The 576,716-nt window shown below is 41.9% G+C and overlaps 1 protein-coding gene across 2 annotated transcripts; it reads right to left on the bottom strand.

The window, feature by feature from the left end:
* Nucleotides 1–31,195: 31,195 nt before the first annotated feature.
* Nucleotides 31,196–355,130, bottom strand: LOC126162756 (sodium-independent sulfate anion transporter-like). Of its 2 annotated transcripts, none has more exons than XM_049919441.1 (12): nt 354,998–355,130; nt 154,813–155,050; nt 125,444–125,639; nt 96,815–97,035; nt 94,877–95,042; nt 94,632–94,796; nt 78,214–78,375; nt 67,843–67,983; nt 59,153–59,298; nt 47,549–47,726; nt 33,411–33,554; nt 31,196–32,820 (listed from the first exon to the last, which is right to left on the bottom strand). In XM_049919441.1, the coding sequence occupies exons 2-12, from the start codon at nt 155,008–155,010 to the stop codon at nt 32,720–32,722; spliced, it is 1,818 nt and encodes a 605-aa protein (XP_049775398.1). In that variant the 5' UTR covers nt 155,011–155,050; nt 354,998–355,130; the 3' UTR covers nt 31,196–32,719. The 2 variants fall into 2 exon arrangements, with proteins under 2 accessions (XP_049775398.1, XP_049775397.1); XM_049919440.1 differs by having other exon boundaries at nt 154,813–155,053.
* Between the last annotated feature and the right edge of the window lie 221,586 nt (nt 355,131–576,716).

The following is a 576,716-nucleotide window of genomic DNA, read 5'->3' on the forward strand; positions in this document are numbered from 1 at the left end:
TAACCTATTGGCCGACACGACTTAAACCCTTACCTTTATCTGTGTTTCATAGAGACAAGGGATTGTATACAGCTAATCTTTAAGTAAATCCTTTTCTTTGCTTAATTGCATATTTAGCACGTAGCTTCTGGTGCCCTAAAACTGACATTTTACTCTGTCATTTTGTAGGTTTATTCGTCCACATATCTCGTAGTCAATTACATTTGACTTAATCAGATGGCTTATTCATTCATAGATTTTCTACGTAATGATATCTGTCTTATCATCTTACTACAAAAAGATAAACAACTTTTAAAAATAATTAATTTTATAAATACAGACATATTATTGCAGACAAACGTAGCTCGCGCGAGGTTGGTATCTTGGGCACAAGATTTTCCAGTAATTCCTCTATGTTTTGACTGTGTACTATAGAATGACAGTGGTATTTATTATTAAATTATCACTTTTTTACTAACCCTTATTCCGTGATCTCTGAGTAATCCTTGACACTATCGTATGTATTAATTATAAGTTACAATAATGAGTCAAAACATTATGACACTAACCACCACGAGACTGAATGCTGCCTAATGAGGCGGGTCCTTAATAATCTGAAGGACTATTTCTGCCTTCAGTCACGAGCGTGTCGTAAAAAACCTCGGGTTCACCAGCACTGTCAAAGACCAAAAACAAAAATCCCCTGGAAACATTACTTAACCAACCTAAATCGTGATTGGGGCACAAGAGTACGAATCTGACTGCACAATGAATCTACGGCGAGGCAAGCAGTCGAACATATAATCGGAAGTATGGACTATCTTTGTGCCTACGTGACGGTCTGACGGACGATCTAGTATCTTTGGTTACGTTTAACAACTTTGTTTAAGTTACATGTTGGGTTTTCCCCAGAGTTTTTTGTTCCTTGATTTTTGCAGCTGATACAGTAATAAAGTGTATAGTACTTACACCGCCTTTATTCAATTGTGGATCATAGTACCCACAAATTTTCATCAAGGGTACACAAGTGGGCTTTCGGCTCCTTAAGCCCATATCGATGACGTTTCGTTGAATGGTTCGCACGCTGTCACTTGTTGATGGCTCAGCATTGAAATCTGCAGTAGTTTGCGGAAGGATTGCACTTCTTTCACGTTGAACGATTCTTTTGAGTCGCCGTTTGCCCCGTTCTTGCAGGATTGTTTTACGGTCGCAAAGATGTCGGAGATTTGATGTTTTACCGAATTCCTGACATTCTCGGTACACTCGTGAAATGGTCTACTACGGAGATGCTGTGTTCCATCGCTCGTGCGTCGACTACAACACCACGCTCAAACTCACTTAAATCTTGATAACCTGCCATTGTAGCAGCAGTGACTGATCTAATAACTGCGCCAGACATTTGATGTCTATATAGGCGTTGCCGACCGCAGCGCCGTATTCCGCCTGTTTACATATCTCTGTATTTGAATACGCATTCCTGTGCCTGTTTGTTTGACGCTTCAGTGTATGAGGAAGGGAATTGAGCGTTTGTTAAAGAGTGGGTAGAGGAATTGGCCTTTTGTAGAAATACACGGTAAAGCTAAGTGTCTTTGCTGTAAAATGGCACAGCCACAGGTCAAGGTTAGTAATCGGAAACGCCGTCATGACCTTAACCATAGTGGTTTCAGTACTTTTCTGTTGGCTGCTAGTGGGGCTGCCGTACGTCCGGGCTTCCCTTGATTTGTCTTAGTTCTGAGGGCGCCCGGGGACGTCCTATGTGAGGGTTGAGTGGCGTTAGTTGTGGGGGGCTGGGGGGGGGGGGGGTCGCAACTGTCCGGGATAAACTCGTACCATTTTTTTTTTTTACCTCGAGAAGTTAGATTAATAAGAAATGAGTAGATTTAAACAAATCTTAGACAAAATTCATTAAATGACGACTGTCGCGTAGGAAGTTTCGTTCGTTTTATATTTAAAAAACCAGCGGCTAGCATGCTTGCTTATACAATTATTTTCCATGCTTGTTTGTACGGAACAGCGAAAAGCTGCCGACAATCGACGATCGCATGCGCCAGGCCACCGCCCCGCCCGCCAGACAGTTGTGCGCAGGTTTACGTTTCGGTCGACACGTCCGCGCCGCCAGCATAATATATCGACACTGCACTACACCAACTTACGTAAGTTTGTGTCATTTATATAATCGATAGACTGTATGTGTCTAAACAGTTTGATGCAAATGTCCGTGCGAATTGGTATGGGTGGAGGTTATACTTAACAGCCGAACTATGTTAATAATTGGCTCCTTCTACCGACCCGCAGACTCCGATGATATAGTTGCTGAATAGTTTAGAGAAAATTTGAGTCTCGTAACAAATAAATACCCCACTCATACGGTTATAGTTGGTGAGGACTTCAACCTTCCCTCGATATGTTGGCAAAAATACTTGTTCAAAACCGGTGGTAGGCAGAAAACATCTTCCGAGATTGTCCTAAATGCTTTCTCCGAAAATTATTTCGAGCAGTTAGTCCACGAACCCGCGCCAATTTTAAATGGCTGCGAAAACACACTTGACCTCTTAGCCACAAACAATCCAGAGCTAATAGAGAGCATCATGACTGACACAGGGATTAGTGATCATAGGGTCGTTGTAGCTAGGCTCAATACCGTTTCTTCCAAATCCACCAGAAAGAAACGCAAAATAATTTTGTTTAAAAAAGCGGATAAAGTGTCACTAGAAGCCTTCCTAAGAGACAATCTTCATTCCTTCCGAACTGACTATGCAAATGTAGACGAGATGTGGCTCAAATTCAAATATATAGTAGCAACAGCAATTTAGAGATTCATACCTCATAAATTGGTAAGAGATGGAACTGATCCCCCATGGCACACAAAACAGGTCCGAACGCTGTTGCAGAGGCAACGGAAAAAGCATGCGAAATTCAGAAGAACGCGAAATCCCGAAGATTGGCTAAAATTTACAGACGCGCGAAATTTGGCACGGACTTCAATGCGAGATGCCTTTAATAGGTTCCACAACGAAACATTGTCTAGAAATTTGGTAGAAAATCCGAAGAAATTCTGGTCGTATGTAAAGTACACAAGCGGCAAGACGCAGTCAATACCTTCGCTGCGCAGTGCCGATGGTACGGTTACCGACGACTGTGCCGCTAAAGCGGTTATTGAACGCAGTTTTCCGAAATTCCTTCACCAGGGAAGACGAATGGAATATTCCAGAATTTGAAACACGAACAGCTGCTAGCAAGAGTTTCTTAGAAGTAGACACCTTAGGGGTTGCGAAGCAACTCAAATCGCTTGATACGGGCAAGTCTTCAGGACCAGATTGTATACCGATTAGGTTCCTTTCAGATTACGCTGATACAATAGCTCCATACTTAGCAATCATATACAACCGCTCGCTCACCGATAGATCTGTACCTGCAGATTGGAAAATTGCGCAGGTCGCACCAGTGTTTAGGAAGGGTAGTAGGAGTAATCCATCGAACTACAGACCTATATCATTGACGTCGGTTTGCAGTAGGGTTTTGGAGCATATACTCTATTCAAAGATTATGAATCACCTCGAAGGGAACGATCTATTGATACGTAATCAGCATGGTTTCAGAAAACATCGTTCTTGTGCAACGCAGCTAGCTCTTTATTCGCACGAAGTAATGGCCGCTATCGACAGAGGATCTCAAGTTGATTCCGTATTTCTAGATTTCCGGAAAGCTTTTGACACCGTTCCTCACAAGCGACTTCTAATCAAGCTGCGGGCCTATGGGGTATCGTCTCAGTTGTGCGACTGGATTCGTGATTTCCTGTCAGGAAGGTCGCAGTTCGTAGTAATAGACGGCAAATCATCGAGTAAAACTGAAGTGATATCAGGTGTTCCCCAGGGAAGCGTCCTGGGACCTCTGCTGTTCCTGATCTATATAAATGACCTGGGTGACAATCTGAACAGTTCTCTTAGGTTGTTCGCAGATGATGCTGTAGTTTACCGTCTAGTAAGGTCATCCGAAGACCAGTATCAGTTGCAAAGCGATTTAAAAAAGATTGCTGTATGGTGTGGCAGGTGGCAGTTGACGCTAAATAACGAAATGTGTGAGGTGATCCACATGAGTTCCAAAAGAAATCCGTTGGAATTCGATTACTCGATTAATAGTACAATTCTCAAGGCTGTCAATTCAACTAAGTACCTGGGTGTAAAAATTACGAACAACTTCAGTTGGAAAGACCACATAGATAACATTGTGGGGAAGGCGAGCCAAAGGTTGCGTTTCATTGGCAGGACACTTAGAAGATGCAACAAGTCCACTAAAGAGACAGCTTACACTACACTCGTTCGTCCTGTTAGAATATTGCTGCGCGGTGTGGAATCCTTACCAGGTGGGGTTGACGGAGGACATCGAAAGGGTGCAAAAGAGGGCAGCTCGTTTTGTATTATCACGTAATAGGGGAGAGAGTGTGGCAGATATGGTACGCGAGTTGGGATGGAAGTCATTAAAGCAAAGACGTTTTTCGTCGCGGCGAGATCTATTTACGAAATTTCAGTCACCAACTCTCTCTTCCGAAAGGGAAATTATATTGTTGAGCCCATCCTACGTAGGTAGGAATGATCATCAAAATAAAATAAGAGAAATCAGAGCTCGAACAGAAAGGTTTAGGTGTTCGTTTTTCCCGCAGGCTGTTCGGGAGTGGAATGGTAGGGAGATAGTATGATTATGGTTCGATGAACCTTCTGCCAAGCACTTAAAGGTGAATTGCAGAGTAATCATGTAGATGTAGATTCGCCAATTTAAATGATGGCAGGCCAAGCACTCGGTAAAGAAAAACTAAACTGACATCAACAGCTCCACCCGTGCCAACGTTTAAAGCGTGATTTTCTGTCCCCCCATACTGTCTTTGTATCCCAATTTCTTGACACCAACGCATTAACAGTGTAAAACTTTACGGCAATGCCTGAAAACATTTCCAGATATCTGTCTTATCTCTGAGACGAACTAGGTCTACAGAAAAATCCTGCATATTTTTGGATATTTCTTCGCCTGATAATCTGCGATATGCTGGAAGGTTGCAAGATCCCCTAGAGCGGCATTCTCCTTGAACTTAGAAATCTGTTCATTGCAGTGAGACGATAAACATCTAAAACTGATATCGTTTATCAGAACTGCGCAAGCGGTCGTTGTCAGCCAGAAGGACAAGTGCGATTCTTGTCGACTGAAGTATCTACGTGGCGCTTCTAAAGAGATTCATCGTACAAGAGAATGATTCCTCTGTAAATGTCATCTATTACAGCCTTATGTGGTGTAAATTCTCAAGACAGTCGAGGTTCTGTTGTCTCACTGTAAATTTAGAAGCACCTATTACCAATTAGGAGAAAGTATATTCACTAAAAACAGAACCTTTATAGGATCACCTTGTTGTCTGTCTGTCGGTTAAAAACCCTTTTTCTCAGAAATGGTTAGACGTACCTTATCACGCTGAAATTTATGTCACAAAGCCCCACGGCCTCTTTGCGGTGTAAATAAATTTAAGCTTCTCTAGTCAGTGCAACCAAAGGATACGGCCATTTATGTCACATACTTTGACACTCGCAAACTCACTCATCAAAAGCAAGTACTTCCTGTTGACCTAGAATCATGAAATTTGGCAACAAGCAAGGTTTTCCAGAACACGAAAGGACAAACTAATTGGTGTTGCTAGTTGGCATGGTATGTTAATATAACGACAGAATGAAAAATGACGATATCAAATGCAAAATTACACAGAAAATTTAAACTTAAACATTCTCGTAAGTGTTGGAATTCCCGGGATCGATTCTTGGCAGAGTCGACATCGATAACAGGCAAAATAGTCGAGATTCTCGATTCCTGTGATGGATGAACTGTCTATGTACATATCTAAGTTTGTACGGAACCCTCACAGGGCGATTTCATCTCGCATTTGGTGAATTTTAATAGTAAAAATTATGCACGTGGGGGACAAATCGAACTCTGTGCAAGTCATCTTTCAGCCCACAGATGAGATGTTCGGACAGATTCCGGGAAGCCCGCTTAACACGGTTACAATGCTGAAGTGTGGTTAAGCTCTCTTTGAGATCAAACATTTTCTGTCCGTTCCCGAGGAGACTCTTAGATAGACGCAGCAACGTTTTAATGCAACACTGTTAATTACGAGATACCAAAAGCAGCCGTTTATTGAACTCAGGAACGAAGTAAGCAGAAGGAGCAGAAATTTTCAGTTTTTTCACGTAACGCAAACATCATCAAACTCGGAACCCCGATAACAACAGTGTGGTGCACCCGATCCAGAGATTGGCATTTCGAATTTTCGTGGTGTAAAACAGTTTTTCATCAGGATTGCGCTAGCAAGAGGAACAGGATGCTGAAATATGAGCCTGAAATCATACTAAGTGTTTGAGTCCTGGGCTAGAGCTCAGTTCATATTTTATCGTGGAGCGAGTTCTGTGGCACTCTTGGTGGTGACCTGTCCGTTGGATGAGGAAGTTAAGAAATCGGCGATCTCTCTTTACAGAGCGCCGGCCGTTGTGACCGAGCGGTTCTAGGCACTTCAGTCCTTAACCGCGCTGCTGCTACGATCGCAGGTTCGAATCCTGCCTCAGGAATGGATGTGTGTGATGTCCTTAGGTTAGTTAGGTTTAAGAAGTTCTAAGTCTGGGTGACTGATGACCTCAGATGTTAAGTCCCATGGTGCTTTGAGCCATTTAAACCATTTCTCTTTACAGAATGCCCGCGGACCAAAACTAACAAGACGGACAGTTTTTTGACTCCCAGAAACAACTGAGCATTGAGAAAGACAAGCTGACGAATCTGTCAAAGCATCTGTTGACACTCTCGCCTAAGAAATCCAGAACGCCACACATTTTTACTAGAACCATGGCTATTTTGAAGAAGGAAGTTAATGATGGTCTTGCCCTAGCAGCTGTCTGTAAGCTACACATAATGACGACAAAAGGTTAAACCGTGGCTGACGCTTTGTATGGGCGACGGCACATATCAGTGTAAGAGTCAAAAACATTGTATGAGCTCAGGGACTCACATACCCGAGGGTAATGGGGAGCCGTCCGCAGCCCCCAAGTTCTCAGGGAAAAGAAAAAATATATAGCTTAGTCTGGTGTTTTCCTTGAAGTGTCGGCAGAAGTGCCAACACTGTTTTGTTTGAGGAGACCGAAATGCACGCTGTAAGCTCACGCAGGCTGGCGTGAGGTCTGAAACAGGATACGTAATGAATGCTATAATGAAAAGTACGTAGCTTCTGGAGTACTTAACTTTAATCCACATTTGTAGAACATCGCTCTGGATGATACATTAATAGAATCTCAATATCTATACTGGTAATGGCGCCTTGCTAGGTCGTAGCAACTGTAGCTGAAGGCTATGCTAACTATCGTCTCGGCAAATGAGAGCGTAATTCTCAGTGAACCATGGCTAGCAGCGTCGGCTGTACAACTGGATCGAGTGCTAGTACGTGTCTCTAGACCTGCCGTGTGGTGGCGCTCGGTCTGCAATTACTGACAGTGGCGACACGCGGGTCCGTCGTATACTAGCGGACCGCGGCCGATTTAAAAGCTACCACCTAGCAAGTGTGGTGTCTGGCGGTGACACCACATTTCTTTCAAGAAAATTATTTACAGTTCGGTATTAAGCAGGTTTTAACAGGATCGTAACTGGAACTTTTTATGGCTACTTACAAGTCGCCATTCGCGTTCCAAAATATAAAAATACTCCATACCCCCATGTCTACGCACCCCTACAAACTATCGTATAGTCCTTCGTATAATCTATAACAACCTAGTGCGGAGCTGAACGTAGGCACATCTGGAGAATATGTTTTAAGTAAGCCTTAGCGGCCTGTGTAATGCTACACTGAAATTTGCATTTTGGTCACTCTTTCTCTTTTTCCTTACAATTGGAGAATTTGTTGCTGTCTAATGTAGTTAAGGCCACATGATTCGGTTTGCTTAGCTGCCGTCCACTTGCCAGTTCATAAATAATGCTTATCTTGGCAACACTGAATACTGCATGATGAAACAGTAGTGAACATCACGTAAGTCGTATTTGCAAACTTGAGGAAGAAGAGAAATTTTTGTCTCATGCGTAGATTATCTGCTATAACATATAACACCACTTTGAAAAGAAGGCTACAGGTGACAGTGATATTGTGGCTGTTGACGATAGCAGTTTGTACATTAAAATCGAAATTTAATGTATCAAAAACCTGTCAGAAATGTATAAATCCGTTTTCTTGGTGACAGTGTATCATAAACTGTAGACGAATACTACTCAAGCTTAACTCTGCTTTAATAAAGGTAAGAGATGGCCTGAAGCTTGTCATGGATGCACATGAGGAAACTAATATGTGTTTCTGAGACTTCAGCAAAGCCTTTGATATCGTTGACTACGACATTTTACTTGCCGAACTTAGCAGCCTAAATTTCTCGCCAAGTGCAGTGCATTGATTTTGCTCATACTTGACATCTCGCTAGCAATGCGTCATGTCTGACAACATAAAGTCGCAATGGAGGCAGGTAGCATCAGGCGCCCCCAGGGTTCAGTATTAGGTCCCATACTCTTTTCATTGTATGTAAATGATGTGTAGTCAGTTTTGTCCTACTGCATATACCACATGTATGCTGATGACCTCCAGCTGTATCTAAGTGCAAAATCAATCAACCTGAAGACAGCTATCGAGAATCTCAATAATGACTTTGTGTGCACTGTTGAAATGGGTGCTGAATGTAGGATTAAAGCTCAACCCATCCAAAACCCAAGCGGTACTGGTTGGTCATTCTAGGCTCAGTAGACAGAAATATCGGGAATCCCTACCATCTTTAATCCTAAATGGGACAAGTATCAACTTCTCTCCTTCAGAAAACAGTCTAGGAGTAATAATAGATGAAAATCTCAATTGGACTGCAATGTACAAGAAGGCATCCTCACCCCTCCATGGCATACAAAAATATAAAAAGCTGTTCTCTCTTGATCTGGCACCCAAACCTCCAGATGTTTCTCACATCGGTACCAAACGTTGCATATCGATACAGTAGCAACCAAAACTCTGATCAAGTTCGTGCTGTGTGCTGCCATCCAGTAGAACGGATGTAAACGTTAATTAAAAGTTACTCCAGAAATGCGTGGCGCAGGAAAAGCATAACTGTGAGTAACTGACGCAAATGGCTTCCGTGAGGAAGTTGGTAGCGCATTAGATCGTCGTGCCAAGGGTCCTGGGTTCGTACCCCAGTAATAACATTTTTTCAGTATTATGCATTAAAGTGTAGGACTATTAATACTTCCGCAGGTTTTGATCCAATTGTTTCTTTATTCTACTGTTCTAGTTTATTCCGTGAAACTATAAATACACTAGCTGCTTCCTCAGGAGTGCCGTTTGTTCTGTCGCACATGTCCGACAGAACACCACACCTACAAATGTACTCTTTAGATTCGTAATACTTTCAACTAACGAAGCGAAAGCAGACTGCCAAAAGAACATCGCCAGAAACTCCGAACAGCCCTTTCAGATGTCAGGAAAAATGTTCTCCAATACGACAGTTTCACGCTCTAAGCAGGTAAAATAAATTGTCATCAGTGGGTCTGAACATGGGACCTTTGGCACGACGACCTCACGATCTCACGGCCACCTACGCGAGATCTATAAAATTCTGATTCACAAATACGCCTTTCCTGTGCGCCGTAGTTCTGGTGTTACCTTCAATTACCGTTTACGCATGTTCCACTGGACGACAGCACACAGATCGGTTCCAAACGTTGTTTGTGGATAGAGTATCACCCAAAATAGCGGTTTAGTTCGTGCTGAGTGTTTGACATCTGGAGCTTTGTGTGTGGTAAAGAAACTTGCACAAACACTTGTACTTCCATTATTGATTACAACAATATTACCTTGCTGGGCCTTCCTTCCGCAGGAAAGCTCAAGGCACTTGGAACTGATTATGAATGCCTGTGTTCGTAATATCCGTGATGTTCGACTCTCTGAGTCTTTCATCACATTCCATCATCCCATGCACAGCCAGCCTGGCAGCTTGCAGACGAGCGCAGAGATTTCCATAACCTCTGTCGTATCAGTGAGCACTGTCCCTTATATCTGCCTGCGACCTTAAGCTCTTGTCTGAACATCAAGGTAGAAACACACAGTTCCAAGCAGAGCAAAATCCTTTCTATTCCTCTCCATCGTTCACTCCACCTTCTCCAAGTCCTCTTAGTAACAGGAACCCGACTCTGGAACAACCGCCCGCACTGTATTAGAGAATTAAGTAACGTCTCTGGCTTTAGAAAACAGCTAGTGACGTGTCTACTAAAGCAACAATAAGGATTACCATTGTCCCTATATGCACTCGTTATCTTTGTACATCCCTCTTTCCAACCTGACCTCTCATTTCTAAATATTCTTTGCCGGTGCAGTCTCCTTAAATTTCCTTTTCCCAGAACTCGCTATTTCAGAAAACATCTATTTTGTACGTCTAGAAAATCTTATATCTGCCACTATCATTATTGTTATAACTGTCATAATTATTGTCATTATTATTATTATTATTATTACTATTATGACTATTAGTGTCAGCAACTGCAATAGTACCAATACTGCCGGTATTAACTTTATTAGTTCACGCACAGCGCAATTTACTCACACTGCTGCTTCATACACTCAGATCATTTTAATACTAGTAGTTATATGAAATTGCTATTTCTTGGGTAACTTTGATGTAATAGACTGTGTAAGTGTAACACTCCGATGTAACAGACGACCTCATGACCCTTATCAGATGAGGTTAAACAAATAAACATTAATTAATTAATTAATTAACACGATAGAAATTCCACGAACGTCAGTACTCCGAATTGTTCAAACACATAACAATGAGTTTCTTACAACAGGACTGTAGGAATGGCAGGTCTTTGGGACATCGTAACCTTGCAGTAACGAACATTCGACATTTAACGTGAAGTATTCTTGCATCTTATGGCGGTTGGTCCTGAGTTACAAAGGAGTAATGAACACCTACGCATATCTCTTTGTGGAAGCATTTTAGAAATCCCCTTGATATTAACTATTTGGCCTATTAGTCAAATCTGGTTTTGGCCCAAGCAGTATGTTAGAATATGAATGTTTAAATGCTTTGTTAACTTCAGTTATTTGTTCATCGCAGAAAACTACGAAGGTAAACAGTATAGTAAATAGGAGCATCCCTCCAGTTTTCAACACGAGACAGAACTTAAAGTCAAGATCTGCGCAAACTACACGTGGAAACAGAACCACTTACTTCACTAGCTGTTGGATTAGAGGTAACTGTCTTGTGACGTGCAGTATTCCCTTTCGCTTGTTTGGGGTTGAGACACATCAGTGCGTCCACTCCGCGAGACAACAAAAATGGTGAGGAGACATCCCGATCCAAGAGCGCAGATCGTTTCCCGCAGCTTGTGGAGGCTTGTGGAAGTTTGGTCTAAGGGCCCTACCGCACTATGACGCCATAGCTGTTTTTCCGTCAGCGCTCTGATTTGCCAGTACGTCTGCCAGCGGAGCTGCCACAGGAATGAATGTTTTCCGTCTCATTAGTATCTAAATGGACGCAGTGCTAGTATCTATGTTTTGTGCGCGACGTTGAAATGAAAAAAGAATGCTGAAAAAGAAGAAGTTCTGGATACATCCCTTCAATGCTGATCGTGAATAAACGAATTATTTCACACAGTACGTCCGGCCATCCTGATTTAGGTTTTCCGTGATTTCCCTAAATCACTCCAGGCAAATGCCGGGATGGTTCCTCTGAAAGGGCACGGCCGACTTCCTTCCCCATCCTTCCGTAATCCGATGAGACCGATGACCACGCTGTCTGGTCTCCTTCCCCAAACCAACCAACCACCCATTTCACACAGTAATGATGTAAGAAATTACAGCGAAAAATTTTTCCGTTTTGTGAGAATGTCAAAGAGATGTGCCGAGATGAACTGAATAAAAAGGACAGTATTTTGAGGGAAACCGTCTCGCCGGAGGAAAATATTTTCGTGACTTTAAGCTATTCAGTAGCTAATTATTTATTTTTTTACAGCGAAAATTACAATTTTATTTGTAACTGTAGCATATGCATAGAAGCAATATTTCAGTTTTTATTTGAAAAGTGCTTTATCGGACAAAAATTAGGAAAGCAGCTTCTTTTCTTTACAGTATTCAACTGTGTCTGACGTCTCGGATCCATTAGCATCACTTGCTGTCGCAGGAGATGTATCTGTGTTTTTTCGGTCTGGAATTAGGTTTGGAGGAAGTCTTTCACACCCTGGATAGTAATGCGCTTTGTCTGACATGTGAAGTTCTTGTCTCCGGCATGTGTGCCGCTGTATCTTACCGGAAACCATACAAGCATCTATCGTTCAATGATAACTTACGGGCACCAGAACGTCAGTAGAGCTGCGAAGCGCTACCTACCACTCATACATACGTAGTTTTCTTTGCCCACTTGAGCGCTTTGGGTAGTTTTGACACCGCATCTTTTGTCTGCGGGATTCAGATGAGATCATCAATTTGAGATACTTTGTCTCAGGACTATTCAAACTGCGAACTGAAAAAAAGAAACGTATTGGGGACTATGAGCGTCACAAATGAAGCTGACTTCGAAGAATACGCCCCTCCACATCATAATCACGTTCAAACTACACTGACGGAAAAAAGTCCCAATACCAAACCATAACTAATGTACAGTAATGAAATTTCGGGTATACATTTGTCTAGGTAACATATTTAGCGACTGACATTGCAAGATCAGGTTAATGTAAGCGCGAGATAAGCCATTGTAAATGTGAAATGCTGATACATTGACTACCTGTGTCACCGCGAGAATGTTGAATGCAAGCATGCAAACGTGAATGCGTTGTGTTGTACAGCTGCCGAATGTCGATGCCTGTTAGTCAACCAAGGGACGGCTGATGTTGTTCGTGGATGATACTGGAGTTGTCCCATGGTGCCCCATATGTGCTCGACTGGAGGCAGATCAATGATCAAGCAGGGCAAGGCAACATGTTGACGCACTGTAGAGCATGCTGGGTTACAACAGCAGTATATGGGCTAGCGTTATCCTGTTGGAAAACACCCCCTGGAACGCTGTTCGTGAATGGCAGCGGAACAGATCGGATCTCCAGATTGATTCACAGATTTGCAGTCAGGTAAAGTGGGATAACCACGAGGATGATCCTCTGTCATACAAAATCATACCCCAGACCATAGCCCAGAGTGTCTGCCACACAGTCAGGTTAGTTCCGGACCCTCACTTAGCCTTCTTCTGACCAGGCCCTCAACCAGCCCCCTTCTAACCAACAAATAGGCACCACTCGCACTGATGGAGAACCAGCTTTCGTCAGAACAGAACAACACTCCACCCTGCCCTTCAATTAGCTTTTGCTTGACAGCACTGAAGCCGCAAATGGCGGTGGTGTTGGGTCAGGGAATTGCATGTTACAGGGCGTCTAGCTCTCGGAGCTGCCCTTGACATAACAGTTCGTGGTGTCACTGCTGTGCCAACTGCTGCTGCAGATGCAGTACTACGTGCTAGGACCATACGTCGAACACGATAGTCTACCCTCTCAATAATGCCACGTGACCGTCCGGAGCCTGGTCATCTTACGACTGTGCATTCTCGTGGCCACCGCTGCCAGAAATCATGTACAGTGGCTACATTCTTGCCAAGTCTATCTGCAGTATCGCAGAAGGAACATCCAGCTTCTCGTTCAAACTTCTTGTTCAAACTCAGTGAGGAGCTGATAATGGCGTCCTTGTCACCTTAGGTATTCTTCACTAATATCTCAAAGGTAGCTGACGCTCACGACCGTTGCAGCGTGTTTTTAAAACAAACCTGATCTGCATCCTCGTAGTGGCGCTGCTAGCGCGACTGGTGCGAAATTTGAATAGACATCATCTTTGTGATGTAGAAACACGCCTGTCAACTTTCGTTTATGTCGCACAACTCCTTGATATTGAAATTTTTTTCCGTCAGAGTATTTACGAGGGCCGTTCAGAAAGTAACCTCCGGTTGATTTAAAAAAATACACCAAGTTAAATAAAAATATTTTAATATATACATCTTACAACTACATCTTTGCACTCTTTTTCTACATAGTCTCCATAGCGATTGAGGCACTTTTCGTATCTCTTCACAAGCTTTGAAATTCCTTCTGCATAAAAATCACCCGCTTGTGCCTGGAGCCAGCCTGTGACCGCATCTTTGAGCTCTTCGTCGTCATCAAACCGCTGTGACCCGAGCCATTTCTTCAAATGCATGAAGAGGTGATAATCACTTGGCGCCAGGTCTGGGCTGTAAGGTGGATGGTTGATAACGTCCCACTTGAAGGACTCAAGAAGGGCCGTTGTTCTGCGAGTAGAGTGAGGACGGGCGTTATCGTGCAAAAAAAAAAACGATACCGGAAGTCAGCATACCACGGTGTTTGTTCTGTATAGCCCGTCGTAACTTTTTTATTGTTTCATCGTGCACAGAACTTACGGTAACCCAATCTTGCTGTCACTATCTCGTACAAGAGAGTCTTAGAAATCTGTGGAAAACCAGTAGACAACTCCGACATTGAGAAACGTCGATTTTCACGAACTTTTGCATCAACTGTCTGAACGAGTTCGTCAGTCACCAATGATGGTCTACCACTCCTCTCTTCATCATGAACGTTTCCTCGTCCACTTTTAAATAAACGTACCCATTCACGGACAACTCCTTCACTCATAACTCTTGGTCCGTACACGGCACAAAGCTCACCATGAATAGCTGCTGCAGAATATCCTTTGGCTGTAAAAAACCTTATGACAGCACGCACTTCACATTTGGCGGGGTTTTCTATTGCAGCACACATTTCAAACTGCCACAAAAACTAAACTAGCGCAGGTATGACGTTCACTCGACCACGGCTTGATGCCGACTGAGCTGTTGAGTGCGTGAACGCACAGATGGCGTCGCTACTCCCCCCACAACCCGCACTGTGACCGATCGGAGGTTACTTTCTGAACCGCCCTCGTATAATAATGTGCCCTCGCGGCAGGGGCTGGTTTTAGAATTTGGAAATTGACGTTCCTTAATTTGTTCACAGCCTTTTTCTGATGCTCCACTCCAATCACAAGAGCCTTACATGATAGACAAAGCACATTACTACCCCGAGATTACATCGCTTGAAAAACATCTTCACACAATATCACCACAGCTTGCTTGAGCAGTGACCTGCTGGCAAACAAGGCACATACGTATTCATAGTCCGACATTGGCGGTTTACCTCAACTTAGTGCAGGGAGCTATTGCCATGTTCAAGCGTCCAACGGCGATTATGCTGCATCTTTGATAATCTATGTCTTGTGATGTGTGGTAAACAGGGGGAAGCGTCTTTGGTGATGCCTTTAGTGTCCGAAAGTTGTGTGTGGTACAACTTCTCAGCCGTTGTTGTTGTTCACTACTGTATATGTGAGTGAATTCCCACACGGTGGCCAGTGTATCCACTGTTACAATCTGCTATAGCCAACGGCGACGATTATCAACTCCTTTGTGCCCACAAAAAAATGGTTCAAATGGCTCTGAGCACTATGCGACTTAACTTCTGAGGTCATCAGTCGCCCAGAACTTAGAACTAATTAAACCTTACTAACCTAAGGACATCAAACACATCCATACCCGAGGCAGGATTCGAACCTGCGACCGTAGCCGTCGCTTGGCTCCAGACTGTAGCGCCTAGAACCGCACGGCCACTCCGGCCGGCATTTGTGCCCACACTTCTTGATTCTGGTGACGACAGTTCCTCCGAATTTATGACTTTATTGTACACCTTTGATTCGGTGGCAAGTGGAAAGCGTCGCACGGCTTGGCCATGGTCAGATGTGCCGATGCCGCATGTCTTACCTATCCCGCTGCTGCACACACTCTTACAGCCGTCACAAATATCTGACAACATAGCAAATCAGATGACACTCGGAACTGTTCCACTCGCCGCTGTGACAAGAAAGCTCTTATTCTAACACAGCAGCCATCTCCAATTCAGCCGCTCATGACTGAATACAAAACATGTAGAAAAAACTAAACTGCCATCTCAACAAACTTAGGATTACTCAAGGAAGGAGACTCTGGCTGAACTGTTCACCTAGTACTTTCTCTCAACGCATCACAAAACACAACGCAAAACTGTCGACCCATTAACTACGCAAGAAAGTCAAGAACACATGTAAAATGTATAATACAAGAAGTTCTGACAGCATTTTGCCCATTCAGAGTGTTACTGAATTCTGCAAAGACAAACACATAGGGAAGTTAAATATTGAAAACAGTTGCTGCGAAAGTATAGTCCTGTTTATGTTAGGTAGCATTTGACTGCGAGGGGTCTGGACTGCTTCCACCACCAATACACCACTGGCAGCTGTACCGTCATTGTCAGCTACCGCTGTATTCTCAGTTCACTGTGCAAATGTCTGTGCCTGGTTATTCTCAAGAAAGAAACTTTCCCAGACGCATAAATTTTCCCTATTTTAAGAAAAGAAAACATAGCTCCAAACCTACTTAATATGAAGAAAAAATTTTTGACAGGCTTAGAAACACTATAGAGATGTATATCGTATGTGAATTTTAGCTTTTTACATCATTTTCGTAGAATCTAAAGATAGATATCCGCGAACTGTGGTGGCTACCTGCAGGCATGTCCCAAAAACATCGCAAATTTAGATTATAAATGTCCAACATTAAAATATATTAGAATTCAATAACATGTGACACACTTTTCGCTTAGTCTGATAGCACAATGCGCTCATTTCCTGAGCACGTTGTTATTGAAACAAACATCTTATGAAATACATCTCTTCCTGGAGTGTAGTAAGCTGAGACAGGAAGAAAGATTTCGCAACTCTTTAAGGGGAGGGGGGAGGGGACGACCTTGGGCCGCATATGTACCTGTATTATTATTAATTGGCAATCCCCATAAATTAGAGAGTTATGAGCCCCCAATACACTAGCTATGGCAAGGGCGCAATAAGTTGGCCGTTGGATCCCCAGGTACCGACTGTTAACAGTCCGTTAGTTCTGGAACCTGTACAGAAAATCAACATATTATTGCTCATGAAAACCACACATTGCATGTTGTACCACCATACAGCAAGACCTTCAGAGATGGTGGTCCAGATTGCTGTACACACCGGTACCTCTGATACCCAGTAGCACGTCCTCTTGCTAAGATGCATGCCTGTATTTGTTGCGGCATATTATCCACAAGTTCACCAAGGCACTGTTGGTCCAGATTGTCCTGCTCCTCAACAACGATTCGGCGTGGATCCCTCAGAGTGGTTGGTGGGCCACGTCATCCATAAACAACCCTTTTCAATCTATCCCAGGCATGCTTGATAGGGTTCATGTCTGGAGAACATGCTAGCCACTCTAGTCGAGTGATGTTGTTATCTTGAAGGAAGTCATTCACAAGATATGCATGACGGGGACGCGAATTGTCGTCCATGAGGACGAATGCTTCGCCAATATGTTGCTGACATGTTTGCACTATCAGTCGGAGGATGGCATTCACGTATCGTACAGCCGTTACGGCACCTTCCATGACCACCGGCAGCATACGTCAGTCTCACATAATACCACCCCAAAACAACAGGGAACCTCCACCTTGCTGCACTCTCTGGACAGTGTGTGTAAGTCGTTCAGCCTGACCGGGTTGCCTCAAAACACATCTCCAACAGTTGTCTGGTTGAAGGCATATGCAACACTCATCGGTTAAGAGAATGTGATGCCAATCCTGAGCGATCCATTTGGCATGTTGATGGGCCCATCTGTACCGTTCTGCATGGTGTCATGGTTGCAAAGATGGACCTCGCCATGGACGTCAGGAGTGAAGTTGCGCATCATGCAGCCTATTATGCACAGTTTGAGTCGTAACACGACACCCTGTGACTGCACATAAAGCATTGTTCAACATGGTGGTGTTGCTGTGAGGTTTTCTCTGAACCATAATCCATAGGTAGCGGTCGTCCACTGCAGTAGTAGCCCCTGGGCGGCCTGAACGAGGCATGTCATCTATAGTTCCTGTCTCCCTGTATCTCCTCCATGTCCTCACAACATCACTTTGGTTCACTCTGAGACGCCTGGTCACTTCCCCTGTGTTCTTCCTGGCAGAAAGTAAAAATGCAGACGTGATCGAACCGCGGTATTTTTTAATTTTCAATAGTAATATGAAAACTATACATCTTTTTCAAATTGAGATAAAATTCAGTCTTTATGGTTGGCTTCTTGTCAGCTCTTAATTTAGATTAATTTGGAGGAATACTACATGTAACATAGTCAGAACCACTTGCTCTTGCTGAACAATATTCTCTCTCTAGCTTTCATGTTTCATGGGCCTTATCCCCCACAGGTGAGGGGCGGGAAAGGGAGGGTGGGGTGGGGGGGGGGGGGGGTGGGGGGGGGGAGCTTACAGCAGCTACTCATCCGATATTCAGCTGTATAGTTATTGAGTACAATAAAGTTGAATACAAAAGGATGGTGAAACAATTTGAATTTCAACAATTTATTATCTTAATACGGTGATGGACATCTACCATGGTGATGAAGTTGTTACTGTAATGCTGTTTATGGTGTTGGTGAAGCTGCTGTAGTTCAATTGTAGGTTGTCTTCAGTGGCCCAATTATTAGCTCTTGTTGGATTCGATAAAGTGAATTTTGAAATTCCCTGTGTATTGTGGGGGTTAGGTGTTATACAGTAGAAACTGGCTAGTCTTATTATGAGGAGTACGTACAGGAGGAAACAAATTCTGTGCAGTATGAGATGAGATTGGAATTAGACAAGGTATCTAGAAGGGAGTAAGTAAAATGGGAGTGGTTCTGTGAGTATATGACGTGGCATTATGTAAAATATGGAATGGCAGCTAGTGTAATTTGTTGGATGAAGTGGAGTTGCTTAAAGGGATGGAATTTTCAGAGAACTCTGGCACAAAAACAAATTATGTTTGTAGTGACCCGCAGCCACCAGCCAGTGTGTGTGAGTGGAGAGAGAGAGAGAGAGAGAGAGAGAGAGAGAGAGAGAGAGAGAGAGAGTGCGTGAGTGTCAAATTTTCGCACATGCATCAGTAGTTCCATGCATGTTACCATTGCACTGGATTTATTCACGCGAAGTGAGGATAATTTATTCCTTGTTTTAGCAACTTCTTAGCTCAACAGATTCAAAGATAATCAGCAGACTTAAAGTTATCTGTTCACTTTTTTGTAGTACATTGCACCAGACAAAATGCAGCCAAACGCGGGATGAGTTGGCTGAGGTTCATAAGCAGCTGGAAATTGCCATGAATATTGTCAAATGATTGCAGTTGCTGCAAATTGGGGTGTTGGAAGAGCTCTCAAGAGTTGTGTAACTGTGATACCAGTACCAGAGATACCTCAAGCACTATACTCTCCTGTGGACCCCCCTAAATGGCTCAGGCATTCACTTCACATCAGAGGCTGCTACTCAGATAGCTGACTGTATGTGGGTGCATGTAAGGTTTTTTTTTTTTTTTTTAGATTAGGTGACTCTACAGGATCTGTCATTACTTGTCCACTTGACTGCAAGTGGCGTGTCAGTGGTACATCAAGGCGTCTTGTACAGGGTGGACAGGGACCAGGGAGAATTCAGAGTGTTGTACCGATCCCCCTAAACAACAAGTTTGAAGTGCTGACTTTCACTGAAACTGAAACTGAACCATTACAACTCATGTAATCTGTTTTGGAAACAACTGTCTTGTCTGGTGTCAAGAGGAGGCAGACGCTAAGGGGTACAGGCTGCTAATCGTTGGCAGTTCAAACATATGGCGAATGATGTACTCCTTAGGGAAATGACAGCAATGGACAGGAAAGGACACTGGGTGCACTCAGTGTGTATGCCTGGGAGCTTCATTCATGTTGAAGAGGCTGTTCCAGCAACCATCGAGGGAACAGGGCGCAACCGGCTGCAGATTGTGGTGCATGTTTGAACAAATGATACCTGTCATCTGGGCCCCAAGGTCATACTTGGATCATTCCAGCGACTTGCAGAGAGGGTTCAGAAGACCAGCCTCACGCACTGAGTTTCAACGAAGCTCACTACTTGGAGTACTCCCTCTAGAACTGATCATGGCCCTTCAGTTCTGAGTAGAATGGATGGACTGAACCAGACACTTTGAAGATTCTGAGACAACCTAGGCTGCGACTTCCTGGACTTGTGCCATAGTGTTGAGAGCTGTACGGTCCCCCTAAATGGGTCAGGTGTGCACTAGACATCAGAGGCTGCTACTCAGGTAGCTGACCATATGAGGGTGCACACAAGGGTTTTTTAGATTAAACGACTCTACATCTTGTCAAGATAACAATAGCTATAGGAAACGCAGATATATCAGTGTAAGATTGAAAGAAATGAATCTCTAAGTGATCCTGAAAAACAGTGAAGCTCACCTAATATTAGATGCTGCAAAACATGCAATTGATAGCAGTGAGATTATTGGGAAAATTTAAATGTACATCGAAAGGACAAGCAAATGGGAAATGGAAGTGGTGTATTTTTCACACTAAGCAAGAAACTCAAATACACCAAGATAGAAATTGAAACTGCATGTGAGATTGTTTGGGCAAGACTCAGTATCAAGGATGGGGATAAAATGATAACTAGATCCTTCTATGGACCACAAGTCTCATCTCCTGATATAACCAAAAACTTTAAGAGGAAACCTCAGTTCACTTGTACATAAATTCCCCAGTCGTACTGTAAATATTGAGGGAGATTTTTATCATCCACAATTAATTGGGAAAATTACAGTTTTGTTAGTGGTGGAAGTGATAAGACATCCTGTGAAACATTACTAAATGCCTTATCTGAAAACGTCCTAGAACAGGTAGTTAGGAATCCCACTCGTGATGAAAATATATGTTGGATCTAATGGCAATAAATAGACCTGACCTCTTTGAGGATGTTCACATGGATTCTGGTCTCAGTTATGGCAACAATGATTACCAAAGTACAAAGGACAACTAAAACAAGCAGAAAGACTCCAACTAGCACTTTTCTCACATGACGTTGAAAGATTTGGATCAATGCAGTCAGGTAAATACAGTGTTTCTTGATTTCTGAAAAGCATTTGCCTCAATACAACACCTTTGTTTATTGTCAAAAGTAGTCATATGGGGTATGAAGTGAAACTTGTGACAGGATTCAAGACTTTTTGGTAGGGAGGATCTAGCATGTTATCTTGGTTGGAAAGTCATTGTAATGTGTAGAAGTAACATCATGTGTGCCCCAGGAAAGTGTGTTGGGACCCTTGCTGTTCATGTTTTATGTTAATGACCTTGCAGACAATATTAATAGTAACCTCAGACTTTCTGCAAATGATGCAGATATCTATAATGAAGTACTGTCTGAAAAAAGCGGCATAAATATTCAGTCAGATCTTGATAAGATTTCAAAGTGATACAAAGCTTGACAACTTGCTTTAAATGTTCAGAAATGTAAAACTGTACACTTCACAAAATGAAAAAAAAAAACATAGTATCCTATGACTATAATATCAATGAGTCACTGTTGAAATTGGCCAGCTCATACATACAACTGGATGTAACACTTTGTAGGTGCATGAAATGGAATGATCACATATGCTCAATGGTGGATAAATCAGGTGGTAGACTTAGTTTATTGGTAGTGTACTGAGGAAGTTCAATCACTTTATAAACTATTTCACTCTGCAACGCATTCTGGAATATTGCTCAAAAGTGTGTGACCTGTACCAAATAGGACTAATAGGGGATATTGAACATATACAGAGAACAGCAGCATGAATGGTCACAGATTTGTTTGATCCATGGGAGAGTGTCACAGAGATACTGAATGAACTGAACTGGAAGACTCTTGAAGATAGATGGAAACTATCCCAAGAAAGACTACTAATGAAGTTTCAAGAACTGGTTTTAAATGATGGCTCTGGAAATATACTACAACACCCTACATATTGCTCACATAGGGATCATGAGGATAAGATTAGAAAATTACTGCACACACAGAGGCATTCAGACTATATGTGAACGGAATGGAAAGAAACCCAAATAACTGGTACAATGGGATGCAACCTCTGCCATGCACTTCACAGTGGTTTGCAGAGTGTAGATGTAGATGTAGATATTGATAGGGAAGATGGGAACTTGTAATTCATATTTGATAGGAGGAGGCTTAACTTTACACTTACAGGGGTAGGTTAGCTGTGATGGATTGCAGTTGTTGAATAGGGTGTGGGAATTACAGATTCAGTTATTATTTCAGGAGGTGATTGACTTTGTAGTGAGGACAAGTGGGAGGATTTTTATACTCTTGGGTGAGTTGGTCATTGTATGTTAGGTATTTGTTGCATCATTATGCTTGGACTTTGGATCTGGAATGTTCAATGTTGTGCAGATGAGGGCATAATTAATAATGAGGTGATTAATGGACAATGAGATTTCAAAAATTTGCAGTCAATGAGTGTGAAGCTGGAGTTGTTGCAGATGCAGAGAGCTATTCTAATTGGGTGTCTGGTTTTGAAGTTAGCCTTCATTCAACCTCCTTAAGTTGTCTGGAACATGAAAATGTGATAGAATATCTGATAATTTTTTGTCTATATTTTTCATAGTTTTGGTCCACTTCTTTGGTGTACTACACACACAGCAGATTCCCAATTACATGTTACTATTTCTGGAAGCTGATGATAACATGAATACATTGTTATAATCACTTTCTTTGTTAATACTTAACACACTTGTACAGTATTATGCCACAGTGATGTTATGGCAGCAGCCATCTGTTGCAGAAATGACATAAGTCCCTGACTTCAGTTTTTAACAATACAGCGGAGATGCTGAGTTGTGATAGGCACCATAAAAAGACTCACACAATCATAGCTTTCGGGCATTAAGGCCTTTGTCAGCAGTACACACACACACACACACACACACACACACACACACACACACACACACACACACATGCAAGCGCAACTTGCACACACGTCTGCAGTCACAGAGAGCTGAAACTACACATTCCATCCTGGATTTTCCATTGTTTGACTTCAGTTTTTTGCAGATATCACAATTTTCTGTGGACCTATATCTTCAAGACCAGTTACACTACTGTCATGATTTCTACACACACTGTATGTTGACACTAGAAAAGTCCATTAACATTATAATATGAGTTTGGAAAAGTTGCTGTCATACATACCTTTGCAATCAGTGATTCAGTCTTTGTTCATCGTCGCTGAAGAAGAGAAACCACCATAATCAGCAAAGTTCCATGTGAAGCCAGTATCATAGTATTTTATTATCAAGACTTCATGAAAAGCTGATTAGAAAATAAAACAAAACCAGACCTCCTTCAAACTAGGATCAATCATTCAACCTACAGGAAAATGCTTTCCTGCACTCAGAAATACTGCATTGTTTCATAGGCCACATTCTCAAAATGTTTTGAAAATGCAGGAAATATCCAACAAAATGATCATCAAAGTAGGGAATAAAAATAGAAAATATTCATAAAACAATATTTTATTCATATAATAATAATGGTACATTGACACTGAACATTAAAAATATGAAAAAGAAGAAAACCATAACAAATTAAATTCTCAGTATTAATGAGTAGTCATACACTGAGGTGACATAAGTCATGGGATAGCAATATGGACATATGTACAAGAAGTATAAGCATTGGTGGAACTATCATTTTGCCCAGGTGATTCATGTGGAAAGGTTTCTGACATTCTTATGGCTGCACAATGGGAATTAATAGACTTGAACACTAGATGCACGGTATACTCAGTTTTGGAAATTGTTCGGGAATTCAATATTCTGAGATAAAAAAGTGCCAAGAGTGTGTTGAGAACACCAAATTTCAGGCATTACCTCTCAGCGTAGACAATGCAGTGGCCCACGGGCTTCACTTAACTGCATGAAATAACTGCAAAAATTAGTGTGGAATGTACGATGAATGTATCCATTAGGACAGTGCAGTAGAATTTGTGTTAATGGGTTATGGCAGCAAATGACCGACATGTGTGCCTTTGTTAACAGCATGACATTACCTGTGGCACCTCTGCTGGGCTTATGACCTATTGGTTGGACCCTAGATGACTGGAAAACCATAGCTTCATCAGATGAGTCCTGATTTCAGTTGGTAAGAGCTGATGGTAGGGGTCAAGTGTGGTGCAGACCCCATGAATGCATGGGACCAAATTGTCATCAAGGCACAGTGCAAGCTGTTGGTGGCTTCATAAAGGTGTGGGCTGTGGTGTTTACATGTAGCAGACTATGCCCTCTGGTTCAACTGAACCAACCATTTACTGGAAATGGTTGTGTTTGGCAGTTTGGACACCATTTGCGACCATTCATAGACTCTATGTTCCGAAACAATGGTGGAATTTTTATGGATGATAACGCACCATGTCTCTGGGCTACAATTGTTTGTGATTAGTTTGAAGAATATTCTGGGCAATTTGAGTGAATGATTTTCTTACCCAGATTGGCCAGTATGAATCCCATTGAACACATATGGGATATAATCAAGAGGTTAGTTCATGCACAAAATCCTGCACTGGCAACACTTTCACAATTATGGACAGCTGTAGAGGCAGCAAGGCTCAGTATTCCTGCAGGAGCTTCCAATGACTTGTTGAGTCCATGCTGCATTGATCTGCTGCACTACAGGTGTGACACAATATTAGGAGGTATCTCATGACTTCTATCACCTCAGTATACTCTGCCATTAAACAGTATTTCTTAAAAGTGGAGAAGCAGAAAATAAACATCAAAAAATGATCATGAATTTCATTTTCTTACAGTGTGTATCAAAAATAATTTTGCAACCTTCCAAGGGCATATTCCACACATAAAAACAAGAAAAAGTCCAAATAAACATATGTTTATAATATATCTAAAAACAAAGATGACGAGACTTACCAAACAAAAGCACTGGCAGGTCGATAGACATACAAACAAACACAAACATACACACAAAATTCAAGCTTTCGCAACAAACGGTTGCTTCATCAGGAAAGAGGGAAGGTGAGGGAAAGACGAAAGGATGTGGGTTTTAAGGGAGAGGGTAAGGAGTCATTCCAATCCCGGGAGTGGAAAGACTTACCTTAGGGGGAAAAAAGGACAGGTATGTTTTAGTTACAATGAAAGAACATTTTTCAAAAGTTCTCAAGTCAGAACATATTATTTGGTTCAGTGCATTCCAAAAACAAAGAAAAACAAAAAAAAAATCCTCTGAGAATCATATTATTGTAGGTTCTAACATTGGGCTCAATCACAAATCACAGACTGTCAAGTTACTTATCAACATTTTTCGTAGCTTATGTTACCGTGAAAATAGTGATGTGTAACATATAATTTGTTTGAAAGGACACTTATTTCACAAAAAGATGATGTACATCTACGTTCTAGACAGTCAGAGATTTATTTTATTGCTTACCTTTATTTAAGTGTTCCTTTACTCTCTAGAAGAGCTGCCATGAAGGGACAACTGTAATCTGCTTGTACACAAATTCGTGTTGAGTCTCTCATATTTTATTTCCATTCTTAGACCACACTCATACAGCTTTGTGTCCAATGTTTATGACCCATAATTGGATTCAGTGAATGATAACAAATTTTACTTGTACAGTTTCACACTAGTGTAGTTATCATGGGTGCCCACAGAAATTTTGTCCAAGAGGGGGCAAATTTCTAAAAATGCCAATTTTTATGTAGCCAATTTTGAGCCATAACTGTGTCTCTGCCCCATGCACTAATATTTACATGATTATACCAAGTAATTGCATGGTAGCTCAAATGATTGATAATTACTGACATAGTACAAGGGGTGTTCAGTAAGTAATGTGACACATTTTTGTTTCTGAAAGCAGGTTGGTTCTATTCAGAATTCCAATACTCCAATTATTCTCCACTCTTTTGGCTACAAAACTCTGTTTTTCAGCATAATCTCCCTTCAATGTGATGGGCTTGTGCCACCTTACTGGGAGGACCTAAATGCCTGCACACTACTGCTCTACCAGCTGATGTCGGAGCTGACATCTTGCTGCATTAATAACCTCCCCATCATCCACGTACTGAGTCCCACAGTGTGCATCCTTCATTGGGCCAAACACCAATCATGTTCAATGAGAGTGTGCGCACTTTCCAACATAGTGGGAGACACAGCTGCATGTGGTCAGCCAGCCGGCATGCAGAAGATTGTATAGGTTTGTGCAACCTTGTTGTGTGATGACAGAAGGGTAAACTGGCTGGGGTAATAGCAGGAAATTTAAGGGGGGAAGGCACTGCCATGAATTGTAAAATACCAGTGGTTACAGGTGTTGGAGCAGCACCTTTTTTAGGATAGGTAAGACAGAAAGATGTCAAGTTCTACGAGAGGTCAGGATTGAAACAAATCTTCAGTTTAGGAAAGAAATTAAACAGCACGATTCTAGCACATTGGATCACCAATCACAGCTGTCAATTATAAATTTTCACCAATCACCAGAAATTTTATCTCCACCAAGTTGTATCTCAGTCCTAGGTAATTGCATTGATGAATTAAAGTCACCCAACCCAGTTGACATAATCTGCCTCTCTGAACACCATGTGACCACTGGTATAGGAACTAGGCCTAAGCACAATGAGAAACTCAGACAGGAGAGTACTGCAAATGTTAGAATAAGGAAAGGTTCTCATAAAAGTATAATTAAAAATAATGTAAGTATATTTCATCAAAATATTGGGAGTTTAAAGAATAAAATAGATGAGCTTCTGGTTTGTTTAGAAGATTTAGAAGCTGAGGATGAAATAGATATACTATGCCTGTCTGAGCATAACATTGTTACTGATATGGATAAGGTAAATGTAAGTGGATATAAGCTCTCTGCACATGTAATTAGAGAAAATATGGAGAAAGGAGGAGTTGCCATATATGTCAAAAGTTATCATTGTGCAAAAAGTATAGAAACAAAAAAGTTTTGTGTAGAGAAACATATAGAAGCATGTGCCTGTGAGCTTAAATTAAATAAAGGCACATTTATAATTGTAACTGTATATAGGTCCCCATCAGGAAATTTTCACCTATTTCTGAAAAATTTGGACTCCTTGTTGTGCTATCTGTCAGATAAGGGGAATCAAATTGTTATTTGTGGGGACTTCAATGTAGATTCTCTGAAAGAGGGTAATAGGAAAAATGACCTTGAAGTATTACTCGGTTCTTTCAATTTGACACCCGTTATTGATTTTCCTACTCGGGTGGTAAAGGATAGCAGCTCACTGATACATAACTTCTTTATAGACCAAGATAAGTTTAACCAGATAAATGCTCAACCTGTTGAGAATGGTCTTTCTGATCATGGTGCACAGCTAATTACAATATATGACATAGCTCCATTCAGCAGTACTAAACAGTCCTCCAAAGTAGTATGTTCAGTCAACGATTTAACAATTGCAAATATCAGGGAAAGCCTACAGCAGTTAGACTGGAATGAGGTGTACTGTGAACCTGATGCCAATTTAAAATATAATTTATTTCATGACACTTTTGTAAATGCATTTGAAAACTGCTTCGCCAAGAAAATAGTTAAATATACTCGTAAGAAACCATGTAACAAACCATGGCTTACAAAGGGTATAAAAATATCTTGTAACTGGAAAAGGGAAATGTATCTGACAGCAAGAAAGAGTAGTGACCCAGAAACTATCAAACATTATAAAAACTACTGAGCTATATTAAGAAAAGTTATTAAAAAAATCCAGAAGTATGTGTATCATGTCTGAAATTAGCAACTCTGATAATAAAAGTAAAACAATTTGGAATATTATTATAAGAGAAACAGGTCAACCAAGAGCACAGGAAGACAGTATTACCATCAAATTGAATGAAAACTTTACGAACAAAAAGTCAGAAGTTGAAAATATTTTTAATAATCATTTTCTAAATGTTGTGGATATAGTAGGATCCAGGTGTTCATTAGAAGATGCTAGGCAGTTACTGGAAGAGGCCATACCTATGCAATTTGATACAATTAAAATCTCATCCATTTCTCCCTCTGAAATTAGGAAAATAATAAACTTGCTTAAAAGCAAAAACTCACATGGAATTGATGGCATTTCCAGCAAAATACTAAAAGCTTGTTCTCAACAGATAAGTAAGATTCTCAGCCACCTGTGTAATAGCTCTCTGGAACAGGGCATTTTCCCTGGTGGACTGAAATATGCTATTGTTATACCTCTGCATAAAAAAGGGGATGGATCTGATGTCAACAATTACCGTCCAATCTCCCTTCTAACAGCTTTATCCAAAATTTTTGAGAAAGTAATGTATTCAAGAGTAGCTTCACATATCTGTAAAAATAAAGTACTAACAAAATGTCAGTTTGGTTTCCAGAAAGGTTTTTCAACAGAAAATGCCATGTATGCTTTCACCCATCAAATTTTGAATGATCTGAATAACCGAACACCACCCATTGGGATTTTTTGTGATCTCTCAAAGGCTTTTGATTGTGTAAATCATGAAATTCTGCTAGACAATCTCAAGTATTGTGGCATGAGTGGGACAGTGCACAAATGGTTTAATTCATACCTAACTGGAAGAGTGCAGAAAGTTGAAATAAGCAGTTCTCATAATATGCAAAGATGAGCACATTCCTCAAACTGGGGAACTATCAAGAATGGGGTTCCACAAGGGTTGGTCTTGGGTCCTTTGTTGTTCTTAATATATATTAATGACTTGCCATTCTATATTCATGAAGAGGCAAAGTTAGTTCTCTTTGCTGATGATACAAGTATAGTAATCACACCTGACAAACAAGAATTAACTGATGAAATTGTCAATAATGTCTTTCAGAAAATTACTAAGTGGTTCCTTGTAAACGGAGTCTCGCTGAATTTTGATAAGACACACTACATACAGTTCCGTACAGTAAATGGTATGATGCCATTAATAAATATAGACCTTAATCAGAAGCACATAGCTAAGGTGGAATATTCAAAATTTTTAGGTGTGTCCATTGATGAGAGATTAAATTGGAAGAAACACATTGATGATCTGCCGAAACGTTTGAGTTCAGCTACTTATGCAATAAGGGTCATTGCAAATTTTGGTGATAAACGTCTTAGTAAATTAGCTTACTACGCCTATTTTCACTCATTGCTTGCATATGGCATCATATTTTGGGGTAATTCATCACTGAGGAATAAAGTATTTATTGCACAAAAGTGTGTAATAAGAATAATAGCTGGAGTCCACCCAAGATCATCCTGCAGACATTTATTTAAGGATCTAGGGATATTCACAGTAGCTTCCCAGTATATATAGTCTCTTATGAAATTTGTTATTAACAACCAAACCCAATTCAAAAGTAATAGCAGTGTGCATAACTACAATACTAGGAGAAAGGATGATCTCCACTATTCAAGATTAAATCTAACTTTGGCACAGAAAGGGGTGAATTATACTGGCACTAAAGTCTTTGGTCACTTACCAAATAGTATCAAAAGTCTGACAGATAACCAAGAAGTATTTAAGAAGAAATTAAAAGAATTTCTGAATCACAACTCCTTCTACTCCATAGAGGAATTTTTAGATATAAATTAAGAAAAAAAAAAGAAAAAACCAAACAATATAAAATTTTTTTTTTAAAAAATAAAATAAAATAAAAAAGTTGTTATATTAACTTAATTATGTTGTTAAATTAACTTAATTATGTAATGTATTGGAAAATTTGACTCGTTCCATATCATTACGAAATATTGTATTCATGATCCATGGAACTAGTATTAATCTAATCTAATCTAAGCCCAATGGCTCACTATGCTTTTTTTCAGTGACAGGTCTCCGTATACACTCTGCAAGTGCATGTAAATGTCTGCGATGCTCTGGTTCTCTTCTTAAGGAAATCATTGACAATTCTCTGCTTGGAACCTTTGTTACAGGTGCCTTTTTAAAGGCTACATATAGTGCTGGCACATGTTGGAACTTCATGAAACTATAGGGACTGACGCAGAAATATTCCACGATGTCCTACAACAAATTCCGCATTTTTTCAACCAAAATTGGTCAAGATAAAAAAAAAAGTGTTGCGTTACTTATTGAATGCCCCCATACTTTTGAGGTATGTTACTTTGATACCTAAATGGAATGCAATCTATTGATATTCGACAATGTGAAATGATGTGATAAATTCAAGGCTACCAATGACTTATAAAATATTGGTAGAAAATATTCACATAAAATTTATCAGCAAAATTGCCACATTGTCTAGGAATTCACGTAATTTCCCAAATCCTGTATAGTGATTGCTGAAATCCCAGTACCTCCCTCCCATTGGGCTCAGCAGTGTTAAACCTGAAGTTGCTGATAATCATTAATAGAAATGCATGAGATTTCTGTAATGAATAAAAAGCCTGCAACCAGATTCAAGGAGGGAGTAAGTGTCCCCTCTAGGCCCCCTTGCAGATGTCTATAGTAATGACACTTGATGTTCAAATCTTCACAGAGGGATAAATTTTCACCGCTGAGATTTTCCTTATTAGTACGTAAGATGTGGTGGTATACAATTACTTCATCGGTATTTTCCAATCACTTGTATCTGACAGCTAGATAACCAATACTGATTCAAATAATAATAAACTTGAGTCAGTAGTTCTAACTGGGTAATAGTAATTAATTGTGTCATACTCTATTTTATTATGTGAAAAAATGTATTTGAATTTACTTTGAGAAGTGAAAAAGACCTGTTTTCCAGTAGACACATTTCATGATTTACATGTCTAGTGGCATTGTACACTTCCTGAGTTCTTATTTTGCACAGCTTTAATTATTTTCATAAGCATTACGTACACCTGCTGTGATAGCTATGATGACACCTTAGCAACAATTACGCAATATAAGACCAGCATTAGTGTGTGTGTGTGTGTGTGTGTGTGTGTGTGTGTGTGTGTGTGTGTGTGTGTGTGTGTGTGTATTTTTAGTTAATTGATTATGATCTAATATCTTTTCACTTTGGAAGAAATACTTCAGCTATACACTACCGTTGTTGCTGAAGTCACATCATCTTGCCACTTCAGCTAGCCTTTGAAAGATTTTGTTAATTTTTTAAATTTGTCATTATGAGCTTTGCTTTATTTACTGAAACAAGGAAGTAATTATTTGGATTTGGTGCTTCTGGTTTTGTATAAGAAAAAAAAGAAAGACAACAGCACTATTCAAATTTTCACACAAATTTAATTACAAAATCACAGTCACATGGTTCACATCTGTGAAACTTAAGCATAAATAACTTAGTGCTGAAATATATTTGGATATGTGTCTCGTACTAAAACTTTCAAATAGGAACATTAAGTAAATAGTGATGAAAATAGTTGATGAAAATGAATGTGAAGCTAGTTACAGTATAAAACATAGATGTTGTTGCATGCCAATAATGAACTGATTCTATGCCAAATTACAATAATTTAAACATTTTCACTGCAGTGCATTTTAACTGAATAACCAGTGCCCTCCAGTTAAGATTTTTAATGTTCAGTAGGTTCCAGTAGAGGTTCTCACAGTTAAAGAATTATTTTTTTTAAAATGAGGCATATTTATAAACTAGTCATACACTAAAGGAAGACTACGTGGCTATGACCGACATTTATGGTAATAATTACAGGCTCCATGGTATGTAGACATATGAAATATCATAGTGCTAAGTCTTAAGTGTCAGTGTCACATGAACATACCACATATATTCCACTTTCATCACAATTTTAGTATTCATATTCATTTATGATGAGCTGCCAATTACTTCTGCATCCGTCTTCTGCATGACTAGTGAAAATCCTTTCTCCAGGTGATGACTTCAAGCAAAAAGGACACTAATGTATGTCAACAGCTAGAAATGCACATCATTTGTTAAATAATGATTTATTCATTTGTTTTACAAATATTTTCCATCTCTTCCCACATAAAGAAGAATGACTGAGATTTATGTTTATTATTCTCACTCAATTATGCTGCTTCAAATAGTCTTAACTGCCATCTGATGCCACTCTCACTCATCACTTACATATTGTATGTCACTAATAACTGCTAGTTGACTCCTGCTTAGGCACACCTATGGGCATTCAGAAACAGATTAAAGCACATACTACAGTTGTGAGACTGTATATTATAGCTATCCTTCTCTTCACACTGTTATAAAATGACTGCCTTTGCAACACTGCAACATTGATGAATGATAGACCCATCCTCTCACTTTACACAGTATTAGATATCTATTACACTATCTATTTACACAGTATTAGATAGTTAGTGTTGCATATAGACCACCACATTTTCTTTTTAAACGCTTTCAGTAGTCTTCCTCTTACATGTCTTGTGAGCATACATTTGAGAGTTCTTGGACTTGCGTGATTGAATACTTGTTAGCAGCAGTTGAATGATTACACAAGACTGACTGAAAGTCTGATAGTGACAATGTATAAATAAACGGACACTGATTTCCATATTCAAACTTACTGTGAAAAACACAAATGCAAATCTTCTATTGTACTTTGCTTACTGAGCACAGACAATTCAACCATTTCTTGTTGCCTGCCAATGAATTTCAGCCTCATTTCATTTTTGTGTGTGTAGCTACAAGCAAACAAAACAGATCCATTGCAACTGATCAGCTTACGTATTGCAGTGACACTGCTGTGAATCTTTGGCTGTGAGTTAATAAGCAGGGAAGATAGGATTTTTTTTCTCACAGTTTTGTGGTATTATGATTACTGACCAAAGTTGCTTGGCTGGATGAATTGTCTGGATCCTTTATTTGCAAAACAGTGGCATCAGCATCATAGAGACCTGCAAAAGATAGATATATTACAATTAGCTGTAATATTCTCAAATTCTTAAACATACTGCTCCCTCCTTGCACTCTGTGACAATAATAGGCTGCTGTTAGTGCAGGTGTGGTGGTTATAAAGTACAAGACCAATTGCTGATCCATCTGACACGTGCTTTTGTGATGTGAATTTTTTCCAAAAATGAAAAAAACCTGTAAGAAGAACACTTATCTATGGCACCCCCTGCATACTCTCTTCTGTAGTATGCTAGTTCTACACACTTGTTTATCAGTGCTCTAAATTTCATATTTTGCCACAGTTCATTATGAGGAATTCTGGATTTTATAACTGGTTGGAAGATATTTTCCTTCCTGAGGCACCAACATATGAAGTATCAGGTTTATTATAAAGAGAAAAATAATTTCAGTGAATATCCAAGTGGAAAGGCATGGATGTCAAATTCCTGAACTCACAAAAATTACAATGCTTAGATTTCAGTAGCTATTAAAGAGACCCATATTCTACTTGTGTTCCTATTCTATGGAATTGTGTGATTCTAGTTAACACAAACAGAAACATTTGAATGTGATATTGTTTCAGAGTACCCACCTTGCAAAATAGTGTGAAGTTCTTCCTCTGTGGAAGAGCACTGTGTGTCAGTAACTCCCAGTACATCTGAAACATCTGGTCGCAATCTGTGAAATACACAGTGATGACCACGACGGCTAAGATCAGCTGCTAGAGCTCTGATACCTGCAACATTACAAGTGAATACCAGTGTTCCATCTTCTTCTTTTAGAATGTTGGACTGATTAAGCAAAGAGTATTTGAAATATCTGATAACATGTCATATCCTCCCAGAAAATGTTAATGTGCACTTCAGTGCAGCGACATGCAAAAATGATAACAGTGACTAAAATTTATTTTTTCAAGCAGTTCATTATATCACTTAATTTGTCTTTAAATGTATTCACAAAATTGCATGTAAATGCTCTGCCTTTTACCTCATTTACATTTTGTACTGTGAAATAAAATTGTAGGTTAGTATGAAATAAGAAAGTGTTGCAAGCAATCTGTATTTAGGTTATTAAATTTCATATAAAAAGAATGTTAAAGGTAAGAAACAACTGCCTACACCCAGCATAATATAGCAAGAATAAAATAAAATCAGAAAGGAATCACCATGATAAGTGTTTCAATGGTGATTACAATAAAATATATAGTCAATTCTGAAGTTAGTAAAACTGGGATGGGTTGGATCTGCGCATGCTGTGTGTCGATGCAAGAAGACATGGCCATTGTTCGGAAACAGCTAATTGTGCTTTTGGCTATGGTCAGCCATTTTGAACCTGCTGCTTCAGGATGTACCAGTGGCACAGACTGGCATGTTTCATGAGACACCTCAAGTGTTGATTGTTTCACCTATTGGCTCTGCTGACAAGGCACCTCACAATGTGCCCAATGTAGTGGATCTTCCCTCACAAGAGGATGGGTGGCAGTTGGTAACATGTTCATGTCGCTTGAGGTGGAGGGCCAGAAGGAAGGTTGGCTGTCTGGCCTTGCCCATCTCCCCGTGCGTGGGGTCCTCCAACAGGGCCTGAGCAGGAACACTAAGGAAGGGGTTTACTAGTTATTGGGAGCACCACCATTAGGCACATTATGGAGCCCTTTAGGCATACAGTGTTCAGGGCCAGAAAGAAAGCCAATGTGTTCTCAGTATACCTGCTGGGGGGGCCTCATATGAGATGTGGAGAAGGTCTTGCCTACAGCTATTGAGCATTCAGGATGCAATTGTTGGCAAGTTGTGGTTCACATCACCGCCAGTGATGCCTGTTGTTTGGGTTCAGAGGCTACTCTCAGCTCATATAGGCAGCTGATGGAGGTTGTGAAGACTGCTGGCCTCACTCACGGTGTGCTAGCAGAGCTCACAATTTGCAGCATTGGTCCCAGAATTGATTGGGATCCTTTGCCTTGGAGCTAACTAAAGGCTTCATTGTCTCTGTGATGGTCTTGGCTGTGGGTTTCTGGACCTGCATTATTGGGTAGAGAATTGTAGGACTCCCCTTGATAGGTCAGGGAAAGCAGCTGCTTGGGTAGCTCACAGATAGCAAAATCAGACCACATTCAGAGTGAAAACACTGACTATCAAAATTTTATCAGTAAATTTTCAATCTATTCATAATGAATTTCCTGAAGTTACTGCCCTTCAGGAAACTTCTCACACTCAAATTATTCTCGGGACTGAGAGTGGCTGAAACCAAATGTAGAAAGCTCTGAGATATTTAGCAATTCATGGAATGTATATCGAACAGACAGATTAGGTGCCACATGGAGAGATGTGTTCATTGCAATTGATAAAAATATTGTTCTAGAGAATTTGAGTTTGAATATTATGACAGTGAAGTTATCTGGTCCCTTATAACAGGTCTCATAGAAACAAAGTTAACTGCTGGATGCTTTTACTGGCCATCCAACTCCACTGTGATGGTTTTAGAGTCACTGAAAGAAAGCCTATGGTCAGTAGTGCAGATATATCCAGCTAATGCAATGTTAGGTGGGGGTGACTTTAAACTACAGAGTATTGATTGGGATGACTGTGGATTCATTGCATGTGGTACAGAGAGACAGTCCTGTGAAGTTCTTTGGAACATGTTTTCCAATAACTAGGTTGAGTAGCTAATTCAACAGTCCACATGCTATGGATATATTTTAGACTATATAGCTACAGACAGATCTGACCTAATTAACTCATCAATATAGAAACAGGGATAAGTGACCATGATGTCATCATAGCAATTTTGGTCACTAAAGTTCATAAATCAATCAAGAAGGCTAGTAGAGCATTTCTGACAGAAAGAGTGGATAGACAATTGCTAGCATCCCACTTGGACAATGAACTGACATCATTTAATTCCAGTACAATGAACATAGAGGAACTATGGATAAAGTTTAAACAGACTGTAAATCATACTATGGAGAAATATATGCTGAGAAAGTGGATTAAGGACAGAAAAGATCCACCATGGCTTAACAAAGAAACTCAAAAAATATTGAGGAAGCAAAGGCTGTTGCACTCTTGGTTCAAAAGACAATGCAAAAATGATGACAGGCTGAACGTAATAGAAATTTATACATATGTAAAAATATCAATGTGCAAAGCTCACAACAACTACTACCATCATACCTTAGCATAAGATCTTGCCAAGTACCTGAGAAAATTATGGTCTGTGTAAAACTGGGTCTAAGGTTTCTATTCAGTCGCTCATTGACCAGTCTGAAAAGTCTGTAGAATACAGAAAAAGTAAAGCCAAAGTTTTAAATTTATCTTTTAAGAAATCATTCACACAGGAGAATCTTACAAACATACTGTCATTTGACCATCGTACAGGCTTCCATATGGAGTTCGTAATAATAAGCATTCCTGGTATAGAGAAACAACTAAAAGAGTTGAAAGCAAATACAGTGGAACCTGTCTATAAGAAAATTCAAAGGACCTTGAAAATTATGTTGTTATAAATGAGTGTAATTGCAACAGAGATTTATATTTCCAGTCTATTGTGGTGGCAAATGGAAAAGACCAAGTTCATCTGGCTTTGTTTTGTTTTACATATAGTGTTCACTCTTAAGCTTGCTTGAATACAGATGTACAGCAATATATCAAGTACTCACCAGATTTCTTTACTCAGGAGTGAAGTACTGTCATTTTATTCTACTGTCTATTTGACCCATAGTTAGAGAAGTTATTAATAAAACATAATAGAAAGAACTGGGAACTCATTTCTGTGGAGTTCTCATTTTGGATAATACTGTTCAACTGCCATTACATTTGGTGATGTTCTGCTTTGGTTTGTTCCCCACAACATTTGGCAATGAGAAAAAAGGACATAGTAAACAGTCTGTAATGAACCAAATGTGATCCTCATAGTAAATGATTTATCAGACAATTCAGCTGTGATAGCAATAAATAATTCCCATCAATCAAGTTTAGCTAAGAAGGTGAAGAACAGCTTCATAAAATAATAAGTGTTATACTATCAGAGATAATTTACTGGATGAACAATGATTAGAGGTTTAGTAATGACACTAAGGAGAAGAGAGTTTGATTCTTCTCTCAAAATATTCTTGTGATTCTTGTGACACTATGAATCAAGTTTTCTTTTACATCAGATCAGAGACAATTAGAATGTAAGCTTAGAGAGGGAATGTCTACCATCTGGACTCAAAGTTTATTGTACTGGGAAGGGAGAGTTTGCCTTATTGTGGAAGACTATCACTGATTAACACTTACAAATGTTCTATTAGGCAATACAGCAAAATTCTGCACTTGGTATTCCAGAAAACATGTACTTCACAAAAAAATCAAAATTACAAAAACTAAGTGAAGGGAGTTCAGAATATTATTAGCCATTAAAAAAATAAACTCACTATAGCAGACGTATTCCCCTCTGATGGCAGTAGCAGTGATACAACCATTGATAAATACAAATCATTGGGCACTAAATTTTAATGAATTCTTTCTACCAGTAATTATAATAATAATATACCAGCAGTTGAAAATACAGGGAAAATGGATAATGAAAGCAGTTCCATTAGATTTACTTAAACAGGTTTGACATACTCCATCAACAGACATGTTTTGCCAAATCATCTGTTAGACAGATCACAAAAATCATTGGGCTACTAAAAAGCAGTAACTCTACTTGTTATGACAGTATTTCAACTCAAGTATGAAAAGAATGAAATTTTCACTCTACAGCGGAGTGTGTGCTGATATGAAACTTCCTGGCAGATTAAAACTGTGTGCCGGACCGAGACTCGAACTCAGGACCTTTGCCTTTCGCGGGCAAGTGCTGTACCAACTGAGCTATCCAAGCACGACTCACGCCCCATCCTCACAGCTTTACTTCTGCCAGTACCTCGTCTCCTACCTTCCAAACTTTACAGAAGCTCTCCTGTGAACATTGCAGAACTAGCACTCCTGAAAGAAAGGATTTTGCAGAGACATGGTTTAGCCACAGCCTGGGGGATGTTTTTAGAATGAAATTTTCACTCTACAGTGGAGTGTGTGCTGATATGAAACTTCCTGGCAGATTAAAACTGTGTACCGGACCGAGACTCGAACTTGGGACCTTTGCCTTTCGTGGGCAAGTACTCTACCAACTGAGCTATCCAAGCACGACTCACGCCCCGTCCTCGCAGCTTTACTTCTGCCAGTACCTCGTCTCCTACCTTCCAAACTTTACAGAAGCTCTCCTGCGAACCTTGCAGAACTAGCATTGCTGAAAGAAAGGATATTGCGGAGACATGGCTTAGCCACAGCCTGGGGGATGTTTCTAGAATGAAATTTTCACTCTACAGCGGAGTGTGTGCTGATATGAAACTTCCTGGCAGATTAAAACTGTGTGCCGGACCAAGACTCGAACTCGGGACCTTTGCCTTTCACGGGCACATGCTCTACCAGCTCTGGTAGAGCACTTGCCTGCGAATGGCAAAGGTCCCGAGTTCGAGTCTCAGTCCGGCACACAGCTTTAATCTGCCAGGAAGTTTCAAGTATGAAAATCTTGTAGTCTTGTGCTGTCTTGACAGAAACACCCCCCCCCACCCCACCCCAGCCCCCACCCACTGCCTCCTCCATCCATGGAATTAATTACTTTGTAATCAGTCAATGAATCAAAATATATTTCCTGAAAAACTGAAGTATGCAGTAGTAATACCCATTTATACAAGTGGAGATAAGCAAGTGAGGACTAATTTTAGTTCCATGTCCTTCCTTCCTGTGTCCTCAACATTTTTATAGGAAATGCTGTATCTTATAACATAGAAGCACTTTTCTGCCAATAAATCATCTAAGTTAGATTTCTGTAAAGGCTTGTCTACAGTGTAACAGCCTACAAATTCTGTTCTGGTAGAACTAAATAATAAAAAAATCCTATTGCCACTTTCTGTGAGCTTAAAAGGCTTATAACTGTATAGATCATGTAAATCTCCTAGGGAGGCTAAAATGTTATAAGGGTACAGGAGTTCCCTTTTCATAGCCGGAGTCATATCTTAACAACAAAAAACAGTCACATTAAGAAGTGCTATCACATGAAAAAACTAAATTCAGACTGGGGGAAACATTAAATATAGTGGTAAGCAAGGTTCAGTGCTAGGCCTGCTTCTGTTCTCAACCTTCATAAGTAATTTATATGGGATTTTGGAGGTCTCAAAAACTGTGACGTTTGGTTATTACACAAGAGTACAGAAAAAGAGCTGTCCATAATAGGCACAGACAAGAGAAATGTGGAACAGAGTTACAAGTGGTTCAATGTAAATCTTTATCCTACAAACATTGTGGAAAGAATAGATTGCTACTTGCTGTAAAGATGAGACACTGAGTTTCAGACAGGCACAATGAAAAGACAGTTTCATATTAAGCTTTTGGCCAAAGCCTTCATAAGAGAAGAAAATCACACATGCTTTCACAAAAGCAATCACTCCTCACAAATACATGAGTGCTATCTCTGGCTGCTTAGGCCAGACTGAAACTGAAATGTGTTGAATGGGAGTAATAATCCATAGTGGAGTGGGGAAGTGGGAGGAGTAGAAGTATGTGGGTGGGGGAATAGGGATCAGTGCTGCCTGACATAGCATGCAGGGACTAGAGGTGGGAGACAAGGCTATCTGGTGCAGTGTCAGAGGCTGTGGGGGAGGGAGGAAAGGGAAAAAAGGGAGTTGAAAGGACAGGAACAGAGAAGGGGAAAAGATCGTTGGGCGCATTAAAAGAGAGCAGTGCACAGTGAGGGCGAGGGGATGTGGGTTTGGAGGAGGTGATAGGATAGAGAGGGTGAAAACTTATGGTGGAGGGTGTGGGTATAGGAAGTTGCCATATGTTGAGGTGCGATGATTTTGGGAGTGGAGAATGTTTTGTAAGGATAACTCCCATCTGCACAGTTCAGAAAAGCTGCTGATGGAGGGTTGGATCCACATGGCCTGGGTTGTGAAGCAGTCATTGAAATCAAGCATGTTATGTCCAGCTGCATTTTGTGCAACAGGATGGTCCACTTTGCTCTTTGCTATAGTATGGCAGTGGGCATCCATCCCAGTGGACAGCTGTTTGGTAATTGTACCAATACAAAATGCTGAGCAGTGATTTCAGCAGAGTTGGTACACAACATGGCTGCTTTCACAGGTGGCCCAGCCTCTGATTGGGTAGGATAAGCCCATGACAGGACTGGAAAAGGAAGTGCTGGGTAGGTGATTTGGGCAGGTCTTGCACCTGGGCCTTCCACAGAGATATGATCCCTACGGCAAGGTGTTAGGGTTGAGAGTGGCATAGGGATGGACTAGAATGTTGTGGAGTTTGGGTGGGTGACAGAATATCACTTTAGGAGGGGTGGGAAGGATCCTGGGTGGGATGTCCCTCATATTGGGGCATGATGATAGATAACCAAAGCCCTGATGAATGGTTTGTTTCAGTTGCTACAGACTGGGGTGGTATTGCGTGATGAGCGGGGTGCTCCTTTGTAGCTGATTCTTGGGGGTGGTGGGAGGATTTGGGGTATGTGGTGATATGGGATGGGAAATCTGCTTACAGAATAGGGGACAGTGTTTGTCTGTGAAGGATTTTGTGAGAGCTTCAGCATACTGCCATCACTGCAGATATGCTGCACCTTGGTGATTAGGATGTCTGTGAGGGTGTTTTTGGTGTGGAATGGATGGCTACTGTTGAAATTCAGGTACTGTTGGTGTTTGGAGGGCTGTGGACAGAGGTGTGGATGGAGCCCTCAAAGAGGAGGAGGAAGAGGTCAACAGCCAGGAAAGTGGCAAGCTGGGTTAAGAAGGACCAAGTGAAGTGGATGGGAGAGAAGGGGTTGAGGTTGTGAAGGAATGAGGATAGAGTGCCCTGGCCCTGAGTCCAGGTCATGAAGACATCATTAATGAACCTGAAACAGATCAGTGGTCTGTGGCTTTGGTAGGTAGGAATGTTTTCTCTAGTTGGTATAATAATTAGAAGAATGGAAAAAAATGTAGAAGTCATGGAAGTGATAAACTATGGGGAAAATGCCGGAAAAACAGCAACATTGCTTAACCTTCATTACACCAGAATTATGTGAAAATATTTTTGTAGAATGTATCCATTCATAAAGCTCAACCATTTGTCCCCAATCCTATGTGCTGCTTTAAATACAAAAAATTTGGCCCAATCTACAAATATGGTGAATCTTGTACACTTCCTCTGAAATGTATAAACTGTTTTGGTGATCACATGATCTAGCACAGAAAGGGCAGAGTTCATAGTGAGGAAAGAAACATTCAGGAACTGAAGGTTACCAGAGGAATCTCCTATGGTGAAGCTAAAACGGCTTTTATAGCACTGCAACCTTTATCATTTGTTACTACTTTTGCAATCAGCTCTTCAGAAACCCATAACCAAAAGTAATGCCTCAATACAAACTCAGACATCAGAATCGAGTACAAATACCTGCACTTGAAGTACCTATAGATGAAAACAACACATGGCTCCAAAACCATTCTGTAGTCATCAATGAAAGTTTTAGAAACTGATCCACATAGAAAGGCATATCAGAGACCCAGTGAACCATCACCTTTACTAATACACCCAACATCTCTAATGAGTAAGGAAAAATGCACAAAAAAGCCAATCAAAACAAAAGAAAGTACCAGGTAAACCATCAGCTCAGCAAGCATTTTCCCTTTTGATGATTATTTTAGTCTCAAAGACATTAATATACCATGGAGAAACCAGACAGCACAATTCAACCTTACATTTCACCTGACCTCCTTTGTAAATGACCCCTGCTGAGAGAGGAGGAAAATACCGACTAAACAATGGTACCCACAGGGAATTCCATACTGAAGTGGAACTTAAACAGATTTAGATTGCATCTAAAAGAACTGAAGCTCTTGGATAGGAGAACTAATATTTATCTGCTTACAAAAAACTAATTTCAATGTCACTGGCAAACCCTGTGCTAAGTGCACTGTTTTTGTCAGCAACAGAAACCACTCCCCATCAGTCCCACTTACCATGGACATACATGTAGTTGCAGTGGAAGTTCTAACAACTATTAAGATCACAAAGTGTTCTCTATATCTTCACCACATGATTCTCTCAATGAAGATGCACTCAAAGAGCTTTTCAAGGAACTCATCTATCCTTTCCTTGTGTTGGGAAACTTCAATGCACACAGTGTACTATGAGGCTCAACTATCACATGCCCTAGGGGTTGAGTCTTTGAGAGACTGTACCTTTTAGAGGACATATGTCACTCTTGAATTATGGTCAGATCACATGTTTATCTACATCTGTAGGGTCTTCTTCAGCAACTGACCTTTGCTTCTGCTCTCAAGCTGTTGTTGACTATGTTCAGTGCTTGGTGGTCACAGATTTGGATTCCAGCAAATACTTTCCAGTGTAGATCCACCTGATGAATAATGCAGTGATAAAAGGAGGTCACAAATGTGGATGCTTCAAAGGGCAAACTGCAAACCTGTCACCTGGTTCAGATTCATTGATAACATCTTTTTGATCTGGGCTGAGGCTGAGAACATCCTATTCACATTTCTCCAGAACCTAAACACCTTCTCCCCCATTCCCTTCACCTGGCTCTCTCAGCTCAACAAGCCACCTTCCTGTATGTCAACCTCAGCCTCGAAGATGGCTACATTAGTACCTCTGTCCAATGAAACCTGCCAGCCATGAGCAATACCTCCAATTCAACAGCTCCAGCTGTCATCCATTCCATACCAAGTCATGGACCAGCCTGTCATGGACATCAGATCTGTAGTGATTTGAAGTCCCTCTCCAAATATACCAAGGGTCTCAATGAGGGATTTACAGACTAAAATTACACTTCTAGCTGTCTTCAGAAACAGAAGTCCTGTGCCTTCTCTCTCCAGTCCCTTACCCCCTCCCTTATTCCCACTGTTCAGCCATCAATGAGCATTCCCCTAATAAACCAGTACTTCTCAGGACTGGAGCAGCTGAATCACATTCTCTGCCAGAGTATTGACTACCTCTCATCATGCCCCAAAAAGAGGAACACCCTACTCACTATCCTTCTCACTGCTTCCACAGAGGTATTTTGGCACCCATCGAACCTACACAACATCCTTGACCATCCCTACTCCACCCCTGCTCCCAGCCCCTTGTCATCTGGCTCATATCACTGCAACAGACCTGAATGGAAGACCTGTCCCATACATCCTCACACCACCACCTACTTTGGTCATGTAACATGCGTTACCTATCCCATCAAAGGCAATGCCACCTGTGAAAGCAGTCATGCGATCTACAAACTAAGCTGCAACCACTGGTCTGCTTTCTACATGGACATGACAACCAACAAGCTGTCTGTCCACATGAATGGCCACTGATAAACTCTGGCCAAGATTCTACTGGGCCATCCAGTTGCTGCTTAACACATTGTGCTTAACTTCCATGACTGGAATTCTGGTCTGAGCTAGACTTTTTGTTGAGCCTGTCTGCAAGTCTATGTGTCATCCTTACAGAAAGTAGCAATTTAACCTTTTCCTAATATTGTTGAATAAGTATTATGTTCTGTTCTGTTCTATTCTGTTCAGTGCAGTTGTTGCCTGACATGACTATATTTTTACAGGATGCCATGCCATTGTGGGATAGAATATACTAGTGTAGTATTTGATTGTGCTGTGTTGTCTGTATGCATGTGACAGGTGCACATTTGTACATTTCTCACAAATGTCACTCATGTGGCAAAAAGTTGAACCCAAGATTAGCACAGTGATAGTCCATGACATGTTGTAATTTATGTTAGCACCAGAATATCAAATTAGGAGAGTTATGAAGGATAGAAGGAAGATTAATGATGATGAGAAAGGAACAATTAAGCTGAAATGAATAGGATGCTAGCAAGTTATATGAATGAATAACTGCATCAAACCAATGTTTGGGTTTATAACCAAAATATTATTTATGATAAGTAATGAAAGTCATTTTCACATAAAATAAGGTATTCATTACCCAGATATAATGTATATATTGTCCATGTGGAATATGAGGTCTGTTCAAAAATTTAAGAACATTTGTAATTTCACACCAATGGTGTGTTGAAGCGAAATGTGGTTGGCTTACCTGCACATGGCAGTGTTAAATGTGTAACTGCCAGAAATTTCATTGTTCAGTGCTGTATTGAGCAGAACACTGTGTTGCACAGTTTACAAATTTCACAATGGCAGAGTTAGAGGAGCAGCTCATCTGCATTAAATTTGGTGTAACACTTAAGAAAACTTTTATAGAACACAGAGAAGTACCAAATGATGCAGGAAGCCTGTGGTGATGAGTACTTAAGCTGTACTTGGTCTTACAAATCGTTCACATGATTTAAAAATGGCCAGACAGAAATTAAAGATGACCCTCATTCGGTATGCCCTTTGACATCTACCAGCAATGCTCTTGTCAGGAATATCAATGAAATTATGCATGCCAATTGAAGACTGACTGTCTGAGAGATTGCAGAAGAATGTAACATTTCAGTTGGATCATGTCATAAAATCCTGATGAAACATCTTGGAATGAATTGTGTTATTGCCAAATTCATCCCACGGTGCACGAGTCAAGACCAGAGAGACCTTTGCCTCACTACCTGTGAAGAACTTTTGGATTGGGCAAATGAGAAAGATATGTTCCTTAAGAGAATCATAATTGGTGATGAAACATGGGCCTATGGTTATGGTGTTGAGACCAAGGTTGAATCTTCACAATAGCTTGGGAAAGGTTCTCTAAGAATGAAAACATGCTCATCAGGTCAGGTCAAATGTCAAAGTCACACTGATAGTTTTCTTTGACTTTTAAGGATTAGTTCATCATGAGTTCATGCCACAGGGTCAAACTGTTAATCAGTGGTGCCACTGGGACATGCTGCAATGTCTGCAAGAAAATGTGAGAAGAAAGGACCTGAAATGTGGTGGGACAATTCATGGCTCTTTTGCTTCATGATAGTGCACCCACACATTCATACCTGTTGGTGTGTGACTCTAGCATAAAAAGTGAAATCACTGTACTGCCACATACTCTGTGCTCTCCAGACCTATCCCCTATGGAATTTTTTTATTTCCAAAGTTGAAAACCCCATTGAAAGGATGAAGATTTGCAACGATAGATGAGATAAAAGAAAATGTGCAGATGGCACTTCGTGCAATTCAGCAAGAGATGTACTAAGACTGCTCCCAGAAGTGGACACAGTGTTGGGAATGTGTATTAATTGTGGAGGAGAATATTTCGAAAAAGACCATGCACAATAACTAAGAGGAAAGAATAGAAAAATTTTGTGGGCAAAGTACCGGATTTTTTGAACAGATGTCGTATATATCTAAGTCTAATATACAGGGTGTGACTGCTGTTTTATGTGTGTTCCATGCACTGTTCCACTGTAGGGGAGTGGTTGCCTTTTCCTTATTTTACGTACTGCTCAGTCCAGAAATTACCATTATTGTTATATAGAGTGTAGTTATTTATTCTGATGGAGACTGATTAACAGTATTTCCATAGTTATAAGATAATAAATTATGTATATCTAGAGAATAATAATTAAAAAAAAAATAAGAGAGCATATCTCATTTTCCACTTCTTCCATAAATAAGTTGAATATATATATTCTGGGTTTGAGAAACCATTTTAGTATTCTACAAAATGATATTAATTATAAACAAGCTTTTCTCATAGAGTTTATAACAACCATTAGTATTTAACATAGATGAGCATATCAAGATTACTGTTTGGTTTTTAGTACTAACTGAACAGTGGATGAATTATTGTTTAGTTTTTAGTAGTAGCTGAACAGAGGACAAATACTGTAAATAGACAACAAGCAGCTTTGTTGAATGCAGTGGATATTCTGTTGATTAAATAAAAGGAAAGTATGGTGAGTGTCTTAGTTAAATAATATACATCACATTGTTGAATTATAGTTCATTATTAATGAACAGCACAGAAGGCATTCTATGTGGAGACAACTTTAATATAATGTATAATTTCAATCTCTCTATATCTTTGAGGGTTAAAACTGATAATGTGAGCTGTGGAACATAGTGTTGGAGCAGGCTACACAAATATTACATAGATTTGAAGAAGGCCCTGCGTGATGATCTCAGATAATTATGTCTCAAAATGATTTGCAGAAAGTAGTAACACTGTGTAGCACCAAAACAAAGTAATTGTCATGGTTGCAAGCATCTGCTTTAATTTCAGTTTCCTGTATTTTCCGTGTCTCTCTGCACTGCTATTGAAATATGCTTTGTATACCATAAAGTATTTTTCATTATCATGTGAGTGAAAGAAAATATTTTTAGTTCTATGTATGTAAATCAAAGAGGGTGATGAGATGATTCTCAGTCTAGATGGCACAGAAAAAAATCTCTTTAATTTATTGGTCTTATTAGATTCCTGAATTACATTGAAAAAGAACCATGAAGGATATGAAGGTGGGAAAAGAAAAGAAAAAGAAGCAGTGTTTTCTCCAGATAATAATTTTTCATCATATTAGCCAAACACACTGAATGCCTGTCTTTCATTCTCGTAATTAATTTCTTCAGTTTTTATTTCCATGGCCATAATTTATTCTACACACACACACACACACACACACACACACACACACACACACACACACACTCTAGCATAACATATTTAGACTGAAATTTTCGTAGAAGTGTCATGAGTGAATTTCCATGTATAAAACAGCTCAAATGGCCAATTACTTTATCACTGAGTTAGTGTGTTAAATATTTGCCTTTAAGTGTGTAAGTGAGCAAAATGCTAGGAAAGGTTTGAAATTATGCTCTGTTTGCTGGAAGTTGCTAAAACTGGGTGAATATAAACAGGACATTTTGCACTCCATTTTAACCAAAGTACAGTTTTCAGGCATCTAAATGTTTTTGACATCAAAATATCTCATGAGAAATGTGACGTACAATTATATAATTTTGCAGGCACATTCTGTAATATATGTAGATGTTGCCTGCAAAGTGTATTGCAAATAGAGTTGGTAGTAAAGAAGTAATAAATTAAAGTTTTATTGCATTTTAAGCCAAAAGTAATGTTTCACACATCTAAATGTTTACAATTCATATCTCCTGAAATATGTTTTGTACAGTGATGTAATTTTGCAGGTAAAGAAATTCAGTGGTATATCTGGATAATGTCTGCAATTTGTGTTGTAAATAGAGTCAGTAGTGAAGAAACAACAAATTAAAATCAAATAATGGAAACTCCAGTTTGGAATATCAACAATATAATAAAAAAGGTAGATAGCTACTCACTGTAAAGATGACACATTGAGTTGCAAACAGGCATAATGATGAGACTGTTACACATTTAGCTCTAGGGAAACACACACACACACACACACACACACACACACACACACAGTTTCTAACTGTAATACTTGTCTTATTGTGTTAAATTTTTAAAGTAAGATTATACCTCTTAAGCAGTACATTTTAAAGATTTAAACTCAGTCAATAATTATATGAAATATTGAGAATATAATCTTTGTTGCTCCTAAGTTGCAACTGGTTCTGGGATAGCATTTTAGTAATATAGATAATTGCACAAAATTTGAGAATTGTAAATTCTCTGCATATCACTCTAATGTAATGCACTAAATACTGGTAGTGGCAATTTAAGCAGATCAAAATAGGGGGATGTTTTTGCATCTCTAATATACAAAACCAGGCAATGATGTCATTAGATATTTGAAACATACCTCTTGCTGCTGTGAAGTCTGCATGCTGGACATGCTGACAGTCAATCACAACTGGCAAATTTTCTTCAGCACAATTGGCACTTGCTTTGGCAACAGCATCTCGTAGAAAATCAACAGCTGGGAAAAGCAGTCCAGCTCCAGGTCTCACCAGCAAATATTCAGGACCAGCTGGTGGACACTGAAAATAGGAATTGTATTTTTATAACAGTGAAAAATTGTTGCATACAGATACAAATATTTCAAGCTCTGTATTAACAATTTTACAAGTTGCCAATGATGTGCTCTGTGAACTATGTTGGTGAAAAGGAGACTGGAACTAACTGCTCTTGTTTCATTGGTTTGTTTATCAAGAAGAAGAACCTTTAGGAATGTGGAATTAGTCAAAGTATACCATTAACAAAAGAAACAACTCTCATAAACTTAATATGTACACTACATTAACAAATTTCTGTCACTGTACTGCTTAGTATCTTTTGTGGCTATACAATCTAAATGTAAAATTATAAATTATCAACAAAGTCACTATTAAAAAAAACTTCATCCTCAGTTGTATTAAATAGCTGCTGTTTATCTTCCACTGCAGGGCCTATGTGTTCCTGGTCTGCCTATTAATTCAATGAGTTCTTTCAAGACAAATTATTGAAAGTATTTGCTGTGACAACAGTATCAGTAGAAGAGAGATACTTCCTGATTGAAGTTTGGGGCCAGTCAAAGAGACATACAGGATGGCTCTGATGGTAGGCAGTTCCCATGAAAGGCAGAGATCTGAGCTTGAGACAAGGTCAGATACAAAGTTTCAACTCCCAGGAATGATGAAATTTAATATATCTGTCAGACTATAGGAAAGAAGAAAAAATGAGTCTAACACAAGATGCAAAAGATATAATGAACTGTCTAGAATTTTCAGAGCATAATTCAGAAATTTAGCAAATACCATTCAACTACTGAAGCAAACGTATATATCAAAACTGAAATCTAAGGATTTACTAGCCTGAATAATTTTCTGTCAGTCAGTACTGATTTCTGCACAACAATATGTGATTAATAAAATCACAGACAAATAATTGATGCACAGTACAAACTACCACTTCTGAGTTCCCTGGCTTGCTCACTTCATTGATGATGACTTGTCTTTTAGTGAATAATGGAGTGGATCATCATTTGTATTATTTGGTAATTGGTTAAATGGAGTTCAGTAAGCACAAGAAATTGAGACATAACTATTAGTTTATTGTATCCCTTGTCAAGGGCTCTTCTTAAAAAATTCATTTTTCATTACTGCTTCAGTCTTGTGTGGCATATCTTATTTGTGAATTACTGTTCAATATTCTTCTGACATGTGAACATAAAATTCAGTATACTACTTGGCTAACTTATGATACTTCCTCCAACTGAGTATTCACAACTGGGAACATCTGTAGACTCAAATTTAACAGCTCCCACAAGGTGCGTGCTCATAAACAAGCAACCGTAAAACTCATTGTTGAGCCCAGAGATGCTAAAACATATGTTACCACTACTCACAGTAGTTGTATTTGTTCTTATAGTGATCAGGATACAGCAACAGTGACCTCACACACTTTAAAATGTTTCTAAAGAATTACAAACTGTGTTAGTATTCTTTTTTCTTCCAAACAGCTAGAAATGCTATTACTAGTATGCGAAGAAATGAATTAAGATGTTATTACTGGCGTGTGAATAAATGAATTAAGATTTCTCATCAGACAGAAATGGGCCAAAAATCTTAGGACTACATTTGTTCAACTTCACGTCAGTTTCTCAACATTTACAATAATGGCATAATGGTCTAGTGACATAGCCAAAGAGTAATCAGTTTCAGATTTAGTGTTTTATGATGAAGTGTTTACCAAAGCCACAATGTAGAAAGAAAAGGTAAAATGACCTATGCAATGGCGTTTTGTAGTTGAGCATTCATTAACTGAGATCAGTAATGCACAGAGGCTTGCAACATGCAGTTTCCACCAATGAGACATTCACATGATGAACGTCTTGAGATGTCAGATTTAAATTAATGATTGGAAGTCCCTCTAACTATGATATGTGAAACGTGATTTAATTTCTGCATTATAAAATACCACACCCTATTACAATCATTACATTAAAGGCATGTTATGGCTTATGACACATTTGCAAAGAATTTGCATAGTGTTCATGTTTAAGAATAGATGAACTGGTGGTCATGATGCTGAAAAATTTGGACAATTCTCAATCATTTAGTCATCCACTATCCAGTACAATCACAACAACATTTAGCTTTAAACTCCTTTTAAGAAACCGATGACTGTAATTTGAAGGATCAGAAAAGTAAGTTGGAAGCAAAACTATTATATCCTGGAACCACAGATTATTAATAGTACTGCAAATGTATAATGTAGAGAGTAAAGTAAATCTCCATTAGTTAAATGCAAAAGTACCTTTTACCATCAACAAGTAATAGTATACGCATATAAATATTAAACTGTACCAGTAGTAGATAACCAATTAACCAGGAGCTCAAGACCATGACTAAAAAAGTGGAAATGTTCATCAAATAAGGGATTATCCCATGGATTGCAAAATTTTTGTACAGCCATTTAAGCACAAAGGCAGAGCAGAGTTAAAATATTTCTTCAATAATATGGTATACTAACATTTACAATAATTATTTATTATGTCATGTACAAATACACTGTGAAATAGCTATTTCCTTTTGCTGTTGTATTTCTTCACTTATTCTATATTTAAACATAAATCCCCATGAATAGGTCAATGGAACAAATATGTGAACAGATGATTTCGCTTGAATAGAAAAAGAAAAGAGGATGAGGGTGTGCTTCATTATAAGTCATTGTCTGTTTGCACATTTTGAATGCCACTTCAATTGAAATTCTTATATCTGAGTTGAGTGATCCATTGCCCTTTCTGTTTTTTACTACATTTCATGAGAATTTCTTTTTTTAGATGTACATTTTATGAAATATCTAAAATATTCAGGCTGATCTGATGCAGTCTAATAAACTTGTCAACGACGTGCAGTGCAAGAACACAGTCAATAAAACCGAAAAATTTATTGCACTTTGCAACACAATTGAAATAAAATTCCATACAGTAATAAATACAATGTGCTCTTTTTGGCACACAATCACAGGAGGAAATTAACTAGTGTACTATATGCCAGGGTTGGTGGTCATGTGTGTGTGATGAGGTGTGTTTGCTTATGTGTATGAATGGTGTGTGTTCTCTTTTACTGATGGAGGTTGTGGCTGAAAGCTTTGTGCAATTATTTTTTAACTGTACCTGTCTGCAACTTAAAATGTCTTCTTTAAGGTAAGTAGCTATCTCTCTTATATTTTATTACAAATATGTTATGTTCAGCAAATATGTTATGTTCAGCAAATTATTCAGTGAGTGAGCATCCGGTCTTTTTTTTAGAGATAACTGTGATCTGTTAGTTCCAGAGCCAGAGTGCAAATACTTCATGTAAAACTCAGGTTCCTAATGGCTTAGAGAGAAAACAAAACAAATGCAAATTTCTTTTACTCATGCAAGTCAACATTCACTGTAATAGCTATAAATTATTAGAGGTAGAACACTTTTGTAAGATAAAAAATGATGTGTTGTGTCTCAGCACATTGACTTACAGAAAATGAAGTAGATTTTTTATAGCTAATGAGTACATTCTGGCAGCTATAATGTAGAGAGGTGGGACAAAAATGGGGTTGCAGTATCTATCAGATAATATATAAAACTTTGCAATACAGATATAAGGTCATACTCTTCTGAATAATATGGAGAATTTAGTTGTAAAAGACTGATCAACCAGAATATCATAACTGTTAGTTTGTTTAGATCTCTAAATGGTGATGTTAATTTATTTTTTGAGAAATTTGAACAAATAATGAAAAAAATTTTAAAACTCACAGCAGATGTTGCAATATGTGGTCATTTCAACATAGAATTGACAGGCTCAGATAGGCCTAACTCAAAAACATATTTAAACCTCTTCAGATCATTAAATTTATATTTTACAAATGATAAACCTACATGTCCCCGTGTGGGGTTGCTAGTCCCCCATCGGGCGCCTCCCCGGGTGGCGGATTGGGGAATGCTCTCCAGATATGGGGGGTACCGGGGAAATAAAATACCCGGGGTGGACCAAAACTAGCACGGGTAGGGATGACTCGTTAAGCCATGGTGAAGGCAAATCCCTAGGGGTAGAGTACCCCAAAATCAAGACTCCTGGTCCTCCAGGTTGGGGGTTGTGCAGAGGGCTACCAACCCACTCATGTAAAACAATGGCCGGTCAGGACACTCAAGGTATGCCTCGGAAACAGGACAGAATTTACTGGAACAGAAATTGGCAAAGTTACAAGGATTTCTCTTTTGGTTCGTGGAATGTCAGAAGTCTATACCGCCCAGGAAGTGCACAAATACTAATAAACGAACTAGGAAAATACAAGGTACAACTGGTAGCGCTCCAAGAAATAAGATGGCAGGGAACGGGATCAATGAAAATAGGAGACGGGACAATAATGTATGGAGACTGCGGCCAGCGCCATGAATTTGGAACGGGCTTTTACATTCATAAAACAGCAATTGACACAATAAAGGAATTCAAATCAATTAATAACCGAATATCACACATTACAATTCAGGCTCAGTGGTTTGATATTACATTTATAAATGTTCATGCACCCACAGAAGATAAGGAAGATGACGTGAAAGAAGAATTTTATAGTCAACTGGAACAGACATATAATTCAATAAGTAGACATAATGTAACAATAGTGTTAGGAGACTTTAATGCCAAAGTAGGAAAAGAAGAAATCTACAAACCAACCATTGGGAATTACAGCTTACATGATGAAAGTTCAGAGAATGGTGTGCGACTCATAAACTTTGCAATGGCAAATGGTCTCACATTAAGCAGCACAAAATTCCAACACAAACGCATTCATTTAGGGACATGGATATCACCAGATGGAAAAGTAGTGAACCAGATTGACCATGTCGCCATCCAAAGACGATTTCAAAACACTATTAAAGACGTTAGAACTTTTAGGGGAGAAGATTGTGAGACAGATCATATGTTAATCATAGCTCAAATGAAAATAAAGCTAAAAAAGAAACAAAGTACAAATAGGGTTGAAATTAAAAGGTACAATGTAGAAAATCTGGCAGAAGAAAAAATAAAAGAAAACTTTAGGAAAGAAATGGAAATTAACCTATCGGAATCTAGACTGACACATAGTGACCAGCAAGACGTGGAAAGTAGATGGAGACACCTCAGAAACAGTATTCAAGATGTAGCTTCCAAAACTATAGGTAAAAGAAAACGAACTAACAAAATCTGGTTTAATATAAAGTGCCAAGAAAGAGTACTGGAGAGGCAAAATGCGAGGAAGGCATGGTTACAAGACATGGACAATATTACACTAAAGGAGAGATACTATAAAATCCGCAAGGAAACACAACGAACTCTAAGACAAGAGAAGAGAAAACACTACAACAACATGGTAAGAGAAGCGGAGGATGATTTCAAGCATCACAGAGCAAGGCAGATGTACCAGAATATAAAAAAGTCCTTGGGAAAATTCACTAAAAGGGAACAGTTTATAAAGGACCATAACGGGAAAATACTTACAAACAAGAATGACATACAAGAAACATGGAAGACATACTTTACACAGCTGCTCAACTGCAATGATCCACAATATTACTTTACATTTGAAGAACCAGATACAGTTGATATACAAGTCACCACACCATCAGTAAATGAAATAAGACAAACAATAAAGAAATTAAAGAACAACAAGGCCTGTGGGGAAGACCAGGTATATGCTGAGCTTTTAAAAAATGGAGGACCACAATTGGAAATAGAACTACATTCCTTAATTGAAACAATTTGGGAGACAGAAAACATACCGGCCGATTGGAAAACTGCAATTATATGCCCCATCTTTAAGAAGAATGATCCCCTTGTCTGTGATAACTACAGAGGAATTGCCCAACTCGATGTCACGTATAAAATTTTGTCGATGTGTATACTACACAGACTGATTCCCATAACCGAAGAACTGATTGGGGACTACCAATGTGGTTTCCGCACTAACAGATCCACTTTGGATCACTTATTCACATTGAGACAAATAACTGAGAAGGCATGGGAATTTAATGTAGATATCCATATTCTATTTATAGACTTCAAGAAGGCCTATGATAGCATACACCGACAGACACTCTTAAACACCATGAAAGAATTTGAAATACCATTAAAATTAATCAAATTAGTTAAAATGTGTTTGGAAGAAACCATATGCAAAGTTAAGACACCTGCAGGAGAGACTGAAAATTTTAAGGTGTACACTGGACTGAGACAAGGGGATGCCATCTCACCTATTCTATTTAATATTATCTTAGAGAAGATTGATAGAGAATTCACCAAAACTAATCCACAAGGGATCCAACTGCAGGGACAGAACATTACTAGACTTGCTTATGCAGATGATGTAGCCTTAATAAGCACTTCAAAAGCTGAATTAATCAGAATGATGCAAAATTATTACAAAATAGCTGAGAAAGCTGGACTTCATGTGAATGAAGAAAAGACAGAATATCTAGTCATAAGTAAAAAACTCCAAAAGAATACACCACTGACCGTAAATGGTCTCACTTTCAAGGCAGTTGACCACTTCAAGTACTTAGGGAGTCTTTTTAGCAGAGACAATAGAGCAGAAATAGAAATAAACGCCCGTCTAGCAGCAGCTAATAGAACCTTTTACAGCTGTATCAAAATTTTAAGGATGAGATCACTTAGTACTGAATTCAAAATCCGTTTTTATCAGTCAACAATTGTACCAGTAGCATTATATGGATGTGAAGCTATTACATTCAGGAAAAAAGATGAAGAAAAACTGTTGATATTTGAAAGAAAAATACTAAGAAAAATATTTGGACCAATCTTCGATGAAAATGTCATGGAGTGGAGGATAAGGAAAAATGAAGAACTACGGGAGCTGTACAAACATAGTACCATTGTGGAAATGTTAAAGAAGAGAAGACTGAACTGGGCTGGTCATGTAGCAAGGATGCCGGAGAACAGACTACCCAAAATAGCATCCACTAAGAAATTAGAAGGAAAGAGAAAAAGAGGAAGACCTCGAATTAGGTGGATGGAGAATATCCGGGAAGATGCAGCTAGGATGGGCATCAACTCTGATTGGACAACAATTTCCCTGGATAGAAATAATTGGAAGAGGCTCGTAGAGCAGGTGTATGGTCGATAAGGCCTTAGCCACGTGTAAAGTAAGTAAACCTACATGTCAGAATGCCTGTTCAGACAGTATTATAGTTAATTTCTCAGGATACATACATGCTGTTAACATAGCAGAGGAATGTTCCACAGATCGATCCACTACACCTCATGTACTTTCATGCACAGTAAGATACAGATTATGTGGCTGCAGACAAGAAGTCAAGCATGACATGGGTAGAGGTCAGAAAGAGGAATGTTTTAAGTTTTGCATGAACTGCCTCAGAAATGCAAACTGGGACTTTGTTTATGAATATGATGTAGGTATTTAACCTGTTGAAACTCTTTCTAATAATTTCTTTCAGATATCTATTGACTTATGGTACACTTGCTTACCACTGAAAAGTACTAAAACAGTACTAAACCAAATGGAAAATGTAAAAATGTTAAATGGTACACTGATTACATCATTGGTATCAGTGAAAAGAAGGTTCCACTGGACAAAATGCATAAAAAGAATTACAAATGTGGCACAGTGCAGTATGATACTTTTTATGAAGAATGCCTGAAATATAAACAACATTATAAAACCTTACTTAAACTTACCAAACAAGTTGCGAATGAAAATTACATAGAAGGAATGCTGAATAAATGCAAGGTTACTTTGGATATAATACAACAAGAATTCAATTCTAATAAAATCTTCTCAGTTTTCAAGCTGCATCAGTTCAAATAAAATTATTGAGCTTCCGATGGTTATTTCCACCATTGTTATCAGGAGTAAAAACTACTGACCAACTGGGCTGGCACAGTTTTATGCTTACATAGGCACAATTGCAGCCCCTGGCATCTTTCAGTCAGAGATGGCCAAAATAAAGCATGTGTGGAAAGTGAGTTGGGCAGCTCATAGCAGCTCCAGCCTGCCCCAGGATCGAGTGATATAAAGTGGCACGAGGGGTCGGCGCCACTTTTGAAACTGTCATTCCACCTTCCTAAAAGCGTCAAGCATCTCTCTTTGGTCCCTTTTGATATCTAAACTCTGCCCCACACTTAGTTGAACACATCAGCAACTAATATACTTGCTGATCATCTTCTTAGAGGGCATGAATTCCATTGGGATCAAAACTGCTACACAATAAAAAGGAAAATATTCATTGTTTGCAAACCACTTGCTTTTGTTATGGATAAATGTCTAGAATTTGGAGTTTTCCCCGACCAGCACAAAATTTGAAAAGTTATACCTATACCATATACAAAAAGGGGGAAAAGCATCTTCCTGAGAACTACAGATCATGTCTGTTGTTGCACTCTTATCCAAAATATATGAAGCAATTTTTAACAAAAAGCTTAGTAACTACTTTGAAAAAACATAACCTTCTTTCTAATAGACAACATGAGTTTCAACAAGGAAAAATACCACTTCCGCAGTTCTTGAAATTATTCGTCAGACATTAATTGCATTTGAAAATAAGAATATGGACCCTCTTGAGCTATGCAGTTTGTGTAAGGCATTTGCCTGTATCCATTTGTCATCTTACTAGTCAAACTACAGTATTATGGAATAAATAATACAGCTAGCATAATTGACTCCTATCTAAATAATGGGAGAAATTAGTGTTAATTCAAAATAGGCATTGTTCCATAAAGAAATCATGTCTGCCCTTGTACCATTCTTCTTCACTGTTGCAATTAACAATTTGCAACATTATGTTGAGCTTCAGGCAGTTATCAGTGATGTGGATGATACAGTTTTAATCACCACAGATCAAGATATGCCAGAATTCACAGGACACTCTTTCCTTAATGCCGAGCTTGTTTTCATCTAAAAAGAACTACTGTATCATCCAGAGAAACCTCAGCATCTGCAGCTGAGAGTAGCTAAAGACATAGAATCAAAATCTGTACATGTTGATCCCAACAAAACTGGCAACCCCACATTAAAAATGTCAGATATCATGGGTGTCCTGTCTCATTTGGAAATTAGCTAATCTAGTAAGTAAAAAATATCTTAGGACAGCTTACTTTAGACTTTTTCAGTCTTGCATATGTTATGGGCTGTTGCTGTGGGGTCACTCATGTCATGTCAGTGATGAACTACTAATTGAGAAAGAGGTGCTACGAATAATGTGTAATGTCAGTCGAAGGGAGCACTACTGTCCTTTATTTGCTAAGATCAAAATATTGACAGTGATAAGGCCTGATCTACAGCTACATCTACACTCTGCAAACCAACTTGAAATGCATGTTAGATGGTATGTCCCATTGTAAAAGTCATTATATTTGTCCCCAGTCCATTCATGTACAGAGTGTGGGAAGGATGATTGTTTGAATCCCTCCATTCTTGTCTCCTTGATCCCTATGTGAGTATTATGTATTGGGTTGTAGCATATTCCTAAAGCCATCATTTAAAGCTGGTTCTTGAAATCTGTTTAGTAGCCTTTCTTGGGTTAATTTGTGCCTATCTCAAGAGTCTGCCAGTTCAGTTTTTTCAGAATCTTGGTAACACTCTCTCATGGGTCAAACAAACCTGTGACCATTTGTACTGCTCTTCTCTGTATATGTTCAATATTCCCTGTTAGTCCTATTTGGTACAGGTCCCACACACTTGAGCAGTATTCTAGAATACATCACACAAGTGATTTGTAAGCAATCTCCTTTATAGCCTGATTGCACTTCCCAGCATTCAACCAATAAACTGAAGTCTACCACCTGCTTTATCCACAACTGAGCCTACGTGATCATTATATTTCATATCTCTACAAAGTGTTACACCCAGGTATTGTATGAGTTGACTCACTGATATATAGTCATAGGATACTACATTTTTTTTTCATTTTGTGAAGTGCACAATTTTACATTTATGAACATTTAAAGCAAGTTTCCAATCTTTGCCCCACTTTCAAACCTTATAAAGATCTGACTGAATATGTATGCAATGAATATAATCAATTTTTGACAATATGATGTATCTGGATAGACAAAAAAATCTACTCATCAAGTGGCAACAGGAGAACACACACATACAAAAAAGTTTAACTTAGAGCCACTGGCTCTGAAAGCTTGCATATCTTAAACCTTTTTGTGTGTGTGTTCTTCAGCCACCACTTGGTGAGTAGATTTTTTTATCTATCCAATTACATTATACTGAATATTCCTGCAGATTCATTCAGACAATACTTCATTATAGATAACTGCATCATCAGGAAAATTTCTCAGGTTATTATTAATATTGGCTGCAAGGTCATTAATATACAACAGGAACAGAAACACTTCTTGCGGCACACCTGAAGTTACTTCTACATCTGCAGATTACTCTCCATTCAAGATAATGTGCTGTGTCCTCTGTACCAAAATGTCCTAAATCCTGTCACAGATTTCACTTGATACACATATGATTGAACCTTTGACAGTAAGTGTAGGTGTGGTACTGAGTCAAACTGTTTTCGGAAAGCAAGAAATACTGTATCTTCTTGACTACTTTGATCCAATGGTTTCACATAAGAAAAGTGCGAGTTGGGTTTCACATGACCAATGTATTTGGAATCCATGCCAGTTGCTATGGATGAGGTCATTCTGTTCAAAATACCTCATTATGTTTGAGCTCTGAATATATTCTAAGATTCTACAACAAACCAGTGCCAAGGATATTGGATGGTAGTTTTATGGATCACTTCTATTATCCTTCTCGTAGATGGGTGTGACCTGAGCTTTCTTCAACTACTGGGCACCGTTTTTATAATAGATTATAGTTAGAGGAGGGGCTAACTCAGCTGCATATTCAGTGTAGAATCTGACAGCGTTTCTTTTGGGCTCTAGAGCTTTGTTCAGTTTTAACAGTTTCAGCTGTTTCTCAATACCATTGACATTAATTCTAATTTCACTCAGCTTTTAGAGGCACAGGAATTAAATTGGTGCAATTTTCCTGCATTTTCATTTTAAAAGGAACATTTGAAAACACAGTTAAGCATTTCAGTTTTTGCTTTGCTACCCTCAATTTCAGTTCCTGTCTTATTCATTAGGGACTAGACACTAACTTTGGTTCATGATTTTAAAAGTAACTTGTACAACTGATTAACAGATAGTCCATTCTACAGTTCATGGCCACACCTGGATTGGCTACTTGTAGTTCAGAAATTGAATTTTAAGATTATGATTGCAATTCTGCACATTTGGTTAATGTAGGATAAATAATTTGTTGATGTAATGTGAAAATTAATTAATATAGTCATTGATATTGTATCTATCATGTCATCAGTGTAAAATCTATGCTACTACAAGTGGCCAACAGCAAATAAAAAATCTGAATGTGAATTCGAAAGTGGAAACACAAACTACTAATAATATAGACAAACCTTCAGTTTTTCCACTGTGACACGTGGTCTAGCATTGAAGTACAGGAGAATAGCAATGTCAACTGCAATTCCAATAACAATTCCAATTTCAACTCCAAGCCATAGACATGCAATGAATGTCACAAATAAGGGGATGAGATCTCTCTCTGAAAACCAGAATCATAAAAAATAATTAGCATAGATGAAGAATATAATTGTTCTCAAAATCTTAACTAGACTATCCTTTATATAAATAATTTTGAAACCCTTTTTTTCCATTCCATGTACAGCAAAATCCTATGGAATATTAGCATGAGCCATTATGCTGTTCTGTCTTTTAAATTATTGTGTTATTAAGGATAAAGGGTACTTTTCTGGCTCAATATTATGTAAAAATCAACACATATTTCTTTCAAGCACTGTTTATAATGTATATATTTTACAGATTTTTTGTTGATATGAGGTAATGCAGCACACTTTCTAAGCAAATTAAAGTATTTTGAATATTTTTGAACCTGCTTAGGGTTATTAAAAAATTACAAAGAAATTGATGCAATTTTTCTTTCAACATGCTTCCTCAAATTGAGGTACCATGTAACCCAATATTATACATTCAGGTTTTTATCAGATATGCATGACATGATGGCTGAGGTACTAGACCTATTTAATTCCACCTATTACATATCTTACAAGGATAAAAAATATCACATCTTACATTTTAATTTTTATAATTTTTTCCTAATAAAAATGTTATTTTTTCTATAATTTAGTTGATTCTGCAATAAAGCTTAGGTCTACTATATAAGTATGAACTATTGCCAGCTACAGAAAAACATTAGAGCAAAGCTTTATAAATTTTATATCTTCAAATTTAACACATATTTCGGACAACACAACAACACATATAAGTCACTGAGTAAGTTGACCTGTGTACAAGTCGGCATTCGATTAAACACTGAGTCCCAGTCTAGCGGCCGCTGCTCGGCTGGCCGCTTAGGTGGCGCAGCTGCTGCCTGGCTGGCAGACAGCGCCGCACGTAGAGGATGTACGTAATTGCGCGGCGGCACTTTGAATAATCGGCGAGTCACAACACTTTTCCCCCCTTTGAAATTGTTGCACTGGTCTTGATGGAGGTGTTCTGGAGATGGCTAACGTCCATAGGCGTTGTTTGACTCGCCGTAAAGTCTCGAGGAGGAGGCTTCCCGTATGGACGGAAGTGTCCCCGATGATAACGGGTCGAGATGACAGGAGACGTAGGGGTTGAATCTGCTGGGGCCCCCTGCACCAATCTGCCCGTTGCGGCAAGTCCAGTTGATATGACAGGAGACATGGGCGATGTGTCGGCGTCTGGTGGAGGAGGAGGCGAGTAGATGTACTCTGACAGAGGACGGTCCTCCGGTTCCTGCATGGGCACGTCTCCTGGTGGTGTCTATTCTGGTGCTGGCATCACGATGACGGTGAGAGGGCTGCATTGTGAGTATTGAGAGATGCCAAGATCCCGAGCATCAGGTAGAGCCAAAGGTGGTGTGGCGGCATTCGGAACAGGCATTGCTGGCACCCGAGGCCGAAGCTGGTCCGAATGACGCACTGCAACACCCGTGTCCGTCTGGATTTCATACAGGCGTCTGCCACGGTGTCGTAAGATGCGGCCCGGGCTCCATTTTGGCCGCCTGCCATATCCCCGTACCCAGACGAGGTTGTCGGCGGTGAACCGGCCAAGTGAAGGCACCCGCGGCCGTGAGGTGGGAGGCCGCAGAAGATGAAGTAGCGTGTAGGGCTGTCGGCCATGTAAGAGCTCAGCCGGGCTGTGATCGCCCATGGGGGTGAAACGGTAAGACGCCAGGAACTGGAGAAGCGCGTCATCAGCAGCAGAAGAAGTCAGAAGTTTCCGCATCTGAGCCTTAAATGTGCGGACCAGTTGTTCAGCCTCACCGTTGGATTGTGGATGGAACGGCGGGGCCGTGACATGCGTAACGCCGTGACGAGCACAAAAATCCGCAAAGTCGGAAGAGGCAAATTGCGGACCATTATCAGTAACAAGAGTAGAGGGGAGGCCTTCCAAAGAAAAAATGCGGGCGAGAGCACTGGTGGTTGCCGCGGTGGTAGGTGACGTGCAATGGACAATGAAAGGAAAGTTAGAATAGGCGTCAATTATGAGGAGCCAATAAGTACCTATAAAGGGTCCCACAAAGTCAGCATGAATGCGCTCCCAGGGCTTCTCAGGCGAAGGCCACGGCGACAAAGATGACTTCGGGGCAGCGGCCTGTGACGCACAAGGGCCACAGGCAGCGACCATGTGTGCGATGTCAGAGTCGATGCCAGGCCAGTACACATGACGGTGTGCCAGAGATTTTGTGCGAGACACATCCCAGTGCCCCTGGTGAAGGAGGCGCAAGACCGAAGCACGCAAAGACGCAGGTACCACAACACGCGGCGAAGCATTGTCAGTAGAGAGGAGGATAACACCATCCCTAGCCGTGAGGCGGTAGCGCAAAGTGTAGTAGTTCCGCAACGGATCAGAAGTCTTAGCGGACGGGCGATCTGGCCAACCCTTCTGAATACAGCGTAAAACCCGGGAGAGGGTAGGGTCAGAACCCGTAGCAGCCGCCAGCCTGTCCCCAGTGATGGGGAACCCGTCCACAACCCGCTGCTCGGCAACATCCAGGTGGAAACACAAAAGTTTGTCCCTATCGAATGCCTGATCAGGACCCATGGGAAGGCGAGACAAAGCATCAGCATTCGCATGTTGAGCCGTTGGCCGGAAATGAATCTCATAATTGAAACGGGACAAGTAAAGAGCCCAACGCTGGAGGCGGTGTGCAGCCTTGTCGGGAAGTGATGTTGATGGATGAAACAAGGAAACAAGCGGTTTGTGATCCGTAACAAGATGAAATTTTGAGCCATAGAGAAAAACACCAAACTTATGAAGATCATAAATGATGGCCAAAGCTTCTTTCTCAATTTGAGAATACTTTTGCTGGGCATCCGTGAGCGTTTTGGAGGCATAAGCGATGGGTTGTTCCGAACCGTCAGAAAAACAGTGCGCAAGGACTGCACCAACCCCGTATTGAGAGGCGTCTGTGGCAAGAACAAGATGTTGGCCAGGTCGATAAGTAGCCAGGGACAGGGCCTGTTTCAGCATAGTCTTTAATTTCCGGAAAGCCGCGTCACGTGACGCGGACCAGTGAAAAGGCACGTTTTTATGCAACAGGTGATGCAACGGCTGAGCCACCGATGCCGCAGACGGTAAAAACTTGTGATAGTATGCTATTTTCCCCAAGAAAGCCTGCAGTTCCTTAACAGATGTAGGGTGAGGAAGGGCATCGATCGCAGCAACAGTGTGTTGAAGCAGACGAATACCATCCCGAAAGAGTTGAAACCCCAAGTACGTGATAGATGCCTGAAAGAATTGTGATTTCTGAAGATTACACTTAAGACCGGCAGTCTGTAAGACATTAAAAAGTGTGCAGAGATTTTGAAGATGTTCTTCAGTGGTGGAGCCAGTGACAACAATGTCGTCCATGTAATTGATACACCCCAGGACAGGGAGCAATAATTGTTCCAAGAATCGCTGAAAAAGAGCCGGGGCGCTAGCAAACCCGAATGGCAAGCGTTGGTATTGATAGAGGCCGAAAGGCGTGTTAAGGACCAGAAACTGCCGGGAAGCAGCGTCGAGAGGAAGTTGATGATAAGCTTCCAACAGGTCAATTTTAGAAAAATACTGTCCTCCAGCGAGTTTAGTGAACAGTTCTTCAGGACAGGGCATAGGGTAAGTGTCGATGAGGCATTGAGCATTTACAGTGGCTTTGAAATCACCACAGAGATGAATATCACCATTGGGCTTAGCAACGACAACGACAGGAGAAGACCACTCACTGGAAGTGACAGGAAGCAAGACCCCTGAAGCAGTGAGACGTTCCAACTCCTGTTTGACCCGATCACGAAGGGCCACAGGAATGGGCCGAGCCCGAAAAAACTTAGGCCGCGCAGTGGGTTTGAGCATGATATGAGCTTCAAAGTCGTTTGCACGGCCTAACCCAGGAGAAAAAAGGGACGAAAATGTCGTCGACAAGGAATCCAGTTGAGCATAAGGAATAGCGTCAGAGACAATATTGACAGAGTCATCTACGGAGAACCCAAAAACGCGAAAGGCATCGAAACCAAAAAGATTTTCTGCGGTGCTCTGGTCGACCACAAATATGGGAAGAGTGCGAACGACGGATTTGTAAGATACTTCAGCATTAAACTGTCCCAAGAGAGAAATCTTCTGTTTATTGTACGTCTGTAATTGCCGAGTGACAGGTGACAGGAGTGGAGAACCCAACTGAAGATACGTCTGAGAATTAATTATAGTGGCAGCAGAACCGGTATCCACTTGCATGCGAACATCTCGACCAAGGATTTGGACAGTGAGGAATAACTTCCCTGAAAGGGAAGAAGTGCAATTGACAGACAACACAGAATCAGAATCAGCGTCATGTTCATGAACATCATGTATGCGGTCGGATTTGCAAACGGAAGACACATGACCTTTCTTTTTGCAATTGTGACATACAGCCCAACGTTGTGGACAATCTTCTCGTGAATGTTTCGTAAAACACTGTGGACATGAAGGAAGTTGCCGGGGATTTTGCTGCAGTTTCTTAGTGGGTTGTTTACGGTTAGGCCGAGGCTGCGCGTGGGAGCACACTGTGGCCACGTCGGCTGGCGGGGACGCGCCGCACGCGTCGTCAACAGCGCACAGAGGTTGTATTTCCCCGACGTCACCCCATGCTTCTATTTGCACCCCAGCGGCGCGAGAAATTTCAAAAGACTGCACAATGGAGAGAACTTCATCTAGAGTCGGATTCGCCAACTGAAGGGCACGTTGCCGAACTTCTTTGTCGGGCGCCGACCGGATAATAGCATCCCGTACCTTGGAATCGGCATAGGATTCTTTGTGAACGTCAGTAACAAATTGACACTTTCAACTGAGGCCGTGAAGTTCAGCAGCCCAAACGCGATAGGACTGATTTGGTTGTTTTTGACAACGATAAAAGGCAACACGAGAGGCTACCACATGCGTTTGCTTTTGAAAATATACAGACAGAAGTGAGCACATTTCAGCAAAGGACAGAGATGCAGGATCCTTCAAAGGAGCCAATTGCGACAACAACCGATACATTTGAGGTGAAATCCAGGAAAGGAACAGAGACTTACATGGTTGTTCGTCCGTGACATGAAATGCCAAGAAGTGCTGTCGAAGACGTTTTTCATAATCAGACCAGTCTTCCGCCGTCTCGTCGTAAGGTGGGAAAGGAGGTACAGCCAACGACGAGAAACGCCCCGCATTGGACGCCGCGACGAAATCGCGAATCGCCGCTGTTAGAAGCGTTTGCTGTTCAAGGAGATTTTGCAAGAGCTGCTCGACAGTAGCCATGGAACCCTGTGAGTCAACGGTGAAAAGGAAAAATCCACTACCTCGTCGCCAATTTTTATATCTTCAAATTTAACACATATTTCGGACAACACAACAACACATATAAGTCACTGAGTAAGTTGACCTGTGTACAAGTCGGCATTCGATTAAACACTGAGTCCCAGTCTAGCGGCCGCTGCTCGGCTGGCCGCTTAGGTGGCGCAGCTGCTGCCTGGCTGGCAGACAGCGCCACACGTAGAGGATGTACGTAATAGCACGGCGGCACTTTGAATAATCGGCGAGTCACAACAATAAACTTTAGGAAACATTTGTACCTGAATTCTGCAAAATAAAACTTGTGGGAAATTGTGAATGAAGATATGAGTACAATTAAACTGTGCCTCGGAACATTCCTGAAGCATAGTCTTCATCCTGCAGCATTTCTTCATCTTCAAGATTCCTCTTGGCATTTCTTTTAGCACTTCTTGCTTCTTTAGTAAGTTGAAGAGCGAATCTTTTAGCTTCATGCACCCGTTGTCTGTCACATGCAAGCAATTGATCTTCCATATTAGAGCCACATTTTATGCCTAAATTTCTCAGGACTTCCAACCTTCCTATCAATCCACCATTGAAACATATCATTACATCTAGTACTCCAACTTTTAATGTATTTAGTCCTATAAAAATATTCTTGGGTTATCTTTCCAATATGCAATGGTTAAAACTTTTATTTGTATTATGAGTGCCCTCATGAAGACATTTACTAAGCAAAACAGGGTCACTCAGGTCTCTAAAAATTGGTTTTATTTGATTCATAACAGACTCAGGAAGAGAATGCTTATGATGGTATATTTGACCACTTTCTTTTGATTTTTGGTAACCACACCAAGAATCTGCTCCTTTAGGGCAAAGTCCATGAACAGGGTGGTCATCTGCAGATAACTTTTGAAAGTAGGTGGCCCATACAGCTTTTCTCATTGCTGTAACATCATTCAGAGGTGCAGTTCATCTAATGGCCAGTCCATAATAACTCTGAAGAAGGTCTATTTCAGTTTCTGTCAATCTGCCTCGGCCAGATGGAGTTTTCCATCAGATAGCAACTTTCCTTTCATTTCTCTCCATAGCTTCCCCAATCTAGCACACATCCCCTTTTGCACATGTCCACAATACTCCAGTTTTGTTACCAAGGTATCACCATAAACATTGAACTCATTAATTTTATTGAAAGCTTTAGAGTCCCCGTCGCCTAGGTACTTTGTATATCTAACGTTATAAACAGGCACCGACCTCTGAAATATTTTTGTAGCTCCATCACACTCCATACCTCCACAGTAACCATCATAATTCTTAGAACACTGATGTTCAATATGTCCTTCAGTGTTACCATGGCAGATGTGACAGTACTTAGATAAGCACTCAACATCAACAACTTTTCCATTCTCCAGAGAAGTAGCACTTACAACACCATTCAAGGAACAATGTCCTCTACATTGCCATGTCCCATCAAATGCAACAGGAATGTCCTTGGTTCCACTAATATTTACATTTTCTTCTACTGCACATTTCATACATGCTTTAGACACAACTGTCAGGATGCCTAAAAGTATTTTCATGTACTTGCTGGACCTACTGGGAGGAGGAGGATGGCCCATCAAATCACAGAACGTTTGAGCAGCCTTTTTTCCTTTTCCTATTGCACACATTGCATACACTAGCTTCAAATTCACATAATATGAATTATGCACAATGTTCGAAGTCATTTTCGAGGTACATTTACTACAGGATCTACACAGAACAACTAATTTTGATACTAAACCCTTCCTGCTACTTTGTTGTTCAGTTATTTCCAGACAGCCTACACTATCACATTGTTTACATTTCGCCACTTCCTTTGGGTTGGGTTGTTTGGGGGAGAAGACCAAACAGTGAGGTCATCAGTCTCATCAGGTTAGGGAAGGAAGTCGGCCTTGCCCTTTCAAAGGAACCATCCTGGCATTTGCCTGAAGCGATTTAGGGAAATCACGGAAAACCTAAATCAGGATGGTCGGACGCAGGATTGAACTTTCATCCTTCTGAATGCAAGTCCAGTGTGCTAACCACTGTGCCACCTTGCTCAGTCCACTTCCTTTATTAAAGAAGATAAGGTGCCCACATCAACAACAACAAATTTGCTACAAACAGCTTTACTGTTAATACAAAAAATTGAATCACCAGGAGGCGTGCCATGTGGGAGTTTCTTCCCTGAAGAACTGATACATAGGTTACTTTCAACAGTGTGGCTTGCTTTGTCTGTGAACTGGTTACCACAGAATTTCCTTTTATTGAATTTCTTGATGTGTGGCATAGTTCATATTTATTGCACACTAAAGGATATGTACTTCCACATATATGTGTAGCACTTGGGCAACAGACAATTCAGAAACACGTGAACAAACTGCTTCAGCAAAACAAAAGTAAATAGTAGCAAAGATAAGCATTTACAGACACTAGAAACCTTCACTGTTACCAACATATACAATGTGCCATACATATAATCACTGGAAACAGAAAGTTCACAGTTTTTTCAAAATAATACTGGTTTCTGTAACAGAAATAAAGGGGGTGGTATACATGATTGTAGCTTTAAAATTTGGTATATATAGATCATTGTTCATTAAAAAAGTCGTAAAAAATTTCAATTTTTCCACCATTTGTAAGTACCCTGTATCCTTAATGAACACTGAATAAATTTTCAACTGCCAAGACTGCTAAAGTCATTTATCCATATAGATTACTGGGTTTGGCAATTCTCCATTGCTATCTTTGGATCTATGTTAACATCATTATTCAATCTTCTCCTTCAGTACAATGAGTAGTGCTCTACAATGTATGTCTGTGTTGGTATCATATGCTGGACTAGAAGTCATCCTGTCAATTTCAAAATAATAGCTATGTACACACTAGTTATTATGCCGAGTTGAAAAGTGGTGGTGAATGAGAGCACTTATAACTGGTCCAATACTATGTGTGTACATAATTGTTATTTTAAAATTGACATGCTTACTTCTAGTGTAGCTCACAATACCAACATGGACTTACTGTGTAGAGCACCACTTACTGTACTGAAGGAGAAGAGTTTGTAATTATGTAAACATAGATCTGAAGATGGCAACAGAGAAGTGCTGAACTTAAAATTATATCTCATATCTAGAAAGCACATCAGACCATAAACATTCATTTTCCATATGAAATAAGTCAGAACTAATTCATTGTAGCAGTAATGTGTATTGTTAAACACTGTAAAACTATAAGTTGTTAATAAGGTAAAACTTACTGTTTGATCGCCATAATGAAGGAAGAATATCTACTTCAATCATAAATATAACTGCACAGATAATAACTGATGACAAAGTAGCCTTTGGGATGTAGTAAAAATGTGGAGTCAGAAGACTGAGAGCCATAATTACAAGTATTCCTGGAATGAATAAAAATGCTGAGTTATTAGGTTTCTAGAAACGCCCATATGATTGACAGAAACAATAAAAAATACTACCATTTAAATATATTGTGTAATAGCATTACTTTTCGATTGGAGTACAGTAACCATGTAAAATATTGGATGTTGATATTTTAGGTCAAATGCTGTAATTAAATAATTAAGGCAGGAATGAAAGAGCCAAGGAATAGTCTATAGAACTATGGCAGTGGCAGCACAAGTAAATATAGGTTAGAAAACCAATAACATATCGAACAGAAAGTGAAAATGGAATGGGAGATGTAACTTGACGGGTCTAGTTCATAACTATGACTGTTTGTAAATTTGCTGCTGTATGGGAAGTATGATTGTTTTAAATTTTTATTTTTATTTAATTTCATTTTAGAGAGTGTGTTTATAAAAGAAAAAAATAGATTCTATATATGTGTGTTGTCCTGCCACTGCTTGATAAGCAGATTTTTTTATCTATCTGATTACATTAGATTAATTAATCAAATATATGTCTGCAAACCAGCAAAATGCAGCCTTAAAAGTATTATTTTAACGAAATATGTGGCACTGTTACACAAATGACATGCCACTCATCATAATATTCATTGTGAACACAAGATATGGAAAATGTAACTTACACACTTAACCATATTTTGACAACAAGAAAAAGGTACTTTGATATGGAGGAGCTTCTATTGTTTTACTTTATCTTAACTGTATCTTTGTGCACAATGGGGCATGAATTGTCATCCATGAAGACAAATGCCTTGCCAATATGCTGCCGATGTGGTTGCACTATCGGTCGGAGGATGACATTCACATATCGTACAAGTGTTACGGCGCAATCCATGACCACCAGCTGCGTATGTCAGCCCCACACTATGCTACCCCAAAACAGCAGGGAACCTCCACCTTCCTGCATTCTCTGGACAGTGTGTGTAAGTCGTTCAGCCTGACAGGGTTGCCTCCAAACACATCTCCGATGATTCTCTGGTTGAAGATATATGCGACACTCATCGGTGAAGAGAATGTGATGCCAATCCTGAGCAGTCCATTCGGCAGGTTGTTGGGCCCATCTGTACCATGCTGCATGGTGTTATGGTTGAAAATATGGATCTTGCCATGGATGTTGGGTGTGAAGTTGTGCATCATGCAGCCTATTACACACAGCTTGAGTCATAACACGACGTCCTGTGGCAGCACGAAAAGTATTATTCAACATGGTGGTGTTGCTGTCAGGGTTCCTCTGAGCCATAATCCATAGGTAGCGGTCATCCACCTTGGGTGGCCTGAGTGAGGCATGTCATTGATAGTTCCTGTCTCTCTGTATCTCCTCCATGTCCAAACAACATCGTTTTGGTTCACTCTGAGACGCCTGGACACTTCCCTTGTTGAGAGCCTTTCCTGGCACAAAGTAACAATGCAGACACGATAAAACCGCAGTATTGACCGTCCAGGCATGGTTGAACTACAGACAACACAAGCCAATGGAGAAATCAGAACATTTCCGATATATTGTTCTGTTTGAGTTCAGTAGAGGGGTGACAGCAGCAGAGGCAGCCAGAAAAAATTATCCTATGTATGGGGATAATGCCCCTTGTCAAGGCACAGCAAGAAACTGGTTTTCTTGTTTTAAGGAGTATTGTTTTGACATTAGTGATTCTCCATGTTTAGGAAGAACTTCGGGGTTTCATGAAGACTGTGTAAATGCATTAATCCACAATGTCCATGTCAGTGTACACAAGAACTGGCATGTGTGATGAACTGTGATCATTCCACCATCCTGCCCCATTTGCATACAATGGGGAAGGTTTGAAAGTTGGTTGTATGGGTACCTCATGCTCTAAGCCAAAATCACAAAAATCAGTGGGTTTCACCAGAAAGACTATGTGAAATGATGTTACTCTGTGAAAACACCTGCCTGCATTCTGCTAGACTGTCAAAAAATGCTGTACAGAAGGTGGGTTGGGAAGTCATTCCACACCCATGTCATTCACTTGACATCACACTATTAGATTTACACCTTTTCTGCTTCTGTTTAACAGCCTTCAATGAGCCTCCTTTCCAGATGAAAAGGCACTCCAGACCTGGTTGGATGAGTTCTTTGCCTCAAAACCACAAAATTTCTACTGTTGCAGCATCGAAAGTTATCCAGCATTGTCAGACTATTATAAACAGTGAAGGAGACTATATTATTGGTGATTAAAGTCAGGTGTATCAGTTGTGATTATTGAATTTATGAAAAATGCTATTAACTTATCCAAAAACCTAGTATTATATGACAGAAGTAGCTCCTTTTCTCACAACAGTTTACCATAGGTTACTGCAGCAATCAAGGGTTGGAAAAATGCACCATCATTCCTATTTTGAAGAGGTGTTCAACAGGTCACTCATTATAGAATTATGGAATCCATTTTATGCTTGTATATTGTAACAGTCTTGATGAGCAAATGTCTTCCCTGTCAAAGTCAACAAGAATTCTACTAATACTGCTTTTATGAAACTCAGCTCATTTCATTTGTCCATGAGATCCAAAGCAGTAAGTAATGGTACCCTGGTTGATTCAGTTTTGCAGTGTAATACTACAAACCAAATATAAACTCATCAAGAACAGCCTTCTAACAGAACATAATACTTTTGAGTGAGAACTATCAAATTGTTTATGTTGATCCTGTCACTGTAGAGGAATTCAAATGGTTATCTGGTCTCTAAAAAGTAAGAATTCCAAAGGGGTGGATAATGCATCTAATAATTTAATGAAGTATTTAGATCTATGGATAAATGATATTTTTAATCGTTCAATTCAACAAGGCATTGTTAGTGAAAGACTCAAGTATGCCATTGTCAAGCCCCTATACAAAAAGGGTGATAAGACTGAGTTCACTAACTACCATCCTGTTTATTATTAACAGTTTCTCCAAAATACTAGAAAAAATAAATGCATGCTAGAGTTAATGAACACCTAGTTAGGAACAGTGTTATTAGCACGTGCCAATGTGGCTTTCAAAAGGGTAGATGCAGTGTTTGCGCCTTCAAAGAGGATGATGAAGTGTTTCCACTTCCAAATGAAGTCCTCGAGTCTCTAAAAAAAAAAAAAAAAAAAAAAAAAAAAAAAAAAACTTATCAAAAGCACTTACAAACTGCAAAATATTGAAGCAAGAAATCTAGAAATATAAGCAGTTTTATTATGAGAAAAAGATAATTACATCAGGCAGAAAATAAAAACAATATGGCATATAGTGATTATTTGTATAATCGATCTCTTGTCAGCAGAAGGTTTCCAGACTGGCTAAAATATGCTGAAGTTAGCCTCTTTACAAGAAGGGCGATAAAGAAATACTGTTAAACTATTGACCAATTTCACTTTTCCCAGACTTTGCAAAAATATTTATAAAGGTGTTCAAGCATCTTTCTAAGCATCTGACTGCAAAAAATATATTGTCCAAATCACAGTTTGGGTTCCTTAAGGGTTCTGATATAGAGAAGGCTTTTTACATGTACAGCGAGAATGTACTTAATTCATTAGATAACAATTAGAGGCTACTGGAATTTCTATGGCTGTCAAAAAGCCTTTGACTGTGTGAATCACTGCATTATCTTAAATAAATTAGAATATTATGATGTCAGCAGCAATGCTGCAAAATAATTCAAGCCTTGCCAGACTAACAGGAAATGAAGGGTATCATTGTGAAATACCTACATATAGTAAGCAATCAGTCTTCATCTGATTGGGAATTAATTAAATATGGTGCTCCTAAAGGCTCCATCTTGAGTCTGTCACTTTTTCTTGTGTACATTAAATGACGTCTTGTCTGTTACAGTGCCAGATGCTGTTTTTGTTTTGTTTGCAGATGATACAAACATTGCAATAAATAGAAAGTCAAGTGCAGATTTAGAAATGGCTGCTAATCAAATTTTCACTGATACTGATAAATGGTTTAAATCTAATTCAAAGTCATTAAACTTTGAAAAGAGCCAGTATGTGCAGTTAAGAACCTGTAAGAGATTACTTTCCAGCATGTGTATAACATATGTAAACATCCAGACAGAAGAGATTGACAATGTTAAATTTCTGGAATTCCAACTTGATAATGAATTTGTTTGTGAACAGTATATCACAGAACTGGTGAAGCACCTAAACAGGTTTGTATTTGCAATGGGAATGGTGCCAGATATATGAGATATAGATACAAAATACTTACATTCTTTGCTCACTTTCATTCTATTATGCATATGGGATCATATTCCCAGGTAAGTTTTTAGAGTACAAAAGCATGTAATAAGACTCATTTGTGGAGTAAATTCAAGAACATCGTGTAGAAACCTGTTCACATAACTGGGTATTCTAACCACTGCTTCACAGCATATTTATTCCTTAATAAAGTTTGTGGCAAATAGTATGTCTCTATTTCCAACCAATAGCTCAATACATAGTATCAATACTAGGAAGAAGAACACTCTCATAAAGACAGAAAATCACAAATTGTGGTCCAAAATGGTGTCCAGTATTAAGGAACACACATTTTCAATAAATTGCCAACAACCATTAAAAACTTGGTTTCAGATAAAGCACAGTTTAAACACAGTCTGGAAGACTTCTTGGTAGACCAATCCTTCTACTCTATAGATGGATATCTTAATAGGAACTTTTAGCCTAATTTATGTAAAAATGTCTGTTATATTTCAGTTTTGACAGCACTTGATCACAACAGTCAATCAATTAAGAGTGCATAACTATTTTTCATTCTGACAGTGTATTAATTCTGTAAATATTAGCAGTTCCAGTTTACTGTAATGTATTTACAGATATTGACTGTCTCCTGACAAACGATCAGGGAGGTGTGTATTATATTCAAATGTTCTGTGTTTTTTATGTTATATTTCCTGACATTTTCCACACCCATGAGAATCATCTCATTTTTGGATCCATGGAACAAAAACTGAATCTAATCTAATCTCTTAAACTGCAATATGTAACTGTATGTCCAACAAGATGTATTACATAACAGTATATGATGTTGAGACATGCTAAGTTATTAAATATAAGAACTATAAAAATGTAAGAAAACATGTACTTTAATAGGAAGTATTATATCAACCACTAAAAACATCTATACAGTGTATATTGCAATGTGGATGAATAAATAAATCAGTGACTCAGTCAATTAATGTATACATTGGTGGTTTCTCCTAACCTCAAGATAAGACCTTCAGTAACGATCCTTTATGAAAAATCAAAGTCCAGTGAAACATATAGACTTCATTAGTTTTAATAAAAAAATCAGACTTCATAAAACAGTTATAAATCACATACAATAATATATCTCATAATCTGCAATCAAACAACAAACGCAATAGGCTGTCAAGAATGATGTTACTGGAGAGCTGGGTAAAAGTAACAGTCACTTGTGATACTGCTGACATTACAAAGACAATATGACTCACTTCTTGATTAATTTATTGAAATGTAGGTTATTCACCAGAAAGAGAAGTCTACCACTGAGAAACGTATAGAAGATTCTAGGTTGTTCAGACAACTGGATGAAAATGACACATCATTGTTCATGTGAGCAGAAAGATATCTGTATGGTGCAAAAAGTGGCAATTGATCCTGAATAAAGAAAAGTGTGAAGTTATTCACATGAGTACTAAAAGAAATCTACTAAATTTCAATTATGTGATAAGTTACAGAAATCTGAAGGCTGTAAACTCAACTAAATACTTAGGGGTTACAATTACAAATATCCTACATTGGAATGATCACATAGATAATGTTGTGGGTGGAGCAAATCAAAGACTGCAATTCATTGGCAGAACACGTAGAAGGTGCAACAAGTCTACTAAAGAGACTGCTTACACCATGCTTTTCCGCTCTGTTCTGGAGTATTGCTGTGCAGTGTGGGATCCGCATCAGGTGGGACTGACGGATGACCTCAAAAAAGTATAAAGAAGGGCAGCTCATTTTGTATTATTGCAAAATAGGGGAGATAGTACCACAGACATGATATGTGAATTGGAGTGGCAATCATTAAAATAAAGGTGTTTTTCATTGCGACGGGATCTTCTCATGAAATTTCAATCACCAGTTTTCTTCTCCAATTGTGAAAACATTCTGTTGGCACCCACCTACATAGCAAGAAATGATCATCATGATAAAATAAATCAGGGCTCACACAGAAAAATTTAAGTGCTCGTTTTTCCTGCATGCCATTTGAGAGTGGAACACTACAGAGACAGCTTGAAGTGTTTCATTGAACCCTTTGGCAGGAACTTTATTGTGAATAGCAGAGTGATAAGTAGATGTAAATGTAGATGTAAAAAGTGTTGTCACTGACATTACGGTAACCTTAGGAAAGCTGAGCAACTAAAAAACATATAATATCTGCTGACTGTCAAATTTTGTTACCAAAAAGGTAATAAGCACTATATTACAACCACTTTGTTTTCTGATAAACTGGAATTTTATGACCTTATCCTTTCCAGCTAGCTTAACTATCACAATAATTACTCTCAACACCAGAAATGTGAAAAGTCAGTTCTTCTATACAAGAAAAGCGTCAAGTTATATGTTAATAAACGCCATCCAATTTCCCTTGCACTAGTTTTCTTAAAAATAATAGGCACCAAAAAAGCTATAAACACTTCAGTTGTGATGGGAGTCTGACTAGCCTGTTTCTGAAGCTGAGTGGTGAGCATGGCTTACTGCCATGTGGAGGACTTGGGTTCAGTTCCTGGTACTGCCAGGGAATGTTCCTTGATGGGAGGACTGGAATGGGATGCACACAGCCTCACAGACTGATTGTGGAGCTACTAGACAGAGTAATAGCAGTTCCAGCTCATGAAAACTGACAATGGCCAAGAGAGCAATGTGTTGACCCTATGCCCCTCCATTCCACATACAATGACACCACTAGCAGAGGAGACACAGTGGACATTTGGTGCTGATCGGTCTGCCACACTTGTGCACAAAATTTATGGAACTCTGACAAACTGTCAATAACTTACTGTTTTGTAGTGCAAACACACTGATGGTGAAAGATGTTGTTCAGTAATTTTAAGTGTCTTTGAAGAAAAACCATCTGTAGAAGCCCTGTTGATAGATCTGAACAAGGTATTTGATTATGCTGATCATCAAGTTCTGCTAGGTAAACTGTGACAGTATGTCATTCAACATTTAGAATTTTCTCTTATACAATCATATTTTAGTAATAGGAATCAAAAGGTAACCTTTTACAATAAAACTCTGTATTTCTAAATGTTTTAAGAGGTGTTCCACAAGATTACAAGCCTGGACTTTCCTTTTATGTGAATGGTCTGTATCATATTGTGCTTACTTGGTCTTTGTGCTGGTGATACAAGTTTCATTAAAACTGGGTATGACTTAGAGCAACTAATGTAGCAGAGCAAAAACAACCTTAGACTTACTGAAGAATTTATGAACTGAATAAATGAAGAACATACATTTTGTCTATATATTTGTATGTTTTTATTGTCATCCATATTAATATGTTTTACAGTTATCTAGCATAAACTGACTATTGATGTTTTTGCCATTGTGAGTAGAGTTATCTAGCTTACATTATTTCCATTAGTACTGTGCATTATTTACTTGTGCTATCTATCATGATACTGGTAACATGTGTAATGAATGAAGATGGATGAATAAATTGAAGCTGTGTCTCACCATTTAATAGGTGTGAGGGTACCATAGATGTAAGATGTGTGGATGAAAGTCCTAGGTCAATATCACAATTTTTCTTTACTCATTACTGGTTTTGGCTCATTACTGACCCATCTTCAGATCAATCTAAAATGTTGTTCAGTGTGTGACACTCATTACACATCATCATATTTTTCAGAGCTAAGTTGTCCTAGTTAAATAAAAAACCCTAAAGTGAAAATATTAGTTGGAAATGTTAATTGGCAATGTTAATCACTAATCAAATGTTGCTACAGTGCCCATTGTGTGTAAAAATGATCAACAGCAATGGTAGTTGGATTGCTCATCAGTCAAGGTAAACAACGTATCATTTCTAACAGTCATATCAACATGGAAGTGTCCGTTTGGCAGCTGTCAGCTAACTAATTAACTGAATTGGTGTCTTTAAAATAGGAGAGAAGGCTGGTCACTACTGTCCTGGTCTTGAGAATATTAATCAGCTCCTTTGACAAGGCTATGACTACCTAAAATTATGTCCAGAAATGAGATCCATTCAGTCTGAGATTTTGACGCAACTAGAAGAGCTTTTCATCACCTTCCCAAATCTCTGCAATATCCTTGCTATACCCTATGCTCTTTCTGCACCCATATCCCTAACCTGTGGCTCCTACCTTTGTGGTTGGCCCCACTGGAAGACATGCCCTATGCACCCTCCTGTCACCACCTACACCAATCCTACAACTGGCAAAACATATAATATCAAAGGGAGGACCACATGTGAAACGACATGTCATATACCAGATGTTATTTAAACATTGTTTGGCCTTTTACATTGGCTTGACTACCACCAAGTTATCAGTTTGGATGAATGGGCATAAGCATAGGGTGTATACTGGCAACACACAGTATCCTGATGCAGATCATACTCTACAACATGACAGTCAAAAGCTAGGTGCCCGTTTCACCACAGGTGTCATCCAGATTCTTCCCCCAGACACAGTTTCTCAGAACTCCATATGTGAAAACCAGCACTACAATGTGTCCTTGGTTCTCACCACACATCTGGCCTTAATCTACACTCATTTCTGCAGTCTCAGCTTTTCTTTTCTGTAACTATTTCTTTCTTCATCCCTTTTAGTTTTCTACATCTTTCATTTTCTGACCTGTCTATTTTTCTCCGTACCCCTCCCACCTCTATCACATATAATGCACTTAACGTTTTGCTCTTATTAACTCGTGCATGATATTTTAACAGTAATCTCTGTACTGCATATACTCTATCTTCCATCTCTAAGCTCTCAGGTTTTCAAATATCATCTGGAGCAGTCACCAACAATCTGTTTTTCCTTCTCATACCGTCCGGTAGGTCTCCTCCAATCCTGGATTTTGGGCATCTTTTCCAAACCCTACCCCTTTTCCTAAACCTCACCAGTAATTTTCCTTCACCCCTCTTCCTACCCCTTCAACCATTCTACCAGCAGAAGGAGCCACTGGCTCCAAAAGCTAGCAAACTATAATACCCTTTCTATGTGTTTTCTCCTGCCCCTGCTTGGTGAGTAGATTTTTTTATCTATCCAGTTATTTATATTCTGAGAAAGGGCAGATTGTTACAGCCTAGCACATGGGAACAAGCATCTTGGAAATGGAAAATCTTGTTGGCTTTTAGCATGATACTTTATGAACATTTAGGGAAAGTGGCTGAATGACAGTAAATATGTAGATCAGGGGCTTGTCTGCTCTGTAAAGCAGGATAGTTGGAAAGCTGTTGTAGATCTGACAATAGGGTACAATGCTGATACAAGATGTTTTTGGCACATTATTGAACATGGGGCTCTACAGTGGACAACTCTTGTGTGTTCCCATATTGGACCCAACAGTATTGCCAGTTATGATTACTGTGAGCACAGGATCCATGAGGTTTGACTGTGGATTGATAGAAAAGTGTTGCTGTCTGGATACACCATCATCAAGGTGAATGACTACTCAAACAATACACCATACCATGGACACAGGCCAGAGGGCAGTATTATGCTATGGGGGACATTCACCTGGGTTTTTGTGGGACCTATGTTAGTAATCAAATCCGCTATGACAGCTGTGGATTATGTGAACATACTGTGAGCCACCTGCATCCCTTCATGCTTAGTGCCTTCCTTGACAGCAATGGTACCTTCCAGCAGGATAACTGTATATGTCACAAGTTTACAGTCATCCTATAGTGGTTTAGGGGGGAATGTCAGGAAACTCACATTGATGTCTTGGTCACCAAATTTGCCTGATCAAAGCCTGATGAAACACCTCTATGAGGTATATGCTATCAGGTGCCAGCTTTGGTCCTTCTAATCACTGATTCATAATTTACACTAATTGTGTGATCTGTGCATAGACATTTGGTTGCACATAGTGCCAAAAGCCTGCCAAAGACTTTTCAGATCTGTGCCATGAAGAATTGTGGTATTGGTCCTAAAGTGGACCAACATGCTATTAAGCAAGTGATCATGTTGTTTTGACTCATCAATGTAAAAGTAACTCTCACACATTTTTAATGCTGGACTTACCTGTATACAGTCCACCCATCTGAGTTCTGACACCACTTGAGTTGTTGACAGCACTGCGGGAAAAAGAGCCATTGACTGGCATTGAGCGAAAGAAGGACCCAACAATGTTGCAAAGTCCCAGAGTTATCATCTCTTGAGTTGCATCCAGCATCTCACCATTTGCTGTTGACAGAGTTATCCATTAATAAATGTGACTAATATCAAATAATCTGACTTGATATCTACTAAAACATTTATACTATGCAGCTCCCAATAATTTTCATCTTTTAAAAACTTTAAATGAAATATGTCCTTCAGTAAAACAAGTAAATAAAGCTATTAATTACAAAGCTGAGAATTTCCCTCCACAAATCAGTGAACTGAGAGAGAACATGAAAGACTGTTGCATACTGGAAAAAACCCAACATTTTATATGCAGTCTAACCAACATTGAAGACCAAGAAAACATGGAGACTGTTACACTGCTGGGCTTCAAGATTGACAGCAGACTCTCCATGAATGATCACACTGCGTATGTATGCACCAAACTTTGTCATGTGATATACCTTCTGAGGAAGCTGAAGAGGGTAATAACTGGCCAATTTCTCACAATAGTCTACCATGCACTCTTCCACAGCCACATTAGCTATGGACTGTTGTTGTGGGGACACTCCTCAGGCAGCAAAGATGTGTTGCTATTACAAAAAAAAAAAAAAGCCATCAGGATCACATCCTCTAGCAAAAGACTGGACCACTGTAAGCCTATTTTCACCAGGCTAGGCATAAGGACTGTTTTTAGCCAGTATGTGTTTTTCTGCATTATTTATATAAAAGAAAATCAAAGGAATTTTAGCATAAGACACGAAATGCATAATCATGACACTCAATGTAAGAGGAACTTTGAAGTGCCAAGGTGTTGCCTATCAAGTACACAAGACAGCTTTCCAACAATCGCCCTAAAAATGTACAATCAATTGCCTCCAGAAGTGAAATCCCTGCCACCTGAATTATTTCAGAAAAAAATTGCTCAGGACTTGAAACAACATCCACTATATTCATTGGAAGAGTTTTTCAACAGTAGTTCTAGTGAATGGACAAAATAATGAATATGGTTATGTTTTATATATAATTTTCCCTAAATTTAATCTTCTTTTTATGTTCTCAGTTAACTGTATATTTAATTTTGTGTTTTACTTTAAGCACATATTTTTCCAACATGAAACTTTATGTGTGTGATCTACATGGTCTTGTAAACATTTTGCTTTATGGTATTTTCATTTGCTACTATGAAGTTTTACTTTCCTGTTTAGTTATATTTCATTTTCTTTATGTTCTATGTGTTTTTGTGCACTTCATAAATATTTTCTTTTATTTGTAATATAAATTTTGTATATGGTGTTGTATAAATGTTAGTTGATAAACATTGTATATGTGATGCAGTCTGTCCAGCCATGACTGGTAAACGACGAAGATATAGTAGTAAAGTAATAATACCCTTCAGAGATACTTAATTACAATACTATTTAACAAAATACAAACTGCTTGGAAAAAAAAATACAGAGATTCCTTGAATAACCTCAAAGCCTATCAAATAAGTGACTCAATCTGTGTTAGTAAAACAGCCTGGAAAATAATGTATAAGGAATGTGGGAAACAGCAGTCTAATGAACACATCAGCATAACATTAAAAGAAAACAACATAACAAATGACCAAAAAGAAGTGTGTGAGAAATTCATACAGATGTTTAATACGATTGGCACAACTGAAGCACATGATTGGACAGCCAATTTAAATGTTACAAAACCTAGCCATCTTTTTTCAGCCATGGCATTACTGAGAAGGACCACCTAGCAATCATTTAAAAACTTCAATCTAAAATGTCTTGTGGGTGGGATGGCATTTCACCTAAGCTGCTAAAGGAATACAGAGGAGACTTATTGAAGCCTCTGACACATCTAATAAATATCTCCCTTTGCCAAAGAGAATTCCCTGATCTTTTGAAAATCACTGAAATCCTACTGGTGTATAAGAAGGGAAAAAAGATCTGACATGAAAAACTATAGACCAATATCATTAACTTCAGAGCTTGTGAAATTATTTGAGAAAGTAATATTAAATCAATTTGAGTCATATTTCATCAAACATAGTCTATTTAACAATCTACAACATGGTTTTAGAACAGGAAGATCTACTGTTAACTGCAGTAACAATTTTTATACGTGAAATATTAAAGAAGCTAGATGAAGGAGACAAGGTAACAGGCACCTTCCTGTATACAAGTAAAGCTTTTGATAATGTGAATCACACAGTTCTATTGCACAAATTAGAAGCATATGGGATTAGAGGGGTACCCTTGCAACTACTTACATCCTATCTGAAAAACAGAAAACAGTGTGTCAAGCTAACTTATAAAAGGAATGAACAGTTGGTAACAGCCAAATCAACTCACAAGAAACCTCAATGTGGTGTGCCCCAAGGAAGTATATCAGGGCATTTTCTGTTTCTTGTGTGCATAAATGATTTAACTGAACCCCAAAACTGCAAGATTATAAGCTATGGCAATGACACACATTATGACAGCTGGGGTTATGATATGCAAACTGCTACAAACAGTAGATAAATCAATTATAATTTTCTGTCAAGTTATCTCACTGCAAATAAGCTAATCATAAAGAGAAAGAATACAGTGACAATGAAATTTATGCTTAGCTATAGTCACAATACAAATAGAACTCTATCTACACCTCCATTGGCCCTTAGCTACACAAAGAAACACAAATTTTTGGGAGTTAATTGTTGAACACATGTCATGGAAAGAACATATAGACCATATCTGTAAGAAAATCAGTATAAATGTGTATCTACTGAACAGGGACTCAGCTTTCCTGAATCGATAGCTTTGGAGTGATACGTCCACAACTACAGTATGGTATTGAGATATGGGGTGGGGTGCCAGCTGTCTATACAGACAAACTCTTCAGGCTACAAAAAAAGGCAGTAAGAGTGGTAGCCAAGGTAAACCAGAGAGAATTCATGGGACTCCATACATAGAATGTATGTGTCTTTTAATGGATATTCAGCTGAGATGAAATGAACATGCCAAATGAATAGTCAAGAAATGAGTTTCATCATGTTTTACAATAAGAACCATTTTTTTGCTGACAGAAAGATAAAAGAGCTTCTCTCCACAGGAGTGTATTTCGGCTCTTTCACATCTTATAGTATAGTGAGAGTGTGAGAATTGATACAGATCTTATAATGTAGATTTAAGATGGGGCTATGCTTTGTGGATGTACTAATTCACACAAACATTCCAAGGTTGACAGAGTACAAAAAAGAGCCATCAAGCTAGGTTATGTTCGGACACAGAAATGTATGTCAATTTTTCTAAAACTGACACATACATCTGTAAAGAACTCACAGGATATATATGTTATCTGTTAATTGTGATATCTTCAGATACACCATATAGACAATATTTGCTGCTAATTAAGCACTGTAATACAGTCTACTATAAATGATGTATTTGTTTTCAAAGTTCCATATTTTCCAAAGTATTACATGTATAGATATGATTGATTTGTGAATAGAATCACTTACTCATTGAGTTTGCATTGTGGCTACCAGTTGGTTTTACAAGTGCAATGCCTTGACAAAATGGTTATGGTAAAAACCAAGAAAATAGTATGGCATGCAGTCAGAAGGAATTACAGAAAAGAACAACCATGTAAACAGAGATGTGTGCGTTGTACCAAGAATTTAGGGACAATGGTTATTTCTGTAAACAGAAAAGTACAGTTCAACCAAGTGAGACAGATGCAGCTGTGGAGAGGTTGGGGGAAGCTTTGAAAAATTCAGAAGTCTGCGCAAACCACAAACTAGGAATACTGTGGCAAACTATGTGGAAGATTTTTTGATGGTGGTTACATTTCAAACTGTAAGACCTGCAGTTTGTGCAACAATTAAAATGGAAGATTATGGCTGTCACTTTCAGTTTTGCATCACAATGCAGGAAGCAGCTGAGGATGAATATCATGATTCCAAGCCGATGTTCAGTGACAAAGCAACATTCCATTAACTGGAAGGGTTAATCACCAAGCTGTAAGAGTGTGGGGCAATGAAAATCCTCAAGAAATTGTGGTGGAAGTAGGAGATTCTCTAAAGTCTAATGTTTTCTGTACAGTGTAACAGCCAAAGCTGTATGGGCCTTTTTTCTTCTGTGAGAAGTCTGTGACAGGTGCCTCTTACATTGCTATGTTGCAGCTGTGGTTGGTTCCACAATCCACTCATGATTCTAAGAATTTCATCTTCCAACAAGATGGGACAGCCCCTCATTGGAGCAACGATGTATGTCGCTCTGTAAATGATGAACTTCTGCACCACTGGATTGGGCATCATGGAGAAGATGAAGTTGCTCTGCTGCCTTGGGTCCCCACATTTTCTTGCTTAACACCTTGTGACTTTTTCCTCTAGGGAATGTTGCTACAAATGATTACAACAAACCAGAATTAAGGGAACTTTCTATCAATAGTAGATTTCAATACTAAGCCTGTTTGATGAAATTTGTGATTGCCTTCTTTTTTCAGCTATTTTTAACTAAAGTTGCAAGTCTGATGTACAAAAGGGGAGCCTATGGGATTGGTGTAGTGCATGGAAATAAAGTTAACATTTTTCCACATTTGTCTGTAATATTTTAGAAATATGTTGTGATTTTTTATTTTAAAAGAAGTTAATTATCCTATAAATTCCATTTGTTCATTTTGACCAGAAATGGCATATATTTCACACTTCAGAATATTTTGGTTACAAAATTTGTCATAGAATTTTTTATCCATAAAATCAAAAACTGTTATAATTGTTTGAAAACAAACTCAATTTTTCATAAAAAATCAGTCATATGAAAGAAAATATAAAATGTTTATTGTTTTGGCCACGTGACATACATCTTTATTTTTATGAAAACTTTATTTCAAAATTATTTACAATAGTGTGTAATTGTTTTTATATTTACAAATATTGCCAATACAAAGACACTTGTCTTACTGTAACTGTTCACTCTTGTATGCAGAAGGCTACTAAAAATTTTAATTTGAGCAGTTATGGCTCTGGAACATTCTAGAACTTCATTCTGTAATATATCATTTGTCATACATGCCAAAAGTTAGTTAGTCTTTGTTTCAAGCTCAAATGGGAGAGTCTTTGTTTGGATCCAGAGTTGTGTGTCAGTCTTTGTGCTGTGGACAAAATATGCACCATTTATAACTTTAAGGTTGGAAACTGTGATTTGTATTGAAAATGCATTTGACATTTTATGAACTTGTTAACTGAAGACAGTGATTAGTACAAAATCAGTGTATGCTTGCAGGAAGACCTTTCTTTAATGATGCACAGAAGGCCGATGTATAAATTTCAATGTTTGCCATGTCTTGATGGGAAATAAACCAAGATGTGATGAAAATGTGAATAATTATCTTCATTAATGTTCAGCAAACCTGGACTTTTACATCATACCCTAGAGATAACAATGTTTGGAGCCACAAACATATCCCCAGAATTAATATTATTATATTTTGCTCATTGCAACAACCATCTTAGAATTGTTTTCTTTAAAAATTTTCTGTTTCATATATGGTACAACTATGCATTTGTGTAGCTATATGACTAGGTGAAGAAACGCAATTCATTATCATCAAACTATATAACAATGACTTTTAATTGGACATATGGAGCAGTAGTGTTAGAACAAATGGAACAAACTTGACAACCACTTGGACATGTGTCATGTGACCAGAGGGGCATTCATAAACCATCTGTAGAGTGCAAAATGCAAACTTGTGAGTTTACAACCATTATCATGCACCAATCACATTAGCACACGTAATACTTTGGAAAATACAGAACTTGGAAGACGAATGAATCATTTATAGCAGTCTTTTATTTCAGACGAGATATGTTGCACATTACACTGAGGTGACAGAAGTCATGGGTTACCTCCCAGTATCATGTCATGCATCTTTTTGCATGGCAAAGTGCAGAAAGACGATGTGACATAGACTGCCTCTACAGTTATCCATAATTGCAAAAGTGTTGCGAGTGCAAGATTTTGTGCATGAACTGACCTATCGATATTGTCTTTCAAATGTTCAATGGGATTCATGTTGGGCAATCTGAGTGACCAGATCATTTGCCTGAATTGTCCAGGATGTTCTTTAAACCATCAATCATGAATAATTGTGGACTGGTGACATAGCGGATTGTCATCCATAAAAAATTCCATTGTTGGTCAGGAATATGAAGTCCAAGTAGCCAAAAACAACCATCTCCAGTCAATGATCACTCAATTTCATGTAAACACAACCCACTCCATTAATGAGCCAACACAAGCTTGCACAGTGCCCTGCCAAGAACTTGGGTCCATGGCTTCATGAGGTCTGTGCTGCACTCAAACCCTACGATCAGCTCTTACCAACTGAAATTGGGACTCAGGCCATGGTTTTCCAGTTGTCTAGGGTCCAACTGATAGGGTCACAAGCCCATGAGAGACACTGCAGGTGTGGTTGTGCTGTTAGCAAAGGCACCCACATCAGTCGTTAATTGAAGGTTGTTGGCCACTATGCTGTCTGTGGTAAAAGTTATGAGTAAAATTTAGTTTTCTTGACACACTCTTGATGCTGTGGATCTCAGAATATTGAATTTTCTAAAGATTGTAGATGCAGATTTTTGAAATGGAATGTCCCATGCATAGCTCCACTTACCATTCTGCATTCAAACTCTGTTAATTACCATCATAAGGCCATAATCACTTTGGAAACCTTTTTGCATCAATCACCTGACTACAAATGACACCTCTGCTGATGCACTGCCCTTTTATACCTTGTGTACATGATACTACTACCATCTGTATATGTGCATATCACTACCCCATCCCCATGAACTTCATCACCTCAGTGTATACCAACAAAAATATTCTGCGTAAGTGTACCACACTCTTTCTGACTTACACTTACAGTATGGAATTTCTGTTTGAGGAATCTGTAGCAACTACAATAAAAAAGAATTTTTATATTCCAAAAAAATCCATTTGGGCCATCCTGAATAAAGTACAAACTTACTCAAGAAGAACTGTCTTCCATAATTCACAAATTTTGACATTTCCATCCAGGTACATATCATCATCATCAGTTTTCTGCTGTATTAGCAGGTCCTTTGCCTCTCCATTTTGTGTGATCCATTGCTTCCTTCTTAAGGCTGCTGTATGTTGTACTGTCCATCAAGTAATCCAGTATCTGAAATCTCTTCCTTCCTTACCTCCTTTTCCCTTCTACATAACCTTCTAAAGCTGTTTTTATCTGTCCATCATTATTTCTTAATATATGCCCAATCCAATTTCTTTTTCTTCTTTTTATTACATCTAGTAACTGTATTTTCCCTCCCATATGACAAGTAAATATACAGAACAATAATTTTGTTAATCAAAGGCAATAAATTACTAGGGAAAAATGGAGATGTTCATTCCCATGACAAGATTAAGGCCTGCTGAGAAGAATACCATACAGACTGAGAGCTACTGAAAAAGGCCCTTGATACTCAGGTGTGTAACTGGTTAAGTACCTTCCTATGAGTCTAAAGGACAGTGTGAGTGAAACAACATACCAGAAACTTCTTGAGGATAATTTAACAGAAAAAGGATACAGGAGTTTAGGTATAAGTAATGAAGAATATGTTTATTATCCATATGTTTGTATTTTTATCACTGAATGTATCAACGAAAATAACTAATTTTAGAAAATGTAATTGGTTAGAAAAAAAATCTACTCACTAAGCTGCAGCAGGAGAAAACACACGTAAAGGTTAAAGAAATGTGCTAGCTTTCAGGGCCAATGGCTCCTTCTGGAGGAAGGGCTGAAAGGGAAGGAAGAGGGATGAATGAAAAGGGCTGGTGATAATTTGGAGTAGTCCACCAAATGTGGGTCAGGGGAGACACACCGGACAGAATGAGAAGGAAATACTGATTGTTGGGGGCTCCATGGGATGAGATTTGAAAACCTGAGACTTAAAGATGAAAGATGGGATAGTAAGCAAGACAGAGATTACTGACAAAACATCATGCAAGAATTAAAAAGAGAGGAAAGCTATGCGCAGTATATGTGGTGAAGGTGCTGGGCGGGGAAAAGTAGACAGGTTGGAAAATAAAACACACAGAAAACTGAAAGGTAGTGGCGAAAGAAGTAGTTATTGAGAAGAAATGCTGATACTGAGGAAATTAAAGAAAATAATTAATGTAAATTAAGACCAGGTGGGTGCTGAAAAGCAAGGACATGTTGCAATATCAGCTCCCACCTGCGGAGTTCTGAGAAACTAATGTCTGATGCAAAAATCCAGATGGCACCTGTAGTGAAATAGACACCAAGGTCTTGACTGTCATGTTGTAGAATATGACCTTCAACAGAGTACTGTGTGTTGCCAGTATACACCCTCTGCCTATGCCCATTCATCCTAACTGATAACTTGTTGGTAGTCATGCCAATGTAAAAGGCCTAACAGTGTTTACATAACAGCTGGTATATGACAAGTCGTTTCACATGTTGTTCTCCCTTTGATAGTATATGTATTGCCATTTACAGGATTGGTGTGGGTGGTAGTAGGTGGGTGCATAGGGCATGTCTTTCAGTGGGGAAAGTCACAGAGGTAGGAGCTATAGGATAGGGAAATGGGTGCAGAAGGAGCGTAGGGTCTGGCAAGGATATTGTGAAGATTTGGAGGGTGATAAAAAGCTATTTCTGGGAGCGCAAAATATCAGACAGAATGAACCTCATTTCAGGGCATTATTTTAGGAAGTCATAGCTTTGTCAAAGTAGCTGGATTAATGCATTAAAGACCAGTATAACACTGACAAGATGTGTACTCCTAAGTTGTTTTTAGAGGGGATCAATAGTACCAGAATTGGATGTGATGCCTTACGCACCCTCCTACCGTCACCTATACAAGGACTGTAATAAGTAAAACATGTACCATTAAAGGAAGAGCCACTTGTGAAACAACACATATCATGCACCAGCTGTTATATGAAGACTGTTCAGCCTCTTACATTGGTGTGACTACCACCAAGGTATCAGTTAAGATGAATGGGCATTGACAGAGGGGTATACTAACAATAAACAGTATCGTGTTGCAGAGCATGTTCTACAACATGACAGTCATGACTTCCATGTCTGTTTTGCCACATGTGCTATCTCTAGGCTTCCGCCAGCTACCATTTTCTCATAACTCTGCAGATGGGAACTGGTGTTACAACTTGTCCTTGGTTCTCGTCACCCGTCAAAACTTAATTTACATTAATTATTTCATTACTTATATTCAATAATATCTTTGATATCAGTGTTTCTTCTCAGTAACTATTTCTTTCTCTATTTCCTTTCAGTTTACTGTATCTTATATTTTTCGACCTGTCTATTTCCCCCCCTCAGCACCTCTGCCACATACAATGCATTTAGCTTGTTGCTCTTGTTAGCTCTTTCAAGATGTTTTGCCAGTCTTGCTTATTACCCTAACTTCCAACTTTAAGCTCTTGGATTTTCAAATCTCATCCTGTGCAGTCACCAACAATCAGTTTTCTTTTCTCACCCTGTCTGGTAAGTCCCCCTGACCAAGGTTCTGACCAACTTTTCCAAATTCTCCCCATTTCCTAAACCTCACCAGCTCTTTTCCTTCACCCCTCTTCCTTCCCCTTCAGCTCTTCTGCCAGAAGAAGAAGCCGCTGACTCTGGAAACTTGTACATTTTTTTAACCTTAACCACCCGTGGTCTAAGGGTAGCGTCTTTGATTCATAATCAAAACGTCTTCGGTCCCGGGTTCGATCCCTGCGACTGCCTATTTTTGATAAATAATCAGCATTGGTGGCCAAAGACTTGCGGCATATGAAGTCAGCCTCATTCTGCCAACGGCCTTGTCAAAGAGGGTGGAGGAGCAGATAGAGGTTCAGGGCACTCTCTTGTCCTAGGGGTGGGAAATTGCCCCTAAAGGCGGAAGAATCAGCAATGATCAATGACATGAGGATGCAGAAGGCAATGGAAACCACTGCATTAAAGACACGTAACATGTATCCACAGGACATGTGGCCTGTAATTGAAGAAGTGTCATGATGATCTCTCCATTGGCAAAAGATTCCGGAATAGTCCCCCATTCGGATCTCCGGGAGGGGACTGCCAAGGGGGAGGTTACCATGAGAAAAAGATTAAATAATCAACGAAAGGATAACGTTCTATGAGTTGGGGCAGGGAATGTCGGAAGCTTGAACGTGGTAGGGAAGCCAGAAAATCTGAAAAGGGAAATGCAAAGACTCAATCTAGATATAGTAGGGGTCAGTGAAGTGAAGTGGAAGGAAGACAAGGATTTCTGGTCAGATGAGTATCGGGTAATATCAACAGCAGCAGAAAATGGTATAACAGGTGTAGGATTCGTTATGAATAGGAAGGTAGGGCAGAGGGTGTGTTACTGTGAACAGTTCAGAGACCGGGTTGTTCTAATCAGAATCGACAGCAGACCAACACCGACAACGATAGTTCAGGTATACATGCCGATGTCGCAAGCTGAAGATGAACAGATAGAGAAAGTGTATGAGGATATTGAAAGGGTAATGCAGTATGTAAAGGGGGATGAAAATCTAATAGTCATGGGCGACTGGAATGCAGTTGTAGGGGAAGGAGTAGAAGAAAAGGTTACAGGAGAATATGGGCTTGGGACAAGGAATGAAAGAGGAGAAAGACTAATTGAGTTCTGTAATAAGTTTCAGCTAGTAATAGCGAATACCCTGTTCAAGAATCACAAGAGCAGGAGGTATACTTGGAAAAGGCCGGGAGATATGGGAAGATTTCAATTAGATTACATCATGGTCAGACAGAGATTCCGAAATCAGATACTGGATTGTAAGGCGTACCCAGGAGCAGATATAGACTCAGATAACAATATAGTAGTGATGAAGAGTAGGCTGAAGTTCAAGACATTAGTCAGGAAGAATCAATACGCAAAGAAGTGGGATACGGAAGTACTAAGGAATGACGAGATACGTTTGAAGTTCTCGAACGCTATAGATACAGCAGTAAGGTACAGTGCAGTAGGCAGTACAGTTGAAGAGGAATGGACATCTCTAAAAAGGGCCATCACAGAAGTTGGGAAGGAAAATGTAGGTACAAAGAAGGTAGCTGCGAAGAAACCATGGGTAACAGAAGAAATACTTCAGTTGATTGATGAAAGGAGGAAGTACAAACATGTTCCAGGAAAATCAGGAATACAGAAATACAAGTCGCTGAGGAATGAAATAAATAGGAAGTGTGGGGAAGCTAAGATGAAATGGCTGCAGGAAAAATGTGAAGACATCGAAAAAGATATGATTGTCGGAAGGACAGACTCAGGATACAGGAAAGTCAAAACAACCTTTGGTGACGTTAAAAGCAATGGTGGTAACATTAAGAGTGCAATGGGAATTCCACTGTTAAATGCAGAGGAGAGAGCAGATAGGTGGAAAGAATACATTAAAAGCCTCTATGAGGGTGAAGATTTGTCTGATGTGATAGAAGAAGAAACAGGAGTCGATTTAGAAGAGATAGGGGATCCAGTATTAGAATCGGAATTTAAAAGAGCTTTGGAGGACTTACAGTCAAATAAGGCAGAAGGGATAGATAACATTCCATCAGAATTTCTAAAATCATTGGGGGAAGTGGCAACAAAACGACTATTCACGTTGGTGTGTAGAATATATGAGTCTGGCGATGTACCATCTGACTTTCGGAAAAGCATCATCCACACAATTCCGAAGACTGCAAGAGCTGACAAGTGCGAGAATTATCGCACAATCAGCTTAACAGCTCATGCATTGAAGCTGCTTACAAGAATGATATACAGAAGAATGGAAAAGAAAATTGAGAATACGCTAGGTGATGATCAGTTTGGCTTTAGGAAAAGTAAAGGGATGAGAGAGACAATTCTGATGTTACGGCTAATAATGGAAGCAAGGGTAAAGAAAAATCAAGACACTTTCATAGGATTTGTCTACCTGGAAAAAGCATTTGACAATATAAAATGGTGCAAGCTGTTCGAGATTCTGAAAAAAGTAGGAGTAAGCTATAGGGAGAGATGGGTCATATACAATAGGTACAACAACCAATAATAATAAGAGTGGACGATCAAGAACGAAGTGCTCATATTAAGAAGGATGTAAGACAAGTCTGTAGCCTTTCGCCCCTACTCTTCAATCTGTACATCGAGGAAGCGATGATGGAAATAAAAGAAAGGTTCAGGAGCGGAATTAAAATACAAGGTGAAAGGATATCAATGATATGATTCGCTGATGACATTGCTATCCTGAGTGAAAGTGAAGAAGAATTAAATGATCTACTGAACGGAATGAACAGTCTAATGAGTACACAGTATGGTTTGAGAGTAAATCGAAGGAAGACGAAGGTAATGAGAAGTAGTAGAAATGAGAACAGAGAGAAACTTAACATCAGGATTGATGGTCATGAAGTCAATGAAGTTAAGGAATTCTGCTACCTAGGCAGTAAAATAACCAATGATGGACGGAGCAAGGAGGACATCAAAAGCAGACTCACTATGGCAAAAAAGGCATTTCTGGCCAAGAGAAGTCTACTAATATCAAATACCGGCCTTAATTTGAGGAAGAAATTTCTGAGGATGTACGTCTGGAGTACAGCATTGTATGGTAGTGAAACATGGACTGTGGGAAAACCGGAACAGAAGAGAATCGAAGCATTTGAGATGTGGTGCTATAGACGAATGTTGAAAATTAGGTGGACTGATAAGGTAAGGAATGAGGAGGTTCTGCACAGAATCAGAGAGGAAAGGAATATGTGGAAAACACTGATAAGGAGAAGGGACAGGATGATAGGACATCTGCTAAGACATGAGTGAATGACTTCCATGGTACTAGAGGGAGCTGTAGAGGGCAAAAACTGTAGAGGAAGGCAGAGATTGGAATACGTCAAGCAAATAATTGAGGATGTAGGTTGCAAGTGCTACCCTGAGATGAAGAGGTTAGCACAGAAAAGGAATTCGGGGGAAAAAAAATGTATTTACTCCTGACACATCTTAGTGAATAATTTTTTTTTTTTTATGTATTCAATTACATTGAACGTATTGTATGCATCATATGTTTTTATAGGTCTGTTCTGTAGTCACCTGAGTTGAAGTGTATATAAATAACTTTTGGAACTAAATATAAACTGAGAGAAAGATACATGTAACATCAATATCATATGTTGATATTTTGTATTGTAATATGAGGCTAAATATTTTAGGAGACTGAATTAAGTTAACTTAAAACACACACACACACACACACACACACACACACATAAATACACTCCTGGAAATGGAAAAAAGAACACATTGACACCGGTGTGTCAGACCCACCATACTTGCTCTGGACACTGCGAGAGGGCTGTACAGGCAATGATCACACGCATGGCACAGCGGACACACCAGGAACCACGGTGTTGGCCGTCGAATGGCGCTAGCTGCACAGCATTTGTGCACCGCCGCCGTCAGTGTCAGCCAGTTTGCCGTGGCATACGGAGCTCCATCGCAGTCTTTAACACTGGTAGCATGCCGCGACAGCGTGGACGTGAACTGTATGTGCAGTTGACGGATTTTGAGCGAGGGCGTATAGTGGGCATGCGGGAGGCCGGGTGGACGTACCGCCGAATTGCTCAACATGTGGGGCGTGAGGTCTCCACAGTACATCGATGTTGTCACCAGTGGTCGGCGGAAGGTGCACGTGCCCGTCGACCTGGGACCGGACCGCAGCGACGCACGGATGCACGCCAAGACCGTAGGATCCTACGCAGTGCCATAGGGGACCGCACCGCCACTTCCCAGCAAATTAGGGACACTGTTGCTCCTGGGGTATCGGCGAGGACCATTCGCAACCGTCTCCATGAAGCTGGGCTACGGTCCCGCACACCGTTAGGCCGTCTTCCGCTCACGCCCCAACATCGTGCAGCCCGCCTCCAGTGGTGTCACGACAGGCGTGAATGGAGGGACGAATAGAGATGTGTCGTCTTCAGCGATGAGAGTCGCTTCTGCCTTGGTGCCAATGATGGTCGTATGCGTGTTTGGCGCCGTGCAGGTGAGCGCCACAATCAGGACTGCATACGACCGAGGCACACAGGGCCAACACTCGGCATCATGGTGTGGGGAGCGATCTCCTACACTGGCCGTACACCACTGGTGATCGTCGAGGGGACACTGAATAGTGCACGGTACATCCAAACCGTCATCAAACCCATCGTTCTACCATTCCTAGACCGGCAAGGGAACTTGCTGTTCCAACAGGACAATGCACGTCCGCATGTATCCCGTGCCACCCAACGTGCTCTAGAAGGTGTAAGTCAACTACTCTGGCCAGCAAAATCTCTGGATCTGTCCCCCATTGAGCATGTTTGGGACTGGATGAAGCGTCATCTCACGCGGTCTGCACGTCCAGCACGAACGCTGGTCCAACTGAGGTGCCAGGTGGAAATGGCATGGCAAGCCATTCCACAGGACTACATCCAGCATCTCTACGATCGTCTCCATGGGAGAATAGCAGCCTGCATTGCTGCAAAAGGTGGATATACACTGTACTAGTGCCAACATTGTGCATGCTCTGTTGCCTGTGTCTATGTGCCTGTGGTTCTGTCAGTGTGATCATGTGATGTATCTGACCCCAGGAATGTGTCAATAAAGTTTCCCCTTCCTGGGACAATGAATTCACAGTGTTCTTATTTCAATTTCCAGGAGTGTACAATAAAATAATGAACCTTGAATAACTCTCATGTATTCAGCCAGGTGGTATTGGTCTAAAAGCCACCTTTTAGTTGACACCACCTGTCTAAATATTCATGAATTATTCAAGATTGTCCTAATCAGACTTAAAAGAATTTGGAGAGAATCACGTCAATGTGGGATCAGATTTCAGATAATAAGTTATGGTCTTACCCCCAAACCTGCAGCATATAACAGCTGTCATAGTGATATCTGAAAGTACATTTAAGCAAAATAGATTCCATATGCTCTCCACTTATACTCAGAATCTATTTTAGAGCACTTGTCTAGTTCACTGATAAGTGAAAAGCTATCAATATGACCAGCAGAAATTATTGTTCTGATGACTAATTGTGGTAAGATACAACTGGAAGACTGCAAGAAGAATAGCAACAGAAAAAGAAGCAACTATATTGATATTTATTTACTCTCCACTTATGAAAGAAAATAATACTTTAAAAAATCATATCAGAAGCTCACATGGAATGATCCTATTTGCAGGATATGTCGAATACAGGCATGACATTTCGGATCATTATATTAAAAGATTTTACAAGGGAAATTGGAGCAAATCATTATTCAGTATGAAAATTCCTCTCAGTTCTATAGAACCAAAAACAATTAAATCCATGTGCGCATGTGTTTCTCTCATACCTTACCCTGGCTTTTATCAGATGAAGCTACATTTATTTTTCAACACTGAAAATGAAGGAAGAAAGGTTAATGTTAAGTCTTTTTAGCAGCAATGTCAATGGAATCCACACAGTAACTCTGGTGGAGAAGAATGCAAGGTTGAATCAGCTTGACATTTTCCCATCATAACTTAATGTAACAAGGCATCATCTAAATCAAAACAGCCAAAATGAGATCTAAGCCCTGTGCTTTCAAAATCTGAGTTCTGTGCTTTCACATTCGCATCAACATGTCCAGTAGAAAAGAAAATGTATGTGTTAACTTTTTTTCATGTCTTTACTTGTTGATAGTTTTTATGATATGAACATTTTCACATAATGGATATAACATCATTCATAGAAAATCTTTATATTTTTGGGCCAGATGAGCAGATGTGATCAACTAATTTTTTTATAGATAAATGGAACAGCTTTTACAAATGGAATGTGCTACAGTTCTTACCACATTGACCCACATATCGTTGTTCAGACAGATCATGTTGTTTGTCCTATTCTCTCCATATCCATGAAAGTTATCTTTTGTGATGGAATCCGTTTTTGTTTCCTTATGTGTGTGTGTTTCTTAATCATATATTTTAAAGCACATTATGTAAAAGATATTAGCAGCATGATGCTAAAGTAACAGTTATCTGAAAGGAATTTCACAACAAATAAAATGTTTGCTTGTTGTATGAATTTCAGTAGGCATTTTAAATGATTTTATTCACAAAATGTGTGACTGAATTTGGTAGATGTGTAACACAATAAAAAGAATAAAATGTATACTTTTTAGAATCAGATTAAAATATGTTACAGTACTGGAATTTCTGTCTCATGAAACTGAATTTGTTTATTGTCTCTTTTCCTGTACCAGTTTCATAGTGGGATAGTTTATCTGCTATTATCATACTTTAATCTATGTAATCTGCATATTAATAAATACTTACAAAATGCTTTTGCAATTGCCACATTTCCCAGTATGGCAACAATGGGAACAACTGCAAGGCCACTTCCAAGATAAGAGCACATATCACCAAATGAAAGTGTTTTATTGTCAAATGAAGTGCTGAATGGTGGGGGAGTTACAGTTGGCAGGCCAGGTTCTATTCTTCCTGCATTAGTAAACAAATAATTAGTGTTGGATATGTAAAACTCCAGTATTTGAATCAGATCATACAGTTTCATAACATACCTGTGAGAATGAATGGTATTTTTTCATCTTCACTAACATAATAAGCAACAGCTGTGCTTATAATGACAATGACTGCATTCCGCCATGTAGAAATGCACCATATAAATTTTGAAATGATTCTCACTGTCAGGGAGCTGGTATCCTTAAATTTTAGGTCCTTAAGTTTCTGTAAGCAGAAAATAGTGGAGTGGTGTAATTGGGCAGATAAAAAATCTACTCACCAAGTGGTGGCAGGAGAACACACACACAAAAAGGTTTAATGTATGCAAGCTTTTGGAGCCAATGGCTCCTTCTTCTGACAGAAGAGTTGGAGGGAAGGGGGAGGGGTGAAGGGAAAGGAGTGGAGAGGTTTAGAAAAAGAGGTACAGTTCAGAATAGTCACCCAGAACCCCGTGTCAGGGGAGGGTTACCAGACGGGATGAGAAGGAAAGAGTGACAGAATTACGTAATACATGTATACCTTTGTACTTAGCTAGATTTATTGTAATTTGGTGTTTCATCATCTGTGTTGGAATGTTGAGTACATAGTTAAAACTCAAAAATTAATTCACAGAAATACTGTAACTGTGTCATTGTTCCATACTGAGGAAGACATTTCTAATGTCATTTTCCTTAAGGCTCCACAGAATCTTTCTATTTTCACTTTCTATCACAGCTTAAGAACACATTTTTCGACTGTCTCTGAGTTGATCAATTTTGATTAAACTTATCGCATCCTAGGGACACAGATCAAGGTTGTGATTATAGTCGTGCACTAATATGCTATGACAGAGTATTCTTTAGAAACTTGAATGTATTTTTTAAAATTGTTTTTCAGACATTGCAAGACACTATTAAAATATGATTCTAGTCTCACTGTTTGATTACATTTACTCCTTATTAATGAAACAGCTTTGTGGAGGCTATCCCTTCATGAATGGAAACAATGTTATGTTCAAACTGAAAAAGATCAGTTTCTGTGCCGCACATAGATGGAGTGCTGACAGGCAGCATTATCTGTGTTTCAAGAAACAGAAACTAGCTAACCAAGACAAAACTATCAAAAGTCAGACACTCACCACAGGACTATCTCCATTTAAAAGTGAGGATATAACACATTTCAGTAAGTGGGCTGGTGGCTTACTAAGCCCATACAATCTATCATCCAACAACAGTATTTTATGTTTCTAGTCATCTGGTGTGATTTTCACTGCACTTTTTTTCTGTCATGAGTATTCCCACCCTGTGTCAACCTATTCATTTCAAAGGGGCACCTGCAGCATATTAATCTCCAATAATTACTCAGTTTGGTGATATTTGGATTATCAGCACCAGGTCATTCATAGGCTTCAAGAGAAACATTTCTCTCTGAATCTTATGTGATATGGCATCTATTCAGTTCCTACTGATCTGTTGATGTGTGGCTCTCTTGGTCAAGATTGAGTCTTGATAACTACTTGGTGCTTCCACTACTCTTAATAATTTACCATTGAGCACTGTAGTAAAAAAATTTCTGACACCAATTTTTAGGGAGGTATGAAGGAAATCTGTTCACTTCTTGCCTAATGTGAATTAGACATATATCCTTCAGCAAAACCATTCGGCAAATATTTATAATGATTGTGTGGGAACTTGCTAGGCAGTTTATTTTATGTATTGTTCCAGAGGGGTATTTATTTTTGTCAAGTGACCGTATCTCTCGGTTTGGATTTATGCACTCCTTTTTGTTATGTACTGAGTACCACAGAATGAGTCTGGCTGATATGCAATCCATCTCACCATCTAAATTTGTTCTCTCTTAACAAGAGTTTTCATCTAATGGTTTATTTCAAATTTTGAAGTTTTGGGGAAGCATAAAAATCTTTCTTATTAGGAGTGACCCAACTTTTATAAATCTATGTTAGCTATCATTAGCTTAAGCTAGTGCCTTGTAAATAAAACAGCTAAAAATCATCTTACCCGGAGTGTTAATAATGCTGTAATGCAGAAGAGTGACAGTATAGCATCCCAGAGACGAGTTGATCCAATGTTTTCAAAGATTGCAACCACTGTCTCAGCAAAATTGTGACCCTTGATGCTTAGGCCCAACAGGCCCTTGACCTGTGAGCATGCTATAATGAGAGCAGCAGCAGATGTGAAGCCTGTCACAACTGGGACAGAAACAAACTCCACTAGGAAACCTATAAGAAAAAAATCATGTATCAGACACCATTATTACAGCTACCTATTTTTATTGAACTACATAAAATTATTATTTCAAATCTTGCTTATTGTTGTAAAACCTTAATTTATTCATTATTGTGGAGAGCACCATAAAAAGTTAACAAAGTGACCACCTAGAAACTTCCAGTGTTACTATTTTAAGAAAAATGGAAGAACTATTATTGTTATGTCAGTTATTGTAACGGATAGTACACATATTTGTGTGTGCATGCATGCAAACACACACACACACACACACACACACACACACACACACACACACACACACACACCACAGTGGCATGTGTGTGTGTGTGTGTGTGTGAGTTTTCCACAGTTACTGTACCAGTGTCCTCATGATAGGCCAGTGTTTACAATGAAATGCTGGCTCACATTAAAAATAAAGCTACAGTTAATGATGTGTGTGTGTGTGTGTGTGTGTGTGTGTTCCACAGATACTGTAGCAGTGTCCTCATGATAGGCCAGTGTCTACAGTGAAATGATGGCTCACATTAAAAATAAAGCTAAAGTTAATGAATGTTTTAATTTTATCATTGATGTGTGGTATGATACGAGTGCTAAAGAAATTCAACAAAATTTGCAAGAATATTTCTTGATCCAGATTTAGCATAAAGTACAGGATTGTAGAAGTAATATTGGACATGTCAGACTAACATAACATAACAGGACATAGAGTAAAAACAAAAAAAATGTATATACATATGAACATTTTACACTACATTTAGCTGATTGAAATACATCTCAAGTAAAGTTATGGTTTTTTTCTACTTAGAAATTCTTGCGCAGAGTAATAGCAGTGCTTTGTTAGCAGTGCCTTTAGGGTCATTCCACATCAAAGGGACCAATGTTAGAAAGTGTCCCACTTGACCATCTCCAAAGCTAATGAAATTTGGTGTGAAGGTTCTAAACGGTCTTTGATGGTTATATACCAAATTTCAGACCACTATCTTGTGTGGTTGAATTCTTAGAGGATTTTAAAGAGCTAGGCCTTTTTAAAACTTCTAGCAAACATTTGCTCATTAAGTTCCATAATTAATTATTTTTATTCGAGTGTATAAGTCAGTTTCAAACATTATTTTAATACATGACATAAAAACAAGTATAGTACAAAACACAGCAAATTTGCAGAATGAAAATACTGAAAGGTCAGTTCCATTTTTGGTTAAGCACTTCTACAATTTTGTCAATGACAGATTCAGGATAACTGTATTGTCTTCCTGGTTATTATTATGATGATGATGATGATGATGATGATAATGATGATAATGGGGCTTCTAAAGTCAGGAATCCAGCAGGTATCTCTAGCAGACAGCCAATGGAAGGAATGGGCATGACTGTTTGGGTGCATAAAAATGATGAGGACGTCATGTTGTTCATGTGAAACTTCACACATTTCCGATTCACCAAAAATTTCCATAGATACAAGTAACATACTATCATGGTTGTAAACTTGGAATTGAGACTGCTGGAATTTCTTCATCTGCTTCAAAGGTGTCAACTATGAATGCTGTAGCATCATTGGAAAAACTGCTTATTCTGAGCTGATTACAATTAATTGATTTTCTCTTGAACTGAAATTTGGTGTGTAACCATCAAAGACTGTATAGAGCCTCCACACCAAATTTCATTAGATTTGAAGATGGTTGAGTGGGGACCCCTAGTCCCCTTTACTTGGAATGACCCTTTAGTCTGTTATTAAATATTGTCTTAGGGACGATGTGTATTTCTTTTGACATGTTACTGTATATATAATAACATAATGATTTACACTTTTCTGATACAATGATGTTCTGGAATACATTTGGGGGCTATCTAATTGTGCTCGTGTCATATGTGTACATCCTCATCCAGCAATAGTTTATCATTTTTCATAAGATATAAACATGAAACATAACTCCAAGCTCAGTAAAAGGAGGTGTACAAGATTCTATTTTTAAGGCCAGAAATTATCCTCAGGCCTCATTTTTGCATTCAAAATACAGTTACACTCTGAGTTGTATTTCTTCAGAAACCGTATTTCCTCAGAAAATGATTCCACAACAAAGCTGTGAACTGAATTGTGCATAGTGTGCCTGCCTCACCATCTACTTTTTGTAGTTTTTAATATCTTCAAACTGTAGCACACCGTTGAGAGTTGCTTTGACAAGTTACTTACATCTGTATCCCATTTCAAGTCTTACTGAACCCACAGACCCATGATTTTTGTTGGTATAGGAGCTAGGTTGTCACAGTTGTTTTTTGTAAATTAATTCAGTAAGCCACAGCATGAATTTTAATGTATATCAATAATTTAAAACAAATATTTGGTCTTTTTATGGAGATTAATAAAATTTATATACAATAATGTAACCTCAAAATTTCCATGATATTCTGATGAGGATTAGTAGTAGCCTTATGTGGAAATGGAACAGGTAAGATTAGCAATATAAACAACAGAAAGATAGAAACTCTTGAAATATTGTGTTACAGAAAAATGCACTTGGTGAGACAGGTATTCCAATTTTGATGATGATGATGATGATGCTGATGATGATATTGAATGTGGGGAATGATAATCGAGATTCTTACGAGATGTCAGCATGCTAATCTTGTGGGTAGGGGATGATGGCTGTCCCACAGGCAGAGTTGCTTATAAGGCATTAAAATCCACCTGCACATTGTAAAAACTGTGATCATGGTAAACTGAAGAATCACACATAAAATCAATTACTATGAATACTAAACTCCCTGAGCAAGCTATCCATTCATAGCATGTTGACCTCCCCTCCCCAACACTTTAAGGACAAGGCCCAACATTCCACAGAATTTCAAAACATGTATTACACTGGTGAGAATGGTGGGCAGATCTCCAACCAAAGTCGTGATTGCCATTATGCCAGTGTTTACCATAAAACATTGATAGCTAAATCATTCTGCACTGCAAGCGGCACACTACAAACTTCACCTCCCCACGGGAGTAGGAAAACATGTTTTAATTGGCAGTGTTCTATTCACAGTCTGTTGAACAGTACTTTCTTCCACTAGTATGGTTAGCATGAAGTCCACCATGCTTTCATGTTCGTTTTGATTGACCACGGTTTGTTGCTTGCCTCTTACAACATTCAGTTTCCCTCTGACACATGATTAGTTTGTGAAAAAATGAATGACTGTGTGCAGGGTGACAGCACATCAAAGCACAAAACCATCCCAATGTGCTTAATTGGCTGCTTTGTTGGCTGTGTCATCTGTATTCTGATGTGTCTTGGTGCCCAGCAAAAGACTATCTACTTGCCTTAGTGTCAGATTTGCTGTAAGGTGCCATGTATGATCTGAATCAACTTGTCCACTGGATACATTAAGTTTACCACTTGCATTGCACTGAGTGAGTCACTACAGATGAGAAACTTTCAACTGTTATGCCTTTGTGTCTGCTCCAGTGCCTTCAGAACTCCATATAAGTCTACATCATAACAAGAAAGACATATTAGGGAAAACAGCTGAAAACCAGATGGCATTTCCTTGCTGGGCTCTATCTATATATACAATTATAAAACCATGATATGTACTTAAAGTTAAAGAAAATTAATTTGTAATAACAATCTGGTGTACAAGTTTTCTTGCACTCTGTCAGGCTTAAAATCACCCTGGGCCTCACCAAGGTGGCAGGTTGTTCTATTCCTGGCTGCATATTTAGAGATCTGATACATCCAGATCTGTGAGACAGTATTCTGGATGGTTTGGCTACATGTTGCCAATTTCTGAACAGCTCCTCAAGTTGGAATGAACTGCCACACTAATTGCCATGGCTGTACTAATTGCCAATGGCTGTACCACAATGGTAACACTGATTCTTGTCAGATCACCAAAGTTAAATGATGTCAGGCTTGGCTAGCATATGGATGGGTGACCATCCGGCTCTGTTGAGCACTGTTGGCAAGCAGGGTACACTCAACTCTTATGAGGCCAATTGTGGAGCTACTGTAACCTACTGGGCCAGTCCAATAGGGTTCAGTCAATATGCTCAATAAAACTGCAGGGGACAGGATCTGTTAGTGCCCCAAATATTCAATGATTTGATGCTTTTTTTCCATAGGTCTTTCAGGCGTGGTAGCCAGATGAATTTTGTGTCATGGGTAGATTGAGTAACTAGGTTATTTTCTCTTGACTAACAGAAGGGATAGGTTAATAGGAGACATCCTGAGGCATCAAGGAATAGTTAATTTGATAATGGAGGGAAGTGTCTTTTGAGAGGTGGGGGGGGGGGGGGGGGTTGGGGGGTTGTAAAGAGAGACCAAGACTTGACTACAGTAAGCAGCTTCAAGTACATGTAATTTGCAGCAGGCATGCAGAAATGAAGAGACTTTCAGGGGATAAACTAGCATGTAGAGAAAGGTTACAATAGTATGCACAATTGAAACCTGTTGTGGAGAGCACACAGTGTATGGTATCCTTTTCTACACTTTTTATTTCTTTTTGGATTTCATGAAGGAAGAACAGTTGTCTTTACACATCCATATAAGCCTGAATTTCTGTAATTGTATCAGTATGGTCCTTACACATTTTATATCTGGGAGGAAGTAAAATACTTCTTAGCTCATACGACGTGCAGATTCTCTGAAGTTCAAAGACAAGGCTCTCTGTGACTCAAAATATCCCTTCCATAGTGTCTCCCATTGAAGTTTGCTTGTTAAACATTTCTGTGATGTTGTTGTAAAAACTAAACAACCCAATTCTAATCACACAGCTCTTCTTTGAATACTCTCTGTATAATTTATTAACCCAATTGAGTAAAGATCCCATACTCATAAACAGTGCCTAAGAAGTGATCAAACAGGGATATTCCAAGCTACTGCATCTGTGGTTGAATAATACCTCTTTAGGGTTTTCTAATAACTCATTGTCTGGTATCTATTTTCTCCATGTCTATAGTTATGTGACCATTCCAAATTGAAATGTAACAGGGAGTACTGGGTACTTTGAAGGACGTGACTGAGCCTCATGAAAAATTATTGACTGTGCAGTTAAACATTGTCAGGTAATGTAATCTATTTACACACATTAAATCACATGTATATTTTTTGAGAAGTTGCTGCCAGCCTTAATACCAGCCACTGGCCATCTCCAAGTCTTCCTAGATATAGTCTAGGTCAGTAACAATTTTCTAACATCACACCCTTGAATATGGTGTGGAAAGAAACAACCTGATAATAAGATGAGAGTAGTATAGGGGATGTAAAGTACAGCAAAACTTTCAAAATAATTGTAAACTGGAAACGCATCTTTATGGAGACATGGACATAAAATGACAGCCAGTCAGCAACGGGCATGTGTGTGCATTTAAACTAACTGGCATCAAGTAATGCATGTTATCCTAAAGAGTGCAGTTACTACTCAAACTGTAAGAATCCAGAGCGTCATAGTGGCAATACTGAATAATATTCTCAGGCTTCCAGCTGCATCATGTAGTTGAAAAGCCACAAGCTTTCAGTCAAATATACACTATGTGATCAAAAGTATTTGGACATCTGGCTGACAATGGCTTACAAGTTCACAGCATCCTCTATTGGTAATGTTGGAATTCAATATGGTGTTGGCCAACCCTTAGCCTTGATGACAGCTTCCACTCTCACAGGCATATGTTCAATCAGGTGCTGGAAGGTTTCTTGTGGAATGGCAGCCCATTCTTCATGGAGTGTTGCACTGAGGAAAGGTACTGATGTTGGTCGATGAGGTCTGGCATGAAGTTGGTATTCCAAAACATCCCAGAGGTGTTCTGTAGGAATCAGGTCAGGACTCAGTGCAGGCCAATCCATTACAGGGATGTTATTGTCATGTAACCACTTTGCCACAGGCCGTGCATTATGAAAAGGTGCTCGATCACGTTGAAAGATGCAATTGCCATTCCCGATTTGCTCCTCAACAATGGGAAGCAAGAAGGTGCTTAAAACATCAATGATATGACTGTGCTGTGATAGTGCCAAGCAAAACAACAAGGGGTGCAAGCCCCCTCCATGAGAAACACAATCACATCATAACACCACCACCTCCGAATTTTACTGTTGGCATTACACACGCTGACAGATGACGTTCACTGGTTATTTGCTATACTCATACCCTGCCATTTGATCACAACACTATGTACTGTGATTCATCAGTCCACACAACATTTTTCCACTGTTCAATCATCCAATGTTAATGCTCCTTACACCAAGCCAGGCATCATTTGTCATTGCTGTGTGGCTTATGAGCAGCTGCTCGGCCATGAAATCCAAGTTTTCTCACCTCCCACCTAACTGTCATAGTACTTGCAGTGGATCCTGATGCAGTTTGGAATTCCTGTGTGATGGTCTAAATACATGTCTGCCTATTACACATTACGACCCTCTTCAACTGTCGGTAGTCTCTGTCTGCCAACAGACAAGATCAGCCTATAGACTTTTGTGCTGTACGTGTCCCCTCATGTTTCCAATTCGCTATCACATCAGAAACAGTCGACCTAGGGATGTTTAGGAGTGTGAAAATCTTGCATACAGGCGCATGACGCAAGTGACACCCAATCACCTGACCATGTTCGAAGTCCATGAGTTCGTGGAGTGCCCCATTCTCCTCTCTCAGGATATCTGATGACTACTGAGGTCGCTGATATGGAGTACCTGGCAGTAGGTGGCAGCACAATGCAGCTATTATGAAAAATGAATTTGTTTGGGTGTCCGGATACTTTTGATCACATAGTGTACTTTAGACGTTGTGAAGTCACAATGGTCAAGTAGTAGATCAAAAAATTGTGGTATTTTAACCACCTGACATGGCTGGCAGCCGAACATTTTATTCTCTAATTAAATTAGCTGAAGATAATGGTTTCCATCAGTTGAAGCCAAAGCTAGCCAAAATCCTATTCTTGCCTGGTTTGGTACAAATTTTCTATGTTTTCTTGGTAAAGGCTGACTATTAAATTATGTTTGCTAAACGTATGGCACCAAAGGAGGATGGGTGGGACAGAGAAGTGTAGTGGGGGCAGCTGCTTTTCATGAGAATTCATTTAGTTTACAAATACGAAAATGGACCTGTAACAGCAGCATCCATGTTTTTATGTCCTAAAATACCGGGAAAATATTCACTAAAATGAGCTGAACATATCAATAACATGACGCATAAATGATAGAAAACATACAAGTGACTAAGAACCATAAGGACCTAGAGCACACAGTCACCAATTTTGAGATTGTAGCATGTATGCATGCCCCTGAGATCTGCTGATCTTGGTGAACCAGCATTGTCTATTATCTGTAGCACCATACTGCATGTATGAACATTAATGGAGTTGCCTCGAATTCACAATGTAGGAAAAGACAGACTGATACTTACCATAAAGAACAGGCGCAACTGAAAGACACTTACATATTGCTTTCGGCCACAGCCTTCATCAGTGAAAGAGAGACACTCACCATTCACACACACAAACAAGCACATCTCACACAAGCACAACCACCAACATGTTGGAGTTGGCGGTCGTGTGTGAGTGAGGTTTGCTTGTTTGTGTGTGTGAATGGTGTGTGTGTCTCTCTTTTACTGTTGAAGGCTGTGGCCGAAAGATATATGTAAGTGTCTTTGAATTGTGCCTGTCTAGAACTAGTGCCTTCTTTACGGTAAGTAGCAATCTGAATAGAGAAACCCTCCTTGGGATCAGAGACGAACTGCCTGGCAAAACCGAAGTTACATCGGCCACAAGGTTCTCAGAGATCGAAATTTTAGAAAGCATTCATTCTGCAATTCGAACAAAGCAGCGATCGGTATAAAATGCAAAAAATCAAATAAAAACAGTTTCGGTCGCGTTTTCAGATTTTTATTCATTAGCAACCGCCTTCTGCCCTTACCTTATACCATATTCACGCTTTACCCCGCCGTTATGGCTGCTGGTGGTGGCAGACGGAGCGAGGTCCATAGAAGCCTGGAGATGGTCTGAGGGAAGGGCCGAAACCAGTTGCTAACGAATAAAAATGTGAAAACGCGATCGAGACTGTTTTTATTTGATTTTTAGAATTTCTTCTCAGAGATTGGATATGGGAAAGGTTAATATGATATTAGTCAACTACAGGAGCATCCAAGAAAGGTCCCAGAATCGCATATTCGAGGTTGTAATGCTCAAAGAGTATTAGGAAAAGAAAGCTGGTTGAAACCGGAAGTGAATAGCAATGAAATCCTAGGCTCAGATTGGAATATTTATCTTAAGAATAGGTTAGTCACCAATGGTGGCGGTGTATTTATTGCAGTAAAGAACTCAACAATATCTAGCGAGGTTATCGCGAATCCCGAATGTGAATTAATCTGGGGAAGTCAAGCATCAAAGATCGGTAAAAAACGGTAATCGGATGCTTTTACAGACCACTTGGGTCAGGATCTGTAGTGTTGTCGGGTATCGATTAGAAGAGTCATGCTATCAAACCTGGTGTACGGCAGGGATTCGTCTGACATAATTCTGAATGTCTTGTCCGAAAATTACTTCGAGCAGATAGTTAGAAAACTAACTCGTAAAGGTAACATCTCATACCTCCTAGCAACAAACAAACCTAAACTTTTCGAATCAGTTATCACAGATGAAGGTATCAGTGATCATAAGGCAACTACGAGTACAGGTTTTGCAAGAAATACTATATCAAGAAAGGCAGGAAGATATTTTTGCTTAGCAAGTGTGTCAGCATTCAAATTGAAGAGTATTTGAGTAGTCAGTATCAAATATTCAGAGATGAGGACGAAGATGGGTAGCATAAACAGAAAAAATTCAAAAGCATCGTTCAAAATGTCTTAGACAAGTATGTCCCAAGCAGGGTCTTACGTGACAGGCAACAACCACCGTGGTTTAATAGCCATGTTAGAAAATTGTTGCGTAAAGAAGAAGAGCTTCAGTTCATTTTCAAAAGAAGTCAAAATCAAGCTGACAAGCAAAAGCTGAACGAAGCGAAAATGATCGTAAGGAGAGTAATGAGGATAAAGGTTCAATGACTTTGAAAGTAAAATTTTATCAGACGATCTGAGTAAAAACCCTAAGAAGTTTAGATCTTACGTAAAATAAGTAAGCGGCTCAGTCAGAGACCAAAAATATTTAGGAGTAAATATCAAGAGCGACCTTAAGTGGAGTGACCAAATAAAACAAACAGCAGGAAAAGCAGATACCAGACTGAGACTTGCCAAGTAGGACTAATAGAAGAGATAGAGAAGATCCACCGAAGAATGGCGCGTTTCGTCACGGGATCGTTTGGTCGGTGCGAGAGCCTTACATAGATGCTCAACAAACTCCATTGGCAGTCGTTACAAGCCTCCGCCACACACCATTAGGTGGCTTGCGGAGTATGATATGGCAACGGCCTTGCCGCAGTGGATACACCGGTTTCCGTGAGATCACCGAAGTTAAGCACTGTCGGGCGTGGCCGGCACTTGGATGGGTGACCATGCAGCCGCCATGTGCTGCATGGCGGCTGCACTCAGCCTCGTGATGCCAATTGAGGAGCTACTCGACCGAATAGTAGCGACTCCGGTCAAAGAAAACCGTCATAACGACCGGGAGAGCGGTGTGCTGACCACACGTCCCTCCTATCCGCATCCGCATCTGAGGATGACACGGCGGTCGGATGGTCCCGATGGGCCTTTGTGGCCTGACGACGGAGTGTGGAGTATGATGTAGATGTAGATATTACACTTCGTACAATGTCGATACAAAAATCGCCTTTAGGTGGCTCACTTAAATCTTGATAACCTGCCATTGTAGCAGTAGTAACCGATCTAACAACAGCGCCAGGCACTTGTCTTAACATAGGCACTTCCGACTGCAACGCTGTATTCTGCCTGTTTACGTGTCTCTGTATGTGAGTACGCATGGCTAAATCAGCTTCTTTGGCGCTTCAGTGTATTAATCCTAAAGAAAAAAATGAATAGTACCTTTTTTGTAAGAAATATAAAGTAGTTCGTTTTGAACTGGAAAACATTTTCGCTAGGAGCCGCGGTTTTATATTTGTTCAAGAAAAACTAAAAAGAAATGCTCTTTAAGAGCCCCACAAACCCATTGCTCACACCCTACCGGTCAGTACTTTCAGCATGTTGTTCGGGAGACTCCCTTCTAGCATTGTGCAAATATTGCGACTACAGAATATTTTCGCCTGATTTTCCTTCATTGACTGGAGTATAAGCAAGATTTCCATAGTACGGTTTCCGACTCGGAAATGTTACTCTACTAGGAAACGAAAAAGTCGCTCTCCCATTTTCCAAGTCACAAGGTGCGCACATCTTTACAAACCTCAAATGGCTCTTGGTGTAACGAAACAGATGCACGACGAAACACACTCAACAAAAGCTTGCTTAGAAATTATAGAGTGCAGCAATCAGTCGTCCGTTTTTAGATTTTAATACACAAATCCAGATTTCAGCTAGTAGCTAATCATTCTCAACGCAGTATATTTTATTCTCAATGCATGTAAGTCCCTGTTGTCCGGGCGTCAAAGAACAGTGACTGACGCCCGAACAACAAGGACTTAAAAATATAGTGCATTGAGAATGGCTAGCTACTAGCCGAAATCTAGATTTTTCGTAACAAAATCTAAAAAAGGACGACTGATTGCTGCATTCTGTAATTTATGTCACATAACAGCACCCACTTTCCGAATGGAAGGTAGCCTGATGAAAAGCTTGCTTCTTCAAAATTCAAATAGCGGTTATCCAACTGTCAGGTATCTGTTTTAAGTAGCATATCGCCTTACGTTTCTTTTCATTTGCTGCAGGAGGTTTCATTTGTACCGTATCCCCAATCGGTACTCGTCGGTAGAAGTTCGAAGTCGTCTTGGGAACTAATGCCAACCTGTGCGATCTAAAGTGCGTGGCGCTCAGTGATTAATTGTTGTACAACAGCCTTCATTTAATTAATTTTATAATGTCTAGTGCAAACAATTAACACATTTGAGCGTGAACGACTCTGTAACGTGCTTTCATGAAACCCAGTTAATCGATAAGGCACGAGAGTTTTTTTGGCAGTGAGTGAAGTTGTCTCATTTTTCTATAGTCTACAACGACTTGTAAGTGAGCAATGGGGCGTGGATATGGTTTACTCAAAACTTTTAGCATTGTGAAGTGTAAAAGCATAGTCAACAGAGTGACTGATATTCGTAAGATTTCTTGTACTCCTTAAATGAATAAAAAGTGAAACGGAGGGAATCGAAAAATATACTATCTGTGATAAAATATCACAAGAAAAGGGTGGCTCAAAATAAAATATCTCTATTAATAATCCCAGAAATTGTAGTGATGGAGGAGACATAGACCTAGTCAGTACCTCTGCTGGCTTCAACCGCTTTGATGAGTAAGGATAGTAGTCATTTGGTAAGTATTTCCGTTGTCGGGAATTACGTTGGAAAAAAAAGGAGAGTGACGATTCCCTAAGCATAACGCTTTACTGATTCCATGGCAACTATACAACAATTATACACTGAGGTGACAAAAATCGTGGGATAGCGATATGCACATACAAAGATGATGGTGGTATCGCGTACACAAGGTACAGGGCAGTGCATTAGCGGGGCTGTCATTTGCACTCAGGTGATTCGTGTGAAAAGATTTTTCACGTGGTTATGGCAGAATGACGGGAATCAACAGACTTTGAACGTGAAACGGTAGTTGGAGCTAGACGCTCGGAACATTCGATTTCCGAAACCGTTAGAGAATTCAATATTCCGAGATTCACAGGGTCAAGACTGTGGCAAGAATACCAGATTTCAGGTATTACCCCCCCCCCCCCCCCCAATCATGGACAATGCCTTCACATAACGACAAAGAGCAGCGGCGTTCGCGTAGGGTTGTCAGTGCTAACAGACAAGAGACAAGCAACACTGCGTGAAATAACCCCAGAAATCAATGTCGGACGTACGACGACCACATCAGTTTGGACAGTACGGCGAAACACGACGTTAATGGGCTATGGGAGTAGACGACCGACGCGAGTGCCTTTGCCAACAGCATGACATCGCCTACCTGGGCTCGTGACCATATCGGCTGGACACTAGATGGCTGGAAAATTGTGGTTTGATCAGATGAATCCCGATTTCACTTGGTAAGAGCTGGTGGTAGGTCTTGAGTGTGGCGCAGACCCTGCGAAGCCTGGACCCAAGTTCTCAACAGGGCACTGTGCAAAGTGGTGGAGGCTCCATATTGGTGTGGGCTGTCCCCTGGTGTAACTGATCCGATCATTGACCGGAAATGATTATGTTCGGCTACTTGGAGACCATTTGCGCCATTCATGGACTTCGTGTTCTCAGACTACGATAGAATTTTTATGGATGACAATGCGCCATGTCACCTGGTCAAAACTGCTCGCGATTGGTTTGAAGAACATTCTGGATAATTCGAGCGAATGATTTGGCCATCCAGATCGCCAGACATGAATGACATCGAACATTTATGGGACATAATCGAGAGGTCAGGTCGTGCACAGAATCCTGCTCTGACAACACTTTCGCAATTATGGATGGCTACAGAGGCACCATGGTTCAGTCTTTCTGCAGGAGACTCTCAGTGACTTGTTGAGTCCATGTCAAGTCGAGCTGCTGCACCGTGCTGGGCTGAAAGAGATGCGACACGATATTATTAGGTATTCCATTACTATGTCACCTCAGTGTAATTTCAGGAAGAATGTTGCATAAGAGATCTTTCCGATTGGATATGCTATCAGTATATCCAAGGTTGGTTTATTGTAAAGCAGTTAACCCTTGAGTAGTCGCGCAGGTGACGTATGTCACCCAGCAACTTTCCTTTAATTATATTGTCGCCTACATGGTTCGTCCACAGACATGAATTGATGCGTAGTCGAGTCGGCGTAAGTTGATTTCTGATAATTGGCTGTTGCCGGGCTTTCAACTACGAAGTGCAAACGGTTGCTTTCGAAAACAATAGCAATCTATAGAGCTCCGCAACACCGAGTCCTTTAGAGATGTTTAGAAAATCGCGTAACTTGATTGGCTGCAGCCGACACGCCTAGCTGCTACGCCGCGCGACGCTACGGTCGCAGGTTCGAATCCTGCCTCGGGCATTGATGTGTGTGATGTCCTTAGGTTAGTTAGGTTTAAGTAGTTCAAAGTTCTAGGGGACTGATGACCTCAGAAGTCAAGTCCCATAGTGCTCAGAGCCATTTGAACCATTTTTAGCTGCTACGACCAACCCACTGCAACTTTCAGCGACTCGACTGCAGGCAGCTTCGAGTTACATTTTAAAAGTCAGTATTTCACCATTGTTGTTTGAACGTGGCTACTGTTAGAGTATAAAAATAAGTTTATCCACACTGTGTGCAGGTTAAAGGTGTCCTTTGAAAGTTGCGTGTGCTTTACCAGCCACGTATAAAGCATTGTAGTCATAATGGTAATTTTGTTTATGTTGTAACAAACAAAAGTAAGGTTGCAGAAGAATTCCCCCCAATGAAAATCCTGTGAAAGTAATATAAACTAATTGTACTAAGCTGAAATAAATGTTTCTTGAATATTGTTTTGTGGATTACATGATTTGATTTTAAGAGAAAAACAAATTTAAATGCTATGTTTGACGATTTATTGCAGTTTAGAGTACAATTAGGTGATGGAACATTGCAGAAACATTTTAGAAATGCCATATATATTTCTCACAGAAGTCAAAATGATTTACATAATAAATTGTGCAGTTTTATGTTATACATTATCTTACAGGCTGTGCCTGAGCACCAACACGGTGTAATTTCCACATCAATCGATATCGAAATCAGTGTTGAAGCTTGTGGTAGTGGTTTGACAGTGCAGTCTGTGGGAAGTATTATCTGAACGAAATTTTTAAAAAGAAGAAAAACAATTAATTGATATAATAGGGCTTACGATGGGGCCAACAGAAACTAACGTAAATAACAGGATAACGAGAAATCTGTAAACGTAAAACCAATTTTTACTATAGTGACACTGTTAGCTTGTTCATGTTTATAGCCGGTAATAAAAGCGCACTGTAGAAACCAACAGGAGAAAATAATGAGCAGATAACGAGGTCCTCAAAATTTCTAAATCAAGAATATGGGAAAAATGATTTTCTCCTGTTAATATGAAAACATGCGGTTGCCCTGGGCTAAAAGTACTGTTATGCTATTGTTTTCTTAAGTTAATAAGTTGTACTGCAGAAACAGCACAACAGTACAGTAATATGTAGTGCAACGTTATTAATAATCTTGCAGTGTTATTAATCTTAAGTCCACATGCTTTACAATGACTCTGTGTTTGAAGCACCTGCTGCTGTGGTTTTACCATTTTTAGCAACAACTCCACAAACAGCTCACAGTACCATGGAAGGGGGTGGGGTATGTTTTATGTTCATGTTTTGAAAATATTTTAGTCTGTTTCTTTATATTTTAAAATACTGAAAACATGTTTATAGTATTTAACGAATTCCTCTACCACATTCCATATCTGTCTTCAGTTTTTCAGTTAAACTTAACTTAAAACTCTAAGTTTCATTAGCAGATGTCATTTTCCCAAATGTATGTAGTATTCAACATTTCTGGGCTCAAGGCCTTACTTACACATAAGTGTCTCATTAAACAGTCTGTTTGGAGTCAAATTGAATTAAGATGAACGAAATTTACATTTTTAAAATTTTCTCTGGTGGTCGTAAACTCAATAGTACATGCTATTTAAAGTGTGTTGACGTTGGCCAGAATGTGCTAAAAGGAATTTCGAGGTTCTGGACTCTAATGGCACATGATGAACTCTTTAAAACGGTATTGCTAGTATAATTAAACAACAGTTAAAGAATTTTGTATTTTTAATTTTTTTTCAGGTGGGCTTAAAATACTCTCCCTCCCTCTCCCTTGGAAACGTGCTTTATATAAAATGCCTTGGTATTGCTAGGGTTAAGCCACTACCGTTTTGTGGGTAGTAGATGTTATGTGTGACCAGTGGCTGCTGTGGCTCACTTGCGCGACTCTATGTTGTGCTCACTTGATGGCGGGTGTGTGTTACATGGCACAGGGGGTTTTCTGTTGCCCAACTTTGTATTTACTGACCGTCTGCCCTAGCGACATTACGGTTTTAACTATGAAGGTTAGGACTTCTGTAATCTCTGCCATTTTGTTTAGCATGTTTTAATGTTTATATACATCTGATGATGTGGCTATAAGCCATGAAACCAGTAGTGACTTAATAATATTGATTGAAAATACAGCTGTTTCCGGAGTTCTTGCTAAAAAAGATCCACACATTTTAATTTTTGGTAATGCACGGAAAACATAAATAAACTTTTGCTCTAACATGTTCAGTAAGTCACTAAATTACTGTACTTGCTGTAATAAACTAAGACAATGGTGAAATAGAAAATTAAATTTTAAACACTCTTTTTCACTCAAATCACATTTTTGCACTAAATGCCTTAAATCATGCCTCCCATAAGTGTATCGGAGTGCAACAACCACAGTATAAACGGAGCTGTGCTAAGGGAATGGCGAGGTAGGCAGCTACCAGGAGCGCAGACACAGACGGGGCTTTAAAATTGACAAAAGAGAAAAACAAGAAAGAAAGACACTGTAAGAAATAACTGAGAAACGTAGGTATGTTTTCCTACTCCTCGCGTTCCCATCTCTTGCTGACGGGAAGGAGCCTTTGACTCGACTCGCGACTGTAAATGCACATTGTTGTCCCCGTGTCATTTCATCCAAGTGACATCCATCAAGAAACGCCTGCTACTATGACTGGAATATAGGATAATAATATGTAGAAATATACGTTTAACTAATATTTATCCAGCTGATATATTGGTAATACCGATATTTTGTGGCGATATAATCGGAAAATATTATTTCGCCATTTAGCTCACAACAGAGAAAACTTAGCTCTAGTTTATTTTCAATATTGGTTCAAAAGGCTTTGCACACTATGGGATTTAACTGCTAAGTTCGTCAGTCACGTAGAACTTAGAACTACTTAAACCTAACTAACCTAAGGACATCACACACATCCATGCCCGAGGCAGGATTCGAACCTGCGACCGTAGCGGTCGTACGGCTCCAGACTGTAGCACCTAGAACCGCTCGGCCACTCCGGCCGGTATTCAATATTGAAATAATTAAACATAAGAATGGTACCTGCACTTTTTTTCGTTTGAGTTTTTAGAGAAATTTGGACTGTCGGCAGTAGTGTATTCTTCCTACTCGAAAGTAAGGTTGGTAGAAAAGTTTTAAATGTAATTCTCGAGCCGGCCGTGGTGGCCGAGCGGTTCTAGGCGCTACAGTCTGCAACCGCGCGACCGCTACGGTCGCAGGTTTGAATCCTGCCTCGGGCATGGATGTGTGTGATGTCGTTAGGTTAATTAGGTTTAAGTAGTTCTAAGTTCTAGGGGACTGATGACCTCAGCAGTTAAGTCCCATACTGCTCAGAGCCATTTGAACCATCTTTTTGTAATTCTCGAATTGTGAAAGGGCAAAAAAAGGAGAGAATAATTCTTGAAAATGAAGACACTTTTCCAGAATTATTACATTTATGGATGCCACCTCCTGGACAGTTAGCAGATAACCCATCCACAATGTGTATCAGATAGCTAGGAAGTATTTAACAATCGAAGGGACTTCAGTTGCGACAGGAAGCCTATTTTCAATAGCTGGTGAAGCGATTTTTGCTCAGAGAAAAGATTAAAAGCAGAAAATTCCAGTAAATTATTTTTTTTTATTTTCCTTAGAAAATAAGTTTCTTCTGTATTGTCTGTATTCTGAGTGTTTTTCCTGCCTGGTATTTCATACAATGTAGTATAACTTTTTCTATTTTTTAATATTAAATTTGGTTTTCCTTACTTTTTTTATTGATCCAGTTTCAAATAGCAAGCGAAATCGTACGTTACGATCTGAACTCTAAACCTAAATTATTGGTGCAGATATGTCGGTAAATATTATTCGACCGATCGTCGATATCGATACCTAGTGCTACTATATACGATTATAAGGAATATCGATATTTATCGTTCGATGTCACATCCATAATTGCCATCGAACAGGCGTCTGTTGCCAACACGGTGTATGTGGAAAGACTACACTTCGTTCACACAGCCGCGGCCTACACAGTTCGCTCATTTCCAATAAAGGAGTTCTTGCTGCTTCTGCGCTAGGTTGTTGTAGGATCTCTGAGGTCGGCGAGCGGGTGCTGAGGCAAATGCGTCATTGGACTGAAGGCTTCCGATTTTTGCCGACTGAGTACTGAAGCGAGACGCGATGGTGGAGGAAGCAAGCAAAAAAGTGGAGGGGATATATCGTTTACTTGTTGCTCCATCCAGTACTTTTGCTGCTCCCTAGTTTCGGTCTGTATTACCTTCTGTGCTAATAAAAAAAGAATTCGCAGATAATTGCTTGTCGTTGGGCCTACAGCCGGTTGAACACGTAAAGGCATGCTTTGCGAGTGCTGACGGTTGCACTGCTCAAGCACTGGTGTCACAACACCAGTGTAAGCAGTCCGCACTTTATGTAATAGACACTTTTTTTATTATTCACCTGCTAAATTTGACTTTAATGACATAAAAAGTGAGTTTTATTTGATCAGAGAAACGCAATGAAAACAAAATGATAATAAAAACAGAAATCTTTGAAAAAGATATTTTCTCAGCCCTTATTAATAGACTCTTTCTTTTGCTTCTAGTTAATAATTTATGCTGTATTAATAATTTATGAGAGAAAATAAAGTTTTCTATTATATGTCATACCAAAACTATGTACAATAGCTGTCATAAACAGTAAAATATAGATTTTTTTCACAGTGAATACCACAGCAATGAATTTATTAAAAGACGGTGCCATTTTCCAATTTTTGTGTATTTTCTTTGTTCTCAACTAGTTTCAGCCCTGTAGGCCAATCTCTAGTGATTTTGTTGTTCTGTACAAAATACAATATTTTACATTCCCGCCAGGAAGAGAAATGTAATAATGTCTACGTAAATATACTTTAAATGCATTACCTGCAATAGATAATGTGCCTTAATATAATATAATATCATATATATTTCAGTATATGAAATGTTTTCTACTTCAGGTAAATGTATTTAAAATCCATTTACATTCACATCATTAGATTTCTATGATAGAGGTAATAATAATACATCCTATTACGTACAGAACCTCAAAATCACTTGAAATTGCCCTAGAAGATTGAAGCTATTCCTCTCCTCTGGCCCCCTCTCTCTGTCCATCTCTTCCAGCTCCTCCTTCCCTATCAGTCTTTTCTGTCCCCCTCCATTCATTTCTTCCTGCCCCCTGTTCTTTTCCATCTCCTCCTACAACCCTCTCCCTATCTATCCTCTCCTATGCCCCTCTCTCCATCCCTCCTCTCCTTCGTCTCTCTCTCTCTCTCTCCACACCAATGCTCTCATGCTCTTCCTCTCTCTATCCATCCCCTCCTTCCCTCCTCCCTCTGCCCATCCCCTGTCGGCCGCTGTGGCCTAGCGATTCTAGGCGCTTCAGTCTGGAACTGCAAGCCTGCTTAAGTCGCATGTTCGAATCCTGCCTTGGGAATGGATGTATGTGATGTCGTTAGGTTAGTTAGTTTAAGTAGTTTCTAAGTCTAGGGGACTGATGACCTCAGATGTTACATCCCATAGTGCTTAGAGACATTTGATTTCTGCCCATCCCCTCGTCTATCCATCTCAACCTTCCACCAGCAGTGGGGCCCCTGCAAAGCAGGTCAATAAAAAAGGCTGATACTGCTCCAACACACCTGTCACACAGGGAAGCCCATATGACAGGGGCTGTAAAACACGTTTTTGTCATTTTCTCTGCTTCTGTTGGTGCTAGGTGGTTACAAACCCAACAGAGCTAATACTAGTCAAGTTTGCTGATTGTGTCCAAAATTTGGTTGAAGTCGATCCACCAGTTTGGAAAGAGATTCCAGACACACATACATACAACCATACTCATGAGGGGTATTGATGAAGTAACGCAACACATTATTTTCCTCGATCCATTTTGGCTGAAAAAATGGGGAGTTTGATGGTGGACATCATGAAGTGTTCTTTTGTCAGAAAACTAGAGCTTGGCAGACGTTCATAGGCGATTGCAGAATGTCTACAGAGACCTGGAACTGAACAAAGTATGATGAATCAACGGGCGAGGCGTCTATCATTATCGCAGCAAGGTTGCCCAAACCTGTCCGACCTCCTGTGTGCCGGCCAGCAGTGATTTCTGCAATGTTGGAACATGTTGGCATTCTCATTCGAGGTTTTCAACAAATCTCAAATGCATCGCTACACAATTGGACATCTGAGTTGGTAGTGCTGACACATTCGGTTAGTAGTTGGGGTACTCAAAGGTGCTTGCCCACTAGGTTCCTCACCTCCTAACAAGACCATAAAGAGCAATGAAGGACCAACTGTGCGTAATTGCTTGTGCGTTATTACGAGGCTGATCATGACAATGTTTTATCGAATGTCATCAAAGGCGATGAAATATGGGTTCATCACTTCGAACACAACGAAAACCCATGGAGTGGCGGGACACCACCTCTCCTCTGAAGAAAAAGTTCACAGCTGCAATCTCAGCTGGTAAAGTCATGGCGACATCCTCCTAGGACCCTGCAGGGTTTATTCTGTTTGATGTCCTCCCTCATGGTACAACAATCACCTCTGAAGGGTATTGTGTTACACTCAAGAAATTGTTATAAGCAACAGTTGTAAAGCGCATGCTGGATGCTGGTAAAGTGACACTGTCAAAGTGTAAACTAATATAGTTTATGTGAAAGTGTTCTGGACATCAAAATGGAGGCAGACAGATACGAAAAAAGCCGCCTATACTGTCGAAAACCAGCACCCAGCATTATGCTACTACCAGTAATGATGTAACTTCCTGGATCCTCCCAAAACCATCTGAAGATGAACTTGAAAAGGTTCGAAAACCGGTTCATATAATAAAGCATTATTATTGAAAAAAGTGACTGGTTGCAGTTGTGTATAACTTATTTACATTCCATATACAGTCACGGTTCTAAAATATCCGTAATGGATAAGGATAATTAAAGAAACGACTTCAGTGTGTTTGTCATCAAAAAAATGCATACGAACTTCTCCTTTTTCATGACAACGCAAGACCTCATACAAGTCTGCGCATCTGCGAGGGGCTCACAAAACTTCAATGAACTCTTCTTCTTCACCCTCCCTTCAGTGCGTATCTCGCACCTTTCGACTTCCACCTGTTTGTTTGATGCAGCAAGATGTTGGTTTCGTATCGACCACTAGAGTGATACTGTGGAGACATACAGCGTGGTGGCGTAAGCTCGTCGCATTTCACGAAGGTTATGTTGGAAAACCTTTTTTTTTTTCTTCAGACAAAAGAGTGGGGAATAATATGATGTATTGGAATCCTGAATAAAACGAACCTGGTTCAAGAAAGAAATGTATTACTTGTTGAATGGTCCTAGTACACACAACCTCGTACTTGCATACAGTCTGTGGGGTATGGAAAGAATGGTTGCACAATTATTCCATGTTTATCCAATGATAGCTTAACTCATGTGTTAAAACTGTGGCTTTTGGAGCCTTATTCAAGTAAACTGATGTACAGTTTTAATTAATTTTAATCGTTACATCCAAGTTCTTGTTTCATTAATTTATCAAATTAAGACTGAATTGTTCTATTATATTAATTATCAGTCAGCTGGTCATTATTAAGATTAAATGCATTCTACTTAAATTGTTATGTACAAGAGTATGTGATGTTGGAATACAAATCTTTAGCACTTAACCATGAAATTCCATGCATGATTCACAGTTAATAAGTCAGTGTTATTATCTACAGTTGTTATCATTGGTGTTCCATTTCTAACGGATAAGATTTTTGTGAAATAAAATATACTTAAGAAAACTGCTTACTCACAGCTCAACTCAGTAGTACAACTTTCCCCTGCCATTCATTACATTCTGATCCATGTACCTCTGGGTTGGGCCCAACATGCTCTGCTACCAAATCTCGTGTCTTACGCAACACCCAGCACTGATGAGAAACGTCGGTTTCTTTCCCGTTACAAAAAGGAAAAAAAAATATTAAAGCAGATTTTCATGTATCAATTCGATATAGCGCTCGAAAACAGTCTAGTGAACTATTCGGTTTAACGATACATTTTAATAGGGATAGCGAAGCACGAAAAATATCCAGTACTCCAAGGAAGAAAGTAGGAGATTAGATTTTAACATCCCGTTGACAGCGTGGTCATTATGCGCTGAGCAAAAGCTCGGACTAAGGGATAATGGCGAAGGAAGTCGTCCGTGCCTTTTTTCAAGGGAACCATCCAGACATTTGCTTGGAGCAATTTAAGGATATCGCGAAAGGCATGAATCTGGATGATTGGAGGCGGATCTGAATCGTTGTCCTCCAGGATATGAGTCCAGTGAACTAAGCACTGCAGCACTTTGCTTGGTCCAAAAACTGCAGTAGTGGTGGAATAGTGCTGCTGCATGGAAGAAGCGAACAGTTGGAGCTGCGTGGACCGGCATATGAGACGAGGCAAGTCGAGTAAGGAATATGTGACCGACAAATATTCATCAATATTTCCGTGTACATTGTTATTATCGACTGAGCAAGCCATGTAGGCAGACTACTAACAGAGGCCGCTATATGTTTCACTTTAAAACTGATCTGCGAAAACGTCTTGGACGTGCCCGACTTTCCCGACTCGTGTGTCGGTGCGGGCAGTGCTGTGAGTCTGCTACCGTCAGCCAGTGCTCTTACGAAGTCGCTTCTGGAGTGTCAGATACTGCTCTTCTTTTATCGTCTCTGTTAACACACCTCGTTAAAAAGATCATTGTACTCGACTGTCTGGGGTCGTTCTATCAAATGTCGACGTAAAATTTCACTGAAAAAAACATTTTGTCTGTAACGGCAAATCAGATGACATTTTCCGTCCACAAAAGGGTGTCGTATGAAACGTGTGAACAGTAGTATTTTTTTGGGCTACATTCAGCTGCAGACTCCAAAAACGAAATTCCAGGTATCTGCCGAACATCGAAGTGACGACTCTGGAATATCATGTATGTTGTGGACGGCAGTGGTCCTATTACAGTCCCTTGAGATAAGCCTTCGGGAAGACTACGTTTCGAACCCACGTCCAGCCTCCTGATTTAGGTTTTCCATGATGTCCTTAAATCACTTAAGGCAAATGCGCGGATGATTCCTTCGAAAGCGCACGGTCGCCTTACTTTTCCGTCCTTCCCTAATGTGAGCTTCTGCTCCGTCTCTAATGACGTCGTTGTCGACGGGACGTTAAACACTAATCTTCTTCTCGAGATAAGCCACTCGGTGTATTCACTTGTGGCTATGTCTCCCTATTAACAGCGACACAGTAAATTTTGATTTCGAGTAAGTCTTCAGTTCAGTCACATCAAACTCATGTTGGCTCTGGCCTTTTTCCAGCAATAGTCACTTACCATACCTGTTAAGGCGTACAGGCACAGTCGTGCAGCCGATATCCACATTCACCTTTCGCTCAGATATATACGACCTTAGCACTGTACGACATTTGCTCTTACGTACGAAGGAATCCTCCGGTTCAAGATCGTCTGAAGGCACAATGACGTCACGAACGTGAGCCGGCGTAAGATGCACTAGACGTGCAACAACGTCTCCTTGGGTACGCTGTCGTCGTCTTAGCCGAATGCAGCAGCTTGAGACTCATAGCCAACACAATTTCTTAATGTTTTTGCGAACCACGACAAACTCGCCGCATTCGCGCACAGGCATAGCCGCTAGATATATCTTATTATAAGATACAACTTAGTGAGCACGCCGGCCGCGGTAGTCTAGCGGTTCTGGCGCTGCAGTCCGGAACCGGGGGACTGCTACGGTCGCAGGTTCGAATCCTGCCTTGGGCATGGGTGTGTGTGATGTCCTTAGGTTAGTTAGGTTTAAGTCGTTCTAAGTTCTAGGGGACTTATGACCTAAGATGTTGAGTCCCATAGTGCTCAGAGCCATTTAGTGACCACATTAATTGAAAGATCTTAAGCTGTTTTATTAATGCATTTAATAAGTTGCACACTGTTAGCAGACATTATTATGGGGCGTGCCAAGCCTTCGGCTTTATGACGACTTCAACTCTGCTGGAGACACTTTCAGTGATGTGTCTAAACGTGTGTGGAGCTACGGCAGCCTACTCTTCCCCAGGAGCCGAAACAAGAGAAGGTACGTAGGACGTTGGGGTCTGGCTCGATGTCAACGTTCTAACTCATTGCAAAGGTGTCTCATCGGGTTCAGGTCGGGATTCTGGGTGGGCCAATCCATTTCAGGAATCCACAAACAATTGCACCACATGCGATGCTGCATGACAGGCTGCATTATCACGCTGATACAGAGAATCATCGTCCTCAGACTGTTCCTGTACTTAGGCAGAACACAGTGAGCTGTGGCTGGCTCATGCTACGCGTTGGATTAAACCTTGGTTGCTATTCTGTGTTTAGTTTCCCGCAGTTATCACGTGATGCTGTTATCCTCTCTTTCCGCGGGTGGCAGCAGCGGTGTGTATCGATGTTTGCACCTTGGAATATCTTTGGCCTGGCGCTTATAGTTTGCGGCTGGGCTGTGTGCGGGCAGTTGGTCGGGTGGCATGGAGCAGCGAGGGAATCTCCGCAGTGCGTGATCTGGCAGGGCCCGCTGGCAGCCTCTATGCAGCGTCGGAGTGTGTGGTGCTGTTCCCATTGCTACCAGGTTCGTGGCTCACCGATCCTGGAGATGAAAGTTGAGTTTTGACTTAATCTACCAGCAAGTGACGACTGGTCACATTGTGTCGTTTGGAGTTGGTTGTCACCTGTCGGGATATTCCCGTGAGCAGCAACGTGTGCTTTCAAGTTGGCAAATGTTAGCCACCCTCCAGTGGAGTTCAACTGTACTTGGTTATTTGAATTGAAGTGCACCAACGGAATCTTCTGCCTTGTGGCAGTTAACTTTCTGGTCACCTGCCTTGACCGTAGACATAAATTCAGGCAGTGTATTTTCCTCATCGTGTTGTTGCTGTCCAGCACAGTGTGTAGTTTGACAGCTCAATGTATAATTGGTTGTGGGCGCCAATACCTTCTACTTTGTTCCATTGAACTCCCTGTCGTGTGCTGGTCAGGTGAAGCGGAGGTTAGCTTGTCGTTGGGTCCGTTGACTGTCTGTCAGTTGGGTTGTCGTCGGATCGACAATGGCTGAGCCGATTGCCTGTCTCACCTAAGCGAGCGTTAGTGTTTGAATTCCAGGCCGACCCTCGGAACTTCTGAGCGCCCTTGGGTGTACTGCCTTTTCTTGTTTGTTCTTGTTGTTTGTACTTGTATAGCGTCTAGCCGATTTTTAGACTAAGGTTGTTTTGCCCTTGAGGCGTCAGATGGTTTGGGCCTTCAGCCTAATTTAAGAAATGTTTTACATAAAGCCTTTGGCATTTTTAAAATTAATGTTATTGAGTCTTTAAGTGTTGGGCCTTCAACCGATTTTGAATTTAAGTTGTTTTGCTGTTAAAGTGTCAGATTCTTTGGGCCTTCAGCATAATTAAGGAACTGTTTTAAGATAAGGCTTTTCCCTTTAAATTTCTGATGTTGGTCGAGCTTTAAGGGGAGTAGGACGTCAAACGGACCGACTTGGAATAGGAGAGGCACCACAGGACATTTTAATTTCCACTGTCAATGCTTTTACAAATAAATTCATAAAAGTTTGTCAGCATGACGAGTAAAGATTCAGAATTCACACTCATAGGAGTGGAAGTTCGGAAACATAACGAAATGATTTTTTTTTACATGTGAAATTTCATTATTTTTTTCACTTACTAACGGCAGTATTTGTGGCTATAGGTACACTTTTCTTCATAAGTATGAGAGATTCTTCGATGAATTTTGCGCAGCATACAAACCATACTTAAAAGTGTATGAAACTCTAGAATTTTCCAAATCTATTAAAAACTGTGGTAAAAATTGAGGTAATTAACTATAAAATTTGTGTTTTTTCTAAACATGAAGTTTAAAATATAACAGTTCACTCGTTTTTTCATAAATAAATTCTAGAGTTCCATACACCTGTGAGTATGGTATGTATGCCGTGCAAAATTCATGGAAGAATCTCTCTAACTTATGAAGGAAAGTGTACCTATAGCAACAAATGCAGCCATTAGTAAGTGAAAAAATAATGAAATTTCTCACGTAAAAAAAAATTATTTTGTTATGTTTTCGAACTTCCACTGTAATGAGTGTGAATCCTGAATCCTTCCTGGTGTTGCTGACAAAGTTTTATGATTTTATTTGTATAATTATAGACATTGGAAAGTAATATGCCCTGTGATGCCTCTCCTGCTCCAAATCGGCCCGTTTGACGTCCTACCGCCATTAAGTTATTGGCTTTCAGCCGTTTTTAAATTAAAGTGGTCTTGCCCTTAAGGCATGAAAGTGTACGGCGCATTCAGTCGCTAATTAAGTTCCAAAACTAAAGCTGTGTTTTTTTAAAATTTTCTTGGCTCCTGTAATGTTTGATCAAATAAAAGGTTGTATGTTCGAGCCGCTTATTTTGTCCCCTTTCCACAACTTAAACTACCTGTCCTGTCCTGCGGGTTTAGCAAGGCGTCTCACAGAGTTCTGTAAAATGTGTTCATATCCTTGCATATTTAGCATTTCCTTAAGTTCGGTTAGAGGACCACACTGCAGCTACGAAAAATAATCCCAAACCGTAACACCACTTCCTCCGTACTTAACTGTTGGCACTACACATGATGGTGGATAACGTTCTCTAGGCATTCGCCAAACCCAAACGCATCCATCGGTTTGCCACAGCGTATAGTGTGCGATTCAGAACCGCGAATCACTCGTTTCCAGTCATCCACTGTCTAGGGGAGTCGCTTACACCACCTCAAGCCTCGCTTAGCATTGACTACAGAAATATGTGGCTTATGAGGAGCTGCTCGACCAATGTACCCCATTATTTTTAACTCCATAAGCACAGTAATTGTTCTATTTGGACTGCTGGTAGCACTTTGGAACTCACGAGTGATTGCACTAAAAATCATGCGAATTTTTTCAGTAACCCTCCACGATGCTTGACAGTACATGTCCTGTCCGTGAGAACATGAAGTCTACCCGGTCTTGGTTCAGCCGTGGTTATTATTTCACGTTTCCGCGTCACAATCACACCACCAACAGTCAGCCTGAGACAGATTTAGAGGGTTGAAATGCCGACAATGGATTTGTTACTCAGCGAAATCATTGAGATCTCCTGACCGAGCGATTATGCTCTTACCGTCTCTCTACTGACAACACGACACTCCCCATCTGCTTGTACATTGGCGGATACGGCTTGCGTGACATCCAGTGATCAGTTTCTCATTACGTAGGAATGGCCGGATACTTCTGATCAGAGAGTGTACCTGATGGTGAGAAGGTATTGTCTGGCATGTAGACGTGCACAGAAGTGAATCGTGGATTATAAACTCTTCAGACAAGGAAAGAGTAGAAGCTTTTCAGATGCATTGTTCAAAGAGAATGCCGAAGTTTACATTGGCAGATCGGTTAACTAATGAAGACACACTGGACTTAATTGGAGAGGAAAGAAATTAAGACACAACCAGAATAAAAGATTGGGTCGGTTGGTGGGACACATCTTGAGGCATCAAAGAATTGCCATTTTGGGAACAAAGGGAAATGTGGGATGGTAAAAACTGTTGAGTTAGACTAACGCCTGACTACGGTAAGCAGTTCAAACGGATGTAGGTTGCAGTATCTATGCAGAGATGAAGAGGCTTTCACAGGATGGACAGTCATGGAAAACTGCGTCACACCTGTCTTTGAACTGAAGATCACAACAACAACAAGCTGTTTAACATGATTTCAGACATTCGATCTGGGACTTGCTGTAGATGGACACCAAAATGTGTTAAAGTTAGTTGAATTTTTGTTCACTACCAGGATCTGAACAAACGTTTAAATAATTTGAGCTGTGGAAAAAGGGAAGCAGTTCATGCCACAGTCGTTGCAGCTGACATTCGATGTAAGAAGTAGCTGAATTGGTTGTGCTCATTAAACACAAAGGCAGAAATACGACTATTTAAAGAAAAATGTGCAATGAAAACAGAATAATAATTGTTAACAAAGTAGGAGCACCTGCTATATGAAGTAATCTAAATGCTGCATACTAAATAAGTACCATGTCTACTAAGTGCATGAAGTAGGGGGTGAAATGTCCCGAATTTAGCCGTGAAGCTAGATACGTTATACGTAATTAAACGTCACAGAAATAACCTTTTCCTCTTCTTCAAAGAACTTCCTGGACCATCACTTACACTGGACTGTAAAACATAACTGCACTGTGAAGGAAGATGTCAGAGGCACTTTATTGACTACAGAAATCTAAAAAAGTATCTCCTTTCGAGCTCAAAAGGAAGTCACTAATATTTTCCGTACTTCACTATGGTGATGCTGTTCTTCAAGGAGTTTCATACAAACGTTCGTGCAGGTTACAATAGGCGATGAATGTTGGTGCGCGTTACATTGTGACGTACGCTATTTCGATCATATCACTTCTGCCTACGAACATTTGTCATGGTTGCGTGCTGGCAAACGTAGGAATTATCATACTCTGTGACTACTCTATCATTTTCTCAATCATTGCAATCCCTTTTACTTATTTCAATCCATACACTACTGTCTGAACAACACAGCAGAAACATTTGTTCTGAACAAAGTAAAATCCCCTCTGTATCATCACACGACACTGCCATGTTCTCTAAATCATTTTCTGTAGCAGGAACAATCTTCTTAAAAAAATCAGAGAAACTGAATTCCCTCCAAACTTCAAACGACAATTAATGGCTCACCTTCTATCACAACAGCCATTTCTCCCATATACTAGTCTGTAGCTCACTCTCGTCAATCCTTCCTCCCCCACAACTTTTCCCTCCCACATGTTGGCCGGGTTCTTTGTTTGAATTCTGTTCTTTCCTAACAGGCACTGTCATTGTCATTTCAGTCTTCTCCCCTTTCTTTATCCCTTCCGTTTTTATAATACTAAACATGTATTCATTTGTGCTAATCTACATCATTCTTAATGTCCTTTACTGCTATTCACTATTTATTATCTTATTATTATTATTATTATTATTATTATTATTATTATTATTATTTTATTACTATTGTTATTATTATTACTTTTATTTTTATTATTATTCTTCCTGTGAACGTTTTTGTAATATCTTTAGTAAGTGTTATGGTCAGATGTAAGAGAGCACCTTAAGGCTCTAATCTGGTAAGGCTAAATAAGCAATAAATAAATAATTTTGTCATCCATAATATCGTTTTCTTTGTGAAAAACATTTTATCCTTAGATCGTTTCATTTCTTTTCTTATATATACTAGCATCTAAGCAGTTAGACTAGTTCTTACCTAGTTGCAAAAGTCCGCAAAGCAGTTCCACACAGCCAGCCAAGAAACAGAGCAAAACAGCCAGATCAGGACTTGTATCGTGCGTGTAGGTTGATGTGAGTAGGGAGAGCAGAGCTGTCGGTCCAATGTTCACCTCCTTGCACGTGCCGAAGAAGATGTACACGAAGCTGCCAGCAAAGGCGGAGTACAAGCCATACTGTGAACGAATTGAGCAACGTGTTAGTAAAGCTCAAATGGCACACTGAGCATATTATTTCTGTTGGCAATGCAGCTACGCTTTTATTTATTCTTATACTATCAGGATATCTCATATACTTTAAAGAATCGAACTCCCATATGCGAAACAGCTTCAAACGTCTGGGTACTTACAAACAAGTTGTTGTGTATATATTCAACGTTAAGCGTGTAAGCGAGAAAAAGTTTAGACAAGGTTTGAAGATATGCTTAAAGTTTGTTGGAGGTCACTATGTGCTCTCATTGTCAAACATTAGATGAACATAGTATGGGTAATTAGCGCTCCATTTTAAGCAAAAGCAAGTTTTTCAAGTTTCTCAGTGTTTATGACGTCATATCTTCTGAGCTATATTTCGTACAGTGATATAATTTTCCAGGTACTTTCAGTGATATAGGTAGATAACGTCTGCATAGTGTGTTGCGAATAGAGTTAGTAGTAAGGTAATGATAAATTGAAAACGTCGTGCCTGACATTGAAGCTTTACTGTATTAATAGTGAAAATGTGCTAATCGATAAACTTTTTTTCTTTCATCTTTTGTGTGGGGGATGTCAGTGAGAAGAAGTTTCGTAAAAGTTTGAAATTATGTTTAAAGTTTGTTGGAAGTCGCTAAGTGTCCTCAGTCTCAGAACAGGATGAATATAGGGCATATTTTTGCACCCGTCCATTATGCTGCCTGAAGACAAACACACATCTTCAAACAATAGTACTTGTCTTATAGTGTTGAACTTTTAACATAAGATTCATCATTTTCTTTGGGCCTTTGTCCCGCTTCAACGCAGGGTCGGCTTCGTTACTATGGATTTGGCGGTGTTAGCTGCAGAGGGTGGCCGGATGCTTTTCCTATCGCCACCCTGAACCACCCGGGATGGAATTAGTGTACCCCAGCTGCCTGTGTCTAGTGTAACCCATGAAATAGTACGAACGTTTTCAAATGCCTGCGAGGTGGTAACTAAGGCGGAACGTGGGGACGAGCCCGGTATTCGCTTAGCGGGATGTGGAAAAACGCCTCAAAACCACATCCAGGCTGGCTGGCATACCGGTCCTCGGCGTTAATCCGCTGGGCGGATTCGATCTGGGGCCGGCGCGCCTACCCAAGTCCAGGAAGCAGTGCATTAGCGCTCTCGGCTACCCTGGCGGATTAAACTTTTAACATAAGATTATACCTCCTAATCAGTAGGGAATGAAAGCATTTTAAGTCTTTGAAATTCGGTCTATTACTACTTAGTTCTGACCTCTATACCCCTGAGAAGATAGGCAACTGGGCGTCCATCAACTACGAACAACCACTGCAAGTTATCTACTCTTCGGCCAGAAATTTGTTTGATTAATTTATTTATACATCCGTAGAAAATATGCGTTGTATGACAGTCGCCAAAATGTATAGATACTTTAAATATAAACACAGTTTAAATTAAAAAAAAACACCAAAATACAATATTTATTATCATGTGTTACATGTTTGTATAGAATCCGTCTCTTTTGTATGGCAAATCGTCTAAAGTGTGTCTTCAACGTAACAGTAAATCGTCGGAACCAACATTTGTCTGAATTTGTCTACTTGATTTGCCTCCCATTTTATACAATCCCTGATAGTCTAGCTCTTTTTTAATAAATTGTATTTTATAGATTTCTTGAAAGCGTGTATATCACTTTTGTCTTTGACCTCTTGTTGAAGCCAAGTGTATAATTTTGGATTTTAACTATGTTTTCTTCATAAAATATGTGATTTTTCCAACTGATATCTTTTCTCACGCTCATGTATAGATCTGTTTGTTGGGACTGCTCAAATAGAAAACGTATTCACTTGGAACTGTAAGGATTACCACAGTTTCATACAAGTCTTGTTCTTTTTGTAATAATTCACGTAACCTTTTTGTGTACCTTAACGACTGTTACTGTATTTTGCACATTTGTTCCGCAGACGTTTACTCCAGAAGAGAGTATAGAATTGACATATCCAAAGAATGTTGTTATAGCGCATGATCTGCTACACACCGAGGCTACTTTCCGAAGTTTGTTAATAACATATTGTAGTGATTCGCTTTTCAAGGTGAGTAAGGTGAGTATTTCAGCTGTGAGTCAACGTGCATACCGGGTGATGTAGTGCAGTGGAAGGACGACGTTTCAAATCCCCATCCAACCATCTAGAATTAGATTTTCCGTGCTTTCTCTAAATCACTCCAGGCAAATGTCGGGTTGTTTCCTTTGAAAAGGAATGTACAATTTCATTCTCCTTTCTTCGACGTGACGTGAAACCCTAATCTTTCTTCCTGGCTTCAAAATGAATCCTTAGGAGTTTTGTGTTTGATATACATTTTGTGAACTCATCTTTAATTTTTAGGTCGGTTTTATCGAACTTTCTGTTTACTTGGAAACGAATACCATTTTTAAACATTTATGGTTAATTTGATGTCTTCCGTCCACTTGCATACAGGTGGGGTGTCTTTCTTCAGCGCTGCACATTTTGTCTGGCGAGTCGTCACTAATCAGAATGTTAATGTACTCAGTATATATTGTTTCTACATGTTTGACTCTCTGGGGAAAGTCGTTGATATGCAAGGTGATTCCGTGACGATGTTGCAAATTTTCAGGGATGATGGAGAAGGGCAAAGGTATCAATCTGAGGTAAGGTACCTCAGAAGCTACCAATCAAAAATCGTTCTGATACCTCTGACAGTGGAATACATGTACCGGTATTGTTGTTGCTAAGATTGTGGGGTAGGCAATTTCTAAAGGTGGTAGTATGGATAAAAAAAAGGTTTAGTAAATTTGAGATCTAAAATGCATACCTTAAGAGCTACGAGCAAGTGTGCATCTTTGATACTGTGAAACAAATCTCTTCTATTGCAATCTCTTTGCTTTCCATATTTTTGGAGGAGGAGGCTCTTGAGCTCTTAAGGTATGCATTTTAGAGTCCGTATTAACTGGACTTTTTTTCTGGTTTTGGTCCACGCCGTAACCTCCAAAAATATTTTAACCAAAGAGCTTGCAGTAGAAGAGATGTATTTCACAGTATCAGAGGTGAATAAGTGCTCATAGCTCTTATATTATGCAGTTTAGAGCTCATGTTTAGTGAACATTTTTTCCTTGATTTGATCCATACTACCATATCTGAAAGTTTGCCTGCCGTATAATCTTAACAATAACAGTACCTGCACAAGTATTCCACCATCAGAAGTGTTAGAACGATTTTCGCTCATAACTTCCGACTCGGCCGTCTCCGGAACCAGGGTCACTTATCTCAAATTGACTCATTTTCCCTTCTTCATCATTCTTGAAAGTTTATAATCACCATGTATGTTAAGAGAAGTATCATACCCAGCATGTGTTGCTAAGAGACTCCTATGTTACTGTAATAGGGGTTGGAAAGGTGTTTTATAGTTGTTTGGATTTTGTTTGAGAGATTACCTATGATACTCCGTTCTTCAGTTGTGGTTGAAACCACTTGTTTGCTACATATACATCTGCAGCTACATGATTAATCTGCAATTCATAATCAAGTGCCTGTAGACCTTTTATCGAAACACCTTCAAGCTATTTCTCTACCGTTCCACTTTAGAACAGCGCGGAGAAAAACGAACATTTAAATCTTTCCGTGCGAGCTTTGATTTCTCTTATTTTATTATGTTGATCATTTCTCTTTGTGTAGGCGGGGGCAACAAAATATTTTCGAAATTCGGAGGAGAAAGGTGGCGGCCGAAATTTGATGACAAGATACTGCTGCAACGAAAAACGTGTTTATAAATTTGGACTACACGGTCCAGAGGAGGAACAGCAATCTGATGGTACAGCTGGGTTAAAACAATGATCTAGATGGCAATGATATTTGATTAATGACCGGTGTCGACTTCATGCAGAAGTCATCTTCAAAAAATCGTGAAGAGCAGTTTGCGATCGTGTTGCCGCGTGAGCATCCGACGAGCCACCAGTAGCAGCCAACGGTGATCATTTTCTGTAGATGACTTTTACATGAAGTCGAAACTGGTCATTAACAAAATATTATTGCTATACAGACTGCTGTCTTAACGCAGAAGAACGCCTTTTTTTAACGACTGCCTCTCCAATTAGCAGATCATATCCGTGGCATTCTCTCCCCTGTTGCGCGATCATACAAAACACGTTGTCCTTCCTTGAACTTTTTTGTTGTCCTCCGTCAGTCCTGTCACGTGAGAATCAAATACTGCACTGCAATATTCTAGCAGAGGACGGCAGTCTATTTCGTAGACATATTGCATTTTCTAAGTGTTCCGTCAATAAATCGGAGTCTCTGGTTCGCTTTCCCCACAACGTTGTCTATGTGATCGTTCTAATTTAAGTTATTCGTAATTTTAATTCCTAAGTATTTAGCTGAATTCACAGCCTTTCTATTTGTGTGATTTATCGTGCAACCGGAATGTACCAAATTCCTTTAAGTGATCACGTGATGACTTCACACTTTTCATTATTCAGTGTCAATTGCCACTTTTCGCACGATACAGACATCGTCTCTAAATTATTTTGTAATTGGTTTTGATCATCTGATGACTTTACAGGACGGTAAATGACAGCATCATTTGCAAATAATCAAAGAGGGCTGCTTAGTTGTGTCCTAAATCATTTATGTAGATCAGGAACTGCAGAGAGCCTATAATATTTACTTGGAGAACGCCAGAAAGTACTTCTATTTTACTCGATGACTGTCCGTCAGTTACTGCGAACTGTGACCTTTCTGACAGGAAATTACGAATGCAGTTGCACAGCTAAAACGGTACTCCATAGGAACGCAATTTAATTAGCACTTGTGGGGAACGGTGTCAAAAGGCTTCTGAAAGTTTAAATTATGGAATCAGCTTAAAATACCCTGTCAATAGCACTCATTACTTCGTGAGCATAAAGAGCTAGTTGTGTTTCACAAGGACGATGTTTTCTGAATCCGTGTAGTGTATTTGTCAGTAAATCGTTCTCCTGATGGTAATTCATGATGTTTGAACACAGTATATGTTGCAAAAGCCTACTGCATACCGATGCTAGTGGCCCGGGTCCGTAATTCAGCGGATTACTGTTACTTCCTTTCTTGAGTATTGGTGTGACCCGTGCAGCTTTCCAGCTTTCGGTATGAATCTTTCGTCGAGCGAGGGCTTGGACGTGACAACTAAATATGGAGCTATTGGATCAGCATACTCTGAAAGGAACCTAGCTGGTATACGATCTGGATCGGAGGACTTGCCTTTATTAAGCGATTTAAGATGCTTCACTAAACAGAGGATATCTACTTCTAAGTTAATCATGTTGACAGTTGTTCTTGATTCGAATGCTGGAATATTTACTTCGTCTTGTTTAATGAGGGAATTTCGGAAAACTGTGTTCAGTAACTCTGCGTTAGTGGCACTTGTCATAGTAACATTACCACTGAGTGCGTCTTCCTGCTGGTGTGCTTTACATGCGATCAGAATCTCTTTTGAATTTCTGACAGATTTGTAGACAGGTTTAGTTGTGGAGACAATTAAAAGCATCTCACATTGAAGAACGAGCTAAATGTCGAGCTGCTGTAAAACTTCGTCAATCTTGCGGATTTTGCTTCCCGTAAAATTTCGATTGCTTTTTCCATTGCTTCAGCAACGATGTTCTGACCTGTTTTGTGTACCTTGGGGTTCAGTAATCATCTCTTATTGATTTATTTGGTCTCTACGTTTCAAATGCCGTCCGTATTATTTCATTACTTAAACCACATCTGGTCTACCCTTACAGAGTCAGATTCCTAGTGCATCTATTCTGTTTGGCAGTATTTTGTTGTTTTCTGTATCGAAGGCTTCTTCAGGTCAAGGAAAATGCCGCTTGTACAATAACTTTTGTTCAGTGCTTCAAAGCATAATTTGTGAATCAAGCTACTTCGATTCCATGGTTTTTCAGGGCTTTACTCAAGTATGCTCTTAACACAAAAGATTGTGCTTCCTTAGATACCGAAAAACCAATGTGGGAAAACCAGAAAAGAGGAGAACCCAAGCGTTAGTTACAAGATACTACAGAAGGATGTTGAAAAATGGATGGACTGATAAGAAATGAGGAGGTTCTCCACAGAATCAAAAGAAGAGGAACATGAGGAACATTGACAAAGTAGGGACAAGATGGCAGGGCATGTGTTGGCTTTTTCAATCCCGCTACGTTTTCCCGTATCAGCTCCACGTACAGTGCTAGTAACTGAAATTTGCTAGTCAGGGTAAGAGTCGAATCCCCTTTGTACAGAGGTAGATCAGGCTTTGGAGGACTTACGGTTAAATAAGGCAGAAGGGATAGATAAAATTCCATCAGAATTTATAAAATCATTGGGGGAAGTGGCAACAAAACGACTATTCACGTTGGTGTGTAGAATATATGAGTCTGGCGATATACCATCTGACTTTCGGAAAAGCATCATCCACACAATTCCGAAGACGGCAAGAGCTGACAAGTGCGAGAATTATCGCACAATCAGCTTAACAGCTCATGCATCGAAGCTGCTTACAAGAATAATATACAGAAGACTGGAAAAAAATTGAGAATGCGCTAGGTGACGATCAGTTTGGCTTTAGGAAAAGTAAAGGGACGAGAGAGGCAATTCTGACGTTACGGCTAATAATGGAAGCAAGGCTAAAGAAAAATCAAGACACTTTGATAGGATTTGTCGACCTGGAAAAAGCGTTCGACAATATAAAATGATGCAAGCTGTTCGAGATTCTGAAAAAAGTAGGGGTAAGCTATAGGGAGAGACGGGTCATATACAATATGTACAACAACCAAGAGGGAATAATAAGAGTGGACGATCAAGAACGAAGTGCTCGTATTAAGAAGGGTGTAAGACAAGGCTTAGCCTTTCGCCCCTACTCTTCAATCTGTACATCGAGGAAGCAATGATGGAAATAAAAGAAAGGCTCAGGAGTGGAATTAAAATGCAAGGTGACAGGATATCAATGATACGATTCGCTGATGACATTGCTATCCTGAGTGAAAGTGAAGAAGAATTAAATGATCTGCTGAACGGAATGAACAGTCTAATGAGTACACAGTATGGTTTGAGAATAAATCGGAGAAAGACGAAGGTAATGAGAAGTAGTAGAAATTAGAACAGCGAGAAACTTAACATCAGGATTGATGGTCACGAAGTCAATGAAGTTAAGGAATTCTGCTATCTAGGCAGTAAAATAACCAATGACGGACGGAGCAAGGACATCAAAAGCAGACTCGCTACGGCAAAAAAGGTATTTCTGGCCAAGAGAAGTCTAGTAATATCAAATACCGGCCTTAATTTGAGGAAGAAATTTCTGAGGATGTACGTCTGGAGTACAGCATTGTATGGTAGTGAAACATGGACTGTGGGAAAACCGGAACAGAAGAGAATCGAAGCATTTGAGATGTGGCGCTATAGACGAATGTTGAAAATTAGGTGGACTGATAAGGTAAGGAATGAGGAAGTTCTACGCAGAAGCGGAGAGGAAAGGAATATGTGGAAAACACTGATAAGGAGAAGGGACAGGATGATAGGACATCTGCTAAGACATGAGGGAATGACTTCCATGGTACTAGAGGGAGCTGTAGAGGGCAAAAGCTGTAGAGGAAGACAGATATTGGAATACGTCAAGCAAATAATTGAGGACGTAGGTTGCAAGTGCTACTCTGAGATGAAGAGCACAGGAAAGGAATTCGTGGCGGGTCGCATCAAACCAGTCAGTAGAGTCAGTAGACTGAAGACCAAAAAAAAAAAAAAAAAAAAAAATATCTGGCGTTGCTGAAAGATAACATCAGGGAGACCTTGAAGGTATGTTACAGCCACCGGTCTTAACACACCAGAAATGTGAAACTTGCTTCCAAATTATCGGTTATGAGACCCAGAAGTGGTCGTGATGTGAACTCAGTGCCACTTCATACCATCACGGCAAGTGCTGCCTCCCCCTCCCCCGTTACCCATGATATTGGTGTACGCAGTCTGGTAACATTAATACTAGATCCTTTTCAGTTGCTTGCTAGGCAGCCTACCCACGTGGAAGCGTTTGCTACCTGACCGGCTACAGGGAACGTTTCAGCCATGGAAAGGCGCTCATTCACAGGCTTACCATATCTGCTGTCAGCAACAAATCCGACAAGGTTCGAGAGTGTAACTGCCAAACCACAAGGAGGTGCATAATATAAGACCGAACCTAAAAGATACTTCACAAAGAGATAAATAATAACAATGAGTGAATTCCCGAACATAGGGGGAAACGGCTGAAAGATACAGCATATCTCTCATTTTCTCGCTCGCATATCCATATTCTGCAAACCTACATTTACGATAGTACTGCTAAGTCGATTTTACGAGGGACGTTCCGAAAGTAAGTTTGGTCACTGTTTTTTAAGGAGGAGATAGTACACCAGGTGACACAAACAAACGTCATATGAATCCACAACCGCTGCTAGTTCAACGAGCGAAGGGGCGACAGCAGAAGAGGAATGACGCATACGCAGAGCGCCGAAGAAGAGAGAGTAGCAGCAGACCGGCGTGCCCAAGGTTACTCCAGTACACATCACGATGGCAGACGGACGCGTACTAACAACGTGGTCGCCAAGGGCAGTGCATGCCGTTATCAGGTATGAATGGACACGTGAGTCTAGTGTATCCATGAGTGCATACAGACCGTGTATGGTTGGTCGCTGGTGTTGGATGTTCAGAGAATAGATTAGATTAATACTAGTTCCATGAATCATGAATACGATATTTCGTAATGATGTGGAACGAGTCAGTTTCCAATACATGACATAATTAAGTTAATTTATAACAACTTTCATCTGTTCCTGCATTGAGAGCCACAGTCTTGGGATGTTACTTCCAAACCAGTGCTAAGGTGGGGCAGGCTGCGTGACAATTTCTTGCATTGCAGGGCATCGAGTTTTACCAGAGTGGTTTCTTCAAACTGATTGCACGCTGCGACACACGTCAAATGGCTTCAAATGGCTCGGACCACTATGGGACTTAATTTCTAAGGTCATCAGTCTCCCAGAACTTAGAACTACTTAAACCTAACTAACCTAAGGACATCACACACATCCATGCTAGAGGCAGGATTCGAACCTGCTACCGTAGCGGTCGCGCGGTTCCGGACTGAAGCGCCTAGAACCGCTCGGTCACACAGGCCGGCCGCGACACACGTCGCAGTGTCGATAGCGATTATGTCGAAAAGTAGGGCGGTGTATAGTTCTTGATATCACGGTCTTTTCTCTTTTTGGCAATAAAGTTTAGATGTGAAAAACAATGACGGAACTTACTTTCGGAACATCTCTCGCATGTTGTCTAAATTATGATGTCGTCGGAATTGTGACAGTCTGTTACTGTTATAGCTATTAAATGAAATGCATGCGACATGTACTTCGCAGTTGTTTTCGGAAGAATCTTTTCAAATGCAGCATTACGCTGAATTTCAATTTCTTGGAAGCTATGTACTATGGAATAGCACGTGGGAAAAATGAATGTTCTCATTCATTGACATGAAAGTGCTGTTGGAACGTTTTCAGACTTCGCCGCGAGTGTTGCCTCTTGCAATATTTGCTGTCGTTTTGTTTGAAGAGAAGCACTTACTTTCTGGAAGGTTTCTAGCAGCCAACATTTGCATAACACTCAAAGCGCATGTCAAACATACCATATGGTTTCTTTGAACTCACGATCTCGGCAGTTCTCCCGCTGCATTCTGTTAAGCAGTTGAGTGAGATGTACATAACGTAAAGTAGGCAAATAAGACGACAGGCGCTTTACATCGCGTATAGTGATTAGTGTAATAAGTGAAGATGGAAAATTATAGGCGTTTAAGGAGACACAAATGTTTTTGACTCTATTTCAGCAGAATGCTTCCTTTTTAGACCGAATGAACTAGTCCCCGTGTCTCTCAGGCAACAACGTCATTGGCGCTCACAGTATCACCGATTTGATTCCCTGCACTGATGTAGTACGCACCACAAACAATGTACGTAAGGCAAGTCTCGTTGGCTCCTGTCTCATCTTTTCCATCTTAAGTCACAACTCTGAAGTCTGAATTTTATTTGGACACACTTGCACATCTCCATTATAAATTCTTTCCTCTTCTAACATCTACATACTCTTCAGACTACTTAACTGTAAAGTGCACGGCAGAGGGTACTTATCATTGTATCAGACACCAGGGCTTCTTCCCGTTCCAGTCCCGTATAAATTCGGGAGGAATGATTGTTTAAATGCCCCTGTTAATACACTCCTGGAAATTGAAATAAGAACACCGTGAATTCATTGTCCCAGGAAGGGGAAACTTTATTGACACATTCCTGGGGTCAGATACATCACATGATCACACTGACAGAACCACAGGCACATAGACACAGGCAACAGAGCATGCACAATGTCGGCACTAGTACAGTGTATATCCACCTTTCGCAGCAATGCAGGCTGCTATTCTCACATGGAGACGATCGTAGAGATGCTGGATGTAGTCCTGTGGAACGGCTTGCCATGCCATTTCCACCTGGCGCCTCAGTTGGACCAGCGTTCGTGCTGGACGTGCAGACCGCGTGAGACGACGCTTCATCCAGTCCCAAACATGCTCAATGGGGGACAGATCCGGAGATCTTGCTGGCCAGGGTAGTTGACTTACACCTTCTAGAGCACGTTGGGTGGCACGGGATACATGCGGACGTGCATTGTCCTGTTGGAACAGCAAGTTCCCTTGCCGGTCTAGGAATGGTAGAACGATGGGTTCGATGACGGTTTGGATGTACCGTGCACTATTCAGTGTCCCCTCGACGATCACCAGTGGTGTACGGCCAGTGTAGGAGATCGCTCCCCACACCACGATGCCGGGTGTTGGCCCTGTGTGCCTCGGTCGTATGCAGTCCTGATTGTGGCGCTCACCTGCACGGCGCCAAACACGCATACGACCATCATTGGCACCAAGGCAGAAGCGACTCTCATCGCTGAAGACGACACGTCTCCATTCGTCCCTCCATTCACGCCTGTCGCGACACCACTGGAGGCGGGCTGCACGATGTTGGGGCGTGAGCGGAAGACGGCCTAACGGTGTGCGGGACCGTAGCCCAGCTTCATGGAGACGGTTGCGAATGGTCCTCGCCGATACCCCAGGAGCAACAGTGTCCCTAATTTGCTGGGAAGTGGCGGTGCGGTCCCCTACGGCACTGCGTAGGATCCTACGGTCTTGGCGTGCATCGGTGCGTCGCTGCGGTCCGGTCCCAGGTCGACGGGCACGTGCACCTTCCGCCGACCACTGGCGACAACATCGATGTACTGTGGAGACCTCACGCCCCACGTGTTGAGAAATTCGGCGGTACGTCCACCCGGCCTCCCGCATGCCCACTATACGCCCTCGCTCAAAGTCCGTCAACTGCACATACGGTTCACGTCCACGCTGTCGCGGCATGCTACCAGTGTTAAAGACTGCGATGGAGCTCCGTATGCCACGGCAGACTGGCTGACACTGACGGCGGCGGTGCACAAATGCTGCGCAGCTAGCGCCATTCGACGGCCAACACCGCGGTTCCTGGTGTGTCCGCTGTGCCGTGCGTGTGATCATTGCTTGTACAGCCCTCTCGCAGTGTCCGGAGCAAGTATGGTGGGTCTGACACACCGGTGTCAATGTGTTCTTTTTTCCATTTCCAGGAGTGTATAATGTCGTCTTCGCGGTCACTAAGACAGCGATATATAGGGAATTGTAGTATATTATTACATTCACCAATTAATACCCGTTTTTAAAACTTTGTTAGCAGATTTTCGGTGGATGTTTCGCGTCTCTCTTCGAACGTCTGCCGAATCATGTTTTTCACCATTTCCCTGACGGTTCCCCACGAGTCAAATAAACCAGTGATCATTCGTGTTGTCACTCCTTGTACTCCTATCACTCAACTGAGCAACATTGGAAGATCGGACGCACAAATGTGCTATAAGAAGTTTCATTTCTAGACTGATTGCCTTATTCCAGGAACAATGTTCCACGCCAAATTTTTACACCCATGTTTTTATGAGTCGACTGATTACAGTTGTCACTCACTTATGTTTCAGTCATAAGATTCTACTGTTCTGTGTTTTGTGAAGTGCGCTATTTTACATTTCTGTACATTTAAAGCAATTTGCCAGACTTCGCACAACGCTGAAATCTTATGAAGATTAGACTGGATATTTGTCCAGTTTTTTTCAAAGAGTACTTCATTACAGGTAACTGTATTACCTGTTTTGACTAATATGATCCGTATCGTTATATCGTTGGGCCAATCCCATTGCCACTGATCAACTATCAGTTTCAAAGGCTTGCTTGGGAGTACCCGCAATTTCTAACACTCTATCTAGCCTGTATGTTAGTAGCTAATAGGACTAAAAAACCTCCGTGCAGCATAACATATTCACAACCGTCCCAACTTTTCACTGATTTAATTTTGACTCATACGTCCTGAATCACTTTTGTCATCAGATACGAGTATCTGGTATTTCGTAATACACACAACAAAGAACTCCTGAAGATAAACGTTGACTGTGGATATTGTATCACAGACACAGTCCCTTTGACTCTTCAGAGATGTCACTTAACCCGCCCAAAGACGTAAACAACCATGCATGAGCAGCGCCTATTAGACGGAAGGGGTCCGACAGTTGATCAGTTCCAGTCACTCCACCAGGAAGGAGGTACACGGCTCGTGTTGTCTGTAGTTCATCCATGCCTAGACGGTCAATACCGTGGTTCGATCGCGTTCGCATTGTTACTTTGTGCCAGGAAGGGCTCTCAACAAGAGAAATGTCCAGGGGTCTCGGAGTGAACCAAAGCAATGTTGTTCGGACATGGAGGAGATACAGAGAGAGAGACAGGAACTGTCGATGACATGCCCAAGGGCTACCACTGCAGTGGATGACCACTACCTACGGATTATGGCTCGGAGGAACCCTGACAGCAACGCCACCGTGTTGAATAATGCTTTTAGTGCAGCCACAGGACTTCGTGTTACGACTAAAACTGTGCGCAATAGGCTGCATGATGCGCAACTTCACTCCCTACGTCCATGCCGAAGTCCATTATTGCAACCACGACACCATGCAGCGCGGTACAGATGGGCCCAACAACCTGCCGAATGGAATGCTCAGGATTGGCATCACGTTCTCTTCACCGATGAGTGTCGCATATGCCTTCAACCAGACAATCTTAGGAGACATGTCTGGAGGCAACCCGGTCAGGTTGAACGCCTTAGATACGCCGTCCAACGAGTGCAGCAAGGTGGAGGCTCCCTGATGTTTTGGGGTGGCATTATGTGGGGCCGACGTCGCCGCTGGTGGTCATGGAAGGCGCCGTAACGGCTGTACGATACGTAATGCCATCCTCCGACCGACAGTGCAACGATATCGGCAGCAAATGGTGTGGCATTCGTCTTCATGGACGACAATTCGCGCCCCCATCGTACACATCTTGTGAATGACTTCCTTCGGGGTAACGACATCGCTCGACTAGAGTGGCCAGCATGTTCTCCAGACATGAACCCTATCGAACATGTCTGGGATAGATTGAAAAGGGCTGCTTATCGACGCCGTGACCCACCAACCACTCTGAGGGATCTACGCCGAACAGCCGTTGAGGAGTGGGACAATCTGGACCAACAACGCCTTGATGAACTTGTCGATAGTATGCCACGACGAATACAGGCATGCAGTAATTCAAGAGGACGTGCTACTGGGTATTGGAGGTACCGGTGTGTACCGCAATCTGGACCACAACCTCTGAAGGTCTCGTTGCATGGTGGTACAACATGCAATGTGTGGTTTTCATGAGCAATAAAAAGGGCAGAAATGATGTTTATGCTGATCTCTATTCCAATTTTATGTACAGGTTCCGGAACTGTCGGAACCGAGGTGATGCAAAACTTTTTTTGATGTGTGTGTAATCCCGAAAGAAATAAGGTCTACGTGGAATGTTTGATACATTTTAGAAACGGCAGAAAGCAATAGTTTGTTCACAAAAAAAATCTTGTGCTGCCGTACTCTTCATGTAAAAAATTGTCACACGCTATAGTTCGCATGATACGTAATTCAGCGTTGACGATGGGAGTAACAGCTGTAGCGGTAGCCTATGCAGAGGTCGCTGGATCGGAATGTAAATTATATACCTGAGTATGGGCCAAAACAACAACAAAAGTCCAGTAAACAAGAGTTATAAAGTGCATACCTTAAGAGCTATGAGCATTATGAGTTATTTTTCGTTAGACGAGATGTGTTTTGCACCAGTGAAGATGAAAAACTGCTCATAGCTCTAAAGGTATGCACTAAGAGAGCCCATGTTTATCTGACATTTTTTCTTTTTTTGGTTCATATTACCAGTTCAGAAAGTTTGTCGGAGGAGTTCTGGTTTACCCTATTGTCCTATGGGACAAGACTCTTGAATAACACTCTATACCAATAGTTGAATTACAAAGGGCTTCTGCAGTGTTCCCTTGTACAAAAGGGCGTGGCAAAATTATTCTATGCAGAATTTTCGCGCTTTTTGTCACAGATTGCAGGAATATCTTTTGATTGCGAGTACTAGCTCCTTCCGTTTCAGTTTGTGACTAGCATTTCTTATTCAAATGTATAAGATAAAAACTGTTGTTGGAAAAAGAAAAATGAACACCATGAAACAATGAATCGTTAATAACGTCGCAGCCACAAATTTTATGTGGTGTACTATGATTATAATAGAACTTGGAAAAAAGGAGAGGGGAAATAGCGGCATGTGGAGTACCCTTCGCAGGGCATTATGATGTTGCTCCTGGAGCATATATGTAAATGTAGATGTGATCTCAGGCACGTCTGGTCACATTGTCTGGAACTACAGGTGCAGTAGTTTGAATAGTCTACACTGAGTACAATGAAGACCTGCAGTCGTGTACAGAGAAGATGCTAGACGTATCATATGCCCGCCGAAGTGGCCGAGCGGTTCTGGGCGCTTCAGTCTGGAACCGCGCGACCGCTACGGTCGCAGGTTCGAATCCTGCCTCGGGCATGGATGTGTGTGATGTCCTTAGGTTAGTTAGGCTTAAGTAGTTCTAAGTTCTAGGGGACTGATGACCTCAGCAGTTGAGTCCCATAGTGCTCAGAGCCATTTGAACCATTTGACGTATCATATCTTCTTTTTGGGAGGGAGGATTCAAGTTACTTCCACCTATTGACGCCGTGTAGTTTACTGAGGGATGTTGTCGGTAATATAAATCAGGTAGTCAAGCATAATTCCATCACGTCCCACACATTCTAATAGAGGACATATCAGCTGATCGTGCTAGCTAAATCAACTACTGAATACTGCACTAAGTATGTGAATTGGCTTTTCCGTCCAGGGTGAGCACATTTCGCTGACAAAACTGTGTGGCGGTCAAGTACTCGACCCTGGACCTTAAGCTTTCGAGGAGAATGCCCTTGCCGACTCAAAGGTAGCCCATACAGGGCTGACGCACTAGCACAAATGAAGCGGCGAATGTGAGTATTGAGTAGTAAATGGGTAGCAAAGTTGGTGAGAGCGTATACCTCGAACGACAAGGGTCCGGGCTAGAGTCGCATTGCGGCATGCATTTATAATCGGTCAAAATGTCAACAATAGTTTTCATTCCATTGTAGGATAAAGATTCATTACTGAAGTACACTGCCAGACAGGAAAAGGTGAAACACCCAGGAGACGTGTTCGGATGCCGATGTAACTTCTTACGCGCACGCACTATCGTTGGGTATGTAAATGGTTAGAGTTGGAATTCCCCGTGAAAATAGAACGGCCACCAGAGTGCATTAGTGTTGTCTCTGTTACAACGCCTGGTAGGGCATATAAGACGGCGTGGACTGTTGAGTAATCACTGTGGAGGACACGGAGATGCCGCGTAGTTGCGTCAGACAGCGTTATCAGCACGTGGCAGTGTTTGAAGAGGGACCTCACTGTGAGTCACCATTTGGCCAGCTTGTCGAATCGTGTAGATTTGTGGGGCACTCGGATGTCACAGCAGCTTATGCTGGACTGGTTGGAAACGTGAGGACAGGCATTGTATTGTATGCATTGTACTGTATGTTAACCTGGGACCTAGAAACGATGGAGAGGCTCCGTCCCCGCCGCAGCCGCAGTGGTCCACAACCGCACGACGACTACCGCAGTCCACTTCACCCCTCCGCGGCCCCACACCAAACCCAGGGCTATTCTGTTTGCGCGGTAGAGTAATGGTGGTGTATGCGTACGTGGAGAACTTGTTTGCGCAGCAATCGCCGACATAGTGTAGCTGAGGCGGAATAAGGGGAACCAGCTCGCATTCGCCGAGGCAGATGGAAAACCGCCTAAAAACCATCCACAGACTGGCCGGCTCACCGGACCTCGTCACAAGTCCGCCGGGCGGATTCGTGCCGGGGACCAGGCGATTATTCCCACTCCGGAAAGCCGTGTGTTAGACGGCTCGACTAACCAGGCGGGCTGAGGACAGGCATACTATTAGTCAATGTTACGATCGACAATTTCTGACCACCACAAGGGAGGATCGCCACATTGTGCATCAGTCGCACTAAAAATCCTTCACATTTGCGCCGGCCATCCGAGAATAAGTATTGGACTCCCTGCACCACTGGTCGGAGTCTAACAGCAGTCGGACTCGGGTTTTACTGACCCATGAATAAGCTACCGTTAACACCAGAACACGAACGACTACATCTGGAGTAGCACCGTGACCGGAAAGCCTGGGCTGCTGACGCATTAGTTCAGCGACGAACTGCGGTAATGCGTTATCCCATATGACCATCGTCGTCGAGTATAGTGGCTTTGTGTGGAGGTCCATTCTTCCGACGACCTGGGGAGGGAGGGTTGGATTTTGGGAGAAGAGACCAAACAGCGATGTCATGGGTCTCATCGGCTTAGGGGGAGCCATCCCGGCATTTGCATGGAGCGATTTAGGGAAATCACGGAAAACCTAAATCAGGGTGGCCGGACGCGGGAATGAATCGTCGTCCTCCCGAATGCGAGTCCAGTGTGCTAGCCACTGCGCCACCTCGCTCTGTGATTTGGGGAGACACAGCGGTGTTACGGCTGGCGTCATTGCGTGCAAAACCATTGGATATGATTTCAGGTTACTGCTAGTTGCGACTGAATGAACTCTGACGGCACGAGGGTACGTTACGGACATGCTGTGTCCACGTGTGTTACCTCCCATGCTACAATATCGTGATGCCGCTTCTCAACAGTTCAATGCTCGCCAACGCGTGGAATATGTCTCTATGAAGTGTCTTGTTGATGTTGAGGTACTCCCGTGACCAGCAAGATCCTCAAATATGTCCCCGGTACAAAAGGATTCAGCTCGGACGTCAGCTCTGTCACAGCGCCAGTATCCAGGATATCAAGTACCAGCTACAGCAATTTTGGCCCAAGTTACCTCAGGAGAGGTCACAACAGTTTCACCACATCCTCCCAAAGTGTATCAGTGCATATATACAGTTCAGAAGGCGTGCAACATCATAGTGATAAGTGGGTTCATATTGCCGAGTGCTTTATAAACTTGACTCGATTTTGTAATCACTGTAATATATATACCCTCTCAACCAGTGAAGTTTCATTTCTTTTACTCCTCGCCTTATGGGTTTTCCACTGCTTTTGTCAGGCTGTGTACCTGCCGCCTTTGTAGGAATAGCCTGAGAATGGGCTGGATGACACTGCGGAAATTACTGCTCTACGGATGTGCACCCACTCGCAGAAGTCCTTCTCCGACGCCAATCCCGAAACTGGTTTCTTGACTATGCATAACTTTGCGCTCATCATCCTTCCAATTGCGTCTTTCGCTACATTATCCTAGGTGTTAGAAAAAGCCCGACGGACGGCAACCTTCCCCACAGTGCAATTTTCAGGTAACAGATTTTTGGAGGTATTAGCGGAAACGCTGTTAAGGCCATGCGATGGGCAAAGGCTGTACTTCTGATGATACGTCTCATGAGTGAATCTGACTGCTGTTCAGGATCAAAACTACGAGCACATGCACCTCCCTTGTATCACCTATACAATCTTTACTATGTGGCGATCAGTTCTTCGGGAGAAGTAAAGAGTCCGCCATAGGCCTTCAGAATGACGTCGCTGAAATGAAATTGATTGCTCGAACTGTGCTCGTCGACCCTACCCTGCCATGTCTACAATGTTTACTAACTTACTATGACGCTTCAAAGTACAGAAACTACACTTAACAAGTGAAACAGAGTTGTTATAGGCTCCGCTTTTTCGTGGTTTCTATCTCCTTAGTAGCACAGCACAGTGAAGCATTGTCTTCACTGCTTCTATCAGTGTCCCATGCACACATGGAGTTTCGCGTTTTGAATGTATGTTTTTTTTCGCCAGTGTATAAGACTGAAAACTACTCAGCAGGCAAAAGACATATATAGGTTCGGAACTATTAGCAGAAGAGGAAAACAAAGAAATGAATCGGGGGAAAATTGAATGGATCAAGGAAGTACTGCACTGGATTAAAAGAGATAAGGAAATCAAGAGGCGACAACTTGTTAATTCTTCAGCATTTGTAGTCTTGTCGTCCTCAGTTGGGTATAATCATATGATATGCTGATAATTTATACTTTTTTAACGACTAATTACAGCTGAATGAAACACAATTTAAGTGCCATACGCCTTCCACCTTTTTCTTTGAAAGGCTTCTTAGTAGCCTGGAGTATTTCCATATCTTTGTTTGTTCTATTTAGTTTACATTTTGGACGATGTTTATATATGTTATAAACAGTTCTGTCAGTTTGGTTTTCTATGACATAGTAATAATTTTAAGTTCTAATTACAGGTTTCGTGGTTGTTATTCTACATGTCGTGTGTTTTGTCACATTTTTAGCGTTGTTACTTTTCTGCAATCTGGAACTTTGTTTTTCAGACTTCACAGCACTCGAAACTTGTTTCGATGTGTTTTGTGTGAGCGATATCTGTGAGCCATTTGTGTGTGTGTGTGTGTGTGTGTGTGTGTGTGTGTGTGTGTGTGTGTGTGTGTGTTTGTGAAATTGTATTTGTTTTGGTATGATTAGATAGAATGGATAGATTTCAGGAATTTTTTCATGGACTGAAGGGAAGCACTTAAAATTCCCATGGGAAAGAACATGGAGTACAGCAAGATGTAAGAAAGATGTAACGCTGTTGTAAGTCAAGTTTGTCAAGGACGGTGGGAGGCATCGAGATTATATTTGACTGGGTAGATATTTCAGGCATTTGAGGAGGGAAAGGTCTCGAGTTCGATTCCCGACCGGGTTAGGGATTTTCTCTGCCCGGGGACTTTGTGTTGTCCTTATCATTTCATCATCATCCTCATCGTTCGTGGCAGTGGCTGGATTGGACTGTGAAAATAAATGGACTGTGAAAAAAGAGGGACTTTGTACGGGTGCTGATGACCGCGCAGTTACGCACCACTCAAACCAAACATCATCATTATTTGAGGGTAAGTGGGAACTTTTTCAGCTTGTGCTCGATGTGAGTTGGTGGGAAAGGGGGGGGGGGGGAGCCCGGCGGGGGGTTGGGGGGAAGAGGCCTGGCAATGCATGACGTTTACGGATTTGGAGGGTGTGGTAAAATTTGGGATGAGCGGAAATCCACGCAACACTTCCATAGGTGAGGAAACGTCTTGTAAATATATTGCTGATCATTGAAGTTGCAGCACCAGGAAGGATAGCAAATAACGAAATTTTACTTCTAGTGGCTGTACAGTGTAATAGAAAAATTCTGGTTGATCATAAAATCCAAATGAGCTTCGATGGTATGTCATTCAATGTTGCTTCATCTGTGTTGCAGGGTTCATTAACCGTAGTGGACAGCGAGTTACGGCGTCCCAATCTTTCGGCAACCCATGACCAAACCTTTTCAGTGGTTGAAAATTCTGGAGAAGGTGCTTGCCGGAGCTACAATCGGCCATCTTCTGTAGCGAGTTAGGTCACTAAAGCCACAGGCAACATGCGGTCTCCTGTTATCTTGTCGAAAGATAGCACCGCATAATGTCGAAGGTAGACTACAACTACGGGCCTTAACACGCCAGATATGTAACAGTTGCTGTCCAAATTGCGAACTATGCGATCCAGAGGTGACCGCGTTGTGTACATTATGACATTCCGCACCATCACGCCAGGTGCTGGTCCCATACGACGATGACGGACGCAATCTACCAAAGCTGGTTATTTTCGGAGCCTCCACACGCGGGTATGTCCATCATGATACTGTAGACAGAACCGGGACTCGTCTGAAGGTACGTGGGTGGTTTGAAAAGTTCTAGGAATCACGTAATATTCATTGGTCAGTTGCCTGTAAACACGTGCCACGTTAGTGCTCTTGGAAGAGATCTGTGGCGGTGACGTGGCTCTGTTGTCGTTCCCGCGTAGTGACTTGCGAAGATGGAAAAAATCGGGATTCGAACAGCAATTAAGTATTTCGTAAAGAAAATTATGAATGCAAAGGACATTCATGCCGACTTCCAGAATACGCTGGGGGAGTCTGCTCCTTCATATTCAACTGTTGCCAAGTGGACAAATTAATTTAAGTTTGATCGGGAGAGCTTAGATAATGATCCGCGCACTGGTCGGCCAAGATGTCACTACTTCAAAAATCATTGCAAAAGTGCACAAAATGGTCATTGAGGATCGCCGATTGAAAGTGCGTGAAATTGCTTACGCTTTCCAGACGTCATCTGAAGGGGTATATCACATTTTAAGTGAAGAATTAGAAATGAAAAAAAAAATTATCTTCAAGATGGATGAGGCGACACTTGACGCTGGATCAAACGTGTGCCGCCGCCATGGCAAATTACACGAAGTAAGGTATGAATTGTTGCCAACCCGCCTTATTCACCCCATATGGCTTCGTCAGACTTCCATCTCTTCCCAAAACTGAAAATTGTTTTTGGTGGACGAAGATTCACTTCAAACAAAGAACTGATAGTCGGAGTTGACAACTACTTTGCAGGCCTCGTACGACCAGGTGTCGCTCCAGCATCTGGTGTCGTCGCTGACCTCGCCACTGCCGGCCCACAACACTCTGCTTCCTCGTCGAGAGAATTTGCAACAGCGATCGTCGGGCTGACAATTCGTGGTGTTCAAGGCGTCGCCACACTTTCCTTGTGGGTCGACGTAAGAGTTTTCTGGGTGTGGTACCGCGTCATAATGTATAAAAGTACTGCTGCTGGAGAAAAACCAACGTTTCGGCCACGGTTGCATCGGCATTCTTCTGGGTCTACTGGTGCGTTCTAGCTATGCAGTGTCCCTTATGTTTTGCTACTGTTCACTGCACATGCCATTACGTCATAATTTTAAAAAATAGTTCGGTTCATTGGTCACTTTCCGTGTGGATACTTTCTTGCTGCAAACAAGCAGGTCTCCTGACTCAAAGAAACGTGACGTGGCTGCACGAGCCAGCACAGCCGCACGATAAATAAAGCTGTCTTCACGGGCGCTAGTCGCGTGGGACAGTTGAAACCGTTCATGGCACTGACAACAGAAGTCTGTCGGCTCGAACAGGAATTTGGTGTCCCAACTGTATTTAGAAAGAACGAGTCGCGTAAGAGTTCGGGCAAAGCGTGTGCATTCGCACAGAAGAAGGTCAATGGCCGGGTAGCCTTTTTAACTATATGAAGATGGTATCCGTTCCCGAAAGAACAGATACCATTGACAGTGCAGCTTCACTAGAATGAAATAATTAAATCGAAACCCTTAGCTGCCGACAGGACGCGTCAGCTTAGTCTGGCGCGAGTAATGAGTGAATGGGCAAATATCTATTAGGAACACTACGAATGTAGGTTGTGGACAGTTGGGAATATGGGTCTCACGGGAAGCGTGCAAGGGATAAGTCCCTGCAGTTGCACTATTCTGGCCGACCGCTGGTGGCCGAGCGGTTCTAGGCGCTTCAGTCTGGAACCGCACGACCGCTACGGTCGCAGGTTCGAATCCTGCCTCGGGCATGGGTGTGTGTGATGTCCTTAGGTTAGTTAGGTTTAATTAGTTCTAAGTTCTAGGCGACTGATGACCTCAGAAGTTAAGTCGCATAGTGCTCAGAGCCATTTGGACCATGTATATCAACAACACCTGTCAGCAGCTAAGGGTTTAGATTTAATTATCATTTCATTCTAATGAAACTGCACTGTCATCAATGGTATCTGCTCTTTCAGGAACAGATACCATCTTCATATATGTATTTAGAAACTTCACGTAATACTGCGATTAGGATGGTTGAAGTATTAGACTGTGTTACTCCTAATTTGCCCACTATCGGACTTTGAAAAATATACATGTGGTTCCTCAACAAATGCTTGAAAAAAAAAAAAAAGAAGTAGAATCAGAATAGGCATGTTTCGCCAAAGCAATATCTGGACATATCTCAGAATCACATTCTTGAGCAGCAAAACCAAATGACACTTGGATCACATTCTCAAATTCAGCAACGTGTGCGGGCACACACCGTAAGGTGGGTCGCGGAGTATAGATGTAGATGAAAGTAGAGTATTGTACCCCGGCACTTGCCAGGAATACTGAAGCATAGGTTCGTGCACTGGAGCAGATAGCTGGTTATCAGTAACAGAGTGCATTGTCAGTATGAAAATTCTGTTTCCTAATTTAGTGCCGTAGTCACTGCAAAAAGCCCTTCCAGAATCTTTTATCCTTCATGCTTATATTTTATTTGCACGGAAGAAATATGCTTCGAAAGGCTGTACGTATTTTGTTGTTTTTGGCGGAATGCTCATTACCTGCCTAACGAAGCATTTACTGTTGTTGTGTTCTTGTGAGCACACAAAGAAGTACACACTTCTGATTATCTGCGACATTTCTATCAACAATGTTCTTGAAAAAACATTTTAAACGGTCTTCTGACATTTTCCCACTTGTGCTAGCCTACAAATGTATGTTTTGTGGAAAATTGTATTCAACAGCCTTTTCCACTTTCGGGCCGAAAGCTTTTTCCTCAAGGTAAACATACAGTTTTTTTTGTTAGGTGTCCACTCACTGAAACTCCAACATCTATTGTATAATTATGAGTTGAATTCTGTGCATACTGGAAAAAGGCGACTGTTGATTTTCCTCTTTTTTAGATAGGTTCGACCAGAAGCTAGTTCAAAAGTAAATCCACTTTCTTCTCTGTTCTAAATACAGCGTGGTTTTATCGCGAAACTTGCAGTTTTCTGGTTTATTTCTTTGGCAAAAAGGGCCCTAGTCTGGAGAATATATTGGTCTTCCTCTACATCTTAGGATGACATGAAAGCAATGATGTGTCTACAGCACATTCTGTATTCTTGCATTTTGCATTGCTCAAAATTTCAAGTGCCAATAATGGACACATTTTTTTCATTCCTTGCTATTCCTTGTTCTCTGATGAGTCCACGTTCACAAATTATGGTGCAATGAATCGCCATAACGTGCACTACTGGGCCGCAGGCATCCTCGGTGGGTATGACCTGTCGACCGCTAACGTAGGTGGTCTATTAATGTATGATGTGGAATCCTTGGGGATGAAATCATCGGTCCACACTACTTCCCAGGTACACTGACAGGTTAGTTATATCACGCGTTTATAGTCGACAGTTTGGATGGTCTCCTTGAACATGTGTGTCTACACACGAGAGTCCATATGTGGATGCAGCACGATGGTCACCCAGCCCATTCTGCGTGCTGTTGTGGAACAACTAAACAACAGGTTTGCAGGAAGGTGGTTGTGGCGCCGTGGTCCTTACTCATGTCCCACAAGGTCGCCCGATTTAACACCATTAGATTTCTTTTTGTGGGGATATGTAAAGGGACGTGTTTATGTCACTGAGCCCACATCTCCAGATGTGCATCGAGGACGCTTGTTCTTCCATGACACCGGCGACGTTACATCTCGTCCGCAGATCCTTTAGAAGGTGCATTACGTTGTGTATTCAGAAACATGGACACACATTTGAACATCTAATTTAAATCAACTTCACACCGCTAGAACATGCCGGCTGCGGTGGTCTAGCGGTTCTGGCGCTGCAGTCCGGAACCGCGGGACTGCTACGGTCGCAGGTTCGAATCCTGCCTCGGGCATGGGTGTGTGTGATGTCCTTAGGTTAGTTAGGTTTAAGTAGTTCTAAGTTCTAGGGGACTTATGACCTAAGATGTTGAGTCCCATAGTGCTCAGAGCCATTTGAACCATTTTTTGAACCGCTAGAACATCCATCACCCACCACACAGTCATGTATTATGTACAGCGTGTGGTATCTGCCCCTGAAACTTTGAAGGGTTGTAGCTCCCAAACTAAAAGCGATAGGAATGTAATTTAAATTGATGTATACACAGCTGGTGTTACTGATTCCAGGGCATGATAGAAACAACTATTGTTCCATTAAAAAATTACATCTTTTTGCTGTAGCTCTTTGGATAATAACACAATGAACTGTGTTCATAGCTCCGCAGTGTAACGTTTCTTATGGTGACCTACCGCAATTACTTCGCAACTTACAGAGGCGAATACATTTAGTTAGAAGATAAGAGTGATTTCTGGAAAGAGTTAGATGCTATAGTCCATACTTCAATCCAAAAACGTTCGAAGTCCATCCAGTGCAAACAAAACGGCTATACATTATTATTTATTCCATCTCCGCCATAACATACACTGAAGAGCCAAAGGAACTGGTACACATGCCTAATGTCGTGCAGGCTCCCCGCGAGCAAGCAGTAGTGTCGCAACACGATGTCGCAGGGACTCGACTAATGTCGTGGAGGGCACTGACACGCAGGGCCGTCCATAAATCCGTAAGAGTACGAGGGTACGAGGCTCAATGTGGTGCAAACGTGTGAAGCAAGCAAGCAACCATGCCGTGGAAACATACTCGTGCTTCCTACAGCCAAGTGAGTGAGTTTGAAAGGCTTCAAATTGTGTCCTTCCAAGAGACGGGATAGGAGGGATGATATTTTAGGAGAATTTCCACACGAGTTGCATATGCTGCGTCAGTTGTGCAACTATGATGGTATCAGTGGTCATGTGAACATTATCACACCCGTAGATGAGGTTCTAGAGGTCCAAGTAGCACGGATGCCTGCCAGTATCGTCGTATTGTAAAGGTAACAGTGGCAGATCGTACGGCTACAACAGTACAGATAAGAGTGCTTTTCAGCCCAGACTGTTGTGAACTGGTCATTAGCAGTGGGACTACGGGCACCCACAGCTGTAGCCTGTCTTCCATTCCTGCCACAACGTCCACATGCACGCCTCGACTGGTACTGTCAGAGGATCACTTGGAAGATGGAATGGCATGCCATGGTTTTCATCGATGAAAGCAGGTTCTTCCTGCAAGCATCTGATGGTCGTTTGGGCATGTGACGTTGACCTGGTAAGCACTGTCGCGTAGAGTGCATTCGCTAAGACACACTGGCCCTACCTCGGGCCTTATGGTGCTCAGTACGTGCGGAATGTTGTTAGACTTGTTCTTCTGACATCCTTGCAATGGGAAGGTCATGTGTCGGTTCAATAGGATACTGCGCGTGAAACTCAATGTGCTCTGCAAGACGTGCAGCAACTTCCATGGCCAGTGCGATAACTGGACATGTCTCCAGTTGAGCACATATGGGATATGATGGGATGAGAAGTGACTCATGTGACTCATCTACCAACAACTCTTACAGAACTATGTGAACAGGTCGAGCAGGCATGTAGTATCCTAGTACAGTATCCTAGTACAGTATTCACCATCTGTACAATCGACTGGATGCCAGAACCAGCACCTGCATTGCTGCCCCTGGAGTCTACACCATGTACTAATATGGGTGTTTCAGCATTGGTCGACAGCTGATACCTCACAACCGCTTGTGCTATTAATCTGTAAATGTGATCATTCCCTGTACCCCACATGCACTGTTGCAACAATGAATCTTAAGTGAATCGGAAACCTCGAAACGGGTGCACTAATTATTTTTCCAGCAATGTATTTATTCGTGCTGGATATATCTGGAGCGTCCTGTCTTAGCTGCCGCACCCTGTATACGTATACATACACACATAAATGGATATACATTCATATACGAACAGTACCACTGCTAAGCGATCAATCATTGTATTGATGTCCAGGGTGTAATGTGTGCAAGTGCAGATATTTCTATTGGTGACTGAGGATTGTGTACTGTACAACATTATGTCAGTGTTTACATCCTCTGCAGACTAATAATTATAGCTATTACAAGTCATACACAATTCAGATTGGGTAATACCTCCAAGTTCATGTGGCAAGGGCAAGCCATTAATGCTCATTTTCCCCTGAGCAGCAGGTTAGTTGTTGAAGTATGTATGCATGGACACTAAAAAGTTAATTTACACTGACAGGCTTAGTCCACTTAGTTGTACACTTACGACTGAGCAGAAAACGGCAGGTGGTAAAGTTTGTGACGTGTTTGTGGGAAGACTGTTCGACACTGACAAAAAAAAGTAACACAGTGGTGTGTATACACATTAAGACTCCATTATAAAAATATCTGCGCTTATACCCATTACACTTTGCATAATAGTCGTCATGCCCAATGGTTGCACATACAGCACAATGCCGCGAGTCCTCGGTTATATGTGTGAACTTGTGTACTCTGGTTTCTACGCTGGTATACAACGAGGTGACAAAAGTCATGGGATACATTGTAACAACGTGTTGGATCTCCTTTTGCCTGGCGTATTGCAGCAATTCGATGTGGCATGGAGTCAACAAGTCGTTTGAAGTGCCCTACAGAAATACTGACCCATGCTGCCTCTAAAGATTTTGTTCACGACCTGGCCTTCCTATTATGTTCCATAAATGTTCGATGGGATTCCAGTCGGATGGTGTGGATGTCCAAATCATTTGCTCGAACTATCCAGAAAGTTCTTTAAACCAACTGTGAACAAATGTTTCCTGACATAATGTCGCATTGTAATCCATAAAAATTCCACTGTTGTTTGGGTACATGACGGCCATGAATGGCTGTAAATGGTCTCCAAGTAGCCGAACAAAGCCCATTCCAGTCTATGATCTGTTCAGCTGGACCTGCGGACCCAGTCTATTCCATGCAAACACAGCCCACACGCCTATGGAGCGACCACCAGCTAGCACAGTGCCTTGTCGGTAACTTGGGTCCATGGCTTCATGGAATCTGCGCCACTCTCAAACCCCACCATCAACTCTTACCAGCTGAAACTGGGACTCATCCGATCAGGCCTCGGTGCTCCAGTAGTCTAGGGTCCAACCGATATGGCGACGAGCCCAGTAGAGGCGCTACAGGCTAGGTCGTGCTGTTAGCAAAGGCTCTCCTGTCGATCGTCGGCTGCCAAAGCCCAGTAACGCCAAATTTCGCCGCTCTCTCATAACGGATATGTTCATTGTACGTCCAACATTGATTTCTGCATTCATTTCACGATTTTTTCTTTTAGCGGTGACAACTATACGCAAACGTTGCTGCTGTCGGTTGTTATGTCAACGCCGCCGGTCACAGCGTTGTGCGTAGTGAAATTTAGTATTTTCAGTACACTCTTGACTATGTGGATCTGGGAATATTGAATTCCCTAGCGATTTCCGGAATGGAATGTCCCATGTACGTATCTAGCTCCAACTACTGTTCACATCTACATCTACATTTATACTCCGCAAGCCACCCAACGGTGTGTGGTGGAGGGCACTTTACGTGCCACTGTCATTACCTCCCTTTCCTGTTCCAGTCGCGTATGGTTCGCGGGAAGAACGACTGCCGGAAAGCCTTCGTGCGCGTTCGAATCTCCCTGATTTTACATTCGTGATCTCCTCGGGAGGTATAAGTAGGGGGAAGCAATATATTCGATACCTCATCCAGAAACGCACCCTCTCGAAACCTGGACAGCAAGCTACACCGCGATGCAGAGCGCCTCTCTTGCAGAGTCTGCCACTTGAGTTTGCTAAACATCTCCGTAACGCTATCACGCTTACCAAATAACCCTGTGACGAAACGCGCCACTCTTCTTTGGATCTTCTCTATCTCCTCTGTCAACCCGACCTGGTAGGGATCCCACACTGATGAGCAATACTCAAGTATAGGTCGAACGAGTGTTTTGTAAGCCGCCTTCTTTGTTGATGGACTACATTTTCTAAGGACTCTTCCAATGAATCTCAACCTGGCACCAGCCTTACCAACAATTAATTTTATATGATCATTCCACTTCAAATCGTTCCACACGCATACTCCCAGATAATCTACAGAAGTAACTGCTACCAGCGTTTTTTCCGCTATCATATAATCATACAATAAAGGATCCTTCTTTCTATGTATTCGCAATACATTACATTTATCTATGTTAAGGGTCAGTTGTCACTCCCTACACCAAGTGCCTATCCGCTGCAGATCTTCCTGCATTTCGCTGCAATTTTCTAATGCTGCAACTTCTCTGTATACTACAGCATCATCCGCGAAAAGCCGCATGGAACTTCCGACACTATCTACTAGGTCATTTATATATATTGTGAAAAGCAATGATCCCATAACACTCCCCTGTGGCACGCCAGAGGTTACTTTAACGTCTGTAGACGTCTCTCCATTGAGAACAACATGCTGTGTTCTGTTTGCTAAAACTCTTCAATCCAGCCACACAGCTGGTCTGATATTCCGTAGGCTCTTACTTTGTTTATCAGGCGACAGTGCGGAACTGTATCAAAAAAATGGTTCAAATGGCTCTGAGCACTATGGGACTTAACATCGAAGGTCATCAGTCCCCTAGAACTTAGAACTACTTAAATCTAGCTAACCTAAGGACATCACACACATCCACACAACCTGCGACCGTAGCAGTCGCGGGGTTCCGGACTGAAGCGCCTAGAACCGCTCGGCCACCGCGGCCGGCGGAACTGTATCGGACGCCTTCCGTAAGTCAAATCTGTTAATTCCAGCCGTGCGCCCATGATCACTTCGGAAACCTTTTCACATGAATCATCTGAGTACAAATGGCAGCTCCGCCAGTACTGGCCCTTTTATACCTTATGAACGCGATGCTACAGCCATCTGTATTTCGTGCATATCGCTACCCGATGACTTTTGTCACCCCTTTGTAGTCAATTTGTACCCGAAAAGAAACGAGTGCCGAGTTTTCAGTTAAGTAAGCAGCGGAGAAGTCCCCGAGCGTACGGAGACGGCCAGCTCGGTCCCGCTGGCGAGTTTGAAGCTCATTTCCGGTCCCTAGTGCGCACCTGCGGGCTGAGGCCGGCGAGCGCGGCGTAGGCGATGGCCTGCGGGATGAGCGTGAGCCCCACGGTGAAGCCGGCCATGGCGTCGCAGAGGGCGTCACCCGCCGAGTAGCCGCGCAGCCAGCCCAGGATGGGCAGCCGGCGCCGCAGCTGCAGCCGCAGCCACGCGCAGCTCGGCTGAATCCGGCGCTTCGTCAGCATCTCCAGGGCCGTCCGCGTCGCTGCCGGACGTCTGTTTCTGCTGCTGCAAAAGAACACGCGTAACAGTAACTAAGTATACACGTTCTCGCAACGGGACTCACGACTCAAAAATTCTCAGTACATTATACACGGTTATTCTAAATGATGGACCCATTTTCAAAGCCGGCCGGAGTGGCCGAGCGGTTCTAGGGGATACAGTCTGGAACCGCACGACCGCTACGGTCGCAGGTTCGAATCCTGCCTCGGGCATGGATATATGTGATGTCCTTAGGTTAGTTAGGCTTAAGTATTTCGAAGTTCTAGGGGACTGATGACCTCAGCAGTGAAGTCCCATAATGCTCAGAGCCATTTGAACCATTTGAACCATTTTCAAAACTTCGTATTTATTCAAGTACAAATCCAAAATGAACAAGCTTTATACCAATGAAAAGAGGAAGTTTCAAAGTTTTTTTCGTAATGTTTCATATCAACTTAATAAATTTAATAATTTGTAATTAATTATTTTTTAATACTTAATTAATAATCAGCGCGGCATTTGATACACTACTGGCCGTTAAAATTGCTTCACCACGAAGATGAAGTGCTACAGACGCGAAATTTAAACGACAGTAAGTAGATGCTGTGATATGCAAATGGTTAGCTTTTCAGAGCATTCACACAAGGTTGGCGCCGGTGGTGACACCTACAACGTGCTGACATGAGGGTAGTTTTCAACCGATTTCTCATACACAAACAGCAGCTGACCGGCGTTGTCTGGTGAAACGTTGTTGTGATGCCTTGTGTAAGGAGGAGAAATGCGTACCATCATGTTTCCGCCTTTGATAAAGGTTGGATTGTAGCATATCGCGATTGCGGTTTATCGTATCGCGACATTGCTGCTCGCGTTGGTCGAGGTGCAATGACTGTTAGCAGAATATGGAATCGGTGGGTTCAGGAGGGTAATACGGAACGCGGTGCTGGATTCCAACGCCCTCGTATCACTAGCAGTCGAGATGACATGCATCTTATTCGCATGGCTGTAACAGTGTAACGGATCGTGCAGCCACGTCTCGATCCCTGAGTGAACAGATGGGGCCGTTTGAAAGACAACAACCATCTGCACCAACAGTTCGACGACGTTTGTAGCAGCATGGACTATCAGCTCGGACACCATGGCTGCGGTTACCCTTGACGCTGCATCACAGACAGGAGCGCCTGCGATGGTGTACTCAACGACGAACCTTGGTGCACGAATGGCAAAACGTCATTTTTTCGGATGAATCCAGGTTCTGTTTACAGCATCATGATGGTCGCATGCGTGTTTGGCGACATCGCGGTGAACGCACATTGGAAGCGTGTATTCGTCACATCGCCATACTGGCGTATCACCCGGCGTGATGGTATGGGGTGCCATTGGTTACACGTCTCGGTCACCTCATGTTCGCTTGTTCGCATTGACGGCGTTTTGAACAGTGGACGTTACATTTCAGATGTGTTACGACCCGTGGCTGTATCCTTCATTCGATCCCTGCGAAACCCTACATTTCAGCAGGATAATGCACGACCGCATGTTGCAGGTCCTGTACGGGCCTTTCTGGATACAGAAAATGTTCGAATGCTGTCCTGGCCAGCACATTCTCCAGATCTCTCACCAACTGAAAACGTCTGTTCAATGGTGGCCGAGCAACTGGCTTGTCACAATACGCCAGTCACTATTCTTGATGAACTGTGGTATCGTGTTGAAGCTGCGTGGGCAGCTGTACCTGTACACGCCATCCAAGCTCTGTTTGACTCAATGCCCAAGCGTATCAAGGCCGTTATTACGGCCAGAGGTGGTTGTTCTGGGTACTGATTTCTCAGGATCCATGCACCCAAACTGGGTGAAAATGTAATCACATGTCAGTTCTAGTATAATATATTTGTCCATTGAATAACCGTTTATCATCTGTATTTCTTCTTGGTGTAACAATTTTAATGGCCAGTAGTGTAAATGTTATAAATGTTCAATGTGGCCCCCGTTGGCTGAACGGCAAACATCGACGCGGTAGCCAAACTCGTCCCACACACGCGAAAGCGTATCTGCTGTTACTGAGTGCACGGCAGTATTGATTCGGTTCCTCAGATCGTTCCGTGGTTGGTAGAGGTGGGACGTAAACAACTTCCTTCTGAAACCATCACCGCCCTTCAGCCACCGCCCGCCAAAAACTTTGAAACTTCCTCTTTTCACTGGTATAAAGCTTTTTCATGTGGATTTGTACTTGAATACACACGAATTTTTAAAAATGGGACCAACATTTCGAATAACCCTGTACTACCCTATCACCTAATTAGGTAATTAACATGCATCAGCATGTAGCTGCCCATTGAAGACTGCAAACTATCATGTGTTACTCAAGGATTTTTTATTAACACTAAATTATGGCCCTAAACATTTCAAATGCGTGGTGGAATAGTGACACTGTAATTTTTCGACCAGGTGAGATACGAATGTAATGAAAGTGAAAGTTACGATATGTTCTATTGTTTATTATAAATCCTCAGACAAAACCAGCTCAGTAGTTGTACTGAAGTATGACACGAATATGTTTAATAACATCCTATACAATGATAAATTATCACAAGAACATGAAACAGTTACAAGTAACTAACGCTGACGAAGATTCAAGACAAGCAATCGACAGGCACGTTAGTACACGATTAGCACACTGATCCGTTTCCGCACTCCGACGACAGTGATTTCCAGACTTTGAGTTCGTAAAATTATGCATACCAGAAAGGCGTCTTCCTCCTACTCATTGGAACTCTAACGTTTACTGAGTGCATCGCGACCTATACACGCCGAAGGCGACTGCAGGTCTTATCGTATTTTTAACAGCGTCGTTGGGTTGCCCGCCAGTGCTACTGTCGACGACCACTGCATCACACCATGATTGTGAATCCAGAAAAGCTAAGAGTACCTAACGCAAAGATTACATCATGCCCCAGTTGGAGCTGAAAAGGGAAATGACTACTTTTTCATACCCAATTCTGTGAGCGGAATTCGAACTGATCCTCTCACTAGTAGCGGACCAAGTTTGTTGCCACTGACAATTCACAAATTTTTCCAAACACCACTTTTATTTATGTAAGTTTACAATGTTGAGGACTGAACAACAAAAGAAAGGTAACAGTGACGATGCCAGTAAGAGTCTCCTAATTGAGGCAAACAAAAGTTCACTTCTAATTTTCCACGAAGGTTCGTGGTAACACACACACACACACTAGTAAATGTCCAATTCAGAGACGAAGACGTAATCTTCAGCGGTCGAAGTCCATGAGGTCGGCATCCTGAGTGAACTGAACTTCAGGTCTAGTTCTAGCCCCTAAATAGCTGTCTGCAGCCAATCAGTGATACTTCCTGCAGGCTGTGGCTCGAGCTCCCGCTGCAGGAAGTAGTGCTCGGAATGTCTGTTTCCATTATCTTGTATGTAAATAGCCTGTGTTTACCATGTTGCTTTTGGTACGCCTTGGACATAGGCAACCCCGTCCTCTGTGGTGTAATATGGGTTGCCGGCCCTAAGGGGCTACCTTGGCTCTGGCATAACAAAGTCCACCTAGTTCCCCCTGCCTTCCCCCGTAACATTCGCCCCTTCTTTGGGAACCAATCGTATCCTCTCATGAGCAATCATCCAGTCACAAGACTCAATTCTCGTGGAGCATCGTCCCACTTCTCAATAATTTTCCAAAACTACTACGTCAAACCAGGCTGACCAATGAAATTCCCACATTTTCGCGACCAGAGGCCTACAGCTACGGAAAAGATTGTGTTTCGGCTCCCTTCCTGTCGGAGTCTCAAAGGAGTGCGTTAACGTTTTGTTTCCTATGAACCTCTAAAGATGCCTATGTGCTTTATTTATATGAGAGCATAGCTACAGGTATTTTTGATATGAGAAATTTGCAGTCTCATGCTTGTAGAATCCTGGCACATTGCCTACCGTGTTCTGCCGAGAGCATAGAGCCATAAATACCTTTGGCATTCGCAGAACCTGAGGGGTGTCCACCGGTATGTTGCTCTCCTATCGGCAGACTAAAGACTTTAGAAACGCGGGAGTGGCGGTCATCTCGTGCAGAATTCCAACGACGGCGTTACCTGCTGTCAGTATTGTGTCGCCTCGCGGCGGTCGTCCGTTCATCCTGTCCTACCTGGCCTCGGCGTCACCTTTACAACCTGCATAAAGTTAATGCTGCCCATCCGCCGGCTTTGATCTGCTGTCTGTCCGTGAAACTGCCAGACCAGCCACACGTAATTCTCAACAAATAAAACGCCTACAACTACTCCATGTATTGGCAACCACTATCGGATAAGCTTTAATAAAGATAAAGGAATAACCTGTTTTCAGAACAAATTAATTTGATCTACATATCACTCTACATAATTTGCATCTCAGATATCGATAATGTGACAGCCGACAGAACCGTCAGTTTCACCGTCTTTCAACATGCGAGGTAGTCATAAAGCTTAAACGTTCAAGCGGTCCGTTATGAAGGTGACAACCTTCCACCAGTAGCTCGGGATGAACGGTTTGAAGAAGCAACACATAGTTTCCACTTAATACACGAGCAGGCAGTGTAACTGGTCCTAATAGAAAATCACCGACGGTTCTTACCCAAAAAGTTCAACGTGGGCTGATTCTGGTAATGAACCTTGAAGACGGTGCGTGGATTTGCGGCACTCTAGATATGATGATTGTGGTGACTGAAAATGGCGTTTCTGATAAATGTTGCTTCGGTCACTCATAGTAATATGCTAAAGAATTGTGGGCCTGTGGCATGTTTGTACAGAAGCCAGTCGTAGAATGTTCAGTAGAGTTGAAAACCAAGATCTTGATTCGTCTCATTCACAGACTGTGCCTGGTAGAGGTATATTAAGTCTTCCTATCCTCCACATTACGACTGTACCAACTGGTGGCATGCAGTTGATCTTAGAGCACTTAGTTCCGGTCAGCACAGCAGGGAGTGCACCGCCCCCCTCCCCCCTCCAAGGTAACGGTCCTGCGACTGCGACGTTCCACCATCACTGACCATCAGAAGTGCACGACGATCGTTTTCCCCTGAAATGATAGGTTGTTGACATAAATGTTGTTGGCATGGAATGTCGTCAACCAGGAAAACGTGTAGTTTGCTCATGGGCAGCAGCAACATCACTTTCGTACTCCGTCGCGCTGACTGAGGTTCTACAGTCCTTGCCTCAGGAGTGTCGAATAATACGTGCGCACAGCTACCAAGAACGACGCCATATCCTAGGAAATGGTCCCTAAATTATACAGCAACGAGAGTTTTAGTTCCTTTTTCTCGCGCAGAATCCATTGCATCATTTTATTATCACCATTTGCGAATAATCAAATGGTTCTGAGCACTATGGGACTTAACTGCAAATGATTCAGTTTACAAATCACGACATTTCATTGTGTAACTTTATTGTCCTCCATCAGGAGATTTTACTGCTGACGATGGCCACGTATCTTTAACTGCCGACTTATTTTACTGGAATAACATCGTTTGTATATGGAGAAAATATTACATAATAGATAAAAACCTGCGGTGTGTGAACATATCTAGAAAGAAAAAGAATTTTAGTGTCCTGTTGATGTCGAGCTGATAATAGACGAGGATTGCCGACTAACCTTACGTTTGGGATCTGATAACTTATGGAAATGATTCCTACACCCATGCTCATAAATTAAGGATAATTTCAGAATGTGGAACCACACAACGTGACACTACACAAAACTGGCGCTAATAGCATAGGCACATAGGGAACACATACGATACAGGTCTGTAAGTCCACGGTATTGGTGATAAGTTGAGAAAACTGTCCCGGAACACATGTGCTACAAAACGCCACTGTTTCCTGCGCATGTAACCCGACATCAATATTTGATATGATCACCACGACACGTACACAGGCCGCACAACGGGTTGGCATACTCTGGATCAGGTGGTCGAGCAGCTGCTGGGGTATTGCCTCCCATACTTGCACCAGTGCCTGTCGGAGCTCCTGAAGTGTCCTAGAGGTTTGAAGACGTGCAGTGATACATCGACCGAGAGCATCCCAGACGTGCTCGATGGGGTTTAGGTGTGGAGAACAGGCAGGCCACTTCATTTGCCTGATATCTTCTGTTTCAAGGCACTCCTCCACGATGGCAGCGCGGTGGGACCGTGCGCTATCGTCCATAAGGAGGAAAGTGGGACCCACTGCACCCCTGAAAAGGCGGACATACTGGTGCAAAATGACGTCCTGATACATCTGACCTGTTACAGTTCTTCTGTCAGACATGCAGGGGTGTACGTGTACCAATCATAATCCCAACCCACACCATCAAACCACGACCTCCATACAGGTCCCTTTCAAGGACATTAAGTGGTTGGTTTCTGGTTCCCGGTTCACGCCAGATGAAACCCCGACGAGAATCACTGTTCAGACTATACCTGGATTCGTCCCAGAACATAACCTGGGACCACTGTTCCACTGACCATGCACTGTGTTCTTGACACCAGGCTTTACGGGCTCTCCTGTGACCAGGGGTCAGTGGAATGCACCTTGCAGGTCTCCGGGCTAATAAACCATGTCTGTTCAGTCGTCTGTAGACTATGTGTCTGGGGACAAATGTTCCAGTGGCTGTGGTAATGTCCCGAGCAAGGCTACATGCAGTAGTCCGCGGCCGTCTGTGGGCACTGATGGTGAGATATTGGTCTTCTTGTGGTGTTGTACACTGTGAACGTTCCGTACTGTAGCGCCTGGACACGTTTTCTGTCTGCTGGAATCGTTTCCATAATCTTGAGATCACACTATGTGGCACACGGAGGGCCCGTGCTACGACCTGCTGTATTTGACCAGCCTCCAGTCGCCCTAGTATTCTACCCCTCATAATGTCATCAATATGTGTTCTTTGAGCCATTTTCAACACAGTCACCATTAGGACGTCTGATAACGTCTGCACACTTACTCGCTGCGCCATACTCTGACACGCACCAACACACCTCTGCATATGTAGACTGCTGTCAGCGCCACCGTGCGACGACCGCAGGTCAGATGCACCGCATGGTCGTACCCCGAGGTGATTTACACCCGCAAACCGTCCACGAGAGCGTTGGTTCACCATGTATCAGAATTATCCTTAATTTGTGAGCATGAGTGTAGATATCCGCATTATTTAAGTACTTATAGTTAATATTCACGAAGAAACATTTTTGTTTCATTAATGTACAAACATTTACGTTTTATTTTAAAATTTATATCATTGAAGAACATTTGAGCTGTTCTAGGCGCTTAAGTATGGAACCGCGCGACCGCTACGGTCGCAGGCTCTAATCCTGCCTCGGGCATGGATGTGGGTGATGTCCTTAGGTTAGTTAGGTTTAAGTAGTTCTAAGTTCTAGGGGACTGATGACCTCCGATGTTAAGTCCCATAGTGCTCAGAGCCATGTGTGTGTGAAGAACATTTCATTACACAGCAAGAACGGAGAAATAACTTTTCCGTTGCCGTTATTAGGGTGCTCGTTTTTGCTGTAAACTGTTTGAAACCTGGCTGATAACTGACGCATGATGTTCGCACAACTTCTCCTATATATTCATCAGTTAATATACTATTTTTTGGCAATATATTCAGCTAAATGTATTACCGAATAACAATACATTAAGGAAACACAGATGAACGCTCCTAAAGTTCCATCTACAGAGATGAATCACATACAAATAATGTTCGTTAGCTCTGCTCTCTAAGACAGTGAAAACGATGCACCGCAAACGAACTATTCGATTGAGACGGAAATCGGTAGATGTGATGGATATGTACAGACAAACAATTTACAATTTCAATAAAATTGTATCATTTGTTAAAGAGAAAGAGCTTCACAAATTCAGGAAATAAATAACGCGTTCTTTCCTCTCTCACCCTAGTGCAACGTTTATTCGTCTTCCCATTTAATGATAGTTGTTGTATATTCCCCTGACGGATTTCGTTCCAAGTTCTGTCCAGATGGTGTGTTAGATCGTTAAAATCCCATAATGCTCCACACGTTCTCAACTGCGTACAGATCAGGCGCCCTTGCTGACCAACGTGAGGTTCGCCAAGCACAGACAAACAGTAGAAATTCTTGGCGTGTGCAGGTGGGCTGAAATGTAAGGTCAGGGTGGCTTGCCATGTAGGGCAACAAAACGGGGCGTAGCATATCGTCGGCGTACCGCTGTGCCGCAGATGACAACCAATGGGTCCTGCTATTAAATGAAACGGCACCCAGACTATCACTCGTGATTGTCAGGCAGTATGGCGGGTGGCAGTCAGTACACGAGGGTTTTTTTAAAAGTAAGGTCTGTTTTGTTGTAGACACTAGTAGTTTGCGCGCATACCGCAACGAGCGCGCGCGTCGTGTACCGGCATGCCTCGAGAACAACTGTGCTCAGTTTCAGCTCTGTAGCTAACCTGTACGGTTCTGTTCTGCGCTTTCAAAATGTTTAAGACTATCGACTCGCCCGCCGTGTGTGAGGTTTTTGTCAGGAAGTAACCTGTCTGCCGCAGAAATTCATCGACAAATTTGCGAAGTGTACGGTGATACTGTTATGAGTGAAAGCAAAGTGCGTAAGTGGGTACGAGAATTCAAAGATGGCCATGACAATGTCCATGATGAGGACCACTCCGGTCGCCCTTCGTTGATTACAGACGATTTGGTGGCTTCAGTTGAAGCGAGGATTCGTGAGAACAGGCGCTTCACAATAACAGGTCTCTCAAACGAGTTTCCTGATGTGTCGAGATCAGTGCCTTACAACATTGTTTCTGAACACCTAAAGTTTAGGAAACTGTGCTCCCATTGGGTCCCGATACCCCTAACAGAGGGCCACAAAAACCAAAAATTTGAGTGCGCGATGAAGTTCTTGACTTGTTATCACGAAAAAGGTGACGGCTTCTTGAGCCAGATCGTAATTGGAGACGAAACATGGGTTTTGCATATCATGCCCGATTCGAAGCAACAGAGCACGGAGTGGAGACACACACACAATCGCCTGTAAAGGTGAAGGCCAAACGGACTCTGTCCCAGCGCAAAATCATGGCGTCGGTGTTTTGGGATAGACACGGTGTTTTGTTGGTCGACTTCATGCAACGAGGAACCACTGTCAATGCAGAAGCATACTGCCAAACCCTGAGAAAGCTACACAGAGCGATTCAAAACAAAAGATGCGGCATGCTGACAAAGGGAATTGTCCTTCTCCATGACAATTCAAGACCTCACACTACAGGTCAGACCCGCGATTTATTGGACAGTTTTGGCTGGGAAGTTTTAGACCACCCACACTACAGTCCTGATCTTGCGCCGAGCGATTACCATCTGTTGCTCCACCTCAAACAACACCTCAGTGGAAACCGTTACAATGATGCCGACGACGTGAAAACGGCAGTGAACTCTTGGTTAACGGAGCAGGTGGCAAGTTTTTATGAAGAGGGTATTTTAAAATTGGTTGGAGGTGTGATACCTGTTTGAACAAACCTGACAACTATGTCGAAAAATAGAGTGATGTATGTACTTTCTGAAAATAAATTTCTTTTTTTGAAATTACCTTTCGTTGTGTTCATATGTTCAAACGGACCTTACTTGTAAAACACGCCTTGTGGTATCCCACCTCTGTCTGGGCCGTCTACAGACACTTCAGGTTATTGAATATCATTGACTGAAGTAAAATTGTCTTCAGTGATGACTCTCGCTTCGAAATGAGCCCCGATGATCAGCGAAGACTTGTCTGGAGACGCCACGGACAGTATATCACTGTCATCCGGCATATGACCTAGCAGACAGCAGTGGTGCTCTCAGGTGCCATTTCTTTCACAGCAGGACCCTGTTGATTGTCACCCGCGCCACCCTTGCACCAAAGCGGTACGTCGGCGATATACTACGACCCATTTTGTTGCCCTTCATGGAAGGCATACTGGGCTTACATTTTTTCAACATAACGTCACCGTGCACACGGTATGAGCTTCTGCTGATTGTCTACGTGCTTGCCAAACACTACCTTGGCCAACGAGGTCGTCAGATCTCTCCGTAATTGAGAAATATTGGAGAATAGTGGGCAGGGCTCTCCAGACAGCTCCGTATTTTGACGACGTAATGTGCCAATTGGACTGAATTTGGGACACTGTCGCTAAGAAGGACATGCAACAACTCTGTCAATAATTTCCAATCCGAATAACTTCGTGAATAAGGACCAGAGATGAAATAACGAGTTTTGCTCAGTTTGTGTCTTTTTTTTCTCGCACAAATCATCCAGATTATCTGAAATTGTAATTGTATGTTTGTCTGTACACGTACACGACAGTTACCTATATCTGTCCCATTCGGATAATTCCTTTGTGGTGCATCTCTCTCTCTCTCTCTCTCATTTTTTGGCTTACAGTGTATTTAATGCTCTTGAGTGTCGAGTACAGTGATTCATATAGTCAGTCTCTTGGCATACTTTTCTCTTAGTTTGACGCTCGCAGCACTCAGAGCCTGAATATCCTGTCGTGGGTCCTGCCTTGAAGAATAATTAGTCTATACATGAAGATGGTATCTGTTTCTTTTGGACGTTCATATATATACACTCCTGGAAATTGAAATAAGAACACCGTGAATTCATTGTCCCAGGAAGGGGAAACTTTATTGACACATTCCTGGGGTCAGATACATCACATGATCACACTGACAGAACCACAGGCACATAGACACAGGCAACAGAGCATGCACAATGTCGGCACTAGTACAGTGTATATCCACCTTTCGCAGCAATGCAGACTGCTATTCTCCCATGGAGACGATCGTAGAGATGCTGGATGTAGTCCTGTGGAACGGCTTGCCATGCCATTTCCACCTGGCGCCTCAGTTGGACCAGCGTTCGTGCTGGACGTGCAGACCGCGTGAGACGACGCTTCATCCAGTCCCAAACATGCTCAATGGGGGACAGATCCGGAGATCTTGCTGGCCAGGGTAGTTGACTTACACCTTCTAGAGCACGTTGGGTGGCACGGGATACATGCGGACGTGCATTGTCCTGTTGGAACAGCAAGTTCCCTTGCCGGTCTAGGAATGGTAGAACGATGGGTTCGATGACGGTTTGGATGTACCGTGCACTATTCAGTGTCCCCTCGACGATCACCAGTGGTGTACGGCCAGTGTAGGAGATCGCTCCCCACACCATGATGCCGGGTGTTGGCCCTGTGTGCCTCGGTCGTATGCAGTCCTGATTGTGGCGCTCACCTGCACGGCGCCAAACACGCATACGACCATCATTTGCACCAAGGCAGAAGCGACTCTCATCGCTGAAGACGACACGTCTCCATTCGTCCCTCCATTCACGCCTGTCGCGACACCACTGGAGGCGGGCTGCACGATGTTGGGGCGTGAGCGGAAGACGGCCTAACGATGTGCGGGACCGTAGCCCAGCTTCATGGAGACGGTTGCGAATGGTCCTCGCCGATACCCCAGGAGCAACAGTGTCCCTAATTTGCTGGGAAGTGGCGGTGCGGTCCCCTACGGCACTGCGTAGGATCCTACGGTCTTGGCGTGCATCCGTGCGTCGCTGCGGTCCGGTCCCAGGTCGACGGGCACGTGCACCTTCCGCCGACCACTGGCGACAACATCGATGTACTGTGGAGACCTCACGCCCCACGTGTTGAGCAATTCGGCGGTACGTCCACCCGGCCTCCCGCATGCCCACTATACGCCCACGCTCAAAGTCCGTCAACTGCACATACGGTTCACGTCCACGCTGTCGCAGCATGCTACCAGTGTTAAAGACTGCGATGGAGCTCCGTATGCCACGGCAAACTGGCTGACACTGACGGCGGCGGTGCACAAATGCTGCGCAGCTAGCGCCATTCGACGGCCAACACCGCGGTTCCTGGTGTGTCCGCTGTGCCGTGCGTGTGTCATTGCTTGTACAGCCCTCTCGCAGTGTTCGGAGCAAGTATGGTGGGTCTGACACACCGGTGTCAATGTGTTCTTTTTTCCATTTCCAGGAGTGTATATACAGGGTGTCACCTAACGTTACCGCTGGATATATTTCGTAAACCACATCAAATACTAACGAACCGATTCCACAGACCGAACGTGAGGAGAGGGGCTAGTGTAATTGTTTAATACAAACCATACAAAAATGCACGGAAGTATGTTTTTTAACACAAACCTACGTTTTTTTAAATGGTACCACGTTAGTTTTGTTAGCACATCTGAACATATAAACAAATACGTAACCAGTGCCGTTTGTTACATTGTAAAATGTTAATTACATCCGGAGATATTGTAACGTAAAGTTGACGCTTGAAACCTCCGACGTTCAGTTGCATGTTGTAACAAACACGGGCCACGGTCGGCGAGCAGCATCTGCAGAGACATGTTTACGATGACGACCGTGTTTACGAGTGTAGCTGTAGTGCACTGTTGTGGTTTGGTCTAGCTGTCGCAGTGTCCGCATGTAGCGCTTGCTGCTATTGTTAGTCTGCATTCGTCTCCGCACGCAGACCAACTGTAGTACACCGTGTTACTAGACGTCTGTGATAGTGTAGTGTTGTAGGAACTGTGACCATGGTGTATTCGAACTCTGAAAAGGCGGAGATGATACACATCTATGGCGAGTGTCGACGAAATGCAGATGAAGCCTGCAGGGTGTATGCTGAACGGTACCCGGACAGAGAGCGTCCAACGTGCCGCACATTGCAAAACATCTACCGCCAACTGTATGCAGCAGGTATGGTCGTAGCACGCAAACGGGTCCGTAACAGACCCGTCACAGGAGAAGCGGGTGCAGTTGGTGTGTTAGCTGCTGTTGCCATGAACCCACACATGAGTACACGGGACATTGCAAGAGCTGGTGGACTGAGTCAAAGTAGTGTCATGCGCATACTGCATCGTCACCGCTTTAACCCGTTTCATGTGTTGCTACATCAGCAATTACATGGTGATGACTTTAATCATCGAGTGCAATTCTATCAATGGGCATTAACAGAGAATGCGTTGCAGTTCTACCTGTTTACCGATGAAGCGGGTTTCACAAACCACGGGGCAGTGAATCTACGGAACATGCATTACTGGTCCGCGGACAATCCTCGCTGGCTCAGGCAGGTAGAGCGACGGCGACCGTGGACTGTAAATGTATGGTGCGGAATCATTGGCGACCACCTCACTGGTCCTCACTTCATTGCAGGGGCCCAAACAGCTGCAACGTACATCGCGTTTCTACAGAATGATCTGCCAACGTTGCTCGAAAACGACGTCGACGTCGACGTATGTGGTTTCAGCATGATGGTGCACCTGCACATTCCGCAATTAACACTAGGCTGACCCTTGACCGGGTGATCGACGGGCGTTTCATAGGACGTGGAGGACGCATAAATTGGCCAGCCCGTTCTCCTGATCTTACATCTCTGGACTTCTTTCTGTGGGGTAGGTTAAAGGAAAATGTGTACCGTGATGTTCCTACAACCCCATAGGATATGAAACGTATTGTGGCAGCCTGCGGCGACATTACACCAGATGTACTGCGGCGTGTACGACATTCATTACGCCAGAGATTGCAATTGTGTGCAGCAAATGATAGCCGCCACATTGAACATATATTGGCCTGATATGTCGGGACACACACTATTCCACTCCGTAATTGAAAACGGAAACCACGTGTGTACGTGTACCTCACCCCTCATGGTAATGTACATGTGCGTCAGTGAAAAAGACCAATAAAAAGGTGTTAGCATTTTGACGTAATGTGCTGTTCCAGTCTCATCTGTACCTAAGGTCCATCACCGTTCCCTTTGGATCCCTACGTAAATCGGTGCTCTCCGATACACACGATCGAACAGCGGAGGAGTGGTACTCAAGCGTCAACTTTAGGTTACAATATCTCCGGATGTAAGTAACATTTTACAATGGAACAAACGGCACTGATTACGTATTTGTTTATATGTTCAAATGTGCTAACAAAACTAACGGGGTTCCATTTAAAAAAACGTAGGTTTGTGTCAAAAAACATACTTCCGTGCAATTTTTTATGGTTTGTATTAACCAATTACACTAGCCCCTCTCCTCACGTTCGGTCTGTGGAATCGATTCGTCAGTAGTTGATGTGGTTTACGAAATATATCAAGCGGTAATGTTAGGTGACTCACCCTGTATACATATATATATATGGCTTACCGGCCATTTGACCATCTTCTTCTGTGCAAATGCACAAACAGTGCCCGAACTCTTACGGGAATCGGCAGAAAGCCGCGAGTAATGAGTATAATGGGCAGGGGCACTATGAATATAGTGCGGGAGACTAAGTTGGGAATGTGGGTCTAACGGGAGGCGTGTCAGAGATAAGTCACTGCAGACGCACTATTCTCTGTGTCCCCGGTGGCTCAGATGGATAGAGCGTCTGCCACGTAAGTAGGAGTTCCCGGGTTCGAGTCCCAGTCGGGGCACACATTTTCAACTGTCCTAAGCTGGCACGGTAGCCCAGCGTGTTCGGTCAGAGAGCTGGTTGGCCTCTGTAATAAAAAACTGAGTGGAAGGATCAACAAATGAACTTGACCGGATGTCATGTGAAGTCCGCAACGACCAAACACAACGATCAACAACGAAAAAAAATTAAATGGATAGAGCGTCTGCCATGTAAGCAGGAGATCCCGGGTTCGAGTTCCGGTGGGGACACACATTCAACTGTCCCCGTTGACCTATATCAATGCCTGTATGCAGCTAGGGGTATTGATTTCATTGTAAAATAATCAGTCTACCGTGTAGAACGTAATTACGGTTTTACAAGTGCACTCCGAGCGCTTTCCACCGATTACTGATAGTTTGCATAAAAAAATTAGCATGCCAAAAATAACCCGAAGATATTGTGACGACACAGTGCTCAAACTTCGGCGACATGTAGTGTCGAAGTAATGCGCTTCCGGGTAGAAGTTGCCACTTGAATACTGACCCATTTGCCGAAACACACTATGTAATAAGCATCGTAGTTCTCCTGACTCATACTGTCTACTTATAGTGATAGTTTAGTTAGAAGTGTCAAGAGAAACCTACTCAATGGGTCAAAATAAATAAATAACTTTAACAGCTTCCCTGAGAAGATTTATTGACCTGCTTTTGTTCACAAATAGTTTCGTGACAGTAAACTGGCATGCTCATTTGCCAAACAACTTATCTAAAGAAGACGCGAAGCAACAAAAAAAAAAAACTGTAATTCTTTTATAATTCGGTTGTGTTCTTAGTATTCATGTTTTTTCTAGGTAATATCTCGCATGTAGTCGAATATTTTGATGATCGCTTTTTTACGCTATGATAAGAATGAAGATAGGGGACATCTCTATGTTTAACTGAGAGACGCATTCCGTGTCTAAATAGATCAGTTGTTTTTGTTTTGTTGTTTGTAAGGCAACTAAAAACGTCATATACACTCCTGGAAATTGAAATAAGAACACCGTGAATTCATTGTCCCAGGAAGGGGAAACTTTATTGACACATTCCTGGGGTCAGATACATCACATGATCACACTGACAGAACCACAGGCACATAGACACAGGCAACAGAGCATGCACAATGTCGGCACTAGTACAGTGTATATCCACCTTTCGCAGCAATGCAGACTGCTATTCTCCCATGGAGACGATCGTAGAGATGCTGGATGTAGTCCTGTGGAACGGCTTGCCATGCCATTTCCACCTGGCGCCTCAGTTGGACCAGCGTTCGTGCTGGACGTGCAGACCGCGTGAGACGACGCTTCATCCAGTCCCAAACATGCTCAATGGGGGACAGATCCGGAGATCTTGCTGGCCAGGGTAGTTGACTTACACCTTCTAGAGCACGTTGGGTGGCACGGGATACATGCGGACGTGCATTGTCCTGTTGGAACAGCAAGTTCCCTTGCCGGTCTAGGAATGGTAGAACGATGGGTTCGATGACGGTTTGGATGTACCGTGCACTATTCAGTGTCCCCTCGACGATTACCAGTGGTGTACGGCCAGTGTAGGAGATCGCTCCCCACACCATGATGCCGGGTGTTGGCCCTGTGTGCCTCGGTCGTATGCAGTCCTGATTGTGGCGCTCACCTGCACGGCGCCAAACACGCATACGACCATCATTGGCACCAAGGCAGAAGCGACTCTCATCGCTGAAGACGACACGTCTCCATTCGTCCCTCCATTCACGCCTGTCGCGACACCACTGGAGGCGGGCTGCACGATGTTGGGGCGTGAGCGGAAGACGGCCTAACGGTGTGCGGGACCGTAGCCCAGCTTCATGGAGACGGTTGCGAATGGTCCTCGCCGATGCCCCAGGAGCAACAGTGTCCCTAATTTGCTGGGAAGTGGCGGTGCGGTCCCCTATGGCACTGCGTAGGATCCTACGGTCTTGGCGTGCATCCGTGCGTCGCTGCGGTCCGGTCCCAGGTCGACGGGCACGTGCACCTTCCGCCGACCACTGGCGACAACATCGATGTACTGTGGAGACCTCACGCCCCACGTGTTGAGCAATTCGGCAAACTGGCTGACACTGACGGCAGCGGTGCACAAATGCTGCGCAGCTAGCGCCATTCGACGGAAAACACCGCGGTTCCTGGTGTGTCCGCTGTGCCGTGCGTGTGATCATTGCTTGTACAGCCCTCTCGCAGTGTCCGGAGCAAGTATGGTGGGTCTGACACACCGGTGTCAATGTGTTATTTTTTGCATTTCCAGGAGTGTAGTTTACGCTATGTATCTTAACAAAAGGTTTTTTCACATTTTCCTTAGGTAAATTGTTTGGCACCTGTTGATGTGACTTTATAGTCACTTACGGATTGTAACCAATAGGAGATCAATAAATCTTCTCACGGGAGCTGTTGCGGTTATGTACTTATTCAAATGGATTTTTGAAGCTGTCGCTGCCCTATTCTCTAAGTGATTTGTTACTGAATGAGTAACTGTGTGCTTCAAAAAAATTCATCAGATTTCTCAGGTCTGTATCTTTCACTTAAATAAAAATAGAATCTTGACTTACGCATTAAAATTAAAATATTACTTTGGTGCCAGTTGTAAGTTTCCAATTCCTATGATTGTCTGTAGGGGTCGTTCGTTGGTTACCCGAAGTACGTCGAGTCGAGATGACAGTAACACAGCAACAAACAGCTACAACTGTGCGGCATGATTTTCATCTACAGTAAGGCACTGTATCTACTACAACCGCAAGGGGCGTATGAATCTGACATTGTACAATTGACCTCCAAGGTCATATGTCTGACGTTACGCTATCTTTTTTTTTGTAGGTGTTTGTCAAAGTCTCTGTATAATGCATCCCCTTACAATAACTGTGGGTGAATGGCGACACCGCATAACAACACCATTGAACGCAGACATACTCGCAACAATATGGAACGAGACTGACTATGGCATGAGCCATCGGAGGAGGGCTCATTGAATATTTGTGTAAGATAAATGAAAACGTTGGCACTGAACGTATTGTAAAGAGTACCCAAGTTTGTATAACCTTGTAAAATCAAATGCTTCCTTTCAAAATAAAAACTCTGTAGTCCTGTACGTAATTGAAAATTCTCCCAAGATTATATCTTCATTCATACGGAAGATATAATCTTATGGGATCGGATGAGTCTTTGTGAAACATCGGCGTTATAAAAAATTAAAGAATATGTTTCAATACGAAGCGACATATTTAAATTACTCTTCCGGCTTTTCCGGCAAGCTGTTGAATCTTAAAGTGTCGGCTGTTCTGCCGGATGTCAGTGGTCCGTGCGCAATATTTCGACAATGTGGCTCGTTGTCTTCATCGGATGCTACCTGGGACTGCTAGTTAGTGTAAAGAGTCCAATATCCTAGGAGGAACGGACCCCAGACGGGATTCCTAAAACAGAGCCTGGAGGGGGAAGGTGGTAGATATATACAGGGTGTTACAAAAAGGTACGGCCAAACTTTCAGGAAACATTCCTCACACACAAAGAAAGAAAATATGTTATGTGGACGTGTGTCCGGAAACGCTTACTTTCCATGTTAGAGCTCATTTTATTACTTCTCTTCAAATCAAATTAATCATGGAATGGAAACACACAGCAACAGAACTTACCAGCGTGACTTCAAACACTTTGTTACAGGAAATGTTCAAAATGTCCTCCGTTAGCGAGGATACATGCATCCACCCTCCGTCGCATGGAATCCCTGATGCGCTGATGCAGCCCTGGAGAATGGCGTATTGTATCACAGCCGTCCACAATACGAGCACGAAGAGTCTCTACATTTGGTACCGGGATTGCGTAGACAAGAGCTTTCAAATGCCCCCATAAATGAAAGTCAAGAGGGTTGAGGTCAGGAGAGCGTGGAGGCCATGGAATTGGTCCGCCTCTACCAATCCATCGGTCACCGAATCTGTTGTTGAGAAGCGTGCGAACACTTTGACTGAAATGTGCAGGAGCTCCATCGTGCATGAACCACATGTTGTGTCGTACTTGTAAAGGCACATGTTCTAGCAGCACAGGTAGAGTATCCCGTATGAAATCATGGTAACGTGCCCCATTGAGCGTAGGTGGAAGAACATGGGGCCCAATCAAGACATCACCAACAATGCCTGCCCAAACGTTCCCAGAAAATCTGTGTTGATGACGTGATTGCACAATTGCGTGCGGATTCTCGTCAGCCCACACATGTTGATTGTGAAAATTTACAATTTGATCACGTTGGAATGAAGCCTCATCCGTAAAGAGAACATTTGCACTGAAATGAGGATTGACACATTGTTGGATGAACCATTCGCAGAAGTGTACCCGTGGAGGCCAATCAGCTGCTGATAGTGCCTGCACACGCTGTACATGGTACGGAAACAACTGGTTCTCCCGTAGCACTCTCCATACAGTGACGTGGTCAACGTTACCTTGTACAGCAGCAACTTCTCTGACGCTGACATTATCGTCAACTGCACGAAGAATTGCCGCGTCCATTGCAGGTGTCCTCGTCGTTCTAGATCTTCCCCAGTCGCGAGTCATAGGCTGGAATGTTCCGTGCTCCCTAAGACGCCGATCAATTGCTTCGAACGTCTTCCTGTCGGGACACCTTCGTTCTGGAAATCTGTCTCGATACAAACGTACCGCGCCACGGCTATTGCCCCGTGCTAATCCATACATCAAATGGACATCTGCCAACTCCGCATTTGCAAACATTGCACTGACTGCAGAACCACGTTCGTGATGAACATTAACCTGTTGATGTGCTTGATGCTAGCACTGTTGAGCAATGAGTCGCATGTCAACACAAGCACCGAAGTCAACATTACCTTCCTTCAATTGGGCCACCTGGCGGTGAATCGAGGAAGTACAGTACATACTGACGAAAATGAGCTCTAACATGGAAATTAAGCGTTTCCGGACACATGCCCACATAACATCTTTTCTTTATTTGTGTGTGAGGAATGTTTCCTGAAAGTTTGGCCGTACCTTTTTGTAACACCCTGTATACTGGCCCCTTTCCATTCGACCAGCATGTTCAGGAAGCACCTGATGAAGACAACGAGATCCGTTGTCAAAATCTTGTGCGTGGACGGTACTGTCATCCGGCAGGGTACCCGTCGGCTCAAGGCGTCATATTTAAAATAAACTGTAGTTTCCGAAACACAAAGGTTAGCTGACACATTTGTGTTTTTGAACCACTTTTACATGTGATGAGAACAATATGTGAAGCCTCTTCTGGCTGTTGTGGAAGAGTCGTTTTTCAAGATCTCTCACGTAAAAGAATTTCAGCCTTATGTGAAGACTGTTAGCGGTACAAGTTCGTCTGTGGACGTGCAGTTCACATCCAGTTTTATGAGCGCTGGCACCGCAACCTCATGATTACTCGGCAGATTGTATCTGGACTTTCCGAGACGCTTCCTCTCGAACACGATACGTACTTTTGGAATTAACTCCGCATACCAACCATCTGGCTTCGACTGCCCTTGCAGGCAAACAGTTAAGGCATCATTATCGACATCTGAAAACTACGACAGCATGCTGCTAACATTGCCCAATATTTCCTACCGAATGGCAAAACCCTGATGCTTCCGTTGGTGACATGGCTGCACCAAAGCTCCATTCTAGATTGGCAGTCATTTAGGTTTCTTCCACTCAATTATTCAGCAGTTCCTGGTTGCCCATTCAACGAACTCCTAAATGTTTCCACCGAGCGAGATGGTGAAGTGGCTGAACACTGGGCTTATATTCGGTGGAATGGCAGTTAAAATCCGCGTCCGGCTACATAGATTTAAGTTTTCCCTAATTTCCCTAAATCACTTAAAGCGAATGCTAGGATGGGTTCTTCATAAGAGCACGGCCGACTTCGTTACCCATCCCCTTCCAATCCGAGTTTATGTCATGCCCCTAAGGACCCCCTTGTCGACCGGACGTTAATCTTTTTTCCTAAAAATTAGAAGAACTGATGTTCCTATGATCGTTTCTAGCCACAATTCTCTTGTGAAGTAGTGTTTACAGTACGCAATGAGCTGTCTGTTTACTGCACAATGCTTCTGATGGTCGCTTGTAGACCACCCATCATCTCCATGCCATAGATGTTAATGATGGTTCCTCTTCTGTTGGCAGATCTGGATAGGTCAATTCCAAAGCCGACATCCTACGATGTTCACTTCCGTTCTCAGTTTTTACGATGCTGTATAGTAGGATCAGCCTGCAGAATATCGATATCACTGTGTATTTTTGCAGCTATCCTTCCCCATATCCACATATGTCTGTTGCAGTTCTTTACTTGGAAGGATTTCTTTTGCTATTCAGGCAGAATCATTTCACTATTGACAAAACTGCAATGAAGAGATGGCAGCACTGTGTATATACTACACAAATTCAGTCATTAGCACTATGCAAAATTAAGCAAGTTGCGATGTATTAGTAGTCAAGGAAGTTCAGAGACAGGGAAGGAAGTATTATACTAGATACGGACACAGTGAGTGCACATGACAGCCATTATTGTACGTTATGGAAATGACTTCAGTGGTCGTTACGTCATTATTGAAATCTGTGAACAAACACAAGCTCATTACAAGGCCTAATTTGGGCTTTGTGATTTGATTGTACTCCAGCACTTCGTATGTAGTTGATCCAAGGAATAATTTTCAATTTGATCACTAATCTAATATTGACGATAATAGATAACTTCATTCTGCTCGGCGACGGTATTGCGGAATAGTCGTTGCTGCCCCTGTTCTCTGCCTGTTATCGCCTTAGCCACAGAGAAAGAGGCAGTTGTTTTGAGGCACAGGATTACTCATAAGTACCTCCAGGATTTCAGAAGAATTTGCGCGAAAACTACAATACATACAGAAAAATGACGCATATCAGTGGACAATGCATCTCAACACGTCTCTGTACGTAATAAGCACTGTGGTACAGATGCAGAGTGCAGAACTAGGGGGTAGGCGTGTCGGAACACGTTGACAAATAATTAGTTCCGTGCAGTCTTCGTCTCTGCAATTCTTTGTATCCAAGCAATGCCGGACAGGACTATTACGGGACGTAACATCCCCGTGTATAGGCTATTATTATTTTGGAGTCGCCGCTCCGGAAAGCGTTTCATAGGCACTGCCATTTCGCTCCAACCCTCCTGCCAGCGAGGAATCAATGTCAGATGTAACACAGCTTTTTCAAAGTAGCTTACGCATCATGTAACGGAGGTGAGTCCTGTGAACCAACGCGGTATTAACGTAGAAGGATGTCGAAAGCCTAAAATTCATATACATGCTTAGGCACGTTGGCCCCTGCCCCCCGAGGCGGTTTGGATCCGGGCCGGCCCACGCCTCCAGTATCCCGAAAGCGGTCACTTTAAAGCGCTCGGCATTCCGTGTAGATCAGCTGTTCTGTATTGTTGCATATAGTTTGCACCTACAAACAGGAAACCCAGTGGACAGATTTCCAAAGCAGGCTGCTGCAGTGACTTCAGTGAACTGCACGCATGTGTTCTTCCTCCCGTATCGACATTTTTCTCGTCACAAATAGCGCCCATATTGATGCCGTGCAATATGAGAACAGGTCCTCTATCCACTGATGTGGTTACATTTTCTATATGTCTTGTAGCTCTTACACAGTCGTCTTCCGAAACTCCGTAGGTACTTACGAAGAGCTCTGTATTTCTTGTATGTCGCTAGATGGGAGAGTGCATGAGAATCACGTGGTATCGGTAATTGTTGTCGAGCGGATGCAGTATACTTGTATCAGGTTATTGTGTGAAACTATCTCAATGAAAAATGTGAAAAGCAACTGAGTTAAATATTGCGTGTAATGTACATATCTAAGTGCTCGTTAATGATTGTTTATTATTTTTTTTTCTGGAAATATAAATTCCAAGACTAAATATTATTTAGCCCAGACATGGCCTCCAACGATTATGCGTGTTTGGATGCGTTAAAGAGCACCTAGTTCTGAAGAAGACAGGGATGGTTGAAGTATTACACGCCGATGTCCTGTGGTAGTTACATCAAACTCCTTATTGACCAAGAAATAACATATCTCTCATAACGGTGACAGCGATGCGTGAGTTGTGAGGCGAGAAACTTCTGACACAGAAGTGCCGTGCAGGCTTGAGCGAGTCTTGCTTCAAGCGTGTTGTGTTGCGCGCAGTGCTTCCGTATGGCTGTGTTTGCCGAGCTTGGCGGGGCCAACCTGGAAGGTAGTGGGGCAGGGCAGAGGTGCCTGGCGGTTTGCGGCGGCCGCAGGGGCAACAGGTGCCGCACCGGCCGTGACCTCGGCTCTGGTTTCGCGGGCGCGTGCGCCTGCTTCCTGCCCAAGGGTCGGCGGCCTCTGCAATGGACGCACTCGCTGTCTGCAGCCGCTGCACGCCACCAGACGTACATCAGTATACAAGTAGGAGGGGACATGGCCTGATCATAAGGGCAGACAATATATTTCAAATAACTACAGGTTCGAAATCCTCCGTTGTGGAGCTACGGTTATACACTGAAGTCTCAAAAGTCATGGGATACCGATATCACATATCCAGATGGAGGTAGTATCGCTTATACAAGGCATAACAGGGTAGTGCATGGGGCGAGCAGTCATTTGTTGTCAAGTGATTCGTGTGAAAAGTTTTCCGACGTGGTGCTGGCCACAAGACGGGAATTAAGACTTTGAACGCGAAATGGTAATTGGAGCTAGACGCATGGGACATTCCATTTCGGAAATTGTTAGGAATTCAATATTCCGAAGTCCACGGTGTAAACAGTGTCACGAGAATACCAAATTTCAGACATTACCTCTGATTACGACGGCCTTCACTCAACGACCGAGAGCAGTAGCGTTTGTGTAGAGTTGTCTGTGCTAACAGACACTGCATGAAATAATCACTGAAACGTATTCGTCAGGACAGTGCGGCGAAATGTGGCGTTAATGGGCTAGGGCAGCAGACGATCGACACAAGTACCCTTGCTAACAGTACGATATTGCCTCTAGCGCCTCTCCAGGGCTTGTGACCATATCGGTTGGATCCTAGACGAGACGAGAACCGAGGTCTGGTAGGATGGGTCCCAGTTTCAGCTGGTAAAAGCTGATGGTAGGATTCAAGAGTAGTGCACACCCCACGAAGCCATGGATCAAAGTTGTCACTAAGGCACTGTGCAAGCTGGTGAAGGCTCCATAATGGTGTGGGCTGTGTGTTCATGAAATGGACTGAGTCCTGTGGCCCAACTGAAACGGTTATTGACTGGAAATGGTTGTGTTCGGCTGCTTGGGGACTTCCTGTTCCCAAACAAAGATGGATTTTTTTATGTATGACAATGCGTCATTTCATCGGACTGAAGAACATTCCGGACTTTCGAGCGAAGGATTTGGCAGCCCAGATCGCCCGAGATGAATCCCACAGAACATTTATGGGACATAATCAAGATTTCAGTTGGTGCACTAAATCCTGCACTGGCAACCCTTTCGCAGTTATGGACGGCCATAGAGGTAACGTGGCTCAATATTTCTGCAGGGAACTTACAATGACTTGTTGCGTCCATGCCACTTCGAGTTGATGCACGGGCAAAATGAGATCCTACACGCTATTAGGAAGTATCCCGTGACTTTTATCATCTCAGCGTAAAACAACAGCCAATCAGCAACGAGATTGAGAAAGTTGCCCGATAAGGGACCGTCTTTGATCAGTCTAGCCGTGCGGTTTTGTCTGACTAAACTGTTACTGTGTTATGATGTTTTTACCGTGCTGAAATGTGTATCGCTGTTCCTATTCTTAGGGCGCTTACTATAACTGGGTAGCAGATATTTGATCGACGAATTGGCCCAAGTAAATCTAGGAGCAATGGATACGAGTTATCGATATAACGGGATTCCACACAATAAAGGTGCCTGCACAGATCCCCTAAACAGTTGCCACCTAATATTAGCAAATCAAGCCCTGAATTAATTAAAATCTAACTGCCTACTGAGGGTCGAAAGACGATAGTGCCCGTAACTGTTATTGTCGAAAGTCATCAGAACCACCGATAAGGCTTCCACAGAAAAAACACCTGGTCGATTAAAAAAAGTTCTGCGTTCAGGCAGGTAGGAAATCGTCTAACAATTCATCTACATACTTCTCTAAATTCAAAAAAACGAATCACAGTCAAATTTAGTTTAAATATACATCACTGCATTTTCTCATATATATGTATATACAACAGTGTATCGTTACTATTTCCTAATTTGAACTATTTCACAAGTTACAATCGCGCATGTACTTTTACAAGATCTACCACGACAGAGGAATATTTTATTTTACAATGTTTATTTAAAATATTGTAAAATAAAATACCCCTCGTCATAGCTGACCTCGCCGGCCGTATATGGAGTTTCAAATTAACTCCGTATACGGCCGGCGAAGTCATGTTCTCTTTGGTGAGTGCCTCATTCTCTCCGCGCCGTCGGCTGCCAGCTGCTAGTGACCTGTTCCACAGGTCGGGGTGCACACAGCGGTGCCGCGTTAACTACATAGTCCAATCTGCAACGTTCTTTTTACTGCCGTGGTTGTCTTTCAGCTGCATCTACATCAAACAAAATTCCCAGAAAATAGACCGATGGACTGGCCAGTAAAATAAATTAATTCGGCCACTACAAGGATGTTACAACTGCCGTCCGATTTAACAGTCAACACACGTGACTATCGGGTCGCAAGAATTTTTGATACCGCGATAATCATTCACAACATGTCAGAAATTTTCGAGAGGGTTCACGAATTATTCTTCGATGATGTCAAATTCGGTCTTTTTTGCATTTTTCCTTCGATTAATATTATGTGATCATTTGGCTTAACGTTTCCTCACTTCACTTTTCATATTTTTTGAATAACGTAAGTGCTTTCTGAAGCGCAGTATCGCTGTTGACTTAAAAAATTCACGCGGATCAGCTTTCATTTATCGACAAGTACTGTCACATAGATTAACTTGTGCAAGCGAAAACGTCCCTTCCTTATCGTTAAAGAACTACAGTATGTGCATGCCATTCACAAGCAAATTTTCCTACAAAATAGCAAATACTTTCAGGCCACGCAACATTAACATCGCTTTCATAACATATAAAAATAACAAAACTGCAATACATACTGAGACACAACATAAATAGACAGATAGATCAATAGAATCAAGGATTTACAAGATACTGGTTATTGGATGCAAAGCCCTTTATGTAGGGCAAACTGGGAGAGACTTCCGAAAAACGAACACAGAAATGCCTACCTTACAAACAATTACGTTAAATCAGCAGTGGCCACCCACATTAACAACAATTGTCAGCCTTTGGAGGAAAGCGGGAATGGTCTCCATATATTATGTAAAATAAACAAGGGACGCCAAATGGACTACAAATTTTCATTCAGGGCACAGTACACGGTAACAGGTTGCAAAATGATAACTACAAAGCGATAACGTAAATGTCTTCAAAAATTTCTCCAATGTGGGATGCCTCTTTTTATTAATATAAAGAGTTTATGTTAACTGAAGAAAGCTTTAACTACCCTGAATAACAAATAAATACTAAATAATCATACAATGCAGTGTGTTCCAGGACGGATGGTCAAGGTTCAGGGATATGACAGGGACGATCGTTCGAAGCAAACAAACCTAGTAAACATGGGCTCTAAAATGCATGGCCTACGAGCTATGAACAGTTATTCATCTTCGATAGAGTGAAACAAATATCTTCTACTACAAGCTCTTTGTTTTTCATATTTTTCGAGGACATAGTATAGGTCAAAACAAAAAAAAATTGTACAATAAACATGGGCTCTGAAATGCATACCTTAGAAAGTATGAGCACTTGTTCAATAGGAGCTTTATGTTTCACAGTAGCGAAAATGAACAAGTGCACATATTTCTTAAGATATGCACTTAAGATGTTTATTGGGCATTTTTGTCTTGCGTTGGTCCATACTACTACATCTCAAAATGCAAAGAGCCTGCAGAGGAAGAGATTTGTTTCACAGTATCGAAGATGAAGAAGTGCTCATAGCTCTGAAGGTATGCATTTTAGAAACCATGTTTACTACACTTTTTTAACGTAGAACGATTGTTCTCATATCACTGAGTACTGACCATTCCTTCTGGGACATCCTGTATGATATGTGCCATGACATAACCATGTTTATATAGAAAATTATATTATTATTGTTTGTACTTTATTAGCAGCTGAAATAAATTTTATCTTAACATTTAAGAATGTTTGGAATGTAAACAACTAAATATGAAAGTGTTAACTGTGTGCTCTATGTACAAGATAAATACATATTCAGCAAGAAAAGTACGTAATGAGATCAGTTAGTTGACACATACATCCAAGGTATATATTGAAATAAATTAACCTTTTTGTGCAGCGATAAATTTGGGTAAATTCCCATAGGCAAATCTAGTTAATAAACCTCACCAAACTCGAAAAGAACCTTGTTTTCTAGCGGTATTAGCTTACTACAACAAAGACAGTCGTCACTGAAAACTCTGAGCTCACTATTGTCAGACTGGATGTAGTGATTTATCGTGAATTTAAAAGTTGCTGTTACATTTCCTTATGGTTTTGACGAGGGTATCGGCGCTTCTGGAGGACTATCGTGGGCGATTGTACCAGGTTGAGTTCATCGTCTTAAAAACCTATGGTATCAAAGTACCACCTTGAAATTGGCCCTATTTCTTTGTTTTGTTTCTTGTAGTTAATATCAGGTAAACACCACAAATTTTAACTACCTATACACATTGCAAGTCCCCCAGAAACTTTTTCTGAATATCGTTTATTGGCGTGGCGTGCATAAGGAAGTGTCCGATACTTGTATACTTGTACACACCGTTAGCTAGCTGTTCTTTCAGCAAATAAGCCTATTTTACGATCATCGCATGTTCACTGAAATAGAATAGCTCTTCAAGGAAGTAATAAAAAAAGAAGTAAGTAATAGAACTTTGTTTTAGTTCCTGGTAGTTGTCTGAAATACACTCATTTGTCCAAAGTTAGCTTCAAAAATCTTCTGCATATTATTTAACATCAGAGGCAATGGAGAACCCTGTAAATGAGTTTTACTTGCTATGGAGATCAAAACTGGAAGGTACTAAAAAAATACACTCGTGTGTACTATCTGGTGTGCGAAATCGTGGTCATTTTAAACCATATTCGTATAAGTCGGACACGTGGGCGCAGCGATTGGACACTTCAATACGGTGGCACGTTGTTTGAACGAAGATGATTGTAAACGTGACTGTACAGTTGTAGAGACATTTATTTTTGACCAATCTGAACTTGAATCGTACACCTGGACACAGAAGCTGAAAAACTATGTGAAAGTCGATCAGGAATAAAGTTGATGATTTTTAGCTTTTTTTTCGAATGCTAGACAGAGAAAATTTAGTGTTAGCGATGTTACCTAGCGGGATTAGATATCAGATTCAAAAGCTTCGGTGCATTTTTTTAAAGTCGAAATCTGTGTGATACTTATTTGCCTGTCAAACGTTGCATAGGGAATATACGTATATACGTCTGGAACACTCGCAAGAGTTACAAGGAATAATGTATTGACACGTTGAAAATCTTTTATTTAATGTGTCTGTGCCTAATTAATTTTGAGATACGTTTGCACTGCAAACCAGTGGAAACAATGACAAGATATAGTGAGTTTCATAACGCCAGAATTCAGTGCTGGACCGAATGACGGTTCTTGTGCAGAAATCGTGAGAAAAACAATATATTTTTTCAGTGTCTTTCAGTTTACATAGTAGTGTACAACACTGAATGTGATATTATTGTAAAGTTGACAGCCAGCGAAAAAAAATCGACCTAGGTCTCGACAAGGCGAAACTTGCTTGCGACTGAATAGTGCAATGTTTGACACGCAAACGACTATTACACAGATTTCGACTTTCTTTTAAGCTGTACCGAGGCTTTTGAGTCTGATATCTGATCATGCTAGATAACATCGCTAACACTAAATTATATCTGTGACTGAACTTTTATTATGCACAAAAACTAAAGGACCTGGTCGAACATAATTTGAAACTACGGATATTAGCATTATCTCAACTACTACTTTACAAATCGCAGGATTACCACGAGCGGCATATTTTTTTTAATTTGGAGTGTTCTCAAGATATAAAAGTTCACTTTAAATAAAATTGTTTGTATTTGGCTCAGAGTGTGCCGTTAGGATATTGTATTTGTGTTGGAGGAGGAAGATTCTCTGCTTGCAGGCGCAAGTCGTTACGGTTCCTTCAAAGTTTTTTGTCTTACTTTTTTTCAACGGAACTAGTGCTCCATCTATAATGACCATGATGTTAACGAGGCCTCAGTCTGTAATTTCTATGTCTTTATTATGTTCCTGGGAGCTCATCTAGTAACGGTTGTAGTATAGGTATATAACTCTGGAAGTCGTTTCTGATACTGTTGTTACGTATCGGAATTATTTGTACTCTATCCCACTCGCTGGACTCTTTCGTCTATTTAAATAATAAAAGCTGTAGAAAATGTCGACATTGGCATGGACTAATTTCGCCGATTGATAGATTTTAAAAAAAGTCTGTTCATAACATCTGTTGTTATGTACTCCTCCTACAGGACAGACTAGATGGAAGGTATCCTATCTAATAAAATATAAGAAAGAAACCAGATGACTCAGTTTTATAACTAAAGACATACTGTTGAGTTCTCTTTCTTGGTAATAAGTGTTGTTAAAGCTGCACATAGCGTGTGGTTTCTTTTGTTAAAGCTGCCAAGAAAGTTGAAAGAACGTCATATTCTGCTTATGGCTGCACAAGTTTTATTACGCTACTGCAGTTATGGCGCTACACCATTGCCAAGCGTAAATGAGTGGTGCATGTCACCGTACAGTTACAGCTTACAAGTATTTCCTCAGCCATAAGCGGAAAAAGACGTCCTTTTAACAGTTCGTACAGGCTGCGGACACGTATTACTAGAAGTTAACAACGTGTTGTAAAGACGATACCGTTGCCAACTACGGACGAACTGCGAGGTCGTTTGGATTGCAGTTCAGAGGCGGATGACTTAAAAGCACGTCACAGACCGCAAGTTAACAAATAAGAGTGTCCAAAACGTGTGGGAGGGCCCCACAGAAAGGTGACGTACACTACACACTTGCTGATTCACTGCTGGAGAGTCAAGTACTCCTCGCTGTCTGTCACAGCGGGCATTCCCACCAGTGGACGGGCATACTTTTTATTACCCCTGTCCTTCAAAATGGCGAAGGCAAGGTGTCTGACGTCAGCCAGGCTTACCTATTATACTTGGCTGCTGTAAAGCTGTTATTAACTCGCTCGTTTCCGTGCTGGAGTTTCGCTCTTTGCACGTGGGGCGAAAACAAATTACATTGTAATGTAGCAGAACTGTTGTTAGTCTGAAGGTCTCTCACCAACGCGGATATCTGAAGCTTCCGTCCACAGAAGAGTGATCGCGAGCAAACCTTTCTACCTGACTCGGATCAAAACTAAATACTTTCTTTATAAAGCGATGCCGGCCGAAGTGGCCGTGCGGTTAAAGGCGCTGCAGTCTGGAACCGCAAGACCGCTACGGTCGCAGGTTCGAATCCTGCCTCGGGCATGGATGTTTGTGATGTCCTTAGGTTAGTTAGGTTTAACTAGTTCTAAGTTCTAGGGGACTAATGACCTCAGCAGTTGAGTCCCATAGTGCTCAGAGCCATTTGAACCATATAAAGCGATACAGGACCAGTTAGCGCCTTCTTCTTCTTTTCCTGGCTTTTATCACGTGTCTGCACGGGATCGGCATACTAATTTTGGATTTGGCAATGCTAGTGGCAAAGGCTGACCGGATACCATCGCCCACCCCACGGGAGGGAATTGTGTACCCCAGCTATTTATGTCTAGTGTACCCCACGTGAAAGTGTGCAAACGCTTTATAAATGTTTAAGGATCGTGTAATATAGGCGTGACGTGGGTACCAGCCCCGCATTCACCCCGTCGGATGTGGGGAAGTACCTAAAAACCACATCCAGGGTGTCCGGCACTCCGGCCGATGCCATTAATTCCAGGATATAACCGAACGTCCACGAGTCACGTAATCACAATCCTTATGCTCGCACAATTCGTGATTCTCACACAGGGTGACAAATACGGGTTCAACGGTTCAAATGGCTCTAAGCACTATGGGACTTAACATCTGATGTCATCAGTCCCCTAGAACTACTTAAACCTAACTAACCTAAGGACATCACACACATCCATACCCGAGGCAGGATTCGAACCTGCGACAGCAGCAGCAGTGCGGTTCCGGACTGAAGCGCCTAGAACCGCTTGGCCACAGCCGGCAGGCGACAAATACTGGATACGGGAGTGCCACCACGTCGTATTTTTACACGGGTCTGGTTGTGAATACATCACGGTGGACGTATCCATGTCTGGAAGCTTCGGGAAGAGCGAAGGTTGACAGACTGTGTACGTCAGCGTCGTCTGTGTCCAGCACTTGGCTTAATGTTTAGTGATTCCATTGGATGTACAACACACTATCACCCCAGGTTCAAATAGCCAGTAATATGAACAGCAGCCGATATATATTTCTTACGTGGTAAGATCGATAGCTGTACCTTATCTTCGAGGTCCCTGAAACGTTACCTTTCGACACGATAACGCAGGACTCCAAGTTCCCCATGCTGTCCAGATCTCCCTCGATACTGAGGGTTTTCGACTGTTGCCCTACTCGACATAATATCCAGATATCTCTTCCACTGAAAATATCATGTCATGGGTTGCTGAAAGACCAGCACGTGTCGACTAGTCAGCCACTAGGAATGGTGAATTGTGGCACAGCGCTAAAGCAACTTGGGATGTCGTTTCCGTTTCATTCATCCAATTTCACATCGACTCGTTCCCCAGCCGGGCTAATGTTGCTGCCGGAGGTAGTTGCTATATGATGAATTCTTCTCGGGCTATTAGCCGAGTGGTGGTGTCGTCTTGTCGCAACCCTGATAACCCAAGAAGAATTCATCAGTGGAATACGCCGAGAAAGACTGAAATCGCAGTTGCTATATGATCTATATTTCGCATCGTGTCTACCCCAAATAACCAACAGCTTTAATCACGCACTCTTGCTGCTATAGTGTATATATACAAAAAGTAAAATTTTTTATGTGCCATGCTTTCTGGTGCTGCAATTTTAATAGCAATCAATATATCAATCTTTTCTGTTCTACTTGCTGCTCCATTCAGTTACAGTCCAATTAAACGGTTTTGTAAGCCAGGTAAATTTTCATGAAATTATGGATCACTTTTGTTGAGGCTTCATGGTTGATAAGCTTTAATATGCCAAAGATCGTATAAAAAATTTCAACATTGTATAGCATATAGTTCATTGTTGACAGCCGTCCGAATTGGTCAGTGTGCTGACTGCGAATGAAAATGCAGAAAACCGAGTTTCGTGCTGTTATTAAACATTTTCATTTGAAGGGTTGGATTGCCTCACAAATCAAAACAGAATAGGGTGGAGTTGATACGGCCTCTGCAGCATTACTGAAGACCGTTGACTTTTCGATTATTGGATTCATGAGTTTAAATGTTGTCTGACAAGCACCGATGTCGAAGCGCGCTCCGGCCGTCCAATTGAGGTCACCACAAAGGAATCCACTGACAAACACCATGATGTGTTAATGCAGTAATGCTGAATAAAAATTCGTGAGACTTCTGAGACAGAAGGCATCTCAACTGAGCGAGTACATGATATCCCGCACGGAGAATTGGCTATCAAGAATCTGTCTGCGAGATGGGTACCGTGATTGCTCAGAGTCGACATTAAGTGATAGCTCACAGTCGACATTTAAGCGCATCTGACACAACATTTCAACACAACGGCTGGCCACGTTTAAACGCAATCCGCAAGGCTTTTTGCGCCGATTTGTGACTTTGATGAGACCTGGATCCATCATTACATGCCTCGGTCAAAACAATGGCCAAAGGCTGGTGAAAATGCACCGAAGAAGGCAAAGACCATTTTGTTAGTTGGTGAGGTGATGTCTACTTTGTTTTGGGATCCCTAGGGAATAATTCTGATATAGGATTACTTGGAAAAAGACAGAACCACAACTGGACCTATTATGCTTCACTCTTGGAGCGTTTGAAACTTGCGTTGGCTGAAAAAAGATAAAGATTGGAACCCAAAAAAGTGCTTTTTCACCAGGATAATGCACCATATCACACGTCAGCGATAACAATGGCGGAAGGGCATGAACTGGTCTTTTAATTGTTTCCACGTCCATCCCATTCACCAGACGTAGCCCCAAGTGACTTCTTCCTGCTCCCTAACTTGAAAGCTTGGCTTCCTGAGAAGAAGTTTTCATCAAATGAAGAAGTGATAGTTGTGGTCAACGAGCATTTTGCTGAGTTTGACAGAACCAATTTTTTCTATGGGATAAAAAGCTAAGGAGCGTTGGTCCAAGCGTATATCCATCAAAGGAGACTGTATCGAGAAGTAAGGTGAGTTGTCTAACGAAAGATACATTTTTCTTTCTTTTTTACCAGACTTTTCAAACCATTCTATTGCATGTGCGCAAAGGTAAAATTGGTTATGTGCCATGCTTCCTGAGGTTGCAAATGTAATACCCAGCCGTATATCAATTCTTTCTCTTGTACTCGCTGGCTCCATTCAGCTGTGTTTCAAGTAAACGGTTATGTTGTCCTTTTTAAAAGTGAATAAGATATTGGTGTCAATTGCGGAACAGTGCGTCGTAGTTTCATGCAGTTACAACACTATACTGTCCCTGCTGTTGAGATGAAATATCACCTCTATATGACTTGAAACGTGAAAAAAACCACACAACTGCATGTTGAGCCGTTAATAGTTCCGACAAGGCGAACATCCCGGCAGTCATTCAAACGCAAAAATGCCTTTAACGTGATTATGAGTAGATCACCGTCCTTCGACATATGGGCACTTAGTGCGACACCAGTTTAGGTAAAATATAAGCCATGAGGAATTATTCCCGGCGGGGTCAGGGATTTTCTCTGCCTCGTGATGGCTGGGTGTTGTGTGCTGTCCTTAGGGTAGTTAGGTTTAAGTAGTTCTAAGTTCTAGGGGACTGATGACCATAGATGGCCGGCCGGAGTGGCCGAGCGGTTAAAGGCGCTACAGTCTGGAACCGCACGACCGCTACGGTCGCAGGTTCGAATCCTGCCTCGGGCATGGATGTGTGTGATGTCCTTAGGTTAGTTAGGTTTAAGTAGTTCTAAGTTCTAGGGGACTTATGACCACAGCAGTTGAGTCCCATAGTGCTCAGAGCCATTTTTTTGACCATAGATGTTAAGTCCCATAGTGCTCAGAGCCATATGAACCATTTGAACCATGAGGTATTGAATTAGAGACGAAAGCTGCATCGGAGAGATAGAGCCCAACTTTCGTCACCAAAACTGGATTTGTTTCATATGACCTTATACCTTGCACTAGCCTCAATAAAATCATACATGGCGTACAGTCGCATCGCCTAATAAAATACTTAAATTTCTAAAACATCAATTTTGTTCGTTTTGCAGGAGTATTCTACGCGTTACAAATAGAAACTAATTTACATCCCTCAGATACCTTAGGATAGGCGGGGAAATGGTGCACACGGGGCAAAGATCCGAGTCCAGATTTTTTCCTACTTATGAGTGTAGTGTGGCAACCCCGCTTCCTCAGTTGAGAGCTTTTGTAGTGATGCAGTCAACTGCGTTGTGTTAATGATTTGCACTTGAGGCTTTTGTGATATGAGGTGAGTTAGTTTTTTGGAACTTTGGATCTAAGTATTTATCTTTTAATTTATGACTATCTGTCTGCTACCGGCCGGGGTGGCCGAGCGGTTCTAGGTGCTATAGTCTGGAACCGTGCGACTGCTATGGTCGCAGGTTCGAATCCTGCCTCGGGCATGGATGTGTGTGATGTCCTTAGTTTAGTTAGGTTTAAGTAGTTCTAAGTTCTAGGGGACTGATGACCACAGCAGTTAAGTCCCATAGTGCTCAGAGCCATTTGAACCATTTTGAATCTGTCTGCTGTAATGAAGTCCTAAACAATTGCCTCGTATGTAAGTACATAATCTAACTCAAGTTTTAAGTTTAGTTTTTAGTTTAAAAAGTTGCCACATATGACAGATGATACCAAATGTCCAGAAATCAGCGCCACGGGACAAAGATCCTACGAATCATCCGAGGCAAATGTCCGTATGCGTACAAGAGAGAATTTTCTGAGACAGAGGAAACTGATTTGGCGGGGCTCTATATCAATCTGTACTCTATATTCAATGGCCTTATGTTTAAACAGTTCCGACATTTAGCATATAATTTTTCCGAAAATACGACGTAAACCACCCTCTAATAAAGAAACCCAAATGGCAGGGAAAGACTGGGCTCGCTCATTCATTGCTCGTCATAATTTGAGGCAACCGGAGAAAATCAGCATCAGGAGGACGACGGGGTTTAATGAAACATAAATGGGACTGTTCTTCATCAACTTGAAAACTTTGCAATCTAAATATAATTTTCCACTCCATCGAGTGTCTAATGAAGACGAAAAATATATAAAGATTGTACCGAAAAACTGCAGAAAAGTATGATAAGGAAAGGCCAGATAATAATAATACAGTGTGTTTCCTTGTCTTAAAATGTTGTGTATTTAAATTAGAGACATGTTAGTATCACGTTTTGATGTTTAATACGATCACGATGATAAAGATAATAATGAGGATGATTTTGATGTAGGAAATCGTAATTCAAGTTAATAATGGCAGTGCCTGACAGATAGTGTAATTCTCCTTTAATCTGTTATAATTATAATAATTTCTTTTTGTGTGGATTTTGTCCCATAACAACAAGACGTTTACCCAAGAATTTTGTTCAATATAACTTTAATACATACAAGCAATCTTGAACATATGGTACCGTGTAGCGTATGATCCTAGGTGTATTGTGTACAATTTTCATAGTCAGAAAAGCAGAAAGAAGAAATAGAAATGTGTTAAGAGCGCACTTTTGCCTCCGCCTACTCTATAGTTCATTAACTAATCATGGTCACAATGTATGTCGAATCAGTGGTCTCACCCAGGAAGAAAGAACTACATTAGACATCATAAGGAGTGCTTGTGCGACCTGAATACCGTAATTCGTCACCTATTTCTGTGCCACCATAGCATCAGCTACAGACGACGCAGTGACACGTGAATGAGGAACAATGCCTCGTGCCTGCATATTGTACTTGGGACGTAAAATGGCCAGTAATCACGCAGCCATTCGACTTGACGTGTGGCTATGAACTGGCTTAACACTCCACGAATAGCACGCCGTTACGGCGTCTGGTTATTCGTTCAATGGTTCTTGCGTCGTCAAAACGTGCTTAACGGTGTAACGAGTTACAGGTGTATTCATGGAACAGCTTTTGCGGTTATATGGTGCTGCAGACAATTTACTCGAACTAGTTAGTCGTTCCAGAAGAGGCTCCTTCGTACCAGAACCGACGAGACGTCGCTTCAAATGACCGGAAGTGACGCCAACAGCATCTGGCCCACAACTTGCGCAGTGAGCGGAGCAGAAGTCAGGTATAGCCAAGGTCGACTGCGTTAACATTACTCATCTTCTATATAGCTGAATGCGTACCGAACAGGGGTATGAGTTAAGATAAGATGAGATGGGCTGTAGGAAATACGGAGTCAGTCTAGTGGACTGAATTACTGAACCAGTAACTTAGTTGTTATTGTGACCTTCAGTATGAAGACTGCTTGATGCAACTATCCAAACTAGTGGAAGTGCCTTCCTCTCTGTACAACTACACTGACCTGCATCCATTTGAACCTACTTTCTGTTGTCGAGCCTTTGTCCTCCTATATAATCCTCCCCTCTCTTTCTACCTCCACCCCCCCCCCCTCACACTCACACACACACATTTCCCACCATTCTCAAATTAATTGCCCGCTGATTCCACGGAATGTCCTCTGACAGGCTACGTCTTGTTTTAGTCATGTTCTGCCATAAAGATCTTTTGTTCTTGACTCGATTCAGTACCTCTTTATTGCTTATCCGGACCAACCAGCTAATTTTCAGCATCATCCTGTAATCCCACATTTCGAGAGCTTCTATTTTCTTCTTGCCTTTATTATATATTCACTATTAACATATTTTTCTTTTTCAGAAAAAATCATTCCTTCATATTTCCATCTGCATTTCACGTTCTCTCTATTTCGTCCATCATCAATTATTTTGTTCCTCAAATAGCCACTACTTTAGTGTCTCACTTCCTGATTCCTTCATCATTGTCTGTTTTAATCCGAATAAATTACATAATTCCACTAAGTCCAACACGTTGGATCTAAATGAAGTCCATTTACTGTCTAAGCGAGACAGCAGAGGGAGCGCAAGAATGGAATAGTGTAAGTGTAAGAAATTCGGCGATACGTGAAGTAAAAGAGAGGATGAATAATAGGTGTCTTCCAGCGCTGAGGAAGTTTTATCTGCTGAGACGCAATATATTATTTCGTCATAGCAATCCAAACGGATCACCGTAGGTGGTATGTCTGCCACAGGAGCTGATAGCTGATCTGGTATATGCTACACCCACTTGAGCTACACACATTCTGATCCTAGGAACTGCGCTAGCAAACTGAAAGAAACGGTGTATTTTAACAGCGTGGACAGGTGGGTGAGAAAAATGCTGGCACTTTGCGTGAATTTCCAGACGCCGAAACCTTCTTCTGCAAAGCAAGCCGTTCCCTTTTCCCCTGTTATCCTTAGAAAGTTATTTGCCTTCGCGTCTGTCAACCTGTTGAGTGCAATTGTGAGGGCAAAAGGTGGTCACCGCTACATCCTCCCAGCCGTCGAGTTAGTGTCGAAATACGTCAACTGACATTACTGAACACGGTTGCGGCAGCTCTGTCGCAAAGGCGTTCGCGAGAAACTCCCTGGGTGTGATCGCGAATGTGAAACACGTCCTTTCGGACAATGCTGACAGTTAGTGATGAATCAGTTCCCTCACGACAGGACAGGATTAGACAAGTCGTTGCGTATTCGCCGTAGTACCTAGCCATCCATAGACAGGTTACTGCGGAGGCGACCTTAGGTAATCAGGGAAGCGTTATTGCAACGACAGGGGAGAAATGCGAAGTACGTAAGCAACGTTTCTTCTACTCAGAACGGGAGGTGCTTGTGAGAAACCACCGCATCTCCTCAACGTGAAGAAAAATCACAGAAACTGTTCTCTCAGAACACTGGGCCGTTACGGATCAAATCCCTGGTCTTCGGAAATGCATCTATCCTTGACACGCTAAAGGCGGTGAAGATAACTGGGATACACACCTCTCAAATCTGAAGGCATTCGTACATTAGGGTTATTTTACTTATGTTGTACAACTTGTAATCGTTATGTATTGCTTTGTTCAGTTGTATGCTCCATAACCCACCAGTTCTTGTTCATGTTAGCAGTAAGTCTTTGCGTAATCCTTAATGACACTTGTGGTTGCTACAGTTTGTGTTTATGTTTGTACCCTTTTTCTGGGAAAATCATGAGTAGAAAGACGCGTAGGGTGTTGGTTCTATACACACTTCGCAAATATTATATTTTATAATATTTTTATTGTTTAACATGGGCATCAGATGTCCAAATTTTCTGGTCTCAAAATCGCATGGCGCAATGATACCCTGTTGCGTAAATACGATGCCTTTTTCTCAATATATAAATGTCGATTTACCATCCTTCAGTCTAACCTATAAGGTAAGTCGAAGGGCCAGTAATGGCTCGCGAGCTCTTACGTTTTTGAAATTGAAAGCTCGAACAGACCCAGACGAGGCCTATCGGTTAATAACGACATTTCATTTTTACTCTAAATTCAACTGATCCCTCCCCTCCTCCCCAAACCAATTGTTCCATTCTCTTATAATCAATGGCTGTTAGTATTTTGCTTGTTAAGGCGATTGTTATACAATACACCTGTCAGCGCCTGTTTTATTCGGTATAGAAATTAGTGTACGCTTCTTGTATTCTGAATGTGTTTCCCCTGTCTCATATTCTGCACGTTGGGTGGACAGTTTTGCCGTGATTGGTATTGCTATTTCATCTTCATCCACTTCCCCTTCCCTTTCGATAACATTAAGTTTATTTTCTAAAAGACCCACTATGTACTCCTTTCTTTCAGCATTCGCTTCTTTTCTTAGTACTGGCGTCATTTTAATTCTTGATGTTCATAAAGATGCTTCTCTTTTCTCGAAACGTTTTTTGAAGTTTCATACCATGGCGTCTACTTTTCCCACAGTCATTCATGGTTTTACGAATTTTTCTTTCTTCCCTACCTACTCCTGCTTCTTTTACTCGCTAGGTGTCGGATGAAATCTTCAAGTGCGGGCCTAATGTCAACTAACACAGAACCGTGCTCTAGATTTGGCATAACATACTTCTCAAGCGCAATGGAAAAATTATCTTTAAGACTGGTAAGAAAAAACAAGCACAGTACAAATATCTACATCAGTAAACTACCTGTCAGATAAAAACAGGGTATCGGACTGGAAGACTAAACCGGGGAAATGCTCTACCGAGTGATCAATTCAGATAAGACTCACAGCTTCACTTACACCAGTACCTCTGGATGTGTATCAGTGTCACAGTCACCTGATTTTTACGTCAACTCACTCCATTATTCGTATACGCCGACTTAGATAGATGTGTGTGTCCCGGTCGGTACACAAAGTTACGCAGAGACCGAAGTAGTCTACATAGGAGATCAAAGTAGATCAACTTTCTACCCGCGACTTCATCACGGCACTCTAGGAATTGTCGTGAGTAGCATCTTATTTTTTGTGTTACTCTACATTACTCGCAATACCCAACAGTCGCGAACAGAATGTGTCAGAATTTTCCAGGTCGATGTGATACACAAGTTCGAGTAGCTTTTGTAAAAAACTTTATACGTCCATTCTCTAAACTCCTGTTTGCACAAACTACTATGAAGAAATAACATAGCAACAATAATCAACAAAACCTACATATTATCACGCTTCGCTAACATCCAGTTCAATTTCGCATTCACTCCGGAATTTATAAATGCTTAATTGTTTCACAAAAGTCCAATCAACTTAAAAAGTTCATGGCCGCCGTAATAATTGTACCTCACTGCTTTATGTCCAGGCGACAACTGCTGCTAATGAAAACAGAACTGGAATGAATTGATTATTCTCCTATAATTACGCGCCACTGACGCCATATTCCAGGTAATTAATCTCACTTCTACTCTACTCGCTGTCATGGAGTTTGTCTACGATACAATTCAGCAAATTAGTTCAGACACTACGCATCTGGCGCTTCTTTCTTGTAAAGCTTCCTACCGAGGCCTGCCTTCTGTTATAGTGCGCACTATTATTCGCGGCACTGTGACATTCTTGCTTTGTTATTATCATTGTTCATTGGCATTCTGAGTGCATACGTAGCAGCCAGATCCTAATTACATACATGGTATGTTTGTTTAAAAAATTGTGTGAGGATATCATAATACATTATGACAACTCGCAACAAATAGTCTTTTATAACAAGAGTTAAGAGTTATTCGCCGGACGCTTTTCGCTTTATTAATAAAACATCATCGGTAGCGATTAGTTAAACGTTTTTCAATATATGATTTATTTTTATTACTGTAGAGTGAGCATATTCTGAACTGATGCCAATAATACGAAACAAAGTATATAGCAGACAGGTGTTTCTAGCGGTACGCCTACATATGGTGAAAATTAGTTGCCAGCCCGGAGCATTCTAAAATATATAGTGTGAGCAGCCTAATCTTTACTAAATTCAGGGTTGTCAATTTCTTCCACCGACCTCTTTCATTAAAAACTGTAAAGCGAAACACACCTAATAAAAAATGTTCGTAGTATGCAGTACTGCGTGTAAGACAGGAAAAACCAAACGACCCCTGTCTTGTAGCAGCTGTCATGGAAGATGGCCACTGAAACAATCAGTCCTTATAGACTGTCCAGGAAAGAATAAGCAGAGAACAACACAAATACACGAATTTATTCTGAAGTCATTTTGCAACAGCATCTTCTGAATGTGCGACGGATTCCGTGGGATGATTCAGGTGCTCTACATAGGAACTCACTCAATTATGTATGTAGGTTAGAACTGTTTAGAAAAGTCTATAATCTTTCTGTAAGTCAATGTAATTTCTGATGAGAGGATAGTGATTATACTAGTGGGAAAGCACCGTTTCTACTTTTTCAGTTTCTTGTACAAAGTAATTTGCTGATCGCGGTACCAGTTATACGAAAGGAACAGGTTATTTAAATTACCCTCTGATGTTGAGTCCCATGGATAAACTGACGAGTCTTTGACGCTGTCCTGTGGAGATGGCCGGGGAGGTTTCCGTGATGGAAGCACATTCTTATGGTGATTTGATGTAGGATTATTTTTGATTATACTTCACTGAATACCAACTGAAAACATAAATTACTGTAACCAGTTACATTTATCATACTTTCACTACACGTTTCGGAGGATTACGCCGCCTCCATCATCAGGTAGGTTTATTTAAACTAACGTACACTGTATGCACGACTTTCGCCTAACTTGTGGCACTATATTTCAGTGGTCACCTGCTGCTTTACGAGTCCTGTTTACATGACAGACACTTTCTACAAACTGAATTATAACCTGATCTTTTCTTAGTTCAAATTATGGAAAGCGTATGTTATATGAATACGACTGGAAAACAGCCCGTGACCATTGACAGTGCTACAGGATATCCAAAAACTGTGCATCGTGCATCTGTGCCTCATTAATCGACATAAATCCAAATGATGATGGAAGTATAATTCTCCGAATTTCATTGAGGAAAAATTGATAAATGTGGCTGGTTACAGTAATTTGTTTTTCCAATAGCTTAGATGGCCGTTAGCTGCGGATTGTGGTGGCTGAAACGGCGCCTGCTGCACCGGAAATCCAGAAAATGAACTACGCGTAAGGGTAGGATTCGACTACCGTCGTGTGACTATCGTTATTAGTGATCTGAGTAAAAATCTGAAGAGGTTTTGGTCTTACGTAAAATCAGTAACCCGTTCTAAAGCCTCTGTTCATTTAGTCTGTGACCATACTGTCACAGAAACGGAAGGTAACAGAGAGAAGGTTCAAAATGGCTCTGAGCACTATGGGACTTAACATCTGAGGTCATCAGTCCCCTAGAACTTAGAACTACTTAAACCTAACCAACCTAAGAACATCACACACATCCATGCCCGAGGCAGGATTCGAAGCTGCGACCGTAGCGGTCCGCGGTTCCAGACTGAAGCGCCTAGAACAGAGAGAAGGCCGAAATACTGAATTCGGTCTTCCGGAATTGTTTCACAGTGTACGATCGTAGCACAGACCCTCCTTTCCATCATTGTACAAACGTCAAAATGACAGATATTGAAATAACCGATCGCGGAATAGAAAAGAAACTACAATCGCTTAGTTGTGGAAAGAGATCAGCACCAGATCAGATATCTACAAGATTCTACAAAGATTATATGAAATAATTTGTTCCACTTCTAGCAGTAGTTTATTGTAGATCGCTGAAGCAACGAATGGTGCGTAGCGACTGCCAAAAATCGCAGATCATTCCCTTTTTCATGAATGTCTATAAACTAAACTATTACCCGACAGATGCACATAATTATAGACCTATATTGTTGACTTCAATCTGCTGTAGAATTATGGAAAATTTTTATGCTCAAGAACCATAACTTTTTGGAGAACGAAGAACTCCACTGTAAAAAAATCAAGAAGGATTCCGCAGACAGATATCTTACAAAACTCAGCTCGCTCAGTTCCTCCACAATATCCACAGCACTGTAAAATACATTTTTGAATAGGTCTTTAGGAGAGGAAATGAATTACGCAATAACAAACACAGGGTGCCATTTAAAAAAAGTCATAGCGCTGTTCATATCTTTGTAAAAAACAAAGCTACAACGAAGGCAATCATGATAATTGATATGCCCCTGACGGCTAAAGAACATTTGCTTGAAACAATTTGAAATTTGCATCTGGACAAACAGTTATTTAGGGTGGTCAAGATAACTGGGACACCCTGTATATAAATGATCTAGTACTAGTAGGAAGCGTTAGACGTTCTTTAATGCTGTTGGTCGATGACGTGGTAGTTTACAAGAAGATAGCGACGCCAGATGACAGTATCGATTTACCGAATGACCTGCAGAGGATTGAAGAATGATGCAGGCTCTGGCAGCTGACCATGAACGTAAATAAATGAAACATATTGCACACACAGTGGAAAAAGAAATCTATTACTCTACAATTATACTGTTGATGACAAACTGCTGGAAGCAGTATCAACCGTAAAATATCGAGGAGTAAATATCCAGAGCTGCCTTAAGTGGAATGACGACAAAAGCAGATGCCAGACTGAGATTGATAGGAAGAATCTCAAGGAAATGACGACTCATCCACCAAGGAAGTGGCTTACAAGGCACTTGTTCGACCGTTTCTTGAGTATTGTTCAGCAATTTGGGATCCTTACCATGGTGGGACTAATAGAAGAGATAGAGAAGATCAAACGGAGAGCTGCACATTTCGTCACAATATCCTTTAGTCGGAGTCGGAGCGTTACTGAGGTGCCCAACAAACTCATGTGGCAGTCGTTACAGGAGAGGCGTTATGCATCACTGAGAGGTTTACTATTGCAATTTCGACTGAGCATTTTCCGGGAAGAGTCGGACGTCATATTACTACCTCCCACATATATCTCTCGAAATGATGAGTACCAGAAAATACGAGAAGTCTGAGCTAACACAGGGGCTTACCACCAATCATTCTTTCCACATACCAGTTGCGAGTAGAAGAGGGAAGAGGGGATGAGTTAATGGTACTAGAAGTACCCTCTGCCACTCACTGGTGTTTTGCGGAGTGTACTGTAGATGTAGAAATGGTTCCACAGGATTTCCTGATCCATGACTCAAATGGTTCAAATGGCTCTAAACACTATGGGACGTAACATCTGATGTCATCAGTCCCCTAGACTTAGAACTGCTGAAACCTAACCAACCTAAGGAAATCACACACATCCATGCCCGAGGCAGGATTCGAACCTGCGACCGTAGCAGCAGCGCGGTTCCGGACTGAAGCGCCTAGAGCCGCTCGGCCACAGCGGCCTGCATGCATGACTCAGACCTAGACTAAAAGTTACAAGCCATAAATTATTCTACCTCGTCCACACTGTCATAGCGCCACGCGCACAGAATATAAAACTCCTGTGCAGAGAACCGCGGACAGGCAGGTACTGCGCCCATCTCCGTGACACGCTCCAAGGATGGCTCGCCCTTCATCCCGGACGAGCACAATGCTACCACCTCGTGCGAGGCATTGGCCTAAATAGAGGTACGCTGACTGAATGGGCAGGAGGCGGCGGGCGGCCGCTGTGTCTGGTGCGTTCCGCATGACTACACGTGCCCTCGCCGGCGCTCAGCGCGCCCGCATCCACCGCGCCGCGCTGCCGCTTTCCTTAGCTTTATCGGCGACCTTGTGCAAAACCCGGCAGCCGACAATGTCACTAGCATTCTCATTTATCGCGATACGCTACACGTTAAAGTTAGTTCTTTTCTCCTATCCAGTAACGACCTAATGGCTTCGACAGTTACATATACGTTCCGCATCGCACTATATTTGTGGCAGAGGGTACTTCTGGAACCGTTACAATTCCGTTCTCCCTTATTCCATTCACGAATGATGTATGGGGAGAACGACTCTCGATAAACTACCACGTTCGCTCAAAGTTATCTGCTTTTTTCTTAGCGGACAATTCGCGAGACGTAAGTGGAAGGGAATAATGCACTGGTGTGTAAAACTGAAAGACGGAAGTACGCATGATGTGTCACTGGCAAGTACACTGCTCGTGGAACCTGGGCCATACATACACTAGTGGCCATTAAAATTGCTACACCAAGAAGAAATACAGATGATAAACGGTTTTCATTGGACAAATATGTTATACTAGAACTGACATGTGATTACATTTTCACGCAGTTTGGGTGCATAGATCCTGAGAAATCAGTACACAGAACAACCACCTTTGGCCGTAATAACGGCCTTAATACGCCTGGGCATTGAGTCAAACAGAGCTTGGATGGCGTGTACAGCAACAGCTGCCCATGCAGCTTCAACACGATACCACAGTTAATCAAGAGTAGTGACTGGCGTATTGTGACGAGCCACTTGCTCGGCCACCATTGACTAGACGTTTTCAGTTGGTGAGAGATCTGGAGAATGTGCTGGCCAGGGCAGCAGTCGAACATTTTCTGTATCCAGAAAAGCCCATACAGGACCTGCAACATGCGGTCGTGCATTATCCTGCTGAAATGTAGTGTTTCGCAGGGATTGAATGAAGGGTAGAGCCACGGGTCGTAACCCATCTGAAATGTAACGTCCACTGTTCAAAGAGCCGTCAATGCGAACAAGAGGTGACCGAGACGTGTAACCAATGGCACCCCATACCATCACACCGGGTGATACGCCAGTATGGCAATGACGAATACACGCTTCCAATGTGCGTTCACCGCGATATCGCCAAACATGGATGCGACCATGATGATGCTGTAAACAGAACCTGGATTCATTCGAAAAAATGACGTTTTACCATTCGTGCACCCAGGTTCGTCGTTGGGTACACCATCGCAGGAGCTCCTGTCTGTGATGCAGCGTCAAGGGTAACCGCAGCCATGGTGTCCCAGCTGATAGTCCATGCTGCTGAAAACGTCGTCGAACTGATGGTTGTTATCTTGCAAACGTCCCCATCTGTTGACTCAGGGATCGAGACGTGGCTGCACGATCCGTTGCAGCCATGCGGATAAGATGCCTGTCATCACGAGTGCTAGTGATACGAGGCCGTTGGGATCCAGCACGGCGTTCCGTATTACCCTCCTGACCCACCGATTCTGCTAACGGTCATTGGATCTCGACCAACGCGAGCAGCAATGTCGCGATACGATAAACCGCAATCGTGATAGACTACAATCCGACCTTTACCAAAGTCGGAAACGTGATGGTACGCATTTCTCCTCCTTACACGAGGCATCACAACAACGTTTCACCAGGCAACGCCGGACAACTGCTGTTTGTGTATGAGAAATCGGTTGGAAACTTTCTTCACGTCAGCACGTTGTAGGTGTCGCCACCGGCGCCAACCTTGTGTGAATGCTCTGAAAAGCCAATAATTTTCATATCACAGAATCTTCTTCCTGTCGGTTAAATTTCGCGTCTGTAGCACGTCATGTTCATGATGTAGCAATTTTAATGGCCAGTAGTGTAGAAAGAACTACTACATTGAAATACAGTACAGTACAGAAGGTAGTAAGAAATACGCAATGAGACGAACAGAAGTGGCATTTTTATTCACAGACAATAAGTACATTGAATTCGCTGTGGTACTTGGATATTGATAGGGTTTGGGATCCCCCCCGACATCAACGTATGCTCTGTAACATACTCCCATACCGACGAAAATGTCGGCAAGGAGTTCTTGTGGTAGGGCGTTCCATTCATCCACCAGTGCGGTTAGCACCTGCTGCGTGGTTGCTGGTGCACGTGGACGAGCTGCAGTGCGTCTAGGCACTACAGTCTGGAGCCGCGCGACCGCTACGGTCGCAGGTTCGAATCCTGCCTCGGGCATGGATGTGTGTGATGTCCTTAGTTTAGTTAGGTTTAAGTAGTTCTAAGTTCTAGGGGAGTGATGACCTCAGCAGTTAAGTCCCATAGTGCTCAGAGCCATTTTTTTGCAGTGCGTCTCTTCACAGGATCTCACACATGATCAGTGGCGTTTGAGTTGGGGGAATGGCCAGACCAGTCCATTCGCCGCACATCCTGCCATTCCATGAGCTCCTCTACCGGCGCTATTCGATGCGTTCTTGCGTTGTCATCCATACAAACGAAGTCAGGGCTGAATGCAGCCCTGAAAGGACGCACACGGGGAAAGAGTATAGTGTCGCAATGACACTCACCGCCGAGTCCACCGTACTCAAATATTTGGCGGTCAATATGTCCACGCAACATTATGCCTCCCCACACCGTAACACCTTGATCACGAAAACTGTCATGTTTGTCAAAGTTCCTGTGTGCATCTGTACCTCCAGATAGCAATAGGTGCGAAAAAGTAATGCTTCATTGGGGCACTCCATAAAATAACAAATTTGTTGATTTCATTCCGTTAGGAACAACTTATTGCGTTATGTATACTGGGAGAATAATCTGTTGAGTTATATCTATTAGGAAGTCGTGAAACCAGTCACAAATTTTGCCCGGTACTTGGTTAGTCAATACTTTGTGTCCTAAGTATGAAAATGAGGCAGAACCATACCGAAATCATTAAGATATCAGATTAGTCATATCAGTCTGCGTGTGTTTTCTGGATGATTTTGTGTTCTTTGTACCTCGTTTCAGCCACACTAATCCTTCCATAGGAAGGTGCTGAAATAGCTACTGTCTCCACATCGAACAATCACTACATTTTAAAATCAGCTAGCAAAATTCCAATTACTCATTATTGTTTTGGACACCTTCCTGGTGAGGTTCGGTCCTGATGACGGTGACGACTCATCGTGCACGGTTTTCAAAAGAGACCGACGGAGTTGAGGCGCCATTCTGATACACCGCCGCTCAGCAATCAGTCATCACAACGAATGCAAGTACGTTTACGTGCGTGGAGAGTTCTTCAGAGTATTCTGACGCAATTCGCTTGCATTTGAATGGTGCGCTGTTATGATAAAGTACACCATCTCACTTGATGGTGAGAAACTCTTTAATTTCCTCTGCCGGTTATGTTCACTTAACATCTTCAGATGCGACGTGTCTAGGACCTCGTATGTATTGTATTGTATGTTATCCGGAAACCTAGAAACGACGCAGAGGCTCCGTCCCCGCTGCAGCCGCAGTGGTCCACAACCCCACGACGACTATCGCAGTCCACTTCACCCCTCCGCCGCCGCACACCGAACCCGGGGTTATTGTGCGGTTTGGCCCCCGGTGGACCCGCTAGGGAACGTCTCACACAAGTCGAGAGTAACCCCTATGTTTGCGTGGTAGAGTAATGGTGGTGTACGCGTACGTGGAGAACTTGTTTGCGCAGCAATCGCCGACATAGTGTAACTGAGACGGAATAAGGGGAACCTGCCCGCATTCGCCGAGGCAGATGGAAAACCGCCTAAAAACCATCCACAGACTGACCGGTTCACCGGACCTCGACACAGATCCGCCGGGCGGATTCGTACCGGGGACCAGGCGCTCCTTCCCACTCCGGAAAGCCGTGCATTAGACAGTACGGCCAACTGGGCGGGCGTCTAAGACCTTACTAAGAGCTCTACTATGCTAAAACAGTTTCAGTAGCACGTCATTTCACGTCAAGCCTCGAGATAGAGTAATCACCTTCAGGATGTTACAGGTGGATAAATGAATACACGTGTCTGGAGGGTAGGTCTCTGCATCTCTTGCTGGTTAGAGAAAGATAGACACATCGGGGGGGAGGGGGAGGGGCGCAAATAACGACATGTAAAGATACCCTCTGTGATAATGTACACTCCCAGTATAGCACAATGTGGACATGGGGGCACTAAGGGTAGCGCCAGACATCAGTCCAGGTGATATCTTACCACCGACCATGCAATGCCAGTCTGTTGTGCCCTATGATGAGGTACATGTGCCACGTTAGCTTCTTTACTCCACCGAAAGAATATGATTCTGGACGGTATGGTGCCTTACTCCTGACAGTTGTCCAGAACGAAACTGGTTAGTGATCTGATGCAATGTGCCTCATTTATCCGCTGTTACAATCTGTGTTAGTTCACCGCAATCTCTGTCTTCAATACGTTGCTGCCTACGTCACTTGAGTGTGACGGCAGATGTTTTCCTAAAACCGAGTTACTCAAGGCACACCTTTAACCGATTGCAAGTTTAAGTACAGTTGCATGCCCTGTCTCATAGATTCTACGTGATCTGGTCACGATCTCATGCGCTAATGTAGCTCGTTTATCCATTTTGCGCTCGACTGTCAAACCATCAGCTGGTGTAGGACCTGACGACAATCCAGTTCAGTAAAACACTGGACTATTCCATTCGCTGTAGCATCGTCTCCAAAACAGCTGCTTCCTCTAGCTCAGTTGGTCATCAGTATACTGTTAGTTTAATAGCTGACAATACACCTCACGTTAATAAATTTTCAACGTGGCGTCTCTGAAGGTGGTTGGTACCCCAGTTCGCGGCTCTACGTCACAACTGTTCAGCGATTTTAAAAGAATGCTTTAGACCGTTTGGTCGATAATTTCTGGTATGAGACGCCGGCGATTCATACTAGTCATTCCCTGGAATATGTTGGGGGCTCCACTATTTAGATACCTTGCGTAAATTTGTTTATTAGTGCTTTTGTGGTTCACTATTAGTAGGTTGCGTTCCTAGGGAGAAGATTAGCAACCAGCTTGAAGAATTTAGGGTAAGGTGGGGTAAATCCGACCTAGTAATTTCTTGTGGCTATAAAACGCTTATCCGAGGTCGGATCTTAACGTTATATATGTGAAATTATAGGTAATATAAAGGAGCAACTGTTTGCAAAATATTTTTGTTATACCATCTAAAGTTTTTGAGGTATCCGTATTTTAAGAAACATCCATTTTTGCCGTTTGTAAAAATGGTGGGGTAAATCCAACCCCCTATTTGTTTGGCTGATTTTGCACAGAAATAGTTCTAAATAAACGGTTTTTTGGGAAGTAATTATAAGCAATTATGTTTTTTACTTAAATCAACAAAATTTATTCAAAAAAATAACAATGTTTAGAGTACTGAATGTACTGAAACTTAAATGAATGTAAAGTTTAATTGAAAAAAGATGATTTCATTGCACGGCGGTACGACAGCAATGTCGATCTCGGAATGTTAAAACTACGAGCGACAGCTCATAAAGACATTCCCATTTGCATTGCAGCAACTGCTCGGCGAATATAGTTTTGATTGCGTTTTGTCGTTTTTCTTTTGTAATTTCGTACAATTTTCCCAAAAATAAACAAAAATTCACTTTGTTTACATAAATTAATAATTCCATACGCATAAACGATTAAAAATATGCGGTCGGATTTACCTCACCATTTAGCGGTCGGATTTACCCCACCATGCCATTTTTCATTTAACACACGTGGAAACAATTTACACGCCATTTCCAACAAAAACGGTACATACAGTGAATAGGTCACTAAATGCACTACAAAAATCACTTACCGTTTGTTTTGCGATCGTTTTATTTCATAAGGTAAATCTAGTGATGCAATTTGTACAAAAATTAATTTGAAACAATCGAAAAAACACTTGTTGTCTTTCGGGTGTCTAAATGTCAAATGCGGCAAAGCTGTCAAGGTGACATTTTCGTTATTTCGAATGCTCTATATGGTAACACTGATGCGAAATCGCTCCGCTTTGCCGTTTCTCACAAATAGAGGGCGGTCAGATTTACCCACCTGGTAGGAGTTACCCCACCTTACCCTACAGAAACCACCTAAAAATTACACCCAGAGTGATCGTTACATCGGTCCAATAGTGATCAATCAGACGCGATTATTTCATCCGCATCTATCTTCCGACAAGTGCCGTTATAACAGAATTAAATTATGCAATACATGTATCTTGCAAGTGGTGCGGTCTTTATTAAGAAATCAGGTCACGTTCACGGAAACGAAAAGCCGAGAGTGACCTTCGCTGAGAGAATATGAACTACCTCCTCTGTGAAGGTATAAACGCATTTTACTGTCGAGTTGCACTTAGTTTTACCTCTGGAACGAGCTGACTTGAATCGTAACGCAGTCTAACGGCACAGAGATAACGCGAAGTCCCAGTGAAGGCTTGTTTTCTTAACATGGTGCTACTGTGTAAGCCTTTCTTGTTGACCGTAGAAGTCTAATACAACACAAGCACTCACCTGTAATTCAAGAAAGATGAAATCTATTAAAATTTTGTAGCTTTGTGAAAAAATACCAAGGTCGTTGTCTCGCACGTAGTTGTCTATATGTAGGTAACTGACTCATGGATTCGAGAATTTACATGTTTTGTCTAATTTACAGTAAATTTTGCAATGTGCACAACTTTTTTGTTGGTATTTTGTTACAGAACTGGAAACGGTCATCTCACAATGAGTTCCATATGTCTGTCGTGCGTATAAAATTTTTAAAATTATTTTTAAAGAAAGGTGACACCTTTCATGCCATATACTTTTCGGTAAGCATTGGTATGTCTCAAAGAACGTTAGTCACGCAGCCAGAATATTACGGTTTCGCCTCTATTGTAGGAATGATAAAGATTCGGGGCTCAGCATCAAAATAACTGGCAGGAAACTGGGGCACAGACATTTGCGGAGAATGAACGAAGTGGTTACTTAAGCAAGACTGGCAGTTGATCATCATCTTTCGGTGGCAGGAACCGAATGGTGAGGAAACGGCGATGTTCGTAGAACAGATGTACGTCTCTATAGGCCTCTATTGTTAACGTCAGTTTGCCTAGTGTGACAGCCACGTAATAAAATGGGATGAACACTTGATTCACCGACTTCTATCTTATGAACTCACATCGCTCTTCTCGTCCCTGAGATCCAGAACGCTGAAGGTAGTGGCGCCCAAGTTGGTACTCCGATTCTTGAGTTCCAAAAGTCTTTCCATATTCGTCCCCAATGACGCTTAGTAAACAAAAACGAGCTTACAGACTATCGGAACAGCTATGTGATAGGATTTATGACTTCCAGCAGATCAGTCTTTCGTGGAGGAACGGTTAGATGTAAAAAGCACAAGATTAGTAATTCACGCCCCCTTGACGATGAGATTACTGGAGGTGGAGTACAAGCTCGGGTTAGGGAGCGATGGAGAAGGAAACATCCCGGCATTTGCTGTACGCGACTTACGGAAATCATGGAAAATATAAATCTGGGTGGCCAGATGAGTATTTGAACCACTTACCCTCCAAACGAGAGACCACTGTGCCGAACACTGCGTCGCCTCAGACGTGAAAGTAACAAAGTTTCAACGGTCCCCCACAGTGGTTTCTAAGGGTCGTTACCGCCCACTTGATATGAAAATAACCCAAGAGATGCCTGAAACTCCTTGAAGTTGTTGAATATAGAAAAATTGCAACGCCACAAAAATGTAGGAAAATGTGGGTAGGCGTGCGCATGACAGACGCTTGGTTTAGGCGCTATCAGTTTACCCTCAACATTAACGAATGTAATGTATTGCTATAGTTTCTATTCTCAAAATTAGTGTAATGCAACTCCCAACATTCGTCTCTCCATAACTACAGCTACCTATATGGTGTAGGTAGATGCTGGCTGGATCCATTTGAATGCGTTGAATGTGTTTACTGTATTAAACCCGTGGTCTCCCTCTACAATCTGTGAATTGGCTTCCACCTCCGCAAACTAAATATACGCCAAAGGTGAACAATGTAATTGTTCCAGATTGGTGGTGGAAGCAGTGCTGGTAAATACATGGACCGATGGAATTTCGAAAGGTAACTTGCATATCACGATCTGATAACCACTCTATGCTGTGTAATCAGTTATAATTCTCTGACTACTCCGGATATACTGATGCCGAATATTTGAAACAAAGTAACGCCAATGGCGGATCGGTGCCACGCTGAAATGTTTCGTCTCTACTACCCAAGGCTGAAAAATGAAACTGTTTGTACATTAATGATTACCGTAAATGTGGGCTGGTATGACAAGAATGTACTCGAACACATTTTACTTGAGAATTAACTTAATAGTGTTGTTATTTATACAGAGCTACAGACCACGATGTTTACATGATGACAGCAGGACGGCAAAAGACGAAAGCGAACAGCAGGCATGGGCCGCGCCTTCGTTTATTAGCACAGATTATATAAATGTTAACATATGGACTCTTTGGTCTGGAATCATTACACAAGATTTTGCTCTAAAATATTTTTTTAAAAAACGCCACAAACCATTACAGTCCTCTGCTGACATGCAGGGTCCATGGATTCATGAGGTTGTCTCCATACCCGTACACGTCCATCCGCTCGATGCAATTTGAAACGAGACTCGTCCGATCAGAAAACGTATTTTTCAAGTCATCAACAGCACAATGTTGGTGTTGACGGGACCAGGAGAGGCGTAAAGCTTAGTGTCGGGCAGTCATCAAGGGTACACGAGTGGGCTTTGGGCTCCGAAAGTCCATATCGATGATGGTTCGCACGCTGACACTATTGATGGCCCAGCATTGAAACCTGCAGCGATTTGCGGAAGGGTTGCACTTTTGTCACGGTGAACGATTCTCTACAGTCGTTGCTCGTCCCATTCTTGCAGGATCTTTATCCGGACGCAGCGATGTCGGAGATTTGATGTTTTACCGGATATCTGATATTCATGGTACACTCGTGAAATAGTCGTACGGGAAAATCCCCGATTCATCGCTTCCTCGAAGATTGTGTGACCCATCGCTCGGGCGCCGACTATGACACCACGTTCAAACTCACTCACATCATGACAACCTACCATTGCAGCAGCAGTAACCGATCTAACAACTGTGCCAGACACTTGTTGTGTTATATAGGCGTTTCCGATTGTACCGCAGTATTCTGACTATTTACATATCTCTGTATTCGAATACGCATGCCTATACCATTATCTTTGACGCGTCAGTGTCTATGTAGTTTTATAAGATTTCATTGTGCAACAACCCTGATATCTGTTTTCTCTTACCAAACGTGAAGTTGCACTTTTATTGACGTGTTCCTCGTGTTTTGCAGGAAATCCAGAACGTGGGCTTTTTCCCTCCCCAGTATCACAGAAATAATATTCTGTCTTTCAGTCTACTCTCACAACCGCGTGATCACGTTCTCTTGACAGGTGTCATCTTTTACAGAAGTCTTTCCACCCATGTATTCCTTCAACATTGAAAACAAATGAAAATCACTTGGTGCGAGAGACTTGGGCTCTACAGTGGAAAAAACAAACGTTTTAGTACCTCTAGCAGTGTGTCAACGGATGTCTCTTGCAGCAAACAAATTCCGGGTGGCCATTTTTCTCGACGTTTGTTTAGAATAGACTTCCGCTCTGTTGGTGAAGTCCCACAAAATTTCGATGATATCGCAGCGTTTTCTGTCTCAAAAGGGTTGCCTTTAATGTAGTGTAAAGTTTGTCAAAAATATTTTCGCTTGTTATTAGTGTGTGCGGTGACATCTACTCTTTGTCTTACAGCACAAACTCAGCAGTTGTTAGTCTTAGTTTTCAAGTGAATTGTGCCAGCTATACAGACAATAGAGAAAACACAGTGCCGCCAACATAAGAAAGAAAAAGCCTCCCATCTGTTTTTCTCTGAAGTTCTTTTGTCATAAATAGTTCTAAAACGATCTGTATGTCTACTGCTCGAAACTTTTCAATCCCTCCGAAGGACAACGTTGACTTACGGTGAAATGTCTTGCCTTGTTCTAATAACGTTACTGTGTTTTTAGGTGCTACGAGCCTTTCACATGTAGATCTGATAACCGACTGCACAACACACGTACAGTGCGAAACTCTCGAAACTAGTTCTACATGCATATGTATTTCAGGAGTCAATCGTAATCGGTGTTTGTATAGAAATGAGTCTAGTTTAACTCCCCAAAGTGCTGGTCTTTGGAAATCATCAGGTAAAAAGAGAATAAATTTGGATGTAAGAACGTATTCCTAATATTACGAACAGTTTTTTTCAATATTAATAGTAAACTGCAAGTTATTAAAGTCAACATATTTTAACAGCTTTGGCCTCCTACCGCAAATACCACGTATACGCTGACGACCTCCAGTTGCATGAAAGTGCAATACCAAAAAACCAGAAGACAGTTATCGAGAATCTCAACACCAGCTGTGTGCGTTATCAAAATAGATGCAGGATATAGGGTTAAAGCTCAACCCATCCAAAACCCAAGCCGTAGTGGTTAGTTCAAAAAATGGTTCAAATGGCTCTGAGCACTATGGGACTTAACATCTGAGGTCATCTGTACCCTAGAACTTAGAACTACTTAAACCTAACTAACCTAAGGACATCACATACATCCATGCCCGAGGCAGGATTCGAACCTGCGACTGTAGCAGTCGCGCGGTTCCGGACTGAAGCGCCTAGAACCGCTCGGCCACCGCGGCCGGCTGCTGGTTAGTCATTCTAGGCTCATTAGCACGAAATACCGGGGATTCCTACCATCTTTAACCCTAAATGAGGCGAATATCTACTTCTCTCCCTTAGAAAAGTGTCTAGGAATAATAATAGATGAAAATCTGTGTTGATCTGAGTACGCAACTGCAAAGTGCAAGAAAGCATCAGCACCTCTCTTGCCCTAAAAAAAAAAATATAAAAAGCTCTTACCTTTGTATATGAAAAAGAAACTTTTACAAACACTCATACTTCCAGTTATTGATTACAGCAATGTTATCCTGCATGGTGGTCCTCTGGAAAACTTACAGCGCCTAGAACTATTATGTATGCCTGTGTTCTTTATATAATTGTGATGTCAGAATCTTTGATCATATTTCATCGTCGTACTTGTTGCGTGCAGACAAGCGCAGAGATTTCTATATCCTCTGTCTTCTCTACTAAACGTGGAAGATACATCCATTCTAATCAGAGAAAAATCCTTTCTGTCTCGCTCCATCCTCCAGCCTCTTTTCGTAGTCCTTATAAGCAGGAACCTGTCTCATGGATAACCTCCTGCACAGTATCAGAGAACTGAATAACATATCCAGCTTCAGAAGACAGCAACTGACATGCCTACTAAAGCTACAAAAGTGACTACCATTGTTTCTGTATGCTCTCGTTATCCTTGTAGATTCTTCTTTCCATCCAAATCTTCCTGATTTCCCAGCATTCTTAGTCGCTGCAGTCTCCTTAAATTTCTCCAGAACACTACATATCAGAAAACATCTATATTTGTATACCTATAAATTCATTTTATATCTGCCACTAACATTATTGTTATTATTATTGATACTACTGTTATTATTTATAGCTGCAGAAGTAGCAGTAGAAGTACTGCCAGTACTAACTTTATTAGTTTATTGCCAATATTACTTACATTGTCGCTATAGACATTCGAATGGTTTCAATACACTTTGTCATGTTAAAATTCTTAGGTAACTATGATGTAAAAATGATACTGTATGTGTAAAATCCTGGTCCGATGTAAGAGAAGCCCTAATCAAATCGGGTTAAACAAATAAAATTCCTAGAACCTGTTAGTCCATCGAGCATTATCGCTTTGTAGCATAAGAGCCAAGCATAGTCACGTCTGGTGAAGATAATTTTGTTCGTAATTAGATCTAGTTGTTGCTGGTTTTCTGTTGTTGGGATGGTAACTTCTTTTATGAGATTTAAGTATAAGGCCGTTTGAGTACAGGGCCTATATGTTCTTCATCCACGGAAATTTCTGTGCATCAAAAAGTTGAAAAAGCAGTAAAGACCGGCATACAATCACAAAAAAATCGTGAAAAATGCTTCCGGCGAAAACATTGTCAGTAGATGATAGAGAATAATGAAGTGGGCCGTAGATAAAGGTTCCAGTGTTTCGAATGTGGTTGGATTTTTATCACAAATGTCTCTAGATCAGGAAGTAGGTGTTAGTAAGATGCTGACAAATCGGGTGAAAATGGTGAATATTCCAATAACTGCTACTTCAGATCCTTCGGTCTTCCCGTTACCAAAGTAACTTCGTGGTAGGGTGCTAGGTGCCTGTGGTTTTTGTCTGCAGTTTGGACTCTCACGTCCACTTGGTCCAGATGAGTAGTGAAACGTTCGTCACTAATCACGTGCACTGGGTAACTATTACAATCAATTTTCATCCCAGAAATCAGTTGCCATAACCCTTTCGGTAGACGACACAGACTTCTTTCCTGGTGCCGCACTATCACCTTATATCCACTGCTTTGACTGCTATTTCGTTCCTAGCAGGAGGTTGTCGAACCTTGTCTGAACCACAGCAACATCACGTTGAATTCTTTTAAAACGGTCCGAATATTGCTTAGAATGTCGTTTTGGACTTGTGTTTGGATATCATTTAGTAAATGAGGTACCATCCTTGTACCAAGGAAATATATCAAAATTAATTCTTTATGCAAATTGTACCATACTGCTGTATCATCTGCTTTCAACAGCTTTGATGAGATTACCAGCAAAACCTTAGTAATATCCTTATAACAGCTCACTGATCGCTTTGGAGCACTGTCGATGGCGTAGAAGTGGTACTAGGCCGTCATGTGATACTCCATTACAGACGTTAAGTCACGACGGTGAAATGGTGTGTATGATGTCATTTGGTTGTATTGAACCTGCACAGTAAGGTACACTGAGGTGGCAAACGTCATGGGATACCTCCTAATATCATGTCGGACGTTTTGCTCGGCGTAGTGCAGTAACTCGATGTGGTTCGGACTCAAAAAGTCATTGGGATTCCCCTTTAGAACTATTGAACCATGCTGCCTCTACAGCCGTCCATAACTTCGAAAGTTTTGCCGGTATAGGACACTGTGCACGAACTGACCTGTCGATTATGTCCCATAAACGTTCGATGGGATTCCTTCTGGGTGATCTGAGTGGCCAAAAAGTTCGCTGGAATTGTTCAGAATGTTCTTCAAACCAGTCACGAACAATTTTGGACCGGTGACATGGCGCACTCTAATCCATAAAAATTCCATCGTTTTTGGTCTACAAAACGGTTTCGCAGTAGCCGAAAGAAACCATTTCCAGTCAATGATCGGTTCATCTGGACCAGAGGGCCCAGTTCAATCCACATAAGCACTACCCACACCATTATGGAGTTACCACCAGCCTGCACAGTGCCTTGTTGACAACTTCGCTCGATGGCTTTCTGGGGTTCGCGCCACACTTGAAGCCTACCATCAGCTCTAATCAATTGAAATCGGGTCTCATCCGGCCAGGCCACGGTTTTTCAGTCGTCTATGGTCCAGCTGATATGGTCACGACCCCAGGAGAGGCGCTGAGGCGTTTTCGTACGGTTAGCAAAGGCACTGTGGTCGGTCGTCTGCTGCCGTAGCCCATCAACGTCAGATTTCGCCTCACTGACCTAACTGGTACGTTTTTCATACGTCCCACATTGATTTTCTGCGGTTATTTCACGCAGTGTTGCTTGTGTGTTAGCACTGACAACTCTACACAAACATCGCTGTTCTCTGTCGTTAAGTGAAGGCCATCCGTCACTGCGTTGTCCGTTGTAATGCCTGCAATTTGGTATTCTCACCACACTCTTGACACTGAGGATCTCGGAATATTGAGTGCCATAACGATTTCCGAAATGGAACGTCCCAAGCGTCTACCTGCAATTACTACTCCGCGTTCGATATCTGTTAATTCCACAATCACGCCGGAAACCTTTTCACATGACTCACCTGAGTACAAATGACAGTTCCGCCAATGTGCTGCCCTTTTATACCTCGTGTATGCGATACTACTAGTGTCTGTACACGTGGATATCGCTATCCCATGACTTCTGTCACCTCAGCGTCAGTCGACGGGAGACGTGAAATGGTAGCAAGGAGTGACTGAAGTCGTCCGATTTCTTGATGAATCAGTGTGGACTGTTGGAGAAGTGTACAAGGGACGTTGTACCACTAGGAACCATGTATCAACGCATAAGAACAGAAGCGGCAAAGAGATCTTAACCGACACTGATCGGAGACGAGTACCATACTTTGTCAATGACAAATACAGGTCTACATAAACTAGCTTACCAGCGAGCCCTTGGAGTCGGATTCCCCGGAGAAGACTCTGCTCACGGTGACAGTTGAAACTGCTCTCCCTGAATAGGCCAAAGTACGAAGGAACTAGACAACAGCTGACTGGAGGCGTGCGTTATGGTCCGACAAATAGCCATTTTGCCTCTTTTGAAAGGAATCAAGGCGACGAAATGAGGCATTTAACCCTCAGGTGTATGGCAGTGTTTCTCGTAACGTGACTTGGGGCCGCTCATTCAGATAACGGGGAACATGAACTGGGGAGTTTATTTCCACATTCTTCTGTATATTCACCAGTATGCTGTGGACACTTCGGTCTTTCAAGGTCAGTACAGCCGTGTTCATACGGTATATGTTTACATTGCTATTTTGACGAACACCGGCTTAATCACGCGTCCTTAATCGCAAAGAAAGTATCTAGGACTATTTGGAACAGCTGGTTAAACGTAGCAATCAAATGCTTACATTTGGTAACTCCACGGCATCAAATCATGAATGGGTGGCTTTAGCTGGATGTGGCATGCCTGAAGGATCTCTGGACTCTTTCTCGCCGTCTCGAATCTGTTAATAAGGATAGAGGTTTCATTACATGTGATGTCCCCAGGGGGCGACTGGTTTTTTGTCCACTTGTGCTTAGATGATTTTTCAGCAGCATTTTGTACAATTTCTCGTTAATTTCATCTGTGTATGCAGTTTTGGGAAGTCTTTCGGTTGTGTCGCACTTGATACACGAGTTCCCGTCAGATCGTCGAAGTTAAGCACCGTCGGACACGGCCAGTTCTTCTTCGATGGGTGACCTTCCTGTGCACCGCGCGCTTTTGACAGTTTTCCTTTACCTGTACGGCAGAAAGATCGGGAGGGTTGGCTCCTTTAAGTCTCTAATCGCCAGTCTTTCCGCCAGTGTCGTCCTCAACTAAATTCCAAACTTATCTCCAGTGTCTCGTGAAGTGAAGACACGTTTGGTCGTGATTCGTCCGTCCGCTAGGGACATCGAGCTTGGCAGCCCCATCGCTGCTATTCTTGAGTAGCATGCCATGTGCCGGCATCAGGTTTCACCCTCTCCCTTCTGTCATCATCATCCAACACATACATGACTCTCACTATACACACACACACACACACACACACACACACACACACACCACACCACACACGCACATTAAAATCATCGATACTTAATAGTTACACTTGAAACGACACACAATGCTCACACTTCGCAAAGGAAAGGTGTCTGCCGGTGTCAAGGATAGAAAAACACCTTTCCAATTCAGGTGGCTGAACCTGCCCTTCGGCGTCTCCCAGCCGATCATGCCATTCGACTTTATTTTACCTTCAAGAGAAGTACGATTCACAGAGACCACTAGATAAGGTCTTTCCTTGTCGGCTTGTCGTATTTCATTGTGGTGATGAATGACTGTCGAGAAGTTCTGATATAAATCTAGTCGATATATTTCTTTGGGGATACCTAGGAGACATAACGTTCGCTAGAAAACAATGTGATTTGGACGCAACAGAGGTTATGTTTATGGAAGAATGAGCCAGCCTACTAGTTATCACGCTGCAGAGAGGGCGTTCAAGGATTAATATGATATTCTGGTGTCTAATTATAAATCTGATATGCAATGAAATGGAATGGTACATTCTGTGAGAGAGAGCAGTTTTGTTTGTTTAAGAAATGAGATGATTATACACTACTGGCCATTGAAATTGCTACACCACGAAGACAACGTGCTACAGACGCAAAATTTAACCGACACGAAGAAGATGTTGTGATATGCAAATGATTAGCTTTTCAGAGCATTCACACAAGGCTGGCGCCGGTGGCGACACCTACAACGTGCTGACATGAGGAAAGTTTCCAACCGATGTCTCATACACAAACAGCAGTTGACCGGCGTTGCCTGGTGAAACGTTGTTCTGATACCTCGTGTAAGGAGGAGAAATGCGTACCATCACGTTTCCGAATTTGATAAAGGTCAGATTGTGGCTTATCGCGATTGCCGTTCATCGTATCGCGACATTGCTGTTCGCATTGATCGAGATCCAATGACTGTTAGCAGAATATGGAATCGGTGGGTTCAGGAGGGTAATACGGAACGCCGTGCTGGATCCCAACGGCCTCGTATCACTAGCAGTCGAGATGACAGGCATCTTATTCGCATGGCTGTAACAGTGTAACGGATCGTGCAGCCACGTCTCGATCCCTGAGTGAATAGATGGGGACGTTTGAAAGACAACAACTATCTGCACCAACAGTTCGACAACATTTGTAGCAGCATGGACTATCAGCTCGGACACCATGGCTGCGGTTACCCTTGACGCTGCATCACAAACAGGAGCGCCTGCGATGGTGTACTCAACGACGAACCTTGGTGCACGAATGGCAGAACGTCATTTTTTCGGATGAATCCAGGTTCTGTTTACAGCATCATGATGGTCGCATCCGTGTTTGGCGACATCGCGGTGAACGCACATTGGAAGCGTGTATTCGTCACATCGCCATACTGGCGTATCACCCGGCGTGATGGTATGGGATGCCATTGGTTACACGTCTCGGTCACCTCATGTTCGCTTGTTCGCATTGACGGCATTTTGAACAGTGGACGTTACATTTCAGATGTGTTACGACCCGTGGCTGTACACTTCATTCGATCCCTGCGAAACCCTACATTTCAGCAGGATAATGCACGACCGTATGTTGCAGGTCCTGTACGGGCCTTTCTGGATAAAGAAAATGTTCGAATGCTGTCCTGGCCAGCACATTCTCCAGATCTCTCACCAATTGAAAACGTCTGGTCAATGGTGGCCGAACAACTGGCTCGTCACAATACGCCAGTCACTACTCTTGATGAACTGTGGTATCGTGTTGAAGCTGCGTGTGTACCTGTACACGCCATCCAAGCTCTGTTTGACTCAATGCCCAAGCGTATCAAGGCCGTTATTACGGCCAGAGGTGGTTGTTCTGGGTACTGATTTCTCAGGATCTATGCACCCAAACTGGGTGAAAATGTAATCACATGTCAGTTCTAGTATAATATATTTGTCCAATGAATACCCATTTATCATCTGCATTTCTTCTTGGTGTATCAATTTTAAAGGTCAGTAGTGTATAAATATCCCTTTGGTTGACGCTGTACATCGACTGACAGTACTAGGCAGGAATGGTCTCCCCTCCTCGCGCTCAAACTTCGCCACCTTCGCGGCCGCAGGAATACTCAGCGCTGTAGGTTTTGACCAGTCATGCCACGCGCGAAGGCCAGCGAAGACTGGGCTTTCCCGAGCATAAACTCGCTAACTACGCCAACCTGCCGCAAGACGTAACAAGAACGGAACAAGAAGAAAAAGAGCAGTAATGGCGCGGCGGGGCGAACGTACTTCACTGTTCTGTCCTTGGGCACGGCGTTCTCAGAACGGAGTTGCGCTGCGTTTATACAGCCGAATAGTTTGCCAGACGTTTCGCGGAAGTTTACGCGTCGTCTCATCGTGGACTCGTTAATAACGCTCCCGTATTCTCTACGAGGGGGAAAAACTGAATGTTGACGTGAGAGAAGAAATTGGAATCAATCAGAAAGGCGTAAGAGATCCAGAATTACATTCAGAGCTTAACAGAGATATGGAAGACTTGTTCTCAAATTGAAGGAAAGACATGGATAAAATTCCTTCGCAACAAGTAATAACCAAAAGTCAACTCAAGCTGACATTTAGAATCTGAGACTGTGGACACACCACCATACCCTCGCCACACGGTCCCAAAGACAGCGCCGCGTGGGGTAGCCGTGGGGTCTAGGGCGCCTTGCAACGGTTCGCGCGGCTCCCTTCGTCGGAGGTTCGAGTCCTCCCTGGGGCATCGGTGTGAGTGTTGTCGTTAGTGTAAGTTTGTTTAAGTTAGATTAAGGAGTGTGTAAGCCTAGGGATCGATGACCTTAGCAGTTTGATCCCATAGGAACTTACCACAAATCAGTCAAATCAAGCAAAGACAGCAAGGGCAGATAAATGAGAGAACTGTCGCACTATCAGCTTAACAGCTGTGCATACAAGATGTTGACAAGAATAATGTACAGAGAGTGGAAAAGAAGTTTGAACATATGTTCGACAACTGTTTGATTTTAGGGAAGGTAACGGCAGTAGAGTCGATTCTGATATTACGCTTGTTGATGGAAGTAAGACTTAATCAAGACACTTTCATAGGATTCGTCGACCTAGAAACAGCGTTGGACAACGTAAATTGGTGCAAGATGTTAGAAAAATAGGTGTAAGCTACAAGGTAATACACAATATATGCCACAGCCAAGAGGGTATAATAAGAATGGAATAACGAAGTACTCTGATTAAAATGGGTGTCAGAAATCAAAGCAGTCTTCCGCCTCTACTGTTAAATCTATAGATTGAAGAAACAGTGATGGAAATAAAAGAATGGTTCAGGAGAGGGATTAAAGTTCGGGGTGAAAGGATGCCAATGATAAAATTCGCTGCTGATATTGCTATTTTCAGTGAAAGAGAGAAAGGATTGCAGGACCTCTTTAATGGAATGAACAGTCTAATGGGTACAAAATATGGACTGAGAGTAAACCAAAGACAGAAAAAAACTAATGAGGAATAGCAGGAGACCGGTGAAGCAAAAAAAAAAAAAAATCTTTTGAGACTTGTCCATTGTTTTCGAGGATTAGTCTTATTCTGATCTGCAGCACGGAAGATCATGGTAGAAACTGACTTGTACTTTGTTGTAACTGGAAGCATCTCAGTAGGTGCCGATATATACGGATCTGGAGAACAACAAAAAAATGGATCAAATGGCTCTGTGCACTATGGGACTAAACTTCTGAGGTCATCAGTCCCCTAGAACTTAGAACTAATTAAACCTAACTAACCTAAGGACATCACACACATCCATGCCCGAGGCAGGATTCGAACCTGCGACCGTAGCAGTCCCGCGGTTTCGGACTGCAGCGCCTAGAACCACTCGAGCCCGCATCTCGTGGTCGTGCGGTAGCGTTCTCGCTTCCCACGCCCGGGTTCCCGGGTTCGATTCCCGGCGGGGTCAGGGATTTTCTCTGCCTCGTGATGGCTGGGTGTTGTGTGCTGTCCTTGGGTTAGTTCGGTTTAAGTAGTTCTGAGTTCTAGGGGACTTATGACCACACTGAACCACTCGGCCACAACGGCTGGCTCTAAGCGGGCTCCTTTTATATTTCGTGTTGGCATGAACTATTGCTTTCACGAAGCAATTAGAATTATACTTGGTTGTTGGTAGAATCTTGCAAGTGAAACGATTTTTAGATGTTAATGACCTTCATTTTGTGAAATATAAGATTTAATTTTGGCTCTCAACGATATTATGTGTTGAGTAAATGTTTCGTTATCAACGAGGGCTATTACTGTAGAGCTCCGGTTACTAACGTAGAGAGAATCTTAAAATGGAAATTTGATATAAAAAAAATTGGAAATAGACTGATGTCAAAACAAACCGTTAAAATCTGATTATAACTGTTCAGTAAACATGGCATTCAAATCAAATTTCTGGCAAAGCTAAATTAAAAAGAAGAGCGTATTTTCTCGTTTTGTTGTTTGTAATAGTTTTCTGTTTAGCAGGTTATTACTTTGCTACGTAATTCAGTAACCAAGCAATAGGAATTAACCGGCGCATAAACTTACGACTAGTTTCAAAGATCCAAGTTTTTTATCCATAATATTACATCAAATTACTTTTTTCAGGTATTTTACCCTTCAATTTACGTCTGTTCTGTTTTCGAAATCACACGAGTATATCCTAAAGACCGAGAGCCATTATTGTGAATATACTGTATGTGCTAACAGTCAATGTGGTAGAATGCTACTGAAAGCTCATTATTATCTGTAGCTTTCCATTATCCTTAAACGCCGTAGTTTGCTGAAATATTACAGCGGAAAACCAGTGTGATGTTTTTTGTCTTGTTTTGTGGTCTTTTTGCACGTGCAATTATCTCTGAACAAAAATTGTAGGCTGTCCTTACCGTTAGCTCTGGCTTTCACTACAAGATGCACAAGACCAGCAGTTTGAAGTTGCCGCGAACTTTCTACGCGCACAGCGTTTACCGCCTTGAAAGAGAGCCAAATGAGGTAATTATTCGTACGTTCTCTATCTTCCGTGGTCAGGGAAGCAGGAAACGCTCCGTGGAAGACTATTATGTGGTCACTTGCGTTGTACTAGCTGTGTATCATACTATGATCTTAGTCTCACGAGGGTAACTTCCACTCACTGGCGACGAACTATCAGTAAACCTGGTGAATCGTCACCACGCCGGTGTGATGACAATTGAGGTTTTTATTTCTTTTAATGAGCGACAAATACATGTTTTTTACAGCAGTAGCTGTTATAGTGATAACACGATTTGAGTAGATGGATTGGAAACCTTACAACCTACCTCAGAAGAAAAATACAGTGTTTCATCTTAACGAAACATAGTTCTTTCTTCGAATGTAGTGCGTTAACTCGCTAAGGATATTCAGTTGTTCGCCGAGATAAATGTCACATTAACAATCTTGAGAATTTAGTTTACAACAAAATTTCGCCATGCGACGAAAATGTTCACAAATAACAGTTGCTTAAATTATGAAAAAGAAAGGAACAGCACCATGCTGAATAAAAGATCAGTTTATTCTCTGTGTCAGGCAAATCCAGTGCTGATCCTGATGACATGCGTGCTGGTAGTTTCTCCTGATGAATAAAGATTTTCTTTAGGCCAAATGAGAACGGTATTTGTGCATTTCCTCATCCAGGTTTTTAGTGATTTTCAGTAATATTCCCCTAACATATATTAATTTACACTGAAGCGCCAAAGAAATTGGTATAAGCATGCGTATTCAAATACAGAGATATGTAAACTGACAGTATGCGGTCTATATAAGACAACAAGTGTCTCGCGTAGTTGCTACATCGGTTACTACTGCTACAATGGCAGGTTATCAAGATTTAAGTGAGTTTGAGCGTGGTATTGTATTCGGCGCACGAGCGGTGGGACAAGCATCTCCGAGGTAGCGATGAATTGGGGATTTTCCAGACGACCGTTTCACGAGTGTACCTTGAATATCAGGAATCCGGTAAAACATCAAATCTCCGACATTGCTGAGGCCGGAAAAAGATCTTGCAAGAACGGGGCCAACGACGACTGAAAAAAATCAGTCAAAGTGACAGAAGTGCAACCCTTCCGCAAATGGCTGCAGATTTCAATGATGGACGATCAACAAGTGTCACCGTGCGAACCATTCAACGGAACATCATCGTTTTGGTCTTTCGGAGCCGAAGGCCCACTCGTGTACCCTTGATAACACAGCTTTACGCCTCGCCTGGGCCTGTCAATACCAACACTGGACTGTTGATGCCTGGAAATATGTTGCCTGGTCGGACGAGTCTCGTGTCAAATTATATCGAACGGATGGACGTGTACAGGTATGGGGACGTCCTCATGAATCCATGTACCCTGCATGTCAGCAGGGGTCCGTACAAGCTGGTGGAAGCTCTGTAATGGTTTGGGCGTGTGCGGTTGGCGTGATATGGGACCTCTGATACGTCTAGACACGACTCTGACAGGAGACACGTACGTATGCATCCTGTGTGATCACCTGCATCCATTCACATTCATTGTACATTCCGACGGGCTTCGGCAATTCCAACAGGACAATGCGACACCCCACACATCCATAATTGCTACACAGTGAGTCCAGGAACACTCTTCTGAGTTCAAACATTCCCGCTGACCACCAAGATCCAGAGATTTGAAGATTATTGAGCATATCTGGGATGCCTTGCAATGGGCTGTTCAGAAGAGATCTCTGTCCCGTCGTACTCTGACGGATTTATGGATTCATGATGTCAGTTCCATCCCGCTCTACTTCAGAGATTAGTGGAGTCCAGCCGGCCGCGGTGGTCTAGCGGTTCTAGGCGCGCAGTCCGGAACCGCGCGACTGCTACGGTCGCAGGTTTGAATCCTGCCTCGGGTATGGATGTGTGTGATGTCCTTAGGTTAATTAGGTTTAATTAGTTCTAAGTTCTAGGCGACTGATGACCTCAGCAGGTAAGTCGCATAGTGCTCAGAGCCATTTTTTAGTGGAGTCCATGTCACGTCGTGTTGCTGCACTTCTGCATGCTTGCAGGGGCCGTACACTATATTAGGCAGGTCTACCAAGTTCTTTGGCTCTTCAGTGTATTACACCCAGTGGGGAAGAATTATCTTCACCAAAGTCCGCTAAAATGGTCTGCACCGCTATTCTGGGAGCCAGTCAGTAATTTTCCCACGTCTCCACTGTTGTCTTGATGTAGACGTCCTGTTTTGCTGTTGGTTTTCTATAGTCCTATAGTTCTATATATACTACGTATCTTGGGAATGAACATAGCAGTGCAGCTCTTTACAGTTGTAGAGGAAGCGACATTACTTTAGTTTTTCTTCGGAGTAAAGAAATGTTATCACGCCAATATACTACAGGTTACTGCTACATGACAGTTTGTCCCTAAACTATGAAGCATCGTATTTGATAACGTAATATGCACATTCGCACAGTCAATATAGTCGATGCTTTAACGTTGCATCATAACTGCAGATATATTCAATACTGCCAGTGATTGCTCAGCTAGTTCCTTCTTCTCTTTCTTCCTTTTTATTACGATGTAGGGGAATCTGTCATTTTCTGCAGCCTTGAAAGCTTTCTAGCTGGATCATGCAACATAGGCCCAGTACGGTTCATGAACGTGTTCAGAGCTGAAGGCTGTTCTCCAGAGTAGGTAGCAGACAGAGAATTCACTTCGTTCCATCTCAGTGCAGCATGCAACTTGGGACAGCCTGTGTGCCGTAAAAGTCCATTGTGCAAGACGCTAGGGGGAATCCTTTTGGAAAAACAACATGTGAAGCCAGATGTAGCCACCACAACTTTTAATTGTGATACCATCCGTTTCTTTGAGTGATGCCGCAAAAGAATGTTCATTTAAAATCCTAGTAAGGGGCACTCTGATTGGCTCACAATAATTATTTCTGTTAAAGGTGCGTTTTTCCATGTATGTCTACGTGTAAGCCCTTCGACTGGCCAACATTAGAAATCTGTCATTGAGTTGAGAGATTTTCTGCCTTCCTCCCCACACCATACCATCACTGGTTAACAATTATCAGAGATAGTAGGAGTCTGTCTAACTTACTTGCAAAATTATTATTGGTTGGAACTCGGGCCGCGCAGGATTAGCCGAGCGGTCTAGGGCGCTACAGTCGTGGACTGTGCGGCTGGTCCCGGCGGAGGTTCGAGTCCTCCCTCGGGCATGGGTGTGTGTGTTTGTCCTTAGGATAATTTAGGTTAAGTAGCGTGTAAGCTTAGGGACTGATGACCTTAGCAGTTAAGTCCCATAAGATTTGACACACATTTGAACATTTTTTGGTTGGAATTCGCAAGATCTGCTCCAACTGGCTGGGAGAATTCCTCCAATGACAGAGAAACACCCTAGTTTCGAAGAAGTGAGTCAAATGACACTTGCTGACAGGCACTGGGAGAGGGTTGCTTTACTGTCGAGACACATTTGCTGCTGAGGCTTCGCACAAGCAGGATGTCTCCATATTAGAACTGAGTACAGAGATCGAGCTGGACACATAATTTCCAGCCGTTACTGTCGCTGTTTTTCACATTTTCATGATATAGGAGTGATAAGTCTGAGCCAGCGATGCAAGCATTGGATCGCGGTGGACACGAGGGTAGTTTTAACTTACGTTAGGGTTTGATTGTGCAATTTGAGTGTTTGCGACTAGCTAGTTGTTTCCAATACACACTTTGTCTTGTCTGCTGGTATCCATACTTATTTTTTCAGTTTTCTTTCGCTAAGCCAACTACCTTTCTTGTATCCAACCGCCTGTGCCAAGACTGTATTCCATAACTGCATCCTTTGGCCACTCATTAAAAGCTTACATACTTAATTCAGTGGGTAATTCTTTTGTTTGATTCTTTACGGTAATAAACCGAATTATTATAGTGACCACTAATTTCTTTCATAGTTTAGATGACCCACTCCATTATCCATTATCCATGAGTGGTATGGTACCAACGCTTCATTAATATGTCTGTGAGTGGTATGGTAGAAGCACTTTCATGCTCAACTGGGCTATAACCTAATAGTTTCCATTCAATAAGACGTTTCCGTTGCTTTTTTCTTAAACTGTTTTCCCTAAATTTGCATGAACTAATGGGGAACTCCATCGCATGCAGGTCACCAGGGATCGAACTTTTAGCGACTTAGAGGTATTGCTAAACAGCTCACCCGACACCTCAAATTATCCATAACTGCTAAGCTGTAGATATCATGGTTATCAGAAATAAGTACTATTTGTCAAACAGGAATGTATTTGAGAATCTATGTGAGTGCTGTTCTTGGGCAAAGTGAAATGTTTTCGACCCAATCTTACCTTGTTACAGTTTTCATGCATTCGTGAGTAAACTTTTTGTAAGAACCTGTATGTATAATCGAGTGCTTATGCTATATTTTCTTGGAATAATTTCAGCAGCAGTATATAGTTACCAAAACTTTCCGAGAATCTCATATTTGTTCAAAATTACTAAAATTTTGTTTCGGAACACCCACAATTTCTAGGGATGTATTATCGACCGAAATGTGATGTAATCAGGTTGTTATGAATATGGAAGAATATTTCTGGTTAAATTTGAGACCTATTAGAGCGATGTTTTGCCTTAACGATGAGTTTTCTCAAATAATAAATCATAATGTAGAATACTTTCGTCCCATTTATTATAAATAGTTTCAGTGCTGGTGTACTTCTATAAATAGCAAATGAGGTGAACAACATAAAGGTATCAAACAGGTCATCACTTATTTAAAGCATTTGTTATAGTAATTCATATTCTCTACAGCAGATGTGTACTGAACTTACCGTAGCAAACACCATAGTCAGTTATTTCGTAAAGGACTGCTAAATATGTCAGGTGATTCCGTCCCTTATCATTGTTCGCCACCATTACTGAGCCTCTCTGATTACTGAGTCGCTCAAGAGAGAGCGGCGGATTTGTCACTCATCGAGGCGCTGGAGCTCTTCAGATACAGTTCACTGAATGTTTATTTGAATGAACGTTCCAGATGCCAGCTAGGTTGTACTTTATTCGCACGACCGGTTTTGTCTCAATTAAGTTTAATGTTAAAGTGCATTATGTGTTTATGCTGAGGCCGGCAGGGTCGTATTTTAAAATGTGTAGGTTCGGACAACATGCATTGGTGTCAGGTGGAGTATTGCTCTAATTAAAAGCTAAGCTGCAAGTTTAATCTAGTCTGATGTTGAACTGATTAATCCGTTTTGCGATGCTTTTTCTTCCGTGGTCAGCATGGGATCGTTTCGCGATGTAACGCAAGTTAGTACATGATTTGCTAACAGTCATAGGTATTCAGTCAAGAGAACCAAATACTTCACCTTTCTCGAAGTTCGTCAGATCGCAACTCAAACGTACATCCGTGGGACCACCTGGTACGTTGTACAGCTTGGGGGGCGCAGTGAGTAAGACACTGGACTTGAATGTGGGAATAACGGAGTTAAAAAGACATTATGCGATGCACATTTACAACCACGGTTTCCCTAAATTGCTAAATGCAAATGCCGAGGCGATTCCTCGAAAAGGCAAGGACTTAGTTCATTCTCCTTTCTTCGCCAATTACAAAGAAGCCACATTCAGGTATTACGCTTTCCCAGCGAGTCGTCGTCATCTCGTCGAGATCGGGTGATCCGTGTCTTTCCAACACAATATTTCGACGCCGTAACTCGACGTCTTCCTCTCGTGTTCCCTGAGACTGAACTCGTTCAGCTGATGTTTTTGGTCTTTATACCACGGGATGGTCATAATACAGGATATATCAAAAAGAATCATCCGATTTGACACGTCCTTATTTATGAAACTAATAAACGTATACAATAAATTTTGTTTTTTGATGAACGGGAAACTCATAAAGTTTTTTTTTCATACCTTTTCGTAGGTGTTGAATATGCCCCCCTTGAGATGCACGGCATATGTCGCTGGTTCAAAAATGGTTCAAATGGCTCTGAGCACTATGGGACTTAACATCCGTGGTCATCAGTCCCCTAGAACTTAGAACTACTTAAACCTAACTAACCTAAGGACATCACACACATCCATGCCCGAGGCAGGATTCGAACCTGCGACCGTAGCGGTCACCCGGTTCCACACTGAAGCGCCTAGAACCGCACGGCTACAAAGGCCGGCCTATGTAGCTGGTGTATTCATATTGTTCCCACACAGCAGCTTCATGTCTTGAGTTACAGCTGCTGTTATGCGATGTCTCAGTTCATTGACTATTGTTGGAAACGGAGGCACATAAACAGGGTCTTTTATAAACGCGCACAAGTAATAATCACACACAGTCGGTTCCGGTGACCTTGGAGGCCAGTAATGTAAGGCTGAATCATTTGGTCCAGCGCGACCGATGCATCGTTCAGTAATCCTGTGATTTAAAATTTCCCGCACTTGCAGATGCCAATGTGGCTGTGCCCCATCCTGTTGGTAAATGAAGTCGTTCGAATCAGTCTCCAACTGTGGGAAAAGAAAGTTCTCAAGCATATCGAGATATGTGCTTCCCGTAACAATGTTCTCGGCAAAGACAAATGGACCATAGACCTTTTCCCGCGAAACTGCACAAAGCACATTTAATTTTGGAATGTCCATCTGCTGTTGTACAACTTCGTGTGGTTGTTCCGTACCCCATATTCTCATATTATGACGCTTCACCTTTCCATTTAAGTGAAATGTTGCCTCGTCGCTAAACACTAAGCGTGGAAAAAAGCTGTCATCCTCCATCTTGCCAAGAACGGAATTACAAAACTCCAGACGTTGTTGTTTGTCACCTTGACGAAGAGTTTGCAGTAGCTGAATTTTTTATGATTTCATGTGTAAACGTCGCCGCAACACACGCCAAACGGACATTGGGGACATGTTGAGCTGTCGAGCTGCACGGCGAATGGATTTTTGCGGACTCCTTATGGAACTATGGCGGATGCTTCCGACTGTGTCAGGCAGTCGGGGACGGCCCGGCGATTTGCCATTACACAGAAACCTGTTTCTCGGAATTGTTCATACCATCGTGTAATGCTCTGTGCTGTAGGAGGATCCGCACTGTACCTAGTACGAAAGTCACGCTGAACAGTTATTACTGACTCGAACTGCGTAAAACGTATAACACAAAACGCTTTCTGTTGTTCCGACACCATTTTTACTAGAATTGAAGTGGGTCTACATTGCTGCTACCTTGCGGGAACCATGTAAAACTCCAGAGCTTGCTCTTCCCAACAGTTCATTGTTCACTTACATATCTCAAATAACGTAATAGTTATGATTTTTTTTTGTAAATCAGATGGTTCTTTTTGATACACTATGTACAGGGTTATTACAAATGTTTGAAGCGATTTCACAGCTCTACAATAACTTTATTATTTGAGATATTTTCAAAATGCTTTGCACACACATACAAAAACTCAAAAAGTTTTTTTAGGCATTCACAAATGTTCGATATGTGCCCCATTAGTGATTCAGCAGACATCAAGCCGATAATCAAGTTTCTCCCACAATCGGCGCAGCGTGTCCCCATCAATGAGTTCGAAAGCATCGTTGATGCGAGCTCGCAGTTCTGGCACGTTTCTTGGTAGAGGAGGTTTAAACATTGAATCTTCCACATAACCCCACAGAAAGAAATCGCATGGGGTTAAGTCGGGAGAGCGTGGAGGCCATGACATGAATTGATGATCATGATCTCCACCAAGACCGATCCATCGGTTTTCCAATATCCTGTTTAAGAAATGCCGAACATCATGATGGAAGTGCGGTGGAGCACCATCCTGTTGAAAGATGAAGTCGGCGCTGTCGGTCTCCAGTTGCGACATGAGCCAATTTTCCGCGGGCTACGTGTGAAACTTGCCCGCACGCGTTCAACCGTTTCTTCGCTCACTGCAGGCCGACCCGTTGATTTCCCCTTACAGAGGCATCCAGAAGCTTTAAACTGCGCATACCATCGCCGAATGGAGTTAGCAGTTGGTGGATCTTTGTTGAACTTCGTCCTGAAGTGTCGTTGCACTGTTATGACTGACTGATGTGAGTGCATTTCAAGCACGACATACGCTTTCTCGGCTCCTGTCGCCATTTTGTCTCACTGCGCTCTCGAGCGCTCTGACGGCAGAAACCTGAAGAGCGGCTTCAGCCGAACAAAACTTTATGAGTTTTTCTACGTATCTGTAGTGTGTCGTGACCATATGTCAATGAATGGAGCTACAGTGAATTTATGAAATCGCTTCAATCATTTGTAATAGCCCTGTACTGCATGTAGACGATGTACAGGGTGGTTACAATGAAACTTCCATTCTTTGAGTCAATGTAGACGGAAAACTATTTCTTATATGGGCACCCAACTTTACAGGAAAGGTATTAAGACTGTGGGCTGCAGGATTTGCGTCGTTAGTTAGTCAGACTAGCCCTTAGGCGCTAGTATTGGTACGGCGACCTAGCGTTGAAATACAAGCATGAGTGTGCATTATTGTTGCAGAGAGTTAACATGAGTCTGGACAAGGGATGATGGTTTTACTCGCAAAGCTATTTTATCAAAACAACAGCAATAGGGCTGCTGCTCTTCGCGAATATCGACGCGTTAAAAGAATGCGGAGAAATTTTCTTTCTGTGTCGTGATTGAAGAACATAATTCGGAAATTCGAATTAACTGTGGAGAGACCGACAGCGAATTGCTCTACAAATTATTATTGAAGAAATTACTATTGCCATAGGTGAGAATGTTGGACGCAATGTACGATCTTCAAGCAGGACACGAGTTGTGTCACAACAGCTGAACATTCCATCGTCCACCGTTCGGAAACTGCTGCGAACAATTGTGAAATTGTATCTCTTGTGCGGTTTCAGGCTGCAGTGGACGCAGATGGTCTTCACATTGAGCAACGTTTGTAAGCTGGAAAGCAAACATGTTACGCAGTTAAGAAATGTTACCCCTTCATGTGGAAATTAAAATGCGTTTTTTCCGTGGTTTATTCGTTATTTTTCTTCCGCATGTTCTTAAAAATGTTCCCACAGAGTTTAACTTTCCTGCAGTCATTCGTTTTTCATGTGGCCTCTCTCAAGTAGCGAAAGTTTTATTGTAACCACCCTTTATATCGCTCACAGAAGCTTCAACTTGTATGACTTTGAATCTTATACTTCCTATTTATTTTCGCGTTCACAAGGTTCAGTTTCATTGGTGAGGGGCAGGCAGGGGTTGGGGAGTGGGAAAGCGAAGGGATATTTCGTGATTTGCGGTTTTTAATTTTTTTTTTAACTTTGTGGCCGCATGTCTTTCATGACATCACAGTCGACACTTCATTTAATGGAAGAAAGTCACGTGCAGTATCTGTCTGTGAACAGCGGGAGCTTTGTTCTGTATGTTTATATGGGTAGCGTGTTTTCTGGGAATTAACCGCAGCATTCGCAGAAACTGGCGTGAGAAGCCACCTGAATATCCCACCTAGACTGAACAGCAGCTGTGGATTAGATCCTGATGTGGCTCACCCACAAGTCTCGTAACCTAGGATATTGCGCTTTTAGCTATACGAGCGTGTAGAATTTGTAAAGCTTCGAATAGACTGTTACTTAGTGGTATGACGCTAAAAACATTTACGTTTTCCAGAACGAAATTTCAGCTCTGGAACGGAGTCTGACATTTCCTGGTAGATTAAATCTGTGTGCCGGACCGAAATTCCAGCTCGGAACCTTGCCCTTTGCAGACAGTGCCCTTACTATGGGTTCTAGTCCCGCTAGGTATACAGGAGAGTTTTTTTTTAGTTTGTAAAATAAGAGACATCCTTGAGTTGGCGTCTTGAGTCGTACCTGCCAAAGGCAAGGATCGATACTCGAGTCCCGGCCGGCACACACTGTTTATATTCTCCTTAGCCTATCTTCCGAATCGGTCACCAAGGACATAATCCCAGATTATACGTTTGAACATGGCACTCTCTGCTTTAGGCATGGGGTTATCATTTTTATGTGAGAGAACAGATCGACAGGAACTTGTTGGATCGTTTCCCTCAATACTTAGTCAGTGTGTTAACTATTCTACTGTTCATATATTCTTTGGGAGCAGCTGTACTGGAATCTGTAATTTCCCTACTTCAAAAAAATGAAATTTAAATAGAACTTTTTTTTAAGATTGAATTAAGTAAAAAATCCCCCAACTTTTTGATGAAATTAATACCAAAGATTACCCAGATCTTTACTCCACAAATTATGGTTACATACTTCACGTACTAATATCTTTATTTACCTCGAAATGTCGAGATTACTAACATCAGGTGTGGTAGAATGAAATTTTCACTCTGCAGTGGATTGTACACTGATATGAAACTTTCTGGCAGATTAAAACTCTGTGCCGGACCGAGACTCGAACTCGGGACCTTTGCCTTTCGCGGGCAAGTGCTCTGCCAGGAAGTTTCATATCAGCGTGCAGAGTGAAAATTTCATTCTGGAGTTCATTCGCAAATAATTGCAAACAAATTGCGTGTTTTTCTTTTAACCTGCCATTTTATAACAAGCTGCAAACTGCGGATTCCTGTAGCACTGACTGAAGCTTATGTATAGGTTTTTTAAAACTTTGGTAATGAAGTGGACCCTTGGTGTAGGGCTAAAGTTTTGGAGTAATAATCAAAACGTCCTGTGTCCCTGGTTCGAACCTAGCCACTACTTAAATTTTGAATGAAAATCATCAGCAATGGCGGCCGAAGATTTGTGACATAAGACGTCACCCTCGTTCATCCAACGGCCTTGTCAAAGAGGACAGAGGAATGGACAGTTCAGAGATCTCTGTTGCACCTGGGGTGGGAAACTGCCGGACAAAGGCGGATGAATTAGCAATGATCCACGGCATGACGATGAAGAAGACAATGAAAACCACTGTACTGAAGACACATAGGGTGTATCCACAGAACATGTCGTCTGTAATAGAAAAAGTGTCATGTTGATCTCTCCATTGGCAAAGGATTCCGTATTAGCTTCCCATTCGCAGCTCTGAGAGGGAACCGACAAGGGAATGGTGGCCATGAGAAAAAGATGGAATAATCATCGACCGGATAACATTCTACGAGTCGGAGCATGGAATGTCAGAAGTTTGAATGTAATAGGAAAGATGGACAATCTGAAAAGGGATATGCTAATGCTCACTCTAGATATAGTGCAGGAAATGAAATGGAAAGAATGTAGAATAAGGCCTAATATCAACAGCAGCAAAAAATGGCATAGCGGGAGTAGGATTCGTTATGAATAGGAAGGTAAGACAGAGAATGAGTAACTGTGAACAGTTCAGTGATACGGTTGTTCTCATCAAAATCACCAACAAACGAACACCGAAAACGATAGTTCTGGTATAAATGCTGACGTCGCAATCAGCAGGTGAAGAGATAGAGACAGTATATGAGTATACTGATAGGGTAATTCGGTATGTAAAGGGAGAATAAGGCTTGGTTGTAGGAACGAGATATGAGAAACACCACTTGAGCTCTGCATTAGATTACAGCTAGCACTACCGAATACAATAGCGAATAATCTGTTCAGGAATAACAATGAATGTTATGCATGGAAAAGGCCCGGAGACACAGGAAGATTCCAGCTGGATTACACGATGGTCAGACAGAGATTCAGAAATTAGATATCGAACTGTAAGGCGTACCAAGGAGCAGATATACTCAGATTAGAATTTACTAATAATGAAGAGTAGACTGAGGTTTATGAGAATCGTACGGAAGAATCAGCGTGGAAGAAAGTGGGTATCAAGCACTGAGAAAGGATGATACGCGTTTTTAGTTCACTAAGGAATTAGATACTGCAATAAGGGATACCGCAGTAGGCAGTTCAGTTGAAGAGGAGTGGACATCTCTCAAAAGAGCAATCATATACGTTGGACAGACAAACATGGGTACCAGGAAAGTAATTCCGAAGAAACCTTGTGTAATAGAAGAAATACTTCAATTGATCGACGGAAGAAGGCAGTGCAAAAACGTTCAGGGCGAGACAGGACTACAACAATATAAATCACTTACGAATAAAATAAATAGGAAGAGCAGGGAAGCCAATGCGAAATACCTGCAGGAAAACATTGATGGCCTCTATGAGAAGGAGGAGTTTTTCGATGACGTGGTAAAAGAAATTAGAGTCTATACGGAAGATTTAGGGGATCCAGTATGAATTTAAGAGTTTTGGAAGACTTCAGATCAAATAAGGTGCAAGAGATAGATAAAATTTCATCGGAATTTATAAAACCATTGGGGGAAGTATCAACAAAACAACTATTCAAGTTCGTGTGTAGAATCGATGAGACAGGCGACATACCATCACATTTTCGGAAGAACATCATCCACACAGTTACAAAAATGGTAAGAGCTGAAATGTGCGAGAACTATCTGATAAGTGCGAGAACTGTCGCGCAATCAGCTTAACATATCATGCATCCAAATTTCTGACAAGAATAGTTTACAGAGGAATGGAAAAGGGAACTGAGGATCAGTCTGCTGACGATTCGTTTCACTTTTTGAAAGATAAAGGCGCCAGAAAGGCAGTCCTGACGTTGCTCTTGATAACAGAAGTAACACTGAAGAAAAGGCAAGACACGTTCATAGGACACGTTCATAATGTAAAATGGTGCAAGATGTTCAAAAAATTCGGAGAAAAATAGGAGTAAGCTGTAGGGAAAGACGGGTAGTATAGTATATGTACAAGAACGAAGAGGGACCAATACGATTAGAAGACCAAGAACGAAGTACTCGGTTTAAAAAGGGTGTAAGACAGGGTTGTAGACTTTACCCCTTCTGTTCCAACTATACATCGAAGAAGCAATGACCGAAATAAAAAGAAAGGTTTAGAAATGGGATTGCAATTCAGGAAGAAAGGACATATATGATAAGCTTAGCTGATAACATTACTATCCTCAGTGAAAGTAAATAAGAATTATACTATCTGCTGAATGGGGTGAACAGCGTAATGAGTACGGAATATGAATCGAGAGTAAACCGAAGAAAGATGGAAGTAATGAGGAGTAACAGAAATGAGAATGGTAATCACGAAGTAGACGAGGTTAAAAAATTCTTCTACCTTGAGAGCAAAATAACCCGTGACGGATAAAACAAAGATAACACAAAAAGCAGACTAGCACAGGTAAAGAGGGCACTCCTGGGCAAGAGAATTCTATTAGTATCAAACATAGATCTTCATTTGAGGAAGAAATTTCTGAAAATGTCGTTTTGCGCACAGAATTGTACGGCAGTGAGACATGGACTGTGGAAAAACCGGAATAGAAGAAAAGTGGAGAGTTTGAGTGTGGTGCTATAGAGGACTGTTGAAAATTAGGCGGATTGATAAGGTAAGGAATGCGAAGATCCTCAGCAGAATCAGCATGGAATGGAATGTATCGAACACACTGACAAGTAGACGGGAATGGACGATATGACACGTGTTAAGACATAAGGGAATAACTTCCATGAGACTAGAGGGAGCTGTCCCCCGTCGGAGGTTCGAGTCCTCCCTCGGGCACGGATGTGTGTGGTGTATCTAGGGTAAGTTAGTTTGAATTAGATTAAGTAGTGCGTAAGCTTAGGGACCGATGACCTCAGTAGTTTCGTCCATAGGACTTACCACAGATTTTTAGAGGGAGCTGTAGAGGGTAAAAATTGTAGAGGAAAACAGAGACTGAAACAGACACAACAAATAAATGAGCCTGTTTTCTACGATGAGACGAAGAAGTTGGCACAGGAGGGGAATTCATGGTGGACCGGTTCAAAGCAGCCAGAAGAGCGATGACTAAAAAAATAATGATGTGTATAATATTTTTTGTATCCGGCAATGAAAGTGAAACTTTAGTATTGGCACCATCAGGCTATTAAGAAAATGAATTACGTGTGTCATTTGATAAAATGGGAGAGAATATAAGAATATACCGCTCCAGGAGTGGTGAAAGAGACCACGAAATCGACGGGATCTCATACCGACAGTCTACTTCTCAATAATTGAAGCACGTAACGTGGTTACGTAAGGATAATAAGAACGACCTTAGTTTGAAAACCTGAAACTCTGTGATGTAAGCTACTTCGCAAATGAGCTAGGCTGCAGCGTTTCGTATGTAGCACAGATTAAGTTATTGCAAACTGCGCTGAAACACACTGTTGAAGGTAAACATCGAATTGTGGACAGAACGCTGTTGATCGTGGAGGCGGGGGAATGTTGCTCATGTGACGACATTACGAAGGTCAGTGAATTATTTGTGCAACATTTTCCATGGTTCTTGGATGATAAAGTGCTTTTAAATCAGGATAACAATTAGATTCAGTTTTCTTCAAATTTATCTGAATTTCCCGTTGGAGGACAGCTTTATGCAGTGAGGTGACAAAGTCGTTGGATAGTGATATGCACATACACAGATGTCGGTAGTATCGCACACACGAGGTATAAAAGAGCAGTGCCTACGCAGAGCAGTCATCTGTACTTAGGTGATTGATGTGAAAAGGTTTCCTACGTGATTATGGCTGCACAACGGGAATTAACAGGCTCTGAATGCAGAATGGTAGTTCGAGCTAGAAGTATGGGACTTTTGATTTCAGAAATCGTTAGAGAATTCAATATTCCGAGATCCATAGTGCCAAGGGTGTGCCGAGAGTACCACATTTTCGGCCTTACCTCCTACCACGGATAACGCCGACGGCCTTCACGTAGCGACCGAGAACAACGGTGGTTGCGTATAGTTGTCAGTGCTAAAAGACAAGCAACACTGCGTGAAACAGCCTCAGAAAGCACCCGTCAGGACAGTGCGGAGAAATTTGGCGCTAAGGACTATGGAAGTAGAGGACCGACGTAAGTGCCTTTGGTAACAGCACGACATCGCCTGTAGCTCCGCTGCTGGGCTCGTGACCATATCGGTTGGACTCTGGACGACTGGAAAACAGTGGCCTGGTCACATGAGTCCCGACTTCAGTTGTAGAGAGGCGATTGTAGGGTCCGACTGTGGCGCAGGCCCCACGAAGCCGTGGGCCAAAGTTGTCTACAAGGAACTGTGCAACCTGGTGGTGGGTCTATAATGGTGTGAGGTGTGTTTACATGGAATGGACTGGGTCCTCTGGTCCAGTTGAACAGATTATTGACTGGAAATTGTTATGTTCTGATTCTTGGAGGCCATTTCCAGCGATTCATGGACTTCGTGTTCCCAAACAACGATGGAATTTTTGTGGATGACAATCTGCCATGTCACAAGGCCAAAATTGTTCGCGATTGAATTGAAAAACATTCTGGACAATCCCAGTGAATGATCTGGCCATCCAGATCTTCCGACATGAATCCCATCGAACGTTTATGAGATATAATGGAGAGGTCAGTTTGTGCACAAACGCCTGCACCGGCAACACTTTGGCTATACAAGCGGTATGAATCAGTTGTTCCGCAGGGGAGCTTCTAACGAGTTGTTGAGCCCATGACACGTCGAGTTTCTGCACTATGCTGGACAAAAGGAGATCCGACAACGTATTAGGAGGTATCCCATGACTTTTATCACCTCATTGAGCATTACAGCCATAGATATTTTTGGAAGTTTATATGTCTACATAAACGACGTAGTCGCATTACGATTACCATCTAACGGCAGCTAGAGGTATGCCGTAAAACTGATTCATCTCTAGTAATATATATGTGTGATGGGGCGATGAATCACGTCCGCCCCCCTCCCCCCCCTCTCCGTTCCACCCGTCTAAAAAAGAAGGTGTGTCGACCAATAATTATTTTTCCTGCCAGAAGCTATTGTACGCTGTCTCATGTATGTCAAGGAACATTCAAAATTATATTGATTAGATAATAATAATTCCATGCCCCACAATGGCCTGATACAAGTCTTCAAATTGGACGCCACTTGAGCTGTTTGACTGTCGCTAATCTACCCCAGTTATCATTCCAGGGAAAGGGGACCTCAAGTTTAACCTGGCATCCGAACCACGTGTAGTTCGTAGCGAATCTTAAACATCTATTACTGGGAGGTCGAGGCTAGGGTAAATGCAGACTGAAGTACTCCTTAATCGGGAACTCGATTCTGCAGTCTTCCGATTTCCAGGTACGCTCTTTACCGCTAGGCCACCACGTCTGATACTGGCTTGATTAAATAAAATGATTAGTCCGATTTAATTCTACGTTTTAGGTATTTGTTGAAAATTATCTTCATGAATTTTTTGCCGAGGGCGGCTCTAACGGAACGGTACTTGGAACCAGTGCATCTGTGGTAAGAACTTACGACTTCACTTACTTTGTCGATATCTTTTGCTACAATGGGAAGATGAGAAAACAACACTCAATATAATTGTAGTGCATCTTCGTGCGAGGTCAGAGTACTTCATTGGACGGCAAAATGTAACCTATCTCAAGGTATCACTTTAGAGAAATAGAGCAACCACACGCAATGTGAAATGCAGTAGTAGTTTTATTCATCCGTAGATCTCTTTTGCAAGGGTATTGAACATGCTTTGGTATTACAGTTTAAAAACAATAAAAATAAAGTGATTCGCATGTATATGCATTTGCAGACGTGTAGACTTACAGACTATGACAAGCATGGGACAGGTAGTCGGCCTTATAGTAGGAACCACCCCGGCATTTTCCTTAAATAATTTAGGGAAACCGTGGAGAACCTAAATCAGTATGGCTGGATAAAGATTGGAACCTCGAGTCCTCAGAATACAAGGCCACACTGTTTAAAACAGTGCTACATCATTTTGTTTAGCGCTAGTGTGGAATACTGTTTTACAAACAAGTATTTAATAATGAAAAAGTCTAATGCTACACTGTTCATTCACTTCTCACTCTGTCACTGCATACAATATACACATATTTTTTTGATAACACTACACACACTGTCAACTGATGTCAGGACCATTTTGTGCACCGCTACTTCCCATTTGCTAGCCTGAAAATCTGAGTCATTATCCCTCTATAACGACTGGGATATAGAACTCACAAGAGGATAAGCTGTTGGTATTATACGTTGTTTATCTTTAGGAGTAAGTTATCCCAGAAAAGTAAAAAAGAAGGAAAAAATATAGTGTGAAAGTCCTATGAGAATGTTAGATGTTGTATTATCTTTATTATTATTGGTGTTACATTTCTTACCAATACCTACTCCGTGTTATCTAAGTAATCCTTTATGTATAGAATTATCGAGTTAACAGGTGCATTGTAACTGCCTTTTTAAATAAGTTTGCTTTAGAAATTTCTTTAATCTCCATTATTAATTAGTCTAGCCTTCCATCAAATATCCACTCTAGTCGAAAAAGTATTGACACGGGACGGATATTCGCATGGCATGTCATGATATTTCCACAGACGCAGCGAGAAACACAAAATGCATATGTCTTCCACTGCTCTAGATAATCTCAGAAACGAAACTAAAACGAAGATTTCAGATGTATAAGATCTGCTCTTCGGTAGTGAGTTGCGAGGGCTTGAGAAAATAACATTCAGTTATCTGGAGTTCGTGTGTCTACATTCCAGAGAAGTACCTTAGAGCAGACAAACGAGGGAAAATAAGAATAAAAGCTGAATGCGAATAAATTTGAGGAGCCCTGATGTTGTAACCGGTCTAATCCTTTAAAAGTAAAAACTTTCGAATTTGCAAGACATCGATGGTAAAGATACAGAAGGAAACCCTTCGGAATGTTTGACTGGAAACGTGTGCATATTGCAGAACCAATATCACAAAAACGCATGAATCTCGTCACCAAAACAGAACAAAAATAAATTACAAAATACAATGGAACCATTGCATAATATTTTAACAAACTATCAAGAAATAGTTCCTGTATTCTGCTGATGCTTCGCCTTTGCTGTGGTTGATATTCTTGTCGCTCGGACCTGAGGCTTGAACCACCTAAAGCGGGTCCAAACAAGTCCTTGTCTCTGTCGTTTCGGCAGATATGTGGCTATTTCCACTTTATGAGTGTGAAGGCTTTAAAACAGAGCAGGTTATCGTATTTGCCTTTGTTAAAGAAAGCCCTCCAGCAGCGACTTATTTTGAACGCAAAAGTGTGAATATTCACGAGGGATACTTTCCTCCGGCGAGATCGTTAATGCAAAGTCCTCTGCGACACCTGAAGAATTTTAAGGCTGCAGTGAAATGGTAATGACGAGACATGTGACGCACTCTCGTTTTAGCACTGAAATATGACCCTGGCTAATGGCCACCACTGGGCCTAAAAAAGAAAAAACGGCAACCAGCAGTTCCCTCCTGCATGTTTGCGTTATCGCCTTTAGTGTCTTTACAGACAGGATTAGAGAAAGATAGCGTTGCGGTAAAACACTAGGTGTTGTCGAGAAGATGCTTTCATTTCCCGATCGAATGTTGGCGATGCCGCCATAAGTGACGTTACGGCTGATTCCTTTTCCAATAGAAACCAAAAGCAGACTGTCGTACAAGCGGAAAACTTTCTTCACTTAAAAGAGCTCATTCGATATCACATACTGACATCAAATTGAGAAAGGTGTTTCTAAAACATTTTCACTAAAGCGTATTCCCCGCAAAATCAGAGATAAAATCATAGATTATTTGAAATGCCGTTATATCGAACAATGTTTATAATTAAGTCATGTGATAATCAAGAAATTCTACAAAATCTACGCGTAAAAACTCCGTTCGAACAGGTCTCGGAAGGCCCAATGGCGCCGACCGACCGCCGTGACATCCGCAGCTGATTCGCGTCACTGGATGTGGATATGTAGCTGCATGTGGTCAGCACACCCCTCTCCCAGGCCGTTGTCAGTATTCGTGACCGCAACAAAATATGCATATAGATGCTAAAAATTGAGTTTTGCCGCTGCTCAGCAAGTTCTACTGTGCAGTGGTAGGCGACTCGCTGTTTTTTAAACATGATCACTTTAACCTCAAAAATTTAATTTTTCAATTCAATAAACTTTACCAACAGCCGTACACTTTAGGTTATTTTATTTTATTTCTAACGCTACCAGTTTCGGCAATTCACTGCAGTTCGTTGCTCAACGATTCGGATTCACGGTATCCAGTTTTATGGCGCTCTACGATAAGACTGTTGATTCGGAAATAGCGTATGGTGCCTGAAGGTGGCAAAATGAATTGCCGAAACTTGTAGCGTTCGAAATAAAATAAAATAACCTAAAGTATACGGCTGTTGGTAAAGTTTATTGAAATGAGAAGTACGTACCAGCCGATGTCCCCCTGGCCATAACGCACCGACAGAGACTCAAAATTTTAATGTGATCGGAATACGTAAGGTAATTTCTATAGCAAGGTGTATCATAGTAGCGAAAACTGACACAGGTTGACAGTTATTTATTTATTTATGTGTAATTTTCTTTTAGTCTGTTATCTGTCATGACCTTTCTTTTACGTTTCGTAGGACCTGGAAAGTTCTCCTTCCTGTTTCCGCCCTGTCCCAGATTTCTTACCATTCTCTGTCAATTCAAGACTTTATTTCCTTATTCGATGTGGCTTTTGTGCCCAGTATCTTCTCTCCCTTCTCATGTCGACTTTTCAGAACCAGTGGCCGGCCGCGGTGGTCTAGCGGTTCTGGCGCTGCAGTCTGGAACCGCGGGACTGCTGCGGTCGCAGGTTCGAATCCTGCCTCGGGCATGGGTGTGTGTGATGTCCTTAGGTTAGTTAGGTTTAAGTAGTTCTAAGTTCCAGGGGACTTATGACCTAAGATGTTGAGTCCCATAGTACTCAGAGCCATTTGAACCAGAACCAGTGTTGTGCACCTCTTTTTCTTACTGCTAGGTCTTACCCTTCTGGCTCTATGAGTCCAAACGCTCGACCCGTAGCCCACCATAGCTATTAAGATTGCGTTGTGATACTTTCTTATTGTACTTAGTGTCAGCTGCAAACTTTTTCAGACAACTATTGATATTTTGCTCAGGATTTTAATGCCTCTCTAGCAGATGGTTTCTACATGTGCGTGAAAGTATATGTAACAGAAAAAACGTTCCAGTAAACATGGATCCACAAAATGAGGTGTTTCCTAGATGGTTGCGAATTTGTGGTTATTAGCCGTCACTGACTTCAGTACGAAATATTGTCCTGGTTAGTACATATTGTATAGAAACGTACACTTTTCAATTAAATACCCCATTTAATTGGTCTCGAATTTCACCTGTCGCCTATCACAACATGAAACACGATATTACTTCAGCACGTTCATGTTAAAATTTACTGTACTCTCGCAGCTGTCAGGAGTTTCCCGACGTGCCATCCTCGCAATGCGGCAATCGTCTCTGCAGTGTCTTACGAATTCTTTCAAACAACCCCGGATCATCCCGTAAATCTTAACAAAACTGTACTATTCACTGCTCCACAACCACAAGTACAACCATATCAACGGGAGTGATATACACTTCCCTTCAGAAATACTCGAGGCACAAACATCTAGAGGATTGAGGTCAAATGATCTAGTAGACCAATGTACAGGCGCTGCTCGATTTAACCATTTTGGGCTCTATTGGCGCCTTAGATGTTGTCTTACATCAATATCAAAATATGCCGTAGTGCAAGTATCACCAGGGGCCGCTGGTTAAATTCGAGCCCAATTAAATGGGGAATTCATCGAAACATTTGTTTTACAACAACGTTTGCACTAACAGGGACAATATTTCATCCTGACGTCAGTGGCGATTTGTAACCACACGCTCGCAGTTATCTCGCAAACGACTTGCGGACACATGTTTATTAGAAAGTTTCTGCACTTATTATGTTACTCCTTCCCCCGTACCAGTTTTTGCCGTTAACTATGATATACTCTGTTACATACATTATCAGGTGATTTTGAAAGTAATACAGAAAACTGTAGTTCCCACATGTTTTACTTTTGTCCTTGACCCTGTTCATTGTTCTGGGAAGGTAACCCACGGGATGTGCTGTTGCATAATCCACTTATCCGAGACGCTGAACTCAGATCACAAAACTCTCGCTATTACCAAATTCTACCATAAAAGTACAATACCGCTGTACTTGCTCCCGCGATGAGCTACGACAATATTACTAGAGCTCACATTTTTACTGAAGTGTCACTTTAAACTTACGTCCTAAAATTATGGTCATGCCAATATTATGAAACTGATTTTTCAGTACTAGATGCCGTGACTAAAAATGAAGCATCTGTAAAGTATAAAATTTACTGTGGTAGGCGAAACTTAAGGAGCTGAAATGACAACGAACGTAGCATAGTGAAAGTAATTTCCTGTAACAAAACGTTGTAGAGGTGAAGATTAAGCGCCCAACATTTGGCACCTCCACAGCTTTGTGGAGGTCCGGAAGAGATCTTGTTGGCCTCTGGCCGGTTCCAGTTCGCGCCCTCCCCCCCCCCCCTCCCACCACCCATACATTCTAGACAGACTGTACTGGTTACAAAACTCGACACCTCCGTGAGCCGTCCACCTGCTGGGTAGCTGTACCTGCGAGGAATACAGTCATTAGCGCAACTTAATGTGGTCTGTCATTATTATCGATCAACAACAGTTATGGAAAGAGAACAACTTCAAAAATTCGCACATGTTGCAGGACTTCGTCTCTATACGTCTGGATGTTGTAAACTAACAAATTATTTTATTTCCGGGTTTCTAGCAAGACTGAGTATTCGGTTTCACGCAAAAATGATATCTTCATTACGGCAGTGCACACGAAATGTGCTGTATCTTCTAACAGTCACGGCGACCAACCAGAGAAATCGTGCGAACATTATTTTCTTCTTTTTTTTCTTCTTGTAAGCACAACGTCAAGCCTAGCTTGCCTGTTATATTCGCATGCACCGTATATCTTCGAATCCAAGACGTCTCAGCATACAAGACGACCCCCTCCCCCCAGTTGTTGAACAAGGGATTATGAGAAAAGATGTATACAGATATTAAGTTTGTTTTGAAAACTTAGAGATTGTTACCTTATTACAGGTAACTGAAGGAAACAATAAAGGTATCAGTACACAGAAAATAAAATCAGATAAAGACCTTGCTTAGTCGGGTACTGGTGCCACTTAGACGTCCTTGCTGGAATGGTCCACAGAACCTGCAGTGTCACTGCCACTGTCATGGTTATCTTGCAATTGTTCCCATAGTAGATTGTCTTCACTCCCAGTCAATATATTTGTTACAGATCACTTCTTAAAGCCGCTCACAATCGATGCACTTGGTATGCGTGTCGAAACAGTGTGGATCCATTCCGCAGTTAGAGTTACTGAAGCTTTCATCAACTTCCCAGTATGGGTCCGGGACGACCATCTTGCACTAACAAACTGCTGTGCAGCTGCTTTGGTCTTAAATGAGTTTTTCGCAACCACATCTAACATTGTAGCGCCAAGACATGCTTCCTGGAATGACCACAAGATCTGTGTTTAATTTCAAGATTTCTGCCTTCACTGGTGGTGTCAGAGGCCCCTAGAAAGCATCAAGAATCAATAGCCTACGATTCTTTAGAGCAGTACGTAACCCTCTAGTCCATACTGTACAGAGCCAATCTATAACCAACTCATTGATCATCCGTCACTTTCCGTTTCAACGAAATATGACACCAGGCGGCAGCTTTTCCTGTGACATAGTTTTACGACTAATGGAATGTTGTCTACTCCCGAGGCCTTGTTTCGCCTTAGGTCTTTCAGTGCTCTGTCAAGTTCTTCACCCAATATCATATCTCCCATTTCATCTTCACCTATGTCCTCTTCTATATCCACAATATTGCCCTCAAGTACATAGCCCTTGTATAGACCCTCTATATACTCCTTCCACCTTTCTCCTTTCCCTTCTTTGCTTAGAACTTATTATACATCTGAGCTCTTGACATTCATACAAGTGGTTCTACTTTCTTCAAAGGTCTCTTTAATTGTCCTGTAGGCAGTATCTATCTTACCCCTAGTGATACGAGACGCACATGCCTCTACATCCTTACATTTGTCCTCCAGCCATCCCTTCTTAGCAATTTTGCACTTCCTGTCGATGTCTTTTTTGAGACGTTTGTTTTTCTTCTTGCCTGCTTAATTTATTGCATTTTTATATTTTCTCCTTTCATCGGTTAAATTCAATATCTATTCTGTTACCCAAGGATTTCTACTAGCCCTCCTCTTTTTACCTATTTGATCCTCTGCTGCCTTCACTATTTCATCTCTCAACGCTACCCAGTCTTCTTCTACTGTATTTCTTTCCCCTGTTCCTGTCAATCGTTCCCCAATGCTCTCTCTGAAACTCTGTTCAACCTCTGTTTCTTTCAGTTTATCAAGGTCCCATCTCCTTAAATTCCCATTTTTTGCAGTTTTTTCAGTTTAAATCTACAGTTTATAACCAACAGATCGTGGTCAGTTTGCACATCTGCCCCTGGAAATGTCTTACTATTTAAAGCCTGGTTCCTAAATCTCTGTATTACCATTATATAATATATCTGAAACCTTCCAGTGTCTGCAGGCCTCTTCCACGTATACAACCTTTTTACGGGTGTATGAGACAGGCGAAATACCCTCAGACTTCAAGAAGAGTATAGAAATTCCAATTCCAAAGATAGCAGGTGTTGACAGGTGTGAAAGTTACCGAACTATCAGCTTAATATTCACGGCTGAAAATTACTGACGCGAAAAACTGGTAGAAGCCAACCTCGGGGAAGATCAGTTTGGATTCCGTGGAAATGTTGGAACACATGAATCAATACTGACCCTACGACTTATCTTAGAAGATAGATTAAGGAAAGCCTAACCTACGATTCTAGCAGTTGTAGACTTAGAGAACGCTTTTGAAAATGTTGACTGGAATACTCTCTTTCAAATTCTGAAGGTGGCGGGTGTCAACTACAGGGAGCGAAAGGCTATTTACAATTTGTACAGAAACCAGATGGCAGTTATAAGAGTCGAGTGGCACGAAAGGGAAGTAGTGATTGGGAAGGGATTGAGACAGGGCTATAGCCTGTCCCCGATGTTATTCACTCTGTATATTGAGCAAGCAGTAAAGGAAACAATAGAAAATTTAGAGTAGGAATTAAATTCCATGGAGAAGAAATAAGAATATTGCGGTTTGCCAATGACATTGTAATTCTGTCAGAGACAGCAAAAGACCTAGGAGAGCAGTTGATCGTAATGGACAGTGTCTTGAAAGGAGGGTATAAGATGAACATCAACAAAAGCAAAACAAGGATAATTGAACGAAGTCTAATTAAATCAGGTGGTGCTGTGGGAATTAGATTAGGAAATGAGACACTTAAAGCAGTATATGAGTTTTGCTATTTGAGGAGCAAAATAACTGATGATGGTCAAACTAGAGAGGATATAAAGTGTAGACTGGCAAAGTTAAGAAAAGCGTTTCGGAAGAAGAGAAATTTGTTAACATCGAGTATGGATTTAAGTGTCAGGAAGTCTTTTGTAAAAGTATTTGTATGGAGTGTAGCCATGTATGGATGTGAAACATGGACGAAAAATAGTTGGGACAAGAGGAGAATAGAAGCTTTCGAAATGTGGTGCTACAGAAGAATGCTGAAGATTAGATGGGCAGATCTCGTAACTAATGAGGAGGTACATAATAGAATAGGAGAGAAGAGGAATTTGTGGCACAACTTGACCATAAGAAGGGATCGATTGGTAAGACATGTTCTGAGACACCAAGGGATCATCAATTTAGTGTTGGAGGGCAGCATGGAGGGTAAAAATCGTAGAGGGAGATCAAGAGATGAATACACTAAGCAGACTGAGAAGGATGTAGGCTGCAGAATTTACTTGGAGATGAAGAAGCTTGCACAGGATAGAATAGCATGGAGGACTGCATCAGACCAGTCTCTGGACTGAAGATCACAGCAACAACAACAGTTTTACGACTGAGGATACCGTAGGGTCGCATCTTTGTTCCATCGAGAAACACATAATATCACGGTGATTCGCGATTTATCATTGCCCGCAGTGCGAAACACTATATTTCTGGTGCCTTTCAGTTCACCTGTTGTATTGCATGGCATGTCGAAGTAAACAGGAGTCTCGTCACCGTCTCCGATTTACGCTAAGAGCTAGGCGTGTTCCTTTGTCATTCTTATAACGTGTAGTTGATACTCGACCAACTTCTCTACAAACGATGCTGACCAATGGACGTTCGATGTCGCAGTTCAAGTTCACTGCGTCACTGCGTCACATCTTTGTACCCCACCCAGAGCTGGCTTTAAATTTTATATGAGTCACCTGAGTACAAATGACAGCTCCACCAATGCACTGCCCTTTTATATCTCGTGCACGCTATACTACCGCCATTTGCATATGTGCATATTGCTATCCCGTACCTCCCGTCACCTTAAAGTACATTTATATAAAAAATATGTACCCTGTGTTTGTCTGAACGTTTATTAGAGTATTGTATAAATATTTGAGGATAATCAGTCGAAAACTTCCAGAGATTTTTGACAACAACTTTTCCTTTTTGTGTAGCCTATGTATATTTCTATACGACATACATTTAAAATATGTAGAATATGTCCATCCGAAATGTAAATCTGTCAAAAATGTTAGTTACTTTTGGTAGCAACCTTTCCTATTTGTATAGTATAGATATATCTATAAACCATATATACACTGGTGTCCAAAATTGAAGCAACAAACCGCTATTTCCCCGTTTTATGTCTAGTTCACGATATAATCGTACAACAGATGTCCGTACGATGGTGTTCTGCACGGAAGGTGGTATTCCGGTCAAAGGACAACAACGCCAACAATGACGTCAGGGCACCTATCACACGCGGTAGTGTTTGCCGGGTAGTCCCTCATCCACAATTGCTGTGTACACACCCACAGACGGTGCAGTATGGTACAGAGAAGACGCCTACCAGACTCTGTGTGGTGGAAGACCATAGGAAGAATGGAAGCAAGACAGTTGCAAACTGATGTGGCCCGATGGCTCAATGAGAATCTTTATGTTGCTACTCAGATGCGGCGACAGGCTGTAGAGATCGAAACTGTATCCCGAAGACCATGGCGGGACGGACGATTTGCGGCATCAGAAAGTGAGGAGCGTTATTTGGGTGTAAGGGCTTGACGATATCGCCTTAGTACTGCTCGGCAATTGGCATTTGACCCCGTGGCGTCCACAGGACGTGTTGTATCGAGGCAAACGGTGTGCGCATGGCTTCGGCAGAAGGGTCTTTATTGCTGGAGACCTGCTGTTTGTGTACATCTGACATGCCTTCACAGAAGGGAACGTCTAGAATGGAGTCGTCAGCATGCCACGTGGACGGTCGAACAACGAGCCAATGTTATTTTCACAGATGAGTCCCAGTTTGATCTGGAGAGTGATTCTCGACGGATTCGCATCTGGAGAGAACGTGGAAAACATTTCCAGAACCCAAACATTGTGGAAAGAAACCGAGATCAACGAGGATCCTTAATGGTGTGGGCAGGGATTATGTTAACCACAGGAACACCTGTCCACGAAACTGTACTAGTGAATCAGCAAAGTTTAAGTGCTGTCACGTATCGTGACAAGATCTTCGGACCTCATATGCGGTTGTTACGACATGCTTGGGCCCAGAATTCGTATTGACGGACGATAATGCTCGACCTCACAGAGCACGGGTGGTTGATGTTCTCTTCGAAACGGAAGATATTACACCCCATGGTGTGGCCTGCTCGCTTTCCCGGTTTGAATCCCATAGAGCATGTCTCGGATGCACGGGGAGGCGGGTTGCATTATATCAGCTTCCACCAACTACCCTCCAAGACTTTCGAGCAGCTCTGCAGGAAGAATGTGCGTTACTGCCTTAACATGAGACTGGTGACAGCACTCCCAGCATTCCCTGTCGTTGTCAAGCCTGTATTGCTGCCAGAGATGGTAAGACCGTATGTTGGGTGTTGTGTCTAGGAATCCTGCATGCTCGGTTTTTCTAGACAAGCAATCAAACAATTCGTATTAATGAGTTTTTTTACAATAAGAAAATTATAATAGTTAACTTTGAAAGATGTGTCGCAAACAAGGGGAGACATACCCATAGAATCAGTCTTCTTCAGAATAAACAAATACAAGTCTGTACTAATGAAGTCGCTAACTTTGCAGCTGCTATCCAAATGGGCCGTTACCAAGCGGACGCGGCGCTTATGTCATCTTCACGTAGGGACCGCTACTGTCGCGTTGTCGTCCTGGAAGGGAGGTCCGGTCAGTGTGCGATTGGCTGACTTCTTCTAACAGCCTTCTCTTCCCTGTCGTTCCTGACGGGCATGCCGGGGCTGACTGTACGCCGCAACACTAAGCACAGTAATTTGTTGTCGAAAGAAATCCGTTAAGTTGGAAAAAACGAAAAACATTTTTGTCTACCGTTATGCATTTGTTTACGTTCTGTATTCTTTGCATTATTTCTACTTCACTATCACCTGTAATACTGTTTCGTCGCAAAGTAAAAGCCACGTTACAAAATTTGTTTATAAAATACGTTTGTTGCTTTAAGTTTGGACACCAGTGTGTTTGCAAATTTTTAGTATATGTTCGTCTGTGCACGTGAACCTATGAGCGCCGTAACGTTTATTAGAGTATCGTGTGGAAACATACATTAAATCGCTCAAGAATTTTTCGAGATTTTTGGCAACAGCGTTCAACTACAACCTGTCTTTATACAGGGTGGTCCATTGATCTTGACCGGGCCAGGTATCTCACCAAATAAACGTGAAACGAAAAAACTACAAAGAACGAAACTTGTCTCGCTTGAAGGGGGAAACCAGATGGCGCTATGGTTGGCCCGCTAGATGGCGCTGCCATAGGTCAAACGGATATCAACTCCGTATTTTTTTAATAAGAACCCCCATTTTTATTACATATTCGTGTAGTACGTAAAGAAATATGAATGTTTTAGTTGGACCACTTTCTTCGCTTTGTGATAGATGGCGCTATAATAGTCACAAACATATGGGTCAAAATTTTAGACGAACAGTTCGTAAGAGGTAGGTTTTTTAAGTTAAAATACAGAACGTAGCTACGTTTCAACATTTTATTTCGGTTGTTCCACTGTGATACTTGTACCTTTGTGAACTTTCTGAGAACGCATGCTCTTACAGCGTGATTACCTGTAAATACCACATTAATGGGATAAATGCTGAAAATGATGTCCGTCAACCTCAATGCATTTGGCACTACTTGTAATGACATTCCTCTCAACAGCGTGTAGTTCGCCTTCCGTAATGTTCTCACATGCATTGACAATGCGCTGACGTATGTTGTCAGGCGTTGTGGGTGGATCACAATAGCAAATATCCTTCAACTTTCCCCACAGAAAGAAATCCCGGTACGTCAGATCCCGTGAACGTGCGGGCTATGGTATGGTGCATCGACGACCAATCCACGTGTCATGAAATATGCTATTCAATACCGCTTCAACCGCTCGCGAGTTATGTGCCGGACATCGAACATGTTGGAAGTACATCGCCTTTCTGACATGCAGTGAAACGTGGTAACATCGGTACAACATTATGTAGGAAATCAGCATACATTGCACCATTTAGATTGCCATCGACAAAATGGTCGCCAATTATCCTTCCTCCCATAATGCCGCACCGTACATTAACCCGCCAAGGTCGCTGATGTTCCACTTGTCGCAGCCATGGTGGATTTTTCGTTGCCCAATAGTGCATATTATGACGGTTTACGTTACCGCTGGTGAATACCGCTTCGTCGCTAAATAGAACGCGTGCAAAAAATCTGTCATCGTCCCGTAATTTCTCTTGTGCCCAGTGCCAAAAGTGTACACGACGTTCATAGTCGTCGCCATGCAATACCTGGTGCATAGAAATATGGTACGAGTGAAATCGATGTTGATGTAGCATTCTAAACACCGACGTTTTTGAGATTCCCGATTCTCGCGCAGTTTGTACGCTACTGATGTGAGGATTAGCCGCGACAGCAGCTAAAAGACCTACTTGGGCATTATCATTTGTTGCAGGTCGTGGTTGACGTTTCATGTGTAGCTGAACACTTCCTATTTCCTTAAATAACGCAACTATCCGGCGAACGGTCCTGACACTTGGATGATGTCGTCCAGGATACCGAGTAGCATACAAAGCACACGCCCGTTGGGCATTTTGATCACAATAGCCATAGATGTATCAACCTTTTCCGCAATTGGTAAACGGTCCATTTTAACACGGGTAATGTATCACGAAGCAAATACCGTCCGCACTGGCGGAATGTTACGTGATACCACGTACTTATACGTTTGTGATTATTACGAGGTACATTCAAGTTCTAAGGCCTCCGATTTTTCTTCTCCGGACTGGAAAGAGATAGAAACATGCGCATTGTTTTAAAATGAGGCCGCGTTCATTGTCAATACGTTCGAGAGATGGCAGCACCGTACGGCAGATGGAATTTTACCGCCAACGGCGAGAATGAGAACTGTTTTAAATACTTAAAATGGCGACGTTTTTCTTACTTGAACAGCGTGCAATCATTCGTTTTCTGAATTTGCGTGGTGTGAAACCAATTGAAATTCATCGACAGTTGAAGGAGACATGTGGTGATGGAGTTATGGATGTGTCGAAAGTGCGTTCGTGGGTGCAACAGTTTAATGAAGGCAGAACATCGTGTGACAACAAACCGAAACAACCTCGGGTCGCACAAGCCGGTCTGACGACATGATCGAGAAAGTGGAGAGAATTGTTTTGGGGGATCGCCGAATGACTGTTGAACAGATCGCCTCCAGAGTTGGCATTTCTGTGGGTTCTGTGCACGCAATCCTGCATGACGACCTGAAAATGCGAAAAGTGTCTTCCAGGTGGGTGCCACGAATGCTGACGGACGACCACACGCCTGCCCGTGTGGCATGTTGCCAAGCAATGTTGATGTGCAACGACAGCATGAATGGGACTTTCTTTTCGTCGGTTGTGACAATGGATGAGACGTGGATGCCATTTTTCAATCCAGAAACAAAGCGCCAGTCAGCTCAATGGAAGCGCACAGATTCACCGCCACCAAAAAAATTTCGGGTAACCGCCAGTGCTGAAAAAATGATGGTGTCCATGTTCTGGGGCAGCGAGGGCGTAATCCTTACCCATTGGGTTCCAAAGGGCACTACGGTAACAGGTGCATCCTACGAAAATGTTTTGAAGAACAAATTCCTTCCTGCACTTCAACAAAAACGTCCGGGAAGGGCTGCACGTGTGCTGTTTCACCAAGACAACGCACCCGCACATCGAGCTAACGTTACGCAACAGTTTCTTCGTGATAACAACTTTGGAGTGATTCCTCATGCTCCCTACTCACCTGGCCTGGCTCCTAGTGACTTTTGGCTTTTTCCAACAATGAAAGACACTTTCCGTGGCCGCACAGTCACCAGCCGTGCTGCTATTGCCTCAGCGATTTTCCAGTGGTCGAAACAGACTCCTAAAGAAGCCTTCGCTGCTGCCATGGAATCATAGCGTCAGCGTTGTGAAAAATGTGTACGTCTGCAGGGCGATTACGTCGAGAAGTAACGCCAGTTTCATCGATTTCGGGTGAGTAGTTAATTAGAAAAAAAATCGGAGGCCTTAGAACTTGAATGCACCTCGTACAGCGCCATCTATCACAAAGCGAAAAAAGTGGTCCAACTACAATATTCATATTTCTGCACGTACTAAACGAATATGTAACAAAAAATGGGAGTTCTTATTCTGAAAAACGCAGTTGCTATCCGTTTGACCTATGGGAGAGCCATCTAGCGGGCCAAACATAGCGCCATCTGGTTTCCCCCTCCAAGATAGAGAAGTTTCGTTTTTTGTAGTTTTTTCGTTTGACGCTTAGTTTGTGAGATATTTGGCCCGGTCGCTATCAATGGACTACGCTGTATAGTGGTATCGATTTGGGGGCAGACAGCGGGGTAGTGACAACAGTGCAGTAATGGGCACATGCTGGGTTTGCGATGTCGAAACGTGGAGATGTGCAGACTGCGGAAGAGACACTGTGCCGGCCGCTCGCGCTGCAGAGAGCCGGCGCCCGCAGGCTGGCCGTCTGTTTCGCGCTCGTGGCTGGCCGGCACGCGGAGTGTGGCCGCACTGGGTCAGTGTGTCAGCCGGCGCAGCCTCTGCAGCGGGCAGCGGGCGGCGCGGCCGGCCTTGGACACTGCCACTGGCGCGCGTCTCCACTGTCTGTCGTGCGAGGCAGCGGGGCGCGGCTGGAACCGGTACTGCACTCGCCGAGGAACGGCTTGTGGACACACAACTTCTTTACTATTTACGAATATTAGCGCTTTGCAGTCCAGTCCTGACAAAACTCTACCACCGAGCGGGGTGGCGCAGTGGTTACACCCCGAACTCGCATTCGGGAGGACGACGGTTCAATCCCGCGTCCGGCCATCCTGATTTATGTTTTCCGTGATTTCCCTAAATCACTCCAGGCAAATGCTGGGATGGTTCCTCTGAAAGGGCACGGCCGACTTCCTTCCCAATCCTTCCCTAATCCGATGAGACCGATGGCCACGCTGTCTGGTCTCCTTCCCCCAACCAACCAACCAAAACTCTACCATCTGGTGAGCAAGATGTATGAGACAGCCGAAATACCATCAGACTTCCAGAAGAATATAATAATTCCAATCCCAAAGAAAGCAGGTGTCGATAGGTGTGAAAATTACCGAACTATCAGTTTAATAAGTCACAGCTAAAAAATACTAACGCAAATTCTCTACAGACGAATGGAAAAACTGGTAGAAGCCGACCTCGGGGAAGGTCGGTTTGGATTCCGTAGAAATTTTGGAACACGTGAGGCAATACTGACCTTACGACTTATCTTAGAAGCTAGATTAAGGAAAGGCAAACCTACGTTTCTAGCATTTGTAGACTTAGAGAAAGCTTTTGACAATGTTCACTGCAATACTCTCTTTCAAATTCTGAAGGTCGTAGCGGTAAAATACAGGGAGCGAAAGGCTATTTACAATTTGTACAGAAACCAGACGGCAGTTATAAGAGTCGAGGGACATGAAAGGGAAGCACTGGTTGGGAAGGGACTGAGACAGGGTTGTACCCCATCCCCGATGTTATTCAATCTGTACATTGAGCAAGCAGTAAAGGAAACAAAAGAAAAATTTGGAGTAGGCATTAAAACCCATGGAGAAGAAATAAAAGCTTTGAGGTTCTCGATGACATTGTAATTCTGTCAGAGACAGCAAAGGACTTGCAAGAGCGGTTGACCGGAATGGACAGTGTCTTGAAAGGAGAATATAAGATGAACATCGACAAAAGCAAAACGAGGATAATGGAATGTAGTCGAATTAAGTCGTGTGATGCTGAGGGAATTAGATTAGGAAATGAGACACTTAAAATAGTAAAGCAGTTTTGCTAGTTGGGGAGCAAAGTAACTGATGATGGTCGAAGTACAGAGGATATAAAATGTAGACTGGCAATGGCAAGGAAAGCGTTTCTGAAGAAGAGAAATTTGTTAACATCGAGTATAGTTTTAAGTGTCAGGAAGTGATTTCTGAAAGTGTTTGTATGGAGTGTAGCCATGTATGGAAGTGAAACATGGACGATAAATAGTTTGGACAAGAAGAGAATACAAGCTTCCGAAATGTGGTGCTACAGAAGAATGCTGATGATTAGATAGGTAGATCACATAACTAATGAGGAGGTATTGAATAGCATTGGGGAGAAGAGGAGTTTGTGGCTCAACTTGACTAGAAGAAGGGATCAGTTGGTATGACATGTTCTAAGTCATCAACGGATCACCAATTTAGTACTGGAGGGCAGCGTGGAGGGTAAAAATCGTGGAGGGAGACCAAGAGATGAATACACTAAGCAGATTCAGAAGGATGTAGGCTGTGGTAGGTACTGCGAAATGAAGAAGCTTGCACAGGATACAGTGGCATGGAGAGCTGCATCAAACCAGTCTCAGGACTGAAGATCACAACAACAACAACAACAACAACACTTTGCCGTCCGCACGTCTGGTACAAATTTATTCGCTTGGCGCCGGCAGCACTAAGTCGGATTTCTTGGCTCGTCGCCGGCCGCTTGTCACCTTTCCGTTGACGACAAGCTTCAGACACATTGACCTTCGCGCCCTTAAATTTTCCGGAAATCCTCTATTTTGCCGTATCGTTCCACAGACTCGAATTTTCTTTTCAAGTAACTTCTCTGCAAGTTCTACACTGTTATAATAATTATCCATGCAGAGGTGATGGCACTTTCCATCAGAAGGTGTCAATAGTTCCATCACTGCTTTTGCTAAAGACCGTCCATCGCCGGAATATGTCTTGAATGAGGAAATGTATCCCGTACTCTAATCACATAGCATCCCAATGAGTATGCCGTATTTCGTAATTTTCGACGGATTGTCAGCTTTAAAATTTAACCGTCCACGCCACGGGATCATTCCGTCATCAACTGAGATATTTTGAATTAGATTAAACGTTTCCTTACGCTTTTTGGAAAAATAATCAATTACGAATTAGGCCGGCCAGGGTGGCCGAGCGGTTCTAGGCGCTACAGTCCGGAACCGCGCTGCTGCTACGGTCGCAGGTTCGAATGCTCCCTCGGGCATGGATGTGTGTGATGTCCTTGGGTTAGTTAGGCTTAAGTAGTTGTAAGTCTAGGGGACTGATGACCTCAGATGTTAAGTCCCATAGTGCTTACAGCCATTTTTGAGTTACGAATGCCGACCGGCATTATGCGGTTTATTGTTGCTGTCGGGAAAATGTAAAAATGATAATAATTATCTGAATCGGTTGCGGGACATCGTTTTGCGAAATATCAGTGTGTCTGTCAACGGATTCGTTGGCCAATAATAATCGATCCTTGCTTTTTTTACAATTCCCATAAACATAGCAAGTACAAACCATTTTCAAAGTTCGGGTCCCGTAACGCCGACAAATTAGGCATTTTTAAAATCCAGTTTCCATGTGTTGCAATTTTGACTGTAGTACTTGTTGGTTTCGTTGCTTATATATTCAAATAGATCGTTCCCAGTATGTAATTGTACGATATCCTTGACACTCTGTGTGTCTTTGGGAAATATGTTTGGACCCGGGGATTCTTCAAATTTATTATTGGTCCTCGATAAATCAAAGTGTGACCACTCGGTACTGTTTTCTTCGTCTGTCAGCCGAATCAATTGGCAACCGTAACGTTCACCGAATTCTTCTTGGACGTATTTCACCACCTTCCTACGATTCTGCTTCACTTTTTTTTTATATCCAATGTCTTCTTCCCAATCAGCCAAGTCATCCGGAACGTCAGACAAGACGTCCGCGCATTCATCGTAAATAATCGTATTGTCTCTCTCGTCCGCCATGATGAAAGGGCACAAGGATTTATAAAAACAAAACACTTGTTGACGTGTGTAACTTACTGTTACCTAAACAAAACACCAACAGAATGCAAACGATACTAACGTGCTGTCGCCGGCCACTGCGCGATACTACCACTGTGGTGTCGCCGGCCGTTGACCGCTATTTCGCGCACGACACCACTGTGGTGTCGCCGGACGACATAGTGTTAACTCATCCACAGGACTAGAGGCAAAAGGATTCCCGTTCAGCAGCAGAAGGGCCGCTACTCATTCTCGAATGTGTCGAGTTCGACAACTGTCTTTTCTTCATGATGACGAAGGAGACGCGTCGTGACATGAAGACATGAAGACTTCCGACTTCGAAACTGATGAGGAACACACCACATGAATGACCGCTCAGCGACCGCGCACAGTTCGCGGAGACAGAGCGTCCATATCTCCCGATGCAGTCGGAAATGAGGTCAATAGCGTAGAGGTCAGGTTACCTGGAGAGAGAGGTGGGGGCTGAAGGAAGGGCTTGGGCCGGCATCCAAGTGTCCTCTTGCTTCTACACGATGCTCTTTTTAATCTGAAACAACTAAGTGTCTCGAAAACGACGCATCGTACGAAAAGAATGTTCTAGGTGAAAAACTGATAGTAGTAAAGGGGCATATGTTTGTGTTACAACAAGCCATCTCCCAACCACCCCTCCTGTGTGGGCGAGATCAAGTTTTTATTTTCTAACGGGAACCTCCCACTTAAACCGCATATTCGAAATTTACGCCAAAAATAACGTGCGTTTTACTCAAATCATTGTTTACCATTCGTGGTGCCGGCGAGGTGGCCGAGCGGTTCTAGGTGCTTCAGTCTGGAACCGCGCGACCTCTACGGTCGCAGGTTCGAATCCTGCCTCGGGCATCGATGTGTACGATGCCCTTGGGTTAGTTAGGTTTAAGTAGTTCTAACTTCTAGGGGACTGATGACCTCAGATGTTAAGTCCCATTGTGCTCAGAGCCATTTGAACCATTTGAACCATTCGTGCTAGATAGTGCTGTGATCAACAAATATCCAATGTGCTTGTTTTTGCATTTAAGAACCGACGCATTTGATTCTACATTTCATTTACCATGTAAATGTAAATGTTTGTATTTGAGCATTTGTCCAGAGTTACAGTGATGGTAAGACACAAGGTCACTCACCGACATCAAGCACCGCAATGTGGAAGGTAAGGGGAATCACGAAATCAAAACCCCAATGGCGAAAGGTACGGGGACCGTTACATCCACGTCGTTGTTCCTACATCACGATAAACTTACTTTCTAACCAGACGTTAAAATGGCTAACCATATTGTACTGTGCAGTCAAAGTTGCAAAACTGAAGTAAATTTCGAACATAAATATCAATCGTTAGAAGTTTACCTTTACATCGTAAATGAAATGTAGAATCAAATTCGTCGGTTCTTATTTGAAAAATCAGCCAAACGTGATATTTGTCGATTACAGCGTCATCTACCATGAATGGAAAACATTGGTTTGAGTAAACCGCACGTATTTTTTGGTGTGGAATCCAAATATGCAGTAAAAATGGGGGACTCCCATTTCAAAATACAAACTTGAGCCCGTCCACGCAGGAGGAGTGGTTAGGAGGGGGCAAGGTGTAGTACGGGCCAACGGCCTTGCCGCAGTGATAACACGCGTTCCCGTCGGATCATCGAAGCGTTGTCGGACGTGGGTGGATCACTGTCCCGGTGTGCCGAGGGCTGTTAGCAAGCAGGGTGCCCTAAGTCCTTGCGAGGCCAATTGAGGAGCTACTTTATCGAGAAGTAGCGGCTCCAGTCTCGGAAACTGACAATGGCCGAAAGAGCGAGTTGCTGACCACACGCCCCTCCGTATCCGCGTCCGGTGACGCCCCGATGAGGCGGCGGTCGGCAGGTGGAATTCGGCCTCCAAGGTCTGTTCGGACGGTGTTTGTTCGTTTGTTTTCAGCTCTAGAACGGACACATGGCCCCCTCCACTATTACTAACTTTCATACTAAAACATTTTTTTCGTACACTGCATATTTTTAGAGGTATTTAGTTGTCTCAGGTTAGAACTAACATCTTGAATAGTTTCCCTCCAGATTTTCTGACACCATTAGAGGAGAAGTTGAGGCGTGATGTTTCATGATGGTACAGGTCGCCTGGTCGTTGCTATAGAAGCACTAACAGAGGCAAATGTTCAAGCAGTGCACTGCTAATAAGCCCCGATTCTTTAAAGAATCGAACTTCCATATACAAAGCAGCTGCAAACTTCTGATGGATTTACAAATGACTTAATGGGTTAAATATCTGACTCTATGCATGCAAGCGAGGAAAAGTATAGAGAGATTTGAAATTCTGTTTAAAGTTGCTGGAAGTCCCTAAGAGCTCTCATTGTCAATTAATGGATGAATACACCCTGGGAAATTGGTGTCCTGAGTTACGCTGCCTAAAGACATATACGTAGTTACTAACTGTAATATTTGTTTTATTATTAAACTGTAACATAAGATTATATCTGTTAATGAGTAGATAATGGCAGCATTTTAAATTTTTGAATTCAGTCAACAATCATGTGTATTATTATTATACGAGGGTTGACAGAAAAGTAATGCCTCAACCTTCGTAAGTCTTCAACAGTTGGCAGCATTGGTAAGCGGCAGGTACTGGCTTGTTCCGTAGCCTATTCTCTACAGCTCCAGTTTGAGGGAAGCCTTAGCATTGAACGGTTGTGTTGTCACAGTGTAAAGTATGGAACACTGCGCAGGCGGTCAGTCAGTGCGATTTAAGCAACGTGCAGTCATTGAATTCCTGACAGCAGAGGATGACACCCCAAAGTAGATACATCAGAGAATGAAAGCAGTTTATGGTGGTTGTGTTGCTGTGAGTACTGTGCGTTGATGGGCGAGTAAGTTTAAAGATGTTGAAGCGGGAACACCTGACCTGCGTGACAAAAAAAGTGTTGGACGTACTGTGACAGCAACCACCGAGATTCACAAGCAAAATGTTGACAGATTGATTCAGGACGATCGTCGTATCACTCAGAGAGAAATTGCAAGCACAATCAACATTTTACAAGAACGTGTGGGTTACATTATAGCGTTGCTTGGCCATCGGAAGAAAATGGTTCAAATGGCTCTGAGCACTATGGGACTGCACATCTGTGATCATCAGTCCCCTAGAACTTAGAACTACTTAAACCTAACTAACCTAAGGACATCACACACATCCATGCCCGAGGCAGGATTCGAACCTGCGACCGTAGCGGTCACGCGGTTCCAGACGCGCCTAGAACCGCACGGCCACACTGGCCGGCCCATCGGAAGATCTGTGCATGATGGGTACCCCGGATGCTGACTCATGAAATGAAAGCGAAGAGACTTGGAATTTGCCACGGACTCCTCTGTTTCTGTACTGCATGCAGTGCACAATGCTGTAACATATGTTCATATCCTTTCGCTTTTAACATTTTCTTAAGCGCAAAAAAGGGATCATACCCCCATACCATAGCAGACATCTTCCGTACTTCACTGTTAGCGTTATACATACATCATACACTCTCCAGGCTTTCGCCGAACCCAAACCCTTCCAACGGATTGCCACGTGGATACAGCATGATCCATGATTCCCAAATCACTCGCTTCCAGTCATCCAGTGTCCAGTAACATCGCTTTTTACACCATCGCTACCGTCGCCTGGCACTGAGTACAGAAATGTGTGGATCACGAGGAGCCGCTCGATGTATGTACCTCATTCTTTTCAACTCCCTACGCACATTGTTCTAGACGGACTGCTGGAGCTTGGAACTCACAAGTGCTTCTCCCACTGATTTCATGCGATTTCTTATAACCACCTTTCTTCGCGTTTCCACTTCACAATCGCATCCCCATTACTCGGCTGACACCCAATTACTAGTCCAAGTTAGAGGTCACTGACCTCTCCTCACAAAACCAATCTGCTGTTACTGCCGCGAGGGCTAGCCGCGCAGCCTAGGGCTCCTTGCCACGGTTCGCGCAGCTCACCCCATCGGAGGTTCGAATCCTCCCTCGGGCATGTGTGTGTGTTGTCCTTAGCGTAAGTTAGTCTAAGTTAGATTAAGTAGTGTGTAAGCCTAGGGACCGATGACCTCAGCAGTTTGGTCCCATAAGAACTTACCACAAATTTCCAGAATTTCTGCTATTACTGCTTCTCTGCTCACAACACAATACTCCCCGCCTTCTTTTATAGTGGCAGGTCTGCCTCCCGTGACATCTAATGTTCAATTCCGCATTACATAGGAGCGTCCGAATACTTTTATGAAACAGTGAATGTTCCTCTGCCGTTCGCCGCTGAGAGTCAGTGGATTTAGCTTGTAGTATCACTGCTAGCCGCTCCTAGCTTATGCGGTCTCACGGGCGTCTTACACCTATATCTGCGTGCATACCCTGAAAACCTCTGTGAAGTGCATGGCAGGAGGTGCTTCCTCTTGTTCCATGTATTGCCGTTTTTCCATTCCATTTATCTTGCCAGGTTAAATAAACAAATAAATAAATAAAATAAATAAAAAGTATAGAGCGAGGAGGAAAATGAGTGCTTAAATGCTTCCATGTGCGTTGTACGTAGCCTAGTATTCTCTTGTTGAACCTTTCAGGAGCGATATATAAGGGGCTGTAGAATATTCATCAACACTAGCAACTTTGTAAGTAGGTTTTCGCAGATAGGTACCTGTTTTCAGGCTTCTGCCAATACAGGTTTTTCAATATTTCTGTGACGCTCTCTCCTGGATCTAATAAATCTATAACGATTCGTGCTGTCCTGCTTTGTATGCGTTCAATATCCACTGATACTCCTATTTAGTATGGAACCCACACATCTGAGCAATCTTCTAGAATGTTTTGTTAGCAATATCATTCTAAGACCAATTTCATTTTCCTAGTATCTTACCAGTGAAACTGGCATACGCAAGCAGTAGTGTTTACGTTCAAAGTAGGAGACAATTTTGAGAATCGGAACTACAAGTGACTTGTTTCCGCAGTTTTTGAATGCAGAGCTACTTTTTGAATGCAGAGATATCTGGGACCAGAGGGGTATTGATCATCACCACTGATTCATAAAAGGTAACATTAGGTGTAATAATTTTTGAAATTTAGATATGCTGTTTCACTTAACTAATCCTACTTTGTTCGGTAAAGCAGCAACACTACAATCCACATGCGTCGGCGCATACAGTTCCCGAAGTCGATGGCGATAAAAGCTGATGAAACATTACCTGAGAGTGAGTAAATCTTCCACAAAAATTTCATTAATAATGTTCGATCGGATCTTCATATATTGATTTATTTATGGTTCAATCCATGTATCATATGTATGTTTGTATGTTCCACAATTCCTCCGAAACCACTGGACCGATCTCAACTACACTTGGTACACACACGACTTACTGTCTGTATAGAATCTCTATGGCGTAAGAACCACCAAGCTATCTGAGGGTAGGGGTGGGATTGAAAAAGAAATGTAATCCACAACGCACGAATTCCAATAGTTTACTCGTCCAATATTTGAGAATGAGAGCGCGTAAAATTTGCCGCATCATGTATGACGTTTAAATTTATTACTTTTTTGTCATTAATTCTGTCCACAAGGCATTTTGCAGATATTACCCACGAATGTCACTGAACGTCCCTACAAAATTATGTGACTCTACGACACGTAATCAGGAGATACGACACCATAAACGCTGGGCTGCGTGAAAACAAAATTACAGGGCTAAATTCTTTAGAGATACAGGTGCAATGTGTGTGGGAATATGTGTGAATAATCTTAAATATATGTGACATGTGCCTATGCGGGTCAACTCTCCATTAATTCTTGGATCGATTTCAGCCAAGCTTGTTACACATATTACATCTACATCTACATCTACATCTACGTTCATACTCCGCAAGCCATCTGACGGTGTGTGGCGGAGGGTACCTTGAGTACCTCTATCGGCTCTCCCTTCTATTCCAGTCTCGTATTGTTCGTGGAAAGAAGGATTGTCGGTATGCCTCTGTGTGGCTCTAATCTCTCTGATTTTATCCTCATGGTCTCTTCGCGAGATATGCGTAGGAGGGAGCAATATACTGCTTGACTCTTCGGTGAAGGTATCTTCTCGAAACTTTGACAAAAGCCCGTACCGAGCTACTGAGCGTCTCTCCTGCAGAGTCTTCCACTGGAGTTTATCTATCATCTCCGTAACGCTTTCGCGATTACTAAATAATCCTGTAACGAAGTGCGCTGCTCTCCGTTGGATCTTCTCTATATCTTCTATCAACCCTACCTGGTACGGATCCCACACTGCTGAGCAGTATTCAAGCAGTGGGCGAACAAGCGTACTGTAACCTACTTCCTTTGTTTTCGGATTGCATTTCCTTAGGATTCTTCCAATGAATCTCAGTCTGGCATCTGCTTTACCGACGATCAACATTATATGATCATTCCATTTTAAATCACTCCTAATGCGTACTCCCAGATAATTTATGGTATTAACTGCTTCCAGTTGCTGACCTGCTATTTTGTAGCTAAATGATAAAGGATCTATCTTTCTGTTAATTCGCAGCACATTATACTTGTCTACATTGAGATTCAATTGCCATTCCCTGCACCATGCGTCAATTCGCTGCAGATCCTCCTCCATTTCAGTACAATTTTCCATTGTTTCAACCTCTCGATACACCACAGCATCATCTGCAAAAAGCCTCAGTGAACTTCCGATGTCATCCACCAGGTCATTTATGTATATTGTGAATAGCAACGGTCCTATGACACTCCCCTGCGGCACACCTGAAATCACTCTTACTTCGGAAGACTTCTCTCCATTGAGAATGACATGCTGCGTCCTGTTATCTAGGAACTCCTCAATCCAATCACACAATTGGTCTGATAGTCCATATGCTCTTACTTTGTTCATTAAACGACTGTGGGGAACTGTATCGAACGCCTTGCGGAAGTCAAGAAACACGGCATCTACCTGTGAACCCGTGTCTATGGCCCTCTGAGTCTCGTGGACGAATAGCGCGAGCTGGGTTTCACATGACCGTCTTTTTCGAAGCCCATGCTGATTCCTACAGAGTAGATTTCTAGTCTCCAGAAAAGTCATTATACTCGAACACAATACGTGTTCCAAAATTCTACAACTGATCGACGTTAGAGATATAGGTCTATAGTTCCGCACATCTGTTTGACATCCCTTCTTGAAAACGGGGATGACCTGTGCCCTTTTCCAATCCTTTGGAACGCTACGCTCTTCTAGAGACCTACGGTACACCGCTGCAAGAAGGGGGGGGGGGGGGGGGCAAGTTCCTTCGCGTACTCTGTGCAAAATCGGACTGGTTTCGCATCAGGTCCAGAGGCTTTTCCTCTTTTGAGCGATTTTAATTGTTTCTCTATCCCTCTGTCGTCTATTTCGATATCTACCATTTTGTCATCTGTGCGACAATCTAGAGAAGGAACTACAGTGCAGTCTTCCTCTGTGAAACAACTTTGGAAAAAGGCATTTAGTATTTCGGCCTTTAGTCTGTCATCCTCTGTTTCAGTACCATTTTGGTCACAGAGTGTCAGGACATTTTATTTTGATCCACCTACCGCTTTGACATAAGACCAAAATTTCTTAGGATTTTCTGGCAAGTCATTACATAGAACTTTACTTTCGAATTCATTGAACGCCTCTCGCATAGCCCTCCTCACACTACATTTCGCTTCGCGTAATTTTTGTTTGTCTGCAAGGCTTTGGCTATGTTTATGTTTGCTGTGAAGTTCCCTTTGCTTCCGCAGCAGTTTTCCAACTCGGTTGTTGAACCACGGTGGCTCTTTTCCATCTCTTACGATCTTGCTTGGCACATACTCATCTAACGCATAATGTACGATGGTTTTGAACTTTGTCCACTGATCCTCAACACTATCTGTATTTGAGACAAAACTTTTGTGTTGAGCCAACAGGTACGCTGAAATCTGCTTTTTGTCACTTTTTCTAAACAGAAAAATCTTCCTACCCTTTTTAATATTTCTATTTACGGCTGAAATCATCGATGCCGTAACCGCTTTATGATCGCTGATTCCCTGTTCTGCGTTAACTTTTTCAAATAGTTCGGGTCTGTTTGTCACCAGAAGGTCTAACATGTTATCGCCACGAGTCGGTTCTCTGTTTAACTGCTCAAGGTAGTTTTCAGATAAAGCACTTAAAAAAATTTCACTGGATCCTTTGTCCCTGCCACCCGTTATGAACGTTTGAGTCTCCCAGTCTATATCCGGCAAATTAAAATCTCCACCCAGAACTATAACTTGGTGGGGAAATCTACTCGAAATATTTTCCAAATTATCCTTCAGGTGCTCAGCCACAACAGCTGCTGAGCCAGGGGGCCTATAGAGACATCCAATTACCATATCTGAGCCTGCTTTAACCGTGACCTTCACCCAAATCATTTCACATTTTGGATCTCCGTCAATTTCATTCGATACTATTGCACTTCTTATCGCTATAAACACGCCTCCCCCTTCACTGTCCAGCCTGTCTCTGCGGTATACATTCCAATCTGGAAAGAAATACTACGGAAGTAAGCTGGCCGCTGTGGCCGAACGTTCTAGGAGCTTCAGTCCGGAACCGCGCTGCTGATATGCTCGCAGGTTCGAATCCTGCCTCGGGCATGGATGTGTGTGATGTCCTTAGGTTAGATAGGTTTAAGTAGTTCTAAGTCTAGGGGACTGATGACCTCAGATGTTAAGTCTCATAGTGCTCAGAGCCATTTTAAACATTTTCAACTGTGGAGGTAAGAACCAGCAACCTCCTATTGTGGCGAGGGTGATAGTTGAGTGAACTATTCCATCAGGAACCCGTTCTGCCATATTACTAAATCAAAGTAAATATAATTTTTACGGAATTTAGAACTGTGGTATGACGTGTAAAATTTTTCGTGTTAAATGAATTTTTATGCTAATCGCAAAATTAGTTTTAGATTTTGTGAGTCTGTAGTATTTCCGAAGCTATGAAGAATTTAATATTGTGATTAGTATCTTCTTAATATTAATACACCTGATGTGTTTGGGTTACGTTTTTTGTGTAAAACATTATCTTTTGGTCTCTGGTATCAGGCAATTTTGGAATCACCCAAGTGACTATTTCCTCCGTGATATCTGTTATGATCTTTAGGTGGTATAGATCCTGAATTCACGGTACAAAATATGTTGTGATGAATTAAAATAGTTGCAACACCCAAAATATGGATTTCTTGCAGAAATCCTAAAATACAGTTTCAGAAAGATTGTATGGTACCCACTGAATTACCAATGTTGTGCTGTTATAAAAATTTCTAATGATAAAAAGTATAGAATCTATGTGATTCAAATGTAGGTTAGTCACTCTGCTGCTAGGAGTCTCGATGGGCCTTGCTGCATTAATCGATAATAATCGATTATGGATTTGTGTCCTCCAGTATTTCAAGAAAAAGACGATACTGAAAAGTAATCAAGAGCAGTGGGCATAGTTTTTGTCGAGTTTTTCATCGTGTACCCACGGAATTAATCAGCTGGTATACTGTACTGATCAGGAGAGATTCGTACATGGAACTATACAAAGGGATTACCAAAAACGTTGATCTCTGCCGTTTGTACGGACGCATAATACATAAAAGCGCAAAATGCTTGGGCATTTTCATGGAGCTAAACTTAAATTTCAGCTGGCTATCTCCTGCCAGTAACTCAGTGTACTCATTAACAACGAAAGTGGCTGGATATCTAGAGTATACAACGGCGATGAGATGATCTGATGATACATGCTGAATAACGACCTACCTGCAATCTTGTTCTGTTTCTAAAGGATATTTCATTCAGATGTGTTAAGATTAGACATACTGACGTAAAAGTAGCCAACAAACGCAGGAGAAAACGTAACTCGCAAGTCACTGCACGTCTGCAGTGTTAAGACCCAGGTAGATGAAATTTTGTGCTCGGAAAAATTGATCACACTTATTAGAATATTCCGGGCTATTATGCCGTGGTTGGACGAATTTCTTGCTGAATCCCAACGTTTCGTCGCAGTCGGCGGAGGAGATCTTTTCAAGGCAGATTTTAGCTTTTCAAAGGACAGTGTGTGCATAGGTCCTTCGAAAAAGCTGCAACCGCCCTCGAAGATGTCCTCCGCAAACGGGGACGAATCGTTGGGTTTTAGTAAGAAATTTATCGACCACAACGTAATAGCCCTGAAGAGTTTAATAAGTATGATATAGCCGGCTGTAAAATTTTTCATTTTACAACAAGAAACACTGGTGTTTACCACCTAAATGTAATTGTTTCCTATTGTTCTAGGCAAGCCATCATGTACAGTCAGTGTGACATCCTATGACCTTCCTTTTAACACAATGTGTAGAGACAGAGCTGCTTCACAGATATGGTGATAGTTCGGCAAACCTATCCACAATAAGTTGTTACCAGAATACAGGAACACGATAAGGAATGAAAATAGTCGGTTCCGACGTCCCCCGAGGTTTCGGCAAGGTGATCGATGTGTCCAAGATAATACAACTTCAGATGGAACAATTGATGGAAACACATCGCCCACGGATGGAAGTGGAACAACTGTTACCAATGAAGGATGCTCGTTGTTGGACACACTGCATCCTCCCACCAGAGGTTCGAGTCCTTCCTCAGGTATCGATGTGTGTGTTGTTCTTAGCATAAGTTAGTTTAAGTAGTGTGTAAGTCTAGGGACCGGTGACCTCAGCAGTTTGGTTCCCTAGGAATTCACACACACACACACACACACACACACACACACACACACACACACACATTGCATCTAACGAACAAAGAGACCAGAGTTTCAGGCAAGGGATGCCGTGTTTCATTATGGTAAAGCGTGACTTTATGTTGCGGGCTTGACAGTTAAAAAAGGACTGTCTAACTGGGATGGATAGTGGTGGTATGATCCTTATACAACCCCATACCTGAATGGGAATAACAAAACGGATGACAGCTAAATATTTACAGTACAGCTATCATAGCAACAACAAATCAAATAACGATCTTCTCACTCCAATTGTTTCGTTCATCATTATCACATCACTCTGCTACGTCAGATGCCAGTAGCCACAGTCAGTTACGGACGACTCGTGGCCGGTAACGTAGCAGTTGCGATTCGTTTTCCTTGTTTGCGTTGTTTCTCTGTGCGAAACTTTTATTTTACGTGACAGAATATCCTTAACTACTCGCGTCTGTGCGCAGAGCAGTGAGAATACTGTTATCACACTGCCAATCAAACCGAATACTGCTAGTCAACGAGCACCTCGTGAACATGCCCGGTACAGAAACTCCCAGCGGTGTTTGCTGCAGCCGTATTGTATCGTCGGACAAACGTTAACCGATAATATCGCCTCCTCCGATGCACGACCGTCAATCACTTTGTCATTTTGATCGAGGTGTATAATCTAGCACCGTCAGATATCTATCTGTATGGGTGACTGAAGGCTCACATGAATGGAAAACAATTCAGAGATTACAACGAGGAAGGTACGGCTGCAGTGACATACCTTGAGTGTGTTACAAACGCGATTTCGTGTCATGGAAACAAAGTGGTCGCAATACAGTGAATCACTTTCATCATATATTGGAATGTCTTTTCTGAAGAGTCATAGAATCAATGCTTCTGCCTTTAAAATTTATTACCAACGTACAGTTGACTCTTCAGTGCTCTCAACCTCGTGTCAAGGTCAGAGCTTATGTGAATTACGAGGTAAGCTCTCTTAGCTTCGCTTTCATTTCGCTCATTACCGTCTAAAACCGAACGTGAGAAAAATTGTGGCTCATTTCTTTCATTCTAAATTTGACGAATCTGGGAGATTAGGAGTTCATTTCATGCATGCTTCTACTGATCTTGTCTTAGAAAAGAGCTCCAACGTAATTCTTTCTTCCTTTTCTTATGTCAATTCATTCAGTATCTTAGAGATCGTGGAGTCTGCAGTGCTAGAATTCAGACGTAGAGATTAAAAGAATACATGTAAAAGCGGGGGGATTAATAAAATTAAGATGTATACCCCGAAGCCACTTACAGAGTGTAGCGGAGGTACTAGCTACTTCCTGAGCTGCCGCGTATGAAGCTACAATAAAACGTCTGTATTTATATGAGTGCCAATTTCTCTTATTTCAGTGTATCATACGTGAGGTATGTGACAGAGTCAGATGAATACTCGCACAGTTTACTATAGATAATAAATATCTAAATATATCTTACCGGGCTTATGAGTCTACTTCATACAAAACCCCGCGGTGCAAGATTTCCCTTAACCCTCCTCTTTAAGAACTAACCTCTAAATTTTTTACCTAAAGTTAAATGGATAACGCAAAAATTACGGCTCTAGACATAGCTCTTAAATTGGGGAATTTGCACAAAAATTCAATCTGGCTAACACTATCTGTCTGAACTAATGTGTTGGCTATGATCTTGAGCTGATTGCTAATATCTTCGAGGACAAAGATTAGAAGCCTACAACTTTAAGTTAGTGAAGGTGTCGAACCAGAGACAATGATTAAATTCAATACTCACGTTGGTTTATAAACACATTTACTGGATCAACATATAAAACGAATAATCAAAAACCTGTGACAGTTACATCTATCCAAATTTGAGTGAAGATTAAATGGAAGGCAAAGTCACTTCCGTAACTGTCAAATTACTTCTTGCCCTCTCAAGAATTTACTCTCTCCCGAAGTTCAGCGATAACTGACAGCTATTTAATCCTCTAATTCTCGATCGGAGCAGTGACTGGAAGTTGGCGACTAAAGTCCTGACGTCCCTGCATTCATTACCAGCGCAAAAGGAGAGGGGAATACGATCGTTCTGGTTTCCACAAGTGTGAAATCAAATTGAACTACTTTGCCTGTGCTGCGAATTAATTTACCATACGTACTGTATGATTGGGCTGCGTCAAGTTGTGCGGTACGTGTGTGCTGGCCCCTTCGCGAAGACGGAGTTGTCAGCACTTTTGCGGAACTCCAAGATGTGGCAGCTTCTACTGTGCTGCAAAGCCAACTCGATCAGGACACCACGGCGTCCTAACCTGAATTCGATGTGTTACCGAGCGAGGTGGCGCAGTGGTTAGCACACTGGACTCGCATTCGGGAGGACGACGGTTCAATCCCGTCTCCGGCCATTCTGATTTAGGTTTTCCGTGATTTCCCTAAATCGTTTCAGGCAAATGCCGGGATGGCTCCTTCGAAAGGGCACGGCCGATTTCCTTCCCAATCCTTCCCTAACCCGAGCTTGCGCTCCGTCTCTAATGACCTCGTTGTCGACGGGACGTTAAACACTAACCACCACCACAAATTCGATGCGGACGCTTTCGCGTCCTACCCCAATCTGCTTCCCTCTTGGCGCTCACTTATATCCTGCCTATTCCTTGCCGCCAAAAGGTGCCAGTCACCAATTGGTTAATTGAGAACCACTGCGCTCCGTTCACGAAGGTTCCTTCGAACCGACATGCATGCTAATACATTAAGGATAATGCTGATACATGGTGAAACAACGCACTCGTGGGTGGTTTGCGGGTTTAAATCACCTCAGGTATGACGATGCGGTGCATTTGACCTGCGGTCGTCGCTCGGTGGTACTGGCACCAGTTCACATACGCAGAGGTGTGTTGGTGCATATCGCAGTACGGTGCAGCGAGTAAGTGTGCAGACATTTCCAGACGTGCTAATGGTGACTGTGTGATGAAAATGGCTCAAAGAACACATATTGATGACGTTATGAGGGGTAGAGTACCAGGGCGACTGGAGGCTGGTCAAACACAGCAGGTCGTAGCACAGGCCCGCCGTGTGCCACAAAGTGTGATCTCAAGATCATGGCAACGATTCCAGCAGACAGGAAACGTGTCCATGTGCTACAGTACTGGACGACCACAGTGTACAACACCACAAGAAACCGATATCTCACCATCAGAGCCCGCATGCTGCCACGGAGTACTGCAGGTAGCCTTTCTCGGGACATTACCGCAGCCACTGGAACAGTTTTCTCCAGACACACAGTCTACAGACGGCAGAACAGACATGGTTTATTTGCCCGGAGACCTACAAGGTGCATTTCACTGACCACTGGTCACAGGAGATCCCGTAAAGCCTGGAGTCAAGAACACTGTACATGGTCATTTGCACAATTGTACCAGGTTATGTTGACGGACAAGTGCAGGTATAGTCTGAACAGTGATTCTCGCTCGGTTTTCATCTGGCGTAAATCTGGAACCAGATACCAACCCCATAATGTCCTTGAAAGGGACCTGTATGGACGTCTTGGTTTGATGGTGTGTGGTGGTATTATGATTGGTGCACGTACTCCCCTTGCATGTCTTTCACAGAGGAACTGTAACAGGTCAGGTGTATCAGGACGTTATTTTGCACCAGTATGGTTCAAATGGCTCCAAGCACTATGGGACTTGACTTCTGAGGTCATCAGTCCCCTAGAACTTAGAACTACTTAAACCGAACTAACCTAAGGACATCACACACATCCGTGCCCAAGGCAGGATTCGAACTTGCGACCGTAGCGGTCGCGCGGTACCAGACTGTAGCGCCTAGAACCGCTCGGCTACCCGGCCTTCCCTGTGCGGGTGGTCCCGGCGGAGGTTCGAGTCCTCCCACGGGCATGGGTGTGTGTGTTTGTCCTTAGGATAATTTAGGTTAAGTATGTGTAAGCTTAGGGACTGATGACCTTAGCAGTTAAGTCTCGTAAGATTTCACCCACACACAATTTTCTCTATCTCCTCTTTTAATCTCACCCAGTAAGTGCAAGAACCTTTGTAATAAGATACTGCTGTTCCTGAATAATCCTGCAAAGGTACCAGTGAACAATGAAACTTATTCAGGAAATGTCTAGTTATTTGGCCAGAGAAGTAAATCCTGAGTCCTGTATCTCAATTTTTTTAAAACATGGTTAAGTATAATAAATGTCTTAATTTAATAGGGCTTGTAAATATATTATATCCATATTTATTCGATTTCCGTTTCTCACATCTTCATTAACACATTCGGATAAAATTATTTATCTGGAAAAGTTATAGAAAACTCCTATCTAGACTGTTTCATGATACGTACATAGCAGCTGTAGAAACTAGAAGAAGACAAACCCTAATTTCACAGAAACTGGATGCACAGAAATGAAAGCTATACGAATGAAAGATATTTTTCAGCGAGACGAATTGCGCTGGTTCAAAAATGGTTGGTTCAAATGGCTCTGAGCACTATGGGACTCAACATCTTAGGTGATAAGTCCCCTAGAACTTAGAACTACTTAAACCTAACGAAACTAAGGACATCACACACACTCATGCCCGAGGCAGGATTCGAACCTGCGACCGTAGCAGTCCCGCGGCTCCGGACTGCAGCGCCAGAACCGCTAGACCACCGCGGCCGGCCCAAAAATGGTTCAAATGGCCCTGGGCACTATGGGACTTAACATCTTAGGTCATCAGTCCCCTAGAACTTAGAACTACTTAAACCTAACTAACCTAAGGACATCACACACATCCATGCCCGAGGCAGGATTCGAACCTGCGACCGTAGCAGTCCCGCGGTTCCAGACTGCATCGCCTAGAACCGCACGGCCACCGCGGTCGGCAATTGCGCTGGTCATAACATGTATCAACTGCTTCAAAATTCATCATGAGGAACTGGTGCAGGAGATAATTAATGTGCTTGATACATCTGTTGCATCATCATTATTGGGACGGTATTGCATTACGTGATCCAACTATTATAATTTGTTTTTTTACTCTCATTCCTCGTGATAAATCAATACAGTACTTATACAAGTACCATATCAATATAGTATGTGTAAAAGTAGTATATCAATATAACATTTGCAAAAGATGAAGTCCGCCAATCCCAATGCATACTTTGCAATGGCGCATAAAATTTTGCCACCCTCTCTCAGATATCCCTGGACGGGCATCAATCAGTCCCTTGTTAATTTCTACTGAGGTTTCATACACCAGTGACTTGACGCAACGGCATAGGGAAAATCCGTGGTATTGAGATCCAGTGACTACGATAGCCATGCAACAGTATCTCCTAATATTCCATGGGGGTATCTGTTTTTCAGTGGTTATATAGGTAGGATGCACGCATTCGTACCCGAGATTAGCCGCCACAGTAGCTCAGCGTGTCTGGTCAGAGGGATGACTGCCCACTGTAATAAAAAACGGAGTGAAGTATTCAACGATGAAGTTGAAGAAGCGTCATGTGACGTCCGTCCAGACCAAATGTCGAGAAAGAGAAAGGTCGCTAACGCACGCCTATGCGGTGGTGCTCGACTAGGGGATAAGCCGGTTCTTATACCGGTGCTGCACGATATTTTCACTCCTAGTATTTGGCCGGCGGGGGAGGAGCGGTGGCATGGAGCTACTGATTACCAGTCTTTGTGACAATGCCCTGGATTAAATGACAAACCTTTCCGCAGTGCCTCATAAAGTGAAGACCATGTGAGGTTGTTGAGGTGATTTGTCCGCCGGATGCGGACGTTACGCTCGGTGACCTCCCTGGTGCTTTTCGAGAGGCGTAGGCTATGTGCTGGCACGTAGCCTCTCTGTTCTTTCATCATCCAACACCAACATGACACGACACTACACACACATCATGTCCGCCGCTCGTGGTCTCGTGGTAGCGTTCTCGCTTCCCGAGCACGGGGTCCCGGGTTCGATTCCCGGCGGGGTCAGGGATTTTCACCTGCCTCGAGATGACTGGGTGTTTGTGTTGTCCTCATCATTTCATCATCATCCAGGAAAGTGGCGACATTGGACTGAGCAAAGGTTGGGAAATTGTACGGGCGCTGATAACCACGCAGTTGAGCGCCCCACAAACCAAACATCATCATCACACACATCATTACAGTCAACAAAACTTACCAAATACATTTACTTACACAGCTTTCATACTTTGCGAAGAAAAGGTGTCTGCAGCCGTGTGAGCCGTGAACGATAGGGAAAACCTTTCCAATTAGGCGGCTGAACCAGCTCTTCGGGTTCTCCCAGCCATTCGTGCCATGCACTTTACTTATAGGTAGGATGGTCGATAGTCGTGTTGAAATCACATCATCTGACAAACAGCAAGAGAGACAGTCTCCACTAACTGTGGCAACAAATCCCGAATGTGCTACGTATAGTATTCGATCGGGACGGTACCGAATGTCACATTAGTTAACCTTGTACAACTTGAATGCAACAGGAAGTTGTTTGTCATGCAACATATTCGGTTTACAAACTCACTGCTCTATTAAGACAGTGTACCGCCTGGAATATTAATTTCTAATCATATATCCCGAACCCCAATAGCGCTAGGTTAGGACCCTTTACTTTCTGTGCAGTTTCGACCCTAGAGCTTTGATACACGCAATATAATTGACCCGTTTTCAAAATTCCGTTCTGTATGGGCGCTATAAGATCGTAATCAATACGTGTTTTTTCTTGTCTTAGTGAAAGCGGAAAAAAAAACATTAGTAGCAGCCTAATGCCTTCAGTCTTTAGTGAACAGACCTGATCACGTAAGAAAAAGAGGTAGCGGTTATCCGATTGTGAACTGTCGTTATTCCTGCAGGAATGACTGCGAGTAGAAGTGTGCTTGGTCACCTGCTTGTAGCTCCTGAGAAAGGAACTGCAATGAGACACTGGTTACGTAATATGTGCAGTCACCGCGAAGGCCTCGAGTACTTAATAAGGCCGGTTCTGCGAATTATAATTAGCGGTAACTCTCCCACGACAATGTCAAGACGCATGCCAGCTGGGAGAAAATAGCTAGCTAGAAGACAGAGCACGTGGTTCAATGTCACGGATTTTCCGGCACATTGATGTTATTGATCGCCAGTTACAAATATTGATTTCGGCTTTGCTATCTGCTTGCATTCGAAGTTATTGTCGGCGTGTTATTAAAACTTAATTTGATCAATACGAAAAACATTTTATATTAGAACAAGCTCAGTAAGAAAATTAACAGGCTCATAAACCAAACTGCATAAAGCAAAACAACTCAAATACTACTGTACGTGTTCTAATTTGACTATATTCTGCCTGCCAACCTGCGTAATCTCGATGCAGTTACGCTATCTCATCCAGCAGATCTAGCAATTTCGAGTCCCAATCCAGACGTGACGGTCGGTATAAAATATTTCGTTACTGGGTGTGCCCTCTAAACATAGTAGAATATAATTCGTAGAATTAAGTTACTGAATGCTGCCTGAATGTGATGCTGTCGTCTTCGGTGAGAAAAATGGTTTGATGCAACTCTCCATACCAACCTATCCTGTACAAAACTCGTACATGTACCACACTACAATCTACGTACACATGAAACTGCTTATTGTAGTGAAATTTTGGTATTCCTCTACTATTTTACACCCTACTTCCTCATCCAACGCACTGTTGCTACCATAACCAAAGTGGCTAATTCTTGACGCCTCTCAATGTGTTCTGTCAGCTGTATATTTAGTCAGATTTAGACATAATTTTTTTCATTATTTATCCTGCCTAGCCACCCTAATCTTCAGCATTCTTCGGAACTACCAAATTTCAAGAAGCATCTATTTCCTTCTTGTCTGTTTGCCGTCCACGTTCCATTTCCATATAAGGCCACACTGCAGTCAAATATTTTCACAAATATTACCTAGTACTAAAATTTACATTAAGTATTAAAATATATTTTTTCCAGAAAACTTTTCTACTGCTATAAGTCTCCATTTCATTTTTCCGTAAAATGCCAGCACCAGTTGCATTTCCCCTTTCATTTTGAAAACGACGATCGGTTTCAGCCCACAGTGCTATTATTCAGTGTATATATATAGGTCTTCTGAGAGAACAGAGAAAGATTGCGTGTTATCACATATCGATACCACCGTATTGGCGTATCACAGTTGACAACAGAACTGCGAGTTTCCGTCCAACGCCGATAGCGGTTGTGCGTGATCCGACAGACCCAGTGGAGAATACGGCGCTGCGGTCGGCAACGCCTATGTAAGACAAGTGTCCGGCGCAGTTGTTAGATCGGTTATTGCTGCTACAATGGCAGGTTATCAACACTTAAGCGAGTTTGAACGTGGTGTTATAGTCGATGTACGAGCGTTGGGACACAGCATCTCTGAGGTAGCGATGAAGAGGGGATTTTCCCGAACGACCATTTCACGAGTGTACCGTGAATATCAGGAATCCGGTAAAATATCAAATCTTCGACATCATTGAGTCCGGAAAAAGATCCTGCAGGAACGGGATCAACGATGACTAAAGACGATCGTTCAACGTGATAGAGGTGCAATCCTTCTGCAAATTGCTGCAGATTCCAATGCTGGTCCATCAACAGGCGTCAGCGTGAGAAACATTCAACGAAACATCATCGATATAGGATTTTGAAGCCCTTGATGACTGCACGACACAAAGCTTTACACCTCACCTGGACCCGTCAACACCGAAATTGGACTGTTGATGACTGAAAACATGTTGCCTGGCCGGACGAGTCTCGTTTCAAATTGTGTCGAGCGAATGGACGTGTGTGGAGGCAACCTCATGATTCCGTGGACTCTACATGTCAGCAGGGGACGGTTCAAGGTGGTGGAGGCTCTGTAATGGTGTGGGGCGTGTGCAGTTGGATTGATATGGTACCCCTGATACGTCTAGATACGACTCTGACGGGTGACACGTACATAAGCACCCTATCTGATCACCTGCATCCGTTCATGTCAATTGTGCATTCCGACGGACGTGGGCAATTCCAGCAGGACAATTCTACACCCCACACGTTCAGAATTGCTACAGTGTGGCTCCAGGAATACTCTTCTGAGTTTAAACACTTCCGCTGACTACCAAACTTTCTAGACATGAGCCTGATTCAGCACATCTGGGATGCCTTGCAATTGCTGTTCAGTAGAGATCTCCACCCCCTCGTACTCTTACGGATTTGTGAACAGCCCTGTAGGATGTGTGACGTTAGTTCCCTCCACAACTACTTCAGATATTAGTGAGTCCCTGCCACGACATGTAGCGGCACTTCCGTGTGCTCGCGGGGGCCCTACACGATATTAGCAGGTGTACCAGTTTCTTTGGCTCTTCAGTGTAGGACGGTCGGTGGTAGATGTCCCACTCGCGCTTCGAGCCACTATGCTGCAGCACCTTCGTTCGTGCTTCACCCTTGTTGACATTGTGATAGCTGGGCTCTATTTTTCGTTGCATCATTTGTAAAGAGTCTTTTCAAAAATGGTTCAAATGGCTCTGAGCACTATGCGACTTAACTTCTGAGGTCATCAGTCGCCTAGAACTTAGAACTACTTAAACCTAACTAACCCAAGGACATCACACACATCCATGCCCGAGGCAGGATTCGAACCTGCGACCGTAGCGGTCGCTCGGTTCCAGACTGTAGCGCCCAGAACCGCCCAGCCACTCTGGCCGGCGAGTCTTTCCACGTTTGGAGAAATACAAGTGAAGGAAATCTTCCGTTTGCTGTGTTACTTGTTCACTAACCATTTCTGCTCCTGTCCAACTTGGCTACGATGACAGTTCCCACACCACTCTTAGCCCACCTCTCCTTACCGTTTTGCTGGAAGTCGTGCACAACAAATTGCTCTTCGTTTTGTATCCTCTCCACCTGATTTCGTGTATTGCATCGCTCCTCAGATATGAAAATCCGGTTTCTACTTCCGGTACCTTATTTTCCAATCGAACTCCTTCAGCACCATCCTATTTATTTAATTTAAGTACATTCCATTACCCTTGTTTGACCTGTTGGTTTTAATTTTATAGCCTGTTTTCAAGGCGCTACCCATTTCATTTAACTGCTGTTAAAATCCTTTATTGTCATCGTAGCATGTCTTCGGCAAACATAAGCTATGATAAAGGTCTACAATGAATGCTCTTATTTACGTCTTGCGACCGCTATCAAACCACGAGGAAGGGGAAATATGTTTTGTGCAGGAAGTCCTTTAACTCTGTCTTCAGAGTTTTCTAAATTACTTTGCTCAATGCTTTACGGTCTCCAAACAGTAATCTGAAACGAACTCCATCAGACTGAGGATACCTCAACCGTTTGCTACTCCATCGTTTGGCTAATACACAGTGACAGTAAGGACGGACACATGCTGAACGCACAATTATGTGGCTCATTAATGACAGTGTGTACTTTGGAACAATCAGAACGTGTTGTGTGCGTCCGTGAGACTGAGCAACCTCCGGTGTAGTCTACACACCGAGGAAAAATCCTTGGGTCATCGAATCCGTATTCTTCGCGTAACAGACACACTGACCGTTCGTCTAATGACGCAGTGCCAACAGACTCACTTGGCGGAACAACACGACTATCTATCTAAGACTGCGACGATGGAGTCCTAACACGGAAAGCGAAAGCAATACATCCTGGATTCTACAACCCTTGGAACCAGACTATAGATAAATGACACTAGATGAGTGATTTCTGTACATTTTTTGAGGTCTGAGTTGGCACACAGGTTTTTATTATTAGATAGGACTGATGTCAACGAATTTGTGGTTCAGACACTGTTCTTTGAGCTCTTCAGATCCTTATAACACGCTTCTGATGGTGTCACAGGAACATGTTTTCTACTGGAACATGAAATATGCGAAAGCATCAAACACTAAAGGATGCTAGTGGTCGTAGATAATACTGGCACAGTCTTAGGCTTTCTTAACGCACACTAAGCATGCAGAGGTACCTCACAAGATGGTAACGCTACAGCCAACCTGGATACGGCCACGGGTGTGATTGTGCATTTTCTCCTGGACGTCTACTGACGTGATGTAACAGAATCATTACTCGCATGATTCATTTTGTGTTGTTGTACGGCCACTTACGATCTTCCCATGCCGACTGCAGTCACAACAAAATTTATTAATCAATGAAACCATACGTGAAGTTCTCTGCGAAGCGGCATCTCCATTACTGTGTCCCGTAACACTCACATGCTCTTTTCTCAGGAGTTTATCTCCACTGTTAAAAAAATGACTCTGAGCACTATGGGACTCAACATCTAAGGTCATCAGTCCCCTAGAACTTAGAACTACTTAAACCTAACTAACCTAAGGACATCACACAACACCCAGCCATCACGAGGCAGAGAAAATCCCCGACCCCGCCGGGAATCGAACCCGGGAACCCGGGGGGGGGGGGGGGGGGGGAGCGAGAACGCTACCGCACGACCACGAGATGCGGGCTCTTCACTGTTAGTCTCCCCATAAGCGCCTTACATTCTGCTTTACAAAATGAATATGCATTTCATTTCCAAGTTATTTGTTGATAGATAAAGACTTTCCGATACCAGATTCGATGTGATAGTTTGTATCGATAGAATTACCTAATATTGCACCGATACATACAAACACTATGTGATCAAATGTATCCGGACACTTGGCTGAAAATGACTTACAAGTTAGTGGCGCCCTCCATCGGTAGTACCGTGGATTCAATATGGTGTTGGCCCAACCTTAGCCTTTATGACAACTTCCACTCTCGCAGACATACGTTCAGTCGGGTGCTGGAAGGTTTCTGGGGGAATGGCAGCCCATTCTTCACGGAGTGCTGCACTGAGGAGAGGTATCGATGTCGGTCGGTGAGGCCTGCCACGATGTTGGCGTTCCAAAACATCCCAAAGGTGTTCTATAGGATTCAAGTCAGGACTCTGTGCAGGCCAGGGATGTTATTGTCGTGTAACCATTCCGCCACAGGCCGTGCATTATGAACAGTTGCTCGATCGCGTTGAAACATGCAATCGCCATCCCCGAATTGCTCTTTGTTGAAGAGCAAAAAGGTGCTTGAAACATCAGTGTAGGCCTGTGCTGTGATAATGCCACGCAAAACAACAAGGGGTGCAAGCCCCTTCCATGAAAAACACGACCACACAGTAGCACCACCGCCTCCGAATTTTACTGTTGGCTCTACACGCGTTGGCAGATGACGTTCAGCGGACGTTCGCCATACTAACACCCTGCCATCGGATCGCCACATTGTGTTCCGTGATTCATCATTCCACACAACGTTTTTCCACTGTTCAATCGTTCCATGTTTACGCTCCTTACACCAAGCGAGGCGTCGTTTGGCATTTACCGGCGTGATGTGTGGCTTATGAGCAGCCGCTCGACCATGAATTCCAAGTTTTCTCACCTCTCGCCTAAATGTCACAGCACTTGTAGTGTATCCTGATTCATTTTGGAATTCCTGTGTAACGGCCTGGATAGATGTCTGCCTATTACACTTTACGACCCTCTTCAACTGTCGGCGGTCTCTGTCAACAGACGAGATCGGCCTGTACACTTTTGTGCTGTACGTGTCCCTTCACGTTTCCACCTTACAATTACATCGGAAACAGTGGACCTAAGGATGATTAGGAGTGTGGAAATCTCACATATAGACGTATAACGCAAGTGATACCCAATCACCTGATCACGTTCGAAGACCGTGAGTTCCGCGGTGCGCCCCATTCTGCTCTCTCACGACATCTGATGAGTACGGAGGTTGCTGATATGATGTACCTGGCAGTAGGTGGCAGAAAAATGCACCTAATATGAATATCGTATGTTTTTGTGGGTGTCGGGATACTTTTGATCACATAGTGTAATACTGGAACACACGCATCGACACCGGCATATTTACGCACTTTTAAGCTTTTCTTCGACAAAAAAAGACTTTCAATAGCGACTCTTCACCCGAAGTAATCGTATCCGAGGTATGCATTAAAATTTGTTGTCGAAAAAGTACTGTTTTAAATGTAAAACGAGTCTGTTTTCCGACAAATCCTCGGAAGGAACGACGTAGTTTCGGGAATGTTGCATTCAGTGGATGTACTTGATGTCGGGAGTTTATTTGCTTCTAATGTTTTTTACCGGTAGTTGGTGCTGCGCCGCGATATCGATTTTGTCCTTGAATCCGCGGGCCGACATTGTCAAATGCTGATTGTTTCTGTAGAACATACTAATATACATGTTCTGTGAATATGAACGTCCTGTCTCTAGTTGTTTAAGGTGTCCTGTTTTTGTGAACACGAGTGCACCTTGGAACAGGTGAGTGGAAAGGGAGTTGCAATGAGACAATTAGCTGTGTTTGCGTAAACTGCCAATGACTGCTGAATTAGTTAATAGATTAAAGTAAAGGTCTATAAAAGCACACATGAGCACTAGTTCCAGTGTCTAAGCGTATTTTAAATTAAACTAGTTGACTGTGCAAATTAATTCAGAAAAGCAAAACTCTAACTCGACGCAGATGACTTCGTGGCCTCCTCGTCACGACGTATGCAAATGTGGCTCATGCTTACCATCGTTCTAAAACTCAGGTGCAGAGGATGGCTACAGTGATAGCTGAGCTGTAAGTTCTGCCCTGGCACCTATGATCAGGTCTAGGACAAAGACTTCCCTCTGTGCAGATCTGAGGCGAAGACATCGCTCCATCTGATGATCCAAGACGCAGTGTCTACTTCCTCTCCTACTCAAAATGGTGATGCCTTAGGAGGCAGTCACTGTAGACGTCCAGAGTTCTGACCAGTAAATAATTTATAGAAATAACCACAGTCTGCCATGTCCTAAGGAATCTTCTGTGATTAACCAGTGCTACACTTTTCTCTGTTGGAGTGGAGCAGAAACCAGAAATTGTCTCTCACTACGAAGGTGATCTCAGGTTTCGGCCAATGGTAGCACCTGCACACGCATGCACTCACGAGTCTTCATCTCTGCCACAAAAATAATTTTGGTGAACAAATCCAGGGCTGCTTTGTAAAGCTTAAATATAAATTATTGCTGGCCTCCTTTGACCTCAACAGATTCTTCTCGCCCTGTGTGCCTCATGTTTTCTCATCTCCTTGCAGATGTCTATTCTTTTAGAAAGAATTCTCTACGCTGCTTCTCGCAATGCAAGTTTACAGCCTGCCTAATGCTGCCTGCTTCCCTCTACGAAGATCTTGTCGGAACATGGGACACCGTCTCTGACAGCGCTCTTCTCTACAGTGTGTGCCTGGCCGGGACTCGGACATTCAGCGAGGAATAACTTTACCTCTCACTTGCAGTTGTAACCCTGCAGTCCTTACGCTCCCACAGTCAGCCTGCTGACCCAGCTTACAGAAAAAAAATTACACAATTCCCTCACTGTTTAGAAATGAAGCGAAGAAGTAATTTTTTAGATTCACAATCATTTTTTTTTGTTTCAGTTTCAGGTGTACTTTCCTGTGTCGTTAGTAACTGGAATTGATTTGTGAGACTTAGCAAAGTATTTGGCGTCTTTGCTCAAACCAATGGTAGGAAAGTGTCCACATCACGTAAAGAATTCTAGTGATTTTATCAGCAAGCTTAAGTCATTGCAGCTGCAAAGTTATGGCTTGTTGGTCAGTTTTGACGTAGTTTCACTTTTTACAAATGTACCTCTTGTGGACTCACTACACCTCATTGGCAATAGGTTTGGAGCTGACATTACAGCACTGTATGAACACACCCTCTCCTCTACATATTTTTATTTAACAACGAATTTTATGAGCAATCAGACGGTGTCGCCATGGGGAGTCCTTTGGCTCCCCTGATGGCCAATCTTTTTATGGAAGATTTTGAGGAGCGAGCACTCGCCTCAGCCAATTTTAAACCAACAGTATTTTGGTGATATGTTGATGATACTTTTATAGTTTGGCCTCATGGTTTGGATCGTATGCGAGAGTTTCTACAAAATCTGAACTCAATACACGAAAACATAAAATTTACTATGGAGTTGGAGAAGGAGGGTTGCGTGCCGTTCTTAGACGTATTCGTGCGACGTAAGAGCGATGGCACACTTGGTCATTCGGTATCTAGAAAGCCCACTCACACAAACCTTTACTTGCAAGGCGCTGGTTACCACCATCCGGCACAAACGATGGGTGTTTTGAAGACATTGATTCACCGATCCCACGTCATCTCTGACACCAATTGTTTGCAAACGGAACTGGAGCACCTGCAGACTGTATTTCTGAAGAACAGGTATTCGTCCCAGCAAGTGGAGAGAGCGCTGGAGACCTGTAAACGACGGAGCAAAGAAGAGGAAGAGGCCTTTAAAACGACTGCTTATTTACCATATATTGGTAATATTTTAGCGCAAATAGGCAGAATATTAAGAAAATATAAAGTGAAAGCAATCTTTCGCGGTCCTGCATAATTTCGTCGATGGTGGGATCGGTCGAACACGACCTAGAGCTGCGCAAGGCAGGATTTTTGCAGGATTCCGTGTGAATGCAGCAAATCTTATATAGGGCAAACGACGCGAACTGTGCAGGAGCGCATTGTAGAACATCAGCGGCATACTCGCCTTCTTCACCCTTGTAAGTCTGCCATCGCCGAACACTGTATTTCCACTGCTCATGCCATGAATTACAATGAGACAAAATTGTGGGCCATACGTCTAACTTTTGGAGTTCTATTACTAACGAATCCGTGGAAATACGGCTGTCTGACAATGAGTCTTTTATTAATCGTGACGGCTGTTACCAATTGAATTCGGCATGGAACCCAATCGTCGAAAAACTTCGTGTCCTCCGTAGCCGGTGTAGTTCTGTGATGGAACCGCGGGAAGAGAATCGAATTGATATCGATGAGGGGAGTTTTCACCACGGACGGCGCGCAGCGCAGCAGAATCGAACGCGCTCAAGTAGCGCTCGCGCAACGCCAAGTGAATCCACCACGCATTTGCCGGAGGGCCATTAAATACCAGAGATCAGGGAGTTTCCGCCAGTATCACCTGAAGACGGCCAGAAGACTCTACGCCGAAATATTGTGGCAGGAAGTTGCAAACATCCGCCAGTTCGCCCGAAATTTTGTGGAATTGATTTGGTAATCTAATTTGAATAGTGGTTCGTTGTTTTGGGGAGGGAGACCAGACAGCGAGGTCATCGGTCTTATCGGATTAGGGAAGGTCGGGGAAGGAAGTCGGCCGTGCCCTTTGATAGGAACCATCCCGGCATTTGCCTGGAGCGATTTAGGGAAATCACGGAAAACCTAAATCAGGATGGCCGGACGCAGGATTGAACCGTCGTCCTCCCGAATGCGAGTCCAGTGTCTAACCACTGCGCCACCTCGCTCGGTAATTTGAATAGTGGATTATTAACTAGATTCCATAGAAGTTTTGGGGAAGACTGTCCTGTAACAACTGGTAGAATCTTCAGGAAATGTAATTCGTACGCGAGAGAAGTAATTTTCAAAATACTTGCAAGACTCATTCTTCAGTACTGGGTATGAATGTAGGACCCTTACCAGGTTAGGTTGACAGAAGAGATAGAGCGAATCCAAGGAAGAGCAGTGCGTTTCACCACGCGATTGATTAGTGAGCGGGACAGTGTTACGGAGGTCCTTAAACTCCAGAGACGGACATTACAAAAGATCATCAAGGAGAAGTTTGCTTCTGAAACTCTGAGAGCGTATTTTACAGTAAAACTGGGCAACATGTTATTTCCTCAAACATTCTTCTCTTGGAACGATCACGATGAGAAGACCAGAGAAATTGGAGCTCATACAGAGTTTTAGCGACAATCAGTCTTCCCAGGGTCATTTGTGAATGTAGTGGGAAGGGGGAGGGGAGGGTGGGAGTACCGGACACATCTCCGTCACATAGTATAATGTGGCTAAAGGAGTATAGATGTAGATTTGTTCGTATTTTATGATATAAGCCCGTTGTTTTTTCATGCTACCGCAAGGGTGAACAAATACATAACGATTCTATAACAATTTTCTCTCACACACAGATTTCAGCAGTCATTCCGTCTTATTTGCGGAAGTGGAATATCATGCGAAACGATTCGACAGATACTTGTTGGCCACTGTGCCTACTACCTAGGCCGTGAAGTTCATCAGGAGAAAGGTCAACAGGGCGTAACATTCCGAGAGCTCGTAAAGGCGATTTTACGCGGCCAGCCCCGGGCTCTCTCTAGCACTGTGCTCTGGCGGGCAGCAGGTCGCGAAAGTGTCGGCCGGTGGCCGATTCCCCGCTGCTCTTCAGTGCGGGAGACACATCCTTCCCAAGCACAGCCAGGAGGTGTTTACTCTGTTCTCGCACTGTGTTCCTGCAGCTCCTCTTTCGCAATTTTTGTGTCCCTCCTGAAGTGTACGTATAAATGGCAGTCAAATGAAAATGAGACAGATAGAAAAAAGTAAGTAAACTCTTTATTATTTCACAAGTAATCGCCATAACTGTTAATACAGGGCTATTACAAATGATTGAAGCGATTTCATAAATTCACTGTAGCTCCATTCATTGACATATGGTCACGACACACCACAGATACGTAGAAAAACTCATAAAGTTTTGTTCGGCTGAAGCCGCACTTCAGGTTTCTGCCGCCAGAGCGCTCGAGAGCGCAGTGAGACAAAACGGCGACAGGAGCCGAGAAAGTGTACGTCGTGCTTGCAATGCACTCACATCAGTCAGTCATAACAGTGCAACGACACTTCAGGACGAAGTTCAACAAAGATCCACCAACTGCTAACTCCATTCGGCGATGGTATGAGCAGTTTAAAGCTTCTGGATGCCTCTGTAAGGGGAAATCAACGGGTCGGCCTGCAGTGAGCGAAGAAACGGTAGAACGCGTGCGGGCAAGTTTCACGCGTAGCCCGCGGAAGTCGACGAATAAAGCAAGCAGGGAGCTAAACGTACCACAGCCGACGGTTTGGAAAATCTTACGGAAAAGGCTAAAGCAGAAGCCTTACCGTTTACAATTACTACAAGCCCTGACACCCGATGACAAAGTCAAACGCTTTGAATTTTCAGCGCGGTTGCAACAGCTCATGGAAGAGGATGCGTTCAGCGCGAAACTTGTTTTCAGTGATGAAGCAACATTTTTTCTTAATGGTGAAGTGAACAGAAACAATGTGCGAATCTGGGCGGTAGAGAATCCTCACTCATTTGTGCAGCAAATTTGCAATTTACCAAAAGTTAACGTGTTTTGTGCAATCTCACGGTTTAAAGTTTACGGCCCCTTTTTCTTCTGCGAAAAAAACCTTACAGGACACGTGTATCTGTACATGCTGAAAAATTGGCTCATGCTAGAACTGGAGACCGACAGCGCCGACTTTCATCTTTCCACCGCACTTCCATCATGATGTTCGGCATTTCTTAAACAGGAGATTGGAAAACCGATGGATCGGTCGTGGTGGAGATCATGATTAGCAATTCATGTCATGGCCTCCACGCTCTCCCGACTTAACCCCATGCGATTTCTTTCTGTGGGGCTATGTGAAAGATTCAGTGTTTAAACCTCCTCTACCAAGAAACGTGCCAGAACTGCGAGCTCGCATCAACGATGCTTTCGAACTCATTGATGGGAACATGCTGCGCCGAGTGTGGCAGGAACTTGATTATCGGCTCGATGTCTGCCGAATCACTAAAGGGGCACATATCGAACATTTGTGAATGCCTAAAAAAACGTTTTGAGTTTTTGTATGTGTGTGCAAAGCATTGTGAAAATATCTCAAAGAATAAAGTTATTGTAGAGCTGTGAAATCGCTTCAATCATTTGTAATAACCCTGTACATTTATCCCTCTGTGGGACAAGACAGCCCATGCCGTCATGAAAAAATGTTAGCGGTTGCCTACGGAACCGTGTCTATAGGCAGGCGTGTACCTCTTCATGTGAAGCAAATCTACATACACGACTGTCTTTCTTCAGGGCTCCAAAAATGTCTGGGCCAGCATTTTGTTCGCAGAAAGTTTTAACTACGTTGAAGAAATTTCTCTAGAAAACCTTTACACATTCTCCAAACAGTTCCGATTTCTCTCCGTGTGATTTCCATATTTTTGGAGCCCCGAAGAAAGAAATTCGCCGCCGTCGATTTGTTTCGGACGAAGCGGTGCACCCCTGGCTACAATCATGGTTCAATAATCAATTGCAAACATTATTTCATGGAGGCATTGACCATCTTGTCTCACAGTGGGATAAACGTATCAGCAACTACTTTCGAAATAATAAATACTTTATTTCCTTTTTTCTCTCTGTCTCGTTTCCATTTGACGGTCCCTCATACAACACTACCAAGTTTCGAAATGTGGTAACTCGTCTTTCGTCACCTGACGATTTATTTCGCCAGTGTTAGAACTTCATATTTGGCATAGCAGATACGATTTCTCTCTCATATACAACTGCATAATCTCATGACGATATGTAGTAACTGTTTTCTTAGGCTTTCAACTTAGTCAACTGATTAACTTCCAAGAGGTTTCAGTCAGCCTCGGCCAAAAGTCAAACGACTACCGTGAAATCATAGCAGTCGGTCGCCACCTTACACTTGTCTTTCACGTGTCATGAAAGGCGCAAAACGTAGGCTGTAATTAATACTGCTCGGCAGGTCATTAATGCCTAAAATGAATGCAAGTGCTTCTCATACACCGCCCTGGCTCTGAAAAAGGGTCATAATTTGTAGTAGGAATTCATTGTTTCATGAACATGTAAACACCTACTACTTCTCACTGCAGCTTATTCTTAATTTACAGTTAACTTTCGACCTAACTCTAAATTTGGCTTTACGGTTTTTTGTTTCGTCCGTATCGTCCCTCTTAGCACTTTAGCACTTTTAATTCTAAAGGAACAAAGTGCGTTCCTAGTGACAGCATTTCATGAGTTAGTTTTCATGATTCAGAAAGTTTATGGTTTGTCGCTGACGGACTGCTAAAGACACAAAGCAACAAGAACAGTGTATATTTCGGGTTAGCACAGACATGAATTTAGGTCGACTGCTCCATAGGAATTAACAATTTTAAAGCTTGTATTGCATAAGGAAATTGTCACTAACTTCCTGGAAGAATTGTTTTCAACAAACAGATACTAATTTACGGTTCAAATGGCTCTGAGCACTATGGGACTTAACATCTGAGGTCATCAGTCTCCTAGGTCTTAGAACCACTCAAACCTAACTAACTTAAGGACATCACACACATCCATGCCCGAGGCAGGATTCGAACCTACGACCGTAGCGGTCGCACGGTTCCAGACTGAAGCGCCTAGAACCGCTCGGCCACCAGCGGCCGGTGATACTAATTTAAATTTTTTTTTTCCATTTGTTCGGAATGAGTTTGGGGATTAGTTTTGACTAGTGGACACTTTTGGCAGCGATTTTATATGAGTTCCTAAATGTATCATGGACCCGTAATTATTACTCAAACGGAACGAAAAAATATTTCTACATAGCGGTACATATTAACAAAGATTAAGTCATACTGATCCATTATGAAGTGGTCGTTGAAAACATATGAATATTTCTTATGTTGGTGCATGATATTGAGTAACGTGGATGGTTAAGAATTAATTGAAAAGCGTCAAATGAATGATTCATGTTCAAGCTATCAATTTAAAAAAGTGATTCATACAGTCAAGAAAACAGTAACTCACAGTTCACTTGAAATTATCGTGGTTGCAAGTATCGGACACACTATGACAACAATTTTTATAATTTTAAAGACTTGAATATTATTGAGATGCAGTGAAGAAATCGGAGCATTGGAACATGATCTAGCACATATACACCGATCTCGGAAAAAGTGAAAAACGACACTATACTTAAAGTTATGGGTGTCACAAAGATTGGCCACACATTGATCCAAATTATTTAGTTTGTTAGCCATTAATATTAGGGAGATGTCGTAAAGAAACACTGCCGCACGAAACATTTTCGGCGGTTGTGGTAAGTGAAGAGTATAATTCAGATTACCTTTTATCTCAATGCGCAGTGATCAAGCAGACATAAATTTTGAGTGCTAACGCTTTAATATAATTCACAAATTAAAATAGAGAGAAAAATGTCTAATTTGTGATATGTACATTCTCGCGATATTTCGTCCACGTTTGTGAAATAATAACGGCGCAGAAGGAACCACATGCTATGAACAAAGTAAAATTAGTTTATAAATGCGACTATTTGTTGTTAAAAATGTATGTTATCCAAAAAAGCTACTGTCACTGTCGTTCAATGATATGTACCTAGTATGGTGTATGAATGGATGTCGTGTTGCAATCATTCCTCCTACTGAAACAGTTTTCTCTTGCCTTTATATTGTCAGCGCTTTGCTAAACATTACTCTTTCGGCGTTCTGCAATATATAGCTCTAAAATTGTAAACAACATAAAAACCAGAATTTTTGATTTATGTTTTGTTTGACACAGGAGGTACGCTTACACAAAATTTGGAGCACAATAGGAAGTGCAAAATATTTACGCTCGCGTGCTATTGCGTCAGAACACTTAGAGAAGCATCGTATCCATGTTAGTTGTAACGTGCAGTGATTGAGATTACTGTACCTCCCGAAGCGCTCATAGTTGGCATTCGAGTAGCCTTCCTTCTGCGCAGTCGTCATGGGAACGACCATCTTTATATGCCCGTGTAGCCACGTAAGGCAGCCAGCGCCGAAACGACTAGTGCGAGCAGAAGGCTGGCTTCTTATGTACAGCGCAGCCGGCAGGTGGTAAGTGATCGTGAACGGGGGGCCATCCCGCCAGGAGCTCTCCATCGGCGCTCGATAATTGAAGAGCGAGGCCCCGTGGAGGGGAACGTGTCACGTATACACTTCCGTCCGCACTGCCGACATGTTTCCGCCGGCTCCTGTATCTGTCACACACACGTGTGTGTGTGTGGTGTGTGTGTGTGTGTGTGTGTGTGTGTGTGTGCGCGCGTTTTGCGCGCTCGATACCCGGCAGCAAGGCTCAATTATCTAATTTGCAGTAGACTCCGCCGACTGTGCGTTGTTCCGAGCTAAATGTGTGGCGATGTTTCCCCTAATGTGGGGTCATTTATTACCCTTGTCGTGGCAGGGTGACCTTTCACGTTGACACCCGACTACGTGAATTCGCAGGAACGCTGAGCTCGTAAACATTGGCGTGACCTACTCCAATGTCTAGTATCTTGCCCGTATCTCTTCTTTTCTCTTGTTTTCTGCTTAGCAGATATACGTCATTTTAAAACGTTGTTTGACTGCGCCTTTCGTTGGTAACAAATATCTGGGTGTGCCACAGCATCTATAGCTATGACGCACAAACAGTTTAAAGACGTAAAAGATACTTACAGTGCGAAAGGAGCAGTATGTTTGCTGCATTCTGTAGCCGAAAACGCAAGTACTTCGCACCGAACATCAATCCCAATGGTATGGTTGTTTCACACATACAAAGGGCGTTCAAAAAGTTTTTCACTGTCGTCTCTAGGTTTTTTTATTTTTTTGCAGGAGGAGGATGAAATTTTTTGTGAACATTTACCTATACGTTGGTATAAAAAATATTTTCTTTTATTTAGAGGTGGGCCATAATGGACAGTGAACTAGATGTCAGGTTACGACAACAGTCGGTGATGGAGTTCCTCTTCAAGACCGGTTATGACTCTGCCACTTCGGTTCACAGGGAGTTGCTCCCTGTTTATGAGGAGGACTCAGTGGATCGCAGCAGTACCCAGTGGTGGCTGCAGAGGTTTAAAGAAGGTGATTTCTCCCTACTGGAGAATCCACGACGCGGTAGACCATTGACGGCAGTGAGTGATGTGAAGAAGGAGACCATTGGTCAAATCATCCAAAATAGGGGACTGATGACCTCAGAAGTCCCATAGTGCTCAGAGCCATTTGAACCATTTTGAACCCTAAGGTAACACACTACTTAACCTAAATTATCCTAAGGACAAACACACACACCCATGCCCGAGGGAGGACTCGAACCTCTGCCGGGACCAGCCGCACAGTCCATGACTGCAGCGCCTTAGACCACTCGGCTAATCCCGCGCGGCGCCTAGATTATTGACAAGAGAAATGAAAACGATGAGGAAGAATGTGTGCAACGGTCCCATGAAGACCTTTATTGAAGAGTGGGAACAGTGTTTTGATGGCGTCATTACCCGGGATGAAACATGATTGTTTTTGTCCGAACCTGAAAGCAAAACCCAGTCCATGGAGTGGCGTCATTCGGGTTCCCCTCGAAAGAAGAAACCAGGACTTTCACGAACTGCAGGCCGAAAGGTGATGGTCTCCTTCTTCTGGGATCAGTGTGGTGACATTTTCATTGACATTTTGGAACGTGGCTCGACAATTAACCGGGACAGTTACTGTTTGTCATTGGAAAAGCTGCGACGTGCCATCAAGACCCACAGACCAAAGCTTCAGGGTCATCTCATCAGACTACACCATGACGATGCCAATCCCATACAGCCGTTATGACGCAGGAGAAAATCGGGAAAATAGGTTGGAAAATTGTTCCTCATCTTCCCTACAGTTCTGACTTGACTCCGTCTGATTTTTACCTCTTTGGTGTCCGCCCCCGGTATCTGAGTGGTCAGCGCGACGGAATGTCAATCCTAAGGGTCCGGGTTCGATTCCCGGCTGGGTCTGAGATTTTCTCCGCTCAGGGTCTGGGTGTTGTGTTGTCCTAATCATCATCCTTTCATCCTCATCGACGCACAAGTCGCCGAAGTGGCGTCAAATCGAAATGACTTGCATCTGGCGAACGGTCTACCCGACGGGAGGACCTAGTCACACGACCTCTTTGGTCGTCTGAATGCCCACCTGCGAAGTAAAACATTTGATAGTGAGAAAGACCTCATTTCCTGTGTCAAGCGATGATTTAAAAATCAATCCACAGAATTCTACCAAAGTGCATTTACATCATGCGAAGAACGTTGGGCCAGATGCGTCACAGCTGATGGAAGCTATATTGAGTAGGCTCAATGTATATCAAGTAAGTGTTAATCTCTAGATAATGCACACTTTAAATAAAGGCAACAAAATGAATCTCTACTAAGAATCTGTGATCCGCATAAAGAAAGTAGCACAAAATTTACTCAATGATTATTTTGAAACTAAATCAAGCAATTTCATTAAAAGTGTAAACAGCGTATTTTTTAAAAATTCGACCTAATTCCTCGTGCTTATCGGATATATAACTATTTTTCATGTATATCTTAATTCATAATACCTTACAGTCATAAATACGTACACCTGTCACGAATTTCACAATTTATTAGCTATCTTTCAGTCTCAGCGCGCATTTACATAAGGTGTTGTAACATGGGGAAATTGTGCAATATTCAGAAGCAGATTAATCGTAAAGTATATGCTCAATTCCTCTGCGTCACTGCGTCACAAAAGCACAGAAAATGAATATTCATGTTCCACTGCCGTCAATGTGTTATGTAAATTCCTCAGCCTTAAAATCTCTGGTGGAAAGTGGAACCTTTTTGCGACCCATCCACAACAATGTGTGACTGATGTTCAATGAGATACAGTTTACAGCTTCAGAATGCAGCACACTTATTATTTCTTTTGCTCTTGAAGTACTTTTTGTTGCTTTAAACTATTTGAGCGCCACACCCACAGACTCTGTGGATAATTCAGGTAATTTTTACCAGTGCTAGTAACAGCCTTTCCTCGTGGCCACCCCTCATGCTGCTACAAAAATCTTTTCATCTCTGCTCACCTTCGAAATCCACCATCTTTACTAAAGATTCCTGTAACCCTACAAGTTTACCAACCAAGCAGGTGGCGCAAAAGTTAAGACAGGAGCTTTCCATTCGGCAGGAGTGAGATTAAGTCAAGCATTCGGCCAACCCGATTTAAGCTTACAGCGGTTCCCTAAGTCAGTGATTGCGAAGCTTTTTTGCTCAAAAGCCAATACTGGCATTGTGAACCGGCGTCTAGGCCCGCTTATGCATCGATCTTGTTGTTAATTGATAACCTATATAAATTAGAGTTTATGAGCCCCCGATAGACTAGCTGTGGTAAGGGGGCGATAAGCTGCCCTCCGGCCCGCGAGTACTGATCGTTAAAGGTCAGCACCAGTCGGAACGCTTCGTGTCGGCTGTTCTCTGTTTCAGGTTGGCGCCACCTTAACCGACACCAGAGTTGTGACACTGCAATTGCCTGACTAAGTGGTGTTGTGTTGGCTGTGTCATGATTAATTACAGCAAATGTACTCGTTCTTATACGTAAATTCATTATGCAATATGAGACATGATCACAAATGTTTAACTACTGTTTTTAATGTCATTTTTTTTCCTACTCAGTGCGATGTATTACAACAGCGCCAATTTAATTTCATATTCTTTGCTACAAATATGTACGCTGCCACATTTGAAGACGACCGACTCTATAATGCGCATTCACGAATCGGTGTTACTTTAGTTTGAAATTTATACCACAGCAGCTGATCGGTACAAGTCGCGCATAACTGTATTATCAGTACTGGAGGATAATTCTCCCTCCTACATCCTCTAACCTCACCATGAGGTAAGCGGCAAACTGTATTCAGTTTAAGGCCGGATTAAGCAGATATTATACACTACTGGCCATTAAAATTGCTACACCAAGAAGAAATGCAGATGATAAACGGGTATTCATTGGACAAATATATTATACTAGAACTGACATGTGATTACATTTTCACGCAATTTGGGTGCATAGATCCTGAGAAATCAGTACCGAGAACAACCACCTCTGGCCGTAATAACGGCCTTGGACGCCTGGGCATTGAGTCAAACAGAGCTTGGATGGCGTGTACAGGTACAGCTGCCCATGCAGCTTCAACGCGATATCACAGTTCATCACGAGTAGTGACTGGCGTATTGTAACGAGCCAATTGCTCGGCCACCATTGACCAGACTTTTCAATTGGTGAGATATCTGGAGAATGTGCTGGCCAGGGCAGCAGTCGAACTTTTTCTGTATCCGGAAAGGCCCGTACAGGACTTGCAACATGCGGTCGTGCATTATCCTGCTGAAATGTAGGGTTTCGCAGGGATCGAATGAAGGATAGAGCCACGGGTCGTAACACATCTGAAATGTAACGTCCACTGTTCAAAGTACCATCAATGTCAACAAGAGGTGACCGAGACGTGTAACCAACGGCACCCCATACCATCACTCCGAGTGATACGCCAGTATGGCGATGACGAATACACGCTTTGTAGTGGGACGCGAAATTGAAGCGTCACCCATCCACCAGTGTCATCCCAGTTTGCAGGTGAATATAAGTTTAATTTAGTTTTTGTTTATGTATTTCTGTAATATTTTTGTAATAGCTGTGAATTATCTAAAGTTTTTTGTATTTTTTGTATGTTTCATGTACGGAGAGGGCGGCGCAACGAACGGAGACAGCATCTTCGCTGCCGCGACCAGAGAGGAAATTGCTGGCCACTATACGTCGCGGGTCGACAGTCAAAGAGCAACGGAAGATCCTGGAACCGAGTTGTTGCGTCGTGCTTCTAAAAATAGAAAATTAATTTTTTGTACTCTTTTTGTATAACAATGACGTCATAGAGAGCTTAATCTTATTGAAAATGTCAGTCCTAGTTTGTCAACGGTCAAGTTCACATCTGTATGTAGGAAGCTAATAAAATAGTGGATACTACTAAAGTTGAAACACGTGTTCTGAGGATTTATTCATGAAGAATTATGTGAATTGATTAATAATATATTTGACAGGATTATTGAATTTTGACAGCGGTCATCGCAACTTTGAATCTGAAAAGTTTATTCAATGTGTGCTTCTAATATCGATTAAACCAAGATAACGTGTGTCAATATAATTTCTGAGGAGAAACAAACGACATTTAAATTGCAAAAGTTTACGAAAACCAATTGGCCCAAGTGATGTAATTCTTTGCATACGACTCAACTGATGTTTTACAGTTTCGTTCAAGAACCATTCTGTGACAATTTAAAAAGAATATAAATCATTTTGAAGTGGGTTGTAACTGACGTAGGTGACGAAGTCTGCACATGGTCATATGTCGAAAGAAAATCATTTATAAACAAATCTATACGTCGTTACACTACACCGTGGCGACCTTATAAACAGGACTTGTGTGCAACTAAGGCACACAGGTACGACCCAAAACATCAAGAGTCCTTCGGTAGTCAACGCGAGTTTTCGTGGAGTCTTCACCAGCCAGCGGCGACTTCGCGGGTGTGGGCATCTGACGGAGCGCAGCCAAGCAGTACGGTCACGCAGTTATTCCACGAGAAGGCGCATCTGTTGGGCAGCAGCTGAACGCTGCAAACCCCGACAACCTTTTTTCTCCCTAAACTAACAGGCCCAGTACGTCAGCTGGGGGGCGTTCCACCGGCTGGTATTAGAGGTGTTGCTGAGGGCTTCGCCTGTCTACGGCGGTGCCGGGCGTGGTTGCAGCCAGTGACGTCTCCGGTGTTCGGCTCAGCGTCCTGCCGGTTGCGTAAGCGGGGTCGCAGCATTTCAGCGGCTGCGTCGACGGCTGTTACATCTGCAGCCCATAGCAGAACACTGATCATCGAGAACTACAAATTACAATATTAGTGTCCGGTGAGTCTGTTTCAAGTTGGAAGTGGAGTGTTGTACATAGGGAGTGTGATTTTACAGGATTGTTGATTACAAGTCTGCGTGTGTAACTAGTTAATATTTTACAATAATGTCGGGAGGTGAAATGTCAGACGAAGAGCAATCTATGTCCGATAGGAGCATGAGATCCCTTTTTAAGGCGACTGCTAAATTAAAACAATCTAACGAAGAATCCATTGCTAGATTAAAAGAGGAACTAAAACAGGAATTAAAACAGTCTAACGAAGAATCTACTGCTAGATTAAAAGAGGAATTAAAACAGTCTAACGAAGAATCTATTATTATATTAAAACAGTCTAACGACGAATCTACGGCTAGATTAAAAGAGGAACTTAAAGGGGAGCTAACAAAATCGACAGACAGGTTACAGGAACATCTTAATGAAACCAGTCGAGAATTAAGCGATAAAATAGAGGCTTCTAAAGTTGAAATGCAGGAAAAACTATTAGGACTTAGTAATAAGATTGCTGATAATTGTAAAAGGTTAGAAGAACATATCCAGGAATCGCGTGAGGAAAAAGCTCGCATGCGAAATGATATTACTGACTTAACCAAGAGACTAGATAATGTCAATGTCGTAGATGTAAATGAAATAGAGAAAAATAACGATAAGTTACGAGATGAATTTTCTATGCAAACAGAAACTGTTCGTAGAGAATTATTAGAATCTATTAAAGAGGTTTCTACCAAACCTGTAGAGATTTCTTCAATAGATAATGTAGAATTAGAGATATTAACTCATCGAGTAGAAAAAGATCATACTGAAATAGAAAACATGAAATTTTTAATTACCGAAATATGCAGTAACCTTGAGACTTCCAAAGACAACAACACTGACGAAGGTACAGAGCGTTCACATCGTGAACACAGTGAAGAATCGATATTAGCTAACCGCGTATCCAATACAGAAATGCGAATACAGGAAATTACTAAACGGTTATCGGAATTAGATAATAATGAAAACATTTCAAGTAGTAGATGTAATAACGTAATCAGAGACAACAGTCGCCTCGTGTTTGCTAGCTCGGACGACAACAACACAAATAAAGAAATCACGGCAAGCAAATCCGACGCAACTCCGTCTCTGCAATCTAAACAAAATTCAACTATGTCTCTCGCAGAATGTTGGGATGATATAACGACAAATTGAAATGTAGCAGGTGATTTCCTGTATTCAAACCAGGAGGAAAACTTCACCCTATAATCTTTATAAAAGCTTTTGAAACATCATTATTTCCTAAATGGAGTAATGAAAAACGGATTCAATTTGTAATAGGACATTTAGAAGCAGAAGCTGCGGAGTGGGCAGTACTGCATAGAACTGAATTTAGGGACTGGGAGGATTCTGTTAAGCAGTTTAAACAAAATTATTCGTCAAGAGGAAAACAACAACACTTAACTTTAGAGTTGTTAGACCCTCCTCCATATTCTAAACGTTGGAGAGGTTATAGGAATTATTTCGAATGGCATTTAAACCGTGCTAAATTAATTAGAGAACCAATGATTGAAAGTCATCTAATACGAGTCCTAATTAGTGGATTACCGTATTATGTAAAGGAAAGAAAAATGTTATTCTACGAATTATCCATTCGAACGAGAAAAGGTGATCGTGTATTAGTACGATCTCATGCTAAAAGTTCGAAGATCAATAAGTAATATAGAAAATTCTTCTTTATCTTTGAAGGTCCATATGCTGTACATAAGATTGTACATCCCAAAGCGTTACTTCTTATGGAACCTTCATCAGGTGTAATTAAAGGATTATATAGTGTCGATCAAATGAAACCCTTCATTCCTAAATAAGTTAATATTTAGTATATGTTACATACGGAAGAGCGTTCATAGTTTATTTATGTGAAGTTTTTTGTGATAGTTGCGTGTTATTTTAAAGTAATGACAGGAAGCTTAAACAAGTGTTCTACAATAATCTACCGGTACTTCAAAAAGAGAAAGATAACTAAAAGGGGATTTATATGGAAGAAATTTTGTTATTAGGTCAGAAGGAATTTTGTATATTTTCATGTTTACTCGGATAGTAGGAACCAAAGGAGATGGTCAATAATTTTAGGGACCATGGGCGTCCAGAGCTATATGGCTCACGAGAACATAGCAGAGTGCCTTTAATAGAGGTTTGTAAAAGTGTTAATATAGAACACACCAAACGGGGCTCTCTCGCTTGTTTCTCCTAAGTAAATTGCCATTACCCAACAAGGTGTCCGAAGGTAAAGAAAGCCGTGCCGAGATGCTAAAGAAAGTTTTGCTTGATTTCTTCTTGACCTCAGGCATAAATAAGGTATTAGGGAAAGGAATGAAGTAAAGTAAGTAGTACTATTAGTTATTGTGAAAAACTTATTAGCAATGTACATTTTTGGAAAGAGTAACTCTAGTAAATGAATAAAACTGAAACTAATTTATCACAATTTGAACGCTCTGTCCTAATGTAACCACGTGAAAGAACGTACTAAATTATTATTTACTAGCAACTATTAAATGAAGAGGAGTAATCTCCATATATTCGGTTATGAATTACCATAATAGCACAATTAAGAGTAAATGACAAATAGTCACAACAATATCGTATTAAAAGGATTAAATCTATCTGAGAACAAGGACTCAGCAGATTACGTAAAATGTGAGGAAAATGTATTAACAGTTAAATATGGTATACAGAAAAGGTCTTATTTTCGGTTAAAACCTGACAAACTGAGCTTGTGGGTGGGGTATGTAGTGGGACGCGAAATTGAAGCGTCACCCATCCACCAGTGTCATCCCAGTTTGCAGGTGAATATAAGTTTAATTTAGTTTTTGTTTATGTATTTCTGTAATATTTTTGTAATAGCTGTGAATTATCTAAAGTTTTTTGTATTTTTTGTATGTTTCATGTACGGAGAGGGCGGCGCAACGAACGGAGACAGCATCTTCGCTGCCGGGACCAGAGAGAGAATTGCTGGCCACTATACGTCGCGGGTCGACAGCCAAAGAGCAACAGAAGATCCTGGAACCGAGTTGTTGCGTCGTGCTTCTAAAAATAGAAAATGAATTTTTTGTACTCTTTTTGTATAACAATGACGTCATAGAGAGCTTAATCTTATTGAAAATGTCAGTCCTAGTTTGTCAACGGTCAAGTTCACATCTGTATGTAGGAAGCTAATAAAATAGTGGATACTACTAAAGTTGAAACACGTGTTCTGAGGATTTATTCATGAAGAATTATGTGAATTGATTAATAATATATTTGACAGGATTATTGAATTTTGACAGCGGTCATCGCAACTTTGAATCTGAAAAGTTTATTCAATGTGTGCTTCTAATATTGATTAAACCAAGATAACGTGTGTCAATATAATTTCTGAGGAGAAACAAACGACATCTAAAATTGCAAAAGTTTACGAAAACCAATTGGCCCAAGTGATGTAATTCTTTGCATACGACTCAACTGATGTTTTACAGTTTCGTTCAAGAACCATTCTGTGACAATTTAAAAAGAATATAAATCATTTTGAAGTGGGTTGTAACTGACGTATGTGACGAAGTCTGCGCATGGTCATATGTCGAAAGAAAATCATTTATAAACAAATCTATACGTCGTTACACTACAGCTTCCAATGTGCGTTCACCGCTATGTCGCCAAACACGGATGCGACCATCATGATGTTGTAAACAGAACCTGGATTCATCCGAAAAAATGACGTTTAGGCATTCGTGCACCCAGGTTCGTCTTTGGGTACACCATCGCAGGCGCTCCTGTCTGTGATGCAGCGTCAAGGGTAACCGCAGCCACGGTCTCTGAGCTGAAAGTCCCTCCTGCTGCAAACGTCGTCGAACTGTTCGTGCAGACGGTGGTTGTCTTGGAAACGTCCCCATCTGTTGACTCAGGGATTGAGACGTGGCTGCACGATCCGTTACAGGCATGCGCATAAGATGCCTGTTATCTCGACTGCTAGTGATACGAGACCGTTGGGATCCAGCACGGCGTTCCTTATTACACTCCTGAACCCACCGATTCCATATTCTGCTAACAGTCATTGGATCTCGACCAACGCGAGCAGCAATGTCGCGATACGATAAACCGCAATCGCGAGAGGCTACAATACGACCTTTATCAAAGACGGAAACGTGATGGTACGCATTTCTCCTCCTTACACGAGGCATCACAACAACGTTTCACCAGGCAACGCCGGTCAACTGCTGTTTGTGTATGAGAAATCGGTTGGAAACGTTTCTCATGTCAGAACGTTGTAGGTGTCGCCACCGGCGCCAATCTTGTGTGAATGCTCTGAAAAGCTAATCATTTGCATATCACAGCATCTTCTTCCTGTCGGCTAAATTTTGAGTCTGTAGCATGTCATCTTGGTGGTTTAGCAATTTTAATGTCCAGTAGTGTATTACTCTCGCTGTATGTACTTTTTTGTTACTGAGGAGGAAAACCACATTTTTAAGAAGCTCTTAGCGTTATTTATGTATTTCGTGTTACGGGGTAAAGTCAAGCGCCGGCACTCCTGTCGGGAGCGACAGAACAGGGAGGGCTGTGAGAAGATGTCAGCCAATTTCACACTGACCGACCCGTCTCCAGGACGACAACGCGACAGCAGCGGCCCCTACGTGAAGAGGACCTCAGCGCCGCGCCCGACTGGCCGCGGCCCACAAGATTGCCCTCAATGCCGCCAAAACTACTGCAGTCTGCTTCACTAAATGGCGCACCACGCTCCGCCCCAACGTCACTAATGCAGGCGTCCAGCACTGATGGTCCCCTGATACCAAATACCTAGGTGTCCGGATGGATAAAAAATTGCTCTTCGATCACCATGCAGAATACGTAACTCAAAAAGAATTCACGCTGATAAAGGCATTGAACGCAATGTTCACCAGGAGAAAATTGAACCTCGACACCAAGCTCCGGCTGTACCGGATGGTTGTCCACCATTCCCTCACCTATGGCTCCACTGCGTGGGCTACGATTAGTGCCTCCCGGATGCAGACCCTCCAGCGTCTGCAGCATAAGGTCCTTCGGTGGAGCCTGCATGCGCCTCCCCTCACCAGGGTAATTACCCTCCACGAAACAGACATGGCCGTTCTCAAGACGTCCATGTGAGAAAAGGTGAGGCGTCTCTACGTCTGAAACGTGCCTGGTAGGTAGTCAGAGAGCGCACAGGATAAGGTTAAGGTTGTTGATTGGGCCATAAACTGTGAGTTGCACAATCAAACACACAACTTTATTTTCTAATAACCACTTATTTACTCATTGGCTTAAAAGATGGCAAACAATACGGCTGAAGGCCTAGTTAAAGAAAAATTGAGATGCTTTCTGGGCTGAAGGCCCAAAGCCACGCGGCAAACACAAGAACGGCTGAAGGCCTGTCTTAGAAATCAAAAGCAATTAAAAGTAGAAGGTAAAAATAAAAAAAAACATACAAAAAACAATTAGTGGCTGAAGGCCTACACTACACGTCTGAAAGATAAATATAATTAAGGCACATTAATAAACAATTTTTTCTAAGCTTGGAAATTGCTTTATAAACATACAACAGAACGGCCAAAGCCTGATTAACTTATTGCATGGCTGAAGGCCACAGACAAATTTGAAACAACAGCTGAAGAAGTCAGATAAATAATTTAGAATAAACACCTTGCTTCTTATTAAAATTTTCCTTTAGAGAATACACACGGCTAAAGGCCTTATTAATGGGTTCACGTAAATCCTCGGCTGAAGGCCACACATAACACATGGAACAACTAACGGCTTAGGGTTTGGATTGCAAACAATTTCAGATAGAACTATTTCTAAGGGTAAAAATTTCTTTTTTAAAACAATCAATGCTCAGAATTTTAATTTAACACAGTTGAAGGCCTTTATGCAAAATTTTAAAAGAACTAAATTAATACACGGCCAAAGGCCTTACGCAATACTTCAACTAAAATGTAAATCACAATTTAAAACCAACAGAATAAGTGATGCTCATAAACGTTCCAAGGGTCGGCCTGGGAAGGTAGCTCAAACGTAATGTGCGGTGAGACAGACAGCCAAGAGTTGAAGTTAGGTAATCGGATGGCAACCCAAACTAGGCACAGCCCAAGACCGACCAACAACTTAACCAATTGCCTTCCGTTCAACCAACGGCACAACGGTGCAGAATATCGGTCGAGGACGAGAATACGAACAGCACTACGCCTCCAGAAATTGGCGTTTAAAACCAGCCAGGGGAACAATAACCACTGTAAGCAAATATGAATCAAACAACTTAAAAGGCTGTCGAACTACACACCGTGCTGGACAGCAGCAACACGACGAGGAAAAGGCACACTGCCTACAAACTATACTAACGACCAGGGCAGGTAACTGGAGCGTTAACGGCCATAGGGCAGAAAATACCGCTGGTGGACTTCACTGGTAAGTAACAGTCAATTTAATAACTAATCACAACATAGGAAGCCAGCTGCAAGATTTCGCCAACTCCAACACATCATACGATGCTGCTAGCCCGAACGGCCAAGGGGGCAACAACCTGCAAATGAACGAAGAGGTGTCACAATAGTTGAGGTTTCATGACAGATTAACTGATCACTCAACTTCAACGTCCAGGTTCGGTGGGCAACGACCTTGTCACTCTCGCAGCTAGCGCCTCACCATTCGACAGCGCGTGCACACTGCCAGCAAGACCGGCCCGGACTCGCACTGCGGAGACTTGCTTGCTGCTCGGTCCCAACCGACTCACTCAATCTAGCACGCAGACAGCATTAAAATAACTACTCAGTCAAAACCGCACAAGCTATACGCGACTCCGCGAAACACTTCCACAAACAGCTGGAATAATACTAAAACCAGTCACTGTGGAACAACTAGGAGGAATCACAAATTGACACACACAGAGAACCCGGAAGCGGTTGGCGACCAAATACACGTCATCCGATGAGACGACCGACAGAACGACCAACCTAGGTCGTCCCCACTGAAGTCATGTGTGCCGGCAACGGTCGGGCGAGTCATGGCTGTCTGGACCTCACTGCCGCTCCGTCCACACTCCCTTTGGAAGGACGACGTCCCGGAGACACTGGCTTGGACCAAACCATGCAGAGGGCACACCAGGCCATTGGCCACCTGACATCTCCGCACAAGGAAGAAACTGACCAAAGTCCCACAAGATGATCAGTTGAAGGGGTCCAGAAGCGATCGGAAGACCAAATACACGTCGCCCGATAAGACGACCGACCGAAAGACCAACCATCGGTGGTCTCCGCTCAAGTATCCTTCTGTCGGACAGTGCATGTGTGTCCCCAGCGGTCAGGCGAGTACTGGCTGTGCAGACCTTACTGGAGCTCCATCCCGACTGAACTCACCGCACACCACGACCCGGAAATACTAGCGGTCGCTTCAAAGGTAGTACGACAGTGCTCTTATCGATAGCGCTGCTGCTGCCACTCACGGGCAGGCAGGCCAGAAACTTAGTGACGCCAGTAAATCGAATAAGAAACGGGGCGGCGGTACCGCAAAGACAAGATGTCAAGTAATAAACTGCACGAACACGAGCCGCGCACGGCTCAGTGCCAAAGTAGAATTCCTACGCGACACGGTCGTTGGCTTACAAAACATTGGTAAAACACCTCCACAGCACTGGCACCGACACCCTGTTCCTCTCACCATCCTTGAGGACTCCGATTCCGACCACAATTAACGATAGCCTTCTTACGGCCACTCGATGGGTGTCGACCATCGTAAACCACCAATGTTGCTATCTAATATTGTTCGTAGTTGTGTTACCTCTTTCCTGCAACTTGAACTTCCACCGTCGGAGGGTGGTATGCGACTTCACGTCCCAATGCCACACCTTCAAAGTGCACTCCAGTAATGTCTTTGGAATGACATCGTTGTCGAATGGAACAGTCTTACCATCCACCAAAACGGAAAGATCTTGAGCCATCGGAGAAACTGTATTTAAACCTCCCACAAAAAAAGGCCGAGGCCCAGTTATACAGAAGCTTCAAGACTAGCGGACAGAATAGAAGAGTCAAAGCTTATTACTTCACTTGTATAGCAGCGACTTAGAATTGTTATATTGAAGGAGCTTGTTTACTTCGTATGTCGCCCTTTGCTTGCGACACATCTATGTAATTCTCAAACTTGAGTATTGTCATTTACTTTTCGTAATAGAACTCATTAATACGATTTGTTTGAATTGCTTGTCTATCGATGCGAGGAAGCAAGTTTGCTAGACACCCCACAATTGACGACTAGGCAGGATTTAACATTAGGATTCAGCTGTTATTTGATTGATGCTTATTATTATAAAATACGGCTGACAACCGCGGGCCGCAAGAATGCTACATTAGGGCCTGATTCGGCTCGCGGGCCGCAGTTTGACGACTGATGCTCTAACTCCATTAAGGCGAATGATGGGATAGTTCCTGTTGATATCCTTTGCTATCCTTCTTTTATCCAAGCTTCTGTTCCGTCTGTAACTTCCTCATCGTCAACTATACATTAAAACTTACTCTTGCTTCTTTTTAATGCTACAACTTTTCCCTCTGTTATTCCTTCAACTACCAAGTTAACAACCACCGCATGTTTCTGGACGCCTTCCGCTTCTAAATAGCGCAGAATACTTTTGTTGAAGCAAGGCATCCTAACTTGACCACATTTGTTTCGGACGTCTACCACATTTTGTCCTACAAAGCAGCAGTCGTTTGGTTTCCTCAATTTTGATCGAGAGCGAGCTCATACTGCCGTTTCTACTATTTTTCATCAGTGCCATCTTAAGAGTGTATATGATGGGAAGAGAGAACTTGGACTGCGGCAGTGAACGATGTAGCAATATCTGCAAGTGACGCTTTGTCCTGAGACTTTTCAGCTCCCAGGGACCACATCCTGTCAGAATTTCGCATTTATATGCGCAGTTTCATGTAAATGTATTTGACAAGTGCCTGTAGTTATAGTATCTTTTCAAATATTGTTAGTCAAAATGTATTACCTCTAATCCCCAGAACCAGTCAGGTATACACTTCCCAGTGGAAAAAAAAATCGCCGACCGCGGTGGCCGAGTGGTTCTAGGCGCTTCAGCCCGGAACCGCTCTGCTGCTACGGTCGCGGGTTCGAATCCTGCCTCGGGCATGAATGTGTGTGATGTCCTTAGGTTGGTTAGGCTTAAGTAGTTCTAAGTCTAGGGGACTGGTGACCTCAGATGTTAAGTCCCGTAGTGCTTAGAGCCAATTGCAAAAAAGTATTATAACAGCAATTCAGAAATTGTGAGAAATTTCTAGTGATGATTCATGGCACAACAAGGTGGTTATATTGCTGTTTAATGAGCTCATCAGAAAGGGAACACAAGCTTGGACTACATTTCGTTAACGGCGTCCTTGCAGAGGGCTCTCTCGTTCTGGAACTGTTGAAAACGGTCGTCTTCGGACAACAAGTGTTTTGTGTCCAGCCGCGATCTACACATACAATACGTGTGTATACAACAGCCACTACGGAGCCATTATCTTGCTGTGCCGTGCCAAAGCAATAAGCACACGTGCACAGTAAGGAAAACAGTGTTGCTTCCCCCCACCCCCACCCCCCTCCGCAGTTATGCTCTCCCCGCGGCTTTCGATGTGTTGGCCTTCGGCTTCCTTCGCTTCTTGCACCCTCCTGATAAGTTTGTCACGGTGTCGTAAACAAATATAGATAAGAATGGCGATGGCACTCAGTTATTTTCTACTCGAAGTACCGCTCCGGTATTCGTCCAAACTGATTTAGCTTGGAGTTGAACGCCTTCTGAGTCTAGTGAGGCAGATACTGCAGTAGTTTACTCGATGAATGCATGGAATTTTCAGCGATAAGCATGGGCTACATGACAGGCATACCTAGGGAGTGTGGGAGCTGGTCAATACGCCTATCGAGAAAGAGTAACGCATAAAGCACGATCCTGCATCGCCATCCAGTATCCACTTGATCATTAGGTCTCTTTTCGCCATCCCCTACGATTTAATTGAAATTCTTTTTACAGTTTTCCCCTTCTTGTATGTTGATTTTTTCTGGCAGATAATATCTGCAACGAATTGATGATGACCACAGCATTGTTATCACAGATAAACCACCAGTACTCCTGGTACGGTGAGCAATGAAAACATTTGTCAACAGACAATGAACACAAAGCCAACAAACGGCTGAAAAAGTGAAAATATTGCCGTCACATTAATCGAATGTATAGTTCTATAAATTATCTACCAAAAAATAATCAGGTATGAATATTGATTCTTAGCTCAGTACGAATTAGCACAAAGATATTGGCAAATAGAATGTCGTCAGCATATTATTCCTTTAGAGTCCTTTAAGCAGCATGTAACAGCAAGTGCTTTCTAATTCCTGTGTATACGCAGTGTTTCGTTATAAAATCCTTTTCTGAGAATGAAATAGCCGAAATATGGACCCAGTATTCAAACTACAGAAAAGGGAAGTAAAAATAAAACTATAAGCAAACGGCTGTACGGCTATCAGAGGACGGAAGTTTTACTTCATCAAACGGAAGGGAGTAGTTATCTCTGTCCATATCAGATCAGGAAACCTAGGTCCACTACCAACAGAAACGATGGAATGAGTAAGTAATGACGCCATTCCTAGTCATTTTAACTAAAATTAACAAACGCAGCCATCATGGTGACACTGCTGTCACTAGTGCGCCACAAGGGGTGAATTCATCTGTGTATATTGGTATCTGCGAGACTGCTGTTGCAACATGACTATGCAACACGGCAGTCGCGATAATCACAGTCGTAAAGCTGCTCTATCCGCCATACTCTGCAGAACTTTCCACGAGCGATTTAAAAAAGTATCGACCATACAAAGTAGCTCTGAACTGGAAAAAGCTCCGTTATGATGAAGAAACGCGTCGCGCGGTGAAGGAATTGTTTCGCAAACTCAAAATCGAATCCCGTCCAAAACGAATTCTGGCACTTTTTAAGGGCTGGCGAAATTTCATAGAGCGTTGGGAAGATTATGTCTGAAAGCGATACATGTTTGTGCAACGTGTGCAAAATAAATAGTATTTAAACACTTTTCATTTGGCTCTCATACGGACATTACATTTCATTGGTAACATCAATAAGGCAAGCAGTCTTGTTCGGTGAACAACTGTAGTGTCACAGCTGTTTACACTGACACTAAAACTATACTCTTATCGCTCTCGTGATAACAGGTAATGTCAAAGTCTGTTACATTTTTTAAGTCAGCATATTATTTGTTAAATTTTATATTTTAATACTCTACATTTTAATACATTTAATTTTTTTTCGAAAGTAATTATTCTGTGATGTTTTTTTTTTATTGTATCTTGCGGTGCGAGTGAGAGCTGCGGCCGATTGCAGTTCGTTCGCTGCGGCCCGTAAACTGGGCGTTATTTCGCCCACCACGCCGTATGAAGACTCAAATATCGTAAGAAGGCGCATTTCCAGACGTCGCGCAGCTGTTACTGTTTGTTAACAATAACTCGGATATTTTTGTTTTATTTTATTGGAAACTATTTGGAAAAAAGCAAATGCTCACAAGTCAATTAGCTGTGTTGAGCAGAATGTAATACTGATGAAAGATAATACTTCAATTGTTAGAAGAAATGCGATTTTTCCAAGTTAGTTGCCTTTTTAATGAAAAAAAAAGCATTCACTGAATCTACAGTCTGAAGAAAAGGTGTTGAGAGAGAAACACTACACTACAATCCAGGTTACAGGAATAGCTTTTGGATATGCAAGGTCATTCAAACGTTCAAATGGCTCTGAGCACTATGGGACTCAACATCTGAGGTCATCAGTCCCCTAGAACTTAGACCTACTTAAACCTAACTAACCTAAGGACACCACACACATCCATGCCGGAGGCAGAATTTGAACCTGCGACCGTAGCGGTCGCGCGGTTCCAGACTGTAGCAGCTAGAACCGCTCGGCCACACCGGCCGGCTATGCAACGTCATGTTATGCTTTTTCTGATATTGTATTTATCTTCCTTTTTTTTAGTTTTGTGTATAAAAAGTAATTAGTTCTGAAGGTAATTTAGTTGTTTATTATAATGGACAACTTATTCGTTATTTGGATAGATAAACCGAGACGTGTCAGTATCACATTTTCCGTGTATGGCAGCCGACGGTACTTACCAATTATCCTCAGTGTACCGTTTCACAAGAAGCAACGTAACAGAGGCATGAGTCAACACCTTCAGTGGGCATTGTCCCCTATTCAGTAGTTCTTGGCGCACGGAAGTCAGCATGGATGAGACCATACGTGAAGACAGTGCGTCATCACATATCTAGAATTCTCTTTGATCATCTTTAATGTTTTTCATTCGCACTCAGCGTTACCCAATATTTCTCTTGCTTCGTTGCTCAAAATGTCTCTAAGCACTATGAGACTTAACATCTGAGGACATCAGTCCCCTAGGCTTAGAACTACTTAAACCTAACTAACCTAAGGACATCACACACATCCATGCCCGAGGCAGGATTCGAACCTGCGACCGTAGCAGCCGCGTGGTTCCGGACTGAAGCGCCTAGAACCACTCGGCCACAGCGGCCGGCCATCTTCGTTGCTCGCAGTGCTGCTGATCTCACGTTTGCCGCCCAAATTAAGAACTCTGCTTTCTTTATTTTGTTTCCATTTTTCGAGTGACGCATTATATACTTCATGTTCCTGAGCTATAACACTATAACAATGATTGCTACATCAGTGCAGAAACGACTAACAATAATTCCAGTCAAAATGTGTTACCACATGTAGTTCATATTGCGGGAGTGTTTAAAACCAATCTGATATTAAATATTAAGAAAAGTCAATGTTACATGAAACGTGTAGCTAGTGAGATACAGAGAAAATGAAACGGAGAATAAGGAGACAAAATCAGACAGTGACGTTGCAATTAAGCCACCGAGTGGGCGTGGAATGGTTACGGTGGCAAAAAGCAAACTGCAAAAATAGCTGCAAGGTTTATTCCTCCCATGTTTCGTTTTCCAGTGTTTGTAAGTCACAATTATCTTATCACTATACTTTTTCCCGCAGATAAAATAGAGCTGTTGTATTATCCCAATTTACATTACTCAAACTACTTTAGTGTCTTTGTCGATTGTTTTTAACGTTTCTTCAAACATTATACTGTTTTGCATGACAACACTACGTTGTATTTCATTTATTGCAGCTATTCAGAGGGTGCAATCATGGCACACGGTAAATGACTACTTAGGATTCGAAAGCATTTACATTTGGTTCTTGGTTCAAATGGCTCCGAGCACTATGAGACTTAACATCTGAGGTCATTAGTCCCCTAGAACTTAGAACTACTTAAAGCTAACTAACCTAAGGACATCACACACATCCATTCCCGAGGCAGGATTCGAACCTGCGACCGTAGCAGTCGCGCGGTTCCGGACTGAAGCGCCTAGAATCGCTCGGCCACCGCGGCCGACATTTGCTTCTTGTCGGTGTTAAATTATTCATCATTGCATCCTCCGTAATTAACATGATTTTTTGCATTACTCATTCCTCTATTACTCATAACGCTAGTTTATGGTGTGCGTTCAGTGCTAATAAAATATATTCTATTGAGCAATTCAGTATGATTCATAAAGCTGCAACAATACACATTAAATACTTATTTCATTTGCATCTTACGACATTCCTCTGAATGAGTATAGCTTTCAATACAGTTTTTCCATCACAGGCATCCATCAAAGTAATAATTTACTTCTGCGCTTCAGTGTCCCAAAAGCTTCAAATGTGTACTCGTCCACTGACTGTACAGTCGAATTTACCCTACTATGCATACCAGCTTGCGCTAATTTGACTTATCATTTAGTGATGCCTCTGCCCAGGATATTTCCTGACGCGTTAAACTCATGAATTCCAAGGCTCGGTGGCTGCCTTATCAGAGTATGACACAGAACGCTACAACTGTAGTGAGTAGCTGGTAGCAAACTGTGTAAACAGGTGTATCTCGGGCAAACAGCCACGGATAACTCGAAGCACGCATCATACTGTGTATAAAGACAGAGACTATCTCAAGCATGTCTGTTCATCAAAACAATAACCAGCAGTATCTGAAAGCATGGGGAATTTCTAAAGCAGTAAAGTATTTTTACGTTTTCGGGAATTGCTCTCAACATCACATTAACTGCAATTTCAGTAATGTAATGATTCTGTTTGTAGTGCAATGACATAATTACTGAATACCACACAGCATTTAACAGGAATATATCCGCGGAGTGGAAGTTCCATTAAGACCACCTGAGGAATCATTTCTCATTTCCTTATCAATTTTTAAAATTTGTAGCTCGTCTGTAGCTCAGTAACAACAAAAGTTTGCGATTAGTGTGGAAAGATTGACGCACAGGGACCACTTTTCCTTTTCATCACAGGTAATTAGTTTTGAAACTTATAATTAATTCTCTTAGAAATGGTAACGTCCACTCACAGTAACAGTAACCACAGAAATGTTTATCTTGTCTCAAATGTTTGACATTCTTAAGAATTTCCAGAATGAGATTTTCACTCTGCAGCGGAATGTGCGCTGATATGAAACTTCCTGGCAGATTAAAACTGTGTGCCGGACCGAGAGTCGAGCTCGGGACCTTTGCCTTTCGCGGGCAAGTGCTCTACCAAGTGAGCTACCCAAGCTCGCGTCTCGGTTCGGCACACAGTTTTAATCTGCCAGGAAGTTTCATTCTTAAGAATTGATTGTCTGAAGTGAGATGGCGGCACGGGTAACAGTCAAGGAACGTAATCGATCTCGAGTTGAAAAACCAGCACGGCAAAAGAACTGTAGGAAGTTAATATCGGAAACCTATATGGAATGTGCTGCGTCGAAGCTGGGGAAGTGATATACCGATTAACGTCATTTACACCTTCTTTAATTATGTGAAGATCTGTGACACTTCGTCTCTTCGTCTCTCACGCAACGAAAGTCTTTAAATGCAAATTGTGGGATGCGTTTATGGGTTGAAAAACAGAACTATTAACGAATAGGGACAATCTAATCAATTATTAGAGTGTTAACAGGAGACTGACGTTGCTCATTTTGAGACAGCTACTAAATCATTTACTAGCACAGACTTAGAGAACATCTCCGGTGTGAAGTTATTAACTATTCGTTCCTGGCGACAAACGCCGATATACGCAAACCTGAACTAGTTTTTTTAATGGAATTTCCGCCATTTGACTGCATGTTTTAAGATCATGTTCAAATTTACAGCCATTATCAAGTGCTGAGGTGAACAATCAGAAAATGTCCGACATGTCTCAATGACGTCATCGTCGAAACATTAAAATATACATCTGGCCATGCACTGTGTTGTGTTTCTCCTGTGCACAACGTCGGCCGCGTTATCTACTTTTAATTCATACTTATATGCTGTAATGTGGCGACTGGTGTAGGAAGGTGCAGAGTTTTAATCCTTAACAGGTGCGGTAGTTTAATGGTACTAGCTGCGTAACAGCTGCGTATTAAGTGGCACAATGTAACTATAAAGAAGACGAAAGGAAGTTTTGCATACACTTTTCAGAAGAGTTCTATTGTTTGTTTTGCGATGGAAAGCTGTCAAACAAGTTTTCTCACTCACCATAATTATCGTTTATCGAAGTAACGAACACAAAATGATAATTCCTGCGGTCCTAATAATATTTACGTCCACTCCATTCCCTTTCAATAAGATCCTGCAAACTATGTTAACTGATATTAATATTTACATTGCGAATTAAAAATATCCTACAATGTTTATTATTTAACGTATTAGTTCTCGACTGTTAGGTCACTATCAGGAGCAAAGATAAATATGTGTGAATTTTTTGAGATCAGATATCTTAAATTAGGTGCATCCAAAGAATTTCTCAACTCGCTGTCGAAGATGACCATTATTAACCTTTGGTAGAAGATGGAAGTAAAAAGAATCATTTCGATAAAAATATGTAGCCTAAAGAAAATACTATGTCTGATCACTCAGTAAAAACTTGTGGTAAATAACTCTACGGTTGTTAATTTTCATTATTTCCAGGTGGTTCACCTGCCTCCCTTTATTGATGTTATGTAGTAGCTCATGTTTCAGCGTGCGAGGTGGTGTGCAAAGATTCTGTAGATTCTCCTTTATTTTATTATGTCTTCTTCTATGTTGTTCCTTTAAGAGGGAGGCTATCGCCCTGACAGATTGTCCTACATAGAATTTGCTACAAATAAAAGTGATATTGTCTGTTCCCCTCTTTTCCAAAAGCTATCCTTAGCACCGAACAAAATATGTCCAATAGTGTTCTGCACATAAAATGTTTTAAATTTTCTATATTTAATCTTAATGGCCATATTCTGAGAGGATCCTAAATATGGGACTGTGCATCACTGGGATCTTGAGGTAGTGTGTCATCGGTGGGTAAATATGAGTGAAGACCTAATGCTTTTGGTTTGTTTTTACACCATATGGAGTCCAGAAAGATAGGCTTGCAACCGCTCCTTGATATTATTTATTTCGATGTGTTTAATTCTGCCTGGAAGTTGTCCTTACGGGTATGGTCATTAGGTGATGTATCAGTGAATTGAAGGCAGCATGTTTGTGTGTCATTGGTTGTTGAGAATAAGCTGGTATAACAGTCATTGGTGATGTTAATATCACAGATTTCCATGGTCAGATCTATATAATTTATAGAGTTACTTTCACATTCCAGTGCAAATTTGATATTTTTTATGATTTGAATGTAGCTCTTCAAGGAATGTTTGAAGCTGCCTTGTAGTACCGGTTCGTAAGCACAACAAATAGTTAACATCGCTCAACTAGTAACCACAGCTGGAAGAGAATAGACTGTTGTTGTTGTTGTGGTCTTCATCCTGAGACTGGTTGGATGCAGCTCTCCATGCTGCTCTATCCTGTGCAAGCTTCTTCATCTCCCAGTACCTACAGCAACTTACATCCTTCTGAATCTGCTTGGTTTATTCATCTCTTGGTCTCCCTCTACGATTTTTACCCTCCACGCTGCCCTCCGATGCTAAATTTGGGATCCCTTGATGCCTCAGAACATGTCCTACCAACAGGTCCCTTCTTCTTGTCAAGTTGTGCCACAAACTCCTCTTCTCCCCAATTCTATTCAATACCTCCTCATTAGTTATGTGATCTACCCATCTAATCTTCAGCAGTCTTCTGTAGCACCACATTTCGAAAGCTTCTATTCTCTTCTTGTCCAAACTATTTATCGTCCATGATTCACTTCCATACATGGCTACACTCCATACAAATACTTTCAGAAACGACTTCCTTACACTTAAATCTATAGTCGATGTTAACAAATTTCTCTTCTTCAGAAACGCTTTGCTTGCCATTGCCAGTCTACATTTTATTCCTCTCTACTTCGACCATCATCAGTTATTTTGCTCCGCACATAGTAAAACTCCTTTACTACTTTAAGTGTGTCATTTCCTAATCTAATTCCCTCAGCATCACCCGACTCAATACGATTACATTCCATTATCCTCGTTTTGCTTTTGTTGATGTTCATCTTATATTCTCCTTTCAAGACACCGTCCATTCCGTTCAACTGCTCTCCTGGGTCTTTTGCTGTCTCTGACAGAATTACAATGTCATCGGCAAACCGCAAAGTTTTTATTTCTTCTCCATGGATTTTGATATCTATTTTCCAAAAATTTTCAAAATTGTTCATCAAAATTTCATCTAGAATTGTACTGATGGGTGAATCCCATGGGTAGACCATCTAATTATTTATATATCTTACCACTGAAATGGAAATAATGATGTATTCATTAAGTGTGTGTTGCTAATCTTATGTCATCAGTTGTAACTGGGTAACTCCAGATTTGTGAAGTAAGTTGTGAGATTATTTAGGAATTCCTGAAAGGGCATGTTAGTGAATAAGCTTAATTTCATTCACCATAATCGATGTTTTTGGGGAGCCTGTAACTGTATCATTCAATACTCAATAATGAAACACTACACCATTTACGTATTTTTTCGTGTTTAGCACGACGCGTTTCGAGAATTTATTCTGGTTATCAAATGCAAATATTTGCATAGATATTTTGTGATTTTTGCATGTGTGTGCTATGGCTGCCACTCTAGCCCAGCTGTCGCCTTTTGTGGTTTTAATTCATTCGGAAAATCGGACAAAATAAATGTTTTGGTATTCTTACGTGCCAGTGATAGAAAATTGTATTTTTTTTCTGTTTGCTTACAGGTGCTGTGCCTCCTACATTATGCAGAAATCCACACACACGCAAATGATCACTCAAACTATCTGTTTGTGTAATTAGAATATGGTGCAAAGATATTACGACAGTATGGCTTTACAAAAAGCTTTGGTACAGTCAGAGGTGTTACGTATTATTTACATCATGTTGTCACTTGCAACTTCTGTCTTACGATTCCTGGCTATTACTGACATTTAAACTACTGCTCACGATGTATATTCTGTTTTATACTATTTTGTTGCAAATTTTGAGTCCAGTGTATGGAGAAATGATCATATTTATGGATTTGCTATAGTTATTACCGTATTTATAGAGGAGAAGCATTTGAAGACATTACTCGATTCACTATCTAACCTGTCATTAAGAAAGTTTTGCCCCTTGGTTTTTATGGTGTACAAACTGAATCAATTGCACATTATTTATGAAAGTGATCTTAAGATATCCTTTTATGCTTGTGAGTCGGCGTGCTTGTGAGTATTGCTATGGCTGATTTGGTGAACTGGTTATGTGTGTAATAGTCGATGTGTTCAGTTTATCTAGTGTGAAAGTTCACGCCAGTCTTTCCTATGTAGTAGCTTGAGCAAATTTTACGAGTGATTTCGTATATTCATGAGTCCGAGAATTAATGTTTTTTATTGTTTAAGTCACGCACTAATTACTGTTGTACTCCGTTGGTTGTGGAGATAGATACTTTAACTTCATGTGAACTAAGAATGGCAAGAGAGGCAGAAGAACACACCTGCAAACATTACATAAAACACCTATGCAAATATTTGCACGTGAAAAAATGAACTCTCGAAATATGTCGTGCTAAACATGAAAAAATACCTACTTAGTGTAGTGCGTCATTATTTAAATCATAGTGAGAAAGTGGATGACATCAAAGAATTTAGATGTCTTTTAACTTGTTCACTAAGTCTATGGAATCCAGAATACTGCGAATATGACGCGCGGAGTGGCCGCGTGGTTTGAAGCACTATGTCACGGACTGCGTTGCCCCTCCCGCCGGAGGTTCGAGTCCTCCCTCGGGCATGGGTGTATGTCTTGTTCTTAGCATAAGTTACTTTAAGTAGTGTGTGAGATTAGGGACCGCTGACCTCAGCAGTTTGGTTCCTTAGGAATTCACACAAATTTGAACACTACGAATAGAATTAAACTTGATTTTCATTTTGACGAGGTCATTTAATTCTTCGGCTAATTAGGGAATGAATACAGCACAGAACGGATTGAAATGTTGTATTTATGGAGTTTAGGCAGCAGACACAATCTAAGAGATATAGGATTCATGTTGGTGAGAAAGTAGGTATCAGAGTCACGTAGTATCTTTTTTCACAGTGTAATAACTTTTTAAGTTCAGCGTTAAAAGAGTGTGTGGCGTTTTTCTGCATCTGTTGGAAGTTGGAGGAGTGCAGGAAATATTCCACTTTGTGAAGTCATCTTACGTTTCTCCTAAAATTGTTTTAAGCCTATCTTACTTTACGTGATGGGGCGCTGGAAATGGATTAAGATTGTTTTAGCTCATGGAATACGAGACCTTTAGCGGAGATATCGTCATCTATTGCACTAGCTAGATCTGAGATCTGTTTTAATAGCTTGCAGTAGTTTTTCCGAAAATAATAGCTTGCAGCAGTTTTTCCGAAAGTATTTGTGGTTGGACATGTTTGAAGCCTTTTTCCAGTGCACTGAGTTCTCCATTAGATGTTTCTAAGTCCCAAAGAATAGTCATACGATTCCATTCACAGAAATCCTGAAAATACACTGACGGAAAAAATGGCAGCACCAAGAAGGAGCAGTGCGACACCAACGAAAGTTGGTAAGCGTGTTTCTAAATCTGAAAGATGATGTCTCTTCAAATTTCGCGCCAGTCGCATAAGAGTAGCGCTACGAGGATGCTGCAACGATAGTGAGCGTTAGTTACCTTTGAGATCAGACGTGGTGTGTTCATGTTAGTCAAGAATGCCTTTAAAGCGACAACGTCGCCATTATCACCATCTCAAGGAAAAACTGATAGAAGCCGACCTCGGGGAAGATCAGTTTGGATTCCGTAGAAATGTTGAAAAACGTGAGGGAATACTGACCCTACGACTTATCTTAGAAGAAAGATTAAGGAAAGGCAAACCTACGATTCTAGCATTTATAGAAAGCTTTTGACAATGTTGATTGGAATACTCTCTTTCAAATGCTGAAGGTGGCAAGAGTAAAATACAGGGAGCGAAAGGCTATTTACAGTTTGTACAGAAAGCAGATGGCAGTTATAAGAGTCGAGGGGTATGAAAGGGAAGCAGTGGTTGGGAAGGGAGTGAGACAGGGTTGTAGCCTATCCCCGATGTTATTCAATATGTATATTGAGCAAGCAGTAAAGGAAGCAAAAGAAAAGTTCGGAGTAGGTATTAAAATCCATGGAGAAGAAATAAAAACTTTGAGGTTCGACGATGACATTTTAATTCTGGCAGAGACAGCAAAGTACTTGGAAGAGCAGTTGAACGGAATGGACAGTGTCTTGGAAGGAGGGTATAAGATGAACATCAACAAAAGCAAACCGGGGATAATGGAATGTAGTCGAATTAAGTCTGGTGATGCTGAGGGAATTAGATTAGGAAATGAGACACTTAAAGTAGTAAAGGAGCAAAATAACTGACGATGGTCGAAGTAGAGAGGATATAAAATGTAGACTGGCAATGGCAAGGAAAGCGTTTCTGAAGAAGAAAAATTTGTTAACATCGAATATAGATGTAAATGTCAGGAAGTCGTTTCTGAAAGTATTTGTATGGAGTGTAGCCATGTATGGAAGTGAAACGTGGACGATAAATAGTTTGGACAAGAAGAGAATAGAAGCTTTCGAAATTTGGTGCTATAGAAGAATGCTGAAGATTAGATGAGTAGATCACATAACTAATGAGGAAGTATCGAATAGAATAGGGGAGAAGAGGAGTTTGTGGCACAACTTGACTAGAAGAAGGGATCGGTAGGTAGGACATATTCTGAGGCATCAAGGGATCCCAAATTTAGCATTGGAGGGCAGCGTGGAGGGTAAAAATCGTAGAGGGAGACCAAGAGATGAATACACTAAGCAGATTCAGAAGGATGTAGGTTGCAGTAAGTACTGGGAGATGAAGAAGCTTGCACAAGATAGAGTAGCATGGAGAGCTGCATCAAACCAGTCTCAGGACTGAAGACCACAACAACAACAACAACAACAACGACAACAGCATTGAGTTTGAACGAGGCCGTGTAGTAGGGCTACGGGAAGCTAGCGGATCCTTCTGCGATACTGCAGAAAGACTTGGCAGGAATGTAGCTATTGTACGTGACTGCTGGCAGCGGTGGTCACGAGAATGTACGGTCGCAAGAAGACCGGTTTCAGGACGGCCACGGGGCACTGCCGCGAGTGAGAGAAGACCATCGCGTGCGGTGTATGGCTCTGGCGCATCATGCTGGATCTGCAGCGTCAGTTTGAGCTGCAGTTGGCACCACAGTGATGCAACGAACTGTTACGAACCAGACGCCTTGTAGCGTGCAAACCTCCGCCATTTGCGACTTCGGTGGCTCAAACGAGAGTTGATTGCAGGGTAGAGAGGGTTTTGCTGTGTTTTCTGATGCAAGACGATTCTGGATAGATGCCAGTGAGGGCCATGTATTGGTTAGAAGGAAGCCAGATGGGGGCCTGTCTGCGTGCTAGATACACTGGACCTACACCTGAAATTATGGTCTGGGATGCGATTTCGTATAACAACAGGAGTAGAGTGACTGCAAAACTGTACGTCAATCTGATGATTCAACCTGTTGTACTGCCACTCATTAACAACATTCCAGAGAGTGTTTTCCAGTAAGATAACGCCCACCCACATACCGCCATTGTAACTCACCATTCTCTGCAGAGTGTCGACATGCTGCTAGACTTGCTCGGCCACCAGATCTGTCTACAATCGAGCACATATTGGACCTCACCGGACGGCAACTCCAGCGTCATCCACAAACAGTATTAACCGTCCTCATATTGACCGACCAAGTGCAACAGGCATGGAACTCCATTCCACAAACTGTCCTGTACAACACAATGCATGCCCATTTCCAAGCTTTCATTCAATATTCAGGTGGTTACACAGGTTATTAATGTACCAGCATTTCAAATTGGCAATGGTTCTCTCGCGCTTACATTAACCTGTGATCTTGCAATGTTAATCACATAAATATGTTACCCATGGAATGAAATTTTCACTCTACATCGGAGCGGACCGAGATTCGAACTCGGGACCTTTGCGTTTCGCGGACAAGTGCTCTACCAACGGAGTTAAAGCTGTGAGGACAGGGCGTGAGTCGTGATTGGGTAGATCAGTTGATAGAGGACTTGCCCGCGAAAGGCAGAGATCCCGAGTTCGAGCCTCGGTCCGGCACACAGTTTTGAACTGCCAGGAAGTTTCATATCAGCGCACACTCCGCTGTAGAGTGAAAATTTCATTCTAGAAACATCCCCCAGGCTGTGGCTAAACCATGTCTCCGCAATATCCTTTCTTCCAGGAGTGCTAGTTCTGCAAGGTTCGCAGGAGAGCTTCTGTGAAGTTTGGAAAGTAGGAGACGAGGTGCTGGCGGAATTAAAGCTGTGAGGACGGGGCGTGAGTCGTACTTGGGTAGCTCAGTTGGTAGAGCACTTGCCCGCGAAAGGCAAAGGTCCCGAGTTCGAGTCTCGGTCCGGCACACAGCTTTAATCTGCCAGGAAGTTTCATGTTACACATACTCTACATTAATTATTTTTTGGTGTTTCGATTTCTTCCTGTCCGTGTGTTATCTGCACTCACTTCCCTAAGTGGACTCTGCTATACATTAGTTCTGACGAAAAAGAACCAAGATACCTTTCAGTGGTCATCAAGGACATTTTATTGTATATGTCACGTCCGCTGGCATTAAACTGAGCGACTTTGATGAAATTTGTGACTCAGAAAGGATACAGTTTAAGATCGAAAAACAATCGTGCTATAATACGCCAGAATAATAGTTCCTTAATGATTTGATCAACCTCATTTTTTTCTGACTTAATGCGATCTACTAAAAAGGAACGGATGGCATGAAAGTATTTTTTATCTCTGCTGTACAGGAGTCGCACAGTAATTATCAATAAGTTAAGTTTTTACCATTAGTAGTCATGAGTCGTGTACCAGTTTCCGAAACAAAACTTTCTCGTCTTAGAAAAAAGTACATAAATGCTTTTGAGACAAACCGATTTAGATAGCGCAATGGGAAAACTCTGGATTAGCAGGCTGCTAAAATCGTCATCCAGCCATACAGATTTGAGTTTTCCGTGTTTTCCTTAAATCGTTTTACGGAAATGTCGAAGTGGTTTCTTTGAAAAGGACGGGGCCAATTTTCATCATCAGTGTTTCTGCTACTCCTCTAATTAACTCATCGACAAAGAACAATTTTTTATTCCTTTGCGATGAGATAAAATTCAAAACAAAGGTTTGACTTGCTTACAACAATATAACGTGAAAGAAGAGTAAAGCATACGTATGGTACACTGTCTGATTTCAGATGTATGTTACGTGAGTTCCAAAGCTGATTCACTGGTGTCAATACCACACAGCTGCAACAAAATGAAATACCTACGTTTGTACCGTGTGAAGCTCTGTGCTTTGTACAGTAAAGAGTACGTAAAAAAGGAAGTCTTTATAAGAAGAGTCTCAATATTTTTAATAGGCGGATAAGAATAGTTACGAAGGTAATATGCATTTGTCTTCCAAGGACATTTGTTGTTTTTTTTTCAATTTTTCCTGCTCTGCTCAAAAGTTTGTTTACTCGTCTGAGTATGGAACCGATGGAAGCTACGTCGTAATATCACATTACGTTGTCACGCACCCATATTATGCCTCTATATGACAGACGAATCACCTCACATTGCTTCGGCAGACTTTGAGAGAACATCCGGAACACATCAGCGCGCAATGACGCATTTTCTGGTGGTAAAAGAACAGTGTGAAGATAAAATTTCACCTTCGCGTGCTGAAGCAGACTTTTTCAAAACACCCATTATCTAATCATCACAGCTAACAGAGCAATTTAAATTTTTTGAAATGAAATGAAATAGGTCGAGGGCAGTCTATTCCTGGGAACGAACTGTTGAACAATTTGCGGCGTATTACCTGATGTGGCGTAGGTGGAGTGGACAGGTTGTGATTGCTTTCGCTGACGATGTTGCAGTAAACTGCTTGCATATTAACGAGGGACCAATTACTGAGTGAGTGAATATTCACAGACTGATGGCCCAGTGGTCCATTAACGCCAAATATGATGCCGTTGCAAAATTTTGAGACTGATTTTTTAGGAAGAGGAAAATCGATCGTGAACTGGAACGGCGGATCGAAGAACAGTAAGTGGAATACAAACGACGCTATTTCACCAGGTGTGTGATATCCTCTTCATTGAGACAGTGTCCTTATTTGCTACGACTGAGTCACTGATTTCTACTGCCAGCTATTCAGAAGCCACGAGATACAACGCGAACCAGGTTGAAACACCGGTCACAAAACGTAAATTAATGGATGCGTTTCAATAGAAAGATATTGCAGCGCCAACGTGTTTTCACGGTCTACGCTCAAAATTTGTGAATACTCACAATAATTGATCAAAGCGTAGATATGAGTAGAAAGCATAGCTTCGGAGTTGTTTCTCACAACCTTCAACTACGTTAGAGCTCATGTATATTTAATTCAAATAATATTCACCTTTAATACAATGAGTTAAAATTCTGGCGACTTCATCGTTATGTTTATATTTGTTCAAGCCCTCATTGTACACGATTCAAGGCAAAACTGTCATAAAAATTTGCATTGTAAACTACATAACGTCTTTAACTTTGTCAAATACAGTATTTGCGTCTCTATGCAACTTCTACAGTAAATACCTTCGAGTGAAACAACGATGACTGTGAGAGAGACATCGAGTGACCTGCAATATGTAAGCTGCATAACCAAGAAAAATTTTTCCAATTTTAGGGATATTTTATAAACTTAGGTCTCCTCCTATTTCAATCAAAAGTGCACGACGACCTAGGCCACAGAAATCGATATCCAATTGTCCTCACCCTTTTTTGTTATCAACCTGTGGAGACTTCTTCATAGGGATGGGCGATCATTTGCAATTAATTGCCGGCCACGGTGGTCCAGCGGTTCTGGCGCTGCAGTCCGGAACCGCAGGACTGCTACGGTCGCAGGTTCGAATCCTGCCTCGGGCATGGGTGTGTGTGATGTCCTTAGGTTAGTTAGGTTTAAGTAGTTCTAAATTCTAGGGGACTTATGACCTAAGATGTTGAGTCCCATAGTGCTAAAAAAAAAATTGCAATTAATCGATTCATAGCCATTATTATGGTAATCGATTAAAGATATATAGATATTTCTTCACGTCAGTTTTACATACTGTATTATCTTTAAAATTACTTATTTAAATTTTTCCTTATCATTTCAAAGCTTCTTAAATGTTATTGTCAAAGAGAACCTGCAAGAACAATATAAAAGACGTTAAAAGCACTTTGAGAAGACCAAATTGTTTGCATTGTGCACCATTCTAGATCCTCGCTTCAAGTGGCTCCGTTTTCAAGATCCATGGCAGTAACCCATGCCACTAGCACATTAAAAGACATTGTTCAGAAGAAACAGATACAGACGAAGTCGAAGAATCACAAGTATATACTTCGGCCGTTACAGAAGATGATTTGTGGAGGATTCTTGGGAAATTAATTTCAATACAGCACGAGCAGAGCCTTACCACAGTAAAAGCAAATAGACAGGAGTTAGCCCCTGAATTGGAACTTTATTTACGCAATCCTGTAATAAATCGCAGATCATCTCTTCTGCAGTTATGGAAAGAGAATCACCAATAGATTATGCAGACTTTGTGGTAGGGCCCTGATATGCACAGATGCTTCGAAGCTCCCTCACTGTGGTCTCCACATGTCCTAGTCCACCAGAGCCATGTAATGCTTTTGAAAACTACAGTTACAAAAGATGTCATGCATATCCAATACTTAATTGCCGTATTTTATGACCTGAAAAAACCGCATGACATCGTCCGGAGCCAATCGCATTCTCTCCACAGTCCATTAAAGGTGACACCAAGATTACCTGCCGATGATCACTAGAAACCTCCTGTCACTTTTGTTGTACAAGAGGCACACACAGCTTTCTTTATGTTCAATAGAATGGATTACCACGGCGGTTATTCCTGAGGCTGAACCACTTCACAACTCTCGTCAGTAGAATCGTACCTGGAAACGATCCCTCAGTTTCATTATTATTGTATGTGGTCCACCTCCGTCCACGCTACAATGCTCCGCTAGTGGCCGCCGCTGCACGTCATCATTAGACACTCATTTGCAAAGGATAAAATTGGGGTTTGAAGTATGCATTCCGATTCGGCTTCACTGAAGCCGAGTAATGCACTTGAAACTTCACACCATCACAGCGATGTTCTGTTGGACAGTTGATCAAGACTGGTGCCTTGTTCACATTCTAAAACAACCTGATATGGCTCATATTTGTATATCACCGAAAAGAAACGTTTATGACGAAACTAAATGCCATTTCCTCATTACTACCAGCAAGGCAAATGACTGTCCCTTGTGCCTAAGTCAGTAGCCCTACCGCGCTATGCATGTGTCGCGTATTGGTCTGCAGCATTGTCGAAAATTACCGTCGGACCCCGTGCATCGCAGCGATCTAAGGATAGCTACGGAGGCATTCCACTTAAGCTCCGTTAATAGTCTGCTAATAGAGTAGGCATCCCAGCGCTAAGGGTCCGACGCTAGCAACTACTTGTCAGCAACGCTGTAACGATCCGCCAAACGCTTAATCACCCACGTTATCCTAATTCCGTTTAACACGTAGTGACAGACATTACTTATGAATCGGAGGAGATACAGAAGGCCAGCAGAAGCGAAGCTATAAATTTCTGATAATGACCTTCAATTCATCATACTAAAGTGCATTGACACGTCCCGTTCTCGGACACCTTTGGACGTTCCTCAGCGCACCAAACGATGGCAGTATGGTCAGTTGCCAAAATATTGTGCCCGTTTGTCACCAAGGTCTGGACGTACACTCATGAATAATTTTGCTATCAATTAAGCCGGAAGAAACTGTAGAGTGAACTTTCACTTATATTACCGTATTATCATTTGGTTTCTATGGAAATTTATTGGTATTTTATCCTCATCTTTTCCAGGTATTCGAAGACCTTATTTCACCTCAGTGCTGTCGAAGTCCTTCTCAAAGTGAAAAAATTTCATAAAGGCATTCTGATCTTTCTTTATTCTGCCTTTCATTGCTAAGCGCAGTGATAGAATTAGCCCAATTACCTTTATTTGTGTTGAAGAACAATGGAATTTGACACAGTAAGTAAAATATTTAATACGCTTTTGTATGTTATTGCATTCATCAGTTTATAATTGTGAGATGTAAAAGTGATTTTCCGAAAGCTCTCGTATGTGTTCACATATGCTTTCTAAGGTAAGGTGACGATAATTTTTCTATGGAAATCTGAGAGTAAATCTTCCGTTACAATCATTTAGTACAAAAGATCAAATAACCTTTTATTTTCTTTGCCTTCCAGCAATTTTGGTAAATCCGAAAGTATCTCATCAGTTCCTGCTCAGCTGGCTCTGAGCACTATGGGACTTAACATCTGAGGTCATCAGTCCCCTAGAACTTAGAACTACTTAAACCTAAGTAGCCTGAGGACATCACACACATCCATGCCCGAAGCAGGATTCGAACCTGCGACCGTAGCGGTGGCGCGGTTCCAGACTGAAGCTCCTAGAACCGCTCGGTCACAATGGCCGGCGTCCTGCTGAACTGTTTAACCTAGTATAATTCAGATTTTTTTTGTCAAACACTAATTACGTTATTCGATTTCCTATACCTTCCACGTTCTCTTCTTCCGACTCATCCGCCACACTACAAGACAACATTTATTCATAGTGCAAAAGTTTTCTATCGCCTTTTTATTTTTTAACTTAGAGATTTTGCAGGGGCTCCGTGTAGAATTTTCCCTAGTTACTTATGTTCGCCTTGTACGCAAAAGTAAAGTTTTCGTATTATCACACATTCATTTTCTTCACGTGTCTCTCTCGGCTGTTCAGATCTGCATAATTGTCCTTGTTGATTTCCCACCTAAGTGATCAAGTAACTTGCTAGTTTTCATGACGTTTTTGTCTCTGCCATTTCTCCGTGTGCAGAGTATTTATTTATTTCTTTATTATATTTTAAATGTACTGAAATACCTTTAATACTGTTATATATCCGAGTGCTGGTTGTATGAATAGTTTCCATATACTATCATTCAGCCATAACTCCAAACCTCGCTTTTTATTTTTATTTTTTCATTGGTCTGGCGTGTTGAGAACCACATGAAGTTATTTATTTCTGATCTCTTCCCTTCCAGTAGTTTTTTATTCTTTCCTTGTGTTTTTCCCCTCTTTCTTCTGTCCATATTGCACCTGTCTTTTTCTTTGCTTTTTCCTGGAAGCCCTTTAAACATTTTACTTTTGTTCGCAATTTTTCTTTCTAGCATTCCTTACCCCGATATTTCCGTTTGTCTCAGGTCTACTTTAACTTCTTTGATCCACATCAGTGACGTTCTTGATTTTTGTTAAAAAGTTAGAAATTATATTTGTTGTTCATTTGTCATATAGCTGTTTTACCATTTTAGGTGCCCATTGTCCATAGAATACAGATCCTCTCTTCCTTATTGTGTGTTATATTGGTTCTATTCTTTCATAAACTCCTGTATTGTTTCTTAATTTTAGTACATCTAATTTTTTTGGAAGAAGGGTGGGTTGCACCTTAATTTTCACCATTAATTAATTGTGACACGAATACGTATCTGCTTCTTTCCTTGTAGCCTCAGTATCAGGCCCCAAACTTTGTATTTATCTCACCTCGTTTCTTCCAACCAGCCGATATTTACTGCTCTCCTTTCTCTTCTGCTTTTCTTTTTTTTTAATTTGCTCAATACTATATCAATGTCACTACTTTTTTCAGTCTCCTGACTGAAAAATCCACTTTCTTGTGCAAAATAATGTAACACAAGGATAGAATGGAAAACGTAAGAGAGGGCCAAGTATACTGTTACCAGGCATAACAAACTATTCCACGACATTTCCATAGTGAAATTGCGTTTTTCATCTTTTTATCTTTTCTGCGTGGAGAAATTTTTTTCTGGACGTGATGCTCCAATAACCTGAAGTACGATAGAGCAGTGTAGCTAATTAATCTTGTTCTCCCGAGATGAAAGACAGCAAATATGTCAGTTCTCATCTGGCTCACGCAGCTATAGTGTATATGTTTTTCGATATAGTCTCAGAGTAGTGCAATGCACTATCTTACGACATGAAGTGCATTTCACACAATTCAAGTGCAGTAACTTCTGGATACGTCAAGAAGCTTCCTTAGGCCCTGATAAAAACTTTGGGAGCCTCTACGAGAGATGGCCACACAAATACCAGTATTGAGTTTAGTATGCTGATCTTTGCTGATACTCTTATAAGCACAATGGACAAGAAATTACTCACCTCAAGGAGCCATCACGCCAATACTGTGTTAACAGTATTCGTCGAGGTGAGAGAGTTCACGCTTTTCTTCGGGTACGCCATATCCACCTGATTACACTCGATGTGGCTGATTACACTGCCCAGTCACATTAAAGTGATCAGCTGTCAAAAGCCTGAATAACCCATCTTCTGCAGCGCAGACTGCTGCCACACGTGCTGGAAGAGAGTCAGTGAGGTTCTGAAAGGTTCTGAGAGGGATGTGGAGCCATACCGTCTTCACTGTGGTGGCCAACTGCTCTAGGTTTCGCAGTAGCGGACCCATAGCGCGAACAACCTGCTCAGGGTGGCCCTTCAGGTTCTCGATTCGGTTAAAATCCGAGGAATTAGGCGGCGACGGGAGTACAGAAAATTCATCCTGGTACTCTTCGAACCACTCCCGCACACGACACGTGTGACACGTTGCATTGTCCTGCTAGTAGATGCCATCGGACCGAGGAAAAAAATTGCATGTAGGGGCGGACATGGCCCGCAAGGATAGATGCATACTTGTGTTGATCCATTGAGCATTCGAGAATAACGTGATCACGCAGGGAATGCTTCCCTAGAGCATAAAGCTCCATCTTACAACCTGGACCCTTAAGACGGTTGTTGCAGGGCCATATGCGCCAACAAAATGGTTCAAATGGCTCTGAGCACTATGCGACTTAACTGCTGAGGTCATCAGTCGCCTAGAACTTAGAACTAATTAAACCTAACTAACCTAAGGACATCACACACATCCATGCCCGAGGCAGGATTCGAACCTGCGACCGTAGCGATCGTTCGGCTCCAGACTGTAGCGCCTAGAACCGTTTGGCCACTCCGGCCGGCTATGCACCAACAGCCAGCTGTCTGATGGAGGGTAAAACATGATTCATCTTAAAAGGCCACCTATCGTCGTCCAATGGACATCTAGTTGCGGTAATGACGTGCAAATTCCAGCCACCGTAGCCAGTGAAAAGCAGTCAGCATGGACCATGCGCCTGCTGCAGAGACCCATAAGCAGCAACATTCTCTGAAAGGTCGTCGAGGAGACGCCGTTGCTAGCCCCTTGGTTCATCTCGGTAGTCAGGTGCTCGACAGGTGCACATCTGTTGGCCCGTACACGTCACCACAGCTGGCGTTGGCCACTGACATTTACGGTCCGTAAGCACCACAGTTGCTCAGCGCCAGTTTTGGATAGCACCGTTCGACCATGCACGGTTCGACGCGCAAGTCGCCGAAGTGGCGTCAAATGGAAAGACTTGCACCCGGCGAACGGTTTACCCGACGGGAGGCCCTAGTCACACGACATTTTCATTTACCATGCACGGTATACTTCAACCATGGCGATGCGCGAACAGTTTGTATACTAAACCGTTTCGGAAAAGCTTCCACCCTTGGCCCAAGAGGCAATGATTATGTCCTTTTGAAAGTCAGATAAATAGTTCCGTTTCCGAATTACGACAACGACTGCACTGTTTTGTGCCCCCCCCCCCCCCCCCGGGACCCTTTATGTTCCCTCCACTGTTGGTGCTGCCACCTGCCGTCTGTCAGTGGTTACTGCACGTTGACGTCGGACATTAATGTAACTGGACCGTGTAGGCCTCGTAGAGGTACCAAACTCCGGGAATGTTGATTACTACATTTCACCCGCTATCACAAATAGTTCCATTCGTTTCTTTTTTTTGGTGGGGGGGGGGGGGGAGGATCTAGATGGAGTTGTTGACCACACGATAGGGTGCCTGAATGTTCGTCAAACAAGAACATTTGCGTGCACCCCTTTAAAAAATGACTTCGTCATTTTGGAAGACGAAAGTGTTCTCAGCACAGTCATCATGAAAATATAGAAGTAAGAGCCACATTTTGTTGCCGAGCATGTCGAAATAAGCATATTGTTCATGTACATGGTATTTCTGAGTGAGTGGGCTCACATCATGGTATGGAAAACAAACCTACCTTGAACTACATTCTCCACAAACTGCGGGTTAAATACCTCAATGGGCCGTCGATGCAGTCGGCACTTTGTATCACATGGAAAGAGGCAAAATGGCGATTAGTCGGGCTATACTTCACGGCTCCTCCCCATACCTCCGCAGCTACTGTCTAGTTTCTTCGCTATTTGGCCCATTTAAGCTTTAGCTGCCGCTGTGGGCAACGGCTTTTTGAGACTCTAGTCCCCAAATGCCCATTGCATGTGGTTTCCTTCGCAACACTCACTCGGAGACTGGTTGATATGGATCTGCATTCAGTGATAGCAGTAGTTACTATCGCGTTTGAAACCGATTGTCATTGACATGATAAGATTCCTGTCTCCAATCCCTCTCAGTCAGGATCCTTTTACCACCATTGTTTTCATGACGTGTGCTATACATAAGACAGTTCACGCTGATATACCAAAAAATCGGACAACTATATTCTCGGTAGACTAGCGCAAAGTCTGTATTTGAGAGTTTTTGTATAGTTCGATGCAATGTATTAAATCATGAAAGCCGGCCGTTGTGGCCGAGCGGTTTGAGGAGCTTCACTCCGGAACCGCGCGACTGCTACGGTCGCAGATTCGAATCCTGCCTCGGGCATGGATGTGTGTGATGTCCTTAGGTTAGTTAGGTTTAAGTAGTTCTAAGTTCTAGGGGACTGATGACCTCAGATGTTAAGTCCCATAGTGCTCAGAGCCATTTGAACAGGCGAAATTGCAAAGGCGACAGCTTGCGACAAGTGGGAAATCCAGGTTCGAGTCCGGCACAAGTTTTCATATATTCCCAGCAAATTGTACAGTCATATATTCACGGTGTCGTCATGGATTCATCCAAGCACAACATCTCCTTTCTGCCGACCTGTCATGTCTTCAAGTAGACCCCCTTCGTAGACCCACCTTACTTCGCTAATTACATAAAACCGTCTGGTACTTACGCACCATATCACTCACGTCAGCAGTAGACGTTCATATGAATGCTTAGTATCAGTTACACACACACCATCTACTATTCTGCAAAGCGACCAGTGTGCTGTTTCAAGGCGGTGGGCTCAGTTGGATAAAGGCAATGAATTTCCGTGTTTCCTTAAACCATTCTATACGCTCATAAGCTTCGAACATTGCCTTTATTTCTACCGCAGAGCGTTCTTCAGCGCAATGTACACAATACTGAAGCATTATCAGTGGCGAGAGTCAAGTCAGAAACCTAACGACCGAAAGTAAACAGTGATAGAAACGCCGTTGAAAGCTGATGTCTACAGATAGGGGCATATTTACCAGTAGACGTTACTAACAACACAGCAGTGAGTGAAGTGTTCTGAAGCGGTCGTCGAGTAATCGTGTGCTCTGCGATCAGAAAGCAAAAGTCCTGTGGAGCGGAAGTGCTGCTTGCGACGTTACGGGCCCCGGAGCGCCTACCGTTACGCTGCCCGCCGAGCATTCCAAGGTGCCAACACGTGCTTTGCGTGCCAAGCTACCTCCGCGTCGTGCGAGTCAACAGCTAGCTATGCAACTCTGTGGAGTTTGATACAAGTTCTTGTTTGCTTCTGTATTTCATTCCTGTCTCATTTCACAGGGGTGTCATCTTCTTAGACGGCGGCCAGCTGGCACTTGCTCATCCGCTACTTTGCGTACTACCGCCAGAGTTGTAGCTTCAATCGTTTAATGCACTGCGTGATTGCTGTGTTGACATAAACAAATATAGGGTGTTTTACGAACCAGACACTTCTAAAGTGGAAAAACTCTGGATTTTTCGAAACTGACAGCTCTAAAGCTGGAATTAACCAAAGCATATTTCGTAGATTATATGATTATGAAGACGCCGTTCATATTGACAAGTAAACGGAGTATCAGCCCGCCCGGTTGGCCGTGCGATCTAACGCACGGCTTTCCGGGCGGGAAGGAGCGCCTGGTCCCCGGCACGAATCCACCCGGCGGATTTGTGTCGAGGTCCGGTGAACCGGCCAGTCTGTGGACGGTTTTTAGGCGGTTTTCCATCTGCCTCGGCGAATGCGGGCTGGTTCCCCTTATTCCGCCTGAGTTACACTATGTCGGCGATTGCTGCGCAAACAAGTTCTCCACGTACGCTTACACCACCATTACACTACCGCGTAAACATAGGGCTTACAAACGTCTGGTTTGAGACGTTCCCTGGGGCGTCCACCGGGGGCCAAACGCACAATGGCTATGGGTTCGGTGTGGGGCGGCGGAGGGGTGAAGTGGACTGCGGTAGTCGTCGTGGGGTTGTGGACCACTGCGGCTGCGGCGGGGACGGAGCCTCTCCGTCGTTTCTAGGTCCCCGGTTAACATAAAATACAAACCGAGTAACTCAGGGAGGACTGTTATTAGATCACGTAGTATGCTATCGTAAGGTTGAGAAGGAGAAGAACCAGAGGCCTAAGCACGGTTTATCTATCTGAGGCACCAATAACGTCTTTCATGCATCTTATTTTCCATAGAAGCTCTCGAACGAGGAGGGGCCTTGTCTGTATAACTGTTGATATTATGGTCTCAAGTTAAAATATATACCGTATCCTAGAATTTATGGTTTATTATTTTGGGTGCATAAAGCGCTAGAAAGGATAACGCAACATAAACAAAGTTGATGCAAAGCATTGGATTTTATCTTACTGTTATTTCTTCTGGCTCTTCAATTTAAGTAGTAGAACCTTCCCTTCTTCCCCATCGAGAAAACGGCGAAATTGCAAGCACATAAATCAGTAGTTCCCTGTTACATCAGCGGCCGGCCGGAGTGGCCGTGCGGTTCTAGGCGCTGCTATCTGGAGCCGAGCGACCGCTCCGGTGGCAGGTTCGAATCCTGGCTTGGGCATGGATGTGTGTGATGTCCTTTGATTAGTTAGGTTTAAGTAGTTCTAAGTTCTAGGCGACTGATGACCTCAGAAGTTAAGTCCCATAGTGCTCGGAGCCATTTGAACCATTTTTTTGTTACATCAGCTTATAACGCGACTATTCTCGAACGGTTTCTTCGAGCGGCCAAGACTTCCTAATGAGAATAAATACAGTGTTAGCATGCGGACGTAATGTGCTGTTCCAGTCTCTTCTGTACCTAAGGTCCATCACCGTTCCCTTTGGATCCCTACGTAATTCGGTGCTCTCCGATACACACGATCGAACAGCGGAGGAGTGGTTCTCAAGCGTCAACTTTAGGTTACAATATCTCCGGATGTAATTAACATTTTACAATGCAACAAACGGCACTGATTACGTATTTGTTTATATGTTCAGATGTGCTAACAAAACTAACGGGGTTCCATTTAAAAAAAACGTAGGTTTGTGTTAAAAAACATACTTCCGTGTATTTTTTTATGGTTCTCCTCACGTTCGGTCTGTGGAATCGATTCGTCAGTATTTGATGTGGTTTACGAAATATATCCAGCGGTAATGTTAAGTGACTCACTCTGTTTATCGAGCACCGCATCATCCTTTGCGAATGGCGGTTACTGCCGCAGAACGGAAGGGCACCTGGTCACCGCGCAGTCTTCTGCTGGCTGCTGACGTCAGCTGTCGCAAACCGCAGCCGCTACTTAACCATCATGTAGCCACTCAGTTGCCCTCACGAGGTTGTTTGCCTATTGCAGCCCACTCCTGCTTCTACGGTAAAACATTGGCAGCAATCGAAACACGATCCTGGCAGTTAGACACATTTGCTGTTCTGTTACGGTGGCAGACATTTAATTTGTGTAGTAATTCACTGAACAGTACTATTCACATGGAATATTTACATTGATGAGCGGTGTAGATCTTTTACGGTCATCAGCAAGTCTTGGAGAACAGATGAAACAAGCCAAATAGAATGATAACAAACGATGCGTAGCGGGACTTGCAACGATTGGGCTAACACAGAAAACATTAGGAGGCACCTTAAATGCGACCACAGGAATCGCCCAGATATCTTCTTCTTTTTCTTGTGCTTTTGTCTCGAATCGGCGCAGAGTCGGCGTCGTTATTAACGGATTCGGCATGGTTGGTTTTAAAGAGTGGCCGGATACCGTTTAACACCACGTTAACCCACCCCCCGCCCCTTCCCCACCCCTTGGGACAAAATATGTATCCCCGAACTGATTGCGTGTAGTGGCAGTGACGTGAAAGTGAGCGGAAGTTTCGTAAATTCTGAGAATCGTGTAACTGAGGCGGGACGTGGGTATCCGCTCGGTGTTCACACAGTGAGATGTGAGAAACCGCCTAAAAACCAAACTCAGGCTGGCCGGTGCACAGACCTTCGACGTTAATTCGCCGGCCGGATTCGATCCGGGGACGGCGCACCTCCCTGTCGCGGAAGCAGCACTTCAACACGCATGGCTATCCGGGGGGTAGGAGTCACCCAAACATTAGATCATTAAAATTTTCGAACGAACGTTATTAGTAATAATTCTTTCGTCGATATTGTTACACAAGTGTCTCATACGCAGGAAAAGTAGAACGACAAATGAAGTATCGGACATGTCCGAAGGAACAGACACTATTTTGATCATTTTGATCCAGTAGCCACTATGAATTAAGACACAAAAGAATTAGACATTTACTGCGAGTGGGGATTGGTTTAAACCAATGGGGAAGGTTGAATATTTGTGCCGGGCCGGGATTCGAAACCGCGAAGACCATTGCGATATCCGGACCACTGTGTCTGCACGGAGGAGTGGTCAGTCCATCTCTTAGCGGTATTTATTCACAATGTCTCTACAGACCCTCGAATTTTTTATTACTATTTTTCAAATAAAATTACTGTTGTTTCTTAGGTAACTAAGATGCAAAAAACGTACTGCACATGTGAAACGCTGCCCCGGCGTAAGACCGGGCTTGAAAGTTAAAAAAATATAGATTAAATAAATAAACAACTATCGAGCCAGTCCATATCACCCACGAAGTCCTCATCCTCGTGAATCACTCTGCGAAATCATTGACAGCGCAGCGTTTTCAGTCCAGTATAGTTTTCATTTAATGCATCCAACGGTTATTGAGATACTTTAAATCCTCCTGATAACCCTGTTAAATGACCACGTTGCGTGTCAGGCTGTAAGAGTGATTGCGTTAGATCTACCGTAACAACCGAAGAAACGACGTTTGCTGGTATGAAAAATTTCCCAGATATATGATTGTGTATATTGTATTGTATGTTAACCGGGGGCCGAGAAACGACGGACAAGCTCCGTCTCCGCTGCAGCCGCAGTGGTCCGCAACCCCACGACTACTACCGCAGTCCACTTTACCCCTCCGCCGCCCCACACCGAAGCACTCTTTCAGGATTATTGTGCGGTTCGGCCCCTGGTGTAGAACGTCTCACACCAGACGAGTGTAACCCCTATCTTCGCGTGGTAGAGTAATGTTTGTGTACTCGTACGTGGAGAACTTGTTTGCAAGCCATCGCCGACATAGTGTAACTGAGGCACAATAAGGGGAACCAGCCCGCAGTGCCGAGGCAGATGAAAAATCGCCTAAAAACCGTCCACAGACTGGCGGCTCACTGGACCTCGACACAAGTCCGCCGGGTAGATTCGTGTCGGGGACCAGGCGCTCCTTCCCAGTACGGAAAGCCATGCGTTAGACCGCACGGCTAACCGAGCGTGGTGTTGTGTGTATTAACCACATCACACCTACTTGAATCTTATGGCGGAAGTCCGAAGGTGTTCATTGTGTTAGCGTTTATGTACATGTTCATATATGCTATATCGTTGAAATTCGTAAACATAGGTTTTCTGTGTTAAATTCGCATAAAACTGCCTTTCGCTGTCGGAACAGCAGTCGCAGCTCAGTTTATTCATTCACGGCACAGCACACCGCATTTAAGTGGCATTTATTAGTAGTACATAGTACCACCATAGAACAGAAATATCTATGACGTGTGAGCGTAACTTACTGCGCATCATACCGACATAGCGGCGCGATGTTGTTATACGCTGTTGTTTACATTTTGCACTCTGACCGAAACTTTTAATTTTGCACTTATTTGCTCTGTTTTCACACGTTCATTTATTAGTACCAGCGAAGGTACTGACATGTTGTTGCCACAGGTGTATATCAAGGTCTAGGAGGCAAAATTACTTTTCATAGGTAAGTATCACAAAGCTCTGATTACAGCTACCATACTACAGTAGTAAGAAGCGTTTTATGGGTTGACTAATACCGAGATACTGTAATGAAAACACAAATCGTAGGGCTAATTTCTGTGACTGAATGGCCTTATACATCTGAGAAAGTGTGACATAAATTCAGTAATGCTGGAGTGTGCTGCCATTCAATAGTTCTAGTGCATGCAAATTTCGAGCAATTTTCATCTGTACGTAAGATTTACGTTGATGACCCAAAAAATTACGACCACATACTTACTCATTGAATTCAGTGGCCAATAAATCAACGTGAGTTGACTGTCATACTACTTAGTCCACTGTAGCACGATTTTCGCTTTGTGACACGGACCAGTATCTTCCTGGAACGCGTCGTCGCCATCTGAGAAAACACCAAGCATGAAGGAACGCAGACAGTCCCCAATAATGTTAACGTAGTCGACAGCTGTCATGGTGATTTCGATTACTAACACAAGTCCCATGGAAGCCCAGGTGAATGCCTCCCATAGCACATAAATGCCCACACCTCCCTGCGTCTATGGCGCGGTGCATGTTTCGGAGCAGATGTTCGGCTGGATGACGGCGTACTCGGACACGAACATCGACCTGGTGTAACAATAGACATATTTCGTCCGACCAGGCGACACGTTTATATTTATACGCGGTCCAGACTCAATGATCCCGAGCTCACTGCAACCGTAACTGACGGCGTAGTAGGGTTATAATGCGAATAATTAGGGGTTGCCTACTCGGGAGCCCGATGTTCGACAATGTGGGTTGAACGATGTGCTGCGAAACGCTAGTCCTATATTCTCTCGTCAGATCTGTAACGTATCTTCGCCTATCCTGCTTTACAGAAGAGGTAAGCATCCGACCTCGACCTTCTGTGATGAGGCATGTGTATGTTCAACACCTTGTCGCCTATTTGTGGCTTATAGTCCTTCAACCACTTTCCTTAGATTCTCACAACAGTAGCACGCGAACAACCTTCGTCGTGTCCGAGATGCTTGTCCCCAAGCGCTTTGCCATAACAATCTGCTCTTTGTCAAAGTCGTTTACGCCTGTGGATTTCCCTATTTGCGGCCGTCTCGCAGCTAGCTCATAACTCATTCGTCTCTGCTCTGCTTAGATACTTTCTTTATTGCGTCACGTACCCACAACCGTAGCAGCCGACATTCAGTCTAGCGGTGGACAGGATTTTGGCTCATTAGTACACACAGGGTAATTCTTATTATAGTTCAAAAACCTCCGAATCGACATAGATGACGATGAGACAAGTAATTTAATATAATATATATAGGGCCCCAAATACCGCAAAAGTAGACGACAGATGTTTAACACGTGACGTCATCAGATGAAGTACCTCGCCGCACAGGCAGCGGTTGAGCCTAACGGTCTGTCGCACCTGATCATCCCAACCCTAGTCCAGTATTCACGTGTGGCTCCGGACCTACGTGCGCGACTTTAGCACGGGAGGTTCAGGGTTCGAGTTTAGCAGACAGTATTTTTTTCAATGCTGAGACAGTTATGTGTTTACATTCAGCTATTAATTTACTAATTTATTCACTGATCTCGCAGAATCCGCTGGGTTATTGCAAAGTACCATACAACAAAACCAAGCGTACTGCGTCACAGCCGGCCGGAGTGGCCTGCGGTTGTAGGCGCTACAGTCTGGAGCCGAGCGACCGCTACGGTCGCAGGTTCGAATCCTGCCTCGGGCATGGATGTATGTGATGTCCTTAGGTTAGTTAGGTTTAATTAGTTCTAAGTTCTAGGCGACTGATGACCTCAGAAGTTAAGTCGCATAGTGGTCAGAGCCATTTTTGAACTGCGTCCACAAGTAAATGAGTATAAGCTTTTGAATTGCGTCATTACCAGTAAATAATTTACCTTTTATTTACTATTATTACTAAAATAAATAAAAAAGACCGGTGAGAACGAAAGAATCAAAATAAGAACAGCTTTTGCTTGGTTACAGCAAGGACAACACTTTTGTAATTTCTACATTTCCAACAGATCTCATTTACAAAGGGTTTCGAAATTTGCACCGTTTGCTTGAATGCAAGTATTGCATTGCTCAATCATACCTTCATGCACACGCTCGAAAATACCTTTCGTCTTTTGGATGTGACGTCACAGGTTCAACAATTTTCATCCATTTCTGGGGTATTACCTGAATTTGAGTCCCCATGTATCCTTTATTAAATTACTTATTTCAGCATCATCTATGTAGCTACTGAGGTCTTTAAACGTATATAAGAATCACCCCATGTGTGACAAAGTTACTATTCCGGATTATACACATCTCCGACTCATTGTGCTTGTTGTAACGTTCTCACAGTAGGAAACTGTAGAGCTAGAAAATGAGAATGTGCGATAAATAAAATAAAATGTCGCGTGACAAGGGCCTCCCGTCGGGTAGATCGTTCGCCTGGTGCAAGTCTTTCGATTAGACGGCACTTCGGCGACTTGCACGTCGATGGGGATGAAATGATGATGATGATGTGGACAACACAACACCCAGGCCCTGAGCGGAGAAAATCTCCGACCCAGCCGGGAATCGAACCAGGGCCCTTAGGATTTACATTCTGTCGCGCTGACCACTTTTTTCTTTTCTTTTTTTTAAATCTCATTTTGTTCGTTTTCGTTCGTTGCATCTGCTCGTGGCGGATGTCGCAAGGCATCCGTTTCAGTTCGTCGTTGATCCATTAACTCAAGTTTTTTTATTACAGAGGGCAGCTCCCACCCTCACCGAACACGCTGAGCTACCTTGGCGGCGTTACCACTCAGCTACCGGGGACGGATTAATGTGCGATTATTATTTTAGTTCCATTGAGAATGAACGAAGACTAAACACGTCTACCGAAAAGTAAAAACGGAAGAATTTCGTCCCTAAAAATACATCAGTGGGTGAAAAATCGGTAAATTTATGCATGTCACCGCCACAAATGTGGCCTGTTTTGGGAACTGGTATCCAGGCACGGCGATTTTGAAAGCTCTCCGGAGAGCATGGAACAGGGCAACGGCCGGTCGATGACACTGCTACGTCTGCGAGAGGTAGCCTCGCCTCTGCACAGCGTCAACGAGATCTACAGGCCCTGCAACGAGCTTGTGACGTCACACAAGTCGGCTTGCCGCCACACTTCGCGAACACTCGGCTCCGTGCAGGGCCTACGGGAAGTTAATATCTAATTGAAAAGGTACTAACTAAAGGTCTTAATTTTGTCGTATGCTATCGAGAACTTGTGTGCATTTAAACACGTAATCAATAATTATTAAACTCGTCTTAAACAGTTACACGCTCCCCGTCGGAGACGGCTGCTGACACTCGTAAGACATGCAGCGTCGCGCACCGCAGCCACTGTGCCTTCAACCCGATTTCGTTGCACTCTTGTTTCGATGTCACTACGCATCGTTGTTTTGTCCTTATATTTCACTCTGTCTTAGGTTCTCGGGTACTCGTTCAGACTTGTTATTCGGGGATTCTGTCTGCGTTGTCCGTCTTCCTCTTGTTGTCCTCCTGCCCATACTTGGCGACTCACTATTGACGGCCATTGGCTGGTTGGTCAGTTTCTGGGGTCAGTTGAGTCATTCCCAACTTTGTCAGATTCTGGGCACTATACAGAACACGTTACTTTGGTGTAGCAATGCCACCGTAGCATAATTTATCAATACAGAGCCTTGTAAATATTAAATGCAACGCAAAGCCTAAAAATAGACGTAGCATTCCCTTCTTTTCCTATAACAAAAGAAATATAACAAAAGAAATAGCGACATCTAAGGTTTGATACTTGTCGCGATATAGCGAAATATACTTTCATTTAGCTCTTCAAAGGTTTAAGCCAAGTTCATTCCAGATATCGAATGCAAATTATTAAGATGCCTATGAAACGCATGTACAATATTCATCGTACTTTCGAATGGAATCTGTCTGTATTAGCAATGGAATGACATTCAGAATCGGCAAAGCGGTTACGAAAAGACTTTACACCACACCATAGGCACATGACTTTTGGAGCCAAGTTCGTTGGCGACAAAAACTCTGTTATCCGCACCTGAATGCTTGCTCCATTAATATTCGTACGCTACAAGTACTACTAACGATGTTGTATTTTAAAGCAACCTACGAAATATAGCAGAGAAACCATTTTTGAGTGCTAGAATTAATGCGAGAAGAAGGCCAAACCGTTAATTTCCTTTGAATGAAATTACAAGAGGCGGGAAGAAAGCGGGGTACACAAACGTTCATGTATGAAGATGGTACCTGTTCTTTCGGACATCTCCGAAAGAACAGATAACATCTTCATATACACTCCTGGAAATTGAAATAAGAACACCGTGAATTCAATGTCCCAGGAAGGGGAAACTTTATTGACACATTCCTGGGGTCAGATACATCACATGATCACACTGACAGAACCACAGGCACATAGACACAGGCAACAGAGCATGCACAATGTCGGCACTAGTACAGTGTATATCCACCTTTCGCAGCAATGCAGGCTGCTATTCTCCCATCGAGACGATCGTAGAGATGTTGGATGTAGTCCTGTGGAACGGCTTGCCATGCCATTTCCACCTGGCGCCTCAGTTGGACCAGCGTTCGTGCTGGACGTGCAGACCGCGTGAGACGACGCTTCATCCAGTCCCAAACATGCTCAATGGGGGACAGATCCGGAGATCTTGCTGGCCAGGGTAGTTGACTTACACCTTCTAGAGCACGTTGGGTGGCACGGGATACATGCGGACGTGCATTGTCCTGTTGGAACAGCAAGTTCCCTTGCCGGTCTAGGAATGGTAGAACGATGGGTTCGATGACGGTTTGGATGTACCGTGCACTATTCAGTGTCCCCTCGACGATCACCAGTGGTGTACGGCCAGTGTAGGAGATCGCTCCCCACACCATGATGCCGGGTGTTGGCCCTGTGTGCCTCGGTCGTATGCAGTCCTGATTGTGGCACTCACCTGCACGGCACCAAACACGCATACGACCATCATTGGCACCAAGGCAGAAGCGACTCTCATCGCTGAAGACGACACGTCTCCATTCGTCCCTCCATTCACGCCTGTCGCGACACCACTGGAGGCGGGCTGCACGATGTTGGGGCGTGAGCGGAAGACGGCCTAACGGTGTGCGGGACCGTAGCCCAGCTTCATGGAGACGGTTGCGAATGGTCCTCGCCGATACCCCAGGAGCAACAGTGTCCCTAATTTGCTGGGAAGTGGCGGTGCGGTCCCCTACGGCACTGCGTAGGATCCTACGGTCTTGGCGTGCATCCGTGCGTCGCTGCGGTCCGGTCCCAGGTCGACGGGCACGTGCACCTTCCGCCGACCACTGGCGACAACATCGATGTACTGTGGAGACCTCACGCCCCACGTGTTGAGCAATTCGGCGGTACGTCCACCTGGCCTCCCGCATGCCCACTATACGCCCTCGCTCAAAGTCCGTCAACTGCACATACGGTTCACGTCCACGCTGTCGCGGCATGCTACCAGTGTTAAAGACTGCGATGGAGCTCCGTATGCCACGGCAAACTGGCTGACACTGACGGCGGCGGTGCACAAATGCTGCGCAGCTAGCGCCATTCGACGGCCAACACCGCGGTTCCTGGTGTGTCCGCTGTGCCGTGCGTGTGATCATTGCTTGTACAGCCCTCTCGCAGTGTCCGGAGCAAGTATGGTGGGTCTGACACACCGGTGTCAATGTGTTCTTTTTCCATTTCCAGTAGTGTAGTTAAGGCTAACCGGCCATTGACCTTCTTCTTCTGTGTGGATGCACACGCATTGCCCGAACTCTTACGGGACTCGGTAAGATTGTCTGCCGCGAGTAATGAGTGTAATGGGTAGGGGCACTACGAATGTAGTGTGTGGACACTAAGTTGGGGATGTGGGCCTCACGGGGAGCGTGCAAGGGATAAATCCCTGCAGTCGCGCTATCCTTTGTGCTCTCGGTGGCTCAGATAGAAAGAGCGTTTGCCATGTAAGCAGGAGATCCCGAGTTCGGGTCACGATCAGGGCACACATTTTCAACTGTCCCCGTTAATGTGTATCAATGCCTGTCGACAGCTAAGGGTTTTGATTTAAATATCATTTTAAACGTTCATGGGCCCGTTTGACCGCTATTCATGTACAGAATTGGGATAGAATATTTAGTTAGGCTATGGGCCCTGTAGTACAAGAATATGGCGTCCTGTATGAACATTCGCTTTGTTCATTAAGATCTGTTGAATAAACGGGAACGTTATCATAAAGCTTTTAATCAAAGAGCAGAGGTGAAGATTCAATATTTATGTATATGAATCCATGCGCATGCATATAAACATAATTTTTTAAAGTCCTATATTCACTGAACACAAGGAAACATCATTTCTACAATAACTCAAACTAATCACCCGTGCATGTGTATGAGTGTGACGTAATGACGTGGCTGATGAAAGGATCGTTAATGCCCCATCATCTAACATGTCAGTGAGGAAATGACTGATCTTATCGTGCTTCATGGGTGACGGAAACGTGCAGGAGACACAAGGGTGCACTACATACACCAGTTTGGCTAGCAGTCTTCGTACACGCCCCACGTGACTGAACTCATAAAGGAGCGCCAGTAAAATAACGTCTTTTCTGCTCGAGAACGACCGTGAATTCTCTTGTAGCACTAATTAATTAGGGTTTAAAATTAAAAGGAGCACAGTGGAGCCCTATCCAACGGCCACTCGACATTCTCAGGTCTATCTCGTACCGTGTGCGTTGTTTGACAAAGAGAACTTTGTAAATCTTAAGAAATTACACAAAAGACCGGAATAATAATAGATATGGTTAGACACTCGACTCGCATTCGGGAGGACGACGGTTCAATCCCGCGTCCGGCCATCCTGATTTAGGTTTTCCGTGATTTCCCTAAATCGCTTCAGGCAAATACCGGGATGGTTCCTTTCAAAGGGCACGGCCGACTTCCTTCCCCGTCCTTCCCTAATCCGATGAGACCGATGACCTCGCTGTCTGGTCTCCTTCCCCATAACAACCAACTAAAGTTAGATAAGAGTGTAAACAATTTATTTTGAGAAAATACGACTGTTGGTGACCCACGTATCTATTTAACATCCCGAGCAACATGAAACCCCGTCTAGCACCACATGGAATCATACACAAAGAAAGCTTGCTTGATTATGTAAGAATGACATACCTGAATCATAAGAACTATTAGAAAACACTATCGAAACAATTTATATCGAAGAAGGGACCACATGTAGTTGTAATTACAAACACACATCGACTAATTTAAAGAAATAAAAATCACGAAACATCGAAAAATAACATTAATCACTGTTTGAGCGAACTGGATGCAGAAGAGACTAGAAAACCGGCAATTACGCCCAACTAGCCTAACATCCTAACACCTCTGAACCCCAGCACAGTAGAACAACTTAGCCAGAAGGTCTTGCCCTAACCAGTGCCAACGAGTGTGAGCCCATTTTTCTCGGGTGGGCACATCCCGCCAAATCTCAAGGCTGACGCAAAGCAAGTAAGTCGATACCAAATCCTGCAAGTAAAGCCGCTTTCCTTCTCCGGCATTGATTTGCCTGTCTACACACAGAGCATTACATCTCGCCTCTTACATCATTCGCAAGCCGATGGGCCTATGAAAGCTGCTAGCTGATTTCTATAACTACTGTTATCTATTAATGACAGAAAGGAGTGGGACAAACGTGCCATTTAGCCACACATGTCAGTCATTTCCCCTATTCTTCCATATTTTTGTCAATCCCAGGAAATGGAAGTATAATAATTTTCTTGTTATGAAACGAATCGGTCCAAAATTCGGCCGACGAATTTCAGAATTACACTGTGGGAAAACTGGTAACAAAGCTGTGGATCGACTAGCTGAAGAAACTGCTGCGCAGTGCAATGCAATCTCAAGTACCCATTACTGATACGAACTAAATAGAGGCAAGGAAGAAATCAACAGGAAGGGGAACAAAATCGAGATACAAAAAGCAAGAAGAACGTAATAATCCCCTATTCCAGGAAAATCCCATACGCATCCAATGGCAAGTCGCCTCGCCTCTCCAATAGCCAAACTCAGATTTAGCCACGAATCTTTCCGCAAACATTTTCACAGGCTGCTCGTCGTAGAGGTACCTTTCTAGTCTTGTGGAAAAGTAGATCGCCTTTTCTTTTGGTGCCCCAAAATATATGGAAATGGAAATAAGCGTTTGGCCTCATTGGCCGGGAGGCCCCTTACGGGGCAGGTCAGGCCGCCTACGTGCAGGTCTTATTACATTCGACGCCGCATTGGGCGACCTGCGCGCCCGATGGAGACGAAATGATGATTAAGACAACACCCAGTCCCGGAGCGGAGAAAATCCCCGACCCAGCCGAGAGTCGAGCCCCGACCCGTTCGATGGCAATCCGTCACGCTGACCAGTTATCGGGGCGGACCCTAAAATATATGGAAGTACTAAAGTCCTTTACAAAATCTTTCTGAGCTTCTTCTGCCCTTGCCAACCTTCGTGTCCGCTTTGTGAGCATAGCAGGATCACAGGCTCTGACAGTGGACCGTACAGAAGTGACCAGCTCGTGGGCTCTCTGTTGCCCCCTGTCGCCTCCCGGGACAGGCAGTGCGGCGCCAGGATGGTCTCACTTTCACCTGACAGACGCCGTGTGGTCGCTGCGCCGCTGCTGCCTAAAGCCAGCTACAGTATTCGCAACCCAATTTCGTGAGCGCGTTGGGCCGTAAGGCGCCACGCCTGTTGCGCTTGTTTCGCTAATGATTCGCTGGCGCCGCGGGCAGAATGGGCCGTAAAGTAACCGGCGGCAGGATGAACTACATCGTCACGCAGCACCAGCTTCCGGCGGCTATCATGCCGTGGTAACGAATCCAGTTAATCGGCGGACTACCTGGAAAGGAGCTTGAAGATGAACAGGTGTAGTTATAATTTTCCCGCATTATTTAATTGCAAATTATAACTGGTGGTCAAAAATTTTCCGTTTGTGGGCGTTGTTCCACCGTACATGCAACGTACCGCGACTCCGATGCGGGTATAAGCACCGACATGTAGGCGAGAGGTTAGTGTGGCTTTCGTCTCTACTCGACGTGCGTACGGTAAATGCGGAAACTTGAACTAAGGCGACTTTATTATTAAATGCTTGTAAACAGGATCAACATGCTGTTATTCTTTACTTGGCTGACGAAGGCAAACACCGGTAGATGCCCATCAGAGAATGAAAAATGTGTATGGGGCAGCATGTTTGTCGAAAACCACCGATGTGCAACGGTGCGCCAAATTCGTACTCGTCGCGATTGGGCACAAGACGCCGGTCGGTCTGGGAAGCCACGGAGAGAGGAGGGAAGAGGAGATGGGCAGAGAAAGGGAGGAGCACGTGAGGAGAAGATGGTTAGGAGGAGATTGACTTAGAGGGGTAGGTGGAGACAGATAGAGGGAAAATGAGGAGATGGACAGAGAGGGATGGATTAAAGGAGATTAGAATAAATACACATCCGGGCAACACTCGGTTAGTTTACAAATAAAAGGAACAAAACAAAAATTAGGGTGATAAATAATGATATGAATAACGTGATGGTGATGATGTACACTTTTCTGCTCGCTGGTTTTTGTATGGTCGGGTATCCTACTGTAACTGTAGATAAAGAATGCACATTGAAGAGCCAAAGAAACAGGTAGACCTGCCTAATATCGTGTAGGACCCCCGCGAGCACGCAGAAGTGTTGCAACATGACGCGATATGGACTCGCCTTACGTCTGAAGTAGTGTTGGTGGGAACTGACACTTCGAATCCTGTAGGTCTGTCCATAAAACCATAAGAGTACGAGGGGGTGGAGATCTCTTCTGAACAGCACGTTTCAAGGCATCCCAGATATGCTCACTAATGTTCACGTCTGGGGAATTTGTTGGTCAGCGGAAGTGTTAAAACTGAGAAGAGTGTTCCTGGAGCCACTCTGTAGCAATTAATTGCCCGAGTCCGTGGGAATGCACAATGGCAATGAATGGATGCAGGTGATCAGAAAGAGTGCTTACGTAAGTGTCACCTGTCAGAATCGTATCTAGATATCAGGGGTTCCATATCACTCCAACTCCACACGCCCCACACGATTACAGAGCCTCCACCAGCTTGACAAGTCCCCTGGTGACATGCGGGCTCCATGGATCCATGAGGTTGTCTCCGTACCCGTACACGTCCATCCGCTCGATACAATTTGAGATGAGACTCGTCCGATCAGGCAACATGTTTCCAGTCATCAACAGTCCAATGTCGGTGTCGACGGGCCCCGGCGAGTAGTAAAGCTTTGTGTCGTGAAGTGATCAAGCGTACACAATTGAGCCTTCGGCTCCAAAAGCCCATATCGATGATGTTTCATTGAATGGTTCACATGTTGACACTTGCTGATGGCCCAGAATTGAAATCTGCAGGAATTTGCAGAAGGGTTGCACTTCTGTCACGTTGAACGATTCCCTTCAGTCGTCGTTGGTCCCGCTATTGCAGAATCTTTTTCCGGCCACAGCGACGTCGGAGATATTGTGTTTTACCGGATTCCTGATATACATGGTACACTCGTGAAATGTTCGTGCGAGAAAGTCCCCACTTCATTGCAATGTCAGAGATGCTGTATCCCATCGCTCGTGCGCCGACTATAACACCGCGTTTAAACTCACATAAATCTTAATAACCTGCCGTTGTAGCTATAATAACCGATCTAACAATTGCGCCAGACACTTGTTGTCTTTCGTAGGCGTTGCCGACCGCAGCGCCGTATTCTACCTGTTTACATATCTCTGTATTTGAATATGCATGGCTATACCAGTTTCTTTGGCGCTCCAGTAAATATATAGAGGGTCCTGGAGAGAAGAAAATGATCCGAGTTATGTAACGAGGAAGAAAGATACGTAGTATGTAGGAGATGGGTGTGTCTGCAGTTAGACGGGAAAGAGCAGAGTCGGAACCTTCAGTTGGTATAGGTTATCGACCCGTGTATGGCTTTGTTACCGTATCGAAAGAGCGATGTAATCTCTTTGCCTGTGTAACGAAGCTACTTCCTCCTTCGCGTCCCGCCAGAGGTCATGCAGCGCTCTAGCGAGCCACTTAACGGCGGAGCGTGTGTGCTCGCTCCCAGGCGTTTACCGTCGACAGCTGGAGGACGGCCATTCAAGGACAAGTGTTGCCAGTATTGTGCGACAGAGACAATATGAGCATTTGCCAAAATTGAATATCATTTGGAGCGGCTACATGATTGTCTATTATACTAACATATCCGAAAAGCATGTCGCTCGGATTTGGTGGAAGATGGCTTGGAACTTGATCTGCTATTTGTTACGATGGGATTCAGGGGGAAAGAGGGATTCCTGAGCTGTGGTCATCGACTCTGGTTGGACTTGTTTGGTGAGCAAATAGCGTGTAGACCAGGAGTGTCCAAGCCACTGCAGGCCCAAAGCAAATTTCGATGCGGCACTTGAAATAAGCATCTCCCGTACGGCATTACTGTTGAGATTTACTTATACCTGCTTTTATAAAATTAGCTTGACTTATAGGTATGAGCAGTGTCCGACAAGATAGACACCACTCATATCTATAATTCTGTAGGCGCGACGGCTGTTTGATGAAAAAGTTTCATTGCCCATTCACGACCAACGTCCGAACTCTTATAGGAATCCGTACTCTGCGAGGAGGGGGTCAATAGGCAAAGGTCGTGGAGCGGCGAGTGCGAGGTTAGGAATTTGAGCCTGACGGAAAGCATGTCCGGATGGCCCATGCCGTTAAAGCAACAGTGGTAAAGAAGCGGCGCATCCAGGTTCGAGTTCCGGTACGACACAAATTTTCAACTCTCATCGTTGCATTGCCGCAATGCCCTGGTCGGCTGTAGCTCAATATTTTCTTCCTATTTTTTCCTATCCCGTTTGCTCTCTATTCCTTTCGCTCCAGTTATTCATGTAGCTTGAGTTGTTTGTATCCAAGCTAGGGTTCGAGTAGTATTTCGTTGAAGCTTATATTTCCCATTATTTTATATTTGCCCATTGGTTGTTTTGATTTGCTGGGCTTAGAGGTGTCAAGTGATGACTGATGAATTTTTCTTTGAAGCATAGGTAACCGACATCTTTTATCTGTTCTAGTAATGCCAAAATTTCATACTATGATTATTTTTCGCTCTGTCAATCTGAACGAAGGCTGAAGTAGTATGCGCACCTAACAAGAATTGGACAGGGTCGTTGGTGAAGGACAGAAAATGGATTGGGAAAGCTAGACAGGACTGCGCAGAACAAGTGATGTTAGTAATGAAAGGAGGAGGGTGGAGATCTTGGACTAGACACGTGTAGGGAAAATTAAAACAGAGTTTTCGCGTACTGATGGTAGCAATGTTGATTACCCAGGCGAATTTTATTAAATTATTGATATTGCTAATTCATTATTTTTTAAAATACGTAAGAAACTAATTTTCGGAAGGCCGCTGTTCATTATGTAACTGTGAATAAGCAGTTTTAAATAAAAACATTTCTACTAATATTTAACGAGATGTATTGACTGGAACCCCTACATGTACTTAGGCGGAACATGAGTAGGTGTATGCATGTACACCACAAAACTAAAACGAGATCACTATTTCCCAAAAGACGTCTCCAAATCTGTTTCTTCTAGTAATGAGTTAATGCCCGGTAGAAAGTGGCGTCATTAGAAGGCTAGGTCGTCCAGTTTTAGGTCGGAGAGAGAATCGAACCTGACGCTGCTGAAGAAACGATTCTAGAAGTTGCTTTGTGATACTCAGGAGCACACCGACAGGAATGCTACAACCAGTATTAGAATCCATTTCTTCTCGAATATGACTTCAGTGTGGTACCACTGGACTTCCTCCTTCGATAATGATATGTAAATATCGGCGAAAGCAGCGCCGGGCGCTGGGAATATATCGAGTAATTGCATACTCCTGGTCCGTCGAGGTGATGTAACATGCAAAAACATTTAACATACTACGAAATTCTCCGCATTCGATGGTGTCTTATCACAAAAATGGTCGTATGTTCCCACACCGGTAACCAAAGATAGTTGTTCATCGTTTAAACCGCGTAAACGGATGTTTTTTTTTAAATATGAAATTAGTACCTCTGTATGCAAAGTACTTTTACAGCCTCTTTACTATCCGAACGTACGGGCTACTACCGTGCTGAAATATACATTTGTTTATCGCCATGTTACATGCCTAAGACCTTGTTACAAACAAGCCTTTTTCATTGACAGATTGGTAGTCACAACACTCTCTGTTAGTGAGAGTTGCAAGGTTGCGTTGCACTGTACATTGCGCTGTGAATAGAATGGATATGGCGCAACTTGTGGTCGTCTAGGGTCGTGTAGGTAAAAGTGGTAAAGACTTTATATCGTCGGTCGATGCGGAGTAGACGGTCGGAGTGGCCGTGCGGTTCTAGGCGCTACAGACTGTAGCCGAGCGGCCGCTCCGGTCGCAGGTTCGAATCCTGACTCGGGCATAGATGTGTGTGATGTCCTTAGGTTAGTTAGGTTTAATTAGTTCTAAGTTCTAGGCGACTGATGACCTCAGAAGTTAAGTCGCATAGTGCTCAGAGCCATTTTTTTGATGCGGAGTATGATACGTCAATATAGTTACAAAAGTGGTCACTGCAGTGAGAATAGCCAAAGTACTAGTAGTAGATAATCAAAACTCTCATAATCTCATAGCTTGCCATCCTTTTGCATCGTTATTATAACATGCTGGTGATGCTTGGTTTGCAGGATTCTATCATGAGGAGGAGCGTGCTACTGTTTTACACCAAACTGAGGCCGGTTTCATTTTATGAAAGTTGTAACGAAGAAAGCAGGATCGCAGCGTTGTGAGAAGGGGCCTAATGGTAAGATACAAAAGTAGTACGAAAAATAACAACCTTTCTTCACAGCTCCCGTGTAGCTGTAGCTTAATCTGCTTACTCCGTATGTTGGTAGCGTGATGATCTCATAATGAATTTTTAGTGAAAAACAGGTGGACAAAAAGCATTGCGAAAAACGTGGATCTCGGTGACCGATTTAATGAAAGGGCGTTTTGTGATAGACATTGATTGCTGGTTGCAGAATGAATACAGTGATCAGCGCGTGCCTGGAAGTAGAGTGAAGAGGGGATAACACAATGGAAATACTCCTTTCCGTGATGAATCTTTCACTCTACAACGAGACTTAGTACGCTATTTCACGACTTCCTGGTACGGACTGGCGCTAGAACTCGGTACCTTGTCTTTCGAGGTTAACGCTCTTATCGACTCAGCTATCCAGCAAGACACGTGATTCTTTTTCATAGTTTCAGATGTAACAGTACAGGAAATTCAATGGATCTGAGATCCCGTCAGCGGTTGCTGGCGGGCACTAAAGATACACAGAGGTGCACAAACAACAGTTCTCTAAAGCTAAGCCAAGAGACGAGATGAGAGTCGGGCTTGTCACGGCCATGCGGACGACGCGTCTGTCATTCTGTGGTGACGTCAAACTCCGCAACACGTAGTCGGGTTTACGGCGCATTCAGTCCTCTACGACCTTCATCTTCCATATACACATGACTTCGTTGTACTGCGTCGGAACAAAGTTTACTTTAACGTAACGTTTACTGCCAATAAATTAGCTACACGTAACCTTCGACGTACAGTTTTTTCTGAATTTTAATTTCATCTCTAGGCGTGTATTCCCGTAGGCAGGCTGTCAGCGTCTTATAGCACTGGGAGTAGATAGAAATAACTGGACAATACGGATATCCCAGTTTTTATTTGATATGGAGTGGAATCAAATGTTTCTGTAATGTAATATCAGAGTTACTTCATTGAAATCCTTTAAAAGTATCGTACAGTATATAAATTAGACGATGAAGACTATTACAAATTCAGAATAACATCACTTCAACTCAACGCTTGGAATTAACAAGGGAACATTTTTGTTTATAGCAGCAAGAATGGTTTTGCACAACAATAAGGGGTGAGAAAATGCTTCCAAGACTTTCCAGAAGGTTCTAAATTGTTCTTTTTGGCTAAAATTGGTATTAAAAGTGGTCAAGATAGTTAGCAATTAGACCACCGACGCCGAAAACTGTGGATTCAGCACTAATATTTATCGTTTTTGTTTAATTTTACTTGTCGTTCACCTTTCCACCCCTAGAGCCATCCCTACATCTAGGAGTGAAATGTCGACAATGGTGCCATCAGTCAGCCATTCGAGCACGAAAACTATTAATTCGAAAATTCGGCACTAACATCACTCGTTCTCTATTACTTTCATATGTGATCACCCCGCTCTCCGAACTTCACCATTACGACACCTAGGAGTGTCTCACATCAACGGTCAGTCATTCAGGTTAGTGCATCAAATTTCGATGATATTGCTCCACGCGATCCTCATTTCTCGCCACCGCTCCATCAGTAGGAAAGCTAGGGAGTCTTACCCCAAGAACAGCTTTTTACAGATAGCAAATCATGAGGAAGGGGGATACTGTGGCACTGAGCACTGATGATGTGCATTCAAAGTGCTGAAACTGTAGATACTGCGATACTGAACGACGCAATAGATAATTATCATGAGAAGGGATTGGCACGTCTAGAAGCAAGTCACCTGAATTGGACAAACAAATATAGAGACAAAGAAGATAAAGCGAAGGAATTTTGGGTAACCGAAGAAATATTTTAACTAATCGATGACAGAAGGAAATACACAAATTTTTAGTAATACAACAGTATGTCATCCAGAAGTTAAATCAACAGGAACTGCGATGAAGCTAAAGCGAAATAGCTGTAGAAAAGGTCTGAAGAAATTAAAAGGGAAAAGGTCCTCTGTAGGATTCGGTATACAGACAGGTCAAAATAACTTTTGGAGAGTTAGCAAAAATATCAGTCTTAAGGGTAAAGAAGCTGTTCCTCTGTTAGAAGCAGAGAATGGCTGGAAGCAACGAATGGCTGGAAACAGTATAGCCAGGGACTCCATAGGGGCGGGGGACTGGCTGCTGGCATGGTAGCAAAAGAAATAACTTTCGATCTGAAAGACAAAGACGATCCATCATTAGCGTGAATTTCGAGAAGGCTTTCAAAGACTTGCGGTCATAGAAGGCGGAAGGAGATAACATTTCTACGGAATTTATAAAAACATTGGGGAAAACAATTATTCAAGCTAGTACGTAGAATCTATGAGACCAGACACAAGCCATCGAACTTTCAGAATGCAATCCACATTATCTGATGATATCAAGGGCACATAAATGTGAGATTTATAGCACAGTCGAGTTGACAGTTCATGCTTCCAGGTTGCTGACCAGAACAATGTACAATAAGATGAAAAAGAGGACTAACATAAGACTTTCGAAATAAATAGGAAAATAAATATACCTCGTCAGTCCAAAATGTTTCGAGACTGGCATAGTAAAAAATATAAGGTAACAGTTTTAGTGCTTCAGGTTTCTACATAACGTTGATACAGCCAAATGAACTTACTTACTTACTTGCTTACTTATACTGGCCACACAAACTGCAGCCGGTCCTAGGCCTCACTCACTCCAGTCTTCCACACTTTCCTGTCATCTGCATCTTCATCTCCCAGACCCAGTATCGGCATGTCTCCCATGGTATTATCCTTCCATATCATTCTCTGTCGTCCTGATACATTTGCTGTCTTTCATCTCGGGAGAACAAGATGGTTCAAACGGCTCTAAGCACTATGGGACTTAACACCTGAGGCCATCAGTACCCTAGATTTATAACTACTTAAACCTAAGTAACGTAAGGACATCACACACTCCCATGGCCGAGGCAGGATTCGAACCTGCGACCGTAGCAACAGCGCGGTTTCGGACTGAAGCGCCTAGAACCGCTCGGCCGCAGCGGCCGACCTGTAGTACTGCACTGGCACGAGGGACTAACACTGTTTTCCACAGTACAGTCAAATAATGTGACTACCAACTACGTTCGACGTCATCGTTCAATGAATATACGCAGACGGCAAGTAGCAGCACTAGCATTGGGAGCTTGAGACGTACACTCCTGGAAATGGAAAAAAGAACACATTGACACCGGTGTGTCAGACCCACCATACTTGCTCCGGACACTGCGAGAGGGCTGTACAAGCAATGATCACACGCACGGCACAGCGGACACACCAGGAACCGCGGTGTTGGCCGTCGAATGGCGCTAGCTGCGCAGCATTTGTGCACCGCCGCCGTCAGTGTCAGCCAGTTTGCCGTGGCATACGGAGCTCCATCGCAGTCTTTAACACTGGTAGCATGCCGCGACAGCGTGGACGTGAACCGTATGTGCAGTTGACGGACTTTGAGCGAGGGCGTATAGTGGGCATGCGGGAGGCCGGGTGGACGTACCGCCGAATTGCTCAACACGTGGGGCGTGAGGTCTCCACAGTACATCGATGTTGTCGCCAGTGGTCGGCGGAAGGTGCACGTGCCCGTCGACCTGGGACCGGACCGCAGCGACGCACGGATGCACGCCAAGACCGTAGGATCCTACGCAGTGCCGTAGGGGACCGCACCGCCACTTCCCAGCAAATTAGGGACACTGTTGCTCCTGGGGTATCGGCGAGGACCATTCGCAACCGTCTCCATGAAGCTGGGCTACGGTCCCGCACACCGTTAGGCCGTCTTCCGCTCACGCCCCAACATCGTGCAGCCCGCCTCCAGTGGTGTCGCGACAGGCGTGAATGGAGGGACGAATGGAGACGTGTCGTCTTCAGCGATGAGAGTCGCTTCTGCCTTGGTGCCAATGATGGTCGTATGCGTGTTTGGCGCCGTGCAGGTGAGCGCCACAATCAGGACTGCATACGAACGAGACACACAGGACCAACACCCGGCATCATGGTGTGGGGAGCGATCTCCTACACTGGCCGTACACCACTGGTGATCGTCGAGGGGACACTGAATAGTGCACAGTACATCCAAACCGTGATCGAACCCATCGTTCTACCATTCCTAGACCGGCAAGGGAACTTGCTGTTCCAACAGGACAATGCACGTCCGCATGTAACCCGTGCCACCCAACGTGCTCTAGAAGGTGTAAGTCAACTACCCTGGCCAGCAAGATCTCCGGATCTGTCCCCCATTGAGCATGTTTGGGACTGGATGAAGCGTCGTCTCACGCGGTCTGCACGTCCAGCACGAACGTTGGTCCAACTGAGGCGCCAGGTGGAAATGGCATGGCAAGCCGTTCCACAGGACTACATCCAGCATCTCTACGATCGTCTCCATGGGAGAATAGCAGCCTGCATTGCTACGAAAGGTGGATATACACTGTACTAGTGCCGACATTGTGCATGCTCTGTTGCCTGTGTCTATGTGCCTGTGGTTCTGTCAGTGTGATCATGTGATGTATCTGACCCCAGGAATGTGTCAATAAAGTTTCCCCTTCCTGGGACAATGAATTCACGGTGTTCTTATTTCAATTTCCAGGAGTGTATATAAAGCGTGACGGGGAGGGGGCACGGGTGGACGTGGAAAAGGACTTCAATCGTTATCGTAATGTGGAAACGGAGAGATTTATCTGACGTCCAGAAGGACATGATTGTTGGCTTTCGGGCTAAAACTGGGAGCATTTCCGAAACGGCTAAGTTGCAAACCGTTCGGGTGCTGCCGTTCTTCAAGTATACCGTGCTAAACAAGATGGTGCTATGAAACTTCCTGGCATATTAAAACTGTGTGCCGGACCGAGACTCGAACTCGGGACCTTTGCCTTTCGCGGGAACGTGCTCTACCGACTGAGCTACCCACGCACGAATCACGCCCCGTCCTCACAGCTTTAATTCCGCCAGTACCTCGTCTCCTACCTTCCAAACTTCACATAAGCACTCCTGCGAACCATGCAGAACTAGCACTCCTGGAGGAACGGATATTGCAGAGACATGGCTTAGCCACAGCCTGGTGGATGTTTCTAGAATTAATTCTAAAATGGTGCTATTCAAAACCTGCGCCGAGGCAACTGTGGTGCACCATGGGCCATAGGTGACAACTGTAAACGATGGCTGTGTAGATGCGTACGGGCAAATAGAAGTGCAACTGTTGAGCAGCTGACCACCCAGATGAGACAAGAGGCTACGAATAGCGTCTCCTCAACGACCTTTCAGCGAATGTTGCTGTTTATGGGCTCCACAGCAGGCGCCTGTTTCGTGCACCCATGCTGACTGCTGTTCATCGGTAACGAAGGCTGGAATTTCGATGCAAATACCGCAACTGCATGTCCACTGTGTGGCGACAGGTGGCCTTTTCAAATGGATCATGTTTTATGCTCCATCGGACAGATGGCCGTTGGCCCTGCAACAATCGTAGTAAGGGACCAGGCAGGAGGAGGGAGCGTTCTGGTCTGGGTAATTTTTCGTGGGGTTCCCTTGGTGATCTCGTCACTCCAGAAGGCACAGGGGGTCAACTCAAGTACGTATCTATCCTTGGAGATCATGTCCATCCCTACATGCATTTTGTTTCTTCCTCTGCACGATGATATCTACCAGCAGGACAATGCAGCGTGTCACACAGCTCGTAGAGTACGTCCGTGGTTCAGAGATCACCAGGTTGAGTTTACCCTACTCTCCTGGCCACCAAACTCGTCGGATTTAGACGCAATCAGCGCGACCACCTCCATCGGGCTATTCGCGCCATTGATCCTCAGCCGAGAAACCTACCACAGCCTGGCTACGGCAATGGATTCGGCGTAGTTCCACTTCCCTGTTGGTATCTTGCAGAACCTCACTGACTGTCAAAAAAATGGTTCAAATGGCTCTGAGCACTATGGGACTTAACTTCTAAGGTCATCAGTCCCCTAGAACTTAGAACTACTTAAACCTAACTAACCTAAGGACATCACACACATCCATGCCCGAGGCAGGATTCGAACCTCCGACCGTAGCGGTCGCTCGGTTCCAGACTGAAGCGCCTAGAAACGCTCGGCCACTCTGGCCGGCCATTGACTGTCTTCCTGCATGTCCGCCCTGCAAGAGGTGGTTATTCAAGCTTTTGACAAGTGGGCACATCAGTATTTCTGGTCCGTGTATATGTTTGTTTTTGCAGGTTTCTTATGATGTGTTTGTACTATTTGAAATGACGCCTACTTGATATCCAGCAGAAACCCAATACGCATCCAGCGGAGGTTTACGATTTGGAAACTCCAAGCATATAGCACTAATAAGTCGCTTAACAGATCTTTTTCTACATTTATATCCAATGCAAAGCACTGTGAAGTGCGTCACATGCTACTGTTGCATACCACCCCAGTCGCACATCGAGCGCGGGAGAAAGACTGCCTAAATGGCTCTGTTCACGGTGTGATTTAATCGTGCGTTTGCGGTCCTTGCGGTAAAGAAAACCTGAAACGTCCCCTTAAAGAAATTTATGAATTCCTGTGCTGATAAACCCATTACGTTATTTGATTTTCAAACAGCTGAGCAGAACTGAACGTACTCAGACATTTCGCTCTTTACCTATTCTGATCAACACTAAACTGACACACAATATTTTTAGCGCAACGCAATCTGACTTTCAAAAATCCCTGCAACAGAATGGCCCTGACTAACAATAACCTATACCTTTCATGAATCACTTATCTCACAAAAATCTTCGTTGCTCGAACTACTGCAATACAGCGAGCGCCACTACTGCCAGCTAAATAAAAGATTCTAACTACTGAAGGCACTAACTACTGATAGGCATAGTCAGCAAATGAAAGATTTTGATAGAGATCAAACAATGTATTTACCTTAATAATGTTCCAAAGTCATCATATATATATATCAGTTCATGATATCCAATATTACAAAATTACTCTTTCTGACGTACACACGTCCAGATCGTCCGCTCTCAAAATTCTACCGTTTCTCTCCCCACATCCACCACTGCTGGCGGCTCACCTCCAACTGCGCAACGCTACGTGCTGTTCACATCCAACTGCCCAACACTAGAATATTCCAACAATGCAAACCAGCCACAGACTGCACACAGCGCTGTCATTGATTTTCATACAGAGCGCTACGTGACGTTACCAACATAAAAACCTAAACAGCCTACTTACAAAGTGTGTGTGCGAAGGTGAGAGGGGGGGGGGGGAGCAGTATCTACCTAAATTGATTCTTGAAAAATTGTAGATAGACTTTCGCAGGACAGTTGGCGTGTACTTTCAAGCGTCTGCCAGTTCAAATTCTTTTCAGGATTACCGTCACACTCGTGGGTCAAACTAACCTGTGAGTATTCCTGCTGGTAATCTTAATACACGTCCAGTATCAGCTGTTGGTCCTGTTTGGTGTAGCTCCCACACTGCCTAACAAAAAAAAGTGAAGCACCCAAGAGGATTGGAGGAAGCCAAATGAAACTTTGCGGGTTGAGAGGGTGTCTGATGTTCCTTCGATGATTACGAAATCGTGTCAATTTTACAAAGCCCTTAGCAATAAGATCCCACTGTTCAGTACGACGTTGCAGCCCCTCTTGTGTGGGTGCATGCAGTGATTCGGTTGGAAGATTGTCAAGAAGCACGTTGTATCCTCTTCTGACCCACAACTGTTACAACTGGTTCTTGATAAACTGGATACTGACGCTGGGACGAACTTGATGTCTGAGTTGGTCCCGCCCAAGCCCTATAGGGAACAGATCTGGGAATCTCGTTCGCCGCAGGAGTGCCTCAAGATCACGCAGACAGTTCACACAGACAAGTGCCAAGCGCGGACCAGCATTGTCCTACTAAAAAATGGCATCACGCTACAGTATCAACAGAGATAATACATGAGGGCACAGGAGATGCGTGACTCACCGTTGGACCGTCAGATTTCCTCAATCACTAGCAGCCATATCCGATGGCTCTGCATAACAGGACGCCAGGAGTAACACCACTGTGCCTCCAAAACATCGCAAGATTGGGAACTTGGGGTTGTGTACAGCCACGAGTCATCGTTGTACATAATGCATAGCCATTCGTCAGCAGTCCATCGTTCCTGATGGCGGCGCCACTACAAAAGCAGCCGTCTGTGTTGATTTGTTAACGGCAGCCTGTGCGTGGGACGCTGATTTCTTAACCCGACTGCTGCTAGTCTCCGATCAATGGTGCGGTTTGACATAGAATGCTGCACGGACTCCATTTCTTGATTTCTTGTTCTCTCATTGCAAGAGCAGATGTGAATGGGTTATTATGTGCTTGGTGCACAATACGGCGATCATCCGTTGCAGTCGGCCGGAACTTTGACGAGTATTCCTACCCTCACGTTCCCATTCAGTACAAAATCGGGCCACTGACACATCCGAATGCCCTACAAATCTAGACAATGCACGATCCGACCATCCAGCCAAATAGAGAGCCACAATTAGGCTCTACTCAAGCTCTGTTAGCTGCTCATAATGCTGTCTCACAAGAGTACGCGGGATCTCCGTGCCCTGAAGTGGTCACTCAACATCTGAGACAATGCACATCTCTTATATGTCCTACCAGGCCACGTACAAAACTAAACACGAACAACTCTTATGCACTCTGGTCGCGGTTCTACCTGTCACAGGGAACTGCAGCTCTAATCATTTATCTACACGCTAATGGTGTGTACGTATACGAAGCTACAATGACATCTGATCATGTCTTCTGGGTGCTTTACTTCTTTCATCAGGCAGTGTATATACCTTGTAAGCAATCTCGACTGGAGACTGGCTGCATATTCCCAAGCCCAGGAGCACGACACCTTCCATAATACTATTCACACATATTTAACAGCAGAAATTCTTTTTTATACTAGTGATGCGGTACTTTAATGATGTGCCAGTTTTGAGAAACTGCACCATCTGCGACACGTGCAAATGAACCGGACCGGCTCGGAAGTTTAACATTACTACCGGTTGACCTTGAACATGAAGTCATGTTCCAAGGCGAAGGCTACAGAAGATTTCCGCGCACTTTGTTGTTGTTAAGCTATTTGAACACAGAACGAGGCTTTTTCGCTAAGAATTTGTGCCTGGCTTGCTGCGTATCATAGGTGGTTTGAAATGTACAGATAATAATCTTAATATATTCCATCTAGTAAGAGAATCAAGTCATGATATGCGTTTCAGTATTGACGAAAGGGATCATCTGCATTATTCTGCGTACCAAACTGGTCGTCCTATTTGCACATCACTTTTTAATGTTACATTTATGCCAGAAACTCGTTTGCATTATTGGGTACACTGCTGTGGAATCACTCATTGTCCTCAACTGAGCTGGGAATGAGATCTGCATGTGTTCCCCGTTTTGACTGATCGCTGCTTTCTCCATTTTAACAACCTAACGCTTACTAAATTCGGAGCGAAGCAGTTGGAGTAAAAATATCGATCATTATTGATGTTTTCATGTTTCTTAGATGACATATTGTCGCTGAGAAATAATTTACCTATGTGATTCAAAGACCGTGGAAGGAAATAAAAACTGAGAACAGTTAACTGCTAGAATAAGATCACAGACGAATTTTGTTGATATCTACCTCCGTAACTGGAAAACACGAAGAGCTATAAAATTTGCTGCTAAATATAAAATAACGTCATTATTTACCGCCAACAGCTGCTGGTAAAATTTCTTTATTGTGCAATCAGTTTCGATCCAAGGATTATCATCAGGTTTGACATCCCCTACTAATGCGAAAATCGGACAAATAAAAGAAAAAAAGATATTCTGTCGTAGTCTAGGACTGTATGTGAAACAATAATTACGTATTGACGACATAATACGCCGAAACCGACAGGGATTACATTTTATTTTGAAGAATAAAATTATTTCCACGATGATATTACATGAAAGTTTTGAAACAAATGACAGAAAAGGAGAAAGGAGATTTTTTTACGAAGAGTCAAAAGGTGGAAAACGTAAGCCAGATTAAAAACTTCTGATTTTATATAAAAACCCATGTATACTGTAAAATTAATTTCGGGACGACAGTACATTTCAAGACAGACTGACTACACGCTATCTCTGAAAATTAATTACCACAAACCAAGAGTGTTGAGAAGATTAGCCACACAGGCAGAACGGCTGATACGGTATGGCTACTGTGTGTTTCGTGACAGTGTCCTCGGGTGAAAAGTGCTCTGTTGGCTTGCCGCCTAAGATTCATTTAAGATTACAAGCTCTCACCAATAGCCTCTATGATTGTTTTCAGGGGTTACGTCTCACTTAGCCTCTGACAATGACAACAGAGGTTGTTGTTGAAAGTTTGGTGTTTTATACGAACTGGACGTGGCAAATCAACCGAGAACTATTTATCGCAATGTAGCGGTAATAGCTTTACTCCAACAAAATGAAGCCGAAAATAACTGCTTCGTTTAATTGTTTAAATAATTTGTTTTTATCTCTTTGCTTCGCCTTCACATTTGTGAAACTGAAGGCGCACAAAATAATTGGTACTCACTTTGAGACTGACAGTTTAAAGTTAATCTGTATAGTGGTGAACACAATGAAGCAATTACTCGAGAAAGTCACTTATATCACTACGTGTTTCGGTGGTTTACATCATCATCTTCAGGTGTAGTTACATTCTTGCTGTTAGTGTGGGGCACAGACGTCTTTCAAAAGCAGCAGATCACGCGAAAAAACTGGTTGTGTTTCGTATTATGAGGTAAGGTGGCACCAAACGTAAGCTTCATAATGCTACTTTTTGTCGGTACTGTTTAGCAAAGAAAGACTGCAACACGTCAAGTGCAGTGAAGAGCACACACGACTAGTAGCCGTATGCAGCCTCTACTTGGTTTACCTTAAGAGACGAAAGCTAACCCGGTTTTCACTTGATTCTCTGCTTTGGAAAGAAATCTGTGGTGCGCTCTAATACCAAGAATGTGGACACTTAAACTTGCACCTGAAGATGAGCGTGTGAACCATCGAAACGCCTAAGATATGATAAATAAATGATTGACGCAAAGAGCCACTTTATTTGTATGCCGCAGTCCTCATGAAGCGGTTCTTTAAGTAAAGTTGTCATTAACTCTAAGATTGGTTTGAACGCCACAACTCTTTACTGGGCATGGTCCTATTAGAGGTTGTATACCTCTGAACTGACTCACCTAACCAATTATAGATGGGCCTACAGTCTAACGTAGATTGCTAACCACGGTGCTACTCGGCATTTTTCACATTAACAAACGTTGCCAGAGGTGAAAGAATTAATTATATGTGAAACAGCGAAACTGTAAAGCCGGTTTCAAAGCCAACGTAAAAAGTTTTCATCACATGAGTTTTATAGTTCAAGTATGACTCCCAAGTTGTTCTCACAGACCCTTCAATTAAAATGGAACTCACCGTGCAGGGCGCAGCTGAAAGAGTAACAGCAATACGGGAAAAGCAACGAAGTCTGCAGGAAACCGCCGGAATTACGAAGATGACTCTAGTAGTCGTGGGAGAGTGCTTTTCTGCCTTTCGCGTGTAGCGGCAACGCCGTGCGACAGTAGCTGGTGCACCCACCTGTTGGCTGGCTCGCGCCCCGGGTGCGGATAGCCTCGTGTTCGACGACGGCGAGGCTGCTGAGCCACTGGAAGCTGCCGGTCCGTTCGACGGCTGGCGGGGCACTGGCGGTGCGCAGCTCTGCACGTCGCCCCGCAGGGCTGCCAACTCCGCTGCCGCCTGCCAGCGCTCCGCCGGCACTGCCTGGGAATCCCCCTCCCAGCGAATTTTTCTTCCGAAATGCGAACTTCCTGGAAGCGACAACGCACGAAGAATGCGTTAATTAGCATGCAAATATTTAAAAAAAGCAACTGGTACGAATCACAGGCTCCTCCAAACAAAAACTATTCTCAAAAAGCATCCTCATGGTTCTTAGAAGAGCAACTTATAGGAAGCACTTCTTCGTAGACATTGCCAGTATCTCCCAGATAATGGACAGATGCGAAGAGGTAGATCCTGTCTTGCTAGATTTTCAAAAGATGTTCGACTTCGTACCGCACAGTAAAATTCTTATACATTACACCTGTGTGTCACACAAGGAATGAATCTTCCACAAAGTGAATTCTGGAAACAACACTTGTGCTGCAGCTAACACATTCTCCACTCTACAATCACTGTTAAAAAATCTACTACAGTAGACATTCATGAGAGATTCTGCGGAGTATTGGAAAAACGAGAATGGTGTACTGACTGCCTCAAAGCTTGATACTTATTCAGGTGGGCCAGCTAATAAGAGCGTTCGTCACGTCCAAGTTACGGCGGGGGTGTGGCACGAATTTTTATTTCAACTTTCACTCCGCTACAGAATACAGCGTTTTTACTGCATCACATTGTCGGCTTAGGCTTGTATCGATCGTTGCGAGGAAACGCTATGGTTCCCAGTATACAGCGCATTTCAAATTCTTCATTAAAAGTTTTTATTTACTGGAAATTAATATCGCTGAGTAGCACCAAGGGAATCCAGAATGAACTACGTAAAAATTACACTTGGCGTAAGACACAGTAGCTGAAATTAAGCGATAACAAGTACCATAGACAAAGAGGTCCTAATAGTATTCAGATACTGCTGGGAGCAAGGTGGTGCAATGTTTAAGAAAATGAATTGTGTTGCGGAGGGTCAGGGTTTAATTAAACATCTGTTGGACTGTGCCCATCTACGTTTGTTTCGTCTTGATGCCGGTATGATACCTTTGGAAAGGCGGTACTCTTTTTCTGCCGCTTTTTTATCCAGTTCCAGCTTCTGCTTTTTGTCAGATGATATACTTGTAAATCGAATGCTAAATTATAGCTTACAAATTACAATGTTCTCATTACAGGTTTCGGCACTTGCCTGCTATCTTCAGATGTAACTCATCAGCTAAGAACTTCGTCAAGATACATAATTCCAGTTAAACTTTCCGAACATCAGGAAGTCTTATAAATACGTCTTTTATTTATTTAATCTGATTTATTTATTTATTTAATCTAATTTGATTAGTGCCCTCTCACAATGGACTAGGGTCTCAAATATAAAGTATCTTTTTTACATCATAGTTACCTAAGAAATAACAACTGTAATGTGACAAATGGTGTAAAATGATAGTGACAATATGAGTATATAATACTGACTATCAACTAATGAAGTTAATACTGGCACTACTTCTACTACTACTACTGCTGCTGCTGCTGCTGCTGCTGCTTCTTCTTCTTCTTCTACTACTACTACTACTACTACTACTGCCACTAATAATAATAATACTACTAATAACAATAATTATATATATATATATATATATATACACTCCTGGAAATTGAAATAAGAACACCGTGAATTCATTGTCCCAGGAAGGGGAAACTTTATTGACACATTCCTGGGGTCAGATACATCACATGATCACACTGACAGAACCACAGGCACATAGACACAGGCAACAGAGCATGCACAATGTCGGCACTAGTACAGTGTATATCCACCTTTCGCAGCAATGCAGGCTGCTATTCTCCCATGGAGACGATCGTAGAGATGCTGGATGTAGTCCTGTGGAACGGCTTGCCATGCCATTTCCACCTGGCGCCTCAGTTGGACCAGCGTTCGTGCTGGACGTGCAGACCGCGTGAGACGACGCTTCATCCAGTCCCAAACATGCTCAATGGGGGACAGATCCGGAGATCTCGCTGGCCAGGGTAGTTGACTTACACCTTCTAGAGCACGTTGGGTGGCACGGGATACATGCGGACGTGCATTGTCCTGTTGGAACAGCAAGTTCCCTTGCCGGTCTAGGAATGGTAGAACAATGGGTTCGATGACGGTTTGGATGTACCGTGCACTATTCAGTGTCCCCTCGACGATCACCAGTGGTGTACGGCCAGTGTAGGAGATCGCTCCCCACACCATGATGCCGGGTGTTGGCCCTGTGTGCCTCGGTCGTATGCAGTCCTGATTGTGGCGCTCACCTGCACGGCGCCAAACACGCATACGACCATCATTGGCACCAAGGCAGAAGCGACTCTCATAGCTGAAGACGACACGTCTCCATTCGTCCCTCCATTCACGCCTGTCGCGACACCACTGGAGGCGGGCTGCACGATGTTGGGGCGTGAGCGGAAGACGGCCTAACGGTGTGCGGGACCGTAGCCCAGCTTCATGGAGACGGTTGCGAATGGTCCTCGCCGATACCTCAGGAGCAACAGTGTCCCTAATTTGCTGGGAAGTGGCGGTGCGGTCCCCTACGGCACTGCGTAGGATCCTACGGTCTTGGCGTGCATCCGTGCGTCGCTGCGGTCCGGTCCCAGGTCGACGGGCACGTGCACCTTCCGCCGACCACTGGCGACAACATCGATGTACTGTGGAGACCTCACGCCCCACGTGTTGAGCAATTCGGCGGTACGTCCACCCGGCCTCCCGCATGCCCACTATACGCCCTCGCTCAAAGTCCGTCAACTGCACATACGGTTCACGTCCACGCTGTCGCGGCATGCTACCAGTGTTAAAGACTGCGATGGAGCTCCGTATGCCACGGCAAACTGGCTGACACTGACGGCGGCGGTGCACAAATGCTAGCGCCATTCGACGGCCAACACCGCGGTTCCTGGTGTGTCCGCTGTGCCGTGCGTGTGATCATTGCTTGTACAGCCCTCTCGCAGTGTCCGGAGTAAGTATGGTGGGTCTGACACACCGGTGTCAATGTGTCCTTTTTTCCATTTCCAGGAGTGTATATATACATACTTCATTGCAGGCCTGGTCTTCAGTCTTTAGACTGGACTGATGGAGCTCTTCAAGCTACTCTATCCTGTGCAAGCCTCTTCATCTCCGAATAACTACTGCAACCTACATCCTTCTGAATCTGCTTAGTGTATTCATCTCTTAGTCTCCCTCTACGATTTTTACCCTTCACGCTTCCATCCAGTACTAAACTGGTGATTCCTTGATGCCTCAGAGCGTGTCCTTTCCAACGATCCCTTCTTCTAGTCAAGTTGTGCCACAAATTTCTCTTCTCTTTTATTCAGTACATCCTCATTAGTTATGTGATCTACCCATCTAATCTTCCACATTCTTGTGTAGCTCCACATTTTGAAAGCTTCAGTTCGCTTCTTGTCCAAACTGTTTATCGTCCATGTTTCACTTCCAGACATGGCTAAACTCAGTAAAAATACTTTCAGAAAAGACTTCCTGGCACTTAAATCTACACTCGATGTTAACAAATTTCTCTTCCTCAGAAACGCTATCCTTGCAATCGCAAGTCTGCGTGTTATATCCTCTCTACTTTGACCATCATCAGTTATTTTGCTGCTCAAATAGCAAAACTCATCTACTACTTTAAATGTCTCATTTTCTAATCTAATTCGCACAGCACCACCTGACTTAATTCGATTATATTCCATTATCTTTGTTTTGCTTTTGTTGATATTCATCTTATACCCTCCTTCCAAGACACTGTCCATTCCGTTCAACTGCTCTTCCAAGTCCTTTGCTGTTCTGACAGAACTACAATGTCATCAGCAAACCACAAGGTTTTTATTTCTTCTCCCTGGACTTTAATTCCTACTCCAAATTTTTCTTTTGTTTCCTCTACTGCTTGCTCAGTGTACAGATTAAATAACATAGGGGATAGGCTACAACCCTGTCTCACTCCCTTCTCAACCACTGCTTCCCTTTAGTGCCCATCGACACAACTGCCATCTGATTTCTGTACAAATTGTAAATAGTCTTTCGCTTCTTGTATTTTATCCCTGCTATCTTCACGATTTGAAAGTCGGTATCCCTGTCAACATTCTGATGAAAATTATTGAAGAATCCAGAAGGGAAGGAGCATGCGAAATGAAACTTAACGGATTGAGAAAGTATGTGGTGCTATTGCGATGCTTACAAAATCGAGTCAAATTACCAAGAATTGGGCAGGATGGGTCCATTTAGCAGTACAGAATTGCACTCGCTCTGGCTTGGATGCATGCACTGATTCGCTTTTGAATGGTGTCATAGATGTCACACAGCAGTTGCATCCGGTCTTGAGGCAAGCTAGTCGACCACATTTGTTGTAACTGGTCCTTGATAAACTGGGTACTGGCACTGGGACAGAATTGACACCTCAGCTCGTCCCACACATGTTCTATTGGGTATAGATCTGGGGATCTTACTCGCTACTGGCGTATCTCAACATCACGCAGACAGTTCATGGAGGCATGTGCCATGCATGGACGAGCATTGTCCTGTAGAAAAATGGCACCACGATACTGTTGTATGAGAGGTAACACATGAGGACCAAGGATGTCCGCTACTTACTATTGAGCCACCAGTGTTCCCTCAATCACTAATAACTGTGATACCTCACGGCTTCTTGCACCCTGACATCAGGAGTAACACAGCTGTTCCTCTACAAAACATTGGAAGGATGGGATCTCACTCTAGGCCGCCGATACGCTCCCCAGCTATGTTCACCCAGGGTAGTGTAGAACAGTGACTCATTAACGAACGCAATATGATGCCGTTTATCAGCAGTCCATGTTTCCCGATTGCGGCACTACTCTAAGTGCAGCCACTTGTGTTGCGGTGTTAACAGCAGCCTCTGCTTGGGATGGTAATCCCTGGTCTGGCTGCTGTTGATCTCTAGCCGAGGGTTGGGAGGACACAGAAAGTTGCACAGAGTCCATTACTCGTTCTCGGATGACAGGTTTACGATGTCCTTGGTGCACAATAAGGCGAACCCCCCTTTCGGCAGCCATGCACTGTCAACGGAATCTTTACGATGCGTGTACCTGTCCTCATGTTCCCATGCAGCCCAACACAGGCCACTGTCACATCCAAGTGTACCACAAATCTGGACTCTGCACGATTCTACCTGCTGGCCTGATGGAGACCCACAGTGAGGCTCCATTCAAACTCTGTCAGGTGCTGATAATGCTGTTTCAGGCGAGTAAGTGTCATCTTCGCATCCTTCACAGCGATGACTCAACATCTGATGCTGTTCACGCCCCTTATATACCCTATCAGGCCTAGTACCAACGCTAAGCGCAAACAACACTATTTACAAACGACACTAATGCACTCTGGTGGTTGTCCTACCTGTCACAGAGAATTACGTCTCTCATTATTTACATACTCGCTGACAGTGTATACTTACACAAAGTTACATTGACATCAGACCATGACTTCTGGGTGCTTCAGTTTTTTTTTTTTTTTTGTTGGTCAGGCAGCGTTTTTCATTTCTGAGTAAATTATTTTGCTATATCCCTAACTACCTTTAACATTTTTGTATTCCCTTCTTTCGTCGATCAGTTAAAGTATTTTTCCTGTTACCCAAAGTCTTTTCACCTTTGACTGCCTTGTACCTATTTTTGCCTGTCCAACTTCTGTAATTGTAATTACCCGTTCAGTATCCTCAGAGATTTTTCTGAAAAATGGTTCAAATGGCTCTAAGCACTATGGGACTTAACATCTGAGGTCATCAGTCTCCCAGACTTAGAACTACTTAAACCTAAGTAACCTAAGGACATCACACACATCCATGCCCGAAGCAGGATTCGAGCCTGCGACCGTAGCAGCAGCGCGGTTCCGGACAAGCGCCCAGAACCGCTCGGCCACAGCGCCCGGAGAGACTTTTCTATCTCTTCGTCTTCTACTTCTGAATCGGCAAGTATACTTGAATTACCACTATTGGCGTTGATTTGCTTTCGATTCTGTTAAGAACAACTCATCACCGAACTGTTCACATTAACTAACTGTTTTCCTATTTACAACGTATCCTAGCCCCGCTACACCAATTTCCGCTGTTGTTGATATTATCCTATATTCATCTGACCAGAAATTACGGTATTATCTTCTTTCCATATTCACTTCACCGACGCCTACTATACGCAGATGGAGCCTTTGCATTTCTCTTTTCAAAGTTTGTAGCTTCCCTACCATATTCAAACTTCTGACATTCCACGCTCCTACTCGTAGAATGTTACCATTTCGTTGATTATTCAATTTTATTACCACACTCACCTCGCTAAATGCACTCCCCTCGAGTAGATCCGAATGCCGAATTAATCTCGAACCTTTTACCAGTGGGGAGATCATCACGACACTCCTTCAGATATGGTTAACATGTCCTGTGGATACACATTGCGTAGCTTTAATGCAGTGGTTTCCAGTGCCTTCTGCATCCTCATACCTACGATCATTCCTGATTCTTCAGCCTTTTATGGGCAGTTCTCCAGCCTAAGGGCAAGGGGTTACTCCAAGCTCTGTCCACTCCTCCGCCCTCTTTGACAAGGCCGTTGGCAGAACGAGGGTGACTCACTGAACCAGTGCTCATGGTTTTTATTCACACTTTAAACAGTGACCGAGTTCCAACGTGGAACCCTTGATGCTTTGATTACTAATCAAATATGCTATGTTAGACCTTTGGCTCTATTGTCTGTACCAGTTGTTGATGGAACTGAGTTTATCAGACTTTAAGGGTAGTATGTGTATAATGTGGTGATTAGTTTGTGGGGTGTGATCATGAGAAAAGGGACAGTCTGAAACCTGGTACTGGCATAAAAACTACTCCTTCCTAATAGCACCAAGGGGGCCACCGGGCTTAACGTTCCAGCACTAGGATGGATCTCCATCAACAGTCACACTCCTTCAGTCCATGAAGTTCTCCAGAGAGAACATTTGCGCGAAGTCTGGTATTTATTCCTCCCCCAGGATCCGAACTGACTACCTCTGAGGCAAGAGACACGGCAAACATGTGCGTTAATGAGTTCGGTTACGGAGGCAGGTGAACTTTAAAAAAGAAAATACACTTTGTGGTATGTCACATGGACCATTTGTCACGAGGAAACCTCTGGCTACACTTTTCAGAATGTCACAAGGACCATTTTTCGCGAGAAAACCTCTGGTTAAGTAGTCACTCACTATGCTTTAAGAAGGAGAGCGACGTAAAATGAAAGAAAAATTGACATTAAAAAGCCTGACATAGTGAAATTAGTCTCATTTTGTAACATATGACATCCGTGTTTAATATTAACGATGCTTTTGAACCGATAGCAGAAAGAACAAGTTACAATTGGACTAGCAGCACTACTCCTAGCACTGAAGATGTTTCCATGTGGCAGAATGATCTCATTCACATGATTCATCGTTCAGAGACATGTGTAAACCAACCTGAACGCAGATTCAAAATTAATGAAAATACTTTCAGTATTTTTCATAGTAATTGAAACGTCCCCTTTTGAAAAAATTATACAAGACTGTGCTTATCCTGACACACAATATTTTTAGCGCAACGCAATCTGACTTTCAAAAATCCCTACACAAGAATGGCCCTGACTAACATTAACCTATACGTTTCACAAATCACTTACCTCACCAAAAATCTTCGTTATTCGAACTACTGCAATACAGCGAGCGCCACTACTGCCAGCTAACTAAAAGATTCAAACTACTGAAGGCACTAACTACTGATAGGCATAGTTAGCAAATGAAAGATTTTAATAGAGAACAAACAATGTATTTACCTTAATAATCATAATATATATATATATATATATATATATATATATATATATATATATATATAGCAGTTCATGACATCCAGTCTTACAAATTTCAAAACTCCGCCATCTCTCTCCCCACATCCACCACTGCTGGCGGCTCACCTCCAACTGCGCAACGCTACGCGCTGTTCGCATCCAGCTGCCCAACACTACAATGGCAGACAACAATGCAAACTACCCACAGACTGCACACAGCACAGCCAATGATTTTCATACAGAGCGCTACGTAACGTTGCCAATAAGAAAACATAAACAGCCTACTTACATAGCCCCCATGCTCCCCACAAAAAAATTTACAAATTGTTTTGGGCAATGGCCAGTAATGATTTGATAAAATTTTTCATAATTACAATAACAAAGATATCAAATGCACACACTTATTGATACAATGTTGGTCAAAAGCTAAAATTTTCTCACAGTCCATAAAGACAGCCCTGATCATTCATCACAGTAAAATTGCAGTGTTTTTCTCAAAGTCTGAGCAGTAAAAGAAAATGCACACGGAAGTAGAGGATTTCCATGCAGTCTTGAAGAAGTAGTGTTGTCCTTCCAACGGAAAGACAGTGCTGACTCTCGACATGCAGACAGGTAATGGGCCACAACGGAGCAAACCCACTGCAGACTCAGTCAAAGTTTTGAAGAATATTGGTAGGTAGGTCATCACAGAGTTGACCCACTGTAGTCCTGGTAGAGATTACGGTATTGGTGGGCCATCAAAGATGCAGACCCACTATAGTCCTTGTAGAGATAATGGTATTTATGGATCATCAAAGGTGTAGACCCACTGTAGTCCTTGTAGAGATGGCCAGCAGCCATCTGCTGCGACTGTGCAGGTGCACAATCACCATCGAAGAGTCTTGCGGACAATATAGCAAGTCCATAACCACCACTTGTGCACTCACGAAGTTTTGGAGTTGTCCTTAGAACCAGCAATGCTGTTATCCAGTCCCTTGGTTAATTATTAACACATGTGCAAACACTAACAGTCCCTACTTCTCACATATTGTCCATATACTATGACCAACAGAAACGTGTGCAGTGAAATGGAACTTACAAGTTAATAATATGATGAACTGGTGTCAATTACAATTTAGTAACATGAGAATACAATTGCAAAGGTACAAAATACATCATTAAAGAACATAACAATACAGATAACATTTGTAGTACAGGCTTTACAAAAGAATCGAAATAACATATACATCAGTGTTACAGGAATTATGACATGAGTACATACATAAAAGATCAGAATAACTTTCGAAACATCAACTTCACACATGAGCATTAAAACAGAACAGAATAAATAACGTCTAAACATCTTTACAAAGAAAATAACATATTATCAGAAAAATTCTACAACATAACTCTTATTAGCTAAACACATTAAGACAGGAAAAACACAAATTCACATAGTGTAATAACACAAAAATACAGGACAGGGTTTGTTTTCACTGTGACATTTGGTACTGCAGTCCACCCCAAAACTTCATTCCATAGATCTTTCCTCTTATTTCAACATTTGTTTCCACCAAAAAAAAAAAAATCCTATCCAAGCATGCCTTCTGTATTTATATGTTCACATATTTCTTACCTCATTATTTATTTTCCATTGTCTTACCTCATCATTTATTTCCAAGAAAACCCTACCTATACCTGCTTTCTATACATTTTTCGTATAAATTCTCAATGCATTTCTTCCAATTCATCGCAACTCATTCTCTTATATAGTCTACCCCCTCTTAAGCTAACTTAAATCTACTGCGCTCAGATGCTAAACTAAGGGACGAGGCAATGCAGCAGCACAAAACAATTAATACAAACAGCAATGAAAAAATGGAAATTGGCAAAGCCAGCAGCAATATTACAACTAATATAAGGCAATGAGCAACAAACAAGAAAAATAAATCAGTAGAAGAACTGGCATAACAGAGTAATGTAAAGTGAAATTTAGTAGCACTAAACAGCAGCAGCAAATGAAATAACTTATACCTAAACATGACAAAGCCAAGCAGAAAAATAGTACACTAAAGACAACAATGCAGATAAAGGAAATGTCTATTCACATCTTAATATCTATGTCATTAAAGTGGTGCACCACAAGGAGTTATTCTACCAAAAAAATTACCAAGTAGTTGAAAAGAAAATTATGTATGCAGTTACTGTTATTAATCCCTTCTTATTGTTCTTTCCATTCCAAGTGCTCCTTTTTCGAAGAATATGGATCATAAAATTATTATGAAAGACAGAAAGTGTTCACATTAGCAAATGCATTGTATTTTATTTTATAAAACCAATGCTGCAACACAGCTGGAAACCAGATATCAAATGAAGTAAGCAACTATGAAAAGCAAAGCACAAAAATATCATTCAATAGTCATGTGATATTTCATAAGTTAGCAGAAATGCTCTCAACTCTCATAGAAAGACGCTTGTCATAATCAGGTGTGCAGATGTAAGTGTCTTTCCAATTAATGAGCGTGTCGCATTTGCTATGCTTTCTACAAAGGAATGTCAATAGCGAGGATAATGGCCTCTTTTTTTCTCCACCTAATGGCTTTCTTTTGTCAGACGACTATCTCTCAGCTGGGCGCGCAAAACGCATTACGTCAAGGTCACTTACCTTTCTTAGTGAAATATTTACATCAGTTTCCGCTACAGTGACAGTTTGATACAAATGAGATTTCACAGGCCGTAATATTTGCGTTACAAATCTGTAGAAACAAAATCTTATAAATATAACAGTGTCCAAAAAATTTTCGGTGGCATTGTGATATATTCACGCATTTACACACATTTCATAACTCTTAAAGTAGGATTCTTGGTTTCCAACATCCTTTTTCACAAGTCAGAGTCCCTAACCATTACTCATTATTCTTTACTTTATTACCCATATACATATTCATTGACACTTCTTCGATATTTCATCATAATAAATACGTATCATAATAAACATACCTCAACAGCATAATACACACTGTCGTCGTAATAATAACATCATAACAGATGAATCACACCTCAAAATCGTCGCAGCTTCTTTTAATAATTTCAAAACCTAAAAAAAATTTCTCTGCTCATTTCAATAGTGTCATCTACCTCAAACGTACTTTAACAATAATGATGTCATACCAATTACATCATTCAAAGCTCTCATAGTATCACAATGGTTCCGAAAAAGTATGAACAGTTCACAAAGTACAGACAAAATACAATTTCGTAAGTGTGAAGTTATCCAACTGTGTAATTACGTAAACATCTGTCACTGATGTAGTAAAATAAATATTTGTCTCTCTCAGTTAAATGATCAGATAGCTGTGTAATTCTGTGTTAGAGAAATATGGTACCGATGTGTAAAGTTGTATAAGCAAATACCATATTAGCTAGGGCTCCTTGTGCTTGCCACATACATGGTACACAAAGTAGGCGTGTACCCCCTGAGGATTAATGTAATTATACCCTCAGGTGTTACAGATTACAGCAATGGAATGAAATGTATCACGGAAAACCTTTGTATCATTGTACTTCAATCATCTTTAAAAATAAATGTTTTAAGTACAAAATTAATCACTCAAATACGTATACTGTAGCGCTAAACTGTGCATTTTGTTGTAAGATAATCTCTGTGGAAGTGTCGTAGTTATCGTTCTCCGAAAGCTAAGTTCTGCAGGAGTCAATGTACTTACCTCATGATAAACAAAAGTGAAATGCTTTGCATATAGATATCTTAGTTATTACGCTTATTGCCGTGATGAAGAAAGTACTGTGCTATAACATATTGTTGTGCTACAGAAAAGGCTGTCTCCTTGTAGCTATACCACAAAAGTTATTACTAAAACATGTTTTACTTTCCAGAAGAATTCAGAAAAACTGTGCAGATATAAAACAGAAACATCGCAAAAGCAACATTGTAAATTGTCACTCATTAGTAGTGTCGTGATAAAATCGTGTAGCTGTCACATAAACTAACCACTGTGTCATCTGGTATCTCACAGAAAGTACTTTAAATCCAGAATGTATTTTCAAGTAAAACAAAATGTTGCATTAAAATCTCATTAGCAGTGCTGGTAAATGTTCTAAGTATGTGAGCCTTATAGTCGTTACGTAATCGTGCAACTAACAAGCAAGAATGTACACACATAATAACACTGTGTCCTCTGTTCACTACAACAATGCATTTGTAGTTACTGTCTAAATATGTTCCCTAGGTTCTAGACTGGATATTTAACTTCAAACATTGTTGCATAGTAACAGTTTAAGTCTGACAAAGCATACTAGAAATGTGAAGTGGAAAATTTTATGGCAAAGACAAAGTTAAAAAGCAGATTATCTTTCAATAAACGGTTTTACATGTGAAATGTGGTGCAAGCCTTTACTCTTACCACTATGCAGAGCTCCAGCTTCAACGGAATCATCATGTGATATATGTCAGTAAAGAATACTGGAATTTTTCTCAAGGTTAGCATCTATGTTATTTTTCTCTGAGCCAGCTGGCGCACGCGGCTGCCTACTGTGCGAGTCATTGTCTGTCTCCTTGTTGGCGTGCGTCGTTATTAGGATTAGGAGACCTAACTTCTACAAATTCACCTTGTCGAGAGTGTCCTGCTCTGTTTGAATCCCGCCAGTTCTGATGCAATTCAGGTCTGTCGTTACGATCATATCGTCTGTCGTCATGTCAGTAGATTCCATAGTTTCTTTCTTGTCGGTCACGTGGTGGAGAATTTCTCCCTGAATCGTAACTGCGTGCTGAACTGTTGCGTCTGAATTTACTCTGTCTCCCTTGATAATAATAGTTCTGGTTACCAAATTGTCTGTTTCTATTATTGTCTCTGTCATATTCATTACTACGTAAATGCCAACTTTCTCTGTAACTATTACTCTGCCAGTGGTTGTCATACGGGTGGTGTCTGTTTTGGTCATGATTTGTGTTGTGAGAGTAGCCTTGTCGTGTCCAGTTATTATTTCTTTCATCGCTGAATTGCGACGGATGTGACCTGTAATTGTTGTGTTCCTGTTTTCGCGTTCCACGATTGTCAGTGTCAATTTCTAATTCTTGTAAGAGTCCCTGAAAAGCTTCAATGTCGTCTTTGCAACGTCCTGCCAAAATAATATGTCGCAAATGTTCAGGTAATTTGATTAAGCAAATGCGGATGAGTTCTGAGGGGCTGTATGGGTTTGACAGGTACTGATTCTTGTGCAACATGTCTTCAAAATATTTCACAAGACTGGAAAATTCAGATTGTTCGAAATGTTTCATCATTATGATGCTATGTTTTAGTCGGTCTTGTGTAGCTTGAGACCAATATGCTGAGAGGAAGGCATGATAAAATTCTCCTTCACTGTGGCAATCGTGAATGAGCGGTCGCATTCTTACAGCTGGTTCATTCTCCAAGTAGCCACACATAAATTCTAACCTGTGCTCTAATGACCAGTTGGGGGGAAAACAATGAGAGAATTGATGAAGCCACGCTTGTGGATGAATATCGTTCCCTGAATTCTTAAATGTTTTGAATTTACGTGTAGTAATAAACAGCTTATAGTCAAAATCATTATGTCGACGAGTCGCATATCGGTCATTGTTACTTCGTGTCGGCGGTTCCATCTCAAAATTCGGTGCACCTTGCCAATTTCTTTCATAATTTCCGAAATGCCCTGTGTTATTATTTTGTAGCTGTTCCGTATTTCTATGTCCCTCTTCCCGTGTTGGAGCACGAGTGTCCTCTGAAATATGTAATTCTTGTATTACTTGTGCCAACTGATCTTGTACTTCCCGGATTTCTCTTTTGTACTGTGTATTGATTTGATTTTGATTTTGTTTGAATTTTCTAATTTGTTCATACTCCTCAGTGTCCGTGAAGGCTACAGGTCTTGTGTCGTTCAGATCATCATCTACCTTTGTAGATAAGTTACTGAACTGAACTGAAAGTTCGGCTACTTTATCCGATAGTGAAATTATTTCCTCTGTGTGTTTTTCTGAACCAAGTTTTAGAGTGTCCATTTGTGTTGAAATCGTATCTACTGTGTCCTTTAAGTTTTCCTGAGTTTTTGCAAGTAGCGTAACCGAATCGGTAGCTGCAACTGAGTCAATTTTAGCTTGCAAGGTGTCGTGATTTTCATGAAGAATAGTTTGCAGTTCTTTTATGGCTGCTTCGTGATTCTGTAATGCATTTTCATGACGCGAAAAAATAGGTTGGAAATGCTCAGAAATTTGTGATTTTACGTCATTACAGACTTTTTGACATTTCGATTCGATGTTATGTAACTCAGTAGTTAAATCTTCACGTGTTTGTTCAAGTGTGGTGTCTAACTTCCGAAGTTTTTGTTCCATTGTGTCTAACTGTTGCTGTGTTTGTCTCTGGTGTTGTTCCATTGTGTCTAACTTTTGAAGATTTTGTTCCATTGTGTCTAACTTTTGAAGATTTTGTTCCATTGTGTCTAGCTTTTGAAGATTTTGTTCCATTGTGTCTAACTTTTAAAGATTTTGTCCCATTTGTTTCTGATTTTGTTCAAGCGTTGTGTCTAACTATTGTAGCCTTTGTCCCATTTGTTGCATTAACTGTAATAACAGTGCACTGATGTCTGAAACATGTTCCTCAGTGCTATTCGGCAGTGAATTTGAACCAGCAATATTCGCATTTTGAAAAGCAGAAAATGTGTCTTGATTTATTTGAGAAAACGGTGAGGACGCAAAACCTGAATCTACAGTATTTGCAAGATTATGTCCTGTCATTTCGGAATCCTGAGGCGATCGATCGATAATGCTTCCCTGTTCACTAATTGTTTCACTGCCTACACCATTATTTGCAGCACGCTCCATTTCCCTATGCACAATTACCAAATTACTACTTTGAACATTAGTTAATTCATTAGATGGTGGCGCTAACACACTGCTTTCGTCTTCACTGTCATTTCTCAGTTTACTTTGGAGCCTAGTATTACGTTTTTCACACGCCATTATTGTCACAATATTTCACACGACAACACAGAAAAACACAATTTGAAGAGCAAAAATAAGAGAACACATTAACATAGCACTGAAAATAATATCTAATTAATTGCAAGCGCAGCTGCGAAATACTTGGTGCAAATCTACATGCATGTCACACCTATTTTACTGTACAACAATGAAATACTGCAACTACAAAGGAGATTCTCTCTACAATTCGCGCAAGCAATAAACAAAAGCTACACTAATTACACAAACTACAAGAAAAAATCAGAAGATTCCAGTGAGGTATCCTCGGCTAAGGGTCGGCATATGAAACGTCCCCTTTTGAAAAAATAATGCAAGACTGTGCTTATCCTGACACACAATATTTTTAGCGCAACGCAATCTGACTTTCAAAAATCCCTACATAAGAATGGCCCTGACTAACATTAACCTATACGTTTCACAAATCACTTACCTCACCAAAGATCTTCGTTATTCGAACTACTGCAATACAGCGAGCGCCACTACTGCCAGCTAACTAAAAGATTCAAACTACTGAAGGCACTAACTACTGATAGGCATAGTTAGCAAATGAAAGATTTTAATAGAGAACAAACAATGTATTTACCTTAATAATCATAATATATATATATATATATATATATATATATATATATATATATATATATATATATATATATATATGTATAGCAGTTCATGACATCCAGTCTTACAAATTTCAAAACTCCGCCATCTCTCTCCCCACATCCACCACTGCTGGCGGCTCACCTCCAACTGCGCAACGCTACGCGCTGTTCGCATCCAGCTGCCCAACACTACAATGGCAGACAACAATGCAAACTAGCCACAGACTGCACACAGCACAGCCAGTGATTTTCATACAGAGCGCTACGTAACGTTGCCAATAAGAAAACATAAACAGCCTACTTACATAATGAACTATACTGTTGTGGTTATAATAGGATTCAACTTTATGTTGTGCTACATCTTTTAAGTGATAAGATGTTAAGTTAGGTGGATGGAAGGCAAACGTTTAGTGTCAAAATCAAATCGTAAGCAGAACAAAAAAATTTGCAGTGTGAAACAGGAAAGATGTACATCCATTGAAATTAGGAATTTTTTGTAGAGGTGGTGTTGTATATTTTAATTTAATGTTGTATATTTTAATTTTTATTTAATTTTTTTTATTCTTTTTTAAGAACTGAATTATGCAGCACACAGCTGTAACAGTACATTTTGCTAGAGGAGATCGATTTCGGTCTAGGGTGAGACCATCATCAGGTCCACTGCATAGAGAAGAGAAGAACTGAAACACAAGTAACAAAGTGTGTAACATTACAGTAATACAGTTGTTACGTGAAACAACACTAAATACATCACTTATTACATACTTTAACAAAGTACTTGCACAACCATCTCAGCTATGCATTTGCGTAATTAGCATAACAGTTATAGATGTATATTGGCTGTAACTATGTAACATTTTTACTATTTAACCTCAAACATATTTGCGTGGTACACTCATAGTCTGAACAAAGCACGTCAAAGATTATTCATTGAAGCATTTAAAGCAATGCAAAGATGTGACAACTATCTATACATCGATTAACAGTACCTCACTGAGATTAACATTGCATATAAATATTAAACTGAAAATATATATGTTACAACATTAGTAGCTCAGATACAAACCATCTGCATTTTGTGATTACTGTGTAACATTAGTGGAAACACAGGTAGACACACATCAGTCTAACACTGAAAGTAATATAGCTACTAGTCATACAGATAATACCGGCATGACATGCAGTGACAACTAAAATCTATTCTTTCACCAGTGGTTATATCATTACATGGTTTAATAATCATTATTAGTGATTAACAGCAAACGGTCTTGCTGCAGTGATAACGCCGGTTCCCATCAGGTAACCAAAGTTTAGCACTTGGATGGGTGACCATCCGGTCTGCCGAGAGCTCTTGGCAAGCGGGATGCACTCAGCCCTTGTGAGGCAAACTGAGAAGCTACTTGAACGAATAGCAACTCCGGTCTCAGAAACTGACATACGGCCGGGAGAGCGGCGTACTGACCAAATGCCCCTCCATATCCGCATCCGATGACACCTGTGGGCTCAGGATGACACGGCGGCTGGTCGATACCGTTGGGCCTTCATATCCTGTTCGAGCGGAGTTTAGTTTTTTTAATGATTAACATCGTTAGATCTGACAATTCTTCAAGTACATCGTCTTTCTAACGTAGCACTGGCTGTCTATGTGCTACCACACCCAATGTATTCAGAACGTTTACAACTAACCATATTTTACACTAAACCTCCAGAGTACCACTGTTATCAACAGTTTATGTGACAGCAATATTTTCTTAATAATTCACAGCTGGGATTATGGTCTATGTACTGTCATAATTTAACTAGTTCTGTTGTCTGGCAGTGCTTGATATTTCCTGTACATTTCACCAGTTTAATAGAAGGGCTTATGCAACACATAACACTAACCATGCATTTAAGGTCATGTAAATGCTTACTATTACATCATCTTGGTTTCTAGATAATGGCATGTTAATGTAGATAAAGCTGCTGTGAGTGTAAAATTGTCAATGCACCTATTAGGCATATGACCCTACAACTATTTTTTGATGAACATAACTCCCAATATTGGGTACCTCTACAAGGCTCAAATTCTGGTACACTGACTAAATTATTTACTGATCATGCACAGTTACATAACTTTTCATCACGAAGAATTAATAAACAATAAACAGGTCACTATTCCTATATCTTTTCCATATTCTTGAAACGACCAAAAAGTCAATAAACTCAAGTAGTTCTTGTCACACTACATCATTCATTAACAGCTCCCGTCTTATGAAGAGTTTTCTCTGCATTATAATTGTGTGTATATAGTATCATAGCTCTGTGGCATACTGTGCTATTCATTTGTGTAAAATGCACCGCCTGAAACTACTCCTTCTTATTTTACATGGACCTCTACCTGCAACAGCGTTATGTAACCAGTAGAAGTTCACTTCCTCTATTACCTCTTGGCTAAGGGTCACTTCATCACAGAACAATTCACTAAAACCAGCTAATCAAAATCATATGGGCATAGTCCTATGTATTGGACCAAATGTTTCATTTGTATTTCGCCTCTTTACTAAACCAGTGACTCACTAACTTCATCGACTAATCTCTGACCTACTTTGTATACCACATAAATATATTTGACGTTAAATGGACATAATGTTACGTATTTACAGCCAGTATCAATACATAACCTATAACTGCTATTCAATTACGCAATATATAGCTGAGATGGTTTTGTAAGTTCGTTGTTAGAGTCATGTAAAATGTAATGTATTTAATGTTGTTTCGTATAACAGTTGCATTACTTAAATGTTGCACACTTCGATGTATGTGTTTTTTCTTCTTTGGTACAGTGAACCCTATGATGGTCTGATCCTAGACCAAAATAGATCATCTCTAATAAAATATGCCGTTCCAGCTATGTATTGGATAATGCAGTTCTTAACGTATTGAAACTGACAGTGTTCGAAATCAGAAGATTTGGTAGTCAAAAGTATAACGCTCAGCTGCGAAATTAAGTTGCAAATAAAGTTTGTGAGTCGTCTGATGAGCTTAAAGCACACTCCTATCATATCCTCTTACCACATTGTGTACTTTATTATAAGGTTTGTCACAAATCAAGGGTCGTGCGAAATTTTGAGAAAGACTATACTTATTTTAAAATCCTATGTCTCATCGCATGGCGACAACTTGGACGTGGACATCAGGACATTTTTTATGTTCTCACCACTGCTTTGAAATCTCTATGTTCTTTTAAAATGCTAAAGACCTGTAATTCCGATGCCTCCAAAATCTTCATGGTGAAGGGGAGGGGGATTCCGCAAAACGTATCGTGATTGTTTCCTTCAACGAAGTGTCAGCATATTAAAATCTGTAACATATAAATCTGAAAGATTTTTTCCCTCGTCCCCGTATTATCTCGCTGACGAGTGACGTCTGTGTATGGCAAAACACTGTCCATTACCATGGAAAAAGATACATGCTGCATTTATGTTTATCAAGGAATAATAAACATTAAACTCAAAACACCATTTTCTACCAGATAATAAAACTGTAGAATAAATTTTCCAAGGAGGTTAAAGACACAGTATGACTAAATCGAACTTATTTTTAAAAAGCAGTTAAAAAGCATCTGTTAAGTAGTACTTTCTATACAGTGAAGGATTAGTTACTTAAGGCAGGGTACGGGTTTGGTAAGAAGTGCAACACAATTAAATAATAATAATAATAAACATCACAATAATTTCGCTTTCTTTTTAGAGCGTTACGCCCAAAGTCCAGCAACGTATTTTTTCAAGATATAAAAGGGAAGTTGTGGTAAACAAAACGGAAGCCAAACATCTCTGTCCTCCTGCTGTCAGCTGGTAGTATGCGAAGGATTATTCTATGATATAATGCGTGTACAGTATGTCGTGTGTGTATGTGTGTGTGTGTGTGTGTGTGTGTGTGTGTGTGCGTGTGTGTGTGTGTGTGTGGACGCGCGATGCCCGTAGGGAGAATTGAATAAACTGTATAGCACTAACTTGTACATTATTAAAAAACTTCTTTACGAAGCAGTATTACAATACTGGGAGGTTCCACTGTTTCAAACAGACTGAGAGGATGGAGGCTCAAGTCTTCCTCCATCCATCCTGATTTACGTTTTCCGTGGTCCCCAAATTACTGAGGAAAATTATGGCTGGTTCCTTCTACAACGCCCTGGATGACTGCCTGCACGTCCTTGTAAAATTACGCGTATGTATATGTAAAATCCTTTATGAATTAGTTTTTTCGTTTCTTGTTCTTGAAGTGGAACGCCTTGATATGCCCAATAGCCTCGTAGAGTGATCGTTCCTTCATGGGAGACCACAATCATGTACAATTTTTTGAAAGAAACATCCTCCATTTGTCAGTTAATATTTTTAATTTATTTTCCACAGCCATGATTTCGGCTTTACTGCCATTCCAGTTGTATGTTGAACTGAAGATTAATAAAGCGTACATATCGTTTAGTGCAGGGCATAGGAACAAGCAGCTGTTAAGTGTATGAAAATATTACTTACATGTTAAAATATGTCTGACCTGTCTGTGACATGTCATTGTCGGAAAAACATATTTCTGGTCTTATAGACGAATTGTGGTATTCCAGGTTATGAGTTCATATCTAAATACTTAATAAGGCTGAAAATGTGCACAACGAAAAACCATTAACACATATTATGGCTTATTTACCAGCCAGTATATTCCTGCGATCTGCGTTCGTAATTTCTGGTCATCAACTGACGTTAAAAAATGTCTGAACCATGGCAGAGATTACCTTTCATTCTTCCCCTACTAAATAGTAGTATTCTATTGTGGGATTGTCGTATTTTATGAATATTTAGAGAATGTCACTGAGCAGTTCTGGCTCAGGATCTTTCAGTTTATGAGTTTTGTGACAGGTTCGGCATTTCACATACATTGTGCAGTTTGTTGCACAGGTGACATCTTTTAAGTAAGTCTCCATGATTTTTTTTTTCTTTATTGTCATTTCATCCTCCCCTCCTGTCGCATATGGGCGGATGATGAGCTGTCAGCCGATACAATTTGCCGCTCTTCAGCCAAAAGAACGTAAAATTTTAAAAACATAACACAGAAGTTGGACAAGGCTCTTGACAAAATTACACGTTTTGGGAAATAAAAAGCCACATCGTCAGTTGAATAAGCTAAAATATAATAGATTGATTTGGTGATTAATTAAAATATAGACACAGATGAATGGAAACTGAGTGTCGCAAACGAATATGTAGAAACACACACATAGTTGCATAAGATAAAGTGGAAAGACAGATATATTGACTAATTAAAATAGATACGTAGCTGAGTGACGAGATTTGTGGATGTAGATTGCCAGAGATAAGAGTATCATGAGAAAATAGCATTTAAAGATAGTGCGTAGGAGGGGGTTTGTGTGGGTAGATGTTTGGAAAACGGATGAGGGAAGAGTGGAAAGGGATTTGGCTTCGAACCAAGACAGGAAGTGAGTAGAGAGGACTGGAGGGGAAAAGAACACTGAAAAGGTGGGGGTGGTAGGAATCTCCTAGATCTGATAGGATGGCTATGTATCAGGGAAGGTGACTGAAGTTTCGTTGGGAGAATATGTGGAGGGTGCAGCGGTGTAGTGTTGGAGGATTGTGGTGGTAGAGGCACGGCATAGTACCAGAATCAGTGAGCAGGGGGAGGAACTAGGAGGTAGGTAGTGTCGAGTTTACGAGTAACATAGGATATTGAGAGGTGTTCAAGATGGAAGAGTGGGCTGGGGAATTTTAACAGCTGGTAGAGGATGCAGGTGAGGGAGCGTAAGCGGATCCAGAAGGCTAGGTGGAACGCATGGGATTGAATGATCTGTAGGGCGTGATAAAAGGAGGGAAGAAGAGAGGTCCTAGGCACATTGGTATAACAGAGGATCGGTCAAACCAGAGCTTTGTGGGTGTGGAGGACTGTGGAAGGGTGCAATCCCCATGTCCTGTCAGTCAGTAGTTTTAGTAATTTTAGTCTATTTCGGGCTTTCTGTTGAATGGTAGTAGATGGGGCTTCCACATTTGTTGGCGAGAAAGTGAGAGGTTTTTTTTTAGTGTTTTGGTTAGCTGGATAGGACAGTCATAAATGGTAAGGTAAAGATCGTGGGGGCGGAATGCGCGGGTGGTTTGGTCTATAATTATTTTCTGGGTTTTGACAGAGTTCATTTTGAGGAGCCACTGGTTGCACGAGGAGGTGAACTGATTGAGATGGAGCTGGGGGGATCGTTAGGATTTCTGGAGGGTAGGATAGAGGGCAAGGAAGGCGATGTCGTTGGTATACTGGAGGAGATGAACAAGAGCAGGGGGCTTTGGCATATCAGCAGTGTAGAGGACATACAGGAGAGATGAGAGGACAGAACCTTAAGGCACACCTGCAATGGGATGGAAGGAATTGGCGTTGTCAGTGGTGACATAAGAAGGGTGGTTAGAGAGAAATGTTCGATGAGACTGGCATAATTTATGGGAAGTACATGAGCCTGGAGCTTAACGAGGAGTCCAGAATGCCAGATAAAGTCATAAACCTTCTCAAGATCTAGAGGGACAAAAATGCCGGAATTGCGGTTTTAATTTGATGGGATAGGAGATGAGTAAGGTCATCAGAGGAAAATTTGGGACAGAAGTGACATCGTTGCACAGGAATGGGTAGTTGTTGTTGTAGGATACGTTGGGATAAGATAGACTGAAAAACCTTACTCAACATGAAGCTGAAGCTGATGGGATGGTAGGAGGAGGTATCAGAGGTTTATTAGATCTGAGGAAGAGGAGGAGTTCAGAGGTTTTCCACGGCTCAGGATATAAACCCAGGTGTAAGATAATATTGTAAGGGATGGATAGAATTTCCAGGAACGAGATGAAGCATTCTTTCAGATGTCTGTAGGTTATGCAGTCGTGACCGGGAGCCGTGTGACGGAGTGTTTGTTCAATGTCTTGCTTGTGTTGTTATTGGAGGTTTGAGTTCTGTCTGTGGGATGGTGCCAAGGTACTGGAAGCAAGGAGTGAGGTTTGGGATGAAGGTACTCGTACGCTCATGGACTTCCAGGAATAAGGAGTAATCGAAGTGAGGGTCATCAGCAGTGATGAAGTGGGGTAGGAGGGAGCAGCGTTGTAGCCAGTAAGGCAGTGAAACGCCTTCCAGTACATGGAAGAGTTTATGGGCTGTGTGGCGTTGAGCTTAGTGCATGTTTGGCGCCAAACGTGGAGTTTCTTCGCATTCAGCATGTCGGATGTGTCGTTGTAGTTGCTGGTGGCATGTAAGTGAGCCTCTGTTATGGATCTGTAGGAAAGGTCAGTAACGGTGACAGGAGTAACGGAGGAATAGGAGAGCATGAGGAGGGAATGTCGGGCTTGGGGTGTAGGTAGTTGGGTTTCGTTGCAATGTGGTGAGTCATGGCGTTTGGCAAAGTCTATTGTAGGAAGGTAGTATCATGGAGGTTGTCATTGGTGTTTTGGAAGGATAAGAGATGGATTCCGAGTTGGGCAGCAATGAATTCCCTGTAGGAAACCCGGGTAGTATGGGAGAAGTCATGGAAGCGTTTGGGAGAGCAGGAGGAGCGTGTAAGGTGTAGAGTGTGTGGTGTGTGGTGTAGGGGATGGTGAGTATGAAAAAGATATGGTCGCTTCTGATGTGGTCGAGGACTGCATATCATGTTTTTTTATTGTTATTTAACCCCCTCTCGCCCTATGCTGGGTGGAGAGGGGCTGGCAACAGTACAAATAACCTGCTCTTCAGCCAGTAGAACTTAACGCTAACTTAGATGCTAGAACAAAAAAAGCAAAGAGACATATGTACTATGTATTTAAAATTATTTTAAAAGGTTACGTGAATGGGACAAACATAATGCTGTCTTCATGAGTTGTTTAAAAACAGTGACAAAATATGGAAACACACTACTGTTAAAAACACTCATAAAACACTAAACACTAAACACTGAACACGACAGTAGAAAAGCTGACTATTACACTACTGGCCATTAAAATTCCTACACCAAGAAGAAATGCAGATGATAAACGGCTATTCATTGGACAAATATATTATACTAGAACTGACATGTGATTACATTTTCACGCAGTTTGGGTGCATAGATCCTGAGAAATCAGTACCCAGAACAACCACCTCTGGCCGTAATAACGACCTTGATACGCCTGGGCATTGAGTCAAACAGAGCTTGCATGGCGTGTACAGGTACAGCTGTCCATGCAGCTTCAACACCATACCACAGTTCATCAAGAGCAGTGACTGGCGTATTGTGACGAGCCACTTGCTCGGCCACCATTGACCGGACGTTTTCATTTGGTGAGAGATCTAGAGAATGTGCTGGCCAGGGCAACAGTCGAACATTTTCTGTATCCAGAAAGGCCCGTACAAGACCTGGAACATGGGGTCGTGCATTATCCTACTGAAATGTAGGGTTTCGCAGGGATCGAATGAAAGGTACAGCCACGGGTCTTAACACATCTGAAATGTAACGTCCACTGTTCAAAGTGCCGTCTATACGAACAAGAGGTGACCGAGACGTGTAACCAATGGCACCCCATACCATCACGCCAGGTGATACGCCAGTATGAGGATGACGAATACACGCTTCCAATGTGTGTTCACCACGATGTCGCCAAACACGGATGCGACCATCATGATGCTGTAAGCTCAACCTGGATTCATCCGAAAAAACGACATTTTGCCATTCGTGCAATCAGGTTCGTCGTTGGGTACACCTTCGCAGGAGCTGCTGTCTGTGAGGCAGCGTCAAGGGTAACGGCAGCCATGGTCTCCAAGCTGATAGTCCATGCTGCTGCAAACGTCGTCGAACTGTTCGTGCATATGGTTGTTGTCTTGCAAACGTCCCCATCTGTTGACTCAGGGATCGAGACGCGGCTGCACGATCTTTTACAGCCATGCGGATAAGATGACTGTCATGTCGACTGCTAGTGATACGAGGCCGTTGGGATCCAGCACGGCGTTCCGTATTACTCTCCTGAACCGACCGATTCTATATTCTGCTAACAGTAATTTGATCTCGGCCAACGCGAGCAGCAATGTCGCGATACGATAAACCACAATCGCGATAGGCTACAATCCGACCTTTATCAAAGTGATGGTACGCATTTCTCCTCCTTACACGAGGCATCACAACAACGTTGCACCAGGCAACGCCAGTCAACTGATGTTTGTGTATGAGAAATTGGTTGGAAACTTTCCTCATGTCAGCACGTTGTAGGTGTCGCCTCCGGCGCCAACCTTGTGTGAATGCTCTGAAAAGCTAATCATTTGCATATCAGAGCATCTTCTTCCTGTCGGTTAAATTTCGCGTCTGTAGCACGTCATCTTCGTGGTGTAGCAGTTTTAATGGCCAGTAGTGTAAGAATGGGGCAACGTGCACTTTCACTAACACTGGAAAAGGACCTGCCCTGGGATGGTAGATTATAAACGAAATTGTGATTATGGGGGGAGGTAAGAAAGTGGTGGCGATGAGGATTAAGGCTGACGAGTGATAAGAGGTGCTGACGAGACAAGGGTTGGGGACAAGGAGAGAGATATATCTGTAATTGTTATTTATAGCAAAAGGAAGTGGGGAAAAGGAGGTGGGGAGCGACAGGTAAGGGGGGGAGGAGGAGGAGGAGGAGGAGGAGGAGGCGGAGGAGGAGGGGAGTAGGGGTTGCATATCCATGACTCGGTGAATTACGATTTTATAATATTGCAGCCAAACGATAGTTTTGAGATCAAAATTGTATTGTGCATCTAAAATGTTTATATTTACAACCTGAGCGTGGAATAGTATCCCTTAACGAGGCTGTTATGAATGTGTATTACATCAAAATATTTAGCATTTAGCTGAATAAATATCCACTTTGCCTTTTCTGGTAATACCTCTGGTAGTATAACGATCACGGGGCTCAAACAGTGGTGCCCTTTGTTACTATTTCTGCCTGTCTTTTGACATATGTTAACGTCAGTTGATGAACAGAAGTGACGAATGCAAGTCACAGGAATATATTTGCTGTTAAGTGCGTCATAATATGTGTTAATGGTTTTTACTGTGCACGATGACAGTCTTATAATGTATTGTAACCTCCCCACAAAAATTATTAAATTGAAATTAAATATAATTATTATGGATAGCGATTCTCATTTTTGTGTGACCTCAGAACAAAACTCGTTCCCATTTAATGTACCCACAAAATTCTTTACTCATTTAATGTAAGCACGAAACAGAAAAATTCCTAAGCCTCATAATAAAAAAAAAAAAAAATCAGTAACATGGTAAAATTTGGACGACAGCAGTGCTGCGTCGTGGCCCTGTAAGATCATTCTGAATAAAAAGGAAAAATTCTTTCCTCAATAAAAACGGCGAATATATCTGCTCTTACTTAACATTTTTTTCCGGCACAGCTCCGTGCAATGCTGGGCTATACATTTGTGATTTGTGAAAGGAAGCAACTGATTTTTTTTAAATGAATGCTTTTTTTAAAAAAAAAATACTTTATATTACCAAAATTATTATTAGGACATTTTTAAAACATTTGGATGACAGTTCAGATACATTACTAGATATGCGCGACGCTGCTTCTTTACCTCATACAATAATACTCCATCTCCAGATTTTCGACCAGAGCGCAGACAATCTCAGACTAGCGACTAGCAACAACTAACTGCTACAGTTACACAGTTCGTACTGCAGTCAACACTGCTCTCTGGTCAGCGATTCTCATATCGCAGACAGCGCATATCTCTTACATAACCCTCCACTGAGGGGGGCAAAAATTTGGCAGCCATGGTGAGTCAATTGGACTTGCCATGAGCAACAAATTTTTCTTAATTAACTAAGTTTACAGTCACAGAATATATACATATATATAAGTGCAGAACATGAAATAAAATATAGTGCACATGCACTGAGTACAGAACATGTCAAGCAATGACAAAATGTATATGCAATGAGTACAAAACATATTAACAAATGACAAAAGTGCACACACACTGTAGTACAGAACATATCAGGAAATCACAAAATGTATACGCAATGAGTACAAATCATATTAACAAATGACATAAAGTGCACACACACTGTAGTACAGAACATATAAGGAAATCACAAAATGTATACGCAATGAGTACAAATCATATTAACAAATGACATAAAGTGCACACGCACTGTAGCATTTTTTTTTTACCATTTTACAAGAACTAGGATACGAAAGGGAAGGATTGCATCATGGTTGTAGCATAGTAGGTTGCACGTAGCTGCAATGAAAGTCCATATCTTTCTACAGAAGCACAAGAAGCACCAAGTGAGACAATCTGAAGTTCTCTTCCCTGAAGAATTAATCAGTGTAGCCAAGACACTGAAATGTCGTATTAGTATTCAATGTTATCATTTTGGTAGTACATTAGGTACACCAAACAGTGGGACCATAATAACATCTCCATCGCTCAAGTGAGACAATCTGAAGTTCTCTTCCCTGAAGAATTAATCATTGTAGCCAAGACACTGAAATGTCGTATCAATATTCAATGTTATCATTTTGGTAGTACATTATGTACACCAAACAGTGGGACCATAATAACATCTCCATCGCTCAAGGTGGTGGACAGCATGTCGTGTCAACACCACGTTCTTGTAAGGTTCACCAACGTAGAATTAGTGCAAAAACCAAATATAGTGCTCCATGATCATGAGGATAGACAGGACAAACAGATACTGCAGTAATTCTTGGTAATTAGGTCAGAAGGTGAAGGACATACATTCTTATGCCAATCATCATTGAGAATTACACTAGTCTATCAACTGATTTGAGTAATTGGTGGCACTCATCGCCTAGTTGCTGAACATTTCTGTACTATGTATGAAGTATTACAGAATAATGTTCATAAGTCATCTGATTATAGTGAACATTGGCACTCATTGCCCAGTTACAAACCATTTTATGCATTATTCAAAAGTGATCATTCAACAAGAGTTAATTAATGGCATACTATTTACATAATTCAACTAGTTATAGTAATCATTGGCACTCATTGGCCAGTTACAAACCATCAGAAGTCATCCTTCAAAACAGGAGCTAATGAGTGTAGCATCAAGCTACTAGTATTCATATATATAGCATGTAAGTGACATAATACAAATATAAGAAACAGTGGCATTCATTGGCCAGTTACTAAACATATAGCAAGTATTGAATATTAAAAAACATTTTTCATCGTTCAAGTGACATACGACATATTTAAAAAAATTATTGGCACTCATTGGCCAGTTACAAAACATCAGAAGTCATCCTTCAAAACAGTAGCTAATGAGTGCAGCATCAAGCTACTAGTATTCATATATATAACATGTAAGTGACATAATACAAATATAAGAAACAGTGGCATTCATTGGCCAGTTACTAAACATATAGCAAATGTTGAATATTACAAAACATTTTTCATGATTCAAGTGACATACGACATATTTAAAATAATTATTGGCACTCATTGGCCACTTACAAAACATCAGAAGTCATCCTTGAAAACAGGAGTTAAAGAGTGTAGAGCATGTATGCATTATTACAAAATATCATTCACTATTACTCAGAACTCATCACTCAAGTGATACATGACATATTTAAAATGTAACACACTGTGCTATTACTCAAGATCTGTGATTAGAAAAACATCATTCAGTATTACTCAGAACTCTCTTAAACTGGTAGCATTATTTGGGACTGTTAATACGTTTTTTTTTATACTAGCAATGCATTGCCTTGGGATCGATAATTAATTGCTGGGGCATAACAATATTTACTCTTGACTTATTGCTGCAAATGAGGATCGGTAACGTCATTCGTCATGAGTCAGCTGTAGCAAGGTTATGAAACAAATAAAGTATATGTGATCACATTCATGAATGACACACACAAATGGGTAAAAAAATGCAAGTACTAGAACAGGTTTAATGACCAACTGCTTATATCACATTAATTTCATGAATAGCTTCTCCTGGAAAAAAAATACAAAATGGACTATTAAGCTGAAAGAAGAAACGCATATTATGCTGAAAAGTAGTCGACTTCGAATTAACAGGTAATGAAATGTGTATTAAATATATATGTTCTCTAGCTGTCCTTTCCAAAACCTTCAGTCATCATACTATGCGACATAAGACATACTGTCAAAACGAACTGCAACAAATACTTAAATAACTACATAGCATAAATACATAAACTTCATCATTATCCTCATCTGCAAGGAAAAACTTAAAAGTGGTGCGTTTAGTGGCCTTATAAAGTTTATCACTATCAACACCTGTAAACAAAAACTTCATTATTCATATCAGCATAACTCCATTATTACCATCACCTGTAAAGAAAAACTTCATTATTCATATTACTATATTCTTCATCACTCTTCATCACCATTCATTATCATCTGCAAAAAGACACTTCATCATACTACTACTCATAGTATAGAGTTCCTTATTTCTAGCATATTTCATCACTAAAACTAAGATGTATAGTTCTGTCTGACAGCCTGCATCAATCGCCACGTATTCTGAAAGAAAAAATTAGTTAAGACCGCTATCATACGATGTGTATAGTATATTATTGTTTATGCTTGTTAATTCTGATCCATTTACTCTTCGTGACGAGGTATTGCATCTTCTTTCGTTCATTCCGAAGGTGAAATTCCCATTTCATAGTAATCCACTGTGGTTTGTTTAATTTATTTCTTTTACACGTTATTGCTTTCTGAAAATGATGAACAATGATTAATGTCTTGCATTTAAATCATATACCCATCAAATAAAAACTGGTTTCTAGTGATATAATTGAGCATACAGCATAGCATGACCGAAAACGAAATATGTCAAAAACATAGACAGTGTGCAGGTGCAAAAATGTACTCAGAGTATCACAATGTAGCAGCAAAAAAATATAAAATAGTCACGATGTTGAGATATCATAAGGCAAAATGTCAAAGTCAACTGGTGTTTGTTATATCTTAAATATTTCATAGTGCATACAAACAAAACAGGAAAACAATCATACATACATGAAGAATGGAAAATGTGCACGGTCTGATGTGTAACGACAAGAAATGCCTTTCTTTGTTCAGCTTGTATGTTGTGTAGTTGATAGAGGCGAGAGTTGAAGACTTTAATGGAGAAAGAATTTGATAAAATTAATATGTCACTAGATAGAATTGCATAAATGGTCATAAAATATATAAGTTTATCTGGAAAAATGTGCACGGTCTGATGTGTAACGACAAGAAAAGCGACCTGCTAACCTCACCTTGCCGGGCACTTGCCAATAAAAAATACGATAATCATCAGTAAGTGTTCATATAAATATAATTGCATAAGTAGTCATAAAATATGTAAGTTTATCTGGAAAAATGTGCACGGTCTGATGTGTAACGACAAGAAAAGCGACCTGCTAACCTTACCTTGCTGGGCACTTGCCAAGAAAAAATACGATAATCATCAGTAAGTGTTCATATAAATATAATTGCATAAGTAGTCATAAAATATGTAAGTTTATCTGGAAAAATGTGCACGGTCTGATGTGTAATGACAAGAAAAGCGACCTGCTAACCTTACCTTGCCGGGCATTTGCCAAGAAAAAATACGATAATCATCAATAAGTAGTCACATAAATACAGGGCTATTACAAATGATTAAAGCGATTTCATAAATTCACTGTAGCTCCATTCATTGACATATGGTCACGACATACTACAGATACGTAGAAAAACTCGTAAAGTTTTGTTCGGCTGAAGCCGCACTTCAGGTTTCTGCCGCCAGAGCGCTCGAGAGCGCAATGAGACAAAATGGCGACAGGAGCCGAGAAAGCGTATGTCGTGCTTGAAATGCACTCACATCAGTCAGTCATAACAGTGCAACGACACTTCAGGACGAAGTTCAACAAAGATCCACCAACTGCTAACTCCATTCGGCGATGGTATGCGCAGTTTAAAGCTTCTGGATGCCTCTGTAAGGAGAAATCAACGGGTCGCCCTGCAGTGAGCGAAGAAACGGTTGAACGCGAAAAAAACGTTACAGGACACGTGTATCTGGACATGCTGGAAAATTGGCTCATGCCACAACTGGAGACCAACAGCGCCGACTTCATCTTTCAACAGGATGGTGCTCCACCGCACTTCCATCATGATGTTCGGCATTTCTTAAACAGGAGATTGGAAAACCGATGGATCGTTCGTGGTGGAGATCATGATCAGCAATTCATGTCATGGCCTCCATGCTCTCCCGACTTCACCCCATGCGATTTCTTTCTGTGGGGTTATGTGAAAGATTCAGTGTTTAAACCTCCTCTACCAAGAAACGTGCCAGAACTGCGAGCTCGCATCAACGATGCTTTCAAACTCATTGATGGGGACATGCTGCGCCGAGTGTGGGAAGAACTTGATTATCGGCTTGATGTCTGCCGAATCACTAAAGGGGCACATATCTAACATTTGTGAATGCCTAAAAAAACTTTTTGAGTTTTTGTATGTGTGTGCAAAGCATTGTGAAAATATCTCAAAAAATAAAGTTATTGTAGAGCTGTGAAATCGCTTCAGTCATTTGTAATAACCCTGTATAATTGCATCATTGGTCATATAAAAATCAGGAAACGGCATTACAGTGTGATAAATCATAAAGTATATTCATTTAATAAAGGGTTTAATATTGGAGACTTTTTCTGGTTCTCAAAGTTTCGACGTGCACTACATTGGGCTGAGTAATGCTGCGAATTCGATATGGGCCTGCGTATAGAAGCTCAAATTTACTACACCTATTCTTTCCTCTGTTGAATAAATAATGTGTGCGTACTAATATCTTCTGTCCAATGTGAAAGTCACGGCGTGTACAAACCTGTCTTTGCTGTCTTCTCCGGCGCTCTGCGGCACGTTTGATGTTGTTCAGCGCAATGTCAATTATTTCATGTGTCGTAGTCGACGAGATGTAGGAAAGTTTACTAATTCTTTAATTTTGTTAGGTGGTTCAACATTTTTCAGTATAACAGTCGGAGATAGCATAGTAGATTCATTTGGTATGGAGTTAATTACATCCTGGAATTAGAGTATGTGTGTGTCCCAATCAATATGTTTTTTATGGCAGTATATTCTACATAGTTTACCAATTTCTTTCATTAGTCGTTCACAAGGGTTCGAAGAAGCATGGTACCTGGATATATAGATCGGAGAAATGTTTCTAGCTCGTAACATACGTGTCCATATAGCTGGACGAAACTGTGACCCATTGTCGGAAATTACTTTCAATACATGCCCTACATGGAATAGAAAATGTTTTACAAATGCTTTCGAAACAGTTTTAGCAGTAGCTTTGCGTAACGGAGTGAAAGTAACAAATTTTGAAGTGAGTTCAACAGCGACAAAGATGTAGCAAAAACCTCTATTAGTTCTGGGAATCGGACCAAAAATATCTACAGTAGCCATGTGTCTCAATTTAACAGATACAATGGGATGTAACGGAGGAATGTGAAGTCGTATCTGACTTAGCTTTCTGGCAGATTTTACATGACGCTAAAACTCGTCGAATACGTTTCTCCATGTTGATAAAATAACAGTTCTGTCTCAGTATAAGAAAACATTTTCTGGCTCCGTAATGTGCGTAACTTAAATAAGTATACCAAATTAATTTGTTAACAAGCTCGTCAGGAATACATAATAACCAATTGTTGCTGTCAGGGTGAGAGCGGCGGAACAGAATATTATTCCGTACAATGTACTGGTTTCTAATGGTAACATTATTCCTGTCTTGCCAAAGGTGTTTAATTTCTTTCCATACGTTGTCTTTACTCTGCTCTAGTGCTATGTCTTGTAATGACGACGAAATGAAATTTTCAAATGCAACTTGTTGAATGTACATGACACTGAAATTTGCTTTGCAGAAGTTGTTTGCGTTGTCTTGCTGATTGTTGCTGAGAGAACGGGATAGTGCGTCTGCTAGAATATTTTGTTTGCCGGGAATGTGAACAATTGTAAAATTAAATTCCTGTAAATAAAGTTTCCATCTGCTTAATCTGTCGTGTGTAAATTTAGCGGAAAGTAAAAACTGTATAGCTCTATGATCTGTGTAAACGGTAGTGTGTCTTCCATAAAGAAAATGCCGAAATCTCGTAAATGCCCAAACAACACATAGTGTTTCAAGTTCTGTAACAGAATAATTGCGTTCAGCAGGTGACAGAATGCGACTTGCAAAGGCGAAGTTTTTAATTACTGTAGTGCCATCTTCTTCAATTTCCTGAAAAATGTGTACGCCTAAAGCGGTGTTAGAACTGTCGGTGGCAATGGAAAAATTTCTAGTAAGATCTGGATGTGACAAAAGTGGTGCATTCAACAAAGCTTGTTTCAGGATCACAAATTCAGAATCTGCTTGCCTATCCCAGGACCAAATAGTGTTTTTACCCGTCAATTGACATAATCTAGGGGTGTCTAAAGCAGAATAACGAATAAATTTACGAAAAAAGTTAATTAAACCCAAAAAGCTGCGTAGTTGTTTCTTCGTCGTAGGAACATTAATGTCACGTAAAGCTTGAAGTTTTTCCGGGTCAGGCGCAATGCCTTCTGCTGAAATTACATGTCCAAGAAATTTTATAAAAGTTTTGCCAAAGTGCGATTAGCTAAGATTAACTGTGAGTCCTTGTGCACGTAAAGTTCGTAACAGTTGTTCAAGAATCAGATTGTGTTCAGACCAGTTAGCTTCTGCAATAAGAATGTCGTCTACATACGTTGTGATTCTCTTTCATGCAAAAGTGTGTCTCGGATGTCGTCAAAAGTAATAACATTTTCGTGAACATGATTCTGCGTGTCAAAAGTATTGCTTGCGTTGCTGGAAGATGCAACCTGTACTGTATCTAGTCAAATTCTTTTTGACGTGCTATCATTTGCGGGAGGATGCTGTGGCATTTCGACTATTTGAACTGTTTTGTTATTTCGTCCTGACGTATTATGTTCGGGATGATATCTACTGTCTGGTTCATTCATGATAATTTGTTGTTGCGGATGATTTTGTTGTTGGTAAGACCGACTGTTATCAAACGTACGCTGAAAATTGTGACCATTATTTTTGCGTCTGTCATGATAGTGATTTATATACGGTGCATTGCGATAGTAATTGAAATAGTGTGTTTTCTGTACGTAGTTATTTCTTTGTTGCTGTGCGTTACTATTTGGCGGAGCGGATGCTATACGTGCAGGCGGCGAAACATTAAAGCTTGGTTGACCTTGTACATTACATTATTGGTTAGGTATGCTAACCGGCTGGCTTTGATGCTGTTGCGGTGAAAAACGTCTACTGTTACAAAAATGTGGTTCCTGTTGCTGATAATTTTGTACATACTGATGATTAAAATTTTGTTTGTTATTAAAATTACGCTGGTAGTTCTTGCCATTTCGGGAGTGTCTAATGAAAATTGTCACTTTCGGTAAAACTTGTCATATCGGGTTTTCTTTACACGTTTCTTAATTCTAGATAGATCGATAGTTGAACAGTTGTTTTGATAGATATAAAGGATAGTAGAAGAGAAGGCAGCAGTGCAGAAAACTAAAGATGAAAAAGCACTACTACGGCTCGGGGCCCTGTGCACGCTACGGCACATATTCATCGAAGTGTAATGAATCCCCTGAGGTCTATTACGCGCTACAAATAAATTTTAGTTTCTGCATTACAGGCAATGGCGGTGAAAATTCAAAAGCAAATTGTTGTATCCAATCCAATTCTAGTTGCTGCGTTACAGGCCAAGCTGTTAAAAATACAAAAGCAAATTATTGTATCCAGTCCAAAGAGTGTATCTGTGTTCTGTCATTATTAAGCACTTTAAATTTCCTAACAGATATAAAGTATTTGTAATCAAAATTATCGTCTCTGTATGTCTGAACAGCTTCAGGATTGTATGAGAATCTATTTGTCTGTGACTGTTCGGAATCTAACTCACATACTCTCTGTAAATTACCTAAATTATACTGGCTGTGTGAGTCTGGTAAATATTCGGAAAGTGGCGTATGCTGTGCCGTGTTAGAGGCTGAAACATTTTTCATCTCTGTCACTTCGTGCTGTAAGGATGACAATTTTCTACGTAATGCATTAATGGACGAATCTATCTCACTGATTGTCTGCTGTAAATTTTGAAATTCGGGTGTTTGATTAAACGAAACTGGTGAAGTACACTATCGTCTGATTTGGTGTCATTATTACTTTCGATAACATCAATACGACTGGCCAATTCATCATATTTTTCAGTCAGTATTTTTACCTGATCATCGTTTTTAGTCTCGCAAGCATTAATTTGTTCTTGTATTTTACGTGTGGGTTTGTTCAACTTTTTAACGTCTGCTTTGATGGCATCGGGATCCTGAAATAGTTCTAATTGTTCAAGTCTGTCGGTCACTGTCTGAAAGTCTATTGTGTGTGTGTCTGTTTTTGCTTTAAGATCGGAGATTTCATCATGCAATTCGGTGTTCAACTGTTTGATAGTATTAATTTCGTCTGATACTGTAGCAATATTGTTGTCTACGTATGTTTTTGCTTTCGTAAACAATTTACGTTTATCTTCCTGTCTCTGTGCAGTAATTGTTTCCATGACTTGTCACTTTACTTTATTCTGTTCCTGTATAAATTTACGGTAACGCGTTTCACTGTTTTGTACGTGGTGATTAAAGCGTTCGTCAATTTGGCTGTTCTGTTGGTCAAATTTCGCGTCTACCTTTGCATCCAGTGTGCGCGAAAGTTCTGCTGACATTAATTTAAACTCGTCGCGTAACTGTGTTGCGTTTTCAGAGCATTGTTTAGCGACTGCACTAATTTCGTCTCTAAGTACTTTAGTTGTGGCTGCATGTCTATTACTTAACTCTTGAGCCACAGATCTAATTTCTTCACTATTGTTCCTAGCACAACCCTTAATTTCATCACGTAATTGTTCTTTAGTATCATGACACTGTGCGGCAACGGCTGCAATCTGTTCACTAAGTTGTTTGTTTTGTTCATTTAGGTGGTCGTGTTTTTCATTCAACTGTTTGAAATTTTCATTAAGGTTGTCTTGTTTTTCATTCAACTGTTTGAAATTGTTATCTTGTTTTTCATTATGTTCATTAATTTGTTGTTTGAGATTTTCATTAAGCTGTAGCATTAATGCTATAACTCGATCCATGCCAAAATTAGCTACTGTATTCTCTGTGCTGTGTGATGGTGTATCTCCTTTTGTCGCATTTTGTGTAACCATTTGGTCATTCTGTAATTCTTGAAAAGGTTTGCCAATCGGGTGTGCACTAGAGATGGGGCATCCGCTCTTGAACTAATTCATAGAGTTCAATCTTTCAAAGGAGTGAACAATCAGTGATTCAGAAAAAAAGAACGGTAGCTCCAAACGTTTCCCACGGCAGAGAGAGAGAGAGAGAGAGACGGAGCATATCAGCAGCGCCTCTGCTGGTCACAGCACAGTGCACGCCACACAACACAGCCAGCGCCGGCCTCTGCCCTGCTTCTACCTTGGCTGCCTGCATTGTGCAGTGCCCCATTGGATTTTGTGTTTCATGCCGTGCCGTCTCTGTGCGTCGTCTGCCGCCTGCAGTGCCTGGCGCAGCGTAACTTCGCATCGCTCTCTGTCGGCGATCGTTTCAGTCGCACGTCCTGCCCTCTGGGCAGTTGATGCGAGCAACACGACAGAGAGCCACCTAGCGGATAACATAGAAACTACTTGCAAAAACCCGCTCGCAAGGGAACGAACTATTTGTCTCGGAGCGGGTGAGTTCACCGCTACCCCCACCCGCGGAACTCGCCCGCTTAACGCTCGCCCCACCGTCTCGACTCTAGCCAGAGCGTTGAGCAAAGCTACTCAGGTGTCACGGCTGGTCTCTGCGGTCTCAGCTCACGCAGTAATACAGCTCGCGGCTCGACCCACTCGACTCAGCGCCTCTGCATCGGAGTCCGTCTCTACTGGATATTGTTCTTCGTAGTAATACCGCTATGTATATTACATTATTATGTTATGTATACATCAATTGTTTTTATTTTATTTTTATTTGTTTAAACTGATTAGATTAGGTTCCTGATGACTCCTCTTACTATAGGATTTTTATTATGGACACTCAAATTTACGCTTTAATTACGAGCGAACCGATAAACGTATCGCAAAATGTGATACACCAATATTTTCCTTGTTTTATTCTGCGTAAGGCTATATGCAGCACTTTCGTTTTACAGTCAAATTTATATTTTTTTTTATTCTGGTACGGATTTTGCGATTTTAGGCGTCTTCGGAAGGAAATGTTCACTTTAAAAATATATGGCTTGCGATGTATTTGTATGAGGTTAATGAAATTTTAATACATTATAGCCAAATATATTGTTAATGTAAATCTCAAGTTACAACATTTTCCGATCACCCAAAAAACCACGATAGTGCAAAATAAATCAATAATCAAAAACTTTGTCATATCGTGGAAATTTCAATAAACAATACAAAATTCTTACTCATTATCTGTGTTACTTCAAAATAGGATCAAATAAGATCAAAATACAGGTATAGTACTGGAATAAACCAAGTTTAAAGGGCAATGTGCCTTCCATTTATTTTCTATTGTAAATGAGTGGTGAGTCATGAAAAAGAGCTAATTCATTTCAGGGAGTGAACAGTTCTGATCCAATCTCTGAAAAGAACAGTTTTGCCCATCTCTAGTGTGCACTGTGGGTCACTACCTTGGAATCAAATAGATCTCACGTGTTCTGTGTATATTGTTCACTTTCGTTAGAAACAATTATCTGATCGCTATGTAAATTTTGCAAATTAGGCGTGTCAAACTGGACAGCGTTCATTGTAACGGAACGTGCCACGTCATCAATTGTCGTTAAATTAACAGAGGACACAATTGAATTTCTTTGCTCATCATTAGTATTAAAATCATTGTTAGTGATCGGTACGCACTGATTGTCTGTAAATGGAGGATTATCATTATTACACTGAGTGTCGCAAGTATTATCGGTGAAATTATTTGAGTCAGCCATCTCACTCATTGCACATCGCGATGTACTGTTAACAGTTTTTCGCGGCATTTTCACTAATCAAAATTAAGCACAAAATGGAACAAAGACAAAGCAAAATGGTACAAACACAATTAAAACAAAGAGCAATAAATTGCCGATGATCTGTGAAAGAAAAAGTGACAAATTAGTAAATGCGTTGCGCCAGATGCAAACTACATTTAAGTAAATAAGAGCAGATATATGACTACTTCTCAGAGATTCACAAAGAAATACGATCCTGGCAGGGTCGCCAAGTGTAACCTCCCCACAAAAATTATTAAATTGAAATTAAATATAATTATTATGGATAGCGATTCTCATTTTTGTGTGACCTCAGAACAAAACTCGTTCCCATTTAATGTACCCACAAAATTCTTTTCTTATTTAATGTAAGCACGAAACAGAAAAATTCCTAAGCCTCATAATAAAAAAAATAAATTCAGTAATCTGGTAAAATTTGGACGACAGCAGTGCTGCGTTGTAGCCCTGTAAGATCATTCTGAATAAAAAGGAAAAATTTTTACCTCAATAAAAACGGCGAATATATCTGCTCTTACTTAACATTTTTTCCGGCACAGCTCCGTGCAATGCTGGGCTATACATTTGTGATTTGTGAAAGAAAGCAACTGATTTTTTTAAAAATGAATGCTTTTTTTTAAAAAAATTTCTTTATATTACCAAAATTATTATTAGGACATTTTTAAAACATTTGGATGACAGTTCAGATACATTACTAGATATGTGCGATGCTGCTTCTTTACCTTATACAATAATACTCGATCTCCAGATTCCCGACCAGAGCAGACTGCAGACAAGCGCTGACAATCTCAGACTAGCGACTAGCAACAACTAACTGCTACAGTTACACAGTTCATACTGCAGTCAACACTGCTCTCTGGTCAGCGATTCTCATATCGCAGACAGCGCATACCTCTTACAGTATCTTTGATGCGTATTCATATCTTGTAATATGACAACCCGTCTATAAGATCAGAAATATGGTTTTTCGACGAAGACATGTCACAGACAGGTCAGATATATTTTAATACGTAAATTCTGTTTTCAAATATGTAACAATTTCTTATTCCTATGCCCTGAACTGTATGATACGCACGTTTTATTAATTTTCAGTTCTACATGCACTTGAGAATGGCTATGAAGTGGGTCTCATGATTGTATAAAATAAATTAACAATTAAGGCAAATGGCGGAAAGTTCTTCAAAAGAAAATCCTTGTAAAAGTTTTCCACTGAAGAACGAAACTACTACTACTACTTCTACGCTGCGAGATGTGGTGGTTTCGTACTACCATAGTGGTCTCTATGTACAATGTAAGATGGCTGGAGAAAAATATTCTTTGACGCATATTGGGAAGTGGTGTTGAGGAATTTTGGAGTAATGTTCTAAGCGATGGGCCGGACCTTTCCAACTGAAATTTCTTTAATTGTAATGACGCTCCCGCGCTGACTAAAAAATAAATGGTGAAGAATGCGACTCTTCTTTAAATCATCCCCTACTTCTTTTATTAATCAAAAATGGCTACGGGACCAGACGGAAGATCAGTACTAAAGAATAGATCGAACAAGGGTTCTGTGAACGAACCTCTTTGTAAATTTGCACTTTACTAGGATTTTTCCGATAAATCACACTTGGCATCCTCCTACCCCATTGACAGATTTCTGTGGTCAGCCACCTCAAATCGCTTGGAGAGATATATGGAGCAGTCATAAAGTTTTAGAATAAACTCGAAAATAATCAGATTGCAAACATAAAACTGGTGGTTTGAGTCCTCTAAATGTTCACTCTCCAACACAACATATTTTTCCAATGATCAAGGCCTTATAGAAGTCTTGGGTGTCTGTCAGTGTCATGTAAGTTCTCCACAACATTTCAGCAAACAGATTCGTATTCGTCGCTATTTTCACGTGGTTCCTGATTATTGCTGCTCTACCTGTGTCAGCGTCCTATATACGTTGGCATTGCCCCCTCCATCACTCCTCTTCTGTCTCTCTCTGTGAGCAGGATAGCATTGTGGGCTCTGGTGCAGGTAAACATCGGGCAACGCATCACTTCTGGTGAGCACCCATTCCAAAACACCTTGCCAGGAACTGAGAAAAGTTGCAGGATTTCAGTAGCCCACCGTTGTTTGCCAGTAAGGGCTTGATATGATACACCACAGCTGATAAGCAGTCAGTTATCAAGGAGAGTTCCTGCCAATCTTGGCCTTTATCCAGTTACTCTGTTTGGGACATCCAGTGTCAGCTTACACAGTTGAGCTCCTTGGTGCACCCGACGCCCTCTTCCCCCGGGAACCACCAGGTATTGATCAGTGGCATCCAGGGGAACCCCCAGACATCTTAGGCAATTGTGAAAGTTATGTTCAACGTCATGATATACCGTAATTTGATACCGGTCACGCAGCCTTACCACCACACCTTATGCATTAGACTTGATGCTGGTCGTATGATATAAATTTGGAGGGAAACCATTCCCCTCCCCCTGGACCAATGAGAATCAAGCATCCCTTCTCCCCTTCCCCCTCCGCTTCCCATCTTCATCTTTTATATCTTGAACATTTGGATGGGTGGGGCCTACAACCTCTTCCTTTTGTTCAGCACCACCGTTTAGGATAGGGAAAGTTAGTTTTGTGCAGTATTCGGAGCAAGAGTTGCAGGTGCGGGCTGGATTAAAATAAGTTACACATACCAGCAGTTGCAAAGGCAAATAGAGACCACAGGGGTGTAGAACTGCCGGAGAGGGCGCACACAGCAGTTTCCATGGCGCAAGTTACAGGCAGAAGAGGGCCACTGGCCGACCTAAGTGTTATGCATACGTGACCCGAAGTGGCGCGCTTGGCAAAACAGAGTCACACAGCCGAGCATAAACAGGTGCCATTTTCTAACGAGATTCATTCAAGTGTGGCAGCTCTCCTGGACGGCGGGGCATATCACACCACCGGGCTACATGCAGCAACAGATGGGGCGCCAGCATCCCAGTCCACGGCGGGTCAATGGTTCGACCCTCTGAGGTCGACACGGGGTCCACAGCCAGCCAGCGGCGGGCCACTCTTTAGCTCGCTACCGCAGGCAGTCATCTCGGCTCCCGACACATGCCGGAGACTTCCAAGGCAAGGGCCGCAGATTCGGACGCCGGATCGTGGGCGGCCATTGCCGCTGCATTCTCAGCTACACCAGCGAGGAAGAAGCAGCAGTGGGGCCAGCCTATGGCTCCCGGTGGAGCAGTGCGGCGTCAGCTGGGACGGTGGCCACTGAGTTGGCTGTTGGTGCAGCCATCCTGACATCATCGGAACTCAGCGGGCCAGCCAAGGCAGTGTTGAATTGCACAGGCCGCTGGGGTGCGTCCTCAGCATTGCAGGGCCCTGTGACGCAGACAGAGGTGAATGGAGCACTGTAGTTGAAACAAATAAATCATTTGGAAAGTTCTCACCAAGTTTTAATATGCCAACTCCTGGCACCCATCCACTACACTATGATACTCACTCAGATGTCCAAGTTATGAGAGATGAAAATGGGGAGCAGGTTTTCTAATAGCAGTTATAAATAATTCAGACACATGCTGCAGTGTGACTGGCTGAGCACATAATGACATCGATGCGATGTCGGGAACACTGGGTTAGATCATGTGTAGTTGAATGAAACACAAGAAACGTGGAAAAATATGTATAATTGTGGAGAACCCAATAAAGATACGAAAAAGTATCAAATCATGTAAAATTGAGGAATATACGAAAAATATGGAAAATATTGGTGAATACGTGAAACTGTGGAAGAATTAGAGACTTAGATTTCTGACAGGGTGTGGTTTCTGCAAGTTCCTCAAATGATGTAATATTAAATTGTCATTAACAATCAGAACTCAAGTGACATGATTTAATGTAATTTGATACTAACAAAGAGACACACACTGTTTCTCGCTCTGTGCTGTTCTGCTCCTGAGTGAACTCTATCTGTCCAAGTGTTCCAGTTATAAAAGATGAAGATGGGGAGAGAGAAAGGGAAGGGGAGGAGTAGTGGTTGATTTTCATTGGTTCAGGGGGAGGGGAGGGGTTTCCCACTAATTTTGTGTCACTTGACTGTGTTGAGTCCACTGCATAAGGTGTGGTGGTAAGAGCACGTGTCCAGTATCGAATTACAGTACATCATGACCTTGTATATAAGTCACACCATTGCCTAAGGTGTGTGGGGGGTCCCTTGGGTGACCTTGATAAATTCCTGGTGGTTCCCCCGGGAAGAGGTAGTGGAGGCTCAAAGGCACTCAAGTGTGTAGGCTGACACTGCTGGATAACCTTACCAGTATAGCCTAATACTCAAGTTCAAGGTCGGCAGGCACTCTTCGTGATAAACTACTGCTTATCAGTTGCAGTGTCACCGTAGTAAGCCAGTACTGATAACAGGAGTGCAGTAATGTGCTTTGGAAAGGATGCTCACTGAAAGTGATGCTTCGCCCGATGTTTACCTGTTGGTAAGGCGGGTACCAGGTTGAGATTCATTGGGAGAGTCCTTAGAAAATGTAGTCCATCAACAAAAGAGGTGGCTTACAAAACACTCGTTCGACATATACTTGAGTATTGCTCATCAGTGTGGGACTCGTACCAGATCGGGTTGATGGAGGAGATAGAGAAGATCCAAAGAAGAGTGGCGCGTTTCGTCACAGGGTTATTTGGTAACCGTGATAGCGTTACGGAGATGTTTAGCAAACTCAAGTGGCAGACTCTGCAAGAGAGAGGCTCTGCATCGCGGTGTAGCTTGCTGTCCAGGTTTCGAGAGGGTGCGTTTCTGGATGAGGTATCGAATATATTACTCCCCCCTACTTATACCTCCCGAGGAGATCACGAATGTAAAATTAGAGAGATTCGAGCGCGCACGGAGGCTTTCCGACAGTCGTTCTTCCCGCGAACCATACGCGACTGGAACAGAAAAGGGAGGTAATGACAGTGGCACGTAAAATGCCCTCCGCCACACACCGTTGGGTGACTTGCGGGGTATAAATGTAGATGTAGATGTAGATGTAGATGTACCTGCGCCAGAACTCCACTGCTGTCCTGCTGTGGACTTCAGGGCTTCTTATTTAGTCGTCAGTTCTGCATTTATAATAGTTGATTATTCAAGCTGTTTATAGTGGTCCATTCCTTCGCTCCCGAGTCTGTGTAGGCCTTCGCACAACCTGTATCAGTTGAGTACTTTACAGTATCGTTTGTAAAGAAACCGGTTTCAAGATATGAAATTATCGAATTTTTGAACTTGAATTTATGTAACTATTTAGCATGGAAAAACGCAGTGAAGTAAAATTTGATTATATCAGACTCAAAATAACCCATTTCAAATCGATACTACTGAAATGAATTGTGTGAAAATTTCGTAAACAAAACCCAATTGTATATGTGTTACAGGCTCCTGTACTCGCCTCGTAGAAAATGAAGATGGGGAGGGAAGGACGAAGGGAAGAAGGGGTGCTCGATTCTCATTCGTCCAGGGGGGGGGAGTGGTCTGAAACCAATTTTATATCACATGACCAGTATCGGGTCCACTGAATAAGGTGTAGTGGTTAAGTCCACGTGACCGGCGTCGAATTACAGTACATCAAGACCTCGAATATAGCTCGCACAATTGCCTAAGATGTTTGGGGGTTTCCCTGGGTGGCACTGATAAAAACTTGGTTCACCGAGGAAGAGGCCGTGGGGGTCACCAATGAGCTCAATTGTGTAAGCTGACACCGGATGTCCTAATCGTAAACAATAGTGGAATACACTGTAATATAGCTCAAATAAAACAATAAAAACAAATAAAGGCACACTTGATGCTGTATATGGTTGTAATATGACCATCTATAGTAAGTAAAGAATAGTACCTGTAGTTGACTGGTTGACAAATTTAAAGTTCACATCGATTCGGTCCTTCTGCCGATGATAAGAGAGTAGCTTTATCTCTATCAGTCGGAGCCCAGAAGCTAATGGTGGATGTCACAGCCGGCCGGAGTGGCCGAGCGGTTCTATGCGCTACAGTCTGGAACCGCGCGACCGCTACGGTCGCAGGTTCGAATCCTGCCTCGGGCATGGATGTGTGTGATGTCCTTAGCTTAGTTAGGTTTAAGTAGTTCTAAGTTCGGGGACTGATGACCTCAGCAGTTGAGTCCCATAGTGCTCAGAGCCATTTGAACCATTTTTTGTGGATGTCACAGACCACGCAGTCTACTACATACAACAGTGGAATGCGTTAATTTGTACAATAGAAATACTACACACATATGTTGCATGCGATTGTTCGGAATGACGCGCGTCCCTCTCAATCCACAGCACGCTGGCCGCCACTGGTTCAGACTGTCCTTTGTTATATTCATTAGCTCTATTACACCTCAAGGATATATATATATATTAAATTCTTCGGATGTTCCATAAGGGCGTTCGTGGATGATGCTGACGTATATAGAGAAATCGTAGAAACAGGAAACAGTAGCGAAATGCAGGAAGGCCTACAGAGGATCAGTGGTTGTACAAGAATTGTCAGTTGACCCTCAACAAAAGGAAATGTAACTTACTGCGTGTAAGTAGGCAGAAAGATCCCTTTTAGTATGATTACATGATTGTTCAACGCCCACACCCATTAGACCAAAATATCTGTGAGTACGCGTATGGAGCGGTCTGAAGTATAGCGACCACTTGAAACTAACCGTATGAAAGGCAGATGCCAGACTGCGATTCATTGGAAGAATCTTGATCATATTGAACACCAGAGCAGACACTAATGTTAATTATTAATAAAAACCGCCTCAACTGAATTACATCAACAAAGATGGGCGCAAACTGCAACGATAGCAGTAGGGATCAATCTTTCCAAAAAAGTGAACAAAAAAATAGTGCTATGAGCGCGAGCTTGAAGTACAGAGTTTATCAAAAAGAATCGTAACTATTAAATTATTTGAGATATGTGCGTGAACAACGTACTGCAGGAAAGAGCAAACTTTCGAGTTTTACATGGCTCCCGCTAAGTAGCAGCAGTGCGCGACTACTTCAGTTCTAGTAAAAATGGTGTCGGGACAACAGCGTTTTGTGTTCTACGTTTTGCGCACTGCGGGTCAGTAATAACTGTTCAGAATGACTTTCACACCAGGCGTGGTGTGGATCCTCCTACAGCACAGAGCATTAGACGATGGCATTAACAATTCCGATAAATAGGTTCTATGTGCAAAGGCAAATCGCAGGGCCGTGCCCTAGTGACTGACACAGACGTCGAACGCATCCACCACAGTTTCGCAAGGAGTCCGCAGAAATCCGTTCGCCGTCCAGCTCGACTGCTCAACATGCCCCCGATGATTCGATTGACTTCATTTACCAACACGATGGGGCGCCGCCGCACTGGAATCTGGAAGTGCGGGAATTTTTAAATCGAAGGATTACGGAATGATGGATCGGTCGCACTGGACCAAATGATTCAGCCTTACATTACTGGTCTCCAAGATCATCCCCGGACCTGACTGTATGCGATTATTTTTTGTGGGGGTTTATAAAAAACTCTGTTTAAGTGCCTCCGTTACCAAAGACAATGAATGAACTGAGATATCGCAGAACAACAGCTGTGGAAGCTGTAACTCAAGACATATTCGCTGCATTGTGGGAACAATTTCAATACTGCACTGATTGAATACCTATGCAAAGGTATGGAAAAAAAAACTTTTTGAGTTTCCCGTTCATCAAAACACAAAACTTATTGTATATGTTTCAGACATATAGACGAGCCAAATCGGATGACTCTTTTTGATATACCCTGCATAAAAATCTACACACAAATATACAGTTTCTTAAAAATTTTCTGCAGGCAAGGCAGTAATATATGGAATTAAGTTGAAACGACGTTCTTACCCTTACTAACAAGTTTGTGGACGATGTCTATTCTCCTTTTCTTCCCTAAAGCAAAATGATCAGTTACAAGTTCATTAAAATTATACACATTCAAAAGTGTTTTCTCTGTAGAGCACATAGCTAACGCACTTAGTCTCTCTTCTTTCATTGTGTCTCTTGTAGAAGTCGTTATTCATTTCAGTGTGGAGAAACACCTTCCGCTTTCCGCTGTTGTAATTGGTATTGTTCTGTCATACCCTGCTTTCACTCTTTCCTGCACCCCATGGTGTCTATTGCTCATAACTAAAGCTCCACCATGATTCTGAGCTGTAGGTTTTTTTGGAGAGCCGTTAATCTTTACTTTGTTAAGTTGTTGAACACTTACCTACTTATTCGTGCAGCTGTATAATCTTCGGGTGTTAAGACATTTATGAACCTTTCATATACTTCTCCTGTTGTTCACACCGAACAACAAATACGAGTTGAGACAATTTTGCACAATCGGCCATTTCATGAACTTCAACTGCGACGTTATCTGTTTGCAACATTTCTTTGGAAATCAACTGTGACAAACAGTATATATAGAGTCCAACAGCACGCTCGAATTGTTTTGGAATGCCCCAAAAATTCACGATTTTTTTTCAGTATGTTCCTTCAACGTGGAATCCAATATTGGCACCTGAGTAACCAAAACCAGATAAACATTAGAATTGGAGTATCCCTTCAGTCATTTCCCCTTATTGCATCTTCACGCCTTCCATAGAACTGGATATAGTCAGTCAACTTGCTAAGGATGTATCGATTCTCTGAAACACCTCCATGAAACTTCTTAATCCACATTCTGTAAGCTGTATCCAGCTGACGTCTTATATAGATTTTGCCAAGCATAGCAAACTCGATGTTACTGTTTATGTGTAGTTCAGTGTTTGCTTTTTAATTTTGTCAGGTAAGTGTTTAACGTCTGTTACCCCACTTGTGGCCCAGGGATGTTTCGGAACAATCATTACTATATACGTGTAACATAAGGAAGCATTTCTTATTCCACAATCACATAGTCAGTACGCATGTTTATAGAAAGTGAGATTAAATTTTGTGGTAAAATTATTTTTGTTTTTGCACCCATTTTGATCCTGTACAAAGTTTAAATCAGGTCTTGGCGGTCTTAACCTTTTCAGTTCCAATTTTTTCTCAACAGTAATGTTCTTATTTCAATAGTTCAAATATTGCTTAGGCTATTCACATTATTCATTTTAAACAGCAAACTAGCATATCATTTAGTCATTAGGCAGCTGTAGTAATCGACGGAAAGTGATCGAGTAAAACATAAGTGATTTCTGGCGTTCCCCAAGGTAGTGTTATAGGCTCTTTGCTGTTCCTTACGTATATAAACGATTTGGGAGACAATCTGAGCAGCCGTCTTAGGTTGTTTGCAGATTACGCTCTTGTTTATCGACTAATAAAGTCATCAGAAGAACTAAACAAATCGCAAAACGATTTATAAAAGATATCTGAATGGAGCGAAAATTGGCAGTTGACCCTAAATAACGACAAGTGTGATCAGTCTAATCTAAAAGCTGTAAATTCAACTAAATACCTAGGTATTACAATTACGAACAAATTAAATTGGAAGGAAGACGTAGAAAATGTTGTGGGGAAGGCTAACCAAAGACTGCGTTTTATTGGCAAGACACTTAGAAAATGTAGCAGATCGACTAAGGAGACTGCCTACACTACACTTGTCCGTCCTCTTTTAGAATACTGCTGCGCAGTGTGGGATCCTTACCAAATAGGAGTGACGGAGTAAATCGAAAAAGTTCAAAGAAGGGCAGTACGTTTTGTATTATCGCGTAATATGGGAGAGAGTGTCACAGAAATGATACAGTATTTGGGATGGACATCATTAAAAGAAAGGCGTTTTTCGTTGCGACGGATTCTTCTCACGAAATTACAATCACCAACTTTGTCCTCCGAATGCGAAAATATTTTGTTGACACCGACCTACATAGGGGGAAATGATCACCACGATAAAATAAGGGAAATCAGAGCTCGTACGTAAAGATATAGATGTTCGTTCTTTCCGCGCGCTATACGAGATTGGAATAATAGAACATTGTGAAGCTGGTTCGATGAACCGTCTGCTAGGCACTTAAATATGATTTGCAGAGTATCCATGTAGAGGCAGAAATAACCTGATTTTCAGCGAAACAACAATACTAGTACCACACGCATGGTGCTATTCCTTTGACCGCTTCCAGTGACCTTCGCCCTAAGCAGCCGTAACGCAAGGCACTGCCCCCACCTAACTCTGCTGGGTAGATTCGCCGGGAGTCCGACAGTCGATCCATTCTAAAAACATTGATCAATCGCTTACGGAGGCTGGTTTTCGATCCATTCTTATAAATTTATCATTCGCGTACATGCGCTGGAGGCATACGAAAATTAAATGAGTCGATATATGATTCACGATTAATACGTACTGCAGCCTTTCCCGTGATTGATATCATTGGGAGGGTGCCGCCCTGGAGTACTCAAAGAATAACCGCCACTGGTCTAAACCATCAAAGGTACGAGGATTACCCGGAAACTAAGGTTACTAGGCACGTAGCTTTAGCATGGACTGTCCGTGGGGGAAGTTGGTATGCAGCGGAAGCCAGCGGTTAGGAACGAGCATTACCAACATTCATTAGTTCGTCGATTAGTGTTGTGGTTACTGTTAGAAGAGAGCGTCGTCTTTCCGGCTCATTCCAATTGCAGAGTGCCCGCTGTAATTCGCTACCTAAATGTAAGGGCACGAACGCCGCTGCGATTCATTGCGAAACTGTTTCAGTTCATGGAGAGGACGTAATGTCAAGTCAGCATGTGACGAAATGGGTACGGAATTTAAATTTTGGAAGGGCGGAAATTCACGATGAAGACGGAAGCAGTGGGCGGTGTTTTGTGACAGATGATGTAGTGCAGAAAATTGAAGAACATCTTCTCTCTGATCGCCTTTCGATAACTGACAACCTGCATGCAGTTTGTTTAGATATTTCACGAACTGTTGTTCATGAAATCGTAACTGGTCGACTAAATTATCGCAAGCTGTGCGTGGGATGGGTGCCCAAGATGGTCACCGCAGCACACAAAATGAACAGAGTCAGTGCCGCTTGCGAATTTCTTGACCGTTCTGAGACTCAGCTCTGTAGTGACAGAAGACGACGAAACTTAGGCTTATCGCCATACTCCAGAGAAAAAACGACCATCAATGCAGTGGCGCCATGCTCATTCTCGCTCAGCCAAAAAATTCAAAACCTAGCAAACAGCAAGGAAAATCATGGTGTCAGTGTTTTGGGACAGAAAAGGGTGAAACAATAAATGCTGCAAAATATAGTAAGACCATGAAGAAACTTCGCAGACACATACGAAACGAACGTCGCAGGATGCTGACAACGGGCGTCTCCCTCCTTCACGACAACGCACGTCCTCACACCGCTCATACAACACAAGAGTTGTTGCCATCGTTTGGTTGGGATGTTTTAAGTCACGCCTCTCACAGCCCCGGTCTCGCACCTAGCGACTATCATCTGTTGACTAAACTGAAGGACCACTTTTGTGGAAAACACTTTTCCGACGACGTCAAGGTGAGAACTGAAGAACTGTCTGAAAAAGGCGGCGGGAGATGTCTGTCACACAGGACTCGTCCCACATATGACAAAATTATCGGGGTAAATGGTGATTATCTGGAAAATAATGCAAGACCTATACTACAATGCATGTAAATTTTATAAAAAAAATTAATTTTTTTGTACTTCAAAAGATTATTGTAACCTTGTATATAGAGTGAAAAGAAGTGAAAGAAAAAAATTATCACTCCCAATTTGTCATGTCTTCACACTGTGCGTAGCGTCTTTGCGTATGCCGATTCTCTGAAGTATGTCTGTGTGTTCTGTCACGTAAACTTCGTCGGCCGCTTTGTACAAGTGGCTCATAGCTGCAGTTCCCTTTACCACATTTTCCGTGTGTTATCCAGATGTCACTCACTTCATCAGAATCCATGACAAATTAGGCCCCATCTTTGCACTAGAAATGTTGCGACAAGCTGTAGTCTCTGATAATGAACCTCAATTCATATCTCTCACCACCATGTCATCTTGTTGACTGAACAACAATTTCTGTCAAACCTCAGACCGTTCTATGCAGTATCGAATGGGACAACGAAACTAGTCCCTACCTCAGCTGGCACCTATGCCACTACGGCCGAACACACCGCTCGTCTACGCTGTGGCCACTAGGCCCGTTGTATAACTGCCGTCAAACTTCAGTTCGCAGTGATGGTGGGACATAGCGTAAGCTATTAAGTCACAGCGCCGTTTCTCTCACTACTTGTTTTTGAACGGCTTTAGCTCATGTTCCTCTGTGGACGGGCTTCGTCATGATCAAGAAGCGGGATGCCTACATGCCGCTACCCTGTACAGAGAAGCCATTACCATCAGTCGCCGTTAAACATCCAACCCCCGAAGCAACAGCACTGTCCCGTATACTCCAAAGACGTCATAAGCTTTAATATTATGAAACTAAGTATAGAGAGGCCTAGCTCTGACGAACAAGCATCATGAGTTGGCACTTCCTGATACACATTGACACTGAGCTAAGAAAATATACAGTTTTGTCAGAAACAACATCCTCCTTCAATGAATATCTAATGACTGTGGAACCAAACACGGAAAGACCAACTCTTTGTTGTTGCATACAGTCAACTGGTAATCGTCTGCAATATTTAATTCACCTCGAACATGATGTACACTGGAATGGTAATTAGGCTCCCCGTCTACATTCCTATCTGCCAGAAGCCACTACTCCACTGCTTATGTGCATAGCTTTCTGTACTGGATAATAATTTTCCTGACATCATCTTTCTATAGACGGCTTCGTAGCCGACTCGAGGACTGTGTTCCTTATATGGAAATTAACAGATACTAAAGAGCGCAAATATGTATGCAAAAGCCTGGTCTAAATTTGCAATGTGTCAGGCAAAAGATCGACTGTATCAATAGAACGCCCCCAGCCGCTGTAAAAGCTGCAGGTTTCCTAAATCCCGACGAAATACCATTCCCAGTCGCAAAAAGTAATGCAACTAACTGGAATAAAGGTCACACGACTTATTTCGTTATTGACAAAGACTAAGAATTACAAAGAAAAGTACGCAATTTTCCTAAAAGTACGCCAGATAAAAAGTTCAACGGTTGTATGGAAGGAGCTGTGAGGAAGTATAGAAGCTCGACTACAAGGAAGCAGTTACTGTTTCACTGTTTGTTTCTCTATTTTTTAAATATCTAAAACTACTGCATGTCAGAGGAGAGTAGATGTTCCGGGATTCCTCCAGACAAAAAATGCTTCAAAGTTGAAGAATGTGGAACAGTAAGTTTCTTGTAGAAAAAAACGCTTAAATTCCTCACAGATTAAAAGTGAAATTCTGGCGTTACAGGGACCAAATGGAATGCAGCGTCCAAATGTAGTGAAATAATGCCAACAATTTGACCAGGGCCTCACATAGCGGGAAGTCCAGACTTTTGATCATGTCATTTCCATATTTCGGAAAACTGAAAGAACATCTGGGGAAAAGAGATTTTCCAATGATGAGGATGTTTACGCAGCGCTTCCCAAGTGGCACCCTGACCAGAAAGCGGCCTCTATCATCGAGCAACTGAATGAACAGTAGAGCGTTCCGACCGCTGTTTAAAGTAACTTGATATGCTGAAAAAATAGCTTTTTGTATGTAAGTCACTTTGACGTGTACTGTAGCATTCAGTGAAAGTTACTTGGACTGTCATCATATTGCGTAACTTACTTTTTTTAAGTCTCCTCGTATTATTTCAACAGCAGATTTGGTGGCCATAATATCGTCTTACAATTTTTTTGTTTTTCAGAGATACTATTAATAGCAGGAATCGTGTGACTCGTCCTTGGGTCTTGAGAGTAAGAATGAACTGACCTCAGTCCGCAATTAAACGACCTACATCTTTATTTTAACTTGATCGATTTCTAAGCATCTAGCTTCATTTTGAGATGTACCAGTTCACAATAAAGAATCACATTAAGCCAGTTCACACATAATACAGCCGCATTACTTATTGATTATGCGTTGACTTCCGTGACCTCTTCCGGCTTTTACATTAATTAATGTCCTACGTTCAAGTGAAAAATGTACATAAAATTACAGTTCCATATAATCACAAGCACGAAATATCTATACACAGATATTTTCCATTTTATGTACGCTTAGTATCATCTTATGGTCTTCGCAATTAGTTTATACGTTAAATTTACAACCATTTTGCGCTGCGGGCTCTCAAAGTTCCACTAATGCGCTTTACTTAAACGTGGAAAGAGGAGTGAAAACACAAGGGGGTTAGAAGTAACCATGAATACTTGAGCGCCTCACATCTGCAGCATTCGTCGATATGACTATGTAAGTGCTTCATAGTTCAATTAGGGTGGAGACAACTGCGACTACACCCGGCTGCTCAGTGCGCAAGCACCCTTGCACCTCACATCAGAGACTGAACACCTTTCATGCCAACACAATCAAACCACAAGGTCTCATTTACATAACACCCTATCTGTGCCCATATGTTAAGAAAAAACATTCACATACTCCTTCACTGTCCGCCTCTAGAACAAGGTGACCCGCAACCTGCGCACCACTCATTGCTCACTGCTTTTAAGATGCATTTTCGGAACGCTTCCTTCTGGCACAGGCACCTCCTTCTGTCACCCTCTCAACGTTTTCCCCCAAAATTAACATATCAGGCCACCTTCCTCCGTGTAAATAGCAAAGCCATTGCTATTAACTGCTCCCAGTTATGTTCGTTTCTCCTTTCCTTTGTCTGTGAGTCACGTCACCTCGTTTCGCCTTATATTCCATCATATTCTTTAATTGTGTATTATCACACCCCTCTTTCCCTCCTTCTTCCACTCCTTCCTCTCATCCTCATTGCTACTAGCTCTCATAGTTGAAAAAAAAACTTGCTTACCGTAACTTCTAAATATTATTGAACTTACCACGTACAAATTTAATTGTCTATGTGTATGTTTTATCAGTATTGCTGTACTGTAGTTTTTAATTTCTAAATGTAGTATAACATGTATGCCATAGTGTATGTGATGCAAAATATCAAGAGTATCTGGTTAAAAAATTCAACAGCCAAGATCGCATAAATATTTCTTTATTTAAAACAACCGGTTCCGACAGACTTTGCTGTCATCTTCAGGTATTAAAAGATATTTTTGTTATGCAACGTGTTCATTCTATGTTGGACCACACGCCAAGTTATCATGTGAAGAAAAATCAGCACATTATAAAAGATTTGTCATAACTAAAATGTTTAAAAACATAAAGCACCTTTCGCAAATGCCCATGAACATATATATATATATCACTCACAGTGTGTTTTTGTGGCGCAACAAGCATCTGAGAGCAATATATATTCGTACATGTGGATATGGCTATTTGCATAAGGCGCCTAGTGTTTTTAAATATTTCAGTTATGACAAAGATTTTACAATGTGCTGATTTTTCAAAAAATGGTTAAAATGGCTCTGAGCACTATGAGACTTAAAATCTGAGGTCATCAGTCCCCTAGAACGTAGAGCTACTTAAACCTAACTAACCTAAGGACATCATACACATCCATGCCCGAGGCAGGATTCGAACCTGCGACCGTAGCAGTCGTGCGGTTCCGGACTGAAGCGCCTAGAATCGCTCGGCCACAATGGCCGGCTGCTGATTTTTATCCACATAACAACTTGGAGTGTGGTCCAACATAGAATGAACACGTTTCATAACGAAAAGATTTTATAAGCCCTGAAGATGACAACAAAATCTTTCGAAACCGGTTGTTTTAATTAAAGAAATATTTAGGCGCTCTTGGCTGTTGAATGTTTTTAGCAAGTAAATGAGAACATACAGTGATTGTTAGATGTAAGAGAGACGGCCCGATGGACCTAAGCCGGCCGGAGTGGCCGAGCGGTTCTAGGTGCTATAGTCTGGAACCGCGCGACCGCTACGGTCGCAGGTTGGAATCCTGCCTCGGGCATGGATGTGTGTGATGTTCTTAGGTTAGTTAGATTTAAGTATTTCTAAGTTATAGGGGACTGATGACCTCAGAAGTTAAGTCCCATAGTGCTCAGATCCATTTGTACCGTTTTTTTGACGGACTTAAACTTGCGAGTTTAAATACATCAGTAAATGAATAAAGATAAAAATTTACAACATGGTATTACGTCACGTCGGGAAACGGTGTTTTCGGGTTTTTAGATTTGTAACAGACGAAAACTTATACTTCTACATGCCAAAGTTAAAACTGTGTTTTTCCTGCAGTGAGAACATAATACGGTAAATAAGAGTTACTAAAACCAACAAGTAACTATTCTGTTCAATACACAATATATTACGCTGTTTTGGCATGTCTTTAGACATAATATGTGAGAATTATTATGCTCTTACACTGACGGAAGAAGTCGTAACACCAAAAGGTAATTAATGTAGAGTAATCAGATTTTGGGAATACATTTGCCTATGTAACATATTTAAGTGATCAACATCGATAGGCAACATATTAACGTAAGAGCGAGATACGCCATTGCAAATGTGAAACGCTGATACGTTGATTACCCGTGTCACCGCCAGAAAACTGAATGCAGGTATGCAAACGTGCATGCATTCTGCTGTATTGGCGCTGGATGTCAGTTTCTGGGATGCGTGTTGCACTTTATCGGTCAATACATGGACCGCTAATGCTGATCGTCGATGACCTGGAGTTGTCGTCCGATGATCCACTCTGCCCTCCAATGAGCTCTCGCTTGACACAACTGAGGTCACAAATGGCGGTGGTTTGAGGTAAGTGGAATGCACGCTACAGGACGTGTGGCTCAGAGCTGGCCTTGGAGTAGCCGATTTGTAACAGTTCGTTGTGTCACTATGGTGTGAACTGCTTCAGATGCAGTACGATGTGGCAGAGCCATATAACGGAACATGACGGTCGTTCCTCGCAGTAGTGTCACGTGACCGTTCGGAGCCCGGTCTTCTTGGGACCGTACGTTATCGTGGCCACCGTTGCCAGCAGTCATGTACAGCGGCTACATTCCCGCCAAGTGTTTCTGCAGTATCGCAGAAAGACATAACAGCTTCTCGTATCCCATTACACGGCCTCGTTCATAGTGAGGTGTTGATAATGGGGTCTCTCTCGCCTTAAAGGTGTTTTTGACTAACATCAATTACACCACGTCCAATCCCAAAGGATACCAACGATCACAACCGTTACAGCGTGTATTTAAAGCAAATCTGATCTTCAGAATGAGATTTTCACTCTGCATCGGAGTGTACTCTGATATGAAACTTCATGGCAGATTAAAACTGTGTGCCGGACCGAAGCAAAGGTCCCGAGTTCGAGTCTCGGTCCGGCACAGAGTTTCAATCTGCCAGGAAGTTTCAAATCTGATGTGCTTCGTCATGGTGGTGCTACTAGCGCCACTCTTATGCGACTGACACGAAACTTTCAGAAGTAGAAACACGCATACCAACTTTCGTTTATGTCGCAGAACTCTTTCTTGATGTTGCGATTTTCCTTTCCGTCAGCGTGTAAGACACAAACACAAGTGGGAATGGCGCTGTCACGTATAATAATGAAGTACTTTCGAAGAGGTATTACAGTTTGCTCTAGGTCTACCACACTATTATCGCACCAACAGATGGATCACACTTGGTAACCACTGTGTACAAATATATACTATATTTTACGAGTTAAGCTGTGCTAAAGAAAGGCAAGAGACGATGTTATAGTAAAATAAGGTTACAAGATTATTATCTTCCTCAAATAACTTTAGGATCTCATGGGACATCCCTGAAGAGTGCGTCTTACATAATCATCTCAAAATTCTTTTATAACTCTAGAATGATGGAATCTGTCAGCGTCACGCGGTGACCGTGACTGAAAAGATTGGGGACATTTCTTCTTGGCACTTCGACGAGAAGGCCTCGTAGCGCTGCACAATATTCCTTGGTTATTGTTCTGCGGTAAGCATTATCCGTGCGCATCCTGAGAGACTATTGTCTTCACACTTGCTGCTGGGGATAATGATGGGTCTTTTTTTGCTATACTTTTCTTTGCTGTAGGTAAGGGCAGAAGTAAGATAAAATAAACGAATTAATAAAAATTATAAAAATGGATCTACGTATGCTTGTATGTATGTGTTATGTATGTATGTATGTTCCACATCTCCTTCTAAACCACTGGACCGATTTCAATTAAACTGGGTACATATAACACTTACTGTCTGGAATGAATCGCTGTGGGGTAAGAACCACCCACCTATCAAAGGGCTGGGGGTGAAAAAGCGGTGCAGCCCACGATGTGTGAGCACCCATAGTTTAGTCATCTAGTATTTCAGAATGAGACGACTTAGAGACTTTCGACAAACTCTATATATAATTTCAAACCTTCTCGAAACTTTTTCTTCTTGACAACCGCCACAAAATGATGAAAGAAAAAAGTTTATCGCTTACTACGTTGTCGCTGTCCGCTCAGTAAAAGTGCTTCATAAAGCATGACGTTTTAAATTATTATTTCTTTACTACTAATTGTATTAGTGACTTGACAGACTGTATTCACATATACCACTGAGAGTACCAGCAAAATTGCATCATTGTACGACACTCAGTTCAGGAGATATGATGTCATAAACGCTGAGATGCACGAAAAACTACTGCATTCGGCAAGGCATTTAAAGTTATTACTTCGTTGTTACTAACTGCATTCGCAACACTTTTCGTAGGCAGTATCCACATCTGACGCCGAATGTTCCTACAGAATGTATCATTGTACAACACGTACTTCAGGTAATATGAGGTCATAAACACTGAGATGCGCGAAAAATTTCCGCATCATGCATAACGTTATCATCTATTACTTTTTCACTACCAACTGTATATGCACGACACATTCCGCAGAACAGCCACATATAACGCTGGATGTACCAGCAAATTATATCATTGCACAACACATTGTTTAGGAGAGACGACGTCATAAAAATTGAGCTGCGTGAAAATTAAATTGCAGCGTGAAATTTGGCAGACATGCAGATAGAATATGTCTACAAATACGAGTGAAAAACGTTAACCATATAGGAACTATGTTTGACATGTGTGCATGTAGGTGAAGCCATGGGTAAAAAGCTCATCATAAACCCCTAGATCGATTTCTATTAAATCTGGTACACATATTAGCTACGAAGTGGAAACAAATGCTATAGGCGTAAGAACCAGCAGCCTGCTATTGGGGTGATCGCGAGAACGTGGAGAGATAAAGAGGGAGATCGACAGACAGCGAGAGAGAAGGGGGTAGGCACAGATGGGAGGAGGAGGAGGAGGAAATGAAAAGAGAGAGGGCGAAGGGGAAAATGAATGGAGAGAAGGAGGGCTAGGAGATGGACAGAGATAGGAAAGAGTAGGGAAGGGATAGAGAGATGGGGAGGAAGGGATAGGTAGAGAGACGATGGAGGAGGAGTAAACAGAGAGATGTGGGAGGAGGAGATCGACAAATAGAGTGGGAGGCGGAATTAGAGGAGGGAGAAGGAGGAGCTGGACAGAGGGGGAAGGAGCAGATGGACAGAGGGGGGAGAAGCAGATGGACAGAGATAGGGGGGAGGAGGTGGAGAGAGAGAAGGAGAAGAAGGAGATGGTCTAACAGAAGAATGGAATAAATGCATATCTGGTTAACACCGGATACTCAGCTAGTGGATAAATAAATGTGCATACCACAACTTGTGATTAATTGAAATAACTGTGTGCATCATAACTGAACTGGCAGACAACTATATATCGATATAACTAAGGTGACGACTACCTTCATTTGAAAAATGGAAGAAAGGTAGGTGCATAACTTAGCATAAACGTCGCGGTCACTAGTGACGGAACACTGTAGTGATCTGCATAACCTGTGACTTTCCTCACACTGAGAAGTGACGACTGGTACTCTCCTATATCGTCTTACTGCCAGATTTCGGAATTCACAGAACAGTTAATGAACTGAGTAGTTTGTGTGTGATAGTCGCTCTGTAAATTATTCCAGGGCATTTTGTTGCTTTTGAATACTAAAACATGGCAAATACACTGGTGAGCACGATGTAAAGACGAAAGTAAGTTTCACATGATCTGTCAATGCTAAGTATCATAGCTCGATGAAACTTGGGCCATGTATATAAATAACTGTTACAGTATAATGCAGTAAGTACAGAAAGAAATACGCAATGAGACGAGCAGAAATGACTCATTTATTCAAAGACAATAATTACACTGAAGCCACCGCGATTTACGATGGTCCCCTGGACATAACAAAAGGCGGGTCATGATTATTAACAGGGCGTGTGCTCACCACGGACGGCAGTGCACGCTCTCAAACGTGCTCCCATAATGGCCACAAGGTTGGTAAGCAGTTTCTGTGGTATGTCGTTCCAATCCTTCACCAGCGCGGTTGACAAGAGCTGGATGATACTTTGTGTATATGGACGTGTTGCAATGTGTCTCCCCAACGCATCTCACACGTGCTTTATGGCATTTAAGTCGGAGGACGGGCAGCCCAGTCCATTCTCAGAATATCATTTCGGTCCAAAATGAAGTTTGGGCCGAATGCACCATCGAAAATACGCACGTGGAGATGGAGTACAGTGACACATAACGCTGAACGATGAGTGTACGGTGTTCAAAGATTTGGAGGTCAGTACACCCATACAACTTTATGCCTCTCCACACCATAACATTTGGATCACCAAAAAGATCACATTCGACAATATTCCTGGGTGCATTACCTGTTCCCACCTATCGCCGTATCAGGGTACGTTCAGAATCGCTACACAGATTGATTTTTTCGTATTGGACTGGGGTGTTTGACTATTAGAGATATAAACTAAAGAGGCGAATAGAGGGTAATCAAATAATGAAGTAGTCATAAAAAAATTGGTCCATAGCCCAATGGTTTCCCCGATAAAGTGTATTTACAAGTGCAGTCATGCCTATTTTAAAGTCGTGTGTACTTTATGTCCTGCAACACAAGCTAATCGACGGTTTGGATGATGTCCCTTACGGTGAAAACATATGTGGTACATGCAAGACGATGCACAACACACTTTCATGTCGCTGTTCGGTATTACGTAGCACAAATCTTCGAGAACAAACGTATCGGTCGTGGTTCACCAATATCATGGCTTCCCAGGTCCCCCGACTTGAACTACTCGGATTTTTTTTGAGTGGGGGATATTTAAAAGCTTTCGTGTGTTACAGCTTGTGAATAGTGCTGACGAACTCCAGGGACGCATTGTGCGTGATTGTCAATGCATTTGGAACACGCTTGTGATTTCTGAACGAGCGTGGCAATGGCGACGAGAGATGCTGAAGCCTGCATTCACAGTAATAGTTGCCACTTGGAACACGTGTCGTAATGTGTTTCTGCCCAAGTGAATCTCTGCAGTTCGAATCCTTGCGGGCTCTTCATGCACTCATTCGTAATACGTCATATCGGTGAAGCCGTTGGTTTCCGGACCTTTGTTTATTAGGATTGTTTGTTTCAACATCCTCTACTAGCACCTATAATAGTCGAACACCCAGCAGATGCAGTATGGAATATGTATTTAACGTCCACTAGGGCAAAGCTCAAATAAATACAAGTTGCAAATCCGCGCCAGCTTCTGTGACTTTCTATAATCAATTTTTTTGTTATTAAGATGCGTTCGCCACTGTAGGATTACTAAAAATGTTCTAGACACTTTCACGTGATCGTAAAAAATATTTGTATCGAGGTATTATATGATTACTGTATACGCAACTTGGCTGCCAGACCAGTAGATAAGGCATTTAGCGTAATGAACATGGCACAGAATGTTTCCTGTGTTGCCTTTTCAATACATATAATTATGCAGTACTTAACCTTAATACAGATATCTTTTACAATCACTTGAATGTGTCTACATCATTTTGAATAATCCTGAATTTTTTCTCCTGTAAGAATCTCTTCATTTCTGGATATTTTATCTCTGTCTTCTCTCTACAGCTCCCTGATTTGTTAAAACATATCCTATCGTCATGTCCCTTTTCCAGTCACTGTTTTGCACAAATTCCTTTCCTCACTGATTTTGCGGGGAATTTATCTTAATTATCCTCCAATAATATCACATCCTAAACCCTTCCATTTTATTCTATTACGGTTTCACTGCAGACCTTGATTCACTTCTTTACAATGTTGTGATCCACATATAATCTAAGAAATTTCTTTCACAAATTGAGGATACGTTTAATGTTTTGTGAGTCGACTTTTTTATGAGGAATACCATCTGTGTGCGTGCTAGTCCGATTTTTATAGCCTCCTTGCCTTGTTCCTCATGATTTATTTTGCTGCCATAGCATTACAATTCCTTCACATTGTCTGCTTCGTTGTCTCTAGAATTGATATGTTTATCGCAAAACCCACTACTGTTACTCATCATTACCTTCGTATTCTTTTCTTTTAGTCTCAATCCACGTTCTGTGCCTATTAGAACATTCATTCCATTCAACAGATCCTGTAATTCGTCCACACTTCCACTGAGGATAGCAATGTCATCAGTGAATCTTGTCATCGTCATCTGTTCCAGCTAATAATTAATGCTATTGCAGGAAAGTTCTTTTATTTCTGTCATTACTTTCTGATGTACGAGTTGAACAGTAGTAGAGAAAGACTGCGTTCGCTCTTGATCTCCCATTCTTATTGTTTTCTCTCGGCTCTAGTACATACATACACATTACCACTGAATCTCTGTACCTTCCACCGTCGTGTCATTTCGATAAAGCCTCACTGCGGCTCAGCTGAGAGTGAACGAATCACGAACTCGGTAAGGAACTACTTGCAAGGCCCTATCACTGAATTATGAACACCCACTTATAGAAATCAACCGGAATAAGGGACAGAGCTACCTCACTGGTAAGAAGAACGGAACCTTACATCTTGCTTCAAGGGAAGGCACTACACAGATACACAACTTAAAATCACATGACAGTCATGGTTTGCTAACTTTGTCTTGGGGAGGTGATATCCATTATTATTACAGTGAGAATGACCCATGGCAATTTCTCAACATACGAGTATCTACACAGAATTCCTTTCTTGGATTCCCCTAATGGTGACTTGAATAGCAATTCTCTGGATGACCATATCTTGCAGGTACGGCAGTGCACTTAAAGAAATGTTTTATATTAAATGATGAAGAGGAGTGATGTCCTCAGCCGCCTTCCATCAAGTCTCTCCTGTGTAGTAACATTTCACAAACAAACGATTTTCTTTCTGGAAATATTTTTACTGCGAACATTACATTTTGGTTATTACATGTGTTCACAGCATTTGTGGGATAATACAATGCCTTAGACTATGTAAGAGGGAGTAAGAGGTTCACAGTTCTTAGAAGTCTGGGTATAAAGTACAAGGTCAGAGAACATATACACAGCACAAGAAGAAATAATAAAAATGGAACACAAAATACGGGTTTGTTTTAAAAAGGGTATAAAATAATATCACCACTATTATTCAACCATTATATCAAAGAATCAGTTAAATAAGTGAGAGAAACTTTTGGAAGAGGAGTAAAGCTAAAAGGGGAACAGATAGCAACGCTTAGCTTCGTGGGCGACGTACGCGTTCTGCCTGGGTCTGAAGAAAGACACATTGAAACAATTGGACAGCATACTTAGCAAACAGTGTGGCTTAAGGGTAAACATAGGAGACAAAACGGAAGTGAAGTGTAGAAGAAAGGACAATAATGCCTTGCCTAACATCAAAATTGGGAACGGTGCAGAAGGGGAACAAGTGGAAGAATCGTCCTATGTCGAAAGTAACATTAAATCAGAAACGTGGCAGAACTGACACGGCAAAAGTGATGAAATCTTTCTTCAATGAAAGTTCTCTTCTGTCACAGATGCTGAAGTCAGGAAGAAACTGATGAAAGTGTATGCCTGGAGCTTAGTATTGTACTAAAGTGAAGCATGGAACACTGGCAATTCTGGAAAAGAAGAATATGGAAGCATTTACAATGTAATGTAATAATATAGAAGAGTTTTTTAAAATGATGTTTACGGATAAAGTACAAGCCGAAGAAGTAACTGAGATTATTGTATCTACTTGATAGTGACCTAGCAACACATGATGTTTCCTGATCGTCGTTTCAATCAATTTTAAAATCACATGAAGTAATGCACATTAAAGACCATTATTAGCGGTTTCCAGCAAATTTTACTGCTTTTGGTGTTGTGAGATATAAGGCTCTGGTCTGTCTGGCATTTAAAAATATATTTTCTACACATTTAAGTGCTATATAATATAGCGTTAATCTTTGTTTACAGAATTTTATCGCAAGTGAAATTTTATACATTTTTCAAATTAATTATGTAACGTATGGACGGTTAAGCCTTATTTCGTCAATAGTTCGCAGTCTTGTATCTTGAAACGGAGGTAGGATGTCTTTTACTGGGGAACATGTTATATTTGCATACGAGTTGAGTTTATATATTCTCTTAACAGTTTTACCTATCTTAAAAACGAAAAATTGTGATAGCTTCCAACAGCGTCTACATGAAAATATATTTAACTTGTAAATTGTTTTTGATAACACTTCAGATTAATAATACATAATAATAATACATAATTAAACACCAACAATCAGTAAGTGACCGAGATAGTCCATTAAACAGAGTATTGACAAAATGTTCTCAGCTGCAATGCTTTTAAATTTTGATCAAGTATTTGTTCCAAGGTACATGACCTGTATTCAGATTTGGAGAAATATTACTTTTCCCGAGTAATTTTTGTAATTTTAGAAAAAAACTACTGTATCCAAAAAGTAAATGACAACATTTTAAAATGGAATAAGAAAATATATTAAACTTCTATTACTTGGCTGCCAGGAGGGTGTTCCTAGGTACAGTTACGTCTTCTAATAAAAAGAATAGATGAGGTATGAAATCTGTGGAAAAGCCTTACCAGAATAAGGGGCAGTTTAGTTGGACATCTACGGCATCCAGTCATAGTTTACCTGGCGCTGGAACGAGCTAAAGAGAAACCAAGCGGTAGGGGTATACAAAGACTGGAATGTGCAAATGACGGTGGTGGGTGTTCCTGATAGAATGATGCTTCATTTCCCTTTGTTTGACTATAAATATTAGTTACAAGGGCTGTACTGATTGAGAGTTCGGCACACAGCACAAACATCTGGCTGTTTGCGGTTATGTGAAGATCGAAAACTGTAAAATTCTGCGAGTCCTTGAATAAAGCCAAGTGTTTCGTCCTATTGAGACATCTAGCCAGAGTTGAACACCAAGTTCGTAAGTAGCAAGTGGGCCCGTTGAGTGCACTCGCAGGTAATTTAACATGTTTTTATTTTCTTATAAACAGCTAGGCTGAGAACACTAGCCATGTAATTACTAACATTTTTTTATAAATGGATGCAAGCTAACACACCCTCAAAAATAAAAATTTTCAAAAATTTTAAATCAAAATTCTATGCTGCAAATCATACGTCAAATTCTTTTTACCATACATTACTACATACATAAGTGTATCTTTTGGAATTTTTTCATTAAAATTTGAATACAATTTCATTGTTGTTTTCTGAGTAGCTAACACATTCATTCTTCTAGACGTATTTGTTAAATAGATACGATAACTTTAAATAAAATTAAATGGACTTACATTAACATCACCATTCATATGTGTAATTTCTTAAAATCTAGGAAAGCATTATAAGCTTTTAGATAATTATTCAGCGGATCTAGATTCCACATTTCTTGAGGAAAAACTTCATTTCTCCAATTTTCAAGTATATATTCTGTAATTTCATACTATCGAATAAGGAAGAGTCAACTAACTAATTATTTTTCTTTTTTTGTCTGGAAAACTAAGAAGATGAAATAAGGCACATCAAATTCTGCAGAGTTACAGAAATTTGTAATATCTATGTCAAAATTTCTTTTTTCATCCAATCCAACAATCTGTACAGTTTGTGACTCAATGAAACATATGGCAATTTTTGGATTTTTAAGTCTATCTTGTTCTAACTCAAGCGAATATTCTGGTTCAAATTTAACAACAGGAACACGAATTTCCATTGATTCTACAACAATTTTACCTTCTTTTGGAAGTGTAGTCACATCTTAAACACCAGCATTATTTTTATCAGTCCAACGGAAAATAGAATCTCCAGCACTAGATAACCACGTAAAATTTACTGTTAAATCTCCTTCCCACATCGTTTCTTTATAATCCGTAAAAAATCCACCAAATAATTCTAATGGATAAAGTACTTCATTTTTCTTACTTTTTATCTTTCCATTATTAAGAATGTGGCCTTCCATGGTTACCTCATTGTGTAAGTAGGCTGTTTATGTTTTCTTTATGTAAGTTTGCTGTTTATGTTTTTTATTGGCAACGTTACGTAGCGCTCTCTATATGAAAATCACTGGCTGTGCTGTGTGCAGTATGTGGCTAGTTTGAATTGTTGTCTGCCATTGTTGATGCGAACAGCGTGTAGCATTGGGCAGTTGGAGGTGAGCCGCCAGCAGTGGTGGTGGATGTGGGGAGAGAGATGGCGGAGTTTTGATAATTTGTAATACTGGATGTCAATTATGAATATTAAGGTAAATACAGTGTTTGTTCTCTATTAATATCTTTCATTTGCTAATTATCCCTATCAGTAGTTAGTGCCTTCAGTAGTTTGAATCTTTTATTTAGCTGGCAGTAGTGGCGCTCGCTGTTTTGCAGTAGCTTGAGTAGCGAAGATTTTTGTGAGGTAAGTGATTTGTAAAAGGTATAGGTTAAAGTTAGTCAGGGCCATTGTTTTGTAGGGGTTATTGAAAGTCAGATTGCGTTGCGCTAAATAATATTGTGTGTCAGGTTAAGCACAGGCTTGTACAATTATTCTAAGTGGACATTTCATATGTCAAAATGTTCTAAGGGGGCGTTTCATATGTCGACCCTTAGCCTAGGATACCTCACTGGAATCTTCTGATTTTTTCTTGTAGTTTGTGTATTTAGTGTAGCTTTTGTTTATTGCTAGCGCGTAATTGTAGAAAGAATCTCCTTTGTAGTTGCAGTCTTTCATTGTTGTACTGTAAAACAGTTGTGGCATGCATGTAGATTTGCACCAAGTATTTCGCAGCTGCAATTAACTAGATATTATTTTCAGTGCTATGTTAATGTGTTCTCTTATTTTTGCTATTCAAATTGTGCTTTTCTGTGTTATCGTGTGAAATATTGTGACAATAATGGCGTGTGAAAAACGTAACACTCGGCTCCAAAGTAAACTAAGAAATGACAGTGAAGACGAAAGCAGTGTGTTGGCCCCACCATGTAATGAGTTAACCAATGTTCAAAGTAGTAATTTGGAAACTGTGCATAGGGAAATGGAGCGGGCGTCAAACAATGGCGTAGACAGTCAAACAGGTAGTGAACAGGGAAGCATTATCGCTCGATCGGTCGGCAACAGCTCACCTCAGGAATCCGAAATGATAGGACACAATTTTGCAAATACTGTAGATTCAGGTTTTGCGTCCTCACCGTTTTCTCAAATGAGTCAAGACACATTTTCTGCTTGTCAAAATGTGAATGCTGCCGGTGAAAACGCACTGCCAAAAAGCATAGAGAAACAGATTCCAGACACTAATACATTATTATTGCAATTAATGCAACAAATGGAACAAAATCAGAGACAAACACAGCAAAAGCTTCAAAAGTTAGACACAATGGAACAAAAGCTTCAAAAGTTAGACACCACACTTGAACAAACACGTGAAGATTTAACTACTGAATTACATAACATTGAATCGAAATGTCAGAAAGTCTGTAATGATGTAAAAACACAAATTTGTGAGCATTTCCAACCTATTTTTTCGCGTCATGAGAATGTATTACAGAATCACGAAGCAGCCATAAAAGCGCTGCAAACCATTGTTCATGAAAATCATGAGACCTTGTGGGCTAAAATTGACTCAGTTGCATCTACCGATTCGGTTACGCAACTGGCAAAAACTCAGGAAAACTTAAAGAACACAGTAGATTCGATTTCAACACAATTGGACACTCTGAAACTTGGTTCAGAAAAACACACTGAGGAAATGTGTTCACTATCGAAAAAAGTAGCTGAACTTTCGGATCAGGTCACTAACTTATCTACAAAGGTAGATGATGATCTGAATGACACAAGACCCGTAGCCTTCACTGACACAGAAGAGTATGAACAAATAAGAAAATTCAAACAAAATCAGAATCAAATTAATACGCAATACAAAAGAGAAATGCGGGAAGTACAAGATCAGCTGACACAGGTAATACAAGAATTACGTATTTCAGAGGACACTCGCGCCCCAATAAGGGAAGAGGGACATAGAAATACGGAACAGCCACAAAATAATAACACAGGGCTTTTCGGTAATTATGAAAGAAATTGGCAAGGTACACCGAATTTTGAGATGGAATCGCCGACACGACGTAACAATGACCGATATGCTACTCGCCGACACGATGATTTTGATTATAAGCTGTTCATTACTACACGTAAATTCAAAACATTTAAGAATTCTGCCAACGACATTCATCCACAAGCGTGGCTCCATCAATTCTCTCATTGTTTTCCTCCCAACTGGTCATTGGAGCACAGATTAGAATTTATGTGTGGCTATTTGGAGAATGAACCAGCTGTAAGAATGCGATCGGTCATTCACGATTGTCACAGTGAAGGAGATTTTTATCATGCCTTCCTCTCAGCATATTGGTCTCAAGCTACACAGGACCGTGTAAAACATAACATCATAATGATGAAACATTTCGAACAATCTGAATTTTCCAGTCTTGTGAAATATTTTGAAGACATGTTGCACAAGAATCAGTACCTGTCAAACCCATACAGCCCCTCAGAACTCATCCGCATTTGTTTAATCAAACTGCCTGAACATTTACGACATATTATTTTAGCAGGACGTTGCAAAGACGACATTGAAGCTTTTCAGGGACTGTTACAAGAACTGGAAATTGACACTGACAATCGCGGAACGCGAAAACAGGAGTACAACAATTACAGGTCACATCTGTCACAATTCCGTGACGACAGAAACGATAACTGGACGCGACAAGGCTATTCTCACCACACAAATCGTGACCAAAATCGACACCACCCGTATGACAACCGTTGGCAGAGGAGTAATAATTACAGGGAAAGATCACCTCTCCGCAGTAATGACTATCACAGAGACAATCAGAGAAACAGACAATATGGGAACCAAAATAATTATTATCAAGGGAGACAGAATAACTTTAGACGCAACGGTCCAGCACGCAGTTACGATTCAAGGAGAAATTCTCCACCATGTGACCGACAAGAAAGAAACTATGGAAACTACCGACATGACGACAGACGATATGATCGTAACGACAGACCTGAATTGCATCAGAACTGGCGAGATTTAAATAGAGCAGAGCACTCTCGTCACGATGAATTTGTAGAAGTTAGGTCTCCAAATCCCAATAACGACGCGCGCCAACAAAGAGACAATAGGCGATGACTCACACCACTGGCAGCCACAAGACGTACTTATGAAACTGATGACGCAGCTGCCGTAGCTAGTAATTACGTAAAAATGGAAGACATTAGGGACATCTTACTCCAGGAACACGACGTAACACGTAACACCATTGCATATCCTGTGATTCACATTACTGTAAATGACGTAAAATTTACGGCAGTACTTGACTCTGGCAGTCCCATTTCAGTAATTAGTGAAACAGCTTTTAGCAAATGCAACAAATCGAACAATTGCCCCACACTTCCGTTACGTAAGATTAAATTACAAGGTGCAATCTTTGGAAAAAGTGTAGATGTACGCCAACAAACCAATTTAGAATTCTTTTGTCAAAGCCACAGCTTCTCTATGAACTTCCTTATTGTTCCATTATTGTCGACGGAAATTATACTGGGAGTAGACTTTTTGAATGAATATAAAGCAATCTTAAGTTTTCACGATGCTGAAATAAGTTTAGAGAAAGAAGGTAAGTCAATAGCTTTGAAATTTGAAGACTGGCTCTCAAACCATGATGAGGAAATTAATCGGCTTTATGTTCTGTTAGACAACAGTTCGGAATTTTCTACGGAAGTAGACACCAACAATCACTCTGCAAGTACTGAAAGGGATGATATCGACGGCATATTTGAAATTAATGAGTTAATTCAGAATAAAATTCAAACAATTGAGAATTGTAATGACACTGATGGGCAGGACCTTTTTGAGATTTTACAAGCACATTCCACAGTTTTTACTCACAAAACAGGAACAATCAAGGGATTTCAATACCAATTTCGTGTTCGTGAGCATACTAAATTTTGTGTTAGACCATACGTAATTCCGGCACATTATAGGGACCGTGTTAGAACAGAAATACAATCTGTGCTTGACGAGGGCATTATTGAGCCTGCAGTAAGCTCATACAACAATCCATTACATGTTGTTGAGAAGAAAAATGGATCGATCAGGCTTGTTTTAGATTCGAGACAAATCAATACTATCATTATTCCTGAAACAGACAGGCCGCAGACGATGGAAGAACTTCTTCAAAATTTTAGTGGTGTAAAAGTGTTGTCTTCCATTGATCTCAGATCCAGCTTTTATCAGATCGAACTTCATCCAGAATGCAGAAAATACACAGCTTTCCTTTGTTTCGGCGTTTGTTATCAGTTTCGGAAACTTCCTTTTGGTTTGAACATTTCTTCGGCAGCATTCATTCGTGGGTTAAATTCCATATTACCTGAGTTCTTAAAACGTCACATCACTTTATATGTGGACGATATTCTAATAGCAGAAGCTTCATGGGAACAACATAACCGCATCCTCAACAGTTTGTTACGTATTTTTGCAGAATCTGGAATTACAGTTAACTTGGAAAAGTCAGAATTCGGTAGGTCAAAGGTGAAGTTTTTGGGACATATTATTTCTTCTGAAGGCATTCAGCCGGATCCAGAAAAGTTAGAAGCAATCAGAGCCATTCCAGTTCCATCCACAAAAAGACAAGTCCGCAGTTTTCTAGGTCTCGTAAATTTTTACCGTCGTTTTCTGAATATGCAAATTCTAGTTACACCAAAACTTTGTTCTCTCACTGGAAAAAATACTAGTTGGAACTGGGACGAACAAGCACAGTTGGAATTCAATTCTTTGAAAGAAGCGTTACTTCACGCGCCAATACTAGCTCATCCAGATCTGTCACAAGATTTCTGCCTTAGCACGGATTCTTCTAAAGTCGGTCTTGGTGCCCACTTATTTCAAGAAGCCATAGAAAATGACACTACTGTTCAGAAAACCATTGCTTTTGCTAGCCGAGTGCTAACAAAATCTGAAAAAAATTATTCCGTTACTGAATTAGAAGCTTTAGCTATCGTTTGGGCATTTAACAAATTCCGTTTCTTTCTTTCTGGTAAGCACGTAAAAGTATACAGTGATCATCGTGCATTACAATTTCTTATGTCTTCAAAATTAAATCATGATAGGTTAAAACGTTGGGCATTGTTTCTGCAAGAATTCCGCTTCACAATAGTCTACATTCCCGGCAAGGAGAACATTGTTGCGGACGCGCTGTCACGCGCACCGGCTGAGCTTGAGAAAAGTAACACAGAAGGCAACCTCGAGAAAAATTTCAGTATTCTTTACATTCAGAAAGTCGCCTTTGAAAACTTCATCACCACATCTTTAAAGGACATTGCTCATGAACAAGATAAAGATCCGATTTGGAAAGATATCAAAAGTAAATGGCATGAAAAGACACACACTCAGATTCGGCATTATTACCTGGTTAGAAACAACATACTCTTCAAACGCTGCACTGTTGATGACAAGCTATGGGTACTTTGCATTCCAGACGATTTTGTTAATAAGCTCATTTGGTACATTCATTTCAGCTACGCACATTTTGGCCCACGAAAATGTTATCATATTCTTCGAACGACTTGTTATTTTAACAATATGGAAAAGCGAATTCGAAGAGTCTTGTCTATTTGTAAACTTTGTCAAAAGGCGAAACCATCTACTGTCTCCCATCGTGCTCCGCTGTTTCCTATCATTCCTTCTAAATTAAAAGAATTTGCTGCTGTTGATCTCTTGGGACCCCTTGTCAGAACATCGAATGGATTTTCGTACGTTCTAGTCGCTGTTGAACTTACTTCAAAATTTGTTTCTTTCACTCCGTTACGTAAAGCCACTGGACGGTCTGTATCCAACGCCTTTGTTAAAAATTTCTTACGTGAAGTTGGACACGTTAGTAAAGTCATTTCAGATAACGGACCGCAATTCAGATCTGCTGTTTGGTCACGCATGCTTCGGAATCATAAAATCAAACCTGTTTTTATTTCATTGTATTCACCACATTGTAACCCGTCTGAACGGATTATGAAAGAAATCAATAAGCTTTGCAGACTTTATTGTCACAGAAAGCATCAGCATTGGGACAGATATTTACACTTATTTCAAAATGTGCTGAATGAAATGCCTCATGATTCCACTGCTTTACCACCTACTCTTGTACTGAAGAATGTAGAACCTCCGAACAGAATCAGAGAGCTTGTACCTTTCCCGAATACACGTAAACTTCGCCACAAAGACATAATTGATTTGGCTCTTAAAAATATAAAATCTGCAGCAGACAAAAGGAGAAAACTACACGGTAAAGCAAATGCAAAGAAATTATGTATTGGTCAGAAAGTTCTCATTAAAGCTCATTCATTGTCACATAAGAAGAAACACTTGAGTCACAAATTCTTTCTAGTTTACAATGGACCTTACAGAATCCGACGTATACCACATGATAATTGCGTTGAAGTTGAAACTCTGCGTACTAGGAAGAGTAAAGGTTTACACCACATTTCTCATGTAAAACCATTTATTGACAGATAATCTGCTTTTTAACTTAGTCTTTGCAATTTTCACTTCACGCTACTTGTACAATTTGTCACACTGAGAAACTGTTAACATGCAACTATGTTTTAAAGCTAACTAACCATCCAGTCAAGAACCAAGAGAAATTATTTAAACAGAAATTACGAATGCATTGTTATTGCGAACAGACGACACAGTGTAATTGTGTGTGTACATTCTTGCTTGTTAGTTGCACGATTAGAACATTTACCAGCACTGCTAATGAAATTTTCATGCAACATTTTGGTTTGCTTGAGAGTGGATTCAGGATTTGAAGTACTTTCTGTGAGATTCAAGAGGACTTAGTATTTGGTTTCTTTGACAGCTACACGATTATATCATGATGTTACTAATGAGTGACAATTTACAATGTTGCTTTTGCGGTGTATCTGTTTGATATCTGCACAGTTTTTCTGAATTCTTCTATAAAGTGAGACATGTTTTAGTGGTGACTTTTGTGGTATAGCTACAAGGAAACAGCCTTTTCCGTAGGACAACAATACGTTACAGCACAGTACTTTCTTCATCACGGCAATAAGCGTAATAACTAAGTTATCTATACGCAAAGCATTTCACTTTTGTGTATCATGAGGTAAGTACATTGACTTCTGCAGAACTTAGCTTTCGGAGGACAATAACTACGACACTTCCCAGAGATTATCTTACAGCAAGACGCATATTTAGCGCTAAAGGACACGTATTTGAGTGATTAATTTTGTACTTAAAACATTTATTTTTAAAGGTTTTTGAATTACAAAGAAGGTTTTTCGTGATACATTTCATTCCATAGCTGTAATCTGTAACACCTGAGGGTGTAATTACAATAAACCTCAGGGGGGTACACGCTTACTTTGTGTACCATGTGTTTGGCAAGCACAAGGAGCCCTAGCTAATATGGTATTTGCTTATACAATTTAACACATCGGTACCATATTTCTCTAACACATAAATTACACAGCTATCTGATCATTTAACAGAGAAACAAACATTTTTTTTCTACGTCAGTGACACATGTTTACGCAATTACAGAGTTGGATTACTTCACACTTAAGAAATTGTACTTTGTCTATACTTTGTGAACTGTTCATATTTTTTCGGAACCATTGTGATACTATGAGAGCTTTGAATGATGTATTTGGTATGAGATCATGATTTTTAAAGTACGTTTGAGGTAGATGACACTACTGAAATGAGCAGAGAATTTTCTTTAGGTTTTGAAACAATTGCAGACAGCTACGACGTTTTTGAGATTTGACTGAGGTGTTATGATGTTATTATTACGACGACGATGTGTATTATGCTGTTGAAGTATGTTTATGTCAATAAGATGATGCTACCATATATGAGGAAGGTGATTACCTGTTTATATGTATATGAATAATGAATAGAAGATAGGGACTCTTGACTTGTGAAAAAGGTTGTTGGAAACCAAGAATCGTACTTTAAGAGTTATGAAATGTGTGTGTAAATGCGTGAATGAGACTGTCACTGCAGCGGAAACTGCTGTCGTAAATATTTCCGTAAGAAAGTGACCACCTGCACGTGCGTCGTCGGCACACAGCTGTGTCAGACACCTGGAGAACAAGCCATTAGAGTGAGGGCCTTTCCGGAAGCACAGGTAGAAAAACAAAAAAGGGGTTAACCAATGCTATTGACAATCCTTTGTAGAGGGCATCGCTAATGCGACACGCTCGTTACTTGAAAACATATGATTTTTGTAATGCGTTGGGGGCACACAGCTGTGTCAAACACCTGGAGAATAAGCCATTAGGATGTGCCTTTCATCGCTAATGCGACACCCTCGTTACTTAAAAATTTATGATATTTACTGAAATGCCTAACAAAATGACAAGAAATATTTTTACATCTGCACACCTAATTATGACAAGAGTCTTTGTACGAGAGTTGAGAGCCATTAACTTATGAAATGAAATGTCACATGACTACTGAATGATATTTTTATGCTTTGGTTTGTGTAATTGCTTATTTCATTTGATATCTGGTTTCCAGCTGTGTTGCAGCATTGCTTTTATAAAATGAGATGCATTTGCTAATGTGAACTCTTTCTGTCAACAGATCTATTAAATGATAATTTTGTAATCCACATTCTTTAAAGAAGGAGCACTTGGAAAGGAAAGAACAATACGAAGCAACTCGTAACAGTAACACTTAATTTTCTTTTCAGGTACATGGTAATATTTTTTTACAATAAGTTGTTATGGTGCACCACTTTAATTACATAGACATTAAGATGTGAATATGCATTTCCCTTGTCTGCATTGTTGTTTTTACTGTAATATTTTTTCTGCTTGAGCTATATCATGTTTAGGTATAGGTTGCTGCTGTTTGTCAGGCATAGTGTTACTGAATTTGACTTTGTGTTACTCTTCTAAGCTAGTTTTTCTTGTTTCCTGCATTGCCTTATATTAGTTGTAATATTGCACTTGCTTTGCTAATTTATGCTGCTTGCTTTGCCATTTCTATTTTTTGTCATTGATGTTTGTGTTAATTATTTTTTTTGCTGCATTGCCTCGTCCCTTGGTATATATATCTGAGCTCAGTAGATTTAAGTTAGCTTAAGAGGGGGTAGACTATATAAGAAACTGACTATGGAGAATAGGTAAAGAATGCATTGCGAAGAAAGATTTGGGCCCCAATGAGTATTGTACAATCAGAAATAATTATTTTGAAAGAAATATGAATAGAATACAGTAACGAGGTATAGGTAGGATTTTCTTGTAAATAAATGATGGGGTAAGCAATATGTGAACATATAAATACAGAAAGCATGCTTGGATAGGATTTTTTTGGTGGAAGCAAAGGTTGAAATAAGACGAACGATCTATGGAATGAAGGGAGATCTCCAAGCAAAATACTGCAGTAAACCAAACCCTGTCCTTTCCTCTTTGCTGCTTTTTCCAAATATGTAATTGTGTGTTGTCCTTTCCTTTTGGTGTTATCCCACTATGTGTTTGTGTACCCTTGTGTATTTGTGTTTTTTTTCTGTCTTTATGTGTTTAGCTGATGAGAGCTATGTTGTAGAATTTTTCTAATATTCTGTTATTTTCTTTGTAAAGATGCTTAGACTTTATTTATTCTGCTTTGTTTTAATGCTCATGTGTGAAGTTGACGTTTCAAAAGTTATTCTGATCTTTTATGTATGTACTCATGTCATCATTCCTGTAACACTGATGTATATGTTTATTTCTATTCTTTTGTAAAGCCCCTATTACTACAAATATTATCTGTATTGTTATGTTTTTAATGATGTATTTTGTATCTTTGTAATTGTATTCTTATGTTATATAATTGTAATTGACACCAGTTCATCATATTATTAACTTGTAAGCATTCATTTCACTGCACACATTCTGTTGGTCATAGTATATGGACAATATGTGAGAAGTAGGGACTGTTAGTGTTTGCACGTGTGTTACTAATTCAGCAAGGGACTGGATAACGGCATTGCTGGTTCTAAGGACAATTCCCAAAAACTTTGTGCGTGCACAAGTGGTGGTTTATGGACTTGCTATCTTCTCTGCAAGACTCTTCGATGGTGATTGTGCACCTGCACAGTCGCAGCAGATGGCTGCTGGCCATCTCTACCAGGACTACAGTGGGTCTACACCTTTGCTGACTCACCAGTACCACAGTTTCTACAAGGACTACAGTGGGTCTACACCTTTGCTGACTCACCAGTACCACAGTTTCTACAAGGACTGCAGTGGGTCTGCACCTCTGGTGGCCCACCAATACCATACTCTCTACCAGGACTGCAGTTGGTCTGCTCTGTGATGACCTATCTACCAATATTCGTCAGAACTTCGAATGACTCTGCTGTGGGTTTGCTCCATTGTGGCCCATTACCTGTCAGCATTTCAAGAGTCAGCACTGTCTTTCCGTTGGAAGGACAACACTACTTCTTCAATACTACATGGAAATCCACTACTTCTGTGTGCAATTTCTTTTACTAATGAGAAACTGTAATTACTATTATGATGAACAATCTGGACTGTCTTTATGGACTGTGAGAAAATTTTAGCTGTTGACCAACATTGTATTAATAAGTGTGTGCATTTGATATCTTTGTTATTGTAATTATGAAAAATTTTATCAAATCTTTATTGGCCACTGCCCAAAAATATTTTGTAAAATTTTTTGTGGGGAGCATGGGGGCTATGTAAGTAGGCTGTTTATGTTTTCTTTATGTAAGTTTGCTGTTTATGTTTTTTATTGGCAACGTTACGTAGCGCTCTCTATATGAAAATCACTGGCTGTGCTGTGTGCAGTATGTGGCTAGTTTGAATTGTTGTCTGCCATTGTTGATGCGAACAGCGTGTAGCATTGGGCAGTTGGAGGTGAGCCGCCAGCAGTGGTGGTGGATGTGGGGAGAGAGATGGCGGAGTTTTGATAATTTGTAATACTGGATGTCAATTATGAATATTAAGGTAAATACAGTGTTTGTTCTCTATTAATATCTTTCATTTGCTAATTATCCCTATCAGTAGTTAGTGCCTTCAGTAGTTTGAATCTTTTATTTAGCTGGCAGTAGTGGCGCTCGCTGTTTTGCAGTAGCTTGAGTAGCGAAGATTTTTGTGAGGTAAGTGATTTGTAAAAGGTATAGGTTAAAGTTAGTCAGGGCCATTGTTTTGTAGGGGTTATTGAAAGTCAGATTGCGTTGCGCTAAATAATATTGTGTGTCAGGTTAAGCACAGGCTTGTACAATTATTCTAAGTGGACATTTCATATGTCAAAATGTTCTAAGGGGGCGTTTCAATTGGCTATAGTCGAAGTCAATCAAATAAGAGCTGATGAAGAAATAAACAGAAATTCCATTCTAGATAAAATATTGTTACCTTTCTTTATGGTGATAACATCAAACAGTTTTGCTACATAATTATTGCTTAATTTTTATTGGATTTTCCATCATAAGTTAAATAATCTGTACCATCAATTCCAATAATACTGGAATTCATGTACAATTGAGCATGATTTGGATGAACCAAACCATCTCTAATATTTATATTAATCTCATTTCTTGTTGGGGAGATTCAAATTATTTTTAGTTTTCTCATTCACAGGGAACATGTAAAACTGTTAACATTAGAATTTGTTCATGATTTATTTAAGATTAAAATATATTAAGAAATTTCTAAAATAACAAATAGAGTATCACCATTAAAATCAATCAGATTATCATTTTTGTCAGTTATAGTAATTTCTAAGTCCTGAATTGGAAAAAATTGGAATATTTACAGGATAATTGGGTTCATGAATTATTGGTCCACCAAATTCTGCATTAGGTTTGAATGAGGCAATAATATTAGTTTCTCTGTGAAAATGATCAGTTTGCTTTACAAACATTCCATCAGCAAGATTATAATTTATATTGATTAATTCAAATGGAATAATTTTAGTAACATCTTTAGCTACAGCTTTTTCTTTAACTTCAATAACTTGATCACTAAAACCAAACACACTTCCAATGCAGTCTTTTATGTCCATATACAATTTCACATCTCTTTCTATAACTTTTCTGTTTAAAATTTCATCTGCTTTAATGTGGATATTTACCTTCTTCGAATGAATAAATTTTTGTACATTTTTGAAACTGCACTGACCTACAGGAATTTCTATCATTTCTCCATCACAGTAAAGTTTATTATTTCTCTATGTAATATTCGGATTTAGGAAAGTTGAATAATAACCAACTAATGAAACACTACTAAAACTGTCCTGTATAGGTACAGTTAACCTTTTTTTGAGAACAAATGACTTACCACTTAATTGAAATTGGTGACAGCCAAAGCTGTCTTTAGATTGCCTCAGTTTACTCATTTACTTTAAAATTTTTTTATTAATAAACGAGCAAAACTGATTGGGAACCAAAAATAAGACTTCCAGAAAAGAAGTCGAAAATCAAACATGGTAAACTTTTACCAAATTCTATTAGATGTGCAGTAATGGGACCAAGTGGATGTGAAAAAACAACATTAATGATTGATAGTTATATTTTAGCTCCAGGATGGCTGAATTGGAATAAAATTAATCATTTGTACATTTACTCAAAAAGTTTAGATCAACCAAAATACTTTGAACTTATTAAACAATGTAAAAATATTGAACATGAAATTAATGAAAAAATTGTTAGTTTTATTGAAAATAACTAAGACATCAGACATCAGTTAGAAGAAGAATTTTAAAAATGGAAAAAACAACCAAGAACAGAGTATGAAAAATTTAAAAAAGACGATCAACCAGTGATCAATGCCATTGAACAACTACAACAAGGAATTGAAGGATTAGGTGACAATATTTTAAAAGCAGTTGAAGAAAACAGAGAAGTTGAAAAACAAATGATTCCATATCATTATCATTTAGATGATTTTAGAGTTTTATCACCAATTAAACCATTAAAAGACTGGTCTGATGATATTCCAGGAAAATAGCGATGTTAAGAAAATAAATATAAGTGAAAGAATGATAAAATATGTAAACCATAGTGAAGATACTACTTTTGGATTAAGACCTCTTGGTACCTTCAAATATATAGGAAGATTACCAGTAACATTTTGGAGTAGATTTATCAAATTATGCAGATATATTATTCAATTCAGGAGCATTGTGTTCTAACTATAATCCAAATAAAATAAAATCAAGTAAAGGTTATAAACATAAATATCTGATAAAAGCAATTGTTGAAGACTATTTTCCAAACTTAAGAAGACTAACTATAAATTCTAGTTCACCTGAGTGCAGTTCTAAGACTGCTTCATCTGTGACCGAGAAAGAAGGCGAAGGGTTAGTTAAAAAATATAGAGAATAACCAATTGTTGAGAAATAAATTTAGTGATTTCGTCGATAACAATTCAAAATACATTCCATATTTAGTTAGAATTTTGAATAATCTTCCTCATACATTTTGGAAGAGCGCAAAACATGGTAAAGGATTAGTCAATTGGGTTTTAAATGATGTACCAATGCCTGAAATACATTTACCAGGATTTAATTACTGTGGGCCATTTACTAAGATTGAAGAAAGACTATCACGTGGTGATCCAGGAATAAATCCATTAGATGAAGCTTGTAAACAGTATGATATTGCTTATCATGTCCGCCCCAGTAGCTGAGTGGTCAGCGTGATGGATTGCCGTCCTCCGGGCCCGGGTTCGATTCCCGGCTGGGTCGGAGATTTTCTCCGCTCAGGGACTGGGTGTTGTGTTGTGTTCATCATCATTTCATCCCCATCTGGCGTGCAGGTCGCCCAATGTGGCGCCGAATGTAATAAGACCTGCGCCAAGGCGGCCGGACCTGCCCCGCGAGGGGCCTCCCGGCCAATGACGCCAAACGCTCATCATCATCATCATTGCTTATCATGATCTCAAAGATTTAGAAAAAAGACATGAAGCAGATAAACAACTTCAATTTGCTACAAAAGAAAGAATCCATGCAAGTGATGCTTCATTAGGAGAAAACGTTGCAGCAACAGTAGTTAGAGGAATGATGTATGGAAAACGAAAATTAGGAATGGGATGCAGTCCTCAGCCTGCTTCAGCTGGCACTGGCTTAGGCGTCGATGACAATGGATGAGGAATATAAAAATTTCATTTTATTACATTTTTAATCTATATAAATGATCAGTTTTACTATTGATTACACTTTGCTACCTAGTGGCAAAACAAAACCAAAATCACTTAAATTAAAGTTGAACAATTAAATGCAATTAAACCATTTTTAACAGATGTACAAAAGAGAAAAATAGAAAATAAAGTTAGTGGAAATTTACTAGTTACACTAGGTACTCCGGTTGTGAAAAAAATTCTTGAATATCTAACAAAAAAGAAGGAAGATAAAGGACTAACACAACACGAAGGTAGATTTCTTCCATTATTATTAGCTACATTACCATATTCAGCAACAATTGGTTCACTAGCTGGAAATGCAGTCATAAACAAGAAAGGAGCTGATAATGAATTAGAAGAACAGAAAAGACATAGTCAGGCAATGGAGGAGCAATCTGGCACTGGTGCTGGACTGAAGAAAGTAAAAAAAATTTCCCAAAAGTAATTGATAAATATCCTAATGCATTAATTAATTTCTATATAGAAAAGCAATTGAAAATCAAACACTTTCGTAGTGTATACATAACTGATGAATTACCAAATCATCGAAAAGAATATGAATGTCGAATAGTTAATTTATATACATCTGATCATATTGGTACTCATTGGACTTGTTATTATAAAACTAAAAATTTTAAATTTGTTTTCGACTCATTTGGTGGTAATATACCAAAACAGCTAGTAAACTATTTTGGAAAAAATGAACTATACTACAAAACAGAAAGAATACAAAATTTTGATGAAGTAATTTGTGTCACTTGCGTCTATTTGTTTTAAAATTGTTATGTGAGATTTATAAGTTTAATGAAATTTTGGATTTGATAAGTGGACATTTTTGGAAATAAAATAGGTCACACTGAAGGGCTTAGTGCACCTTCGTTTAGTCTAGAAAAAATTGAAGACCTAAAGATAGCGAATGCAATGAAACAATTTCAGAAAGAATTTAATGCTGTTTTTAAAGTAACCAGAGGTTATATTGGCTTTAAATGTAGAAGATTTGCAAATGTAAATGATCCAATTGATGCAAAGGATGCAGCGAACAAACATTATTTCGATAATGAGTGAGCTGACTTTAGACAGCCTGTATCAAATGTTGTTACCAAACCTGAATATGCAAGCATTTTAACACAGTTCAATTATTATTGTACCAAAAAAAGTAGAAAAAGCATTTTCGGATTATTTCTCAAAAGCAGATTTAACTCCATACTTAGAAGAGTTAAGTAATGTTAAAGATAAGGTATATGATAAACAAATAATTGAATCAGTTGTATGACAGGAGGCGAGCAAAAAATGCGCGATTTCATGCTTAAAACGATTATTGTTGTTTGTAAAAATATAAATAGAAATTTCAATTTTGATGATTTTGATATTACAGTAAGTATGACTGATAAGCTATACCAAATAAATAATAATAATCAATCAAATTTTCTAACTGTAAGATTGAAAGATTCTGTTAAAACAGTAACAGCTGATGTAAATATAATTGTATTTGGTGAAATAATTTAAAAGTTCAATAAATTTTATCTATATATATATATGGACAGCCACACTTCACAATTAGTCCTTAAGGATTATCACATTTATTGCTTGAAGTGCAAAAAACTTACTGAGACACATAATCCACACAGAGTAGCAACTAAAAATGGTAGACAAAGAATTGAAGGTCTTTGCACAGTTTGTAAAAAGAAGAAAAGTAAATTCATCAAAACAATTTTTGTAGGAGGTGGCAGTTTACCACCCCATTTTATTCGTGAAGAAATCGTTAATGAGCTGCACAAGCCAATGAGAAAAACTTTTAGACAAAGAAATGTAATTTCTCTCAGCATAGATTATTTATGGCAAGCCAACAGACAAAATGGATTCAGGCATGTTAAAAGGAATTTCAAAAACAAACGAAGGATATAAATATCTATTGACTGTTATTGATGTCTTTTCGAAATTTGCTTGTGTTGTTACAGTTAAAGATAAAACAGGTAAGAATGTGGCTTATGCTTTCGAAAAAATTTTCATAGTTAGAAAGCCAAAAAATTTACAAACATGTGATTGTAGGACTTCCCAGCAAAAACTATTGATGAAGATTTCTCGGGTCTCCAGCCGGGTGGTAGCATTGATATCTCATGACGTTTTGCGAAGTGTCATACTACCCATCTTCGCCAGAAGACCCAAGAAGACCGGCTGGAGACGCAAGAAACCTTCATCAATTTACAAACAGATAATGGTAAAGAATTCTATAACAAAGATTTTTAAGAATTGATGAAGAAATACAGCATTAATCATTATTCTATTTTTTCAGAATTAAAAGCATCTATTGTTGAAAGATTCAATATAACACTTAAAGAAAAGATGTAGAAGAAATATGCTCTTCAAGGAAATTACAAATCGTTCGATCTAGTTTCGAAACTAGATGGGGAATACAATACCACAGTTCATCGAACTATAAAAACGAAGCCAACAGAGGTTAATGAAAATAACTATAAAATAGGTGTGATTGTGCCTACTGATAAGGCTAGTCAAAGACTGAAGTCTGCTTCAGCTAACGCTAAATTTAAAAAAGGAGATTAATTTAGAATCAATTAATTTAAAGGACTTTTTGAAAAGGGATATACTTACAATTGGTCAACAGAAATTTCTCAAATTCAAGATGTGATTCATTCTAATCCAATCACGTATAAACTGAAAGATACTGAAGGTAATTTTTATGAGCAAGAGCTACAGAAAACGAAATATTCAGATGTGTATCTCGTTGAAAAGTTCTGAGAAAGAAAGGAGATAAAGTTTATGTTAAGTGGTTGGGCTTTAATAATTCACACAACAATTGGGTAAATACAGAAAAAATAATTTTACGAAATTTTCACAAGAATAATTAGATTCCTCTGGATTTTTGTGAGGGGACTGCCAGGCCTCCTTCAAATTTTTATAGTTATTACATAAAATTTCTCTATATAAATGTACCAAACAGTGTGAATGAGGATAGGATACTGGCACTTTCATTCTTTCTATCTGTATCTTATTGTGATGATGATATAATATCTACATTCATAAATTAATTGACTGATGAAAGTCTGAATTATTTATATGATCTCAATGGCGATGAAATTTGTATTGTTTATGAATATTACAAGTGACAGTACTAGCTGAAGCAGTCAATAAGTAATTGTAATTTCAATTTCTTTTATGTGTAATCGGTTCTTTACTGCTTTTTCATTGTTTTACTTCTTTAAAGCAATTCCAAATCTTTGTGTTGTTAATGTGACATTCAACGTTTACTTGATTCAACAATTCAGATCTAGTTAAATTTAAATTATTTTCATTTACACAATCGTCAAGAGCTTGATTTATTTTCTCCTTCAATTCTTCTTCATCAAATAATTCTACTTCTTCTGATGTTATCGAATCTAAAGGATACACTTCCTCTAAGTGATTTTTAGTTATCATAATGTAGTTGAAAGGCTCATTTATGTTTTTATCGTTAATTTAACAATCTCGAGCAGTGATGTGTAAGGTAAAACGTAGATTTCCTTATTCTGTTTATCTCTGAAGTCACCCTATAACTCGTGAATCATCTTTTCTGTTTTAGTAACATCATACACTTCATTGTAGAAGCAGATATACAATTTATCTTGTTCATTGTGTGAAGAATTAAAATTGGAGTTTCGAATAGACAAATTTTCTTTCTTTCCCACTTTAAAGTTGTTGATTAGAGAATATATTTTTGAAGTAGCTATATAAATGTAACTATTTTTGGTTTTCTGTTTGACTTTGTCTATGAAGACCTTCATGTTCATGTTGAATTGTTTGAGTCTTTTGTTTTCCTCTTTTAATTCTTCTTTCTCTTTTGATTCGATTGTGAGTCTGTTTTGAAGGTCTATGGCGAGTTGCTCATTCTCTTTTATTGTTTGTTGCAGTTCATATTCTCCATATTTATGAATAGATGGTAAAACCTGATCACAAACCCAATCTTGAAATTCTTCAGCTAATTTCATTTTTGATTTCATAATTAAAGAATAAAGCCCAGGTTCACTAACAAAAATAGCTAATTTATCACTACCTCTTAAAGTGAACAAATCATTCACCTTTAAATTTTCATAACTATTACGACAATTCTCATGAATTGCTTTCTGTGGATTAGTAAACTCTAATATTTCAGCAATATCTTTAGCTTGAAACCAAGGATAATTATTATCATCAACAATCATAAAATCTTGTTTATTGTTGAATGTAAGCTTGTTACTCATGAAGTGGCTGCTTAAGCAACTTTCAGGCTGCACCAGGTCTAGAAGTGTCGCCATTTAAATAGAATGAAAACAATGTTGGTAAATTAAAATTAGATCAATTCAGTCTGAAGAAGATTCATCATATCATTCACCAGTTCTTCTTGTGTATAGTTATCCAAAGTGTTAAAGTAAATTCTATAGCAAACAATTCTCAAATTTTCTTTCATTCGATGCTAAAAATTTATTGAATTTGGCACATAATCAATTTTTAAAATTTGTTCACTGTTTTGGTGCATATTTCTGATTAAATTCATTTGCCTTTGTACATTTTTTTATTGTGCTCAGATTAAATTAAAATTATATAGTCTTAAAACAACAAAAGCTGGTCTTATATTTTCATTGTTTGTTTGAGGAATAACATGGGATAATAGCATATCTGTTTCTCTGTTTCTTTTCGTTATTACATCAAAAGCCATGGTAACTGCTTCTCTCAAATTTTCGATTTATTTTTTATCAAATTGTATGTAATGATTCTATTTGATATTTATAAGCATCAATCATCTCTTTTCTAATCTTTTATTCACCATGTTCACGTATTGCTGGGAAAACCTCATGTGTAACCCATTTTCTGAATGCTTTTGCTTCTTCTTTTTCTGTTTTTAATATTAGGCAATGTAATCCATATTCATTAATAAATATAGTTTTTATATCAATATTTTGGACGGCTTGTTTTATGGCGTCCATAAAATATTTAAATCTTTGCTTATCTTCATCATCCACATGTGACAGCGTTATTACTAAATGCATGGAAACGGGACCAACACCCTGTTATTGGTTTTCTCGGTTGCCGAAAGACAAACATTGGTAGACATCCATCAGAGAGTGAAGAATGTGTATGGGGCAACATGTCTGTCGAAAACCACCGTTGTGGAATGGTGCGCCAAGTTCCACTATGAAGAGTAGGCTGTGTTTTAATGAGTGATAGTGTGGAGTGATCCGACGGCAAACTAGTGATCTTAATCCGCATACCTGGCTAAAAATAGCCAAAAATGGGACTTCAGTATATTTAATGATTTACTCGTATTGCTTTTTTTAACACTTCCATTGATGACGGTTCGTACCTCATAAGTGCAGTGACCACACTATGGTTAATCCAAGTAGGAGGAATCAAGTAAAACAGTTTTCGTATTCTGACGCAACGGAAACAAGCTGTACAATTTGGCCTTACGGAGGAGAACCAAATTTATGGCAGTATCTTATGTAATTTTCATAATCTATTGCCTGAAGCATCTGAAAATAATCTGTGAGGCTTGAAGAAATGGAGAATTTAAGATTTTGGGTTTATTACAGTTACTTGTATATGAGGGAAGTTTAGCTGCGTAAGAAACAATATTCTTAAATGCTGCAGATTTGACGAAGTGATCATCATAGGGGGTGCCTCTATGAAAGCAGGAGAGAGAATCTTACAAGTATGTGTGTAATTCAACAACCTACACCAGAGATAAGCATTTCTAAGGGCAAAGAACGAGAGAGAAAATTGTTGTAACTCATTGACAGAAATTCGCGATGCTGATAAACTTAAAGTGTCGTTAACGGATTTGCACGGGACAAGAACAGAGAGAGAGAAAAATTAAGGTGAAATACAATCATTGAAACAAGAGAACCAACACACTGTTCAAATTAAAACACGGTGGTGTAAAGAATGTAGCTAACGACAGACGTGGCAAAGACTTCAGCAATTCAGAAGGAGTTTGGTACAAATATTTGGGGCTGCTAACCACTTCTGATCACGAACTAACTAGCCTTACGTCATAGTACAGCTGCTCAGTGTGTCCCTACCGGCCAACAGCATTTCCAACACGTTCATCCAGTAGCACGTTCCGTCTTCAGTTGCTCCCCTTCGTTCCTCTACGGCCACGAGAGGACTCACTTTTTGGCACACTTTCCCGCCTATCGTAGTTCCTGCTGCTGGGCAGAGCACGACGGTCCAATCGGCTCGCGTCCAAAGCGCCCCCTATGGATACCATGTTCACCCCTTTTAACTGACATTCTCTCGAAATATCTCGAAACTTCTATAGAAAATTTCTAGCAACCAACGTAAACAAACGTCCACGAATTCGGCTCGAAAGATAGTTCCACCTAGACAAACAGGGCTCATGTTCTCAGCCACCATCTCTCTCCTTGTTCTTCGATTCCTCCTCCTGTTGTAGTCCTCTGCATTCCAACTGTTCGGCACTCCGTTTGTAAGCTTGGAGAGAGCGGAAAATTCTCCTTTGCCAACAGCCAAACTAAGAGAATGGATTTCATGCAAGAGTGGGAGTGTTCATGAAATAGAAGCTGTTGATCATGAAGGAAAGTCACGATTAAATAAAGCACATACTCGTAGATCACTTCCTATAGGCATTGGTCCGAGTAGAAAATATTAAATATGACATATGAAAATGATGAAATGCCGTATCTAGCTGATAGGCTATTCTCTAATGAAAGATGCACTCAAATAAACGAACGTATTTCCCCGTGCTACTCGCGATTCCATTCAAGATGCCATTCGATTTGGGGATACGAGGATACGCAGCAGCCAGTCAGTTACGGACCGTTTACCAAACGGGTGATCTTCAACGTGGTGCGTCGGTGGGAATCATTGCCTCAATGCACACAGCGGTTTTATCAGACTGGCACACCGACTGTGGACAGTACGGCCTTCGAACGGAAACTTTTTAATCATCCCTTATATGATAGCAATAATATTAAATGATAATCATGCAACAGATTCAGATGCAGTTTAACTTTGGCAAGCAGGTGAATGTTCTTATATTCACTTCAAGCCTACCGAAACATCTGCGTATGCATTAAATGAATAGGCCTCTATTCCACATTCACAAACAGTATTTTCTTTATATCCTCACTTCTTCTCGATGTGGAAGCAGAAATCATTCAATCTTCGTAGATGAATCACAAATCAGATGTGCATTATGAGGTAGACCGTAATAATTCCCTTCTTCCCAACGGTGCTGTAGGGGGGTCTCTTCCACGCTCCAGTTCCTTGTGGCGCCTACGATCTCTCTACATGACGTAAACGTACGACTGTCGTTGAAGGAAACGTTAAAGGGAGTATTCTTGCCAAGTCCCCTTTTTGACAAGGATCAAGATCTCTGCTTTAATGCACGGAGACAATGTTACAAAATCACACAACTCTGACACAACTCATCATTGGGCTGCAACGTGGTGGGGCTGTTGTTAAAACAATGGACTCGCTTTCGGAACGATCAGTGTTCAAATTTTGGACCAGCTATATGTTTCCTGAATCTCTTAAGGGACATTTCGAGACGATTTCTTCTAAAAGGAATCGACCGACTCTCTTCCACATCCTTCCCCTATTGGACGTTACGATAAATCCTAATCTCCCTTTATGTCCGCTTTATTGTGCAATACGAACTTGCAATAACTATCACTATGATTTGTAGTGTTTTAGCTCACTTGACGTAAGGGTTCTCAATGTTTCAAACAAAATTAAATTCTGGCATTCTGACTCCTTGTTTCGCAATAATTCGGCTTCGGATCTGCTTTATTTCAGTCGAGACTTGCGCAAGCACCTAAGCACACCGACCAAAATAATTTGTTATCCCCAGGAGACATCACAACAATAACCTCTACGGATAATCGTCTCAGTTCATCTAGGATGAGTGTTGTTAATGCGTCAGGATTGGCCAGGAGGGGAAAGCAGTAGGCACCCGTTGAGGTGAAGAATAAAACATAGTTTAACCTGTGTGAAGTTTTAATGCCGTAAAAAAAGGCAGGCCTGGAGAAGCCGTCGAGAATGAATGGGCAGTCGCCCAAGAGAGCAGGTGAGGAGGGCGTCTGATCGGTTTGGAAGCTGCCAGCAGAAGAGAGCGAACGGCGTGTCCGCTCCCGGCAGCCGGCCGCGGTTCCACCCCCACTTGACCACCTCCAAGCCTCCCTATTGACGCGTAGTTCGGTAGCGTTACCTCGTCAGCAACACGTGAGTTTAGCTGCTGATAGTTCAACACGTGAGTTTCAGGATGGTTCTATCCGGTTCTGGGCAACGTGACTGAGACGCTGCAGCTTACCGCCAGGCAGAAGGCACTGATGAACATAAAAATAAAAAATAAAAATCAAATTTTTATATTAATAAATCCATTCAGTATCGGCCCTCACTGTACAGTATCCACAAGTTTCTCAGCTGCAACCACACGCTGATGATTAGATTCCACGGAGCTATGAAACTGCGAGAATGTTATTCGCTACGTTTCCCCCTCTGTCCCAAATAGTCCCAAACGTTTTCTATAGGAGATAGAACGTGTGACGTAGCGGGCCAAATGAAGCGTGGTAGGCAACCAGAAACGTACGCTCGCAACCCTGTGAACACGGCTGTTGTCATCTTGGAACAAGGGAAAAGTGACTACGATGATGTAGAAGAAGGGGGAATTCTTTATCACCGAAAATGATGAAATTAACATGATGGTTACTGATCTTGGTAACCAGAATGAGCGGATCCGAGTCATGGTACGAAAAACACCACAAAAAGTCACAGAAATGGCTCATGCATGATCTACAACCTGCAGACACTGCGGATTAAGTGCTTCATTGCGCCATCGGAAGTTTCAACCCCTAGAAGCAAAATCACACCTCCGGTGAGATACTTTCCAGTTCCTGCGTTGTTTCGCGCACTGAAGAAGTGCAGTCTTTTATGTCGGTGTAAGCAGAGACCTTTTATGAAGCTCCCTTCACGGTGGTCACACAGAAACTGCTTGAGATGGATCTAAATTCACTGATGCCAATAATTCATGTCAGATTTGAAGTCGATTGTCGTTCAGAACACTTCACACACGTCTCTGGACTTCCTGTATTGATAATAAATCTGACAAATTCATTCAAGATGTGCTCATGGGCACGTCCAAACACGATAGTACCTGTCTGCCATTCTGACACTGATGCACATTACGGCGCTGATTCCAAACAACCGGTTGACACATACGCACCACTTCACTGCCATGAAATACGAGGGCGTGCTGAAAAGTGATACTTCCGAATTTTTTATTCAGTTCTCGATAGCGATTGAGGTGTTTCACATTATGCGTATTACTCGGTCGACTTTCCTGCTTCGCTGATGCAAGCTGCAACACTTTGCCGCAAGAGGACCTCAGATTGCACCATGTAGAATGGCGGTGAGTGACGTAACGACGTCGGTGCATGAGAACTGCATGCTGAATCGGGTTTCGAGTTCGTCCACACATGGATACGCTCTCCTTTAGTATGATAATGATGGACCACACACGACAGCTGCAGCAGCAGCAACAGTCCAACCGCTTGGGTTCACTGTCATCGATCATTCTCCATACCAGTGATGAGCAAATGCGCTAACGCCGGAGCAAGCGCCCGTTTGCGTGAGTGAAAAACAACGTGCTGTAATCGGGTTTTGAAATCGAAGGGTTCATCCACACATCGAACACTCCCTCCTTTAGTGTGGTAGTGCCAGACCACACACGAGCGCTGCGGTGGTAAAGTATTCCCCATTCTTCTACAGCATCGTGGTCACTTTTCCCATGTTCCAAGATGACAACAGCCGTGTTTACAGGGCTGCGAGCGTACGCCTCTGGTAGGCTACCACACTTCGATTGGACCGCTACGTCACACGTTCTTACTCCTATAGAAAACGTTTGGGGCTCTTTGGGACAGCGGGCGAAACGAAGCGATCATCATTCTCGCAGTTTCATAGTTCCACGGAATCAAATCATCAGCGTGTGGTTGGTTCAAATGGTTCAAATGGCTCTGAACACTCTGCGACTTAACGTCTGAGGTCATCGGTCGCCTAGAACTTAGAACTAATTAAACCTAACTAACCTAAGGACATCACACACATCCATGCCCGAGGCAGGATTCGAACCAGCGACCGTAGAGGTCGCTCGGCTCCAGACTGTAGCGCCTAGAACCGCACGGCCAATCCGGCCGGCAGCGTGTGGTTGCAGCTGGATATGCGACATCTCCAACAATCCGACGCCTTCCGTTCATTGTCATCGACCATCTTCTATACCAGGGGTTGGCAAATGCGCTAACGGCGACGTGGGCGCCCATGATCGCCCGCACTGCTTGCCGTCGGTCGCTGTCAGCCAGCGGTTCCCCCTACACCTGTCCGCTAACATCGCCTGTTTGTTACCGGTACACGTGCGACAAGGCGAGCCTGATTCGTTGTTAATACTTCTCACTAAGATTACGTCCATTAATTTAACAGATGTTTAATAAGAAAAAAAGCATGTGTTCTTACCTCATTGGTTTATGTCAGTGCTGTATTTGTGATCATGGAATTTTCGCCGAGAGTGATACTTTATTATCATTTTCTTTATCCCTGAATCCCTCCAACCGCCCCCCCCCTTCCCCCTCCCCAGCGACCCGCGCTTCCATACTGAACAGAAGGACAGAATTTGGAAATCTGCAGTGCATCGTACTGTTTGTAGTTACTGTCAGACTATGCGGTGTATTACTTAGCGGCGCTGCTGTACTCGTTAGGGCAATACCAAGTGAAAAGATTATTCTTTATTTCTTTCTTGCTGTGTTTTGTCTCAGTCGTTAGTGTTTTCGAACGAAGTGAAAACGATTCATTCGAGCTCAGAGGAATGTGAAACATGATATCAGAAATAAAATTACCCTCACTGGCAAACGTAGGGAAATGACACGACTATTTTAAAATCAAATACCTGGCAAGCAAAGTCTTATGAGATAAGCTTGTAACGCCGGAAATGCATATCCTCCTATTTCCATCTATTGTACTATAAATTTGTTTTCCTTATTTTTGTTACCTGAATATATGACATTTCTGTATCTTTACATATTGTAATTGTTTTACTATTTGTATATATATATTTATGCATTTATGTCGATGTATAATTGGTTTGTTTCGTAAATATTATTTGTATTTTTACGCTGGGTCTTGCCTAGGGAAAACTGCTTTCGAACGATTACATCGATAGGTCGTGTGAAGAATCAACGTGTGTAGGATCTTTGGTAGAGTTAACTCTGCCGCGTGGAGCGCGGGCAGAGAGTGTCTGGCTGGAGTAGCGAATGGAGCAGGTGTGTTGTGTGAAGCTCCCGCGAGTTGCCGCGCTTTCGGGGTTTGGCAGCGTGTAATTGCGCTCGACTTGCGATGATAGTTTCTGACATGGTGTCGCGGACGGGAAGCATTAGCTGGCGCACATCAAGAGCCCGTTTCGTCTGGTGACCGTGTCGAGAAGAAGGCGCGCCAACATCCAGCTTCAGCAACAGCGACGGCCGACAATGAGTGACTGTCGCCACCTCCTCGATCGACGGCTTCAAACCTTCAATCAACCAACAAGGAAGACTGGAAGCACGTAAAGTTTTAGAACTGTGTGACAGACCTCAGCTTTTCAAACTTTTAATATTGTTGCATCACAAAATTACAGCTACTTAGCATGAACCTTTGTTGCTCATTGTCCCAATTGCATTACCAGGCAGGGTCCCTTCCTTTTCCGGAATGAACCCGAGTGTCGTTCAAATTCAGACGCCAGCATTAAAGTACAGTCATTCCATTTCAATACTTTAATTTCAAAGTTCAGTTAAAGTATTCGTAGCTGGCTACAATACTTAGATTACACAAGCACAAATTAAGAGTGCGAGTTTTGTTACCATATTTTAGCTTACCTGTGACTGCAGCTCAGCTTGGTACGTACTAAATTTTACTATTGTTAATTGTTCAGAATCATTTAATTCAAGTTCAAAGTAAAATCTCTTATTTCTAAATTGCGTAGATTCAAGTAGCTTTTGAAATGATTGTTGAGGTAGTCCAAGACTAACCGTATTTTACTGAATTTCGATGTGCTTCAGAAAGAAAGCTCACTATTAACTTCAGTCACTAAATTAACTTTCGGTTTTCCGGTTTTATTAATTCTTTGCTAAATTAAGTCAGAGTATACCGAAATTTATTACTTCTGACAAACTTTCAGTTTTCACATTACACTTGTCAACCTTCAGTTGCCACGCTTCTAGTGCTAATTATATGTGTAACAATCTTTCTTTTTCAGTTACTATAGTAATTGTCCTTAGGACTGGCGACCGTAATTTCCCCCAAATCTCAAATATCTAATTACCGCTAGTTGATTGTTAACGTAACGGCCGCACATTTACTTTCTTTATTAACTTTACCCCTTTTCAAAATTAATTTCCACCAGTTTCATTAGCATTTTTCCTATCATTTAGATGTAACCGTTTCCTCCCTCTTTACCGACAGTCTAACTTCGGTGACGATTGCTTTTCCCAAATTTCCATTAGGTACACGCGGTTTAATTTTTCACTGTCATTAAGGTCGATAAGTGAGGGGGAAGTTACAAGCTGGCGTATAAAAGTATGCACACTAGCATAAATTCATCTGCTTTTCTAAACAAATGTTGATAATTTCTCATTCGTTACAAATTTTTGTAATACAAGAGAGGCTACACTTCCAAAAATAATATGTACGTGTTACATTTGCAGTGTCCTACAATGATAATTACGACTATGAAAAGAATACTTCTGACAATCTTACGTAACTATAAATTCGAGCGTCAGCTGTGTATCGTATACTGTTGGCAGTCTTCGGTCCTTTTCGCGCATCTTTCCCGCACCGGCCCAGTTCTGCTCTTACAGTCTCGACTTGGCCCCGTTTTTCATCCCTTTCCAAAAATTCAAAGAACACCTGCGAGGACCTCGCTTTGATAGTGATGAAGCGGGGCAAGCGGTGGTGAGCTACTGGCTAACTGTGTGGAGAATCAAATATGTAGACATCAACACTAAAAATGTTAATAAAGTTTGTTTATTTAAAAACCTTTAAGAGTCTTCACATAAAACAGTCGCAGACATTACTTTCGTACATTAGCGTCAGAGACTCGTATGACCTACTGGTACCAGCTGTACACCGTCTACAGCAAGCAGTATGTTTTTTCAGTGGACTGTCTATTATTTTCCCTGCTAACGTTTGATCAGAGCCGGCGTTAATTTCTTCTATTTCTCACTGCTTCGCAGCGTATTATGTAGCATTTTTCTCAGTGGAAATATATTAAAAGCAAAAACCTGAGAATTCTGTTCCGCAACGTGCATCTTATGGCCACCAAATTTGCTGTGAAATCTTGCATAAGCTACTTTTTTGCTTTAGTTATGTAACAGAGCCTTCTGACGTAGAAATTATTAGCTCCGGGCACTACTGATTCAAACGGGTTCTAATAATGTCACGTTTCTTCCTCAAAGTCCTACATCGTCCCCTCGGTAGCCCGCCTAGTAAATGATACGGTATTGTGCGGTTCTCGTCAAGATAGATCGTCGCGAATATGATTCAGCTATCTGTCACAAATCCGAAAGCTATTCGGGGTATGAATCAATATGTGGCTAAAAATTGGAGGAGAAGTGGTGTTGTAAAGTACTCGATCATATTACACACGTTCGTTCTGGTATGACATAACACTCGAACATCATGATAAATTGCCTGATGGGAAGGACAGAAATAACAAGGGAAAAACATGATTTAAGCTCCGAAGGAAAGTCCTTGCGACATCTAAATATTCTTTTGTTAAGACAGAATTCATGTCTCCCTTTGCAGATGCTTCAGTTTGAGAATTATGAAGATCAGGTTACAATATTTTCTTGTCAGTTCAAGCGTTTATACAATGAAAAGCTATCGACGTTGCTACCCCATTATTAATTTTAGTTTAAAATGCCCGTAAATGGCATGAGTGGACTACATCAGGCCGCATATTTGTTCATTTAATAATAATTTACAGTTTTCACCATCACTACCTATCGCTGGTGCTTCTTAAGTTGCAGGCAATATTCCACCGATTCAAGGAGATAACAACCCTATCCACCATCTTTACACAGTCGTACTAAAGGGGTGAACACGAAGTTCCCGTTTGATGGCGTTGGTACAGCATTATGTAAGTACCGATATGTAGGCAAGGGATTAGTGTGGCGTGCGTGTCTTTCCGTCGAGCGTACAGCAAATGCGTCAGTTGTGGTCACTTGTAATCAAATGAGTCCAGGCAGGACCAACGTGATGTCATTCTTTTCTTGGCTGCTGATGGACAAACACCGGTACATATCCATCGGAGAATGAAAAGTGTGTATGGCGCACCATGTGTGGAATGGGTGGTGCAACTTCATGAAAACGCACTTTTCCATATCGCAAATTTAGTAACACAGACCGGCCGGAGTGGCCGAGCGGTTCTAGGCGCTACACTCTGGAACCGCGCGACCTGCCTCGGGCGTGGATGTGTGTGATGTCCTTAGGTTAGTTAGGTTTAAGTGGTTCTAAGTTCTAGGGGACTGATGACCTCAGAAGTTCAGTCGCATAGTGCTCAGAGCCATTTGAACCATTAGTAACACAGAGGTGAGGTCATCTTACGTGAGACACACTCGAGCACCCGGCCTATAATCCTCATCTGTGCCCCTGTGATTACCCCGCCTTCAGTTCCTTAAAAAGATCTTGATGGGTCGACGTTTCCTATGGGACGAAGGTGTGCGGTAGGCACTTATGGACCTCTTAACGCAGCAGGACACGGTGTTTTCCCGAACGGGTATCTCCAGTGTGGTGCGTCAGTGGGGTGGTTGCCTCAATGCTCACGGCGATTGTGCCTCACTGGTATACCGATTGTGGACTGTACGGTCTTCGAACAAAAGCTTTGTGATCGCCTCTTACAGTAATGAAGGAAAGGCCACATTTTTGACGCAGGAGATAGCACTGATTTTTTTAATAATCACTCGTACAAAGTAGTCTCGATCTGGTTTTCTTTATTTTACTTTGATAACTAAATTACTGGGGATGGATTGCTGCTACCGACATCAAATGTCATAACGAGGCGCAAAAGCTGACAGTGGGAGCGACCGTCCGCCTGTCATTCTGTACTGATGATAGTGTAGTTTGGCAGAGAATTTAAAAAAAAGTCATTCAGGATATTTGACATTTGCCGAATAGTGGAACTCTTGACTCCTTCTTGTTCACGCCTTAGTCTGGTTGTTTGCTCTTGCATCGTTTGTTATTTTCCTTTTCAGTTTGGTTAATTTCTTTGTGTTTGTGCTTCCGACATAAAAATAAATATAGAAGCAGCTCCATCATCTTCCGTGAGCTTTCGCTGGGGGTGCAGAAATCTCGTATCTTAAAGTCGTTCTGTTGGTAGCCAAGTTCTTAATGACTATCCGGTTTTGGCCTTCCACGTGTAACTTATCTCGAACGGTGCCTTCTCAGCTGTTCGTTAGTTTAATTTCGCTCATCATGATGAATGTTTTCAGAAAGTCTGCACTCTCATGAATTACTGAAATAAAGAAACACTGCACTAGTTACGTTTCTCATGCAAATCACACATTTCTGGAATGTTTTCCAATTTTTAAGTGCAAATACTTCTTTTGGTATTTATATAATGTCTGCGTGTGTATTGTCCTTCCTCTCTTTTTCTACAATCGACTTTTTATGGTCATACACCAATCAAAAAATATAAATATTGCGATTTTTTTACAAATAAAAAGTAGTATTTTTTGTGCATCTAATAAAATGTATTGTGCCTGTTTTCTTGTGCAGAAATCCACCCACACCCAAACCATCACTCAACTTGTCGCTCCCGTGAAATCTAAATGTGGTACAAATATGCAGCGACGGTATGGATTCACAAAAAGAGTTTGGATACAGTTAGAGGTGCTCCATTTTTTGTGATTTACTCTGTCACGTGTAAATTACGTCATCACTTATACTTCACTGCCTATTTCATACTAATTTCTGCAAATATTGAGTGGAGTATATGGAGGAATAAACGTATTTGCGGACTTACTATATTTATTTTATACAGGAGAAACATTTAAAGAAATTCATAGATTCACTATCTAGCTAGGCATTGAGAATTCCTCTTTTCTGAAGAAGAAAATATTCTCAGTGCCAAGTTAGACAGTGAATCGATTAGTGGTGTCAAAGACAGAAGTTATGAGTGACAACTTGGTGCAAGTAGTGTAATCTACGAAAAATTGAACATCTGTGATTGTATCCAAACTCCTTGGGAAGTCATAACATAATATCTTTGTACCTATTTAGATTCCACATAAATATAGAATGTGAGTGACGGGGTTGCATGCGTGTAAATTTCTATACAATGAAAGAAGCCGAATATATGTAAGTAGATAATAAAAAAGTACTAATTTCCGACTATAGCATGTAAAAATCACAAGATTTATATTTTACGATTGCAGTAAAACCATAAAAAACAATTGCAGGGCAAAAGAGGCAGAACAAAACACCCACCGACGTCACATAAAATACCAAAGTAAGTAGTTGCAATTGAGAATCGGAGAAAAAACCTCTAAAAGCGTCGTGTTACGTATGGAAAAACGGTAACTGGGGCAGTGCTCTATTATTTAGATCATGCTCATTAGTTTCCCCAAACTTTTTCCCTCTCTTATACAATCCACTCAAAAAACTATCCAATGATACTTCGTTTTCCTATTATATTCCATAAAAGCACACAATAATGATGCACTAAACGCTAAAACTGTAAATTCAATTAATTATTCAACTAAATTGGTACGATCATGTGTCGACCACTGGTAATGCACGATACTGTAACTTGTTCCAGTAATATTTGACGTTTGGCTCCCTAATTAATTTCAGTATATTCCAATATATTTCCTGATCATTTGAGTTGTAAAATGATTACTGAAATCTAGGTGACTAAAACATGGAACTCAAAAAATTAGTGTTGGTAAAAGGGAACACGTCTCACCTTACAAAATTACGACAGTGGAAGAATAGAAGCTCGACTAAAAGCAATAGAAGCATTGGGTATCCATACTTCAAAAAGCAGTTTATCTCACCACATTTTAGCAGTTTTTTCTTCTAATTATATTCTAAAGCTACAATAAATGTATTGTCGTTTTCCATATGAATCCTTACATATTCAGTAGTCTCCACATCCAGGAACGATAATTTTTACTGTCTCGAACGAGACTCACGACTTAGACTCACTATGTCGTATGGAGACGACCATTATCGTTCACAAATACGATATAATCTATAGATAGTGTGCCTCGAAGACAAACATAAGTGCGTATATTAAAAGTGACCACATATTAGGTTGGTGCACAAGTGCTTAGCGACCATTTTATAGCGTCCACAGCACATTCACTACCACCAAATGACAAAATGACAATATGTAAACTTACATAGCAACAGTGAACTGCAAATAAAAACTGGCAATCGCTAAATAAATCAATAGCAACTGGAATACCAACATGCACAACAAAAAAATGCTACGAATTTATGCCCCGACTTAATGAATATAAATTCTCATTTAAATTGTATTATTTTCTTGTGGTATTCAGGAATACGCAGAATGTTGAGCACTTGATAGTGCTTTGTTCTGCAAGCCGTTTCCCTGTTAGCCTCTGTTATCCACTCCCCAGCACGAACTCGTCAATAAGAAAATGCTGCTTCACCGTTTTGATATGTATAGTTTTCGCGCGAGTGATAGCTCAAAGCCGCAGATGTAGTAAAAATATGACATTATTCTTAGAAAAATGGGGAATTATAAAGGGAAAGAACAACTGGATTTGACGTCCCGGCAAAGAAGCGGTCATTAGGTACAGAGCGCAAGGTTTGATTGGCGAAGGATTAGAAAGAATACCGACTACATCTTTTTCAGTGAAATCAATGTGACATTTGTCTTATGCTATTTAAGGAACGTACGAACAAACAAAACAGGATGACTAGTAGATTTCAGCACCGATCTTCCTGGATGCTGAGTGTCTCAACCTCTATGACATCTCTCGCGGTACGAAGAGCTGTAGAAGAGCGACTCAATTTTCCCGTTAGCAAGTGGTGCCGTCTAGATGACGAAGATGGAAAAAACTTGGTGTTCATTAACAGCCTTTCAATTTTAAAAAAATCTGCTACTTTTTCTATGTCATTCTCTCTTACTTCTTAAGCTCTAGTACCAACGCCATCGGGTATTAAAGCAACTGTCACTCTATGTCAACCTCTTTCATGCGTTCCACTATCAGCTGCATTTGGTGGTGCGCAAAAGGTAACCAAGAGGAAGAAAAGAAACCAACACTCCGAAGAATGGAACCTTTCATTGACTCGAGCAGTAACTAGACATGCTACCTCTCGGGATAGCTGTTGGTAAAGAGATACAGTTTTCTCGCTAGGCTCTGATTCGTGTTTCACTCGTCGTCTGTTCTCTGTGTCATCGCCTCTCATTACCATGATAACTGCCTACACAGATCCCCTTCTCTCCATTTGTCACTCCCTGTACTGTCTTTCATTGCCTACACAGATCCCCGTAACCTCTTTTCGCTGACGCTTTGACCTTCTGTCGTGACATGCCCTGTTTTCCAGCTTTCGCCTTCTCAACACCAGTCGCTTAAAAAATAAGTCATTGATCTTTCCGCTATTACAACATTCACAGTCGTTCGGGTCAACCTCTATTCTGCACATACTACACAAATACTTTGGAAGCTGGTCGTTCATATCTTGTTTTGAAAAAGTGGCTATTGATTCTGCTCTTGCGTGCATACCCAGCCTCTGAGACTGAGCTGTTGTTATCGCGAGTGACTGCGACCGAACAGTTGTTGAGGGTCGGACGCAGCCTGGCGTGGAAAGAAGTCGCGCGCCAGGAGAGCTCGCAGCCTGTCCTGACAGTTCTACTGGCGCTATAGGCGATTTTTGTGTTAATAGAGTATTTCTGGTAATTTGCCCTTTTCCTGCGCGTAGTTGTTATTTGCTTGCTCACTGGAGGGAATTTGTCAAATTTCTGTATGCGCACATTGAAAGTAATATTCGTATCTTTTTTGTGACTAGATACGTGATTATTGGTTAAAGAGATTGTGGAATAATTAAAGTTTATGTTAATCTAACTGTCCACGGAAAAGAAACGTCTGAGTAAAGTTTGCAGTGCGCGAATTGTCAATTTTCAGAATATAGTAATTTAAAAGTTTTTATTGGTTCCTTTCATTTTTTTACAATGCTTACGGCTTGTTGACTAACCCCCCCCCCCCTGGTATTTAATTCCTATAGAAAAGAAGGGGAGTAGTGGCGTCAGTATTTGAGACAATGCATTGCACTGCGCATGAATTGCAGTACTTCTTTTGAATTATTTTAGCATGTTGCTGGACGCAGAATATTCATGAAAATTGCAGCTGCAAGACGAGGAAAGTTGTTTGTTGCGTGCAGAAGCATTAGAGTATGATTGTTAGAAGATGTTACATAATATTGTAAAAATCGCAGCCAGGCACGAAAAAAACTGATTTTTCACGATTTATGGAAGAGCAATTTATTTTTGTTTATTTGTTCTCTATCAGAATACTGGCATGTCTGATACTAGGAAATTCCAGACAATTTTTGAATTCTGACACGTCGGAATAAGGGTTTTTATAATACAAGTTTTACAGGTATATATAAGATTTTATGATAACAATAATAAAGTTTCACAAGATAGCCTAGCAACTTTTAGAGAAAAAGTATAGATAAAGTATAGATAAAGATAATATTGTCTGGGATAGAGCTTTACACATTTCCGTACGTCTGTTGTCATTAGAATAAAGCTTTCACCAGGCTAATAGTAATAATAATAATTTCTTATATTAAAACTTTCGACTTTTTACCTTAGCCCACAGCCATTCTTCCCAAATTTCCCACTTACTCGGCCAGGAAAACAACTTCCCCAGTTGCTACGCCACCCTACACGCATCCATCACCTTATCAACAAGAACTACATTCATCTGCTTCTTCCATTGCGACTGTCATAAGACCAGGATGAGATGAAATTCTTCATTACCGCCAACAAAACTCAAGCAGCACAATCTAACAGCAGCTCCAGTTCATGCTCACCAGCCATCAAGGAGCCAGCCTCACTAGCGTCAAGTTCCTCAAGACCAGTGTCATCATCACGATCAATCCAACCCCGCTTCAGATAAGGTATCCATTTGTAACAAACTCCAACCCATTGAGCAAACGACTTCTTCAAAAACCGCACTAAAAAAATCCTCTACAGAAAAGAACCGATGACGAGTAACTATGATTTAAAAAAGTTACTGTATCTGTTCCCGCCCCCCCCCCCCATGAACCATTGACCTTGCCGTTGGTGGGGAGGCTTGCGTGCCTCAGCGATACAGATAGCCGTACCATAGGTACAACCACAACGGAGGGGTATCTGTTGAGAGGCCAGACAAACGTGTTGTTCCTGAAGAGGGGCAGCAGCCTTTTCAGTAGTTGCAAGGGCAACAGTCTGGATGATTGACTGATCTGGCCTTGTAACAATAACCAAAACGGCCTTGCTGTGCTGGTACTGCGAACGGCTGAAAGCAAGGGGAAACTACGGCCGTAATTTTTCCCGAGGGCATGCAGCTTTACTGTATGATTAAATGATGATGGCGTCATCTTGGGTAAAATATTCCGGAGGTAAAATAGTCCCCCATTCGGATCTCCGGGCGGGGACTACTCAAGAGGATGTCGTTATCTGGAGAAAGAAAACTGGCGTTCTACGGATCGGAGCGTGGAATGTCAGATCCCTTAATCGGGCAGGTAGGTTAGAAAATTTAAAAAGGGAAATGGATAGGTTAAAGTTAGATGTAGTGGGAATTAGTGAAGTTCGCTGGCAGGAGGAACAAGACTTCTGGTCAGGTGACTACAGGGTTATAAACACAAAGTCAAATAGGGGTAACGCAGGACTAGGTTTAATAATGAATAGGAAAATAGGAATGCGGGTAAGCTACTACAAACAGCATAGTCAACGCATTATTGTAGCCAAGATAGATACGAAGCCCACACCTACTACAGTAGTACAAGTTTATATGCCAACTAGCTCTGCAGATGACGAAGAAATTGAAGAAATGTATGATGAAATAAAAGAAATTATTCAGATTGTGAAGGGAGACAAAAATTTAATAGTCATGGTTGACTGGAATTCGAGTGTAGGAAAAGGGAGAGAAGGAAACGTAGTAGGTGAATATGGATTGGGGCTAAGAAATAAAAGAGGAAGCCGCCTGGTAGAATTTTGCACAGAGCACAACTTAATCATAGCTAACACTTGGTTTAAGAACCATGATAGAAGGTTGTATACATGGAAGAACCCTGGAGATACTAAAAGGTATCAGATAGATTATATAATGGTAAGACAGAGATTTAGGAACCGGTTTTAAATTGTAAGACATTTCCAGGGGCAGATGTGGACTCTGACCACAATCTATTGGTTATGTCCTGTAGATTAAAACCGAAGAAACTGCAAAAAGGTGGGAATTTAAGGAGATGGGACCTGGATAAACTGAAAGAACCAGAGGCTGTACAGGGTTTCAGGGAGAGCATAAGGGAACGATTGACAGGAATGGGGGTAGGAAATACAGTAGAAGAAGAATGGGTAGCTTTGAGGGATGAAGTAGTGAAGGCAGCAGAGGACCAAGTAGGTAAAAAGACGAGGGCTAGTAGAAATCCTTGGGTAACAGAAGAAATATTGAATTTAATTGATGAAAGGAGAAAATATAAAAATGCAGTAAATGAAGCAGGCAAAAAGGAATACAAACGTCTCAAAAAAGAGATCGACAGGAAGTGCAAAATGGCTAAGCAGGGATGGCTAGAGGATAAATGTAAGGATGTAGAGGCTTATCTCACTAGGGGTAAGATAGATACTGCCTACAGGAAAATTAAAGAGACCTTTGCAGAAAAGAGAACCACTTGTATGAACATCAAGAGCTCAGATGGAAACCCAGTTCTTAGCAAAGAAGGTAAAGCAGAAAGGTGGAAGGAGTATATAGAGGGTCTATACAAGGGCGATGCACTTGAGAACAATATTATGGAAATGGAAGAGGATGTAGATGAAGATGAAATGGGAGATACGATACTGCGTGAAGAGTTTGACAGAGCATTGAAAGACCTGAGTCGAAACAAGGCCCCCGGAGTAGATAACATTCCATTGGAACTACTGAAGGCCCTGGGAGGGCCAGTCCTGACAAAACTCTACCATCTGGTGAGCAAGATGTATGAAACAGGCGAAATACACTCAGACTTCAAGAAGAATATAATAATTCCAATCCCAAAGAAATCAGGTGCTTACAGATGTGAAAATTACCGAACTCAGTTTAATAAGCCACAGCTGCAAAATACTAACACGAATTCCTTACAGACGAATGGAAAAACTAGTAGAAGCCGACCTCGGGGAAGATCAGTTTGGATTCCGCAAAAATACTGGAACACGTGAGGCAATACTGACCTTACGACTTATCTTAGACGAAAGATTAAGGAAAGGCAAACCTACGTTTCTAGCATTTGTAGAGAAAGCTTTTGACAATGTTGACTGGAATACTCTCTTTCAAATTCTAAAGGTGGCAGGGGTAAAATACAGGGAGCGAAAGGCTATTTACAATTTGTACAGAAACCAGATGGCAGTTATAAGAGTCGAGGGGCATGAAAGGGAAGCAGTGGTTGGGAAGGAAGTAAGACGGGGTTGTAGCCTCTCCCCGATGTTATTCAATCTGTGTATTGAGCAAGCAGTAAAGGAAACAAAAGAAAAATTTGGAGTAGGCATTAAAACCCATGGAGACGAAATAAAAACTTTGAGGTTCTCGATGACATTGTAATTCTGTCAGAGACAGCAAAGGACTTGGAAGAGCAGTTGAACGGAATGGATGGTGTCTTGAAGGGAGGATATAAGATGAACATCAACAAAAGCAAAACGAGGATAATGGAATGTAGTCGAATTAAGTCGGGTGATGTTGAGGGTATTAGATTAGGAAATGAGACACTTAAAGTAGTAAAGGAGTTTTGCTATTTGGGGAGCAAAATAACTGATGATGGTCAAAGTAGAGAGGATATAAAATGTAGACTGGCAATGGCAAGGAAAGCGTTTCTGGAGAAGAGAAATTTGTTAACATCGAGTATAGATTTAAGTGTCAGGAAGTCATTTCTGAAAGTATTTGTGTGGAGTGTAGCCATGTATGGAAGTGAAACATGGACAATAAATAGTTTGGACAAGAAGAGAATAGAAGCTTTCGAAATGTGGTGCTACGGAAGAATGCTGAAGATTAGATGGGTAGATCACGTAACTAATGAGGAAGTATTGAATAGGATTGGGGAGAAGAGAAGTTTGTGGCACAACTTGACCAGAAGAAGGGATCGGTTGGTAGGACATGTTCTGAGGCATCAAGGGATCACTAATTTAGTATTGGAGGGCAGCGTGGAGGGTAAAAATCGTAGGGGGAGACCAAGAGATGAATACACTAAGCAGATTCAGAAGGATGTAGGTTGCAGTAGGTACTGGGAGATGAAGAAGCTTGCACAGGATAGAGTAGCATGGAGAGTTGCATCACAGTCTCAGGACTGAAGACCACAACAACAACAACAACTGTATCTGAGAAAAACCCTGGTCCGATGTAAGAGAGGGCTTGATGACTCTAATCATATCAAGTTAAATAAATAAATAGAATTACTCACCATTGCAGAATCTAAAGTGCTTCACTTTAAACTGACAAACTGGACCAGTGATACGCCCCACTATTATACCTAGAATTTCTGCTCAGACCTATTCATTTGTCCTGTCCTGACTTCACCAAACAATTCTTAATCCAGAGACCTCTCTTCAATATCATCTTACTTTAGCAATTCTAGAATCAGTAACATCAAATAGTCATTTCCTTACTTGCACACTACACTGCTGTGCGAACTCACTTTCATATCATTTGGTTCCCCTCACACCCTTCCTTCCCCTCTTGCCTCCGTGGATCCCAAGAAAACCTGAACTCAGTTACCCCTCCGCCACTGATCTACACTTCTGTAACAAAGGAGGTACGTACCCATTCACAGCTGAGGAGGTTGGGCAGGAACTGAACTCCATTCTCAAATACCAGATGCATAAAGCACACGACATCCGCGTCATCTACTCCCACATTCCTTATCCGTGAATTACCAAGCTCCTTACCAACTACTGACTGTACGATTACGCAAGATACATTCATTCAGAGCTGTAGATACCACACAGCAGTTTTTGAGTCTCATTTCCAACCACACAACTGACAAATAATACTTTGTGTGCAATGACTACTCATCGTAAAAATGTAAAACATGCCGACCTACCACCACTTCAAATTCAGTTACTCCCTAAGGAAATTTCCTTATTTGCAGTCCCTGCCTCAATATATTACCCATAACTTGTGCCATTCGGTCCACTGCAGCAATGTAAGGGATAAACTACTTTCACAAAACCTGAAATGATTGCCTCCGTCCGCCCCATCAACACACCATTCCAGTCACACAGCTCTGTATGTTACGCTTACACGACTGGATATTAAACAGTTTTGTCATGATTGCCCCCCGAAACATCCATGCCTTGGCGTGATACCATATGTAACCGTACCCCGCACTTTATAGCCTTGGAGGTGTACCCTTTATACTGGCGTTGGTTATCTTTGAAATGCAGTATGACTAGTGTCGTCGATAGGTGTTGATCAAGGTAAGCGTGGAGTCTATCAAGCCTGAGACGAGTGGTCGCGATAAAAGCATTTAGGTGGATGTAAAATAGTTTGTAAAAGAGAGCAGAGACGAATATTATATGGCGGGTGGCTTTTATATAAGAATGTACAAGGTGTTTCACAGTGTTTTGACGATTTCAGTTTTAAATAACGCGCACTAAAAACAAGATACAGCGACGTGGCGCTGTCTATTAGCAGTGTGAAGTTTCATCCCATATATAGGTCAGTAATCATGTTGTATAGACCGAAGCGGTGGAGTGCCATTTTTGCTACGGCTAATCTGTCGTGCGCGTGCAGTGTGCCTTTCGTAAACATCTCAAGACTCAGTCACGTTATTCTTTTCGTGCTCGTGGGACAATATTGAATTGGGTACGAAACTTTCATGCAACTGCCAGTGCATCGAATCGATAGCCAACCGGTCGTCAGAAAACCGTGTAAACTCCCGAGAACATCGAACGGGTGCATAGCAGTTTGCAGGCAAGCCCTCATCGTTCGTGACAAAAACGTTCCAGCAAGACGCACGACATGTCGCACATCCAACAAGATGTTGCAAATTCTTCGTAAAGCGTATGCTAATCGTATAATTTCCAAACGAGCTTGTGTCGAATGGCCGCCTCGCTCGCCTGATTTAACCGTGCCAGACTTTCACCTAAATGGATATTAGAAGGCGAGATATTACTCCGACCGGCCACGAAGCTTAAAACAGTTAAAAGATCGAATTCACCTTAAAATTTCAGAATTCCTCCAGCAGTTATGAAAGATATGTTCAAAACCTGGGTGAAACACCTTCAGTATTGTGTAGCAGCAAATGGTCGTCATTTGTCTGGTGTAGTGTTTCATAAGTAAACGTAAATAAATCATGTACCTTGTTTAAAATGTTCAACTTCGTTTCGCTGTTAGTTTCTGTGTAATTCAAGTTTTAAATCGTCAACACATTCTGAAACATACTGTAGAATAGAATGTATCCTACGGATGATTATTACAAGCCGGCCGGGGTGGCCGAGCGGTTCTAGTTGCTACAGTCTGGAACCGCGCGACCGCTACGGCCGCAGGTTCGAATTCAGCCTCGGGCACGCATGTGTGTGTTGTCCTTAGGTTAGTTAGGTTTAAGTAGTTCTAAGTTCTAGGGAACTGATGACCTCAGAAGTTAAGTCCCATAGTGCTCAGAGCCATTTTTTTGATTATTACAAACAGCTGGAAGAATTATCACTGGTAATGGTTTATGTATATGAAAGATAGAATTTTGATTTCAACAGTGTGGATGTAAGAGCTAGAAATCATAGCGACTCGTATCGACACTAATAATGAATTTGTAAAACCGTCGTGTCTGTTTGTCTTTGAACCCACTAAGCCCCAAAACTACTAAACGAATTTTCATGTGTTTTTCGCAGGTAACTTGAGCACAGTAAGGCTTTAGTTCGTCTACATCGGATCGTGGGAAAAAACGAGATCCACACATATTACAAAAATGAATATACTTATGTATTTCCACATCTCTGAAACCAGTGGACCAATTTCAACCAAACCTGTTGCACATACCAGTTACTGTTTGGAAAGTATGGTTAGGCTGGTAAATACCACCTGCCTATCAGAGGGAGTGAAAAAGAAGTTAGGCAGCGACGCGCAAATAGCAAGATTTTGTTCATTCAGTATTTTAGAACGAAATCACTTGGTGACTTGCAATAAACTTTACACATAATTTCTAACATTTAAGAAACTTTCTTTTGCTGCCCCCCCCCCCATGCCACACACACACACACACACACACACACACACACACACACACACACGCACACACCATACACACAAAATGATGAAAGGAAGGAAGTTAGTCGCCTACTACATTTTCACTGTTGATTTTCTAATCAGGCTTCGCGTTTTAATGAGTTACTTATTTACTGATAATTGTATTCGCGACACATTTTGCCGACAGTATTTACAAAGAAGTACCTGCAAAATTATATCATTGTACGACGCATAGTTTAGGATAAATCATGTCATAAACACTGAGCAACGTGAAAACTGCATCATGGATTATATTTAAATTTATCATTACTAACCTGCTGAAAAGATTTCAATGAAATTCGGTAGGGAGATAGCTTGAACGCTGAGGAAGAATATAAGCTATTTTAGAAAGTGTGTCGTACAAGATACTTATTGATTTGATGAATGTTACGCAAATTAGGGAAACAATTCGTCTGTAATAAAGCTGTTTATTGTTAGACCTTTGAACTTTGTCATATTTGTGATAATGCTTTTATTGGTCTATATGTGCTGCATGAGACGCTTCAAAGTAATGAATATAGTGCTTGTATTATTTTCAGTGGTTTTAGTCCACACTTGCACACTACTTCAGTAGCGTGACACACAGATGATGCATGCTCCTGTCCACGCGCTACTCAGCAGCGACGCTACGCACGCCGATGCAAGGTGCGCTGCAGCTGTTTGGGAGGGAGGAGGCTGGGGCACACATGACGAACTATGCTTACCTGAACAGGCAGACACGTGAGGGTACAGTTTCTTGCTTACCGTCGCTCATCATAACAAAACTACTGATATGAGAGCGCAGTCATGGGTAACAGCAGAGAGGCAGAGGGAAAAAGGAGGACGTGAAATTGAATGACATCTGGATTACAATGCTGAAGAGGATGTGTACCAGTCTTCCACCATGGGGTGACAGCGACAACGGACGACGGCAGTCGATAATGGCCAATCGCGCTAAGATATTCAAAACATGTGACGTCACGCCACTGCTCGGATGCACACGTAAACGGAATTTTGCTGCAATCAGTAACGAACAAGGGAGTGAATCGGACATTCAAAGAATCTACGATCCCTCCCAGGATCCCTCCCCATCGACCAAGAATAATAGCCCAGAATATTTTATTAACCGAGAAAGTTTACATTTTACAACAGAGTATAGTAATAAATTCCAAAAGTCTTTCGCGGGCAAGTGCTCTACCATCTGAGCTACCGAAGCACGACTCACGCCCGGTACTCACAGCTTTACTTCTGCCAGTATCTCGTCTCCTACCTTCCAAACTTTACAGAAGCTCTCCTGCGAACCTTGCACAACTAGCACTCCTGAAAGAAAAGATATAGTGGAGACATGCCTTAGCCACAGCCTGGGGGATGTTTCCAGAATGAGATTTTCACTCTGCAGCGGAGTGTGCACTGATATTAAACTTCCTGGCAGATTAAAACTGTGTGCCCGACCGTGACTCGCACTGGAGAACTTTGCCTTTCGCGGTCAAGTGCTCTACCGACTGTGCTACCCAAGCACGACTCAGGACCAGTCCTCACAGCTTAACTTCTACCATTACCTCATCTCCCACTTTACAAATTTCACTGAAGCTCTACTGCAGAACTTCAAAAACTAGCACCCCCAGAGAGTTTTTGTGAAGTTAGGAAACTAGGAGGTAATGTACTGGCAGAAGTCAGTCTGTGAGGACGGGTGATGAGTCTTGCTTGGGTAGCTCAGTCGGAGAGTCTGGCTTTAACGGACACCTGGAGAGGACGTGCTGTGCTTCCGTCTGTGGAGCGTGTGAACTCGTGTTAGTTTCCGTTACGACTTAACCTGCGCTCGAGCTTCGTACACTGAGACCATGTCAAATAAATTCAGTTAACCGGCATTACCTTTCATCTTTTGCCCCAAATATACACGGTCGGAAACTAGTAAGTATGGAACATTTGCTCCGTGAGGAGTGGAAGATCTAGCCATCGGACCTTCTGAGTATCCACCTATCGATTTTCTGTAACATTGTTACGTTAAAATGATCGATGACAATGCGTGCGAGCGCGTTTTAAACGCGACCAAACAGGAACTCCTTTTCCGCCACGCTGACGATAATATCGGCGTGGTCAAGATATAGCATGTGAGATTAGGGATTAGAACTATTCACGTGCTCGAACTGCCATTCGAAATACCTGCAGAGGACGTCATAGCGGCTTTCCGGCCATACGGTGCTGTTCATGATCGTTGGAAAAATATGCGTGATAACGGGAACAGCGCGGAACCTCCGATAATGTTCGATAAAGAGATGGACTATGTTCGTGTGGCTGCGCACGGTGATCTATGAGTTCGGTAACTAAATTTTGTCTGCAGTGTCTGCGATCGTACACAATATGATGCATGGAGGGATTCTCTGCTCTGCTGTGGTATCCGTCTATTAATCGCCAGTAGCTTCCCCTTAATCATGCTGCATTGAGTTTGCACTTCTGGTGAAGGTCTACATCTACATCTACATCCATACTCCGCAAACCACCTGACGGTGTGTGGAGGAGAGTATCTTGAATACCTCTATCGGTTCTCCTATTCCAGTCTCGTATTTGTCGTGGAAAGAAAGATTGTCGGTATGCCTGTGTGTGGGCCCTAATCTCTCAGATTTTATCCTCATGGTATCTTCGCGAGATATACGTAGGAGGGAGCAATGTACTGCTTGACTCCTCGGTTGTCGTCGTGTGACTAGGGCCCGCCGTCGGGTAGACCCTTCGTCGGGTGCAAGTCTTACGATTAGACGCCACTTCGGCGACTTGCGCGTCGATGGGGATGAAACGATGATGAGTAGGACAACACAACACCCATTCCCTGAGGGGAGAAAATCTCCGACCCAGCCGGGAATCGAACCCGGGCCCTTAGGATTGACATTCTATTGTGCTGACCACTCAGCTACCGGGGGCGGACGATTCCTCGGTGAAGGTATTTCCCGAAACTTGAACAAAACCCCGTACCGAGCTACTGTGAGTTCTCTTGCAGAGTGCAAGTATGCCAGAAACCCGGGCCCCCTTCCGCACATACCCTGTAGATCACAATTGATCTACGCAGGCATGTTCCGTCCTATCTAACAATCAGCGCGGATGTCGAGCCTTACTCATGTGCGACGGACAGCCGCTTACTATTTCTGGCTATGGGAAAGAATGCTACATCAGATCTGAATGTCTGCAGCGATGGATAACGCAGCTACCAACTGGAGGAGTGCTTCTGCTCACATATACGACGGCGCTTATGTCTCTGCCAGATGCCCGGCGGCTCTCGGGATCACGTGACCAGCTGATGGATAGTGAACCGGTTGTGGGCGAGGTGACTGACGATGTGGCTTCAGCCATGGCCTTAGTTTCGGTAGTTACTCCTGCTGTGCCCGTATTCTGACGCGGAAGCCCGATTGCATAAGCAACGCTCCCCTAAACGACGTAAAAGGAAGCTCCGTACGGTGTCGGAACGGGACTCTTCTCCCTGCCCAGATGATAAACCACCTGTTGAGCCAATCGTGATAAACCACCTGTTGATTCAATCGACGTTTCAGCATCTGAGACCGTGGACGACGGCGTCGCCAGTGCGTCTGTGGAACGGCGGCCCTCAGTGGCTCTCACATCGACGGAACGGAGTCCCTGCAGATACCAGGTGATCTGGTGGTGTTGGCTGGCATTGAACATATGAATACCATGGCGGTGACGTTGGCGAGGAGCGAGGATTTTGAAGAAACGGCAGATTCCGTACAGGAGTATCCACCATCAGGGGAGACGACTTGCTGATGTCAGCTTCTGCACCGTGCAGGGGTCTCCGGCACCAACGGGTGCCCCCGTATCTTCACAGCAGCGACCTGCTTCCACCATCCCGGTAGGGCGCAGCTCCACCCAGACACTGAATGTCAACGGCGTCCTGGAGTCCGCCGAGATCCATCTTCTGAAAGTAATGATACGGGCTTCGGAACTAGACATTGCGCTGTTACAGGAGGTGCATTTAGCAGCGCTACCACGGATAGCAGGATATGACTTCTACGTCTCTCATGGCTATCAACTTGGACGTGGAGTGGCGGTGAATGTACGAGAAAGCATAGTGATTGATCACATCATGAGTCTCCTGTCTGCTAGGGGTTTAGCTTTTATGATTCACTCCAGGTGTGCCATTAACGTCTATGCGTCTTCTGGTACCGGGCGTCGGCGTGAAATGGCGTAATTTTAAGCGCAGGAGATTGCCCCATTGTTCTTCGGTCGACATGAACATCTTCTCTTTGGACGGGACTTTAACTACATAATCGGTCCGAAAGATCAATACCCTGATACCTTTACAACGTGCCAGGATCTGCATATCATTGTTCATGATCTAGCTCTACTGGATATGGTTCAAATGGCTCTGAGCACTAGGGGACTTAACTTCTGAGGTCATCAGTCCCCTAGAACTTAGAGCTACTTAGACCTAACTAACCTAAGGACATCACACATATCCATGCCCGAGGCAGGATCGCTCGGCCACACCGACCGGCTCTACTGGATACCTGAGAGGTACGGCGCGCAGGCGATCAGCGATTCACGTTTCACACGAGCCTTTTGCCAAGTCGATTAGACGGCATTTATGTCTCCCGTGGCCTGGTCGATGCGGTGCGTCGATGTAGAGCGTTGGTAATTGGTGTTCTCTGACCACTGCGTGTACATTTGTAAATTGCTCCTTCCTCGCCAGGAGGTTTAGAGGCGTCGTATGCCATGGAAAGGCAATACTCAGCATCTCAAGGACCCCGATTATCACCAATGTATCACTGAAACGTGGGCAAGGTGCGAACAGCGTCTCTGATCCTATGTATCAGTGGTGGTCTGGTATCTGGAATGTGCCAAACCGATGCTCCATCACATATTCATCACTTGCAACAGGGAGATGACCGCTGGGCACAGGCACACTACAGACTTCTACTTAAACGCTCTCTGCGGCTCTGATAGACACTCTGTGCCCAAAATGATACTGAAACAGTAAATGACTTTTTCCAAAGCTGTTTCACAGAGGAAGACGGCACTGTAGTTCCTTCTCCAGATTGTCGCACAGATGACAAAATGGTAGATATCGAAATAGATGACAGAGGGATAGAAAAAACAATTAAAATCGCTCAGAAGAGGAAAGGCTGCTGCACCTGATGGGATACCAGTTCGATTTTACACAGAGTACGCGAAGGAACGTGCCCCCCTTCTTGCAGCGGTGTACCGTAAGGCTCTAGCAGAGCGTAGCGTTCCAAAATATTGGAAAAGGGCGCAGGTCATCCCAGTTTTCAAGAAGGGACGTCGAACAGATGTGCTAACTATAGACCTATATCTCTAACGTCGATCAGTTGCAGAATTTTGGAACACGTATTATGTTCGAGTATAATGACTTTTCTGGAGACTAGAAATCTACTCTGTAGGAATCAGCATGGGTTTCGAAAAAGACGGTCGTGTGAAACCCAGCTCGCGCTATTCGTCCACGAGACTCAGAGGCCCATAGACACGGGTTCACAGGTAGATGCCGTGTTTCTTGACTTCCGCAAGGCGTTTGATACAGTTCCCCACAGTCGTTTAATGAACAAAGTAAGAGCATTGTGTGATTGGATTGAAGAGTTCCTAGATCACAGAACGCAGCATGTCATTCACAATGGAGAAAAGTCTTCCGAAGTAAGAGTGATTTCAGGTGTACCGCAGGGGAGTGTCGTAGGACCGTTGCTATTCACAATATAAATAAATGACCTTGTGCATGACATCGGAAGTTTACTGAGGCTTTTTGCGGATGATGCTGTAGTATATCGAGAGGTTGTAACAATGGAAAATTGTACTGAAATGCATGAGGATCTGCAACGAATTGACGCATGGTGCAGGGAATGGCAATTGAATCTCAATGTAGACAAGTGTAAAGTGGTGCGAATACATAGAAAGAAAGATCCTTTTCATTTAGCTACAATATAGCAGGTCAGCAACTGGAAGCAGTTAATTCCATAAATTATCTGGGAGTACGCATTAGGAGTGATTTAAAATGGAATGACCATATAAAATTTATCGTCGGTAAAGACTGAGATTCATTGCAAGAATATAAGGAGAAAGGAAGTAGTTTACAGTACACTTGCTTGCCCACTGCTTGAATATTGCTCACCAGTGTGGGATCCGTACCAGATAGGGTTGATAGAAGAGATAGAGAAGATCCAACAGAGAGCAGCGCGCTTCATTACAGTATCATTTAGTAATCGCGAAAGCGTTCGGAGATGATAGATAAACTCCAGTGGAAGACTCTGCAAGAGAGACGCTCAGTAGCTCAGTACGGGCTTTTTATGAAGTTTCGAGAACATACCTTCACCGAGGAGTCAATCAGTATTTTGCTCCCTCTTACATATATCTCGCGAAGAGACCATGAGGATAAAATCAGAGAGATTAGAGACCACACAGAGGCATACCGACAATCTTTCTTTTCACGAGCGATACGAGACTGGTTCAAAAATGGTTCAAATGGCTCTGAGCACTATGAGACTTAACTGCTGAGGTCATCAGTCCCCTAGAACTTAGAATTACTTAAACCTAACCAACCTAAGGACATTACCTACATCCATGCCCGAGGCAGGATTCGAACCTGCGACCGTACGAGACTGGAATAGAAGGGAGAACCAATAGAGGTACTAAAGATACCCTCCGCGACACACCATCAGGTGGCTTCACGGAGTATGGATGTAGATGTGGACCTTCACGGGAAGTGCAAACTGAATGCAGCATTATTAAGGGGAAGCTACCGGCGATTAATAGCTGGATACCACAGCAGACCGCCGAGCGGGATTAGCTGAGCGGTCTCAGATCGCTGCAGTCATGGACTGTGCGGCCGGTCCCGGCGGAGGTTCGAGTCCTCCCTCGGGCATGAGTGTGTGTGTGTTTGTCGTTAGGATAATTTAGCTTAAGTAGTGTGTAAGCTTTGAGAATGATGACCTTAGCAGTTAAGTCCGATAATATTTCACACACATTTGAACATTTTGAACCACAGGAGACCAGGAATCCCTCGATGCATCATATTGTGTACGATCGCAGACACCGCACACAAAACTTACTCACCGAACTCGTAGATCACTGTGCGCCGCCACACGGTCATATTCCATATCTTTATTGAACATTATCTACCATGCCGATGATGGGGCTGCCCTGGACTTCGATTCTGTCTATAGCCGTGGACGTTGCACGCGCCCTCAACGCTATCTTGAGAGGTGCGCTGTGCAAGTCGCAAGGGATCGACAAAATCTCTACTGAATTTTACCGATCGTTTTGGGTCACATGTCTTCATGATGGACAGATATGTATGATGAAATGATCACGTCTGCAGTTGCAGATCCGCAAGCTTTTGTCAAGAGCATTATTGTTCCCGTTCATAAATCGACACCTGGAATTACTACTGCCCACTGCCGCCCTGTCACCTTATTGAATACTTCTTACAAGATTTTTGCGTGGTTATTGGCGGCGCGCTGCAGACCCCTCTTATTACGTGTCCTCTCCATCCAGCAAACGACGCCAGGTGACACAGTTAACGTCCAGACAACCACCAGAGACAGTCGTGACGTGATTGCGATGGCAGAGGCGTGCAGACTTCGTGCGGCGATGGTAGGCGTAGATTTTGACAGCGCGTTTGACAGGATGTATTTCTCAGAACGAATCCTTCGGTGGCTCTATCAGCGCGCGTTCGTTGGTCCAGGTCCATGGGCGTGTGGCGGGTCGGACACCGATTCGACGGTCGGTCTCCAAGGCTGCCCCCTATCCAAGTGCCTTTTGGCAGTAACGCTGGAGACGCTCATTAGCCTGCTGACGACGCAGTTGTCTGGACTCTCTTTACGCCTTTACACCTTCCGATGTCACAGAAACGCATATGACCAACTGTTGCTGGTTCGTTCTCGGGAGGAGGTCGCACAGATCCTCGACACCATTACGGCTCATGGGAGGGTCGTTGGAAGTGTGATATATGTGCGCAAATCCATGGCACTGTTTACTGGTCGCGGGCTATCTCCGGAAGATCTGGCGCCTATTCCCTGTGTCCAACGTCTCCGCTATCTTGGGATTACCTTTACATCGTCAGCGCACCGTACAGCGGTGTTCAGCTTTCGTCGAGTTTTGATACTTACCTGCAGGGTGATAAGTCACATTTCCCAACGCCGCCTCGATCCTTTGCAGCATGTTGCCCAATGAATTCCTGTGTGGCATCTAGAATGGTTCATACTGCGCAGGTTTTACGATAGGACTTTGTATTCAAACGGCATCTGGATATTTTCTGGCTGCTGGGGTCATCCACAAAGTACGCTGTGACACACTCGCCCCTCGCGTGCAGGAGGACTTGGTTTTATGAACGTACGCTATTGTGCGGCGGCACTTTACATGGCCACGATTTATAAACAATGGTGCAGTGTCGAGGCCTCCATTACGCACCATTTACTTGCCGTCCTTGTTCCAGTGCCCTCTCCCCGCCGGTCCCGGTCGGTAGGACCATGCCCGCCTTTGCACACATAGTGGGCCCCACAGCCTCAATAAACTTGAAGAACGACATTTCTCCTCCAGATTGCGTACAATGATTTTATAAATTTATTTTTGATACTACCAGTTTCGAGCAAAGCGATTTTTAAGTTAATGATGACGATGTAGCTACATATGTTATAAGAACACACTTGAGAATGGAAAATGTCCGAAACCGCTAGCGCGAAAAATAAAAAAAAAAGTTTGTACACAGTCCGGTGGAAAAATGTCGTTTTTCAAAAAAAATAATATACATGTTTTTGAGGCTCCCCCGAAACCACGGAATTGCGAAAGGCAATGACTTCCTTTTTGCATTTTCCCATACGCACGAAATTACCTTGTGTGATGCCCAGCTTCTGTCCTGGTCACCAAGCCTTATACCAAAGTATGTGTAGTGGAAATTTTTCACGAACTATTAATGTCTTGTCTTTTGCTAGCAATTATATAGCTACCGCGACCATAAAAGAATACGTATGGATTATTCAAACACTTGACCGAAACTCGTTTCCTGCAAAACTACGTTTAACAGGTCAAATATAGCATCACAACACTACATCATGTCAACAACGCTTGGTTGGTTGATGTGGGGGGGGGGGGAGGGGGGAGAGGGGAGGGGTCGTAACACCGAGGTCATCACTCCCATTGGATTAGGGAAATATGGGGAAGGCAGTCGGCGTGCCCTCTCAAAGGGGCCATCGCGGCATTTATCTGATGTGACTTAGGGAAACCATGGAACCTAAATCAGAATGGCCCGAACGGGAGTTTGAACCGTCGTTCTCCCGACCGCGTGGCAAGTGTGCTAACCACTGCGCCAACTCGCGCGGTGTCAACAGTGAACTAAAGTTTCCTACCTTACAGTCAGATGGATGTGAAAAATGTGGATAACCACTCCAGCCTACTTAAATAAAATTTCCCTTACTTGCAATAAAATTTCTCTCTGTGGAATTCATGTTTAAATGAAAAATTAATTTACTTTATTTGTGAAAAAACTGTAAGTGGTTTAAAAAAAAGTATTATAACATCTGAAGTCAGCGCGAAAATATACACCTTGAATAGCAAAAATTGCACAAACATTAAAAAATCGTATTGTATAGTGTTATCTTTCGATTACACGATTAGTAATCACTCAGTGGGTAAAGTAACAACCGTAAAATATCTGTTAGTAAGCGAAATGCGAACATAGCAATTTAAAATAAAACTATCATACAAAACCTTTGTAGCCGGCCGTTGTGGCCGAGCGGTTCTAGGCACTTCAGTCCGGAACCGCGCTGCTGCTACGGTCGCAGGTTCGAATCCTGCCTCGGGATGGATGTGTGTGATGTCCTTAGGTTAGTTAGGTTTACGTAGTTCTAAGTTCTAGGGGACTGATGACCTCAGACGTTAAGGCCCATAGTGCTCAGAGCCATTTGAATTAAAACCTTTGTAGGAATATCTGATGTCAGAGTCAGATTTACTGAGAGAAATTTAACGATATGCGGTTCACCCACAAAATTGTTGAATTACAAAATCCACGTTCCACCGATTCTTGAATATTTCTCGACAGTCTGGGATGCTGATGTTAGATGTAAATCACTAACAGAACTTGTAAACAAAATCCAAAGAACAGTAACATGTTTCGTAATACTTTCGTTGATTAGCGCGAGGACGTTATGAGGATGCCCATCAAAGTCCAGTGACAGACTATTATTAAGAGAAGAGACGATCACTATAATGACATTATTTCACTTTTAAAATTCCGATGGTGACCCTTCCACGAAGAGTCAGAAAACATATAACTTCTTTCCACATCCATCTTGTGAAATGATCATGACGGTAAAATTGAGACGTTTGAGTTTCTTCCCGTTCCCCTTCTGCGGTTGGAATAGGAAAGGGTGGAAACTGGAAATCTTCCACCACGTACTGTTAGGAAGTTTGCGGAGTATACTTGTAGATGTAAACGCACATCCCGCTAACCTGAAACGACTGCAATTAAATACGGAAGACGTAAATTCTTATGGCCGTATTGTTACGCGCATTCCGAGAGTTTGGTCGATGTTCTGGCGAAACCACAAGACGAAGACGAAGAACGGAAAACCAGAGAAGGCGGTGAAGAAACGTCAGCCAATAGCTCGCTGACGAAAACCGAAAGGTGCATACTTCTAACAAATAAAAATGTATAAAAATGTAAATAGCAATGAAGATAGACAATTGTACACGTTTCAGCCACATTAATGCTGTTGTTTGCTTTGTTTTAGGGCGCAAAAACAACTAAGGGTCATATGCGGCCATGTCATAACCGTAGAACACGAAGATGAAAAAGGAATTAAAAGCGACTGCACGTTAATCCCAAAGACAGCTAAAAACAGGGACTTGGAGAAAAGTCCATAAAATACGCTACAGACACAACGGAGGTCCTGAACTAAAGATGAAATGTCCTTCGCCATATTGGGGAGAGTTGTACGGGCGAAATGACGTGAAACTGTTGTGCAAACGTCGGCGCAGATGAACCAAGGGACTGCCAACAGCGTCTCCTCAATGACCGTTCTGCGGCCGTCGCTGCGTATGTGCTTCCACAGCAGGTGCTTGGTTCATGCACCCACGCTGACTGCTGCTCATCAGCGATGAAGTCTGGAATTTTCACATCAGTCCCGCAGTCAGACGTCCATTGAGTGGCGACAGCTGTCGTTTTCAGATGAATCTCCTCTTATGCTCCATCGGACAGATGGCTGTTAGTACAGGGTTATTACAAATGACTGAAGCGATTTCACAGCTCTACAATAACTTTATTATGTGAGATATTTTCACAATGTTTTGCACACACATACAAAAACTCAAAAAGTTTTTTTAGGCATTCACAAATGTTCGATATGTGCCCCTTTAGTGATTCGGCAGACATCAAGCCGATAATCAAGTTCCTCCCACACTCGGCGCAGCATGCCCCATCAATGAGTTCGAAAGCATCGTTGATGCGAGCTCGCAGTTCTGGCACGTTTCTTGGTAGAGGAGGTTTAAACACTGAATCTTTCACATAACCCCACAGAAAGAAATCGCATGGGGTTAAGTCGGGAGAGCATGGAGGCCATGACATGAATTGCTGATCATGATCTCCACCACGACCGATCCATCGGGTTTCCAATCTCCTGTTTAAGAAATGCTGAATATCCTGATGGAAGTGCGGTGGAGCACCATCCTGTTGAAAGATGAAGTCGGCGCTGTCGGTCTCCAGTTCTGGTATGAGCCAATTTTCCGCGGGCTACGCGTGAAACTTGCCCGCACGCGTTCAACCATTTCTTCGCTCACTGCAGGCCGACCCATTGATTTCCCCTTACAGAGGCATCCAGAAGCTTTAAACTGCGCATAACATCGCCGAATGGAGTTATCAGTTGGTGGATCTTTGTTGAACTTCGTCCTGAAGTGTCGTTGCACTGTTATGACTGACTGATGTGAGTGCATTTCAAGCACGAAATACGCTTTCTCGGCTCCTGTCGCCATTTTGTCTCACTGCGCTCTCGAGCGCTCTGACGGCAGAAACCTGAAGTGCGGCTTCAGCCGAACAAAACTTTATGAGTTTTTCTACGTATCTGTAGTGTGTTGTGACCATATGTCAATAAATGGAGCTACAGTGAATTTATGAAATCGCTTCAATCATTTGTAATAGCCCTGTATATACAGCATCAAACACCTGAAGGCAAACGAACCTCCATATTCGTTATGGTCTGAGGAACCTTTTCGTGGCATTCCCTGGATGATCTCGTCATTCTAGAAGGGACAACTGATCAACACAAGTATGCATCTACCCTTGAAGACCATGTCCCGTACAATCAGTTTGTATTTTCTCGGCGCGACAGCATCTAGCAACATGTTACACAGCTCGCAGTCTGTGTGAGATGTTCGAAATGAAAACAACGTACCGACCCCATAGGGACGGGGAAAAGTAAAGAAGGAGAGGAATAATTAATTTTTGGATTTTTGCTCGTACATGTTTCTGCTGGTACAGGTTGAAATCCCCACGCCACACTACCGTACCATGCCGCTAGACGAGCCACAACGAAGTGGCGCAGCCCACTGATGAAATGGAGTATCGTGTAGTAATTATTTTTCTGGATCTGAAGGGGAACAAAGTAGCAACAATCCATGCGGAGTTAGTGGAACAATGTACTATCATATGACACAGTGGGAAGGTGGCGCACACACTTTAAGTATGATTAAACAAGTCAGAGAGGTGACAGTTCGTAGTGATAGACGGTAAATCATCGAGCAGAACAGAAGTGATATCTGGCGTTCCGTAAGGTAGTGTCATAGGCCCTCTCCTGTTCCTGATTTATATAAATGATCTAGGAGATAATCTGAGCAGCCCCCTTAGATTGTTTGCAGATGGCGCTGTAATTTACCGTCTAGTTAAATCATCAGACGATCAAATCCAATTACAAAATGATCTAGAGAGAATTTCTGTATGGTGCGAAAAGTGGGAATTATAATTAAACAGAGAAAAGCCCGAGCTCATCCACATGGGTACTATAAGAAATCCGATAAATTTTGGGTATACGATAAATCGCACAAATCTAAGGGCTGTCAATTCGACTAAATACCTAGGAATTACAATACGAGCAACCTCAACTGGAAAGACCACATAGATAATATTGTGGGGAAGGTGAAGCAAACACTACGCTTTGTTGGCAAAACACTTAGAAGATGCGTCAAACCCACTAAAGAGACAGCCTACATTACACTTTTCCGTCCTCTGCTAGAATATTGCTGCGCGGTATGGGGTCCTTACCAGGTAGCATTGACGGAGGACATCGAAAAAGTGCAAAAAGGGCGGCTTCTTTCGTGTTATAGCGCAATAGGGGTGAGAGTATCACTGATATGATACGCGAGTTGGGGTGACAGTCACTGAAATTTATATCACCACCTTTCTTTTCCGAATGCGTAAATATTTTGTTGACACCCACCTACGTAGGGAGGAATGATCATCATAATAAAATAAGAGAAATCAGAGCTCGAACGGAAAGATTTAGGTGTTCCTTTTTCGCACGCGCCATTCGAGAGTAGAATGGTAGAGAAGTAGTATGAAAATGGTTCGATGAACCCTCTGCCAGGCGCTTAAGTGTGAATTGCAGAGTAGCCATGTAGATGTAGATGTAGATGTAGAATGGTGAAGAAAAAGCGGCGGACCTTCTCTTGTGAAGAACTGAGAGTCGTAATAGAAGGCCCTGATGCCCGGCGTATCACAGTCGGGACAATAGCGCAAAAGTGAAAAATTGGCCTGGATCATTTTTCAACATCTTTCACGACATTTTCAAAATGACGAAGGTTCCCTTATGGTCTGTTCCGCACTGTTCATACTCATTCAAAATTCTCACCGAACCGAGCCAGCAGCGAAAATGTTGCGACTGTGTCCGGCCAATCCGTGTGACTTCAGTAGCCACATAATCACAACGGTACGAGTGATGGTTTCATAACTATAAACTGAACCAAAGGAGCAAATCAAGGAGTGGAAACATGTTGATCCACTATTACTGAAAATGGCGAAGATTCAACTGTCGCCAGGCAAGATGATGCTGATTGCTTTCAGGACAGCCGCGGAGTGGTGCTAAGAGATTATTATCCTAAACAGCAAATCGTCACTGAAGCATACTACAGAAATCTCTGATGAGATTAGGCGAGGCTGTCAAGCAGAATCGTCAAGGGAGGCTGCTCAAGGGGGTGTTTTTGCTCCACGACAACGGACCAGCTCATTCGGCACGGGACGCAGCCGCACATGCTGCTTCTTTAGCTTATGAAATTTTCGTCTACCACCTCCCGTCGCTCCCGTATTCTCCTGTCATGGCGTTGAGTAACTTCTTCCTCCTTTCACCGATGGGGGAACAAATGCGTGTTGAGCCGGCCGTTGTGGCCGAGCGGTTCTAGGCACTTCAGTCCGGAACCGCGCTGCTGCTACGGTCGCAGGTTCGAATCCTGCCTCGGGATGGATGTGTGTGATGTCCTTAGGTTAGTTAGGTTTAAGTAGTTCTAAGTTCTAGGCGACTGATGACCTCAGAAGTTAAGTCGCATAGTGCTCAGAGCCAATTTTTGGTTACCAGAAAAATAAAAAATATCGTTCAAGTACGAATATTAATAAGCCTTGTAACTTACATAAAGAAATAAAACACTAGTCGTTTTCGCCAGTTCGGTATTAAGAAGCCACTGATGTCACGCTCACTATTCCAAATTGGACCCAGTGAGGCACCATATAAAAGCAAATAGGCCCAAACGCAATACACACGGACCAGCAGTCGTCAAGTAAAGGAAGGTTCCAGCCAGCAGTAGAGTTCGACCCTGATTTACATCGAAACCTGTGAATCGGATGATTACCAGCCGACAGCAAAAACTATTTGAGTGAGGAAACTTAATACACAGTTAGGCATGTACACTAAAAAGAACTTGTAAAACTAGCCTGAGAGATTCTCTAGATTATGTTTAGTGGTTTCCTTTGCCTGTCTGTACCTACACCTGGTTGTCACTTCCTTTGTGACGTGTAACTGAATCTAAGCAATAATAACTGGCTCCACTAATGATTCATGGTTTGACAATGGTCTTTTGACTTCAATGCGCCTGCCCTCGTCAAAACAGACCTACAACCTAGTGTGGCCATTTTTTCTGGTAAATGGTCGGAGTGTCTGGTGACAGCTGAGGTTACAAGCCTCGTCTCCGTTTGACACTTACGGTAAGTTGGGCTCGAGAGTCTAATTGGAAACTAGTGTCTCTGCTCTTCGGCATAATCACGTAAACACGTGGGAAAGAAGACCAAGATCCAAACCTGAGCCTCATTTCCATATGAACACCGCATCTACCTACTTAGCCAAATATCTGAGATATTTTATACTGCCTCCAACCACACAGACCTAAAAAACCTCAGCTTGATCTCCACCGCGGTCTCAGCCCCGCACGTAGCCGCTTGCGTGCCAGATATGGATGACTTAAGTTTCACGTCGCCTCCAGTCTGATTGTGAGATTCAGAGTCAGTATGTTGCGATCGACGTCGGATTACGACGCCTCGTATCGAGAGACCGTTATTATTCTGAGCAGTGTATTCCATAATCACCACTTGCTTTATCGTGAGTCCGCGACTGATACCTAGACAAAGTCATGAAGCCTACTGACAGCAACGTGAGAGCTCCGAGCAGTGACGTAAGGAGTAGTGATGTGACGAATGTGGAGCATTCAGCGACGACCTGATAAAACAAGGAGCAGTGGCGCCCTTGGAGTTCCTTCCGTAGAGCGATGCCTGAGCGCCACTCGTGCGGAATGGAGGGAACCACGCTGGTGGCTTTGTCGGGGTGCTTTCCCACAAGGCCACCCGACGGGCAATTTCTGCCCCAAGGTCTGCCGTAACGGGACGCGAGCTGCGCACAATAGGCGCACACGTTACACAACGCAGCGCCAGACTGCTTCCAGATGCGGACTTGCCCGCTGCCTGATGGTCAGCTGAGTTCCGTGGAAGCGACGCTCGTTAGTCTTTTCAGCGGAAGACATCACAGGTATGCTCATTCATACGACGGAAAAAGTTGATGGGACGTTAAATATCTTTCAGATAGCAAGAGCAAGTGTTGAAGCAAGTACGAGGGCTGTGATGTTGGAACATCAGTGTAATTGTTTCATGTTTAAAAGAACCGTTCAACAGAAAATGGGATTTATTTTTTTGTTCAAGTCACTTTCAGGAATGAATTAGAGACCGTAGGTATTTCATGTTTTTTTTTTTAAAGAAAGGGGGTATGGAGGCACCTAGCGAGGTGGTGCAGTGGATAGCACACTGGACTCGCATTCGGGAGGACGACGTTTCAATCCCGCGTCTAGCCATCCTGATTTAGGTGTCTCGTGATTTCCCTAAATCGCTTCAGTAAATACCGGGATGCTTCCTTCGAAAGGGCACCACCGACTTCCTTCCCATCCTTCCCTCATCCGATGGGACCGATGACCTCGCTGTTTGTTACCCTCCCCCCTCCCCCCAAATCGACCAACCACAAAGGGTAGTATTCGATTTTATGACCTAAACGTATACTGCATATAGCGGAGCATTACGGAATTAGAGAAAAGATGGACAGCGGTTCACTCATATCTAGGAAATAGTGAGTAGAAAGTGCTCCTTCAGTGTAAACGAAACGGGAACAGAGTTGAATCTTTATGGGTCCTAGAAAGTTTGTGGTATCGCAGAGTTCTGTTCTGGCTACGTTGCGTTGCAGAGGAGAGAACAGATAAGTAGGTGGAAACGGTACATTGAAGGACTCTATGAGAGGGAGTCGATATAGAAGAGGTAGGGCATGCAGTACGAGAATTTAAAGGAACTTTGGAGGACTTGAGATCACTTAAGTCAAGGGATAGACAACATTCTTTCTGAGTTTATAAAGTGATTGCGAGAAGTGGCAACCAATGTAATATTCAAGTTCGTGTGTGAGTGGCGGCATACCGTCAGAGTTTCGAACAAATATTATCCAGAAAATCCCGAAGATAGCAAGTAATTGCGAGAACTATCGCACAGTCAGCTTAACAACTCAAGCACGCAATTTCCTAACAGGATCTGTCAACGCAGAAAAGGCGTTCGACAAAATAAAATGGTGCAAGATGTTCGAAATTCTGAAAAATATGTAGGTAAGCTACGGCGAAAGATGGGTAACATACACTGAAGAGCCAAAGAAACTAGTACACCTGCCTAATATCGTGTAGGGCCGCCGCGAACACGCAGAAGTGCTGCAACACGAAGTGGCATGGACTCGGCTAATGCCTGAAGTAGTGCTGGAGGGAACTGACACCATGAATACTGCAGGGCTGTTCATAAATCCATAGGAGTACGACTGGGTGGGTAACTCTTATGAACAGAACGTTGCAGCCTTGCTCAATAATGTTCATGTCTGGGGAGTTTGGTAGCCAGCGTAAGTGTTTAAACTCAGAAGAGTGCTCCTGGACCCACTCTCTAGCAATTGTGGACTTGTGGGGTGTCGCATTGTCCTGCTGGAATTGCACAAGTCCGTCGGAATGCACAGTGGACATGAATGGATGCAGGCGATCAGACAGGATGCTTACGTACGTGTCACCTGTCGGAGTCGTATCTACAAGTCTCAGGGGTCCCATATCACTCCAACTGCACACGCCCCACACCACTACAGAGCCTCCACGAGTTTGAACAGTACCCTGATGACATGCAAGGTCCGTGGATTCATGAAGCTATCTCCATACTCGAACACGTCCAACCACTCGATGCAATTTGAAACGAGACTCGTCCGACCAGACAATATATTTCCAGTCATCAACAGTCCAATGTCGGTGATGACGGGCCCGGGCGAGGCGTAAAGCTTTGTGTCGTGCAGTAATCAAGGGTACACGAGTGGGCGTTCGCCTCCGAAAACCTATATCGATGATGTTTCATTGAATAGTTCGCACACTGATACTTGTTGATGGTCCAGCACTGGAATCTGCAGCAATTTGCGAAAGGGTTGCACTTCGTTGGTCCCACTCTTTTAGGATCTTTTTCCGGCCGCAGCGATGTCGGGGATTTGACGTTTTATCGGATTCCTGATATTGACGGTACACTCGTGAAGTGGTCGTACAGGAAAATCCCCACTTCATCGCTACCTCCTAGATGCTGTGTCCCACCGCTAGTACGCCGACTGTAACACCACGTTCAAACTCACTCACTTTACAGCCTGCCATTTTAGCAACAATAACCGATCTAAGAATTGCCCAGACACTTTTTGTCTTATACAGGTGTTGCCGACCGCAGTGCTGTATTCTGCCTGTTTTCATGTCTCTGTATTTGAACTGCATGCCTTTACCAGTTTCTTTGGCGCTTCAGTGTACAATATGTTCAATAACCAAGAGGGAACAATAAGATGGATTAAAAAGTGTGTAAGACATGGATGCAGCCTTTTGTCCCTATGGTGCATAGAAGAAGCAATGACGGAAATATAGGTAAGGTTCGAGGATGGTTAAAACTCAGGGTTAAAGGATATCTGTGATTAAATTTGCTGATGACATTGCGATCCTCACTGAAAGTGAAGGTGGTTTGCATGACGTGTTGAACGGAATGATCAATCTGCTGAGTACAGAATATGGATTGTGAGTAAATAGAAGAGAAACGAAAGTAATGAGGAGTAGCGGTAACGAGACTCGCGATAAACGTAACATTAAAACTCTGTACCACGAAGTACGAGGTGCATTCAAGTTCTAAGGCCTCCGATTTTTTTTCTCCGGACTGGAAAGAGATAGAAACATGCGCATTGTTTTAAAATGAGGCCGCGTTCATTGTCAATACGTCCCAGAGATGGCAGCACCATATGGCAGATGGAATTTTACCGCCAGCGGCAAGAATGAGAACTGTTTTAAATACTTAAAATGGCGCCGTTTTCCATACTTGAACAGCGTGCAATCATTCGTTTTCTGAATTTGCGTGGTGTGAAACCAATTGAAATTCATCGACAGTTGAAGGAGACATGTGGTGATGGAGTTATGGATGTGTCGAAAGTACGTTCGTGGGTGCGACAGTTTAATGTAGGCAGAACATCGTGTGACAACAAACCGAAACAACCTGGAGCTCGCACAAGCCGGTCTGACGACATGATCGAGAAAGTGGAGAGAATTGTTTTGGGGGATCGCCGAATGACTGTTGAACAGATCGCCTCCAGAGTTGGCATTTCTGTGGGTTCTGTGCACGCAATCCTGCATGACGACCTGAAAATGCGAAAAGTGTGATCCAGGTGGGTGCCACGAATGCTGACGGACGACCACATGGCTGCCCGTGTGGCATGTTGCCAATAAATGTTGACGCGCAACGACAGCACGAATGGGACTTTCTTTCCGTCGGTTGTGACAATGGATGAGACGTGGATGCCATTTATCAATCCAGAAACAAAGCGCCAGTCAGATCAATGGAAGCACACAGATTCACCGCCACCAAAAAAATTTCGGGTAACCGCCAGTGCTGAAAAAATGATGGTGTTCATGTTCTGGGACAGCGAGGGCGTAATCGTTACCCATTGCGTTCCAAAGAGCACTACGGTAACAGGTGCATCCTACGAAAATGTTATGAAGAACAAATTCCTTCCTGCACTGCAACAAAGACGTCCGGGATGGGCTGCGCGTGTGCTGTTTTACCAAGACAACGCACCCACACATCGAGCTAACGTTACGCAACAGTTTCTTCGTGATAACAACTTTGAAGTGATTCCTCATGCTCCCTACTCACCTGACCTGGCTCCTAGTAACTTTTGGCTTTTTCCAACAATGAAAGACACTCTCCGTGGCCGCACATTCACCTGCCGTGCTGCTATTGCCTCAGCGATTTTCCAGTGGTCAAAACAGACTCCTAAAGAAGCCTTCGCCGCTGCCATGGAATCATGGCGTCAGCGTTGTGAAAAATGTGTACGTCTGCAGGGCGATTACGTCGAGAAGTAACGCCAGTTTCATCGATTTCGGGTGAGTAGTTAATTAGAAAAAAAAATCGGAGGCCTTAGAACTTGAATTCACCTCGTAGATGAAGTTAAGGATTTCTCCTGCTCTGGGAACAAAATAGCACATGACGGGAGAAGTAGGGAGGACATAAAAAGTACACTAGCACTGTCAAATAAAGCATTCTTGCCCAAAACGTTCCCCAGTATCAAATATAGCCCATACTTAAAGGCTGAAATTTCTGAGAATGCGTACTTGGAGCGTGGATTGTATGGTAGTGAATCATGGACAGTGGGGAGACAGGAACAGTAGAGAATTGATGCGTTTGAGTTGTGGTGGTGTAGTAGGATGTTGAAAATTAGGTGGAGTCATGAGGTAAGGACGTTCTCCATAGAATCAGTGAAGAATGAAGCATACGGGAAACACATGTCTTAAAACATCACGTAATAACTTCCATGGTACTAGAAGGTGCTGTAGAGAATAAGAAGGATAGGGGAAGACAGAGACGGGAATGCGCCTAAAACATAATGAACCAGGGTGCAAGTGCTGTTTTGAGATGAAGAGACTGGCACAAGAGAGAAATTCTTAGCGGGTCGCATCAGACTGAAGACTGATGACGAAAAAAGAATTCACCGATGATATATCACTAACAAAGGCAGCGAAGTCTTTTTTTCTATTTGCAGACAATGTCGAATAGTCAATATTACAAAATAGTACCCCAATAAACCCCTGTATACCCTGTAGTATATTGTGGCTGTTGTCGCTGATGCAGCAGCTAAGTAGGGATCGAGGATCTGCCGTCAATGGAATCAGTATGGTATGACATGACAGTATGTAGATAAAACACTATAGCGACGACAGACGTAACGAGAGACCCCAGAACAATTGTAGAAATGTGTTCAGTAGGAGCACAATATCAGTTACTTACAAATATGTCAGAAAACGAGGCCTAGGAATCAGCTATTATATTAAGGCATTCGTACTATTTATTTCCTGCCTCTTTAGCTGGCACATGAATACTCGTGTACCGCCTGTGAGGCATTCCTACGGAGCATGCAGAAACGTTCGTTCGCCTCGGAGCCACCACACAGGAACACATCTACATCTGCATACATATTCCGCGGGTCACCGTACGGTGCGTGGTGGAACATACACTGTACCACTACTTGTCGTTTCCTTTCCTGTTCCACTCGCCAACAGAGAGAGGGAAAGACGACTATCTGTGTGTCTCCGCATGAGCCCCAACTTCTCGAATCTTATCTTCGTGGTCGTTACGCGAAATGTTTGGTGGAAGCAGCAGAATTGTTCTGCAGCCATCTTCAAATACTGTTTCCCTAAATTTTCTCAATGGCGTACCACGAAAAGAACGTCGTCTTCCCTTCAGGGATTCCCAATTGAGTTCCCGAAGTATCTCTGTAACACTTGAGCATTGTTCCGACATATCGGTAACAAATCTAGCAGCCCAGATCTGAACGGATTCTATGTATTCCTTTAATCCGACCTGGTACGGGTGCCAAACACTCGGGCAGTACTTAAGAATATGTCGCACCAACGTCCTATACGCGATCTCCTTTACAGGTGAACACTCTTTCCTAAAATTCTCTCAATAAACCGAAGCCGACCTTCCACCTTGCCTATCACAAACCTTACACGCTCGTTCCATTACATATCGTTTTGGAGCGTTATGCGCACATATTAGAAAACGTGACTATGTCAAGCAGGACACTACTAACGCTGTATCCGAAGATCACGGGTTTATTTTTCCTACTCATCCGGATTAACTTACATTTTTCTAGCTGGCATTCATCATACCAATTTTGCCTAGATCACTTTGTATCCTCCTACAATCACTTAACTTCGACAACTACCGTCGACCACAGCATCTTCCGCAAACAGCCACAAATTGCTGCCAATCCTGTATGCCGGATCAGTTATGTATACAGAGAACAACAGCAGTCCTATCACACTTCCCTGGGGCACTCCTGACGATACACTTGCCTCTGATGAACACTCGTCGTCGACGACAACATACTGGGTTCTATTACTTAAGAAGTCTCCGAGCCACACAAATATCTGGGAACCTATTTCAAAATGGTTCAAAAGGCTTTAAGCACTATGGGACTTAACATCTGAGGTCATCAGTCCCGTATACTTAGAACTACTTAAACTTAACCAACCTAAGGACATCACGCACAGCCATGTCCGAGGCAGTATTCGAACCTGCGACCGTAGCAGCAGCGCGGTTCCGGACTGAAGCGCCGAGAACCGCTCGTCCACAGCGGCCGACGGGAACCTATTTGTTATATGGTCATACCTTGGTTAACAATCTCCAGGAGGGCTTAGTGTCAAGTGGTTTTCGGAAAAATATTGAATCTGCCACAGTTCGCAGTATATCACATGAGAAAAGGGCAAGCTGAGTTTCGCACGAGCGACGCTTTCTACAACCATGTTGATTCATGGACAGAAGCGTTTCCCTCTCAAGGAAATTTACTGTATTCGAGCTGAGAAATGTTCAAGAATTCTGCAGTAAACCAATGTTAGGGATATAGGTCTGTAGTTCTGCCTTCTTACATACAGAAGGACCCTGCGCTTTTTATTACTCGCTTGAGACTTTGCGCTGGGTGAGAGATTCGCGATAAACGCAAGTTAAATAAAGGACTAATGCCGCATAGTCTTTGTAACATCAAATTGGGATTCCATCTGGACCTAGCGACTTATTTGTTTTCAACCCTTTCAGTTGTTTCTCTACGCCGTATTTCGCCCATATGGGACTTTGTTCGATGGTTAAACGACGGTATGTTTGTACAATTCTCCTGCGTGAACTATTTCTTAAACGCGAAATTTAAAACCTCGGCTTTCGTTTTGCCATCCTCAGCTGCCATACCTGACTGGTCAACGAGTGACTGGATGGAGACCTTAGGCGGTCTTAGCGGCTTTACCTAGGACCAGAATTTTCTCGTGTTCTCGGCCGGATCTTTTGCTATGGTATGACGGTGACGGTAGTTGTATGTTTCACACGTAGATCTTTTCACAGTCGCACAAATCTCTGTTAACCTTTTCCCGTCGTCATTTGCGCCTCCTCTTTTGAACCGAGAGTGCAACAGCCTTTGCTCCTCAGAATTTGCCGAATTCCATTGTCAAAGAATGGTGGGCCTTCGCTGTTCTTTATTCACTTACTAGGCACACCACTGACTGAGCGTCCCTCCCTGCTGCCGCATCAAAGTAAGGCACAACATTTCTGCACCAGACGCTAACAGCATGGCTACCAGGAAGCGTTGCAATGTCGGTGTAGATCGCTGTACTGCTGCAGACAAGCCTAAGAAGGGAAATGCGTATGACAGACAAACAGGCTTATATTTATAAAATTGGTAAGGCATTCTTGGCCATTTACTGTCAAATAGAGGTCTGTTGCTGCAACCTATTTCCTAACTCAAGGTACGCGAAATGGCTGTAACGGTGAGCAATATGTCAGCTCTCTGGTGCGTTAGCCACTCAGGACCGTTGAACTTCTGCATGACGTTGTAGTATGGCCCTCCTGGACCCATCTGTTTTATATTCGCAACACAAGCGGCAGTACCGCGCAAAGGTAAACCAACGTCTCGAGACGCCGCCGTCGAATTCCGACAAGTGATGGTAGTCGTTTCTCCTTCTACCACAGCTTATAACACGATCTTCTCACAAACAAACAACATTCAAATTCCATTTATGTATGTGAAATCTGCTGAGTAATCTTTCCTGATATGAGTGATTCAGGTGCCCCTACCGATTCGCTTTGTGCAATGTGCACTACAATGTATCAGGAACGGTATCTAGACAGACGACAGTCACGTAGTTGATTTAAGTTCCCTCCCAGAGACTTGGGCAAATGTTAGCAAACGGAATCATACTGTAAAAGATATAAGTGAGGATTGGCCATGAGTTACACAGTGCCGGCCGGGGTGGCCGGTCGGTTCTAGGCGCTACAGTCTGGAACCGCGCGACCGCTACGGTCGCAGGTTCGAATCCTGCCTCGGGCATGGATGTGTGTGCTGTCCTTAGGTTAGTTAGGTTTAAGTACTTCTAAGTCTAGGGGACTGATGACCTCAGAAGTTAAGTCCCATACTGCTTAGAGACATTTGAACCATTTGAAGTTACATAGTATTTTTGGACCAAAATATAGCTTATGTCCACCATTCTTATCCAAGTGTCTCCAATCTTTCTTTGATGTTTCCCATGTTGATGTCTCCTAATTTCATTGTTTCTGATGGTGCAACGCACTTTATAAGACAATGTTTCTGGTGCATCTACAGAGGACTCACAATGCTGCAGAAAGTAGTGAGATCGAAGCCTGTTTAACTAGGAATGTCGATGTTTGGAATACTCATTTCATCGTAAGCTATGGGAAAATACTGAACATAAATTACTGCAAGCCGGCCGCGGTGGTCTCGCGGTTAAGGCGCTCAGTCCGGAACCGCGCGACTGCTACGGTCGCAGGTACGAATCCTGCCTCGGGCATGGATGTGTGTGATGTCCTTAGGTTAGTTAGGTTTAAGTAGTTCTAAGTTCTAGGGGACTGATGACCACAGATGTTAAGTCCCATAGTGCTCAGAGCCATTTGAACCAATTACTGCAAGAGTAAGGAGCTTAAAATTTACTACGACTTACAAACGTTGCCTGACAAAAGAATAAGCACTCAAAAGACACGTACACACCATCAGTTGATATGGAAATGATTAGAGTTGAATTCTCTGTGGCAGACAGAACTAGAGTGCATTAGTACGATATTGCACTGCCTGTATTGTTCAGAAATACACGCATGTCCAAAGGAACTAGCACTGCGGCGACTACAGTCGTTATCGTTATGAAATCCAATAAATGTATTCGCAGTTTCGAATATGGACAACCATCAGCTGTCGAATGGAATGACAAAACGTTGTTAGTGTTGTCCTCGTTTAATATTGGTACAAGGTTTGGTAGAGTATAATAGGGGCGTGAACAGCCTCAAATGTTGGAGCGACCACTAAAGCAAACGAAGATGACGCATACTCCTATGTTGTGGGTCTCCATTTGGCTGGACGGTCGACTCGTGCAGTGTCCATATTTGTGGGGCATACGGGTGCGACAGGGAAGGTGTATTGTTCACCAAGGTCCCGATGGACCACGTTTGACCATCACAAGGGAGGATCGCCGCATCGTGCTCAAAGCACCTAGAAACCCCTTCACATCTGCGGAGGGGGGTTCATCGGCACCATTGCAGTCGTAGAAGAGAATTACCGTCACAGGCATAGGCTGTTTCGCAAAAGAACCCAAACGGTTGCCTTTGGATTGGTGCCACGAGCGGGAAACATGGGATACTGATGAAAGGCGTCGCATGTTGTTCAGCGATGAACCGCAATTCTGTCCCAGATGACCTCAGTCAGCGAGTATGGCGGGGACCCTGAGATAGGTCTCGTTCTTCCAACAACGTGTTGCAGAGGAACAGCGCTGTTACGCCTGGCGTCGCGGTGATGGTGGTGAGGGGGGGGGGGGTATAGAGCCATCGGGTATTACTTCAGGTGACGGCTGGTAGTGACTGAGGGAACGCTAACGGCGCAACGGTACATCACAGAAATCCTGCGTCCTCATGTGTTACCTGTAATGCGACAGTATCGCAGTGCCATTTTGCAACAGGACATTGCTCGTCCACGCAGGGCACGTGTATGTACTCATAAACATACGTGTGACCAGTTCGAGTCAACTCCGTCCAGTGACAGTATCTAGGACTTCAAGGAACAGCTTCAACAGATTAGGCCTTAGCCTTAAGAGTGGATACAACGATTTTATGACAAACGTTTCCAGCCGAATCAGTGCGTGTATCCAGCCCGGAGAGGATGCAACATCATACTGGCAAGTGGGCCCATACTGACAAGCTCCTTGTAAATTTAATCGAGCGATGCGGCGCAGTGGTTAGCACACTGGACTATCATTCGGGAGGACAATGGTTCAAACTCGCGTCCGGCCATTCTGATTTACGTTTTCTGTGATTTCCCTAAATTGGTTCAGGCAAATGCTGAGATGGTTCCTTTGAAAGGACACGGCCAACTTCCTTCCCCATCCTTCCCTTACCCAATTCTAAGTAGGCTGTTTAGGTTTTTATGTTGGTAACGTCACGTAGCGCTCTGTATGAAAATCACTGACTGTGCTGTGTGCAGTCTGTGGCTGGTTGGCATTGTTGGAATTTGCTATTGTAGTGTTGGGCAGTTGGCTGTTAACAGCCCGTAGCGTTGCGCTGTTGGAGGTGAGCCGCCAGCAGTGGTGGATGTGGGGAGTGAGATGGCGGAGTTTTGAGAGCGGATGATCTGGACGTGTGTCCATCAGAGACAGTAAATTTGTAAGACTGGATGTCATGAACTGATATATATATATATATATATATATATATATATATATATATATATATATATATTCTTTTGTAGGGATTATTGTAAGTCAGACTGCGTTGCGCTAAAAATATTGTGTGTCAGTTTAGTGATGATCAGAATAAGTAAAGAGAAATGTCTGAGTATGTTCAGTTTTGCTCAGCTGTTTGAAAATCAAATAACGAAAGGGGTTTATCAGCACAGTAATTCATAAATTTTTCTAACGGGACGTTTCACAATGGGACCGACGACCTCGCTGTTTGGTCCCCTCACCCCAATTTGACCTTGTAAATTTGAATGTATTTTGTAATCACTGAAATAATATCACAGAAACTGTCAACCCGTGAACTTTCATTTCGTTTTTTTCTCCGAGTGCTTCCCTTTTTTTGCCAAACAGTATACCTAAGTGATGGCTGCACGCCAACTCTATACTAGTGCTCAGCAAAGCAATTACTGACTTTCATTTCCTTGTAAAGCTCCTACTGTTTCATTCCTTAGATATTCTAGAATAACGTTTTTGTAGTACGACAGTTCTTTTCACATTTTTTTTCAGTTTGCGGTATAAGTCGCTATATGGAACATTTTCGAAAATTTTCATTTATTTGTCTAGGGTATAAAAGTACTGGATATTTCGTTTGTTCTGTTGAATTACTGCTCTTGGTCATTTGGGCTGCCGCCTCACTACCCTGAATTCCAAGAGTAGATGACATCCATTAATAGAATACTTGTCGGCCGATGTGGCCGAGCGGTTCTAGGCGCATCAGTCCGGAGCCGCGCTGCCGCTACGGTCGCAGGTTCGAATCCTGCGTCGGGCATGGATGTATGTGATGTCCTTAGGTTAGTTAGGTTTAAGTAGTTCTAAGTTCTAGGGGACTGATGACCTCAGATGTTAATTCCCATAGTGCTCAGAGCCATTTGAACCAATAGAATACTTCTTTCCCCTCCTACATTATGAATTTGCAAGATTCAGCTTCGATTACTAATATTTTTCGGTGTTCGTTTGGAGATATAGTATAAAGGGCCGATAGTGAATCATTCAGAATCGATACTTTCTGAAAGCAATTTGTTTAAAATATAGTTGGTACAGTGCAACACTGGTGGTCTGAATTTCATCATCTACGTTACTGTAATATCTCTCAATGTTACGGTATTTGGAAAAGGAGTTGGTAATGTACTCCTACACTTGTAGTTGCATCTGTTTTTATCACAGAGTTAGCTGCAATAGAAATAGATGGAATCGCAATGTAGGAATGCACAGGGTGTCCCAGGAGGAGTGGTCATACTCGGGTGTATAACAGAAACGGTTGTTAGAAAGAAAAAAAAAAAAAACTAGTAAACATGGACTCCAAAAAGTATACCTTAATAACTATGAGCAGGTCTTCATCTTCGAGATTGTGAAACAGATCTCTTGTAATACAAGGTTTCTGCTTTTCTTATTTTGAAAGAAGGTACTATCGGTCAAAACAAGAAGCAATTGTCTAATAAGCATGGGCTGTAAAGTGCAAAGTTTACGAGCTCTGAGTACTTGTTCAGTAGAAGAGATGTGTTTCACAGTACCGAAGATGAGCAAATGCTCTTAGCTCCTAAGATATGCGTTCTAGAGCTTATGTTTGCTAGACTTATTTGCTTCGAATGATCGTTCCTGTCATTTCCCTGAATATTGACCATACCTCCCGTGAGAACGTTTACAGTAACATAATAAAAAAAACATATGATGTAGTGAAAAGAAGACTGAGTGTCCATAAGAGGTTAGTATGGAAGAAGTGGGGTCCACTCTCAGACTTTAATTCTACTTATAAAATATAAACTGATCAAGAAATTTTTTGTGTCATCTGCTCATTTGTGAACGTGTGGTGCTTAGACTCAAAGGAAGGTGAGAATGAAACTATTAGCGTTATGAAAGTAAAAAGATACTATGAAATACAAAAAGCAATGATCAGAACAACAGCAATCTTTTCAACGTGAACATCGTTGCACGTCTGAGAAATCAATCTGGTGTTCTGTAACATCGAATACCGTCTTGCTCAACCGCTTGCTTTGTAAGACGCTGGGTACTCCTTGGCAAACTGGTCGGTATTTTACTTATCAAGCCTATCCTATTCTTTAAGGGTGGCACTCCTGAGATATTTTTTCTAAGGAGAATTCTTGTGATGACACACAAAAGCAGATATAACGGACCATTTCATTTGCTTGATGACCGCCTCCTGGACAAATGTGTTCTCTTGGCTGTCACAATGGGCTTGTGCATTAGCATCTTAAAACACGAATCCAACTTTGAAATGTTGACTTCAGTGCTCGACAATAGGTCGCAATATGCTGTCTTGGTGCTAAACACTCTTCAATTTGCTATTGATGGTGATAAGAGGCTTCCGACCCCGCGCATGATACCGGCCTAAAACATTCTGAACCATCTGGACTACTTGCTCCAGATTTGCATTGATACCAGACCATTACCTGTGCACTCTTCCACGACGATATTCAGGCATGAGACATATCCAAATGGTTCAAATGGCTCTGAGCACTATGGGACTTAACTTCTGAGGTCATCAGTCCCCTATAACTTAGAACTACTTAAACCTAACTAACCTAAGGTCATAACACACATCCATGCCCGAGGCAGGATTCGAACCTGCGACGGTAGCGGTCGCGCGGTTCCAGACTGTAGCGTCTAGAACCGCTCGGCCACTCCGGCCGGCTGAGACATATCCAGCACCCGTCTATAACGAGAGACCTGACGCCATTTTTGCCGGTTCCATTGTGTTGTCCACGTTCTTCATGCACTATAGTACTGACGGGTTTGTACTGTAGCTTGTAAAGGACGCCTAGATGCAAAATGGATCGTGTGGAGGCGGTAGTGTACTGGATTGCCACAGCACTCCCTGTTGCCTCCAGACATGGCGCACCCACCACCGCTGCATTCTCCTTTTTGTAATTTATTGTCTTTCCGTACGTGCCCTTACAGCCACCTCAACAGTGGATAGAAGATAAGACAGTGTGCTTCGATAATACAGAATATTCATTAGGGTTAAGCTGTACCTTGGTAGGAAGCTAGAGACATAGACTCGTCAGGTGATGCCACGCAGGGGATTTTTTGTTTCTTATCACGAAACGAAGGTACGGACAATACAACACCCAGTCCCGAAGCGGAGAAAATCTCCGACTGGGCGGGAACTGCATTCTCCTCGGGGTACCTGCTCTCCAGTGCTGAGAAACCGCGCAATAGAAATGGAGCAGTTAGTTGTGTGTACTTTGTGACTCGCAGTAGAGCAGGATAGTACACGTCGTTCTAAAAACGGAGACGTGAGTGCAGTTACGTCAGTGTTGTAAGTACGACTGGACTTTATTGAGTCCGAGCGGCGTAAATTTATTAAATCGTCTTACCTTAGAAGTGTACCGATACTGCCGGAAAAATACACTGTCTGATCAAAAGTATCCCAGTACAGCAATTAAATGAGGAATTGACCACTAGATGTCAGCAGAAGCGGACCCGCCAGAATAAAAGGACGCGGGGAGTACTGTGTTACCAGCCGAGGAGCAGCAACAGACGAGTGTGTGGTCCACGAGTGCTCAGTGACTTGGGACGTGGACTAGTCACTCAATGTGTCCTGAGTAACAGATCCATCAGAGTCATTCCAAACCTTCTAAAGCTGGCCAAGCGGACTCTTGGTGATGTGAAGTGGAAACGCGAAGGAACAAGAACAGTAAACAGACCAGGCAGGCCTGGTGTATTGATGGACACGGACTGTTGAGTATTGTGGACGGTGGTTGTAAAAAGTCGCATTAAATCATCACGAGGAACCACTCGTGATTTCCAGTGTGCTACCAGCAGTCCTGCTAGCATTATACGTAGGGAGTTAAAAAGAATGTGGTCAAGAAGCTCCTCATAAGCCACACATTTCAGAAGCCAGTTCTATGCCTGATTGAAGTGATATAAAGAGGGACCCCTCTGAGCAGTGGGTGGCTGGACAGGAGTGATTTGAAATGATGAGTAGCACTATACCCTGTAGAAATTCGATGGAATGGTTTGGGCTTGGCAAATGTCTGTCATCGTGTGTAGTGCCAGTGAAGAGCGGAGGTGGTAGTTTTATGGTGAGAGGGTGTATGTCGTAGTTAGGATGCGGTCCACTTATTGGGGGTAATAAGATGCTGAATGCGGAACACATTTTACGGCATTCTGTACTGCGTGCAACAGAAAAACAGTTCGGAGAAGGATTATGTCAGCATGACAATGCATTCTGTTCTAAGGCAGCTTATGTGAAGCAATGATTTCTGGTTACTGCATTCCTGATATGGACCGGCCTCCCGAGTCCCGATCAGAACCCAATGGAAACCCTACGGCACAGGTTACAACGTCGACTTCACTCCAGACTCGAGGTTTCAGCATCACTACCTACTCTGGTTTCGGATCTAGAGGGAGAACGGGCTACCATTCTTCAACAGACATTGAAATGCGTCATTGAAAGTGTCCCCAGCAGAACTGAAGTCATTATAAAGTCGAAGGGTGAACACATCCCTTATCAATGTCCTCTGGTAGGTGGATACTTCTAATCAGATTCTGTATGTCAAAGTCTTCGTTTGTGTCCCGGTGGTGTCAGTAGTTGTGTAACTTTTCTGAATAAAAATAAATAATAAGCTGAATATTGCGAACCGTAACTGTACTGTCCTGATCTGGTTTCCTATCTTTAACTTCGTGTGTGTCTGTGGTGTGATCGTGAACAACGCAAGTGGTGTGCTTACATAACTCTATCTGATAGAAACGAGTCGCTAAATCTGTCTCAAACTGCATACCTATATTGCAGTTAGCTTCTTCCAAATTAATTAGAAAACATACAACTGTAAACTGAATAAGCTGTCCTGTGAGATTCTGTATTACATAGTGCAATGAACAGTGCTACAGTGCGTGACGTCACAATACGTGGATTGCAATTCCAGCACACGAAACTAACAGAATAAATTACGTTACATAAAATTACAAACCGAATTTTGAAAGAATAAATAACCAAAATATTTCCGAAAAAATGCCCTGTGATTCTACATACGCCAACTTGACCAAACAAATTCCAAACACTGAATGATAACAAGGCAAATGTAACGCTGTACTGTAAGAATGAGTCTATCTGACAATGTAAATGAAATATGCACGGAAATTTATCTAAACTGCATCTGGTAACAGTTTTGAAATGTAATACTTAACTGAATGATCTTGCTATATTCTGACTATGGTGTTAAACTGGCTATAACTAATTTTTATTTTTATGGCTCATTTGATACTGCTCAGGAGTGATGAACGTTGAAGCATAGCACAGCAGCAAACCAGGCAAAAGGAAAGAAAACCTCGAGCAGTGCAATGTAAGAACATGCAGGTACTCTAAGCAGATCATGCAATGCAGTCACACGCTATTACAAATCCAAATTTTGACGAGAAGACGATGGAGGATATTGCATTTACTGAATAACTTAAAGAGACTAGCATTCAAATCTATACTGGAAGTCTGACACCTTCCCTAACAATTACAACCATCTTTACAAAACTTACTTCCTATTGCAGTATGACTCTGCCATGAAATTACTTACTGAAATAGTTAAGGAGTGCTAAATCTGTAACTTCTGAGTGCAAGCCACATGAACAGATAACTTCACTTAATTACATCTCAATAATCGAACTAACTGACCGGGAACAATAAAGAAAAATCCTAACTTCCAGTTTTTCAAACACGTCATAAATCACGCGCAGTCAAGCAACACGGCAACGACATTACCTGAAAATCTTAACTTCTCAAATTAATCTTTACGAAATCATATTCCCAAAACTCAGCGTCCTCTGTATCTTTATCTCTGTTCTCTGCAAGCTATTTGCAGACTGCTCAGTAGTGTGACCAGCAACCGACTCACTCGCACACTTCTCACAGGAAGCTTCTTTAACGACAATGCCACCGACAACCAAAGATTACAGTGCTTGTACTCGGAACCTCTGTTTGGTAATGTACCGACTACTGAAAACTACTCTTTGAAAAATATCCGCTGTACAAATTTAATTGTGACTCATTGAATGAAAATATTTAGCTCATATCACATTCTTTGAATACCAAAAATAAACTATAAACCTTAGAGCTGTTGTCCAACTAGTTTACTAACTCTGGTACTGAGTCCGAACTTCTGAAATGCATTTTATTGAAGTAAAACATCGCCAATGGTAGCGTTTCCTCTTCATTTCTTGCGTAATAGAGAGATGTGATCTCCACATCTACATGCACATCCGTACTTCCCTGTTTGGTGATGCGGAGGGTGCTTTGTGTACCACTGTTATACTCCGTTCATCGGAAGAATAAACCTCACGTAAACATTAGACTATGTATTCTTCCGTGTTTGCTGGAACGTCATTGGATTTTGTTTCACGTGGAGTGGAAGCCAAGCTGGCTCGAGTAACAGTCAAGTACGATAATGATGTGCGTTACGTGTACATCAGCTCAGCGGTGATAAGGGGCAACAGCTTTACCGGCGCATTTAGCTTTGACATCACTGGCCAGGTAAGCGATCCAACTAACCTGCAGTGATGTGAATAGTGCAGTAAAGACGTCACAAACGACAAGCAGTGAAACAGCATAGTTTTGAATGTCATTTATTTTCTAAACAGAAGGAAATAACATGTGGCAAAACTCAGGCGATACGCTTCTTACGTGACCGGAGGGAAAACATAATATGCGCTCCATCTTAGCTACCATAGTATTGTAATTAAAATATTGTTTTCCATGTTTCTACGATGCTTATTACTCTATCTCGTGTGAAACCACATTTGTCCTACAAAACAATGGGCATTTTCAGATAAAGAGTATTTGATTTTTCATTTTTTTCGAAAAAAAATTAATTGTGTAATGTTACCTTAATTTCAAGAATCTTTAACAATCTTTTATAAAATGTCTATAATTAAGAATGCATATTTGCAATTAAAACAAGAATTTTGCGTGCGATATGTACTTAGAAACTAGAAGACATGCCTTTTTCTTGAAAAAGGTGGTTAAGTATGAGTTAACTAACATATATTTGATGAATTTCATATTTAAATGATTTAGATATTCAAACGGAACAAAAAAATTTCGCACCGCCGCCTGCCAGTATATACGATTGTCAGTCTATGACAGCCGGCCGCGGTGGTCTAGCGGTTCTGGCGCTGCAGTCCGGAACCGCGGGACTGCTACGGTCGCAGGTTCGAATCCTGCCTCGGGCATTGGTGTGTGTGATGTCCTTAGGATAGTTAGGTTTAAGTAGTTCTAAGTTCTAAGGGACTTATGACCTAAGATGTTGAGTCCCATAGTGCTCAGAGCCATCAGTCTAGGACGCTACCGTTTACACAACGTATGTAACTGACCTACTGCCCTTTATATTTATTACATACTGTTTCTCGAAAAACGACAAACGAGATTTTTATCTGTACTCTTGTGAAAAACATTAAGAACAAGTTGTTTCGCGCCGTTAAAAGTGTTCCGAACGTGTGTTTCATTTCGAAGCAGTGGCTTCCATTTTCACAGTACGCATGAACAGCAAGACAATCACAGCATAATTAGCGTTTACAGAGCTGTGACTGTACACGATTTTTGAAATAAAAATTACGTACCCAAAGTATGATTGAGAAAAACGTTGATGGCTGTTAATGCATCAGAATGCCTTAAAGGTTCTTTTACAGTGACATTTAATAAGATATCTAATGCATAGGTTGGGCCTACTTTCAAGAGCGGAACAACAGCAGTGTACAAGAGCTACGGCTGCTGACCAGTCATGACGTTTGTTATGTTTACATCATGTCTATTCTTGTGATGAACGATGTGTAGTTCCCCTCGTTCCTGTTCCAGTCGGAGATGATCCGCGGAAAGAGCGATTCCTTGTAAGCTCCCATGTCAGCTCCAATATCTCTCATTTCACCTACAAGGTTTTCTTGTAACAAAATACATGGAGGTGGAACTTGACTGTTCTTGAAACGTATGCTCAGGGAACTTTAACAGTAAACCATAGCTCATACTACCAAGTTCTTTGTAAAGTTGACTCGATTTGGTAATCACTTAAATAACATCGCATACCCTCTTCCTAACTCAGAAGTGGAATATTTGAAAATTTATACAACTATTTGACTGTCATTATATCTGTTGTCAGGTATAATTTTGACGCTGGCTAACATTTTTGGATGTTTATACGAAGATATCGCTTGAATGGATGATATTCAGTCACAAAGTATGACAACTTTCTGAAAATATAAATTAGACTCAAAGTCCTTATAGAGGCATGCAACCATTCAATTGTTCAAATGTGTGAAATCTTATAGGACTCAACTGCTAAGGTCATCAGTCCCTAAGCTTACACACTACTTAACCTAAATTATCCTAAGGACAAACACACACACATGCCCGAGGGAGGACTCGAACCTCCGCCGGGATCAGCCGCACAGTCCATGACTGCAGCGCCTTACACCGCTCGGCTAATCCCGCACGGCCATGCAACCATTATGAATATAATTAACTACTGGAAAGAATTAACAAGGGCTGTGTAGTTGTTTTAAAAAAACGCTGTTTTTTTCTAAATTTGTTTATTAACTGTCATGACGCATTTCGGGTTTAATCCGTCATCTGATGACCTATTACAAACAGACAAAGGGAATAGATTTTATGTTACAAGCTTTATAGAAACGCAAATTTCTTGTAAAGTGTGTTCTAAACGAATAATATTGAAGAGCAAAAGGCTTTTTGATACAGAAACAAATACCATTTTAAATACAAATACACGTGACTTTGATGTTGTTGTCAGATACTGTCATTACCATCATGTAGAGTAACAGGTAGCACAGAGTAACAGGTAGCACCATTAGTTGCACAGTTCGACATTAAACTGTTCAAGTACCACACAAGCAGCCACGAGTGCTACTCTGCGTGCTGGGAGGAGGGTCGGGTAACGCCAGGTGGCACAACCGTGTCGATGCACGTTTAAAGAGTGTCACACAGATTTGTGGCCAATGTAAGTATTTCATACAGACTTTTAAGGCACGACTGCCGAACGTGCTTTTCAATATATAAAATGTTTAAAAATTGATTGCCACACATAGGCAAAAATTCTGTCTTACTTATAAAAATTCAAGCGACGTATTACACAATACGAGCGTATAAAAATCTTTACAGGACTTTTTTGTCTGTAGATATATGTAACATTGTTAACACATGACCAACTGAAAGCTTTACAGTACAAATTGGGTGTGTACTTTAGGATAAAAATACATCTTCATTTTATTACAAAGTAAAAGTACGAAACATCGCACTGTAACAGATGTAAGTTGAAAATATCTTGACAATTTTACGTATGTAAACAAACAAGAAGCCTTGTAGAGATTTTTATACGCTGGTTTTATATTATATGTCGACTGAATTTTTATAAGCAAGAAAAAATTTTTGCTGGCGTTTGGGCAAGCAGTTTCTAAATGTTTTACATATTGAAACGCACTTTAAAAATTTAAATTTCGTGGCGCTCTTTAAACGTGCATCGACACAGTTACGCATCTGGCGTGACCGGGCCTTCATCGCAGCACACGGAATGGTGCTGGTGGTTGCTTTTGTGGTATTCCGACAGTCAGGGTCGAAATGTACAACTTGTGGTGCTTCATGTTGCTCTGCATATCATTAATGACAGTATTTGACGACTGCATCAATGTCTCATGTATTTGTATCTAAAATGGTATTTATTTCTGTATCAAAAAGCCTTTTGCTCTTGAATATTGGTCGTTTAGAACGGACTTCCATGAGAAATTTGCGTTTCTGTAGTGTTTGTTACAAAACATCTGTTACTCTTGTCTGTTTGTAACTGGTCATCTGATGATGGGTTGAACCTGAAACGCGTCATTGATAGTTAATAAATAAATTCACAAAAAACCAGCGACTGTGTTTAAGCTACCCCACAGCCTTTTTAAATTCTATCCAACAATTATTCTCTGGACATCGTTTGCCAGAATACAGAATCATGACCTGAACTTCTGTTCGAAGTTTTCAATTATATCAGCCAGGGCTGTGGTAAAAAAGAGTATATCAAATATTCCTATACTCATAGTTCCATCCCACTGTATTACACAGCAGGTATTTGGGTATATACAACCAGACAGTAAAAAACGGAAAAATGAGGGGCAGGATAAGCACTAAACATCCTCACGAGTTGACCGGAAATAAACGTGGTAGTTCATTCTCAGTGAATTCTATTAATGAAATGCACTATCTTTAATGTTACATGGAAGTGAACGACAAAATTTAGCTAATGTATCTCCGTTACAGTTGGCCTGCAGTCAAACTATGAGTAAGTTTTAAAAAAATATTTACTGCTGCCATGTAGATTGCTACGAATAATGGTAAACAACTTTCTCTATTTTACAGAATGAAAAACTGATCAAATTACAAAAAGGATTTTAAAATAATAATTCTTGGACTGCAAGATAACGAGATATGCAAAGTGAAAAGTTTAAGACGTTCAAAAATGGTGAAATACTGACTTTTAAAGTGGAACTCGAAGCTACCTGCAGTCGAGTCGCTGAAAGTTGCAGCGGGGTGGTCGTAGCAGCTAAAAATGGTTCAAATGGCTCTGAGCACTATGCGACTTAACTTCTGAGGTCATCAGTCCCCTAGAACTTAGAACTACTTAAACCTAACTAACCTAAGGAGATCACACACATCCATGCCGGAGGCAGGATTCGAACCTGCGACCGTAGCGGTCGCGCGGTTCCAGTCTGAAGCGCCTAGAACCGCTCGGCCACACTGGCCGGCCGTTTAAGATGTATTTAAGTAAGAAATTCTGGGCCAACCCACACACCCGACACACTTCTGAAACCAATCTGCATCGTTGTGAAATCAGAGAGAAACACAAAGGCCACTGTAGAGATTTCCGTACGTGTTTAAAGTTTATGTTCCACGCTGGAACGTGAATTATCTTTAAGTGAAAATGTGTTTAAAAACTCAGCCACCAACAGCTTCGCAGAAGAGCAGTTTACAGTATATTAACGATTGTAATAGAAAAAATTCGCATATTAATGTGTCTCAGCATCGCATTACCTGTGAAATTTAACGGCAGTTTCGCCAAACTGTTAATAGCACATGACTGTTTACAGCTTAAAAAAGGTATGTGAATATCAATGACAATTTGTTGAAAGTCCGGCTCCACCCCGTTGCTGGTGTAATTACAAGGAATCAGTCATCTCTATACCAAACGTGGTCCATAAAAGCTTCACTCTCCTCAGCAAAGCGATAAAGAAACCAACATGATACTGACACTCCAGAAAAAGTGCATCTCCGCAGACGCCGCATCTAGTCCACAAGTCGGCTAATCTGGGACAAGGCTCTTCCGAAAAGTGGCGGATTGTTAGTTGAGGTGCGCTGAAGGCTGAAGTCTCGCCGCGGTCTGAGACAAAACATCCTCCGGCCTGAGTGGCGCTGTCCAAAGAAACTGCGGAACACTGGCAGGTGACGTCTTCCAAGGATTTCAGCTAATATACTCGTGCGTGTCCTGACAGAAGCCACAATGGCCGTGCAGCTACGATTATTCGCTCTGATTAATTGTAACTGACGAATACGAGAGGGTGTCGATAAGCGGTAAATTTGGAGTAAATAGTGGCAATTTTTTTCGGTTTGTGTCTGTTGGTAAGAGCTACTCGGATATTCTGTTCAGTCTTTCAAAAAGATGTAACACTCAGTTGCTTTGGAAGTCATCACTGTCACAAATTTCGTTGAAATCGGCGAGGAAGAGCGTCGTCCACAGGAAGAATGTTTTATCACAAAATATGAGCTGCAAGCCAGACTCCATGGAGTTAAATAAAATTAACTGCAAGCTATACCTACTCTCAAGACTATTTACTACGTTATAATGGGTAGTGTTGGTCATACCAGCACTGCCCATCTAACACACGTGATAATAATAGTATTTACAGTGTCTGTGTTATACGATGTGCTATGCAATGTCCTTCAGACGTGCATGCGTCAGGCCTGTCTGATGTGCAATGCGTAGCACATCGTATAATACAGACACTGCAAATACTATTTCATCCCTAGACAAGGCCGCGACAATAATAATAAAGTCCCTCCCTATGCGGGAGTCACAGTAACTGTACTAGTGCAGAACGTAGACGTACAGTGACCTACCGAAGTTTGTATCGGTGCTGCAGGCCTCGGGTAGTCTAAGCTGTTAAGGTGACTGCACGCGATAATCGGGAAATCCGCTCGAGTTCCGATCTGGCACAAATTTTCTTGACACTAAATTTAATTTATACCACATTTAAGACCTTTGATGCACGTTTCCTCTTAAGAATATATAACTTTCGATAAAAGTTGGAGCCGGCTGCTACTGTCGCAGGTTCGAATCCTGCCTCGGGTACGGATGTGTGTGATGTCCTTACGTTAGTTAGGTTTAATTTGTTCTACGTCTAGGGGACTGATGACCTCATATGTTAAGTCCCGTAGTGGTTAGTGCCATTTGAACAATTTGATAAAAGTTGGACTATCGTGGTAATTAATATCCATGTCGTTGTTAAAATCATAAGCATGAGTGAGTATGCAATATCTTCAATGACGTTCTCCATGTAACGAGTTCAAATGAGCGATGGCTACCATGGTTTTTGACTCTAGACCAAAAACACTACAGAACGGACTTCTGACATTATTGTTCAGCTATAGCTACAAACGTCTCATGAACCTATAATTATGACCCGTGCAAAAAATTGTACTGGGAACTGCTGGTTCGCTGAAGAGAAAGTGCATAGAAACAGTGAATTATTCGTATTTCACAACGTTGTTGGTCTGCTTGATTAGTGAGGTGAAGCACTGAGAAAGTTGGTGCTGATACATCAACAGCTACGGTGATAAAATTTCGGGAATCTGTTTTGTTATCAGATCATCACACAAATTATTCTCACTTGATGTGACTTTTACTATGTTCCTCAAAACAATGGTTTGTAGGGAAAAATTCCGTTCTGTAAACGAGTATCGTCTAGGACTGAAAACAAATTTTCTATTTCTTCGCAGTAAATAGACTGATTCGGTGGACGTGAACTGAGGAATTATTTTTTAAAAGATTTTTTTTTTCAAATCACTCTCGTAAGCTGAGTATGTGTCTGAAACATTAATCAAAAGCTTCAGAAACCTAAAACTGACGCCAATACACAGCCATATACAAATTTTAACAAAATCTATAAAGAATTTTTTCATTCCATTGTGGCAGGGTGCTACAGCCACAAGTTTCGAATTATTTCAGAACAAAAACTTATTTAACTGAAATTAAATAATTTAGCAACTAAGAGTGCTTTTATTCTGAAACGAATTTATTAAGCATTATAGGAGTGATACGCTCTATTTTTACAATATTTCACAGAATATGACCCGTGGAGCATGTGTTTAATTAAAATCCGTCTCGGGTAAAAAGATAGAAATTCTCAAAAAGACATTTGGGTTTATCCTATTTTTTCTTGTAAATTAGTACATTCCACAGCCAACATACCGAGTGCGTTCGCGCACGACTGTCGGGCAGAGGGTGTGCTGTACAGTTGTTGATCACAAGGCTTTCCAACAACGTCCTCGTTTAAACGGTAAACCTCTCTGCAGTATCTCGTGGTGTGAGGGATGTGTGACACTATTGACGCCACTTCACAGAGTGGGACAACTCCCGGCACCTCCTTTCACCATCTCATTTCTCTCATTGTCGTCAACAACGCAAGCACAACACTGAAAGTTCAAATGTCGATATTACAATCACCTACACCTACCAAATTTACTCCAGACACAATTCTTACACTCACAAAGAAAGATATCACTGTGCCTGAGAAAAGGATGTCCGTGCAATAGAATGTCTCCTAGCCAACAACGCCATCCAGTTCTTACTTTTCACCTAATTCTGTAAGTTGTGACACTAGGTATTTCGTGACAGGTTGCACAGAGCTTCGGCCAGAATCGTGGACGTACAAAAACAGCACCTTGCCCGAATTAAAGCACTTCCACACGACCGCCGACATCACTGTACTATTTTTGCCACACAGCAGGAAATATGTTACTCGCAGAATATTTCCGAAAAGTAATTTTCCTCGAATCTTCTTCGGCTTCATAACAAATGACAGGTAATCATTAAGTGTACTATCTGCTTTATCACAGCTGCTGTTAATCTCGTGTGGCTTGAGAAACGCTACAATAACGCCATTCTCTGTCGCTGCAGTATCTTCCAGTGTATTATTTTAGTCACAAATTAATTTAAAAAAACATGGGAAATGAACATTGAGCCAGGCTACTACAAGAAACATATGTATACAAAATAATACTGTCACATGTCGTACAAAGTGCCGTGAAAGAAGTAACAAACCGAAAAATGCTCCTGTCGGAACACAAAAACGCGAATACGTTCCTCTTGAAAGACTCTGGACAACCAGCTGCCTCAATCTTTATTCTGCCTTCTTAACCAATAATTTTGGCATGCGAACGTATTAGTAGTCTTTTAACACAGAGGTTCTAAATCATTTTACACAGTTTCTTTTCGTAGTGAAGCCTTCACAATCAGAATCATTTCCTATACCTACGTGTTGAAGTTCGCCAGTCTGGAAGGGCGTACACCCTCTTTGGCTCCAACTGTTATTGTCTTCATCCATCTCTCTTCCTTTTTCACTGCCACTTTCTCTCTCCCATCATCGCTCTCTCCTCCCTCTTTCTCTCCCACTGGCACCGTCTCCTCTCTCTTCCTCCGTCACTGTCCCTCGGTTACTATCTTTCATCAAAAAAAGCGCAAATATGTTCGCAAGCCAAAATTTTTAGTAAGGAAAGCGGAATGAGAACAGAGGCAGCTGGTTCACCACTCTTCTCTCAAAGTCTTTTAAAGAGGAACATATTCGCCTTTTTGTGCTCCAACAGGAGCCTTTTTCCGCTGGTTCCTTTCTTTTCCCTGCTACAGCAGGGTGTGTTGCTCATATAATAAGAATTCTACAGGTCAGTAAAGTTTTGATAGTTTATTTATATATTTCGCCACAATTACAAACTTTGACACACACAATCAACAAATAAATATGCTTAGTACGAAGCTAACGCAAAATCATTTTTTTATATTTTTTCGGGATACTTTGCTCATCGATTGCAATTCATCCAAATTGCCCAGCTCATGGTTTGTATCTTAAAAGACTAAAAATATTATTACAAATATTTTATGAATTTTTAGTCTATCCAGTTTTACATAATTTTTGGCAGTCACTTTATGTCCTTTTCAGGCACATTACCCTTTTAGCTCATTATTTGCCAGTGGAATACCACTATAGGTATATTTGTGTAGGCGTGTCCACTGTACAGAAACAGTGAGCCGTCGCTATCTTCGGATCCTCTGGTTGACTGGCGTCCCAGTAGGAGGTGACTTTTCCACCATTGACACTGAATATTTTGTCTATCCTTTTATCGCTGTGGCAGTTAATGAAATCAGCGACTTCATCATCACTGTGTAATTTCGCTGTGAGTTTATCAAAAGATTCATTAACTGGTTTAAAAATTTCTATCCATGTTTGCTCTTAATCCAAATGTCCTAACCATAACAGCCATAGCTGGTCTCGAACAGCCTTCTGTGCCATGATGACCTTATGCATTGTCGACATCTTGTTATACACTAAGCGAACTCCTTTGTAGGATGTACCTTATATACATCCCGCCTAATTCTGTTAAGCTTTAGAAGAAAGTCCTCCACTTTCTGTTCAGTTCCATCAACCTTTACAGTTAAGTCTTTTATATTCTTCTCAAGAAGGGTAACCATAGCATATAATTGGTTGGTCAGTCTCAGAAGCTATAGGGAGTACATCTCTAACCCCATAACTTAACTTTCGAGAGGCTGAAATTTTCCGTCCATTTGTAGACGAATTCTCTGTCTATGCACACGTATCCTCTTAACTGGAATGCCTGACATCCGTATGAACTTATCCATGGTGTAATGTACACCAACGTACCCACATCTTTCATAGTTATACAAATTCTTGAAAGATATGTTTGTACCTATCATCATTTAGTTTTCTTGTTTTGTCAATAACACGAACCTGTACTGTGTGTGATTCCAGCAGTCCCCACGCATCTTTACAAATTCTTTGAATGACATATCAGTTCTTATGTGCACTTGTTAAATGTATTTCAAATTCAAGTTGTCTTGTTTGAAGGCTATAATGAGGTTTGCATTATCCCTCACCAACTGTTTTGGGGCTCTGTAATATGTTTGACCCAAATAAAAAGCACCAACACTCATATGATGACCAAAGCAGAAATAGCGTAGACTATGATCCTGGTTTTCCACTGCAACATTATTAAGTGTGAGCATAATGTTTGGCTTTTCTTTTTTCCAGTGAAGAGATTTCACTGCTTTCACTGAATGTCATATATGTTACACCTTCAAAACCCAAAACCCCTATAATACCCTCTGCAGCAACTGGTACGTGGTCTGAAACAGAGTTTTTGAGAACATGCAGACATGCTTAAATTGGACTCCATGTGGGTGTGTTAGCACTGTCATGAGATCGTCTGTCTTACCACAAATGGATGGATCTACAATTATCGCCCATTCACATCATCACAGTGCCAGTCACTTACAACAGAGTTCTGATGCTTCACTGACACTGCCATGATACTGACTACATCAGGTACTGGTGTGCAATGGGCCTTTGTATGAAATATATTTATATTTATACCTGAAAGTGTTGTCTATCATTCAGTTTAACAGTGATGATATGATTTAGACAGATTGCTGATGCTGAAGTAGTCTTGACATTGCTTTGAAAATACTGAGAACAGTAATAATATTATGAGAGGTATACAAAAAAATTAAATACTGTTTGCTGTGGTATATATGTTGTTTTTAATCAATAGTCACACACAGGATACAGAAAATCAACAAAATCAGTTGGTTCTTTATAATTTGGTAAACAAAACTTTCTTGTATGCACAGAATCCAGAGTGCATTTCCCTCAAAGTGATGGGTAGTCATTTAGCATCATGTTGATATAGTGTTCTAAATCATCTACACTCACACTGTTTGCATGGAGATAGTTCAGAATGTCTTATATACAGTTTGAACATGAGGCAACCATTTGTTCAGTCTTTCCACCACAATGGATAGCACCATCTATGGACTGAACAAGTTTGCAATGGTGAAGTGTTTTAAGTAAATGGACCAACCATCCAATGTCAGTATGAGTGCAGGACCCTCATACAGTGATGTTATAGATCGTGTTAGATCGACACAGCGAATGTCTGTGGGTGGACAGTATGGATTGTACTCTGCAGTCACATGCTGATTGAAATAGGGCTCTGCAATACACACTTTATCCCATTCCAACTCCATAAACTGCACTTTAACACTTCACAATGCATTTTTGATCCATAACACAATATGCCAGTCACTTTTCACAAATGGTTCTATACCTACACTATGTGATCAAAAGTATCCGGACACCTGACTGAAAATGACTTAAAAGTTCGTGGCGCCTTCCATCGGTAATGCTGGAATTCAATATGGTGCTGGCACACCCTTAGCCTTGATGACAGCTTCCACTCTCGCAAGCATATGTTCAGTTGGGTGCTGGGAGGTTTCTTGGGGAATGGCAGCCCGTTCTTCACATTGTGCTGCACTGAGAAGAGGTATCGATGTCGGTCGGTGAGGCCCGGCACGATGTCGGCGTTCCAAAACATCCCACAGGTGTTCTGTAGGATTCAGGTCCGTACTCTGAGCAGGCCAGTCCATTACAGGGATGTTACTGTTGTGTAACCACACCGCCACAGGCTGTGCATTATGAACAGGTGCTCGATCTTGTTGAAAGACGCAATCGCCATCCCCGAATTGCTCTTCAACAGTGGGAAGCAAGAGGTGCTTAAAACATCAATGTACGTCTGTGCTGTGATAGTGCTACGCAAAACAATAAGGGGTGCAAGCCTCCTCCACGAAAAACACGACCACACCATAACACCACCGCCTCCAAATTTTACCACTGGCGGGACACACTCTGGCAGATGACGTTCACTGGGCACTCGGCATACCCGCACCCTGCCATCGGATCGCCTCATTGTGTACCGTGATTCGTCACTCGATACAACGTTTTCCCACAGTTCAGTCGTCCAATGTTTACGCTCCTTACAACAAGCGAGGCGTCGTTTGGCATTTACCAGCGTGATGTGTGGCTTATGAGCAGCTGCTCGACCATGGAATCCAAGTTTTCTCACCTCCCGCCTAACTTTCATAGTACTTGCAGTTGATCCTGATGCAGTTTGGAATTCCTGTGTGATGGTCTGGATAGATGTCTGCCTGTTACACATTACGACCCTCTTCAACTGCTGGAAGTCTCTTTCAGTCAAAAGACGAGATCAGCATGTACGCTTTTGTGCTGTACGTGTCTCTTCACGTTTCCACTTCACAATCAGATCGCAAACAGTGGACCTAGGGATCCTTAGGAGTGTGAAAATCTCGCGTACAGACGTATGACACAAGTGACTCCGAATTACCTGATCACGTTCGAAGTCTGTGAGTTCCGCAGAGCGCCCCATTCTGCTCTCCCGCGATGTCTAGCGACTGCTGATGTCGGTGATATGTAGTACCTGGCAGTAGGTGGCAGCACAATGCACCTAATATGAAAAACGTACGTTTTTTGAGGTGTCCGGATACTTTTGATCACGTAGTGTATATTTAAATGCTTCGAAACGCTAGCTGTTACATTAAAACTTGAATAGAATAGCGTTAGAGTACTGGGAGGAATCAGCAGCTTCTCACCCACGACATCTACACCCTGTCCTTACAGTAACAATGGAATGTTCAGACATGCCACACGTGTCAGAGACCAGTACTGACCTGCACCATGTAATGTTGGATGCCCGACACACTTCTTCAGTGATTCAGGGACAGGTTGAGTGTCTAAATCAATGAATAGGATGGATAACAGCAACTTGTTGACCAACATGCTGGACAGGTGCGTTACAGGGTTCCACATTGCTACAGATCCCGACAGGTGGGAGGTCACTGCAAGTTCCAACACACTACAGATCGCTGCCAATCCAGACATATTGGATGCTGCCGCCAGTCTGGATACAAGGATGTCTATGCCAGTCCAGACATGCTGGAAGATGCTGCTGGTCTGGACACACAGGAACCTGCTGAACAAAGAATAAGAAGATGGCTATGAGCACTATGCGACTTAACTTCTGAGGTCATCAGTCGCCTAGAACTTAGAACTAATTAAACCTAACGAACCTAAGGACATCACACACATCCATGCCCGAGGCAGGATTCGAACCTGCAAACGTAGCGATCGCTCGGTTCCACGAAGAAGAAGAAGAAGAAGAAGAAGGAACCATAAGCATCTGCAGACAAAGACATTGTGTTGAACAAAGAAATGGAATGTGAGAAAGACCCAGTATGTGTTGTAGCAACAACATGTAATGGGTACTTACTCTCATGCTTATTCCTACTCTGTCACTAGGAGGCACTGGATGATCTCAGCTGCTGTTGTTGCTGCTGCTGCTGTTGATGCTTCATGACTACTAATCCACTGACTGAGACAGGTGGGTTACTGTGTTCTCCTCATATCACCCATGTCATCATGATCACGTGACCAGTTATAGCATTCCTGCATCCCTATTAGCCCCCACCAATTTTCAGGTGGGAGAGGGTGGAATGCTGTGTTTCTACTGGTTCCTAAGAGAAGTGGTGGGGGGGAGCAAATCTCATTCAAACTCACTCTATGGCGTTGTGTAAACTAGTTCAGTCAGTCTGGGATTGTTGATGGAGAACACACATTCATCTCTCAGACATAGTGACTGAGCATTTCAAAAAAGGTAGACAATTCCTGCACAAGCATGTATCAGCATGAGTTGCGAAATATAGCTTCAGCCCATCCTGATACATCATCATTATTCAATAAAATCTATTCTTCTTTTTATACCCATCCAATATCTGCACTTTCCAAGTTTCATGCAGTGTTATATGAACACAGTCCTCAGCTCCATGATTGCAGCTAATACAGCTGGCAAACTCCTCCTTGTCTGACACCAACATATCAACCACCGAATATATCAGACATACAATAAAGTAAAGACTTCCATCCATCCTCTCCAACAGCTCAGCACAGATTATTTTTCCTGCCAATTCACAAATGAGAAAGTGGGGGAGGGAGAAGGAAAGTGGGAGAGGTTGGAGTCCAACAGCGCCCTCTGGTGGTGGTGTTGTGAACTAGGAATCCAAAATTTGAAATTTCACCATTTTGAATTTCCCACCATTTTGAATTTTCTGTCATTTTCGAAATTTACCACATTTTTAATTTCTCGCAATTTTTGAATTTAATTAATTTGCATAATTAATTTAATTAATTTGCATATCAATTTAATCAATTTTCATACCAACTTGCAATGTTGCCACTTGTACACCCCAGGGAGGGGAGGTGGGGACCACCCAAGAAGAGCCATCATCTTGGGTAAATTTGGCGACAATGCAGACTGCACCAGGACGAAATTTGCTCCTCTGCTGTTTACCTGTTCCACAACTGTACACTGTACATTTATTTGCCAAGCACCGTCCAATTGTTGCATAACTTACTGTGTCAGCCTATTTGAAAAATTCCGATACTTTACATAGTACCTGATGTTACTATCCAGCACTCCTGATGTTATGGCATTATGCATTTCTACTCGACTAAAAGTAGCTTGCCCTTTTTGCAATGCAGTTTTACCAGACTCTTTGTGTGATGCATAACAGTAGAAAGTTTCATTACTAATAACATTGTAATTTATATCTGTGACGGTAAAGTACATTGTTGTTGTTGTTGTGGTCTTCAGTCCGGAGACTGGTTTGATGCAGCTCTCCATGCTACTCTATCCTGTGCAAGCTTCTTCATCTCCCAGTACCTACTGCAGCCTACATCCTTCTGAATCTGCTTAGTGTATTCATCTCTTGGTCTCCCTCCACGATTTTTACCCTCCACGCTGCCCTCCAGTACTAAATTGGTGATCCCTTGATGCCTCAGAACATGTCCTACCAACTGATCACTTCTTCTAGTCAAGTTGTGTCACAAACTCCTCTTCTCCCCAATTCTGTTCAATACCTTCTCATTAGTTATGTGATCTACCCGTCTAATCTTCAGCATTCTTCTGTAGCACCACATTTCGAAAGCTTCTATTCTCTTCTTGTCTAAACTATTTATCGTCCATGTTTCACTTCCATACATAGCTACACTCCATACAAATACTTTCAGAAACGACTTTCTGACACTTCCATCAATACTCGATGTTAACAAATTTCTCTTCTTCAGAAACGCTTTCCTTGACATTGCCAGTCTACATTTTATATCCTCTCTACTTCGACCATCATCAGTTATTTTGCTCCCCAAATAGCAAAACTCATTTACTACTTTTAAGTGTCTCATTTCCTAATCTAATTCCCTCAGCATCACCCAACTTAATTCGACTACATTCCGTTATCCTTGTTTTGCTTTTGTTGATGTTCATCTAAAGCTGCATGCCCACGGGAAAAATTACGGCTGTAGTTTCCCCTTGCTTTCAGCCGTTCGCAGTACCACAACAGCAAGGCCATTTTGGTTAGTGATACAAGGCCAGACTAGTCAATCATACAGACTGCAATATATTAACGAAAATACATAAAGTAAAAGAAATGGTCAACCTCTAATACATCATGTAGGGGAAAAGATTATGATGTACGCATTAAATTGCCCATAAAAATAACTCTCCGATTCATTCAAAACAATATATTGCTGTTGTCTTTAATTTTTATTTCTCCTATTCCTATATGTATCATTGTCTTGGAAACCGTGGTTTCATTGTCTGTTGTCGTGATAGTTGTAATTGTAATTGTTGCATATGCACATGCGAATTGTTATTCCTTTGTACACAACTGTTTCCAAAACTACCATCTTGGTGTGGGGTATTGGTCATACTGTCCCTTGAATTATGAAAGTGCTGATTGTTGTGATAAAAATTTGAATTTTGTTCTGATCGTACTATGGTGGTCTATTGAAGATGTTCTGTCCCCGATAGTGTTTTTGGTATGTTGGTTGTTCCTGTATCTTCTGTCTCTACTCTCATTAAATGATCTGAATTGTCCCCTTTTCTGGTTGTCATTATAATTGTTGCTATTCTGATAAAAGTTTCTGTTTTTGTGCGTGTAGTCGAATTCTTGACTCTCAAGCAATTGTAAAACCAGAGTGCACTGATGTTTTCTTTCTGATGTCATGTCACCAAAGAGAAACGAAAAGTTCTTGCAAGTTTAGAAATACAAAGCTGGATTAAAGCAGACTGGCTGTACGATTCTGTCAAATGATCGTTCTGTTGCACCGTGTGCTCGAAGAACTGCCCTAAAATTTCAAATTCTGAACTTTCAAAATTTGGCAAACCGGTGAGTTCGCCATTAACTTCACGCTCTGTAGTCTATGACAAGTGTGCTGTGAGAATTGCATTATGAACTTCCACTAAAGAAAAGCATTCTCATGCTTTGGGTCGCATCCGCATAACTGGTTCGCCTGCCAAAAAACTGCAAATAAATTGTAAATTGTGGGTCACTGGTCAAGCTGGTAGTGAGGAAAAGCGAAACTGTTGGATCTGCTGGTCAAGCTGGTGAAGAAACGCGAAACTGTTTGATCCAATCTAAGGGATGCAAATCGTTTATAGCATTGTGAAAAACTTTAAACATTCTAAACGATAAAAAACGTTTGTAGGCATATCCACCGCGTCTTTTCAAGTAATTAATGCTCCGTCAGTTGAAATACGTGTGTGAATTTTCGCATTCATTTTGAAACTCTCTTTCACGTCTAAATCAGTTAAAATGTTGTTCTTGTTTTTTCCTCGTCCGTGATAGCTGTCACTGCAATCACGTGCATCTAGTTCCTGTGTCAAATGCGTTTCACTGTCACCTATTGATTTCTTGTGCGCTCTGGTTATTGACCATCAATTTTCCCTTCTTTAGAAAGCTCTAAAGACTGAAATTTTATGATCTCTTTAAACTTTATTGGTTCTATGCCTGCTGATTGATGGTCTTTATTTACTTTGATTTGCTCAACTTTATTTGGAAGTTCATCGCTCTGTGCTTGTTTCAAATTGTTCTTTTGTTCTGGTGTAAATTTTATTTGTCTCTGTTTCCAAATTCTATATCTGTTTCAGTTGCTTTTGTGATCTGCGCTACACTTTTGCGACCGCGGCTCTAGGAACTTCTTCATTATTTTTTTCAATAACAAAAGCTTTTTCTTCTAGGAACGTGTCTGTAATTTCTTTAAATTTTGTGTGAACCACAGCCATTTGCTGAAGAAATGATGATATAATAGTCTCTGTGTTTCTGCAATTTCTTCTATTCTTATAGAGATTGAGTTTGATCCTTGTTGTTACATGTTTTACGACTGAATTATTACTTTCTGTTTATTATGTTTCAAGTACTTTGTTGTTTTCTTGTAATTTTGTTCAATTATTTAGTTGTTGTCTTGTAATTCTGTTCAGGGTCACTTGATAACTGATTTGCTAATGTTTTGTTACAAAGTGGTGAAGGATAAGAAATGCAAGTTCGTTTTTCTGCAAAGAATTCGTCCCAACTGTTGCTAGATGAACTGATTGTTCGTCTGTATTTTCATTCACTTCTGCGTTTTTCGAAAACTTTTGTGTCGTCTGTACGGTGATACCGCCAGACTGCGCGGAATCTAAAACTTTTAATTTCGAGTCTCGCGTCTCACCATCAAAAGAAGTTTAAGTTTGCAAAAATAGTGCCATCTGAATTCTGTGTATCGTCGTATTCCTCGCAACTTGATTGTGTGGGAAGGAAGCATCTATCTCAAGCACTGTTGTGCCTGTGTAGCATTAGTAAGTGACTCGTCAGGAATGAAGTTATTGTTGACACTTGAATTTTGCATATTGGCTGTTAAGAATGAGTGCTACGCGACTTCCTTTTTACTGATTTGCGCAGCATGGTAATTACAGTAGCAAAGAAAAATTTTAAAAATAAATAAAGTAATTTTCAGAAATTATCCCCATGATTTGTAAGACACCACAAATTAGTAGTAAATAGCGCAGCAGCAATACATAACTGCAAGAAAATAGCGATCAAGAACAGTGCACTTAACCTGACTAATTGCATAAAACGAAATGAAAATTCACCGACGCCTGAACCAACAAGTTATGTCGTCAAGTGAAAGTTACCTGTTTAAATTTTTGCATGAAAATAGGTCTGTAATATTGATAGTGATCTTGACGTTAAAGTGTCTGTTAGATGCCAAACTTAGGGGTACTGTTTTCAATGGTACCCGTACGGCATACCAAGCAGTGAAGCTGATAGATTGCACTCGGTGGCCGAACTTCTCCGATTGGGGCCTCCCGGCCAACAAAGCCATACGCTCATTTCATTTCATTTGGATAACGCTGTTGGTGACCAAATTCAACTGTGAGAATGAGTAGAGAAGTCTGACTGCGAGAATTATAAGAAAATCATGCCCTTTCTGAAACTTACGATCTGCCTATGAACTTCGACGAAAACTTATTACTTTGAAACTAAACTTGTTCCCTGCGAAATTTGAGTAGAGAACGAATCTGTTTTCTATACTGTTTGGCTTCCACGAATCGCACTGTATAACTCTGTGCAAATTGCTCTCGTAGCTGTGGCACGTTTCGATAAAAGAGCTGCAAAATATAACTACCCAGATATCTGCGTTCTGTAAAAACATAGCTATCATTCTTGGTTCACAATTTTTGATAATGGTTTTAAAGAAATTGAAAATTAATTGACTCTTGGGATGTGGACAATGACTTTGGGTTAAAGAAACTTAATAGCAATCCCATATCATTGGACTTAATAATCTAACTCTCATATCTATCTCTCACAATGATCGATAAATCCTAACAAAAGAACGAAAAGCAAATAGATTCCTAATGACGATGTCTGACGAACCAAGAATGTTGCATTTTCAAACATCCACCGCAAATAAAACAAACTTAATCTTTATCTGTAACCCATTCTTCACAAAGAATATAATTATACCAATGCAAAAATCAATTTCTTTTTCTCTTCACAATAAATCTTCCGTTAATCTATAATTCCCAAAAATCTCCATTGTTTAGCGCTCACTGCTACTAAACCAAAACTCCACAATTCTCACCTCGCCGTCAACAGATAAATCCGGCTCGCATCTTCGCAGAACAAATATCATCTGTAAGTCATCACTTCGCAGCGCAGCCTGTCTGCCGAGGACAAACGTGCATGTCTAAGTAAGGAACCTAACAAGCGCGATTCCAGACATCCAAAATAAGAAAAATTCCTACGAAAATTTATACTTTTCATGTTCATACTACGGTCTCCGTTAATTGCGAGAAAATAAGAAAAATTCACGTGAACAAAAATCAAGCAGAATGAATAATATACGGAAAATGGAAGTAAGCATGCAATACACAAATAGATTCATAAACAGGAATAAGTATATGTGGGTGCACAGAGCACTATACGACAGAACTTCTGTTTTATACAAAATAAAAATAAATATGGAATCATTTACATCACACAATATTAGACAAAAATCGAGCAGAATTCAAACATTCAACAAAATTTAAACGGTGCAGTACCTACACTAAGTCGTAAACAAGAACAAATGTGCATGAATTTGCAGAAATTAGGCTTAGTTTAGTGCGGAACGAAAACAAATGTGGAAGATTTTACATTCTCTACTCATAAGATGATATCATAAACTTGCAGCTCTCCAAGTGGCCTGCCAATGAACCAAGGTAGTCTCAATATAAGTTTTTCCCCCATGATGAATACTCTGCTCAACAGTCAATCACTAACCCATCCTCCAAGGTAATTAATTAAGAAATTGTACAACACTTGCTTTGTGCTTCAAACTGGCGAAGATATTCATGAGGATGCTCATTTAGCAGCAAATGGTAGTTTTTCTGATGATTGAAATGAGTTTAAGTTCTGTGTACATATTACTCATGGCCGACGAAACTAAGACTACAAAAAAAAAAAAAAAAAAAAAAAAAAAAAAAAAACACACGGGCTAACATAGCACTGCTTGTCAAAAGAAATTTGCTAGTGTCAAACATAGGCGTTAATTTGAGAAAGATATTTCTGAGAACCATGGACCTTGCTCTCGGTGTGGAGGCTTGTGTGTCCCAGCGATATTGATCCCCGTACCATAGGTGCAACCACAACAGGGGGGTATCTGTTTGAGAAGCCAGATAAACGTGTGGGTCCTGAAGAGGGGCAGCAGCATTTTCAGTAGTTGCAGGGGCAACAGTCTAGGTGATTGACTGACCTGGCCTTGTAACATCAACCAAAACGGCCTTGCTGTGCTGGTACTGAGAACGGCCGAAAGCAAGGGGAAACTACAGCCGTAATTTTTCCCGAGGGCATGCAGCTTTACTATGTTGTTAAATGATAATGGCGTCCTCTTGGGTAAAATATCTCCGTTCAGATCTGCAGGTGGGGACTACTCAGGAGGACGTCGGTATCAGGAGAAACAAAACTGGCGTTCTACAGTTCGGAGTGTGGGATGTCAAATCCCTTCATCGGGCAGCCAGGTTAGAAAATTTAAAAATGGAATTGGATAGGTTAGAATTAGATGCAGTGGGAATCAGTGAAGCTCGGTAGCAGGAGGAACAGGAGTTCCGGGCAGGTCAACACAGAGTTATAAATATAAAATCAAATAGGGATAATGTAGGAGTAGGTTTAACAATGAATAAAAAAAATAGTATCACGGATAACCTAATACGAACAGCAAAGGGAACGCATTATTGTAGCCAAGATAGATATAAAGTCTATACCTACCACAGTAGCACAAGTTTATTTGCCATCTAGCTTCGCAGATGATGAAGAGATTGAAGAAGTGTAGCCGCGCGGGATCAGCCGAGCGGTCTCAGGCTCTGCAGTCATGGACTGCGCGGCTGGTCCCGGCGGAGGTTCGAGTCCTCCCTCGGGCATGGGTGTGTGTGTTTGTCCGGATAACTTAGATTAAGTAGTGTGTAAACTTAGGGACTGATGACCTTAGCAGTTAAGTCCCATAAGATTTCACACACATTTGAACATTTTTTGAAGAAGTGTATGCTGATATAAAAGAAATTATTCAGAAAGTTAAGGGAGATGAAAATTTAATAGTCATAGGGGACTGAAATTCGACAGTAGGAAAAGGATGAGAAGGAAAAGTAGTAGATGAATATGGAATTGCGTTAAGGAATGAAAGAGGAAGCCGCCTGGTAGAATTTTGCACAGAGCATAACTTAATCACAGCTAACACTTGATTTAAGCATCATGACAGAAGGCTGCATACGTGGAAAAGACCTGGAGGCAGCAGAAGGTTTCAGATTGATTATATAATGGTAAGACAGAGATTTAGGAACCAGATCTTAAATTGTAAGACATTTCCAGCGGCAGATGTGGACTCTGACCGCAATTTATTGGTTAAGTGAACTGTAGATTAAAACTGAAGAAACTGCAAAAAGGTAGTAGTTTACGGAGATGGGACCTGGATAAATTGAAAGAACCAGAGGTTATAGAGAGTTTCGGAGGAAGTGCTAGGGAAAGATTGGCAAGAACAGGGGAAAGAGTACAGTAGAAGAAGAATGGGTAGCTTTGAGAGATAAAATAGTGAAGGCAGCAGAGGATCAAGTAGGTAAAAAGACGAGGGCTAACAGAAATCCTTGGGTAACACAAAAGGTAAGATGAAAGGAGAAAATATAAAAATTCAGTAAATGAAGCAGGCAAAAAGGAATAAAAAAGCCTCAAAAATGAGATCTACAGGAAGTGCAAAATGGCTAATCAGGGATGGCTAGAGGACAAATGTAAGGATGTAGAGACGTATCTCACTAGGAGCGAGATAGATACTGCCTACAGGAAAATTAAAGAGACCATTCGAGAAAAGAGAACCACTTTTATGAATATCAAAAACTCAGAGGGAAAACTAGTCCTCAGCAAAGAAGGGAAAGCAAAAAGGTGGAAGGAGTATATAGAGAGTCTATACAAGGACGGTGTACTTGTGGGCAATATTATGGAAACGGAAGAGGACGTAAATAAAGATGAGATTGGGGATATGAGATTCCGTGAAGAATTTGATGGAGCACTGAAAGAGCTAAATCGAAACAAGGCCTCGGGAGTATAAAACATTCCGTTAGAAGTATTGATAGTCTTGGAAGAGCCAGCTATGATAAAACTCTTTCATCATGTGAGCAAGATGTATGAGACAGGCGAAATATCCTCAGACCTCAAGACAAATATAATTATTCCAATTCCAAAGAAATCATGAGCTTACAGGTGTAAGAATTACGAAACTATATTCCGACATAACTGTCGTAAAGGAGTGTGACTATAATATAACTTTAATGTTTATTTGACACTACAATAGTGAAGCCATAGTCACAGTACATATGTATTGTGACTATGGATTCACTATTGTAGTGTCAAATAAAAATTTAAATCACCAAACTATCAGTTTAATAAGTCATGGTTGCAAAATATTAGCACTAATTCTACACAGACGAATAGAAAATCTCGTAGAAGCAGATCTTGAGGAGGATCAGATTGGATACCGTAGAAAAGCAGGTACACGCGAGGTAATACTGAACCCTGCGACTTATCTTAGAGGAGAGGTTCAGGAAAGACAAACCTACTCTTATTGCATTTTTAGACTCAGAGAAAGCTTTTAACAATGTTGACTGGAATAATCTCTTTCAAATTCTGAAGGTGTCAGCGGTCAAATACAGGGAGTGAAAGGCTATTTACGATTTATAAAGAAAATAGATGGCAGTTATAAGAGTCGAGGGGCACAAAAGAGAAGCAGTGGTTGGGAAGGGAGGGAGACAGGGTTGTAGCCTATCAATCTGCATATTGAGCAAGCAGTAAAGGAAACAAAAGAAAAATTTGAAACAGGGATTAAAATCCAAGAAGAAAAAATAAAAGCTTGAAGTTTTCCGATGACGTTGTAATTCTGTCAGAGACAGAGAAGGACTTGGAAGAGCAGTTGAACGGAATGGACAGTGTCTTGACGGGAGGATATAAGCTGAGCATCAAAAAAGCAAAACGAGGATAATGGAATGTGGTCGAATTAAATCAGGTGATGGTAAGGGATGCAGATTAGGAAAAAAAATTGGAAATTTGTAGTAAGGTCTTATGGGAAAAAACTGCTGAGGTCCTTGGTCCCTAAGCTTACACACTACTTAACCTAGCTTAAACTAACTTACTCTAAGGTCGACACACACATCCATGCCCGGGGGAAGACTCGAACCTCCGACAGAGGGAGACGCGTGGACCATGACAAGACGCCCAAGACCGCGCGGCTACCCCGCGCGGCGCAGATTATAAAATGAGACACTTAAAGTAGTGGATGAGTTTTGTTATTTGGGCTGCAAAATAACTGATGATGGTCGAAGTAGAGAGGATGTACAGTGTAGACTGGCGATGGCAAGGAAAGCATTTCTGAAGAAGAGAAATTTGTTAGCATCGAATATAGATTTAAGGGTCAGAAAGACTTTTAATGAAAGTATTTGTTCGGAGTCTAGCCATGTGTGGAAGTGAGACATGGATGATAAAAAGTTTAGACAAGAAGAGAATAGCAGCTTTTGAAATGTGGTGTTACAGAAGAATGCTGAAGATTAGGTGGATAGAAGCTGTAGCTAATGAGGAGCTACTGAATGGAATTTGGGAAGAAGAGGAATTTGTGGCACAACTTGACTAGAAGAAGGGATTGGTTGGTAGGACATGTTCTGAGGCATCAAGGGATCACCAATATAGTATTGGAGGGAAGCGTGGAGGGTAAAAATCGTAGAGGGAGACCAAGAGCTGAGTACCAGAAGGATGTAGGTTGCAGTTCTTACTTGGAAATGAAGAGGCTGGCACAGGACAGAGTAGCATAGAGAGCTGCATCAAATCAGTCTTTCGACTGAAGACCACAACAACATATCTGGGACAATACACCTGGAGATCAGCATTGTACAGGAATAAATAATGGACTGCAGACGAAATGGAAAACAAGAGAAGTGAAGCATTAAAAATGTGGTGGTACAGATGCGAAAAATTAAGTAGCCTGATAAAAAATAATAAGTTGCTCCGCATAATGGGCCTTGAAAGGAATATGGGGAAAATGCTATCGAAAAGAAGTGATAGGACAGTAAAACACGAATTAGGGCATCAGGGAATAACTTCCATGGTATTAAAGAGGAACGTGGAGAGAGCAAAATTTGCGTAAAGTGCGATGATTGGAATGTACACAACAAATAATTAAGATTGTTGCTTTGTGTGCTGCTGCAAGATGAAGAGACTGGTATAGGAGAGGAAACTGATGAAATGCCTGAAACTAGTCAGTAGACTGTTGATCTAAAAAAAAGTCTATTATGGAAAGAAGCATTGTTGATACCATTTTACGTGTGACTAGTAGATTCTTTACTGGAAATACAATATTATAGCATAAATAAATTTAAACACTGGCACATTATAATCACAAGCTAGACCAAATCCGAAAAAATGGTAGTCAATGAAGAACAACACTTAGAATTAGCATGTTTATTACAAACGTGAACTTACAGATAGAAGCTGCCAGATGGACAGTGCTGCTGTTTATTCACACATAGAATACTCGAGAATGTACAAATATTATAAACATAACAGATTTAGAGAACCTCCTAGAAACGATAAACACAAGGCTTTTTTCTTAAGTAAGTATCGTTCTGAAATAAAAAGAAAACAAGTACATTTTCTTAGCAATTTTATTTTTCTGTGAATGTATTGCAGGCCTGTGGTACTGCATTAGTACATTTGAATTTTGAGGGTATTGTGCGAGAGGATTCACTGCCCTCCCCTTATTTCCACTCAGTGATTAGATGGAACACAACTCGTTGACAAAAATACTCTTTTCTGTAATACCTTACAACTTGCACACATCTGCTCGCTGCAGTGCTTGGCTTGCCGAGACATATTACTGTCCGCTACAGTGTCTCCAAGTTAGCTGGCACATCCGCTCTCAGCGGGTCTCTCATCCATATCTGCTTGCACAAAGGACCCAGAAGGACTCGTTACATACACTCAAAGTAACAACATTTTTCGGCAGAGGGCAGATTATACTGGACAAGCTGACCTGTCCAGTCTGCAAGATGCCACTAGATGGAGCGTGCAGTGACAAAATAACTTACAAAACTCAACATATTCCCACTCAGTAATAAGTTTCTCATTTTACAAGGCAAACATGAATTTAACAAGCAACAAAATGAAAATTTAGGTATCAAGTAAGGAAAACAATGAAAATGAATGTCACTAGACGCTATGCTAGAGCATATAAAAATGACATACACTACGATTTAAAATATACAAAAAAAGGAAATGATATTACTGTCACACTGCATGTGAAGTACGAAAGGTACTAACTCATAAGACATAGAAAACAAGAAACATTACTGTCAAACTGCATGTGAAGTACGAAAGGTACTAACTCATAAGACATCACCATCACTACACTGACGTAATTATCAAGACCACGAAACAGCTGCTCAATGGCACTAAGCCTCCACACCAATGGACCAACCAGCACATGAATGCCGATCTGGGGCTGCCATGCTGTTTGCTGCAGCTGATGTAGTTACTCAGTGGGCCCTGTTCCAAAAAAAGTGGTGTCACTGTTTTACCAGTTGCCACCTGTGCAACCTGTCGGAGGGACAGATGTTTCAGGATAGGGAAAACATTGTTTTCCAGTAAATCTATGATGTTTCAGTCATTGAGAGGCTTGTAACGTTGCCCCAAGCTGGCCTACAAATCTCCAATTTCTGTCATGAACTGTATGTTGTTGAATGTGTGTCCTGCACTATTCGGTTTGCTTGTATACAGCTTTTCGTGGAGTTGAAGGAATCCTACTTAACCAAATCAATAAAATTTTGTGTTAATCACAGTGGGATGATTTGGCTTCTCTAGTCTTTTCTTGCCTAAAATAGCAAAGAAAACATGTACCACCAGTACCATTTCTATTCTGACAGGCTTATAGAGCCGGGATCAGCAAGAGGGACGTTTCAACTAATTGTGTCTAAGTACTTAGATGGCAACTCATTGTTGACACTCTGCAACAGCACAAATGTTTATAATGCAAGAACCATTAAGCTTGGAAGACACATTGATCTTAAAAGTTTGTGATACAGACGCTATTGTTTATGCTATTCACTGGGAATGACGGTTTTCTTAGTTTCAGGTTCATTTTATTCTCGTGCCACTGGAAAAAAGGTCAATTGACGTGAACTGTCTAGGAGTGCCCTACAAGATTGCTGTCTATCCATGCTGACTTTAATAGTGACAGTCAGTTGACCTGTGGAGCAATGCTTTTTGCCTTCCATTAAAGGCCACACAAGCAGAAGCCTTATTCTTTAAGGCATATTGATCAGGGCAGATGCACAAGAAACTAAGTTTATTTTTCATGACAAATACCAGCCGATCGTCGATACCTATTACTTGAAAATCCCTTCCATTTGGTGACCGAGTGACATTGGGTGCAAAATATGTAATTTTCTTTCTTATCAACGTAAGTCAGGTGTTCTTCCTCACATGTTTCGTTTGAGTTATGATAGAGGAAGAGTCTTTCAGATCTTAAGAGCTTGACATTTTGTTTCCGAAAAATTCATCAGTTGATTGGAGTGGTGAATGTGGACTCAGACATTTGCACCTCCCACTCATGAAAGTCTATGGGTCGCAAACCAGGCAGAATTGTTGCCGAAAGAATTTCATGAAAGGGACGTCAGGTTTAAGAACCTCTAACGGCTTCACCGCATCATTAATTAAACGCCTTTAATCAGTCACGATATCATGGTAGCTTGTAGGTAAGGGCAACGAAGTCTTTTAGATTATCATACCACTGCGTGAGACGTCCTTAAACAATCGACAGATTTCCAAATGTGACAGGCATATGTCTCAAAACGTCCTTTGTATCACCTCGCAAAGTAGAATTCAAATAATGAAGTCATCAACCGAATTATTACTCATAATGAGAGTAAAGAAGGAATCGTCGTAAAACGACCACTTCCACTTAAGACAATCCCCTTCAAAATTTGGCAAGTGGTTTGGCAGGTGGTTTCAACATACCGATTCCATAGGCTGTAGTAGCTGAGCATGCCTCTTCGTTAAACCCTCAGTTGTGGATTCAGTGAATCCAGGAATCCTCGAATTCCACCCTGTCCTTAGTACGAAAAAAAAATAAATAAACAGCAACCCTTCTCTGTTTGACTAATCTTCTGTCAGAGGAATCCCGTCCGGGCAGCGAAGACGTCTCAGACGCTAGCAGCTGGCGCAGCCGGAGCTACAGTCTCCGCTGGGCCGAAGTTTCAGCGGGAGCAGGTGAAGTCGTAGAAGATGCTTTGCGCCGTCCGTGTCCAAACTGTCCATATTTTGCGTTCAACAAGACGCACTAACCATCGGTGAAACATGTCTCCGAAAGCTGAATGTTGTTTCTGAAGTCACAAGCAGGCCTTACAACACTCGGTAGCACTTACCGACGAAACAGAGAATTTGTGAAACTCGCACGTGTGTAGTTTCTCGTAGTTTTTACACATTCACAAATATCGGAACAAACAAACATGCGAGCGAACCTAACTATTCGGCGTATTCACTGGATCCGGCCCGGAGGACTATAAAATCTCCGCAATGACGCAGTTCACTTTCAGGCATCTGGTTCTGCATTGGTCAACTTAAGTTTTGAGTGTATAGTGCGAGAGGACTCACGGCTCTTCCCTTATTTCCACTGAATGATGTGTCAGAACACAACGTATTAGCTAAAAACACTTCATTCTGTAATACATTACAAATCACACAAGTCTGCCCGCTTCAGAGCTCGCTGGCCAAGAAACTTGAAAGGTTTCTCCAAACTACCTGGGGCATCAAAACTCAACACCTACTCACCAGTACCTGCGTTCAAAAGGTACCGGAAAGTCTCATTACACACACCAGAAGTTACAACATTTCCCACCAGGGAGCAGAAAATGCTGGATAATCGACTTTCACTTCTCCAAGTGGCCACCAGATGGCAAAGTGAATGGCAAAGTGAGTTATGGAAGTCAACACTATAGAAATACTACAAAGAAAAGAAATTTCGAGAACCTTACAGAAATGATAGATGCTAGTACTAAATAACAAATAGTTGTTGGTGACTCGGTTTGAACTGGCATACAGTGTGCACCGCAGCTCGCTGCATTGCCCCCTCTTCTGGAGAAAAACTGCAGTGCCCTGGATCTAGATCTTGTTGGAAGAATGTACTGGGGTACACATGTATGTGGCACCCGCATATGATAATAATAAGTAAACTAAAATGAAACTATGATACTATAAACGATGTATGTCTCTGATTGTCTTTATAAAACGGATCCTTACCGTGCACGACCGCAGAGCCAAAGATACTGCTTCAGGTCTGAGATTGCAGGGCTTGAGTAAGAGAGCGCTAGGCACATAGTAGTAGTTAGCTGTCTGTAAGTGTAGGCAGTTTTTGTGGTGTGCTCTGTGAAGCCACCAAGTGCTAGATTAATGTAGGAATTACGAGAACGTGTAAGCATAAGTATTCTCGCAAGGTAAGGATGTTAAATATTTATGACTCTCGCTTTGCTAGTACGTTAGCGTAGATAATTTGGTGATAATTGTCAATTGTTGAGTAACTCCAGAATGTAAGTAAACTGATTTGATGTAAGGGCTAGTTAGATACTTCCCTTTTGTGATTTTTCTAAGATTTATTAACTCAGGTACCTGTAATTTGATGACTTGTATTTGTGTTTTTTAATGGGGTTAGATAATATTTACTGCATAAATTTCATTGTTTGTGAATCAATTAGTAAAAACAAGGCAACTCATCTGAGTAATGCTAACTCAATTGTTAGATGTTTTGCAAAGCCAAACTTAACTTTGAATATAATTTTACTGAAAACTCAGTGTTAGTAACTCACCACGGTCAGTCCCGCCTCCCTGTCCAGGTCATATGTTTTTCAAAGACGTTGGATTTTTCTTAAATGTTTTCATTTACCAGTCAAAAGAATTTCATGTAAATTTCAAGTATTACTACCTGCATTGCACACCACTGAGCCTGTAGCTAGGATTTTTTTTTCCGTGAGGGACCATAATATATCGCGTTCCACCGTTGCTGCTTCAGAGGTAATACAATTCATTTTATATGTTATGGACACTGCAGCCAAAGTCATCAGTTTTGAACAGAGCCAGAGGATCCAGTGCCTAAGGGGTGAATGTATTTTTCAGTGACTGTATTTCTTTATTGGTATTGGAAATTACATTGCCCAACCGATCCGTACAAAGTTTTGCTAACAATAACAAAGAGTAAGCACTCCACTTGCAGTTACAACACGCAACACGGTAAGTCTAGTTACATATCCATTCCTCAGTGTCGCGTTCATTCTGAAATAATTGAAGAACGTGACACTTTCATTCAGCGTAATCAAAAAATATTTATAAAGAACGTTACACTTAAAATAACCGGGGTTCAGTATCACCAGCACCAAACTGTCAAGCGTATTTATCTGAAAACATGGATTTCCAAAACTAATCACATCTACATTCATCTCAAAAATATTATGCCAAGCCAAACATAGAGTTGTATCAATTATACACACATCAAAAAAAGTTTTGCGTCACCCTGGTTCCCAGAACTCCTGATGATAGACGTTGACTGCGGATATTGTATCACAGACACAGCCACTCTGAGTGTTCAGAGATGTCACTAAACACGCCCAAAGATGTAAACAACCATGCATGAGCAGCGCCTATTACACGGAGGGGGTCCGACAGCTGGTCAGTTCCAGTCATTCCGCCAGGAAGGAGGTACACGGCTCGTGTTGTCTGTAGTTCAACCATGCCTAGACGACCAATACCGCGGTTCGACTGCGTGCGCATTGTTACCTTGTGCCACGAAGGGCTCTCAACAAGGGAAGTGTTCAGGCGTCTTGGAGTGAACCAAAGCGACGTTGTTCGAACATGGAGGAGGAACAGAGAGACAGGAACTATCGATGACATGCCTCGCTCAGACCGCCCAAGGGCTACTACTGCAGTGAATGACCGCTACCTACGGATTATGGCTCGGAGGAACCCTGACAGCATCGCCACCATGTTGAATAACGCTTTTCATGCAGCCACAGGACGTCGTGTTAGGACTCAAACTGTGTGCAATAGGCTGCATGATGCCCAACTTCACTCCCGACGTCCATGGCGAGGTTCATCTTTGCAACCACGACACCATGCAGCGCGGTACAGATGGGCCCAACAACAGGCAGACAATCGTCGGAGACGTGTTTGGAGGCAACCCGGTCAGGCTGAACGCCTTAGACACACTGTCCAGCGAGTGCAACAAGATGGAAGTTCCCTGATGTTTTGGGGTGGCGTTATGTGAGGCCGACGTACGTCACTGGTGGTCGTGGAAGGCGCCGTAACAGCTGTACGATGCGTGAATGCCATCCTGCGACCGATAGTGCAACAGTATCGGCAGCATATAGTCGAGGCATTCGTCTTCATGGACGACAATTCGCGCTCCCATCGTGCACATCTTGTGAATGACTTCCTTCAGGATAACGATCTCGCTCGACTAGAGTGGCCAGCATGTTCTGCAGACATGAACTCCACCGAACATGCGTGGGATATATTGAAAAGGGCTGCTTATGGACGACGTGACCCACCAACACTCTGAGAGATCTACGCCAAATCGCCGTTGAGGAGCTGGATGATCTCGACCAACAGTGCGTTGATGAACTCGTGGATAGTATGCCATGACGATTACAGGCATGCATCAATCCAAGAAGAAGTCCTGTTGGATATTAGAGGTACCAGTGTGTACAGCAGTCTGGGCCACCACCTCTGAAGGTCTCGCTGTAAGGTGGTACAACATGCAGTGTGTGGTTTTCATGAGCAATAAAAAGGGAGGAAATGATTCTTATGTTGATTCTATTCCAATTTTCTGTACAGGTTCCTGAGTTCTCGGAACCGAGGTGATGCAAAACTTTTTTTTATATGTGTATTTCGCTATTTAAGTACAACATAGCAGATTCTGCCAACATATAAATTACCTTTACAAGATTTTTCTTTCCCAGACTGAGACGTTACACACGATTTTGACACTGATACACTGAAGTTGCCCTTTTTTTACGTCTTCTGTAGCTATGCAACACCTGAATGATATGTACTGAATTTCAATTTCCATCGTATAGCAATAATGAGAAATTACTGAAATACCAATAAGGTAAGTGTTAGCTCCAAAAATACAGCTGCGACTATGAACGAAATTACACGCTCACTTGCTTCAACAGCAAGAATTTGAAAAGAAAACTTGACGGCATTTATTCTACGAAATTTCTTTGTAACTAGCTACATTATTTACATTACAGATATGCACCAATTTCGACGACATAAATTATTTCTTCAGTTCGACGTCTTGCATTCTGAAGACATTACACTACTGCTATTTATATTTTGTTAACACTTTTGAGCTTTGCATACTTTTTTCCTATTTAAAAGGAAATATGATATTTGGCATTTCTCTTGAAGAAGTCGTTATTTGTATTACCAGTAAATCTCAGCTTATGCTTATTTTGGTTCTACATGCGAGTCCACGTAGCTATCAAACGCACCAGACCTTTTACTTGACACATTTCCCATTCTTATACAAATTCAACTGGTAACTTGTTTCCACTAGTCATTGATTATTCAGCATTTCATTAGGTGGTGACGTGCCCGGTAGGGAGAATCTAGCAGGTTGGTTCTCTTACTGTAAGTTTAGACCTTGTACATATTTTTTGATTTCAAATGCATATGCATGAAGACAACAACTGAAAGACACACCATTTATTTTGACATGTGTCCAGCGGATCACATCCCTTGGGTGGTCTGACTGCTGCAAACTGTAACTCAGACATTTTTTAAAATAAGAATTCATGTCCTTTTGTATATAGCCTCTATATACCTTATGCTCATTTATTTCTGTTGCTATTTTGTCTTTACTTATGCCATGTAGTGTGGTATTTTTTATGATGCTATGCTACTCCACTGTGTCTTTATTGTACACCCTAACCAAGATACTATCACTACTGGCATTTAAGCAAACGTTTGATGAATTACTATTAAATTTTTTGTTAGGCTAGTCACTCTTTATACTTCATAACGTTGCTATTTTTCATTTATGTCCAGTCTTGTGCTATATATCTCTTGCACTTCATGATGCCACTAGTTTACTTGCTTTCACTTATGTAGATATAAGAAATCAATGTACCCAGTAACTCATGTCCATTGCATATACTCATCCATTTCGTATATTTTGCAGAACCTATGTACTATAATCTCATTGTATCCAAATGAGCCATTACGCTCATAAGTAGAAACCCATGAAAGCGTGAAATGTGCCACATGTAATGGTGTGCAGGAAATGCATTACGTAGAAAGCGTGACATAACCAACTTATATGGAATACTAAACACCATTGACACTTTTCACATTGTTGCCTGTCAGGCCCTTATAAACATTTTCCTGTTAGTGTACTAGGTAAATTAGGCAGATTGCCTATAAAGATTTAGCGTTAAGGATATTTTTTATCAGCATTTTGTGTTAGGTATTATTAGAATATTTAGAATATTATTAGAATATTTAGAATATTTAGAATATTATTAGAATATTTAATAAATTTTCATGCCCTGAGATGCACTAATTTTTTGAATAATAATGGAATGTTGATTTTAATAAGTGTTCATGCCCTGAGCTACACTCTACTAATGAGGATTATATTGATATACTGATGATTCTTCTATAATGATACTGTATGATGTTAGTATGTATTCTGTGTATGTTGTGTCCTTTCTAGGAAAATCTGTCTTTCCTTGTGCCACATGACTGGAGGAGTTTGCAGGATCCAATCACAGAAGCTTTGCACCTAATTTTTTTTTTTTACCATTCCTTGTGAGATTGCATACGATACTGCCTTCTTATGTTAGCATGCATTACTGCTTTCTTCAGGTTTATAATCACATTTCCAGGTTCAACTATTTCTTCACTTCACTCTCATCTTTGCATATGTATCTCATGATATACTGTGATATGACTAGGTAAATGTATTTACCTGGTCAGTAAGCTGCACTGAACTTGGTACTCCTGTCTTTATGCTTGCATATACTGTAATCACATTTTTCTCTTTGCTTTGGTCATAGCAGTTCTTGACCCAAGACGAATGACAATTGACTGTTAATCATTTTGTTTACAGGCAGAGCACACTGCCCTTATCAATCATTCCCATATCCTTCCCTGTAGATACCGCAGTGTTGGAGATATAGGTTATTTAACAGACTGAAATTTATGAAGCCACAACCTATAAATATTGTGTCTTTACTCATACAATGCCATACTTTGATTTTATGATGTTATTTGTCTAATATGTACTCATACAGACTGTACGTAGACATACTTTTGTATAATACTGCTATTTATGCACTTTGTTCTTGTAAAAGCCATATCAAGTTACATATTCTCATTATGAATTATGCATAGGCTCTTGAGTGCCACATAAAGTTATAGGTAAATGACATTTTATGATACTTCCTCAGCTTTGATGTTTATCTCATGTAAAACCAAGCCACTGTGAGCCAAAAAGATGATTTCTGTCAAATTTTTAGCTATTAAGGTCAGCATTTATTTCATGTACTAGTCCACTTGAGCCACGAAGCAATCTCAATTCTTCCTAGTTTAATGATGTTATACAGTTAGATTTTTTAATACAATCGTGACGTGTTACATTATAATGGTACTTAGAACTACACTGTAATGGTTCTATACTATTCAACATTTCTGCTTATCAGTAATGAAATAAAATTACCCCACATTTGTTGTACAAGGTACTTCCATATATGTGGCAAATTTGTTAAACCCCTTGGAAGGTTCTGAGAGGAGTCTACTGGGGTACAGATGGATGTGGCACCCTATATGATAATAATAAGTAAACTGAAATGAAACTATGATACTATAAACGATGTATGTCTCTGATTGTCTTTATAAAACGGATCCTTACCGTGCACGACCGCAGAGCCAAAGATACTGCTTCAGGTCTGAGATTGCAGGGCTTGAGTAAGAGAGCGCTTGGCACATAGTAGTAGTTAGCTGTCTGTAAGTGTAGGCAGTTTTTGTGGTGTGCTCTGTGAAGCCACCAAGTGCTAGATTAATGTAGGAATTACGAGAACGTGTAAGCATAAGTATTCTCGCAAGGTAAGGATGTTAAATATTTATGACTCTCGCTTTGCTAGTACGTTAGCGTAGATAATTTGGTGATAATTGTCAATTGTTGAGTAACTCCAGAATGTAAGTAAACTGATTTGATGTAAGGGCTAGTTAGATACTTCCCTTTTGTGATTTTTCTAAGATTTATTAACTCAGGTACCTGTAATTTGATGACTTGTATTTGTGTTTTTTAGTGGGGTTAGATAATATTTACTGCATAAATTTCATTGTTTGTGAATCAATTAGTAAAAACAATGCAACTCTTCTGAGTAATGCTAACTCAATTGTTAGATGTTTTGCAAAGCCAAACTTAACTTTGAATATAATTTTACTGAAAACTCAGTGTTAGTAACTCACCACGGTCAGTCCCGCCTCCCTGTCCAGGTCATATGTTTTTCAAAGACGTTGGATTTTTCTTAAATGTTTTCATTTATCAGCCAAAATAATTTCATGTGCATTTCAAGTATTACTACCTGCGTTACACACCACTGCGCCTGTAGCTAGCATTATTTTTTTTTCATGAGAAACCTGAATATATCGCGTTCCACCGTTGCTGCATTAGAGGTAAGATAATACAATTTAGTTGTTACCTGCACAGGGACCAAGGTTATCAGTTTTGAACAGTGCCAGAGGATTCAGTGCCTAAGGGGCTAAATGTATTTCGCAGCAGTGACTGTATTTCTTTATTGGTATTGGAAGTTACGTTGCTCAATCGATTCGTACAATGTTTCTGCTAACGATAACACAGAGCAAGCACACCACTTGTGGTTAGATCACGCTACACGTTAATTCCAGCGTCCTTATGCGAGCCAGATGTCTGCCTCCTCGGTCCTAGCGATGAGGTGTTTCACATAGTCGTATTGGGTATCGTACAGTTAAAATGGGAATAGTGTACCCATTGTTATTTCGGCTTTGCGACCATGGAGCAGAAAGAACTGTGTGAAGCCTATAGTGTTTTTCTTCGGTGTGTTATATGTGAATGTCACAGTAGGTAGTATTGTATCCCAATCTCTCTCTTCGACATCAACGTACATTGGGAGCATATCTGCCAACGTCTTACTAAAGCGTCCTGTGAGGCCATTCGTCTGTGGGTGGAAGGCAGTTAGCATCCTGTGGGTGATGTCACAACGTGAACTTATCTCTGATAATAGTCTTGACTGGAAAGCATTTCCACGATCAGGGACCATCACATGGGGTGGTCTGTGCTTCAAATGATGTCTTCTGTAAGGTACCTTGTAATTTCCTGTGTGGATCAACAGTCGGTACACCCTTGGTGACCTCGCAGTGGGTGAGTTAGTGCAAACTATTATTCATCAATTCCTGTTTGTCGACTTCGGAAACCTCCCAGTAAGATCGAGTCCATTTCGGTGGAATGGCACTACAGCAGGTGGAATTGGTACCAGACGTTTCGGAGATAATTGTGAAGCAACCGCCCAGAGTAATCTTTGTTGTGCGTGATTGTTGGAACAGCTTCGTCATTCTGGAGCTCTGATCTTCCACAGTATATTATTGCTTGTAGTGCCTGCAAAAAGTCCCCTCAGACTACTAAAACTATAAGTGCGAAGAACAGCGTCCGGTCATTGATAGTTATTCTTGCAATAAATGTTGCTGTCGACTCGAGATATTTCCTATTTGCAACCTTCAGCACAATCGCCTCCAAATCGTGGAACATAGTCTTCTTTAGTTGACGCCGATAATCATTCGACATTACAGAAGAGGAAGAAGGCCCTGAGTCGACTAGTACTCGCACAGGTTTGCTGCCAATGATGTCGTCGATGAAATTACCCGACATCTTTGTCGTCCTTGGAGGATTTTTATCTGTGGCGCTCTCACTTCCATAGATGGTCACCTCGCTTAATTTTCCTGAGTTTGGCGGCTAAGTTAGCGGCTAGTACCTCTTTACGGCGAAGGGAAACGGCTGCGGCGTGTTGGGGTGCTATGTCATCCAGCGTACAGCGATGCATTTCATCTCGCAAGTGGAATATAATCGTCTGCAGTTGACGGGCGTGAATAGGCCTGTTGTGATGGTTGACTCCTTCTTGCATAGTAGTCGTCCAACACTCGTCTTCATCGCCGCAGTAGTGTACAACGTGTCAGGACTTCTGCAGTGGGAAGATACTGGTGTGTTGTCTGTTCTTCTCATGGGCATTATACTTAGCGGAGGAGTTGGTTGTACCTGCTTTAGTCGGATACTGGATAGTTGTTTCACAGCTAGGGCATGATTCCGAGCTGGCCGAGGTCATTCTTCCTGGCGCGTTCGGCTGACGGCGGAGATTGGTGTTAAAAGATTTGTACACTACTTCAGCATTCTCTGTTGTCTTCTTACCTGCTTACTTTATCTGATATCTCTTGTTTACTCGGTCCGCTAGCTCTGGCTACTATAAAATATCGTATTTTTTCTTTCACGTGACAAAATTAGCAAGCGAACGCGAGAGTAATTTTTTTTTAAATTTAAAGACAGCCGGCGTGACTCAAACATGTGAAAGTGTCGCCAACGACGAGCAGAGAAGGTTAAAATTTCAACAGCGTTACTGGACAAAGCAGAACAGCCACACCGCCTCGTAAGAGAGACTGCGAGCAATTCAGCAGACAACTGTTAGAGCATCACAGGCAGAGACACTAGGTAGGACGCAACAACTACTAGCGAGACCTTTACTAAGCAGTAAAGACGCTGTAACGAATTCGTTAAGTAAATGCAGCGGAACTGAAGACCGCTGACGACTCAGGAAGAGCAGAATCAATTCGGACATTAAGAATGAAGTCGCAGACCAGAGCCTCTCCTCGGCGACGTATAGTAAATACTCCATCCCCACTAGCTTCATATCCTTCGTACATGACTCTCAGGTTATAAAACAGTACATGTTGTTTGTGATATTGTTCTAGTGTTGACCTGCACTTGCTGCCCTGCAGGACGACCAGGAAAACCGAAGCCACGACTGGTGGAGTCCAGTATATAGTACTGATGTCAGCACAGCAGCCAAACGTGATGAGTAAACTGAGGGTCTACCAACACCACTCCGGTCCAACGTGGAAGCTGCTCTAAACTCCAGCGTCGCATGGGTCTATGACCTACCGTACTGGCGGGCCAGATTCAGCATTCAGCATTCGACATCGCGGTCCACCTGAGGAGGCAGCACGCGCAGTGATGTAGGGGGGATCGAGAACTTCCAAAAAATGGCGCGAGAATCTAAATACACCCGCCTTGGTCACCGCCATCTCCAAAAGCAGCGCTATCAATAGGACGTATCTTCCTCGCCAGGGGGCACCAAACGTGCCGCATCAGGAAGCCATCGGCTTTCACTCCAAGACGACGCAGGGTCCTCGGCAGCAATGAGCCCGCTAGTGGATTCAGCGAATTCTTTTTCGGATTTCGTAGCCGCCTGTCGCAGCACAATAAGCAGCAACAACTTGAATTTTCATCAATAAATATAATAATTTTGAATGCTGTTTTATTGCCTTTAATGACACCACATAGGTCCTCGAACTGGTAGGGATTTACAGCCCCGAGAAGACGTAGCTTACATTTGTCTTACTAGGTGGTGTATGAGAGAAGGGAGATCGTGATGGTCTTCCACAACCGCCTTTCGGAACGCATTCGAGAGTCGGTCATACGTTTTTCGTCGACTCTTTCCTGTTGCATTTCCTCGATGTGCGAGCACCACCTGATGAATTCTTCGGTTGCTGTGACATCCTTTCCCAGAAAAGTGTAGTACATGTCTTCTGCGTCTCCTTCCATCAAGTGTGAGATTTTGTCAGCTTCTGCCAAATTCGAATTCACAGTGTAGAATAGCGCCATTTCTTCATTACGTTCGGCCCTGTTCTTCAGTTGTTCTCCTGCCAAGCGGAATTGTTGCTAATTGCCATCAAATCGCACTCCAGCAAGAAAAGTGACACAAGTCAACAAACGGCAATTTTTAGTTTTTGTTACTGAAAAATAGCTGTGAAGTGCCCCAAAGTAGACGAAAAGCGCCACATCTCTACCTCACGATTGGTCATCTTCAGAACAGGTGTGCCACTTCATGATCCGCCACTGAAAGAACAGTGTCACTTTAGCGTTACTGCTGCCATGTGTGCATGGGTCATTCAAGATGAGAGGCACATTCCTAGACGTGCAACTTTTCATGTGTAAGTTAAGTTGAATGTAATTTTTAATATCACTGATTATTGCAGTTCCTGTGTTTACTCAGTGCCCGTATCTTGCATTACGATGTCCTTCAGACGCATGCGTGTTTGAAGGAACAGAAACTGTTTTGACAATTACAGCTGTTGTAAATATTCCAAAACTTCGTGCTCTGCGGCGTACAAGTAAAAAAAAAAAAAAGCGGAAATTTCTGTTGTAAAGAAAATTTATATTTAATGCCATTTCTCGGCGAAAGGTATTCCTACAATAGGCTATATAAGATCATTTATAATTCTTTATCTTCGTAAACTATGTTCCTCATTAAACTGTATTAATTTTCATAAATTACTATTATGCGTTTTGTATTTTTCTAATACAACAATTTCAAGTTCTTTTTCATTCTTTATTTTAACTTAAATACTAATTTTGATTGATGGAGGTTCGAATGTCGCATTATGTTATAGTAAGTAAAAAAATTGTATATATTATTTGGGGAGGACATGTTCTGAGGCATCAAGGGATCACCAGTTTAGTATTGGAGGGCAGCGTGGAGGGTAAAAATCGTAGAGGGAGACCAAGAGATGAATACACTCAGCGGATTCAGAAGGATGTAGGTTGCAGTAGGTACTGGGAGATGGAGAAGCTTGCACAGGATAGAGTAGCATGGAGAGCTGCATCAAACCAGTCTCTGGACTGAAGACCACAACAACAACATTTGGGGTGGAAAGTGGCAAAATTACTTCATGGGGAGTCAAAATAAAAACAAAAAAGTTTTTTAGAAAATCAGGAAAATAACTCAAAGAATTCATTCATAATTACCTGATAGCACCTCATATTCGGCGAGTAGAGAACTACTGTTCATGTCCGTATTACTGTTGTATAGACTGTAAAGGAATTTACTACAAAACTTTCTTACTCAAATTACGGTTATACTATTTCAGTGTAAGTTTTATTGAATTCTTTAACTCGATTTTTCTCAAATACTGCCTTTTTTGAATTGTGTCTCTGTTCTTGCTGGGGTGTGAAATGTTCGCATCAGTTCGACCTGCAATTTATCCCAGCTATTGGACATCTTCGCTTTGCTGGAACCAATGCTGGGCTGTGCCTTCTAAGCAAACGTAGCCACATGCCAAACACATCATGACATCCCACCTGACGTAATTAGTCACACGTTCTAATCCCTTCAGCCATTTAGTCGGGTACTGAGAGCGTCACCAGTAAACACCGTTGAATGCCTGATGTGCAGTTGACTTGTTGCTGTTTTGGAATCCATTGGTTTCCTGAATATAAGGAGCTTAGGTACGACTTACTGCACCTATTCCGGTTCATGCACGCATAGACGACAGCTTTTACGTTGCGTAGTTGGAACCACGGTGATGCAGATGTTTTGAAGTACCCGACGGCTCCGCCCAACAACGTCACGCTCTAACAAAAAATAAGTACTAATTCGAAAGCAGGGTTGGCAATGATGCAGCCAGAACAGACCTCATCTCCTGGACAGAGAGTGCTGCTGCTTGTACAAACGTAGAAAATTGCATGATATACAAATATTACCATTACGCCACACTGCATGCAGCACAGCTCGTGCAAATTTGTGCAGATGGGTTCAACTGGAGTCCTTGCTGATTTTATAACAAAAAGTCAAAGCGGCTGTTCTTCAAGGGTTTTCATTGCGGATCTGTCTGAGGAAACATTTGAAGAGTTAAATTTTACTGTAAGAATGTGAAACAAATCGAATGACAAAATGAGGCTACCGATATGCTGACAAACATCTGTTTTCAATGGAAAAGAAAAGATTTGTTTTGATCATCTACTGAGCCAACAGACGTTGAAATATTTAACTCCTTTTGTTGCAACAGACATAAGCAAAACAGTTTTATCAGCTTCAGCTGCTATGGAATCAAAATGTCGATTAATGTTAGACAGAAAGAATGAACCAAGAGGAGCAATTTCGACTATCACGTCTCGAAAAGAAAAGAACACGCAATGTTTGAATACGGTTTCACACTAAAACAAACGTGTCTAAAATGCTAAGAAAATTTCATTTTAGAACTCTAAGAGCTTAAGTATTAAGAAAATTAGCGTAGCATTCTTCTTTTTAGATAATAAATTAACGTGTAATTCCAGTCAAACTACTGAAAGGTATCGCGGTGGGTAAGTGTCACACAAAAAATTCGTAGATTCTGTTTTCCCTTCTTTTGCTTCTGACAGTTAGAAGCACTGTATATGTCTGTGTACAAAAAGCCAAGTAGCGGCGTGCTGCAGAGTTCATGTTAAACTACAGATAAACTTGTAGCAGGCTGGATAAGTTAGACCAAAGATCGGTTAAAGACGACGGTATACCACGTCCAGTGGGACCGAACCTAGTGAAGTAGACATAGGATTGAGAACAGTTTTTATATTTTAATGTTCATCAGTTCATGGTCTGAAACTGGAAACATTCAATAATCGATTTTGAATAAAACTGGACATAAAAAAACCAGTTTCTCCACTATTTTGAAGCCGCCCATCTTAAATTGACGCCACTAAAGTGTTGTATAACCCCGCAATAATTTCATACACGCACACAGAAGTTTCAGTTTCACTGGATTACAAGGAATGGAGTAAAAGTTGATAACACAGTATGAAAACACAAAGACACGATTCCAAACATGCAAAAATGGTCTTTAGTTTTGGACGTTGCCCATGAAATATAGTCTACATGTTGTTGACACCTTGCTTCAGTGGCACAAGCGAAAACCTCTCGGGTCGTTTACATCAGTTGATGAAGTCATCCCAGATCAAAACACTTGCACGTAACCGCCGACATCTTTATACTATTATTGTCACACATCAGGTAAGGTATTTCTTTTCGAGTAGTTCTGACAGTTACTCTTCCTCAAAGATTCTTCAGCATCAAGTGGAATGCCAAGGAATCCTTGAGTAAAATGTCTGTCTTATCGCAGCTGGTGTTAAGTTCGTGTAACTTGAAGAATGCTACAACAACGCCATTATCTCTCGTCGCAATAGCTGCCAGTGTATGCATTAACAACTTCAGCGCTTCGGAGAACTCGAGGGTTCACTGAGGAAATGGCCCACAGGAGCAATTCGCGGCATTTTCTCAGGTGAAAAACTGCTTATGCACTACGGCTACCGCGAAATAGTTTCCCTTTCATTTGTTCAGGCCGTACTGCGACCGCTCGCTGGCTGTTAACGTAATATCATGATAACGAGAAGCAGCACAATGATGATAAAACCGACTTAACTAGACGGTTGAAAGGATTCACTGAACACCTCTAAACAGCAAGTATCCGTCGTCAGGGCATGACGTAGATTTTGACTGTCTTTAGTCGCATACCGGACGTCCAGCCTTTGGGTATAGCTGGTGTCATAGTCTCTGAACAATAGAAGTACGAAAATTTAACCAGCCAGTCACTTTCGTGTTTTATATACATGCAGTCCGCTGGTCCAGATGTCTCTTTCTCTTCTATGCAGCCTCAGCTGCCACCCTACTATCTGACATCATATGGTACGAACAAAGACGCAAATAAATCGCACTGCAGGTGGTTTGCACATGGAATCTTTCCGCAACATTTTGGTGTAACAAGATTCTCTAGATTCGTGTCAAATACTTTACGTTATATCGAGTTACTTTTTTACTATTTTCCCATGTACAGAAACTTAAAAATGTGCAAGTATATTAAACAAGCTATCCAGACGAGGACTGAAACGCAGTCTTTCTCTATAGAATCTCTTCCGGCCCTACACATTCATTAAGTTACTACCTGTTACCCAAAGTTGCTCCCGCATATGAATAATTTTGTTATGATGAGTTATGGTGAGTAAGTGAGCCACTGCACGCACAATTATGTCAGCTGCCCTCAAGTGTCTGCATGTCCAGGAAAGCATACTCATAGGTCATGATGTATGCCCCACTCTTTCCTGTGGAACTATCAGGTTTGAACAGTTCTCAGCTTACAAGTACAAGCCACGTTGCTATAAGGTAAAACTGATAGTATACGCTAATAGTTTCTTTCCTCTGAGACAAATCCAAAAATTAGTCTTGAAAACAATATTTAGTTTGCAGGAGTACCGTAGGTTGTTTTATCTCTTAATTGTGTTGCCCCTGCAGCCGTTGTCGTTAAATGCTGTAAATACATAAACACTTTCTATGACTTAATACTTCTTTTACACTAATTTCTTTTCCACATGTTCATTACACTTTACTTTAGTCTTATTACTTTTGTATTTCAGTTTCCAGAATGTATTTTCACTTTTCGGGGAAGTGCGCGCTGATCTGAAACATCCTGGTGGATTAAAACTGTGACCAGGACCGTGAATCGAACCTAGGATCTTCGCATGTGGCGGACAAAAGCTCTACCCAATGAGCTATCGTAGCGCGATTCACAATTAACCCACCACAGTTGTAGAGAATCGCTGCTTCTGCGACCTACCTCCTCGCCTCTGCAACGCAGACACTTTGACGTCGATCTGACTACACTAAACGGAACCCAGACTCATTACTAAACACCACAGAAGGTCAGTCTATGTCCCAGATGACTCTAGTTATAAACCGTGCTCTCTCGTTTTCCTGCTTTTCTGCGGCATGGTATCAGCGCTTAGCGACACATGGGAACTCGAGACCTCAACCCATTTGCCAGTAATATGTTCCCGACTATTGGTAGCGACATTTTGTCAGTTACCTCTGCCTGGGTTTCTGTGTCGTCATTCGTCTGTTTGTCCCAACTCATGATGAGTCCGCATGCGCAGCATGACTTTCGAGTAGTGTATACAGAAGGACATGGACAGGATCACGCATCTGTGCATTACGCTACTGAAATACCTGTATATTATACAGAGTGTGCATTATGTAACAAATAGTGTGGAAGTATGGTTTAAAAGACATTGAAGATGGTATAAGCATTGTATTCCTTACTTCAAATTGTATCATGTAGCACATATCAACCAATAAAATTATTTTCACAAATATGCTGCAAATCAAAAGTCAAAGAACAAACAGTTTTTTTCGAAGAGTAAATATTTTTCCCTAATTCGCGTAGTATTCTTCAAATCAATAAGTATCTTGCAATACACACTTTCTGAAGTAGCCTGTGTTCTTCCTCAAGCCCCTTCATATCAAATTAAATCGAAATTGGTTCAAAAGGCTATTCGTGAAAACGTAACGGAGTTACTTTAGTTTATAACATCAGCATGGATAAAACTATCAGTTATGATATTTTTGTTTACGTGATCCAGTTTGGACGAAATGTCACTACCAACATATTACTGGCAAGTGGGTTGAGGTCTCGAGTTCCCATGTGTCGCTAAGCGCTGATACCATGCCGCGAAAAGCAGGAACCCGAGAGAGCACGGGGTGTAACTAGAGTCAACTGGGATGTAGGCTGACCTTCTGTGGTGTTTAGTAATGAGTCTCGGTACTGTTCAGTGCAGTCAGATCGACGTCAACGTGTCGGTGTTGCAGAGGCGAGGAGGTAGGCCGCAGAAGCAGGGATTCTCTATAACTGTGGTGGGTTAATCGTGAATCGCGCTTGGATAAATCATTGGGTAGAACTTTTGTCCGCTGTTGTGAATTGGCGGGAGCCAATTCACGGGGTTTGGAGGAAGCCGAAAAGCACGCGTTAAGCTCACGCAGGCTGGCGTGAGGTCTGGAACAGGACAATGTAATTAATATAGCCAGTAAGGTACGTTGCGGCTGGAATACTTAACTTTAATCCATAATTGATGTACATCGGTCTGACGGTACAGGCATGACCAGATAATTATCAGTTGAATACGGCGCCTTGCAAGGTCGTAGCAAATGACGTAGCTGAAGGCTATGCTAACTATCGTCTCGGCAAATGAGAGCGTAATTTGTCTGTGAACCATTGCTATGAACGTCGGCTGTACAACTGGCTGAGTGGTTGGACGTCTCTCTAGACCTGCCGTGTGGCGGCGCTCGGTCTGCAATCACTGACAGTGGCGACACGCGGGTCCGACGTATACTAGCGGACCGCGGCCGATTTAAAGGCTACCACCTAGCAAGTGTGGTGTCTGGCGGTGACACCACATCCGCCACATGCAAAGATCCTAGGTTCAATTCACGGTCCAACTCACAGTTTAAATCTGCCAGGATGTTTCAGATCAGCGCGCACTCCCCCGAAGAGTGAAAATACACTCTGGAAACTGAAATACAAAAGTAATAAGACTAAAGTAACGTGTAATGGACACGTGGGAAAGAAATTAGTGTAAAAGGAGTATCAATTCATAGAAAGTGTTTTTGTATTTACAGCATTTAACGACAACGGCTGCAGAGGTAACAAAATTAAGAGATAAAACAACCTGCGGTACTCCTGCAAACTAAATATAATTTTCAAGACTAATTTTTGGATTTGTTTCAGAGGAAAATAAACTATTAGCGTATATTATCAGTTTTACCTTATAGCAACGTGGCTTGTACTTGTAAGCTGAGAACTGTTCAAAACCTGATAGTTCTACAGGAAATAATGGAGAGAAGCATGCTGTAGATTACTAGTATAGGCAGGAAAACAAAGCAGGGAACTAACTCGAGTGAAGGACCCAATAATGACAACAACGAAAATTAAACAGAGCCGGTCGGAGTGGCCGAGCGGTTCTAGGCGCTTCAGTCTGGAACCACGCGGCCGCTACTGTCGCAGGTTCGAATCCTGCCTCGGGCATGGATGTGTGTGATGTCGTTAGGTTAGTTAGGTTTAAGTAGTTCTAAGTTCTAGGAGACTGATGACCTCCAATGTTAAGTCCCATAGTGCCAGGTCAGTGGATCGTAGATTGACGTGCGAATTCTGTACAGGATTCCAAGAGAGAAAAAAAATCGACACGAAGATGTGATGGAAGGCTGATTGATACTAGACAGATTACAGAAGCAACATGGATGCGCATCGTGGAACAACGTATTATATGGAAAAGCCTAGGGAAGTTCTTTGTCCATCAGTAGATGTCGCATTTACACTGCTGACAATGATTAAAGAATCCCTGTGAGGTCATTATTTAGAGGAGTTGAAGGATCTAGCCATCAAGAATTGTTATATTTCGTTCACACAGTTTAATATACTTTGCACAAGACATTTAATGTGCTCTGGGACTTCTATATTATATTGAAATCCATGAAGAATTTGTATAGATTGTTCTGAATCTTAGTATTATAGCAATGTTTTGTAGCGTCTTTTGAAAAACTATCACTGCTGGAATTTACATACAGGGTTACTGACAATGCTTATTGCAGAGCAGTTGCAAAAATTCAAGGTTTTAAAGAGATTTTTAGCAAGATGCTCTAACACCAAACCATTTTCAACTCCTATAAAACGAATCCATATTCTGAAAATGTTATCTCAATACATTGCAACTTACCACACTCTCCTGTTCTCTTCAAATAGAAAAGGTACTCTTTAGTGTGTGGAATAATTCAGAATAATACATTTCAATTAACTTTAAATGTAGTAATGTTTACTGCAAATTTTGCTGAACTAACCATTAATTGAGTCTTTGGCGCGAGTTTTCCATTTAAAGTTTTGTGATCTATTTGAACTCCCTAAACATGAAATGTCAGTGGCTGATAAGTGCATATTAATAAATAGAAGTAGGAAACAGTATACTACACGACTGCCAAGGCTCTACATCTGTAACTATACTGATACAGAATCCCACTCTGAGTTACGTCTTTGCTTGGACAAGGCACCTGTGCTCCAAGTTGCACAGCCGTGGCTCTTGGCGGTGTGATCGCGTTTAGCTTGAACCGGATGGCGTATTTTGCTGCTGTCTCTTGCGAGTCTGTGGTTAATGGCTGCATGCCACCGCTGCGCTAGTCCGAAGTGAAGGACATGGTCGAGGAGAACAATTACTACCTCAGTTCCACGCCGTCCCTAAACGACCGTTTACGTGAGCTGAAAATAAAACGGCAACTTCTACCCCTGACGTTGTTTCTGGCCGTTATATTGCATAACGAGATCCGGTCCCTAATTTCGTCGATTCATTCACAAATACATCGTGACTAGCTTAGAGTAGTAATCCCTTTACGAAACGTTCCAGTTAGAGGCAGTACCGAAGTTAGAGAAAAATCAACAACCAGAGAAGTGTGCTCCAAGTTTTGTTGGTCGGGCCAATAATAATTCAGAACTGATGTTTGTTTTACTACCGGTAGCTTCTGCTGAGAATAACCATATTAGTAAGAAAAATACTTTTAATTACAGTGTCATCCAAACTTTTTTCTTGTGGTACCGCTTTGTTACAGTTGTAAATGAAGCTCAGCTCTGTCCTTAAAATGATAGTTTTCTCCAAATTCAAAACCTTCAGAGAGCAGTATGCCCCAATGATGGCAACCATTCTGCGGTGTGGAAACAGAGAACGCCACAATTGTCAGAGATGCAAGAGCAGCCTCTGTGAGAGACTACACTACATGGCTTATAGCTTCTGTTTATATCTGTCTCAGCAGGCAGGAGTCAACGAATTGTAACGAAGCAGTGATGCGCTACCTAGAGGTATCAACTTAATACCTCGAAGGTGAAATAACTTTCATAATCGATCATTTACGGCCACGGGGAGCAGTATAGATTTTCCGGTCACGATATTGCGTGAAAACTTAACAATGCAGTCTTAAATTATTGCCTCAGGGGCGTTTAGTGTACATATATAAAATGGATGGAACCGTCGGTGTACCGTATTCTGAAGCCACAACGTGAGGACACCCTCAGCACGATTGATCAACATGCTTTTAGGACGTTTCTGTTCCGGATCTCGAAGAGATGGTAGAATAACATAAACATTGTTGATGTCATGTATAGCGGTGCTACAATTTTTTTTAATAAAAAAGTAAGATTGTCGTGCCAATTATCTACTGCGTAGCCTAGGTAATTAGTACTAGCTAGGAATGTTGTTTGGTTTTAAACAAGAAAGTACGATTGCCATAAACCAGTGACTGACATAATCCTGTCGAGATCCAGAGTAATCTTTTTAGGAATACCAAATGAAACATTATTAGTTCGGTTTTATGTACTCAAGCAGCTAGATTACTTGTGAAACAAACAAAATAAAAGAATATTGCTCACGTCACACATACCTACATAATCACATAGCTCATGTCCCAGGTGTATTTTTCACTGGACCGAATCTAGTTTAAATTCTTTTCATTGACACAGATATTTCAAAAAGTTTTTCAGTTCAGTTGTTCAAAATCCAATCGTGCCTTTACAACCCTTTTACCGACAGAGCTGTCCCTCTATTTTTCTCCTTTGTCCATTATGCCTCTGTTAAAGAGAACAACTTCTCGACACAAGCGTTATAAGCTGGCAACGCAAAGAATAACTGCTAATGAATTCATAAATTTTTCTTCCTCGTATGAGCAATGTTTAATTTAAAGAAGAAGCAGCTGGCTGAATACACAAATTCATATATCGCACAAAAATAAACTGTCAAATCAAAACTAGAGGGAAGGGGAATCATCACAGCTAAGGAAAGCAGACATCACAGCTGTCTCTAAGCTAAGAAGATCGAAACATCGATTGTGAGCTATATAGCTTGAAATTTTCTGTTTAAGTAGCACAACAGAGCAATTAAAAGCAAATAACAAATTATATGCTTCAGTGACCAAAGTAAAAAGTATATAAATCGCTGGCAATACGAGATAAAAACAAAAGTCAAAAGATCTTAATTCCCAAAAGTAAAAACGCGGACATAGAAGAAATTGTAAAAATGCATGGGGACACTGCATCAAACATAGGAAATGAGGGCATGACCGTATCAATGCGGATGTATGGTAACCCTGGATGGAGGTAGGTGATGTTGTTCCACCACATCACTACTGAAACGACTGATAGACCTTAAATACGCATGTGACTTACTACCAGAAAAGAAATATGGGTCTGTGATACCCGTAGCACCCATAGACAGAGAATGTTGGGGGTGGGTATGCGATGACATTTAAAAATAAAGATAATTATGGAACGCTTGGAGAAACTTCAATGAAGCCAATATTAGAGTCGGACATATTTTATGGCTGTCATATTGTCACCGCACCATCTCAGATGTCACTGAGCTCCTCACAGCGACACATCCTGTCTCCACAGAGAATGTGTGCGCTATCTGTATCCTGTGCGTAATGTCCCTATAACCACAACGTATTTGCACATCGTTTATGGATGTTATTGAATAGGCTGCGTGCACATCGCAATCTGCTGGATGCACACGAGTAAACAGCATTAAATTCCGCAGCTTTCCATTATCTCCTTCAGGCAGATTGTGTAAGATATCGTCGATGTTGGACGGTTAGACATACGATTACAATGTTCTTATCCATGCAAACCTGAGAATTTTGAATAGTCTGTTTATTTTGTTGACTTGCCCTAATGTGCAATTTCTAGCCGCCCGGAAAGACCTCTGCAGTACAAACTGGTTTGTCTTGTGTATCGTCTAATTTCAGTGACAGTTCGTTTGCAGAGAATCGATTAATGATTTTGAAGACTATTTTGTTTATGTATGAAATTTTGATGTCACTGCATTAGTCTTAATTATAGTGATTGCGTCATCAGCAAATAGGACCATTTCAACTTTTTGGCTATACAATGGGAGACTGTGTATATATTGTAAAAACATGTGTGTGCTCAATATCGATCCCTGTGTTCCCCCCCGCCTGAAGATGCTGTTTCGTTTTGTACATCCCCTGGATTTCTTAACATGACTCACTATATTCCTTCAGTTAGACAAGATGAAAACTATTCATAAGCAATATCTCTGACACTGTAATATTTGACCTACTCTGGAAGAATGCTGCCAATTTCACAATCATACGCTTTTGGTAACACACAGAAAATAAATTTTTTTATAATCAATTTCGCGAATATGAAAATTGCATATTCTATGGAAAGAGGGTTTCGAGATGGAATTGAGACAAGGTTTTTTTTTTTTTTTTTTTTTTTTTTCTAGGTAGGTATATTATGTTCTCAGTCACATAATATTTTATTGTTGGATTAGGATTTCTTAATTACCCTAAAATTCTTTTGGCTAGTACATATCTTACGTGCGTTTGCTCTATTCACACGTTTCACATACCATTCAAGCAGGTTTGAGGAAGACTACACTGGTCGAGGGCTTTAGTAAGAGGTGTGTGCTCTCCTCTAGTCATAAGCGAGGGGCGGGGGTACGCTTTAACCACCAGAAACCTATACCATCATATGAATTACCGCTGGATGACGCTTAACTATGCAAAAACACCTGAATTTCTTCAAAAATTCTGGTGACGCTTGAAAAACGTTTGAACAGTGTGACGCATCGAGCGCGTAGTCTATCGTTGGTAGCTAACGTCTTCAAATTAACATTATCCACAGGAATGACAGGGTCTGGCAGTTTCTGGCGCCGACGTGTCATTTTAACACGACGAGTCACCGTGTGCGAATCTTGTTATTCCTTCAGTCCGCCTACGTTCCAGAGACGGCTGTTACGCTGTGTCAAGAAATCGACGGCGACGCAGGGAAGTCAGTGAAAGAACGCCTCTGTCGGAAAGAACACGTGAACACAAACTCTGTTTACTGGAAGCGGCGTCATTTGCCGTGTGACAGGCAGTGACAGCCTTCCTTTGTGACGCACTGCGTGTGTGCGAACGGAGAGGCTGTGCGTGCCGCGGCTTCAAATCCACCAGTGATTCAGGGGCTGCTATTAGCGGAAGAGGTGTTTGCGGTCCGAGCAGGTGATAGCGCTGTCACCCCTGTGACTCGCTTGGATGTTTAGCTGCCACTCAGTCTTTGACGCTGATTCGGATCGTTATTATTACCCTGCACGCAGCATGAATAATATTCTAGAAACAGTCTTTGTAGTGTTCGTGAATCAGTGGTTGTGTCTAACTACTATTACACGATTTAAAACTGAGTTTGTAATAATTGTTATTTCTCGTACATAGTTCTTATGTAAAGGAAACCAAGGTGAAATTTGGAAAGGAAATTAAGCTCCTAGAGAAGAAATATGGACTCTGTTAGCAAGCTATATTGTAGATCTGTCAGAGACGGCAAAGGACTCGGAAGAGCACTTGAACAGCACGGACACTTTCTTGAAAACAGGTTATAAGGTGAAAATCGAGAAAAGTAAAACAAGGACAATGGAAATGTGGTCGAATCAAATCAGATGATGATGAAGAACTTAGTCTAGGAAATTGGACATCAGAAAGTAGACAATGAGATTTGCTTTTTGGGCAGCAAAATGCGAGAGCGTGCTAAACGTAATGCCTCCGAATTTTTTATGTGAAATTCTTAAAGCTTTTTAAAGAAAACTAACTTTACTTACATTCCGCTTCTTAATTCTTCGCGTCTACTTATTCATTTGTCAACATAGTCGCCCTGACGACGTACACTTTTGTACCAACGAGAGATCAAGTTGCTGATACCGTGACTGTAGAATGTTTCACTTTGTTGACAGAACCACAACTTCACCTCTGCTTCCACCGCTTCGCTTCATCACTATCAAAGTGGACTCCTCGAAGATGCCCTTTAAGTTATGGAAATAGAAGTAAATCGCATGGAACAGAGTCGGGATCGTATGGAGGACGAACGAAGACAGTGAACCCAAAGCGTCGGATAGCTGCTGATGTCTCAGCGCTCGTATATGGTCTGGCATTATAACGCTGAACGAGAGAGTGCTCCATGTGAAGACTAACTCCTCGAATTCATGCTTTCAGTTTTCTGAGGGTCTCGCAGAGTTTCTGTTGGTGCCTTTGTACAGGAATTCCAAATGCACCACACCTTGAATATTTCAGAACACTATGAGCGCGACTTTGCCTGCTGATGACATGGTCCTCAATTTTGGTGATCCTTTGTGGCGGATTTCCATTGACACTCTCTTGTTTTAGCGGTCAAAGTGGTGACCCCAGCTTTCTTGACCTGTCACAATACTGTTAAGAAATCCATCACCCTCACGCTCAAAACTCAAACGAAACCGGTGACAGATGTCCAGTCTCACTCCGTTTCACGTCAGGAGCACCGAGCGCACAGTTTTCTGTACTGCAGTTCTGCAATGATGGGCTGTACACGCTATCGTGATATGCCACACTTACCTGAAAGCTTTTTTCGTATTTTCGGACGATTTACTCTGATGAGTTCATCAACCTGATTCCGATAGTCTCGTCGGTTGGCGTATGCGATCGTCTACTCCGAGCTCTGTATAGGCTGAATAACCAATGAGAAGGTAGTGAATCGCACTGGGGGGGGGGGGGGGTAAGAAATTTAGAAATTTGTGGCACAACTTGATTAAAAGAAGGGATCGGTTGATATTACACGTTCTGAGGCATCCTATTATCGTCAGTTTGGTAATGAAGGGAAGTGTGGAGGGTAATAATTGTAGAGAGAGACAGGCTGGAAACAGTAAGCAGATTGAAATGGGCGTAGACTGCAGTAGTTATGAAGGGATGGAGGAGCACCATCGTTTGCTTCGTTACGAGCACAAACACTACAACGTCGCGCGTTACTGATGCCGACACAATCGTCACCGAACACAACTTTCGTTCTTCTGTGGATTTCAAGTGGAGACACATTTTCTGCGGTTAAAAATTAGATTACGGCACGGTATTTCTCCACCCACCACCACGTTACACATCACCATGTTACACGCTGCAATTCGGAGCCCCCTGACAGCAGAGGGCTGTAACTTCCGTCAGCAAAGAGGGAAAGTCGACCAAGTAATACGGATGGCATGTAATACCTCAACCGATTCTGAGAACAGAATAGCTTTACATTACTTATGAGCAGTACCCCGCAACTGACGGTGGCTATAAAATGCGGGCTGGCTATAGCAGGAAATACCTGTCTGAAAAAGAGAAATTTGTTGACACGGAATTAAATTTAAGTATTCGAAAGTCTTTTCTGAAGGTGTCTGTCTGGAATTTAGTCTTGTACGGAAATGAAACGTGAACGATAAACAGTTAAGACAATGTGAAATTTTGAAATCCGATGCTACAGAAGACGGTGAAGATTATATGGACAGACTGAATAACCAATGAGAAGTTCTGAATCGCGTTGGGGAAGAAAGAAATTAGTGGCACAACTTGACTAAAGGAAGGGATCGGTCGATATTAGATATCCTAAGGCAACCAAGTATCGTCAATTTGATTACAAAGGGAAGCGTGGAGGGTAATAATTGTAATAAGAAAAAAAGGCTTGGAAACAGTAAGAGGTTCAAATGGATGTATACTGCAGTAGTTACGCAGGGATGAAGGGGCTCTCATAGGACAGAGTAGCATGGAGATCTATATCAATCCAGTCTTCGGGCTGAGCACCACCACAAAATATTTTTTTTTCTTTTTTACCTTCTGTTACAATAGCAAAAACACGTCTCCCGACCACAGCTCCCAAGATCTACAGGGTGAATCCGAACTGCATCGACGAAATTTCGTAAGTTGATCAGGAATATATTCTGAGTATTTTGATACGAGGGACCAGTGATCTCCGCCGGTGGCTCGTTGCAGAATAAATTACATCTGATTTAGGTTCTTTTATCGCCATTTATCTTTGTTTGTGTACAGCACTGAAAATACCTGCACAAAACTTCAAGTGCCGTCGGTATCGACTCTCTGTCTTATTTGGGAACACACTTGTTCCATTCATTCGCTATACTTGCTGTTGACAGCGGTATCGTCCATTTACTCTTCGCTGTCAGGTTTTGCCTCAGTACAGCTCCGTTCTGTCTCCGGGTTGTTTTTCCGGCAGATCCAGTGCGTCATGGTCGTGTGGTACGCGGGACCTGGGATCGATTTCCGGTCAGGTCAGGAATTTTCTTGGCTCGAGGCTGGATGTTTGTGTGCTCGTCCTCGTCAACCTTTCGTCATTAAAAGTGAGCTTCTGGGTGTTCAGCCGAGTTGATGTTTCCATTTTGTGCATAGTATTTCAATGACCGACCCTTCTTTAGGTGCTGCGAGTTTTGCTATTGTGTGTACTCGCTGCCTGGACTCCAGTTGGGCTGTGAGTTGCTGCTGTTCTCACGCCGCTGTTTATAGCCGAGTTAGATTTCCGACGTCTTTACATAGCACGCTTTGATGCTCTGTGAAACTCAAACTTCTGCGGCGTTCTCCATCGCTGATGGATGTGATGTGCGGTGAGATTTTAATAAACTGAAAGCCCGACATTTAAATTAACACCCTCATACCTGTTTGTTTGGTTTTGTGACATGTTTATTTCGATAGACTCCGCAATTACGCTATCCCAGAAACCTGGGATTTGCATCTGGTCTCATCCTATTTCATTTCATGATTATATTTGAGGCAGTTGATTTGCTTGGTTGTGTTAGTCGGGTGTGTCGCTGATGTTCCTTGCCTCTGTTCTCGACTGTGCTGATAATAAGCCAAACGTAACACATGCCACATTCAAATGGAACGCTACACACACACACACACACACACACACACGGCTTTTGGAGACTTAGATCGTCTTTAACATTACAAACAATACTTTTATCTTAACTGAAGGGAGCGAAATTCACTGGATGCCATGTTTTCGTAGGAGTCTACCGATCTTGACGGATATTGGTCCAACATAAGGCAGATAAGGGATGTTTGGCTTCTGTTCCTCGCCGTCTCAGTCTTTCTGAATCCCTTAAACTCGTAGCGGAAAAGTTCAACGAGTTTTTCCACAGAACTTTTTAGGTACGTTCTGAGATCAACTTATTTCCTGTTCGACGGAAAATATTACGGACAAGCATTTGGTGTGACGAAGTGTAGTCCATTGTCGCCTGTCGTGGTGAACCTATACATGGAACACTTTCAACCATAGACACTAGGAACCGCCAAGTTAAAACCCGTGTTTTTCTATTGGTACGTGGACGACACGTTTGTGATGCGGCCCCATGGAACGGCAAAGCTTCAAGAGTTCCTGGAAGATTCAAACTCTATCCACCGCAGTCTAAAATTCAAGATGGAACTTGAAAAAAGAGGACCAACCACCTTTCGTCGACGTAATAGTTAAGGGAAGACCGAATGGATCCCTTGGTCACACTATGTATGGAAAACCTACACACGCTGACCTCTATCTCCACGCCTCGTACCACCACAATCCGTCGCAAAGAAATTCGGTGCTAAAGACTTGTCCATAGAGTTCTAATAGGTTCAGAAAAGGGAAACCTCGCCAGAGACTTGCAACACCTTCGACTGGTGTTGCGAAGGAGTGGGTAGTGAGAGCACCTAACTAAATGGGCTATCCAGTCAAACTGAAGAGCGCCTAAGGGAGAGGTTGATACTGAGACCGAGGGAGAGAAGCCAAAAATCGCTTATCTGCCTTATGCTGCCCCGATATCCAGAAAGATCGGTAGACTCCTACGGAAACATAGCATTCAGTATATTTAACGCCCTTCAACTAACACAACGATTATTCTTTGTAATGTTAAAGACGATCTAGGTCTCCGAAAACCGTGTGTGTGTCGTATTCCATGCGAATGTGGTATGTCTTACTTTGGAATACATCAAAACAGTCTAGGAAAGATTCAAGGGCCGGCCGTTGTGGCCGAGCGGTTCTAGGCGTATCAGTCTGGAACCGTGAGACCGCTACGGTCGCAGGTTCGAATCCTGCCTCGGGCATGGATGTGTGTGATGTCCTTAGGTTAGTTAGGTTTAAGTAGTTCTAAGTTCTAGCGGACTGATGACCTCAGATGTTAAGTCCCATAGTGCTCAGAGCCATTTGAACCAAATATTCAAGGAACATCAACAACCAAGCAAATCATCTGTCGCCGAGCACTGGCTCGAATATAATCATGAAATGAAATACGATGAGACCAATATCGTGGTGAATACGCCAAGTTTCCGGGACAGCATAACTAAGGAGTCTTAATTTTAAATAACGCTTGGTATCTGGCACTCAGTTTATTAAAATCTCGCCGACTATCACATCCACCAGAGTTCGAAAACGCTGAGGGAATTTGCGTTTAATAGAGTATCAGTGGGTGCTCTGCAGAACAAAAGAGCGTCAGTGGTTACAATGGATGTCGGGAATCGGAATCCGGGCAGCGAGTACACTAATAGCAAAACTTCCAAACTCTCAAGAAGACGTCTCGGCCGGTAGTCGAAGTACTGTGCAGAAAATGAAACCAACAATTCGGCTGAGGCCGCGCGGGGTAGCCGCGCGGTCTTAGGCGCCTTGCCACGGTTCGCGCGGCTCTCCCCGTCGGAGGTTCGAGTCCTCCCTCGGGCATGGGTGCATGTGTGCTGTCCTTAGCGTACGCTAGTTTAAGTTAGATTAAGTAGCGCGTAAGCCTAGGGACCGATGACCTCAGTAGTTTGGTCCCATAGGAACTTTCCACAAATCTCAAAAAATAAATAAATAAAAATCTCGGCTGAACACCCGGAAGACCAGTGTTAATCAGTCACACCGAGAAAACCTGCGAGACCACATCATTTCATCACTATCGACGTGCAAGTTGCCGAAGTGGCGTCAAATAAAAAGACTTTCACCAGGCTAACGAATATCCCAAATGGGTCTCCCAGCCAATGATGGCGAAAGCACATTTCTTTTCTTTTTTCTTTTTTTTTCACACTTTTTCGGGCGGTAGTAGCAGTACGCTAACAGTAATACACAGCAGTATGGATAGGTTTACTCACGGAGAGCTGGTCTACATACGCATCGTATATAGTTTCACGGAGTACACTGTATGAACGGCACAACAACACTGAGGTGCTCCCGCATCTATGGCGACCACGTCACCGTACTTTTGCCTATGAGACGTGTTGCATTTTGTTGGCTCTAAGGCTCTAAGCACTATGGGACTTAACACACACACACACACACACACACACACACACACAACCATGCCCGAGGCAGGATTCGAACCTGCTACCGCAGCAGCAGCGCGGTTCCGGACTGAAGCGCCTAGAACCGCTCGGTCACAAAGGCCGGCTGTGTTTTGTTGATTGCATATTCTATTATATTATGTGAAGGTATTTCCATGCAAAGGTACATTCATATAAACAAAGATAATTGGGGGGGGGTAATAAACTCAATAAATCAAATTACATTACTATTTTGTAACGAGCCATCGGAGACCTTATACCCAACAAACTCAGCAACATTCTTACACCACCTCCAAAATGTTGTCGGTGGAGTTCGGATTCATCCTGTACGTCTACAGCCATATCTACCCATCGCAACCTTCCTATACTGCTGTTATTTCGTCACTTTACTGCAGCACTGGCGAATGTTGCTCGCGCAGAACGAGAGTGGGTTAGCCTCCACATGACCTCGAATGTCTCTTGTTTTACCGTCATGGTCACTTCGCGAAATTTCCGTGGGAGAAAGTAAAACAATGCTTGATTCTTCTCGGATATGACGGCTTCTGTACCTCACCGTAAGATGTGAAATTAAAAATTTATGTGGTATTTTTAGTACATAATTATCATAACGATGTAATATTTCCCAACTTTCAGACTTATGCTTAGTACAAAGTAATAGTTTAGAAGTTTTTCGGACTATTCTGAGCACTTCAGGTTGACGCTGTCATAAGTTCTGTATTGTTACCATACTGTTTTATTATGCTCTTTCCAGAGCACATTTTTCAGTATCCTGTGGCGTATTTGTTTGATGACGGAGGTTGTTGTCCAGTTTCACTGTGAGAAATGTGTTCATTTGTAATGGAAGCATGCAGAAATTATTAAGGAATCCTCTCTCTCTTTTTAGGATTCCGCACCTCAGTCGGTAAAAAAGGAACCCTTATAGGGATACTTCGTTGGTCTGTCTCTCTCCCCGACTGTTAAAACCCCTTTTTCTCATGAACGAGTAGACGTATAAAGTTGAAAATTATGTCACTTATCAAGGTCTACGATCCCTTGGCAATGTAAGAACGTTACGCTTCTAAGTTAATGGAATCGAAAGTGAGGCCATTTATGTCACAAATTTTGAATTTCGCAAACTCACTCATGAAAACCTACATAGTACCTCCCGTTGACCTACAATCATAAAATTTGACAAGAAGGAAGGTTTCACACAGCAACCAAGGGAAAATCTGGAAAACCGTTAATCTGTTCAAATGACTCTGAGCACTATGGGACTCAACAGCTGTGGTCATCAGTCCAGTTAATCCGTAATTATATTACACGAAAAAAATTTTGTAAATCGTTATCAGATAGACCATTTATGTTAGAGCATCATTAAATCTAGCAAGAAAAAAGGTTTCACAATGAAAGTAAAAGAAAAATCAAAATATAGTTAATTTCTAACTATATCACACGAAAAAAATATTTCTTGTGTCATTTGTTACCCGACTTCAAATTTGAAATGACAATATTCTCAAAGTCTTGGAATCCCTTGGTCTGATATCTTACCAGTATCAGTATCGATAACAGGCAAAAATCGTCGAGATCCTGGATTCCAGTAGCGGATGAACTGTCTGTATCGATAACTGAGTTTGTACGCAGCCCTCAGGGCGCGAGCCCTACTAGCACCTGGCCAACTTTTTCCTCTTTATTGTTATCGTAATGTTTCTTATGCTCCTTTCCAGTTTTCTTTGTAATATTTGTTTGATGACAAAGGCTGTTGTCTAACTTCCCTGCGATAAATGTGTTCATTTGAAATCGAAACATGCAGAAACCATTCAGAAATCTTCTTTTTCTCTTCACTGTCTTCATGGTCTTCTGCCAACGATGGGATCTAAAGGGTGATTGGCGAAGATATGCAAATATTTTAATATGTTATTCTGCAAGTAAAACTAAAGAAAAAAGTTCATATAAACATAAGTCCGCAATTATTTAGTTACGGAGTTACGGCTAATAACAGATTTTGCCTGAAATTTAGCAACTTCGCTATTATGAAGCCATCGCAAAACAGAAATAGGTTAAAGTAAATCACGATTTCCATTTATTTTATTGTTATTGATCTGGTGAATCTAATAAAACATGTCCCAGACGTGTGTCTGCTGTATTTTTCCAGAACATCCAGAGAAGCAAAGAAGTAATTTCGTAAAATTTTTAATTTATTAACTATTTGGCCCAATTTGTTTTTTTAAACTCCAGACAATTGCACAAAGTTTTCAACAGAAGTTGTACAGAATTTAATTTTGGAAAAATGATGGTAATAACGTTAACTGAAACTGTATGAATGTGCCACATAATCTGCTTTTGTTAATACATAGCATACGTGAATTCATGTTAAACCGGAAAAAACAAAGGAAGTTGTACAGTGTAAATACAATTTAAAGGTTAGGAAACGACTGAAACAACTCACTAACGGTTGTCGATAATTACATAAACGTTTTTACAGTCTTAATGGAAAGTGAACAAATTTACTTGTATAATAATCTTTGCTTCTCTGGTTTTCGTTTCGTCGGCTGATACTCGTATCCGAGTTTTCATTTCTCTCCTGAGATTTCCTTTGTCACGGTTCAGGCGTGGAAGTGTCGTTGATGCGTTAGCAATCCAATCCTAGCGTGGAACAGGCGGCCACAGACATTACAGCTGACGGAAGGTGGAGGACGTGGCTGAGCCTGGAGGAGTTTACGTCTCCGGCGTTTGTCATTCTCCATTCTTCGACGTTCCAGCTCAAAGTTTTGAAGAGCATTTGAGGTAACTGATCGCCAGCGACTTCGATCTTTTGCTATTGTGGACCAGTTACTCGGATCGATGTTCAAGTTTTTCAGATTTTTCTTGTACTGATCCTTATAACGTCTGAGAGGGGCACCTCGTGGCCTTTTACCTGTGCTCACTTCGCTGCACAGCATTTGGCGTGGAAGTCTGTCATTTTTCATCCGCTGGACATGTCCAACCCATCTGAGTTGATGCCCAATGATAAGAGCTTCCACGCTATACATTTTTGCTTTCTCAAGAACAGCCGTGTTGGATATGAAGGCATCCCATTTCAGGTTCATGATATATCTTAGCTTCTGTTGGTTGAAGCGTTCTAGTTTCTTCAGATCGCAGCAATATAACGTCCAGGTTTCGCAGCCATATGGCAGGGTGGAAATGACTACAGCTCTGTACACCATCAGTTTGGTGTACAGTGTTAGGTCCTTATTCAGGAAGACACGCTTTGTAAGACGTCCAAATGCTACATGGCAGCACGTAATCTATTCTCTACATCTTTTCCAGATGAGCAGTAGATGACAGTATGCTTCCTAGGAAGAGGAAATGGTCCACTTGTTCCAAGGGTGTATCATAAATGGATATGCTGAAATCAGGAACTGAGGCGCCAGGAGTTGGCTGCGCCATCAGCTTTGTCTTTGGAATATTGATGGAGAGACCAAATCGTTCGTACGCCCTGCTGAAGCAATCAACTGACAGCTGTAACTCTGCAGGTGAATGAGCTGGTGAAGCATTGTCATCAGCATACTGCAGCTCTGTCACACGAGTGGTACTGGTGAACCTTTTTGAATGGAGTCTGGACTGGTTGAATAATCCTCCATCGAACCTGTACTTTAGTTCTATTCCTGCATTGTTTACGGATGTCTCGTAAAGCATAGCTGCCAGATACAATTCAAATAATGTTGGTGCAAGAACGCAAGCCCACTTGTTATTGGGAATTCACCAGTTGTTTCATTCTGGCAGAGGACCTGTCCAGTCATATCATCGTGGAGATCTTCAATCAAGTCAACAAAATGTTCAGGGCAGCCGAAGCGTTTTAAGACCATCCACATGGGTTCTCTGGGAACTGTATTAAAGGCCTTTTCTAGATCGTAGAAAACAAGTAGTAAAGGCTTTTGCTGTTCTCTGCACTTCTCCTGTTAGTTGTCGTGCACAGAAAATCATGTCAATTGTCCCTCTTGAAGGTCGAAACCCATATTGAGACTCAGGTAGTATAGTCTCTGAAAGTGTCTGGAGGCGATTTAAAAGGATTCTTTTTTGCCACTGACAGAGAGTAGAGATATTCCCCAGTAGTTACCACAGACGCTTCTGTCGCCCTTCTTGAAGATGGTGACAATTGTGGAGTTCTTCAAGTCAGCTGGTAACTTGCGGGTTTCCCACATCAATAGAATGAGTGAGAAGAGTCTAGTTTTTAGAGGCAAGCCGCCACCCTCAATAAGCTCCATCGCGATGCTGTCAGGTCCAGGAGCCTTCCCAGGTTTCACACTCTTGAGTGCCTTGCAAAATTCTTGAAAAGTTGGAGGATCAGCCATCCAGGGTTGTGGAGGGTGCTGTGGGACATTTTTGAGAAAATCTCCAGCAGCAGTAGAAGGGCGGTTTAACAGTGAGCTGAAGTGCTCTTTCCAACGATTTAAGATGTCCTGACTTTCAATAAGAATGGTGGAGTTGTCAGCAGCTTTCAGTGTTCATGATGAGGAGCGGATAGGTCCATACAGCTCTTTAATACCAGCGTAGAAGCCACGCAGGTTCCTTGCATCGGGAAGATTTTGGAGTTCTGTGGCTTTCTGTTGCCACCATTTGTTCTTGATTGCTCGTATTTCACTTTGACATTTCTGCTTGAGTTCTTGAAAGCGTGCTTTCTTTTCTGCGCAGGACGGATCTTGAGCAAGGGATAGGTAGGCATCCCGTTTTGCATTGATAATGGCTTGGATTTCTCCATGGTTGTCATCAAACCAGTCACTTCTTTTCTGTGCACTAAAACCAATAACATTCTCAGCAGTTTCTTTGATGATGTTCTTTAATGTATTCCATTCTTGTTCGACATCATCTGTGGTTGATGGAGCTTTGTTAAGTTGTTCAGACAGTATGTCTTGGAAGCGTGAGCGAACGTTTTTGTTGTTCAGGTTGCTTATGTTGAATTTTCTGCGTGGTGGGTTTGAAAAGTGGGATAGTGGCTTGCGATACTTCGGTACTCTCAAACGGCTGCCGAAAAGTCTATGGTCAGACCAGCACTCATCGATGTTTAGTGCTGCTTTTGTGATGAGAATGTCTTTCTTGTCACGTTGTCGAGTAATAACGTAGTCTATAAGATGCCAATGTTTGGAGCGTGGATGCATCCATGTGGTCTTATAGCGGTTAGGCAAGCGGAATTAGGTATTGGAGATGAAAAGCTCGTGCCCAGCACATAGACCAAGAAGTTACAACCCATTTGCATTGCAGTTTCCGACCCCTTGTTTACCCATGACGTCTCTCCAAAAACGGTTGTCCCTTCTCACTCTGGCATTGAAATCACCAAGTAAAATTAATTTATCTTTAATGGGTATCTTAGAGAGAGTACTGTTCAGTTGGTGGTAGAACTGATTCTTTGTGTCTTCATCACTGTCTAAAGTGGGAGCATACGCGGAGACGAAGGTGATGAAATTGTCTGAACCAATGGGTACGTTAAGAGTCATCAGTCTTTCATTAATTGAGTCAGGTGTAATTCGAAGATCTTTCACTATTTTCGTTTTTACGGCAAATCCTGCACCATGGATGCGTGGTTCTCCTGCATCCTTTCCCTTCCAGAAGATGGTGTACCCTGAGCGTACCTCAATAATGTGTCCCTCACCTGAGAGTCTTGTCTCACTCAAGGCAGCTATGTCTATTTCTAGCCGGGCTAGTTCTTGGGTGATAAGAGCGGTTCTTCTCTCTGGCCTGTAATTGTTCACGTCCAGGAGGGTCCTGACATTCCATATTCCTATTGTCACAATTATTTCATTGTTCTTTTGTTTACGTCCGCAGTATAAGGAGTGACCTACTGGGTGCGGATTCCCAGCCCGGTTCAAGCGTGCCTTCTGATGTTTAGCCCACATTTTCTAGGGCCTTCCCTATTCAGGGTGGGCAGCGGTCATCCTAAATAGGCCTGCCCAGTCGCAGATGCAGGAGCGGATTCCCGAGTAGCAACACGGGTTCTCAGGAAGGCGACCATCACAAACCTGCCGCCAATGTGCAGCTTCCAGCCTCACTCGGAGCCTGCTACCATCGTCCTTATCCCATCGCCGTTGGTCTTTAGAGAAAACGACAGGAGAAATTGCCATTTGCGTGAATTTGTTTAAGTTGGATTACAGCTTGCGAGGAAGTGACCCACACACTATGATTCTGGAACAATTCATCACGGTACATATGTATGTGACATGTGACTTCAGGTACCAGAAGTGCAACGAACTGCCGCGAGCTCAGTGATGGCTGAGCGTCGCCTTTACAGCCAGTTCGTCTGGCATGACCTCTTCCGCCTCCACGATCGTTGAGAACCTGGGATGTAAGATTCTTCTTCCGCTCGCTTCGCCGTTGGGTCGAAGGGTAGATAATAGATACTAGAGAGGAAAGTGAAAGACACCCTTGGGCCTAGGAAACGTAATACCGTTGGGGTCAAAGAAACCAAGAGTTGGCCAAGGGAGGCCGGATAAGAAAGGAAACACCTTCTCTGGACGTTTTGGAAAACTACTGCAGATACACGTCTGGGACATGTTTTATTAGGTTCACCAGACCGATAACAACAAAATAATAGAAATCGTGCTTTACTTTAACCTCTTACAGTTTTGCGATGGCTTCATATTAGCGAAGTTGCTATTTTTTCTTTAGTTTTACTTGTAGGATAACATATCAAAATATTTGCATATCTTCGTGGATCACACTGTATTCATAATTTCACATTTACATCTACATCTAAAGCCCTACTTTCCAAACCACTATGAAGTTCGTGGAAGAGGATACTTTGCACTGTACCATGTATTAGGGTTTCTTCATTTTCCATTCGCGTATTGAGAGCGGGAACAATGACTGTTTAAATGTCTCTTCGCGCGCTGTAATCGGTCTAATCTTGGCTTTACGATCTGTACGGCTGCGATACGCAGAATGCTGTAGTATATTCTAAATTTGTCTCTTAATAACCGTTTTTGAAACTTTATAAAGTAGGCTTTCAGGGATAGCGTCTACCGATTAGTTGATATTGTAGCTGTAGGATAGTACACCTTTGAGTTTCTTGAAGGGCATAAATTTACATTTATCAATTTTTAAAGCAAGTTTTAGTTCATTGCATCACTTGTAAACCATATCAATATCTGACTGAATATTTTTGCAACTTTTTCAGATATTAGTTAGTTGTAGGCAACTAAATCATCTCCAAAATGTCTGAAGTTCCTATTCATATCATTTGTCAGGTCACTAGTACACAATATGACTAACGAAAGTCCTAGCTCACTTTCCTAAGGCATACCAAAAGCTACCTAAAAATCTGTCGATTACTCTCCGTGAAAGATAACCTATTACATACTACCTATCAACAAGCCTTCAATACAGTCAAAAATTTCATTGGGTCTACTTTCGCTAATATGCGTTGGTTTATTACTGAGTGGCACACTTTTTGGAAAAAAAGAGATACTGCATCTACCTGACTGCCTTCATTCCGTTCGAGGTACTGATACATATCCCCCACAGCTATGCTGTGTTTTTGTAAAATCTCTGTGGATAGTCAATAAGTCGAGAGAGGATCTTTGAAATGGCTCTGAGCACTATGGGACTTAACATCTGATGTCATCAGTCCCCTAGAACTTAGAACTACTTAAACCTAACTAACCTAAGGACATCACACACATGCATGCCCGAGGCAGGATTTGAACCTGCGACCGTAGCGGACGCGCGGTTCCAGACTGTAGCACCCAGAACCGTCTAGTCACTACAACCGGCGAGAGGATCTTTGACTTCCCGCTCATTCCACACTTAGACATTGTTGTTAATTACTAAAATAAAATTTTACTTGTAATTATCTCGACGTAGGAATAAAACATAGCATTAAAATAATATTTAAAAAACGGATAAGGGTGAGTAGACTCGTGGACCGAGGGTTCCGTACAAACTTTATTAAGAGTAAATGTACCAAAGAGTGCGCAGACCCCAAGAAAACGCAGTTTGTGTTCCTGAGAGTTGGCTAAACTGATCAGAGATCGCCAATGATATGTTCAGAGTGGCAGCAGAAACATCTCGTAGAAGCTGTGTGAAGAAATCCCGAATTTCCAAAGTGAAACAGGTAAGAATCACTTTTCAGCTTTCTTCATGTAATTCTGGTACTGCGTTACATAAGTTTTTCACATATGACTGCATTTTGAAAGGCTGGCTTGCAATCTACCATACTGCATCTACATGTTTTGCAAATATGAAATGTGCTGCCAACTGTTGACGTTGCTTGGAATCATTGCTAATGTAAGAAAGAGTGCGCATATAATGTACTTTTAAGAGTGTGTGGGTACTCTTTAGGGCATAACTGTAAATTTGTACTATCTTGCGGTGCTGTGGAGTCTGAAGGATAGATCTTGTTTCAGAATGACTTCAAATTATGTACGAAAATCGGATAGGAAGCTCATCTTTGAAATGTGAGCTCTTCAAAGATGCATCCGAAGGAACTCTCCCCACGATCTCGGAAAGTGGTTTGACAAACTCTGATCTCTTCTTCGATTGGCTACGGCACTTCGGTGACTATGCCATACCAACTCTTGATACGCGACTATCACATATCACATTGCAATCTTCAAGCTGTTCTGTATTGTCGAGACCATCACGTAACTTTGTTTTCCCTATCACCACAGGCTAGTCATAAACTTCAGCCTCCAGACCTCAGATTCTTTCAAACCATTGAACACTGCTTACGCAGATGAAGTTGACAAATGGATTCATAACCACCCAGGGACTGCAATCACGCTAGTGCCATATGCCTGGTATTTTGTAATACCTATGAACGAGTTACCACTATGCAGAAGGCGAAGCATTCCTTCCATGCAACGGGTATACACCCATTTAACCCCAATGTATTTTCAGAGGAGAAGTTTCTTCCGTCTAATGTAACTGATCGGACTCAGAAAGATCTAATCCAGAATTCTGGAGGAACAGAAAAAACTTTCATCCCAAGAGGCCGATTTGAATAACAATTTCAATTGTGATCCATGTAGAAACTCGCCATTTGTGGGAAGTGAGAACACAGCAGAAACAGTAGTGTCTCCAGCACAAATCTTGCATTCACCGAATGCTAAACAAACAATAAAAAGGAAGCACAAACAACTTGTTCCATAAAGAACACAGTTTGTGAGGAGGCATCTCGTTACTGACGAGACAGGCAGTCTGAAGTTGAAGAGATGGAAGACAGGTCAGCTACTATCTGTCCAGGGTGTAACGAGCCCTATGAGGAGCCACTTCTAGAGGACGGGGTCCTGTGCATTAAGTGTGCGAGATGTTGGCATGAACAGTGCTCTTCTTTCGGGACGGTACTGCGTTCATTTGTGACATTTGCTAAATGCGTACTCTTTGGGCGTGTTTTACCTACTCTTTAAGCGCAGGTGAACGAAAGAGGGCGCATTTATCATTTCTTGTATTTTTGAAAAGTCCAATTAAAGTTTTATCTCTCTGCTGCTATTGTTTTATGAATATGTAGATATTGTGCTAATAAAAATAAAGTACTAATAAATAAAAATATATAACGATTTTGAAACTTCCTGGCAGATTAAAACTGCGTTCCCGACCGAGACTCGAACTCGGGACCTTTGCCTTTCGCGGGCAAGTGCTCTACCATTTTTTTTTTAATTCTTTGTTGATCTCATTTTGTTCTAATTTGTTCGTTGTATATGTTCGGGGCGGACGTCTCATGACATCCCTTCAGGTTGTTCGTTGATCCATTCACTCACAGAGTGTAGCTAACCCTCTGACCGAACACGCTGAGCTACCGTGCCGGCAGCCATCTGAGCTACCGAAGCACGACTCACGCCCGGTACTCACAGCTTTACTTCTGCCAGTACCTCGTCTCCTACCTTCCAAACTTTACAGAAGCTCTCCTGCGAGAACTTCTGTAAAGTTTGGAAGGTAGGAGACGAGGTACTGGCAGAAGTAAAGCTGTGAGTACCGGGCGTGAGTCGTGCTTCGGTAGCTCAGATGGTTGGCGGCACAGTAGCTCAGCGTGTTCGGTCAGAGGGTTAGCTGCCCTCTGTAACAAAAAAACTGAGTTAATGGATCAACGGCGAACTTAAACGGATGTATTACGACGTCCGCCCCGAACAGATGCCACGAACGAAAACGAGCAAAATGAGATTTAAAAAAGATGGTAGAGCACTTGCCCGCGAAAGGCAAAGGTCCCGAGTTCGAGTCTCGGTCGGGCACACAGTTTTAATCTGCCAGGAAGTTTCATATCAGCGCACACTCCGCTGCAGAGTGAAAATCTCATTCATATAACAATTTTGTTTTCCTTTTGATAGTAATTTATATATTCAAAGTTATCCTTAATTGCGCACTCTTCGGAATGCTTCCCCTACGATAATATACAGGGTGGTCAGAAATAGTATGAAAAGCTTGTAACGGTGTAGCAGGTGGTGATGTGTTGAGAAATAATTGAACAGGAAAAAATTCGATACGTTGAGTCGTATTCGAGTTACGTAGCTTTGAAGTTAGCCCATCATGTCGTCGCGCGTGCAAATCCAAGCAGCCTGCCAGAGAGAATGTCGCTTACTTGTTCACCTAGTTTAACTTTATCACTTCCTAAAAAAGGCACATTTTAAATGATAATGAGTTTTTGAATAAGTGGTAACTCACGGCCCCACAGATGCCTGTGCATCACCGCATACCAGGAGAGCAGGTGCTTGAATTTGCGCGCGTAACGACCTGATAGGCTAACTTCAATGCTAAATAACTCGGAAACGGGGCAAGGAGGCTCTAGCAGAGGAGGAGGGGAGTTAAGGTGTGTAGACGGCAAGGACAATTGGAAAGTAGCGTTTATCAAAATTGGTGCTTTATTTGTAGATTTTGGTGCGCAATTCTGCGCTTAAGAATAGTGATCAATAAATATATTGAGTTTAAATTTTCAAAACAACAAAAACATAATCTGGGCTTGACAATTCGCTATCATGATCGAGTGCGGAGTGAATGTAGAATTATAGCTGAAGGCGAGTAAGTTAGCTTCAATACTGACCAGCTAGTTCACAGTACCTCATTATATTTGCGCTCAGAGTATGTTATAAGATTCTTAAATAGATGGATGTTAACTATATGGCTGAGTAGCTTTTCGGATAACTTCTGTTGGCCTTTTCCAGAATAGTGTGACCGAAGTTTCTCCAAACACTAAGAGGAACTTCTAGTCTGAGGGGTCTACGGTAATTATTGTTGAAAGAAGGGCTAATATAGCCGATAATCTATATATATAAAAGAAAGTCGTGTTAGTTACATTATTTATAACTCAAGAACGGCTGGACCGATTTGGCTGAAAATTAGTGGAGTGGTGCTTAGAACCAGGAGACGGACATAGGATACTTTTTATCCCGTTCGACCGCTATAAAACGTGGTATAACAAAAACGCATCTGGCATGGAATAACAAAACGCAAATGTCAGCTAAACGTCACTATCAAACGTGGTATAACAAAAACGCATCTAACATGGAATAACAAAACGCAAATGACAGCTAAACGTCTATGGTTAAGTATCAGAATATATCATTAATAAAAATTTAAAGAAATAATTTGTATTTTCTTTGAATCATCATTAACAATGCCGCGACGAAGACGATTGAATATTTCTGGATAAAGCCGTAATGTAAGAAGGATACAAAACATTGCCAATAAAGGACTGAAGAAGAACAAAAAATTGCCCGTGAAGAGCACCGCGTTAGTATGGCTCGACTTCGTGCTTCTCAATCACAAGAGCAAAGTGAGGCAGCCCGTGAAACGGCTCGGTTGGCGATGCGAAATTTGTCTCATCGAAAGAACTTATCAACAAAGTATTCCCAAACATCATTACTAACTACAAAAGTAATGAATGGTTGAATGAGAGACCAATTTTAGCGGCTAAGAATAAAAATGTAGATGACCTATACTACATAATTCAGAGTGAGATCATTGCCAAACGCATTCATTCAAATCTATTGACTGTGTGACAAATGAAGATGAAGCCACCAACTATCCAACTGAATTTTTAAAACTCCTTGGATGTGCCTGGATTACCACCGCACAATTTACGTCTAAAAGTTGACTCCGTAGTAATCATGCTTCTAAACATAAACCAACCAAAACTGTGCAACGGTACGCGTTTGGTGGTAAGTAAATTGATGAACAATGTTGTTTACGCGACGATTCTCAAAGGAAAATTCGAAGATGAGGAAGTTCTCATTCCGAGGATCCCGATGATCCCAATCGATACGCCGTTTGAGTTTAAAAGACTTGAATTTCCGATCCGTCTTGGATTCGCCATGACCATTAACAAATCACAAGAGCAATCCTTGAAAGTTTGTGGTTTAAATCTGGAATATCAATGTTTTTCACATGGTCAATTATATGTGGCATGTTCACTGGTCGGAAGACCATCTTCGTTGTTTGTTCTCGCGCGTGATAATAAAACAAAAAATATCGTGTATCACAAGGTACTTAACTGAAAAGTGGAAGCTATGCACCAAAAAACAAAGAATCATTAAAATACTGAATTTTTTTATTTGTATTTCCTAATAAAAAATTGAACTTAACATCCAAAATATGATTATTTATTGGCTTTAAGGCGGAAAAGAGTTCGCCGGGCCAGTTTGTTATAGAACCTGACAGCGATTACGTCGATTCTTGCGGAAAAAAGGAGAAATCAAGTGGAGGAGTTACTTCGTTCAGTACAGGGCTGAATCAACACCGCACGGGGGCAGTACCAGTACCGGACTTTGGAGCCCTTCTTCAACAACATATACTTTATTTTTTATAAGGGCTCCTTACCTCAGTCGACAAAAACTCCTACGAATCACATAGTTGTCTGTCTGTCTATCTGTCTATCTGGGTTGTGTCACATATTTCGATACTGGGAAACTCACTCAGCAAAACCTATAACGTAATTCCTTTTGACCTAAAATCATGATATTTGGTACGAAGCAAGTTTTCACAATATAAGTAAGGTAAAACGATCCGAAAGACTGTCCGTCTGTTAAGACCCCTTTTTATCAGGAACGTATCTAGTTGAAATTTATGTCGCATATTAAGATCTACGGTCCATTGGCGGTGTAAAAAAATTTAAGCTGCTTCGTCAATGCAGTCAAAAGAAGCAGCCATTTTGTGTCAAGTACTTTGATATCTTGCCAGAATAGACATTAATAACAGGCAAACATCATCGAAATTCTCGGGTCCTGGGATGGATGAGCTACCACAGGGTGGTCAGAAACAATCTGAAAAGCTTGTATGGGAGCTGCTTGGGAGATTGTGGTGATAAATAATCGCCAAGAAAAAAATTCGATACATTGCGACGTTTCCGAGTTAATTAGATTTGAAGTTAGCCAATCAGATCATTGCGCGCACAAATTCAAGCACCTGCACGCGCTGAATGTGGCAACGCACAGACATCTGTGGGTCCTTTGAGTCATCACTTTTTAAAATGCTCATTACCATTTAAAATGTGCCATTTCAGGAGGTAATAAATTCAAACGAGGTGAGTAAATGCTGCGTTTGGTCGGTGTGAGGAAACGAAACGAAGAACAAGTTTGGCGACACTGCTTCTGGCAGGCTGCTTGAATTTGCATGCGCGACATGGTGGGAAAACTTCAAAGCTACGTAACTCGAATGCAGCTCAACGTATTGAGTTTTTGCTTAACAGTCACTTCTCAGCACAACATCCCCTGCTACACTCTCACAAGCTTTTCATACTCTTTCTGGCCATCCTGTATACAAACATGATTAAGTTTGTACGGAACCGTAACTTGATTTACTGACCATTAACTGAGAAACGTAACCAACATTACTCAAGACACTAAAACTACCGGTCAGTTTATTATTTTAGTTCCATTTAGATACCAAGGAAAAATCATAAAATTGAAATAAAACTTTTAGGCCGCGCACACTGAAACTGACCAAGTGTCGACGCCATTCTCATTCTTATTTACATAATGTGGGAAGAGTACAGAATCACTAGCTACATATTTTCAACGTAAGTTGAATTACCATCTAGCAGGACTGACGTCTTCGCCTCATGACTTGTGCAGGCTGGCTCGAATCTGATTATAAATTACCACAGCCCACGTTAAAAAGTAAAACGTGTTGTATTGTGAGCTTGGAAGGTTTAGACTTGTGGATAGAACACAGTTTGGCCACCCAATCTCCAGTCTGTGTTAAGCTTGAGGCATATTGGCACTGGCCGTAGAAATTGCCAAAAATACAATCTCCACACTGCCAGGCAAAAGAACTGCAGCCGTATGTTCAGCAATATTCAGGCCACTGTTTGCGGCAGAACATTCCCTGGACAGAAATGTTTATACGGACTACGATATTGGCGGGGAACGGTCGAAAGCGAGCTAGTGGTATTCAGTTGCAGCTCTCCTGCTTTTACATTCTACAAAGGAAAAACTTAGCAAGAAAAAGAGATGCTGGACATTGTGTATGCGGTTTTTTTTCCCAGGTTCCGTAAGCGAATTGTTTTCGTTACTTCAACACATGAACTGATGCCGAGTACATACCACTTCCAGAATGCTGAAACACGATTTTGAATAAAAGGCCTGTTTATATAGCCATTCTTCCGCGGCAAGAATACAAATATTTGTTTCTTAAGCTGAAACCACTTTTTAATGCGGCAATATAATATATGTGCCTCACACCCATTTCTTGTTTTATGTTAAGTTGGTGCATAAGTTCGTAGCGTTCTTGTGTCGCATGTTGGTGTTCCTGTTGCTTATGGCATCATTATCGACTGCTTTTTTTTATTATTTGTAGTTCACTGTTGCTATTTGAGTTTGCTTATTGCCGTTTTGTCATTTGGCGATACAGAGTGGAGCTATGGACCCCAGAAAATGGAGTGCCAAGTGGAGAAATGGTAACATTTCCGACATATTCTGTCTGAGTTCAGTAGAGGGATGACAGCAGCGGAGGCAACCAGGAAGATTTGCGCCGTGAATGAGGATAATGCCATTATAACTTGGGAAGTTGTCGTAAGGTCTTATGGGAGCAAACTGCTGAGGTCATCGGTCCCTAAGCTTACACACTACTTCATCTAACTTAACCTAACTTACGCTAAGGACGACACACACACCCATGCCCGAGGGAGGACTCGAACCTAAGACGGGGGGAGCCGCGCGGACCGTGACAAGACGCCTAAGACGGCGCGGCTACCCCGCGCGGCCTTGCCATAAGATAGAGCACGGCAAGAAAATGGTTTCCTTGTTTTAAGGTGGATCATTTTGACATTAGTAACTCACCACGATCAGAAAGACCTTCAGGGTTTGATGTTCGTTTAAACGCATTAATCCACAATGATCCATGTCAGAGTACTCGAGAACACGTATTACGTTCGAGTATAATGACTTTTCTGGAGACTAGAAATCTACTCTGTAGGAATCAGCATGGGTTTCGAAAAAGACAATCGCGTGAAACCCAGCTCGCGCTATTCGTCCACGAGACTCAGAGGGCCATAGATACGGGTTTCCAGGTAGATGCCGTGTTTCTTGACTTCCGCAAGGCGTTCGTTACAGTTCCCCACAGTCGGTTAATGAACAAAGAAAGAGCATATGGACTATCAGACCAATTGTGTGATTGGATTGAAGAGTTCCTAGAAAACAGAACGCAGCATGTCATTCTCAATGGAGAGAAGTCTTCCGAAGTAAGAGTGAGTTCAGGTGTGCCGCAGGGGAGTGTCGTAGGACCGTTGCTATTCACAATATAAATAAATGACCTTGTGGATAACATCGGAAGTTCGCTGAGGCTTTCTGCGGATGATGCTGTAGTATATCGAGAGGTTGTACTGAAATGCAGGAGGATCTACAGCGAATTGGCATATGGTGCAGGGAATGGCAATTGAATCTCAATGTAGACAAGTGTAATATGCTGCGAATACATAGAAAGAAAGATCCTTTATCATTTAGCTACAATATAGCAGGTCAGCAACTGGAAGCAGTTAATTCAAATGGCTCAAATGGCTCTGAGCACTATGCGACTTAACTGCTGAGGTCATCAGTCGCCTAGAACTTAGAACTACTTAAAACTAACTAACCTAAGGACATCACACACATCCATGCCCGAGGCAGGATTCGAACCTGCGACCGTAGCAGCCGCGCGGTTCCGGACTGAGCGCCTAGAACCGCAGTAGCTTACAGTACACTTGTACGCCCACTGCTTGAATATTGCTGACCAGTGTGGGATCCGTACCAGACAGGATTGATAGAAGAGATAGAGAAGATCCAACGGAGAGCAGCGCGCTTCGTTACAGGATCATTTAGTAATCGCGAAAGCGTTACGGAGATGACAGATAAACTCCAGTGGAAGACTCTGCAGGAGAGACGCTCAGTGGCTCGGTACGGGCTTTTGTTGAAGTTTCGAGGACATACCTTTACCGAGGAGTCAAGGTGTATATTGCTCCCTCCTACGTATATCTCGCGAAGAGACCATGAGGATAAAATCAGAGAGATTAGAGCCCACACAGAGGCATACCGACAATCTTTCTTTCCACGAACAATACGAGACTGGAATAGAGGGGAGAACGGATAGAGGTACTCATGGTACCCTCCGCCACACACCGTCAGGTGGCTTCCGGAGTATGGATGTAGATGTAGAACTGGCAAATGTGAGGAACTGTGATCATTTCACCATCATACGACATTTGCATGCAATGCGGAAGGTTCATAAATCGGGTGTGTGTGTGCCACATAACCAAAATCATAAAAATCAGTGGGTAGCCATATGTGCATCTCTGCTTGTTTGTCATCAGTTGGCTCGTGAACAACGGCGACCATTCCTATCCTGCATCACTACTGGTGACGAGAAATTGTGTCTGTTATGCAAACATAAGGAAAACAAACTAATGGTTGAAACCAAACAAAGCAGCAACTCTCCACACAAACACCCGCGTGCATCATCAAAATCCGCGAGGCGTAGCTGCGTCGTCCGAGGCGCCTTGCCACGGTTCGCACAGCTCCCCGCGTCGGAGGTTCGAGTCCTCCCTCGGGCATGGGTGTTTGTGTTGTCCTTAGCGTAAGTTAAATTAAGTTAGATAAACTAGCGTGTAAGCCTAGGGACCGATGACCTCAGCAGTTTGGTCCCATGGGAACTTACCACAAAATTCCAAATTCATCCACAAAAGATAATGTTATGCATATAGTGGAATGGCAACGGTGTGGCGTACTACCAATGGCTTCCCCGAGGTGTAACTATCACTGCTGACATTTATTACCAGCAACCGAGGCGCCTTCCTGATGCAGTCCTACAATAACGAGCGGGAGGACTGCGTGAACTGATGCTACTCCACTATAAGGCCAGCCTGCATTCTGTTAGACTAACAAAAAACATTGAGCAGGAGTTGGGTTGAGAAGTCATTCCGCAGCCACCTTATTCACCTGACCTTCTGCCCTTAGATTTTCACTTTTCCGCTCTCTATCTAATAGCCTTCAATGAACTTACTTTCCGAATGAAAATGCTCTCCGAACTATACGAGTTCTTCGCCTCAAAACAACGTGATTTCTAAAGTCACGGAATCGAAAAGTTACCCCAGTGTTGGCACACTGCTGTAAATAGTAGAGGAGAATATATTACGAATGAGTAAAGTCTCTGTTATGTGTATCTGTCGTGTTTATTTAACTTCGGGAAACACGCTACGAACTTATGCACCAACCCAATATTAAAGATATCTCCTCTGGGCATGTTCTGGAAAGTACAGTTTTAGATTCGACACACTGCAAATTTTTTTAATTATTTTTTTTTTACATGCATAAAGTGTTACTTAGTCTGCCTGACTAATTCTGTATTACCTCTCATCTGATTGTATGTTAGGGAGCTAACGTATACCACAAATGCCAATTTTTTTAAATGTATACTGTAGTGTAAGTATGGCCTCTGACCCCTGACCAGATGAGAAAAACAAAGATTTGGCCGAGACAACTGTGATTATAATTGTCCGTCTTGATCATTATTTCTATCTTTAATTTTTTTAAATTTTTCTTCTTAAGGCCTTTCGGCTACAGCTATCATCACAATTCAGATTTAAAATCTCGATACACTGTTCTTGTCCCGGAAAAACACTGAGAGAACAATACGGTAACGGTAAGCACAAAAATAATTATTGCTAGCTGCTCTCCGTGACTTTTACCCAAGGTTAAACAGTTATTTGTATAGAAATGTTAATTCCGAATCTCACTGTCCCTGCGTATGCGCCATCACTAAAGTTTTCTCTTGGAGATATTGCGGCGCAGCATACCGTGCAACATCGTAAAAAAAAAAGCGGGGGGGGGGGGGGGGGATGGACAGACTCATAACTCACGGTAAAGATCATGATTGTCTTGGTGTGCATGGAGAGCCAGAAATTTGTTGTAATTCGTTGACCATGCCTGGGGAACAGTGATTTTTTTCCTTATAGAAGGTAGAGTGTGTATTAATTCAGGATATAGGCTTTGTCTATTCGAATATAGGATACCATCCAAATCCTTCCATCTGCTTCAGCGTGCAGAAGTACCAAACACACTAAATCGACGAAGAACGAAAATATGCAATTTTTAGTTAGGAGCATGGCAAATTTAAATGACACGGTCGTTGTGAGCCTTCAAGCGTCTCAGAAGCTACGAGTATACTGTATACCCCTGACGTGCAATGGCTACAGTGCAATGGGCGTGTAATGAAGTAAGGATTAAACACTTTGAGGACTGTATAAGCATTGTATTCATTACGTTGAATCGTATTGTGCAGGACATATTAAACAATAAAAGAGTTTTCAGAAATATGATATAGTTCAAAAATCAAAGAGTAAATAGCTTTTTCTAAGAGTAATTATTGTTTCGAAATTGTGTTATATGCTTCAGGACAATAAATATATTGTACTACACATTTTTAAAAGTAGCGTAGGGTAAATGTACCAAAGAGCGCGCAGTCCCCAAGAGATCGCAGCTTGTGTTCCTGGCAGTTGACTAAACGGATCAGCGCGTAATTGACGTTGTATTGAAGTAGTATCTGAAACGTCTCGTTGTGTGAAGAAATTCTGTGTCTGTGAAGTGAAACAGGTAAGAATCAACTTTCTTAACGTAGTTTTGGTACTATGTTGCACACGTCATACACAGAACACATGAGCAATAGCCTTCAGTTCCTGATTGCATTTTGAAAGGCTGGCTTGCAATCTGTGTTTTGTAAATGTGACGTGCTGCTATCTGTTGACTTCGCTTGGAATCATTGTTTCTGTACGAAGTAGCGCGCATATAACGTCTCCGAAGAGTGCGTACTTCCTCTGTAGGGTTGATTGGTTGATTTGGGGAGGGGACCAAACAGCGAGGTCATCGGTCCCATCAGATTAGGGAAAGATGGAGAAGGAAATTGGTCGTGCCCTTTCAAAGGAACCATCCCAACATTTGCCTGAAGCGATTTTGGAGGAGGAGGAGGAGATTAGTGTTTAACGTCCCGTCGAGCGAGTTTGGGAAATCATGAGAAATCTAAATCGGGATTACCGGACGTGGGTTTGAACTGTAGACCTCCCGAATGCGAGTGCAGTGTGCTAACCACTGCGCCATCTCGTTCGGTCTCTCTGTAGAGCGCAAATGCAAATTTGTACCTCTTGAGTGCGTTGTGGAGTCCGAAGGACAGGTTTTGTCTCTGAATGACTTCAAATTAAGTACTTAAATCGGCAAATCGGACAGAAAGCTCATCTAAACTGAAGAGCTGCTCAGTGAGACCAAAAAACGAATTGAAAATGGAGAAAGCAAACCAAGGTTGCCGCTACTCTTGGCACGAAGGAGTCTGCTTTAAGGAAAAAAAGACTGAAAGCTGTGAGTAGAGAAAACAGCTTTTGGGATTTTCAGAGACTTGGATTCAGTACACTAAGTGTGGTAGATGGTGGTACAAACAGTGGTGCTCTTCATTTGAGGGTGATCTTGCGTTCATTTGTGACATTTGCTAAATGCGTACTCTTTGGTCATGTTGTGCGTATTCTTAAGCGCAGGCGAGCAAAAGATTGTGCGCTTCCCGTTTTTTGTAGTTTTGGAAAGTTCAGTAAAAGTTTTACCTAGCTCTGCTGCTGTAGTTTTCTGAACCTGCACATTTTGTGTTAACAAATACAAACCTAAAATGATTTTGTTTTCCTATTGGCAATAATCCAGACAATTGCGATTATTCCTTAACTTTCCACTCTTAGGTATGGTTCCCTATGTGTTAATTCAGGGTATAACAAACATATTCACACACAAACTTTCGCATTTAAAATATATATGAGAGTGAGCAGAATTCACGATAGCAACCTGACTAGCCCACAGGAATATAAGAAGTTTCTGAGCTATTGATTTGCACTGAACATGACACTACAGTTTGGCGAATGTTGCATCTTTATGATACACTACTGGCAATTAAAATTGCTACACCATGAAGACGACGTGCTACAGACGCGAAATTTAACCGACAGGAAGAAGATGCTGTGATATGCAAATGATTAGTTTTTCAGAGCCCGCACACATGGTTGGCGCCGGTGGCGACATTTACAACGTGCTGACATAAGGAAAGTTTCCAACCGATCTCTCATACACAAACAGCAATTGACCGGCGTTGCCTGGTGAAACGTTGTTGTGAGGCCTCGTGTAAGGAGGAGAAATGCATACCGTCACGTTTCCTACGTTGATAAATGTCGGATTGTAGCCTATCGCGATTGCGGTTTATCGAATCGCGACATTGCTGCTCGCGTTGGTCGAGATCCAATGACTGTTAGCAGAAGATCGAATCTGTGGGTTCAGGCGGGTAATACGGGACGCCGTGCTGGATCCCAACGGCGGCCTCTTATCACTAGCAGTCGAGATGACAGGCATCTTATCCGAATGGCTGTTACGGATCATGCAGCCACGTCTCGATCCCTGAGTCAACAGATGGGGACGTTTGCAAGACAACAACCATCTGCACGATCAGTTCTACGATGTTTGCAACAGCATGGACTATCAGCTCGGAGACCGTGGCTGCGGTTACCCTTGACGCTGCATCACAGACAGGAGCGCCTACGATGGTGTACTCAGCGACGAACCTGGGTGCACGAATGGTAAAATGTCATTTTTTCATATGAATCCAGGTTCTGTTTACAGCGTCGTGATGGTCGCATCGATGTTTGGCGACATCGGGGTGAACGCATATTGGAAGCGTGTATTCGTCATCGCCATACTGGCGTATCACCCAGCGTGATGGTATGGGGTGCCATTGGTTACACGTCACGGTCACCCCTTGTTCGCATTGACAGCACTTTGAACAGTGGACGTTACATTTCAGATGTGTTACGACCTGTGGCTCTACCCTTCATTCGATCCCTGCGAAACGCTACATTTCAGCAGGATAATGCACGACCGCTTGTTGCAGGTCCTGTACGGGCCTTTCTGGATAGAGAAATGTTCGACTGCTGCCCTGGCCAGCACATTCTTCAGATCTCTCACCAACTGAAAACGTCTGGTCAATGGTGGCCGAGCAACTGGCTCGTCACAATACGCCAGTCACTACTCGTGATGAACTGTGGTATCGTGTTGAAGTTGCATGGGCAGCTGTACCTGTACACGCCATCCAAGCTCTGTTTGACTCAATGCCCAGGCGTATCAAGGCCGTTATTACGGCCAGAGGTGGTTGTTCTGGGTACTGATTTATCAGAATCTATGCACCCAAATTGCGTGAAAATGTAATCACATGTCAGTTGTAGTATAATATATTTGTCAAATGAATGCCCATTTATCGTCTGCATTTCTTCTTGGTGTAGCAGTTTTAATGGCCAGTAGTGTCTATCAAAATATCATCTAAATTATTAATTTTATATCGTATGACAAGATATAGAACTATTTATCCCTGAGAATAATCAAAGATTTGTTTTTACGTCCTTCCACGGACTTTTCGCTAAGTGACCCTGACAGTAAAATCAGAGGAACTGGAGCTCTTGCAATACAGTGTAACCGACTCTCATTCTTCGCGAGCACCATTCGTGAATGCTGCAGGAAATGACGAAATGATAGTTGTATCTAAAGCACTCGTCCCCATAATGTAAGTGGGGTTGCAGTGTGCAGACATAGATGCAAATATACACGGTGAACGCAAACTACACCAAAAAAATTTCGGAATCTGTTCAGGGATATTTTCCGAGTTCTTTTGGTGTAAGGGACCTGTAGTCTCCAGTAGCTCGTTACAGAGTAATCAGAGGATTTGATTTATTGTGTTTTTTAGCCTTATTACCTTTCTTTGTGTGAAAATACTTTCACAACAGTAAAAATCATGTGATATGCAACGTCCAAAATGTACAAATGGAACCAGAGCAAGTTGCTGTGACGTGGTTGCCAATGATGTGGGAACACTTCAACGTTGTTGTGCAGCTCTTCCTCGACGTTCAGCGAAACCAATGTGCATATCGAAACCAATGTGTGTCTTCTGCTGTCCATCATTGTCAGGGTACTACTGGCACTGCCCGGAAAACAAACTGAGAGTACTGAATGCAAGCCCCAGAGCGAAGGATAAAGTATCCAATACCGTTACACCAGCATGTACTGTAAGTAAACTGAACAAGTATGTTTCTAAGAAAGACAGACACTGCCTATCCACAACATTTAAACTTCTGTGTAGATATTTTCAGTGCAATATACATACATAATAAATGACGATAAGAACTCAAATGAAATACAATTATTGTGCAACGAGTCACAAGAGATAGCTGGTTACTCATAGCAAAATGTTCAAAAAATATTCCTGAACAACCCCCGTTATTTCGTCAGTGTAGTTCAGGTTCATACTATAGATTATAGGAGCTATGTTCAGAAGATGTGTGTGTGTTACTGTTTTACCAGAAGATAAAATTTACAGTATGAGTTCACAACTATTAGCCACATAGTGCCCAGAAATGGTCCTGCTAAGTCCAAATGAATGCAATTCCAAAGTTGATGGAGGAGAGGTGGGCAGGGGGCGGAAGATTGGGGTGGTGTTGCCTGATGCTGGGTGCAAGCTGAACAGCTACACTCCACTGCTTCCACATCCTTATTTAAACCTAGCCAGTAAGCATGTCACATCAGTGGAGCGTTATTCCATGTCTTTTCCGAATGCATTCCCACACTGGAGTAGCTGCGAAATCTGAGACGGCAGGGTAATTGGAATGACAACACTGTGGATATCTGCCTTAGCTTCTATTAGGAGGACATCTTAGCTTCTATTAGGAGGACCTTGCTGATGACCAACAGATGGTGATAGATGTGGGACCAGGCCTGGAGCTCTTTATTTTTGTTCTTTGAAATGAATGTGGCTCATCCATGGAGCATGTAATACATAACTTATCTTTGAGTCACAGCACCTGTCTGCAGCAATTCATGGAGCCAATATGGGAAATGCTTCCAAGGTCTGCCTCTGTTCCATGTCTATGTGGAAAAATGAAATTTTGTGCTGGACATGGTCCCAGATAGGTAAACATGGAACTTCTTAATTGCAAATACCATTGCTAACATTTCCTTTTCTACCTGTGAGTAGTTCTTTTGAGTGTGTATCAGCTTCTGACGCATAGGCAATAGGTTTCTCAGTATTGTCATTGTTCAAATGTGCCACCACTGTATGAATGTCACATGGAAATGCCTCCTCTGCCAGAACCAGTGAAAAATTTGGAAATTTGTGGTAAGGTCTTGTGGGACCAAACAGCTGAGGTCATCAGTCCCCATGTGGGCAGAACCAGTGAATGTGATGGTGAAATTGGTGCAAGCAGGATACACAGTGCAGCATATGCTTCAACTGTGTGAAGGCACACTTGCAGGCAGCTGTCCACCTATATTTAATGACTTTCTTCTGCAACTAACATAATGGATACATGATATAAGCCACTTGTGGAGCAGTAGGGGGAGGGGAGGAATTTTGAGGATTAATTCCGTCCAAAAAATACTTGCAGCTCCTGTAAATTGTGAGGGTGGAGTAGAGAATCTATAACCATGATGTTGCAATCAGTTGGCTGTACCCCTTCCTTGTTTTGCAAGTGCCTAAGTCATTCCATTTGCTACTGGAAAAACTGGCATTTGTCTTAGTGGCACCTTAGCCCTGTGTCATGCAATGTGTTAAATAGTGTGCAAAGGTTTCACTGGTGTTCCTGGAGGGTAGCTCTCATAACAATTAAGATGTCTAGATAGTTGGTGCAAAGTAAACACATGGTTAACTGCTCCAAGTACCTCTGGAAGATTGCAGGAGTGCAAGAAATCCCAAAAGACTAGTGCCTGTGATTGTGTAAGCCAAAGGGAGTGTTGCTAACCATAATGTTTTGTGACTCCTTATTCAACAGTATTTGGACATATGTGTACGCAAGTTTTGATCTTAGAAGAGTATCTGCCTTCTATAAGCTTTGTGAGAAAATTTCTGTGAGTGGTATAGGGTATGTTCCCATTTATTCCTGGGCACTGAGTATTGATTTAAAATCACTGTGTTACCACAGGGAGCCATTGCATTTCTTGAGTACCACCAAACAAAGGAAGTAGGTTACAGTACACTTGTTCGCCCACTGCTTGAATAGTGCTCAGTAGTGTGGGATCCGTACCAGACAGGGTTGATAGAAGAGATAGGGAAGATCCAACAGAGAGCAGCGCGCTTCATTACAGGATCATTTAGTAATCGCGAAAGCGTTATGGAGATGATAGATAAACTCCAGTTGAAGACTCTGCAGGAGAGATGCTCAGTAGCTCGGTACGGGCTTTTGTTGAAGTTTCGAGAACATACCTTCACCGAAGAGTGAAGCAGTAAATTGCTTCCTCCTACGTATATCTCGCGAAGAGACCATGAGGATAAAATCAGACAGATTAGAGCCCACACAGAAGCATTCTGACAATCCTTCTTTCCACGAACAATACGAGACTGGAATAGAAGGGAGAACCGATAGAGGTACTCAGGGTATCCTCCGCCACACACCGTCAGGTGGCTTGTGGAGTATGGATGTAGATGTCGATGTAGATGTAGAATGGCATGGTCCATGGGCTTGTTTCAACTCCTTCAATCACCCCAATCTCATGAGGTAAGTCAAGTTCTTGCTTAATGGCTGTATGTAAGGAGACCAGAATGGGCCATGCTTTGCACCAATGGGGCACCATGAGGGGTCAAAAGGAGATATGAGCCTGGAAACATGTGGTACACTAAGCCACATTTGAATATAGCTGCAAATGTGGCACAAAGGCTGTCAAGTTTCTGGAAGGGAAATGTGTCAGAAATGATCTGAACTTGATCATTGATGGAGATTCCAAACAACAAGAAAGCATACAGACTGAAAATGTTTCTGGTTGACGACTATAAACAATGAACAGTGTTATCACCCATGCTCCTTCCTTGCAGGCCAAAGGACTGTGAACTGATCCTGGAGGGGAATTAGATTTTCACTCAATCCTACCTAATGTGGCTACTTCTGGATAGTGAGCCAACTGGATGACTACATGTCCAGTAGATGAGTCTGCATCTGAGGTTTTGCATACTGGATTTGCACAAGTCAAATCACGTCAGGAACTTCATCCTTGTAAACCAGTCACCCATGTGTTGAACAGTTTACCAGGGTGTTTATGATGATGATGAAATTCAAGTCATGATGAAATCACAATAATAATTTGAAAATAAAGTGCACACATCTCCTTCAATGTGAGTACAACTGAATTTGAGAGAGGAGTAAAATGAGTAATATGGAGAGACAAAATCTGAGACATAGCAAAAGCAGAGACCAAGAACCAATGGTGCTTTATGACAATGAGGTGATAGTCAAGTCACTACACCGCAGAGTCCAGTGTGTCTGCATGACAGAAGTTACAGGGTGATGCAAGCTCTGATTGGCAAGACAACTCGCTATTCTTGTGCTTGCAGATGTAACAGTTCTGCCTAGCAGTCAAGGTACAGTTCTATAACCTCCAGTAAGCTTTCAAAATTGTCCTGCTGGAATACCAAACAAATAGCAAATCTAGTCTTTTATGGTACTTTTAGTGTTCAACTTCCTGTTCTAATATCCTCAGCATTGCCTTATTTAATTTAACTATATTCAGTTACTTGTGTTTTAATTTTGTTGATGTTGTAATGGTCGCCTGGTTGTAGATATAGCTAATTGCCATAATCGCACTATTTCACTCCCATTTACGGAGCTTGTTAGCACTTGATGTTAGATTGGCACCATTAAAATGCATTGTGTTGTGGTAACCGCTGCTACTTGCTGGATCGCTGCTGTGTCTCGATGCTGATGCTGGCTCTAAATCTGGTTGTCTAGGGTTAAAAACATGAGGTCCCGTGTTTTTTATATGCTTTTGATGGTAAAGAATGAGCGAAACCAACAAATATGTAAACTTCAAATATTTATTACTCTGGTGGCCATCTTAATTCCACTGTCCACCAAAGACCATGACACAACACAAAGTAGTATTTCCGTTACATGTTCTTTGCATTGTTTATCCACCTCAAACAATAACACACAAACACACTTTACCAAAGTGACATTCCGACTGCCTCTCGACCGTTCTTGCTGCTTGTATTTATAACATTGTCAAAGAACTACTAAAAAGAAATATAGTTTACAAGTCACATGTACATCTGTTATAATTTGTGCAGAAAAGTTATTAATTTGCATCGAGTGACATAATTTAACATGTTATTAAAATGACAGACAGATTTGTTGACTTGACAGAATAATTCTTTGTTACAAAAAGGCCGTTTTTTAGAAGTTTGTCAATTGTCTTCTCTAATTTGCATAAATAAGTAACTAACATTAATTATTAAGAATTACATTGGTTTTCGTCTAAAATGGGATTGATTACGTGAATACTGAGTGAAAACGCTCCTAGTGAACAAATAGGTTTCACTGGGTGATTTTTATTTAAGGAGATCCAAAATACCTAAGTTGGCCACTATTTTTCGTACTTCATATTAATTATTTAAGATGAACTTAGTGTTTTTACATGATGACATTTGCTGTATCAGTGATCAAGTGATATAAACTTTTGTGTGGGTCAGTTACTCAGTATAATTTAATGGTTTGACTGTTTATGCAGACATGTTATGCAATCATTGTTAACATACACAATAACTTTTCTATACTCATAAATACTCGTTAAACTGGTTGAATTTGGAGGGTATCACATACTTCGGTACAGTAAAGCCTTTAATATGTTCCGTTACAATACCCCCCTCGGGTAATTTCATTTACAGAACGTTAATGATATTAGCCGACTAGGACAAATGTGTCAAATGGTTAAAATTTGGGAAAGTACTACTTTCATAATTTTTTTGTTTTTCTATGCATAATGTGTATGTATACAAGGACCGTTACACCGTTTCAAAATGACTTTTTCCTGCAAATATTTTAGTTGTGTTGTTTCAAATGCACTTTGTGTTATGGCTCTCAGTATGACAGCATAATAAAAATATTTAGTAATATATGAAAGTAAAAAAAAAAATGTTAATCTTTGCTCCCAGTGAGCCACATGGAAAATTATCAAAAACAGACACAAATATATCACATGCGATTTTTAAGATATATAAAAAATATATGTAAATTATTTCAAAGTCAGTTCTCATTGAGTCACAGATTAATCAAGATAATAGAAGGAACATAAATATGTTACATAGATGGACAGGTCATATGTCCATAGGAAAATATTGCAACTGTCTGCTCTTTTTGAGGTACATAAAAAAATGAAAACAAAGAACATAATTATAAGTATGGACATGATATATAAACACAAACACTAGAGAAGTCACATGTATGAATATAATATGCATTTAAAAAAAAGGAAATATTTAAAAAACTTGTCTCCCATTGAGACACATAGTCCAGACAGTACAAGAACATATTAATACTAAAATTGGACACTTAAATTGGACACTTAAATTGGTCACAACATCACACAAACATCAAACTTGGTGCACATCTGATTAGCTGTAGAAAATTGTACACAAATCTTATGCCTAAGAACACAATAGTAACCAAATGATGGGTCTTGCACAACAATTTTTTCATTGTCTTTTATTTGGTGCAAGTATGTCCCATATTCAACAATACAAAAGGAAAGTAATAAATGTTTGTCACCTTCTTGCCCGTTGCAATAAAGAAGATGTCTCAAAATTTAATATTCAATAGTGACAATAAAAATATAAAAACATTCTCTCAGAGATCTGGAACTTCTCCAGGGTCTGTAGGATGAGTGGTAGTTGCTATTTGACACACCCAGTAAAAACTTTGCTGATAACATGCTTTATGGAAAATGGGTAAGTAACTGTATTCAAACAGGGAAATGTGCTTAATCATGTTTATATGGTTTCAATTCAGTGATGTTTCTTAATCCAAATAACCTTCTTGATCTGGGAAAGATAAGTCTATACGCATTAGGATGTGGGCTTTCTTTTATTTCAAATGGACCAATGTAAATATCAAAAAACTTTTTAAGTTCGGCTGACAATAATTTTGATTTCTCTTGTGTCTTGACGAGTACAAGGTCCCCTGGTTTGAACTGTGTAGCTTTTCCCTTGGCTGCATGTCGCCCTTTTCTCAATTCCCCTTGTTTTTTCATGGTTTCCCGTACACAGTCTTCTCTTTCTTGGGGTGACAATTTTGCAAGGTGGATACTCTATGTTTTCAGTGAAGAAACTAGCGGGGTATTGGTTGTACATTATTTCGTGTGGGGAAAATCCAGTGGAAGAGTGCTGTAAGCTGTTCATTATTTCTTCAAAACTATTTATGTACTCTAACCAATTAGTGTGGTTCTGGCTACAGTAGGTTCTGCACAGTCTTCCAATCTCTCTCATGTATCTCTCAGCCGGGTTGCTTGACGGGTGGTAAGCAGATAAAATGTGTTTAATTCCCGTGTCTTCAATAAAAGTTTTCCAGTATTT

The sequence above is a fragment of the Schistocerca cancellata genome, chromosome 2, assembly GCF_023864275.1.
Source record: "Schistocerca cancellata isolate TAMUIC-IGC-003103 chromosome 2, iqSchCanc2.1, whole genome shotgun sequence".
NCBI classification, from domain to species: Eukaryota; Metazoa; Arthropoda; class Insecta; order Orthoptera; family Acrididae; genus Schistocerca; species Schistocerca cancellata.

Coding starts and splice junctions, on each gene's coding strand:
- LOC126162756 (XM_049919441.1), bottom strand. CDS start 155,010: ATGCTGACGAAGCGCCGGATTCAGCCGAGCTGCGCGTGGCTGCGGCTG. Junction 97,036..125,443: donor TTGCGGACTTTTGCAACTAG/GTAAGAACTAGT, acceptor TTTTTCTTATAG/GTTTCCTAGTGGAGTTTGTT. Junction 67,984..78,213: donor GATGGGTGGACTGTATACAG/GTAAGTCCAGCA, acceptor TATTCATTCCAG/GAATACTTGTAATTATGGCT.